Genomic DNA, 576,716 nt, shown 5'->3' with positions numbered 1-576,716 from the left:
CCATATTAGTAACTGTTATATTCATACTCTGGTTTCTCTTCAGATCGTATAAATCTTTCGCCTTTTAAATGTTTTTCTGACACACAGGGAAGGAGCTGAGGCCTCATTACTGCCAGGTGAAAATAGTATGAGCTCTTTTCTCAGCGTCTGTTGAAGGTGAGAGGGTGGCCTTGTTACTGTTGGGAAACAGTGAGACTCTTGAATCTCCAGTAGGCCTCTGACCCTGATCTTGTGAACCAGATCAGGGTGAAAGTACAGATGGCCATGTGATTTCCTATAAACTACAGGAGGGGGAATAGTTGGCCTCATTACTATCCAGTGGACAGGTAATTTCCAGCTCTCTACTTACCATTCTTTGAAACCATTATGGCTGGGGCGTTAGAATAATGTGATGGTTAGTTTTATGTGTCAACTTGACTGAGCTAAGAAATACCTAGATAGCTAGAAAAATATTATTTCTAGGTCTGTGAGAAAGTTTCTAGGAAGATTAGTACTTGAATTGGTAGATTGAGCAAAAAAGATCCATTCTTACCAATGTGGGCATCATCCATCTATTGAGGACCTGAATAGAACAAAGAGGCAGAGGGAGGGCAATTTTCTCTCTTCTTTAGCTGGGACATTTATTTTCTCCTGCCTTTGGATATCAGAGCTCCTGATTTTCATGCTTTGAGCCTTCCTGTTTCTCTGGCTTACAGTTGGTGGACTGTGGAATTTCTCAACTTCCATAATCATGTGAGCTAATTCCCATAAGAAATATCTATATATCTTTATCCTATTGGCTCTGTTTATCTGGAGAATAGTAGAGCAACCTTTTTTATACTCTGACTCAATTTTTGCTGGCATGAGTGGGACTTGGGTCAAAGAATTTGTTGGGGCTTTTATTTTTTGCATCCCTTGGCATTTTTTAGTTTGCTGGCTTCTTTAGTTGCATGTCTAGGATGGATGAGGCAAACATAAAACCCACAGAACCCATCATGATTTCCATGACTGCAGGTTTTCTACTGATCTGCCTTCTTCTCTCCATCTTTCAAACTGTCCCTTGTTTATTTTAAAATATAAGGTCAAACGTTTTTAGTTATACATAGGATGAGGACTAGGGTAAAGTACCTTTACTCCATCTTTCCAGGAGTGGAAGTTTTCCTCTCTTGGGAGAGACTTTTGGATTCAGAAGACATTGGTGGAAGGTTCCAACTCAAATGAACAGTGGTCACCTCTGCCATGAAACACTCACTGAATACTATGACAGTTGTCTTGGTACACTCTCATCACCTCATAAATCTAGTTTAGATACTGGCCCCTTCACTTGCTTTAGGGGTTGACATTATATGTACTTTTATGCAAGGAAGAAAATTTTCATCTGCAAGAGCAGAATCTTCTAATGCTCAGCTATTTTCCCTTGAGAAACCCTTCCCTAGAGGATGTGAACATCCAAGTAGAGACTGAAAGCAGGAAGGAGGAGGCACTTGAAAAATTCTGAGACCTTTCTATAGCTAGGATTGTAAAACTGAATTTACTTGCTTTTTTTTTTTTGGTAACCTCCCAGAGAACAGAGGTTAAATTTCCTTTTCTCTGGGTTAGGTCCTCATGCTGAGCTCTGCCCACAGAATGTTCAGTCTAGGTCACTAACAGTGGTGACTGAATGACTAATAAAGTTGCCTAATACTCAGATTATGCTATAGGTTTATGGAAAAGTCTTTTTTCAATGGAAAAAAAGTGAAGTATATTTTGCAATAGGAACACAGGACAATATAATGAAAAACATTAACAAAGTAGAAAAAGGGTTCAAGATTTTAAATCAAATTTCTTTTAAGTTAATATACACATATGGAAGAGTCTCGATACCAACCTCCCCCTCTCTGTATCTCACATAGTGCTTAGTCAGTGCCAGCAAAGTCAGGCCAACTGAAAACTCACAGCACAGCAAATAATCCTTAGAGAATGTGTGGGCATTTACCTTCCCCTGCCATTTCATACTTGGCTCAGGATAGTCGGTCTCTCCTGGATCTCCTTCCAGCATGAGGGTTAGATATATACCCAAGGCTCCGGTTTAAAGATTTAGAAGTCCATTAAGGAGGGAAGAAAACCAGGTGATAGAAAGAACTGGCTCAGCACTTTTCCTCTGAGCTTCATGCAGACATTGGCTAATTAAATAAACCCATTAAATAAAGAACATTGAAGAATCCTTTCAAGAGCATGCAGCTCCCCTGGAGGAAAGGAAGCTTTATGACTAGAAGAGGGAATCAGGATCTTTGGGGAAAAAATATCTTTTCAAAACACTGTATTTGAAAGAAATAGATAGCCTACTATGCTCAGGTATGTTCATATGTCATCTCAACTAAGTCTTATGACAAGTAGGTGAGTTAGTCATTGTTATCTCAGTTTTCAGGTAAGGAAACAGGCTTAGAAAGGTAAAGAAATTTCTCTGAGGATACAGATGGCATGCAGCAGAGCTATGATTTATATTTTGGTTTATCTGACTCCAAAGCTTTTGCTTTCATCATGCTACCATTCTGGCTCTGCTCGGAGAAGAGGACCAAAGGGACCACATCTTGGAGATTTACTTTTGAGGTATCAGGCTTAGGAGGATTAAAAAAAAATGACCACATATTTTTTTAGATTTGCTTACTCCTTTCTTGCCACCTTCTTTAGTCATCATTCCTTCTTGGATTTCAGACCTTCTCTTTGTGACCATTTTTTCTGGAGTAAATTGCTAGTCAGGGTCCAATGAGGAGAGGGAAACCGCACATTAATTTGAACAGGGAAAGTTTACTAGAAGTGCTAACTGCAACAAGAAACGAAGTTTTAAGAGATTGACAGATAAGCAGTAAGGAGAACATTAAAAAGTAGAGGAAAAACAGATGTAGGGAGTAGCCACCACTCCTGGGGCTGACAAAAAGCAACCACAGAAGAATTCCCCCAGCTGGGATCCAGACCTTGATGGAGCTGAGTACAGCTGTGGCTCACTGAACAGCAGAGACATTGCTGAGGTGCTATACTGGTGGAACTTATAGGAAATCTGTCCTTTTCCTTTCCAAGGAAAGCTGTTGATCAGGACATATCCTAAGGGAGTCGACCAAAGAAGCTGTTGGCTGTTAGGTGTTATTGGAGAAGCCGGGTGCTAGGAGAGGTGGGTAGAGCTTTCTGAGAGGTCAAGAAATAGAACTGGGAAGGAAAAGCCCTTTGTCCTCTATTGACAATGATACCATCTGGCAAAGAAAAAAATATTTAAAGAGCCCATCTCCACTTTAGCAGAACAGAAGAGTGAATTTGGAGAGACAAGAAATTTATAACGGGCATACCTCAAATTGAGGCCTGTCTCAATTTGAATGAAAATTTCACCCCCATTCTTGGTGGACATTTTCTGAGGATACAACTTATTTTTTTCTTAGTACATGAATGTATCAGTCCCCTGTCTTTTGGTTTTTTCCTCCCCCAGTCATTTTATAGATTCTTTGTCTTTGATGTTTTATAGATTAACCATGATAGTTCTAAGAGCAGATTTTGTTTTACTTATTCTTCTTAGAATTTGCTAACTCTGAAAATTAATGTCTTTTTATTCTTGGAAAAGTCTCAGCTATTAGTCCTTTAAATAATGCTTCCCTCCTGTATCACTCCCCTCTCCTTTTGCAAATTTGGTTAGATGTAAGTTAGAACTTCTTTCTTTAACCTCTGTGTCTTAACCTCTCTTTCACATTTATGATTTTTTCTTCTATGCTGCATTTTGGGTATTTTTCCAGATTTTTTTGGTAGAGTTGACAAAATCTCCCTTTAGGGATATCTAATAATGTTATATCCATTTATGACTTTTGATTTTAATTATTATGTTTACTGCTTGTAGGTGATGTATTTGGTCATGTTCATAGTTCTCCCTACTCTTCTTGTCAGTATCTTTTTTAATATCTAAGTAGATCTAACATATTTTATATTTTGTGTCAGATCATTCTAATATCTGAAGTCCTTATGGGTGTGACAAGGCTGGTGCCATTTCTTCTGGATTTTGCTCATGGTATTACTTCCTTGTGCGCTCTCCTCTTTGGAAAGTAACCAAAAATTCTTTGGAACGTTATAGGAATTATTGGAGTCTCGGTTGAAGATGCATTTCTCTAGAAAGAACTTCTGTTTGTTGCTAGCAGGCTTCTAGGTACACTATCAAGCAAGGACTCTTATTTTTAATATTTATTTTTTAGCTTTAGGTGGACACGATATCTTTATTTTGTTTTTATGTGGTGTTGAGAATCGAACCCAGTACCTCACGCATACTAGGCGAGCACGCTACTACTTGAGCCACATTCCCAGCCCCTGCAAGGACCTCTTTAAGCTTGTAATTTTTTTGTGTGTGTGAAAAATGCAAGGAATATCAATTTGAAATTCAAATCCCTACTATAGCCTGGGTTTGTAGTTTCAGATCTCAGAAATGTTTGCCCCTTCCCCTAGCAGCCAAGTTCTGAGGTAGCTAACTATCTTCATTGTCCCCGTACACTGCGGACACTGCCCTTTGAATTGTGAGCATGCAGGGGTGATAGTTTTCCTAGCAGCCTTGCCACTTTGGATGGACCAACGTCTTTGTCACTTGTTTTCCGTAAGTTTCTAGAACTGAAGCTCAAGGTCATTTGAGTTTGACAGTGGCCTTCAAGGGAACGTTGGTTTCAGTGTTCTCTCTCTGTTTCCACATTTACTTAGTTTTTGGCCTCTGAGACTTTTGTTTTGTTTTACTTTATTCTTAAGAATTTCTGTACTTTATTTAGCACAGTGGCAAGTTTTGTCAGGATACCTTGTCTGCTGCAAAACCAGAAGCAGTAGTTTGAACAAAATCACATAATATTCAGGGTCCAATGAGGAGAGGGAAATCACATATTAATTTGGCCAATCATAGGCCTTACAATAATCTTGGGATTATTAACTCAGTATTTCAGCCCAGGAAATGGAGGCTCAAAGAAGTTAAAGGGATAATGACTGGCAGAGCAGGAGTGGGCTTAATTTGGACTGTTTGGCTCCCCTTCATTTTCTGTTCTCTCCACAATACTACCCTAGTTCCCTGGCTTTTCTTTCTTTATTAAATTCAAATTCCAGGTATTTCAGGATCTGGGTTATTCCTAAAGCTTAGAAATGCATTGAGATTTCAAGAGGAGTCTTACTTTAATTCTCCTCTCACTTGACCAAAAGCAGTCCAGATTCTCCTGAGGGTATTCACTTTTATTAAGGTAGAAGACCCAGCTAGGACTGGCCAAATTGATAAATGCAGTATCATGGTTGCCGCCTCTGTGTCCCAGGAGATCTGTGGGGAATGAGGGAGTACAATCTCATTTTCAGGATATTTTCCTACTTTGTATGGTCATAGAATATGCTCACAATTCTAGAGTCCAACTGAAAAATCTCATGATTTGTGAAAGCAGTCCTTTGTCTGACAAGACCACTCTCTCCTTTCTCTTTGTCTTCCTTTTCTATCCCCACCCCCACCTCTTACCAACGAATTCATAATCAACTCCAGGTATTGAGTATTTGTGTCAAACAGACTTCAACATTGGAAACATCAAAAGTACACATTTTGTACTTCTCCCAGACTTGGAAAGAAATGGGGCCAATTAAAAGTGAACTTTTAAGAGAAATGAACATCTTGTATGCCAGGTTTCAGCTGAATGTCATTGCAATTGCCTAAATTATAACTATCAGAAAAAAATGCATTCTAATTATGGAAATGCCATTAGGAGGAGTTCCTTCTGCCTGGAACCAGCTTAAAAAATGACTACCACCCACCCCTTACCTCTATCGCATTTCTCAACAGCAATTCTACATTTCAAAGGGAAAAAGGGAATGCATTATGGCAAAAAGAGAATTTGTACCCCCAGTCTGGGTTTGAATCCTAACTCCATCATTTATTGGTTATGTGACCTTGGTAATAGCCATTTACCTCTCTCAGATTCTCAGTTTCTATATTTATCAAATGAGGATAATAATGCCTGCTCCATAAGGTTGTCATAAAGACTCAACAACACAAGAGGGCATATAAAAAATTATGTAGTACTTAGCATGAAACATGCTGGATTGCTGAATTGAGTGGGAATAAGAGAGGAGGAGTGGGGCTAATTATCATGACCCTGAGGAAGGAGCTGAGACCACACTCTACTCAGGTGTTACCTTCTGGTATGGATGGCACACTCCATATTGGAGAGGATGAAGACACAGACCTGCATCTTCACACAGGATCTTGGGCTTTCCCATTCTAACTCTGAGATGATTTCCATTTTTTAAAAAAGTTTTACCAGTATCTGGGTTGACCCCATAAGGGTACCAGTGTTTCTCTGCCATGGTAGAGTATTCATGCCCTAACAGTCTGGAGCAATTTTGTTTTTTCTAACAGGTGGACTTTGTACCCCGATAGTTGGGAAAAAGTGAATTTATTGCAGAGTTCTATGGACCTGTACACTCAATAAACATTGCCTATATAGTAGACAGGTGTTATCTTGAAATTACTTATTCACTTATATTTCAAATGTATACAGGTTCTCTCATGTAAAAGAAAATACTTAAAGGCAGTTGTGGATTCAGAGAAGTCTTCTGGAATTGCATTTTCTCAATCAATAAATTGTAAAAGTACAACCACTGTATATGGTTGTAGGCCTGATAATTTTTTTTCTTTTTTTGTATTTCATTTGAAAGGTTCAGCAATGCCCAGGAATCTGATAAAAAATTTACATCTTGTTGTACCTATTTACAGAGCAAGGGCCCAAGGCAGAGTCAAGGTTGCTGGGAGGTCCTCCCAATGTTCTGGTCTTCTGCTCTTCTGTTTCATTGGATATCCCAGGGAAGATTCCAGAAAATTCCACCCAGGTTTATCTCTTGACTTTTGATGGACTGCAAGATTTTCTCAGAATTTCAAGTCCCTATTGCACATGGTCTTACCCTGTTAGAGGGGAAATGTTACTACTATAGTGACATGCTAAAGATTCAAGGCAACTCTGGGTCACTTGGGCTCACACTGACTGATTCTGATTGGAGCTTGTTCTTAACATATTTTATGGTTGGGGGAATTTATCTTATCTCCCTGAGTTATGGAATCTGGTCTGTATAAGGGTCACAAAAGCCCCCGGCCCTGGTTTAAGGTAGCCCATATTGGCAGAGAGATGCATCTGCATTTGCATCTGCATTTCTCCTATAGATAACAGGTTGCTTGCTGAGGAAGGCAACATATCCTTAAGCCAGGCGGGGATGCAGGTAAATTGCTTTTTGAAAGAAAGCATGTGAGGATCAGCACAGTAGGCCCAGTTTACAGAATTATTCCCTTAACCTCACTTTCCCACCACTCACATCTTTTTTGTTATCTATCAGACTAACCTTCCTCACTTCACTCTTCCATTTTCTTAGCCCACTGGGCAGGTGTTGAGGAAGGTGAAGGACAAGTATGGTCCAGCTCTGACACCAGCTGTTCATCTCTGCACCCCTAGAAGGCTCAGCAGCTGAGTACTGGGTGCTTAGATCTGAACACCTCAGTCCTAGCTTCCTGGGTTGCCTTTGTGCTCTACTGTGCCTGGAGGCTGGTCATGGTGGAAGTGGAAGCTCAACATGGATTATGTCAGCAAGTGGGACAGAGAAAAGGAAAGAAGAGGGCTGGAGCAAAGAGAAGCCAGATAAGGAAAGTGATTGGGCAGGAGCAAAATTATAGCATAAGGGATGGTGACCAAGTGCTGTCACTTGGTAACTTCTGTGAGGAGAACTCAAAGGATTCTGGGGATGATGTGGCCTTCGTAGGATACCTGTGATGTCGTGAAATGCATCCTTGGTCTTCCTGCCTGTTTCCTGGCATACGACTCTAAAATCCTTGGAATCTTTGAAGTAATAAGAGTGTTTTTGCATGCTAATGAGTTAACAGAAAACTTCAAAGTAGCTTCAGGATGGGAACTGGTCAGGAAAAATACAGGTAGGATTAGAGGGTTGGGACTTTTAGTCCTACCCTCAACCTCCAGGAGTGGTAAAGGGCTGAAATTTAAGTTGACCACTAATGGTCAATGATTTAATCAATTGTGCCAATGTAATAAAGCCTCCAAAAAACCCCAAAGGATAGGATTTGGAGGGTTTCTGGGTAGCTGAACACATGGAGGTGCCTGGAGGGTGGTGTGCCCAGAGAGGGCATGAAAGCTTCTCATCCTCCCCTGTAACTTGTCTGCACATCTCTTCATCTGTGTCCTTTGTAATATCCTTTATAATAAGCCAGTAAATGCAAGAGTTTCCCTGAGTTCTCTGAGTCATTCAAGCAAATTAATCAAATTCAGGGTTGCGGAAACCCTGATTTATAGAGAGTCTGTCAGAAACACAGGCAAGAAAAAAAACAACGTGGGGCTTGTGACTGGCTTCGGAAGTGGGGCAGGAGCTGTCTTAGGGACTGAGCTCCCAGCCTGCAAGCACCGATGCTGTCTCTGGGTAGATAGTGTCGGGACTGAATTGAACTACAGGACCTTACGCTGGTGCCTGCTACAGAATTGGCATGTGGGGAGAATGCTCCACACGTTTGATGTCAGCAGGGATCTATGTTTTCAGAGTGTGGTGGGAGAAATGGGGTCTGAGATTTTCTTATGGAGCATCCTTTCCTCATATTTTCTTTTATTCCCCTTTCTCTTGCTCTCTGTCACTGTTGTGGAGGCATGTTCTCCAAGACCCTGTCACCTTGGCTTTGTAGGCCACCCCTTCCATTTCTACTGGAGCTGACTCACTCATTTGTCCCCCACCCCTTCCATGTTCTCACTCTGCATGGCCATTTCTCCCAAGCACAATGACCACTTAGCTTGAAGGTGTGTCTTCACCCTATCTGTCCCTTTTCCTTCACAGCCAAACATCTGAAAAAGGCTCTATTGTCTACTCATGCCCCATCCACTCATTCCCCCAGCCCCTCATTTTCGGGGTTTCGACTGTGCTTCTTGCTCTACTCAGCCTGCTCTGGGTAATGCTGCCAGCGTCCTCATCACCAGATCAAGTGCATAATTTTCATCTCTTTTCTAATTGTACCTCCCTGGAGCGTTTAACTCCATTTTCTTGGGGTCTTCTCTTCCTTTGGCCCACTGATCCTTAAATCTTGCAAGTTTTTAGGGGTCTGAGCTTTTCTTTTCTTTTCTCTTAACCCTATTTTATCCCAAGCTAGTCTGTGACTTTAACTACTATTGGTAACTACCATCTGCAGCTCTGACCTGGACCTGAACTTGAGCTTGTATGTACAATCATGACCTGGACAGCTCCTCTTGGGTGTTCCACTGACACTGTAGACTTGGGCTAAACCGAAAGTATCTAGAGATGAGGTCTCTATGAGGTAATGAAAGTTAGGTGAGGAAGGATGAGGCCCTAATCCAGCTCTTCTTATAAGAGTTGTGGCCTTGGGCTGGGGATGTGGCTCAAGCGGTAGCGCACTCGTCTGGCATGCGTGCGGCCCGGGTTCCAGCACCACATACAAACAAAGATGTTGTGTCCGCCAAATACTAAAAAAAATAAATATTAAAAATTCTCTCTCTCTCTCTCCCTCTCTCTCACTGTCTCTCACTCTCTCTTTAAAAAAAAAAAGAGTTGTGGCCTTATAAAAAGGAGAAATGTTATCTCTCTCTCTCTCTCTCTCTCTCTCTCTCTTTCTTTTCTTTGTAAGTATCCAGAGTTTAGGCATTCATCTACAAGAAAGGAAAAGGACCCTCACCATCCACTGACCCTGATGATCTTGCTCTGAGATTTCCAGCCTCCAAAACTGTAGAAGATAACATTTATGTTGTTTAAATCACCAAGTCTGTAGTATTTTGTTATGGCCATCTGAGAAGGCTAATATGTTATTATTTTTTGCCTTAGTATAAAATTCTGTCAGCTCTAGTGTTTAAATGGTACTCTTGTTTTTATTTTTTAAAAATTTTATGTGACTATGATTTTAAGAGTCAGAAAATTCTGCAAGTCCTTTACAAAAGTACTGAGTCCTACCTCAGGCCACTGCACTCCTGTCAAGGCTTTTCCCTTTTACTGGATTTTTGTTTTATTTTACATCCAGCTCTGAATTATGTGTTTATACTGCTACATATTGATAGTTCGGTTTTGGCCTTATCGGTTGTCTTTTTCAATAGTGGCTGAGAATTTAGTTCTCTCACACTCACCTCCTCAGGTTCATACATTACACACTTTCTGCAATTGGCCCTCTTCCCTTCATAGTCATATGATAATTTTGGTTTGATTAAGATTCAGCCTTTGTATGATTGTGTCAATTTTATTTGCAGCATAGTCATTACTTGACCTTTCTTGTACTTTTTGTTCTCTGTGGAATTGACAATGATCTTACATTAATTTTTCCCCATGGTTTTCTTTGCAGTCATCACTAATTCGATACCTAAACCTTTCTCCAGATTTCTGAATCTTCTTTCCACCTGTTCAAACATATAAGGTAGTTTGTCAATGTCTTCTTAAAGAAGTTACTTATGAGACTTCTGACCAATCCTGACCTCTATGCCTGCTGCAGAGACCATAATAAATCTTTCTTCACCAGCATCCTAGAAGTCCCTTTGCTTCTCACTTATATTAGATTCTCTGTTTCCTGGATCTCATATCATTTTCTTTCTTCATTGACTCCCTCATTTTGGTGCCATGTATCCTGTAGTCTCTTTCTAAGAAAGGGTTCATGGGAAGTATTTTTTAAAACTTGTGAGACTCTAAGTATTTTTATTCTATTGTCACCTTTACTTGATACTTTGAGCATTTGTGTTGAAAATTATTTTCTTTTAGAATTTTAAAGGCATTGCTCCATTTTCTAGATTTCAGAGTTGCTGTTGGAATATTGCATGGCAATAAGATTTGGATCTATTATTAATAATCGCCCCCCCCCCTCCACTAACTCTTAGAGTATTTCATTTGTCCCCAGTGTTCTGAAATTTCTTTCTATGCTGTGGAGTGAATCTATTTTTATTGATTGTGCTAGAACCCCCAAGGATCTTAAAACTACATATTTTGGTTTCAGCAAGTTTTCTTAGTTTTTCTTTAAATTTCTCTCCCCACCATTTTCTCCTTTCTGTATCTAGAATTCCCACTCCTTAACTACTGGAACTTCTCAGTTGATTCTTCAGTTTTAAAATCTCTTTCTCCATTTCCATCTTCTCATCTTCTTTCTGTACTTTCTGGGAGATCTATTCCATTTTATCCTTCAGCCTTTGCATTGAATCTTCCATTTCTGATCATGGGCTTTATTCTTTCCAACAGCTCTTCTTTTGTTGTTACCATTTGTTTGCTGAGTGCTTACTGCTGCCATCCAGTGAATTAAAAATCTTCAAATACCTCTCTATGGTTATTATCAATAGTTTTTTTGGATGTTTTATTCTCCTTGTATAGTCTCTGTTTTTCCCAAGTTGCTCTTTCCCATCTATTTCAGTTTGTGCTATGGTTTGGATGTTGAATGTCCCCCAAAGGCTCTTATGTTAAAGTTTTGATCCCGAGGGTGGCACTATTGGGAAGTGGTATAAACTTTAAGAAGAGGGGTTTAGTGGAAAGACTTTTGGTCATTGGAGTGTGTCTTTGAAAGAGATAGTGTGTCCCCAGCTCTGTTCTCTTCCTCTCTCTCTCTCTCTCTCTCTTTTTTTTTTTTTTGTGCTCCAGCCATGAACAGGTGGGCTCTACTATTGTTCTTGCTGGGATGAGCTGCCACAAACCTAGAGTAATGGGACCAATGATCCTGGACTGAAACCCCAAAAATTGTGAGTCAAAATAAACCCTTCCTCTTTATAAGTTGATTATCTCAGGTATTTGTCACCATAATGGGAAGCTGACTAATGGTCTTTAGGCTAGAGGTGTTCCTTGGTGATCCTTGTTTGTGGTTGGGACTCCACAGCTCTGGGCCCCAACATAGGCTAATTTTGCTGGACTTCTTAATTAGATCTCATGATGCCATAGGTTTGGGGATTTCTCTTATGCATTCACATTTTCTGGAGAAGAATCTTCCAGTCTCCTGTGTGGAGGGCATGAGCCTAACTTAGCAGCAGTCACTGGAGTGTAGAAGGATAACTATAGTTAACAACAGTATGTTGTGTATTTCAAAGTAAATGGAAGAGAGGACTTTGAATGCTCTCACAACAACAAAAACTGATAACTATTTGAGGTGATTTATATGCTAATCACCTTGATTTTATCAACACATAACCTATACATACATCAAAGCATCATATTGTACCCATAATTATCATGTGTCAATTTAAAAATAAAATAAAACTTAAAAATAGTTAATTTAACATATTTTTCCTTTCTTTAATGTGACTACGAGAAAATTTAAAATTGTATATGTGGCTTGGAGTACATTTCTATGGGCAGTGCTGTCCTAGAGGTAAGATATGCCACTGTGGTGAGGTGTGAGTCTCAGCTTCATAAATAGATTACACTCTTCCCTTCTGAATCGGGCCTCGGCCTAGGGGACCTTCATTGGTGCAGATTTTGTGATTCTCAGCTTTGTTCACTGTCTGTGTGAAATCCAGTTTCCTGGGGCTTGCTTGTCAATTACTAAAGGTTGTCCGCTTCCAGGGTCCTAAGATTATATTACTAGTTGCTCTTCATCTCTTTACTAAATTTTTTAACATACATTTATGTAATTTAAATGATTTACAGATTTCCAGTTGCTTTAGTGGGGTTTCAGGGAGGATCAGAGAAAAAAGTACACATATTTAAAAAAAAAAAAGAAATTTCTTAGTGGCTGCTAGAATGGTTAAAATCTAGCATATATCAATAAAATGGGGAAACAATAAGAAAAAAATGCACATATTCAATCCACCATTTTGAACTAGAAATCCTAAACATCTTTTGGTTCTCTTAATTTGTCCCTCTTTTATATTTACCCTTTCTTTTTTAAAAAATTAAATTAGATTTTTAAAATTTATATATGGCAGCAGAATGCATTATAATTCTTATTACACATATAGAGCACAGTTTTTCATATCTGGTTGTATATACAGTATATTCACACCAATTCATGTCTTCATACCTGTGCTTTGGATAATAATGGTCATCACATATATGCACCATTTCTTAAGAGGAAGATTGCATCAGCCTTCAACCAGCTGGAGCCAAGCCTACTTCCAGCTTCTCCCCATGCAAAGCTCTTCTCTAGGCTGAAAATCTGATTGTGTTACTTCTTTGTCTAAAATCCTTCAATAGCTTCCAACAGGCAAACGAAAGCACTCAAGCACCTTGGCATAACTGAGAAGATGCCCTGTGGGGTGACCTTTTGAATTTCATTATCTTATCTCCTACTCCCACTCATTACCCATCAACCCAAGGACACAAAATATGCCACTTACTATATATGTACATGTTTACAACATGCCATGTAATGTCCGCACTTTTACACAATATACAATTGAAGGTATACATGTGTGTCTAACATTCCATTTAGTATTTGTACATGTATACAGCAAGCTTTCTAATGCCTCTGCTTTGCCCATGCTATGCCCTCTTCTTTTCACCTGCCTCCCCCAACTTTGGTGGCACAATTCACCAAGCTTTCCCCAAACCTTGCCTTTGAAGAAAAGTGGGTGAGAGGATGGGGACTGGCCTGGATGTTCTTTCTGTCTTTATTAATGATAATAATGGCCAGCACATTTAGCATTTAGCAAGTATTTTTCCGGGCCTTTATACATACAGAATTCATTCTTATTCTCTTCATTTTCTGTTTGAGGAAAGACAGACACAAAGAGGTTTAGTGACTTTCCCAAGTCAACCAAAGAATTGGCAACTGAACTCTAGAGATGTCCTTGTATGTCAAAGGCTGTCTGTCCTTTTATAATGCAGTAGTTGCTGGTTTACAAGTCTGTCACCTCTGCTGAACTGGGAACTCCCTGAGGCCAGTGCCTAGGTCTTTGTTAAAATCTCTGTATCATAAATGCATAGCATAGGGTCTCAAAATATATTTGTTGAGCAGACCTGCCATCCACTAAACATCTTAGTGTGGCCCCACTCTGTCTCCCTCCTGCACATTCTAAAGTCCCTGCACAAGGATTTCTGGCCAATTCCCTTTTTATGCTAGTTCTTCAGAAAACCATGATTGTTAGTTCCTGTCGGTGTTGGAAGAGGAGGGCCCATTCTAAGACATGTGACAGCTTCCCAGGCATTTACTTAAACATGTTTGTGTGCCTTCAGAATGGTAGTTATATTATTATTCTTATTTTAAGAAATCCACTGGTTTAAATCATCACAGAGGCTTAAATGATGTGGAAAATTCTAATGATGCTCTTTTGATGAAAAAAAAATTCCCTCATACTTAGCATAATCTTCCTTTGAATTATGCCAGGAAATCTTAAAACCCAAAGCTTGCTTTCTTTCTTTTTTCCACCTCATTATAATTCTTCTCTTTTTGGATGCCATGCCTGACCCACGGGAAGGAAGGAGCTTTTTGTATGCATAATGGGTGATTCTGCAAGAGGCAGCCTGGGTGCAGAACAACCTAAGGCTTGTGGTATGGGGAACATAGGGGAGCCTGGGAGAGAGTCGACTGGCGAGGGCACAAGATAGCCTGGTAAAAAGTGGCCCTGGATCCAGAGGGTGGTCCTAGGGAGGATAAATGTTGGTACCAGTAGGCTCACTGGGTGGGCAGTTTCACCTTGGAGTGATCCCACCCAGGATAATGATGGAGGCACCATAAAACTCCAGAGTTTTCATGTTGGAGGGTGGGTGATGATTTGTCTGAAGCTGCTCTTGCATAGCAATATGTACAGAACTGAGAGGAATTTATTAGTCCACATTAAAGTAAGGGGATGCCAAAGAGTTAACCTCTGATCAGTCCATGTAAATAGCACCTTGCATTACTCCTTTCTGCTGAACTATGCATATTTCTCTTCCCAGCCTTTATGAGTAAATTAGGGAAGAAATAAAGCCTCTCCCTGCTCTCTTCCCCACTGTGGTACACTTGGCAGTGTGGCTAGCCGGGTAGTGATACTCCCGGTATGGCCAGATAGAGTAGTACCTGTGAACACCTCCCTGGAGTTAGATAGCCTAAATGCAAGGGCTGGTCCTGTCACATGTTACCTGTGTGACAATGAGGATTCTACTCTTGGATTCTTGGTTCCTCATCTATGCAATGAGGATAGCATCTACTTCATGGGTTTATTTAGAGAATTAAATGAGATTCTAATGCATGGAAAGCATTTAGCAAGGTGCCTGCTGTGTATATGCTGTGGTTATTGTTGTTTTGTTATTGCTTTCTATCAGTACTGCCATTCTCAGAGGGACCTCAGTACCAGGAGGCCATTGGGAGCCCCAGGAAGCAGACTGAGCCTTGTGGGGGAGTGGCTATAGGCACTGGGGCTCAGGGTTGGGCTCAGGCTTAGAAAGAGGCTGGGATACAAGCAGAGAAGGCAGCAGACTCTGGGGAGAAGGATAAAAGAGAAGACTAGGATTATGGATGCAGAGGTCTATGACTAGTCCTGGAGAGGTCCTCAGGGTTCATCTGTATATGCCTTCTCAAGCAAAAGAATGTACTTTTAGATTGAGGATGGTGGAACTGAAATCTGCAAGAACTCCCCTCCTGGGATGGGGTGGGAGTATGTTGCATTTTAGGCCCACCCAGCCATGCATGTAGCATTGGGATCTAGGACATACCCTTGGAGCACCACTCCCTTGCAGACTGGTTGTTGAGAGCTCTCCACCTGCTCTACCAAATGAGGGTGGCCTCCTGTGGGTATGGGGTGGGCATGCTGGGGGTGTGTGGGTTGGAGAATGATGGTGCCAGGACTCCAACCATCAGAAGGTAATGTTCTCTTAGAGTTCAGCTGTAAAGTAAGCCAGATAGGGTCAGGTGGAGCCTGGGAAAAGCCATTATACTGACATAGGCAGACGTGGTGGCAATAACCTGTGGGAGGAGGTGGGGACTATCAGGTAGGAGGGCTAGTCAGTTCTGGAGCCCCCATGAAGAAGCCACAGGGGAAAAGGTGACAGGCTTTGTGTAGGGGAGAGGAGAGGGAGGAGCGCCAGGCCTAGGTCTGGTTCTCTGGCAGGTGGAGGCATCAGGCCACTCTGATCTGAGGTGTCCAGGTCTTTCTGGTCACCCTGCACTAGCTTCATGCTCATGGAGCTTCTTTCTGACAATTTGTCTTTGCAAGAGGCTATCTCCAGGGACATAGAGCTTGGTCAGGCCCAGACACTTTGTCAATTGGAGATTTTACTGCAAATTAATATACTGACCATGGTTTTAATGTCCATTCTCTCTAAGTATGGTATGGGTCAGCCTTCCTAAGTCCTCCTCTTCTGGGGAGTGGACAGAGTCCTGAGTTTAGATCTCTAGGACTGAGGTCCAGTCTTTAGGTTGGGAAATTTGCCTTATTAGTGAAAGCTGTCCTGGTGAGGAAGAGCCAACAGCCTTGCTCCGGTGGGACTCACACTTACCCCAGGCCTTTCTGTTAAATGCCTCCCAGCATGTATGTGTATATGGCTGCATGTACACACACACATGCGTGTACCCTCAGTGGGTGTGTGCAAGTCTATATGAGATAGGAAACTGGAGTCTGTATTACTCCTCTCTCCCCAGGGAGTCACTGTGTGTGGAAAGCCACATATGAATCCTTAGCCTGAGAGTTAATAACCTGGAAATTAGGAAGACCTATAATTCCCACCTTTCTTATAACATCCTGGGAAATAGCACAGGCGATGAAATCCTATAGACCCAGTTCATAAACTGGCTGTGTTATTTACTAGCTACCTGCTCTTGGGCAAGGCTGCTAACACTCTGAGCCTCAGTGTCCAAAAGGCGTAATAATGCAGAGCTCACTCAGGTAGTGAAGGATGAAATGGGTGGGGTCTGGGTTGGGGGCTAGTACAGATTCACACCAGGTACCCAGAATGGGCAGGGAAAGAGGCAGCTTGTATTCTTCACTAAATTCTGGATAGGATTCTTTCACAGGGTATAGAAAAATCAAGTGTAGTTAGGTGCTTAGTTTAGCAGAATTCACTTTTTATTCTCCCAGCAGGAGTTCAGGTTAGTAACCATGAGAGGCTGCCTGGGGAAGGGTACAGATTAGATTCTGAGATGTTGTCATTTGTGAGGTATGCTGTGCATCTCTCTCTCTCTCTCTCTTTCTTTCTGTGAGGCAGAGAAGTAATACATTCACTGTGAACATCTGTTAATGTTCAGAAGCATTGAATGAAGAAAGTTGTGCACACTAGAATTAACTAGAATTAAGAAGATGCAATACATAACTCACAACGATTGAGCGCTTGCTACGTGCCAAGCATTGTCCTAAATCTCACTGAATCCTCACAATGTCTCGATGGGACTGGCACTGTTAGGATCCCTGATTGACTGATGAGAAAAATGAATCTCAGAAAGGTTAAGTAACTTTTCCAAGACCACATAACTAGTAAGTGCCAGAACTGAAACGTGAGCCCACTTGCCCATGTTAACATATTTACTCTTAATCCTTATGTGTTTTTGCCGATCCAGTTGAGGACGCCAAGTTCAGTGCTTAGTCTTTCATTCCAAAGCCCATTTCTTTTGTTAGGGGCACATATGATTCTGTTAGCATAGTCAATACTTTTTAATAAGTTCTCTGGTTTTAATACATTATACTTTCTGGAAAAAACTTATCAACCATTCATACTTCCTCGTGAATTTAAGTCATAGACTCATATATCTAGTTTTACTTTCCACCATATGCAGGGATCCTTGGAAAAGTGGCTCCTATATGGCCTCCCTGACGGTCCTTTAGCAGCTCCCATGGTGGGGAGCTCACCATCTACCACTCCTTGTTGTCCAGAGAGCTCTAATTGCTCAGGTTGAGCTAAAATCTGCTTTCCTGCAGCTTTCCACCAGCAGTCTTCCCTCTCCTCTCCAGAGCAATTACAAAAGAAATTGCTTCCTTTTCCCTACGATAACCTTTCAGATATGGGTGTGAGTGCATGTCCCTTCTCTTCTCCAGGTGAAATGCCTCATTTTCTTTATCTGTTCCCCATAGGGCTAGTTTTGGATTCCCTCTGTGCCCTGGCCATCTGAACATCTGCTTCAATTTAAGCCATATAGAACTGAAATATCCTACCAGGTGGGTCTGATTACCAACACATTCCTTTTCTTGGAGTCTTTGAAATTTGAGCCTGACCCCTCATGATGAGAGTAGTGGTTTGTGTTCCCTAAGAAAAATATTCCACCCATTTACAGCTGGAAGACACCTGATGATCCAGGTGCCACTTATACAAAACTACCCCAGAACTCATTTGATGTAACTTTTATCTAATGGAGACAATCTGCATGCTGCTTGGGCCTCTCCTGGTAGTCTGTAGGTTGATCCAGGTGGGGCATTGTGTATAATCATTTCTGGGTTCTTCCAAAGTGCCTGTCACATTGGTGTGCTTCCCTTCACCTGTCAATAAATGCAGTTGATTGATGGACTCACTGGGGCTTAAGAAGTCATTTTCTGCTCTGTTGCATCTCAGAATCCAGCTGTGTCCAGCTGGAGCCAGCCTTCCACTGGTCTTGCATCTTTTTTTCTGAACATGGACCCAGGCCTCATGGCTTGCTCATGCATTACAATAGGAAGAGTTTCATTTTGGAACTCTGCTCTATTCTACCCACAACGGGGAGGAAACCAGAACCCTGAGAGGAGAGTCACAACCCAATTTGCAGAGAGCCCTGGAACTCCTCTTCCAGCTTGTGTTATCTGCCAAACCTCCAGTAATGAAAATCTCCCAGGTGTAGGCCTAGTCTTGAGCTGCAATTTGTTGGGAGCAGGGCAGTGTATCAAACAGTTGTTTCCAAGTGTGTCTTTATTGAGCCTTTGGCCTCTGCTGCCTCCTTCTGGCCCCTCCCCCTTCCTCCCTCCTCCGCCCTGATGTTGCCTATAAATCAAGTGTCTTTTCTTAAAATTGTAATCACCAAAATAAGGCGGTGATTTATAAGGAATTCTGAAATAGCAAATAATCAGCCAAACACTTCAATTTAATGGCAGCAATAAGTCAAGTGCCTCCACGCTCATCTTGGGAGGAAGAAGCAGGTCGGTCTTGGTTGTTTTGAAATGACAAATGCTCTTTTGTGAGTTGTAACAAATCAATTATCCACATGTTAAAAATGGAGAAACTCCTTTTTAAAAATATACTTTTATGGTTACATTTAAAACAGAATAATGTTCCAGGGAAGGGGGGGGGGCGGTGCTAGAGCTCTATAGTTATTTTTTTTTTTTTTGGCAAAAGAAAATTGGGGGAAATAATAGCTCTGAGGAGAAAGCTGTCCAAAATGACATCAATCAGAGATGCAGGTGCCTGGTGCCCATAGAAGATGCACACAGAGTATTAGGGTCTGTTTGGATACAGCCTGGGCAGGTAGCAAGGAATCTGCTTCTACCTGTGGCTGCATTTTCCAACTGAAATAGCTGGCTCCCCAAAGAACCCTATGGGGACAGTCAATCCTCAAGCTCTCCCTGGGCACATTTGTCTGCCTCGTATTTCTCATTTCAAGAAGAATTTCTTCTTTTTCGGTTAAGAAAGAAGTCACGCCTCAGCAGCTGGCCCTGAGATTGGAACCTGTATTATCTCGTTATGTACAGCCCCATCTGTGGGGGCTGCACAGAAAGACTCCTATGCCCTTTCCCAGGTTCTATTTTCCTCTCCTCCCCCGTCACATCCATTTGTGACACAATAAAATACAAGAGCATCTGCCGTAGTAGCTGCTTCTGTCAAAGCAGGAGAGGCTCAAAGCCATTCCAGGCTTTTTCACCCAGCTGGTGGGTTTGTCAGATTCAAGGGCCTTGAGAAGGTCACGCTGTCATGATTGCAAATGTTTGGGTTGTCTCAGTGCATGGGGCTTCAGACACTTCGGGCTCTCTGGGTGCCATCATGAGCAGTACACTGCCCCGGGGAACTTGACAAACTGGAACTTATGGTGGAGGCAGGTTCTAGAGGGTGGTTGCTTTGCCAGAATGGTTCAGGACTTATTGCTTTGGGTAGAGAAGAAAAGACCTACTGTGTGTGGGCTGGTGTATGACAGATGCTGAGAGTGAGCAGCCCGTTCATTATTAAAGTGTCCAGGCAGAGGAAGATTCTGCACTGGGTGGCAGGTGACCCAAGCAGGCCCCTTGGGCTTTGCATCTCAGGCCTTGCAAGGCTCTGTCACTCTGGGGAGCAGGGAGGCCTTTGCTGACAGCAGCCTGCAATGCAGCTGTTTTTTTTTGATCTTAGCTTGTTTTCTGTCCACGCTGTCCACTGTCCTTGGGCACTTTCCCCTACCTCAGTCTTTCCACTTGTCTTCCTCAGCAGATCTCCCTTCCACCTTTTGTTCCCCTTTCTTAAGTCCATACTTCCTCAATACTTTCTTTCCTTTGTGTTCACCCCACTGCCTGCTTGGTTGGATGCTCAGTGGATGACTTCTTTGATCCACTCATGGGGTCATCGATTCAGCAATTATTCTGAGTACTTTCTGTGTGTTCGATAAGCACACATACAGTTCTATTTTGTGAAGGTAGACCAGGTGTTATCAAATACCAAGGAAGACCTCCCTCAGGTGGGTAGTCAGGGAACACGTCTTTGAAGAAGTGACAGGATTGAGCCTGAAAGACAAGGAGTCGTTTGGATGATGGCAGAGTAGGAGAGATCCAGGCAAAGGAATGGAATGTGCAGAGGGGTTGTGGGGTGTTCCAGAAACTGAAGGAAGAAATACTTAGTACTCTCTCTTTTTGGCAACAGCATGAACACCTGGGAGAACCCTTCCTACCTTGGGGCTGTTAACATTGCTGTGCCCTCTCTCTGGGAAGCTCTTGTTCAAATTCTCTCATGGCTGGCTCTTTCCTACTATTCATGTCTCTGCTTAGTTGTCACCTCCTACAAGAGGGCTTCTCTAACCACCCTGTTACACTCTACCTCGTGTGTGTATGTGTGTGTGTGTGTGTGTGTGTGTGTGTGGGTGGGTGGATGTACCTGTCACTAAAAGAAATTATTATTTATTGGATTACTTTTTCATAGATGATCTTCCCCTATGAAAATGGAAACTTCACAAATAGAAATCCTGTACTATTTGTAACAAGCCATCACATTCCCAGCACCTGGCAAACAATAGGCACTTCATAAATGTTTTGTGAATTAATGAATGATGAATAATAGGCTGGAAAAATAGAATAGTGAGGAAATGTAGCTTCATTATAATCAAGCACCCATAGGAAAAATGGTAAGAGGGAAGAGGAAGATGTGTTAGAGATCTATTCCAGAGTATTAAAAAAATGTGTAATGAGCACATTTATTATGTGAATGCAAAGGTCAGTACTTAAGCTCCTTGCTTTTAAGTAGGCTAACATTTCTTCTATTTGCATTATGAATTTGCCTAGCAGCTCCTGTCACCTTCATGATAAATAAATAGACATATTTCTGTAAAAGTTTTGATAATTAAGCTGCTGCTGAGCCCCCAGTGAGTGCAGTCACAGCAAATGCTTCAGTGAGCGACTCTAACCTGCAGATGTGGACACCCTTTCCATGACTGTGCCCTTCCAAGGGATCACATCTTGTTGTCTCATTTTGGCCAGATATGAAGGGATGTGAAGGAAGCCAACCTGCTCTAGGTTATTTGCAGTTCATTGCTGAGTCTTGAAGTAGCAATCATTCATGGATTACCTTCTGCTTTTTCTACCATGATATTCCAGTTTCTGTTTATAAAACAAACACAGTTCAATTGTCAGATTCCAAAGTAAGACAGAACAAAACACAAAGATTTAAGAACTTGAAGAAAATAACAGGTTGGGAGGTAGAAATTCTCTTTGGGTAGTTTCTTAGATGTTGGAGTGATTGAGAGAGGGGAATTGAGCTGATTCTAGATTTATGGTTTAGGTAACTGGGTAGATATTTGTGTCAGTCCTCTGAGAAGCAGAATCATTAGGTGATCAGAGGTCAATCAGAGATCCGTCCAATCAGAGAATCATTACGTGATTGATTGATTGATTATCTATCTGTGTTAGTCAGCTTTCTGTTACTATAACTAATCCCTGAGATAATCAACTTATAAAGAGAAAAGTTTTCTTGGGGCTCATGGTTTTAGAGGTTTCAGTTCAGGATCAGTTGGCCCTGTTGCTTCGGATCTGTGGTTGCACATCATGGTGGAAGTATGTGGCAGGGCAAAAGCAAAATCACCTACATCCTGGATGGAAAGCAAAAGAGAAGGGGAAGAGAGTAGGATCCTATAATCCATGACAAGCGTGTGCCTCTGATAACTTGAGACTTCTCATTAGACTCCATCTCTTAAAATCTCCACCACTTCCTAACAGCTCCAAGCCCCAGCCTTTAACACATGGGCCTCTGGGAAACACTTCAGAAGAAAATTATAGCACTATATATCATATGTTTATCTGCCTTCCTGCCTGCCTATGAATATAGATAGAATCATAGATTTATTATAGGGATTTAACCTTATGCAATGTGGGAATGCGGTCAGCAGTTTATGTACAGCTGCTGCTCCTGTGTCTGCAGGGCATGCAGTCAGCAAAGGAAGATAAACATAATGTAGGGACGTGGCAGAGAACCTGTAAGAATGAGCCAGGACCCATGGGGCCGAAGTAGAACCTGTGCTGATGTGTCACCAACTTTAGGTTTTCACTGCAGGGGATGCTGATTTCCTTCATCACAGAGTTAATGTGCACCTGGCCCTGGAGTCAGCAAATGCTGAAGGGTGAAGTCTGGCAAGAGCTGGAGAAGTTGCCCACCTGACTGTTGCCTCACATGGGAGAGACGGGCCACCCAACACATGGCAACAGCACCTGCGGCTCTGCAGCCACTTCAGAGAGTGAAACCAAAATGATCCTTGCTTCACTTTTGACCTTCCAAGTCTCTTGCAAAATGTCTCCTGTGGCTCATGCTAATCCAGAACTCTGTGGAGAAGGGAACTGTGGGGAACATAGTTCAGTTCTAGCCTCACTAGGTTGACAAAAGTGCATGCAATGTCAGTGCATGAATAAGATGCTCAGGAACTCTGTTAAGTCAGAAGAGATCGTTATTCAAAGGATGGGCAGAAGCCAGAACCTACTGTGGAGGATAGGAAGGAGAGACATCAGAGAGGTCAGGAGGACATGTGGGGATGAAGTTCTGGGTGTAAGTGTGAGAATGTGAGTCTCTAAATGGTAATGATGATGATGGGCATGATATTGAATTTAATGACTGGTGTCTATGACACTGATCAGTCAGAATGGATGCTAGCCCATGAGGAGGTTCTGGGATCCTCCAGAAGAGGCCATCATCCCACCATTGTGATGGTGATGGCAGTGGTGATGGTGGACATTGGGCAGACAGGGGCTCTATGGAACAATTATTTGCTTCCTAGTATGAGAGCTACATTGCATTTTAACAACTATGTCTGCCTTGGTGCAAAGTTGGCAGATATCAGCCCTAATAGCCAATAACTAATAGCAATTGCAGGACTATCAAGTGCCAGGTGCTCAGCTAAGCACCTGAGTCTGTATGATGGGGGTGTTGTCTCTTGGGTGCTTTGCTCTGTCCTGACTGCTTCTGGGAAGAATCAGAATCTTAGATCCTGGCAGAGCAAATTGTCAGGAACATCGTCAGCAAACATCTGCTGCTATGTCATGCGCCATGTTAGCAGGAGGATGTATTTTGGGGAGTCTTTGTAGGCCCTGCTCCATGTGGGGGAGAACATTTGAACACACAGCAGCTGTTAATGAATGCCATGCTGCTAATTAGGACAGTCTGAGAGGAGCAGCTGCCCTGCACACTGGTGGTTTGGAATGACAAAGGCAAGAATATCTATCAGTTGGAGTCCAGGGGGGCTGTCTCAGTAGGACAAATTCTGGGCTAATGGAATGCACATAGACTTGTGAAGCATTAAACGTGGAAGTTCTCAGCTCAAAAGATCTGACATAGTTGTCTCACCAGATCAAACACAATAGAAGATTCCCAACGTGCCATTTTGATTCATGGTTTAAGGATACAGCTTTGGGTACAATACTTGAATAAACTGTGTACTGAAAAGTAGCCTTGAGGTCTTTTTTGACTCCATCCTTCCAGCTGCCATGTGGGGCATATTTGTTCTCCCTTTGACATCTACCTTCTATCTTTCTATTTCTTAAAGAGAAACACTTCAAAGAAGTGACAGCTTATTATCTTAATGGTATCTGAAATGATCTGGGTATTTGTATTAACAGTATAACCAGATTGACCAAGAGACATACCCAGGATTGTCTTGTTCCCCAAATGCCTGTTGCCATTTGCTTGGCATTAGTTGAGGCTGAGGTGAACAGGCTTAATTCAAATTTTCAGTGGAAGCCAGGCAGCCACATCCTGGCCACAAAGGTGACTGAAACCTGTGCCATTGGCAGTGTATGTCTCTAATGGGGATGGAGGGTGGACAGGCAGAGCTCTGGAGGGGAGGAGGTGGATGGCTCATGAGCTCTCTCACCTCAACCACTGGGGACAGCACAGAGCACAAGCTTCATTGCAAGTGAGTGGGTGAGTGTGGCTGTGATTTACCGGGCATGCCCTTTGACTGTGGATTCTCAGTCCGCATGTTCTTTCCTTGGATGTTTCTCACATAAAGACAGAAATCAGCAAATGGTGGGAAATTGGATTTAGAGTTACACCTTTCAGGAGGTTTATTCAACACTCCAAAGACCTCAATTTGCAATAGGGATTCCTTGCCAATAAGCAGCAGTGTCTCAGTCACATGGTATGGAATACCAGGCTCTGGAGCTGGAACTAAAAAGGGAATTCTGGGAGGGACCAGGACAGCAGTGTGGGCAAGCTGGAGCTGACTAGTTTGTGGAGTAGCTGGGCCTGTCACAGGCAGGGACAGCCAGAGTGTGTGAGGCATCAGCAAAGCTTTTTTTTTTTTTTTTTTTAATTTTAACAGCTTCAAAAGAAAGACTGACAGCTATTATCTCAATGCTCCCAAATCAATCAGTGGGGTTTTATACTGATGGTTGACAATGAAGTTTAGGTAAGGAAAAGAAGACGAAAAATGTTTAATCCATGGTATGTTTAGTTATATCTGAAGTTACTAATAATTGCAAATTTCCAATGATTACAACTTTCTACACTGGTTATATTTTATGACTTCCCATGATTACCTAAAATGTGTTTTATAATTGTTGATGTTCATATACAAACATTAAAGGTCTGCATTTCAGATGGGTAAAAACAGCCCTGCCAAAACAATTTGACAGGAAGACAGTCCTTATCTCTTTCTATAGAATGGAAGCTGAGAAATTTGTCACTTAAGTGTAGGTACTCTCCTTTAGTTTTACTGAGGACTTTGTCTCAATCTGATTTGTAAGCAAATAACTACCTAGGTTGTAAATAATCTTTATCCTCCAGCTTCTTTTATGGGCCAAGACAAACAATTTACAATATAATGCCTGAGTAAACAAAAGTACTTTTCTATGCAAATGATTTTCTTCAGTTTCTCTTTACTTAAAGCTGACTCCCTTCTTAAAAGGTCATCATATCTCATCTCATATTTTTCTTTCTTGAAGAGAGGGATTACCTAATTCTGTATCTCAGAGGTTAGTATGTTTCCTTGAGATCCAAAAAGGAAATGACTTTCCATCACTTTTATCCCAAAACAGAATCCTTATTGGGCTTACAGAGCCCATTTCTGGGTCTGTCTCTTGCCACCCTTCCATTCTCATCTGTGCCTCTGTCCCTTCAGCCCTGTTGAACTTGCTGTTCTTTCAAGAGCCTTGTTCTTTCTCTCTGACAGACTTCTTTACATGCAGTGCCCTCTGCCTGGAGCATTGTGTTGTTGCCTTCTATGTGTAGCTCTCTGGCACTATAATGAAATGTCTGAGATAATTAATTCATAAAGAAAAAAGGTTTATTTTGGCTCAGAATTTGGAACGTTCCAATCTAAGACCACATTAGTTTGGGCCTGTGGTAAGGCAAGGAATCATTGTGTGAGTGCATTGTATAGCAAACCTCATGGCCAGGAAGCAAAGAGAGAAAGAGGAGGGAGCCAGGATCCCACAATTTCCTTTGAGGGCACATCCCCAGTGACCTAAGGATCTTTCACTAGACTGCACCTCTCAAAATTCTACCACCTCCCAATAGCACCACCCCTGAGAAGCAAGCCTTAATGCATGGGATTTGGGGGCCACTCAAGATTCAAATTATAGCACCTTCCATTACTAACTAACTGGTAGCCAGATGAATAGCTCCGTCCTTGGGGAGTTTTTTTCTGAACCTCCCTTCCCTGTATATGCAAGTAGCCTCTAGTGGTAGCATTTTGCTCTTTTGTAACCATCTGATTATTGACACTGATTTATTTGGCTGCTGTCTTCCCTACTATGCTGTAAGCTCTTTGGGAATGGGGGTCATATCTACTTGGTTACCTCTGTGCCCCCACAGTATTCAGAGTGTTGGGTGCACAGTGCTCAGTTAGCAGGTGCTGCTTGATTGGCAATTATATAACTCTTTATTGAAGCAGTTAAGCTCATTAAAGTGAAAAGAACCCCTCTCTGTGCACTTTTAAATAGCAGCACTGAAGAATTTTAAAATAAGACTTGATTCAACAAAGTCTAGACACATTGTAGTCCTCTTTTCATTGATCCTTATCTTTTTACTCATCAGGAGAATGTTTCTTACTGTTTAATCCTGGAGTCAGCCTATAGTCCAAAAGCATCTTTGAGACAGAATTTTCTCTATAACTTCAGCTCCCTGATTTTAAGGTAGTTGACACAAATCTGCTCCCATCTTGGAGCTGTTGGTGACATTTTTCTGCCCACTCATAAGGGGTTTACCCCTTGCTCTTGGATTTAAGTTTGACAGAGAGATGGCCTCAGTTACCTTCCTCGTCTCCTGCTTGAATACCTCTGATATGTGCCGCAGTCTGGCTGGGCACAATCAGGAGCCACTTGTCAAAAGAAACTAACTTTATTTTTAGAACCACACACGCCAAACAAAACAGCCTCTCAGGAAAAACCCTCAGAGCCCCAACTGCCACCACCGGCTTTCCACAAGCTTCTCTCTCCCACACAAGCTTCTCTCCACCTCCCACAATCCTCCTGCTCTTGAGGCCGATTGGCTGGGTCACGTGGGCGGAGCCAAAAAAGTCCCCCAATGAGCAGCTCCGTGGTCTGAAAGGGCAGGGAAACAGCCCAATGAGCATCACCGCAGAGGAGCCAATCAGCTAGATGTTGCTGGGGCCGAGGAGCCAATCAGCTAGATGTTGCTGGGGCCGCTGTGAGCCAATCATCAGCCGGCAGCTGGAAGTTTGCTGGCAGCTGGAAGTTTGCTGGGGCCCCTTCGGCTGTGGCTCTCAACAGATATGGAATGCACAGCACTGGCAAAATCGTCTTCCTTAAATCATTCGGAAGAAACCTTTTCTTGCAGCCTCACATTTTGGAGCATAGTGAAATGATTTCTCCCTTCCTTTGGGTGATCCTTGCATACAACAATGCCCCAGGAACTTGTGAATTTTATGAAGAGATATCAAGCTCCTGCCTTCAGAGTACTTGCATTTGGTTAGGTTTGAATGGCAAAAAGCAATTCAAGGTACTAGGTATTAGGGACATGTGAATTTCACAGGCAGTAAGTCCCAAGATGCAGGAGTAGGGGAGCTTTATATAGAGCTTATGTTGATTTGTGACCAAGGGCAGGACTTTGAAATTCTTCCCCCAATTTTCATATAGCTCTCAGTTCATTCATGTCTGTGATCCAAAGTCCCCTCCTGGAAAAGCTTCCTGACTGCTCTAAAACACACTTATATATTGTGCCATCTTTATCCCTTCCACCTGTTTTATTTTCTGCATTCCCCTCAGGAGAATGTGTTTCCAGAGCAGAACTTTATCCTGTTCATCAGTAGATTCTTACCACCTAGAAGAGTGCCTGGTATCCAGAAGGTACTCATTCATGTTTGCTGAGTGCATAAATGGGGAGGGGGTAGATAAATACACAGATGTAAAGAAATGGCATGAGCAAAGCAATGGGAACTGGCTGCAAGCAGCCACTGTGATAGGAGTGAACAATGGAATATCAGGGATTGGTTTAGGAGGTAGGATGGGGCTAGGTCATAGGAGGCTTTGAGCAGCAAGATGTGGAGTTGCTATAATGGAGGGAAATGGAAAGCAGGCCTTCGCTAGGACCATGGCAGGAAGAGTGAAAAGGATTAGGGAAGAGACATTAAGTCATTGGTGGGATTTGTTAAGTGAATGGATGTGGGAGAATGAGAAGATCTAAAGAGTCTAGCAGTTATTAAGTCTCCAAGAATCTTGGTGCTTCTTCCAATTTTAGGGAATTCAGAAGCTGATTTTGGATCCAGGAGAGTGGGTTCAGTTTGAGCTAGGCGAATAAGGGAACGGTGGGATTTCAGCAGAGATGACCAGCAGCCATGGGTACTGCCACATGAACCCTTCTAGGAGAGGTTAGATCCTGCTTCTAGCTAGCTGCTCTGAGAGCTGTCTCATGGAGTCAGGGTTCCCACTGTACTCTTTCAACAGTCCCCATAGTTATAGCATCTGCTGGGTCACTTGTGCCTCCCCCCTGCCCCAACTACATTTGGTTAAATGCCCATTGCTCAGTCCTTGTGAAAATTCTCTTTCCATTCTGATGAGGTTCATTTTGTGCCTAGTTGAGAGTTGATGGCCAGGTATACTAAGTCTTGACCCATTTCTTGCAATCAGTCCCAGGTATAACCTTCACCTCCCAAGTCTTTTCCACTAGACAAAGTGACATCCCTTCAGGGAAAGAGATATTTTCTCTTCTTACTTCTTTGTTGATAAAAGCCAATACTCATTTAGACTAATGGAGCTTTGTTTTGAGAACAGGATCAAAAGTACAAGTTGTCTTTGGATGTTCTTTGTCTATCCCATGACCCTCTACCTCCAGGACCATGCCCTTTCCTGGCCACCACTTTCCACCCTCTATTGGAAGCCTGCCTAGACCTGCTGTCCTCAGTAGGTTCCTCTTTCTTTTTACAATGATCTGGTAGGGGAAAGGATGGTTTTTAGAGACAGGCAGACAGACAGATGGACCTTGGATTATGTCTAGAGTCTATTATTATCAACTGAGTGACCTTGGATAATTTACTTAATCTCTTTGGATTTCACTTCTTCATCCATCAAACAGAAAATACTATCTCACAGGGCAGGAATTAACCAAGACTCATCCCATGATCCTCTGCAATATCAGACACCCATGGGAGCATTCCACAAATATTATTTTCTATTATGTGTTTCTTTTTCATGGGAAAAGATTTGGTTGATTGTGCTAATAAATAAAGAATAAATAACAGATCTAACTTTCCTTTACTCTTAAAGAGAGAGCAACTGTAGTTAAGTTGTAGGCACAACCAAGAAAGTCTCTAAAACTTCTCAGAGTGGACAGCTGAGGGGCAGTCTCTGAGGTACCCCAGATCTCACATGGTGGCATCAGCATCCTGGAGATTAAGGACATTTTTTTTATATTCTCCCTTTTTAGTCCAGGTATGAGCACATCCTCTCTTCTGGAAAAGCTATAGATGACCTGAACTAGCATGATCCTCTGTTTACCTGTGGTGCTTATTGAATCAAGCTTCATACTTAGGTATTGCACCTGGCTCTTTCTGAGGGTTGAACTTGGGAATCTGCTTTAGGAACAGTCTCCCTGATGATCCATTTGCATCCTATGACTGACAACCACTGGTTTAGAGCACTAAAGGGGATATTTTTATTGAGGTTCCAGAGCAAATAAAGCAAATTGATAAAGGAAAGTGGATAAAAATTTGGATTCAGGGTCTGGATACATCAGGATCCTGAACAGAGAAGCCTAAATATTGCACCTGAATCCACTGGTCTCCAAAGAAGCTGCCTCCTAAAGTCTACCCTCATGCATCTTTGATCTCTGCTTTATCCATATTTGCACTTACACCTCTTCTGTCTCCTCTGTTTTCCTTCTAGATGACAACAGGCTGGCATGTGACACCTACATGAACACCCTCTTACATGAAATTCAAAGCCTACATACTTCAGTGAATCAGATGCCTGACATACAGTAGGTGCCTAATACATGCCAGTTCTCTTCCCCTGGCTCAGTTCTATCTCCCACCTGCTCCTTATGAGCACAAAACTGTCCAGAAAAAATGGGAGGGGGTTAGAGTGGGTACATTATTGCTAAGTTCCCAAATCTGATCAGTGTGTGGGGCCAGCTGCTGAGTTTCCACGCTTGCATACCAATGAGGCTGCGTCTGGAGCAGAATAGTTTGTGCCCATAAACCGTGACCTTCATTATCCACGGAGGCAGGCGGCAGTGGCAGTCCCTGTAGAAATCTTTCCCATCCCAATTGGGCGGGTGGTAGAAGCAACAGGACAATGCCATTGGTCTCAGCAGTGCTAACACATACTTTCTATAGTGCTGTGCAAAGTGCACTCTTCCCCTATTCTTTCTGACTGGGATGGGCTTTTCTTTTTCAATTAAAAATTAAAAGAGCTGCTGAATTTATATTCATTTCTTGGGCTTGCAATTCACGCTCCATTTCTCCTAAGCAGCCTGCATTATCATGGAGCTCATCTACTTATATTGGCTCTTGGAAACAGCCACTTAAATATCTGCTTGGTTACAAATGGCTCCCTTATGCCAGAGAAGCAGAGATTCATGTTGATGGAGAGTGAGATCAGGCCAGGCAGCCATCTCCCCTGCGTAGGAAAGAAGGTCCCTCCATGCCACCGGTGGGTCCGCTTGCCTCCCTCTGCATGGCTTAAGGGTGGGAGCCACAGGAAAGCAGATTTTACTCAGAAAGTTCTTCAGAAGTAGCTATGACTTACACTCCTGATTGCTTTCCACTCTTGTTCTTGTCCTTAATTCTGCCCTTTGGATCACACAGATCAAATCTTTTGCAAGCAAGTTTGATGAATCTGTGAATATAATTCTGTTGCCCTCTGTTGTGAGTCGAATTGTGTCACCCACAAAGATATGTTGAGGTCCAAACTTCCAGTACCTTATAGTGTGGCTTTATGTGAAGGTAGGGTCTTTGTAGCTAAACTTAGTCAAACTGGGTTATACTGGTGTAGAGTGGGCCTTTCATCAAATATGCCTGGTACTCTTTTAAGACACAGACACACAGAAGGAAGAGCCATGTGAAGACAGAAGTGGAGATCAGCATGATGCTGCCACAAGCCAAGGAATGCTCGTGGCCACTAGAAGCAGGAGAGGGCAGGATGGGGGCTCTTTCCCTAGAGCTTTGGGAGGGAACATGCCCCTGTGAATGGCTTGGTTTTAGACTTCTGACCTCCAGAACCATGAGAGGATAAATTCTTATTGTAAGCCACCTAGTGTGTGGTACTTAGTTGTGGCTACCTGATCAGACTTAATTCATCCTCTGAGACTTCTCTTGACTGAACACCTCCTGTTCCTCCCACTGATTCTCGTATGATAGGCTCTCTCTCTATTTCCCTCCTTTGAGCATATTTCAGGTATCAGACAAATTACTTGAGAGGTGATCTAGGCAGGGATGAGGTAGAATCTAGAATTGGGAATGAGGGAAGTGGTCTCACTTTGGAACCTTGTGTTAGAACGATCACTTCCCTCCTCTCTGGATTCTATACCTCAGAACCCAGGTACTTTCTCAGCAGCCTCCTCAAACCTCAACATCCTAGAAACAGTTGGTCAGTTTAGATCTATGATTCTTTTCCAAGAGTGCTGCTGCCAAATCAGGTCTTTCAAAAGTATGATGCTCTGTTAAAATCTCTCATGATAATATTGATTGTTGCTTTGGCCTCTTCAGATATTTCGAATCTTGAGAGGATTCCCTAGTGCCTTCAAAATTCTTCTAGCTCCATTGTTATTTTATCTTTTTTCCCCCCAGAAATCTCTCTGTTTTCATTCAATTGTTAATCATGCTGGTCTGAAGACTAAGAACTTACATATCATCAGAGACTTTACTGCAGACTTGCTGAGAATTCATACATTTTTTTTCACTCCATAAATATTAGCTGAGTTCCTGTTGTATGCTAGACATTGTTCTAGGCACTGAGGAGTTGGTGATAAATAAGACAAACCTCATTCCTCACAGAGCTTAAGTTCTTTTGTCAACCTTTGGGATAAACCTGTCTGTTAGTGGAATGCACGGGTACCAGCTTCCTGCAGATCCTTCATCTGTTTTCAAGTGCTAGTGTTGAACCTTCTGAGTTAGGAACTTAGGGAAACACTAGCCCTGAATGGAGGATTGGATGTAGGATTGTTCTTTGTGGCAAGCAATAAAGTTATCCTTGTCTCACTTTCTTTATGACCAGTTAGAACTCCCTAGAGGTTTCTGTCTCAATTTGCCACTTCTCTTAACTTTTGATCTGCTGAAGGTCAGAGCAGTTTACCCCTAAAGTGGGGAGGTAGAACCAAGAATTGGGAATGAAGTAAGTGCTCTCACTTTAGAACCTGGGGCCATGAAACACGATTAAACAAGGGTTTGCTCAATGGCGAAAAGAAGTATGGGAAGAGAAGGCCAGCCATAGTCATTGAGGAGAGTTGGAGGGTGGGGATCTTTTGTTTGGAGAAGGTGGACTTGGAGGTGGCAAGACCCATGTTCAAAATAGTTATGCAGTTGAATCTCTTTCCCTAACATCTGACCAGTTACAAAGAGGGCTAACAGGTTGGTTGTAAGGAACCTAGAGGGACTGACATGAATTTATGTGTCTGATGCTGATGATTATGAAGCTTTATAGCAACCTAGCTGTAGAGAGCCTGGCTCTCTAGTGGACATCACTGTTGCCTCTGGCATTGATCTCTTTTTTCCATAGCATCTGTGCTTCTCTTTGCCTGTCATTTTCATTTCTCTTCCTGCTCATGACTGTTTGTCTTTGCATTTTCCTACTAAAATTCAGAAGGGAAAGTGTCTATCTTAGCCCTCCCTCAATCCCATTAGACAGAGCTTCTCACACTCAGCTACGTCTCTGGTCACTGTCTACCCTGTGGATGGTCTGACCTTAGCTCAGGTGCTCACCTGGTCTTTAGTTGCCAATCTTTGTTCAAGGGTCAACCTTATGGCCTCTTCTGTCAACAGGGTTCTCAGGCGTGGCAGTCTCACAAAAGAAGGCTGTGTGGGGTGGTCACCATGGTTATTGCGTAGTTTGCCAAATCTGGATGATTCTATTTCACGAATAGTTTTTCTCTCCCTCCCCTCCATTTCCAGGTTTTGGCTCTGTTCCACCATTAGTTAGACAGGACTGACAACAACTAAGGGTGACTTAAGTCCTTAGCCTTGTTTCATTTCTCATTGATCATGTCACCATGACCTTTCTAAAATGCACAGGATGACACCTCCCTATCTAAAATCTTTCAAAAGCTCTCCATGCATTTTAAAAAATGTTCATATTAGTATGTTATAGTTATATATAATAGTGGGATTCACTTTGACATATTCCTAAATGCATATAGCATAATTTGGTCCATTTCAAACCCTAGTATTTCCCCTTTCTCTCCCCTCCTCCCTCTCTCTGATCCTCTTCTTCTACTCAGTCTTCCTTCTATTTCTTGTTTTTTGAATTGGCACATTATAATTATACATAAAAATGGAATTCATTGTGAGATACTCATACATGCACGTAGCATAATTTGGTCCATATCACTCTGTAGTCCCTCCCCTTTCCCACCTTTCTTCCTCCCCACTTGGTTCCTTTCCTCTATCCTACTATTCTCCTTCTATTTTCAGGAGGTGCCCTGGCATATTTTATTCCCTTATTTCTTTTTCTCTAGTTTCCACATATGGAGGGAAAACATCCAACCCGTGGCTTTCTGAGTCTGTTTAGTTCATCAGTTTTTTGTTTTCCCCAGTCCTGGGGAGTAAACCCAGGGTTTGGCACACGCTTGGCAACTGTTCAGCCACTGAGCTACATCCCCAGCCCTATTTCATCAGTTTTTAAGGAAAAAGTCGTTTCCTTTGCTTACCAATGCCATCTCTGATTGTTGCCCATTCAAATTCATTCCCTGCCTCTCATTTGCTCTTTATATTCCATCAAGGCTTAGAATTGTTTTATTTTTTCAGTCTGTAATTTCTCTCCTTTCTTAAGTGCCACACAATCCCTTATTTATGTTCAAAACACATCGTGGGCATCGCCTTCTCTGGGAAGCCTACTTTGGCAACCACCTCTGCCTTGGCCTCAGAGCTAATCACTTTCTCCTCTCTGCGTTGTACATGATTCTATTGTTGTACTTATCATGCTGTATTAGAATTTCTTTTTAAACATTTCTTTCTCTCCTGCTAATTTGCATGCATCCTAAGAACAGGAGCTATTTGTTATGCATATTCAGATTTGCCACCAGTGCCTCAGTGTTTATTGAGTAGGCAAATGAATGAGAAAATGATCAAAAAGAAGATAAACTAACCAGTTAAGTACCAGGCACTGTGCTAAGTGCTTTACATGGATGATCTCATTTAATTCTCACAATTGAAAGATATGGAAGAGGAGAGTGTTGGAGAGGTCAAATACCTCTCCCAAGGTCAGGCAGTAGTTAGTAAGTGGTGGATTTGAGTCCAGATTTGTTTAATTCCAGAGCCCTTGCTATTTTCCTGCATTAGCAGAGGGAGGAAGCTGTATAGAGACAGAATCTAGCTAAGTAAAAGGAATATTATTTATTTATTTATTTATTTAAGGATTGGAATTATCCAAATTAGAAACAGGTTGCATTTAGAGTTTCCTTTTCAAAAAATTGTGAACAGTCAAGTTATATGAGATAACTCCCAGGAGCTGATTTAAAGTATAATTTTCAAAAGGTTAAAAAACATTGCTTTTAGACTAATATAAAATGAACATATGTCAAAGATTTTACTCATTAGTTAACAAGGGAACCAATAAGGTATCAGAATTGGCTCAAAGAGGGTTTAAGAAGCTGGGCTTTTAGAGGAAATGCTAGGAGATTTCTGGGTTAGATCCTAAATGAATTTAATGTTCAATAAGCCCATTAATATAAACTTTGGGGTTTACTGAATAGAAATTATTTGCATCTCTAGTGGATAAATGGACAAGTTATTGTTATTTTACTAACGTTGGGACTTTAAATCAATAGTAAACTGTGAGTTGCCCTGAACACAATTCCTTAGATATTCCTTGTGTGTCCTTCACCTTTCTGGGGCACTGAAGGGATGTACCACACATCATTTTGCCTTATTTCCAAGTTTTGGATAATTTTTGACAGAGCTGTACTGACCATTTCAGTGACAGCACAGGCTGCTTCAGGGCCTGGTGGGAGGGTGGGTTGTGGGGAGATCATTGGGCAAAGAGAATTCTCCTTTGTCCTTACAAGGTGGGAGTCTCCTCCCATCCTCCTGGGGAGCCAAAGGGAGGATGGGTCAGAAGGCTTCACGTGTGGTGTGTGGCAGGCAGGCTGGGTTTGGAGCACCTTGCTGGTTGGAGACTACAGCCCCATTAGCTTTTTTTTTAAAAAAAATTATTTGAACATGTCTAAACACACAATAAAACAGAGTTCGATCTTATCCTCTTCTAATCTTTTTTTGCTAATATATATTAAAGATAATCATAAACATCATGTCATCTTATCTTGAATTACTTTAGTTTTCGAGTCCCCAATAAAAAGGAAGAGGAGGGTGCTGGGAGAGACTTTTTATATAACAATGCCATTATCACACTTAACACAATTAACAGTAATTTCTTAAATTATCTAATTCATAGTTTTAAATTTCTCTGATTGTCTAAAAAAGTTGTTGTTGTTTTTTTTTTTTAAATATCCCTGATGGTAATTGTTTATTGCATACTTAATCTGGGCCAGACTTCCTGCTAGGTGCTGGGACCATGGTGGGGAATACTTTGGCCAGGATTCTCACCTTGGTGGGGATTATGTGGCTCAGAGTGATAAACTCTGACTCTTCCTACAGCCTGAGAGACAAGGCCATCTTGGAGCTGGGTCTGGCTCACTGAAGTTTGGGATTAGGGTGACTCCTATGTGGTTGAATACTCCAAAGTCCAAGATGATCAGGACTGGTTTACTCATTGTTTAGATGGGAGGGATCTGTTATAGCCTGTAGGAGGTGAAAAACCTGTTTGCATGGGGGAGAATGTGGTTGCAGGGGCCTCAGCATTCTTGAGGAAAGGGAAGGTCCTTGGTGGTGGTGGTGGGGTGTCTTGGGACAGCCTCTTATTGCTTCAAGAAGGTCAAGGGGAGGAGAAGTTTTCATCAGAAGAGAAACAACTTAAGGGCTCACAGTCTGGCACATATGACATGTAAGTCTCAACATGGGCTCGGTGACCTAGCCCATCAGTTGCTTTCCAGTGTCCACCACACCTGTGTGATAATGATGACTTCTGTGTCTTTATTCAATCCTGTAGTGAAAACGTTGAGTAAGACAGCAGAGAATGGAACTTTGTGTCACTGCCTGGAGAAATTTCTCATAATTCTGACATTATAAACTGGCATCTATGGGTGGTATCTGTTCCATGGACATGTTTTGTTGGTTGCACACAGGGTATGTTTTTAACTGCAATGTTCTTGCAACAGTTTTAAATGGCAAATCAGGATGTCCACCTTCTTTGAGGCTCTGGCTCCAAATGCCCACATCTCCTTGTGACCATAGTATATTATACTTGGGGATTGTGACTGTTTCCTCAGCTATCATACCCCTTTCTGTTTGCTAAAGTCCTCAGTTTTCTTTCACTTCTATGTAAGCATGGAGTCCCTCTCTGAAGACCTTCTTTCCCCCATTACATGATGCTTTTTGGTTATGCTTGATTGTTTTAGTCAGCTTTTTTGTTGCAGTGACTAAAAGACCCGACCAGCACAATTGTATAGGAGGGAAAGTTTATTTCAGGGTTCATGGTTTTGAGGTCTCCATCCATAGACACCAGCTCCATTCCTCAGGGCTTGAGGTGAGGCTGCACAACATGGCAGAACAGTGTGGTTGAAGGAGTCAGCTCACGTAATGATCAGAAAGCAGAGAGATTTAGTTCCACTCTCCAGATACAAAATGTATACCCCACAATCACACTCCAATGAACCATTTCCTTCAGCCACATCCCATCTGCCTCCAGCCGCCACATAGTTAATCCCATCAGAGATCAATCATCTGATTGGGCCAAGGCTATAAACCAATCATTTCTCTTCCAATCCTTGTATTGTCGCATACATAAGCTTTTGAGGGACACTTCACATCCAGATCATAACAGCTGATCTACCAGCCATGGGCCTGCCTCACTTACTCATTCATTTCACTAGCTGCTCTGCAGGGACTATGACACTCATTGTCAGGATCTTCTCATTCTCAGATAAATGCTCTCTACTTGATTTCTTGGACCTGCACATCTAATAACCCATGAAAAAGGGAAAGGAGACGAGTTGACGTGACCTGTTTTGGTAAACCTACCCTCTGTTCCTGGAAATTACTGCTTCACTTTTAAGTTTCAGGAATGGACCCTAAGCAGGCATAGAAGGTGAGCTGCATTTTTGGGCTTGGGGTTACAAGAAATTACTTCCCATGCTCACTCCCCTCTGCCAAAGAAGATCATGCTGTAGAGAAAAAGAAAAGGGATTTAGATAGGAAAATAGTAATTAACAAAATGAAACACAGTGTTTGAGTTTGGTACAAGCATTTATGAGTATGTTTGGAGAAGTTATCTGCAAGTGGGAGATGATTTATTAAATGAGGCTTCAAACTATAAAATGAAGCAAGTGCTTCTCAGCTGTAAAGGGATAAAGCTGGAGCAGGGTGGAGACCCTGGGGAGGAAACGTGACTGCTCAGAAATCTTTGACTTGGATCATCTGGTTTGCAGGCTTCCTGGGTCACCTGCATTAGATGATGACCTCTAAGCCTGTCCAGAATCTTAAAACCAGAAGTTTACTGAAAACTCATCTTTAAATATCTCCACATAAAGATGGCAAATAAAGGGGAAGTAGTTTCTTTAAGATCTTGCTGTAAACTGGTAGCAGACTGGAGATTTTAACTCAGGTTCCTGAGGTTAATTAAAGTCTATTCATGATGCCAGTTTATCCTTAGCTTTCAAACTTGTCTGACCTGGCTCTCACTTAGAAACACACTGATAACAATCACCATTTAGAACAATCTAGTTCATTTAAAAACTTAAGTTCTAGTTGCCTCCTTAATTTGTTTCCACTTTTGTCAGTGTAAGCAGGATTAGGCAAATCTTACCTGCCCACAGCTTTTGTAAATAAAGTTTTTTGTTTTTTTTGGTAGTATTGGTGGGTAACTGAGGATTGAACCCAAGAGTACTTTACCATTGAGCTACATTCTATACACAGTGATATGTTTAGACAAAAACATATTTGTAACAATATCCACAAAAATACTTATTTCTTTATGGAGATAAATTCTGTATGTCCCGTTATATTCTATCCCATCCCATCCATTCCATCCTATCCCATCCTAATCCAATCTAGTTCATTTAGAAACTAAAGTATAGCCATTGCCTCCTTAATGTGTTTCCACTTTTGTCAATGTAAAGCAGGATGGCAAAATCCTACCTGCCAACAGGTTTTGTAAATAAAGTTTTTTTTTTTTGGTGGTGGTGGTGGGTAACTGAGGATTGAACCCAAAGGTACTTTATCATTGAGCTACATTCCCAGAATTTCTTTGTTTTTTAATTTTTAAAAACTTGAGACTGGGTCTTGCTAAGTTGATGAGGGCCTTGCTAAGTTGCTGAGACTCTCTCTAACTTGTGATCCTCCTGCCTCAGCCTCCTGAGTCCCTGGGATTACAGGCATGCACCACTGTGCCCAACATAAATAGTTTTATTAGAACACAGCTATGTCATTTACCTATTGTTTAAGTTTGCTTTTTCACTATGACAGCAAAGTGATGAGTTGCAGCAGTGATAGTGTATGCAACAAAACCAAGAAATTCACCATCTAGTCATTCACAGAGTTTGCAAACTCTCATGTGGTTACCTTACATCATGCCAGGCTGAATCTTTTCATGAGTAAAATATAATGATGGGTGGAAAGGAGAGAAGGAATAGAGGGGAAAGTATCTGGGCCCTGAGTTTACAAGTGTCTTTAGAGTTTGGCCTCAGAGGAGGGGTAGAGCCTGGGTACCATCTGCTGGCTCTAGAGGCTTTGTGGGTGTTTTTGGCATCTGCTATTCCAGGCTTGGGTTTATGACATTTTGGGAATGGCCACAGAATGTGGCTTTTCCATTGAAGCTGTGGGGCAAGTGGAGGGTGGAAGAGAGGCCTGGACCTGGTTTATAAGCCCTAATCTTGCAGCAGAGGTCCACAGAGAAGTCCATTCCTGAGTCACAGATTGGCAGTCCTCATTTCAAGTTCTGCCACTATAGTTCACACTGGAAATGCTGAGGATTTCAGTTCCATTGCCATGTTTTGACAGGTGCTGGGTTGTTACCAAGTCTGTGAATAGCCACTCTCCCTGGGCTGCTGCCTTGTTAATGCATGACAAATGGGAGCTGCCATCTTGTTTGCTATTCAGAGGCCTGGAGTCCATCCTGGGCACCATGGAGACATGATGAGGCCTTTCTCCAATGAAACACGACAAGTAACACCTCAGGAACTGGGGTTTGGATTGGTTAGTCGGGAAAACCGAGACAGATTTTTTTGTTGTTAATTAGGAACAAATGTTCATATGCCCCTTGTTTCACTTGCAGACAGTGGCATGGAAACTGTTTTTTGTGAGGCGACAGTTGGTTTTGTATTTGAGGATCACATGTCACAGTGATGGAGTCACATTATGGAAATACATTCAGCTTAGCTTCTGCTTTGTACATGTTACAGAATTAGATTACAGAGTTCTATGGTGTGTATATTTAGTGTGTACATCTATGTGCATACATTTACCTATGCAAAGTGTATGTCATGGGTATAGACTGCTAATTACTACAGCAAGGAAAAACATATAGCAAATAAAAAAGTCTGCTATTTGGATGGCCACTATCAAGCCTTATTACTTGCTTATTTTTAATGATGATGGTGATAATAATAATCACAGCAAAGAATTAGTAAGTACCTGCTATGTGCTAGGCACTATATTAGGTGTTGTATGTATACTTTCTCATTTAGTCCCCCCAGTGACCCTTTTCAAGTAGATGTCTCCACCTGGGGTGTCTCAGAGAACTGAAGAGAATTGCCCAAGACCAGCATGGTTCCAGCTGGCTATTATGAATGTGGATAACTGAGTGTCTGAGGAACCTCCTCTGATCTACACTGTGAGGTTCTTCAGTGCTTTGCAAGGGCTCATTTTGGATTTGATGCTCAGGGGACACCTAAGTGAGCCCACCTCTTGTTGGCTACCAGTCATATTCCTACCCTCTGCCTCAGTTGCTTGCTGAGTTATGCAGGGCGGTGGAAAAAGCAGCACAATGGCCTTCATATGATCTACCTGGGGGCTCCTGGGACTTGCCAGGTGCTTCAAGGGCTTGCTGTGAGGATGATGGGTATCACCCAGAGTCCTCCCAGTCAGTTTCATTTAGAACTATTCTGTTATTATTTGTGTTATATGTTGAGATTCTGTAAAAGATTTTGACAGCAAACAAGTTTTTTCCCTCCTTATACTCATACCTATCTATATATATTCATATGCACACCCGAGTTTCAAAATACTACATGTAAAGTATGTCTGGCACATATTAGCGATTTTATCAGTACATTTAACTGATGATATGTTTCTATTTTATACCAAAGACTGTGTGAGCAACAGAGGACATAGCAGGAAACACACAAACATGGTCTCTGTCTTCATGGAGTTTACATTTCATTGAGAATGCCAAATTATCAAGTGTAATAAGGATTAGGAAGAAGAAATGTAAGGTTCAATCCAAGTAAATACCAGGGTGTTTTGTTCCTACCAGCACAGAAATATAATGTGAGCCAAAATGTGAGCCATGTACATCATGTAAAGTTTCTGAAATTTTGTCATGTTAGCAAAAGTAAAAAGAAAGGTGAAATTGTTTAAGACTATATTTGACCCAATAAATCTAAAATATTATCATTTAAATATATAATTGGCATTAAAATTATGAATGAGACATTCTACAGTCTTATTTTCATACCAAGTTTTCAAAAATCTGGTGTGTATTTTACACTTACAGCACATCTCAATTAAGACTTGCCACATTTCCAGTGCTAAATTGTCACATGTGACTAGTGGCTGCCACACTGGACAGCACAGCTCCAGACTGAGCGGTCAGGGGAAGTCTCTCTAAGGAAGGGAACTTTTAGCTGAGCTATGAACGATGAGCAGAAGTTGGGGACATAAAGGAGAGCTTGGGGGAGAGGGGTCCAGAGAGAGGAAATAGCCCAAGCTTAGGGGGCAGGGCACAGGGCCTGAAAGACAGAGTGTCTGGATCTTAGTGAGTTGCAGCAGAATATGCAAGTGGAGATTCATCAGTGCCTTGCAGACTAAGTTTAGGAACAGGTTTTTCTTTCATTTCTTTCTTTTTTTTTAATTTAACCTTAAGGACAACAGGAAGCCACTAGGAATTTTAGACTCAAACAAATTAACATCCAGTGCATAGGAATGAGGCTCATTCATGCTTTGGGGCCCCACAAAGATTGTCAGCTTCTTCCTCCAGGGTGCTGTGGAGGCCATGGTCTGCCTACAAGCTCTCAGCTGTCCTGACCCAGCATTTGGGGTTAGGATCAGTCTTTCTGCTCTGTTCTGTCATATCCATCAAGAGCCATAAACATGTGGCTTACACACAGCTGTGTCCTGGGTCAGATGCCCTCTAGACAAGGGATTGGTTTACTTCTGTTCTTGGAGAAGAAAGGGCACAAGAGGGGTCTTGCAACCAAGTCCCTTCTGACCCGAATGACCTCGGGAACTTCTGGATTTGGAGGCGACAGGCAGTGTACTCTATTGGAGAGGCCTATCCCATGATGTTTCTGGAAGCTTGTCAAGGCTTTCTTTTGTCACATGAGGCTCTAGGAGTCCCGCCTCCCTTGGTTCTCTGACCTCTTGCTTTCTGCCAGGGCAACTTCCTGCTCATTCAAGTCAGGCCTGGGCATTAGGAAGGCCACCCAAGGCATCCTAGCACCTACACACTTACTTTCTCTTTGGGAGGTGTATTAGTCATTGTGATGAGATACCTAAGAAAAACTACTTAAAGGAAGACAGTTTGGCTCATGGTTTCAGAGGTTCCAATCCATGTTTGGCTGGTTTCAATGCTTTGGGCCTGAGGTAAGGCTGAATATCACGGCAGAAGGGCATGGCACAGAAAAGCTGCTTGCTCCATGGCAGCTAAGAAGCAGGGGGAGAGAGGAGGAAGAAGAGGAGTTGGAGGAGAAGGAGGGGTCAGGGATGTGTTCCAGGGCACATCCCTAGTGACGTGCTTCTTTCAACTAGATCCCACCTCCTACAGTTTCTACCACCTCCCAACCTATGCCACCAGCTATGAAGCCACTAATGGGTTAATCCATGGATGAGGTCAGAGCCCTTATGATCCAATCATTTCTTAAAAGCACCACTCTGAGGACATTGAGGACCATATCTTCATGCACATGAGCCTTTGGGGGACATTTTATATCTAAACCATAATAGGGGGTCTTCCTCAGAGAGTCTTGAATCTGGGAGAGAGGTTGAGAGTACCCTAAGGACAGACTTAAGCACAGGCTTCTAATGTCCAAAGGAAGGGTCAAGGCAGAATCAGGACTGAGGTGTGGGAGTTTTAGGAGGACAGATTTGTTTTCATAAAAGAAAGTGCCACTGAATAATTAGGGCTGTTGGATGTGACTGGCTGCCAGGCAGTGAGGAGAAGTCCACTAGTGTGGGTGGCTCCAACACTTCAGGCTGTAGGTTAGGGATGACCCTTGAATATTTTCTACTGGTTCCTGGTAAATAGGGAAAGTGTGCTTATTTTCCATAAAACTCATTGTTGGAATGCTGAGATTGCTTTCCCTACCTTTTTTTTTGGTATTAAATTACAGCATCTTAAGTGAAATGAACAGATTATTGCATTTAAAAAAGTTGCCCCTGACTTGGTTGCCAACATTATAGAGTCTTCCAAAGGGTAGTTTTGAAATTGTAATGGTCCATAAAATTCAAGTGACTGGGAATGTTGATCTAATATATTGCCCATGGGAAGTGATATTCCTAGTGAATATTTCAGTGTTAGGCTCCCGGGAAGGCACAGGGAATCTGCAAACCCTGGGAAAGGGTGGCAAGAAAGAGGCAAGGTAGGGCTAGGGGTCAAGTGGGGTAGGGTTCGGGTCCAGCAGACAAATGAAGAACTGGGCAGGGAAACTGGACAAGAGAGCCCAGATACATGGACTGAGCCAGCTTGTGGCAACAGAAGGTCAGAAGCAAGAGCAGACTGCATTCAGTGGGCACCTGGATCAAGTGCTGCTTTGTTCTACATTTGACCTTCTCAAGGCTCCCTGGTTGGTGAGGTTGAGGTGACTAATGTTTTCCTGCCCTGGTCAGGCTGGATGTGGAGCTGGGCTGGGGAGAATCTTAGGGAGACGCCTCAGCAGCTGGAGTGTGGAGGAGAGAGGAAGATCGGGGCTCATGTTATAGGAAGCAGCTTCCTGTGTGTGTCCAGTATGGCACAGTGGGTGGGGAAATTTGGTCAGTTCAGCAAATGCTGTCTTCTTCTTGAGGACTCATAGCTGTGTGAATACCTTCAGGTTCCTGAGGAGCCCCTATAGGACATGGCTTGCTTTGCTTAATTGAGGTTTCTTGAGATGAGTAGAGCCTAGGACCCTGTGTTAACCCCAAACCTGTTAACCTTTGTCAACATTAGCATTTGGTAGAACATTCTGTGGGAAGGCTGCTCTGGTTGCCTTAGATTGGACCTGAAGGCTAACCAAATCCCTCATGCTTTGAGATTTGTGTGTGTGTGTGTGTGTGTGTTCCAATTAACTGTGAAAATCATATGATAACACCACCTGCTGCCTGACCAGCCATGTTAATGTGCTCTGACAGGAACACTGAGTCTTTGCTTTCCTTTGACCCCTTAATTTCAATTCTCTGTGAGGATCTGGTTGACTAACTTTGACAGTAGAAATATGAGAACTTAAACAGGATAGGTGCCCCAGGACAATGCCTTGGCTCCTCCCATTCCTGCCCGGTGTCAAGGCAGTTTTGTCACAGTTTGTTTTTATAGTATTTATGAATAGCAGGTGCTCTGTGATGTGTTTAATGCAACCAACAAACGTTCAGCCCAACTTGGCCACAGCCCTTTCTGTGTACAGAGGGTGAGATGTGCATAGGAGGCCTTAACTTGTTAGGACAAAACCCTGGAGTTGCTGGGCACAGTGGCACAATGCCTGTAATCCCAGCGATTTGGGAGGCTGAGGAAGGAGGATCTCAACTTCCAAGACAGCAAGGTGCTTAACAGCTCAATGAGGCCCTGTCTCTAAATAACAAATTAAAAGGGCTGGCAATGTAGCTCAGTGGTTAAGCAGTCCTAGGATCAAACCCTGGATTAACCCCACCTGCAACCCCCTCCTACCCCCCCCCCGCCCCCCCCCAAATACCCCAAAACCAAAAAACCCTGGAGTTGATCTTTACTCTCCAGGAAGAGTACTTAACTTATGAGGGACAGCTAACCACCCAGATGACCTAGTGGCCCAGGAGGAGGTAGCATTGCCTAGTAGTTCAGAGTCAGGTTGGAGTTTGTCTGCTGCTGAAATTTGGCTCCACCGTTTACCATCTGTTGACCTTGTACAAAGTCCTTTACCTACTCTCTGCACTAGCTCTCTAATCTTCACCAGCAGCCACCTCATAGAATTATAGTGAAGATTAGATATTAAAGCACAAATGAAGGTACAATATAAATGCTAGCTATGATGATTATTAGGGAAGGCTTTTCTTACTCTCCAGTAATGACTAACACCTTCTTTTTCAGTTTGGCATTTAGAGATGGGATGGAGAAAGCTGCTTTCCTTTTACTGTTTGGCTCACATGTGGATATAAACTCCATCTTTCCTTTCAAAGGGTGTTTGCTGAAGAAGGACAACAGTGAAATAAACACTAAGAATACAAGAAGCAAACTCAGCATCCAATCCAAAGCACACCACATGACATTTACCCCAACCCTGGTCTTGATGTGAGGATTAAACAAGATAGTGTACACACAGAACTGGTCACAGTGCATCTGCATCAGAAGGGCTCACTGAATTTTATTTTTGAATATGCTCCCAATGTCACATGTGGCGTAGAGTTGGGGGATAAAGTTACAGGTGTCACATGCATTTCCCAATTTAATTCTCCTGTAATAAAGCATTCTGATGGACAATCAGAATTGGGGCTCTGGGTATAGTCAGTATCTATTTTCTCACTGGTCTCTGTCTTCATTAATACATAAGGAGACTTTTGTTTCATAATTGAGAAAGGCAGGAGAAGTTTGGTTGTGGCTAGAGATTACAGGAGAGAATGGACCCAAGGACAACAGATGATATGTCTTTTGCCCACTGCCTGATCTTTTGCAGAGTGTCTGAGTCCCTGAAGTTAGGAAAGTGAAGGTCAGAACTGGAAAGAACTGGACAATTTGGTGAGCTGTGGGCACACATAGAACTGCTTTGGAGTCTTGGGGGAAAGGCACATACAGATTTGGAATGCTTCATTCTCCCCAAGGGCACAGAACCAGAACTGTTCAGACTCCCAGGAATACACTCCAGTGCTTTGGGAAACAACGTACTAGCCTAGAGATGGCAGCCCCACAATGCACACCTTCGGCTTGGGCATCAATAAGGCTCCGAGAGTAGCTTTCAGATTGCAGACTCAATTAGGGGAAGCAGAGCTGGAAAGGAAGATCGTGGAGGCCACTGTGGTAATGGTAAGGAATTTTTTGGGAGAGTCCACATGCATCTATTTGAGTTCTCCTACACATAATGCAGGGAACTTGGAGGACAGGATGTCTAAAAGAGGTGACAAATCTATAGCACTCTTGCAGCCACTGTTACTCCTCTGTGGGCAGACATCACTAATCTATCACTGCCCTCTCCTTGATGAGCTCAGACACAGTCTCAGCATTTGTCTCAACTTTCCGGAAGCCCCAGCCAACCAAGCACAGGTGATGGGACACATGAGAGACTACATCGTCTTTGACTTGTCACACCTAATCTGTGCTCTTGGCAGAAACTTCAAGGTGCTGCATGACCAGACTCCCACCCCATGCCCAAACCTCCTCTTCTAACCACTTATCTTCCACATACTCTATATTTTGAACATGCTTGTCCCACCTTACCCCCTGCTTCTCCTAACTCCAGTTAGAAATACTCTTTGCCATCCTTTCAGCCCATACATGTCTCCTCAGCCTTTAAGGCTCCTACTTGTGCTCTTTTCCCAGATCATCCCAACTACTTCCAACAGCTTGGAAGACCTAAGCTGTTCAGTCTCCGCTGTTGGCAGAATTTATGCCAACAGATTGAAACAGTGGAGCAGTGTGACTCATGGCTGTGCACTTAATTGTGTCCCCCCCCCCACAACTTATATGTTAAAGCCCTAAATCTATATATGTGCCAATTCTGGGGATAGGGCCTTTAAAAAGTAGATTAAGGTTAAATGAGGTCATAAATGTGGGTCCTTAAGGCAGTAGGACCAATGTCCTTTAAAAAGATGAAGAGACACCAGAGGTCACTTTCTGTTGCTCTCTTTCTCTATCTCCACTGTGTGAGGACACAGCTAAAAAGGTGGTCAATTGTGAGTTGGAAAGAGAGCCCTCACCAGAAACATAATCTAGTTGGAACCTTGATCTTGGTCTTGTCAGCTTTCAGAATTGTGAGAAAATAAATTTTGATTGTTGTCTGTGGTATTTTGTTATGGCTGCCTGAGCAGAATGAGGCACTCATTGTGCAGTTAGCATGTAGGGCCAGTGGTCTGCCCTGCGGCTGCATCAGTAAGAAAGACAGTGTTATAACTTCAAAGATCTGATTGCTTTACTAGGAGGGTGGGAGGAGAGGAATACAGGACCAGAGGCTGAGGGACTCTGGGATAATTGCTTGTCCAAAGTATGCCATGGGGCACAGCAGAATGCAGCATGGTAATAGGATGATTGGGCTTTGGGGTTACAGATCTTAGCTTGAAACCTGTGTTTTCAATATGACCTTGATCAAGTTATTAATCCTCTCTGAATCTTCCTTTTCCCATTATAAAATTGAGATAAATAATAATAATTCTTAAAAGGGGTATCAAGATTAAAGGACTTTACACAGGTAAGGTACTTAGCATGGACATATGGAAAGTACTCATAGTTATTTAAAACATTGTCAATGGCACATTGAAAGGGCATCCAAGTCATATAGGTAGGAGAACGGTCAAAACATCTTGGACATTAAAGTGGAATTGAGTTTTACAGGATGGGTAGCAGAAGAAGGGTACAAAAGATAGCCATGTAGAAGAATTGGCTATTACTGGGGACAGGAAATAGCATGCTGCATTTGAGGAACTTCCAATGGGTTTTTAGGGCTGATGATCTCTAAATGAGTGCAGAGGAGGTGGTAGGAGGGTGTAGGGAGTGGCAGGGGATGAAGGGCAAGAAATGTAGTCAGGAGCCACCAAGACAGGAGTCTTGAACTCTGAAGATTTTAGGAAAGTCATCAAAGGATGCTGAATAGTAGGGCTTGGAGACATCCTCAGATTTAGACAGGAGGGTGGCCTCCTCCATTGAGGAAGAGGGAAGAAGAAAGATATAGAGATGCAGGCACAGGTAGGTGTGAAGGGAACAAGAAAGGGATGTTGTCAGGATGGCTTGGATTTCTCTGTGGCTAATAGAGGAGAGGTCACCTGGTGAGATGAGGAGCTTGAAAAGCGGCCCAGCAATTTGGAATGGGGAGAAAGCTGCTGGGACGTGTGGAAGATTTCTCAGGGACACTGAAGCCTTAGCATCTGCAATGAGATATGCCGTGGAAGGTGATGAAGAAAGAAAGAACAATTAAAGTTCTTCCTGTCACAAAAAAAGAAAGGAGGCTACAGAGGGACAGAGAGAGGGAGAGATTCTGGCTTGGCCAATGTACTGGAGGTCTCCATCATGTGTTGAATATGAGAAGCTTGCATGTCAGAATTTGAAAATGGTCAGAAGGCAGGGCAGAATGATAAAATTTCCCAAGCGGAGAAAAGCAAGGCACAAGGTGTGTTCATAGGCATCTGTGTTGGCTAAAGTAAATGAAATGAGCAGGAGCTTTTGGATTAAGATGGACCAGGGATTTGGGAGGGTCTTGGGTGAGTCTTCTGCATCAGTGCATCCCAAATTGTTATGGGCTTATGGGGTCACAAGGGATTTGTTAAAATACCCTGGGAGTCTAGGGAGGCTTCGGGTTGTGCATTTCAGTGAGCTTCCCAGTGCTGCTCTTTCTGCTGCTCCACAGCCCACACTTGGAGGTGCAGTGTCTAAGCGCATAATGAAGGGCCCAGGGTGCACAGGCCCAGGGGACAGGAAAAAGTATTTGCCTTTGGTCTTTCCTATCAAGGTGCTTCTGATTATTGCCAAGGAGGAGAAATGGAGCCCGACAAAGGAGAGAACCCTCCCTGCTTGGCTGATCCCACTGCAACCTCCCTCAATAAGGGAGAAGGCTGCTAATTGGCCAGCAACACTCGATATTAATTAACTCAATAGAATCGGTCCCCTGAAGCCTGTTTTGCATAATTAATGAACACTCCTCTATAAGCTGCTGAAAACACTGAAGCCAAAGTGTTACAATTTTCTGATCAGCTAAGCAGAAACACTGCAATCCTTACTGTTTGTGGACATAGCGAAAAGCTTAACTCTCACTAATTAAGTGAGATTGGCTACAGAGCCCATGGCTTTGCCATATCCTAGTGGAGGGGAACAGAGCTGGACTGGGACACGTGGGCACCCCTGGCAGTCAGATAATTTGATGCCTCTTCTGCAGAATATTCTTTACATATTTGTTCAGCATTGAGTTAGAGAAGAAGCTAAGCACAGCCACAAAACTAGGAGGGGTTGCGTGGAAAGCGTGGGGTCAGGTATGGTCTCCCCACTGTTGTCTCAAGCAATTCAGCTCTGGCCCAAGCCTGCATAACATCTGCATGCAACATGATACTGCAGCTATCACCCACTCTCCTTAGAAGGCAGTTCTGCTTCCAACTCTGAAGATTACTGGAGAGCAGCTCTGGGAGATCCTGCCTTCCAACCTGTGTGTTCACTGAAGGACAGATGGCCAATAAGCACATGAAAAAAAAAAAAATCACTCAACTCACTAATCATTAGAGAAATGCAACCCAAGCCACATTTGAGATATCATTTTTTAAAATATTGTCATTGTTATGACATGTATACATCTCATAAGAGTATTATCTTAACCATTGGTTCACAAATGTCCAGGTACATTCACATGTTGTACCACCTATTTCCAGGAACTATTATCTATATGCATTAAAAACCAACTTCCCCTTCCTTGCTTCCTCAGTTCCTGGCCACCACCATTCTACTTTCTATCCTGTAAACTTGAATGCTCTAAGTACTGCATAGAAGTTGTATCATACAGTATTTGTCTTTTTGTGACTGGCTCATTTCATTGACGATAATGTCCTTAAGGCTCACCTGCATTGTGGTGTGTGTCAGAATGTTCTCCTTTTTAAGGCTGAATACTAGTCCATGTTTTTGTTTATCCATCCATCTGTGGATGGACACTTAGGTTGCTTCCACTGTTTGGTTATTGTGACTAATGAGGCTATGAACACGAGTGTGCAAATATCTCTTTGAGACCCTGATTTTAATTCTTTTGGGTATACACTCAGAAATAGACTTTTTGTATCATATGATAAATTTATTCTTGATGTTTTAAGAAATGTCCATACTGTTTTTCCTCAGGGGTTACATTGTTTTACTTTCCCACAAAAAGCTGGCAAGACTCCCAATTCCTCTACGTCCTTGCCAACACTTTCTATTTTTTTTTTTTAAATAGTAGCCATTCCAGTGGATCGAGGTGGTATCTCATTGTGTGTTTCATCTGCAGTTCTCTAGTGATTAGCAAGTTGAGCATCTTTTCATGTGCTTATTAGCCATCTGTATACCTTCTTTGGAGACACATATATAAGTCCTTTGCCCATCTTCAAGTCAGATTGTTTGATTTTCTGTTGTTGAGCTGTAGGAATTAGATATTATTATTATTTTTTTTTTAAAGAAAGAGTGAGAGAGAGAGAGAATTTTTTTAATATTTATTTTTTAGTTTTCGGCGGACACAACATCTTTGTTTGTACGTGGTGCTGAGGATTGAACCTGGGCTGCACGCATGCCAGGCGAGCGCGCTACCGCTTGAGCCACATCCCCAGCTGGGAATAAGATATTAATCCCTAATTAGATATATCATTTGCAAATATTTCCTCCCGTTCCATGAGTTGCCTTTCACTCTAGTAGATTTCCTTTGATGCAGAGAAGTTTTTAATTTTGATTTAGTCCGATTTATTTATCTTTTCTTTTGTTGCCTGTGCTTTGGGTGTCTTTTTTCTTTTCTTTTTTAAATATGGTGTAAGAGAGGGATCCAATTTCATTTTTTTTTGCATGCAGATATATAGTTTTCTCTACATCATTTGTTGAAAATAAACTCTTTTTTAACCAACAGGTTGTTTTGAATCTTGTTCTATTTCCTAGGAGTTTAGCTTGACCTTTAAATTGCCACAGACAAATGCACAGGTGGCAGTGCTTTGGCTTGGGTGTGGGGCGGGGGTTGTGTGTTGGGTCAGTTTTCTTAGCTTTCAACCAGGTGAGCTGGTTCCTCACCACCTGCTTAACTCATTGGTTAGATGGTTGAAGATCAATCAGTATCTAGAATCATGGATTCTGAGCCAAACCATCTAGATTCAAATTCTACACTACTCTGTGAATTACTGTGTAAATTCTTAGATTCAGGTTACCTGTAAAAAGGGAATAATAATAAAAATAATGACTTTTTCCAATGTTCTCATGAGGATTGAGTTAATAATGAGGAACTTAAATAGTTTCTGTCACCAAATAAACATTTAATAAGTTGAATTTTTTATGCCTCAAATTTCACATACTTACTACCTAAGATGGTTAAATTCTTAGGGAAAAATCAGGATAAATTTTATGACTTTGTATTATGTTCTAGATTCTTAGGTGTAACACTAAAAGCATAAGCAACCAAATTTTTTAAAAATGGAAAAATTGGAATGCACAATCTCTTCAATGAAATAAATCAGAAAATTTCCCAAACATGAAAAATGAATTGGAAAATCAAATACAAGAGGCTTATGGGAAACCAAATGTACAAAACTACAACAGATCCACACCAAGGCACATTATAATGAAAATGCGTAGCCTACCGATTAAAGAGAGTTGTAAAAGCTGCAAGAAAAAAATTTCAGATTATATACAGGGAAAGAGAGAGAGAGAGAGAGAGAGAGAGAGAGAGAGAGAGAGAGAGAGAGATATGCAGTGTGTAGTTTAAGCACTAGTACTGCATTTATTTGAACTTTATTACAGGGGTGTTCATCCAAGCCTTTTCCCCCACCCCCAGTCTGTGGTTTTAACTAAGAGCTGCTCCACCATTGAGCTCCATTCTTAGGCCTTATTATTTTTCATTTGGAGATAGGATCTTGCTATATTGCCGAGACTGGTCTTGAACTTGTGATTCTCCTGCTCAGCCTCCAAAGTAGCTGGGATTACAGGCATGCAACTGGCTATTACCAGCTTATAAACCACTTATTGAGAATCTAAAAACTGTCAAGCACTTTAGGAACTGAGAGTGTGATAGTGCAAGGCAAGCTAAACACTGTCCATTAATTTCCCCCATGACCCTAGACAATACTAGCCTACTTTGTTAGTATATTTTGTGGCTATGTTATACAGAATTGCTATTGTTTCCCATGTGATAGACTCTTCTATAATTACAAAATCTCTCCCTGACTCTTCTGTTTATTACTTTAGGTTCTCTTTAGGTATAGCAGTGCCAGTCTTCCTTTGATCAGTGTTTTTTTTTCTTTTTTTCCCTCATCATTTTGTTTTCACCCAGTCTGTGAACTAATGTTTAGGTGTGAGCCTTGTAAATAATGTAAGGAATTTTTTTTTTTTTTTTACACAAAATATGTCCTTCTAATGAGATTGTTCTCCATTTATAATTAGTGTAATTACTGATATATTCGGATTTAAAACTAATACCTTTGTATTGACTTCACTTAGTCTATGTCCCTCTTTCCCTTTTCTTACCTTTTTTTGGATTGATAAGTGTACGTTTTATTCTTCTTTATCTTTTCTTCTAGTCATTTGTTCATTCTTTTTGTTCTTTAAGTGGTTAGCCAGGAAATTAATTTTTTTAAAAAAGAACTTTTCTTTCTTTTTACTTCTTGTTCAACATAATATTCTGAAGTTCATCTACCCTCCACCCCCCAACCATATGTACTATTATGTAATTATATATGTCAAGCACTTTAGGGATTTTTATTATTGTTCCACTCATTCAATTTTGATTTATATATACCCACCTATTTTTGCTTTCTGCTTGCTCTTTACCTTTCCTTGTAACACTAAGCTGTAAACTGGGATCATGTTCTTAGGAATACTCCTTAGTATTTCTTTGAATGTGGGGTCTGCTAAAAGTTAATTTTCACAACTGCTATTTATATGAAAATAACTTACTCTATTTTCATTTTAGAAAGGCATTTTTCACTGAATATGGAATTGTCTGTTGCAAATTATCATTGTTTAACACTTTTAGGCTATGATTCCATCATCTTCAGATTACCATTATTCTGCTAAGAACTTAGCTTTCACAATTTTTTTAATGTTCTTTTGAATGTAATATGTCTTTTTCTATGTTTCAAAGCTTTTTTCTGCTTTTAATGGTTTTCTATGACATGTCTACAAGTTTTCTTTGTATTTATTTTGCAAGTACTTTTTGAATTTGTGTCTGTAAATCTTTACCATTTTGAAAGATTCTTAGCAATTACCTAATTACATAAATTAATATATATATTGATATATATAATATAATATATATTGATATATAATCTTTAAATTTGTTAATATAATTATTTAAAATCTTTCAGGATCTTTAAAAATATTTTTATTGTATATACTTAAAACATATATAATAAACATTATGTTTTTATCTACAAAAACATAGTAAAATGATTACTACAAGTAAGCAAGTTAATATACCCATCACCTTCCATAGCTAACTTCTTTTTGCGTGTGATTAGAGCACCTAACATCTATTGCCTTAATAAATTTTCAACATACAACACAGTGTTATTGAACATAATCTTTCTGATGTAAATAGACCTCTAGATTTATCAGTTCTACATAACCACTAGTTTTAATCCTTTCACCTATATCTCCCCATTTCCTTCTCCTCTTCTTCTCTGGTTACCATTGTTCTACTCTAGTTTCTATGTATTAAACTTCCTTTAAAAATTCCACATATAAAGAGACCATCCAAAATTGTCCTTTCTGTGTCTCGCTTATTTTACTTATCACAATATCCTCCAGGTTCATCTATGCTGACTGAAATAGCAAAATCTCCTTTTAAAAGGCTGAATAATATTCCATTGCATTTACAGACCACATTTTTTTTTAATGGACACTTAGGTTGCTTCCATATCTTGGTAATTGTGAATCATGCTGCAATGGCAGTATCCTTAGAGAATATTTCTTTTTATCTATTCCTTCAAATCATGTCTTCTTGTGTGCCTGATTATTTTTAATGCACATTAAATAGTATGTATGATTTTACTTCAAGGTATTTACTTTTGCTTCTGGACTATCACCTTAATTATCAGAGATAGCTGATTCCAACTTGAGCTTCAGACCTTGCAAGGCCTCCTCTATTTCTAGTTGATACTTTCTCCAAAGTCTTTTGGGGGTGCCAACCCAAAGCTTGTGGGGGCTTACTGGATCCTTTTCTTTTGAAAATCCATAAACTTTATTTTTGTTACTCTGGCCCTGTGATTTTTTTTTAAATTTTTTTATTTGTTTTAATTAGCTACACATGACAGTACAATGACCTTGATATTCATACATTTGAATCAGATGGGGTATACTTTCTCATTATTCTGAGTGTACAGGTTGCAGAATCACATTGGTCATGCAGTCACCTGTATACACACAGCAATAATAATGTCTATTTCCTTCTACTGCCCTTCCTTTCCCCTCTCCCCTCCCCTCCCATTACTTCTTTCTACCCATTCTAAGGTGATGCAATTCTTTTTTTTTTTCTCACATCTTCATACCTGTATTCTGTATAATGATGAGGGTCTCCTTCCATCTTCCATGCAATTCCCTTTCTCCCTTCCTTTCCCTCCCACCTCTCTTCCCTATCTAGAGGTATCTTCTTCTCATGCTCTTCCTCCCTACCCTATTTTGAGTCACCCCCGGTTATATCAGAGAAGACATTCGGCATTTGTATTTTAGGGATTGGCTGACTTCACTTAGCATAATCTGCTCTAATGCCATCCATTTCCCTGCAAATGCCATGATCTTGTTATTTTTTAGTGCTGAGTAATATTCCATTATGTATAAATGCCACATTTTTTTAATCCATTCATCCATTGAAGGGCATCTAGGTCAGCTCCATAGTCTAGCTATTGTGAATTGTGCTGCTATAAACATTGATGTGGCTGTGTCCCTGTAGTATGCTGTTTTTAGGTCCTTTGGGTATAGACTGAGAAGAGGAATATCTGGGTCAAATGGTGGTTCCATTCCCAGCTTTCCAAGGAATCTCCATACTGCTTTCCAAATTGGCTGCACCAATTTGCAGTCCTACCAGCAAAGTATGAGTGTACCTTCCACCCCCCCACCCATCCTCGCCAGCACTACTTGTTGTTTGACTTCATAATGGCTGCCATTCTTACTGGGGTGAGATGGTAACTTAGAGTAGTCTTAATTTGCATTTCTCTGACTGCTAGAGATGGTGAGCATTTTTTCGTGTATTTGTTAATTGATTCTATATCCTCTTCTGAGAAGTGTCTGTTCAGGTCCTTGGCCCATTTGTTGATTGGGTTATTTGTTTTTTTGTTGTTTAACTTTTTGAGTTCTTTGTATACCCTAGAGATTAGAGCTCTATCTGATGTGTGAGGGGTAAAAATTTGTTCCCAGGATGTAGGCTTCCTATTCACCTCACATATTATTTCTCTTGCTGAAAAAAAACTTTTTAGTTTGAATTCGTCCCATTTGTTGATTCTTGGTTTTAATTCTTGTGCTACAGGTGTCTTATTAAGGAACTTGGGGCATAACTCCACGTGATGGAAATTAGGGCCAACTTTTTCTTCTATTAGACACAGAGTCTCTGGTTTGATTCCTAGATCCTTGATCCATTTTGAGTTAACTTTTGTGCATGGTGAGAGATAGGGATTCAATTTCATTTTGTTGCATATGGATTTCCAGTTTTCCCAGCACCATTTGTTGAAGATGCTATCCTTTCTCCATTGCATGCTTTTAGCATCTTTGTCTAATATAAGGTAGTTGCAATTTTGTGGGTTGGTCTCTGTGTCCTCTATTCTGTACCATTGGTCTACCAGCCTGTTTTGGTGCCAGTATCATGCTGTTTTTGTTACTATTGCTCTGTAGTATAGTTTAAGGTCTTGTATAGTGATACTACCTGTTTCACTCTTCCTGCTTAGAATTGCTTTAGCTATTCTAGGTCTCTTATTTTTCCAGATGAATTTCATAATTGCTTTTTCTATTTCTGTGAGGAATGCCATTGGGATTTTAATCAGAGTTGCACTGAATCTGTAAAGTGCTTTTGGTAATATGGCCATTTTAATAGTATTAATTCTGCCTATCCATGAGCAAGGTATATCTTTCCATCTTCTAAGGTCTTCTTCTATTTCTCTCTTTAGGGTTCTATAGTTTTCATTGTATAGATCTTTCACCTCTTTTGTTAAGTTGATTCCCAAGTATTTTATTTTATTTTTTGAGGATATTGTGAATGTGGTAGTTTTCCTCAATTCCATTTCAGAGGATTTATCACTGATACACAGAAATACCTTTGAATTGTGGTTGTTGATTTTATATCCTGCCACTTTGCTGAATTCATTTTAGAAGTTTCTTGGTAGAACCTTTTGGGTCTTCTAGGTATAGAATCATATCATCAGCAAATAGTGCTAGTTTAAGTTCTTCTTTTCCTATAGTTATTCCTTTAATTTCTTTCATCTGTCTAATTGCTCTGGCCAGTGCTTCAAAAACTATGTTGAACAGAAGTGGTGAGAGAGGGCATCCTTGTCTTGTTCCAGATTTTAGAGGGAATGCCTCCAATTTTTCTCCATTTAGAATGATGCTGGCCTGAGGCTTAGTGCAGATAGCTTTTACAATGTTGAGGTAAATTCCTGTTATCCCTAATTTTTCTAGTGTTTTGAACATAAAGGGGTGCTGTATTTTGTTGAATGCTTTTTCTGCATCTACCGAGATGATCATATGGTTCTTATCTTTAAGTCTATTCATGTGATAAATTACATTTGGCTCTGTGATTTTTAAAAACTTTGCCCTGTTAGTTTCTCAATGACTGCTTTTGCCTTTGGAGTTGTTACTGGTCTCTAGAGAAACCTCAAAGACTAGGCTAACCTCTCTGGTTTCTCTATTTTATTCTTACCATGCCATAAACATTTTAAAATTGTAGTAACTGAACTATGCCTTCAAAGGGATTTCTGCAGTATTTGTTTATATTGTATAATTGTTTTTAGGAGGATATTTGGATTGAAACAACATAGTTTGCCATTACCAGAATTGGGACCACCACAGGGTTTTTCAAGATGGTCTTCTGGGCTTGATATAGTGTACAAAATAAGATCTTAGTCACAGAATTTAAAATAAGGCTTTTATGTTTACTTTAAAAGAAAGGAAGAAAGTGCTTACCCACCAGAAGCTTAATAACCAACACCAATTTACATGTTATATATCTCTCTGTCATAGAGAGTAAATATATGCATGTTGTATTCAACTTGTAGATTGCAAAAAATAACAGCTATACAACATTTGTTTCAGAGAGAGAGAGATGTGGATTTTATTTCTTTATCACTTTGTTCTGGTTTGTACTGTTTGGACTTGGAAGACCTACCCTAACCCATAGCAAACAATGTCCTGATTCCAAAGGAAGGAGGAAGGAGAGTCAGAAAAGAATATCTTTTCCAATATTTGGGAGAAAGAGGGCATTTTCTACTTGGTTCTAGTCTGCTAGAGAAAGAGCTTCTGGAAAATTCTCTGATTTCTGTGAACCTCCCTGTTCAAATAATTTCTTAGGCTGAAATTTATGATTTCCTTGGGGTCTGCTGTTAATTCCTTAAATTGTGTGCTAATGTAAGGAGAACTTCCAAAAGTGGCTATCATCTAGAGTGGCATGATTACAAGCTGTGTCAAACCCTTGATAAGAAAATTGGGAAGAAAAAAAAATCACAAAGATAAAAATGTACCTGAAGATAATGACAGCGGTAATGAAATGTGAAGGGCATAGGTCTGCTTTGTTTTCCAGGAGGCAGGGAGGGAAAAATTCTATTCTGGACTCAAGGATAATTCCTTGTTTTCCCTATTGCCCCAATACCCAGGAGATCAATGGTCATATGACAAGAGGCTGCATATTGAAAAAAATAATAAAAAATAAAACCCGGGGCTCTACAGATAGAAGGAGGGAAATCCAGGTTTTGGTTCCACCCTCCATCAGAGCATGACCTGAGAATATCATTCCCATCCTGGAGAGTCTTCTGTGAAATGGGGGTGATAATTCTAACTTCTTTAAGCTGTTGTGAGGATGAAACATGAAAACAACTGTGAAAGTGTAACATTCAGCACTGTCAGAAAAAAGAAGAGCTTGGTTTGGTTTGGTGTAGTAGTTAAATGTGCATTTTGAAGTCAGGCAGGCTTGGGTTTGAATCCTATTTTCTATTTCCATATATTTCAGGATTTTAAAAATGTTACAGTGTAAAGTGCTTGGCACAGCTTCTGCTATGTGGCAGATGCTCAGTTAGGGTTGTCATTTGCCCTCCTTGCTTTGGGAGCAAAAGAAGGGAAACAGAATCTGAAGCTGAGCTCAAGGGATGCTGAGAGGGAGGAAATGCTCCAGTTTAAGAAGGTTATTGAAATAGAAGCAGAGAAAAGATGACAATAGAAAACACATTGAATTTATTTTCTATTTTTTTTTTCCGTGAAATTATCTTTATTTTCCCCCCAGCTCCTTGATTTGAATGCATAAGGTATTTGAGGCAGCCTGGACACTGGAAATTGAAGAGAGGAAAGGAAATGACTTTTCCTTTAAATACTATTTTGGCTGCCCCTGATTGGTTTTAGTATATAATGTTTTAATTTTCATTACTTTCCAGATATTTTATACATCAGTTAGGGTTCTCTCTTCAACAAATCACTGTTGGATCAACTGTTTTGGGGAGTTATTATTTCTCATAACAAGAAGCTGGAGACTTTCAGGATTGGCTCATGTAGCGATTCAGTCAATGTCAAAGACTCACCTTCTCTGACAGGTTCTGTCATCACCCATGTTTAGGGCTCATTCTTAGGCTGGTTCCCCTTCAGTGTGGTAAGAGGCAGCTTTGGATGTCACATGCACATGACAATTTCCAGATACAGAAAAGAGATCTTCTTTTTAGCCTTGAAGAAAACCTTTGTCGGAGACCACTCACCTTCAAAACTCCCTCTCCAGGATGGTGTCATGTGTCCATTCCTCAGCTAAATGCTGGTGGCAGAAGTGAGAACACTACGATTTGATTTAGATGAAACACGTTTCTAAACACTGGAAGTGGGACTAGAGCACATCTCACCTGAAGCAGAGGGCTTCTGGGAAAAGAGGGAATATATGAAAATAAAATGAAACCAAGCAGAATTTAAAACAAGTAACGAAGGGAAGGAAGGGAGGAGAATCATTACTGAAAATACAGCCAGCACTAATGGCTACTTTCTGCAGTTGTGTTTTTGATTTCCTTTTAAAAGTAGGAGTTGTTTGAGGTAGTAGAGAAAGTTTTAAAATTTAAAAATTATCAGAGATTTGGGGGTTATTTCTTCTTAATTTTGAATTGTGGATATATATTAGTTTTCTGTCATTATAACAAAATATCTAAGGCAAATTAGCTTATAAAGAGAAAGGGCTTGTTTTGGCTCATGTTTGTAGAGGTTCCAGTGTAAGATGAGATGGCCCCGTAGCCATTGCATGGAGGAAATGCCTGGCGAGCAAATTTCTGTAACAAGTCAGGAAGCACAAAGAGATCAGGGTCTCACAGTCTGCTTTGGGCACAGGCCTCCAATAGTCTAAGGACCTCCCACAAGGTCTCACCTCCTAATGGTCCACAGCTCCTATCAGTTACACATGAACTTTTGGGGACCACTGCTCATATTCAAACCATAGCAGGGTGACGATATGATTTGATGTTTTTACTTTTTATAATTTTTAAAGCTTTTATTATCTTATATGGAGCAAGTTTTGCATTTCATGAAAACACTATAAAAAAAGATCACAAACACTAGGAGAAAAACACCAGAAGAAAGACTAGCTTCTGTTAATTGTTGATTGTGTCACTCAGATTTTCTATATCTTTATCTTTTATTAACTGAACATTTTCCTCAACTTTCTCTTTGGGAGTAATTTGAGGTTTACGGGAGGGACTGGCACAGGTATTAATCATACACCCTCCACCCAGCTTTTCTCATGTTAATCAATGCACTGTAGCATATTTGAAAAAAGCTAAGAAATTAACATTGGTTTAACTGTATGATCTAAATACAGACTCTTCCGATTTTGCCAGTATTCATGCTAATGTTGAACTTGATCTTTAAAGACAAAGAAAGATGTTCCACTGCTATTGGATTTTGGCCTTTGTTTTCCAGCAGTAATTTGGGTTAATATATTATAATTCTATTAATTTGCCATAAATAGCTTCAGGACAATTTTATGTTAATGTGGATTTTACCCTTCATCAGCATAGTGTGACCTTTTAATCCCATTTAGTGCTTTTCCTTTGAATTCAACATTTCCGAAGGAAGACAATCCTGATTTCTTTTTGCTTAAATTTGCCTGGTATTCTTTTCCTATTCTTTTACTTTTTTTCAGCTTTACAAGTAAATTAGTTTGGGTGTGTCTAAGTCCTGGCAGGAAACAGATGCCAAGCTTGAACGGTGTCACTTGATGAGAATTTAATATAAGGACCTTTTGCAGAGGGATGAGTGGGGCATGGAGAAACCTCTGGTGATAGTGTGGCGTCCTTGGACTCAGTCACTCTCCACAGCCTGAACAGAGAGGTTGTAGGCCAGAGATGGAGCTGTGGCCTTTGGTGGCGGGAGACAAGTCAGCTGAGTGATGCTGCCGAGGGAACTGGGGAAAATCAATGTCCCAACCTCACTTTCCTTACTCGCTCAGAGCCCAGGCAGGGGCTTCCCGTGACCATCCAGCTAGAAGTTAGAGGCAAGACGTGTGGGAATAGTTGGTATTGGTTGCCTCCTAGGTCTCCTTGGAGAATAACAGAGGGTAGATCTGGAAAGCAAATGAAGGATATCTGGTAAATGATGTGTTTGTATATGGAGTTTTTATAGCTGGATTTAGCTTTCTTAAAACAATCTGAAATTTCTTTTTTTTTTCTGCACTAGGTTAACTTTTCACATTAACATTTACTGTTGTAACAGATACATTTAATTTTATCTCTGTCATCTAATTCCTATTTTCTGCTCTTTAATTTTTTCTTAAGTTTTCTGTCATTTGCTACTATTGTTTGTTTATTCTCTTATACTTTCTGCTTTGTTAATTTGGAAACTATATAGGCTGTTAGTACTCCATAAGTCCGCATACATACTTAGCACAGTTAAATATATTTGTCTCAGATTATCAACTTCATAGATGAAGCAATATCTGTAGACAGCCCCACCTCCCATGAAAGATAAGATTATCAGTGTACCCACTTTTTCCTCATACACCTCATTTATAGGATTTTGTTGTTTTATAGTCTGAGATTTTTTGTTCTGGCTTATATTTTTTGTCTAATGTAGTTTTTATACCAAGAATAATAAATTTTACCTTCTGTTTTGTAATTATGGTAGCTTCAGTTGTTGAGAGTTAAAACCCTGTTCTGGGCCATTATGAGGATTTGGAGTTGGACTCTGCCTTGTGACTGGGCTCTTCTGCACTGAGGTGAGCTGGCCATGGTTGCATGAACTCCTAGTGGTTTCTGACTTTGGGTTTGAAATGGTCAGGTTAATTTTTTCCTGCTCAATGGGCTTCTTGCCATTAATCCCAAGGATCACCTCCTCTTGTTTCTCTCACACACAATCCTCAGGAAGTCATTTTCTCTGGGCAAAGGGAGCACATTTCCCTCTGCCTATGTTAAGTAGCAGTTCCCATTACTCCCAGTTGAGTATGGCAAGGTGAGTACTGGTAAGATTTTTAAGAATATTTTTCTTTTAGAACCCATGACTCTTTTTTGTACTTGCTCTGTCACTTTTGGAGTCAAATAATTTTTATTTCAGCTTCAGGATAACATTTCTTAAACTTTGTGATCTGTGGCAGGATCCTACAACAGTTTTAGTGTTGATGGTATATTTTCTGTTCTTTCTGTTCACTTGCATAGGCTTTAGTTAATAAAGTTTTTAAACCTGGCTATATATCGACATCATTTCATGAATACTTTCTTTTATATTTTCCCCCAGCTTTATTGAGGTATGATTGACCAATAAAAATTCTACAGTTAAGGTTTACAATGTGATGTTTTGATGTACATATACGTTGAAAAATGACGACCATGACAAAGCTCATTGACTATCATCTTTTAATATTTTATTTATTTTTTACAAACGACATTCAAATTTATATTAAGATTTAATGAACTAAATTCTTATATGTTCTTGGGTGTATTTTTGGCTTTCTATTTGGTTTCACTGATCTTATTGATTTCTATTATTGCTTTACCTCCTCCCTAGAACTCCAAACCCACTCACTGAATTTGGCATGTGACAACTTGACCTAACAACTGCTTTTGTGTACAGCGGCCCCTCTTTTTTTTTTCCTACCCCTGAAAAGCATGGGATGTACTCTCTTCCCTGTCTGATCTGTTCAGTGCCCCCTCACTCAAGATGTTTCTGAGACATCAGAGGTTCCTCATGAAGCCTTCCGACTACCTCCACCCAGCTGAGATTTCCATGGGGAGGAAAATGTCTCTGGGATCTGAGAAATCTGTTCCCATCCACAGCCCTAGACTAAGAAGATGAAAAAAAATCTTTGCAAGGTGAAGATTTGCAACCACCTCCCACACACAGGCCCATCCACTCCTTCCTCAGAGCACCAGCATGGCTGCACAGAGGCCCACACTGGATAGACTCATCACCAGCAAGGTCTGGACTAACAACCCTAAAAAGTAGGTACTGTTGAGCTCCAGGAGACTTGAGGTCCCTTTTCTAAACGACTGATTTAGAAAATAAATTGGCTTCCTCAAACCCATATGTGTATGGGACAACCCATCAAGCCTCCCAGAAGGGTATAGAGTTGCACTTTGCTAGGTTATTGTTCAGAGCTGTATGAGGACTCTGTCTTTGATCCTTTTCAACTTTTCAGGAATTCTGAATCTATTGGAGGGGAGACATTGACAGGAATATAATTTTCCCTGTTGTATTTAAAAAAGGCAATTTTAGGAAAAATTGAAATTTATGATAGAGTTACTTTTTTAGTACTCTATAAATCTGAAGCCATCTTGATAACTGCAGAACATAAAAATGTATTATGAATAACCTGGTTTGCTCATAAAATGATCATGATTGGCATATTAAATGTCAAAGTATAGTTTATAAAGATAATTATATGTTTAGTAATTGAATTGACATTCAAACATATCCCCATTTGTAACAGAAAGAACGACAACACAACAGGGTTTAAGCAACAGAGCACCGCAGAGCATGCACAAAACCACATTTCTTTCTGCTCTTATATGGATTTCATGGTCACTGTAAAGTAGAACTCAGTCAAGAGTTTCAGCTTGCAGAACTTTAGACCTTCTTTCCCTGTATGTACCTGAGAGTCAGGGCTGTGCACTGGTAAAGACCATGGATGCTTGACGTAACTGTTGAGCATGAATCCCAGCTCTGCTACTTAGGATCCAAGTGTCCTTGGTCAACCCTTTACTCTGCCTCAGTTTCCTCATCTACAACAGATGATGAGAACTTTCTTTAAAATACTGTTGTGTTAAACAAACATGTGTATAGTCTTTAGAGGAACTCTAAGCATACAATACAGATTTTATAACCATTAGCTATTGTTACTACTGTTAATTGTCAAAACTTCAAAAATAATTCTTTAGGTTCTATCCCCTACTACAAGCAAATGGATGCAACCACCTGAAAATTTATTTTTCTATACTTTGAGATCAGAGTGAAGGGCGGGGGATATATCAGTCTCTAGTGGGAGGATCATAATTTTGTGGCCTTGGGAAAACAAATTCAGTTCACAGATACATTTTGTTTAACTTGGACATATTCACAGGTTTTGAAGGAGACTGGGTGGGATATGCACGCATCAGTTAACCACAGTCTCTACTCTTCCCTGTTACATTATCCTTGGCTTAATTTATTATTTTCTACCTTTCTCCCTAGCCCTAGTAAACTTTTCATTTAAGCCTGCAAAAAAAAAAAAGGCATCTATAAGCAAAAGCAGCACAAAATCCTTTATTCTTTTTGCTTGGCAGCAGAAATGCAAGTACAGAAACAACTGATCATAGGAATAATACTATAGAAACTCCAGATACTGAAGCTATCAGAAAAATATTTAAAGTAACTCTGATTACTATGTTCAAGAAGATTACAAAAAAGGTTAGAAATGCTGGTAGATATGTGAAAACCATAAAAATAGAAAAAAAGGAATTCCAGGAATAAAAATGCAATCACTAAATTGAGTATCTGAGGGGTCATATTTAATAGCTGATTTGACCTGTCTGATGAGAGAACTAGTGAGTTGAGTATAGCTTAGAGGAAAGTATTAAGAGCAGGAGAGACTATTATATATGAGAGTGAGCAACATGGAGGCTCTGGTGAGATGTGGAAGCACATCATTACAGTCTCAGGAGGAGGGAAGAGAATAAAAGTGAAAAAGAAATAAACTTTCTTTATAATACCATTGTGTTAAATGAATACACACACAGCCTTTAGAGGAACTCTAAGCATATCATACGAATTTTATTTTATTGGGATAAAACAGAAGATCAAGAAATAAAGCCACATATATTTGGAAATCACAAATATAATGTAAGTATAAATCCTGTGGCAAATAATTTTTTAAATTAATTTATTGATTCTAAGTTGTTATACATACATGACAGCAGAATGCATTTCAATTCATCGTACATATATGGAGCACAATTTTTCATTTCTCTGGTTGTACACAAAGTAGAGTCACACCATTTGTGTCTTCAGACGTGTACCAGGGTAAGGATGTCCATCTCATTCCACCATCTTTTCTACCCCCATGCCCCCTCACTTCCCTTTCCTCCCCTTTGCCCTACCCAAAGTTCCTCCATTCCTCCCATCCTCCCCTCGACCCCCATTATGGATCAGCATCCACTTATCTGAGAAAACATTCAGCTTTTAGGACTGGCTTACGTCACTTAGCATGATAGTCTCTATTTCCATCCATTTACCTGCAAATGCCATAATTTTATTCTCTTTTAATGCTGAGTAATATTACATTGTGTATATATACCACAGTTTCTTTATCCATTCATCTATCGAAGGGCATCTAGATTGGTTCCACAATTTAGCTATTGCGAATTGTGCTGCTACAGACATGGATGTGGCTATATCCCTGTAATATACTGTTTTTAAGTCTTTTGCATATAAACCAAGAAGTAGGATAGCTGGGTCAAATGGTGGTTCCATTTCAAGTTTTCTAAGGAATCTCTGTACTGCTTTCCAGATTAGTTGCACCAATTTACAGTCCTACCAGCAATGTAAGAGTGTGCCTCCCCCTGTCCCCCACATCCTTGTGCTGTATTCTTTTTTTTTTTTAGTTTTAGGTGGACATAATATCTTTATTTTATTTTTATGTGGTGCTGAGGATCGAACTCAGTGTCTCCAGGTGAGCGTGCTACTACTTGAGGTACATCCCCAGCCCCTGTTTGGATTCTTAATAACTGTCATTCTGACTGGCACAAGTTGACATTTTAGTTTTGATTTCCATTTCTCTAATTGCTAGAGACATTGAACATTTTTTCACATATTTATTGATCGATTGTATATCATCTTCTGAGAAGTGTCCAGTTTCTTAGCCCATTTATTGATTTGGGTTTTTTTTCTTTGTGTTAAGCTTTTTGAGTTCTTTATATATCTTGGAGAATTGTGCTCTATCTGATGTGTGTGTGGTAAAAATTTGCTCCCATTCTGTAGGCTCTCATGAACATGAAGGGGTGCTGTATTTTATCGAACGTTTTTTCCTGCATTTTTCATTGATTGCTTCTTACTAAGAAGAAGCTTTTCAGTTTGAATCCATTCCATTTATTGATGCTTAATTTTATTTATTGCACTATGGGAGTTTTGTTAAGGAAATCGGAGCCTAATCCAACATGATGAAGATTTGGGTCTACTTTTTCTTCTGTTAGGCTCAGGGTCTCTGGTATAATTCCTAGGTCCTTGATTCACTTTGAGTTGAGTTTTGTGCATGTCGAGATATAGGGGCTTAATTTCATTTTGCTGCATATGGATTTCCAGTTTTCCCAGAACCATTTGTTGAAGAGGCTATCTTTTCTCCAAAATACGTTTTTGGCACCTTTGTCTAGTATGAGATAACTGTATTTATGTGGGTTTGTCTCTGTGTCCTCTATTCTGTACCATTGATCTACAAGACTATTTTGGTGCCAATATGATGCTGTTTTTGTTACTATTGTTCTGTAATATAGTTTAAGGTCTGGTATAATGATGCTACCTGCTTCACTCTTCCTGCTAAGGATTGTTTTGGTTATTCTGGGTCTCTTATTTTTCCAGATGAATTTCATGATTGCTTTTTCTATTTCCATGAGGAGTTTCATTGGTATTTTGGTTGGAATTGTATTAAATCTGTATAGCGCTTTTGGTAGTATGGTCATTTTGACAATATTAATTCTACCTATCCATCTTCTAAGGTCTCCTTTAATTTCTTTCATTAGCGTTCTGTAGTTTTCATTGTAGAGGTCTTTCACCTCTTTTGTAAAGTTGATTCCCAAGTATTTTATTTTTTTGAGGCTACTATAAATGGGGTAGTTTTCTTAGTTTCTCTTTCAGAGGATTTGTCACTGATGTAAAGAAACGCATTTGATTTATGGGTGTTGATTTTATATCCTGCTACTTTGCTGGATTTGTTTATTAGTTCTAGAAGTTTTCTGGTGGAATTTTTTAGATCCTCTAAGTATAGAATCACGTCGCCAGCAAATAGTGATAGTTTGAGTTCTTCTTTTCCTATCTATATCATTTTAATTTCTTTCATCTGTCTAATTGCTGTGGCCAGAATTTCAAGGACTATGTTGAATAAAAGTTGTTAAAGAGGGCATGCCTGTCTTGTTCCAGTTTTTAGAGGGAATGCTTTCAATTTTTCTCCATTTAGAATGATGTTGGCTTGGGGCTTAGCATAGATATTTATGATGTTGGATATGTTCTTATTATCCCTAGTTTTTCTAGTGTTTTGAACATGAAGGAGTGCTGTATTTTGTCGAATTTTTTTTTCTGCATCTATTCAGATGATCATATAATTCTTATCTCTAAGTCTATTGATATGATGATTACATTTATTGATTTTTATATTTTGAACCACCCTCGCATCCCTGTTATGAGCCCCACTTGATCATGGTGCACTATTTTTTTAAGAGGGGGGGATTTTTTAATATTTATTTTTTAGTTTTTGGTGGACACAACATCTTTATTTTATTTTTATGTGGTGCTGAGGATTGAACCCAGCGTCCGGTGCATGCCAGGCGAGCACGCTACCGCTTGAGCCACATCCCCAGCACCTGGTGCACTATTTTTTAAATATGGTTTTGTATTTGATTTGCCAGAATTTTTGCGTCTATGTTCAAACGATTATTTTTTAATAAATGGTTTGGGAAAACCAGATAACCATTTGTAAAGACATAAATTTATATCCTTCCCTTATGCCATACATAAAAAATGAATCAGATATGTAAATATACAAAATTAAACTGTATAACTACTAGAAGGAAACAGCTGGATACTTCTATAGCTTGAGTGCAGGGAAGGTTTTCACCCAGTGACACAAAATTCAGTTATAATAAAGGAAAAGACTGATAAGTTTGACTTCAGGAAACAAATTTTAAAAATCCACTTTTCAATGACAAAAGAGTGTCCTAAGTAAATCCAAGGGCAAATGGCAAATTGGAGGAAATATTTGCAACATACACCACAGATGTGTGTTGATACTCCTAGTATATAGCAATTTTTAAAATAGAGTGTGTATGTGGGCTGGGGGAGGCCAAAAATCTGATAGTAAAATGTCAGGAGACACAAACAACCAATTTATTTTAAAAAATGACCCCAAAAGTATGAAAATATCCTCACTCACAAATGACAAGAGAAATGCAAATTTTAAGTAACTTAGATATGTTTCATCCATCAGATTGGCAAAAATTTAAAAGCTTGATAATATAACTAGTAGATGATGTTCCAGAGAAAGAGGGAGTCTCATATATTGCTTATGAAAATGAAAAATGATACAATCACTATGGAGGGGAATTTGTGAATATCCAGCACAATTACACATTCACTAAGCCTTGGATTCAGCTATTCCATGTCTAAGAATCTACCCTGAGAACACACTGCCAACAAAATGCATGAGATTTTTTCATTGCCAAATTTTTGCATAAATTACAAGATATTGGAAGTCACTTAAATGCTCAAACATAGGAGGTTCTTGAACAAAGATGACATATACATACAACGGAGTGTCTTGCAGCTATGAAGGATAGAATGATGCTTATCTCTATAAACTGACTTGGAGTAAGTTCTAGGATATATCTTCATGTGACGAGAAGCATATATTGTAAAGGAGTATGTAGACAATGCTACCTTTCTTTTTTGTAAATATGCCTTTGTGCATAGTTTTGACTTTTGAAAGTATGTTAATGTTCTACATACTAAAAAAATCAATATTAAATAATCAGGAATGGGAAAACTAACTAGGGCTAAATGCAAACAGGAATAAGTGAGCTCAACTATATTACAGATTAATGACAAAACCACACTGAAGAGGGAAAAAAGGAACAAATTCAAAATAACAAGTGATCACAGCTCTGTACTATATATCCTCAATCATGGAGAATAAAAGCTTTCAACAAATTTTAAATTATTTTTCAGAAGTTTTGTTTCGGTGGTGTAAGGTAAAGTTATTTTGAAACTACTTTAAGTTCATTGAGTGAGTAAATGAATGGATATTTTGGGGAGCTACAATTCTAAATGTAGAAGAGAGGGAACTGGATATTAAACATGGGAAGGTGAGAAATAACGCTGCAGAACTGGATTGGAACTCATGATGTCATCTATATAAACATCCCCTGTCCTGCCCTGAAGGACCTGGAGGCAATGATGCTCCATCACAATGAGCATACCAGTGCCACAGTCTTGCTTTCTAAACACCATTCCTCATTAAGAGGAAACCAAGGATCTTTGGAGAAATGGCTAATTCCAAGGTAGTCTCAGAGAAGGTTCTGGAACATCTTTTTGTGCCAGAAGATTAAAAAGCTGCTTAAAACAAATAAAATGAAGAGAGCATACCAAAAAGATACAGAAACCACCTTGAAAGGCCACCCACTGGACCAAATCTGGGACAATTTGAGCATTAAAACAGTGAAGAGATTAATGGATTATAACCCATTTAATTAAATAAGAATAATGAGTTCATATGATAAGTAGATAGGTGGATAGGTAGATAGATGAGAAGAACAGACTTATTTGATATATGCTGTAAATATTCCTTATATAACTGATAAATGAGGAGACAGTAGTGAAGATGGAAAATTACCATTTTTATAACCATCAGAGCAAAGAGTGGACCAGACACAAATCATCAGCAGATGTTAACTCTAAGGGGAAAGTTTGATGAGAAGGATGTCTCAATGGTCTCAAAGTGTCTCCCCCTAGGTACAGGCAGACCAGATAGGACATTCTAGAATCTAAAGGTGCAGTGTCTGAAATTTAGATCTCAATGTATGAGTTTGACAGCAGATTAGACTCAGCAAAAGATGGGTTATAGACCACATTAAAACCTTAGCATAATGAAAAATATTAAAATACAGAAGGTTTGAAAGCAAAAGAATGGAAAAGATTTATCATCTAAATACTAATCAAAAAGCTGCTGTAGTTATATTAATATAAGACAAAGTAGACTTTAAGGCAAAAGCATGACTAGAGATAAAGAGGCACATTTCAGAATGATAAATATTTAATTCAACTGAAAGGTAACAATTTAAAAAGATTATGCACTTAAGAACATAAATTCCATTAAAGATTGATAGAGCTATGAACAGAAATAGGCAAAACCACACTTGTAGGGGTTGAGGATGTAGCTTAGTGGTAGAGCATAAGCATGCACCAGGCCCCAGGGCCACAAAAACAAATAAACAAGTGAACCAAAACCAAAACCAAATAAAAACTTGCATTAGAAGATTTTAACACATAATCTCAATATTTGACAGTTAAGAAAAGAGAGAGAGAGAGGGAGGGAGGAATTTGAACAGCATAATTAGTTAACAACCTTATAAATATCTTCATATACCCCACCTCCCACAAATTGAGACTACACATTTTTCAAGTATTCATGAAACATTTTAATTCTAATTGAACTCACACTGGGTCATAAAGCAAGTCTTAACAAATTTCAAAGAATTGAAATTATAAAGAGTATGCTTCTATTCCACAATGCACTTGTACTTGAAATTAAAGACATAATCATAGTTTTCTGTATATTTAGGAATTTAGAAATATATTTCTAAATAAATCATGTGTTTAAAAAGTCACAAAGATTAGCTATTATGAATTGAGCTGCTATGAACATTGATGTGGCTGCATTACTATAGTATGGTAATTTTAAGTCCTTTGGGTATAGATCAAGGAGTGGAATAGCTGGGTCAAATGGTGGTCCCGTTCCAAGTTTTCTAAGGAATCTCCATACTGCTTTCCAGATTGTTTGCACCAATTTGCAGTCCCTCTAGCAATGTGTGACTGTGGCTTTTCCTCCACATCCTCACCAACATTTATTGTTGTCTATATTCTTGACAGCTGCCATTCTGACTAAACTGGGGAAGCAACTTACATGTCCTTCAATGGGTGAATGGATAAAGAAACTGATATACATATATATATATATATATATATATATATATATATATATATATACACACACACACATACATACACACACACACAATGAAATATTACTCAGCACTTAAAGAGAATAAATTTATGGCATTTGCAGGTAAATGGATGGAGTTGGAGAATATTATGCTAAGTGAAGTAAGCCAATCCCCAAAAACTCAAAAAACTAAAGGCCAAATGTTCTCTATGATAAGTGGATGCTGATCCATAACGGGAAGAGGGGAGGCATGGGAAAAATGGAGGATTGATTGGGCAAAGGGGAGGGAGGGTAAAGAGGGTGGATGGGGGCAGGAAAGATAGTGGAATGAAATGAACATTATTACCCTAGGTACATGTATGACTGCACATATGGTGCGACGCTACAGCATGTACAGCCAGAGAAATGAAAAGTTGTGCTGCAATTGTGTACAATGAGTCAAAATGCATTCTACTGTCATATATACTTAATTAAAGTAAATAAATTAATAAAAAGTCACAAAGAACACTAGGTAAAATTTGAGCTGAATGATAAGAAAATCCAAGTGTGTGTGCATGTACACATGCATGTGTACGAGCAGTAAGAAAGTCAATAAATCTATTTCAAAAAGTTGGAAAACAAACAGCATATTGATAGCAAATAGAGTGGAAGCAAAGCTAATGATAAATATAAGCAGAAGTTAATGAAACAAAAATACAATGGAGAGAAGATCAAGAAAACACAAAGTTCATCCTTTGAAAAGACTAATATCCTTAATATGCCTCTACCAGGAGTGATCAAGAAGAAAACACATGCAATTTCAGGGGTTAAACAGATGATTTTACTAGAGATTTTTCTGATATTAAAATAATAAAATAATGTTAATGGCATATTATTAGTAACAGCCTGGGTTTAGATTAGATGGACAACATTTTAGAGAAATACAACTTAGGGAAGCTGAAAATCTTCATATCTTTGGGATATAAAAAGAAATCTTAAGGTTTAAAACACTAAAAACTATAAAGGCAAATTTTAATGAAGTTTACTGAAATTGAGAAACTTTCTGTTTATCAAATGACTTGGTGAATAGTCAATGAAGAACAGATTTGCTATACATATAATTGACAAACAGATTATAGGTAGAATATAAAATGAACTCTAGAAATCTATAAGGAAAAGTCAAATAGCTAAATAGAAGAATATATGCAGAAGATTTGAATAGGCACTTCACAAATGAACATATCCAAATGACCAATAAATATATGAAAGGGTGTTGAATCCTATTCCTAATCAGGGAGTGTAAATTAAAACCACGAATCACCACCACTCAGCACAATGGATAAATTTTAACAGCCTGGTAATACTAAGTAGTTCTGCGGTAGATGTGAAAGAATTGGAACTCTTCTGGTGCATTGCTTGTGAGGATATAAATCTATGGCTCTATTGCTTTGGGCCTGGGATAAAGCAGAACATTATGACAGAAAACCATGGTGGAGGAGAGATAGTAGGGAGGGCAGGGATGAGAATACCCTTCTAGGGCACACCCCCAGGGGCCTACTTCCTCTGACTAGATCCTGTCTCTCAGTTTTCAGCATTTCCGAATAATGCCATGAAATTATGAATCCATCAATGCATGCATCCACTGACGAGGCTAGTGCCCATAATCCAGTCACCTTCCTGAAGGTCCCTCCTCTGAACACTGTTGCAGTGGAGACCAAGCCTTTGACACATATGCCTTTGGGGAGCATTTCAGATCCAATCCATAACAGGTTGTAAGCTACAAGGAAATATGTGGAAGTAACTGCCACAAAAATCAGGATGACATTAACCTCATTCAAGAAAAAGCATGAAGTAGTTTCTGGGGGTTGATAATCATTTACAAGAAGTCAGCAAATTACCTATTTTTATAAGTAAAGTTTTACTGGAACAAACCAGACACATTTGTTCTCCACTGTACATAGCTGCTTTCACGATACAATGGCTGATGGTAAGATCTGAATGTTTGTGTCCCCCTCCCCATATGCTGAAACCTCATCACCAGCATGATGGTATTTGGAGGTGGGATACTAGAAAGTGATAGCACAACCCTCATAAATGAGGTTAGTGTTCTTAAAAAGGAGGTCCCAGAGAGCTCCCTTCTACCTTATGAAGACACAGCAAGAGGTCCCATTAATAAACCAGGAAATTGACCCTCACCAGGTACCAAATGTGCCAGCACCTTCATCTTGGACTTTACAGCCTCCAGAACTGTGAGAAATACATTTCTATTGTTCATAAGCCACTAAGTTTGTGGTATTTTGTTATAGCAACCCTAATGACCTAAGATAGGTGGTTGCTAAAGAAACCAAAATAGCCTAAGTGAAATATTAGCTTTGAAACAGACAAAAAAGGAAGAGAAAACTGAGCTGGATCCCCAAGCATTTTAAGGGCTTATAGCCAGTTCCTAAATTTAGCCAATGTGTTTTTTTTTTCCTCCAGAACACAGGAAAAAAAATATGTTTAACTGGATTATGTTTTTTAGTCTCCTTAGTAATTTACTTCACCCAAAAGCTTGTGGACAGAGTCTGAAGCTCTGGAAACTTCTAATTGTAGTAACTTACCTGTGATTACACAGGGGAGCAAACCTTCAAATCCAAGCTTGGTTCCAAAGCTGTGGGGACCTGCTGATGATTGATAGCTTTAATCCAAGCGCCCCTCCAAACTCTTCTGCAAGCCATTAAAATGAAATGACAGGACTGGCCCAACCACTCATTCCCTATGGGAGCTTTGTGCTGTTTTCTCTGCAAGATGCCTAGAGTCAAAAATGAAACCATCGCCTTTTCCCAGGAACAATTAAGGCCGAGGTGCCTCCTCAGGATCTGCTCTGCTTTGGCGAAGCCCTTAATGCCTGCTGCTCAACAGTTCACCAAGTGTGAATTATGGGCAGATTAACCTGCCTATTATTACGATTGTTCACTCAACTCAACACCAAGAGCCATTAGAGGGAAATTAAACCTCAGGGAAAGCTATTTATAGTCACTGGCCAAGCACCCATTGGACTGGTCTTAAATTCACTTACATGTTCCCCCCACCCCCCCATGGAAATTTTCAGTGGATTTAGATTCCTCTTGAAGGTTGTGTACTCCTACGTGACTTTAAATGGTTGGGTTCATCATAGCACCTTCCAGTGACATTTTATTTTTATACTTGAGATTTATTTATGAAGCACATAGACTCTTGCTGGCCCTCTAGATACTAGGGGAGCTGTGGGCTAATATGCTTATTTGGGCAACCCATAAACGTGTGTTCAAATTCCAGCCCTTCCTCTTGCCAAGGGCAATTTTAGACATGTTATTTAATCTCTTAAGACTTCAGCTTTTTCATATATAAAATGCACAGTTGTTAAGATTCAGTGAGATGGTACATATGAAACATGGTGTCAGACCTATGGGAAAGGACAGTAGCCATCATTATAGTTGTTTAATTCCTGGTACCCATTATCATTGTTGTTTAATGACCCTGACTTTGTTTACAGACTGGGCAGACCAGGAGGGCCCAGGAACAATGGAAAAGGGTTAGGGAGCCTGAAGGAGCCTGATGAATACAGAAGGTACCAGGATGGATAGAACATTTAATTAGTAGATAGCTTGAGGGTAGAAAATTTGCCCCTCCCACACACTCCCACCAACCACCCACATACTCTGGCCTAGGACCTCTGCTGCTCCACTTACCAGACCTCATATAGCCCTAGATCCCTGGGCTGAGTTTAGCCCCTCAATTATTCATAAACCTCTGGCTGAAGTTCTGCGCTCTTCTGGGCACTGTCTCCATAGCAGGAGAATTTTTTTTCCAAAAATGTTTTTATTTGTTTTTGGTTTTTAATTAGACTATGATAAATCACTATTTCCTTTCTACTCTAGATCTTGCACATTTCTGGAGTCGCATTGTACCCCTTCCTCCCCTAGTGGCAGGGATGGGCCTCTGTTCTGTAGTTGTACTGTTTAAACTTTTGTTTTAGTCACCCCTTTTTTTTCTGCTGTGACTAAAAGACCTGCTAAGAACAATTTTAGGGGATAAAAAGTTCTTTTCAGGGCTCACAGTTTCAGAGGTCTCAATCCATAGACAGCTGGCTCCATTCCTTAGGGCTCAAGGCAAGGCAGAACATCATGGTAGAAGAATATGGTGGAGAAGTGGCTGAAGACACCACACCAAGAAGCAGAGAGGAAGAGACTAAGTTCAGCTCACAAGATGTATACCCCAAAGCCACGCCCCCAATGACCCACCTCCTGCAGCCACACCCCACCTGCCTTCAGTTACTACTGTTAATCCATATCAGGGATTCATTCATTGATTAGGTTAAGGCTCTCATAACCCAATCATTTCACCTTCAAGCCTTCTTGCCTGTCCCACACATGAGCTTTTAGGGGACACCTCACATCCAAACCATAACATATTCAAGTCTATATAAAAATGAATCGCCTGCCATAGATGTAACTGGACTGTTCCATCATTTTCTCACTTGAACTTACAAAAATGCCTGTGGGATTTTTTGGAAGCTAGGATCACCTCCACTTCACTAGTGAGGGAACAAGGACTCTTCGGTGGAGGAGTATCTTGGGCTAGGTGATATATTTTTGGCATTGTGTGAACACACTTTGCTTCTCTAACAATAGCCATTATCTACTCCCTAGAAACTAGGCTTGTAGCAGTAGATGTGCTTTGGACTAGTGGGAATCCATTCACAGAAAATACCTGTCCCTGATTGTATATAAGGTATGCTGACACCAAATTCACATCTTCATACATGTGTTTTGTATAATGATGAGGGTCTCCTTCCACCATACATACTTTATATACAGAGTTATGAAAAATGGTGTTGTGAATGGATAATTATGATTGTAATGCATTCCACTATTGTCATGTATGTAAGAAATCAAAAAAAAAAAAAAAGAGAGAGAGAGAAAGAAAAGAACTGTTCCTGGCCTAGAGCAATGCCCCAGGCTCTGTGTACAAAGAGGGCCCTGTTGGACCTTCTGCACTTATAGACTCAGCTCCTGAACCCACATCTCACCAACTTGTACCTTCCTCTAGATCCTGATCTGTTTATATCAACCCTCACTTGTTCTCCATTTCCTCTCTGCCCTATATCTCCTTTGGCTGCATCCGTCCATTTCTTCAAGCTTCCCCTCACCTGGTGGGAGCATAGAAACTCAGGAGCCAGGGTGTACATTAGTAAATCACCCTAAGAGAGCTCTGTCTTTGCCACCCTGTCTCAATCTGCTCAAAGACTCTCCCTCTGCTTTGATGTATCAGCCTGTTTGTTTTGGACTTGCCTTTAGTTTTGGACCCTAGTTTACCTGCATTCCTGGGCTTGATGTCATCTATATATAGCTCTTTGCTTATAACAGGCCTGCTCTCTCTTTAGATATGGCATGATGGGGTTGATCTCATCTGTGATGGTTCATTTTATGTGTCACTGTGGCTGGACCAGGGTACCCAGATATTTGGTCAAACATTATTCTGGATGTTATTGTGTTTTCTTTTTTAAAATAAGATTAGCATTTAAATTGGTGGGTTCTGAGTAGAGCAGACTGCCTTCCATACTCTGTGAGGGCCTCATCCACACAGCCTTCTGTTGAAGGTTTTAACAGAACAAAGACTGACCTCAGCCAGCAGAATTCTACCAGCAGACAGCCTTTGGACTTGAACTACAACATTGGCTCTTCCCTGGGTTTCCAGCCTGCCAGCCTTCCCTGCAGATATGGCTTTGCATGCTCCATAATTATGGTGAGCCAATTCCTTTAAATAAATATCTCTTTGTGCATGCTATTGGTTCTGTTTCTCTGGAGAATACTAACAGAGTACCTAATACAGGAATCGTTAATTGAATGGCTTTCAGAGACTGGAATTTTAAAATTTTAATCATTAACTGAAAAGCTATTTTTTTGCCCTTTTATTGCGGTAAAATATACATAACACAAAATTTAACATCCTTACCATCTTAGGCATATAGTTCAGTGGCATTAAATACCTCTGCGTTGTTCTGCAATCCACCATCCATCTCCAGAACATTTAAAATCATCGCCAAGCTGAAACCTGGACCTATTGCATAATAACTCCCCATTCCCTCTCCCTTCACCCTCTAGCAGCCACCTTCTACTTTCTGTATCTATGAATTTTACTCCTCTAGGTGCCCTAAACAGGAGATCTTTGGTGATTGGCTTCTTTCCTTTTGCATGCTGTCTTCAAGGCTCACCCATGTTGTTCTAGGTGTGAGAACAGCCAGACTGTTAGTGTGGGATCCTGAACACTTTTCTTGAGGTATTTAAGGTATTTAGCATCAGCATCATGGGGTTTAGTGAATTGGCGTGTGGGAAGAAGTAATTCTCAGTAAATATGTTTTATCATTATTAGAGTCCTCTGTAATTTACTATCTATGGCTTGGAGGTCCCTTCTCAAGATTTCCTGCCTACTCAGTAGGTGTTCTCAGGGCTGTCACATTTCTGGCACCTGGCACATGATTGTCTCTTAATGGATATGAACTCATGGAACTTAGTCTCTCCCCTGCTCCCAGAATGTCAGATGACAGACAAACTCCCTACAATGTGACAGGGAGAAAAGTAGGACTCACACAGTTATGTAAACTCCAACTGTTTTCAGTATGGTATCCAAACCCCAGTGGTGGCAAATTAATTTCATGTCAGGGTGAAAAAGGAAGCAATATTAGTGTAATCTTGGAGTTGACAGGCTCAGTACACAGTTCAAGATCTCGCTTAAACCATGGGAGTACAACCTTGAACTATTAATTTGCCCTTGACAAGCCTCAGTGTCCTCATCTATCAATGGGGATCACATCCTACTACTTGGAGACTTGCAAGGGGTAGTTATGGGACTCCCTTGGTCCTTGCTGCACTTTTACAGCCTGGGAGGTTAATCCCTTCTTTAAGGCACAGCTTTTTGGGGGAGGATCTTGGCACACAATTTATAGTTTGAATTCGATTTCTTTCTGACTCTTCTTTTTGTTACAAACATAATAAAAGTGAAAGAGACAGATGGCAAGACTTGATTCACTTGTACCAAATGTTTGAATGGTGTGAATATAAAACTAGAAATGAGAGGAACAAGATGGTTGCAATAATCTGGGGAGTCGGAAGCAGGAAGCTCAGGGGGTGGTTTGGTCTCCAGGAGGAAGCAATTGCCAATGGCTTAAGTGATGCTCTCTGGCCTGCCCCTCCCCCACCCTGATTGACCTGGGGACCTGGCAGTTGGTGAGGAGAGATGAAGAGCAGATGGACTTCCTCCTTGACATAACTTCCCAAAGGGACACCAGAAGTTGGGACACTGGTCACTTACTGGCTAATAGCTTTTTTCCAGCACAGGGAGGGTGATGTTCTCCAGACCTAGCCGAGGCAGCATAGAATCTGCTTGAACCTGGGTTCTTTGGAAACCTCCCCTTAGACCTGGGTTTCCCAGTTGTGCACTATCGACATTTGGAGTTGGGTAATTTTTTGTTGTGGGCACTGTCCTCTGCATTTTTGTGTCTGGAAACATCCCTGGCTTCTATGCCCTAGATATCAGTAGCACCCTCTCTGCTCCAGTAGAAAACCCAAAATGTCTGCAGACATCAGATATTCCTGGGTAGGTGAGTGGGCAAAACTGGGTTGGGACCATCAGTTGGGCCTGTCCAGGTTTGCCCTTCTCATGGATTTGGAGAAGCCAGCATGGGATAGTCGGAGACTCATCTAGCAACCCTTGACAGGGTATCTGTTACTCTCTTTCCACCCCCTCTACCCTGAGTCAAGGAGCTTCCTTGCCCTCTGGCTTCTGATTGGCTTTGGCCAATAGGGAACACAGAGAGGAGATCTGAGGAATGGCAGAAAGTGAGGCCAAGGTATTTTTCCCCCACTTCCTCCCACAGGCTTGCAGAAGACCTCCATTGCTATCAGGTGGCCACTTCAGGTTCTGGCCCCTGCTCCTCTCTTGGCCCCATCAGGACTAGGGGTAATAACAGCTCTATTTCTTCCCACCATTATCTGCCCTAGGGTGCTGTGTGCCTTGGTCAATTCCCTAGGTTCTGCCTTTAACCTTTATAAATTCTAATGATTTTTGAATGTTGAAACTTGACCGATGCACATATAAGAAACATTTCTCAAACAAATTCTTATTTTTCTCACGTTAGTTCACTTGACCATTCATTTATTTAATACATTGTTTTTCAAGTTGCTATGATTTGGGTATGTCACCTTAAAGTTCATGTTTTGGACCCTTCATTCCTTGGTATTGGACTGAGTGGAAGGTATTTAGGGGATGGGGACAGAGCCCTAATGAATAGTTTAGTGTCTTTTATGCAGCAGTGGGTTACCTCTACTTGGGAGTTCAGCACCCATATGTGCCTACTTGCCCTTCTACATTCTGCCATGAGTTGAAACAGCACAAGAGCTTCACCAGAAGCTGAGCAGATGCGGATACCCTTCTTAGACGTCTCAAAGAGCTCTGTTCTTTATAAATTACTCAGTCTCGGGTATTTTGTTATAGCAACAGAAAAAGGGCCAAGAAACACATCTGCCTATTCTGGACCAGTTGTCATGCCAGGTACTGGGGGCACAGAAATGGACCAAATGTCATCCCTGCTCAGGAGAGTTTACTGTCTTACTGGAAAATCAGACTTGTGCTTGGTGATAGTCGTAGATATGGCACTCAAGTGCTCGAAGAGAAGTCTGAAAAAACCCCAGGGAGACCAGGGGGAGAGCATGTCCAGAGCTTTGCTTCCCAGGAAAAAAAGAGGTGCTGGATCTTTTCCAAAGATGTTGTGTCATCAGCTGGTCCTGAAGGCATCCCTTGATCACAGCAATGTACCCTAGAAAGTGGCACAAAGCCCACGGGCTTCCATCTCCAGGTCCTAGGGACTCTCCTGGGAGGAGTAGGCACTGCACCCCCAAGTCAAGGGTCCCAGAGCACACTCACCCTGAGACCCCACTCCCTCAGCTACTTGAAGTCCCTGACCAATGTCTTCAAGAAAGAGAACATTCCAGAGCAGAGAAGTCCTTCCCTGCAGCTGCTGCCAAACAGGCTTCTCACTGAAGTGCCTGCCAGCCAGCCATATTTCAAGGGTCACAATTTCCTCCCAGTGGTTTTCTGCAGAGCTAAAGTCTCCAGGACCCTGAAATAAATTAAAATATTGATTGATTCTTAATATTATCTCAAATCTCTTAAAATCTCCAGGTCTTATATAAATCAATGTGCCAGTTACAGGGACTTATTCAATAATCTGCAAAGTATCCCAGTAATTACTTTTGGGTCCACCCCATGGCAGAGGCGGGCCACCTTTCCATCATTTTTAGGACCCTGGGTATAATAACGAATAGAGGGACTCTAGTTTCTTATTTTAATTACAAAGCCTGTTCCCCACGGTGCTTTGTGCAGCAGGAGACAGTTAGAATGAGCTGTTGGGCCATCTTGGGTCAGGAACTCATGATCTCTGCCACCTCTGCTGTCTTGTTTGACTCCCTTGGCTCACCCTCTGCTTTTAGCTCCAGTGTCCTTAGCTTCCTGGCAATGACAGTTGAGACATTAATATAATAGCACCCCATTTTTCCAGATTAAAAGGAGAGCTTATCTTGTGAGAGAAAGACTATCTGAAAGCATTGTTACAGCTTAGATCTTAAATGTCCCTGCAAAGCTAATGCATTGAAGGCTTGGTCCCCAGCTGGTGGCACTATTAGAGGGTGGTGGAACCTTTAGGAGATGGGACCTATTTGGAGGATGTAGGTCATTGAAGATGTGATCTGGAAGGGTTGGGACCTCTACCCCTTCTCTCTCTCCACTCAGAGCTGCCAAGGACGGATAGCTTGGCTCCACCAGGTGCTCCCACCATGATTTCTGCCTAATCACAGTCCCAAAGCAATGGAGGCCAAGTGACTTGGACCAAAATCTTTGAAACCATCAACCAAAAATAAACCTTTCCTCTTTTAAGTTATTTGTCTCTGGAATTTTGTCACAGTGATACAAAGATGACTAATACAGGTACCTCCCATGCTGCCCAAGACAGTTGCCTGTATTTGGGGAGTGGGAGTGGGTGGGGAGGAGGAGATTAGAGATGGGTCATATGCCTTCCATTGGCTTTTATTTAAATGGCAGTAAATAAGGTGATATGAGCTCATTAGGGGCTAAGGTAGTTCTTAAAAGAGGTAGCTTGTTCCCAAGAAAACCATATCTGGGCTTTATGTGAGGTCATTTTCCATCTTACCTCAGTTACTCCTAAGCCTTGTGTTCTGTTATAGCATCCTCCACTTCCTCCTGAACACTGGGCAGATGGTTGACCCAGGATCATCCAACACATTGTGCTCTTTCAGCAATCTTTGCCTTTGAGTGTACTCTACTATCTTGGATGCTTTCCTCTTCTTTCCCCACCTGGTACACTTCTAATCATCCTTCAAAGTCTAGTTCAAATCTGAACTAGTACAGGGGGATCCATGCTTCCACTCTACTCTGTGCTTTTTTCTGTAGCTGAGGATCCAGATAAGCTTCAAAGGCATTTTCAGATACATCTTGGGTCTGGCTTCCCATCACCACAGGATACGGCTCTCATGGCAACCTAAAGGCTGGGTGTTATCTATCAGCCTTCCACTGCTGTTCCTCGTCACATCTGCGTGCTTCACTCCCTCACTCCTTGCAGGTCTCTGCTCTGTCACTTTAATCTTCTTGATTTTTCTTCCTAGCATTCAGTACCACCTGATATTATACATCTGTTTATTTGCTGTCTATGTTTCAGCCCGAATTGAAGGTTCTATGGGGACAAGGATGTTTACCCATATTTTCCACTGCTATAGCCCTGGAACCTAAACAGTGTCTGAAACATAGTAGGACTCTGTCCCACTAGGTATAATGAAATAAATGAATAAATGGACAAGGCAGCTGATTTGTGAGAGTTGCTTTGTTGTCTGGCCTATCTGCTGTCCCTGGATGCTGTCCAAGCCCCTTAGAGGGCAAGGCTGTAGGCAGAGGCTGGCTGAGGGGCTGTTCTCACAGAGAAGACACAGCAGTCACACGGTTTAGATCTCTGGGTGAGCATGCGAAGCAGTGTCAGCGAGTGGGGTCTTATGCTTGCTTCTGCCAGGCCTGGAGTGAGCTTCAGACATGGGGTAGGGGGTGCCCTGTGGAGCTGGAGCAAGATCTGCAGGCCATGAGACCCACTGGGAAAGGGGGAGCTCATCTGGAGCCCAGAGGGATGGGCTTATGTGTGAGCCCATCCTAGATATCACTTGGGAACCCCGGAAACTTTCAAAGGGTACTTTAGAGTGCGTTGCAGTCTTACGTGTGCAGAAGAAAGTAAAGAAACTGAAAAATCAGAAGTATTAGGATCACAGCAGCCCTGTTTCTACAAGCTAGAGGGGAGAGGGTTCTTGTGTTTACAGGGTTGCCTGGGGTTGCAAAAAGGTTTCACACTGACACATAACATGTACCTGTTGAAGGCGACAAAAGGCTCCAGATCAACATCATGAAAAACTCTCTCCAGCCAACGTCCTCAGAACTTCTGGGAATTAGAATTAATACTTAAGTTTGTTTTTCTTAAAAGCCTGAGCAGAGAATAAGAACTTTCATTGTGTCTTGGCACAGGTCCAAGCAGATGGGTCTACTGAATCTTTACCATAGGGTGACCTCAGATTGGTGTCATCCTCGTCTGCCCAACTGCGGGTGGTAAGTGATCTTCCTTCTTGTCCCCGACGGTGAGAAGTGAGGAAGACCCTACATGTTTTTGTATGTTTGCCCAACAGCCTTTCCTTTGCTGAACCACTCCTCCCCAACACAATGTGACCCAGTTGGAGCTCTTACTCAGTCTCTCCATCCAATATTGACATTAACACCAACACTACGATTTAAAGAACCTCCTCTCCCCATTCTGTGATCAGTCCATGGGTGAAGCTTCTGTGAGAGTCTTCACTTCCTTTTGGGTGGTGAGCTCTGAGAATAAGGTCTCAAGTTGGCCAGTGGTCATTCCCCTACACCTGGAGACTGTCAGCTCGCAGAAAGTCTTCACCTAGAAGAAAGCCAGGCTGAAGTAAAGGAGAGGCAGAGCCTCCTTGGAACCTGGTTCTGGCCAAGCCTAAGTCAATTTCATCCTGGGTTTCCTAGGTAATAGGCAATAAATTGCTTTTTGGTATGGCAAATTTGAGGTAGACTTCTGTCACTTACAACCAAAATGCCCTGACAAACACAGGCCTATTCTCCTCGGCAAATTACAGGTCTGAGAACCCAGTACAGGTACAAGTATGGGAAGAAACTGGGTGGAATGGTGGAATCCTCTCTCTCCCACCCCACTCCACTCCACCCCGTGTGTGCATGCTCTCTCTCTCTCTCTCTCACACACACACACACACACACACACACACACACCTATGTGCAATGTTAGGCAGGAACAGCAGAAGTGAGGGTGGGACTTTGCTCAATGATGATATCTTTCAAGTCTGGAATCATCTGCTCTCTCCTTTTTCCAGCTGCAGCCAACTCTACATTTATTTATTTATTTATTTATTTATTTATTTATTTATTTATTGTCTCGCAGCTCCAAATTCTCAAGAGATGGGACACGGAGAGCCATCATAATCTCATCCCTCATCCCTAGGTGGAAACTTGGCGTTCAGGACAAAATGTCTAATTTTTGGTTACTTGAGAGCCTCTGGGGTCGAGGCAGGCACAGCTAGAGCGGGGAGTTTTTCGCAGGGACAGAAGGAGTTGTTGAAACAACATGGAGCTCAGAGCCAAGCAGAGCGCCAAGGTCCAGGAAGAGGGGCTTAGGTGACTCATCTAAAAAGACTAGAAGAGATGTCAAAACTGGGCGGCAGATGCCGAAATTTTGAGAACTGGGGAGGCAAGAGCACACTTGGAGGAGTTGAGGAGGGTCCAGCACAGTCACCTGGAACTGGAGCAGTGTTCACTGCTGAATTTCATGGGACTGCAAATGTGTGATAAATGGGTAGGAAGTCTGAAGTTAAGGCCCAGGGAAGGGACAGTCAGATGGGATGGGTGACATCAATGAGAATCCACTGTGCTTCTTTCCCAGTCTTGCTTTACAGAATTGTGTTAGGACAATCTTTGTTCTTTTTGCTTGCTAGTGAGGGAAAATAAGTATTAGAGATTTTAGTTTTTGAAGAGAAGTCAGATTTGAACTTATGCATCATTATTTTTCTCTTGATTTTTTGTCCCCAGCAACCACATGCCTCTTTGAGGAGACATTCAACAGGGGTTTAAGAAAGTAGAGTCCCAGCTCCTTCCCCATCTCTTACCAGCTGTGTGACTTTAAGTGTGTCATTACCATCTCTAGGCAGTTTTGCTAAGTCATCTTTCAGCTCTGCTATTCTGAGATTCTGAAAGTCTGTTTCCTTTATTGATCAATCTCCAAACCACAAGGACCCCCATCCAGAATGTCACTCCAAATGTTCACTGGCACACAGGTGTCTGCCCACAGACCCTGCTCCCCAGATGCTACAGGCAATTTGGGAACTATATTTTTAAAATCACCACAGATGGGAAGACTAAATTGAAACGAGACATGTTTGAAAATGCTGCTTTTAGCACTTTAGCCCCATCCCTTCATCCCTGGCTGCATTCAGCTTTTCGGATGGCCGCCCCAAATAGCCCACGATCTTCCTGATGGCTTGACAAAATCTCCTGCGTTTCCAGTCATGACTGGCTCCAGGGCCCCGCCTCCCCACCACCCCACAGTTCTCATTCTGTCCATTTCAGGACTATTGAAATCCCATATGATCAATGTTATGGCCTCTTTAACAGCTCTGTTATCTGCATAAACATGGACAGACTTGCTTTCTCATTGTGCCCCAGAGGTCTGCAACAGCTTCTGTTCTCTTCCCCACCGTAGCTGCTGTATCCTTACTCCAAGTTGTTGGCTCTGTGTGTTCATTTGCATAGTCATCTTTTTATCCACCCAGCAATGCTCTTCCTGCCTCTGTATTGCTGGAGGTCATCTGTCTTCAGATGGAAGCCCCATTTTAAGGACAATTTTCTACTCTAACAACCCTGCTCCTGACTTGTCAGATGATTTGCCTTCTGTGTGCAGTGCTTGTCCTTGGAGTTGGCCTTGTGCCAGGAGCATCGAATCCATGGGCAGAGCTTTAGGGAGGCTGGTCAGAAGGCAGGCATGGGTGGGGATAGGAGGTGGTGGGGCATGTGAGGGACACAAGAGCCAGGGCAGATGAAGTCAAGGCTAGAGAAACTTGCTGGGAACTGAATGGAGAAATTTGGAGGTGAGGGTTTTGGTAGCTAGGTGGAATCCAGGAGGTGGGTGCCTGAAAATAAGACCAGCTAAGTCCAAAAGTTAATGGGGAGCCCAGGCAGTGTGGCAGCTGGGACCCTGAGAGAATTCTGGGGACTTTGCATGAAACTTCTGGATCTAGACTGTCTGCATTTAAATCATGGCTTTGCCCCTTACAGCCGAGTATCTGGAAGCAAATGATTAAACTTCTCTGTGCCTTTGCCATCTGTAAATTGGAAAACTATAATAGTACCTCCTTTGTAAGGCTGTTTAAGTGAGTTGAAACAAGTTCTTAGAAGTGGTTGTTGGCCCATAGTGGCATGAGATTCAGCAATTTTCTTTAAAAAAAAACAACCATTAGATGGCTCTATGCATGGAGGGTTCTGCCCTGAGGGCGTGTTGCAGACTCTGAGCAGCTTCTGATGCTGCTGTGGGAAGGTATCGCCCACCCAGAGAAGGTTTGGCTTTTGTTAGCATAGTAGTCTAGTCCCAGTTCTCATGAACTCCATGTTTATTGGTGGAATAATTGAATAACTCTTTTTATATGTAATTCCCAGTGGAAATGTATCAAATAAACATAGTTATTTCTGTAGTAACCAGAGTATAGGCTTCAGTATTAGTCAGTCCTGGGTTCAAATCCTCACTCTTCTATTCAATTGTCATATGACATTTACTAAGCTTTTAACCTTTCTAAGTCTTGCTTTCCTGGTCTGCACAATGGCAATGCCAAACATCTATCTCACAGAATGAATTCAAGGTTCAAGATAAAGTATATAAAATACTTGACTCACTTTTCTTTCCAAAGTGTGGGTGTTGGTCCAACTGCAGTCCCATCTGGCTGCGGCACTTGGGGAGGATCCATTACCAAGCCTGCTCTGCTGTTGGGGTTCAGTTCCTCTTGGCTGTCAGACTGAGGGCTACCAGCTGGCTATTGGCTGGAGGATACCCTCGATTCCTGGCCACCTGAGTCTCTCTAGAGGAGCTTACAACATGGTACTTGGTTCTTCAGAGTCACCAAGATAGAAGCCATAGTTATTCTGAGACCTGATACGGGAAGTGATATTTTGATACTGTTTGTGCAGGCTACACTCAAGGGGGTGTGGATTAAACAAAGTCGTGAACACCCAGAGGGAGGACCACTGGGACTGTCTTGGAGGCTGCCTATCATATTCTGAAACCTCTGTCCGCCACAGCCCCACACTTCTGTCCTCTTCAAAGGCACCATTAGCCACAACCTTCAAGTCATTTTTCACTTTATACCATCCCCAACCTCAACCAGAGCCACGCTACTGAGCCAGAGTCTTTCAGTCTTTGAGTAGCACATTTATCTCGATAGAGGTCTTTAATACATAGTAATTTATATTCTTCATCTGAAGATTTCGTGTGTCCCCTTTTGTGCCCGCTAAGGTTTTCATTTCTTTAAACAGAGTAAGGGCAAATTTTTCCTCCATTCCTAAGAAATGCTGTATCCAAATTCTGTCAAATGCTGTGACTTCCTATGGGATATTTGAACTCAACCTTGGCTTCAGAAGACTTGTGACTCAAACTCTGTTGAGGAGTCACGTCATCTGATGTGACTCAGATGGCAGGGTATATTTTCCTTTATGGGGACAGATTCACTCTGCCATTCAATCCAGAGCTGAGACTTACCTCTTTAGGGTTTGCAGATTTCTTTTGGGACTCATGTGGGAACATAGAAGTTGTCAGGTTGAAAAGGAAAGAGTGAGGAGACACTGAGATGGGAAAGCTGAGAGCAAAGTGGGGTGAGTCCTGAAGTAAAGCAAGAACTGTGGGGTGGAACCAGGTATAGAAAGCCTTTAATCAATTCAATGCGGGGCTCAGTGGGGATGCCAGAGCTAACTATTCATCATAGTCCTAAATCCAAGCTGGGGTTGGGGTTCAAGAGAGGTTAGAAGCAGCAGCAAAATCAGCAACTGGGATAATCCTGAAGGCTTAATTAAGTACTGATAGGTACTAGGATTAAGAGGTTGGCCAGGGCTCAGCAAGGTTTAGCAGTTTGCTCAAGGTCACATAGCCCTAAAGTGGCAGAGTGGACTTGACAGGTACATGGGACTTCAAACCTTTGGGTCTCTGCTCTACACCACATGGCTGCCTAGACTTTCCACCTGAGGGTTGACCTCCTCACCCCCAACTGTGATTCTAACTTCTTTCTGACCTACTGAAATGGTTCCAGGCTGGCTGATGCCTAGGATAAGTGGAGTGGCAAGGATTGATGACTGACGGAGGAAAGGCCATGGAGAAGGAGCGTCATAGACCTCAGAGGTATCCTCTTCCCCTGGCTGGTGCCTCATTCCATCTTCATAGGTGATACAAGAACCTAGAATCTTAGAAAGGTAGAGCCTAGATGATTCCAGTCAAGGCCCTAATCAGCTTCTTCCAGATTGACGGTCAAAGCCACAGATGCCCAACTTGACAGTGAAGATGACAGGCAGAACCCAGTTGGGGAGACAGCCTGTGCACTGAATTCTCACTCTGGTTTGGTCTTCCTAACTTCCTTCCTGGGAGTTGCCCAGTTTCTCCCTCTGACCAGATGGTTGACTGTAGTTTTGGCATGTGCCTGTAGAGGTCATAGTACCCCCTACCTCCAGGCACTGCCTGGAGATGAAGACCTCTTGTTCAGGGGGCAGTTCATCCAATGTCAAGTCAATGCAGGGAATAAAGTGCTGGGGTCCCTCTCCAATTCAGGACACCTCTGCAGAGTGTCCTGAATTGAAGCCTCCCAGTAGGACTACAGAGACCTTTGTTGCCTACACAACATAGTTTAACTCCTCCCTCTATCCAATCGTGCACCCCCATACAACTTCCCCCATGTGGGTCCTGAGAGCACTTCCCGGTAAACACCCTGCACACTCACTTTCATTTCAGACTTGCTCCTGGAAGAATCTGACCAGAAACAGCTTCTAAATACTGTCTTGTGCCACTGACTTGGGTTCCATCCTATAGACAAGCCTGTTTTAAGTTTTGGGTCAACTCCACTCCCTTGTATGACATTGAAATGTTGGGAGTGCCCAACTCCTTTTCCCTTCCAGGGTCCCACCTTGGTCTCGGGAATCAGATAAGTCCAACTCCTTCATTTTCTAGGCATGAAAACAGACCCTTTAAGGACTTACCCAAGGTTACAATGTAAGGTCATGGCCTCAAGGTCTCTTCTGTATCCTGTGTTATTTCTATTATGGTGCATGGCTTTTCACCCTGATAGTATTGATCCAATCCAACAACCTTACTCTGATCCAATCCACCCCTGCCCCTGTTGTTCTTATTTCCGTGTTCCCAGCCTTCCAATTACCATAGTTATCTTTTGTGTTATTTTTACTTTCCAACTTCATGCTCTGGAAAATTCTGTCTACCATTCACTCTTCACTTACAGATAATAATAAATTTATTTGCAGTTTTGTTCATCAAAACCATGTGTAACTACCAGAGTTTCTGATCCATTAGAGATAATCATAATTAGCATAAATATTGAGATGATATAAATTGAAGCTCATAGCTTTATTTAGTTTGGTGTGGGGGTTGGCTATTGTGAAAAGTACATGTAGTTTCTATGAGGAGCTTAAAATCTTTGGAAACAGCACATAGACATCTATGATTGCTCCAACTGCATTGGTACAACAGGAACCTCATCCCCCAGGCTCTAGCACAAAGTCCCTTGAACCCTTGCTAAAAGTGCCTGAAAGCAATAGTTCCTCCAATCAGGCATGGAATCCACCATACTTGGGCTCTGTGTGCCGTGAGAGCTTCAAGGGCAGAGCCACATGCCTTTTAACTTAAGAGGGAGCTGGGCAGACAGCTTTCTGTACCATGGCTCAGTTTTATAGTCCAGCTATCTGCCACTAATGCTCCATCGCTTTGAGTCTTGAAGCAAATACACTTGGGGAAGAAGCAAGAGGGTACCATTAAACTGTGATTAGCAATTTATTCTTTAGTTACCACTCAAGCCCTTTGCAGAGTTTTCTGACAACTCCTTAAAGCCAGATGATTTGGGGTCCCAGCAAAGCCTCTTAGAGGTGGCGAGCATTCCAAGGCAGATTGGGAACAGTTTGCAGTTTTCAGATTACAGGCCCTGTGTCTGTAGACATGACATGTTCAGGCCTAGGAGGTCACATGGCTGATACCACCTCTTGGCATACCATCCCCAACCTGAAAATGCTAACATCACACAGCATAGAGCCACTGTCAGCTGGAGGGTCAGGGCCTGGGTGTAGAGCTGGGAACATTGGGATTTCCCAAATGTGCCCTGACTGCAGAGCACAGTTTTAGGTCTCTCAGCATCCCAGGGGTTTATTCCCCTTGCCACCAAGAAACTGTTGGAAATAATGTGCACCAAACAAGGGATATATATATATATATATATACATACATACACACACACTCAGGCATATGCATATGTGTGTGTGTGTATGTGTGTGTGTGTGCGTGTATATATTTGTGTGTGTGTATATATATATATATATATATATATCCACATACAAAACACATATACATATATATATACGTATATGAATTTTTAAGATATATGCATTTTAGCTACTTAATATTTAGTAAAGGCATCATAAATGACAAGTATGATCCTTTCAAATAAAATGTAAATTAAAACACTCTAAGAGTTTTAATTTAGTAATAGAAACTGGGCAGTCTGAATGAAGATTCAAGTAAAGAAACTGATGAAACTGTTTCAAAGGAAAAGTTATTGGAAATACGCAAAAATGAGTAAAACAAAATCTTTGCCTTTTAACAAGAACCACAGAGAAGCACCAATTTATATCTAGAGAGTCTTGTGTGGGATGCCTAATTGTTTTTTAAAAAGAGCATATTTTAAGAGAAAAACATAAATAATCCTAACATATTGCTAGTAATAAATAAAACAAAACATGTAATCCAAACTGAATCATCAAGGAATCTTTAAAATGAGCTTATAACATACATTTTCCAGCAGTTTTAAATGAGGTCAGGCGCCTGTGAGCCAGAGTCCTGGTTCCAGGGATTTATCAACACCCATCAAATTGAAAATCCTGTGCTTTTACACCTCTGATTGGTTTCTCCCTGTCCCAAAGGCAGTGATGCCAACATCTGTTGACTTCGTAAGCCATCCTGACTTCCAGAAGCTCCAGCACTGCCTCTCTTCTCAACCCTAGACCCTAAAATTACATTTAACAGACTCTCCATTTTTTAGACTTCTGGTGAAGAGTGAGTCTGTACCCTCCTTCAGGCCCATCCACAGGAGCAAGGGAAGAACAGGACATGCTGGAGGAATGGTTGTCTTTGACCTATGAAGGATGGTCTTCAGCTGTGGTATTAGGAAGTCATGGGACCGTGCTCAGTGGATCCAAAAGGAAGGAACCCCAAGCCTTTAGCTAGAGATTCTGACATGGCAAGCTCATTACCACTGCAGCATCAAAATTGGTATGATTTAGTAAGGGTCTTTCTTCTTTTAGAACATTATGCTTGTTTCCTAAACTTCCTCACGTTAGAACCTACTGGCTGCAGGAGGCAACCTCAAGTCACTCTCACAGAGAGCCCAAGTCCATTCTTTGGTCATGACTTATGGGAATAAATTACAGTTCTGGACCTCAGAGTGCATGTAGAGTTAGGAGGGTGGCATCCGCGGTTTTAGGATGTATGCGTTTCCTACTGTTGCTATAACAAGTTTCCACAAACTGAGCAGTTTAAAACACACAAAATTATTTTCTTATAGTTCTAGAAGTCAGAAATCTAAAATCAAAGTGTTTCATGATGCTGTTTTCCCTTTGGAGGTTTCTGAGGAGAATCTTCCCTTATTGTTTAAGTCAGCTTTTGCATTGCTATCACCAAAATACCTGACAAGAACAACTTAGAGAAGGAAAAGTTTATTTTGGCTCACAGTTTCAGAGGTTCGATCCACAGTCAGCTGACTCCACATCTCTGGGCCTGAGGTGAGGTAGAACATCATGGTGGAGGAAAGCAGCTCAGGATATAATAGACAGGAAGCAGAGAGAGGGAGTCTGCTCACCAAGGACAAAATATAAACACCAAAGGCACACTCCTTACTTCCTCATTCCACACCCTACCTGCCTACCGTTACCATCCAGTTAATCCATTTCAGTGTTACACCTTTCATAACCCAATCATCTCACCTCTGAAAATTCTTGCATTGCCTCACACATGAGCTTTTGGGTGACACCTCATATTTAAGTGGTAACACCTACCTATTTCAACTTCTAGAGGTCACCTGCATTACTGAGTCTGTGACTCTTTCCTTGCATCCCAACCTCTTGCTTCCATCATCACATTCTTGTTTCTGTTGTCACATGTCACATCTGTGTCTTTGACTCTGCCTCTCTCTGTAAAGAACCTAAGATAATGTTGGGTTCATCTAGATAACACAGGATATTCTCCCCATTTAAAGATCTTTAAGCATATCTGTGAAGTCCCTTTTGCCATATAAGGTAACATGTTCATAGGTTCTGGGGAATAGGATGTGGGCATCCAAGGGAGGGCATCCTTATTGAGGCTGATCTGATGGTAATCTGTTTTTGCTTCAGTATGTGCTCTGCCCACGTTCCATGGAAGGGATAGTCCAAGTGTTGGAATAGACCTTCCTTTCTTTTTTTATTTCGGTACCAGGGATTGAATCTAGGGGTATTTAACCACTGGATTAACCATTTAGTCTCATTTTGAATGACTCATATCCCCAGCCCTTTTTTATTTTCTATTTTGAGACAGGACCTTGCTAAGTTGCTGAGGCTGGCTTTGAATTTGTGATTCTTCTGCCTTAGCCTCCAGAGCTGCTGGGATTGTAGGTGTACACCACCAAGCCAGGTGAGTAGACCCTCCTTGACAATAGTTGTGAATAGCAGATCTCATTTCTGGTTAGGGCCTATTGAGTAATGACACATTGGCTTGCTGTTTGCCGGCTAGTGACTCATTGACTTGCCAATGGTCAGTCAGGTTCTGAGAAGTCAGGTGAAATGCACACACACTGTAGCCATTGATGGTAGACTTTTTTTTTTTTTACTAGAAGTGATCTAGAGCCAGGATCGGGGCTGCCATGGGTGCCACGGACAGTACGTTTAAGCAGTGGAAGTTGGTCAAGAGAATGAGGCAGAGATAGAATTGGGGAAGCCATGTGGCCTTTGAGAGACCTAGATGCTCACATCCAGCCTTGTGGGGCCTAGCTGTGCTTCTGTTACCACTGTTTTCGGGTGATAAGTCCTTGCTTCCCCAAATGCTGAAGTGTAACACCAGAGAAGCATGCCGAGGCAGGCAAGTGTAGAGTGGAAACTGGAAGCTTTATTAAAGGATAGCAGAAAAGACTTCCTCCCGGAGGAAGAAGGAGACCCGAAAGGCAGAATCCGTGGAAGAGGGAGGTCTTCCCTTTTTTATATCTAAGGTCTTCTTTTAGTCCTCTCACATTCCTGTCCTTGTTTCCCTTTATCCTGCAGTGATAGAATGCAGGTGGGAAGGCCAAAAAGTGGGAGACCGATGGACTGGAGGAGTAATCTGGGCAGGAAGGGCCTGGGGTGGTTTGATTAGCACCTCCCTGTTTGCAGGGAGCTACTTCATTAGCAGTTCCTTAGGATGGATTCCAGGCCTTGGCGATCTTAATATTTCAATTTCCCCAGGTATTGTTCTGGTTTCCTGGACTTCATTCTCGATAATGGTCTCCAGGACAGGGGGTTGCTTGACAATTTCCCCAGAGTCAGTTAAATTCCTAAGACTTAAACTATTTCCTGTCCCTGCCCTTCCCTGTGGTCTCCGTTCATAAGTCTGGCCTTCTGCCTCAGTTTCTCTGTGCTGAACTCTGGTTCCTCACCCTCAATCTCCCTGCCCGACCCTGAGAGTAAAGCTACCTTGAGGAGCCTGCCAGGAAGTTGGCAGACGCAGGTCACATTTTTCAGGGTCTGTGGCAAGCCCAGGTATGGCTGTGGCACAGTCCATCTCCTAGGTTCTAGCACATGCCCCAGCCATATCTGGGCTTGCCATGACCCCTGAAAATTGTGACCTGTGCCTCCCAACCTCCTAGCAGGCTCCTCAAGGTTCTGCCCCATTCTGCCAGGTGGGGGCTCCTCTGCTCCCACAAGGAGGTGTGAGAATCCTCTGCCTCACTCTCTCGCCACTTCCTCCTTGCCTGAGGTAGGCTATTTCAGGAAGCATCGGAGAATCCCAGAGCTGTGGACAAATGAATCGGTTTTTGTTCAGCAGCATGCATTTTTGTGCAACAAACTATTAATGGGGTCTCTGCTGCCTCCAGTGCCTTTGCTGTCAGGGAAAAATTGAAGAAGACCCGAAACTGCTGAGGAGCCAGCTGGTGATTTAATTTTCTCTAATTTTTCTACCTCTGGGGAAATTGCCAAATTAATGAGAAGCCAGACCTCTCAACCACTCTCCACGGTGCCATGTGAGTGGCTGCCTGAGGAATGCAGCACACAGCCACTGTGTCCTCCAGCACAGGGCCACCTGGGGTCCTGAGACAGTTGTGCCCATCCCACCTGCTGCTGGGCCACAGCATCCAGGGCACATGGCAGGAAATCCAGGTTCAGCTCCTGGTGAGAGCAAGTCTGCTCACGGGTTTCCCTGCCAGAGAAGAAGGCTGCTTCTTGGCATTATTTATTTCCTTCGCACTTGTGGCTATTTCTTCTATGGATCTAGTCTTGCTTTTCTTTCATTCTTGGGGGTGCTGGCCAAGACCTGAACGTGGAGACAAGACCCTAATGCACAACGTGTCAGTTTCCTAAGCTCTGAACACCAAGAGCCCTGCAGTGGGTGCTGCAGGCCGTCAGGCCTGGGTCTCAGCTCCAGCCTGGTTGGGGAGGAGACCCAGCAAACTACTTCTCCCTGGGTCTCAGCTGTCTGCTTTCAGGCCTGTGGGCTCTCCAGTTGTATTAATCTTTATTTGATTTATTTTGCAGAGCATTGTGTAGCCTTCAGCACTAAACAGTCTTGCAACTTTTATGGATTTTGCCAACCAGACTTTTTGGTGATGAAAAGGCTTTAGAGAGCAGCCACGTCGCTTCCCTCTGTTTTGAGGGATGTTAACAAAGATTCTAAACATCACCGCAAAAATGCCTCGTCACAGTCTTCTTCATCAGGCTGCCTCCTTGGATTTGGGAAAAGCTTTAGTCTCCCTTTTTCTGTCCCCTTTGCTTCCTCGTTCGTTCATCCCCCAATATCCTCAGGAGATGAGTTCCAGGACTCCGTGGGTGTCAGTCAGCTTTTTATTGCTGTGACCAAAACACCTGGCAATAATAACTTTAGAGGAGGGAAAGTTTATTTTGGGTCACAGTTCCAGAGGTTTAGTTCATGGTTTTCATGGTTGGCTGAGTCCATTGTTCTGGGCCTGATGTGGGGCAGAATATCATGGCAGAAGGATGTGCAGAGGAACACTGCTCCATTAATAGCAGCCAGGAATGAGAGGGAGGAGGAAGGAGGAGAGACAGAGGGAGAGAAGTAGGGAATGGGGCCACAGAGAAGATGTACCCTTCCAAGGAATGCCCCCATTCACCTCTAGGTCCCATCTACCTACAGTTACTCCCCAGTTCATTCAAACTAGGATGGACTGATTAGGTTATAGCTCTCACAATCCAATTATTTCACCTCTGAACATTCCTGCATTAACACCCTGTGAGTACCAAAATACAAGAATGATCAAATGGCATAATATTTGCATATAACCTACACATATCTTCCTGTGCACTTTCTAGATTACTTATGAGACCTAATACAAGGTTAACGCTATGTAAGTAGTTATAATAATGTTATTATTTGGGGAACACTAAGAAAATAGTCTATATGTGTTCAGTATAGGTGCAATTTTTTTTTTCCTGAATATTTTCAACCCACTGTTACATAAATCTGGGGAAATGGAACCAATGGATACAGAGAGCCAACTGCATTCCTTGTGTCTCCCACCTGGAGGCAGCACCAAAAGCATCAGAGGGGTTGTTATTCCACATCAACTTGACCATGTGGACCATGAATGATATGTCAGGACATTGGATTACTCAAGACATATTCAGAAAATCTTGGACTACTACTCTGGAAGGGAGTAGGCTGTAGGCCCAGAAAGGCTGCTGACTTCAACAGTTCTACCAGGTGACTGCTTCTGATTTCCCCAAGCAAAAATCTTGTACCCAACTCATAAATATATAATGTTAGTGCTTCCCAAAGTATAGTTAAGAAGAAAACCATTCTGATTTGAGGGATGTTAATGGACCCAATACAACATAAACTTTTCTTCTACTAAAATATATTGTCTTGTTTAACCATCAATGTCAGATTCCTTTACTCTAGAACCTAAGAACCTTTAAAATATTAGCATACCCTGAGAATCTTCTGAGATGAGGCTATAATCTGCTGCATTTCCCAAGTTTATTTGGTTTTGGAACATTTTGGTTTTTGAGACCAGATTAACATCTTCCTCGAATAGTATTTGGTGGAACACATTTAGGAAAATGTTTTCTATTATAAGATTTATCACACTATATTGCAATGATTTATTCACATGTCTGCTTTCCTTACCAGGCTGTGGTTTCCTAAAGGGCAAGAGATGTATCTGAGTCACCTCTTTATCTCTAGCACCTAGCACAGAGCTTCCTGGGGCTGATTCCCTCCGTAGTGCTAGCCGAGCTTACCAACTGCCTCCAGCTTTGTTCTCATCTTAGGCAAATTCCCAGCAACGTTTTACTCAAGTTGGCTCTCCTTCGCCCTCCCAGCATTTTTTTCTTCTCTTGGCCCTTGTGACATCACATACACTCCTTTACAGTCCTCCTGTCGAATCCTTCTCCCTGGCCTCTTGTGTAAACACGGAAGTGTTGCGAGTTCTATCTTGGGACAGTTCCTAGGCCTCGAGCAGATCTGGGCATGAAGCACTTTCCTGTAAACTGACAATTATCACGTTTATGTTTCTAGACATGACTTTTCTCTTGAGCCCCAGACTCATAGCTAACTGTGAATTTGACATCTCTTCTTAGATATTCATGTTTAAGAAATCCAGAATAAAACTTTTGCTGTTATCCAGCAAACTCGATTTTCTGCTCCTTCCTATGTTAGTAACATTCACCAGCTGCTCATGTCCAAACCCTAAAACTCATCCTAATTCTTTTCCTTCCCTTTCAATCCATCAGTATATCTTAGAGTACTATGTGATCGTTTAGTCCTTAGATTATTGCTTGTTAAATACTCACTCTCCTCTTCCACCCTCTGTGGAGTTGATAGTGAACCTACTTTGGCTGCTAGGATATTAGTAGATGTGTCCAGAGCTAAAATCCTAAATGTTGGAAAAGTGTGGTTTGGCACTTGCCTCCTGTGTCGCTTATCAACATATTTCCTTTTACTTCCAAACACCCTTGGTTGCTTCCTCTATGGACATGGCTCTGAGCTCCGTGTATCTTGTTCCTTTGCAGGAGGCAGGATGTTCAGCTTTGTCAGCCTGACTTCTAGGCACTCCTGCCCACCAGCCCTGGCTCCTGCTCCCTGAGGATGCTCCTATTTGCTGATGTCTGTGGACCTCTGGCTGAGCAGTTCAGAGAGCTTCCCCATCAGCATCTTTCTCTTGCACCACTCCAATACCTCCACTCTCATTGCCCTGCAGTAAACCCCAATCCCAACTGATTGTGATGCGTCAGGCATTATCATATCTGATGTTTCAATGTCAGGTTCTGCTTCAGACCAGCGTATCTATTCTAGTGTATCAATCCATCTATTTGGTTTTGGGACCTTAATACAATATCTTAATTATGGTATCTTTATAAAATAACGTACTCTCTAGGATGGCAAGTCCTTCCACTGCTCTTTGACGCATTTTCTTTTCAGTTGTTCTTTCTTATTAACTTCTCCAGATGAATTTTATAACGATTTTTTTTTATTTCCCCCCAAACGCCAATGTTATAAATTCATTTGGGAAAAAAAATAGCATCTTTTTTTTCTGTTGAGCTTTTTCATCTGATTGACATATCTATATTTAGTTATCTCCTTTTATATCCGTAATAGAATAAATGGGATGGTATCAATCTAAAACGTTTCTTCAAAGCCAAGGAAACAGTCAAGAACATGAAGAGAGAGCCTACAGAATGGGAGAAAATCTTTGCCACCTGCACCTCAGATAGAGCATTAATCTCCACGATATATCAAGAACTAAAAAAACTTAACACCAAAACCAAAACCAAAACCAAAACAAAACAACTAAATAACCCAACCAATAAATGGACAAAGGAAATGAATAGGCACTTCACAGAAGAAGAAATACAAATGGTCAGAGATGTATAAAAAAATGTTCAAAATCTCTAGCAATTAGAGAAATTAAAGTTAAAACTATACTGAGATTTCATCTCACTCCAGTCAGAATGGTAATTATCAAGAATACAAGTAACAACAAATGGTGGCCAGGATGTAGGGAAAAGCGTAGACTCATGCATTGCTGGTAGGACTGCAAATTAGTGCAACCACTCTGGAAAGCAGTATGGAGAGTCCTCAGAAAACCTGGAATGGAACCACCATTTGACCAGGATATTCCAGTCCTCGGTATATACTCGAAGTATTTAAAATACTTTGTACTACAGTGATGCAGACACATCAGTGTTTATAGCAGCTCAATTCACAATATCTAAGCTATAGAACCAACATAAGTGCCCATCAACAGATGAATGGATAAAGAATTGTGGTATATATAAACAATGGAATATCACTCAGCCCATAAAGAAGAATGAAATTATGGCATTTGCTGGTAAATGGATGGAACTGGAGACTCTCATTCTAAATGAAATAATCCAATCTCCCAAAACCAAAGTCTGAATGTTCTCTCTGATATGTGGATGCTAACACACAATAAGAGCAGGGAGGAAAAAACAGAAGTTCATTGGATTAGACAAAGAGGAATGAAAAGAAGGGATGGTGGATGGGAATAGGAATGACAGAATGAATTGAACATAATTTTCCTACGTTCAAATATAAATATATGAGTGAAACTCCATACATGTACAACCCAAGAATGGAATCCTAATTAGAGTAAGTTATACTCCATGTATGTATAATATGTCAAAATATACTCTACTGTTATATATATCTAAAAAGAACAAATATAATATATTTTTAAATAGAAAAATAAAATGTTTTGATTTTCATTATATAAACCCTGAACTTTCTTTTAAGATTATTTATAGGCATTTTTGGCCATTTGCTGTGATGTTCATGGTATTCTTTACTATTCTATATATTCTTTAAATGATTACTGTTACTTAGAAAAGATTTGATATTTGCATATTTATTTGTAACAAATCATTTCATCAAAAATTTTTAATGCATTTTTAATGTACCTTCTTGAGTTTATTGGTTATGAAATCATACTGACTGTAAATAATGATGGTCTTTCTCCCCTTCTTAGTAAGTGCACCTCCTACTTACATTTTGGATCTCATAATGCCAACCAGAACAATGCTAAGTAATAATAGTATTCTGGAAGATTTTTATTACCCCATGCAAAAATGATCATTGACCATTTTCTCACTCTATATACAAAATTTAACTCAAAATGAATGATTAACTCAGATGTATGAATTAAAACTATAAAACTTTTAGAAGAAAGCACAAAAGAAAAAATCCTATGTCTTTGGGTTTGGCAACAATTTAACAGGACACAAAAAGCATGAACCAGAAAAACAAAAAAAAAAATGATAAAAAAGATCTTTATCAAAATAAAAACATTTGCTTTTAGAAAGACACTCAGAAGAAAATAAAGAGAGAAGTCACAGATCGGAAAGAAATATTTTCAAAACAAAAATATGACCAATAACTTATATCAAGAATATAGAATCCTTTCAACTCAATAAGATGAGCAACCAAATAAATAAATATGTGAACAAATTGGATAGATTCTTCACCAAAAAAGGATATATTGGTGGCAAACAGTCTCATGAAAAGATGCTTAACATCATCAAACCAAAATACCAGTGTACATCTACTAAGAGCTAAAATGAAAAGACTCATCATCATGGTCCTGGAGAGATGCCAAAGGATTGCAACTCCCAGACAGTGTTGGTGGGAATACAAAATAGTGTAGATTTGGTGGTGATGAACCCAGACTGATTCCATTTTAGATTGGGAGCCATTTCATCACAAAGTCATGAAAAGTTAATTTCTGTTTTATTATAAATTACTGAGATTTCTAAACTTGTCTGGAATATCTGCCCATGCCTTCAACTCACCATGTCTGATTTTCCCTGACCAGATAACAACCCTCTCTGAAATCTCAGCGGTGCCTCATAAATTCTGATGTTGGGATCTGAATTTATTCCCTACCTTGAAATGTTAAGCCATGTAGATCATTAACCTACTATCTGCCTTTGTATTATGTTTGTCAAAACCCTGTTAGCAGTAAGTTCTTAAGACACCCCCCTTTGCAACTTTTGTGCTATAAAACCTTTTTCCTGTAGAGCTAGGGTGCTGATCTCTAGCCCGGGATTTTGGGTGAGACAGTCCTGTCCAGCTCTTGAGTACACAATCCAAGCTTGCTTTAATTTGATTTAAAATTGGAGTTGGTGTTCTTTTCTTTGTGTCATTCAATAGTAGATCCTTAAAAATTGAATCATTTATTTAATGTGACTCAGCATGCCTACTGTTAGGTATTTACTCAAGAAAAATACAAATGTGATTTTATCCAAAACCCCATGTACAAATGTTTACAGCAGCTTTATTTGTAATACTAAAGAACTGAAAATAACTCAAATATCCATCAACCACTGAATGGTTACACAAATTTTGGTGCGTTTCATAGGATGGAATGCTACCCATGCAACAACATGGATGAATCTCAGAATCAGTGCACTAAGTGAAAGAAGCAGGGCAAAAAAGCCTTTTATATGATTTTACTTAAATGACAGTCTGGAGGAAGCCAAATGATAAGGACAGAAATTAGCTCAGTGAGTTTCAGGACAGGGCAGGACAGAGAGTTAAGTATAAAGGAGCTTGAAGGAACTTCTTAGGGTGATGGAAATACAGTATATATATTGAATATCATAGTACTTAAATGTCTGCGTATATTTGCCAAAACTCATCAAATTAAAGGGTTTTTAAGGGGGCAGCATTTAGTAAATACAAATTGTACCTAAATAGACCCGACAAAAACCAGGAAAAAAAATATTTTTAGCATTAGAGACAATTTGGGTTTTGCTCCTTATTTCAATGGGAATTATTACTTAAGAATTATTTTGAACACAGGTTAAAAAATAAGTCATATTCTTTGTCATGTTAAGGGGATAGACTTTGGTATCTTTAAAATTTCGTAGCTGCCTGTGGAAGATACTGACTGGCTGATTTAAGCAGAAAATAAACTTATCAATAGGATTCTAGATATCTCAGAGAATCACCAGAAAGTCAAAAACAAAGGGAGCCCGGGTGGCTCGAGCCACAGCCCAGATCATGACACTGTGAGTGAAATGGCTGCCGCCATCTTTGAATGAGAGATGCCACAGCCTGAACCACTAATGCTCCACCCCTGCCACCTGGGTGCAGCACTTGTGCTTCTATTACTGTGGCCTTGGAGACTGGAGCCACCAGGAAACAATCCTCTGCTACCTGGCTTCTTTACTCCATCATCTGAACTTGAGCCAAGTGCCTCTCTGTTGCTGCAAGGATGGGGCCAGTGCCCAGAACAGCGAGAATCTGGCATTTTCTCCTTTTTTACTGTGGAAGGTAGCACCATCTTTCCCACCAAAACTCAGGAAGTGGAGCAATTTCCCAAACACAAGGAGGACATTCAGAGGTGAAGTGCCTTATCTTTAAAAACAAAAAATAACACAAAATAAAAAACAACCCACACCTGTCTACTTGGACTATCTATTCCCAGTATTTTAGAGAATACCCCTGTAGGAATCAATGTTGAATCTTCTTAAATGATTTTCCTGCTCCTGTTGAGATAATCACATAGAGTCTCTTATTTGATCCATTGATGTGTTTCATAAACAGATTGACTAATATTAAAACAGCTTTGTGTTCTTTGGTAAGCCCAACTTGGTTGTGGTAAATTATTCTTTTAATATACTGTTGAATTCAATTTGCTGGCATTTTGTCTAGGATTTCCACATTTATATTCATGAGTGAGATTGGGTCTGGTTTTATTTTCTGCGGTCTCTTTGTCAGCATCGATGACATTCTGGGCTCTTCCTTCCAGGGATTTCATGCCCCCTGGTCAGGATTGATCCCTGAAATATTTTTCATAAACCACAGTCTTTACCACAGCCCACTGAATGTTAGGAAATTATTGGGCTAGACACAGACATGATGAAGAATTCTAAGTGCCAGAGGCATCCCTTAAATTACTCTGGGACATTTACTGAGGGCCTATCATGTGCCAGCTGCTAAATTATGTAACCTGAAGCTTAAATAAGCTTCTCCTCTGTGGGGAGAATTCAGATGAACTGTGAGAATCATCTGGAAGTGGAGAATGTGAGAGGAGACGTGAAAGGCCTCTCATCCATCTGTGTTTTATGATAGGAAAACCAAAACGCAGGAGGCAAGAAAACCCTGACAGATCATAACTAAGGTTTCCCTGACTGTCTGAGCCCACATCCACAAACAAACAAACAAACAAACACTTGTGAAAAGTTAAGATGCTTGTGAAAATCATTTTTCAGACCCTCATCAAGGGTGGAAAAGTCACAAGTATTTACACAAATTCCATTGATATGCTATAGCCATAGACCCCAGATCCCCTTTTAGACCCTTGGGCCCAGAAAATTATATAGACCCCTGCCTACCCTGCATAGGTGAGTCAGTGGAGCATGAAATCAGCTTAAAGGTGAAGTCAAGGGTCCTGGATCTAGGCTGTCTGGACTTCATACTGCTTCAGACTATCGCATATTAGCTGAGTGAACTTGGATTCCAAAGTCTCTGTTCCTCATCTGTAAAATGGGATAATAAGAGTGCTTTAAGTTAAACCAGTTTTCAGCTCAAGGCAAGTTCCTTTATCATTGATCTCTATCGGGAACTTGCTTGGATCGTGCCAGAGCTTGGTAGTGAGGTGATAGAGAGAACTGAGACCCCCCAAATGACGTATTTTATGTAGTGCAAACATCTGTTCCAAATACATGACTTTTGGCTCATAGGAATGGCATCTGTAGAATGCCCTGTTAGTTTTCTTCTGAAGCCATATTTAAGAAGATTAAAAAGTCTTTGGATAATTATTAAGGAATCGCCTTGTCATCCTCTCCAGGGCCTTCGATTTTCAGGTTGATACTTCTGATGACTTTTCACCTGGGCTGGGCTCTGTGGTGCAGCTCAGAGCCCAGGGTATCTCTGGTGGCTGGTATCCAGTGCCACAGTCCCAGGCCAGCCACCTACAGATGTCTCCCATGCATCTGAGCCCCATTTTTGCTTTGGAGAGTCATCCCCTCGGCTCTGGGTGCTCACTCAGGCCATGCTTGGGAGCTGGGCTGTACTCTCTTTTGGTTACAGGAATAGAACTGGCCTAAACCTCACTTAAGTAAAGGGATCTAGGGTATTTCCAGACACCCAAATGTAGCAATTACAACTGGGATTTGCAGAGAATGAGTTACAAAGTGACTGCTCTATCTCTATCAGGGGCCATGCACCCTGTTCCATTCTCCTGTCTATAGATGAGTGCCTTCTCCAAGGCTTGGAGCTCAACTGCCCAATCAGTCACTGTGTGGCTCTGCCTGACATCAATGCCAGCCTGGCCCCGGATTCTCCCGACACCATAGAGCTGTCTGTCTCTGTGCCTAACACCCAGCTTGAGGGGGAGTCTGTCTACCAGGTGTGTGTGTTGACAGGGACCTCATGTTTCCTAGAACTGATGTCACACAGGTAGAGGTAGCCTATTACTCAGCTTGCAGGAAATAAGTCATTTGTCTCAATGCTACAAATAAGTAAAATGAATCATGGAGTCCTAGTGAGGTGCGAGGTCACAGGAAGAATTATGGCAATCTTGGGACTTGAATTCAGTCCTCCCAACTTGTAATATGACATGTTCTCATGGCATCCCTGTGGTCCCATCTGGCTCAGTCACAGAGGAGTGTTCACAGTGGGTGGACATGTTCCATAACAAAGCTGTGGAAATCTAAGCGACAAGACACTGTAGCCAGGCCAGGTTTGCCAAGAGCAGTCTGAGTGTGGAGGGCTGCTGAAGCCAACAGGCCAGGTGGGGAAGCCCCAGATGCAGCTGTGCAGCATGGGGCAGGGGCATTCCTGGGTGTGCTAGTGCCTCTCTCAGGGCTCACAAGAACCAGCCACTAGGCGGTCTCCCCAGGACATGTCTCAGATGTCTTCTCTTGCCTCCCAATTTTTCACTGCCATATGTGGTGACAGAAAGCATGTGCCATATCCTCTACCCACACTCTCTTGACTCTGCCAGAAAGGGGAATGTTTATTTTGAGAAGCTGGGCTAGGATCTGGGGATAGGATAGTCAGCAGACAGGCAGCTTCTGCCCTTATAGGGCTGATGTCCAGAGCAGAGGGCAGGCCAATCCACACTGCAGCCTGCTGCAAAAGGCAAGTTCAGGAGGCCACGGAGCACGGAACACGTGGGAGGCACTTGCCCTGGTGGGAGAGGGGCCCCAAGGAGGAGCTGGGCTGAGACCTGAGGAAGGGTGACAGCCATAGCTGACGTTTCTGAGCACAAAGAGGGTGCCTGGTGTCAAGTGCTCTCTGTGATGGTCCCCTTTACTCCCATAGCCACGGGGACTATAATTGCCTCCATTTTCACAAGGAGCTTTTGGACATTGACTAAGACCACACAGTTTAAGAAGAAGTGCTACAGCTGAGAGTTCGTGCCTGTCAGCCTGACAAGTCTGCTCAGGGAGCCACTAAACCACACAACACCATTGCATGGGGGACAGTGGGGACAACAACTGGGGGGAGGGAGAAGGCAGTGAGAAAGGGGCAGCCTGGGGGCCTCGTCAGGGCTGGTGGACCACGTCAAACACTGGCTGTTTATTCTGAACACGATAGGTGGGAAGGCACTGAAGGAATTTAGGGACAGGAAGCACATGATCAGAATTGTATTTTTAAAAGATCCTTCTGCTTATGGGGTGGTGAACAGATTGGAAGGGGGCAGGAGTGGATGCGAGGAGACAAATATAGAGGCCACTGCAGGGGCCCTGAGGAGGAGGGATGGTAGCAGTATGGAGTGTGGGGTGGGCAGTGACGGAGGATCTCCTGGGAGGGACACTGAGAGGTAATGGGCACTGTTTGGTGATATGGGGGCTGCAGGCACGCCTTTGATGCTGGCTTATGTGACTAGATGGAGCCATTCATGGATAAAGAAATTGCTGGAAGGTCGTACTCATTTTCTGCATTTGTCTACACTTTTCTTGGTGACTCTCAAATTCAAAGGATAATTTTACTTTGAGGATGTTTTTCAAGTGTAGCTACGCGTGAGGGGGTGGCATGATGGCTCTGGGAAATGACAGAATGCCAACCACCAACTGGATTTTCTGCTACTCGCAGATCCTGCACTGTCACTAGGCAGAAGAGTCAGAGGAGGCAGCCAGAGCCCACACCCAGGAGAGCAAAGGGAATGAGGCTCTTCCGCAGCCTCTCTGGAGGGGAGGTGGCAGCCTTGGCTCTCTAAGCTCACTCTGTAGGAAATTCTTACTGCTTCTTAGGATTTCACATATCTGAACAGGTTCTCCTGAGGGAGGATGAATATGGGGCAGAGAGCAGCCACTGAGCAACAGCTCTCAAGAAAGGGGGATTATAGCTGGGAACCCCTGAAATCCCAGAGACTCAGGAGGCTGAGGCAAGAGGATTGCAAGTTTGAACCCAGCCTCAGCAACTTAGTGAGGCACTAAGCAACTTAGTGAGACTGTCTCAAAATGAAAAAAATAAAAAATAAAAAGGGCTGGGGATGTAGCTCAGTGGTTAAGCACCCCTGGGTACAATCCCCAGTACCAAAAAAAGAAACAAAGAACAGAAAATTCCCACCCCATATACCAAGTCTTGTGGTCCCACCTGCAAGTTGAGCAGCAGATGCTTTGTGGTCTCCTCACAGGTGAGGGCATGGTGTGAAGCAGTTGTTCTGGTTGCTGTGGTGCCCACCTGGATCCTTGCTTTGGGACCCAGGTGCTCATTCCTCCAGCTGCCAGGAGGGGTGGCTGGGACAGTTCCAAGCTGAATGCTCTTATGCAAACTGCCCTTTCACCCCTCTGCTTGCTCTTCCTGGAGGCAGACTCCAGACAACCCTGAAGGCTGCTCTGGCTCCAGAGCTCCATGCAGTATCAGATCCCGCGGGTCTGTCTCAGTCCGGTTTTTCCCTCTGCCCAGTTCCCTTCCTCATTCCCAAGAATACACCCGGTCAGCGTCCCCCACGCACAGCCTGCCTTCCGAGAGCCAGCTTGGCTTGTCAATGCCCCTCCCACCTGTTCCCACTTAGGGTGGCCCACAGGAAGATTCTCTTGAGACTTTAGAGATCAGATGGGAGACAGCGGCCACCTGGTAGCACTCACATGGTGTAACCTGCAGAGTCGCTCACAGATGGGCCAGGTGCGTAAGTGTGTAGCTCAGTGACAAGGGCCCTGGCCTGCCCAGGATTTCCTTCACCAGACAGAGATAAGAGGAGAGGCGAGTTTCAGGCTGTCCTATGGAGACCCAGTTTGTGGCCCTGGGGTTCCAGCCAGTTCATGATCTTCTCTTCCTGATGCTTGATGCTTGCCCTAGAGACTCCAAGCTCAGGCATCAGACACAGAGATAGCCTGAGACCTTTTAGCCAGCTCCCACAATGCATGGGCAAATCTCTCAAAATTTCTCTCTCTCTCTCTCTCTCTCTCTCTCTCTCTCTCACACACACACACACACACACACACACACACAGTACTTCTTAGTCTCAGGTTCAACACTGGCTAATTCTGACTTACCTTCCAATGAGAGGAAAGCTAAGGCTCCTACACAGACTAGGGCAGAAGCAAATTGGGGTCAGGATTAGCTAGAACAATAGAAGCTTAGCTGACAGTAGCAGCTATTTGAAAGAAATAAAAATGTAAGTAGTAAGTACGTCCACTTTGGTGACAGGATGTGGGAGACCAGGTTCTCCTTCTCAGAATGGAATGTGAAGTAGGTGGAAAGGTCCAGAGCAGTACCCACAGACAAGGTTAGAGGAGACCTCGCCCTGGCCACTCCTGGTTTGAGGCTGTACCGGTTCCTGATACGGAGGGTCTGGTGGTTAAATCCTTGCCTCTCACGTGCCACAGCCACGCTGCCCTGTTGCTGGGTGGGTACATTCGTCACACGGCATGGTTCATTTCATAGTAGCCTTACCTCTCCTCAGCCCTCCTCGCAGGGGCCATCCCGATCCTGAGTTCACAGCCCTGCTCACGGGTGCAGTCCCAGGTGAGTCCTCCTCAATGATTCCAGGGCTGACCCAGACCTCCTCAAGGGGCTGTGGCCTGGCCAGGGGCTCCTGCTCTCTAGTCACTCTCTCCTCCCTTCTTTTAAGGAGCAGGTGCTCTGTTTTCCCCCTTTGAATATGGCTAAATGTGGGTTCCCAGGTGGGACGGGATTTTCCCAGTCTGGAAGGGTAAGGGAGAAGGGAGGCACACAAAGGGGAACAGAAATGGAAAGTTTCCAACGAGGAAGAAGAATGAAAAAGGTAATAGCAGCAAAGGGACAGGGACAAGGAAGGTTCATCAGCCACTATTTGAAAACACCAGGGACCCAGAGAAGGGTTCCAGCAGCCAATGGTTTTCTTACAAGTGAGACAGCAGCTTGACTTTCGACTTTCGCTTCTGCCTTGTGTCCTTTTGCCCTGGGGGACCTCACCCAGGGATCCCTGCCTCCTTCTACCCAAACCTCCTCTTCCTTTTTCTGCCTCAGGATGATGGAGCTGGCTCTCTTGGAAGGGCTGTGGTGCTTGGGGGTTAAAGGGAAATGCTTCTGACAGGGCCAAGGAAATCTTTCTTTTCCTGCTTAAAACTCTCTACTGTTAGTGAATCTGCAGACTCTGCTAAGCTGGAAGATGCCTCCCACTCCTGAAGTAGATGCGCATCTGAGTCCCTGGAATCTGTGTTACCTTAGATCACAAAGAAAAGGGGTCTTTGCAGATGTGATTAAGTTGAAGATCCTTCTCCAGATGGGCCCTGAGCTCCATCACCTCTTTCCCTAGAAGGCAGAAGGAGGCAGAGGGGGACTTGCCACACACAGAGAAGGCAGTGGGAACAGAGCAGACTCAAAGATGCTTGGTGTTGAAGACTGGAGAGATGAGGCCACAGGCCAGGGTGTGCAGGCAGCCGTGAAAAGCTGGAAGGGGCAAGGAACAGACCTTCCCCTAGAGCTTCCAGGGGAGCGCGAGGCCCTGCCCAAACCCCAATTCAGCATGGCGATACTGACCTCAGACTTCTGCATTCCAAAATCAAGAGAAACAGGAATTTCTTTTACTTTAAGACACCAAGTCTGTGGCTTATTGAAATCTACAGTCCTTCTGTTTGCTTATGGGGTAAAATATCTCCTGTCAACACTGGGAGGGTGGGGCCTCCCAAGAAATGGCACAGGATGGAGGTCAAGGTGGGGCACAGAGCATGAGAGGTTTCCTGCAGGCGGGCTGGTAGGAGGGAATGAATTCAGACATAGAAAAGCACCATCAGGCATGACTAGGCAGTGTCAGGCTGTAAATCAAGACACACTTTCATACCCTAGTTTGGCTTTTTGTGGGGGATGTTGGGAATTTAGCTCAGGGGTGCTTTACTACTAAACCACATCCCCAGCCCTAAAATTTTGAGACAGAGTCTCACTAAGTTGCTTCAGGTTTCACTAAGTTGCTGAGACTGGCCTTGAACTTGGTGATTCTCCTGCCTTAGCCTCCTGAGCTGCTGGGATTACAGGTGGATGCCACTGTGCCTGGCCTCTGGCTTGACTTCTGATGTGTTATTAGATTTCATTAAATGTTTGAAATCTCCTTCTCTATAAAACAGGAAAAATAATAATACCTTATCAAGCTATTGGAAGAATTTAATGAGATGGGGCAAGTTAAAAATAGTACACAGCATTCTAGCACATTTAAATGCTAAGTGGGTGAAATACAGGCAGGCACGGTTCTAGCAACCCCAGCTTCCAGGTGAACAGATCCCTGTGTTCCAACTGCTTAAACGACACCAGTTTTGCCAGGGCTGCAGTTCTAGATTGTGCCTACATGTGTCAGAAATGATGCTCAGGGAACAGAAAGTGGGATCTGGCTTAAAGAAGGGAGCAGGAACCAGGTAGATTCTGGACACCAGTCACAGGGAGCCCCAAGATACCAGGCAGCAGGACTAGCTGTGTCATTTTCAGGGCTCAGTAGAAAATGAAAATGTGGGCCCCTTGTTCAAAAATTATTAAGAATTTCAAGAGGATAAGAGCAGAAAACTTAATTAAGCAGGGACTTTTTTAAGCTTGGACCCTTCTGAATGAGGGCCCTGAGAGAGCCCAGATTGCAGATCCTTGAAACCAGCCTGCCAGATTTGGGATGGTGAGGAAATGAGGATAACACCTGGCTTATTATCTGGGCCAGCCCAGGCTGCCAGGGGCAGAGTCCTGCTGAACCCTAAGATGGAGCTGTTTGACTCTGAGGTACAGGAACCCCAGGTGGCCTAGTACTAGTAGTGATGGAAGTAACAACTCCAGGGATAGCATTGCCTTCCCTCATAACTTGTATATATTGAGCACAAACCTTGTGCTAGAAACAAAGCTAAGGCCTTGTCTCTTTCCTGGTTTGCTCCTGTTGTTCTTGGCCTGGTTTGAAAAGAATTAGTAACAACACTGATAACACTTGTGCCAGGCTCTATTACCAGAGATTGTGCTATGCATTAACTCCTTTAAAAATAGAGACTATTTCCCATTAATTTTCATGCATTATCTTGCATAGTCCTTAGACCATTTCCTGTAGGAGTCTCTACTGCCCCCACCCACTCCCCATTTAAATTTTATGGTTATGGAACTAAAATGGAGAAAGGGTTTGTAACTTGCTCATATCTGTGTGTCTCCAAAGTCTGTGCTCTCGATATCTCAAGCATTGGTCCTTGTTGTGCATTTACTGGGATGGATGAGCCTAGGCTAACAGTAAACCATCCACAACATGTTTTGCACACCCCGATTCCTCACATCCACCCTGGGAAGCACCTCTGGTATGCAGTTGACGGATGCTGACATTTTGGGAAGCAGCTTATTGTCGAGATTCTTTTCCATCCGTGTGGATCAAGTATAACCTTCAAAGAGAATGACACCAATTTTCTTCCCAAGTGTGATATAATAGGAACTGTTCCCATTGGGATCAGAAGGTCTTAATTTTGGCCCCAGATTTCCCATTAGTCAGCTGTGTGATTTTGAGAATATCATCAACACTCTCCGTGGCATGTCTCCCCCATCTCAAGAAAAAGTTGGACTGAATTTAATTATTTTAAAGAGTATCTTAGCCAGGCAACATATGGGGCACTAGAGATACAAAAACAAGGAGGCCAAAAAAAGTGCTCTACTCTGGTGAAGGGGCGGATCATCCACTAGCTCTGTTTAGCTCTATTTTTCTAGAATTATCCACATTGTCCTGATACTTACCAACACTATTGTGCTGAAAATGCAGAAATTCATTGATTGTTAGTCCTTGCTCTCTCACCAGGTACCTCATTCTGTATAAGGACAAATTCCAACAGATAACTATTCAAGTTCTGAAACACTGGTTTAGTGTGACATGTGACCCAAAAAAGGTCCTCTTACTGGTCTAAATCCAGGTTTGTGGTATTGACTTCTAAAGTTCAGATTCAGTGAGATTAGACATGACCCTCAATTACTCTGGGTTGGTAAAGACAGAGACATCCTGAGGTCACCTTTGACATTCTCCCAGCTCACCTGTACCTTTTTCTAGGAGGCCTCTGGCTGATATTTCACATCAGCAGGCCTGGAGGCTTATGTCTCAGTAATTCAACAACCACAGCAGCTGGTTCTTTTCCCTGAAGATTTAATACTTGTCATTTATCTGTGTCAAAACTGCAAAGGAGCAAGTTTCCAAAGACAGATTTATTATGTGTGCTGAGTGTCTCAGGTGCAGCAGCGCATACAGATGGGCTGAATTCCATATTTTCCCTTGGCTTTTGTTCTATAAAAATAGCCACTTTTACTTTGCATTCAGACAAGTGAGAAATATACAGTCTTGAGCTGTGAGTCACCATGGGGCACTCTCAGAAAGTCACATTACTATGAGGCTGGGTCCTAGACATTGGTTTCGGGGTCCGCTGCAGGCTTGCAGTGTTGGTTTAGCCGAGGAGCAGTTGTAACTGGAGCTGTGACATAATTTGTTAGGCTCAGTGCAAAATGAAAATGTGAGGCCTCAAGGTTAAAAAGCAGGAAAAAAGTGCAGTTACAGACAAAGCTTTTTCCTCTCTTCTGTGGTCTCTTTCTCAACTTGTCACGGTGTTTTTCATTTGTTATTTAATGTCATCCTAAGAAAAATTAAGGTTTTCAATTATTACCATGGATTTTACAGTTCATTTTTATATCATGCAATGCAAATATAAATGCAAATATAAGAGCATTTGACTTGCATGTGGAATCACTGAAATTTGCCATTCATGGTTTGCAGCTTCTCTCTGGAGGTGGCTTGAGCTGTCCAGAAGAGGCAGGCCCAAGCCAGGCTAGGAAAGGGAAGAAGGAAGAAAGGATTCCCCAGAAATGGAGCTGGCTCAGGGAGGTCTCAGAGTGGAGGGACACTTGTAGGCAAGGGTGTGTCTCCTCCCTGCACCTGAAGATGCACACACTCCTCCTAACTCAGGGCTACCACATTTCTTTTCCTGACAGTCTGAAGACTGATAAGGCTGCTAAGGTTATATCAGGATATAACCCCATCATAAATTGAGGAGCACCTGTACATAAAAAGAGGATAATAAAAACAAGCTATGTTAAAGAAATGAAACTGTAATTTTTCATAGACGTCATGGTTGGGAAATCCAAAAAATTTCACAAATTTTGGTAGGCTGAAAAAAAGTGTCCCTAACCAAGCCACATAGATACTAGGTCCTAATCACTAGAACCTATGAATGTTACTTTCTTGGAAAAAGGGTCCTTGCAGTGTGATTAAGTTAGAGACCTTGTGATAGAGAGGTTGTCCATTACCTGGGGAACCCTAACTGGCATTACAATTGTCCTTGTAAGAGGGAGGCTGAGGTTGATCACACACCCACAGAAGGGGAGATAGAGGCTGAGATTGGAAATGGAGTGGTGTGGCCACCAGAGAGGCTGGCATCACCAGAACCTGGAAGGGGTGAGGGAGAGATCCCTTCTTATAGCCTCTGAAAGGAGTGTGGACCCGAGGACAACTTGCTTTTAGCCAGCAAAAATGGCCTCTAGAATTATGAGAGAATAAACTTCTGTTGTTTTAAGTCATTAAGTTTGTGGTAATTTGTTACAGCAGCTTTAGAGAATTAATAAACTATTAGAATTAATAAGTATAATTAGTAAAGTTGCCAGATACAAGGTCAATATACAAAAATCCATGGTATTTCTATCAGCCACTAACAAGTAAAAAATTAAAATAAAATATTCCAGTTATAACAGCATCAATAAACATAGAATTCCTAGGACTGAATCTAATGAAAGATATTATTGAGAGAAATTAAAGATGATTTAAACAAATGAAAGGATATATCATGTTCATGGATTGGAAATTCAATATTGCAAGGTACATTTTCTCCCCAAACCAATCTACAGACTTTGTATAATCCCAATAAAAATCCTGGCATCTTTTTTTTTTTTTTGGAAAAATTAAGCTGATTCAAAAATTAATATGTGAATTCAAAGGGTCAAGAATAGCCTAGGAAATCTTGAAGAAGAATGGACAACTTACATGACCAGATGATAAGTCCTCTTTTATATGTTTAGTAATTTAGATGGTATGAAACTGTCACAAAGATAGAAAAACTTACCAATAGTACAAAATAAATTCCAGAAATAAACTCAATAAGTACCTGATTTGCAGTTAAAGCAGTACATGGAAAAAGGATAGTTTGTTTAGTGAATGCTGATTAATCAATTGTACAGAAAATATGGTAACTTTACTCTTTCACATTGAACAAAAGATCAAATACAGATGAAAAGCAGTTGTAAGTGTAAAAGACGAACATAATAATTTTGTAGAAGAACATATAGGATAACATCTTCATAATTTTTGAGTAGGCCAAGACTTATTTAAAAGGATAAAAAAATTGCTAGTTGGAAAAAGAAACATACAATGATAAATTATATTTAAGAACTTTGTTTTTTAAAAAAACACCAGGAAGAGGATAAAAATGTAAAGCATAGAATGGGAAAAGATTTTTGATGCCTACATCCAACAAAGAACTTATGTACAGAACATACAAAGAATTCTCACAAATCAATTAGAAAAGGATAATCCCCCCTCCACCTCCCCCATGGGCAAAAGTCTTGAATAGACACCTCACAAAGAGAACATTCAAGTGACTAAATAAATAAGTAAAATAAGGCCAACCATATAAAAAGTTACTACTATCTTCACTTATCATCACAAAAATGCAAATTAAAGCTAGAGTACCACTGTGTACTCACTACAATGGCTTAAAAAAAGACATAAATTTCAAATGGAGAGAGTGAGAATGTGGAACAAAATGAATTCTCACTGCAGGCAGAAGTGCGAATCGGTACAATTGTTTTGGTAAACTGTTCATCAGTATCAAATAAAGCTCAAATGTATGCACACCTCATTGCTTGGTTATTTCATTTCTAATTGCACACACAATAGAAAGTGTTCATGCAGTCACCAAATAGTATGTACTAGAAACATCAGAGCAGAACTATTTGTAATAGTAATTTGTTTTAGAAAAAGGATATTATCCAAATATTCAAAAACAGTAAACTAAATAAATTTTGACATGTTGATACAATAAACTACTACACAGAAATGAGAATAAATCACTTACATTCATGCAATAATATGGATAAACCTCAGAAAACATAAGGCAGACCTCAAAGAATGCCTATTTATTATTCCTTATGTGTAGAGTACAGACACAGATCAAGCAAATCTATACTGTTGATACCGCCAGTTACCGGTGACGAGTTCTGCTTCGTCACATGTTGAGGTATAACATTAGAGAAGCACGCTGAGGCAAGCATATAAAGCAGGGTTTATTTAAAAAGGGGTTACAGAGACTTCTCCCAGGAGGGAGAAGGGGGCCATAGCTGGTATGCTGGTATCCCCAGGAGTGAGGCTTCTGCCTTCTTTGTATGTCCTAGGCTTCCTTTGTTCTCCTGCTCTCTTCTTCCTGCATAGGTGACTAGGCCCAGGAGATGCTCAGTGGGATGGTTAAAAGGTGAGAAGCAGATGAAAGGGGGAAGGGCCCATGGAGCAGCCAGGACACATAAATTAACAACTTTCTAACTCCCTATAGGAAGGAGCAATTCCTGGAACAGGCTCCCTTAGCAACAGGTTGGAGCAGGGGCAGATTCTTTTTTTTTTTTTAAATAAATTAATTTATTTTAATTAGGTACATATAACAGCAGAATGAGTTTTGATTCATTGTACACAATTGCAGCACAACTTTTCATTTCTCTGCTTGTACAAGATGTAGCGTTGCACCATATGTGCAGTCATACATGTACCTAGGGTAATGATGTCCATTTCACTTGATAAGGGTGGTGGAAAGGCCCTGAAGAAATTAACATTTCAATTCCTCCATTTCCTGGATCTGACTCTTGCCTATCTGCCTGTCTAATTTTGACTTCTCTGTGGGATATTAAGTTAAGATCCACCCTTGTGTAGGCAAAGTGTCTGGAAGGGACCACAAAGAGGAACCTCAGAGTGTTGTTGGGTTTTATTGTTTTTTAGTTGTGGATGGACAGAATGCCTTTATTTTATTTGTTTATTTTTATGTGGTGCTAAGGATCTAACCCAGGGCCTCACATGTGCTAGGCAATCGCTCTGCCACTGAGCTATAGTCCTAGCCCCCATTTCTTGATCTCAGTGTTGGTTGCATGAGTGTGTTTACTTTGCGAATATTCACTGAGTTTAACATTTGTACTATATGCGTTAGAAAACCATATTATGCTTCAATAAAACATTAATACAAATTTATACTCTATATTGTTATGACAGGGATTAAGGAAAGTAATCTGTTAACACAAGTCCTGGCACAATAGTCAGTATTCAAAAATCGACAGCTATTTTTATTATCACTACATAGCAACAGTTATTATTTCCTGATGATCATCTGCTACGATGAATACCACCAGCTTCATTTTGAGTTGCTCATGTGGGTCTGATAAATGAGGCCCTGTCCAATTCTGACTCTGTAGTAGTGGTGTTGAAATTTGTCAAGATCTGTGCAGCAGCATTGAGCACCATCCGATTTGTGAACTGAACCCTGGTGAACAGTCATGTCTGTTGATATGGAATTACTGCTCTCTGCTTTCAACCTCTCTCTGGAACAGTCTGGCAACTGAGTTCAAGAGCTGTGGACAGGCTATAACTAAGGTTTTTCAAGAATCATCTCTGACACGGATTCCACATACAGGTGTGCTATCAAGGTGAGGATCACAAATGGCCTCTGATGGGATTTTTGCTAGGCCAGCGAGTTTGAAGAGCATTAGAGATGCCAACATGTCCACTGTACCCTCTTCCTCAGCACAGACTATTCTATTTGCCCTCTCTTGGAGGATTCTTACTGACTCCACATTATTATCATGATCCTAAGGCCAAGTTCTCAGCATAATTCATGTTGAGCATCCCAGTCCATTTGTTTGTTTATACTCTTTATTCCAGAAAGGCTCAAAGTATCTTATGCAAGTATTGCTGTTGGAACCGTGTTTAGAGGTATGAGCCAGCCATGACCTCCCTCCTCTAACTGCCCCCTCTCAGTTCTGGTGGTGGATGTGGAACTCAGGTTTGTACTTCGTTAACCTTTTCCCAAACCCCTTGGAGATAGACCTGATGGAGCTGATGGACACTAGCTGGGCCACTTGTGATGCTTCTCCTGAGAATTTGAGATTGGCATTTGAAGACAGCAGCCAGCCACTTTCCACTGACTGGTTGAACTAAGACCATGTCAACTTACCCATTTTCATAGAGCTGGTCTACAGAGGCTGACAGGATGACATAGACACAGAGAGGAAAGCAGAAGGGGAACTTGGGGACGAGAAGGGAGAGAGATTGAAAAACTAGATGCTTTGGTTTCTGATAGTTCTGTCTTGGTTCTTGTTCCTTTCTTGGTCTAACCAAATTTTCTCCCATGTCATGAGATAACCTCATATGTTACAATGTCACATCTCATTATGTCATGTCCCCCCTTCCTGTTTAAGCTAGTTCAAACAGGTCATCCACAAACAGCCTCCATCTAAAATATAACACATCGCAACAAGATTTAAAATGTGTTGCTAAGTGGGAAATGAGACCTGAAGGTTAGTGTGGTGTCAAGAGAGACAGAAGACACCAAGGGAAGCCACAAAGTCCTGTGCATTTACTGCTTAGCATTAGCATATTTGGCTTTAAGTTTCCCAGTAGTCAATGCCAAGAGGATGACTCACCAGGTATCAATGACTGTCACCATTGACTGCATTTTAGAACACCAAGAAAAATACTCCTAGGCCCCACCCCCAGAGACCGTGATTTAATTGGTCTAAGCCAGAGTCTGTGTGTTGCAAAAGCTTCCCATCGATCCTAAAGTGGGGCTGGGCTGGACACCCTCAGAGTGACATGATCCACAATATGTAGAAATATAAATATAAATAAATAAACCAAAGAAAACACAGCTCCTCACCACAAGCACAGGCTGTTCTGAGACTGCAGAGGGGAATTCCTGCAGTGGGTTCTTATTTGCAGGACAAATGCAATACAGCCAGCAAAGTTCTCCACAGTAGCCTTATAGTAAATACTCAATTGTCCCTGAACAGGAGCTGAAGGAAAATCCCAAAGCACCTTCAGGGGAAAAATCGTTTCTCAGCATGGCCCCGCTGGCCTCAGCTTCATTAATGGGTTTGAAAGCATCAGCGGCTTCCATCTGATTATCAGTGGTGGCTCTGAATCCCCTGAAGTTCTAGAAATACTAGAAGAGAGAAAGTGCAGGGCTGACGGACGATCTTCCTGACAGTTTTCTCACCATACAGGAGTCTTGTCTCTTGGGCTGTGTCCTTTTCATCGCCTACTGCACAGTGCAGCTTGCGACCAGCCTTAGTGGTGGCCTAGGTCCCCAGGACTGCTCTTTCCATAGGAAAATTAAGGGGCCAGCAAGGACATGAGTGTGAATAGAAGTTAAAGAGGCAGATTGAGGGAGTCCTCAGTGGGCCAAGATTCTTCTTAGGAAGCATTTGGATACACCCCAGTGCACAGACAAAAGGGCAATTGAGCCCCAAATGTTCTCCATCTGAGCAAGAACAGCAATAATTTTTGCTTGGAAAAAATTTAAAGCAGGTGGACCAAATACCCATCTTGTTCATAAAACATCTCAGTAAACACCCATGGAACATTTAACCTTGAGAAATATAGTTTCCAGGTGCCCTCTCTAAGCTACATTTGTTTGCAAAATATACGACTATGTGCCTGAATTAGTTAACTGGTTCCTTAGTGTTATTGACCATAAGTTAGTTTAATTTTGGAGGCTGTCTACCAAAAATGATGACTTTGTTTTTAGAAGCATTTGGCCTGTAGTCCTTCTTCACAACATTAATCAGGCAGCAGGTAAGTTATCTAGTAAGATCAGCCTTGGCTCCTTGGTCATGACACTAACTAAGGTATCTATGCATGAGCAAATACCCTTGTTTTAGTCAGTTTTTTTTTTTTTTTCATTTCGGTGAACAAATATCCTACAAGAACAACTTAGAGGAGGAAAAGTTTATTTGGGGCTCACAGTTCCAGAGGTCTCAGTCCACAGTCAACTCTACTGCTCTGGGACAGAGGTGTGGTAGCACATGATGGGAGCAGGGCCCAGTGTGGAAAGCTCCTCCCTTCATGGAGGTCAGGAAGCAGAGAGGGGGTGGGAAAGGGCCACAGGCACCATGTACCTTTCTAGGGCACGTCTTGGCCATGTTCCACCTGCCTACAGTTACCACCCAGTCAGTCCATTCAAACTAGGATGGACAGGTTTCAGCTCTCATAATGTAATCATTTCACCTCAGAATATTCTTGCATTAATAGGAACTTTGGGGGGAACACCTTGTATCCAAACCATAATACTCCTCTTTCTTGTTTTTATAATAAGGGTGACATCCTGATTGATAGCTGAATCACCCAAAGGTAGTAGCAAGATTTGAGGTATAAATTAAAAAGAATAAATATCCATTATACCTCTTTGGAAGATGTCATCTAAATTATCCCAAAATTATTTTTACTGGGTAGCTCCTAAATCAGGGGTCAGCAAACCATAGCCATTGGTCAAATTTTGCCCAAAGCCTATTTTCATATGTCCTGAAGGCTCAGATTTTTTATTTTATTTTTTTACATTTTAACAGGTTTGAAAAAGTATAGAAAGAATGTCTTGTGACCACTGATTCAAATTTCAGTGTCATCATAACAATAAGAGAGGTAAATAGGGAACCTACATCCTGGGAACAAATTTTTACTCCTCACACTTCAGATAGAGCCCTAATATCCAGAATATACAAAGAACTCAAAAAATTAAACAATAAGATAACAAATAACCCTATCAACAAATGGGCCAAGGACCTGAACAGACACTTCTCAGAGGAGGACATACAATCAATCAACAAGTACATGAAAAAATGCTCACCATCACTAGCAGTCAGAGAAATGCAAATCAAAACCACCCTAAGATACTATCTCACTCCAGTACGATTGGCAGCCATTATGAAGTCAAACAACAACAAGTGCTGGCGAGGATGTGGGGAAAAGGGTACACTTGTACATTGCTGGTGGGACTGCAAATTGGTGTGGCCAATATGGAAAGCAGTATGGAGATTCCTGGGAAAGCTGGGAATGGAACCACCATTTGACCCAGCTATCGCCCTTCTCAGTCTATTCCCTGAGGACCTTAAAAGAGCATACTATAGGGATACTGCCACATCAATGATCATAGCAGCACAATTCACAATAGCTAGACTCTGGAATCAACCTAGATGCCCTTCAATAGATGAATGGATAAAAAAAATGTGGCATTTATACACAATGGAGTATTACGCAGCACTAAAAAATGACAAAATCATGGATTTTGCAGGGAAATGGATGGCATTAGAGCAGATTATGCTAAGTGAAGCTAGCCAATCCTTAAAAAAATGCCAAATGTCATCTTTGATATAAAGAGAGCAACTAAGAACAGAACAGGGAAGAAGAGCATGAGGAAAAGATTAACATTAAACAGAGACGAGTGGGGGGAGAGAAAGGGAGAGAGAAGGGAAACTGTATGGAAATGGAAGGAGACCCTCATTGTTACACAAAATTACATATAAGAGTTTGTGAGGGGAAAAGGAAAAAAAAACAAGGGAGAGAATTAAACAACAGCAGATGGGGTAGAGAGGGAAGATGAGAGGGAAGGGGAAGGGGGATAGTAGGGGATAGGAAAGGTAGCAGAATACAACAGTCATTAATATGGTATTATGTAAAAATGTGGATGTGTAACCGATGTGATTCTGCAACTTGTATTTGGGGCAAAAATGGGAGTTCATAACCCACTTGAATCAAATGTATGAAAGATGATATGTCTTGAGCTTTGTAATGTTTTGAACAACCAATAAAAAAAAACAGAAGTTAAACTGGGAAGCATTAAAAAACCCCACAAATTTCAGTGTCATAAATAAATTTCTACTAGAATTGAATACAACCACCTTTGTTTTTGTATTGGCTGTTGCTATTTTCACACACCATAGCAGAACTCAGTAGTTGCAACACAGACTATATGATCTGCAAAGCCAGTATTTACTATGGGCTCATTTCAAACCCCTGTTCCAGACACAGTAACACCCACCTTAAGCTCATGGAATCCCGGTTTTCAGATCAAAGGCCAAAATACTGTTTGGCATCAGCAATGATCAGGAAGGTAACTCAGTGGTAGAACACTTGCCTCACATGTGGGAGGCCTTGGGTTCAACCCCCAGTACCACAGGAAAAAAAATCATCACCAATGATCTTGTATTATTCCTAACAGATATTTAAGAAATACAATAGTCAGTAGGGGAATAACCATGCCTAAAACATACCTGCCCCCACAGAGAATCCAGGCCTGAGACACTCAGATCCCCCTTTTGATTAAAACAACAACAACAACAACAACAACAACAACAACAACAAAAACACAAAAGGACAATTGATGCACATTTAGATGAAAGGTCAAAAAAGTAACATAGAATAAAGAAAATGGTCTTAAAAATAGGAGTTACCAGTTTTTGAGTCACTGATTTAATTATTTCAACAAATACGTACTGATACATTACTCTGTGCTTAAGGACTTCATGCCCAAAGGGTTTGTTAAAGACGCAGGGCCCTGAATCAGACAGTTGAGGTCACTCTTCAATAGTTCTGACACAGGACACTGTGTTCAGGTGTTTTATTTAGCTTGGGGACTTTGTTTTAATCAACCAGTTAAAATAAGATTATTACAAGGCCCCCGTAAGAAAGTGGCCTGAGATCTACAAAGTTCCAATAATTGCCCTTGCTTTGTAAAGCTGTGACTTTCAAGTGTCCTGTACCTCCGTCACCAAACACATACCTCCTGTAATTATTTTGAGACTTCTTCCATTGGTAGTTTTTTTTTTTTTTTCTGGCATGGATTACACTTGCAGAAGCTTACAATGAGATCAGGAGATGTCAGTGAGGTTTCTCTCTTCCTTGAGGTTTTTGTTTAACCAAAAGGAGGTGACTACACACCTTACACTCTAGGATACAGCAGGGATAGTAATTATTTAAGTGATCAGCATTCTGCTTGGTAGGAAGAAAGAGGGAAAATATGTCCCTGGAGGCAATTAAACCAAAGTTTAATAGCCCCCAGGTATACACGGGTCCAGGAGCGTCTAATTGGCTTGGAGATGATGAATTTAAAAACAAGGAGTCTCTCCTACAATCTTGGAGGATATGAGATGGTAGGAAGCAATTCAATTCCCTTAGTCATGTGAGTCATCTGTACAGAAAATCAGAATTCCAGGGAGGGCTAGCCTGTGGGTCTTCTGGATTTTCAGGGGGTAGGGTAAAGTAAAGATCATTAAGTAGGAAGGGGTAGCCTCTAGAAGGAACAGAATGTAGCTTTTAGGACAAATATAAGAAAGAAAGACCCAACCTCCTCCCCTTATGGGGCCAGATGTTCTTCCACTGTCCCATCTATGGCAACACTCTGGCTGGCTGTTGTAAAAAGGAATGGAAATTTGTCATAATCTTCATAGAAGAAAGGGAGAAAATGTATGAGATCACTTCAATCTTGAAAGATAGTACAGGCAGTTAGAAGGAGATTAAAACAACAATAAAAGATCAGTGAACATTTATAAAGAATATAAATCATAATAAAGGCAAAAGGTTAGGAACAATAGCATAAAATGAATGAGACTTAAAATAAAATGTAGAAGGCTATGTACCCAGAAAATTAAAGGTTAAAAATATAAAAGTAAATGAGATGAAAGATTGAGATAAAAGGATAAAACCATAAGATAAAAAGTAAAAAAAAAGTACAAATAGATGATATTTAAGGTTTAGGAACTAAAATAAAAGTTAAAACTACAAAGGTAAAAATCTCACAAGAATAATGAGGTTAGAAAAATATCTTAAAATAATGCTTACATGTTAACAATGGGTGTGAGACAAATAATAAGGGAGGAGGAGGAGAAGGAGGAGGAGGAGGAGGAGGAAAAAGAAGAAGAAGAAGAAGAAGGCAGGAACCTAGAAGAAATTAAAAAAAAAAAAGTCTTGGGGTAGCTCCAGCTTCTCCTGGTGGGTCAGTCCCTCCAGAGTGGGAACCTTAAGGGGAAAGGTGGTGTCTTTACTTCTTAGACTCAGCATCCACCCAGAAATTAGCCCAGCAAAAAAACCATGATAGCTCTTGGCTCTCACCGGTAGTTTAAGGATGTGTAATCTACATAAACAGATCCATAGGATTGACCCAAGTTTTCTTTGGGCAATTTCCAATAAGAGCATTGAGCACTTACTGTGTTCCAGAGAATGGTCTAGATGTCTTCACATCTGAAATTTCATAGAATGTTCTTAGGAATCATTTCAAGTAGGTATCAACATCTCCATGATCAAGTAAATATAATTAATTCAAAGTAATATGAGTGCTTAGAATTAGTGAAGCTTAGAATTAAACCCACATCCTGTCTTAATTCTACAGCTTTCTTCGTCCTAAAGCCTCCAATGTCGATGGCCAGACTGGGGAATGGCCCTGGTCAGTTGGTTTTAAAAGGTAAGTGTTGACTCCTATTATTGGGGATGAAAAAACCAACTTGTTTATTTCATATCCCACCATTTTCACCTTTCTTCTCTCATTTGTACATCATCAGGTGTATAATATTTCTTTTATGACTTTTTTTTTGTTTCTAATCCTGCTTTTATTTAGGGTCACTGCTTGCTGATGGTCTTACTCCCAGGCTTCCCCCAATAACTTCTTGTTTGACTGGAACTCATTCTCTATTATTTTCCTCAAGAAGGGTTGATGAGAACAAAATTTCCAGAGTTCTTGCATATTTGCATGGTTTGTTACACAGTTTACTCTTTCTTTCTTTTTCTTTTTCTTTTTTCATTTGCTCCATTTTCTCATGCTTATCTTCTGAATCATCTGCAGTGTCTTTTCTTGTGCTTTTTCTACTATATTCTTTGTTTCTGAAAAAGAAAGTTGTCTCCTATTTCATTCCTGAATTCTTCCAGTTCTCGTTTCAGTTCTACTTGAATTTTTGAGTTCTGGTATTTTGTCTTTTTCATCGATGCATGCAGTAAATCTTAGAAGTTTATGATGGCCTATTTGATGTATGTGCAAAAAGTGTTCTTCATCTGCAGGAAAATTTTCTAGTCACTGAAAGTGTTTGGATGGATCCCGTGACTATTCAGCATTGTTGTCAATTGCCTTAGATGGAATTCTAGACCAATAATGTTCAGGAAGTTGCTTTGTGCATGTGTTAGGGAGGGCCATGAGCTGAGTCTGAGAAAGAGGACAGATCTCCGGGCTTTGCCAACTCAGTGCTCCTTCTTCTGTTACTAAAGCAGTGGGCCATTTCCTTCCAATATGGCACTCCTGGTCACCATCCCTGCTCTGTCTCTCCCATTTAACTTGGCTCAGAAGTGTTTCCAGAACCAACCTTGTTTTCTTCTATTTGTTTCTTTATTGGTCACTGCCACAATGGAAACAGCCCCTGCTTTCAAATGTGGATCTGTTTGGGCTTGCTAAGATATGCCATTCCTGGACTCTGTTGAGGACACTTTGGTCACCTTCTTAGCCTTGCTCACAGCTGCTCCCATTTAGGGTCATTACACTCTCCTGGGAATGCATTATTTTTGTTAATGACTTTTGAGATCTGCTAGCCAAACCCTTGTTCTCCACTTTTCCCCTCTCTCCTTTTAGGTTTCTCATAGGACTCTGATGGTCTTGCGTGCTATGGGGATTGCTTAAATGTAACTTGGAGATTGTGAATTTTGTGTTTCCTAGTTTCATGTAAAATGGTGCTTATATATTTTCTTTCTTTTTTTTTCATTCACTGCATTTTTCTTTATGGTTTTTAATGGAAGTTCCCCAAAGAATTAAACTAAATGGTGTTTTTTTTTTTAAATTTCCCTAGAGATTTTACAGAGAAGAGATGACTATTTTAAAGAAAACAAGAGAAGAATAAACAAAATACAGCATAGTGGTTATCTCTGGCTGCAGAAAAGTGTGGAAGGCAGGAAAATCATTTGGAGAAGGAGAGTTTTAATGGTATTGGTAACATTTTTTAAATTGGTAGTAGGTTCACAGGTATTTACATTATTATTTACCATATATAATCATGTATGATTGAAATGTTGCATAACAAAAATCAATTAAAACATTAAACATTCATGAAAATTATGTTTTAATGACTTGAGATATAATTATTGTTGATTTGACTGTGGTCAATAATATTATCATAATGGATTATATTTAAGAACAACAAAAAAGCAACCAGCCTCACTACTTCATGCAAAAACTGATGACAGGACCTTTAAGGAGTCTAGGAGGTGTGTGTGGGGGTGGGGGGGTGTATGTGTGTGTGTGTGTGTGTGTGAGAGAGAGAGAGAGAGAGAGAGAGAGAGAGAGAGAGAGCGCATGCATGCTACAGTGTCTTTAACGGCACTTTAAGGTTTCTTTTTTTAATTTTTAATTTTGATAAAAACTTACAAAGAGTTGAAAGAACAAAGAATCCCATATATACTTTGTTTAGATTACAAAAATATTAACCTTCTCCATAGGTGGATGCCATAGCCTGTCCCAAAATGCTTCATGAAGTTTCATGCTGTATTTTAAAGCAAAAGGGACTTTTGGACAACATTCTCATATTGGATTACTCTGTTTGGCTGGAACCAGGATACCTGCAGTGGAGACCAGAGATCTAGGTAATAATTACAGTGTTTTCCCCCCATACATCCTGTCTAATGAAGCCACTGGCACTCAAGGTTCCATTCTGCTTCCCCACCCTGCTCCCCAGAGGCAGATCAGAGAGCACACAACAACAAGAAAAGCACAAACACTCTGCTTTTCCATACTAGTGTGGAAAGTTATGTTGTTAAGGGGGAAAAAAACAACCACCATTTGAGCCAATATATATGGCATGTCCCATTTTTACAAATAAAGTTCAAATGTCTCTAATCCTGTAGCTATCATCTATCTGTGAAGACCTTTTGTCTGTAGGCAGAAAATACCAGGAAGGATGGACAGTGATGGTGTTTGAAGGATAGAGGGAAAGAGTTTTATTTCCTGCTTGAATAACTTAAAAATAAGTGGTGGGTTCATAAATGATTTTTATTTTATTGTTTTAAATGTTTTTCAAATAAAAGATAAAAAATAAAATGCATTTCTTCTTGTGACAGCCAGCACTCCCAGCTGAGGCCCTTGTCTTGAGATGAGCCCCTGCTCCCTCCTCTTGGGAGGCCAGACTCCCTTAGCTTTTGTGTCCTACTTTTACTGGGAATTATTATCTTAGTCCCCACCCCCATTTCTCCAGGACAGCCCTTGAAGTTCTCAGGCCAACATGAAAGTTAGCCCCCACTTCCAACCCCAGGTTTTTATTTTCTAAAGAAAAACTGACTGAGGAGATACATTAAACATAAGGAGATAAAAACAGCCTGTGAAAACACCTCTCCTTCTCCCTCTCCCTCTCCCTCTCCCTCTCCCTCTCCGGGAAGCGCTGATTTGGACGCCAAGCTGGATTTGTGACCTTGGGTCCTGCCTTGGGGTTGCAAATCCCAGGACCCCGTGGAGTTCCAGCTAGGCCAGTGTCCATGATGCCACCTGGAGAAGAGAGCTCAGGATGCTTAGCTCATGTGCCACCAGCAGGAGCCCCAGGTTATCCCAAAGCCAAGAGACTCCATTCCCCCTGGGCACTGATCATGAATCACAGGGACAGGAACTTTGAATCTGGAAGATGATGACATGTGCAGGCTCAAACTAGGAATCCAAACAGCAGGGCATGTGACTATGGCGGAGGGTTTCTTACCAATTCCTAGACATTTACCATTCTTTCAAAAAAGTTTTCCTCAAACTTGCCACTTTTTTCAGAAAAAGAAGGAATAGTTTTTTTTTTTTTTCATTTATAGCAAAACTCCAGGGACATCTTCTTGTCAGATGAGGCTCTATTGCTCCTACAAATAGAGTTCATTATTTTGTCAAAGTGAATTAAAATAGAATGTCACTTACTGAATGTCACATTTCTGGATGTGACATTGTATATAAAGGGTCCCACATTTTTATTTTTTTTAAAGAGTGAAATCTGAGAATCTTGGTTAGAAACCCACTTGAAGAAGAAGAAATATAGGCATTAAAAATCCCATTTGGGTTTCATAAAATTCCTTTCAAATGTGACAGTCTGGTAGAAATCAAGTAGCTTTCACTTCCTAAAATACAATTTTGATTAAAAATTTATAAAGCTATTTGGAGGAAAGATGCTACATAAATTGAGAATAAGTCTTATGGGTCCCTTAGAGAAAAACTGGAAGATTTCCACATCTAAGTGGTAAACAGAATTCGCTCCCTGCAAACAAATAAGCCTTTTTACTACTTGGAGTGAATCCCTTTCCTCATTCCAGTGATTTATGCCTGAGGCGGCTAAGGATGAGTGGAGACCCTTGAGGGTGACATAGTCACCAGGGCCAGACTTGGTTGGACCCAGAAGGACTGGTTGGGCCCCTGCAGGCCAAACACAAGTGTACTCCAGGGTCTCCATCTTCCTCACCTCAGATCATTTCCTGGAAGATTGAAAACCATCACCTCATCTTCTGGTGGCAGATAGAAATGGGTGAATAAATTGAAGAATATTTTGCCTTGTCTTCTGGCCCAATAAATCCTTCTCAGAGCATGGGACTCGTGTCTATAGGAGAGAAGAATGAAGAAGAAATTACGGAAACCTTGGGCTTGTTTCCACATGGTTGGACTTGGTGCCCTCCCCTGTCCTTACCCCCCAACTGCCCCTTTTGTTAAGATCTTACTCAAGTTCTTCTTCTGTCAAGATCTTGCCTCACTTCCAAACAGGGTAATCAATTCCAGACCCCAAATCCCCAAATGCATTGTATAGATCTGTACTGTGGGACCCAAAACATTGTAATAATATTATGGATCTAAATGGCTACCTAATCCACTAGACTGTGAGTTCCTTAAGAGTAGAATTTTGTCTTCTTCAATTCTACATCCTTAATACATAGTATGACATCTAGTACACAGTAGTTGTGTAGGAAACACTTGTCAAATGAATGATTAGTTAGATGAATACCTGAATGGGTAAATGGGAAAGTGAATGTATATAAATACTAGTAATTCAATGAATTCATGAAGGAAAAATAAAGATACATGAATTAATCACCAAGTATCTATCTGCTACAGATATGTATATAACAATACTTATGAAGAAGGTACACAAGAAAGGTGATTAATAAAAGCCAACTCCTTATTGGAATTGCTGCTCCGTGATGTGAGGTTCTTAGATGTACCATCCAAGACAAGATGGCAGAAGGACATTAATTCCATGGAATTTTACCAACAGCCCCATCTCTTGCGATGCTTGGATTCCTGGCCTATTTCCCAAGACGAGAGAAGCCAATGTCCCCGAATGTGGGTCTGGAGTAGACTCCAAGAAGCCTCAGGTCCAGAATCTGGGGGGATGACAATGCCCAATAAGAGTTAAGGTTATGGAACATCTGCAGCTCCCAGGGGCAGCAAGGATCTTCTCTGATGAGCAATTAAATAATCAGTGGAGAGCGTCACCTGGATTAGGATTGAAAACAAGGGCATGGGGGACATCTCAGCTTCAATGTATTTTTTGGGCAAAGTTGTTCTGCATCCTCTGAAGGTCAATAGGCTTGCTTTGGTAAGTGAGGATTTAGTGTCAATGGTGTGTCCTCAGCACCCCCTGATGACACTACTGCCCTCTACCATGTCTCTTAGAAAGTGGCAGGGGTGAGAGTGGGATGAGGTCCCAGGATTCAGTTTCTGCAGAGAGAACCCTGCCACCAAACTCATGTTGACCTGGAAAAGAAACTCAAGCCTTTGGATTCCTTTTTCAGAAGAAGATTGTCAAAGCCAAGAATGATTGCTAAGTGGCAGTTGTGTCCTAGTGTAAGAGGAACGACTCTAGAGTCTTTTCAGATCTGACCCAAGCTCAGTAAATGTGGATAGGTCACACTGGCCAGGGAGAGTGGAAGACAGTGATTGAGAGAGAGAGAGAGAGAGAGAGAGAGAGAGAGAGAGAGAGAGAGAGAGAGAGAGAGAGATGTTAAATTTTGTACCTGAGAGGTCTCACTTGCTTGACTCTAGTCCTGGTGCTGGACATAGAATCTTAGCTTCCTCTTCTAAAAAATGGGAGGATGACAATGCCCAATAAGAGTTAAGGTCATAGAACATGGTTATGTTTATGTGGCCCATATTAACTGATTTAAGGTAGGTACCGTTATGATCCCTATTTTACAAATGGCCAAGCAGAGGCACTGGCTCTTCAGTGGTGACTTGCCCATGATCTCACATCTAGTAACTGTGCCCCACACCCAGCTCATTGCCACAGTGCTGTACCAGCTACAGGGCGAGGTGGGTGGGGGAAGAACCACTCAGAGTGACATAGGTGAGAAAGCAGTGCTGAAGAGAAGGGCTCTAGCTTGGAAACTGAGGTGGTGCTCACTCACCTTCACTCACTCCTCCATGCCTCCTGGTGTACTGCTGGGATGGTCCAAGATGACTTGTACCCTGAAGGCCCTGAAGGCCCTGGCAAGGGCAGCAATGGACGAGGCACACTCTCGCTACAGCAGATTCTGGACCTGAGGCTTCTTGGAGTCCACTCCAGACCCACATTCGGGGACATTGGCTTCTCTCCCAGAGCCACCATCCCAACATGGTTAAATCCAGCTCGCGTGAAGATGTCACAGATTCATTCATATGCATATTAGATAATACGCCTAAGTGATGCCCATTAATTAAGCAGAGCAATTTGTTTATAATTAACTGGAGAAATTTATGGCTTTAGAAAACAATTATGAGAGCTGATATAAACACATTGGGTAGCAATAGCACTGCCAAGTTTAATCGCTTTCAAGAAGAATCATTGATATTAATGCCACAGCCATCTCTAGTCATGTTTGACAGCCGCTTATAAATTCTTCAGTCTGTGAGCCAACACCTTAGGCTATTTGGAGTTGGAAACTTCAGCCCTCAGAAAGTGCTTATGATACAGTGCTAAGTGAGAAAAGGCTGTCTTAAAAACTGTATCAGCTGCCTTCCCAATTTGGTGAAGAATGATTCCTTTGTAAATATATTTCCTCCCAGTGTGAGATATATATAAATATAAATATATTGAAAGAAGTATAAAAAATGAAAGAAATACATATGGAGTACATATAAAAGAAATACATAAATAAATCATAGTGGGTTTTCCCTGGGAGATGAGACTATTATTTTGATTTTTTTCATAAGACATTTTGTATTTTCCAAAGTTTTATAGAAAGAATATATTCATTTTATACCAAGAAAAATATTAAGGGTTCTTTAAAGGGTGGAAATAGAACAACAGAGGAAAAAAAGAGATTTTTTTTCCTTTTCCGAATAACTGGTTTTTGAAAAGATACACATAACCTTCTATAATCATTGCACATGCTATTTTGTTGGCATTTTAAAGAATATTTTTACTTTTATATGAGAAAATGACAAAGATAACTCACTGTTTTCACAAACATGATCCTCTTTGTTGGAATATTCCTGCCCTGTTCTACAACTGGGGAAGAAAAGCAACATTTCTCCAACTTAAAAAAAAAATAGCAGCTCATAGAAATACTGCAAGAGGCTGCTGGCAGTCTGCAGGAGCCTGCGGGTTCAAAATGAAACACACCAGCCAGTCATTCTGGACAAGGATGGATTCTCAAAGGACTCATTGAATGAACCTTTGTTGACCAGCATGTGTACTTAGAAGAGGGGTGGGAATCCATCCTTGCCAAATGATTCATCTTCCCCGAGTGTCACTGTGAAGAAAAGGGACATTTGGCTAAAAGCTGTGAGCACCTTTTCAGAAAATGTGCTCCCCGAGGGTTAGAGGTCATCTGACCCCAAATGCTTTCTCTCCAGCCAAAGAGAGGTAATGAGGCCTGTGGGGTCATTGCTAGCCAAAGACTGTGCTCATTACAAACAGATCGGCTCCCCTTTCTGCTAACATTTAATGAACACACCAACTCTGTGTCCGGCAGTGGCCTCTTTAATGCTTTCATATTTATAATTACAGCCTTTGCTTAATAAAAAATTTTAAATCCGTGGTCTGTTCCTCCCTAAAGGAAAATCATTAGCATCCTCATTTTTCTAGGTGCTCCCTGAAAAGATGACAAGATTCTCTGGTCCAGTCAGTTAGGGAAACTCAGGCTGCTCTTTTCCTTTGGAGAGTCCTCTTGGCATCAGCTTATCAAGCCTTGGGGGAGCCCCTGCCCCATGCCCCAGTGAAGACTTGCTTATCCTGGTTTTATATGGTGTTCCTCAAATTTACGTGAACACAGGAGGCTTTGGGTTTTGTGACATCTCTTCATGTCTGAGGCTAGAGTTCCTCAAAGGACTTCCTGAGAAAAGTCAAAGAACTCAGTTAGTTGAAGATGGAGAAAAGATGAGTTAGGGGAGTACCAAGGTGGGCTGAGCCACACTCACCAGGTGGCTAAGAGAATATGCCTGCAAGAAGCTACAATTTAAGTCTTAAAATAGTCTCCTCCACCACGTGCTCCTGCCATGACATAGTGTGCCATCACAGGCCCAAGCAATCATGCACTGAAACCTCTGAAACCTGGAACTCAAATAAACCTTTCCACTTTTTAAGTTTGTTGTTTCAGGGATTTTGTCACAGTGATGGAGTACTGACTAACACACTCGCTGTCAGGTGCAGGGTGGAACAAACCTTGAGCAAACATTTGTTACATGAGTTAGATCAGAGGAAACTATAACAGCCAGACCACTGAAGCGATGGGCTCAATTGCAAACTCACAATCCAGGCTGTGTTGTGTTTTTACGACACCTGCAAAGAGACATTCCAACATCAAATGAAATAAAATGCCACCTGTAAAACTTTATTCATTTAATAGTGAGTTTATTTGCTCGCTTGGATGGGAAGCATAGAATTGTGATAATCCAATCCATCCCTTCATTTTAGAGGTAACACAGGTGCCCACTTAAACCACATGATTTGTCCAAGGTCACAGATGATCAAGAAAGTCCAGGACTCAAGTCTTACAACTCTAAGCTTGGGTGCTTCTCAGATTCTGATCTCTCATCCATGTTCATTCCCCTCAAAACTGCCATTCTGAAGTGACATAACGGGGAGGGACCAGCAAGGTCTTCCAAATGAGACAGATTCTGGATGTAAACCCTGGCTCTATCAGTGAGCATCTGAGTGGCACTAGAAGTGGCCCAAACTCCTTGTGCCTCAGTTTTCCTACCTGTTAAATGAAAATCATAAACTCACCTCACAGAGCTACTGAGCAGATAGGGTGAGCTAGTGCATAAAAAATCACTGCTGCAAACTCAGTAGGTGTGGGATGTGTTCTATTCCCTTTCTTTTCCATTCCCATTTTGAAGAGCTCTTGATTACTTTTTCTCTTTGGGATGGAAATTCAAGTTTTCTCTACTCTGTAGCTATTTGTCACTCTGGAATAGTCCTTTATATCTGAGCAATGAGACTCTTTCGCTATCAGTGGAAGAAAAATGGAATCAATAGGGGAATTGCCTTTTGATGATGTTGAATTCTAAAGGTGTGAAATTGAGAAAAAAAAGAGTGTGATTTATCACACCTCAGCATCTGTCTTCCTATGGGGCTTGTAGATATGGAAACCAAGTCTCCTCAGACAGAGGGACTGTGGGCCACGTTCTCACTGCTGCGTGGTCATGGGCTCTAGCCCAGTGGGACAGCCTTGCTGAGGGGCCCTGATGCTGTCACGACAGGTCCTTGATGTAGACACTGGCACATTTCCCTACAAGAGTCATCAATTTCAGGTTGGCAGAGGCTTTGCCTTCCCTGATTGCCAGGCAGGACTTGGAGTGTTTTGTCAGCAGCTGGCCCCAAGCAGTCCTCACCCAGCTCTTTGGCTGCAGCACAAGAAGCATTTATTTATTCTGGCTCTTTTGAGACAGATGTCTTGCTTTCCACATCTAAAGAGATCTTCTCCTCTCCATCTATTCCTCTTGTTCTACCTCTCCAGACCTTTGCTCCAGGATTCATCTCTCATTTGGTCCATTCTCCCAGCCTCTTATCTCGCCCCACTTCTGTTTTCTGCAGCCAGAATTGTTTTTGCAAACTGCTGATCTACCTCTGGTGGCTTCCTGTGATTCTCAGAAAAAAAAGTTCAGAGACCTTAGTCTGACAATTGAGATCCTCCAAATTTAGCTGGTCTACCTTTATGTAACCTTCCATTATATTTCCTTAATTTGTGTCAATTATAGAGTATGTGTCTTTTTTTTTTCTTTATTTTTGGGTTTTTTGGGGGAGAGTACCGGGGATTGAACCCAGGGGCATTTGACCACTGAGCCACATCCTCAGCTCTATTTTATATTTTATTTAGAGACAGGGTCTCACTGAGTTGTTTAGTGCCTCACTTTTGTTGAGGCTGGCTTTGAACTCGAGATCCTCCTGCTTCAGCCTCACAAGCTGCTGAGATTACAAATGTGCACCACTGTGCCCAGCTGTATTGTTGGACAAGAAAATTTCAATATAGTCTTTATTTTAAAATTTATTATTATTTGAATTGATATAATAATCTCACCTATTTAGGGTACAATGTAATATTTGATGCATGTATATAATGTGTAATGATCATATTAGGGAAATCAACATATATATCAGTTCAAACATGTATCACATTTTTTTGGTGTTGAGAATTTTCAAAATACTTCTTCTAGCTATTTTGAAATATACAATAAATTGTGGTTAACTAGTCACTCTACTATGCTATAGGACACTAGAACTTTTATTTCTTTTATCTAATTATATAACCAACTTCTTTCTAAACCATATCTTCCCACCCTTCTCAGCCTCTGGTAGTCTTTATCTTACTCTCTAATTCTATAAATCTTTTTTTTCTTTTTTTTAGCTTCCACACAAGTGAGAACATGTGATATTTGTTTTTTTCTTAAACATAATTCTATTTATTTCACTTAGCATAATGTCTTCTAGTTCCATCCATGTTGTAGCAAATGAGAACATTTAATTCTTTATATAGTTGAATAATATTCCACTGTGATTCTGTATCACCTTTTCTTTATCCATTTATCCACTGATGGACATTTTAGCTGATTCCCCATCATGGTTACTGTGAACAGAGCTGAGGTTAACATGGAGATGCAGGTATCTGTTTGATATCCTGACTTCATTTCATATATATATATATATATATATATATATATATATGTATATATATATATATGTATGCATATATATATATATATGTATATATATATATATATATATATATATGAAAGATATAGATATATATCTTCTTGAGATTGCTGGGTCATACAATAGTTCTAGGTCAAGTTCTTTGAGGAACCTCCCAATTGTTCTCCATGAAGATTTTACTGATTCCCTTCTCACCAGTGATGACAGTTCCCTTATCTCTGCATCCTCCCCAGCATTTGTTGCGTTTAATATGTTGATCATAGCCATTCTAACTGGGATGGGATGTCATTCATTCTGCTTTTGATTTGCTTTTCCTGTTGAGTAGGGATGCTGAACATTTTTTCATACTTCTTGGCCATTGTGTATCTTTTGAGAAATATATTTATATAGGTTGCTTGATTTTCATTTTTTTTCTTGGCATTTTTGCTGCTGAGATTTTTTTTAGTTTCATAAATATCTGGATATTAATCTTTTGTTGGACGAATAGGTCGCAATTATTTTCTTCCATTCTGCAGGATATCTCCCCATTTTGTTGATTGTTTTCTTATTGTGTAGAAGCTTCTTAGTTGAATACAGTCATATTTGTCTGTTTTTGCTTTTGTGTCCTATGCTTTGGGGGTTTTAATTTAAAATATTTACTTGCTGCCAGGCACAGTGGTGCAAGCCTATAATCCTAGAGGCTTGGGAGGCTGAGGCAGGAGGATTATGAGTTCAGAGCCAGCCCTAGCAACTTAGCAAGGCCCTCAGAAACTCAGCGAGATCCTGTCTCAAAATAAAAAATAAAAAGGGCTGGGGATGTGGATCAGTGGTAAGCACCCCTGGGTTCAATCCCTGGTGCCAAAATAAATAAATAAATGAATAGATAGATAAATAAGTAAATAAATTCATTTTCTATGGTGATTCTTTCCATATTTCCTGATTTCTTCTGATGGTTCAGGTTTTAAATCTCGGTCTTTGATCTATTTTGAGTTGATTTGTATATATGGTGAGAGACAGGGTCTAGTTTCATTCTTCTGCATATGGATATCCAGTCTTCCCAAAGCCATTAATTGAAAAGACTATCATATGGTGATTTTTACATTTTTTCTCTGCTCATGCCCTGTTAGTTTAAGGCTGTAAGTCAGACAGTGTCCATTTCCTTTGGGTGGCATTTTATTTCTTTTCTTATTTTCAAAACTCAGCTCAAATGTCAGCCTTTTGATGCCACTTTTCCAAACTCCCTTGAACTCTGTCCTCTCCCTTGGGTTGTGTCACAATACTACCTTGATACTCTTCATAACCACTTGTAAATTTTTCCATGTCTCCCATCAGATTATGACTCATTGAATGCTGGGGCCTGAGTTCATTCACCTTAGCATCCCCAGTGCCCAGTTTGGTGTCTGGTACATGGTAATTGCTCAATAAAAGAATGGATTAATGGTTGGATGGATAGACGAGCAGGTGGATGGAAAGAAAGAGGGAAGGAAGAAAGAAAGGCAAGGAGGAGAGGGAAGAAAGTCTAGCGAGTGACTGACCATATAGATGTGGTAGGGTTAAAAGCCCAAGACCAGTTAAAGACTGCAGTTTTGCCAGAGGTGGGGAGGTTATAGTTGATTCTATGATGAAACAAAAGGAAGCTGAAATTTAAGATAATCCGTGAAAAAACTCATTTCTTCCCCTGGAGGAATTGGAGTATGGAGAAGTCATAGAAATCACAGAGGGGGAAGGCAAAGAAGTCAGGTTCTTCCCACCAAGACTCGGGATGAAAAGGAAGGAAGGAATCCAACTGGAAGAAAACAGAGAGGGTGAATATAATTCTAAAGTTTGGAGAAGGATTTTGCTACTCATCTCTGAATTGCCCAAAGTTTAACACAGGGACTGGCACACAGTAGGGGTTCAATAAGTGCTTACTGAAAGGAGTGAGGAGGCATGTGCAAGAAATTTATCGAACCCAATACAGCAGTAATCTCCCCCAAGAATGATAGCTCTCCCTCTTCAAGCACCATTAAGAGAGAATTCTGTGATTTCAACGGATGCAAGTTACACGCATGGGCTCAGATAACACTGGCTAATAATTTATTTTGTTTTAATGTCTTTCTCAAACACTGGATGTTTTCAGGTGGGGAGCTCTGGGCTGAGTAGAAGGTCTTTCCCTTCCCATGAATGGAAGCTTTGGTCAAAAGAAGCCACCTATTTCCCTGAGAGTAGGACCAGGAGAATTAGACACTGCACTGTAATGGTGTTTCCCTTCTGTACGTGGATTATTTGATACTGAAGTTCTGAGACGGAGTCCAGCCCCAAGTCTAAAAAATTAAAACAACAAAATGGAATTTGGGACAAGGAAACTTCTTTAGAAAAGGTTTCCTTGCTGCTCAGAGAGGGTCATGCTTGTGCTTGACAGATTTGGTTGCTAAAGGATTTAGTCTCGCTTTTATTCCTGGTCTATGATGAGAAAAGTTCCAACAAATATCCAATTTCCCATCCTTCATAGATGGGAGGACAGGGACTTTGAAAGATCCCTGGCCTCTTCACTGTAGGATCCATCAGGTCAACAAAACACTTATGAAGAACTTACTATTTGCCAACCTGAGTTAAACACTGGGGGCCCAGAGTTGGAAAAAAACAGAGCCCTTGCCTTCAAGGGGTCCCGTGGGGCGAAAGATATGCCAGCAGTCAGTGGTGGAGCCATACTGAAAGACACACAAAAGAAAGAGAAGGAATTTTCCAGGCAGATGGCTAGATATTGGGCAAGACCAGTAGGAGAGACAGTAGTGTGTATGAGAACCACCCAGAGGTGAGGAAGGAAGAAGATCGTGGATGGCTCATCAGGCACAGAGAGCTGCAAGTGGCTTTCCCTGGGTGTTGTTTAAAAGCCTGCAGTGGGTGAAGAGTGGCAGGAGAGAAGCCCTTCTTCCCAGGCTTTCTTTCCAGGGTTTCTCTGCAGGCCTGCTGGGAAGCAAGGGCTGGAGATTGTTTGTGAGGACCTGGGCCCACAGAGAGCTGGTGGGGGAGGGCAACACCCTGGTCATTAGCACTACATTCGCTGGCCCCACCTGTTCAAGGGTTAAGATGTTCCTTCTGGGTGCCAAAGCAAAGAGGCAGGAAGTCCCCTGAGCCTGGGCCATGGGAGTTAGCCCTCATCCTTCCTCAGGGTCACTCAGAGACGTCCACTATGGCTTAATCCTCCCCTGGTGCTGGCTTCTAGCCCCTGCCCTTCTGTGTGAGGTCACAGGCTCCTCGATGGAATTTCAGGTGTGTTCATCAGACTCTGGGGGGCCTGCTCTTCAGTGTCAGCCCACTTCTGGAAGGGATTGTTGCTGGGGAAGGAAATGCCTCCAGTCAGGAATTAGCTTCTGCAGAGATTTTAATATTTACCTCTGACCCACCACCACTGCTAATCAGAAAGATGCAGGCACCCACATATCCCAGGCACCCACATATCCCAGATGGGAGGTGATGCCCTGAACTTGACTATTGGCCTGGCCAGGAGGGAATTCTGGGGGCTGGAGAAGGTATCAGGGAAGAAAAAGGGTGGTTAAAGGCATCATTCAGCGTCCTGCTCTGACAATCACCAGCTGTGTGAACACCTTAGCTTTGGTGTCCTGACCTGTCTGGGAAATGCCAGAGGCAGGAAAGAAGTTGCTGTCCTTAGCTTTTTTTGGTATTGTGTGTATTGTTTGTTTGTTTGTTTTTAGAACAGGTACACTTAAAGAAACTGGGGTAGAGCCTTGGATTATTTTCTGTCTAGATTCTCTCTTCTCACCCTCAGTGTGCACACACGCAGGCACACTCACACAGTCAGAAGCTGCCATGATTGGGCTCCCTTAGGGAGTGGGACTTCACAGTGCAATATTGGTAGGGACAAGAAGTAGATTCATGGGCTCCCTGTGCATGGTAGGAGGGGACACTAGGCTGTGCATTTTTCTATATAACCTATTTAGCTCTCATAGAATCCCACTCAGGGCAGGGATTCAGAGAGGCTAAGCTACTTGTCCAATGTCACTTAGCTAGTAAGTGGTAGAGCCAGGACTTGAACCCTGTGAGGTCAGGCTCTCAATTCAGATTCTTTCTCACCCACCATGCTTTCTCTGACCAAGGACATCTGCAGCTGCGCATCTTGTCTGACACCCTGCAGTCTGGGCTCCAGCCAAGCTCACCCCCATCCGCTGACTTGTTTATAGCTCCCTGACACAGATTTCCAATGTCTCATCACCTCTCTTGGAGCCACTTCTTTGATTCCTGTCACCCTTAGTTTTCAACTCAGCTGGGTTTCCAGAATTTCCCCATTAGCCGAATCCCTCTCACATATCATTTCTGATTAACTGGTGACGTAGACTCTGTCTTCGACATATATTCACTTTCTACTTTCCAGCATCTAGTTCTCCCACTCAGAACAACAGTTCTCCCCATCTTCAGCCAGAGGAAGCTGGTCCTTCACACCTGGCTCTTCACCACTGGGTTAGGGCTCCTGTGTTGGGGAGTAAGGTCCCTTTGGGCTGAGCTGGCAGACATGACCAGGGACTGTCCCCTCATTCCCATCTCTGAGCTCATGGCTGTGCATTTGCTGGTTTTCCATACCTGTTTCTGTGTGTATTTTTTTTCCCCATATTTGTCTCTTACTTTTGGTGGGGAGTCATGGTGCTGGGGACTGTCTCCAGGGCCTTGTGCCTGCTAAGCATGTGCTCTACCCCTGAGCGGTATCCTCAGCCTCCTTTTCTCTGACTTTGGACCAGAGAACTTGACACTTCTCTTGGAAGTCCCTGCTACAGACTTCCTCATCCCTCAAGTGGAAGAAGCCTGAGGTGTGTTCCACATTATGAAGTGTACCCCTTGAGCAGGGGACACCCCATTCCTCTCAGTTCTTTGGGGCAACAGCCTGCTCATTCATTCACCCTGAACTAACTCTCTTCTTTCTTGGTGATACCTCCTCACTCCCCTTGAACTATTTCTGTACAAACTACTTGCACTCAAGTCCTTCTTAGCATCTGCTTCTAGGAGCAAGCAATCTAAGACATGGTCCTAAAGCTGATGTTCTCAATGGCCCTGGCTTCCAGTCCACACCTTCTTAATAGAGTCACAGTCGTCCAACTCCCACAGCGGTTTCACGACTCAGTGCCTGTGCCAAATCTCCAGCCAGTGTGGGAGTTAAAAAATATTGTTTAACACAGTCATCATTAATGGAAGCAGGTTATGGAGCTAATAATACTGATAATTTCAATGGGCCGAATTAAATTAAGCTTCCCATCTTGTATCTTAATTAAAGGGATAAAAATTGTTTCCACACTTTAATTAGCAAGTATGTCTGGAAAAGACTTAAATTAATACGAAAGTCATCACCGGAGGAGAGCAGCCTTCTGCCAAGATTCATGAGGCCAGAGAGAGCACAGAAAGAGGCATGGGGTTTCCGTCAGGAATAAGAGAGGCTAGAACATAGAAACTTTGGCTCCTAGAACTTTCTGAGCAGATGGAGGCAGTTGTGTGGTGTGGAGCTGTGAGGCACGGCTGTTTTCTTCTCTGCACGGGTCCACTTTCTATGTGTGATTCTTTTTTAAGGCATTTGAACACTGGACCTAGAAAATGTGAGAAGAATGAGGATGATGGGGACAGAGAACGTCCTGCTAACGATGGCTCTTCCTTGGCTCAGCTTCTCAGACACGAGTTTCTGGGGTTTCTGGAAGCCTTGTTGGCAGAACATGACATAGAAGGGACTCTGCTTTGGGGGATAGAGGCTGATCCACCAAATGCATCCAGTAAATGTTCTGCTTAGCTCTAAGGCAAGAGCCAGGTGTCAGGGGCTGGTTTTCCTCTATTTGGAGAGAAAATCAGTGTGGGCCATACTTGTTTCCATTCAATGTGTGAGTCTCGCTGCAGCCATGTTGGCAAACCCTTCTATTTTGTTAGTTTGACTTAAAAAAAAATTCAAATAATACCATTATCCCTTGGTATCCCTGGGAGATTACTTACAGACCCCCCTTGGATACTAAAATTCACACATGCTCAAGTCTCTTATATAAAATGTGTAGTATTTGCATATAACCTATCCACATCCTTCTGTATACTTTAAATCTTCTCTGACTTACTTACAATACCCAATGCAATGTAAATGCTATGCAAATTGTTGTTATACTGCATTTTTAGGGGGAATAATGATTAGAAAAAGAAAACTGTACATGTTCAGTACAGAGAAAATCGTTTTTTAAAAATATTTTCTTTGATAAACATTGGCTAAATCTGCAGATATGGAACTGTGGGATACTGGATGGATGGTTGTACATAAATATTTTAAAAATCAATTTGAGGGCTGGGGATGTGGCTCAAGTGGTAGCGCGCTCGCCTGGCATGCGTGCGGCCCGGGTTCGATCCTCAGCACCACATACAAACAAAGATGTTGTGTCTGCCAATAACTAACTAAATAAATAAATATTAAAAAAAAAATCAATTTGAAAACACATACATGTAAAGAAGAAAAAAATGAAACCATGTCAAAAATGTAATCCCATCACCCCAAGATAATCACTGGGAATTTTGGTGTGATTTCTTTCAGGTTTGCGTAGCCTGTCTCCCCCGGCCACCCTGCTGGCCCTGTCCTGGCTAGTGTATCCAAGGACCCCAGGCAATGAGCCTGGCATGGCAGATAGTGCTCATCTTCTCCTGCTGCTTCTGCTTCTAAACTCTCTCTCTTTTAAATTTTTTTATAGTTATACACGACAGTAGAATGCATTTTGACACGTGATACATAAATGGTATATAACTTCTCATTCTTCTCGTTGTACGTGATGTAGATTTACACAAGTCATGTAATCATTTACGCACAATTCATTCTACTATCCTTCCTACTCTCATAACCCTTCCTCTCTCTTTATTCCTCTCCGTCTATTCCAAAGTACCTCTATTCCTCCCTGGAGACCCCCCCCCATCCCTGCTTATTGTGAATTAGCATTCACATATCAGATAAAATATTTGGCCTGAGGTTCTTTGGGATTGGCTTATTTAGCTTGGCATGATATTCCCCAGTTCCATCCATTTACTGGCAAATGCCATAATTTCATTTTTCTTTATGGCTGAGTAATAGTCCATTATGTATATATACCACAATTTCTTTATCCATTCATCTGTTGAAGGGCATCTAGATTGGTTCAGCTATTATGAGTTCAGCTGCTATAAACACTGATGTGGCTGCATCACTGTAGTATGCTGATTTTAAGTCCTTTGGGTATAAACCGAGGAGTGGGATAACTGGGTCAAATGGTGATTTCACTTCAAGTTTTCTGAGGAATCTCCATACTGCTTTCCATAATGGCTGCACCAATTTGCAGTCCCACTAGTACTGTATGAATATACCTTTTTGCCCCACAGCCTTGTCAACCTTTATTGTTGCTGGCTTATTTATTTATTAAGCCAATCTTGATAATTCCCATACTGACTGGAGAGAGATGGAATCTCAGAGCAGTTTTGATTTGCATTTTCTAATTGCTAGTGGTGTTGAACACTTTTGCATGTTTGTTGATCAAATGTATTTCTTCTTTTATGAACTGTCTGCAAAGTTCCTTAGCCCATTTATTGATTAGGGTATTTTTATTTCTTTTTGGGTGTTAAGTTTTTGAATTCTTTATGTACCCTGCTATATCTGAGTTGCAGGTGGCAAAGATTTTTCTCCCATTCTGTAGACTTTCTCTTCCCATTATTGATTATCTCCTTTGCTGTGAAGATGTGCTTCTAAACTCTTGCTCTGATTTCATTGATAATCCCCTCATATTGTCTTCCCAGCCCTCCTGTTAGATTGTCCAGCTTTTTCTAGCTCACTCCCTTAACTATGAGCAAGCATCTCCTCCTCATCTCCCAGAGGATAGTTCACACATATCTATTGCAGAATGACCTGTGGGAGACCAACCCCTGAGCCTTTTAGTAACGAGAACAGAAACCCGGCAATGACCTTTTTTAGGGCCCAGTGGGATTTCGTGGAAATGAAAGCACATGGAAAAAAGCATGATTAGGCACCATTTATTTCTGCCTGCAGACTTCATACTGGCCTTCTCCGCTAGGCCCAAAGTCCTGCCACCAACTTGCATGACCTTGCTATCTCCTCCTGTCTCTTCTCTTCAAGTTGTGCCTTGTTCCCCAAAACTCCTTTCCCTTGGGCAGCCACTTCAGAGTTCCCCGTTACTTTGTTATGCTAAGTAAGTTACCCCCACTTTTTTTTTCTCAATCTCTCACATACAGAGTAGCCTAGAGTTTCCCTGTCCCAGGGATTCTTGAAATCATGTGGTCATCTACTATAGAGATGAATTTAATGTCCCTCTTGAAGGCAGAGGTTATGAAGTCTTATTTTATTTTTCTCCTCATAAAATAAAGTCTTTAGCGAATATTCTTTAGCTAAATGGGTATGCATGGGGGTCCACACAAACCCTCAGCCATGTCCTTGGATTCGGTTCTTGAAAGTGAAAGTCAGATGAGGAAACCTGAGCAGTTTCAAGGCTTTCGACTCATTCCGTCCAATTGCCATGGAGAGAGGAGGTGTCACCACAAACTCCTTCCAGCAGGACCTGTGAAGTCCATTTCCCCTCACCCTTGCTATCTTTGGATAATATAATTTAGAAGGGGAAAGAATTGGCAGTTTGATGGGTACAAGTCACATTTACATGCTGATGGAATTTCGAAAGCTGTGTCTGAGCCCTGGGTCTACAGAACCTGGGGAAGAGGAGCCCTCGTGGAAACCCCACGTGTCACCTGTCTGACATCAAGCTTTCAAGATGGAATCTTAAGTTCTCCACAGTCATTTATCAAATACTTTCTTGATGCCACTTTCCAATTTGCATCAGACCTTTTCAACATATTAATGAGATTCTGTTACTAATGTATATATTTTTGCAGCTCTCACCAATTTTGCATTTGAAACTCTAATGAGCTGGTGGGGTAAGCCAGCTCCCTGGGGAGAAAGCATTCAGTTTGCTTCTGTAGTCTGTGATGACATCCTCAGAGGGTCACGTAAAAGTCAGAATCAAGGGTGGCAGCTCCTCTCCGTCATCTGCCACTTCAGTTGCTGGATGCTGTATCCAGCCCTGTTCTTGGAGCCTATTTCCTCTTACTCTGGGCAAAGCCTCCATTTACTTGTTTTACTTGTTTTTTTTTTCCCATTCAAAGTCAAGGATCTGTGTTGGAGGGGTTTGGCTCCTTGCTTTGCTTAGAAGTTTACTCGGTGGTGGGCTCTAGGGCCCAGAACTCAGGAGTTTCTGCAGAGGTGACTTAGGCTGAGGAGGACCAGAAGGTCAAACCAAGTCTCATTTTTTGGCGGGGGAGACTTTTCTCACTCTCTAACCACCAATGTAGTCTTTAACTACCTTATTCCAGTCCTACCATAGATACCTCTAGTGCCTCTGCCCAAGGCAGGCCTCAAACTCTGAGCCCACAGCGGGTTGGCTCTACAGAAAGCTTCTGGAAGAATCACTGCTACCATTCTGTCACCTCAGTCCCTCCCCTTCCCCAGCCCAAGCTTGCAGGTGGATCTGATGCCCCATTGGACCTGAGGCCTTGTGTGGAGGTTTGGGGATGAAGGGAGCATCTTAGCCACTCTTACTGAAGAGCAGTGCAGGTGGTGTCTGCGTCTAGCTGAGTGGGGCCTCCCTGGTTGGCACTAGTGCTGTCTTGGCCTTGGAACTTTTGAATTGGCTGCTCCTCAACTCCAGTCGTATACTGTCCATCTGCCTTCCCTTGAAGGGGAGCCATAACCCCAGAATGTCAGCAGCAGAGCAGGAGCCTGAACTGAACTTTGCTGGCTCACCTCTGGCCTACCTCTCTCCAAACCCCTGTAGGAATTTTTGTCTTTACATCAGAGTTTGTTTGTTTTTTTTTTCTTTTTAAACAAATGAGGTCACATTTAAAAGTCCTTGTGATTAGGACAAGGATATGACTTTTGGGAAGTCGTATTTCAACCAACTGGATGTACATTGCTATCTAGTTTGCCTGGGAGCTGGACCTTGCCCTGCGGGCTCTGGGCCCCTTGCTGGTTCTCTGCTACAGCTTGTGAGCCTTATAACCCCATTTAATTACAAGCTTTGTTCACATTTGATCTCCCTGGCACCCCCTTCCTCCTGTCCCCACTTGTTATCCAAATTCTTCATTCCACCCAGAACATCAGAATTAATGGAGTTTATTTCTCCCCTATCAGATACAGAATAATGGATTGGGGGGCTTTGGCGAAGTCAGGACACTGGCAGTGGCTCAGGGAAATGGCATAGACTTTGGCATGGGACAAACCTTGGTTCTTGGCTTTAATACACACTTAGGGGTGCACCCAACATTTCTGATCCTCAGATTCCTAAACTGCAAGTTGGGGTTGGACTACGATGCTCTTCTCAAAGAGGGTTGTGGGAGACAGACAGGAGCCTGTGTGAGCAAGGGCCTGTGGCATGAAGGATGACATGGGGTTTTCTCACCTCTTGCTCACATTTTCCCTCTCCCTGCCCACCTTCCAGCATAAGGGTCTTTGTTAGAACAGAAAAAAAGAGGCAAAGTTTCTAAAGTGTAGTGATATTGCCATGTGACAATATGGCAGAGTTATGATTAAAAGGCAGAAAGTTCCTTCTTCCCGTCCCTCAGCTAGGAACAAGGATGGCACTGGAGGTCCAGCTGCAGGACCCTGGCGATTCAGCAGCAGAGTGAAAAGACCAAGGAGACTGCAGGAAAGAGAATAGGGAGCGAAGTGGTCGAAGTGGTGCCTCGATGCCTCTCTGAGATGTGGATTCTGCATCGAGTGTCCACTCTGTTACAGAGTTCTCATCATCGAGCACCTGCAAAAATCTTCAGAGCTGACTGGCAGAACTAAAACACTGCAGACAGGAAGTGCTCTTGTTTCTTCTTCTGGAGTCAGAGCTCTCCAGCCTAGCTTCCCTTCCTGCATCGCAAAGCACTGCTAAGTCAGAGTTATGATGAAAAGGGCCTTGAGTGCCAATCTTCAAGTCACGGTTGTAATGACTGCTGCAGGAAGGATGGCTAATGCAGTCAGATGCAGAGCCGAGCTGACAGTTGGGTGCAGGGTGAAGAACAATCAGTGCTTAATCTAAGCTGGATTCTACCTTTGATTCTGAGCACCACGCAGGGCGGACTTGCAGTCATCTCTACTCCAAAGCAAAAATCAGAACCAATGAGTCTTGCTATTTGCTGACAGTGACTATGGATTTCTGTGATGTGTGGGGTTAGTGTAAGCTAGTCACACTTGACAATGAATATGCAAATAGATGCTAATCCAGTCCTCACTCTTCTTCCTACCTCATGGTGGGTGTGAAGCCACACCTGGGAGAGTGAGTATACCCCTTTCATGAGTACCTGCTGGTTTCCTTCTCCAGTTTTCCAAGATTTCTCAGGACTAAATCAGTTAGACCTGAGACCATAGGGAGAGGGGGCTCAGCTTTTCTCCCCCAGTGAGATAGCACCCATTTGCACACACAGCCCTCTGATTAATGACTGAGTTCACTCTGGGCCTCTTTGTGGATGGTTGGAAAGAGCATGCAGCCCTAACCCTGCTTAATTAAGCGACATGATATACCATACTCCCTGGTAACTGAAAAGGCCTTGAAGTCAGCCTCTCGGCATGTTTACACATGTGTTTGGGTCTGAAATGGGATCAGTCTGTCTAGAGGACGCCTCTATGTCTGTATGTCTCATGCTAGACACACTTTTTCTTGGCACAGGCCAGTTAATGAGAGAACTTGGAGGGGAACGGCCTTCCCCAGGACTGTCCTCAGAGAAGAGCTGTGGTTCTGCTACTCAGAGGGGTTGACCAACTGCTGCCAGCCAAGGAATTCAAGAGGTACAGGCAATCCTAGTGTTAGTTGGAAGTGATATTTGAACTATTTAGCAGTGGGAATAGACAGGCTCTGACCAATCAGAACAAGCAACAGTCATAACAGATAGAACTGAATATTGGGAAAAGGGAGAGTTTACAAAAGGAGAGTTTACATTGTTTCCTCATTTGGTCATAGCCACAGCACCATGAGATGGGTTTGGGAACATTCCTAATTTTAGACACGCAGAAACTCCCAGGTCATGTCTTTCCTGAGGCTATGTGGTTAGTGGCAAGCTGGAAACCCAGATCTTCTATGTTCTTTCTACCATACCACGCTGCCTACACCTGCACAGGTGCTGTGAAGGCTCAACCAAGCCCAGGAAGATCAAGAGCAAGCTGAGGCTGGCCTGCCCACTGGGCAGCTCAGAGCAGGGTGAGAATGAGAGCTGGAGGAAGGGGTGGCAATGCTCTGGGACTTGTAGTCAAGATAGAGCTGGTGGGGGCCTTGCTGTGCCCACTGCTCACAAAACGCTATAGTCCTGTATAGCTATAGTGAATGTCCACATAGTTTTCAGGTGGTCATCTGAAAACCTGCCATCTCTGACAACCCTGAGTCCTGTAGGAGGCTCAGAGGAAGAGAGGGCTGTGCCAAGGCAGCACAGGAGGGACATTCTAGAAGGTCAAGTATTACGGTTTGGAGATGAGGTGTCCCCCCACCCCCCAAAAAGCTCATGTTCGATCATGCACTAATGTTCAGTGGTGAAATTATTAGATTATGAGAACTGCAACCTAACCCATGGAGTAGTCTATGTGATGGGTTAATAATTTGAATGGAATACTGGATGGTAACTGTAGGCAAGTGGGGCATGGCTGGAGGTCACCGGGACAGGCCTTTGAAGATTAGATTTTGTCCTTGGCTCCTCCCTTGCTCTCTGCCTCCAGCTGCTATGAGCTGAGCCACAGTCCTCCGCCATGTTCTTCCACCATGATGCTCTGCCTCATCTCAGCCCCAGAGAGATGAGAGTTGGCATGGATTGTACATCTGAAACAATAGCTCAAATAAACTCCTCCTCCTCTAAGTTGTTCTTGTCGGGTATTTTGGTCACAGTGATGAAAAGCTAACACAATAAAGACATGGGTGTTTATTTAGAAGGTGATCCCAGGAAACGGAATGTGAAAGTGAGGAAAGTTAGACATGGAAGGAGACAAACCAATGAAGTGAATATTAATGAATGACAACCCATCATGGGAAAAATGATGGTAAGCCATTAAAACCTTGTGGATGTTGCTTCAGCATTGTGCCACTGGTGGGCTGCGTGGCTGGGGCACATATTCCCTCCCTGCTATCTCCCAACCCTTGGGCTTTACCCTTCCTGACTCCTGTGTCTGCCACTCTGAGCCAGCTCCCAGGGTGCCAGCAAGGCAGAGAGATGCTGGAGGTGAGAACACAGATTTATCTTCACGGCCACAGGCAGACTCAGGTGGGCTGGGCAGGGAATGAGGCACTCAGAGCATGCTACACCTACAGATGGACACAGAGCCCAGGAGCCTGCTTCCTCTATTGTGGGATCTTTTCCTCCATGTGAGGGAGGGTGACATAGTCCATGCCCAGGACTGTGCTTGATCTTCTGGGAAACCTAAGAAATGTGTTCTTTCACGCTTCGGCTACAAAATGTCATTGTCTGGGCTTTTCTTTCCCTGTCCTCTATTTGGGAACCTCCAGAGCTTCCTCTGTGGATGGGATCTGTGCTTTGGTCCTGGTGAGAAATGTCTTCCAAAACAGGTAATCTCCCTTCTTCAAGGACCCCTCATCCTCACCAACCTGTAGCTGGACACGGGCCCCACAGGGGCCCTGCTGCCCTGCAGCGGATGTAGTGGGGACATCTGACAGACAAGAAGGTTTTAATTTTGAAAGCCACTGATCTACTGCATGTCAACAAATAGTACCTGTTGGTCTGAGCGTGGTTTGCAGCTCCTCTTGTCTGATCCGAGCACTGACTGCAGGTGTGCAGGCCCCCACCCCAAGGCAAGAGGGACTCTTCCTCTAGCTCCGGGGTGAGAAGGGCACTGCCTCTGAGGCTGCCTCAGGGCTATGGAGAGGGAAAGAGGCAAGGAATTACCTGGGAGTGGCTAAGAGAAAGTCTTTTCACCTCCATGATGGGGGTTGGTTTTCCAGCACATTTAAGTGGTGACTGGGAGAGAGACTGGACCATTGGGCGGCTTCCTTTCTGTAAGAAGTGCGGAGCCAGGAATTCATGGTGGGGTGCCTGGGGCCTGGCTCTGTCTAGATAGATGAACCTTTCTCTTCTTTCATCACACCACCTATAAAAGAAGCAGCGAGGTCTCTGCCCTGCTCCATCTCATGTGGCTGCTGACCTGAACTATGGAAGGATAGTACCGAGGAAACTGGAGGGAACAATGGGGATGCATTTTATGTTTGAATCATGTGGGTGAGGTGGTCAAGAAGCCTGGCAAGGCTGGGCAGCGATTTGCCCTCAACCCTGGGGAGACTTGGCAAAGTTGACCTGTCTGAATAAAGATAGACTGTGTCTGCCGCACGGATGGAGCTTGGTGCACAAACCAGAGAGGAGCGCTGCTGGGCTGTTCCAGGCCTTCTCTAGAGACAGGTCTTCTACTCTGGGGTGAGGACAGTCCTTGAACCTTCACGGAAATGATCCTCCCTCCCTACAATATTTGTCTTGGCTTTTTCTGACACAAAGACCAATCCTCTGAAGAAAGTTTGGCCTCCTTAATGCTACCCAGAGGTGTCCTGGTATGATGAGTGGCGGTTGGATTTGCTGCCTGGCACCTATCCTTACTTTGTGGGGCCCATGTCCAATTTCTCTCTTTCCCCCAGCTTGGCCCTCATGCTTTGGAGGCACCACCTTTTGGCTTCGTGGTGGGTGAAGCAAGTGATTTAGACCTCAGGCAGCCAGGATAGGACAGGATAGACCAGGACAGTCCTCTGCTGGCCATGGGTATTTATTTGGGAATGGTGAGATGTAATGAGGTGCTTACCAAGGCTTCCGGGAACTCTTTCACTCTTGCCAGCTGAACTTGAAGCTGAAAGGGTGGGATCCCAGAGGGCAGGAAGCCATCTTATCACCATGTGGAGCCTAAGTTGACAAGACAGAAGCCAGAAAAGGAAAAAAAATGATCCCCAATCCAGATGTACCTGAAGCCAGACTTTCTCTCTAGATCTTTGAGCTTTGAAAGTCAATAAATTCCTTTTGTTCTTAAATTATTTTGAATTAGAATTTCTGTCTCCTGCAATTGAGTCTAAACTGAAACCCTTGGACAGGAGAGCAGCATACCAATCACATTAGTTAGGTTGGCATAGTCACTCTGCCCGGATGTCTTTTTAGCTTAGATCATATGAGTTTTCCCCTAAAAGACTTTGGGGGTACACTGAAAAAGTTCACTCTGGGAGCTGTAATGGTTGAGAACTTGGCCAAAGTGTAACCCATCAGTGAAATATTCAGCCCAACTGACCATCTCTGGAACTGATTGACGTTTCTGTGGTCACTGTGAATAACCCTTTTTCCTTGTATCCTTCAGATCACTGACACATTCCAACAGAAATCGTTCCTTCATGACAAGTCTGAGCAAGATAACAGGCGCTAGCTAGGTCACATGTCATCATTCATTTCTTTATCCAGTAAGACATTTTAAAATTTATTTACCATATAAATGATCAAGAAAATGGTAGCAATAAGACTTTTAGAGTTGAATCAGATCAGCGTACTATTCAAAATATCGCATTTAACTAGCTAGTGTGGTCATACTGTAGAAGCTGCAGTTTCTGAAAGAATCTTTGTGAAGGTGTCTCTAGGGGATGTTGGCCTATGGTGAGGGTCTCAGCCTACATAGACCTGCTGAGGAACCAGTGTCAAATGCCACCAGGGACACTGTCACCCACCAGGTCTTTGACCAGGAGACACATGAGCAGAGGGGTTGACTGGTGGGTGGCTAAAAGTCTTTGGCAGAGTACAGAGTATTTCAATATTTTAACAATTGATGTATATTTATTGGTGAGTGCTGTTACAGAGGCCTAAGTGAAGACAAGGCCTTGAAGGAGTTTGCATGCTGAGTCCAGGAATTTTTATCTTCTCTTGATGGTGATGGGGAACTCACTGGGTGTATGAAGGACACTGACATGACCATTGATTTGGAAAATGTTTCTAGTGATAGTGTGGAAAACCCAGAAAGCAGTTTGGCAATAGTGGTCCAGGAAGAGATGGGAGGTCCATGTTGGAGCAGTCTTTCCCCATTAGGGGCCACTGAGCCCAGAAGCATTGAAGGATTTGGCTTTGAGATGACATTTGTGGTTTAGTTGATTTTCTTTCAAACTCAATCCTTTCTTTGCCAGTGTAGGGTAAGAACTGGATGTTTTATGCAGTTCATTTTCTATTGTATTTAGGATGTTCCTGAACACTCCCAGGACACCTGCCCTTGCAAGATATCGCCCTCCATTCCTTAACTTGGCTGCTCCACTGGGATTCTGAAAAGCTTCAATCCGTTGATATACATCAGCGGGGGCTGCTGCGCCGTTTAAGCTTTGACTATCTCTACTTGAAAGGCTTGAGATAAAGTTTTCCACTGCTGGAGAGGGGGTGCTTAAGTGGCTTAGGCTCTCGCCCATTCATACTTTGCCTGTAACCCTGAGAGAGTCCTTGAATGTTAATTTCACGACACAAAATGAGTGCATAATTAACCTGAGAGAAATGTGTCCATCAAACACGGAGTTCCTATTGTGCACCTGGCACAAAGAATGGATGACAAAAATGACCTCAGGGAGCTCCAGAAGTTTCCTCTGCTCCTCTCACACCAGCATATCAAGACACACCCAGTCCATAGATGGAGGTGATCTAATAAACACAACACAGCATTGGTCTTGCAAATTAGGCAAGGAGTGCTTGCACCTAGGCAGAGCTGGTGGCCAGGGTGACTCAGGGGCTCTGGGAAGTGCCTTCTCCCTGGGTACACTTCCTCCATTTCCCTGTGGTAATTCTTAGGGTCCTGAGAGGCCACAAGTCAAAGTCAACGAACACCAGTGCACAAAGTGAACACAGGACATTTGTTTCAGAGTGTCAGAGAATGATGCTCCCGTGAAGATTGTCTTCATGGGCCCACAAAGTCTTCTATGGAATCTGGAAGTAGTGGCTATATGAAGGCACCAATCAGCCACTCAGCCCAGACCACATTGTGGCCTTGGGGATGGTTTTGCAATTAAGTATGCAATATGGTTCTTTGCTGATAATCCCTTTGCTGCTGCGAGGCAGATTCAAAGCTGCTTCTCATCATATAAATATATATAAATTCAAAACTGGGCTCTTAAAGGAGACAACTCTTTTTGTCCTAAACAGTTAAAAATTACCTTTCTAAAGGACAGCTTTTGAACAACACTGAGACTGGGTTAGGTAGGTCATAGAGAATCTGGGGATAGTGTGTCTTAGGTGTGGATATGGAAAGGTAAACTAGTAGGGAAGAGCTGTTGCAGGTAAAGGGGAAATCGAGGGAAACCACGGGTGGCATAAGGAGAAAACAAACTCAGCAAAAATCCCATTTTTCCTGAGGGCTGGCCTTGCCATTGGGAACGGAGAAGTTGAACAACTTCTCTGAGGATGCCCAGGGTTGCTGAGAGACCTGGAATCCTGAATCAGGGTGAATGCTTGTAATAATGACCATGTAGGGTATGTTTACTGCTGTCTTTGAATGTATTTACTCATCTAATCCTCACAACAATCCCATGAGATAAGTGTTATTATTTTTATTACCATTGAGGAAATGGAGGGAGGGAGGAAGGGAGGTGGGAGGAGAGAGAGAGAGAGAGAGAGAGAGAGAGAGAGGGAGGAAGAGAGAAATTTGCCCAAATCACAGAGCTAGTGAGTAGGGTGGCTGGGATTCAAAGTCAGGGAATCAGCTTGAGTGTCTGTGCTGACAAATGGGCATTAGGCAGGGGTCCAGGAACGAGGCTTACCCTGCAGTAGCAAGATGACCAGGGGTAAGTTATTTGGGTCCTTGATTTTTTTTTTTCTTCACCTATTCACTGTGGTGGAGAAAAATGTACAGTGTGCGGGAAAAGAGCTTTGATGTCTGGAGGGCTCTGACATGTTTACTATGGTCGTTTAGTTTGCTCAAGGCGAAGGAAGGAGAGGAGGCTGAGGGCTTGGCTTTTCCTAGGAGCAGCAGCTGGTCCCTTGGAGACTATGGGATCCTAGGAGAACCACTGGCTGAGAGGAGAGGAAGGAAGCTGGAGAGAAGGACACTGGGAAGGAGATATGAGCCTGGCATCCGGCCCAGCTCAGGGGTACAGCCCCAGAGACAGAGTTACCATGCTCGCTCTGTGCAAGGCCCCTCCGTGCGGGCTCCTGGGCCTTTGCGCTCTGCTCTGGATTCCAGCACAGCAGCTCCTACTGCTGGCGGCTCTCTGGGCCTGCTCCCCGCTCCCAGAGGATTCCAGATGCTGCATCAGGGCCTGTCCTCTGTCCCTCTTCCCTTCTCCCTCAATCTTGCTCAGGTTTCATTTCCAAGGCCAGAGAAAGCTCAGTCTCCTGCACTGTGTGTTCTGCTTTCTTCCTTTGCCAGACACATCTGTGACTGTGATCATCAGTCCTCTGCCCTGAGCTCACCAGGCACAGGGACCTTGCTTACTCCCTCCAGGAGGCAGGGCGTTTCCTCAGCAGGCTACAAAAAGGTGTGTTGAGTTGAAGTGAGGAGCACCTTGGGGAGTGGGCAGAGCCTTTCTCCCAGCTCTCCTGTGACCAGCGGTAAGTCAAAAATCTCAATAGGCCACGTCCTTGCCTGATGAGAAGAGGGTTGGGCCAGCTCACTTGGAGGGTGCTACTGGGGAGGACCACTGGGCAGGTACAGGTTGGCCTGCACATCTGTGAGACTGCACACCTTCTCTGTGGGTCAGAATCCATGCTCTGGATTCTGTCCCTAATACCCATTGACTCATGGGTGCTCTGGGAAGTTGCTTAGGACACTGAGTGGGTAGAATTAAAATCAACCATTTTCATCTGGCACCAAGAATATGGTTGGCAATAAATTGCTTCTCCAATAAGTGTATAATCACTTCTCATCAGATTAGTCCTCGCCAGGAGCTGTTCTGAAATCCTTTCTGTGGTTGATCCAGCTCTGACTCCCAAAGAAAAAAATTAAAAACAAATTAGATGCAAGGAAGATGAATCTGATGAAGGGCAAAGATACCTAGAGGCTTCTCCTCCTGTAGAGAGGCTCGGGAGTGAGGAGTAGATCCTGGGCAATCCCAAGAACTGCCAAAGAAGTCTGAGGTGGTAGGAGTTAACTATTTCACTCAGTCTCATTCTTGGGTTGCTTAAAACTGAGACTCAGACCCAATTTCTCCACCCATGCCAACCACACAGACAGCCAAATGGCACCACACCTGTCCTGTGAGCTCAGGGAAGTCCTGGCTCTGTCCTTTCACTTCCAACTGCAGCTTACATGAGAGGGGCACTGGAGACAGATGAAACAAATTCCAGATGCAAGATGCGTTGCTTCTTATTAACGTCAGACCACCACAACCCTCCAGAACCAGAATCTTCTTCCCTGGATTCTTCCGTTCTATTCACACAAACATACTAATGCTTCTGAAGTGTTTTTAGTCAGTTTGCATCTCCTGGATATCTTTCATATCACCAATGCAAGCTGGCTAGGATCTGAGTATTTGTGTCCCCTCTCACCCTGCCCAATTAATGTGTTGAAATCCTAAACCTCAGGGTGAGAGTGTTAGGAGGTGAGGCCTCTGGGAGATGATGAAGTCATGGTGGCAGTGTCCTCAGGAACAGGATTGGTGCCCTTATAAGAAAGCCCCCAGAGAACTTATTTCCTCTTCTGCCATTTGAGGATAGAAAGAAGATGTTGTCTATGAACCAAGAACTATGTCCTCTCTATACATTGAATCTGCCTGGTGCTTTGATTTTGGACTTCCTAAAGAACTGTGAGAAATAAATTTCAGTTATTTGTCAGTTCCCTAGATTGTGGTATTTTGTTACAGCAGCAGCTCATTCTGAAACTGTTCACTTCTGATATCTACCTCATTGGTCAAGAGAAGCTATTATCGCCAGTAAAACCCACACCTGACATGCCGTATGCTAATTTGCAGAGCCTCAGTTATTGACTGAAATACAAACAGAAGTGCTTACATCTCTTGCTTCTCCCAAGGTTCCTCTGTAGTTCATGTTTGCTGATGACCCCTCCACTGCAGAATATGGATTAGGGCAACTGCCCCTAAAGTTGAGTTCCTCTCTCTGATGAAGTATTTGAAAGTCAGGTAGGGTCATCGTAAGAAGTCATCACAGATGGGAGGCTTTGTCCCCTGCAAAACTGTGACTTGGGAGAAAAAAGTCATTTACTAAACAGTACCTCTAAATAGGCCAGCGATTCAAGACACTTGCTGAATTCAGATCCTGGACTTACATTCTGACCCTTATCATTGGCTGACCTCTGACCTGGCCTCTGATAGAGCCACCAAATTCTCCAGGGCTTGGACCACCCAGGAGCTTAGTAGGATGGAGCATGATCATAACTATTCAGGCCTCAGGGTGAGCCTTCCAGCTAGCCTCGATTTCCCCTCATAAATTAGGTGGTTTGAATTTTATGGCAGTTGCTTCTCTGGGATAGATATGGATTTTCACCTCCTTACAATACAAACCACTGATTCAGGCCTCTGGGAGTTATTTCAGAGGGAGGGCTTTCACTTCCTATAAACATACTGCCTGGAATTTTGGCACATTTGGGGCCTCAGAGTCAGTTTAGCATTTTAAAGAAGCTAAAGAATATGTAAAGCATCCTAATAAAAATATAGTTAGAGCCCAAGCGGGAGGAATAATCATTACATTAATGCATCGGCTTGTATTCCCAGAGGCATTTTTTGCTTATGTAAAATCCTTCCCACCCTGGTTACTGGTCTTAGGAAATGGCAATGTATTTACTTTTTTTTTTCCCCCTAAGAACATTGAAATTTAAGAGACAGATCTTTGAAGTTCCACCATGTTTTTATTTATAAAGCAAGACACGATATGGACAATCCTGCATTTCATAATTCAACATGTGGAAGTCTGATCCCAGCTCTCCCAATGGCTAGTTGCTTGGCTTTGCACTCTAGATTTTATCTCCCTTGGGCCTCAGTTTCTGCATTTGCAAAACTAGGCTAATAAAACTTATTTCATTGGGCGTCATGGACTGATTAAACTGATCAGTGTTTGCAAAGTACTTGTCTCGGAGCAATGCTCATCAAGGGTAGTGACTAACAGTCCAAGGTCAACCAGACAGGAGGCCGTGCATGGAATGAGCATTAGAAAGGCTTCCATCTGGGTGCCAGTAGCAATTCTATTCTGCAGAATAATTATCGGTGAGCTTTAATAGACCTATGGCCTGACTGAGGATGGTGGTGGGTCAGCATATAGTTAACATTTATCACTTGGGCCCCCAACTCTGGACACTGCTCACACAGATTCAGAGTTGGAGACATTGAGAAGGAGCCATAAGAAGGACTAAAGTAGCTCTCTGGGTGGATCGGTTGTTGACTTTATTTCCCATGGTCCTTCCCAAACTTATACGTGCATCTGAATCACTTGAGGATCTTCTCAAGCAGACTCAGTTCCTAGGTCTGGGGTAGAGCGGAGATTTTTCTGCATTTCTAATAAACTCCCAGGTGACATCACTGTTGCTGGTCCGTGGACCATACCTTGAATAGCAAAGTTCTAGAGCACAATGTCTCAGACCAGGCTGCCCATTAGAAAAAATAAATAAATAGGCCCAAGGTTTATCTCCAATCAATTAACTATAGCCTCAGAGAGTGGGGCTGGGGTTGGGGCTGGACATCAGTCAAAACAGCTTGGGAGTCTTTCTCACTTCAGTTATTGACCAAGGGCTTGCTGATGGCCTGATTCTGCCCGTGCCTCTATGTCCAGCCAGAAGCACTTTGCTTTGGCTCTGAAATGCTGTGCCGTGGAGGGAATGGGGGAAGCAATGACTGTACATGGTAATGGTCCCTCCAGCTCCTCCTTGAAGCTGTCCCAACTCCTGCCCTTGATTGGCGGCCCCCTCCTCATGTCCTGGCACTCAGGCCACTTCACAGCCTGCAGTGATAGCCAACAAAGGAGTGGGGTTGGAGAATGATTTCACAATCCCACTGCTGTGGGGCTGCTGCTCTCAAATGGAGACTGCTTGGGCTTCCTGGCTCTGGCCACACATGGGGCTCCCCGGATAACAGAAGTCCCCCTGGGCTGTCTGTGCTTACCTCAGCTGGGACTGGCAGTAGCTCTGACTTCTGAGTCCCAGCCTAGGGCTGAGTCAGGGCAAGATGGAGCAGGTCAGCCCAAGGACAGGAAGGGTCAAACCCAGATGGATTCAGAAGCTGGCCAAATGATTCGTGATGGCTGGACAATATATAAATATGTGGGGGGAGGGGCAGGACTAAGGGTACCTGGGACAAAGTAGCAGTGTAAATCCTACATGTAAGGGACAGAAAGAAATTTTGTCAGAATCAAAATGGAGTCACTTGTGTCAACATCACCAAAGGTAAATAAAGCCAGGAGGTTGTGAAGGAAGAGTTTTTAATACATGAGTGCCTGATAATGACTATCTCAAAATGCTGCCAGAATTATAAGTTTGTCCTGAGTCAATATGAGGATGATCTAACAGACCTGCAATTGGAAAAATCCAGACTGTTAAATGCATACAGATGGCAACAGTTTTATGGACCAAGGACCACACAGAGGTATGCAGTGGTAACCCAGACAAAGAACATTAAAACCAGAAGCCGTACTCCAGCTCCTCCCAGACAGAAGGTGAAGCTTATAGCTTTGACAAGGGCCCTCCAGTTAGGTAAAGACAAGCAAATGGTCATTTTCATTGATCCCGGATACATTTCTTGATCCCATAGTAGTCCACGTGCATGGGGCCATTCGTAGGAGAGAAGAATCCCTACATAATTTATCTAATTGAAAAGCTTTTGGCTTTGACTTTCTTCTGTGTTTTTGTCTTACTGATTCTAATGGTACTTTTACTTTCAGACTTAAGTACTGGCTCCTTTTAAAGGAAATCCTTAATCTGTTTTGATTGCCTAGACAAAGTATCGAACACCTAACACATCCTGTTTTCATGTAAACCCCAATAAAATCATAAAAAAGAAAAACAGGCTCTTAAAAAAAGATGGCCTGATTCTTAAGACCAGAGTCCAGCCATCCCTGCTCAGGATGTCATAAACAAAGTTAAAAGGGTTTCGCACTTTTGGTTTCTGACTGTTTGGGCTCCATGGACCCTTCACTTTTTGGATCATACATCGTCAACTCATTTACAGGGGGAAAGATTGGAAGCTATAAAGTCACTAATGGTAGTCACTCAGGGATTTAGACAGCTAGGCCTACAAATTCAGTTTGAAGAAGTTACAGAAGATGGGCTTTCACCATCCAGTGCCCCTAAAAAAACGAGGAATAAAAATAAAGGGGAATTTATTTGACTGTATTTTCCTGCTTTATTGTCCAACTGCTAATTCTGCTTATCCCCAAGAACTGGGTTTTACAGATCAGGAGTTCCTGGGCCCAGAGCAGCTAAAACTGGTTGGGGTCTGAGATGGCCACCTGAATGACCTTTAATTGGCCCTCCAGATTCTTCAAGTTTGAGGAATGAACAAAGACAAGGGGAGGGAGGATTCTTACCAGGCAAAACCCTAAATAAACCCTCTAACTTAACTTGCTCTGAGTTGACTTAAAGGTCACTAATTCTGGAGTCCACTCAGCTGGGCAATACATCGTTTGACTCCCTCTGGCTCGGTAGACATCACCTCTGATGTGGGGATTATGACAACGGTTGCCTAGGTTACTCTTCAGGGACCTGAAGGCCACCTTAGCTGAAAACACTCACTCTTCCCTTGGGCCTTAGATGTCTGAAAGGGACAGGATGGGGTGACAAGGCTTGGCACCTCTGTCTCCAGAGTCTGTCTCCTGTTCTGCCTTAACCTTTGGGTCTGAGTCTACTCAGTTCTGTATGTGGATGTTCTGATCTTTTGAGAAATGGTTTGCCCCAGACGGTAATATAAGGTGAACTTGACCTAGACTTCCCCACTTTGAGGGTGAACCCGACTAGCAGCCGCCATGACTGGAAATACCAGACCATGAAAGGAGTGAAAAGGGGAGGCACCCGTGTTCCTGGAAGACCTCTGCCTATTCCTAGAAAGGAAAAAAAAGCTCCTTTTTTTTATTTTTTTTTACTCTTTAGCCACTGAATAAAGCCTTTCTTTCTCCCCAACACTCATCTCTCAGGCATTGATTTTTCTAAAGGACGAACTTTCGAATCTGGGTTCGATAACAGCAGGACCCCAGTCACAGGCCCTGGCACCCAGGGTATGACTCTTGGGACCTAGAAAAGGGGAGGGTGAGGGGCGGACTGCTGGACTCTAGTGTCCTCTCTGAAACAATGTCCACGGAATGAAGGCAGCAATGCCTGGGGCAGGAGTGTGTCCCTGGTCCTTCTGACCTTCTGTCACCTCCTCTTGGGATGGTGGTGAGGGCCACGTGCTGAGGCCCCCTTCTTTTCTTTTCCAGGGATCTTTGAAGGACAGTAATTTCTTATCTGGGGTCATCACAAGCCACACCCAACTTCATAGCAGGATTTCTGCAAGTGTTTAACTTCCAGAACTTGGGTGGTGGGGGAGGGGGTTACTAAGAAGGAGTGAAGAACAAAGGGCAGGAAGTTGGAAAGTATTTCAATAAGGAATGCTAAAGAATAGAGACCTAGCTGTAGGTCATATAGGTACATAGGCTATATAGGCAGCTATCAGTTAAAACAATCTATGATGTATTTCAAAATGACTAGAAAAGAACAATATTCCCAGCCCATAGAAAATGATTACTGTTTGAACAGCTGGAAGTGTTTATTTCCCTGATTTATTATGACACATCATATACCTATAACAAATCACCACAATATGTCTCACAGAAATATACAAATAATATGTTTCCATTAAAAAAAAAGAATAGGAAAAAAAAAAAAAGAATGAGCCATGACCTCTGTATGAGGAAGATTTCTACAGAGAAATGTCACCAGTGTTCTCTGGCAAACCTCAGTTTTACTCCTAAGGCCTTCAACTGCCTCGGTGAGGCCTTCCTGCATTATTGAGTGTAATCCTCTTTTTCCTGGAGGACAAATGATAGTAGATGTGAACCACATCCACAAAATTCTTTCACAGGGACACCGAATTTAGTGTTTGGTTCAATCACTGCAGGGTGCAGCCTCGCTGAGTTGACATAGAATGAATCATCACAGCCTTGATGCGTCCACTCCTGTGGTTTCAGGATGTCAAGCCTCAGAAGGGCTGTGTGTTTGCCTGGGCATCTGTACAAAGGGATGTTCCCTGGGTGGTCAGTCTCTCCCCTGAGCTGGCTCAGGCCCTCATCACCTCCTGCCTGGGTCACTGCCATGGTCTCTGCACTGTTGCTTTCCGTCTTTCCTTTCACCATGCTTGTTTTGCTCTGGTCCACTAGAGCCAGAGGGATCTTCCTAAAAGGCAAATCCTCTCAGCCCTCTCTGTCCCTGTTTAAAGTACTGTGGTGGCCTGTGTCTTAGCACAACTTATTTCTAGTTGAGTCCCTGCCTGCAGGAACTACGGACATTGCCAGAAAAATCCAAACTGTGTCATATCTCTGGACCTTTGCTCAAGCACAGAATGCCTTCTTTGCTCATTTCCTGTGTCCTGTTTGTCCTCTCTCCTTCCCTGCTGCCGGTCACCTACCGCCCACCCTACACACATCCCCACACACATTCAACACATAGGAAAGCCTGGTGTATCTAGACTCTGCCTGTGAAGTCTTTTCTTGCTCCCTTCTTTCATTTTTTTTTTTTTTTTGTTTTTTCTCATCCACTCACCCTCTTACTTATCCACTTCTGGGTCGGTACAAACTTCTGGCACAATGCCTGGTTCATGTATTGTACTTCCTGACAGTTTCCTTCTAATTCCCCACAGTCCATGTGAAACTGAGAAGTTGGGGGCCCCACTGAGGTTGCTGAGCAGCTCCCGAGTTCTCTCCATTGCTGGGCTGAGCCGGGGTGAGGGAATAAAGCCAACAGTTTGCATTTGTGGAGGGCATACTCTAGGACAAGCTTCATATGGCTTATTTCACTGAATCCTCGTAACTCCGAGAGGCAAGTATTATTGTCCCCACCTCATGGGGGGTGGGAGGGGAACTTCCAGGCACTTGGGTGCTACTTCTTTTTGGTCCCTTAATATTCTTTCCATGAGATAGAGCCTGGGCTTGACCTTGATGACAGATAGAGCCTGGGCTTGACCTTGGGCAGCCTGACTTCAAAGCCCATCCTAACCATGCTATCCTGTCTCTTGAAGACACAGTTTGGTTGAACAACTTGACAGACAGCACTTTGTTTAAATTAAACTGATTTACACTGCAATTTGATTAAAAAGGAATATTTTTACTTTTATCATTTTTAGGTAAGATTGATGCATGATGAGTTCTTTTTATCTAACTTATTTTTATCGAGGCATAATTCACATATCATAAATTCGTCTTTTTAAAATGCACAATTTTATACAGCAATCTTCAGTAAACATATTCGAGTTGTGCAATTGCCTTCAATATTTAATTCCAGAATATTTTCATCACTCTGAAAAGAAACCATGTACATATTAGCAGTTTACTCCCTTGGCGCCCCCCCCCCCTCTACTCCCTGGCAATCACCCATCCACTTTCTGCTTGTAGATTTGCTTCTTCTGGACATATCATACAACAGGTGAGGTTTTAAAATTTTTCTTCTTTCATTGAGTATTATGTTTCAAGATTCATCCAACTAGTAGCATGTATTGGTACATCACTGTTTTATGGCTGAATAATATTCCGGGGTACTATAGGCTAACTAATGCTCACCAAAGATATTCACATCTTTTTCTCTGGAATCTGGGAATGTGAGCTCATGTGGCAAAAGGGACTTTTCAGACCTGATTGAGGATCTTGAGATAGAAAGATTATCCCAGGTTATCCTGGTAGATATTAAACATACTTATAAATGTCCATATACAAAGGAGACACAGGGAGATTTAACTACAGATGAGAAGGCAGAGAGAAAGTGAGTTGTTTAAAGATAGAAGAAGGGGCCACAAGCAAGGAATTCAGGCACCACTAAAAGCTGAAAAGGCAGGGCAACAGAATGTTTCATCAGAGACTCCAGAAAAAACCGGGCTTGCAACACCTTGACTCTATACCCAGTGAAACCAGCTAAGGACTTCCAACCCCTAGAACCATAAGCAAATAAGTCCATGTTAAGTCCCTCAGCTTCTGCTAATTTACTACAGCAACAATGGGGAACTAATAATACAGGCACATGTTTTCCTTCATCAATTGATGAACACCGAGTCTACATTTTGTCTGGTATTAACAATGCTCCTATGAACATTCACACACAAGGTTTTCTGTGGATATGTTTTCATTTTCAGGTATGGAATTGCGGGATAATAGAGTGACGCTAACTTGATGAAGTTTGTTTTGTTTTGCAGACTTTCACACATCTGGAGAGGCTGACTCGGAGGGCAAGCTACAGGTTCGACAGGATGATGAGATTTCCATGCAGGAGCTCTGAGGATGGCAGGCAGCCTAAGATGCCAAAAACATTTCTAAAACTTAGGCCGCTATTTCACGCATATGCAGCACTTTCACAGCGTCAAAGGCAATGGAGCTATAATTATTTTTTGTGTGTGTGTGCATTTGTTTGAAAATAGGAGCAGGTGTGCTGTTTCTAGCAGGTAAAGCTGGTGCTGAAACAGTGTAGATATGACTAATTTGGTAAAAACAAACTGATAAGAATTTCAAAGAGCAATCATAACAGGAATAACTGAAAAAAGCAGCGTTCATTGAATAAATTCAGACAGGACTGAGTTTATATGTTCATTGAATAAATTCAGGTACCACCTCAGTAATTTATGTGGGCTGAGAGCCAGGCCACAGGAGGGACACTTTTGTATTGCTTTTGGGGAGCTTTTAGCAGTGACATGGCAATGGCAGACTGTTTACTCAAGTCACAGAGCTGCCATTTGGTAGAGTCAGAATTGAAACCAGATCTGTCTGTTTTATATTATTATTATTAATTATTTTTTTAAATTTTTTTTTATTTTATTTTTTTTATTTTTTATTGTTGGTTGTTCAAAACATTACAAATTTCTTGACATATCATATTCCACACTTTGATTCAAGTGGGTTATGAACTCCCACCTTCACCCCATACACAGATTGCAGAATCACATCAGTTACACATCCATTGATTTACATATTGCCATACTAGTGTCTGTTGTGCTCCGCTGCCTTTCCCATCCTCCACCATCCCCCCTCCCCTCCCCTCCTCTCCCCTCCCCTCCCCTCCTCTCTCTCTACCCCCTCCACTGTATAACCCTGAGGGTCTCCTTCCATTTCCATGCAATTTCCCTTCTCTCTCCCTTTCCCTCCCACCTCTCATCCCTGTTTAATGTTAATCTTCTTCTCCTGCTCTTCGTCCCTACTCTGTTCTTAGTTACTCTCCTTATATCAAAGAAGACATTTGGCATTTGTTTTTTAGGGATTGGCTAGCTTCACTTAGCATAATCTGCTCTAATGCCATCCATTTCCCTGCAAATTCTATGATTTTGTCATTTTTTAATGCAGAGTAATACTCCATTGCGTATAAATGCCACATTTTTTTTTTATCCATTCGTCTATTGAAGGGCATCTAGGTTGGTTCCACAGTCTTGCTATTGTGAATTGTGCTGCTATGAACATCGATGTAGCAGTGTCCCTGTAGCATGCTCTTTTTAGGTCTTTAGGGAATAGACCAAGAAGGGGAATAGCTGGGTCAAATGGTGGCTCCATTCCCAGCTTTCCAAGAAATCTCCATACTGCTTTCCAAATTGGCTGCACCAATTTGCAGTCCCACCAGCAATGTACAAGTGTACCCTTTTCCCCACATCCTCGCCAGCACTTGTTGTTGTTTGACTTCATAATGGCTGCCAATCTTACTGGAGTGAGATGGTATCTTAGGGTGGTTTTGATTTGCATTTCTCTGACAGCTAGAGATGGTGAGCATTTTTTCATGTACTTGTTGATTGACTGTATGTCCTCCTCTGAGAAGTGTCTGTTCAGGTCCTTGGCCCATTTGTTGATTGGGTTGTTTGTTCTCTTATTGTCTAATTTTTTGAGTTCTTTGTATACTCTGGATATTAGGGCTCTATCTGAAGTGTGAGGAGTAAAGATTTGTTCCCAGGATGTAGGCTCTCTATTTACCTCTCTATTGTTTCTTTTGCTGAGAAAAAACTTTTTAGTTTGAGTAAGTCCCATTTGTTGATTCTAGTTATTAACTTTTGTGCTATGGGTGTCCTATTAAGGAATTTGGAGCCCGACCCCACAGTATGTAGATCGTAGCCAACTTTTTCTTCTATCAGACGGCATGTCTCTGATTTGATATCAAGCTCCTTGATCCATTTTGAATTCACTTTTGTGCATGGCGAGAGAAAGGGATTCAGTTTCATTTTGTTGCATATGGATTTCCAGTTTTCCCAGCACCATTTGTTGAAGATGCTATCCTTCCTCCATTGCATGCTTTTAGCCCCTTTATCAAATGTAAGATAGTTGTAGTTTTGTGGATTGGTTTCTGTGTCCTCTATTCTGTACCATTGGTCCACCCGCCTGTTTTGGTACCAGTACCATGCTGTTTTTGTTACTATTGCTCTGTAGTATAGTTTGAAGTCTGGTATCGCTATACCGCCTGATTCACACTTCCTGCTTAGCATTGTTTTTGCTATTCTGGGTCTTTTATTTTTCCATATGAATTTCATGATTGCTTTCTCTATTTCTACAAGAAATGCCGTTGGGATTTTGATTGGCATTGCATTAAACCTATAGAGAACTTTTGGTAATATCGCCATTTTGATGATGTTAGTTCTGCCTATCCATGAACAGGGTATATTTTTCCATCTTCTAAGATCTTCTTCTATTTCTCTCTTTAGGGTTCTGTAGTTTTCATTGTATAAGTCTTCCACCTCTTTTGTTAGGTTGATTCCCAAGTATTTTATTTTTTTTGAAGATATTTTGAATGGAGTGGTTGTCCTCATTTCCATTTCAGAGGATTTGTCGCTGATATACAGGAATGCCTTTGATTTATGCGTGTTGATTTTATATCCTGCCACTTTGCCGAATTCATTTATTAGCTCTAATAGTTTCTTTGTAGAGCCTTTTGGGTCTGCTAGGTATAGAATCATGTCACCTGCAAATAGTGATAATTTAAGTTCTTCTTTTCCTATTTTTATGCCTTTAATTTCTTTTGTCTGTCTAATTGCTCTGGCCAGTGTTTCGAGAACTATGTTGAACAGAAGTGGAGAGAGAGGGCATCCCTGTCTTGTTCCAGATTTTAGAGGGAATGTCTTCAATTTTTCTCCATTCAGAGTGATGCTAGCCTGAGGCTTAGCATAGATTGCTTTTACAATATTGAGGTATGTTCCTGTTATCCCTAGTTTTTCTAGAGTTTTGAACATAAAGGGATGCTGTACTTTGTCGAATGCTTTTTCCGCATCTTTCGAGATGATCATATGGTTCTTATTTTTAAGTCTATTGATGTGGTGAATAACATTTATTGATTTCCGTATATTGAACCAGCCTTGCATCCCAGGGATGAATCCTACTTGATCATGGTGCACAATTTTTTTGATATGTTTTTGTATCCGATTCGCCAGAATTTTATTGAGGATTTTTGCATCTAGGTTCATTAGAGATATTGGTCTGTAGTTTTCTTTCTTTGAAGTGTGTTTGTCTGGTTTAGGTATCAGGGTGATGTTGGCCTCATAGAATGAATTTGGAAGTTCTCCCTCTTTTTCTATTTCCTGAAGTAGCTTGAAAAGTATTGGTATTAGTTCTTCTTTAAAGGTTTTGTAAAACTCTGCTGTATACCCATCCGGTCCTGGGCTTTTCTTAGTTGGTAGTCTTTTGATGGTTTCTTCTATTTCCTCAATTGATATTGGTCTGTTTAGGTTGTCTGTATCCTCCTGACTCAATCTGGGTAGATCATATGACTTAAGAAATTTATCTATGCCTTCACTATCTTCTAATTTATTGGAGTATAAGGATTCAAAATAGTTTTTGATTATCTTCTGTATTTCTGAAGTGTCTGTTGTGATATTGCCTTTTTCATCCCGTATGCTAGTAATTTGAGTTCTCTCTCTTCTTCTCTTCGCTAGCATCGCTAAGGGTCTGTCGATTTTGTTTATTTTTTCAAAGAACCAACTTTTAGTTTTGTCAATTTTTTCAATTGTTTCTTTTGTTTCGATTTCATTAATTTCAGCTCTGATTTTAATTATTTCTTGCCTTCTACTTCTTTTGCTGTTGTTTTGCTCTTCTTTTTCTAGGATTTTTGAGATGAAGTATGAGATCATTTATTTGTTGGTTTTTTCTTTTTTTAAGGAATGAACTCCAAGCAATGAATTTTCCTCTTAGAACTGCTTTCAATGTGTCCCATAGATTCCGATATGTTGTGTCTGTGTTTTCATTTATCTCTAAGAATTTTTTAATTTCCTCCTTGATGTCTTCTATAACCCATTGATCATTCAGTAACCTATTGTTCATTCTCCAAGTGATGTATGCTTTTTCCTTCCTTCTTTTATCGTTGATTTTCAGTTTCATTCCATTATGATCAGATAAGATGCATGGTATTATCTCTACTCCTTTATATTGTCTACGAGTTGCCCTGTGACATAATATATGATCTATTTTTGAGAAGGATCCATGTGCTGCTGAGAAAAAAGTGTAACTGCTTGATGTTGGGTGGTATATTCTATATATGTCAATTAAGTCTAGGTTATTAATTGTGTTATTGAGTTCTATAGTTTCCTTATTCAACTTTTGTTTGGAAGATCTGTCCAGTGGCGAGAGAGGTGTGTTGAAGTCTCCCATGATTATGGTATGGTGGTCTATTAGACTCTTGAACTTGAGAAGAGTTTGTTTGATGAACATAGCTGCACCATTGTTTGGGGCATATATATTTATGATTGTTATGTCTTGTTGGTGTATGGTTCCCTTAAGCAGTATGTAGTGTCCCTCTTTATCCCTTTTGATTAACTTTGCCTTGAAATCTATTTTATTTGATATGAGTATGGACACTCCTGCTTGTTTCCGAAGTCCATATGAGTGATATGATTTTTCCCAACCTTTCACCTTCAGCCTATGTATGTCTTTTCCTATCAAATGCGTCTCCTGTAGGCAGCATATTGTTGGGTCTTGTTTTGTGATCCATTCTACTAGCCTGTGTCTCTTAATTGGTGAGTTTAAGCCATTAACATTTAGGGTTATTATTGAGATATGGGTTGTTCTTCCAGCCATATTTGTTTATTTCTGTTACTAAACATTGTTTGTTTTCCTCTTTGATTGTTTCCCCCCCCTTTACTGTCCTACCTCCCACTGTTGGTTTTCATTGTTATTTTCCATTTCCTCTTCCTGTAATACTTTGGCTAGGATGTTTTGAAGAGATGGTTTTCTAGCTGCGAATTCTTTAAACTTTTGTTTATCGTGGAAGGTTTTAATTTCATTCTCCATCCTGAAGCTTAATTTCGCTGGATACACAATTCTTGGTTGGAACCCATTATCTTTCAGTGTTTGAAATATGTTATTCCAGGATCTTCTAGCTTTCAGAGTCTGTGTTGAAAGATCAGCTGTTATCCTGATTGGCTTGCCCCTAAATGTAATCTGCTTCCTTTCTCTTGTAGCTTTTAAAATTCTCTCCTTATTCTGTATGTTGGGCATCTTCATTATAATGTGTCTAGGTGTGGATCTCTTATGATTTTGCACATTCGGCGTCCTGTAGGCTTCTAGGATTTGGGATTCTGTCTCATTCTTCAAGTCTGGGAAGTTTTCTCATATTATTTCATTGAATAGACTGCTCATTCCTTTGGTTTGGAGCTCTGTACCTTCCTGTATCCCAATGACTCTTAAGTTTGGTCTCTTAATGTTATCCCATATTTCTTGGATGTTCTGCTCATGGTTTTTTAACAGTCTTGCTGAGCTGTCTATGCTCTTTTCCAGTGGAAATACTTTGTCTTCATTGTCTGATGTTCTATCTTCTAAGTGTTCTACTCTGCTGGTAGTATTCTCCATTGAGTTTTTAAGTTGGTTTATTGCTTCCTGCATTTCTAGGATTTCTGTTTGTTTGTTTTTTATAACCTCTATCTCCCTGTATATTTGATCCTTTGCTTCCTATATTTGTTTGTGTAATTCATTGTCCAAGTGATCTTTCATTGTCTGATTTTGCTGTCTAATGTCTTCCTTGATACTCCAGATCATCTGAAGCATGTATATCCTGAATTCTTTATCTGACATTCCATCTGCTGCAGCTGTTACCTCTTCTAAAGTTGCATTGACCTGCATTGCTTGTGGCCCTTTCTTTCCTTGTCTTTTCATACTGCTTGCGTTTCTTTCTTGCAGGCGTGGGCGGCGGCTCTGCTCTCTCCTTATTCCAATTGGGTGTCGTGACTACCACGCCGGCAGGTCACTGGGCCTGTTCTGGGCGCTGGCGGCAGCTCTGTTCTGCCCCTACTCCAATTGGGGTGACGAGTGTACCACGCCGGCAGGCCACTGGGCCTGATCCGCCGGTCGGTTGCAGGTTTGCCTACCCTGCAGGCGCGGGCGGTGGCTCTGCTCTGCCCCTACTCCAAATGGGGTGACGTGTCTGTCGTACCGGCAGGCCACTGGGCCTGTCCCGCTGGTCGGTTGCAGGTCTGCCCACCTTTCGGGCATGGGTGGTGGCTCTGCTCTGCCCCTACTCCAATTGGTGTGTCATGACTACCCCGCCGGCAGGCTCCTGGGCCTGATCCGCCGGTCTGTCGCAGGTCTGCCTACCTTGCAGGCGCGGGCGGCGGCTCTGCCCTGCCCCTCCTACCACGCCTGCGGACCGCTGGGCCTGATCTGCAGGTTGGTCACAGGTCTGCTCACCCTGCGGGCATGGGTGGCGGTTCCGCTCCGCCTCCACTCCAATTGGGGTCACGTGACCACCACACAGGCAGGGCCTGATCCGGCGCGGGCGAAGGATCTGCTCTGCCCCTACTCCAGTTGGGGTGACGTGTGTACCATGCTGGCAGGCCACTGGGCCTGACCTGCCAGTCTGTCACTGGTCTGCTTACCTTGCAGGCGCGGGCGGCGGCTCTGCCCTGCCCCTCCTACCATGCCCGTGTACCACTGGGTCGCGGGTCTGCCCACCTTACGGGCACGGGTGGCGGCTCCGCTCCGCCCCCTCTCCAATTGGGGTCACGCGATCACCACGCTGGCGAGCCGCTGGGCCTGCTCCGGGCGCTGGCGGCTGCCCGGCTCCTCCCCTCTGGCTCCACGACAAATCGAGAGAGACTCAGGTGTCTGTGCCTCACCCCCCCTACCAGGAGACCAACTGTTTCTGTCGCTGCTGGTATTGATGAAATTCTCTCCTCCACTGCTTTCTGATGACATCAGATCTCTGCCATGTTGGTATCCTATGCGAATGGCAGCATTTCGTTCCCCTTGCCGGGCAACCAAAGCAATGGGTGAGTCCTGACCGGCCCTCAGCAGGACCCGGACCGAGAAGCAGTTTCCGCGGGCTCCTAGCCCTGGGCCAGGGCAGTTCCGGGAGCCGGAACTCGGCCGCCCTGCGCTCGGTGCACGCTCCAATAAGAGCAGGCTCTAAGAAGCACCCAGGCACTGAGCCCGAGCAATCTGTCTGCAAGCCGCAGGCGAATTGCAGCCTGAAATTACCTGTTCTATGGCTGAATGAGCTGCGGTCAGTCGAAAACAGGGATGGTGACGTCAGCTCTCCAACATGGTGGCCGCTGGCCTCCTCTGTGGTCTGACCGGTGTGGAGAACCGAAATGGACCGCTTCCTTCCCCCGTCTCGAACCCAGAATTCAGCCCTGAGTACGGTGCTTGCACGGCTGGCAGAAACTGCAGCGCTGTATCCCTGCGGCGCTATCTCCTCGTTTCCCAGAGAGCGCGCTGCAGACTCTAGCCACGGGGCGATTTGCTGAATAAGCAGTGTTACCCTCCATGCGACAAATCTCTCGCGTTTGAGTCCCCGTAGCCGATCCTTGTGCGATGGAAATCCTTCCTCCAGGTTCCGGAGCACCCCACTATTGCTGGAAATTCCTAGCAAGATAGCCTTTAGCCGTCCTGACTTGTCATACTCCCACACAGTGACGCAGCACACGGGGGCAATGCACTCCCCTCGCCGCCATCTTCCCGATCTTCCAAAAGCCCCGAGTGCCTCCTTCGGGCCGGAATCGAACCAGCGACCTAAGGATTATTAATTATTATTATTATTATTAATTATTGAACCCAAGGGTGTTTTGCCACTGAGCTACATCCCCAGTACTTTTTAGTTTTGATTTTGAGAGAGGGCCTCACTAAGTTGCTGGGCTGACCTTGAACTTGCAATCCTCCTGCCTCAGCTTCCTGAGTTGCTGGGTTACAGGTGTGCGCCACTGTGCCTGGAAAAAATTACTTTTATTTCAGTGGGAAAGGAGAACATTTTCTTCCTGATATTTGTTTGGGTTTGTATGTACACACATCTGAGAGGTCTCCAGCAGTCACTGGAGCTACAATTTCTTAGGTCCACTTTACATTGTGAAGTCTTTTGGAGGAAAATGAAGTAGAGATGGAAGTCTTCTTTGTCCACACATAAACCGAGGAGAGTGGAGGATTAAGCCATCTCTGACAACAGGGATACATTCTGAGAAATGCATCATTAGGCAAATTTGTAGTTTGTGCAAACATCATTGAGTCTACTTACAGACTGTGTAGTGCAGGTCATTTGATTGATATGATCCTGGATGCAGTCAAAACACATGGCAAATACAAGATGTACACAAGGCTACTTACTGCCTGTGTAATATGGCATACTGTTTACAGAATGCTGTATATAAATGAGAAGTGTGTTCTAAAATAACAATAAGAAATATAGTAAAAACAAACCAGTAAAAGAGTCATTTCCTGTCATCATCAAGCATTATGTACTATTCAGAATTGTTCATGCTATACTTCTGTGTGGTTGGGATTTGTTTGTGCCACTACTGGCACACACACAGGGTTAATGTTTTGCACTATGATGTCACGATTGCGACATCACTAGGCAATGGGGATTTTTTATGCCCATTGTAATCTCATGGGCCCACTGTCATATATGCCGTTTATCATCAACTGAAACATTTTGTGGTATCCTTACCTGCACAGTGGACTGTAGTTTACTGTCCACTGTGCAGATAAGGGGAAGAATATTTGGAAATATTAAATCCCTAAAGCCACACAACTGGTCCATGTTAACACCAGGATCAGAACCTAGGCTTACTGTTTTAAAAGCTCTCGTTATTTTCACCATGCAGTCATGCCAAATTGGGAGCTGGAATCTGAGACTTGGAAAGAATTAAAATTCTTCTTTCTGAGAATCATCGTGAGTAAATCAAGAGAACAGAGAGGACCAAGCAAACTCCTCCATGACCTATGCTGCCTTTGAGTGGTGTGTGCATGGGAAGCAAGATCTAGACATTCCAGGCTCGGCTGGACCTTGGAGGCTCACGTGGCCCAGCAGGGAAGCTCAGGCCCCAAGAAGGAGCATGATCTGGGGGCCCCTATAGGACAGGAGAGCAGGGGACTGAGACCCCATCCTGTTCCACCACTTGCTACTGGGAAAACTGAAGCAAGTGGTTTCTGGGAGCTTCAGACTCCCATTTAAAATGGGGATGAGAAAGGCCCCCATGGAAACGAAAAACAAGACAGGAAGAGTGAGCCAGTGGCAGGCTGTGGCCTTCCCAGGACAGCAGCTCTAATGGGTGAAGAAGCAGAATGGCACCTCTTTGCCTGGGACCTCTTGGAGGCTGTTCTGAAGCATCTGGGACACGGGACACTCTAGCATCCTCCTTCCTAAGTCACCACTGAGGAGCTGGGTCCTCATGGGTCAGGGTCACTGACAGCAGGGTATTGGGTGGTGAATAATTTGGGCAAAGAGCTTTGCAGAGTTCAGAAATTCAACTCAGCAATTCCCCAGGCTGCGGCCTTCTGAGACCCCAGTGATGGAGATACTGCAGTCCCGCTAGTGGCTGCTTCCTTGTTGCTAAGCAACCAAATATTTGATATTAAGTTCCTGTTGATGAAGCTAATTGCAAAGGTTAATTGTCCTCTCAGATGAAAAACGCTCCAGGAATGTATTGAGAAGTTGGTCTTTGTGAACTTCTGCAAGAACATGATTTCATGAAAAAGCCTAATTTTTTTGCAACAATGATGATATCAGCACTTTATTCTTCCTGCTTTGTTCATCCCTTAGAGCAGGAGTTTTCAAACTTAGGAAAAGAAATCTTTGCAGACGAGTAGATGTGGCACCTCCATATATGAGACATCCATAATTGTCCCTCCCATTTTATAGATGGGTAAACCAAGGCACAGAGAGATCAGTTGATGTCCTAGTAAGGATGTACCTAGGATTCAAAGTAGACAGTGACCAGAGCTAGAGATCTTTGACCACTACACCCATCATACACACTCAGATTGTGTATTTGGCCCTTGTCGGGCCCGGAAAGAAAGTTGCCACTCTGCAACCTGTTCGTGTAGGTAGTGGGCTCTGGGCTTCATGGCTTACCCTCTAGCAGCAAAGCATCAGCCCAAGTGAGCTGGGTCTGGTAGGGGATGGGTGACGCCCCCACACCCCTGTTACCCTGACACCCCAAGGGTCATTCCAACCCTGCTACCTCAAGGATTCAAGAGCATGGCATGTGGTGGTGTCTTCCAATCCCATGTGCCTTGCTACAAAGGGTGGAACAAACACACAGCTGAACCAGAAGTCACTGTGCCGTAGGACTGAGTACCAGGAAAGATGCTGGGCTTTCTAAATTGTGTTTTCTCACCAACAGATGAGAATTTTTACTTTATTTTACACTTGAGGAAACAAACTTACTAATCTTTATCATCCCCAATCTCTGACTACAAATTATGCCCCCAAAACAATAAAAAAGTCTATGCAGTCTTGTAACACTGTACACCATATCCATATCCTCACTTGTTATTATTGACCCAGGTCTTTAGAGTTAAATTTTCATGCTGTGTCCACAATAGGGGCAAAAGGGCCAACCCCATTAAGAAACGAAACTGTGAGTACAGTGGGATAATGCTGCCTGAATCTGCATCTTGACTGATGGCCTCCTAGGGATAGGACGCTCTGACTTGCCATCATGCTTTTAGCTGCTAATTGCATTTCTTAACTACGTTGCTTCAGACCACGTTACACAAAGCAGGCTTCCTGGAAGTCTGACCCAGCTCGTCAGAGCAGTGGGGCAGAGAGCATCTTCTTGGAAACCTCCGTTGATTCCAGGGGGACCTCAGGACGGCAACACAACACTTACAAGTCCAGATCCCTCACTGTTCAGGGGCTTCCAAGTTGAGTCGACACTAGGTGGTGTGAGGGTCAGTCAGTTTGGGTGAGAGCTCTTCTCTGTCTCCATCCTGTATGGGTCAGAAATGTAAACCCTGCAGAGAGTGCCTGAATTTTGGCTCAGGGTCAGGTAGAAGGTGCAGACACCAGGGTAGCAAGGATTGGTGTCTTCCTGGATCATAATGATAATATTAACTATAGATAGATAGATAGATGTGTGTGTGTATACACACACACACACACTCATATATATATACACATATACATATATATATATATACAATATAAATATATATATATATATATATATTGATTGATTGTGTGTTACTGATATATAAATAGATACCATTGATTTGGTTTCTATGGGTCAAATACTTCTCCAGTACGTCATCTTTGTCCAGTATTTGTAGCTACTATTGCAACAGCCAGTTCTGTATGGGTATCTTAATCCATATTTTGCTGCTATAACAGAATACCCGAGACTGGACACTTTATAAAGAACATCCATTTTTATCTCATAGTTCTGGAGGTTCAGAAGTCCAATATCAGGTTGCTGGCACCTGGAGAGTAGACAGCTGAACCTTCCCATTTATGACAGCACCAATCCTACCTTCTTAAAGATCCCACATCTTAATATTGTTGCAATGGTAATTAAATTTCAACATGAGTCTTGGAGAGGAAAAAATATTCAAGCTACAGCAGTGGGCTCTGACCACTTTCACAAAGGCAAACTTGAGAGCTTCTTGCCTCAGAGAGCTATGTGCAGACTCCCCTCCTACCCTGGGACTTTCCTGTGGATGTCAATGTAGAACATCCCTCTGCACCCACAAGAGTGGAACACAGAAATGCAAGTTTGTATCCTAGAAAATAAAATTTTGACTAATAGAAATAAAAGCCATTGAAGCCATTCTTTCTTCTCTCTCTTCTCTGATACGTAGTTGTAAGACAGCTGTGTGACCCAAGGCCCTCAGGAATGCCAAGAGGGTTCAGCATGATGGGATTGCTCCTATTATAACCAGCTCAGGCTGGAGGATTTCTTGTGGGTGGGGCTGGTACCCAGAAAAAGGTCTCTCTAGATAAGAGGGGTCCACCCAAGTGTTGATAGCCTCAGTTTCAATAGTGGAGATGAGCTGAAGTGGGTTCAGATGGAATCAGAGAGAGATTAGACTGCTTCAATACCAACAAGGTTCTGACTTCCATTCTCTGCTTTCTGAAGATGGTGTCTATTGACTATCATCAATATCAAGTAGTTCATGACAGGACATGACCTAGGAATGCCACCTTCCTCTTCTTCAATACTTTTGCTGTTCCCAGAATTGAGCTGTCAAGGGATTTCTGGACCAACAGCTAATGGAAAATCAAGTCTGAGAGGTATTTTTTGGATAATAATCTGTCAGCATATTATAATTTGGATCTGTAATTTCCCCCTAAAATTGACCAAGCTCAGGGATTGAAGGCTTGGTCTCCAGATGGTGGCATTATTGGGAGGTGGTGGAAACTTAGAGGATGGACCTTATTGTAAGACGTGAGTCACTGGGGGCATGACTTCGAAGAGTAAATTTTGTCCCTGGATCCTTTCTTCTGCTTCCTGGCCATTATGAGGTGAGCAGTTTTGTTCTGCCCCACTCTACCCACTCTGCCATGATGCCATAAGCCCACAGTATAGGGTCAGGCAACTATGGACTGAAGCTCTAAAACCATGAGTCAAAATAAATCTTGACTCCTTCAAGTTATTTATCTCAGGTATTCTGTCACAGCAATGGAAAGCTGACTGACAAACAGTACTTGAGCCAAAACTCACATATGATCTGAGAAATACCAGGTGAGATAAAATCAGAACAGAACCTTAAGTTTGAAATGTTCATCTTCACTGTAACCCTCACCCTGTGTGGACCTTCTCACTCATGTTCAGCAGGTGCTACATGCTAACGAGTAGAGGACAGACAAGGAATGGTCTAATCTAGGTTTCTCCTGTGTGTGCTGATTGCAGGGTCTTCTGCAGATTTTAATGAGCAACAGGTCTACCTGATAGTCACAAAGGGGATGTGGTTGAGACAACACAATTTCCCTTGCAGTTAGCACGTAGTCTCCGAGTGGGTTCTAGCCAAAGGCATAAGGGCAGATGGAATGTGTGCCACTTTCAGTCCTGGCCATAAAACTCCATGCACATTGCCTACTTACTCTTCTTCTTTCTCCTCCACCACCTAGCTGCAAGCAAAGGACTTCAGTTTGGTGGAGCCCACGATGAAAGGCACTTCCTCCCTGGCACTGGGTAGAAGGAGAGGAACCAGGAGAGCACCTGACACAGGCCAGGCTGTTAAGCATGGAGGGCTGGGATTGTGTGTTACTGGAGCTTGGTCCTTTAGTACTAATGAATCAGAGGGATGATGACATCTTGGCCTTCTCATCCCACAAATGGCCACAACAGAAGCTGTTAGGTCTCCTGCCTCAGCAGTCTTTTCGCAACTGGGTTGTGAGGGCATAGGAAGGTTTCACGGAAACCCGTGTGTGTATAACTTCCCTTGAGCACTTTTCTGCCCACACAAGGGAAGGACTTAGAGTCCTTTGCCATTTGCAAAAATCCAGGCCTTTTGGTTGCATTTGGTGCTCTTTCAAATCTGTCAGGTTTTGTCCCCATCTTTGATTCTCCCACAAAAATAATGGGGGCACCACTCTTCCTTTAGGCTGTGCAAATGGGAGTGCTTTAGGTTTTCTTTAGCCTGACAGTGGTGTTGCTTCTGGTTGGCTTCAGGACCCTTCTACAGGGTACTGTGCTGAGTCCCTCACAGGCTCCTCTGAGAAGCAAGCAGCTCATCTAGGGGAACACTTTGCATTGGACACAACAGCACAAACTCAGTGGAAGAAAGGACATTTTTCTCTGTAGGAAGTTTTGACCTCATTCTTTACCTAATTGTGACCCTGTCAGTGTATGAAGCATTTGACTCTTGTCTGGGCACAGCTATCAGGGCTCCTTGATCCAAGCACAGAGCTCAGATGCTGTCTTCTCAGCCATCTTCTCAGGGATCCTTGGACTACACAATAAAATCGCTACCCCCCACACCCCAGCAACCTCTCTCTGCTTTATGTAATTTCATAGCTCTTCTAACATGAAATGTACTTATTTGTTAGTTTACTGTACGTTTCCCCTAAACAATCTGCAAGTTCCAAGAAGACAAGAGTTCTCATCTGTGTAGTTCCCTGCTCTATCCCCTGTATCTTAGGCAAAGTCTTGCACATGGCAGATGCTCTGTAGATATTATTCAATGAATTCATGATCCCCTCTTACAGATAAAGAAAGTCTCAAAGGGGGTAGTTAGATTCAGAGCTGGTGAGCGGTGAGAAGGATTTCAATCCCAGCAATTTCTGCTTCAAAGTGTTTTTATTTTCTGCTCTGACATCAGACTTCGGATGTGTGCATGGGGCCATGGGGTGGTTATATGGGATGACGTAGCCACAAGGATAATATTCGCTGTCCGACACCAGGCACAAACGAGCTGACTGTTCAGTGGCCACGCTCTGTTTGCAGAGTTGCTGTTCTACCCACGGAGGCATTTAAGTTGTCAGCAACATCTGTGGTCTTCCAAATTGCTTCACCTCTCTGTGGATCATACACCTTCAGCTTTCTGTCTGCTCAGACTGCCTTTGAGCTGTTCAAGCTGCGCTTTAGTTCCACCAGGTTCAGTGGTATTTGGGTCAGGTGCTCCATGACCCCATTGACAGTCACACACACTTCTCATGGGTCTACTTACGGAGAGCCTACCTTTCCCAAGTGGCTCCTGCCTCAGAGGAAGGGACTTGTGATTAGCTACTCACGTTTTGCTGATTAGGATTTCAGCTGCCATCTTCATTTTCATTTTGAGTCATAAAGCTTTCCACGGAAGGGATCAAGTCTGGCCTTAAACCAGTGAGGACTTTAAATAATACTCATGCCTGCAGCCCACCCCCAGAGATGCTGATTCAACTGGTCTGAACATTGTGATTTAAAAGATCTCCCCAGGTGATTCTAAATGTGTCACCAAGGTTGAGAACACTGCTTAGTTTGGCTGTAGAGCCTCTTTCTGAAACTGAAGCATTTTAGAGAAGTCAGATCTCGTTCCTGAATTCTCCTGCACTCCCTCACCTGACATTGCACTGGCTCCTGGACACCACCTCCTCCTCCTTATTGCACTGCAGATTCTGAGGTCTGTCTCATAGCTGCTTTCCTCACTGCAAATCACAGCAATTCTGGTGAGAAGGAAAATTTTCCATTAGCCATGCTTGTCTCAGTGTTCTCACCAGTAAAATGGGTATGTTAATGGCACTGACTTAGGGGCTGTTGAAACTTCATATGAAATGTTAATAGAGTGCCTGGCACATGGGCACCTATATTAGCTGCTATTTTTGCTACTAAGGCGGTGCTTATAATATGCCTTATTCAAAGTCTCTTGTGCACTGATCAGTGAGATTGGGCTCAGCCCAGATTCAGCCCTCCTCCCAAGTCTTGCAGGTGCCATAAGGGCCTTTGGCCTTGCTGTGAGCCATGGTTTGGATGTGGTTCTTCTCTGCCAAAACTAATGTTGCAATTTGGTTCCCACCATAATGGGTCGAATGGTCATTAAGCGGTGATTAGGTCAGTAAGAGGGATTAATGCTTTCCTTGGAGGCCTGGATTAGAGAAGGGCATTGTGAGGGGAAGCTGTCCTGTTTTTCCCCTTTCACATGTGCCCACTTGTTTCTCTGCCTCCTTTCAGGAGTCGAAGCAGCATGAGGCCCTCCCTGGTGGTGCTATAAACATGAGCCAAACATGAACCAAGATAAATTCCTTTCTTTAGAAATCACCAGTCTCAGATGTCTTCGTGGTAATCGAGAAGTAATGAAGACATGGACAATGTCTCCACTCTCCAAAGGCCTTGCAAATAAAGCCTCACCAGGGTGTCTTTAAATCTGAATGGATTATGGAGGCCCTTGGACCCCTGGGTGAGAACTTTTCCTGCGTGGGTGCCGGCAGCTGCACCTGCTCCTGGGTCTGGCACTGTAATGTTGTCTGCAGCCTGAGCTGCACGCTTGGGATCCCCAGGCCTGCTCTGTGGCCTGGATGTGTGTCCCTAGGAAGGACCATGGAACCTGTCTCTGGGTCCCACAAGCAGCAGTCTTTTGTCCTTATCATGAGCTCAGAAGGGCTGCTCAGCCTGTGGAGTCACCATGGAGGAGGGGAGCAGAGGACAGAGCAGAAGGGAGCCCAGCATGGGAAGTGACCATGTGCACTGAGTCCAGGGATGTGGCCCAGCAGAACCAAGCTGTCAGGTCCAGTCACACAAACAAAGATCTCCTGAAACTGGACTCAGGAAACGAGTGGTGGAAGCTCAGGGGAATGCGGGACCCTGACCACATTCCAAACAACCACATCTACCCATGGCCAAGGGTGGGTGGAACAAGCCCACCTGGGGGAGAAGTCACAGCAGAGTGAGGCAGATAGTGCAGTGGGTGTCCCAATCTGGAGAGAATGGCAGAATAATCCATATCTGTGAGCTGAGCAGACTGGATTAATCAGACACCATTCAGTCCCCTGAAACTGGAGGCCCAGTGGGGCAACCCAATATTTGACACCATGGTCATGTAGAATGGCACTTTCATTCCAGAGACATATAGGTGGCTGTGGGCACAAGTTCCAGGCAATTCAACGTCACGTGGAACTGCCAGTGGCAGCCACTTCCCTCAATTGTGGCAGAAGACTGTCACATGACAAACCTTTGTCTCATTACCCCATTCTGCCTAGGAGGGACAGGGGACACCATGCCTGTTATGTGCTGTGACTCCTGTGGCTGTCCCAGCCTGATTCCTTGAGAGCAGGAATGGCATTGTCCTGTTCACCACTGTGCCTCTGCAGCACAGGGAAGCGTGGGGCCTTATGTACTTGTTTCTTCAGTAAATGATGAGCACATGGACCCATGAATAAATCCTGGTGCAGCACAGCAGTGGGAACTGGATGGGTGGTGACAGAAGTCCACATGCAGTCAAACGACATGTTGCAGGGCACAGCGTAGCCAAATGGGGTCAGAAATTGCAACAGAAGCTTACGTCGGGGACCAAGATAGACACAGAGGCGAGGCTGAGGTGGCTCTTCAGCTGAGAAGTCGGTTGGAAGGTGCTGGGAAGCAGGGCTCTGTGCTCTGGCTGTGGTTGGGGCTCTGCATCCTGAGGGTGTCAGAGGAAGCTCCATGTGGAGTCAGACATTCAGGGCTGATTCTGACACTCCACATTCTCGTATATGCTGGAACAACCCCATCACTGTGGTTGGCCTGGGCACATATTCCTTGTGACTCATGACTCCTGAGCCACCAGGCTCCCCATTTCTGCAGGAGTTCTTCCTCATATAGCTGTCCAGGTCCCTGGGAGGTCAGCCTGGGCAGCAGAGGGCATCCCAGTGCTTCTCCCCTTTGCTGATTCATTTGAGCTGAGGTTTGGGAACATTGGAAATGGCTGTCCTACATGAGGTGTGACCCTCAAGTTCTGGACTCTGTCCCCACCAGCTGCCAAATGACACACCTTCCTTCTGCCTCCCAGTTTCTGAAACTAGATCGAGCTACTAGATTCCTGGAGAATCCTTAGCTCAATGTCATTGGGACTCATGACCTATTTTTCTGCAATAAGATATTGAATGAGACTTCATCTGTTTTCTTAGAATAGGAAATAAAGATCTAATTGACATCAATAGGTGCCATATGTCCCCAAGTTTCTGAATGGAGCCATTTGATCCGTCTCTGTAGAATATCACTCTGATGCTACCAGGCTGAAAACGAGGAGCCAAGAGGTCTTTGGGGCTGTGACTTTTCACTTTCCCTTGGGGGATAAGAGAAGGGATATTGTTTACTCTGCTCCCAGCCAAACAAATGGGACTCTAAGAAAATGGCGGAGCCCTATCGAAGGGGTGACTGCCAATTCAGCCTCTGGCCAGATCCCTACAAGGGCACTCAGGTATCGGGATTCTGCCTCCATAGGAGGATGGAGGAGCTGTGGGAGGTCAGGGGACAAAGGAGGGGCAGAAGACATTTGCCCTCCCCTACTGCTCCCCCTGGGCTCTGAGTCACTGGAAAGGGATGAGGCGGGTCGGGGAGGAATAAGAGGAGCAGAGCCCACTTCTCATTGCATCTGCCCTTGGCCAGGGTCAAGCATGGTCAGGGGAAGGGAAGGAGTTTAATTCACTATGAAGTGACATTTTAAAGCAGACTACACAGGACTGGATTAAGAACAACAACAACAAAAATAACCCAAAGTGACCTGATGGCTCTCTTTCTGCCCATGATGTCATTGACAGTCTGAAAAGGGAGAGTTAACAGGGCATGGGTGAAGGCAGCCTTTAAGAATCAAGCCATTTTACTGAATTAAGACAGTTTCCTCTATTGGTTGTGTGGGTAGAGTTCTCTGCTATGACCAGGAGTCAGAATCTAGGTGCTGGCCTCTGGTTGACCAGTTGTGCACCTGGTTCTTCCAGTCTGCTGTGGTTTCACTGAAAACAGAGCCTCACCCTGTGCTTTATGAAGGAAGGCCTGGGTCCAGGCCCTCACCTTAGAAGGAACATGGGGAAGTGGACACTGAGGTCCCTCTGGCCAGCTGTTCAGTGCAGCACCCAGGCAGGCAAGTGGGCGCCTGGGAAGATTCTATCCATACAGGGGAAGGGAGATCAGCATGGCCAGAGAGGAGGCTTGCCTAGGAGTGTTGGGGAGCCATAGGGCTTCCAGGAAGGTCCCCTCTAGGAAAATGTGTCCAGGGCTGGAAGCTGGAGCCAAGGGTGGGTGAAAACAGAGACTCTGGAGTCTTGGTCACTGTGGAGCTTCCTTCCTGTCCCTTACCTCCTGTGGACCACCTTGTGGTCAGGAACAATAACACTCTTAAAAGAGAAGGGCCTGTGGGGGAGGTAAGAAAGGAAGAGTGTGGACTGGGTCTCTGCTCCGTTCCCCTGACCTGTCTGCTCTGTCTGTGTGTGCACGTGCGTGCGTGTGTGCATGTGTGTGTGTGTGTGTGTGTGAGAAAGAGAGAGAGAGAGAGAGAGAGAGAGAGAGAGAGAGAGAATTATTTGAGCACTTCAATTTTGTAGATTAACTCAACTATCTTTCGTGTCTCTTGGTCAAGAATGATGTTGGCTGGAAGTTTTTGGTTACTAAACATTTCCATCACTGTGGTCTCATTTCTTCTTTTTCTTTCTTTAAGTCTTTAGGAGGAACATGTCCCAAATATGATGAAATGATTTTCAGCATCTATTTATATGTTCACATGTTTGTCTTTTAATATTTGTCACAGTGGATGACTTTGATAGATTTCCTTGTGTCAAACCCACCTTCCGGTCCTCAGATAATGCATTCTTAGTTACAGTGAAGTTTTTGGATACATTGGTTTCTATTCGTGAATATTTTATTGACTATTTCTGTACTGTGTTCTGTACTACATAAGATTGGACTCTAGTGCTACCTTTTTGTACTGTTTTTGCTAATTTTTAAATATTAATGTCATATAAATTTCACAAGGTGAATTGGTTATTTTCTTCACTTTTCATATGGTTTGAAATATATTTAACATAAGAAATTATCTGTTTTTCCAAAGTTAGATAGAACTCCAGGGACAAACCAGCTGGTTTTTAATGAAAGATCTTCAAAACCCTCTCAATATTTTCCCCTGGTCATTCAGGATTTTGATGTCTTCTGGGATCAATTTAGGTAATTTGTAGTTTGCTAGGAAGCCATCCGTCTTGTCTAGGTTTTCAGAAGTATTTCCTCCTAGTTGCTCTCTTACAATTCCTTTGGCTATGCTCCTGTAACCCACACTGTTATCCCTACACAACTCCAGAGCATTTAGCTGTGCTCAGAGCTGCTGAAATGTCTGAGATGTAACTGTTCAGATCCAGGATTGAAACCAGGGGTATATGGAGGGAATTAGGGGATGAATATTTGTCCCTGAATAGGGGGAGGATTGTTTAGATCAGGGCAACACAAACAAGCTTTGAAAGTCAGCAAGAGCTGAGGCCTGAGATCTCCTGCTGACAGTTCAGGACAGAACTGGGGGAAAGAAGTAAAAAGTAATGCAGGTAAGTGAGAGCTCCTGTCTGTTCCAGCTCCATTCCCCAAATTCTGGGCTGGGACCCAGAGACCAGGGAGCTAAGGCTTAAGTCCCTAGAGAGAGAAAGCTCCATGTGCCCACCTCCACCAAAGGCTTCTAGCTCTCATATCGGTATCACTATGACCTTTGTTCCCCAGCTAACTAACCTGGGAGAAAATCCCCATGAAGGCACCAGCTGAGATCTGTCCAGCTCTCTCTCAAATGGCCATCCTCAGCACGCCAGAGAGACACTGGCTACCTTCTGGGCTAACAGATGCCTGGACAGGTGAGCATGGTCATGGGTAACTGTGTATGAAGAACCACTCACATCATCAGAGGAAGCCACAGGTGCTGTTGGTATACTTTGATGAGGTAAAGACATTTTTTTAAGTGATTAACCTTTGAGGCATAATCTGTGCTTTATTCTATCATTTTCCCCCAAGGCTACTTGAATTGAATGCTTAGAAACCACATCTTTTTTTTTTTTAATTTATTTATTTATAAATGGATATAATATCTTTATTTTATTTATTTATTTTTATGCAGTGCTAAGGATCAAACCAAGAGCCTCATGCATGCAAGGCAAGCACTCTACCACTGAGCTACAACCCCAGCCCCAGAAACTATGTCTTGAAGAAACTAATTTTGCTTATTTGGGGGTATTGGCCCCTCAGAATGAAGAAGCCCTATCTGACCTTTCAGTGGGGGGTGCCTTGAGGTGTCAAGGCGCCTGGTACTCTTTTGCAAAATAAGAGAGACCATCTCTCTCTCCCTCCTGTGCTGAGCTCTCCAAAGGCAGTGGACCTAAGAAGAACCCTCCATCCCCAACGGGTGTCAGAATCTTTCAGTTACTTAACACTGTCTCTGTCCACCTCGGCCCACCCCTTCAAGAGCAGGCAGCCTGGCCTAATGAGGAGCTGATCCAGGACACCAGCTGACTGGCAAACCCAGGCTGTGCTCAGGATTGCCCCTTGTCCTGACCACTGAGATTTTCTTACTGAATCAGTTTTATGTGCCTGGATTCCTCTTCCCTTGGGGCCACTTTTCTCCCGGGAAGCTCTTCAGTGTGTCATGTAATCAGCCTTCTGTGTGGCTGTTCCCACCAGTCCAAGAGATGCAACCACAGTAGGAACAAGAGTAATAGCAGCTAGTGTTTGATGAGCACTGACTACGTTAAGGTACTGTGTTAAGCACTTTGTATCATTGAAGCATTTTATTCTCAAACCAGCGTATCATTCAAGTTCTTTTGATCGCAGATTACATAGTCTCTGACTAAAACCAGTTATGCATAGAAGGCAATTTATTGTCTTCAGTAATTGAAAAACTCTGCTGCAAGCACATGCCCAAATTAAATAAATAGTAATGTGGTTACCTCTGGGTGGATCATGGACAATTTCTCTTCTCCTCTTTATGTTCTACATTATGCATTTGTCTAGATTAGGCAGTTGCTACTTTCACAGAGAATCATTACTGGAAAAGGGACTTGTATGGTATTCACCACACTGTGCCTTGTGATGGAGCCTCTTGTTCCCTAGACTCTGATGTCCTCAAAGGCCAGGAGGAGCCCTAAGTGTCTTTGTTGTCCCTTTCTTGCTTTTCCAATTTGTGCTCAAGGACATAGGTAAAGCAGATTGATTCCCGTGGGCTTTTTGCCGTCCGGATTCTTCCAGAAGGCAATGACAATGAGAAAGTAGTTTATACTTGATCCAATGCCCGACTCCTCAGGACGAGTCACATAACCTCAAATGGATGCAATCATCCTGGTTATCATGAAGCTCCAGTGAGTTAGAGCCCCCCGTGAGCTGTAAAACTGCACACCTGGTCGGGTAATGACTTGGGTTTATAGAGCCTTCTCACTTCCAAAGTCTCTATCCAAGGTGAGTCATGTCTGTTTCTAAATGTTCTAAGAACCATCATTATCTCATGATGAAAAGAAATGGTGGAAAGGAGAGAGACGCGGGGAACATCAATCCGGGACACAATTATTAATCTCTGTATATCTTCCAGGCTCACATGGTGCTCCGGCAGGTTCTTCTGACAGCTCATCTGTAGTCTCAAAGGGCCCTCAAACTCTGTCGCTATGAGGCTGAGTTCAGGACTGTGCCTCCCCAACTGGTGCTTTTGAAGTGTTCTCCTTCCCAGCAAAGATGCCTCTTTCCATCCCTGACTCTGCTCTCTCCCTCGTGGTCTGTGTTCAAGCTGCTGCCACATCTGCCTGCTCTACCTCCTCAGGTTTCTGCAATTTAGGCTCCTCTCCACCTTCACTGCGTGATCTCATCCACATGACCAGCGTTCCCACCTCCTCCCTGATCTTCTCAACAACCCCAGTGCCTTCTGGACTTGGAATGTCCCCAAAGGCTCATGTGTTGAAGGCTCATCACAGCAAGGCTCAGAGGTGGGGATTTCAGGAAATGAATGGATCATGAGAGCTCTGATCTCATTAACAGATTAATCCACTGATGGATTAATGGTTTGATGGTATTGTTGGGAGGTGGTGGTAAGTATAGGAGGTACGATCTATTTGAAAGAAGGAGGTTACTGGAGGTGTGGGCTGGAAGGGTATATCTTGTCCCCAGCCCCTTTCTCCTGTCCTCTCTCTCTCTCTCTCTCTCTCTCTCTCTCTGCACCATGGTTGCCATGAGGTGAGCAGCTTTCCTCCTCCATACCCTCTGCCATGATGTTTCTGTCTTGGAGCCACCACTGACACTATGAACCAAAAGAAGTCTCTCTTCCTCTGAGTTGTTTTACTTGGGTATTTTGTTCCAATGACAAAAGTCTGACTAACACACCTTCCTCCAATCAACTCTACTTGGCAGCCAAATGCAACTCCATGGGAAAGTCGTACAGAACCATTTGACCTTATGTGCCTTAGTTTTCCCCACTATAAAATGGGAGAATAGTTCTAGTCATCATGCTTATGATGCAAAGATATAATATAAGATTATAATCACATTATCTGCTTGCCTGAAACTTTTCATGTGGCTTCCCTTACTCTGAGGATAAAGACCCCATCTATAACAAAGCTTATAAAGGCTCTGCATGGTGGGGTACCTCCCATCGTCGCCTTTGACCTGGCTTGCTTCCTCTTTCAGGCCCTCCCCCACACACCGGGCTTTTCTACAGCCTCTCCCCTGTCTCTGCAGAATGGGCAGCCAGACATCCCTCTGCTTTCCAGTTACTCTTTCTCAAGTGCACATCCAAAGTCATGTCCTTGGAGTCTGTCCTTCATTTCCCTGGCTAGTTCAACTGTCTTTTATTCTCTGTCAGACTTCTGAGTATGTCTCCCTCTTGGTACCCACTCCAGCTGCAATTTTTTATGACTTGTTAAACTATTTGATTGCCATTATCTTTTCCATGAGACTCTGAGCTCCACGAGGGTGGAGCCCGGGGCTCTTTTTGGTCCCTGCCGGGTACCGAGCACATGCTAGATTGGTGCACACATGTTGCATGAATGAACAGCTGATGCTTGTGTGGTGCCGGGGTGCAGGAGCAGCAGATGGAAGAACAAATCAAGTAATGTCTCCCCCCTCAAGGATCTCGGAGCCTAGGAGGAGGCATAGGACAGGGAATGAGTGACTTCAAGGGATATGTGGAGACTTTTCATAGAACTGTTTGAGGGACGTAGAATAAATACAGAAAGGAATTCAAACAGTCCCAGGCAAAAAACTAGCTCGTGTAACACAACATAACTGTACAGAAATGCATACAAACATGCCTATCCACAAACATCTCAACTCACTCCACAGCATCCCCAAACACCATTTGGGGCATAAATAACAACCTATTTATGCAGGTATGCACATATGCACAAGCAAGCCTGCTGCTGTGCACTCACGTTCTTCACGCTGGCTCACCCCCCCCACCCCAGTCCCACAAGGCTAAGCTGATATTGCTCTTCATTTATTTATAGAAAAGGTAGGAGTCCTAAGGTTTCAAGACTGCCTCAAAGTGGGAAGAGATCCCCAGGGAAGGATTATCCTATAGCCAGACCTGGTCCCAAGGGAACAGTCCCCAAAGAGAGCAGCCTGCAAGGCCAACAGGGGGTCCAGGATCAGGCCTAACAAGGCTGTATTCCCGTGGGAATGCATGATGGTTATCCAGGAGTCTATGATGGATGGCCCGCTGTATAAATGGAAGTCAGGGTCGCAGCTCAGGGTCACCCTGACACTCAGGCTGAGTCCATGATGGGTGGACTTGGTCTAAATCTTCACCCATGGGCAGCCAAGGGTGCCCATACTCCTCTGCCCCTCCTGTTTTCTCTGTGGTCCTCCTGTTCTCTTCTAGCCACTGGAGCCATCTGGCATAGCCATGAAGGGGACAAGGCCACTGCTCCAGCAGACCTTGAAGCCTGGTGGACAGACCAGCCAATGGCTGATCACTATGTATGGAGGGAGCCAAGTTTTGGCTGGATCTGATTGGGGCTGCGTGTGGGGGAGTCGTGCTGAGCAGTGCTGGTGGGGAGGGTTCCTGACAGTCAAGGTGAGGGGCGAAGCGATGCAGGGGGTGTGGGGTGGTTTTCTTGAAACCCTGGACACTCAGAGTGTCTTTCAGACAAGAGGGGAGACCCTCTCAGAGGGGCAGGTGTGAGGATCTGAGGGAGCCCTGCCCATCAGGGGTTCCCCAGGAAGGCTCAACTGTCGTGCATTTGCCTGTTTCCCCTGGGGCTGGAGGAAGTTTTATAAGTCCTGGTAAATGCAGAACATGGCCCCTCTTGCATTTTAAGTCCCCTTCTCCTTGCCCCCGGTCCCTTGCTGCCTGCCCCTAATACCAGAGAGGTCTGGCTCACCTGGCAGCCTCGGGCAGTGGACGCATGGAGAATTCGGGGAGCAGCCTGCTTCTTCCAGACAGTGATGGCAAATGGGCCAGCATCCTGGAGATCCTGGAGGAGCCAAGGGAGGACTCGGCAGATGGGAGACAGATGGCCTCAAAGCCAAGAGATCCAGGGGAAGGGCAGTGAGGATGTTCTAAATGTTGTTCTCACCTCCTTCTCCCAGGTCCCATTCAGCCATTCACCAGATCTCATAACTTCTCTCCCCTCCTCTCCTTTCCCACATCATTACTCTAGACCCACCTCTTCTCTCCAGCTGACAGGTCATTCTGTCTTCTCCAATCAGAAAACTCCTCTTCATCCATTAAGACCCAGATCATAATCACCACCTCTTCTCTGTGGCATTCCCTGACTGTCTCAGGCCAAGCTACTAAACACACACACACACACACACACACACACACACACACACACACAGTACAGCCATTCCTCAGTATCCACGGGGGATTGATTCCAGGACACCCTTGGATCCTGAACTCCAAGCCCTGATATAAAATGACATTGTTTTTGTATATAACCTATGCACCTCCTCCCATGAGCTTCATATCTCTACATTATTTATAATAAATAACATGATATCAATGCTATGTAAATGCTTGTTATACTGTATTAATTTGGAAATAATTACAAATGAAATTTGTGCATGCATATTACAGATGCGTATTTTTTTCCAAAAAATTTCAATCTGGGGGTGGTTGACCCTATGAAGGTGGGACTGGGGAATATAGAAGCTCAACTGTATATCTGTATTCTACATGAAAACAAAACAAAACAAACAAACAAAAACACTGATCTTAGAATCTGAACGCCCGGGTAGGAATCTGAACTATTTTACTTTCACTTACTGAGACCTTGGGTGAGTTATTGATTCCATCTGGACCTCTTCCTTTCTCACCTATAAAATGATGAGATGCTTAATACTTCATACTTCATATTCATCTCCTGAGCTATTGTGAGCCTCCATGGGATACATGTTGAATTGTGTAGAATATCAATGCACACCATCAACATTTGTTTTACTTCTTTTTTGTTTTATTTTGGGTAGCAGGGATTGAACTCAGAGGCATTCGACCACGGAGCCACACCCCCAGCCCTATTCTGTATTTTATTTAAAGACAGGATCTCACTGAGTTGCTTGGTGCTTCACTTTTGCTGAGGCTGACTTTGAATTTGTGATCCTCCTGCCTCAGCCTCCTGAGCTGCTGGGATTATAGGCATGAACCCAGCCTTTTTTTTTTTTTAAACTTCTGATCACTTTGTGCCCAGATGATCTCTCATCCTGTGTCCAAGCATGTGTTCCCTGTTCCTTAATCTGTGCCTGCACTTAGGGTCTACAAAAGACAGCTAGCTGGGTAAGGAGTGTGCAGTCACCAGAACTCCTTGGGAGGAGGTGGAGGTCTTTTGGACTTTGGCTCATTTGGCAGAGTTTGGGTGGACTGGTCTTGTTCAATGCTCCCAGTTTGGCCACTCTAAGTTTAAAGTTTAATCTATAGAAAGAGACATTTCTGCTTCTTGTTCCTCATGGTTCTTCTTAATCTATAAGTCACAAAGCCACGTTCTGAGTTTCTCCGATGGCGGTACTCACTGTGGGCCTGCGGGTCCCTGGCTCTTCAATGGCGTGGAGCCAGAGCCCTGGGTATCCTGCGCTCTGCGCACCCTTCCCCCAGGCCTGCCTTTCTCCTTGGCCCCGCCTCGCTGTCACCATGTTAACATCGAAGGACAAATGTGGACCCGTATTTCAAAGTCATCAGGCACATCTGATTAATTTTGGAAATGAACAACATGAAGATTCATCACAAACTTTCAGGTATGAGCAGCAATAAACAAAACCAGAGCACAGAGTGCTATTTATTTATTAAAACAGTAAATTGAAGGGAAATGGGCTATTTATTTTGCACGATGTCTTCCCCAGAAGTAATTGGCTCATTAATCACATTCTCACCGTGGTCACGTTTGGAAGGTCAGGCTTACTGGGGAATTGAAACGGGATGGTGTTTATAGCCTGACAGCACGTGGAGCCTGAGAAAGGCTGCTCCCAGAGACTCTCCCCTGTGGATTCTGTAGCAAGTGCATAGGCAGCCAGGCAGCCAGGTGGTCATATGGTGGAGTGATTAAGGCCACAGAGTGGCAGCAGGGGGCCTGAGTTCAAATCCTGACTGCTATCACCTGCTATTGGTCTGACCTCAAGCAAGCTAATCAAATTCCCATTTAGCCTGCTTCTTCATCTGTAAGAGGATACACATATAAGTTCCTACCTCATGGGCTACTAGGAGTCAGTAAAGCACTAGGGTGTTACTGGGCTGGGTTTGGTGTTTTTCTAGGTATGAATTGTAATTGCTGCTTTGGATCAGGTAGAACCTCAGGGTGGAGCTCTTTGGTATTAATTCGAGCTTAGACTCAGATTATCATGGTGTTCCCAGGGCCCTGAGGGAGGCAGAAAAGTATGGTAGATGCTAATAAGTCAGTGGTTCAAATTTCTCTGCTAGTTATGGCCTTTCTGTGTCAACTGTAAGATGAAGTTGATCACACTAGTGCTACCTACACCTGCACAGTGAGGTCCCTGGCCTGGAGGTTGCTGTCATTTGGTCTCTAGATTCACCCAGGGAGGAAGTGTGGAGGCTGCTCATTTAAAATCTCTAATGGAGCCATGGGAAATTTTAGGCAAGAAATGAATCTTCTCAGACTTGTTTCAGAGAAAGCCTTGTGACAATGGCAGTGTTGAGGACAGATATGGTAGGAGGCTGAGTCTGCATGAGTAAGAGGCTCAGGGAAGACCCTTGAGGTATTTAGGAGACCATGACATGCTGAATAACAGCAGGAGAAGGTGGATTGTGAGGAGCCTGTGGCTTAAGCTTGGATGTTGGTCACTGGGATGGGCCTATGGGGGATGGGAATGATGGATCTTTCTAGCACCTCTGATCAACATTGTCTTGGGAGTGGCTGCACACCTGCCCTGGGCTGTCAACAGCAGCAGATCAGGCCTGGAGTTTGGAGGAATGGTCTTCTGCAGATGCAGATTCGGATATCACTTGCATCTGGGTTCAGGTGGACCAAGAGAGGGCCACGGCCCAGGAGGAGTGGGCATGAGCGGCTTCTCCCGGAAGCACACCGAGAGACAAGAATCTGGGAGGTGAGACAGCAGGCACAGAGAGGGAGCTGTAAAACAAGAAAGGAAGGGGAGAAAGGTGACAGGAAATGGGGTCCAGTCCCACTGGGCCCCTTTGAGAGACTGGGTTTCAGCCCTCATATTTGTTTCTTGAAGGATGAGGGGGCTTATCCCTTTAGGGGCTGGGGTTGTTCCTGGGGTCTAAGCTCCCTGGCATTTCTGGTCCCTGGGCACAGGCTCCACCTGTGACCAGAGAAGGGCCTTGAGTAGTGATGCAGGCAGCTGAGGAGCTGCAGACATGCCATTGACATGTGATCTTTAGATCTGACCACGATATGGCCAGGCCACTGACTTTCTGCCACTGCTCTGTGTCCGCCTTCCAGTAGGGAGCAAGGCGCTGTCTTTTTCCTCATTACTCATAGCAGATGGGACCAGGCACAGGAGCTGGGCAAGGCAGGGCGCTGAGATAAGGAACTGGGCTGTGAGCTAGGGGGCTGGCGGTCCAGGAGGTCTGTTCTGAAGGGATAGGCTAAAGCAACTCTTTCCAGCAGCAGGGAAGGCAATGGAAGCAGGAAACAAAGTTGTTTAATGTGCAAAATCATTAAGAAAAATAACGATTTCACTCCAGGGTGTCGAGAAAGCCCCGGAACAGCTGCTAATTAGCTTTCTGTAGCAGCCGGCTGAGGCTGGGATGAGATGAGGCTGGACATGCTGGAGGCCTCCTCAGCCTCTTCCCTCCCTGATCTCTGTGTCCACCCACACCACCCAGCAACTCATGTGTGGGAAGTAGAGATCCTGGGATGGCCATATGTTCCCAGGTCCAGGTGGCCAGGACCCTCAAGGACTACCTCAGGGTCTCTGTTCCCTCTAGAGCATCCGGGATCAGGCAGAGGGTGGGCTCTTGTCACAGGAGCTTCTCCCCTGTCCTGTGTTAATTGTCCCCAGTTTAGCTTTGGGGGATGGGTGCTCTTCTTGGTTTGCTCCTCAGTGTGTCGGTGTTGTTGGGAGTGAGTTGGGGTTGGGGTGCATCTAAGAGGAGGGTGAGGATGTGAGGAATTTGTAGGGGGTGGGAGCAGCCAGCAGTGAGCTCGAGAGCAGGTGCCTCCACGCAGGTGGTACAGAAAGGAGTGGGTGTTAGCACACGTGGGGTGGGATGGAGTCGCTGACAGGCAGGGAGAAGCGTGGGTGTACAGAGGTGTGGATATTGGTGACAGCGACTGTGTGTCGGGATGTTAATGGATGAAATAATAATAGCTAAGACTTTCTAAGATGTATTATGTACCCATCAGAGTTCTATGCATTTTATGTAAATTTTGTCATTCAATTTTCACAACCACTCCACAAAATATGTCCTGTTAGTGTCCTTATGTTTTAAGGGGAAGGAACTGATGCACAAAGAAGGGAGGGAGCTGTCCAGGATTATCCAGCTTGTAAGGGGTGGGGCCGGGACTTGAACCCAGGCTGTCTGGCTCCAGAGCCCACACTCTTTGCAGGAAGAAGGCATGAGCATGGGTACGTGCAGGGGGCCACATGGATTGCAGGCTTGCAGCAGAGGCTGCTGTGAACCGGCATGCTGTGGAGGCTATGAATGGATGCTGTTCAAGGCGAGGCTGGGCAAGCACAGGAGGGAGGTCAGGTGTGGCCTGATCCAGGATGATGTCGGACAGTGGCTCTCCACCTTTTGCAGGGAATCCTATTCACCTGAAGGGCTTGAGCAACTCTATATCATTTCTTATTCTGGGAGTCTGGGGTGGGACTCCAGAACTGTATGCATAGCAAACTCCCTGGTGATGCTCATGCTTCTGGTTGGGGGACCAGACTGCGGGAACACTAGTGTAGGCTTAGGCATGGTGATTATGAAGAATAGGAATTGGAGGTTTAGAGGTGAAGACAGAGGTGAGTAGAGTGAGACTAGAACAGAGGATGAATTTGGAAGTAAGAAATGGGCTGCAGCAAGAAGTGAATTGGAATGAGTGTGGGAATAAGTCCAATTAAATTAATTAAGCAATTAATTTAAATAGTAGAGAAGCCAGTGTGGGGAAGAGGATAGGGGAGCCCCAGCTTCAGGTGCAAGGCATAGGCAGCACCTGTGACCCCCAGGAGCCTCTATCCTCTTGAGGGCTCTGAGTCCCCATACTAACCTCCCAGTTGGTGGCCATCAGGTGTGGCCAAGGCAGGCAGATGTCTGGGTGTTTTCTCACTGATCTGCCATGGAGCTCATGAGATTCTTTGGGGGAGTTAAACATAAGCTTCAATGGGAAGCTGTTGGGGCCCCTCCAGGTGAACCCTGTGCTGGATGGGGTTCTCGGGGCACAAAGGTGATTTCAATCCCTGGGGTCCCACAGATGCAGGATGCTTCTCTGTGCGCATCAGTTTTCAACTACAAATTACCACTTCAAAACAGGTGACAGGTGGGGCTGGAGGGTCCCTGCGAAAGAGGCCCAGGTAACGTGGGAGAGGTGAGCAGGACTGAAACCTGTCCAGAGAGGGCTTCCTCTCCTTCCTTATCTTAGAGCCTGGCATGGGTTGTTGCTCTGCTGTGTGCCACGAGGGGTTGTTCCTTGATCTAAAAGCAGGAGTCCCCACATCAAAGAAGGAACTAGAAGCTTTTGGAGTGGCCAAGTGTTGAGCAACAGGCTTCAGCAAGGACATTCTACCATTGGGTTTCCAGGCCATACCCAGTGCTGACTGAGCCATGGGTGGCATTGTGTAAATGTCCTGAACCCCCGACCCCCAGCACCCCAGAATCTGATCTTATTTGAAAATAGGGCCTCTGTAGAGGTAATCAATTGAGAACTGCTGCCCACCAAGAGAGGACCGGTGTCCTGATAAAGATGGAAAATTTGGACATGAGAGACAGATGTATACAGAAGGTGGACAATAAAAACACAGGAAGAAGATAGCCCTCTAAGGCAAGGAACGGGGAGAGAGGCATGGAAGAAGCCCTCAGGAGAAACTGACCTGTCAATGCCTTGATTTTGGACTTGTCACCTCCAAAACAGTGAAATGATAATTTTCTGTTGTTTAAGCCACTCAGCAGACACTAATACGCCATGATTTATGGAAGGGACCAAACTGGCCTTTGCAACTGGACATAGGCAAGTGTCATGACCCAAGGGCTGGGCAGTGGACAGCTTGGAGAGGTGAAGAAGGTGACTTGGTGTATTGAGAAGAGGGCAGTGTGGCCTGGGGCCCATCCAATGATGGTCCAGGAGTCATTGAGTAATGGCCACTTCTCTGGAAATGGAGAACTGAGGCTGTCTTCCAGGGAGGGCTCTGCTGTGCATGGGAGAGGCAGGAGGGACCTTCCCTCGGGACCTGAGGTCCTGGTGCCCTGCTAGTCCCCACTTACAGACTCATAAAGCAAGCTGGCAGCGTGCCCAGCAAGCGCCCACTGTTTGTAGGGGTTTAAAGTCTCCTTTTCTCAGAGACGTGAAGCAGGAAGGACAAAGAAGGATGCATCTTTGACCGAGAGAACTCTGAGATCAAAGGAGCCAGGTGTGAATCTCCACAGGGCAATGAATAACCACAAAAACCCTTTTCTTAATCAATTGTACTTTATTATCAGTTATAAATATTTTCCATTTGTCCCCTATTTACAGTTGCAAAATAGTTTATGATATTAGACCCTCACCCATCATTCAGCATCTTTCTATAAACTCCATGAAAATTGAATAGGAAGTAAAAAGCTCTTTGGGGGGGGTATCCCGCTAACCTGGTTTCCCCAGACTCCAAACAACCCCACATGGACAGCAGGCGACATTGCAGCTGGTGCTACACAGTAGCAAAGGGTGGGCCGAGGCAGCTCTGGGCAGGTCAGGATGCCAGGCTCCTCAGGACGTTGGTGATGCTCCAGTGCTGGCCCGAGCACTTCTGCAACACCAGCTGGAAGCCGAACTCCATGTCGCTGTTCTCCTGCAGCTCCAGACAGCGCTTGGACTTGCGGTTCTGGATGGGGCCTCCCTAGGAGCCAGGGTGGACAGGAGGGTCAGAGGGCATAGAGACAGCTCATAGATAGTCAGGGAGCCCAGTGGCCAGTGGGGGCCAGAGCGGTCTGTGTGGCATGGGGGCCAGCATTCCCATGAGACCTCAGGGTCCCTCGTCTCTGATGTGTTTCTCCTCCCAAAGACTGAATGCGTGCCTCAGTTTCCTCACAGTGCCCTACTTCTGAATTGTGAGGACAGAGACCTCCCTGTCCCAACTTCTGTCTACCTGCCTGGTCTGTGGCACTCTGGTTTGCTCCTATAGCTCCTACCCTGGGCCTTGGCTCTGTTTTGGAAAACCTAGTTCTTCAGGATCCCCTCACCCCCATCAGCCTGCATTTGAGCATCCCCAGAGGCCTGGGTCCTCCTGCTCCTAGGACCTCTGGGGTTATTAGTGCTGGCCTCAACCAAAATCAGGCCCTTGGACACTGTCTTTGAGACCATTAGACTTCCCAGGTTCTGGACATGCATGGTTAACCCCGTTGTTATTGGTGTTTCAGAATGTTCTGTCATCCTAGATGCTTAGGATGTCCTAAAGTCCCTAGAAGGAAGTGATGCTGTGCTCCCCAGAGTGGCCCTAGAGCAGCAAGGAGGAAATCGCCACCTTCTGTTTGTAGTGACATCCTCGAAGGGCTCGGGCCCTCTGGGGCTGCCAGCTGTGAGCCTGGTGCATCAGCCTGGACTGTCTGAGCACCTCTATTTCCACCAAAGTGTGCCCAGCTGGACTTGGCCTCCCCATTGGGTGGAATTGCTGGGCAGAGGGTGGTCCCGATGAGGGGGCACTGGAGCATATATAGCCAAGCTCACCTTCTCCCTGAAACCACCCCTGTGCATCCCATCTTGGCAATCACCGATATTTATGTGGGAAACCTGGACATGGTTTATCCATCCTCTCCTCAGCATCCAGCTAGGCACCAGTCCTACCAACTCTACCTCGCTTATATCCTGTGACTGTCCTTTACCCCTCTCCCATCATGCTTGCCTTGGTTCTGGCCACTGTCAACTCTTACCTGAATAACTCATAGCCTCCTGAGAGAGCTCCCTTCCAGCTGCCAGAGGTGGGCGGTGGTCATCTCTCTAAAGTTGCACGTGTGACCCATAGGACAGGCCCGGCTCTGCAGCTTGGCACAGAGCCCCTCCTGGTGTGGTGCTGCGTCTCTCTAGCCTCATCTCCGAACCCTCCTCTGCTCCCCCTCTCCTGCTGCATCCATTCCAAGCTCCTCGCAGTTTTCTGAACCCATGTCCACTATGCCAGGGCTCCTGGACTGTGAGCAAGCTGTGCCCAGCCTGGGGTCTGTCTCCATGCTTCCACAGCAGGCTGAGCCATGACGGTTTCAAAGCCCAGCCCCTGCTCGGTCTTCTCCAGGAAGCCTTCCCCACCTCACACCCTGCCCCCTCCTCCTCTAGTCCACCCATCATGCTTGGCACTCTTCATCATGAGCCTTCTCACTCATAGTGGGCAGTAGGAGAGGGAAATGGTAAACACTTGTGAAAGGAATTTATCCCCAGCCAGCCACAGCCATCCCCATGGCAACCTCTGACACCTCAAGAGAATACGAGAGACGCTGTCAGTATTATGTCCCCCGTGACCCAACAATTCCATGCTCAGGTTGGTATCTAATAGGTGTGTGTGCACCAAGGACACAGAGAAAAAACTCCAAGCTGGAAACAATGCAAGAGTCTATCAAGAGTAGAAGGAAGCCAGGTGAAGTGGTAATGCCTGCAATTCCAGTAACTTGGGAGACTGAGGTAGGAGGATCAAGTTTGAGGTTAGCCTCAGCAACTTAGCAAGATCTCTAGGAACTTAGATCCTGTCTAAAAAAAAAATATGAAAGGACTGGGGATGTAGGATGTAGCTAAGTGGAAAAGGGCCTCTAGGTTCAATACTCTCCACCAAAAAAAAAAAAAAGGAATAAATACCACATGGTATATTCTCATAATGGATTACTATATAGTAATGAAAACAAACTAGAGCTACACGCGGTAAGGATAACTCTCACAAATATAATGTTGAGCAAAAGAAGCCAGATAAAAAAGAATACGTGCATAATTATCCTTATGTAAACTTCCTAAAAAGCAAAATAAAACATGGTGTTAAGTCAGGATGGTGGTCCCTTTGGGGAGAAGAGAGAGGGAAGATGATTGACAGGTGACAAGCGCAGGTGCTTCTGGAGTGCTGGCAATGGGCTATTTCTTGACCTGGCTGTTGGTTACCTAGGCATTTGCTTTTAGCTGAACCTGTATTTTGCACACGTTTCTGTACGTATGAGTGTTATTCTTTGTTATTCTTCAATTAATAAAATCAAAGCAAAGACTCCAGCTCCCTCAGGAGGGGCTTTGAGAAGCAGGTGAAGGAGGCAGGTAGGGAATGAGGAGGTGGAGGCAGAGGGGTGGGGCGTGGGTGCCCGTGCTGGGGAGGGAACGTGGCATTCCCAACATCTAATGTGTGAGCGATGGCCCAGATCACAGGAACCTCTTCTGAAGCGTCCAGGTGAATAAAGACAGTCGCTCTCCCTGCACCCTGCACCTGGGGCCTCCCCTGGGAAGAACCGTGACTGACCGCCTCTATGGCAGAGAGATGGCAGAATAAAGAGAAGGCTGGACAGTGTGCTCCTCTGGGACCACAGGTGCGGGCTCTGAGAGGGCAGAAGAGGGAGCGGCCATCAAAAAGACCAGCCCCCTCTCCCATCTGCAGGCTGAATGGCGTCAATGCTCCAATCACGGGATCATTAATCTCTGCTTGGCACCTCTAGAGAGGAAGAAGGAACCCTCTGAACAAGCACCTTCCTCCCCAGGGGCTCCACCGTTGGGCCAGTCTCCTCCTGCTGGACGTCACAGGGACATCCACCAAGGGGCCACAGAGCCTCCTGAGGCCTCCACCCCAGGTCCCCTGCTCTCCCCTCCCCACCTCCCTTCAGTCTGGGCTTTCCACACGCAGCCTCCCCAGCACCTTGTGGGACAACGTGTGTAACTTTTCTGCCCCAGGGCAGCCAGGCGCCCTCTCTTGGATGAGTTCCCGTTATTGGGTGTTGCTCAGGACCGACCTCAGAATAAGGGCCACTTCCTCACTCACACCAGACAGGAAATAGGTTCCTTCAACAGGGCTAAGGGATCGGCACTTTTGGTGGCCATACCTCACCCATGAACATATCTGGGATAGCCATCGAGGGCACCTTGAGTTGTTTCCTTAGAACCCGAGGTCCCCTGAAGGTCTCCATCTGGGTCCCTCACAGGCTGGACTTCTGGAGCCAGAGGAATCCCCTGTGACACTTGCTCCAGGCAAGGTCAGCCCATTGCTCTGCCAGTCCAGTTGCCTATGGCTTCCATGTCAATCTGCTGGCCCCATAACCTGAGTGCATCTGCCGCCCACACCTGACTGGGCCAGGTCACTGCTGCTTCTTAAGTGGACCTATAGCCAGCCTCCCCGCCCCTCCAACACCTGCCATCCCTGCCGTCTGTCTCACTTGAGGAGGCTGGGAGCAGAGCTCAGGCAGGGCGCCCCAAACCAGCCCTGCACTCTAAGTCGCATGGCCTGCTGGGATTCAGGCATGAGGCAGAAAATAGGGGTGCCAGGCCAGGACACCCAAGATGTGGCGTCTCCTTGCTATCTGCTGTGTGCTCCTGACCAAGCCTCGCGGCTATCCGGTTTCACTGTCTGTGAGGCCACAGGATAATTTCTGATGAGAAGCCTGTTGATGAGCTATAAAACAGTAAAGGGACATGAGGCTGCTCACAGCACCAACGTGAAGGCTCCAGCAAAAGGGCCCACACACAGAAAGTGGGGCCGGACCAAGCACTTGGCCACTCTGCTGGAGGTTCTGGCTGCTCGGCATGTCCTCAGGGCCCAAGCCAGTCCTTGCCAACAATGAGGCTGCTTCATAGTTTCTGGACCGTAGAAGTTCGGAGAAACTTGTCCAAAACAGAGGAGGCCACAACCCCCTCCTTCCCCGCCAGTCACTCAGGCACATTCTTAGCCAATGCGCCTGCCTTCATTGGGGGCACCTTGCCAAGGCCCAGAGGAAAGGGAAAGGTTGGGGCAGAGGGCTCTGAGAAGTAAAGTGCCCTTCAGAGGCTCTGACATTTCCCAGGACCTACCCTGCCCCACCTCCCATGCACCCTAGAGGCAGAAAGCATGTGACCCCAAGGCAGAGACAGCCAGTGTGGCCTCTTAGAAGGATGTGGAAGAAAGGGATGGGGCTAAGAGCAGTGAGACTATCTGGGGCTGTCAGGGAGGGCAGCATAGGAGACCCAGGAAATCTCCCTGCCTGGAGGCAGAGAGAGGAGCACCTTCTGGAATAGGGTGAGCAGCCCTGGAGTGTCCCTTGGGACCACATCTGGGGTAGGGAGAGGGCAGCCAAGTCCCTTTTGTGCAAGAGCTGCCTTTCTCCTCGGCCCTCCATATTCTCACTGAACAAAGTCCAAGCTCTCTCCCTCTCTCTGAGCAGATCCCATTTGCCAAAATTGCAAAGAAGTCTTCTTTTCCTGCAATCAATGCCCTCCGGGCAAGATGGGCACCTTAGGAGCAGCCTGGCATTGCTACCCTCTGTACCTGTCCCAACTGGCTCTGTGTTGGAGATAAAAGTAATAATCCCAGCAGGCCATGCGACTTAGAGTGCAGGGCTGGTGCTTAGTTACTATCTGCCTAGCCCTGATCCCAGAGCTTCCTGTGCTGAGCCTCCCGCATTCCTCACAAGAACCCCGAGAGGTGGGGACAGTAAGAATCTCCGATTTACAGGACTGGAGACGGCTGCTCAGGAAGGTGGGAGACTTGCCTAGCCTACAGTGGCACAGCCAGGGTGGGAGTCCAGGGTGTCTTCCCCCTTCCCTGTTCCTCACTAGGACAAGGGACCAGCCCCACACCCCATCCTCAGCAGTCATGGGCTAGAATGAGGGAGCTGGTGGTACCCAGCCCTGGGTGGAGGAAGCTCCTAATGAGCTTCTGGGGGCTCTGGGGACTACTGGTCTGCTTCCTTTGATGGCTCTCCTTCCAGCCACCTGGAAAATATTGAATGAGTGTCTCCAATGCACCAGGCTCAGTTACAGGCTGCTGTGATGCACTGGACAGGAAAAGATCTTTGCTTTTGTGGAGGAGGCTGTCCTCCAGGAGGGAGAGCAGGTGATATATTCCACGGTGTGGTAGAAGGTAAGACTGTGCACAAGATTGCAGAGCAAGGAAGGGCATTCAGGAGTGCTGGGGAGCAGGGGCAGGCCGCCATTGCAAGAGGGGGTCAGGTGAGGGGGTCAAGCAAAGAATGTGCTGGAGAAGGGGAGGGACCCTGGGGACTTGCTGGGAGGCACGTTCCCATACCAGCAGGAGCCTGAGCATTCAGGGAGCTCTAGGTGTGCAGGAGCAGAGTGGGCACAGGTAAGGAGATGAGATCCTAGAGGTAAGTGAGGTGGGGCTGGCTGGCAGGGCCTCATGGGCCACTGAACAGACTGTGGCTTTGCATCTGAATGACAGCGCTAGCCAAAGCAGGCCTGTTAACCAGGTTACTCTGGGTGCTGTGTTGGGCTAGAGTGCTGGAGGGAGGAAGGAAGCAGGTGCACCTGTTGGCAGAGCTCCAGGCCCAGCCCACAGCCTCTGGACCAGTCCCACGGCTCTGAGCCTGGGGTTGGGGGCAGAGGCCCTCCTGCCCCTCTCTCTGGGCAGGCCTGCTGCCTGGTTTACCAGTCCATTTGTCTAAAGCATTTGTGTAATACTTACAACTACAGGATCTGGAAACACAATACTTTTAATTAAAGAATTTAAATAAGGGCAATTAAACCTGGCAGGAGAGAAACCGCTGCACACAGAGAGCTTAATTGGAATGGAAACCAAATTAAATATGGAAGTAGCAGTAAAAAAAAAAAAAGAAAAAAAAGGAAGTAGAATGTATAGAATTAAGAAGGCTAATAATAATTCCTAGACATGGATTCCCAGCCCCCAGCCTTGTTCCTCCTCCCACGGGCCTCTCTGGAGTAGTTACTGCAAAGGACCTGAATAGAAACAAAGAACACAGAATCTTTTCCTGGCCTTGGTCATGTGGCCCAGGAAGCTGCTGGGCCTCTCTGGATTTCTATCTTCTCATGTGCAGAAGGAGACAGAGCAGTCTAGGACACTCTGTGTCTCAACAAAGCACACTGACTGTGCAGATTGGGGCATGAGGAAGCCAAAGTCCATGAGCCTCTTGGGCATGGAGGAGCAGATCCCAGATTATTATGCAACCAAGCAACTCCCTGCCTCAGTTTCCCCAAGTATGTATCAGTAATGGCTATGTGTGAGCCTGTGAGCACCAAACTAGTCCTGTCCCTCATTGGATAAAAGCTGGGTAAACAGAGCCTGGCATTAGAGTCACTTGGGGGTTTGTGAAACTAGACCACTGTCCTGATTCATTTGGTCTGAGTTGAGGTCTGAAAATGTGCCTTTAAAGTTCTCAGATTCTGTTGCACTGGTGGTACTGGCCTAGGGCCACCCTTCAGGGACCACACAGGAGCCAAGATCATTTTTCAGGAAAGTCCTGAGCCCAGTGCTGTCACCTGCACCCTGAGGGAAGCTTCCAGAGCATCTGGGCTGAGCTCAGCTGGTCTCACGGGCAATCAAGGTGGTCATAAGAAGGTGGTGTGTGTCCTGACTCCTGGATTCTGCAGACTTCTCCACCTGTTTCGGAGCTCCCCCTCCACCTTCCTTGCTAATTAATTTTCCTCGGGCAAGCAGCCCTGTGGGTCTTTGGCTTTAAGCTCAATGAGCTCAGAAGTTTCCAGGTTAAGTAGTTAATGATTAGTAATCAAATACTTTAAAGCAGGGGTGGGATGTTAGGGCTAGTTAAAGAAACCCTAAGATCAAGTCTTTTTTTGTAGAGTAAAGTGGTCTTTCTGTATGATGAATATTCAACACCCAGTTTATTCGATAAGCACTCGGGTGTTTTCTTTCTTAAAGGGGACTCAGGTGAGTCCCTAAGTGAGATTCCAGATTCTGCCTTAGACTTGCAGGCTGGAGACGGGTGCAAAAGAATAGGTACAGAGTGGACATGGAGAGGGTGGGATGGCCAGGGAGAGTCTGCTGGGAGGCAGGGATCCAGCCAGATCATACACCCAGACACTAACTTGGCAGGGAGACCTCAGCCCCAAGCTCCCATTGCAGAAACCAACTGGCTTTCTAGAGGTGAGACAATGCCACCATAGTAGGACGGTCTAAAGGACAAATGCCAGAGTCAGAATTTCCAGGTCTGACTTTCGACAAACTACTTAATCTCTCTGTGCCCCAATGTCCTCATCTGTGAAGTGGGGATAGTTTTCTAAGGGTCTTATAGTACTGCCCTGGCTTTTAAGGTAATATTTACAAAATGGAGTAGTGCCTGGCACACAGTAAACACCGCATAAATATTTGATCAATAAATTTTTAAAAACCCATTCAGTTCTAGGAGCAGGGAGCTGAGCCATCGCATCTGGTCCCTTCGCTGATCCCTGATCTCGGAGGGAAGAGGAGGAGGTGGAGGGAAGTGCTGACGGCCATAAACTGAAAATAACTAAGAAAACATTCAGGGCCCACACAAAGCATTGCCAGTCCTTCAACGCTGGACAATAGCACACTTGCCCCTCCATATGACATGGAAATAAAAAGCGGTTTTATTCCAGAGCCATAATGCAATACTCCATTAGAGTCTTTTCTTTTCAGCACAAAAGGTTCTGGAAGTTGGCCTTGCTGACAGTGCTGGGGAACTGGAGCAGGAGAAAGTCAAGGACTCCTCCCGTGCGAGGGGGAGCTCTCCAGCAGGATTAGTGGTGCTCCTTGGGAATGTGTTCTGCAAATAGGTTTGTGTTTGAGTGGGTTTCTCATCTTGCATCAAATTATCAAATTAGACCCCGCAGGTCAGAGCCAGCTGTCCCTGGACAGGCTGGGACCTGGGCTCTGCTCTCTTCCAGGCCTCTCCCCACACTCCCAAACCTCTTCTTTCCTGGCATGAACAGGCCTCTCTGTTGCTGTCCTTGACTTTCCCCACTTGGAAAAATTCACATATGCTGTTCTGAGGACGAAGCCGGCACAGAACCTATGATGTGGCCAATGCCTGGGTGCCCTTGGGCTCCCAGAGAGGCCTTACTAATGCTTCCACCAAAAGCCCCAGAGTTGGGGACATCAGGAAACACATGCTGACATCATGCCAAATCCTCCTGTTTAAAAAATGTTCATATAAATTTGTACTCTATACAATATGTGTATCTCTTTAATATATAATATTTCTACCTCCTTCCCCCAAATCTGAAGTTGTAGGAAGAAGTGCACTTTAGATTTCTTTTTCTTTTGTTTGCAGTGAGCGTGCCGGCCTCTGAGAATACTCTATATAGATAGCATTGTTTGCCTTTGGACTTCCTACAAACTTAGACCTGGCACACAGGAGGCCTTATGATTTATCGAATTTTTAAAAAGGACTCCTTCACGCGATCAACAGCATGCGAGGTGCCTCCTCTGTCCCAGCTTTCTGATCAGTGGTGGAGAAAGTGTGGGGGCCCAGCTGCCCTCCAGTCTGTTGATGGAAGAGAGGGACATCAGGTGGGATAATGGGCAATTGCAGTGAAGATCTTCATACCAGGGTTCAACTCCTTCTCGAATTCATGGTCCTAAATTCAGGCTGGCCCTGTGGGATTCCTCAGGGTAGGGCGGGTACTCCTCAGGGTTTGCAGTTTAACCGAAAGAGCTTAGAATTACAGTTTCAGAGTTGGTAAGCTCTTAAAAACACCAAGTCCAACTCCATTGAGTCTTGGAGTGTTTGCTGGCTGGTTGGTGATCCCGGCCCCACCCCGAGCTGGCAAACTCATGGGGCAACTCATGAGGAGCAGCCCTGCAGAAAGCCCTTTTTTTGAACCTCTTGGGTCCTCCCTCAGATGTGCACAGGACAAGTCAGCCTGCTTGATCTTGCACAAGGCAACCCTTCACATACTTGAAGGTGGAGCTCTGAGACCCTGAGGGCTTTCTGGTCTTATATAGTCCCAATCCTTCCACTGTGTATTCACATGTGTAGGAGCAAGTTGGAGCTTAGAAGACACTGTCACAACAACATCCTTCCTAGGGAAAGAACTCCTTCAAGGATGCCTTTCAAGTGGGACTCCAACATTTGCTCAATCATTCAGTCACAGAGGGTGTCTCCTTACCACTGAGGCATAGTCCATTGCTGGGCTCTGTGGTGAACTGCCACAAAGCTCTTCTCTGTAGTAGCCTAATATCTGTTTCCTCTCTCTCCCCTCACTTGTTCAGGGGTCATTGACCAAATGCCTCTCACTAACACTGCATCCCTGCATTCCAAAAAATCCCCCCAAATTCCAGTGTGAAGGGAACTCTCAGAAGACATATACTTAATTCATATGAATTTAGAATCCTGCTGGGTGGTCAGTTTGGGGAATTCTTTAATACAGGTGGAGTTATAAGTTAGAAAAATTATGGAAGGCCACACCACCTCCTCTCACATCAATGAAGTTGCATCTGGTGCCAATATGGGAAATGTTGGCTATTTAGAGATGGATGTGTTGATTGAGGGGTCAACTGACCATCCACCAACCATTCTGCAAACCCCCAGGTGGGCCTGCAGGGGTGGTCCTGGATTAACAAACCCAGCTGCCATCCCTGAATCCATCACTATGTCCAATAGACCATTGAAATGTTTCTCACTGTGCACCTCCACTGCTGCCTGGTCCCCATCCCCATGGCAACCAAGTCCTCCCATCCTGGGGAATGATGGAATGGCCTCCTTCTCAGCTTTCTTCCCTGCCTCTAGACTCTTTCCTTCCAATCCACCCTGCATACTGCAACCAAGGGGATCTTTCAGGCCCTACCAAGGGAATGGTTTGCTATGGTTTGTATGTGGTCTGTTCACTCAAGTGTGGCAATGTTGGGTGATGGCACCTTAAGAGGTGGGGCCTAGTGGGAGGTCCTTAGGTCACTGAAGGTGTTGCTCTCTGAAGACATTGAGGTATCTACCTTGGGACCCCGAGTTAGTTTTCATAAAGGCAGATTGTTATAAAACAGAGATCCTGAGCCCTGAGCCATGCTCTGTTTTTCTGTCTTCAGATGTGGTTTCTTCCCCTTACATATGCAAGCTCTCTGTCTTTTACCATGGTGATGTCATAACTCCATGATGTCTTCACCAGTGCCTTGGAACCTCCAGAACTGTGAATTAAACAAGGCTTTTGTTCTCTATAAGTGTCTGGTCTCAGGTATTTTGTTATAATAATGAAAAACTGACCAATACAAAGATCTACCATTTAAGAACCTCCCTTAGGCCCTCCCTTGGCTTTAAGGTGAAGTTCAAACTCATTGGAGTGGATTTAACAACCTCACCATCTGTCCATCTCCCTGGCTCTTAGCTTTTCTCTCCTGCAGGACCCATCATAAACTCTAAATTCCACCCACACAAAACAGTGGATCCATAGTTCTCAAATATACTCTGGCCTTTCATGACTTTGTCAGGGGAGAGCCTCTACTGGGATGTTCTCCTCCCTTTCTATGCCTGGGAACTGTCTCTCCACCTTTCAGGATCCAGATCAAATAAGCCATGCACGTGAAGCCATCCCCTAGTTCTTCAGGCAGAGCCAGTCACCCCAGGCTCCCAGAACACCACATACCCCTCCGTTTCTGCTCTCATCAACTGGTTTTGTTGTGTGTTTACATGCCCATGAGTTCCTTGAGGGCAGAAGCCATGTCTGATTCATATCTGCATCCCTCCTGCCAAACCCCTGTGCTCAATAAATGTTTGATGAACGACTGAAGGAAAGAATGTTCATCATCAGAAAATTGCTCATCAGAGCCTTGCACATCAGCATCACCAGGAGATGCTTTCATCAAATGTGGCTTCTCAGTGTCAGTATCTAACACTGCCCTGGTTCAGCCTGAAGCACTGGAAATTTGTAAGAGCTCACAGAGGTGAGAGGAAAGGCATTTTATTTGTTAAACAGAAAATCAGGGTATGAGATAGAACTCTAAGCTATGCAAATGTCTACTTTTTTTGTAGGCGAAACTAGGAGAATCACACTAGATTATTTTGAAATTAATTCAGTCTGAATGTCTGTGGAGCTTAAATGTGGTCCTCAGGAGAGTAAATAATGCATAATGTGAAACCAGAAAGGAGATTCGAAATGTTCCCAGTAAAAGTTCCTTCCAGCCTAACTTTTGTAGTAGAACATTCTAGCTGGTAGGATCTCTATGTAACTTGCAAAGATTAAAACATGTTGCAAGAAAATTAGCCCAAGCATAAGATGAACTGTTTAAGAGGCTCCAGGCTTCCTCTGGCCTTGTCAAGAGCAAATTCTCATCAACGAGGTCTTGAGGACGGATTCCAGGTCGCTTGATAAATATTGATCATTTTGCATGAAGCAAAAGTTGCACAAAAGTTAATTATTAAATATTAAATGAGAGAAACTGCTCTGGGTTTGCAAATTAGGAATTTAAAAATATTACTTCCAAATAGTTCCCTTTGGTAGAAGGATCAAAGATGTGGTTGCCAAGGCACTCTGGGAGCTTTAATTAGACGTATGCAAAAGCAGCTGAAAACCGCCTAGGCCCCAGAGCGCCACCCACAGCAGGGCTTGCACAAAGTGTCCATTCCAGCAGGAACCTGTGGTGCTTCCTTGAAATGAGGGAAGGTGAGAGATGAATTTGGAGATGTCTTTGCCTCCAGGTTCACAGATAGGGCTTTCCTTGCTGATTCCAGAGTCTCTGGAAGAGCAAGACCTGGCAAGGGCTGAGAATGTACTTCCATCGAGAATGCTTATAGCTGGGTGACACCAAGTCCCGAGAGCCACAGGTATACTCCCAGCTGGGCTGTGGCTTGCAGGGGCTGTCTGCTCGTCTTCCTCCTCCAGTGAGCTGAAGCAGCACACCTGCCCACCACAGGCCCTCACAGCCACACCTGTCACATCGTATCCAGCCCATATCACCAATGCCTGAGCTCCTTGGGTGGGCCTCAGAGGCCACCCTGAGAATTGGCCTTGGGGGCCATAGCCTGGCCATGACAGCCTCAGGGTCATGGTGGAGAGGGAGGAGAGAATGGCTAACATTCAAACTGCATTTCGGTCTCCCTCTGCCTTCATCTGACTCTTCCCCTTTCTCAGATCTTCTCTTCAAATTCAGCTCCACAATCTCTACCAGAGGAAGCTTTTGAAATCTCAGATCTAAAGATGCTGTAGGGTTGTGCATCCTCACCTTCCACGGAACCAGCTCCCCCAGTTCCTGTGGCCTCCATGACCTGACCCCTCTGGGCTCTTCTCTGGCTGCTCCCCATACTGCCTTCTAGGACTTGGCCACACCTATCTGAGAACCCTGATGTGACCTGGTTTTGTATATGCTGTTTTCCTCCCTGGAACACCCTTCACTCCTTCCAAATGGAACAGGCTCCCACATACTCTGAGCATTCTAAGTAAAGTACTGGGTCTTCTGAGAAGCCACCAGTCTTGCCCCACCCTGTACCACCATCCACTTCCTGCACTGTGCCATTCACAGTCCCCTAGGAAGAAGTAAATGCAGACACCCAGTAGGTTTGGCTGAAGGCAAAGGCCCCATAGACCCTCATGTGACCCCCAAGGCCCTGTAGTCTCAACCGTGAAATTCATTTCACCCTGGTGAAGTCAGCACCAACTCAGCTCCTAGGGCCTGGTGTGTCCCTTTGCCTTCCTGTGGCCCCAACCTGCAGGCCTACTTTGCACCAGGCCTGAGCCAGGAAACCACACCATTCCTCACCAGTGCACATCTAGCCAGCCTCCGAACCACACGTCTCCCACCTCCCTCTGTCTCTCAAGTTGTAGGAATGAAGCAGGGAATGCAGCTCCATCCTGTTCCCTCTGGGCCAGAAACCCATAGTGGGTCAGCAACAGGCCACAGCTGGGAGCCTGAGGTTTTCGGCTTGAGAGGACGGTGGGAGAAAAGCACAGGCCAGATTTTCACACCTCAGCCTGATCCTGGCCTTCTTCCAGTGTCCTCCCATGATTAGAATTATAAAAAGGAATTTGAAATGTTCTGTGATCAATAACCAACAGCAGCATCTTGAGTATGTTATATCTTCTCTGTGCCTCAGTTTCCTCATCTAAAAATTCAGGGTAATGATACTGACCACTTACAGTGATAAGGATTAAATGAGTTATATACACCAAGAGCTAGTGCCCAGCACCCAGGAAGCACTATAGGAATGCAGCTGTTTTGGGGACAGGCCTGCAAAATTTACAATACATGGTAAAGGTTCCACAAACAAGAAAGGTACAGGGGCAGGAGTTATGAATTTCCTGGAAACTATTCTCTTTCACTGGACCCCCCCAAATTTGCAGGTCCCGCTGAGACTCACAAAGCTGTCACATGCACCCTCTATCTATCAAGGAAGTGCTTCCAGTGTGACACCCTGTGCTCCCTCTCCCCTCAGCTTGTGGGGTTGCAGAGGCCTGGCTTGGGCTCTTGCTCCTGTTCTCTAACTAGCTTCTCAATCTATGGCCTTGTTTTGAATTTGCTGCTCATTATTCTTCATCCACTTAGGATCTGACTGAGGGTCCCTAAGTCCTTTGATTTCTATACCCAGACCACAGGTCCAAGGTGCCCTGGCCCCCAGCGTATGAAGTACCTGGGGCCTCCACTGTGGGGGAGAGTAGGTGGACTCTAGGAATGGAATCAAGGTATGTCCAACTCACAAAACTCCTGCAGGGTCTGACAGCCCCTTTCTCACCTGGGAGGCTTGAGTCAGGGGCCTCTGGCACTTAGTTTCATGAGTACAGTTCCTCAGGACCCCCCGGAGGTTAGGAGAGGCAAAGGTCTCTTTAAAGCTGGACATCTGGATCCCTCGGTGTCATTTTATAATGGGGAGATGCAGTGGCCAAATGAGAGCAAGAAGTCAAGAATGGGCCCCAAACTGATGGAGGTGGAACAAAGGAATGAAATGCCTATGGTCACTGATGTGGGGACTGCTCTCATCATCTGACTCCAAGATACCACACTGCAAGGACACCTCATCTCATAGAGTGACTCCATGTGGGGAGGAAGGCAGGGAGTCACAGATCAGAGCCATGGTACTGTAGACACCTGGGACATTGGGTCTTCAGCTGTGAGAAGGCACTTGTGTATCAAACAGAAGCTTTAAGGTTACAACCCAACTCTGTCCCTTTCTGTGTATCTTTGGGCATGTGGTTCACCTCTCTGAGCTTGTGTCCTTGTATCTAAGTTAAATAAAATTAAGATAAAACAACTTCCCTCAGAGGCAATATCAAGGGTCAATGAGCTAATGTGCGTGAAACCTCTGACACATAGTAGGTGCTCAGTAAAATCCCCCAGAACTGAACTGGCCTGAAGTCACAGCCTCGGTATTGCCAAAGCACCCCTCCCCTCCTATCCTCCACACCTCCCTGGCCCCTGAGGCCACTCTCCTGGTGCATCTGCTCTGTGGGGTGGCTGAGGCTCTCTCCCTCTGGGGTTGTTACCTGAGAGAACTGCCAGTGGAGCTTCATCCTCTTGGCTTTGGCGTAACTGCACTCGATGAGCCGAGGCCGGCTGTTGACGTCCACCAGGCACCGGTTGTCGTCATCATCCACCGTGGGGCTCAGGACACCCACGTGGATCTGCTGACTGCTTGTGTAGTACACATTCTGGGGGGGGGGAGAGAGAAGGAGAAATAACGAGGTTAAATGCCCATGGCCAGAGAGATGGGAGGGTTAATGATGACTGTCCCCAGCAGCTGTCTCAGTTAGGGATGACCCTGGATTTTTTATATCCAGTGGTCTTCAAACTATTATCAATTTCAATGAACAAGATAAAAAAATCTTCTTACATTCTGATCCAGCATAGCATTTGGCCCACATATAGAACTAAAACAAAGTTTTCAACAAATAAAATTTACCCTTACTATGTAGGATACACTCTGATATTTTCTATTCTCTTCTTCCATTGAAAAATATTGACCATAACCTTTTGAATTGATTTCACCACCCACGGTTTAAAAAAAAAAAAAAAAAAAAACCTCTTGAATCCAACAGACTCACTGACTTCCGGATCAGTATCTTGTGCCAGACACTGTGCTTGGCCAACAGACACAGCCAAAAGGCCTGGGCCATGCCTTCAGGGAGCTCAGAGTCTTGTGGGATGGGAGAGAAGGAACTCAGAATTTCTATCCCTACTAAAACTATGCAGAACAGAGGTTGGCAAACTTTTTATTTTTCTTTTAAAATATTTATTTATTTATTTTTAGTTGTAGGTGGACACAATACCTTTTTTTAAATTTATTTTTATGTGGTGCCGAGGATTGAACCCAAGGCCTTGCAGGTGCTAGGCGAGTGCTTGAGCCACAACCCCAGCTCATGGCAAGCTTTCTCTTAAAGGGATAGATGGCAAACATTTCTGGCATTGAGGGTGTGCTAGGGAGTCCCCAAGACCATCCCTAGACTCAGTGATTCTCAGAGGACTCAAGACTATGGCTTGTTGTAGTGTGGGATGCAGAGCAAATCAGCAAAGAAAAAGGATCAGGGAGCAAACCCTGGGGAGCCAGGAATAGGTGTCCCAGGGCCTTCCTCCAGTGGAGTCACATGGACAGGCTCCATTTCCCAGCACTGAGTGTGACAACTGTATGAAGGGCCATCTACCAGGGAAGCCCATCAAGCCTCAGCACCCAGGTTTCTATGGGGGCTCACAGGCAAGCTCTGTCTGGGTCACACCAGTTTCTGATTTCCAGAAGGAAAGCAGGTGCCCATGATGAACCCCAGCATTTGCATAATTGGCTTAGGCACGATGATCCCTCAGTTGTGGTGGGAGCCTTCCTGAAATCCAAGCTCGCAGATGTCAGCAAAGAGCCACCCTGTGAGCAGGTCTGCTCTGTGGACAGCAGTCAGGCCTCCGTGTGGACTCTTTTCTGCACAGAAGGTCACATGGTCTCCAAGAACTCACTCTACTGTCATCCCCATAGGCAACACAGAAACAAATGGCTGTGTTCCAATTACACTTTGTTTAAAAAACAGAGGTTGTCCTCCGGCCTGCAGTGAGGCCGTGGTCTAGAGGCACGCCCCATGATGATCGATCTTCAAAATTTTCAGTAAGTTCCCACAAGCCTGAGCCCAGCAAGGGGCTCAGCAGAAGTCATGGGGTTCTCTGAGCTCTAGTCCTCAAATGACCCAAAGTTATGAACACTCCATCCCTCCCCTCCAGTGACCAGGACCCATGGACAAATACACAGCATAATTCTTTGGTCTAGGTTAGAATTCAGGATAGTCCTTCTTGTTATCATGAGCTATTAAATAATTATCATTGGCAAATATCAACTGATTGGTTTGGGTTTTTGGTGTTAAGTTTTTTGAGTTGTTTATATATCCTGGAGATTAGTGCTCTATCTGACGTGCATGTGGCAAAAACTTGTTCCTCAAATGTAGGCTCTCTTTTCACCTCACTGATTGCTTCTTTTGCTGAGAAGAAACTTCTTAGTTTGAATACATCCCGTTTATTGATTCTTGATTTTATTTCTTGTGCTTTAGGAGCCTTATTAAGGAAGTTTGGGCCTGATCTGATGTGATGAAGATTTGGGCCTACTTTTTCCTTTTTTAGGTATAGGGACTCTGATCTAATTTCTAGGTCCTTGATCCACTTTGAGTTGAGTTTTGTGCATGGTGAGTTATAGGGGTTTAGTTTCATTTTGCTGTATATGATTTCCAGTTTTCCCAGCACCATTTGTTGAAGAGGCTATCTTTTCTCCACTGTATGAAACAATCTAATCAATAAATGGGCTAAGGAGCTGAACAGACACTTCTCTGAAGAAGATATACAATCCATCAACAAATATATGGAAAAATGTTCAACATCTCCAGTAATTAGAGAGATGCAAATCAAAACTACTTTAAGATTCCATCTCATGCCAGCCAGAATGGCAATTATCAAGTATACAAACAATAAATGTTGGTGTGGATGTGGGGGGGAAGGCACACCCATACATTGCTAGTGGGACTGCAAATTGGTACAACCAATCTGGAAAGCAGTATGGAGATTCCTTAGAAAACTCTGAATGAAACCAAAATTTGACCCAGCTATCCCACTCCTTGGTATATACGAAAAGAACTTTAAAACAGCATACTACAGGGACACAGCCACTTCAATGTTTATAGCTGCACAATTCACAATAGCTAAATTGTGGAAGCAACCTAGATGCCCTTCAATAGATGAATGGATAAAGAAACTGTGGTATATATACACAATGGAATATTACTCAGCATTAAAAGAGAATAAAATTATGGCACTTGCAGGTAAATGGATGGAGTTGGAGAATATCATGCTAAGTGAAGTAAGCCAATCCCAAAAAAACCAAAGGTTGAATGTTCTCTCTGATAAGTGGATGCTGATCCATAATGGAGGTGTGTGTGTGTGTGTGTGTGGGGGAATGGAGGAACTTTGATTGGGCCAATGGGAGGGAGGGAAGGGGAGGAGGCATGGTGGAAAGAGATGGACATCATTACCCTAGGTACATGTATGACTGTACATGTGGTGTGATGCTATATTGTGTACAACCAGAGAAATTAAAATTTTTGTGCTCCATCTGTGTACAATGAATTAAAAAGCTTTCTGCTATCATGCATAACTGATTAGAACTAATAAAAAATAAGTTAAAGAAAACAACTAAGAAATATCAGCTGATTGGTTAAAATGGTAAAATGAAGTACTTCTTGCTTTAGTCAAAGAGAATGGTTGACAAGTGCTTTTTAAATATGGGTGCAGGGTGTAAAAGGGACTGAGGTAGTAAGAAAAGCTGCACAGGTGAAGAGGAAAATAAAGGCTGGTCCCTCCTGAGTGTTCTTCCAGACTCTCAAAAGCCTCTGTGGACATCAGGGAAAGGCGTGGAGGACAGGCAGGGCTGCCTCTCAGTCATAAAAAGCTCCTTAAGCCAGTATATCAGTCAAAGTCTCAAAAGGAAACAGAGGGCACATGTGAAATGGCAGATCTGAGGAGGGTGTAACACTTTCCCCAGGTGTACATAAGTGTGGGGGAACAGCACAGGGCTAGCATAGCTCCCTGGGGATAATAACATGGAGCTTGTTATCTCCGTGGGCCCAAGGCACGAGAGGAAAGAGAGTCAAGTTCAGTAGGGCTTGTGGGGAATGGGGGCTGGTGCTGAATAATAGCCAGCCTCACTGCCCCTTCCACTCTGAGCTTGGCTGGGTGAGCCTACTGGCCAAACCCAACTGCAAGCCAGAGAACAAGGAGCCCATGGAATACTCCATCAGGTCAGCCTCCAGGGTGGAAGGAAGAGTGGACAAACTGAAGACACTCCATAGAGCTAGGATCTGCTCTCTGAGGGAATCCTACAATTTTATCATGTTTGGTGAATCCGTGAATGTAGAGATCAAACTTATTAGCATGACTGATTCTTCCCATAACTGAGATGAAGGATGACAGTGATTGAGTAGAGTCCAAAGGTACAATGTCCAGCTCGATGTGGAAATGTAGCAGAACAAGAGGCATGGGAGCCTGTTCAAACCTACACTGGGTAAGAGATGGGTTTCCAATTGTCATCCTGAGACCATCCATTGTGTGGCCTGGATTTCCAGGTCACCGCCAAGGAAAGCTGGTGGCCTGCTGTGGCTTCCAGTTTATTGGAGTTGAGGAAGAATTTGACATCAAGTAGGATTCAGGAAATGAAACAGTTATGCAGTTAGTCATCACATCCATCCATTCATCCATTCATCCATCTGTCCATCCATCCATGCATCCACCCATCCTTCTAACCAATAAATAATCTCAAGTTGGGTTCTGGGGATACAGAAATGAGAAAGTCATGGTTCCTGTCCTGGAAGAGCCATTGCCAACTTGGGGAAACCAACAACACATCAGGGAACAATGATTCTAATGACATGAACCTGAGAAGTGCTCTTACTTCCTCCACTCACCTACCCCAACTCTTGCACTTTTGGAAATAGAATTGAGAACTCACCATTTCTAAAAAGCCTTCTCTGAAGGAGCAAAGGCATGGGGCCTCAGCCCGCATCCTGGGCCCAGCTCTAAAAGGTGCACACCTGCTATGTGCTTGGGTTGAAGGCACTGTACTCTCCTGAAGACGGTGTGCAGCTTTTAGTCACCTTGCATTCAAGGACCCAGACTCCCTGAGGTTTGGGAGCATGGCCAGGGACCAGGCTTCCCTTCCCTTCTTCTCCCTGTCATCAGGGTCTGGCTCTCATCTCCAGGGCAGGCCCCACAGACACAAGTGGCAGCCCAGGTAATAGCTGAAATCAGTTTTATCCATTTAGCTGCTCTGAAGTGCTTGGGGCGATGCTCTGGCAGACGTGTGTGCACTTACTATCTGGTACAGCTGTCACCAGAGCCGTTTATTGCTCCAGAGTTTGAGAAAATCATAATAGGGACAGACAGTTGTTTGTTATTTAAAAAGCAAACAACAAAGTGGCGTCTTGACTGGAGTAACCACAGAGCCGGCAGATCACAGAGAGAGTTCCACACAGAGGAACCTCTCAAGTCCTCACTTGGACATCTCAGAAGGCCTGCCAGTAGTGCATTGAGTCAATAAATGGCCTGAACACACACGAGAGGGGAAACAGATTTGTTCAAGATGCCTGCCTTTCAATGCCCGCAGGCCCAGCAAGCATAGCTGTGCTTTCTGAGCAGCAGGGGAGCCTGAAAGATTTCAGGGAGAAGCGATTTAGGCTGCGTCCTTGACGGCAGGCTATTTTGCCCACCGAAGGCTATTTGGGATGTCTAGAGACATTTGGGGTTGTCCTGACTGGGGGAGAGGGTTGTTACTGGCATGGAGTGGGTGGAGGTCAGGGATGCTGGTCAACATCATACAGTGCACAGGACAGCCCCCCACAGCAAAGAATCATCTGGCCTCAGATGTCAGTAGTCTCATTGTTAAGAATTTCTGACCTTAGACTACTAAAAAAATCAAAAATTTACCACCTCTGGTCCTCACTATGTGCCAGAGAGAAGATGATCTGCACACATTATCTCATTTAATTCTAACAATAACTCTGGGAGGCAAGTCCAGGTTGAGCATCCCATATAGGAAATGCTTGGGACCCAAAGTGTTTCAGATTTGAGATTTTTTTTTTTAATATTTACACACACATAATGTGTTATCTTGAAGCTGGGACTCAAGTTTAAATATGATATTCACGTCTGTTTCATACACACATTCTACACATAGCCTAAAGGCAATTTATACAATCTTTCTGGTGCATCTGTGTTTTGACTACAGGCTCTCATCGGAAGTCAGGTGTGGGATTTTCCACTTGTAGCATCATGTGGGTGCTCACAAATATTCAGATTTTGGAGCATTTTGGATTTTGGATTTTCCGATTAGGGACGGTCAACCTGTGTATATCTATTATCCCCTATCTTGCAGATGAAAAAACTGAGGCAGAGAAATTAAGGAATATGCGCAAAATCACACAGTTAGTGACCAGAGGCTGAGATTTAAACTGAGGCAGTTTGATTCCAGAGCCACATGAGGGACCACTCACCCCACCCATAGACCTCCCTAGATTTCCTCCAGTCTAGGCAGCTGGCGGGAGATTGGCTTCTCCATGATGTCTCTGAGCCACCATGGGGGCCTGGACTGAGAGAGGAGCAGAGGGCTGCAGGGGCCCTTTACTGAAGTCCTGTGGTAAAAGATGACACAAGTGCTGAGACAGCAGTGTCCCTCAGGTCAGGGGCTGAAATGCGCTGTGATCCTGTCTGTGGATGTTTTACAAACCTCCGGGGGCATAAAAACTACATCCCGACCTTCGGCTCCTTCTTGGCTGCAAATGATGGATTCTCATCCTTCTCCGCTCAGCACCCCTAGCTCAGCAGGGCTGCAAACCACCTCCACCATTGCATCCTGATGCTTGCTAGAGAGAGAGGAAAAATCACCTGCAACTCTAAGAACAAACACATCTGTACCTTGAATCTCACACGGGTGGGGACATTTTCCTCTCCTCCAGGGCAGAAGCAGGAGCAATGGCAGAGCTAAGCTGGAAAGCCAACCACAAAGCCCACAGCACCCCATTTGCAAACTCCTGCCCTCGAAGCCATAGAGCCAAGGCTGGGTAAGATGCCCAGGGGTGGGATGTTCCCCTTGTTTGATCCTCTCACCTCTGGACAAGAGGCTCATTCTGAAGGATGCAGACAGACACACTGCAGCGTGTCCCCGCCTGGCAGCCTATGGGTGGGCTGCCTCGCTAAGCCTGACTCATGGCTTCAGGGCCCCCTGCTCTCACATGCCTCAAACATCACCTCACTGGCAAAAACTCTGCCCCTGGGAGTAGGCTGGCCTCAGGAAAAGGAGAAGGAGAAACACCTTTTTGTATACCTATACCCTAGACCCTCTGCTGGGTACTTTTCATGCCCAGGGTCACCTTCCATTTGTGAGAATAAGAAAACTGAGGTCAAGTCTATGGAGGTGCATGGGGAAGAGAAGCTCTCTCCTCCCTGCACAGAGGGAACTTGTAGGAAGGCTGAACTGTACGCAGTTCAGTTCTGCATCTTTCCTTCTCCACAAGGCAAGAAGCCCGCACAGGGCTGCCCCAGCTTCTCCCATCCACCCCTCAGCCAGGCTGGCCCTTGATGGCCACCCTGCACTCATTCTCTTAAAGCCAACATTGGCACTGCCAGGGCCATTTCTACGAGCTGTTCACACCAGCCCAGAAGGGCTCTGAGAAAGGTCATGGTGGGTGGGGCTGGAGGGTCCTTCTTCCTACCCAACCAGGGCAGGTCTTCTTTTGGTTCTCATAGAATATTTTATTTGAACAAAAGATTTCAAAGAATTTTTTAAAAGAGATTTGACAACCACTGCTTTCAAACACCAGGCATACCTCTAGGAGGACATTAAGGCTCGGAACCTTTCTGAATTTATGCCCCGCCAACCAGAGTCTGCAGACATTGGGTGAGAAGATGTAACCTTCTGTCTCCACTCCTACCAGGCCCCAGGCCCTTGCATTCTTTGAAGAGCTCTTTCAATCATTCCATCCCTTCTTCTTTCCAGACCTTGAGACCCTCATCACACTTGGGGCTCCATGGGAGTTCTGGAACTTTCACCAAGCTGAATAGAGACTGAGCTGGAAGAACCATGGTATGCACAGCATGGGAGGAGGAGGTCTCCCAGCAAACCAGAAACACGGACCAACATGGGTTAAGTGGCTTAATAGCACAAACACCTTCAAGACACCATGGAATACCATTGTTTTCTAAACAGTGGGCACGAGGACTGGAGCAGCTGTTTTTTCCTCCATCAGGTGGTGTTTCCTTGGCAACATTGCTAGCCTGTGGAGTGGGCGCCCTTGAAATACAAGCTGTGTTACAGAAATATAGAGGCAGCCTCTCACCAGCCTTGGCCTAGGGCAGCGGTGCTGGTATTCGATTGAAACCTTTCTGGGCCTGAAGAGGGGTGAAAGAGGAGAGCTACAGTGGGCCACTCTTCACAGGAGGTTCTAGACACCAGTGGGGAAGGGACAACTGTGCTTGCCAGATCCTTGCATGGGGAAGCTGGAGTGAACCAGCATCCTTAGGGTCATTTCTTTGGACACTCAGAAGGGTCTCTCTAGGGGGGCAAGTAGAGACCAAGTAGAGGGGGAAATCTACTAGTTTAGCTGCTCCGTCTCCACTCCCCTCCTCTCTGGGGCCCCTCTTGTCTGGCCTGTAAGTAAGGATTCAGGGAAACAGCAGGCTGGGTGCCAGAAATGGCAGGGGGTGGGGAAGGAAGGAGGAAGTGAAGGCTGGCTTTATTAAATTTCAATTTACAGAGTGGTGACTGTGACATCCAGAATGTGCATTAGAAATGGGCTCTTTGTCCTCTGCACCCAAGAACGAGCCGCAGGCATCTCTGCAGACAGGGTGGGCTGATTTAAGGGTTTAGTTATTGGTCATTAACCCCTTGACACAGAGGTCCATTACTGTGCTAAGGGCCACAGTGAGCTGATGCTAAATCAGGGCTGAAGGGAGTCACTTCCCAAATAATCTTCTGTTCACCAACGACAGTGCTAGGTCCATGTGGGGAGTAGAAAGCATTTATAAGCCTTGTTTGCCATTTTTTGAAGAAGCATAAATGTGCAAGGCAAGCTCAGAGCTCCCCTGCAAGCCCATTTTCCTGGTTGAGGAGGAACAGGTGAGGCTAAGCACACAAATCCCACAGCCTGGGATTAGCCCATCAGTCAGTGGTTGATTCAGTGCAATTCAGAAAACACACTCTCAGGTACCAGGCCTGAGCTGGGCATTGGAGAAGCAGAGGGGAGCAAGATGTTTTCCTTCCTTGAGGAGCTGTCAGCCACAGCAGAAGAATGCATAGAATATTCTCATGGCCAGGCTTAGGGATGGTCAATGTGCTAAGATGCCCCAGACCTCCAGGAATAATGACCTCTGCCCAGGTTTGAGATCAGTCTGGGAGGAGGGTATTTTCCCCAGATAACTGACAAGAGCAGGGGACTCCTGGCAGAGGAAATAGGATCAACAAAGCCGCAGAGGCATAACACAGTGCTCTAAGGGTTGGGGTGCAGAGATGAGAGGGAAAAGCAGCATGAGGGCTGAGGAATTTGGACAGCACCCTGCTGGCCAGCAGAGACCTGCAGCCTCAGGCTGTGACCCTGCTTGTTAGCACATTTGAGGGCTTTTCAGAATCTTTTGAGTCAAAAATATCCAAGAGGCCTGGAAAGCAGGATTGGGCTAGAGGTGACCCAGGCAGCATCAGCAGGCTCGTCTGGAAGATTCCAAGAGCACATCTCCAGAGTGGCAGGAAAAGCAGAACTTTTGATCCAGGAGTTGTCTTTGAACTTAAGACTAAATATAAAGGGCTGAGCTGAGCCTGGCTTTTGCCTCCCAGTGTGCAGCAGCCGCACAGAGATATTGCTGGGCTCACGAAGTTTTAACTTAGATTCACGGCTGTGACTGTGTTTGAAATGTTCTCCATTCTAACCTATGAGGTTCCTCCTAACATCCCCACCATACTGCCCCACATACTTCCCCATACTTTAGATGTGGCCTCCTGCCTCGCTTTGACCAACAGAATGAGATGCGTGACATAGGTCACTCGCAGTTAGAAGCTTTAAGAGCAATCGTGTGATCCACCACCTCTCTCCACTGCTGGTTCTGCAGCATCCCTGTGGGTTGACACAGAGCTGAAGTTAACCCAAGTTGGCCATGAGGCACCAGCAAGAGATAAGCATTTCCAGTTGTAGGCCACTGAGATGTGGGGATCATCAGCCTAGAGAGATGAATGCTGGATGGGGGCGGGGTGCTGCCAAAGCCTAAAAACAGTGGGGCACTGATTCTGGAGATGGAAGGTGGGTGGTGAGGAAACCATCACTGGAGACTGCAAAGATGGTGACCTCCTCTAGGCAGCGGTGAAGCATTGGCAAATCTGCTGTCCGCAGTTATTTGGGAGACTGATAGCGTGGCAAATGAGTGTGCACTGCGACAGAAGAGCAAAACTTTGTTACTATCAGCCGCTTTTGACAAGGTGCTGCCCAAGAGAGATAAGGTCAGGAAAGAAATGGACAAATGCATGACCCAGAAATGTCTGTTACCGTAAGCCACCGGGATCCTGAGGTCCTATGCTACTGGAGCCCTGTGAAGCCGGAACTGACTGCTACCTCACCAACTCACCACACAAAAATAGAATTACAAAATGTAATGGGTGCCCTTTGGAAAAGTATAGGAACTTTGAAAAATATACGCCGAGGCAACTTGATCTGATGTCAGGAGAGGGAAGGGGGTTGATTCAAGAAAGATTGGCTCAGATTCAAACTGCCGAGGCTTGAATCCCTGCTTCCACTCTTCAGTAGCCATGTGACTACGACAATTTACTCAGCCATCATTCTCTCAGTTGACTCATCTATAAAAACAGGAACTAAAACGGGTGCTCATCTCATAAGAGTGTTGGCAGAATTCTCTATTTCTTTTCTTTTTTTCTTTTTGATACTGGTGATTGAAACCAGGGATGCTTAGCCACCGAGCCACATACCCTGCCCCTTTTTAAACTTTTTATTTAGAGATAGGGTCTCGCTAAGTTGCTTAGAGCCTGCCTTTGAACTTACAATCCTCTTGCCTGAGCCTGCCAAGTCACTGGTATTATAGGCATGCACCAACGCACCTGGCATGTTGGCAGAACTCCCTGGAATGGTTAGGTCTGAGTGTTAGCCCACAGTAATTTGACTATCATACTGTCACTCCCTGTGGGATCCCAGGTTCCCTGAGGGCAGGGACCACGCTTGTCTTGATCCCCATTGTCTTCCTATTATTTAACCCTTGGCTCGGACACATATAATCAAAAAACATATTGGTCATCTGAATTAATATATTAATAAATAATTCCAGGGATACTTATACTTTAGCTCAGAAATTCTTCCAGGCTTGCTCCCTGTTATCTGCTTCACATCCCTTACTCCAAGCTTTCTCTAAGCTTTTCTTTGCCCCATTTTGGACCAGTTTGTTGGATACCACCCTCCATATAGCCCTATGGAAAAATGACTTGAATAAAATAGAAACTCTTCCTGGGATAAGATTCTTACTACTTTTTCCAGAACATAGCCTGTGCAGGCCTAATTCTTCCCTGGTCCCCTAGAAAAGAAGGGGGCCAATCCTTTCTACCTAAGGAGGCTCAATCCTTTGCTGTTACATAACAAATATCCTGCACTACATTAAGAAGAGCTTAGAATATTCTCAGAGAGGTTTTGTGTGTGTGTGTGTGTGTGTGTGTGTGTTGACAGATATTTTAACATATGTTCAATGTGGGCTCTGGACTCTCTGACAATCTCAGCAATCAGGAAGATGTAGGAAAGAGTCTGCTAATAAAATCTGCAGGTTAAGATCCAGCAGGGATAAGTTAGCCTAGAAAAATGGAGTTTATGTGGATGAAATAATGGCACTCGATTCTAATCTGCAAATACAAATCTATTTTATCTGCTCCAACACTATCTCTATCTCCATCTTCCTCGTCCCTGGGAAAAACATAATCTGCTTTATAAACAAACAAACTCTAACTCAGGTTTTCACTGGATATTGGAGACTTCAGACACTGATGTCAGATGGATTTGCTATGGCAGACAAAGTGTTGAAAAACTAAGGCCATTTTGGGAGGAATTCCTTTTCTTGCCATAGCACACGGTAGGCACTCAATAAATATTTTTGAGTGAGTAAACAAATAATACAAACTGAACATGATAGGGCACTGTGATATGTTATAAAAAGGGCCACAGATTTTTTTGTCACCTTGCATACAAACCACTTTGCAATGTGACCCTGTACCTCTTCCTGGTCAAAAATGGAGTCTATTTCTCTTGCCCTTGAGTCTGGGCTTGGTTAGGTAGCTTTTTGATTAGTGCAATTTCCAAAGCAAATATAAAATCAGCAGAGACCTGAAAAGCACTATGTATTTGAGTCAGCCCTGTTGCTGCCCTTAGGAAACTCTACCACTGCTACCATGTGAAGCATCCTGGGCTGACCCATTGGGTGATGACACACACATCCCCCAGGGGTCCCCTCCCTCCAGCTGATGGTCAGAAATCTCCAGAAGCAAATCCACTAGCTGGTTAGCAGTTGGCCTCAGACATATGCATGAGCCTGGCTGAGCCTAAAGGAAGAAAGAGTCAACCTAGCCCAACCCAATTGTCTACCCTCAGGATCTTGAGCTAAATAAATGGTTTTGGTCTTTACCCACACAATTTGTGGTAGTGTGTCGTTAGTATGCACAGGAACCTTATTTTCACAGGAGTGTTTGTGTTTGAGGTTTTTCTCGACGCCAGGCATGATAAATACTTTCTATATATCTGTTCAGTCCTCATGTTACCCTGGGTAAATGGGATATTAGCTCCACTTTTAGATGAGAAAAAAGAACGAAACGAAGGAAAATTAAGAGACAGCGAGTGGCAGGGCGGGATCTGAGCTCAGGTCAGCTGGCTCCAAAGCTCCTCTCTCCATCGCCACTTCCCCTGCATCCTAATAAAGAAAGAAGGAAGGTTCTGGCTCTTCCCTTTGCACAGGTGGCCCCCGTCATGCTGTGTTCTTCCTGCCCTGCTTCTGCTGGTGTACGACCTACTCCCTTCCTTTCAGTCTGGGACTTCAGGAAGACGTCCTAGACCCACCTTGGCCATGACCCAGCCCTTGTTTCTCCTTAGAAGCTGGGACTTGGCCCTTCTCTGGCAGAATGGAAGCTCCCTTAAGCTCGACTGACCCAGGACAGAAGACAGTGTGAAATCCGGAAATGATGCGATGGGCATCAAGTTCAGTTGTCATGAGGAGAGACAGAGCATTTGTTCTGAACACCAAAACCGGGGACAAGTGTCTCCACCGCTGCGGCAGTAGAAGAAGTTGTGGTTCTCAGATCAGCTTCTGCCATTTCTCCTAGGAGGCCTCCTTATGGGCTTTCCTTAGCCATAGTTTCCTTTGAGGTGACCCTGAGCAAATCACCATTAGGATGCCCTGGCAGAATATCTCAGTGGTCTTTTCCTCATATATCACTCTACTCACCACACTTCCTGGCCTGTCAGGAGAAGCCTCACCATGCAAGTGATGGTGGAAACCACCTAACACAGATTTTCCAATGGATGCCAGTCTTAAATATCAAAACTTTTGTGATAAATTGTCTATTTTCATGAAGCCATGTTACTTTCAATAGAGGCAATTCACTAAGTGTGTTGCTGCATGAGATTTAATTTTGCTGTCTCTACAGGATTTTCCTCTCTTCTCCTCCCCTGTGATTTTTCTCCAGTTGATCTTCCCTCCTAAGTCTTTGTGCAAATCTTCTGAAACCCTTATCAAGCTCCCAGTATCTTTCCAGGACCATCCTTTCCAACAAAGGGACTGTTCTTTTCCCTTTGATGACTCTTCCTGGAGGATGCTGATAAGCATGTATGTTTTTGAATCTCCCGATTCTCTCCTCAGGAACACGAGATGAAAATGACCCTCTCCTTCCCAGGACCCTCCTCATCTCTCCAATACCTCAGCACCTCCATCCTGTATAAAAATATGTCCTTAAGGATCAGACATCAGTACCACCACTGTCTGCCCAGTCTGGTCTTCTGGCCCAAGTCCCTCCCAGGCAGTCATCTGCATCCATGGTCTTTGGTGAAGGGCCACAGCTTCCTCTGCACCTGCTGGGCAGGTCCTGGTCAATGACATACCTTGCGTGGTGGCCTTAATTATGGGGGTGGGGTGTGGAGCATTGTGCCCCATTTTAATCACCCACACCCAGACCCCACTCTTTAATGTCTCTGAGATCCTATTCTCCAGGCCTCTCCTTTTGCCCAATTCCCTGATCACCATCATGCTCATTCCTCTTACTCCAAAATGCCTCTCCTCAATCTGATGGAGGCCTTCAGAGTAATAACTTTTTTTTCCTCTTTCTTCCTTCCTATATGGTTATATTTTCTCCTTCCTGGTTGCTCCATGTTCCTAGAGAGGCAACATTCAAGTTCCCTCAATCACTTCCTTGCTAGCAACTTCAGGTCTTCGATTCCTTATTCTTCCTGCACCCTGTCAACCCCTCTTCTACAGCTTCGGTCTCCTTCTCCACACCTGTTCCCTGGATGCACCTCCAGGGAAAGTTCACAAATGCTGCAAGTTAGACCCACCATAAACTTGTGATCTTCAGCCCCAGCCAGGCCCCTCCACACCATCTAGCATCCCTTCTTTAGGTGCCTGCTCAGCGTCAGAGCCACTTTAGCTTAGCATGACGTCTAATCCTTCTCTATTCTTCCACATGACCAGATGTCCCCAGACTCCACTTGCAAGACCACCTGTAGTGGTCTTGTTCCTCCTGTGCTTCTCTCTGGCCTGCCCCAGAGCCTCAGCAGAAGCATTTTTTCTATAGTTTAGGTCCACCCCCCCAGCCCCTCCATGGATGGAGCCCATCCTCTCCTGTCCTCACCCAGCCCCACCCCCAGGGATAGTGCTTCATTGATTTCTCTCTCACTTACCTGCATATCTGATCTCTTTCTCTACTGATTTCTTCCCCTCAGCCCTAAAATATGTTCCCTATTACTTTCCTTAAAACAACAACAACAACAACAACAACAAAATCAGAAGGCTGGGGCTATAGCTCAGTGGCACAGTGCTTGCCTAGGATGTATGAGGCACTGGGTTCAATCCTTAGCACCATATAAAAATAAACAAATAAAGGCATGCTGTCCATCTACAACTATATATATATATATCTATATATATCTCTATCTCTATCTATCTATCTATCTATCTATCTATCTATCTATCTATCTCAATCTATCTATCTTTTCTCAATCCCACACCCCTTCTGACAGCCAGCCCCTTTCTCTCCACCCTTTCATGGCAAACCCTGAGGCAGAGGGGTCAACACTCACCAACTCCACTCCTCACTTGCTTCCTTAGACAGAGAGCCCTGCCACCAAAGAAACCCCCTGAGGGGACAAGTAGGGTAACACTGGCTCATTCCATTTTGTGATCATCATTTTGAAAGCTTCAGTTATTTTTCTCATTAATTTAGATATTTTTAAAAATTTAAGCCATATTTTTTATTTGTTCTAATTAGTCATACATGAATGCATTTTGACACATTGTACACAAATGGAGCACAACTTCTCATTCCTCTGTCTGTACACGGTAAGCTATATTTTTTAAGCACCCATAATGCTCAGGCAAATATGACCGGGTAACTTCTGAGCAGCCCCAGTGTATTCTAAGGATGCCAATGGTACTTCAGAGATGTAAATTTTTGCTATAACCCTGTTCTGTAAGAATTAAGACCAGCAAGTCTTTTTTTTTTATTCCTGTGGAAAATAAACATGCTGTGAAATTTTCCTTTTAAGCGTGTCCTTCACCCAGGCCAACCTCCACTCCCACAAGTGTTACTGCATGTAATAGTGTATTTTGAGCAAGGAGAGAAAAATAAAGCCGCTCCGGTGATTGATTTAGAGGGCCCAGCTCTGCACTAGTTCCCAGTGTATTAACACAGTGCTAACCTCAAGGACCACACTAGAGATCTACACTCCCAGGGCTAATGGGGAGCAAAGAATAGATTTCAGAGAAAGCATCTGGGACAAAGGCAATATGGTGACAATGGAGTTAGTTGGCAAAATCTAATCTAAGAATCCATTTGTGCCTGTGATATTTTCTGAATGTATCTCCTTAGGAACTTTCCTGAGACAGATTAAGCATACCCTTAAACCACCCTGATGTAAACTCCATTCAGACGTCCACACTCGATGCCGCCAGCCATTCCCAAATCCCAGAGCCTGTTACTTACACTCTTCTTTCTTGGAATCTTGACTAAGGGAACATTTGAAAATGCATGAGGGTGTTCTGGTTACATACTGACACTACAGGTGGTCAAGGCCCAGGGGTGGTAAATAGGATAGACAGACACAGTGAAGTACTGCCTCCCCCCAAATGTCAGTAACATTGACTAAAAATTAACAGCAAAGGGCTGTAACTGAGGTACCCCACTCACTGAGGGCCTCCCCTGGATGCCAGAGGCATCAGAGAACTCACATCACCTCTGGAAACCTGCCAACTTCTGGCTCTAAATGGCTGAAAGAGGAGGTGCTTTTAGATAGGCTCTGTACCTCTGCCACTCAGGAGATGGGAAGCCGGCCTCTTACACTCTGTCTCTGGTTTGCTGTTCTTATCCTGGATTTCCTGGGTGTGGTCCTGCAAGGCCATCGTGAGTGGAGGAGTGGGTCCCAGCATGCTGCAGGGGAAGCTTCCATGAACACAACCCAGCCAACAGCAGAGCCCCTGGGGTCTGAGGAGATCCTCCTTCTCTTGCTGGGGGACTGGGTAACTGGAAAGGCAGGCCAACTTCATGTGCTAGCAAGACTTGGTGGAAGTAGCAGGAGAGGCATTGACAGAATGCCAACACCAACCTGTGCCCATAGAAACTGGCCCACCATCCAAAAAGAGGAACAGGATCTGGCTTCCAGACCAGTTAGGGAGAGCACATCTCTCATGCTCATGAAAATATACCAGATCTCAAAGAAGAGGGCCAGCTTCTATTATGACTAATACTAATCAATTCTAATCCTAATAGCACTACCAAATTTGAGGGCTTACTATGCTCCAGGCAAGGAGCTAAACATCCTATGTACTTTTCCATTCAACCCTCACAAAACTCCTATGAAGCAGATCATTCCCACTTCACTTTACAGATGAAGAGTCAGGCCTCAGGTCAAGGGTAGGAAGTGCTAATGCCAGTGTGCCTGGGCAGGCCTCTTGGTCTTGCTGAGTAAGACTGTCCAGGGTTTACTCAAAAATCCAACAACTTTGTTAACAGATCCATTTATTAACCAGAGGTACACTGAGTGCTTGCTCTGTGCCGGGCAGTGTCTCAAGCACAGGGATAAAGAATTCACAGAAAACAAAAAAAGGTCTCTGTGCTCAAGGAACTTAGATCTAGTGGTGGAGAAAGTCCATTATAAAGAAACAAATAAAGATATAATTGCTCACTGGGTTGATTATTGCATTTACACGTACAATGCAAGGGTTCTGAAGGAGCCAGACAAGATTGGAAGATGTGAGAATAGCAAGTAAGGGCACCTAGAATTATACAGGTTGTCAGGGAAGACTGCCTGTAGGTGGGCTTTGGGGTGAGACCTGAGGGATGAGGAGGGGAGAAGGGAAGTGGAGGCTTTTCAATTCCTGCTTTGGCACTAGAACATGGAAACTGGATATTTCTAGTGGGGGGCGGGGGATGGCTGCCCTAATTCCTCATGGGGAAAGTGGGAAGCCCCAAAGTCAAGAGACCTGGGCAGACAGCCTTCATGAGTCAAGAGAGATCTGACTGGCCTCAGTCCTATGTCCAAGCCCAGGGAGGTTGGAGAAGGGTTGTGTGGATTGACTGGCGTGTTCACATCTCCTCCAACCCCATCTTGGAAACCTGTCGTAGTACTTTCAGGAAGAAAACTGCACGTTAGACTCAGTTTCCCTTTGGATCCTAAGAAGAGTACACCTGGTGGTTGACTAGACCAGTGAGTGACTCCCTCCCCAGCACTTTCCCTGCAGCAGGGGTACACCGCACACTTCCTGAGTGCCACCCAGCATCCCCCCACACTGTGGGGTTCCTTGTCTTGTCTCTTCCCAGAAATCTTCCTGAAGCAGAGCCACATGTTTTGTGAAAGGAGGGGACAGCCCTGAGTACAACTTCAAGCCTGGCTTTGCAGGTAGGCAACCTGGCTCCCATGCCCGCCCTGCCACTTGGCTATCTTGTGAATTGGAGCAAGTTATATAATTTGTATGAGCCCCGATTTTGTCCCCCTGTAAGAATGGGGTAATAGTAGTACCCACTTCAAGCTGTTGGGAGTATTAGCTGAGTTTAGACATGCAAGGCATTTTGAATGATAATCTAGAAACAGTAAACAATAAATGTAAGCTGTCATTATTACAGCTACCTTTAAAAATCATAAATGTTGGTTGCGAGGTGGCTCTAAACTGGACAAGAGACCAACATTACTGAGCCCAATTCTGTGTCAGACTCCATGCTAGGCACCTGCTGGATGCACCCTCATCTAACTCTCAGCACCAGTCCCAGTTTTACAGAAAGGAAGCTGAGGTGCAAAGAGACCAAGTCAGGTTCTAAATTGACCTCTTTTGTTACTGGATTCCTGACATGCACCCACAGCCAGAGCAGCCTGGAAAGCAAGGCTCTCCAAAGAGCAGTCTACAGAGGGCCAGAGAATCAGCCTCTCTGCTGAGAGCCCAGACATTGGCCACTGTGGTGCTAATGACTGCCTCTTCCCAGCCCGTGGGAGTTATTAAAGTCATGCAAAACTGGCTGTTTATGACTAATTGTGAATTTGGACATGAAGTGAAGAACATAACATGTGGAATGAATAACAAATCAAGCAGCTCCTTTTAATTTTTTTAAGCACAGGAGCCACAGGAGCAGCTCATAGAGGTTATCGCTGCAGGCACCCACATCTGTGCGCCTAACAAAGCCGTCTGCTACCTGCCACCCCCTCTTACCATGAAGGCGAGCTGATGGGTCCTGCCTGTGACTCTGCCTCTGTGTGCAATTACCCAAAGAGAAATGGAAATGAGGTACTTTCTGAAAGCAGGGTGGGAAACCTCACCCAGTGAGTGGGGACCAGTTCTAGGTGGGCTGGGAGTTGGGGAATAACCACAGAATGTCCAAGGGTTGCCTGTGATGGAGAAGGAACCCAGTGATAGTCACTCGGGCCGTGCCCACAGAGCCAGCCAGAACCTATAGGAGGCTGCACTGGTAAAGAAAACAGCACTGGTCAGCCTTCTTTGCAGCCTTGACCCTTGGACGGGTTGTTCCTGCATGTGACATAATATGCACCCCCGCCCCCCGTCCTGTACCACCACTTAGGGTACAGACTTGGGTCCATCTTTACATCTTTGAGCCTTATGGGGCAATGTGATTTTAAGCTTTAATGAATTGACACATAGAGAGTGTCTAGCAGATTCTGACATGCAGTAATTTTATGTGTGGGTGCATGGGGAGGTGCATGTGACTCTCATACACATACACCCATATAAATATATTTTTATATATGAGTAAATCAAAAATAACATAATAGCCTGTAGTGAACTAGCATTTACTATGAACTAAGCTTTGCCTTAAGTTATAGATATCTGAGTAAAGAAAAATTAATAATATTGTCCTGGGTCACAAAGCCAATAGGTGGCTGAGCTGCCCCAACAGGGGCTGGGCAAGGTGGGTTTAGGTCCTGCTGGTGGGGCATTGAGGCAGGAGTGAGGTTGCAGGCTGCAGTAATAAGACAACTCAGAGTCCACTGAGGAGTGCTCTGGGTCTCAGGCAACATGGGCACCTCGTCTCCATGGGCATCTCAAAAGGCTATAAGGATGAGGGAAGAACTCTAGCCCCAGGGGTCTGGAGGGAGAGATAATGACAGGTGTCAGCCTTACTCTCCAAGCTTTGAGTGTAGGATTGTTTTTGCTTGGAGAGGCTGCTCTGGGGGTGACATAACACCCCCACCATCATGCTTGAGGCACTGGGCAGGTATTACCATATATAGGCCATCAGAGCCTCCACGGTTATTCAGTGGCATGCACATTATGGTCCTGTGTTCCCAGATTGAACATATGTGGGAATTGGAAGCAGGAAGGCACTTGCCCCACTCAACACTCATGGTGTGGGCAGAAATGGGACTAGATCCCAGCTCTGCTTGACCCCAAGCTCTTGCTCCTTCTACACATTGGTCATTCCTTGAGTCCTCTGGAGAAAAGGCCACCCCTCAAGCAACCAACTTGCACCAAGAAAGTGGAAGAGTGGAAGTGCTGGCAGGGAGGTACTAAGGGGTGACACCCAGAGGGTATGAAGAGCAGGCTATCTGGGGCCATCCCAGAGCCACCATAGGGCCAGACTCTGTGTCATCCCCCTCCCCCCAAAGGGTTCCACTCACCAGATCCTGCCCCTGCCCTGGAAATGGTGCGAGAAACACCTCAAGGACAATAAGAAGTCCAACTAACTCTATCTGGATTAGTTCTTGAATGATGCAGACTAGAGGTGACCAGCCACAGCTTGAGGGCTGCCTGAGGCTCCCAGGAACACAACCCAGCCAGGTCCTGCACTGCCAATCGACTGGCGCCTGGGCAAGGCTACTGCAGGCTGGGGAGTCGTGGAGGGCACACACTAATGACAGGAAACAAATGCAGGGAAGATTTTCAAACTGCACAGCCTGACAGTCTATTTATTTATAGATAAAAATCACAGAGAAGTGGAGACATCTGCCAGAGGTCACAGAGAAGTGGGAAGCCATTTAAATTCTTGGCCCACCAAGTAACACTTTTGCAATTGTCTCTCAGACGTTCTGTGAAAGATCTGGGGGCATAAGCACAATCCATGAGGGGACCTTAATGTCCCTCTGTCACCAAGGTCATGGCCAAGCAGGGGAGAAGCAATGGTGTCATTATGACCCATGGGATAGCAGCTTCTAGAGGGTAGTGAGAGGTCAGCAGATTGGGAGGTCAGCAAGCATCTCTCTCCCACACTCTCTCTTTTTCTTTCTCCTTGTCTCTGTTCTAAAACCAAGTGAGAAATTTTTAAAATGAAGAAGTTCCAAAAATGCAAAAGCAAGAAAATCCACCTACCACATCATACTTTCCTGACTTAACCACGCCACCTGATTTGACATGGGATCCATCTCCATGCTAAAATAGAAATCTTCTTTCATCTCAACTCTAATCTTTATACCTTGAGTCAAAGCTTGTCCTGAAGCATAAATGTGGCAGCTGCAGTATCTCTAAAACTTTAGAAGGAATTAAAGTCCCTTTCATCTTCCTTCTTTTGCAAGCCAAGAATTTAGCTTCCCGGAGGAAAATCACTTTAATTCCCTGAGTCTTTTACAGTCTAGAAATTTTTGGCAGGATGACTGGGATAAGTGGCTGAACGCTGTCTTGTCCCCGCTCTCTGTGGGCTAATGAGAAGGCGCGTTGGGGCAGTAGGTTTCAGGGTAGCAGCTGTAATTATCTGTCCCTGCCTCCCTCTCCAGACTGGGACGCCTCTGGAGCAGGGAGTGGGGCCTTTCCCTCTCACAATTCTTGGCATCAAATAAGGCTCAAGGTATGTTTGTTGAATGAGCAAATGAATGAGTGAGTGAATGAGTGAGTGATTGAATAAAGAGTCTATGGGGCGACCCCATTATTGTGTTTTTCCCATTAAAGGAATTTTCCAGGCTGTTACACTAATTAGGGCTAATATTCTCAGTTATTTTGAGGATTGCTTCAAATCTGCTGCTAATTTAAATAAAATGGTTACATTTACTCATTAACCAATTAGCATGCTTCCCAGTAGCTTCACCTCACTAATTTGATTATTGTACCATGCTTTCTCCTGCCCAGGCCTTCTCTGGGACCTGGGAGTGTGGCAACTGTATCTAAGTAAACTTTTTAAAACAACTCTGAGGAAGAATCTCTCCAAGGGTTTAAGCACAGATGTGAAATGAATAACAAATCTTCTTTCTAACCCAAGCTATCCTTGGGCCCCACTGGGTTCCACTGTAAGGTGCTCGATAAAACCATTCCTATCACTAGAAAAAATTTATTCTCCAAGGGAAATGAACTTTCCAGAAATATGAGGAATTCACAAAGGACCAGCTATTGTATTTTTGATGAATGAATGAATAACACTCACTGGAAGAGAAACTCGAGGTCAAAATACGGCCATCTTTCTTGGTCCTGTCTTTGCAGGGTGACCTCAGGCAATTCTATTCCCATCCAAGATACCCTCACCTTAGTTTCTTAAGTGTCACAGGTAAAATTAACTTAAGAACCAAGTTCTTGTGACAGAGACAAATTCCTGGGAACTTGGAATGCCATAACTTCTTGCCCCTCTGAAGCCAGACAGGGCCATGTGACCAGGTCTGGCCAATGAAATACAAGAGGAAGTGATGGGAGGTGCTTTCCATTGGAGGGAATGAAAGATTTCCAGTCACACTTTTCCTCTTTTGGGGTGCTGTGGGTTCAAAATTCTTATGCTGAGGTCTTGATTTCCAATACTCAGATGGGGCCTTGTTTTGAAATAGGGTTCTTGCAGGGAATTAGTTAAGTTAGGATGGGGTAATACTGGAGTAGGGCAGGCCTCTAATCCAAGATGGCTAGTGTTCTTATAAAATGGGAAATTTGGGACACACACCCACAGAGGATGTCATGGGAGGAGTGGGGAAGAGCTGAAACACACCCAGGCACCATCAGAAGCAGGCAGAGAGGCCTGGAACGGATCCCAGCACCTCCTGCGGGAGCATGGCCTGTGGGCAACTTGATGTGGGACTTCCAAGCTTCCAGATATATGAGAGGATAAATTCCTGTTGCATGAACCTCTCAGCTTATTGTGCTTTGCGATGGCAGCATAGGAATGGGGAAAGGCCACAGGGATCCACAAGGGTCATGGAGTCACCTATGGCCAGAGAGTCACCAACCTTCAACAGATTTTTGTGAAAAGAGTAAGAACAATATCTAAAACCTGGAAATAAGACAAAAGAAAGGGGAGGCAACCTGTCCTTTCATACCATACTGGGGCTTTGTTTAACAGGTTCACCCAAGACATGCAATTTTCTGAGGGAATTCTATCCATGTTGGAGTTGGCTATTTACCTTTCAATCCGCACTCGGACACTCTGAAGTTATGTGCTAACTCCTAGATTTCTGCCGGGGTATAAAAGAGCACACTCCAGGCTATAATTTTATTCCCCTGTAGGATATTAAACACTTTGTACCTAATCTATCTTATTCCTTTTTTTTTTTTTTTTTGAGAAAATGCCTGAAGATGCTCACTTTCTCAAATGCAACGAGTACTTATTTAACCATTTTCCAAGGTCAGTGGGAAGACCTGGGCCAGACCACAGTCCTTCTTCTACCTTCCCCATGTTTTTGGCCATAGTTGGCTAAGAGCCAAGTCATGAAGCTCAATGGTGGCCACACAGGCAAGCTCAGGAGAGGAACAAGTTCACATCTTGGCTGTGGTGGAGATTTGAGGACTGATAAATACAGAAGGGTCTGTCTCTGGCACTAGACTGTAAACTTCATGAGGGCAGGAGTGCTTTTCTGGTTCATCACTGTCTTTCAGGGCCAAGAACAGCATGTGGCACATGGCAGAGTCTCACTGATTAAACAAGAAACACACAGAAGTAAAGGAGTCATAAAGTCATAGAGCACCAGAAGGGGAGCAGCCTCAGCTTAAACCCAAGCTTATGGGTCTGTGTGACATGGAAACCCATCCTAGGGTCTCTGGGACCCACTAACCCTGCCTTTGGAGGTCAATATCACACAAATCAATGGCTGGGGAGAATTTCCTTATTCTCAGCCAAAAGTGTGTGTCCTTATAATTTGGAGGGACCTTTCATGTCCACCTTAACTGTACTTTCCAGGCTAATCAATGCCTGTTATTTCAGCTTAAGGACACAGTCTCGAGTCTCTTTACCCAACTTGCAATAATAATGACCCACATTTAATAAGCAATGACTATGTGCCAGCCTTCATTGTCTAAATGCTTATTGTGTATTCATTTATTTAATGTTAATAACAACCCTACAAGGTAGGTGATACCACACTCTGTATTTTATAGGTAAGGAAATAGAGGCACAAGGATGCTATGACACCTACCCAATGAACCCAGTTGAGATGTGAGCCCAGGTAGTGTGGTTCTTAAACACTATGCATTGCCTTATTACTTGCATTTCAATGTTGTCAGGCTTCCTATCAAGTGTGATGCTCAGGGAAGAACAGGTGAGGTTTCCTAGCAGAGACCAGGAAGATTGTCACCTCGGTTGGTCTATATTCCCCAGATAAAAATGTGAGGCACCTCTGGAGATGCACAGTGTAACACCTGCACAATGACTTGTGGCTGGCAGTCCTATTCATGTATATGTGACCCTTCCTGGGCTGTTCTTGTCCTGTAAAAGACTGTTCTGAGAGCTTCCAGTAGGATGGAGTAACATCCTTGGAGATGCATGCCAGACATTCGATTTGGATCAAATCTGGGGGATTCAGAGGCCCCCTGGGGGCCAGAATCTATCCAGAATCTCCTGAATGTACCCTGACTTTGCCCTCAGACAGCACATCCCTGAGCACCTCTCCAGGAGCCAGTGAAGTTCGTGAGACCTGGAAGATATCTTTGGGAGACCTTCCCAGCCAGGGGCCACGACTGCTCACCCACCACTCATCCCTGATTCTGCATTCAACCTGGGTGGAAGTAGAACCCTGCCTAGGGGTACACGGCCTAACTCCAGGATTAGCTGCTCTTCTGACTCTCCCAGGTACCTGGGCAGGCCAGCCTCATCCAATTGCTGCCACAGCAAAGTCCCACACCTTCCTGCCCTGGGAAATGGTGTGACTTGAGGCTGGTCCCAAGCGTCCATGCCTTGGGCACTGACAGCTCTTCATCTCAGCATGAGCTGGTAGGAAAGGGCAACTGGGCCAGTGGTCCCTGCACAGCCTGCCTTGGGGGATGGGAAAGGGAGACCCAAGTCTTCCAGATGCTGCAGCTGCAAATCAAGAATCTGATTAACAAAGGCAGCTCCCAGGGTTCCTGGTAAGCACAGCCCAGATTCACAACTTCCCAACACAACTGAGTTTCAGAACAAAGGATTTGGAGATAAGCAGGTTGTCAGAGTTGGCAAAGCTGGGCTTAGAGGTGCCTCAATCCAGCGTCACTGTTTACACATAGGAGATCAGGCCCACATGACACCAATCAACGGTAGGTGAGATCACAAGAGTCATCAACCATTTGGTGCAGATACTGACCAAGAGGATGAATGAGGAAGCCCTGTGGGATGACAGGCTGGATCTGCCTGGTGACTGTAGAGAATACAAATGATGTAGGGCTTCATTGAGCTTTCCACTTAAGATCTGTGAACTTTAAAGTCAAATTATATCCCCACCAAAGAGTAAAACAAAATAAAGGCCCAAAGAAGATAAAGGTGACACTGCAAATGTGTGGCAAGATCAAACCTAGGACTCAGGCCTTCTGAGGTCCACTTCACTGCCCTTTCCCTGAATCCACTGCATTGTTGCTGCCATAGCAACTCAGTGATGCTCCAGTCAGTTTATGGACCAGGATATAAACTCATGGCAGACAGCAAATAATGTCAAGGAGAGTCAGTTCAGTGTAGGATGAGGGTATTTGCACTTGGCAAGAATCAGGCTTAATGAGTAGTAGTAATAGTGACACTGCGGCTATAGCAATCCTAATAGCTTGCATTTATCAAGCATTTACTATGTGCCAGGCACTATTGCAAATACTTTACATGTATTAAATCCTCACAAGAACCTTTATGATACATGTAATTTGTATTCTTCCATTTTGTTTTGCTACAGAGAAATACCTGAGTCAGGCCACTTTATAAAGAAAAAAGTGTGTAGTTTGATCATGGTTTTCGAGATCTAAGGGCCTGCATTCGTTGATGGCTTTCTTGCTGGCAGAATTCTAAGGTGGTACAGGTCATGACAGGGTAACTGACATGGAGCACATGGGTATGTCTATTCTGGTCTCACTCTCTCTTCTTATAAAGCCACCAGGATTCAATCAAAGGCTTTATCCTAATAACTTACATAATCCTCATCACCTCCCAGAGGCCCACCTCTAGAACACCATAACTGAATCAAGTTTCTACTCTCTTAATATCTTACAACGAAGACTCAGTATCAACACATGAACCCTTGTTGGACACATCCAAACCAAGCCGAAGCCACAGCATGATTTGAAACTCTATAATCTGTACATAAGGAAATGGGTCCAGATTTAGAAAACATGTTGGGATTTCACAACTAGAAAGCTTTAAAGCTAGACTGGGGCAGTCTGGTCCCAGAATCTGCTGTAACCACAGCACAACCTGTTCCATATTAGACCATCTGTAGCTGATTGAGAACTGGCAGCCTGTGCTCAGGCCAGCACCTGCCGTCTCATAGAGGGGACATCCAACACTTGTCCAGTGGTCCAGACAAGATCACGAGTATTAGAAAGTAGAGAGGGAATTTACAAAAAAACAAACTATTGTGACCTGGCCATCTTGACCCAGCCTGGGAGTATTTTGAGATTAAAAAATAGGCATTTAGCTTTGCTACTAATTAGAGAAAGGCAAGTAAAGACACAATGTGATACTACTATACACCCACCCAGGGCTACAATTAAAAATACAGATAATACCCAAAAATGAACAATTAAAAATACAGATAATACCCAAAATTGAACAATTAAAAATACAGATAATACCCAAAATTGACCAAGGATGTGGAGCAACTAGAACTCTCATAAATGGCTGGTGGGAACAAAAATTGGTTCAACTCTGGCAGCCTCTTTGGCCACACATTTGTTATTTTGGGCTACTATAACAAAGTACCATAGACTAAATAGTTTAAATAACAGAAATTCATTTCCTCACAATTCTGGAGGCTGGGAAGCTCTAGATTAAGATGCCACCAATTTGGTTACTGGCTAGGGCTCTCTTCCTAGCTTGAGAAAGCTGCTTTATTTCTGTGTCTTCCAAGTGGAAGAAAGAGAGCAAGAGAGTACCAGCAAGTGAGCCCTCTGGTGTCTATTCTAATAAGGCCACCAATCCTATTAGATCAGGGCTCCACCCTTACCATCTCACTCACCCTTAATTACTTCTTTACTCCCAATACTGCCAGGGTTAGGATTTCAACCTATGAATCTAGAAGGGATCACAGTTGTAGCATGCTGTCCCTGACCCCCCTAAATCAAGTCCTTAGGAATGCAAAATACATTCACTCCACCTCAACAGCCCCAAAGTTCTTAACCATTCCAGCCTCAACTTTGGAGTCTGAAATCCAAAGTCTTATCTAAACAGCACCTAAATCAGGTATGGGTGAGGCTGGGAGGTAAAATTCATACCAAGGCATCTGTGAGCCAATGAAACCTGACGAGTTATGTGTTTCCAAAATTCAATGGTGGGACAGGTATAGGGTAGAACTCCTTTCCGAAATCTAGAGGTTGGAATAACAGAAGGGGGAGGAGTCAGACAAGTCTAAAATCTGGCAAACGGCAAACTCCATTACCTTTTTTTTTTTTAACTTATCAATGTTCTGGGACAAAAATGGAAGAGCACTTATTACAGAACTGCTGTTTTCATGTTTAGTAATTTAAAAACTCACTGAATTTTACAAAAATTTCTTCCAACAGATTACTGAATCTATAAAACAGCAAGAATTTCACAAGAAGGACTGGACATAAACCACAAAAGCAAATTGTGGACAAGAGCTGCTCCTATTGCAGATGGTCAATAACACTGTCTTAGGTCATGAAATTAGTATCTCATGATAAATACTCTGGGTGAAGACTGCATAGTTTGGGGCCCAATTGCACATTCAGATGAAGCACTGCTGATCAGGGCTCATGGAGCTGGGAGCTGGAAGCATCCAGAGGTCCGTAAGGCTTCTCATCTTCCTCTTTTATTTTGGAAATTATTATTATTTTTTTTAGTTGTCAATGGATCTTGATTTTGCTTATTTATTTATTCTTTTTATTGATTTTTTAATATATGACAATGGAATGCATTCCAATTCATATTACACATACAGAGCACATTTTTTCATGTCTCTGGTTGTATATAAAGTATATTCGAGATTTAAGGATTTCAGTAACAAAATTCAGCGTTTCAGCTCCAGAAACCAGCTGCTTTATGGAAGTGTATGCAACTGTTCCTGACAACACAGAGATTCTGCAAGGCCTTGTCAGTGCTCTGCTTTCCCACCATCAGGCTGGCACCCTGGCCCCACCTCAGGGCTTCATTCTCGTGCTTGCAGTTGGAGACCTGTGCCTGAAGCCAGTTGATTTCCTGTCTCAGCTTCATGAGGATTTTGTGCCTTTCCAGCCCGTTTCTTCATCAGCTCAGGTTCTGCTCCACCTGCTGGATCACTGACTGCAGGTCCTGCCGGTCCCTCTCCTCCTTGATCATCTTTGCTGCTAGCTTCCGCTCAGGTGTCCTTGCCATTTCTGTTTGAGTTTCAGGGAAGCTCTGAACCTCATTCAGCTTTCTTCTTAGCTTAGCATTTTCATCTTTCAGTACTTTGTAACTTATCTGCAGCCTCCGCAGGTGTCTGTCTCCCAGAGACTCCCCATGAGTTATAAACTCTGCGCGAGGACTCCCTGCTGGAGACGCCAGAGAGATGCGTGCATCTGTGTCCCTCAGCCTCCAGGGGCACAGAGACTCAGGCCCTGCTAGCTTCAACCGGGTGGGGAAAAAGGAAAGGTACATGCCACAGGGTGACGTGTTGGCCCTGGCCCTGGAGGAATGAGCCTTCTCCACAGCAGACGACAAATAGGCCCCATTCCACCCACTGTCCTCATCTTCCTCCTCCTCTTCCAGGATGTCGCCAGTCCCTGGGGGGTATGCTATTGGTCGCATCCTCTTTCGACAGACCGAGATTCCGAGATTCTTGGTTTTCAGAAATCTTTAAAAACAACATGTGCCTTGACAGTCTTCAGTTATGTAGGGGCAACTCTTCTAAATATAGAATTGCAATTGTAGGAGTACATACACACACAATAACATGGCTTTTAAGTCATTGTTCTCTTCCAGAGTTAGGTGAACTCTGGGAATGTCATCAATTCAGAATAGGTTACCCTATGGCATTATTGAACAATGATTCTCTATTCTAATTCATTCAGTGAGCCATCTCTCTGGTCTGTGTCTTGATGTCCTCTTTGTGTATCTGAAGCATAGCCATTTAAAGGGGAATGTTTGGGGATAAGCCATTTTCCTGGTAACTACTAGGTCACAAGAGCTGGAAAGGAGTCCCACGAATGTAATTTTAGCCCCAGTTATGACCTACTCTAGGTTGGAGACTGGCACTCTGGAGAGACTCAGACACATCAGGGAGCCTGTGGAGAAGTGCCCAGGCTCCCTCCTGCTAGGGAGGGGCTTGATCGCCAAAACAAGGACTGTGATTCACCTATCACCTGTGTTTGTGTTCTCATCTCCACTCTAGAGAATCCTGGTCCCCAAGCATCCGCCCTCCCACCCTCCTTCAGGCAACACAGGTATCCTCCTATGCTCGTGAGAATACTACCTGATGGAAACCAGAAGCAGCTGGCCCAAGGGCAGCCACCACAGAATTTAGCCATTCTTCTCCACACCAGACACCCACTTTACACCCTCTGGCACAGAGCTCTCTAGAGGACTCACCTGAGGTGTCATCCCATGGCAAATGTACATGATGGGAACATTCTCTGTATCTGGCCCCTGATCAAGACACAGATCAGTCTTCAGGGAATTCTGTAGCTGCACATCAGAGGAGAGATGGCCACACCAAAGAGAAGAGAGAAAACACATGCATTAACTCAGGAGAAACAGGTGTTCCTCAGAGCCAATCTTCTTAACCAACCCAAGGTCCCATGAACACCATGGAATCAGCACATGGCAGCTTTTGCCTTGCAGAAAGGTGCGGGGGGAGACTGGCCTCCACCCAGGGAGACATAGTCACATCTCATTCAACAGCAAGCTGGCTTTGGGGAGCTGAGATCTTCTGCGTAAAGAAGAAAGACATATAGGTGTGTAAGCACACAAGATGGTGCTAGGGTCTTCACCCCCGCCACTTCATGGGGTCTTCTGGGGTCCTCAAGAGTGGTCTTTGCTCTAGAGAGTTGGGGGAAATGGGCAACATGTTAGCTGTTTGCTGGCCTCAAAGATCATCTAGGAACAGGTCTTTCTCTGCTTCCTGCAAATCCAGCAAGGATGTGGCCATGCCCCAGTGGTGGCCTAGCTTCTGAGGGCCCTCCACAGTGGGAGATTGAGAAAAGAGGGCCAGAGTTGAAGCAGGAGAAGAAAGATGTACCTATCCTCACATCCAGGGACATGGAGCCACAGTCTTGGTGATTACAGAACATGTCTGGGCAAGAGAGCCCATATTCTACTCCCTTGTGCTAAGCCCACTCACAGCTGACCAACCACCACTGCGTAGAACAGTGCTCCTCTAGCCCCAGCTTAGAATGAATAAATGATTCTGTTTCTCTCCTCCTCTCTCCTCCCCTATGTCTCTGAAATTTGGCCACTTCATCTTTCTCTTATATTGATGGAAATCTCAATGAGATCTGGAGACTGTGGTTAATGGGGGGCAGTCACTAGAATTATGGGGCTATTGAGATTAAATGTGGGGAATCTATTAGGCCATGTGCAAGCAGAGAAAGCTGGTTATGACCAAGGATGAGATAAAGCATGAGAGAGATAAAATTAGAGGCAAGAGAGCCATTCTGCCCCTGCTCTGGCTTCAGTAGGTCTCTTGCTTGTATGCCCATGACCAGCCATACTTCATTTCCTGTGCCCATAGGGAGTTTGTGGTACCTTCCTGTCACCCCAACTTGAGCTCGCCTGACTGGGTTTCTCTTAGCAACACAAAGCCTTGTTTAGAAGAGGGGGCTGGAGATCAGAGTCCAGAAAGACAGAGGAAATGAACAAGAAGCACGTCATCTTTCTGGGGAAGGCCGGGAACAGAGAGCATCTGGGCTTCTGTTGTCCTGATATATTGTGACAGGAGTGAGATGAACTCAATCAAGGGGCACAAATTTAGTCTTCTCTCCTAGCTCCACTGGTGAGGACAGCTTCATCTCACACAGCTTGGAAGTTCTGGAGAAACTGGTATGGATGTGTGTTCACTCCCTAGACAGGGGCCCCAGAGTCAGCTAGGCAGCTGTCCTTTATCATGTACCCAATCCTGGGCTTGCCTTGCATATAAACAGCATATAAACACATTTTGGACTTGTCCTGCACCCACTGAGAGGCGGGTGTCACATCTCAAGCCAAGCACTGGAATCCCTCAGCAAGACCTGCTAACTGCCATAAATAAAGACCCAGGTAGCCCTGATGTTAGGCTTGGTTTTTCCCTGGTTTCTAAAGCCACTCTCTGGGTGAGGGGCGGGTGTCTTCTGATACAGCCCTCCCTGGCTCTGTGACCTCTCTCCCCCATAAGCAGGTGGTCTGTTGAAGCAGTGTGGAGAACCAGGCTGGGATGGATTCCTGGCTCCAGCTGGGTAGTCTCTGGCAAAGCAACATAACTTCTTCCTGTTTCTTCCCTCTAAAATAGGGATAATAATAGTGCCTTCCTCATAGGGTTGTGTGAGGGTTAAGTAAGACAACATCAACAAGTGCTCAGCAATGGGGCTGGCAAACAGCAAATGTGCCGTGGCTGTTAGCTGCTATTTTACTGCCAGAACCTTCCTGAAAGCCATTCGGGGAAACTAGCTTTTATGACTGCATCTCAGTTCCACATACCGTGTGAAGTACCTTCCATGTGTATCACAGCTACTTCTCAAAATAATCCAGCCAGGTCCACAATATTATCTCTTTTTAGGATGAAGTAACCGTGGTGTAGTAGCAAGCTCCACCTCCCCTCCCTGCCTGTGATGCTTTTCCCACTGTGTGGGCATGTCTCATGTCACCCATTCTCTTCTCACTGGCATATTGCATTCTTGTTATTTCTTCATCTGCCCCTGCTCCCAATTAGTCACCAGACTGAGTCTCTGTCTTTCTCACTATATAGCACATGGACCAAGGCACAAGGCATTCACTACTCGTTCAACGAGTGTATGAAGAAAATGAACACATGAATGGCATTCTGAAATGAGTGGCATCAGAGTTGGACAAGCGGCAGAGCTGGGGGTCTGTCTGACTCCAAAGCCCAGGCTCTTTCTGACATAAAAAATAGCTTCAGTCCTGAGGCTATAAAACATGCCCCATGAAATGGGTTACTATAACCATTAAGGTTTTGCACATTGTCAAGGTTACACAGCAAGTAAGTGGCAAAGCAAACGTTCAGAAGCCAGGCATGTCTGTTTCCAGGTGCTGCTCCATCTTTGCTCTCAGCACCAGAGCTGGAATTCATCCAAAGCTACTCCATCTCCTGGACATGAATCCCAGTAATCCAGGGGAAGCCCGTTCCCACACAAGGAGGGCCACAGGTCCTTCTGCCTGCACGAGTCATAAATGAGACCTATCAGAGGATTAGTGGGCTAGAGTGTAGACTTTCACACTGACCCAACTGGGAGACCCAGAAGTTCTGACCTGCAAAATGTAGTTTGGGTAAGAGTTGACAAAGAAAAAGAAAAAAAAAAAATCTTTGCAACAGAAAGACATCTGGTCTCTCTATTGTAGAGTGAAAAAGGATAAACAGGAAGAACAATTCAGATCCAGTAAATTCTCTTGCTTTTGTGGCTGCATCTTGCTCCACCCATCTTCACCTTTTAGCCCATGTTAAGGGTTTACTATGTTCTCTGGACAAGCAAGCGTGTCTCTGCTGATGTAGGAGCCTAGATTCTGCCACTGCCATGAACGAGGTGGAGGGAGGAGAGACTGGCTGTGTTCTGCAAGGAGCCGGCAGATGAACGTGCAGGGTTCAGAGACCTCCACCAGCCCTGGGGATGGGACACAGCTCAGCCCTTTGGAACGATGAGTTGATGTGTCTCAGTATGACAGAATGAAAACAGTCCAAGCTATGGACTCAGACAGATCTAGATCATAACCCTGTATATGCCACTTACTATTTGGCCAACCAAATGTTTCTGGGTCTGGCATAAAAGGGCTACTTGGTAAACCTGCTGCATATGTATACTTACTTTACTTGTCTTACTTCAAGTCAGACACTTTTACTTGAAGGATGAGAATCCCTTTGGCCAAAATCCAGAAGTATCTTGGACTATGTGCACACACCTCCACTCTTACTGCTTCCTCTGCATCTATGGGTAAGTTTGGCTAATTCTGTTCAGTTACTGTCAATAGCCTACTGAGAACATAAGTCTGGAAGTTGACCCTGACTCAGAGGTTTGGAGCCAGCCAATGGTTTCTCTGGAGCTATGGTAGCATCACTATCCTCTCAGGACTGGGTCTAATAGTGGCCAAGGCAGTGGTGTTGCTGGTGAGGTAGAGGGGACCAATGGACACCTTGCAATACAATATGTTTCCATGGTGATGGCAGGATTTGGAGCTTCAGATAACAGTGGGCAGCAGCAGCTGAGATGTTTTCTGACCTCTGAATTCTATCAGCTTGAGAAGATTAGAGGCGAGAGGCTTCAGGCAGTTCTCTTGGAACATGCCAATCACATCTGAGGACTCTTATGGGAGGATATGTGTCCTTCCTCTAGGCTGGCCTCCCGGACAACAGAGACTCTGGGTGCACATGTTCTGAGATCCCAGCTTTGGGTACTTTAGAATCCCAGGATGTTAACATTGGGAGGACCATTGAGAACATTGAGTCTAATCCCACAGCAAGGACTCTTTCTGCTCTCAAAACAATGCTCTGTGCATTGAGTTCCCTGCTCAGGCAGGCTTTGAACTCAGTTCAGACCACAGGACATCAAAAAAGGGGCTTCAATTAGACTCAGTTTCACTGTTGATTATCATTATATACTATGGGCGGGTCACTTTTTGCCTCTCTGTTTCCCCATCTATAACATGGAGATAATATAATAACTTCACAGAATGGTCTTAGGGGCTTAAATCAACAAAAAACAGGTGAGATAGACCCAAATTGATCAGATGCTGTTTAAAATACCTTAAGAGTCGTAGGGTCTTGAGAATATTGGGAGAATGAGAGACTTTATCATGTTCAAAGTATTTTAACCTAGAAAACACATTTATATATCTCAGATTTGCTTCTATTCTATGAGGACAGTATTAATTTATTCCATTTACCAGATAAAGAAACTGAGGCCCACAGCATGAAGATAATGGATTGGGAAGAGGCTAAGATCTGAGCCAGGTCTGTCTGACTCAAGCCTTAGGTTCTGTCTCCACCCCCCAGCCTGCTGCCTCCCACTGGGGAGAACTGCTCCATCCCCATCAAGAGGTGGGGATACAACATCCCTCAAAGTACAACAAACTATTTCTCAGAATTCCTTCCAGGGGCTCTGCATGTGCATGGGAGCATTACCTTTGGTGGAAGAGTACAGGGAGGTTGGCAGGACCTCAGTCACCCCAGCTGGGAGAACAGTGGGTGTTAATTATATCACTTTAAAATATTCAGCTAGTTGGTTCTTGATATTTTAATGAGTGGACTATGCAGGTTTGGGGCCAGAGCTGAACTGCTTAGAATAATCAAGGAGAAATAAATACCTTACTCAAGGGCCTGGAGAGTTTCTGGCTGTGAAAGCAAAGGCTGTCTTGCAGGACCAGAAACCAGCACTGAGTCCCCAAGTCTACTCTGAGTCCCCATGTGGGGCTTTATTCTCTCCCTTCCCCTTCTTCCTTAAGCCTCTTTCTGGTCTTGCTCTCTGTCTGCATTTAAATGAAACCCCAAAGAGAGCGCCTCCTTACCACCCCATAGGCAATGATGTCTGAGTACATCCTCATCTCTGGGTACACGCTGACCAGGTACCACCGGAAGGTCTTGCACTGCAGCTGTTTTCTCAGAGCCTTCCTGGCGGTGATGTCCCCAATGTCGATTCCTGAGTCCTGCACAGGGAAGCAGAGGCAGAGGTACAGCCACCATCCATTGCAGCTTCTCCCTGATTTCCACCTTGGTATGACCCAGTGCCCCCAACCCAAACTCTCAGAGACTGGTGCAAGGACCACGTGGGATGTTACTTCAAGCATCCGGACACATAGCTCAACCCTCCCACCATCCCTATTTGCATTCTGAAACATGGGGACTGTCATTAAAAAGCCATTGAACATAAAGATGCTGGATCCTTAGATTATGAATTAAAAAGCTATAGACTAAGTAAAGAAATGGGAAGAATACAGTCTGAGTAGGCTTTTCTCTACTTCAAGAGAAAAGAAGAGAGATTCTGAGCTGTGGGTGAGAGGGACAAGAAGCGGAAAGGAACTGAAGATAGAAAATGTTAATTCTATTAACAGTGCTAAGAACCATCTAACAGCTAAGGTTACACGACGCTTCCAGTGTACCAGGCCCTGTTCTGTACGAGACATGCTTATGTATTTGTATTTGCTTATATTTATATAAATGTGTACTGTCCCATTTCAACCTATAAAGCAGCCCTATATATTTTTCATTTGTAGATGAGTTGAGACGGGGGTTGAGTAACCTCTGGTAATTTGCTCAAAACCCCACAGCTGAGATTTCAACCCAACCAACCTCCATCTAGAGTTTGACTTTCACCTTACCCTATGCATGTGGTAACCCTGCCTCCTAAGGCCAAGTCCTTCTAGGAGAAGCAGGCTCTCTGTAGCATGGGCCTGGTGTCTTAGGGAGGAGAGCTCCAGGCCACCAGGGTGCAGCAGCCATGGGGCAAGCAAAGGAGACATGAATGTGTCCATGAATGAGAGGGACAGAGAAGTTCCCATATTTCTTGTGGTCCCACAGCAGAGTGGGGAGCACCAAGGATTCCCAGGCCTGCACACTCATGGCTGGGTAAGGCACAGAGCTGGTTAAGCAAGAGCTGGTGCTGCAGCAGAGGACACTGGGGATCCATTAGCTGGGGATCAGATGGAGATCAGAGACATCTCAGAGGCCACCATGGAAGGTGTGGCACCAGAGACCAGATGAGGCATGAGGGGTCTCATAAGATGCCAGCTATCGTGAAAGCACAGGAAAACAGCAGGTAGAACTGTCTCCTACCCACACTGGCCACCTGCTACCTGGGTGTATGCTACAATTCAAGCACCAACTCCAGTAGCCAAGTCCCTGATATCCATCTGGACATGCTCAGAACAAGTGTTGGGAGGGGTTTGAGTAGAAGTAAAATTCAGATATAGAAAAAATATATTTAGGTTTACTCATCAGGGTTCAGACAATGTAAAGATTTGAACCTGCAGCATCCTGAAGGTCAAGATTCCAGATTTCTGAAGCCCATTTCAGCCAGGACCCATCTTCCTATTCTTAATAACTCACTGTTGATTTGTCTGTTACCCCATCTGCTCCAGCCAGAGCTTGACCATGGACTTCTCTCTGAGCCCTGTTCCGCTAGATTGTAGCCCAGTCTATCTTATTTCGGTATCCCACTCAGCTCTGTGCTTGAGATATAGCACTGAGATGAGTTTAGAAAATATTTATGAAGTAGTGATTACACCAACTGGTAATAAATGTGATCTGTCCCCATTTCCCACCCCAGGGGATCTGTTATGTATTAACCCTTCACATTTCTCTGTATTTTATCCTTTTATCACAAAGCTGTTCCCCACATGTATTTATTTCTTCTTCATGAGTGCTAAGATGGCCTTCACATGACTACAAGTCAACTCTGTATGTTGGCCATTAGCACAACCTGTCTTAGGAAGGCCTCTATGTTTTCCTAAAATTCTGGTTTCCCATGGGAAACCTTTCTTCCTGCACTCAGGAGTGGAATGAAGGCTGTCTCTGCCCTCGTGGATTAAGTAATGATGAGAGAGAGATAATCTATCATGTGCCCCCTCTGCTTAACTGCTAGGAAGCCCAAGAACCAGCCCCTTTCTTAGTTGAAATTTCTGGATATCAAGACCCCTTCCCTTTTCCAGTCTTTTGATTGCCTCTTGCTTTTCTGCTTGTCTGCACTGTGTTTACTATAAATTGCATCAAATCCTTTTTCAGAGCAAGGGGTCACAAACTGAGAAATAAGCAAACTTCAGAGAAGGCTACCTTGGTCCTTATTATTAGAAAACAATAACACAGATTCTTCTTTTGCTGACTGTTTAGTGTAGTGAGTGGAATGCTTTCTTCCTCCAAAATTTGTGTCTACTGGAATCTCTGAATGTGACTTTACAGCTCCTTTAAAGATGTAATCAGTTTGCAATATCAAGATGAAATCATCTTGGATTCAGGGTGAATCCTAAATCCAATGACTGATATCCTTACAGAAGAACAGAGAGGGAGATTCAAGTACACAGAGACACAGAAGGGATAGAACCATGTAGAGACAGAGCAGAACTCAGAGTGTTTGAGCTATACCCCAAGGAACACCAGGAGCTACCAGAAGCTGGAAGAGGCAAAGATTATCTGCCAAAGCCACTGAAGACAGCACAGCCCTGCTGAAATCTTAAATTTAGGCTTCTGACTTCCAGACTGTGGAAGAATACATTTCTGTTGTTTTAGCCACCAAGTTTATGATAATTTGTTTTGGTCGTCCTAGGAAACTAACAAAGTTAGCCACCCGCAAAATGGCTCAATATCCCTGTCACATGGTCACAAAATTTCATGTAGCCAAACCTAAAGAAGATCTATAACCTAATCACCATGGGAATATCCCTGGCACTCAGCCTGCCTGGGAGAAGCAGGGGCTGGGAGAGAGTTCCCAAACCTTGCTTAAGAAAATAATGATGCTTTGCTGCAGGTGAACTTTCTGTGTATTAACAAACAAACTGACTTTCAATTAAAGCAGCAAGGATGCAAGAGCCGGAGGCTTCTCTTATCTCTCATGAATGTGGGACTGAGTGAGGTAAGGGAGCAGGTGAGGCGGCTTAGCTCTGCTCCATGCACAGCCCAGGGGAGGGCTCAGCCTAGGAGCCAGAGACCAAGGAAAGGGTTCACCCTCATGACCAGCAGTTTAATTCATCCACGAATGAGCGTTAGCAAGGATTCACTGAGCTTTGCTATGTGTCCCACCTAGGCTAGGCACGGCGACCCATATATGGATTACACCGTGTATCCTCCATGATCCCACAGTCTATTGCAGCTCTGGACACACACTAAAATCCTCAGAAGCACTTTCCACAAAGATCCCAGGACCCCCTTCCAAACTAATTAAATTTTAATCTCTGAGGGTGGAGCACAAGTGATTTTAAAGTTTAACCACATTTGAGAAGGAGAGAGAGAGAGAGAGAGAGAGAGATTGATTTTAGATAAACAAACATTCTTTTACAATGACAGAGCCAGAGCTGGCTTCCTAGAAGGGTCACCAGAACTGAGCTTACCAGGATGGGTTATGGTAGGCATGGGAGCTGGGAAAGAAGTGGAGGGTGGGGAATTCCAAATAGAACGGAATAAACAGGCACAGAGGGAAGAAACAGTGTGTTACACACACGAGTGTGGGCAGTTGCCATAGTGCATGTAGATTATGTGGATCCCAAAACAAGGAGTGGGGAGAGTGAGGCTGGAGATACAGACAGGAGAGGGAAAGGGAAGCTCAGATGCATGTCAAACGCTGTACTGAGCCCTTGACTTTATACACAACAGGGAGCTGTTTAAAGATTTTAAGCAGGGCAATGACATGGACATTGTGGGTTTTTAAAAGATAAGATAGTTTGGAAGGGAAAAGGATTGAGCCAGGGAAGACATCTGAAGGCTGTTGCAGAGGGACAGGCAAGGCCTGAACTTAGGTGTGAGAAGAGGTGGGAATGGAAGGGAAGGCTCCGTGATTGATGGAAAGGATTGAGAAAGGAGGATAAAAGGATGATGATCAGTTTCAAGCTCATATTCCTGGGAAGACGGTGGCATCAGGAGCTGAGACAGAGGAGCAGAACTGGGGAAAGGGGATGTGCTCAGTTTGATTGCCAACAGGATCACCAGGAGGAGATGTCCAGCTGGCAGTTGGAGATGTAATTCTGAAAACAGGGTTAGAAGTATGTTGTCAACATATGGGTGGTAGGCAACTCAAGACAGATGAGATTAGCCAGAGAGCTGGTATATAGTAAGAGCAGTCGGCCACGGCTGCCTCTCCAGGAGCACTCAGGTGAGATGAGCCCCCAAGAAGAAAGGAGTAACCAGGAAGAGATGAGATTGGAGGGTGTTGAATAATGGAGCCAGGGACTTCAGAGTTTCAAGGAAAAGGTGGAATCCTGTAGCTTAAAGACTTTAAAATATCCATTAAATTAGGCAGTTAGAAAGACCTTGCTGACATTGATAAAAGTGGCTTCAATGGAATATTGGAATGTAACTTCAGAAGTGAATGGCAGGTGGAAAAGTCTTCCAGAGCCTTAAGAGGAAGAAGATGGAGTTTGGACACAGAAATTAACAGAGGAGTCGAGAGAAGTATACTGACCCCTTCCTTCTTACCTAAGGCTTTATCCTGGACATTTCCACACCTCATCTCTTTATTAACCCTACCCACTGAATTTCGTTTGAACTTCCCCCTGAGGAGTTACAGGCAGACACTGAGTGTCATCATTTCTCAGTTATTTTTACTGACGTAGTTCTCTACCATGCACTGGGTTGCTGTCCATTTCAATATCTGTCAGTTGAAACAGGGGAGATGGCTAAAAGGTCTTTAGCTTGGAGAAATGGAGAGGAGGGACCTGGGCAGTTTCCAAATGCTCTTAACATTTTTGCATCATTTTTCACAGCAGCGCTCAGCACCCTGCACAACATACTGTAATCCAATGTCCACAGATGGGTCTAGAAGGAGTGATGATTTCCCTAGAAATGCTCACTGTTGGGGTGACAACCCTGTGCTGCTTCATTAGGGTTGGCTGAGCTCTGGCTCATATTCCTTGATTCCTCATTTCCCCTCCCAACTGCTGAAATCTCACTGATTGCAGGAGGATGCAACCCAACTCAAGTCCCTGATGCCCGAGGAGGGAGACTGTCTGAAGCTCCCACTCAAGGCTCTTCCTACTTTCTCAGCAATTTAGCCAGAACAACATTGGTAGAAAGTTTAGGGTACAAGGCCTTTACACAGAAACTTCAAGCAAAGATCAATCATTTCCCTATTAGAAAGAGAGTTAAAGCTTTCTAAAGGACTCCCAAGGGATGCCACAGCCTTGGGAGGAAAGAAAGAGGTCATGCAGTCAACAGCTCTATCACACAGAATGCAACATAAGCAATGAACTCCAGGCAGACAAGCTGGTAAGCAGGTCGGAACGCTGCAGCCGACATCTGGTGGGTTTTCCTAACTCAGCATTCCAAGGTTATTTCCATGTGACACATGGCAAAACTGAACCAAACTACTAGAGAGGCATGGCTTTTTCTCTTGCGCTTCTGAAATGCAGGTAACTAGAGGTCTAGGGGGAAGTGACAGGCAATGATGAGGTTCTGTGAAGATCAGAAATGACCTAAAAAATGTCCAGAACCATTCCTTTCTCCTACTGAGGATCCGTGTGGTTGTGTATCTGTCTCCCTATTCATATGGTTCAGGAAATGCCACAGGCATATGGACATTCCTTATAGCTCTGGTCAAAGTTTAATGGAGAAGATTGAATCAAGAGTACATGCAGCTGGGAACAGTGGCACACGCCTGTAATCCCAGCAGCTCGGGAAGCTGACTCAGGAGGATAGTGAGTTCAAAGCCAGCCTCAGCAAAAGCAAGGTACTAAGCAACTCAATGAGACCCTGTCTCTAAATAAAATACAAAATAGGGTTGGGGATGGGGCTCAGTGGCTGAAAGCCCCTGAGTTCAATCCCCAGTAACCTACCCCCCCTCCCCCCCAAAAAAAACTACATGGAGATCAAGTTGCATTTTGTGAACTGTTGTCATTATCGATAATCCCAGACCATGAAACACCTCATGACAGAGAAACTGAGGGACGGGAGCAGGCAGGAAACTTGCAACCACCTGGTTCAAATTTGATTTAAAATGAGGTCACTATGGTTCAGAAAGAACAAGTGCTTCTATAATCATGCATCAATCAGGGATGGGTAGGGGCAAAAAATGGCCTCAAGACTCAGAGTCAGCCCCTTTGCCAGTATGCATTGGGGCTGACAGTCCCGTCTAGCATGACAGAATTTAGTCCCGTGTTTGTGTTTTATCCCCATCAAACCCACCAAAGCTTCCTACCTCTTGGGGTATGTTCCATGCCATGTAGACATGGCTTTTAAATTCATCCATCCAAACTTCAGCCACCCTGAGTGCGTTCCTGCGGACATGGGCAGTGAGGTCCTCTGTGTAGGGCTTGTGGGCTCGCTCAATGTGCGCGATCCGCGAGCAGGGCAGGACCTCCACACTCCCACCACACTGCCACACCTGCAGAAGACAAGGAGTCACTCATCAGTGCCCAGACTAGGCTGTGCACATCGAAACCGGGCCACGGATGACCACTCAACACGGAGCATGGGGAATCCAGTTTCATCTTGTCTCCCCTGATACTGAGAAGGAATAAGCTGTATCTGATTTCTACTCCTAAAGAAGCCTAGCTATTGAGTCATTGATTCATGGCTTGGTTATCATTGCTGTGGGTTTACTTGCAAAGAATTAATATTCCCTATCTCTCTAGCCATGCAACCTACTTGGCCAAAAAGAGACCAGATGTTTTGTAACCAAAGACCTGGCTTCTCCCTGCCTTGGGGGAGAAGTTAACAAAATCCTTGATGATGATCCTCTAAAGGGACCAAAAAGAATTCCCAACAGAGACATCCATCTTCAAATGGACCCCATGGGCCTGGCCAGGGATTAGTGGTCACAACAGAGAAAGAGCCAGTTACACTTCTCCGACCCCATTTTTCCTAGGCTTTGGAACTCAAAGGAGAGAAATCTGCAAAGAAAGGAATGATACTAAACTGTCACCAACCTTGGGGAGTCTGGATGCAATTTGATTTTGAAAGAAATAAAATGTGGCCTTGTGCTCTTGAGTGTCAATGGGTGGTATCCTGAAGTTCTCACCACTCAGATCTTTCCATGATCCTGAACATGCACACCCATTTGTGTTTCTAGGCCTTTGCCAATTCTGTTTGAAATTTTAGAATGTTCTTCCAACTCCTTCATCAGCTGAAAATGTTCACCTCTCAAGACCTTGACCATGGGGCCCCAACACTGTGGGATCTTTGCTTGGTCCTCTGGGCAGAGCCAATTGCTCCCTCCTCTGGACCTCATATCTCTGGATATCACAACTTCCTTTCTGATCAGTCAGCCTCACTCACTCTGTGTTCCTTCAAGGCAGAACTTGTACCTCATTCATGTCTCATCTCTAGCACCTCACACAGAGCCACAGAGAAATAAGTACTTATTGGATAAAGAAAGGATCGATGCTTAATTGGCCAATTGATCAATATATAAAAGGTTGATGCTTGCTGAATGGGAGCTGAATCTGAAAACCTCATCAGAGCTGATGAATGTGGCTTCTGAAGGAAAGAAATCAAGATCTTTGGTGGATAATAGTGGCCACTTGCCGAGTATTGTCAATGTGATAATTGGTGGATAATATTCACATGTATAATAGATGCCCAACCATGATGATAAGTCTGGGTCTGAGGCAGAGACAGATTGGGGTTTAGCTCAATCCCAAATGCCGAAGTCTGGCTGGACACAATTCAGGAGCCACTTGTCAAAAGAAACCGAACTTTATTTTTAGAACCACACACACCAAACAAAACAGCTCCTCAGGAAAAACCTTCAGAGCCCAACTGCCACCACCAGCTTCCCACAAGCCTCTCCACCTCCCCCACTCCTCCTGCTCTTGAGGCTGATTGGCTGGGTCGTGTGGGCGGAGCCAAAAAAGTCCCCCAATGAGCAGCTCCATAGTCTGAAAGGGCGGGGAAACAGCCCAATGACCATCACCGCAGAGGAGCCAATCAGCTAGAAGTTGCTGGGGCGCTGTGAGCCAATCATCAGCTGGCAGCTGGAAGTTTGCTGGCACCTGGAAGTTTGCTGGCAGCTGGAAGTTTGCTGGGGCCCCTTCGGCTGTGGCTCTCAACACCAAATGCGTTAGTTAGAAGGACAATGCCTTCTCTCTTGCCAATCTCTCTCACCTGGGTGATCCTGAAGGCTGTTGGAGTTGGAGAGCAATTTACTGGCTTATCAGTCACCTTGGCTTATCTTATGTTTCATATATTACTTAGACTCATTGGAAAGGAAAGGAGCGTTCCCACTGAGGGTCTTTGTGGCAGCTGCTGCCCTGTGCCCGTGGGGATGCAATGAAACCTGATGGTTGTGAACAAAGGGTTTGCAACTGGGCTGCTGGAGTCCAGCTTCTGGCTCTGCTTCACACTAGCTGTGTGGCCTTTAGGAAGTCGCTTCATCTCGTCTGTGCTTGTTTTTCTTCTTCCCAGGGATTATAATAGTACCTATCTCATAAGGTTGTTGAGAAGATTAAGGCAATTCCATACGAAGTACCCAATCCATCACAAGCACTTGGTCAGTCTCAGCTGTCATATATACAAATTATACGGCGGGCTCCTCAGAATAACCCTGCAAGGTGGTTGTCATTATCTCCAATTCCAAGTGGGAAACTCGACTAAAGAACGACCCTTTGTCCACGACCACACAGCTGGTACTGAAGACAAAAGGATCTGTTGAAGGCTCCAGGTGGTGCACCTTCCTTTCCAGGACCCATGTGCTCTGGGGATTGTACTGATTTTCAGTTCACTGCACTCTGATTTTCAATGAAAACCTCTAAATCCTGTGAATAGGTTATTGACAACACAAAGGGCCAGGGTAATTATTCTTTTTGCAAGCGGAGTGGAGGCTATTACTTGACCTGTTTCAACAACACAACACAGAACATGATTCACACCAAAGCACTTTTATTAGAAAACCTGTTTCTCAGAGTCTCACCATTCACCTGAGAGTGGGTACATCTGCCGTCACTGTGATCAGAACAGCAGCGACAGCGGCTGCATCTTTCCTTGTGCCTCTAGACACAGTAACAAAGAAGAGTAAACTCGCTGTCAATCTCTTGAATTCACTTCCCTCTCCCCATCCCTGAGGCCACCTCCCTTGTCCAGGCCATGGTCATCTCTGTACCTACTGCCAAACAAGTGATCTCTTTCCTCCTGTCTTCCTCCAAACTCCTCTACACACTGCAGCCAGAGAGATCTTCAGAGGTGTGAACTGAATCACACCTCTCCCCGAACCACGCCCCCACTAGCACCCTCTGATCTGGGCTTGGACCCCACCCCTCCCACTTTCTAGTTGTGCTCCCTGATACATTCTAGGCTACAGCCATGTTGAATTCCTTCCTCCAACACTCGGCTTTTCTCTCACTGCTAGGTCTCTGCACCTGGGATGACATACTCTACCCTGCCCTGCTTTCCCAACTCATTGTTTGGAATCAGTTCATGGTCGCCTCCCCATACTGGCTTCAACTAGGTTAGCCTGTTTTATCTGTGGTCCTCACCTCACCTTTTCCTAATCTAGCACCACAGTAGCTGCATTAGTGTTTAATTAATCATCTCCTTCCCTCTTTCAAAAGGTTCTCTTAGTTCTTTAAATTCTCCTTTGGCTGTGTGTTAAGTGATGCTCAGAACAAACCATGGATTTTCAGGAGAAGTGAGGCAGCTGGCTGGCTGGGAGAAGGGCGTCAAATTTAATAGCACAGCTTTGGAGTCCATGAGAACTGGATTCAAATTTTACCTCTGCTACTTGTCATTCTGTATCTTTGGCAGGCAACTTCCTCTCCCCAGGTTCATAGTGCAAGTGGTGTTTAATACTGTGCCAGCCTCAGTGTGGGCAGTCAAGGAATTGAAAGCAACATGTATGTAGGGACAGGACATCTCAACCAGTTCTGGGCCTGCTGGGTGCCAGCTGGGTGGTGATTTTGGGTTAATTAACCTCTGGTATAAGAAACTCTCATGATGTGGGGTACTCAAGAGGGCTGTGGCCTCAGCAAGCCCCTGTGGCAGTGCTTGGAACACAGAAGCCCTCAGTCTGTGCCTGTTATTCGTTTATAAAAGGCATTACAATTGCTGCTCTTTGGCTTCTGTACATCCATTTCTGAGGAGCAAACAGCCTGCAGAGGACAGGCTGCCTTCCCATCAGACAGGGGTGCATGGGCTCCCTTCTCAGAGGCAGGAGAGCTTGTTAACACAGAGGTCACCTCCAGTCTCCTCCCTTCTGTGAAAAGGAACTTTCTAGAAAGGGGGCAGCATTTGCCTTGGATACAGCCTTCGGGTTTTGGGTAGCATCCAGGGTTTGGAAAAGAAGATGCAGACTCAGCATATATGTCACCATTCCTTGACCCTGCCGGTGACACTGAAGTCAATTAGGAAAGGCCTGTGCTCACTGATTCCTAGATGATGAGTGGCTCTACTGACCAATAGCATGTCCCAAGAAAGAATCTCAAAAGTCTTATGCTCAGCTCATCTCAGAGATCCTGTGGGATGGTAGACAAAGGTTAGAAAAGAAAATCATTGGCATTTAGACGGAATGGAAGATGATGTCACAAAGCTTCCAATGGAGGTTTGGGAGGGGCAGAGGATGAAGAAGTGAGAGAAAGGGAGCTGGCCCTAGCATATGAAATGCCCAATTTCTAACTGACAAAAGATGGCAAGACCCAAGCCCAAGCCCAATGGAGGATAGGGACAGGAAGTCTTGTGTCAAAGAAGGAGGGCCTCGAGAAGGCTCAGCATGGAGTTCTTGGGTGGGTGGGTTGATGCCCCAAGTACAGAGGATGGGGAGGTGGACATAAAAAGAAGGATGAGAAATGAAGACCAAAAGGTCACATGGAACAGGGCAATGGAAGCAACTAATGAGTTACAGGTCCTAAGGTGAAGGCATGTAGTGAATTTGCAGTCACTGGGGACACTGTACAGCATGTCAGCCTGAGGCTGGGTCCTGTCCCTTCTGGCCAGGCACTGAGAATAGGCTTCTTGTCCACTCCGAGTCTTTCCTTTCCCTGCCTTTCTAGTTGCTAGTTCATCTTCCTGGAACAACTTCTCCTACTCAGACTTGAACCTCTTTGACCACCCTCTGAATACCTGTGGTCCCTCACCCTTTTCCTTAATAATACTTATTTATAATTCTTTCATTTATGATTCATCCTTTAAATGTCTGTTCCCTTGAACTGCCCTATAAGCTCCATGCAAGCAAGGATCATGCCTGTGAGTTTACCATTGTCCATATCGGCCTTGATTCTCAGTATACACTCGGTAACTATTATTGGAATGAGTGAATTTGAGTCCTGGGCTTTCAGACTAGAGAGACATGGTTTTAACCAGCTCAGCTGGAGGCCCTAATAAAGGCCATAAACATAAAATGTAGCCAGATTTTACGGAACACAATGACTTCCTTCAAACCCAAGCAGTTTTTCAGGGAAGATCTGACATTTAAGTGCAGACTGCTCCAACCAAAGAGAGTTACTTTGGCTGCAGAGCTTAAATTAAATGTTGTAAAACTCAGGAAGTCATCAAATGAGCATGAACAATAGCAGGCAGCTTTGTCTTGTGGAATCAGGAACTCACTGAAGAGAAAGACCCCAACCTCACAAATGCTGGGGTATCCTAGTGAGGAGCAGCTGGGTCCACCCCCCAGATGTGAACAAGAACCTAAGGCAGATGAGAAATACAAGGTACCCAGGGTGGAGACAGGTCACCCTTCTCACCAGCCCTTCCCTGAAAGCCCAAATCCAAACCTCTACCTAGACCTGCAAGGAAGCAGGTGGGCCTTTGGGGCTGCTGGAGAGGGCTTGAATCCTGGCTTTATCACATGCTAGCCTTTGACTGAGACCTGTACAAAATGCTCCTATTGGCAAAGACAGGCCTGAGGTTTTCAGGAAGTCAGGTCCATTTCCCTTCCCAAGACAGGGAACCTGTGGTGCAAGGTCGGGGTCATGTCTGTGTTTGTCATTTACATAAACAAATCTCTCCTTCCAAGTCTCAGTTTCCCAGCTGTTGAATGGGGATGCTGAGCTCAAGGATGCTTTAGATCCTTCTACCTTTCCTACAAGGTGACCCCAAGTTTTGTTGTTAGTATCTCAAATGATGCCCAGCATTTGAGACACAGTTGACAGAAAGATGCTGAAGGCAACAAGATATAGTTTGGTCATCTTTCCTGCTAAAAGACTCCTGATCACTTTAGTCTATGACAGGAGTAGCCAATGAATTGATACTCCTGTGTTAAATGCATTCACTTTAATGTCCTTCTGTGTTGAGAAGGATTCTGAGGCTCTCTCCAGGTTCAAAGGAAAAGCACGATGCAATTTACTAGTTTTATTTACCACACGTAAAGAATTGGGGCTAGTGATATCCAGCCTCATATTTCATAGCCACCTCCACGGGATAACATCCCAAATCCTTTCCAGCTTTTGTCTCCTTATGACTTTTATGAGTTCTTTGCTCTTGGTAAATGGTATCCCCTGCTCCGTTAGCCCAAAACACTTCCTTCTGACTTGATTTCCTTCCATCCAAAGCCAGCTTGGCCCAGTTCCTCCTTCAAATTCTTGGAACACATGATTTGTACCACTCACATGGTCCTGATTTCTTGGCTCATGTGGCTAATTATCTTTTTATGGGTAGTTGTCTCGCCTGGCTTGGCTGTGAAACGCTGAGACAAGAGTGGAAAGGCAGACCCGGCAGGCCAGAGGAGGAAGATGAGGCTGATGTAGCCAAGGCTAAGGCCTGGAGAGAGCTGGAAGAGGACCAGAAACTTGTTTGTGGAGTTTTTGTGGGGATGGAGATGTAGGCAAACAAAGACATGGACAGGCTGGGTAGGGCACTCACTCTTCAGGCATCCTTCAGTTTTACACCCTAGGCCCCTCCCTCACCTCACCCCACCCCTGTCCTTGCTCTGCATGGGAAAAAAGGAAAAAGAAAGAAAAGAAATAAAAAGACATCCAGTCTTGACAAGGCTAACACCAAATCCAAAGGACATCAGTAAAGCAGGGCCAAGGACATGAGGCAGAGAAGTAGCCAGAGTGGAAACACTGTAAGCATGGAGAAAACGTGGCTTAGCCCCATACTTGCAATCTTTGGTGACCAGACAAAGATCACACTCCTCAACAAGATCTGTAAGACCCCCAAGAGCAATGAATCCTATTCCCTGCAGCCTCACCTTTTACCCTGTACTATCCAGTCACGCCATCTTCTTAGTTCCCAGGGTAGACCATATTCATGGATCTCTGTCCACCCCCCGCCTCACTCTGCAACCCCTTTCCTAAAATTCCTATTTCCCCACCACAGAGACACTTACATGTCTTACTAATCCCCACCTTCCTTCCCTGGCTGTCCTAATTTTGATAAATGACTCTGCCATGCATTTCTCTATCATTTGCTATATCATTTGTATTTCCTCTTCTGCAGCAAAAATGAGTGTGTGTGTGTGTGTGTGTGTGTGTGTGTGTGTGTGAGAGAGAGAGAGAGAGAGAGAGAGAGAGAGAGAGAGAGATCTCATGTGTATGGATTAAAGACAACACAATACAAATGTTTACCTAACACTCCACTTAAGAAATAATACTTTAGCAGTGTCTTAGAAGCCTGTGTGTATTCCTTCTTCATGCCAAATATAACCTGTTATCCTGAATTTTTAAAAATAATTTCCTTGCCACAACCTACATTAAACATTGTTTAGTTTTACCTGTTTTGGAACACTATATAAATGCAACCACATGGTATGCCTTCTGCATCTTGCTTCTCGCTTTGTTTATTTCCTTCACCTTAGTGTTCCATTGTATAAATAGACGGCAATTTATTTTTGCATTCTCCTGTTGATCCACAGGCTTGTTTCCAGTATTATGAATGGGGATCCTTGGAACATTCTCATATGAGTCTCCTGGGGCCTGAAAGTGGGTATCTCTCCATGAACTTACACCACAGTAAAATTTATGGAGCATAGGTTAGACACACATTCAACTTTCCCAAGGAGAGTGAAACTTTTGCAAATCGTGTGTACAAAGTTACACTCCCACCAGCAGGAATGAGACTCTTATTCTTTCACATTCTTGTCAACATTTGACATTGTCCAATTTTGTTTTCATTTTTGCCAATCCTGTGGCATGAAATTCTCTCTTACTATAGTTTTAATTTGCAACCTCCTCTTTGCTAGTGGGAAGGCATCTTTTTCCTGTTACTGGCCTACAATACCACACTCTGGGAGAAGACCCATATCTGCCTTGTTCTTATCAAAGAATTTCCTATGGTTACACAGGACTGGTTACACATGAGAGGTACTCAAGAAATACTTATTGCATGAACAAAGGATCAAAAGTTGGGTTTTTGTTTCATGTTAGCTCCAAAGTACTTTACTTGGGGTTCCCCAGGTTCCCAAGTGTAACTATTTAGTTATTTTAAAGTGTAAGGAGACATTTTTTAAATCTGACAATGCTGACCCTTCCATCAGACTCCACAGGAAAACATCCCTGGGGATACAGTTTCCCAAGCCCTCTCGAAACGATCACATCCAAAGAGTCCTCTGGCCAGAACTGCTCCTTGGGAAACATGATGCTTTTTCTTGGAAGGTGTCCCTGAAGGGTCTGAATATTTGGGTCAGGCCCAAGAAACACTTGAAGCATTTTCCCCCTTTGAAAGGAATCCTTCATAACTATCACTAGGCAGTAGGAGGGTTCAACTGGCAGAATTCCAGGGAGAGACAAGCTGGGCTGGGATGCCTGGGAGCTTTTCATGAAGAAAACTGAACAGGCTGTCTTGCAGGAAGTTGGGGGGTGGTGGTGGAAAGAGCTGCCTACCTACAGGAAACCCAGGGGCAAGTCAGAGAAAAGCAGCAAGGCACACTCCAGGAACTAGCTCTTCACAGATAGAGGACTCTGCTTTTCCTCAGACCCCAATGCTCCGACCATAAAAATTAGGCCTTGGAAGTACAGGGAAGGAAATTCCCTGAGGATCGCTATGCCAATGTGTGGTCACTAAGATTAGAAGATATCTCAAAGGGTTCTGAGCCAGAGGAGCATATTCATGATTACCTCAAATCTCAAATCTCATATTTGAAAAAGAAGTCAGGCCCCGACACAGTAGGGTTGGGGTGGTCTCCAAGGGCATGGCAGAGGCTCCTGTTGCTCCTGAGCACATCTTGATGCTCCTCTGCACCTCCCAAACAGCTTCAATTTAGGAGGGACCTTGTGAGCAGCTCAAACCAATAAGATGAGAAGAGAAATGACCCTTGTCACTTCTTGACAAGGTGGGCAAGCATCTAGTATTGTCTTGTCTAAGTGTACTTCCATTACCCACCCCATCCACTGGATATTGAGGCCAGGGTGACCTTTAAGTTCAAAGATGATGAATACACAAAGAAATCACCTGAGTTCCTAAGTCACCACTTGGAGAAAAGATGCCCTGCAGAGTCTCCCATCTTTCAGGGGTCTGTGTTGTGAGTGAGCAATGACCTTTTGGTGGGTTTAACCTCTGAGCTTTGGGGGCTACTGTGGCAGCCTGTGATGTGTAAAGAGGCAAAGTGACCATAGAAGTTCCCTGCAGGTACCAGTGATCAGAGACTCAGTCCAGGGTGTAGAAGAAAGCTCCAGACAGAGGGAGGAAGCAGGTGTCTCAATTCCAGGGATGAGTCCTTTAGAAAAGGATCCCACTGGAGGTCGAGAACATAGTAGATCTAGTCCCAAGAGGAGAGGGAGGGAGTTGCAGGGGGCAGGCAGGATATTAGGAACCCTGCAGAATAGGCTGCTGGTAAGAATCTGGTTCAAGTTCAAAAACAGCCTACTGTCATGTATACATAACTAATTAGTACATTTACAAAAATGTATAAAGTAAAAAAAAAAAAACAAACAAAGACAAAAGCAAACAAAAAACAGAGCAGAGGGAAGAAAATCAAGGAAGAAAGAAACCAGCTGAGTTGAAAAAGAAGGTCATGGCTTGGAGTTTACATATAGCCCAGGTTCCTTGGAAAGTCACAGGCTACAGCCCTGTGGCAACTCCACTAATACCAGAGACGAGCAGCTGTTGAGTCCAGCAATGCAGTCCCATCTCCAGTCCTGGACAGGGGACACAGAATTCAATGGGGCTGATCCTCAGTTTCTCTCTGCAAGAGGCTGGGAAGGTGGACTAATCCCCGTATAGTCATGTTTACAGAACAAACCTCTATAGAAGCCACAAGTTCAGAGAAAGAAGTATTGAGTCCAAATCGAGTCCCATTGACACTTGCACTGTCTACTCTAATTGCTTCTTTGTTTTACACTAAGATCTCTAGTTTCCATTACCATCATGGGTGCTGCCAGAGAATGATGAGTTTGAATGCCACAGGCATTCGGGGACCAATTTTCTAAAATCCAAATAAAACCTTTCCCTTCCCTAATCTGAGTCATTTTCTCAGATAACTGAGAAACCATCTATTTACTCCGTGCATTCAGCGCCCTCGCTGATGGGTTCAGTCCCTCTCCATTGCTGTGAGGCTCCTTCTCCTGTGGATGTGCCTGCTTCATCCAGCTGCTATTCAAAGCAGACCCCCTGGACCATGTTTAATTTATACTTTGCTATATGAATATGAACCACTTACTCATGTAAAGTGTTTCCTTTTTTATGTCTTTAATCAGTGGCTGTTTCTTTCCTCTCTCTGAAGCTTAATCTAATCAGAAACAAATCCCACACATATGAATAGCTCATTACCATGTCCCAATCAAATTCACATTGACCATCAATGTCAGATGTCCCTCAAAAGGATGACACTGTCCCCAAAGGATTACTCTTGAGTCAGTGTCTAAAGAGCAATGCCATGTTAAGTCAGGAGGGTCCTTCCTGAAATCCAACCAGGAATTGCTGGAGGAAAGTATATACTGTGGTCCCAGCATGGTGGGGGCCATCTGATGACAGGTGACTGATGGGTCATTAAGAAGGAATAGTGGAAGTCAGTGTGGCAGACCCCAGGGGCAGATGTCAGGGAAGCTGTGAATCTGGCCCAAGCATCACACTACTCTCGGCTCCTGGGTTCACTCCAGGGCATCACGCAGATGATAAAATGAAGCTGAGATACTGAACCATGTCTCATTCAGAAATGATATTTGTTCTAAAGAGCATCCTCCTATTTGATTGAAATTCAGATTATGAAATCTGGAGTGCTGGATTTTCACTTAAAGAGATTTGCCCTTATCATGTACATCAAAACCAATTGTCAGCTTGGGCACCAGCCTGGGTGTCATCTCTGAAAGCACCGACATGGAACTTGCCTTTAAAATGCAATTCATAAAGAGATCAGTATTGCAGTAGAAGGGGACCTAATGATGATTTCCACCATTTTCCAGGTGAGCTGACGGGGGTTCGAGATCACATCGTACTTTAGAAGTAGAAAATGGATCCAAAGCCTGACTTTTGGGAGACAGAAAGTCATTGTGGTTCAGAGCACAGGCTCTGGGCCAAACAGTCTTGATGTCAAATCCTACAATTCCCATTTGCTGTATGGGTGAATTAGGGAATTTATTTCCTCTTCTATGACTTGGTTTCCATGTCTGTGAGATGGAGAAAAAAATGATAAATTCCAAAAATAGTTGTGAGAATTAAATGAGGTAACACAGGAGGTAACTCCTTGTATGAGCTTAGAGCCCAGGATGTGTTAACTATGATTATTATCACTGTAAGATTCTACTGATTATAAGAGGCATCGTTTCTAGGGAAGAGCTTTTCGGGGGAGCTTTACAGGGCAGGAGGAAACACATTCCTCTGAGCTGGGGATTTATATATCCAACTGTCTATGTGTCATCCCTACTTACTTGCAATCAGGCACTGCAAGCTTATCTTGTCCAAAACAAAGTTCTTGATTTCCTCTCCTGCCTCCTTCTCTGTCTCTTAAGCTTCCCCTCATCCACCTAATAGCTCAAGCTCAAAGCCTGTAGGTCATCTGTTTTCGCGTCCTCCTCCACACCCAATACATCCACAAATGCAGCCAGATCGACCTCGTAAGTATAGCTTGAGTTTCTCACTTCTCTCCATCTGGTCCAAGCCACCACTACCTTTATGTGGACAGCTGCATCCCGAGCCTCCTAACGTGTCTTTCGCCTTCAACTTTTGTCACCCTCCAATCCATTGACTGAAACTAAACATCACAGCATGTATTTCTGTGTCAATTCAACCCAACACTTACAACCCAACAGTTATATACTGAGCATTTGGTACATGGCAGGCACTATTACAGGATTTGAGAATGAATCTAGCATATACAATCCCTGACTTCCTGACACTTGCACAATTCTGTGTTTTCCACAACAGCACATGCTATGGGCTAAATTCTGCTCCCCCCTCCAATTCATGTGCTGAATTGCTAACTCCCCAAGATTTTGAAGATAGGGCTTTGAAGAATGTGGTTAAGGTTAAATGAGGTCATAAGAGGGAACCCTGATCTTATTAGAGGAAGAGACACCAGAGACCTCTCGCTACCAAGTACGCAAACCAGAAAGAGAGCCCTCCCCATATCCAACTATGTGGCACCCTGATCTTGGACTTCCTGTCTCTGGAATGATGAGAAAGTAAATTTCTATTGTTGAAGTCACCCAGGCTATGTTACTTTGCTATGGCAACATGAGTTGACTACCACAGGGCTTATTGTAACTTGTTAGAAACATTGTATGTTCAATGTCAGGCATGCTCCCTTGTGTGTGGTAAATACACAACAGATAATATCAGATGAATGGATTCCTTTCAATATGCATATCAACATGAAAGCAGAGTGACCACAGGCCCTGTCTTGTCTGGGACAATGATGGTATACACCTGTTGTTGCAGTGTAATTATTAGTAACTCTCCCTTTCACTCTCAAGTGTATCTGTTTTGGAGAATGTATTACTATTTATTTACCTATTATTTATTTATATACATCAAATTTAAATGAGACAGCTTAGCTTCAGAATCACTGAAATCCTAAATAAGATGTCTTGAAATCATAGTATTACTCTTCTTGTCTCTCTCCCTAGTCCACGATTTCTTCATATGGCTATATGCAAGTTATCAAGACACTCAACCTACTGATGAGCAGCATCCAAAGCAGGCATGATGAACGCAAGTTAGGGGACCTCTGTGCTCCACTGCCTGCTGGGGCAACACCATGCTAGAGGCCAGGCCCTGTCCTTTGGACTTTGTCGAGCTGGGGGGAGAGAGAGAGAGAGAGAGAGAGAGAGAGAGAGAGAGAGAGAGAGAGAGAGAGAGAGAGAGATGGGATCTACAGGATGTTTCTTTGGGTGGTTTACACCAGGAAGTAATTCTTCATTGTCAAGACTGGATGTTACACATAAGCCTTGCTTTATAGAAAAATTGACATGTAGGGATAATTTCTGGAAACCATCACTCACAAACACTGCCAAATTTTACTTACTGATAGGTATCCTGCCTCTAGCATTGGTTTACAAGGTAAAGAACATGTGTAATGAGAGGAGAGGTCTCTCGATTCCATTCCTGCAATTGCAGATTTATGAGTGTCAGGTCTTGCCAAAGAAAACCACAACAGGAGCTGCACCATGATGATGCTGAAGATGGGGAGACGGAGGAGGAGAAGTCCATGCTCGGTTTTATCAATATTCTGCTCTCAGTGGTCCCTTCCTGGAAGGGAGTAGAATTACAGTGGAATGGTGACACATACACACACACACAAAAGTACCTTCCAGAGTCTGATACGAAAAAACAGGCCAACTCAGCAAAAGAAAAGTGAAAAAGGAAATGGAGAACGAGAATGACTCTCAGGAGCTTCACCATGCACTGCTGGCTCCCAGCTTGCTTTGGTGTTTGCTCTTGCCTTTTCTCCCCAATCAGGAAATTAAACATCGATGATACTACTATTATCTAATCCACAGTCTATAATCAAATTTTGTTGATTGCACCAATAATGGCCTTTGTAGCTGCTTTCCCCTTTGGCTTCAACTTTTTATAAAGGTAAAATTTCCACCAGGTTGACTCTTAAAATCCTTTCTCAAATGTTACCTCTTCCGCACATTCCATTAATCTCACTTTTCTATGGCTCCCTCACTGAACACAATTAACAAAACCTAAGTGTGAAGACCCTTCCCGAGCACAATAGTCCATGGGCGCTCTCCTTCTGCTCCCCACCATTTCTAGCTAATTGCTTCATTATGTACTTTTTTAATTGTTTTGTTCTTTAGGGATTAATTTTGCACTTATCTTCACTAACCGTAAAAGTTTTACAACGTACTGTTAAGCTGTGTTTGTTCAGCTGTTGGTCTGTAATTGCAAAGAGTCATTCCATGGCTGGTGTGCTAGGAAATAACACACTATATGGCAAAGAAGCATCACAGTATTTTCAGATGCCTTCTTGGGTCTACTGGGCTTCATGGAATAATCGGTTCTGGGCTGCCTGCTTGGGGCACCAGGATTCCCTTGTATGTGGAGGTCATAAGAGAGAGAACACTCACAAACTCAGAGGTTTTGGTCTCATAGGAGTCAGGTTGCTCAGATCTCAGAGGCCCTAGGAATTTCAGGTGTCATGGGTCCCAGGAGGCCATAGCTAGTGGCATACATTCCAATGTCACAGAACAATCTAAAGTTGACCACTTGAAAGGAATAAAAAATATCAACCACTCTCTCAAGGTCAAGTCTGTACTTTCCCAGGGCTCTGGCACTTGGCCCCTACCTACGCAGAGGTCATGCATCTTCAAGAAACCCTTCCTGGTCAAATAAATCTCTAAAGCTCCCTGTCTCCGAATTGATTTTGTTATGGTTTGGATGTAAGGTGTCCCCCAGAAGTTCATGTGTAAGACAACACAAGACGGTTTAGAGGAAAAATGATTAGATTATAAGAACCTTAATCCACTTAGTGAATTAATCCCCTAATGGGGATTAACTGAGTGGTAACTGAAGGTAGGTAGGGTGTGGCTGAAGGAGGTGGGTCCATGAGGACATGGCTTTGGGGTATAAATTTTATATCTGGTGAGTGGAGTCTCTCTCTGCTTTCTGATCAACATATGAGCTGCTCCCCTGCCCAACCCCCACCCGTCACACCTTGAGCCCTGAAGAATGGAGTCAACTGTCTATGGACTGAGACCTCTAAAATCATAACTCCCCAAATGAACTTTTCCTTCTCTACAATTTTTCTGGTCAGATACCTAGTCACAGCAGAAAAAAAAAAAAAAAAGCTGTCTAAAATACATCTCCATTCACTCCACCTTGGCCCTTTGAAATCTGTCTTCTATCACCATCCCTCAACTCCAACTGCCCCTACCTAGGCCTGCTCATGGCCATATTCAATGCCCTCTGTCCACTGGGATTCTGATGGCACTGGGAGATGACTGAGAGGCTTTAGCATCAGAAAAACACATCATCAAATCCAGGCTCCACCAGTTTTCTCTGTTGGGCCTGGGAAAGTGAGTCCATACCTGGGAGCCTCTGTCCTCACCTGTAAAAATGAGGATAGTCAAAAATCAATAAATGGGATGGTATCAAACTAAAAAGCTTCTTCACAGCCTCTAGCACCTCAGAGAGGGCATTGATTTCCAGAGTATACAAAGAACTAAAAAAAAAAAAATTACCACCAAACCAAACCAAACAAAAAATAAATAACCCAATCAGTAAATGGGCAAAGGAACTAAAGACACACTTCTCAAAAGAAAAAATACAACTAGTCAACAATATAAAAAAAATTCAACATCTCTAGTAATAAAAGAAATGCAAATTAAAACTACACTGAGATTTCATCTCACTCCAACCAGAATGGCAATTATCAACAATACAAGCAACAACAAATGTTGGAGAGGAAGTGGGGAAAAGAGTACCCTCGTACATTTTTGGTGGGATTACAAAGTGGTGTGACCACATGGAAAGCAGTATGGAAATTCTTCAAAATACTAGGAATGGAATCACAATCTGACCCAGCTATGCCACTCCTTAGTATATATCCAAAATCAACATGCTATCATGACACAGCCATATATAGGAGCTCAATTCACAATAGCTAAGTAATGGAACCAACGTATGTGGTCTTCAGCAGGTGAATGGATAAAGAAAATGTATATATACACAATGAAATATTACTCAGCTATAAAGAAGAATGACTTTATGACATTTGCCAATAAATGGAGGGATCTAAAGACTATAGTGCTAAGTGAAATAAGACAATACCCAAACAAAAATGACTATTCTCTCTGATATGTGGATGCTAATACACAATAAGAGGTCAGGGAGGGAAGAATAGAAGTTCACTGGATTAGACAAAAGGGAATGAAGGGGAGGGTACAGGAATAGGAAAGACAGTGGAATGAATCTGACATAACTTTCCCGTGTACATATATGAATATACCACAGTGAATCTCAACATAATGTACATCCACAAGACGGGGAATCTTAATAAGATATACTCCATGTTTGTATAAATATGTCAAAATAGACCCTACTGTCATGTATAACTAAAAAGAACAAATAAAAAATATGAGGATAGTGATTCTGGCCTCTCATATTCTTGAGGGAAGTAAATGACATACAACATGAAACTCACTAGAATATCTGCTTCCTGAGGGCAATCTTAACTTATTTGGTCATCACCTAGGACTTCATAGAGTGTTTAAAATAGTAGATGTTTTAAATATTTACTAAATAAATGGACCAAGCACAAAATAGATGACAAATGGTAGCTGTTAGTTATCCTGTTGGCTTGGTTTTTGCAGTGCTGAAATGCTGCCTTCCCCTGCCACCTGTTAGTTTCCTGAATCCAGGTCCCATCTTGCCAGCTGATTCTTCTATAAAGCTGTGGGTACCACTCTTCTATCCTCTTCTCCATCTCCAATGCCCGTGCTCAATTCTTAAATCTCTTCTTCATCCAAAGTCTCATGCTCCCACGGCTCCTCCTCTTACCTTCAACAGAAGGCACCCAATCCTGTTATCATCTCCAAGTTTCTCTTTTTTTTTTTACCTTTAGTTATGCAGTTGGGGCTTCCTGTTGAAGCCAGGATCCAAGTCTTACGTTTATCTGTACAAGTGCAAGTCACAAGCAACATAATAAATGTTCATGGTAAGAATGGACAGATAAATCATGCAAGCCTCCTTGGTAATTATTATTTCTAATATAAAACTTGTCTCAATTCCCAATTTCTCAAACTTTGCTTTCTTAGCCAATGGAACCTCCAAACCTCCCATCATCTAGCATGGAAAAATCTTAATGCCATCTTTGTTGGACCCTTAAGAACTCCTTTACAGGAATCAGTAAAGGCTAGTTCTTGACCTTCAATGATCATTCAGATTTCTATTAAAATCTAAACAGCACTAAGGGAACGGGCAGAGAATACCTTAACTAAAGCTTTGGGTTCCTTAGGAAGTACAAAGCTCTGAAGATTAAAATCTGTATTTGGTATCTTCTGAAATTCTTGGCCCCAGAAGACCACTGCCGAGCACTACCCCACTATCTGTCAGCCTTCTGCAGGCGCAACCCCATCATAACAGCTGAAGGACAAAGTCAATGAGATTGCAATCCTTAACCAAATGAGGCAAAGCAGTACAGGGCTCATGTCTCCCCTGCCCTAGAGGAATGTGTTTTTTTCAAGCTTCCAGTTTATTCTACACTCCAGCTCCAGCTAGCTTGAGCCAACCATAAGATTTAGAAGCAAACAGAGTCTAAAATCCAATTTAAGGTGTTTAATTTCCTCTCTGTCTCCAGGGAAGGGAGGAAGTAAGAGAATCTGCTTGAAGCTTGCAGTTTTTCTATGCCATGTTGCACCAGGAGATCCTTTTAGCTGGGTGGAAATGCAGCTTCTCAAGTCTCTGTAACTGCGGATGAAGACAAGGTTGCTTTACCCAAACTGTTACTTCAATTGTGTTTAATTAAGTTCTTCATGGCTAGTCGAGAACAGCTGTGATGCTAACAGTGGTGCACTGAGATTGCTCAGAGCTCTGAGTCCCAGGGCTGGAGAGAGCTGCGTAGTTGTTCTAGCACATGCTTCAGTAACACACAATGGCCTGCCCACATTAACCTGCCTGGACTTCCTTCATGGGTGGTTTGAGCAAAGCCTACAGAGACATTTAAAAACCTTAGATACATTTAAATTTTTTAAAAAAATTTATTCTAATGAGTTATGCATGACAGTAGAATGTACTTTGATATCATATGGAATATAATTTCTCATTCCTCTGGTTGTACATTATGTAGAATCCCACCAGTTGTATGGTTATGTATGTGCATAGGTACTAATGTTTGAAGAAATACAATTGATCAACAAATATGTGAAAAAATGTCCAACATCTTTTAACTAGAGAAATGCGAATCAAAACTCCTCCAAGATTTCATCCTACCCCAGTCAGAATGGCAATTATCAAGAATACAAACAACAACAAATGTTGGTGAGGATGTGGGGGAAAGGTACACTCATTCATTGCTGGTGGGACTGCAAATTGGTGCAACCTTTATGGAAAGCAGTGTGTAGATCCCTCAGAAAACTTGGAATGGAATGAACATTTGACCCGGCTATCCCACTCCTCGGTTTATACCCAAAGGACTTAAAATCAGCATATTACAGTGATGCAGTCACATCAATGTTTATAGAAGCTCAACTCACAATAGCTAAGCTATGGAACCAGCCCAGGTGCCCTCCAACAGATGAATGGATAAAGAAATTGTGGTACATATACACAGTGGAATATCATTCAGCTTTAAAGAAGAAATAAATTAAGGCATTTGCCAGTGAATGGATGGAGCTGGAGAATATCATGCTAAGTGAATAAGCCAATCCTCAAAAATGAAAGGCCGAATGTTTTCTCTGATATGTGGATGCTAATTCACAATAAGTGGGGGTGATTGCTAGGGAAGAATAGAGTTACCTTAGATACATTTTGAAAGCACCTTGAATAATGGTGTGGCAGTGGCTGGGGACACTCTTTTGCTTTTGCTTTCTCCTCTTTTGTCACTGGCTCCCTGGACCCAGGTTTCAGACTTTCTATCTGTTCTAGCTCTTCCAATTTGGCAACTCCTCAATCTGTCTTCATTCTGATTCTTTGGACTCTGGCTTTTAGCTCAGCTCTTGACCCTGTGGCTGCCTCCAGTTCTGAAGTCTCCTGTGGCCTCCAATGAGATGTTGTACAGTATCTGATCCAGGCCCCAGTCCTTGAGAGAGATGTGGGCTGAATCACCAGGGGCTGAAATGGTTCTGTGGTCATTTTCCAATGCAGTGCTGGTCCAGATTTGCCCTTCCAATCAAATTTTAAGCCATTAAGGATTTTAAACCCTGAAGGTAGAGGTGGATAAGCAATGGGACACAGCGATTAAGGCACAAGTCTTCAATTTATTGAGAATGGTTTGAATTTTGAGTGATCTTGGGTAGGGGCTAGTGATTGAACCCCATTTCCTCTAGGTTCTATTTTACAAATAGGGATAACAATACGGAACTTGCAGGTCTCCTATAAAAAACCCAATGAGACAATATACACAAATTGATAGTCAAATGCCATATAATAAAGTTCCTCCTTAATCATTTTCATTTTCTTCCAAACCAGTGACCTAATAATGACTTCTGATCATCAATCCTACTACCACCACTTGTGGGGCATGGATCTGCTTTACAAAATAACAGCCCTATCTGTTGCCCAGCAGTTTATGTCATTAAGACAAACCTTAGATGTTCCGGATCTTGGCAAGACCAGGTTGGCAACCAAGGACATAAAGGAGCTCTCTCAGTTCTGGATCACCCTCTGGAAGTGCACCTTTTTTCTTTTCACTCAAGTCACTGACCAAAGTGTTGAACAATTCAGGATAAACTCAGAGACCACCCCAGGCTGCCTCTGGATTGCTGTGGATAGAACCTCCCCCCATCTGTTAGCTCTACCTTCTCGGTTTCCAACCCTGTTTATCCCATGTCCCATTACAGATCCAGATCCTTGGTTCTCAACCTTCAAGTCCAACTGCTGTCATGCTCCTTTTAAACTGTCAATCTACACACACCATCCCAACTCCTAGAAGCCCCTTCCTCTCAGCCCACCCAAAGAATGCACACTCAAACCTGGGAAGCCAGACAGATGCCATCTCCTCTGTGCAGCTCCCCCAACTCCCTCAGGGACCCTACTCCCTCCCGATACCCTGATACTGCACAGGAGATCTTTCCTCCCTGCCATCTACCCTGGGCAGATTGTGCCCTAGTTAGTATTTTGATTCAAATTATGCCCAAGGTGAAAGTATTTCCTGAAATAAATGTCAGGAAGGCAATTTAATTCTTTTGACCAATTTCCTATATAATAAAATTAAAATATTTCCTCCCATACTAATTTTCTAATTTTTATTTTACCAGCATTAATTTCATCGAGGTTAATATAATTTGCATTAATTTTACAACTAAGATAGGATCCTGCCATCAGTTTGGTTTTACCCATGTCACATTTTATAATAATGGCCACCATCACAGAGTTTTCTTTTGTGATAGTGATTTCCACCAAGTTTAGTTTGCCCAAATCACATTTTGTAGATTTAAATTACATGAATGTTCATTTCTTCAACCAATTCTTCAGCTTTAAAATTTTTAACTGTGTTTATTTTATTAGTTGCTTTACTTTGGTGTCTGTTCTACTACTCATCTATAATAACTGAGAGTTTTTAAATCTACAAGTTTTTTTTAGGAATACTCTAAACAACATGACCAGATTCTCTGAGTTACGTACTTACTGCTATTGCCAAAGTCCTTGATGCCAAAATGGAAGAAGAGGTTGAAGTGTCTGATTGACACTCATGTCATTTTCTACAATCTTCTATCAGAACAGTACTTAGAATATAGTGATGCTGCTCTCAAGGGCCTGGGGCAATTCTTGCAGGGGTGAGTTCTTCTCTTATGGGACTGGATTAGTGCCCACAGAGTGGGTTGCTATAAAATCGAGCTACCTCTTGTCTTTGCTCTTTGTCTCTCCTGCTCCTGCCTGCTTGCCCTTCCATTTTTCTGCCATGTTCTGATGCAACACAAGATCCTCACCAAAGCTGGGCAGATGCCAAGTGCTGTGCTTTTGGATTCCCAGCCTCTAGAACCATGAGCTAGAGTAAACTTCTATTCTTTATGAATCTTTATACCCATTCTCAGGCATTTTGCGATAGCAATGGAAAGTGGACTAAGACAGAAGGTGTTAGGATAACTGGATGGGTGAAGAATAAGATATTGGATCCGCCCTTCACACCATACATTAAGATCAATTTTAATGTATCAGAGATTAAAATGTAAAAAATACAATCATGCAAGTATTAGAAGAACACATAGGTGAATTTCTCTTTCACCTGGGAGTGAGATTTTCTAAGACTAAAATCTGGAAACAAGGAGGACAAAGATGGATACATTTGCTTACTTTAAAAAAAAAAACTCAGCATTTGCATTGCAAAAAAAAAAAAAAAAAAACACCAGAAGCAAAATCAAAAGACAAGTAACAAACTGGAGAAGACATTTGCAATTTATATGATAGGCAAAGTCTTACCATCCCTAATGTGTAGTGATTTCAAAAATAGAGAAAAGACCAACAACTTTATAGAAAAGTGGGCCAAAGATAGGAACAGCTCACAGAAAAAAGAAATGCAAATGGCCTTAATCGTATGAAAAGCTTTTCAACCTAGTTCTTAATAAGAGAAATGCAAATTAAAACTACTCTGAAAGCAATTTGTCATCTGTCAGATTGGAAAAAATCCAAATATTCTACAACGTATTTTGTTGGTATGGCTGGGAAGAAATTGGCACCTTCATCATTCCGGGTGGAATAAACAAATATTCGTCTGGAGTGATATTTGATGATGTCTAGCAAAATTATATATGCAGTTATTCCTGACCTCACAATTCCACTTTGGGGAATCTATTCAAAAGATAACCAGTAAAAATATTTTTAAAATGTACGATATTTAATTATAGCACTCCAGGAAAAGGAAGGAGAATATCTGATATACTATTATAAAAGGATCTTCAGAAAAATATATATGTAGATATACACACACAGCAAAAGAAGGTAGCAAAAATACATAGAATCTACCATTTATATAAAATACAGTAGATGTGACTGTGTATGTACATTTCCTAATATGTTTCCATTTGTAAAGTAAAAGAAACAAAAAATAAATGTTGATGTTAGAGTTGGTAAAAAAACAGGATGAAGAAAACGGGGGGCTTAGAAGAGATACTTTTCTGAATATGCCTTATTTTGTAAATTTGACTTTGGAAGTATGTAATTATTTGCATAATTATAAAATATTAAATATAAAAACAAAGAACAAGATGAAATGAATGAATCTGTTTATTATTTTGGTAGATATGCCATCCTTGGAAAAAAGGAGGAAAGCAAATACCATTTCCCTCAAGTGCCTCTCTCCTTTCCAAAGGACCTAACCAAGTACAGGGAACAATGAGAATGAGTCTGGCCAGAATGTCCAGAAATGTATTATCTTGAAGGACACTGACTTTCTCTCATGCATGCTGGGAATCGCAACAAGTCAGTGTTATCTGTAGAAAGCTGCTTTCTTGCATGCACATCAAGTTCCTTGGGATGCTGGTCATATGACTGAACAAAGCAAGCTAAGCTTGTGATGTCACTACTTCTGTAGCCTAACTTACAAAGCCCCTCTCCCTGTACTAACTGGGGCAGATAAGAGCACTATGGAGAGGGAAGTGTTCATCCAGCTGGTCACCGGACAAAGCATCATGGCAGATGTACCTAAGGTACCATGTGAAGCAGATGAACACCAGTCCTGTCCATTACCATGAGACTTCCTGGTGAAGCACCTGTGCAGCCCATCACCACTGGATCTTCCCCCAAAATACTTCTAAATAAACCTTATGTCCTATATCCCATCTCAAGATGTCTCCTTTTGTCCCTTGGCAACCTATCCCCTTTCCCTGGCACAACTGGGCTACAGATGGTACAGTAGGATATCTATACAGAGAGGAATAGTTCTAAGTGTCTTTGAATTACAGTAATTTGACTGTACGTCTCTGGTGTGACATAATCTAAGAATAAAAGAGAAATGCCAAGAAAATTAAAGCGTTTCTAGTTATCATATTGTTGTTGGTAGTGCTGTCACTAGAATTGTGACATTGTTGGTTGTATCTTGAGGGATAAAATAAATGCATGTCCTTAAGAACCAGAATGTTTAGCAATATGAGAAAAGAAATGAGAGCTAAAATGGATGGGGTTGAGTAAAACCTTGTATCTCTAAATTTGAACAAGCAACATCATCATGTATGTCAGAAGTGTTTTATTTCTACAGAACTAATAACAATAAATACCTAGTTTGACTTCTGTAAAGACTAGAAACATGGACCAACCCAATAGCAATGAGCAACCCCAGTGCCTAGCCTGTGTTTTTTTCAGTAAAATACCATTTCATACCAAAAGCCAATGGGGAAATGACTTGTTACTGGTGTGGACAAGAAACATGCAAGATGAACCCGGAACTACTAAGAGCCAAAGGACTCAGGAACCAATGGCACTATGTTTCCAATGGCCAACCAAGGAAAAATTGTAACTTGAGAAGAATATTAAGTATAATGAATTGAAATACATCAAGTATGTGTAAATCCATACGTTCATAATGATACTACAAAGCTTAATGGTCCCCTTTGGAAGATGGTAGAGAATCAATTCATTATTTTGAAAGATATTATACAAAAAACTATGTATCCTAGCTTTCCCAAATGAACTTTGTTGTACTTCTGGGCAACCAAAGAATGAATTATTGTAAATGTTTCTTTATGAAAGTTATCCCAGCTAATAAATGAAGAAGGAAAAATAAAATCATCGCTATTTTGGAACCCGAATGCATTATTGAATTGAGACAATAATCCTCAATGACTGCTAGCATCACAAATGAGGAAACATGTAAATATCATGTACCCTGTGATAGAAGAACACAAATACTCTCTATGAAATGCTCTTGCTAAAAAATTGAACCTAAGTCTCTTGATCTAGCTACCAATTTAGAAGAAATACATTGGACAGGAGACATGTTAAATGGCATCAGGTGAATGCAATCAGGAAAATATAGACAGTTCAAGTTGCTACAAGAAAAATAAAATTACTTTATTTAAAAGTATATTATAAGGGAAAGAGAAATGTGTGTGTGTATGTGTGTGTGTGTGTGTGAGAGAGAGAGAGAGAGAGAGAGAGAGAGGGAGAGAGAGAGAGAGAGAGAGAGAGGGAGAGAGAGAGAGAGAGAGAGAGAGAGAGAGAGAGAGAGAGAGAGAGGGAGAGAGAGGGAGGAACAGAGAAAGAGAGAAAAAGACAGGTTCCGTAGATTCACAGTGACCCAAAAGATATATTAAAAACCAAAACTGGATTCAAACACACAGAATGTAAAACAAAAAGGAACAAAGCAATTGTGAGAGAATTAGTGCAATCTGAACACTCATCAAATGCATTATGGAATTATGGAAGTCTTTCAACCGTTTTAGGATTGAAAGCTTATAAAGTTCTAATATATACTGAAGTATTGATTATTTGGTGGTATTATATGATGCCTGAGATCTGCATCAAAAAACTAGAGTTGGGGAGGCTGGTTTGGGGTAGAGGTGAAATCAAGCTGTAAGTGGACAATGCTGAAGCCAGGAGACAGAGGTGGGGAGTTTTATTACACTCTTCTCTCTTGTTTTTGTATATACTTGAAACTGTCCATAATAAAGAGGTTTTGAAAATCCCACTATGATAAAGTTTCTAGAATGTGGAACATGATACCCTACACACTATTTCATTTTAGAAGACACTTGAGCTCAGATTCTAAATCCCCTTCCTACGTGAGGTAGCCTGTCATGTGTAATACCTAGAACTAGGGAGAGGATGTCATATGTGACCTTTCCTGGTTCCCTCGAAGCTAAGGCATGTGCATATAACCTACATTCAGCTAACTGTACACTCTCGTTCAGGTTTCCAATTTTGGTGAATGTCACCAAGACCCAAGCAAGGGTGCCAGAATCTAGTGGTAGGGCCACTGGAGTAAAGTGAGTAAAACTTAGGCATCCAGACAAGGAGTTGGCAACTTGCAGATACGTCCAAGTGGCCGTCCAACAGAAAGCCCTGACTGCCAGACTCTCTTGTCTTCTCCACAGCTGGGGCAAGATGGAGCAGAAACCTCCAGCCTTTCCTTCACGACTCTCCTGTCCTGGCAGCGTGGTCAGAGACATCACCCTAAGGGAGCTGTTATTACTTGGTGGCCTTCGCTGTGGTCCCTGCTATTTAGTCTGGGTTCCTACTTGTTTTCTGAATCTGTTTCTACAAACTGCCTAATTATTTAAGAGATCCAACAGCTTTCCCATAAATTCCTTTTGTCTTTTAGTTAGCCTATGTCAGTTCTCTTTGTTTATAATATAGACTACTGAGCACTATTAGAATAAAAAGTTCAGCAGGACTAATATATAATAGTATAATATAAACAATAAACATATAAATTAATCATGATTTAAAAAATAAGCACTATAAAATGGTGGTAGTATATTTATGCAGCATACATACCTACATTTATAATAGATATGATCATATATTTTATAGAGAGCGCTTTACAGTTCATGAAGTAAACTAATTTCTTCTTGTTATCTTTATCATTAAAAATAATAGTTATGACAATGAGATAAGAAAGCCATAAGCATAAGAATGAATGAACTTTTTTTGGCCAACATAAACATTTTTAATCATTTAACAATATTAGGGTAATAAACTCTGGCCTGACTGTAGCATTTGATTGCTGGGTGCATTAAATAGGATAATTGTAGGGAAAAAATTCTGAAACATGAAAAGCATTATTATTGTTATCGATATAGAAGCACCAGAAAACCTAGTGCAGGAACTACAGGGATTTTTGATACCTGAGACCTATGCAATTTGTGAAGTCTGCTCCTATTATGTCCAGTTCCTGTGGAACTGGCATTTTCTTGGGGCATGTATAGGTACTAGGTTCTCTTCAGCTGAGAAAAAAAATGATTTAAGAGAGGGGGATGAAAAGTGTAGAGTGAGTGAGACAATAGGAAGACCTTATGGGTTTCGAGCAGTCATTGCCCAAGGTACTGGGATAGCTCAAAAGCAAATTTCTGCTTTATGTAGCTGTTAAGTAAGGCTTTCCAGAGAAGGAGGACCTTGAATCATTCCTTTATGCCCACAAGGCCCCAAAGTGGAGCCAGTCAGCTAGACTTGCTTCTGTCCTAGAAGTTACTTAGCTATGTTGGGAGAAGGTCGGAACCATCTACAGTGAGGGATTCTGCTTCAAGTCAGAACTTTTGATGAGGTTAAGAAAGAACAATTGAAGAATCAAGGCTGGCATTAGGAATAAAGAATAAAGGCAAAGCACCCATCTTAAGAGAGGTAGTAAACGTCCTTCTGGGGGATGAAGAAGCTGTTTTAAGCATCATCGCAACAGCAGGTTGTGCTCTAAAGAGGCAAATGATAATGTTCATTCTGAGACAGAGGCTCTAAGATGCCATAAGAAGCCACAAGCTAATAAAGCTTAGGCACCCAAACATGCGGACCTGCTTGGTAGGCTCTCTTCCCTGTGTACCTTCCAAACAGCTTCACCCTGCCCAAGTCATCCACAGCCAGGGCAAGATGGATGGCTGCAGCTCTGAAAAGTAGGGGTTGAGCAGTGGGGGCAGTTGACATACTCCTCCCTTCCCTTCCCACTTTTGGTGTCTCCATTACAGAAAGGTGGGAGCCCTGTTATTCATATTAAAGAGCTTAATTACAAGGAACAAGCAGCAGCCTAGGTTTCCAGATCAATTTCCACATGCCAATTCCATACAACTGATGAGTTGCCTCTCAGTATAAGAAATTTAACAAATTTTACATTTTTCAAAAAAAATATATAAACATATATATATATATACTTATTATATATATGTATATACTTATATATATATATATATATATATATATATATATATATATATATATCCTTTTGTCTTATTGCATGAGTATGCAGTATATAATATATAATTGAGAACTTCCTTTATGACCCAGAACTATTGAGATCATCAGCAGTTCAACTGTAAACCCAGGATCTGCCTGGCTCTAGAAGAAAGAGATCCAGGCTGCTATAATGTAGGTTATTTACTATCTTTTCTGTAATTTTTATGGTCAAATAACTACTACAAACCTAGAATATTTTGTTCCCTGAATGTTGGCAGTGTTTGTGGTAAACCACCTAGTCCTGATTTTTTGTGTGTGTGAGAATTTTTTAAACTATGAACTCAAGTTTTTTTAATGGTTATAGGACAATTTTGGTTTTTTATTTCTTCCTGTGTCAGTTTTCAATAAGCTATATTTTTCTACAAATTTGTTTCTTAGCATTTTCATATTTTATCTCTTTAAAATTTTGGAATAAACTTGTTCATGATATGTTCTTAATTTCTTAGGCTGACTTATATATATCAATGTCCCTTTTTCCATTACTAGTATTATTTATTTGTTTCCTCTTCCTGTCTCTTTCTTTCTCTTGCTAAAGCTCTGTCAATTTGATTACTCTTTTCAAAAAAGTATTAGCTTCATTAGCCCTATCTACTATACACATTGATAGGTATAAGTGTATTCCATTTTATAAAATTTTATTCTTATCTTTATTATTTTCCTCTACTACATTTATTCTGATATTTTTCCAACTACTTACTTTGTATACTTAATAACTGTTCTTTTTAACATAGGAATAGAATGTTATGTAAATTTTCTTAAGTGCAATTTTAGCAGTATTTCACATAATGCAATATGTGGTATATTTGTATTCACTCAGTTCAAATATTTTCTAATTTCCAGTATAATTTCCCTTTACACCAGTGAATGACTTAGAAGTGTTTCCCACTTTCCAAAAATATGGCTCTTGTCTATAAGTTTTGGTTATGGATTTCTTTTTTTAATTTTTAATTTTTATTGGTGCATTATAATATACTTAATAGTTAGATTCATTATACCATATTCTTACATGAACATAATTTGATCAGTCTCATGCCCCAGTACCTCCCCTTTTCCTTACTTCTTCCCTCCCACTGATCCCTTTGCTCTACTCTATTGATATCCTTTCTATCATTATGATTTTCAAATTAGTTCATTATAATTACTATTAAAATGAGATTTGTTCTGGTATATTCATACATCTGCATAGCATTATTTGGTCAATTTTGTACCACAGTACTCCCCAGTATGTCCCTATGCCCTCCTTCCCTCCCTCCATTTTGATCCCTCTCCTCTACTCTCTTAGTTTTCCTTCTAACTTAATTCCACTGTGATCAGAGAACACATTCCATGTGATGCTAATCTCTTGAAACTTATTGTATCTTAACTATGACCCAGTATGTGGTCAGTTTTCATATATATTAAGTTCTTAGAGAAAAAGTTGTATTTAGCAATTATTAGATGTCATGTTCTATACATGTCCTTTTGATTCAAACTACTATCTGTGCTGGTCAATCAATTGCTTGGGAAAATTTAATATAATCCTTTACTATGTTAGTGCAGCTATCAGTCTCTGTACTTCTGCCAATTTATACTTTATTCAATGAAGACTGCACAATTAGGTGCAAATAAATTCATAATTGTTCTATATTCTTGATGAATTAACCACTTTTGGATTTTAATCTTTCTGTATTATATTTCAGATATGCTTCTTATAATTAACATAGAGCTAATTAAAAATTTAAAAATCTAGTCTAAAATTATTTATATTTTATTTGAGTTCATTTGAATTTACTGATGTATTTGGATTTATGTTTTTCTCTTTATAAAATCTGTTCTATATTTTCATTTCTCTTTGCTTAGCATTTTCATATTTTATCTCTTGCAGCTACTTTAGAAGTTACATTTTCCATATCTGTTATTTTCATGGCTTCTCTTAAAGTTTAACTTGCTTATTTATCTACCAAATTTTAAAGTCAATTAGTATCCTTTCTATGCTAACAATAGGCATTTTAAAACAACATAATTTTAATTACACTCCCAGCTTTTATGCAAAACAGTAGCATATACTCATGTGTGTAGTTTGAATAACCCCACTGGGCTTTACTCTTGTGTATTTGGTATATATTTTTCTTTGGTTTCATTCATTATTCACCATTTTGTGCTAAGTATTATTCTTTTATCTCAAGATTTCCTTTTGAAATCATTTCTCTTACACCTGAAGTATTTCCTTTACAGCTCATTTGAATGAGGATCTGCCAGGGCCAACTCTCAGTTTTTGTGTATCTCAAGATGAATTTCCTTTATCTTATCTTTTAAAATATATTATTATTAGGTATACCTAATAGATTAACAATTATTTTCTCCCAGCATATTGAAGATATTACTTCATGGTTTTCTGGTTTCCATTGTTGCTGTTGAAAAGTCAGCTGTTATTCTAATTATCTTTTTATTTTTTTATTTTTTTTAAAGAGAGAGAGAGAGAGAGAGAGAGAGAGAGAGAGAGAGAGAGAGAATTTTAATTTTTTTTTTTTAATTTTCGGCGGACAACATCTTTGTTTTGTATGTGGTGCTGAGGATCGAACCCGGGCCGCACGCATGCCAGGCGAGCGTGCTACCGCTTGAGCCACATCCCCAGCCCCTAATTATCTTTTTAGATAGTCTGTAATTTTTCTCTTACCGCTATCTCTTCTCTTTGTCTCTGGTATTCTGAAGTTCCACTCTATGATGTCTATATGTGGGAACCCTCATATTCATCCTGTTTATAGGTTGATCTTCCAAATCTGAGGATTGGTATACTATTTGGAAAAATTGTAAGCTATTATTTACACTTGATCTTAGCCAAAAGGCTGAGAAGCGATAAGCTATTATTTATTAAAATATTGCTTTCATCTAATTATCTTCTTTTATCATCTCCATTTGGAATTGTAAGCTACTAACCTCTCTCCCTCAATTCTACATGTCTCTAAACACTTTTCCTCCCATGTCTTTTTATTTGTCCTCTGGGCTGATTGTGAATAATTTTTTAGATCTATATTCCAGCTTACTAGTTTTATCACTTAAATAATATTCATGTAGGTATCCTACCCATCCATTGAGCTTTTAGTTTCCATTTTTATATATTTTTTATGTTTGAAATTCTATTTTTACTTTGATATGACTTACATTTTCATGGTCTCTTATTTCTTATGTGTATTTTAAAACTCTTATTTATTTGTATGTATCATATAGCTTACTTTATGTCCTGTGTCTGATTGACACAACACTTTAGAACTTTGTAGATTAAATATGGATGTCCACTGATTTTTCAGTGTTTGCTTTTGGTACTTTCTTTTTCTCTTGTTTCTTTTGTGATATTTTTAAACTGTGAGCTCATATTCCTTGGAACTGTACTTGTGGAAAGTTTTATGGCCCAGGTTCAAAGGGTCTTTCTCCAGAGAGAATTAATACTTTATGCTAAGAAAATAGGCCTTTGGAGTCCCAGCTTTATGGGAGGTAAAGCAAGCCTAATCTGTGAAGTTCAGAAAACATAAGCTTAAATGTCACTGGGTTCTTCAACTATAGTAGGCTCATTTGCATCACTTAATTTTTGGTTTCTGAATTAGTTTCCTTGGGATGTTGTTTAAAGTACCACAAACTTGATTGAGAAAACAATAGAAATCTATTCTCTCATAATTCTAGAGATAAGAAACCTGAAACCAAGATGGTGGTGGCAGGGCCATATTTCCTCCAGAGCCTCTAAGGGAGGACCCTTCCTTGCCTCTTGTAGCTTCTGGAAGCCTTAGGCATTCCTTGGCTGATGGCATCAAAGCTCTGATCTCTGCCTCCATCTTCATACAGACATCTCACTACACCTGTCGATGTCCAATTTTCCTCTCTGTAAAAGGAAACCAGTCATTTTGGACTGGGGCCACCTTACTTCAGTGACTTTATCTTAAGATGCTCACCTCTGCAAAGGTGAGCAAAAAAAAAAATGCTCATCATTTCCAAATAAGGTCACATTCACAGGTAAAAGAGGTTAAGACTTCAACATATTTTGTAGGAGATTCAATTCAACCCATAATAGTTTTTGATAATTGCTGACTTCCTTGCCACCTCTTAAACACTTTTTTATATATTCCAGAATTTTTTTTAGTCACGAAGTAGACAATCTCTCAATCTTCTAGTCAATGTCAGCCATCAATTCCAATTCTTTCGTTGTGTCATGGCAACTTCCACTCTTTCCCTATTGCCTTGTGGACTTAGAAATCAGCAGGAAAAAGGTTTATTAGAACTGAATGCAAAATGAGAGTAAGGCTTTAAATGGAGACTCAATAGACATGATTGTGAACCACAAAGCAGAAGGAAAGTACTGTGTGGGAGGTTGCTTGAAGGACTTATCCCTACATTACTCACTGAGGTACAACTAATTGTTGAATCATAAAGATCCAGGGCTAAATCCTTCCTATCTTTTACAAATTGTATGATCTAAGAAGATTACTTTCAGTTTTCTCAAATGAAAAAAAAGGAGGTTATCATAATAACATCTATTTTGGGGACGTGATTTGTGGATTGATGACTTAATGAAGATCCCTGGTGCAAAGCAGGAATTCAGGAGTTGTGTCAACAATTCGACTTCTATATTCCAAAATAAGTAAGGACTTTGAATAAATTGCCTCCAGATAAGCAAGGTAGAATGTTGAGAGCCACAGCCCAAGGGGCCCCAGCAAACTTCCAGCTGCCAGCTGATGATTGGCTCACAGCGGCCCCAGCAAACTTCTAGCTGCCAACTGATTGGCTCCTCTGCGGTGATGCTCATTGGGCTGTTTCCCCGCCCTTTCAGACCACAGAGCTACTCATTGGGGGACTTTTTTTGGCTCCGCCCACGTGACCCAGCCAATCAGCCTCAAGAGCAGGAGGAGTGGCGGAGGTTGAGAGGCTTGTGGGAAGCTGGTGGTGGCAGTTGGGCTCTGAGGGTTTTTCCTGAGGAGGTGTTTTGTTTGGCATGTGTGTTTCTAAAAATAAAGTTCGTTTCTTTTGACAAGTGGCTCCTGAATTGTGCCCAGCCAGACTGCGGCAGTAGAAATTGAAAAGAAACATTTTTCAGTTTTATACACTATCCTGAGGGGTAATTAGGGCAAATATGCTATCTTACAGATGAACAAATTGAGGCACTAGGATGTCAGTTCATTCAGTATGAAAGAAAGAAAATACTAGTAACCACCACAATTAGGGGCATCTGTTTGGGAGATAATCAATGATTCTGTATCCCTTCTAGGGAGAAATGATATTCAAATTAACCAGACCCTCCCCTGGGTACCCAGTTCTGCAAGCTAACAGGTGATTGGACCCCTTCATTAAAAGCCACGTTTCCTTCAACTCCAATGATACCTCATGTCTATTAAGTGGGAGGGAAGAGATTGAGAGAAAAACAAAGCCAGACAACATTTTATATTGTATTTCAAACCCTGAACATGAAACCAACCAAAGATATTTTAACATGTTTTTTGAGAGCTTCACCCAAGCCTACACTCCAGAATAGCTTTATAATTTAAGGAAAGAAAAGCCAGAAATCGCCACCACTCTGTGATTGACTCACACACATGTTGGAAACAGAGTTCACAAATCTAATTCCTTTCTCCATTCCGGGACATTTTTATCCAGAGAACACAAGTGACCGGAGGCGGTGCTGCCCGCTCAGCCAATTCCTGACAGCAGCTCCCAGTGAAACATATTGTGTTTGGGGGCAAGCATTTATCCAGGAGTGGTGCTGAAATGAGATGGTGAGAACGCACACGGTGAATAAATGGCCGGTGGAGGGAGAGCTGAAGAAATGAGGGTGATTATGCAGGCGCTGTCCTCTATGAATACATTAGCTCCCTGATAAGCCCATGCATTTGACTGCCTCCAAAGCAATTTCTTGGAGTTTCAGTAAATACAGGTGTCTGGATATGTTTTCTAAGCTCAGCTTCAGCAGGCTGTTCCTGCTGCCAGTCCTCAGAACCCTAGTATTAAGTCTGGGGACATCAGGCCCCATGCAGTGCCTGTCGGTTCCTGAACAGATTGTGAGTTGTTCATTGTGGGTGCTATCGCCCCTTCAGGTTCGGGGCAAGGATTCTCAGGGCCAGTTACCTGGCCTGTGGAGGGGAGGTGGAGATGGGAGAGGTTTGAGATAAGAGGAGAGGGATCCAAGCTAGAGACCTTGGGTGGAAATTGAATATCAGGAACTGTTACAGGCAGCACTGAGGCCACAGGGGCAAAAGTAGATTTATTATTTAGAACTGGCCACACATTGGAGGAGGTTTGTGTGGAAGTACAAACAGGCTGGGCTGAAGAGGAAAATCTCAGACAAGAGCCACAAACACAGAAGGGACAAAGTCCTCTCCAGGACAAGTAGGTAGTGGCAGATGTTAAGCTGGTAAAGATCTCTAGGGGGAAGACAGTGGGGACCACCAGGGGATCATGTCACAGTTTGAATACTGGGTTTATCAGAGACACTCCCTGAACATGGACAAGATCCTTCAGTGTGTTAATTTTCACATTATAGATGAACACCAGGACAACTAATGTGTCCCTCTGAGGGAGGAGAGTGAGGCATTCTGGGTTTATCTCTTCACATGTCAAGAGGAAGGAGTCAGAAAGCCTGGGAAATGCTCCTGTAGGATGAGACACAAAATGGTGCCTCTCACAGAGTCACAACAGGAGTGGATGGTTGCAGAGCCCTGGACTTTGAGGCTGGGTGGGTGGCTACATCAGAAAAATGGCAGCACTGGGCTCATGGGCCTGGACAATACTAGGTGGGGTCAAAAACAAGCATAGAGTAAGCTTGGCTATTTTGTTGTTTATACCCTATGAGCTTATTTTCCATAGCTCTCTCTTGACAAAATCTTTGGAAAAGTTTAGGCCACCATGGAGGAGACCGAGATCATTCAGGTGAGAAATCCCAAGGGAGTGACTCTGATTGCTGTTCCTTGCCTCCCTCTTGATGCCTACTAGTCTCTTCCTTTGCTCACAACTTTGCTCACCCCAATTGTGAGCCCTCACGATTGTTTTTAACCATGAAGCTGTTCCCTTGGGTCAGGAGCTTCTCTCCCATGTCCTTACCCCCAGCCAAGCAGGTTCTGAAGTACCCTTCTTCGTGAAAATTCAAGAGGCTTCACTCTGTACCCCTTCCCAAACACACACATGGACTAGGGAGTAGAGATTCAAAACCAGCCTGTGAACCTTGACTTTAAGTCCCTTTCTCCATCCCCAGACTTATCCACCCTCATGCGAGCTGAGCTCAGCCCTCTTGGTGAGAAACCCCACTCACCCTGATCCCAAGCTCCACATTCTCGCCTCCATAGACCTCCATGCCTTCGTCCAGTAGGCCAATCTCCTGGAAATACTGCCGGTCCACAATGAAGCAGCCGATGAGGGCAGGGCTCCTGCAGGTTCGGGGAGACAACCAGCGGTGAGCAGAGGGCTGCCTCCTGGAGCCACCCAAGGAACAAGAGCTGTGGCAACTTCCTACAGGAGGATCGGTTCTTCCCCCTTCTCAGCTGCCAGAGTCAGTGTGGGCTTTGTGCTCAGAGTAGCCTCCTGGCTCTGCCCTAACCCAGCCACTCCAGGGAGGCTATTTATCAGGGCAGTGGGGTAGATAGCTCTTGTCCTGGGACCAGCTGTCATTCCCCGCTGTGCTTGCATCTGCTGGGCCAGGTGCAGCTGTATTTCTAGGTGCCTTGACTCTGATGTCTGAGCTGCACAGTCCATTTCTGCTGGGTGCCTATGCCAACTTTCCCACCTGGGGGTTCCACATGGCAACCTTGGTTCTCTTTGAAAGGTCAGCTGGGACAAGGCTACAAAGAAAATAACTTATAAATTTTATCTGTAGGTCGAGGGTGGTCCATGAAGAATTTAAAGCAAAACAGTGGTAGGAATAGATCCGTGTTTTTAAAAAGAATACTCAGGCTGCCAACTGCAGGGGACTGGGGGAATTGAGGGATCCAACTGGGAGGCTGGTTGCTGTATCCAGGTGAGAAACAATGAAGACGTGGAAGAACATGGAAAGAGGTGAACTATGAAGGGAGAGGAGAAACCCTGATGAGAGCTGGCTTGCTGGATTGGCGATAGTGGATAAGGCCCACTCATCAGTAAAGGGTATGAGAGAAACCACCTTTGGAAGGAAGAAGCATTCTTCCTTACACTATCTGTGGGACACCAGGGGTAAGTGGACAACTGACCTTACACTATCTGTGGGATACCAGGGGTAAGTGGACAGTCTGGGTGTGGACTCAGCCAGGGTCTTAGGTCAGAGCAACACTGTTGCAACTTTCCTTCTTTTGGGGGGATAGGAGCAGGGGTCACCAGCTGGTGCAGACATCCATGACTTCCCAGGAAACAGTTCACATTAGGGCAATCAGCAGGAGCACACCCGGATGCTACCCTTTGTAGCCCTTGCTGGCATTTCATCAGCCCATGGTTAGAGGATTTGGTAGAGGAGAAAAAATGAGAAATGAAGAACCGTTGGCATCGAGAAAACTGTCAGTCAATCTCATGCAAATGGACCTGTCTTAGAGACTGGAAATTCATCAAGGTGGTGAATGGCTATTTTGCAGGCTGTTTTTCTGGGGGATGCTGATTCAGGGGGAGGGTGCTCAGGAACACTGGCACCCTGGAGTCACTGTCTCTCTTCTTTCTACATCACTGGACTTCATTCTAGATGGCTCCACACTCTATAGACCACAGGTACACCAGGTGGTCAATTCAGACTCCTAACTCAGGCTGACATCCTGCTCTAGGATCCTGGACCCAGGCCTTGGAAGTGTGCATTGTGGGAATAATCTCCGTTTAGGCTGCATTCTCCAAGAGCAGTTCCCCAGTCTCTCTGAGTCTCCAAATCTATATCTATAAATAGGATTACTTATAACCTCATGTGGGACTTGAATAAGGTAAAGCTCTTGATGGTAACTGACATAACAGGCACTCAAAGGTCATTTTAAAAGATGCACTCTTGCCCTTTCTAAGCACAGCAGAGGGGGTCTCAGCCTTTTCCTCTCACCTCTGAATGTTGGACATGCCAGACCCCTCAGAAGCAGTGCCCCTAGCACATGCAGAAAGGGGCCTTCCTCTAACTGCCTGACCCAGCCAGGGAAGGAGCAGAGTCCAGAAAAGTTACCTGGATGACCAAAGGCCACTTCAGGTTGTGTATTACTTGTTAACTGGCTAGGGTAGTAAGCAGCCCTGATCAGTCTAAAAGTGTTACTGATTTATATCCTCCCTGATTCCCAAAAGGATTCAGAAATAGCTTTTGAGAAAATAGAGCATATACTGAAAAACATAAATAATGTCTAGAAATCTAAAGATGACAACAAATTGGGGGTGAGTTAGAATGCATCTGCAGACAGAGTTCTTCAATTGGCTGGGCAAATTTGGTTCTGAGTTTCCTGTTGACTAAGGTGAAAATGAATATGTGGTCTTAGAAATAAATGCACAGTTCTCATGTGAAAAATCTCAAAATGATTAATTCCTCAGGGATAGCAAGGTTTTCTCTGGCCAGCAGTTGATTTGAAAGAAATTTCTCATATCAATCTTCCTAAAAAGGTCACTTGGGGACCTAGTGAAAAACCATCTCACAAACATCCTTCTAGAATACAACAGAGAATACCACTGGACTCTTTTTTTAGCTTACACCATGTGGACAGAAACACTAAAATTTGGTTCAAAAGAAAAAGGAACTGGGATAGGCAAGATACGTTTGTACGAATCACAGTCTCTGTGAGGTTGTCTTCATATAGGAATAAAACCAGGAATAGTTTTCCCCAAATCTTCCATAAATATAATTTACTTAATTAAGTTTCTGATAAAAATTGAGTGGTGGAAAATATGAGATTGAGATATCATTCTCTGTTAAAGATCTAGAATTTAGCTTTGCTGATAAGACTAACCTGATATATTCAGAGAAGAGCAGAACAGAAACAGCTAATGTTAATATAGTTTTTTTGCAAAAATATTGATTGCATGGTGGCGTATTTAGCTGCAATATCAGCAGACTGATGATCCAACCTCGGGGTTGGAAATCAGCTACACTAGTCCTGGGCTTGATAGTGGCCAGCCAGAGCGGTGATGACTAGCCATGGAATCCAGCTGGCCTGAGTGGATCCTGGCTTCTCTGCCCAGAGCCTTTGGTAGGGTCATGATCCTTTCTCAGTTTTGTTCTCATCTTATAAAACATGGATGACACAATGAATTGTCACCAGGTTATGATAAAGATATAACAAAACCATGTGTATGAAAGACCCTGCGCACAATAATCTTCCAACAAATACTGAACAACACAAAACTGTGGCAGGTGCCTAACAGAGTAGGCAACTACTGTGGTTTCGCTATGATTTGGGTGTCTCCCAAAGGTTCATGGGCTGGAATCTTGGTCCCATGTAACAGTATTCACGGGTGGAAGGTGAGTAGGTCATGGGGCACCATATTTGGAAGGAACTAATGGAATTAAACAGAATCAGTTTAATTCTCTATACAGCAGGTTGATGTAAGGCAAAGCCACCTCACATACTTGACCCCTTTGTCACATGGCTGTTTTCCTTTTTGCTCCTGCCTTGTGGTGCCATCTGCCATGTTAGAATGAGCTCAGTAGGCCCCCATCATAGGCTGACCGACGGGGTCACCCAATCTTGGACTTTCAGCCTCCAAAAATGTGAAAATGTGAACTAAATAATCTCTCTCTCTCTCTCTCTCTCTCTCTCTAAATAAATAAATAAATAAATAAATTACCCAGCCTCAGGTAATTTTTTAAAATAGGAACACAAGACAGACTAAGGAAGTAACAGAGATAACTATAGCAAAGTTAAGCAGGGTTCTCTTCCATTCTATTTTAAATATGAAAATATTTTTTTCTTCTAGCAAGGAAAAAATGTGATCTTAGGTAATAATCACCTACTTTCAATTAAATTTTTCATAATCTTTCTCTCTCATGCAATACAAAGCAACACTGGCTTCTAATCTCCTCTTTCATTCCAAGCTGCCCCCTAGGCCACCTCCTGGTGCTGTCCGTGTGTTTAACAGGCAGGGAGCATAGGCACCCACCCTGTCATCAATGCAGATGGAAGAAAGGCTAGTGGGGACAGCTATTGCTGGATTCCTAATCTGTGAAAGCAAAGACCACAGGCAGTGTCAATGGGGTCTAGGAAAACAGCATCAAAGGCAGAAATGCAGTTTGAAGCCACTTTTGTCTGAATGCTATAGGAAAAAACTCCAACACCATTAAGATGTGCAAGTCCTGTGGCTCTGCCCTGGCCCCTCTATCCCTCCATTTTCATTGCCTGGGGTTTTCCAGCTCAAGTTCCTTCTTCCAGGCCCTTAACCTCCTCTGTGACCATGAACTTCACATGTGGGTGCCCATTTCCAACCCATCTATCTCCTACTGCAAAAATATGATTGCTGCCCTATCTGCAAAAGATTTCCCATGTCTGCTTGCCACACAGTTGGCACAGCATGACAGAATAGTTTTTTATCCCAAAGATTTTGTCTGTCTTCATTAGACTCTAGGCTTTTGGGGTTGGAACCAAATCTTAATCACTTTGAGTCCCCAGCAGAAGCACAGCAGTGGACACCCAGGAAGTGGCCCATAGAAGTGGGTTAAAATGAGTGACTTTGAGGCTGTGTGTGTATGTTTGGGTGCTATGGTGGTTCTTTCAAAAAGGATCAGCAAAGCCTGTGATCTGAGTCTGGGGATCACACTGTAACTCCTTTCTACCCTCCTCCCACCGTGGCCTCCATTCTGGGGCTGGAGTTTGCAGAGCAAGGGTTGGACTGGGGGTGTAGACCTTGCCTGGTGGCCAAGGCAGAGGGACCTGCAAGTAGGATGCTGTACCTGATGGGGGCTGTGGAGTTCTCCAGCTTCCACCAGGCCTTGGGGGGGTTTAGATAGCGGCACCACAGCTCCCAGTCAAAGCCCTGGGCGGCCAGCGGGTACTCTTCAATCTCAAAGTTGTCGTATTTGATATTATCAAAGGATGGTGAGATGATCCGCTTCCGGTTCTCCTTTATGCGGGTGAGTACAGGTTCAGCCCTGCGAGAGAGGGAGGGAGAGGGGGTGACTGCTTCCCAGGTGGCCAACAACCAGATCAGCATCTCCTGAAGGCCGTACCCTAGCAGAAGGAGGAAGGACCACTTGGCCATCTCCAGTGGAGGACACACAGCTGTGCCCAGGTTCACTTTGCCATCCCCTGAGGACTTCCAAGTGGGTGAGTGGCCTGGCCATTCCTGGATTTTGATACGGTTTCCCTGCTTTTCCTTTCTCCATACACACAACAAAAACCAAGACTTAAAAAATAAGGGGAGGAGAAAAAAAAGAGGGAACATATTTGAGGCTCCAGAGGAAGATTTCAACCTGGGCTTTGATTTCGCTAAATTCAGTGTATTCACCTGGAGGAAAAGAGCAAAGAGACCAAAAACAAAAACAAAAAAGAGCAATGGGGATGACAGGGACACATCCCCCACCTGCCCCAGGAGAGATGGGGCATCCAGGTTTCCCCAGGGAGCCAGGAGGCCCCTGTGGGCACCAGCGAGTAATGTGTTTGCCGACAGGAATGATAAGCTCCTCATTAATAATACATTTGGTGCATAATTGTTTATTCAAATCAGCTTGAAATAGTAAGTGTCCCTCTCCTAGTCTGGCCATAAATCCAGTGAAAATGCTTTTTAAATAGTCACAAATGGCAAGCAGGGCTGCAGCTACAAAAAAAAAAAAAAAAAAAAAAAACCCGCCTGCTCTGCATCCTTCCTCTGGGCCTGTCATTGCAGAAGGGAGCCCAGGTGGCGCACATACCCTGCTAGGCTTTCCTGTCCAAGTGACCTTCTCACCTAACTCCCCAGAGGCAGAGGCTAGCACCTTGGAGTCAGGGCGGGGAGCAGATGCCAAGGCCTGGTGGGTGAACAGGGTGAAACCAACTGGCCCCGGCTCTACGGTCATCCCCACACCCACCACTCCAGTGCCCAGGTTAAGCCACACAGTGGGCCCTACAAAGACATCAGCAACAGGTCCCGTTCCTGCTTGGCAGCAGACATTGAGGTTCCTGTCAGTTCTCTTGTCCCACCCACCACCTGAGCAGCCCTGGCCCGAGAGAGGAGGATTTGCTACAACTTGGTTTCGCCAGTAGAGAGAATCTGAGATGCCATGCTACCTCTGGCCTGGCACCCATGACAGTATCAAGGCACCCTCACCACCTCTGCCCACATGGTCTCTCCTGTCTGTGAGGTGGGGCCTCTGGGTCATATCTGCTCCATCTTGGCCACTCCTGGGGGCTGGAGCTGGCCCTTTGCTGGGCAGGACTCTGCTTTACCATCAGCCTAGACCCCTCCCCCTGGTCACACCTGCCAGAGGACCACACCATCCAGAGCCCCATCTGATATCACCATACTCTTCAGGTGCTGTGTGTTGACCTGTTGATCCTTGACCAACTGACCCTGCCACCCGGGTCACTCACACACCCACATCTCACTTTTCCCCAGGACTGTCTCCTTATCATCTGCACTGCAATCCCTGGCCCTCACTGGCCTCCTCCTCCTCACCAAGAGACACTCACCAGCCCACGTTGAACTCCACGTGGGCATCGAAGAGCGCCACCACAGGCGCCGTGGCTGCCCTCCAGCCGCTGACCCTGGAGCGGATGAGGCCCTCCTGCTTGCTGTGGCGCACCACTTTGATGAAGCCCGGCTTCTGGCCATTCACCTTGTCCACGTAATTGGCCAGCTTCTCCTTCAGCTCCTCTGTCAGGGAGAAAACACGTCCTTAGCAAGTGAGGAGCAGGGGCAGAGGGTGACCCAAACACCCACATTTCAGGATGAGAGGCTAGAGGGCCACCCCCTCCCTAGGTCTTCCTTGGTTCCCATGGTTACCAGCACAGCTCAGCTTTAAAGAGAAAAACGGGAGGAAACAGGATTGACTGAGTCCCCGCCACACACACAGGTCACAGGCCTCCCATACGTTGTCTATTTCACCTTCATGACAAGCCAATGGGAAAACAGGGGCTCAGAGGAGTTTACCAACTTCTCTAACGCCACGCAGCTTGTGAGTGGCAGTCTGGTTTCATGCCAGATCTCATGATGTGAACGGTCCCAGCTTCTCCTCAGTGGCCATGTGCCTGGTGCCTGCTCTGTCAGACTCCCATCTTCCCAGGTGGACAGCCAGGAGGGCTACCACACCAGCAGTTGCCATGGGCCTGGCTGAGCCCCTGTTGCTTCTGCTCCTTCCTGGGCATGTGCGCCCAGGCTCCTCAGCACCCGACGTCATGTTCATGTTTTCCACGGCAGCTCAGACGGGAGCCTGGGACACTTTGCAGTTGTTTGGGCAGAATTTAAAAGTTCATTTTGAATCACTGAGCCATCTCCGGGTCTGGGTCCCCTCTGCCTACTCTGTTGAGTGATTGTGTAGCCCACCCAGTGACAAGGATGTTGATACAATCCATTCTTTAATTGGGCCCCTCCTCCTCCTCCCCCTCTCTTCCTCTTCCTCCTCCTCTCCTCTTCCTCCTCCTTTTCTCCTCTCCTCCTCCTACTCTCCTCCTCCTCTCCTCCTCTTCCTCCTCTTCCTCCTCCCCCTCTTCTCCTCTTTCTCCTCCTCCTCTCTTCTTCTTCTTCTTCTTCTTCTTCTTCTTCTTCTTCTTCTTCTTCTTCTCTCTCTCTCTCTCTCTCTCTCTCTCTCTCTCTCTCTCTCTCTCTTTTGCCAGCCCTCTCAACCTTCACCTCCTTAGTCCACCTGAGCCTGGTTTGGTGCCACAGTCCCTCTTCCACATCACAACCTTTAGAGCTGAAGACCTTCTGTAAGTCCTTCCTGAGGACTCCTCTAGGTCAAGTATCTTCAGATACTTCTTACATTTCCTCATTTCTCATGATTTCAAATTATTTCATCAAGTTGACCTTCCCTCTAAATATGTTAGTTTTTTTCTCAAGACTTTAAAAGTTATGTACTCAGCAGCTGACTTAACAGGTCAGAAGTAAACCGTGTGATACAGAAGAGAGGCAACTAACCACCTTCCTTAATCTAGAATCCATGCTCTATTAATAGAGTCTAAGGTCGTATCAACTCTGCCTACTTTTCACTCAAATTCAGCTTGCTGAAAATATATACCTACACGTTCTTTTCACATGGTGCTACTAAATCAGGCCTTCTTCATCCCATCTCTTCATGGATACAAGTGTAGGTGGTACATGTGTGTGCACGTGCGTGTGCGAGTGTGTGTGAGTGTGCATGTACTTAAACCAAAACAGGATCTTGCATTCACTCTTATTGAAAGCCACCATTTTAAAGAATTGCACCGTTTCTCCTGATGTCAAAATGTCTTTGTCCCATGATTCTGCAGTCCAATGCCTTTGTTATCCAGCTCTTCCAGCTTCTGCAAAAGTGATGAGCATATGGCCTTCATTGTCATTCAAGTCATCCTTTAAACAATGTGACCCTTGTCCTAAGCTGCCTAGAGAAAAGTGGGCTGACTTCTGGGCTGAAGCTAAATGCTGAGTCTTGCTTTGGCCTGTATGATAATGACCTGTGACCTCTGGTGACAGCAGCTGGCTGGGAGGCCGCTGTCTCACAAGAGCATCAGCCATAGGGCTGCATAACTCTGTGCCCCATGCTCCGAGGTCTTCAAGCAGGTGGCCAGAAGGTTTCCTAAGACATCAATTGTTTCATCACTTTGAAGGTCCATCCTACCTGTTTGGAAATTTTGAGGAGAGCTCTGAAGCCTGCCATCTGGGCTTTTGATGGTGGCAGAGGAGAGGATGAGTGCCCAAAGGCTGGAGGGAGAACCCGGCTAGACCCTAGTGTCCTCATTGAGAAGCCCCAGGAGTGTGTGCCTGTCCTCTTCCTCCCTCACCCTTCAGGTGAGATCGCTGCCCTGGGGGCACCATTTCTAAGGTATTGATGGTGGATGATTGCTACCAGGAGCCCCCCAGGAATCCCACCTCCCTGAATTCATATCCCATTGTAACTACTTTGCACACTGAATATGGCTGGACCTACAACAAGGGGGTGCAGCAGGAGGGCTATAGGGTAAGCTCCAGGCCCGGGTCTTGGATGCCTGGAAACTCTGGGATTTGCTCTCTGGCTGCTCTAAGAAGGGAAGTCTGAGCCAGTCTCCTTGGGGATGAGAGGCCCAGAAGTCCCCAGTGAGGACTCAGGGGAGGAAGCACCACCTCCAATCGATCCTCCAGCCCCAGTGGAGCCTGGAGAGCCCATGGATACCATGGCGCTGTGCAGAGCTGAGATGAGCAGACAAGCTGCCCAAAGATCCCAGCCCTTATTGCAGGATCCTGCGCCAATGAATGGGTGCTGTCTCAGGCCACTGACTTGTGAGATGAGTTGTTTTGCACACAGTGCCCACTGTTCTGGGGTAGTGCTGGCACTGAAATAAGATTGATGCACAGGAAATGGAGTCAGACGCAGAAGTGCCAACTCAGAAGGACGGCAGCCAGACATGAAAGGTCTGGTTTCTTGTAAAACTGCTGCTCCTTTGTACCTCTGGCAAACTGAAATAGAGCAAGTGGCAAATCCTGGCCCCAGGCAGCTGCGTTGCTCTACTGATTAAAAGAGGGACTCTCTTAGCCCCAGCCAGCAACAGAGTGGGGGTTGGGAGAGAGAAAGAGAGGGAGAGAAGGAAGGAAAGAAAGAAGGAAGGAGTTTGACACTTCCTAGATGACGTGGGCTCAACCATGAATTAGGGTTCATGTTTTCTGTCAATCTTTGTCAACTGCAAAATAAGAAGGAAAAAAAAAAATCTCAAAAGCACTTTGGCATTTGCAGGAAAATTGTTTTCTAAGATACTTCTTTTTACATATTATATACATTCCTGATAAATACTTTATATATTTAAAATACCCCTCAGAACCAGCTCCAAAAGACAGAAGGAACTTGCTGTTTTCCTTATACCTAAACACAAGCACATAACTTGTCATTTTTATCTTTTTGCTAAGGCTGTTAGGAAGCTCAGAGACAAATATAATGACTAATCACAGAGTTGGATCAGCATTTTTCCTTCCCTACCTATGCTAAAGCATTGATTTTCAAGTTCTAATTTAAATCTAATCTGCATTGTCTTTTGCCTTTTTTCCCCCTACTTAAGGACCTTTATTTTTTTTTTAATAAGTATCTGTCAATATTGCTTAATACAATGTCATGGGAGGGTGTAGAGGAGCATAATTGTGGCAACAAGGGGGAAGCTCTGACTCTATTTTGTGCTGGGTTTCAGTCCTTGGGAACAGGCAGTGGGTGGGGGGTCTGCTATTTGTGACTTTGCCAGACTTGGAATCAATGCGGAGCTGGAGCTGTGACAGCCAGTGTTGACAGAGAAACACAATTTGCACTCTGCATGGGGCCAGTGTCCTCCTGCTTTTGTGGCTCCTCCAGCTCTCTCCTGCTGTCCCCAAATCCCTGCTCTGCTGACTTCTGAAAGACCTCTGTAAGCCAGCACGCCCAGAAGCAGGGCTGATGAGACAGCTTGCCTCTCAGGAGGGCTCAGGCCACGCTCCGCATCCACAGGTGGAGCACCCCCCAGGGCCAGCTGAAGGCCGGCTGCCAACCTGCTGTCACTTCTTCAGACTGAGAAGCCAAGGAGAACTGGGGGATTTACCAGTCTGGTCAACAGAGCCTTGCTCCCCTCCCTGGCTCTGCTCCCCTGTCTAGCAGTCAGCTGCCTGGGGCCAGCCCACAGGAAGAGAAGGCGGGCTAGCCCAGAGCGGGCTGCACCTGGGCTGTTGATCTCCTGTAAACACTTAATGGGACACTGATCTCATGGGTAAAGGAAGCTAAAGGATTAAGAAGGAGCTTTGCTTTTTTTTTTTGGAAGGTCTAGGCGCTGTGCTGAGAAAACTCCCCAGCCCTGCAGCTTCTGTCTTTATGGTGTGCTTGGTGGATAATGTCCTATGCATGCTCTAGGACTGAGAAATGTAGGAGTAAAGGGAGAGGTCACCCATTCCTTTGTTCATTCATCTGTCCAACAAATATTGAGCACTTACAATGTACCAAGTACCGATCTAACTGCTGTGGCGACCGTTGTGCACAAGGCAGTCTACAGGGGACTGAAGATTTGTGTCCCCCAACCCCACCAAATTCATGTGCTGAAATCCTAACTCCCAAGGAGACAGCTCATGAGAAGATAAACGAGTCACAAGGGTGAAGCCCTTGCCTAAGTCCATTTGGTAATGCTAAATAAAAATCAAAGACTGGGTAGCTTAGCAAGACCCTGTCACAAAATAAAATAAAGGGCTGGGGATATACTCAGTGACAGAGTACTTGCCTAGCATGCTCAAGGACCTGAGTTCAATTACCAATACCACAAAGAAACAAAAACAAAATAGATATCAAAATAAAATTAAAAGAGCTGGATAGCTCAATGGTAGAGGAGTCTGGCCCCAAGTACTGTGGGGAAAATGTTAGCAGAACCATGAGGGAGAGTCTATTCCATGCCTCTCCTCTGATGTTTGCTGCCAGGGCCTTGAACACTCTAGGAAAGTGCTCTACCCCGGAGCTATATCCCTAGGCCTTTATTTCATTTTGGGACAGAGTCTTGCTAAATGGCCTAGGTTTTGGCCTTGAACCTGAGATCCTCCTCCCTCAGACTTCTGGGTAGCTAGAATTACAGGTGGGCATCCCGGTACCCGGCTGCTGCTGACACCTTCATTATGGACTTCTAGGCTTCAGAACCATGTGACAATGTCTGTTGTTTACTACCCAGCTGATGGTACCAGTACAGCGACCATGCAAACTGAATGTGCCAGAGTGAGGACTAGCACACACGGAGGCAGGTTCTGCAAGTCTCAGGGTGTTTCCCAGGAGCACAAGCCCCCAAACCCCTACAGTCCTTTATTCATGGTTGCCCATGGTATTTGCTTCCTTCTCTTCCCGTTTAATGAGCCCAGGCCTCAGCCCTGTTCCCTGGGATCATCAGTCAGAGAAACAACCCAAATCCTGCCTCAGGATCTGCTTCTGGGAGAACCAACCTAACACAGTATGAAGCATTAGGCACTGTTCTAAGCACCTTGCAGAGTCCTCATTTAACCCTTTCTACCACCCTATGACGTAGCTACGCTGACCGTCATTCTAGTTTGAAGACAAGGAAATTTAGACACAATGTGACCCAGGTTGTAAATACAGAATTTATATCCTACTAGGCTGTCCCCAGAGCCCATTCTCTGCACTTCTCCACTTTACACTACCTCCATGAAATGAAACGTTGGCCTGCCTCCAGGGTACCATACTATGAAGAGTGGAATTCAGTAGGTCAAGGTGGGACCAGAGAATCGGAAGCTCATTTCGTACAAGATCCTCATGATATTCTGATGGGCAGGAGCCAAGCTCAGTTGTGACTATATTTTCTGTTTTAATTTTTTAAAGATAGGCTTAGTGACAGGGTGGGGGAAAGGGAGGTTTTTGTGGAATGTGTATGGTTCCAGGGCTCAAGAGGAAGACTCGGGCTTAGACTTGAAAAAGGCTCCTCACTACCTGCGTAGCTAGCTTTTCTCTTCATTCTCACAAATTCTTTGCTTCCTTGCTGCCCTCGGTTGCAGAGTCTCCACTTTCCAGCTGGTTTTCTCTGTGTGGTTGTTAGGATAGTCAGCTCTCCGTGGCTATGACAAAATAGCTGAGAAAAACAACTTGAAAGAGGGAAGGTTTATTCTGGCTCATGGTTTCAGGGATTTCAGTTCATGGTTACTTGGCTGTGTCCATGTGGGGCCTGTGGCCAGGAAGAGCATCATGGCAGGGAGTAGGGAGTGGAGGAAGCGGCTTACTTTATGGTGGTTGGAAGCAAAGAGAGAGGTCGGGGCCAGGGCCCATTATCCCCTTCAGGGGCACTACTAGTGACCTACCTTCCTTCTACTATGTCCTACTTCATAAATGTTCCACCACCTCCCAAAATACCTTGAGCTGGTGCTTTTGGATCTTAAGAGAAGATCCAAACCATACCAGTCAGCCTCGGGTCTATTCCCTGTAGAGGTCTGACCTCTGCATAGGCCACTGTTCCTTGTCCTCCCCTGGCCACCTCTCCTTGAAACCTCAATGTTGTGCTCCAAAGCCCACCTGGGTTTATAGCATTGCTCCCACCTCCCCTAGCTACCTGGGAGGGGAGTGGAAACCCCCCCCACACACACACACACACACACTCCCACCAGGAAGTGCTAATGATTGCTACTCTCTCCTGGCACTAAGTTAAAGATTTAAAAGCACAGCACATTTCTGTCTCTTCCTTTAAGAGTGAAACAGTAGCTGGCCTTCCTCTGATCAGATTTACTGGCTTTCCTCTGAAGCCATTTAGGGCCATTGAAATACAAATGCTATGTCAACACACTTTAGAAAGAGATTATTTCTAAGGAATCAGTGGTTGTCAGACCCAGCTGATCACCAGCAGCTGGGGAGCTAAAGAAGACAGAAGAAAGATGCCACCCATCCCACCCTGCTTAAAGAATCCGGAGGGGAGTCTGGGCTCAGAGGGGCCTGCCGATGGGTGACGGAGAGCCAGCAAGGGCAGCTGGGGTCCCAGGACGAGTCGGCCTGAGCCAGAGATCTGGGCAGCCTTGCTCTGTGCTTTCCTCTCTCGGTGAGATCATTCCAGACAGGCTGTCCAATCCCTGGCAGTTTACAAATGCCTTCCCCGGGTTCATTCTTCTGTCCACTACACTTAACAACTGCACTCTGCCCAGCTCCTTTAATAGCTGCACTTTTTCAAAGTCAATTGATGCTGAAAGAGATTTGGGAATGGCCTTAAATAGTTCCCCTCGTTCAGAAGGCCTGACCCGGCCATTTATGGTAAGGACCTAGGGAAGGGCTCCATCAGGGAAGTCTGGGGAGGGTTTAAAATATGGCTACCCAGGACAGGCACACAGTGTCCCAATCGTCCTGGGAAGCTGCAAGCTCTGATTAATCTTAAGGGTCCCGCCGTAGGTGTCTTGATCTACTCTGTGGTTTCACAGCGGCGAGTTAGTGACCACCAAAACCCCTAGAAATACACGCTTCAAACTCAGTGAAGTCTCCAAAGCCAAGCTCACAACACCCACTGGGATACCCTCTTATCTGCTACACAAGGGCTTGTTTTCTCCAATGGAGAAAACAAAATGGTCTAAACTGGTTTCCATTAAGACTGTGGCAGAGAATGTAAAAATGCCCTCCGACAGACAGGGGTGCATTGGGTTCTAATAGAAATTTAACTCCCTCTCTCAAATTAAAAGAAAAATAAAAAAACTAATGGCTACAAACTTGATTTCTAACATTCGTCAGAGTCTGCAGTATAAACACCCCAACCCCAGTCGCTTTCAGGCCACCAGCCTCAAGCCACTGAGTTTTGGTGATCACCAACTCCCCACTGTGAAACCACAGAGTAGATCAAGACACTTACCTCGGGACCCCTAAGATTAATCAGTGCTTGCAGTTTCCCAGGACAATTGGGAAGAGCTGTGCAGAGTTGAGAAAGGATGGGGACCATCGACCAGCTCACGATGGCCACAGTCAGCCCTGGCACTGGTTTAATGCCTGAGTTGGGAAGACTGCGGTCTGTGGACACTCCCCCATCAGCTACTGGGTATTGTGCTTAGTGCTCCACCTCAATCCATCCCATCCTTCCTCCATTCACTCATCGATGGTACATGATGAACATCTGAAGTGCCAAATGCTACTCAAGATTCTCACCCATCACCAACCAGCAAAGATATTCTCTGAGAACACTCATTGATTTAGTACAGCATGTACCAAGTACTGTTCTAACCCACTTCATGTCTATTCAATCTATCAATACTCTCAACATCTGTAATGCTACTCAAGGTAGGGCATATTGTCATCACCATTCTATAGACTATGTGATTGTGGGAGCCCAGAGAGAACACAGGATTTGCTCAGTGTCACAGAAGTAGGAGGCAGGTAGACCTGTCATGCAAACCCAGGAAATCTGGCTCCAGAGACTATTGTGATCTTCAATTGAAGACAGAGAAAAGAATCAAGCACCAGAGACTTTAAATAACATAGTCCAAGCTACCCAGAAGGTGAGGAGGAGCAAAGATGCAAAGTCAGATCTGCCTGGCCCAAAGACTGCCATTTTTCTTTCTGCCCACACAACTTTCCCAAGGAGACCCGCATCTCAGGTCTTGACCACAGCTCTTCCCCAGGGCCAGATCTCTGCGGCTCTGTAGTTGTCCACGTTAGTAATTCAGCAAATGAAAACGAGATTAATGGACTAGCAGAAACCAGTTGTCATTACTGACTCCATGACCTTGGAAGAGGGCCAGCTCCCTTGTGCACTCCCTGGGGCTGTGAGGAGGAAGTCCTCTCAAATCAAGGTGGGGCAATGGCCCAAGTGCTGTGAAATTACTTAAAGGACAGAAAGGATTCCTGCTGCTCTGGTGGTTTTCAGCAGGAACCACGGGACTTATTAAAAATGCCATGAAAGGGTGATTGATGCCAACCCTGTCCATGCAAGAGTGGACCCTGATCCAGTCCTGGCTCCTCCAGCTTAGAGCATAGAATGGGGCCTCCTGGGAGCTGCCAGGGAGGACAGGACCAAAGCTTAGAGCTTGGGGTATGCTCCCATGCAGCACCCAAGCAGGTCACTTCCAAACTCAGAGCAAGCTGTGGGTGTTCCAGAATGCGACCCGGTTCTAGGAGGCCCAGGCTCTACCACTCTATGTTCGGCACCTGGGAAGGGCCAGTTAACCTTGGCAGGTAAGCCAGAGGCCAATTTGAATTTTGGTGCTGATTTCTCTTTTTGTGTACGATAGTGTTGCCCAGCACAGAAACTTGATCCTAAAATCAATGTCTGACAGCCCAAGACTGCATGATTCCAAGTCTAAAATTTCAAGATTCTAGACTTGTCAAGTCTCTTGATTATGAGATACAGCTTCTGTAAATGCCAGAGTAATAGCTCCAAGCCCTGTACCCCTCCCCCATCTCCTATCCCCCACCACAGCTTCTGCCATTGTTGATGTCCTTCAGGATCAAAGGTCCTGGTCCTTGCTTACTCCCAGCCTCCTCTTTAAGACTCTGCTCATGTAGGCTCACACATGCCACAGTGCCTTTGTACCAAGGCTTCCTCTGCCTGGAATATTCTCACTTCAACTGACCCAGCTCAGGTTATTTATTTATTTATTTATTTTAAAAACCTTTATTATGTGTTTATTTATTAATTTATTTTTAAACATCACTAGGACTTTTTATTATAAAGTTACATAGTTACTTAAATAAACCTATAAAAACAAGTTTTAGAACATTATGTTAAACATTGTGTTATCCTGCAATTCTCTAAAATGTAGGAAAACGTTTTATGCTAAACACCTGTTTATTTACTTTTTTATGTTTTTTTAAATTTATATATGTATCGAGATGCATTACAATTCTTATTACACATATAGATCCAATTTTTCATATCTCTGGTTGTATACAAAGTATATTCACACCAATTCAAGTCTTCATGCCTGTACTTTGGATAATAATGATCATCACATTCCGCCATCATTAATAACCCCATGCCCCCTCCCTTCCCCTCCAACCCCTCTGCCCTATCTAGAGTCTATTCCTCCCATGCTCCCTCTCCCTACCCCACTATAAATAAGCCTCCTTATGTCAGAAAAAACATTCAGCATTTGTTTTTTTGGGATTGGCTAACTTCACTTAGCATTATGTCCTCCAACTCTATCCATTTACCTGTAAATGCCATGATTTTATTTTCTTTTATTGCTGAGTAATATTCCATTATGTATATATGCCACATTCATCCACTGAAGGACATCCAGGTTGGTTCCACAGTTTAGCTATCGTGAATTGTGCTGCTATAAACATTGATGTGGCTGTGACCCTGCCGTATGCTGTTTTTAAGTCTTTTGGGTATAGACCGAGGAGAGGGATAGCTGCTTTCCATATTGGCTGCACAAATTTGCAGTCCCACCAGCAATGTATGAGTGTGCCTTTTTCCCTACATCCTCGCCAACACTTATTATTGTTTGTATTCTTAATAGCTGCCATTCGAACTGGAGTAAGATGAAATCTTGGACTGCGGAAGCAAGCAGGGGTTTCCATCCTCATATCAAATAAAGTAGACTTCAAGCTAAAATTAATCAAAAAGGATAAAGAAGGACACTACATAATGCTCAAGGGAACCATACACCAATAAGACTTAACAACTATAAATATATATGTCCCAAATAATGGATCAGCTATGTTCATAAAACAAACTTTTCTCAAGTTCAAGAGTCAAATAGACCACATCACAATGATTTTGGGTGACTTTAACACACCTTTTTTACCATTGGATAGATCTTCCAAACAACAACTGAATAAAGAAACTATAGAACTCAATAATACAATCAATAACTTAGACTTAACTGACATAATAGACTATTTCATCCTTCAACAATCGAATACACTTTCTTCTCAGCAGCACATGGATCCTTCTCTAAAATAGACTGTATATTATGCCACAAAGCAAATCTTAGCAAATATACAAAAGTAGAGATACTACCCTGCATTCTATCAGATCATAATGGAATGAAATTAGAAATCAATGATAAAATAATAAATAAAAGCTATTCCACCACCTGGAGACTAAATAATATGCTACTGAACGAACAATAGGTTACAGAAGACATCAAGGAGGAGATTAAAAAATTTTTAGAGGTGAATGAGTACACAGATAAAACATAATGAAATCTCTGGGACACTATGAAAGCAATTCTAAGAGGAAAGTTCATTCCTTAAAAGAAGAAAAAGTCAACAAATAAATGACTTAACACTACACCTCAAAGCCCTAGAAAAAGAAGCACAAATCAACACCTAAAGCAGTACAAGACAGGAAATAATTAAAATCAAAACTGAAATCAGTGAAATTGAAACAAAAGAAACAATTAAAAAAATTGACAGAACAAAAAGTTGGTTTTTTTGAAAAAATAAATAAAATTGACAGACTCTTAGCCATGCTGATAAAGAGAAGAAGAGAGAAAACTCAAATCACTAACATACGTGATGAAAAAGGAAATATCACAACAGACAATACAGAAATACGGAAGATAATCAGAAATTATTTTGAAAACTTATACTCCAATAAAATAGAAAATATCAAAGTCATCGACAAATTTCTAGAGTCATATAATTTGCCCAAATTGAATCAGGATGTTACACACAATTTAAACAGATCAAGTGATGAAATAGAAGATGCCATCAGAAGTCTACCAAGAAAAGCTCAGGATCGGATGGGTACACAGCTGAGTTCTATAAGACCTTTAAAGAAGAACTAATACCAATACTCTTCAATTTATTTCAGGAAATAGAAAAAGAGGGAGCACCTCCAAACTCATTCTACGAGGCTAATATCTCCCTGATTCCAACATCAGGCAAAGATACATCAAAGAAAAAAAACTTCAGACCAATATCTCTAATGAACACAGATGCAAAAATTCTCAAAAAAATTCTGGCAAATTGAAAACATATCAAACAAAAACATATCAAAAAGATGGTGTACCAGCTCAGGTTCTTAAGGAAGCATTCCCTCACCTGCAGCTCTCCCCACTGGGAGAAAGGCAGGGAGGTGAGAGAGGACTGTTATCCCCTAGGGACAAAGACACAGGGGGTTAGAAACACATACTGCAGGCAACAAATGAGGAGCAACCTACTGCCAGAGCTCTGGCAGCTCTGTCCTCAGCATCCTGGGGGAAGAGTTAAGGCCCTGGGAAGGCTGTAAGTCTGCTCTGTAAGTCTGCAAATCACTGCTGCTCGGGTTGTGATCAGTGGCCTCAGAGCAGCTGATTCACACACAGGGGACCTGCGAGCTCCAGGCACATATTTATGCCCCAGAGTCAGCTGGGTGCCGGATGGCGAGGCAGGATGTCCTTTTGCTCAACCCACAGGACACCTTCAGCCTTCATATACACACTCAATGATAATACAAAAGAGAGGGATCCGTGCAGGGGGGGGTGACAAGGCAGAACCATGTGCTCTGCTCTTGGCCCTCCTGTTTCTATTTCTCTGTGGAAAGATATGGAGCCTGCAATAGGAGCAGGGACCCAGGGAGGGAAAGACCCCAATTTAGTTCCCAGCTCTTCCATTGCCACTCATGAGACTCTGGGCACTGACTCATCTTCCTGAGCCTCAGTTTCCTCATCTTTGAGGTGAGAATAGCAATACCTGCCTCTTTGGGGTTCCGCAGAGTCTGTGAGCGGATCCCTGGTGTGCTGAGGCCTCCCTAAGTGGAGTCTAAACTTTCTGCTCCTTCTTCCTTTTCAAAGGAAGGGTTTACGGTTTCCCCAGGGCAGCAATACTGAGAAAGACAGCCAATTGCTCTGGGACTTCCCCAAGTGCAGGATGTTACTGCTCCTCCAGGGATATCTGGTTACTCTACATTCAACCTCCAACCCCTCCCCAGTCTGACCTACATCTATGTCTTACCAGTCTCTCATAAGATGGTTTCTCTGTGTAAGGTACTCGTGAGAGCCTTATGGGCATTGTCATTTAACCCTGAAAGTAATTCTCTTAGGTACTTAGTACTACTAGCAATCCATTTTATAGATGAGAAAACTGAGGCACAGAGAGGTCAAGTAGTTAGCAAATTGTAGAGCTAATATCCTAAGTTTGGGAGTTTGGCCCCAGAGTTCATATTCTTAACACAGTTCCTACCTCTGCAACCAAGGGTAAGAAGGTGCATTTAATAACCCTCTACCCAGGCTCTGTGCTAGGATTTCAAATGTATCTTTGCTTTGCGATTTCATTCACAGCAACCCCATCAGGCAGGGACCTTTGTACCCTCTGATCCATTTTAGACGTGAGAAGATGAGCCCAGAGTCTTTAGGTACCAAGGCCCAGCGGGCTGTTGAGGGCTGCTCCAGGACTGCACTATGCCCAGCACATCTGCCTGCTCAGTGCATGCCACAGCAACCTTGCATGGCCTTAGAGAATGTCTCCAGGAAGAGAGGGCCAGATCTGGGCACCTGGGAGTCAGCTGTGCCCACCTGCATGAGGAGGCCAGGACCAGGGCCCAGCACCTCCAGCTCTGCCCTGCCTGGCATGTGGCAGGGACACTGGAGGCCTTTTTTGTGTCTTCATAAGTATGTGCTGCATGAATGACTTGATGGACAGGTCATGCCTCAGCTCAGTGCTTTTTGATGGCCAACATTTGAATCCTCCAGGAAGATGTTGGTAAGGTTTTCTTCAGCTCCCTGTGCCCACTGGCCCTGTATGCCTCACTGTGCTGATTTATTGGACATTCCACTCAACTGCAGCCTCTTGAAAAAGGGACATGGGGTCCTCTTCTCTGCATCCAGAGAGCCCGCCGGAGCCTGGCATTGATGGAAGTTTATTTGCCAGACAGATTGATGGCATATGAAACAGAAATGCTCAGGCTCAGATTTTAACAATCACTGGGAAATATCCAGAAAAATAACCAGTGGCTCTGCTGTTAAGCCTAACTACTACCTAGGAATTAAAACTTCATTCTTTATTTTCACATGTTTTCAACACTTGGGCTGATTACATTTGTTTCACATTCATGTCCCATTCAATCTGTAGGGGACCGTGCAAGTTAAACAGATTGTAGCCATTTATTTTTTATTTTTTGTACCAGGATTGAAACCAGGATGACTTAACTACTAAGCCATATCCCCAGCCTCCTTTTTTTAAAAAATTTGAGACAAGGTCTCACTGAGTTGCTTAGGGTCTTGATAAATGGCTGAGGCTGGTTTTGAACTCACAATACTCCTGCCTCAGTCTCCGAGTTGTTGGGATTATGGGCATGTCCCACCATGCCCTGCAGATGATAACATTTTAATAGAAGGAAACCGAGGCTCAGCATGCTAAGATTCTTTCCTGACATCACCCAGTTAACAAATGGCAAGACCCAGACCCAAACCCAGGGGTCATAAGGCAGACTGGAAGACAGACTTCATGTCTTCTCTTCTGGAAGTCTCTATGGATCTCTCTTAGAACCTTTGTATGCTCAGACCACTTGAAAGCCACTGAAATAACATGAGAATTGTGTCACTCTTTTCTGAGCACACTAGACTTTCTTCTAGTATTGGCTGGTGCCTCAGGACCAGCTAGAGCCAAGCAAGCCACACACGCTCAACCCGCCCTTCCCCAAGGTGTCTGGGGCACAGACCATATGCACCCAGGCATGTCAGATGCACTGTACATGCTCACCCCATGAAGTCCTCACCTGAACTCATCAGGAAGGCTCTATTAGGGTCCCCACTTGATAGAGGAGAAACCAGACTCCACTGGCCCAGTGTTGCCCTGCAAGTGGTGAGGCCTTGATCCAAACCTAACCGTCGGACCCCAAGCCCCGTGCCCGACGAGAGTCTTCTAGGATGGGGACTTTTCATGGGGTGTGGTGGCTGCGGAGTGCTCTCACATTGGCTGGGCATTCAGCAGGCATTGCCCAGCTTCCCCTCCCAGACCCTTGCAGCCCAGGGATGCCCAGCCACCTAGGGCCTGAGGCCTTTGACGTCATGAGCCCCAAATAAACTTTTCCTCCTCTGAGTTGTTCTTTTTGGTATTTTCATCACAGTGACCCCAACCTGACTAAAACCCTGATTCTCCCTGAGGTCTTTTCACCAGGCCTTCAGCATCATTGATTTTTTTCCTCTCAGACCCTCTATTTCAGGAACATACATCATTATATCCCTCTCATGAGATTTGCTTCAGAAAGCCCAAGGAATATTACTTCTTGACAGACATGCACCCAAATACTGAAAATATTGTTCCTTCTCACTTCATGTCTCCTTTGTGATCTAACTGGCAGATATTTACCAAGAGCTCCACATAGAGCAGGCCTGGGGCTACTGGGGGAGAAGTCAGAGCCCTCCTCTCCAGACACTCACGGTTCAGTGGGAAGAAATCATTAAACCAATCATTTTAGTACAATGAAATACATTCAGCAAGTGGTTGTCCCAGGAGGCTGCGAAAACAGCCCAGGCTAGGACAACCTCTGCAGAGGGCTCAGGACTGGTTTTAGAAAATGATACTTGAGTTGGTCTTGAATGGATGAACAAGGGAACTTGGCTAGTGAGACACAGGAGGCCTAGAAAACCTTCGTGGGTAGAAAAACTTAGAATGCATAAAGCGAGGGTTATGGCTGAGTGTAGGGGTACAGATTAAATGGGGGAGGTTGAGTGAGTGAGTTTGGAGAGATTACAAAAGACCTTGAAAGATGGGCAAAAGAATCACTATGAAGCCATAGGAATCCATGTGTATTCCTCCCATCTAAAGTCTCTGGATGAACTGGAATGCCAGGAGGATTTGTCATGGATTGTCAACTAAAAAATCTAGAGTAGCAGCAGAAGGAACTGCCCCATTCCAGAAACCAAGGAAATGGGTTTTTTTTTGTTTGTTTTTGTTTTTGTTTTGTTGTTGTTTTGCTTTTCTTACCCCCAAATAATGCAAAGCATGGGCTCCTCACTCAACTCCAAGCCTCTATGGGGACCACACTGCCTCTCTAACAAATGGCCTGGGGCAGTTGATGGAGACTTCCTGGGCAGGCACAGGAAGGTACAGGCTGGGTCTGGTGCCCTTCTAAAGTTCTTGAAGCCCTTCCTGACCCCACCCTGACTTGGCATGGCACTATGATGGGTTCCTCACTTCCTCGGAACACAGTGAGTTAGAGCAGCCAGGCCTGATGCTCTCACCATGGAAACAACCCATGAGTCGCCCAGGGGCAAGGCTGGACCAGCTCTGGAGCAGGGTCAGGAATGGTACCCAGAGACCTGGTTCTGAAGAGGACTTGGCCCACAGAATCAACCCTACAGTATCAACTTGCGTGGGTCACCAGCTTCAGAACCCGGGCTTCTGGCCGTCTTACCCCAATCATTCATTCTTTCACTCAGCAAGTGTGGATGGCCCAGGGCCAGGCAAGCTCCCTCAACAAGGCTCAGCCTTTGTTTTAGGGGATAAACTTCTGGGCCCTTCCTGTCAGCTGGGGCCTGTTACAGTCCCCCAGGGAGAATGATGGACCTGGCTGGGGCTCACGTCTCTAGAACTGGTTCACAGGGCTGCAAGCCCAAGACAGTGGCGGAAAACAGCCTGGTAATTCATAATGAAGTGACTGCATCTAATCAGAAGCAGAGGCAGTGACCTGAGGGGAAGCAGGAGGGGAGGAAGGAGATGAGGAACCACAGCCTGTGCAGCACAGTGGGGAGGGTCTGCACTGGGCGCTTCACCTGCATGAGCTCATTTAATCCTCACAACCATCCCATGAGATGGGGAAACGGAGCCCAGAGACCATAAGGAAGATGGGGAGGCAATGGTGGGGAGAGGGTGCCATCCTGCAGGATAGAGACAATGGCACAAGGAAAAGGGAGCAGGAAGGTCAGCAGGTGGCATGCTGATTGGAGGAAGGAACGTGACACAAAGAAGGGGAGAAGACTCTGGAACTCCAGGAAATGTGAGGGGACAGTTAGGCCTCCTGTAGACAAAGAGCAAAAGAGACGCCCAGCACCCAGAAGGAGGATGGTGATTGAAGTTACCGTGGAGGGGACACAGCCAGGTGGCAGAGGGGCCATTATCCATCCACAATCACTTCCCTCCTTGTTGATCCACACAGAGCTAAGGACTCCCTGTTCAAAGAGCAGGGAGTCTGGAAAGTGTGGGCCAGAAGCCGAGGGGCTCAGATGATGGGGTGCTTGCTACTCGCAATGCTTTCTTCCCACTGGCTTTGAAAGAACAAAGAACCGTCAGGTCTTCAGCTGGGCCTGCGGATGGTGTTCCCGGTCAGTGTTTGGCTCTCTGGATTCTGGCCTGAGAGTCACAGAAGCCAGAGCAAGGAGGGCAACATTTCAAGAGGGGAGGCAGAGGGAGTTTGCTTAGAGATTATGTGACTCCATCAACAGGGGAGAGAAGAAATGCATTCTACCACGCGGCCTGCGCAATGGTTTCATTAATGAGGTTCTAGGCAAAGTTAGTTAGAAGAGATCGAAATAAAACACACAGACTCAGTTACCTTATTTCTATTGCCAGGTCCGAGACGGCTCCCCTCTCTGGCTCCAACCTCTAACCGCCCAGCAGGGCAGCAAGGATTACTCAGGGCTAGCAGGAGAGAGAGAGAGAGAGCACGCCAGGGAGTAGCCTTTTATTGGGGAACAAGAAATTCAGGGGATAATTCCATCCAATGAAGGTTGAGGGGGGACTGCACTCCAAGGTCAGGGTCAGTGATTGGGCCCCCGGGGTCAGTGGTCAGTCACACCCCCACACGGACGGGTTCTCTCATCAGGAAAGGGCCGGGAAAATTCCGACACAGCCAGAACGCCTCAGACCCTTAACGGGAGTCGCCCAGTCACGTGTCAGGATGGCTTCCCACAATGCATGAACAGGTTACCATGGGAGCAGCAGGACGGATGGAGGAGGAATTCATGTGTGGCAGCCCCTGATGAGTCAGAGGAGCGTACCTTGGAGGCTGGAGCATAGAGTGAGTCTTCCCAGGAGCCTACATGGAACATGAGCAGCAAAGTGATATCAAAGAGAACTCAGGCTGAGCTGGGTATGGTGGCGCACACCTGTAATCCCAGCGGCTCAGGAGGCTGAGGCAGGAGGATCACGAGTTCAAAGCCAGACTCAGCAAAGATGAGGTGCTAAGCCACTCAGTGAGACCCTGTCTCTAAATAAAATACAAAATAGGGCTGGGGTGTGGCTCAGTGGTTGAGTGTCCCTGAATTCAATCCCCAGTACCAACCTCCCCCCAAAAAAGAGAATTCAGGCATAGTCAGGCATAGGCATGAGGAGGATCTCACAGTGCCACAAAGATTTGCATGCAGAGGGGATTAACTCCTGTCCAGCACCAGCCAAGCAAGAGAGGAAGTGTTTGGTGAGGTCAAAAGGGACAAAGAAGAGAGAGGCGAGCTCTGGATCTCTAGCCTGAGAAATGGAGGGGTGGGGTGGGGGTTGCTGTGCTTCTGGACCAGAGGGCAGCTTGGACAGGAGGCACATGGAGAGGGCCTTGATGGCTCAGGCACCAAAGGGAGGGCTTCCCTCCATCCAGAGCAGGGCGTTTCACAACTTGCTAAGCTAGTTTCTTCTCCCAGTGGCTGGCGGGAACAATGCCAGGGCTTTCTACTCTTGATGCATCTTGGAGATCTGTGAGTGTTTAATGAAACCATAAAAAAAAATCTCACACACACACATACGCACGCATGCATGCACACACGCATGCGCGCACACACCCTTTTACCTATTTCAAAGGTATAGAAAGTCCCCCAAAGACCATCTGTGGCTCTGCTAGGACTCTGCTGGCTCTATTTAAAACCCTTTGCTCTCCTGGGTTTGCCAGCTCCTGTCAACCATGAAGACATGAGTGGCAATGTGAAGTGTTGGATCCTCAGGGACAGACCTGTCCCCACCTTCTCATGGTGTCTATTTGAGGGAGGGGGGATGGCCAGGTGTACACAGAGCCTGGGTTTTAGTAGACCGATTTCAAAGGGTGGATGGAAAAGCTGTGATTTCATGGACTGTCGACTTTGGAAGGAGGCCCCGGGAACCCAAAATCTGCCTGTGTAACTGAAGATGACCTAAAACAGGAAGACAAGCAGGGGACCCAGGAAAATGAGAGCCTGGAGGACTCTTGAGTAGCTCCTATTCTTAAAAGGTCATATAGAGAAAATAGAAAGAAGATTTAAAATTGCCATTGATTGGGCTTTGTGAGTTAAGACGATGAGTGAGCTGGGGGCCCCTGATTAGGGACGATGGCATATTGTGTGAGATGCTGAAGGAAAGTGCAGCTCCTTGGCTTCCATTCTTCAGCCTGCCCCCGCACCTGTGAGAATAATGCTCAATCTGAAGGGAAGAGGAAGGAAATTAACATTTATTAAATAACTGCGATGTTCCCACATAAAGAGCTCCACACATTATAGGCATTATTTAATCTTCTAAACAACCCTGAGAGGAGCTCTTGATATTTGCATTTTATAGATGAGAAAGCTGTGGTGTTGAGCAACACGTCCAAGGTTGCATACTTAATAAGAGCAGAGGCTGGATTCAAACCTAGTTGTGTGTCTCCCCAAAGTGTGCTGCTTCTGCACCCACGGTCCTTGCTCTCCAAATCGTAGGAATCATGGGGAGCCTCTCACCTGGCCATGCCACCCTGTTCTGGCCATGCCTGAGCTCACTGGACAGCTGGTTGAGGTGGAGAAAAGAATAAATACTGACTGGGGGCAGAGCTAAGCATTTTTCATAAACTATTTCATTTACTCCACACCACAAGCTCACAAGGAAGATACTGATCCTCTTTTTTCTTTTTTCTTTTTTTTTTTTTTAAATGACAAAACCAAAGGACAAGGGCATCAGAGAAAGTCATCAGCCTTATAAAAAAGCAGAACCAGAATTTTAGCCCTGGGCAGTTAAGTAGTCTGCTAAAAATGAACACGAAGGGTGCTCTCCACTCTCAAGAAACTCCAGTCCCCAGGGCCAGAGGACCACAACTGGGAGCATGGAGAACCTCAGGAGATTATATCACTGAATTAGGAGGAGAAAGGACTGGAAAACCAGAGGAACACATGGGGTTTTAGCCCATCAAAGAGGAAAAGATTGTTTACACTAAGACAATGAAATTTGACATAAGCACAGGCAAGATTTCTTAAGAGGGAAAGAAAGATGTCTCTTGCACATGCATGTGCAAGCATCCTGAAAATGGCCAGAGGTGGTGCTTAGGGGAGGCTGAAGAAGACCCTGTGCCAGGGCAGAGGGCAGAGGACAAAGGGTATCAGGTGGACATGAGTGAGCTGGAGCTGGTCAGAGGCGCCAGTCCTGAAGAGAAGCCTTGCTATGGACTGAATGCTGTGTCCCCCCCAATTCAGATGTTGCCATCCATCCCCTCCATGTGATGGTGACAGAAGGGGCCACCTTTGGGAGGTGATAGGATTAGATGTCAGGAGGGTGGAGCTGTCCTGAATGGGATAAGTTCCCTCCAAGCCCTGAGAGAGCTTGCTTCCTCTTTCCAGCACAGGAGGATACACCGTGAAGCCTATAGTCTGCAACCATGAAAAAGATCCTCCCCAGATTCGGCCCGTGCTGCACCCTGACCTCAGCCTCAAGTCTTTCTTGTTTTTTTTTAAAGTTATACATGACAGTAGAAGGTATTCTGACAAATTATGCACATATAGAGTATGACTTATTCTATTTAGGATTCTACTCTAGTGATTGTACGTGATGTGGAGTTACCCTGCTCCTGTATTCAAATACAAGGCTAGGGTAACTATTAACTCTACTGTCTTTCCTATTCCCCTGCCCGCTTCCTTCCCTTCATTTCCCTTTGTCTAATCCAATGGATTTTTATTCTTCCCCTCGCCAGCCTCCCTTCTTTTGGGTTAGCATCAACAAATCAGAGAGAACATTTGGCCTTTGTTGTTTGGGGACTGGCTTACTTCTCTTGGCATGCTAGCCTCTGGTTCCATCCATTCACTGGCAGGTGCCATTACTTCAGCCTCAAGTCTTCAGAACTGTGAGCAGCAAATGCCTGCTATTTAGGCCATTGAGTCTGTGACGTTTTGTTAGAGCAGCCCAAACCATGACAGGTCCTGAGAGTCACCTGTAAGAGGCCTGTCTTTATGGAGAGATGAAGGACAGCATTGGGTTTTCAGCACCTGCATCACAAAAGGGTGGATCTGAGGGCCCTGCAAAGGTGTTACCAGGACAAGTCAATGAATACATCACTTCTGAGTGCTGCAGGCCAAGTATTGCTTAATAATACATAATAATAGTGACAAGCAATAATGATCCAGAACTTTGAGAGTCAGTATAGAGTACGATTAAATGGACAGATTTTTGGAGCTATCCAAGCAGGGTTAAATCCCATCCCCCACTTACTAGGATGTGAACTTGGGCAATTTGTTCTGCCTCATGGGTATGTGCTCTAAATTATAAAATGAGAATACTAATAGAAAGTACTTCATAGTTATTGTGTTAAAGAGTTAGTACAGTTAAAGCTTTTAGGACAGTTCCTGGCATATATTAGATACAGTGTTAACTATTATTATCATAAGTAATATTTATTGAACATTTACTATATGCTAAGTATATGGCCCTAAAGTATTTACATACTTTATTCAATTTAAAGATCATGGTTTTAAGACGGGTCCACAAAGGCGTTCATATGCTTCTCTTCAAGAACTAGAGCTTGACTCCTTTTCCCTTGAGTGGGGGCAGGGTTTGGTTGTATGCTCCCAATGAGTAGAATATGGCAAAATGGAAGTGACAGGGGAGTATTAAAAAAAATTGCAGCTTGGTTATTATCTCAGATCATTTACTCTGCAGGAAGCCAGCTACTATGGCATAAAAAAAGATCTATGCCAAACCCCAGCCCCAGTCAATGGTCCCGATGATTGGGGCTCTAACCACTATCTTTACTATAACCTCATAACCCAAAACCACCCAGCTCAGACACTCCTAGATTCCTGGAGTTCAAAAATTGTGTATTATAAGTATTTATAGTTTTAATCTGTCAAGATTGGAGTAATTTGTTACATGGCAATAGATAACTAATGCAATAATCATTAGACAAAGTTTCCCTTTCATGTTCCTTAGAAAGGTCGCCAACTCAAAATGATGCAAGTCAAGTTCTCCAGGATTGGGGAATCCATGGAGGAAGTGGCTCATTGGGTATCTTACTAAGTTTCTTTTGGCAGCTATAACAGAATGTCCCAGATTGGGTGGCTTATGGACAAGAATTCACTTCTCACAGTTATGGGTGTTGGGAAGTCTAGATCAGGGTGCTAGCAGATCTGGTATCTGCAGGGGACCCATTTCCTGGTTCGCAGATGATCATATTCTTGCTGTGTCCACACAGGACCAAGGATGAGGGAGCTCTCTGGGTTCCCCTTCATCCCCTTCTCGAGGGCTTCATGGCCACTGTTGATCACCTCCAGAAAGCCACGGCCCCTCATGCCATTACACTGGGGTAAGGTTTCAGCATATGAATATAAACATTTAGCCCATAGCAAATGACACTTACCACCAGATTCCAGCTAATTGGTACTGAGAATCTTTCAAGTGAAGCCAGAAAACCTGCGTATTTTGGTGGGAAATTTCCTTGTTGTTAATATGAATACAAATTTTTAAAAATACAGTGTAAACTAAACAGTGGCCAGAAAGCCACCATTTTCAACCATCTGGACTAGATGCCTGAAAAATTGGGGCTGGATGATTATATAATCAAATGAATGAGTCATTAACTGAAGGACGGTATCCAAAAGGATTGATCCATGGCTCCGTATCAATATTGGAGGGGTTTCTAGCATAAGGTCTGTTTTAGTCAGATATTTTGCTGCTGTCACTAAAGGACTCCACCAGAACAATTTTAGGGAAGAAAAGTTTATTTGAGGGCTCACTATTTCAGAAGTCTTAGACCACAGAAGGCCGGCTCCATTCCTCTGGGCTCGAGGTGAGGTAGAACATCATGGCGGAAGAGTATGGCAGAGGGAAGCAGCTCACATGGTGATCAGCAAGCAGAGAGAGAGGTCTCCACTTGCCAGATACAAATATATACCCCAAAGCCATGCTCCCATTGAGCCACTTCCTCCAGCCACACCCCACCTGCCTCCAGTTACCACTCAGTTAATTGTACCAGGGGATTAAGTCACTGATTGGGTAAAGATCCTCACAACCCAATCACTTCTCCTCTGAACTTTCTTGCATTATCTCACATGTGAGCTTTTGGGGGACATCACATCTAAATCCTAACAAAGCCAAAGGCTCTGTCTTTAGTTTCATCCTTGATAAGTTTTCTTAATAATGTAAAGGTAGAGAAATTGTATCAATTCATATTTATAATTGATAAGAAGGTGGGGGGCAATGGCAATAGATAACAAGAATTTTTTAATAAGAGGGAGTCACGGACCAAATCTAAGAAGACGAAATTTGACAGGCGTAAAATTGGAAGTTCTGCATCTGCGCTCCAAACTCAAGTATACAAGACAGGGAGTCAAAGCCACACTGGACATATTATTCCTGAGGCAACTCATACAGGAAGGGGCACAAGTTGAGGTGAGATATACCCATGTTGAGATATGCTCATAGGTGGTCAGGAAAGGTCCCAGAAACAGAGAATGATGAAGATGAATCAGGCTTAGGCAGCCTCAAAGAAGCCTTCCAGGAGAAGGGCTGGAAATCTTGGCCAGTGGTCAGTATCAGGGATGCACAGCAGAGGCCTGAGGTGTCCCTAGGGTAGGTATGATGTGGATACCATTCCAGGAGGTTGGTAGCTAGCAACAGGTGCACACTCAAACGGAGGACTCTCCAGCAGGAAGCCTGACCCATCTACATGGACTGTAGGTCAGGGGCTCAGCCACATGGAAAAAGGCCAGCATCTAATAAGCAAGTTGGAATCACATAACACTATCGCCTTACAACTTGCCCCAGAGTCTGCATTAAAATGCAATGAGGAACATTTTTCATATAGTTGTTGATTGGTTGTATATCCTCTTCTGAGAAGTGTCTGTTCAGGTCCTTGGCCCATTTATTGATTGGATTATTTGGGTTTTTTTGGTGTTTAGCTTTTTGAGTTCTGTATATACCCTAGAGATTAGTGCTGTATCTGATGGGAGAGGGGTTAAAATTTGCTCCCAAGATGTAGGATCTCTACTCACCTCACAGATTATTCTTTTGCTGAGAAGAAACTTTTTAATTTGATTTTAATTTGATTCCATCCCATTTATTGATTCTTGGTTTTGATTCCTATGCTATAGGAGGCTTATTAAGGAAATTGGGGCCTAATCCCACATGATGGCGATTAGGGCCTACTTTTTCTTCTGTTAGATGCAGGGTCTCTGGTTTTATTCCTAGGTCCTTGATCCATTTTGAGTTGAGTTTTGTGTATGGTTAGAGATAGGGGTTTAATTTCATTTTGTTGCAGATGGATTTCCAGTTTTCCCAGCATCATTTGTTAAATAAGCTATCTTTTCTCCAATGGATATTTTTGGTGCCTTTGTCTAATATAAGATAATTGTAATTTTGTGGGTTAGTCTCTGTGTCCTCTATTCTGTACCATTGGTCTACCAGTCTGATTTGGTGCCAATACCATGCTGTTTTTGTTACTATTGCTCTGTAGTATAGTTTAAGGTCTGGTATAGTGATGCCACCTGCTTCATTCTTCCTGCTAAGGATTGCTTTAGCTATTCTGGGTCTCTTATTTTTCCAGATGTGCCTCATCCTAAGTCTTTCTCTTCCTCCTTTCCTCATTGCATTTTTTAAAAATTTATATATGAGGGCGGAATGCATTACAATTCATATTACACACATAGAGCACAATTTTTCATACCTCTGGTTACATACAAAGTATAGTCACACCTTTATGTCTTCATACATGTACATACAGTCATACATGATTGCTTTTTCTATTTCTATGAGGAATGTCATTGGGATTTTGATCAGAATTGCATTAAATCTGTACAGTGCTTTTGGTAGTATGGTCATTTTGATAATATTAATTCTGTTTATCCAAGAGCAAGGTGGATCTTTTCATCTTCTAAGGTCTTCTTTTATTTCTTTCTTTAGGGTTCTGTAGTTTTCATTATACAGATCTTTCACCTCTTTCATTGACTCTCAACTATTTTTTTTTGAGGCTATTGTAAATGGGGTAGTTTTCCTAGTTTCCCTTCCTACGGATTTATCACTGAAATACAGAAATGCCTTTGATTTATAGGTGTTGATTTTATATTCTGCTACTTTGCTGAATTCATTTGCTAGATCTAGAAATTTGCTGCTGGAATTTTTGGGGTCTTCTAGGTATTGAATCATATCATCAGCAAATAGTGCTAATTTGAGTTCTTCTTTTCCTACGTGTATCCCTTTAATTTCTTTCGTCTGTCTAATTGCTCTGGCCAGAGTTTCAAGAACTATGTTAAATAGAAGTGGTGAAAGAGGGAGTCCCTGTCTTGTTCCAGTTTTTAGAGGGAATGCTTTTAATTTTTCTCTATTTAGAGTGATGTTGGCCTGGGGCTTAGAATAGATAGCTTTTGTGATGTTGAGATATGTTCCTGTTATCCCTAATTTTTCTAGTGTTTTGAACATGAAGGGATGTTGTATTTTGTCCAGTGCTTTTTCTGCATCTATTGAGATGATCATATGATTCTTGTCTTTAAGTCTATTGATGCGATGAATTACATTTATTGATTTTCATATGTTGAACCACTCTTGCATCCCTGGGATGAATCCCACCTGATTGTAATGCACTATCTTTTTGATATGTTTTGTATTTGATTTGCCAAATTGCTAGCAATTAGAGGAATGCAAATCAAAACTCCTCTAAGATATCATCTCACTCCAGTCAGAATGGCAGCTATTATGAATACAAACAACAATAAGTGTTGGCGAGGAGGTGGGGAAAAAGGCACACTCATACACTGCTGGTGGGACTGCAAATTAGTGCCGCCAATATGGAAAGCAGTATGGAGATTCCTTGGAAAACTGGGAATGGAACCACCAGTTGACTTAAAAGGACTTAAAAGCAGCATACTACAGGGACATAGCCACATGAATGTTTATAGCAGCCCAATTCACAATAGCTAAACTGTGGGACCAACCTGGATGTCCTTCAGTAGATGAATGGATAAAAAAATGTAGCATTTATACACAATGGAATATTACTCAGCAATAAAAAAGAATAAAATAATGACATTTGCAGGTAAATGGGTGGAGTTGGAGGAGATAATGCTAAGTGAAGTTAGCCAATCCAAAAAAATTAAATTAAATCTCCCATGATGTTGGGAGATTTAATTCACTACATTCAGTACCTGAGTAGGAGTCCTCAGTCTTAAATACACTTCTCACTTCTCTTTGGTGGTACTGCGATGATCTGTGCTGCCAACGGGCTAATTCTGGCTAGTCTCTGATCAGCCGGATGGTTATGAGCAGGTCTTGTCCTAGTTCTCACCAGTCCCTCCCTGTTGGAACCATGACTATACAAGTAACTGAGTAACTGATATAAAGAGCACTAAATTTCCCCAAACTGGGAATAGAAATTGTTCCAGTGCTAGGAGAGGGGCCAGCATCAATCATTAAGGGCTGAAGGTAGGCTAGGGCAGAAGGAGAGGCAGTACTTGGTACAAGACATAGGAGGGCAGTAGATGAGGAAAAGGCAGCGGTATAAAGATTCTTCAGAAAACATGGAATGGAACCATCATTTGACCCAGTTATCCCATTCCTCGGTTTACACCCAAAGGACTTAAAATCAGCATACTACGGTGATGCAGCCACATCGATGTTCACAGCAGTTCAACTCACAATAGCTGAACTATAGGATCAATGTTGGTGTCCTTCAACAGATGAATGGATAAAGAAAATGTGGTAGATATACACAGTGAAATATTACTCAGCCTTAAACAAGAATGAAATGATAGCATCTTCCAGTAAATGGATGGAGATGAGAATATCATGCTAAGCTAATTAAGCCAATCCCCCAAAACCAAAGCTGAATGTTTTCTCTGATATGCAGATGCTAATTCACAATAAGGGGAGGTAGTGGCTAGGGACAAATAGAGTTACTTTGAACCAGGTAGAGGGGAGTGAAGGGAGAGGAGGGGCATGGGGGTAGGAAGGAGAGTAGATGAATCTAACATTATTACCCTATGTACATATATGACCACACGATGGGTATGATCCTACATCATGTACAACTAGAAGAATGAGAAATTAAACTCCACATATGTAGGGTGGGTCAAAGTGCATTCTACTATCATAAATAACTAGAACAAATTTAAAAATTGTAAAAAAGAAAGATATGGAAATCAAAATTTCTTTTGGTCATGGAGGACACAAAGGGCTGGGCTCTCTCTGAAAGCATCTCTATCTGACCTACTCTAGGTCTCTCAACCTCCTACAGTTAGGAAAAGAGGATGCTTTGGGATCCCTTGTAAACCCAGAAGAGAATCAGAAAATCATGTTGAACCTCAGACTTTCCAGGCCTGGGAGCAGAGGACTGAAAACTTCCTTCCTTTCCTAAACGGGGAATGAACAAATAAACCCAAACTCACGACTGACCTTCTGAATGTGGCCAATCAACTCGATCCTTCCTGAGGTCTTAGGTTAATGTGCAATTTCCGCTCTGAGGAGGTGCTGCAGGGTCTAGTGCTGGGCAGTGTGACAAGGCTTCCTCCTTCCTTGTCCCCGGGCCTTAGTCCCCACTGCACAGCCTTCTGTAATTCCGGTGGAGCCCAAGGAGACCTCTCAGGGATGGATTCCCTTCGACACCCTGGGTATAGAATACATCTAGGAACAAGAGTACTGTAATCCCTCTGCTAGGGAATAGCCGCTTCTTCTGAGATTTTTATCCAATATCTCTCTTTCACATATTTAATACGATCGTTAAAGTATTATATGGTCAAAAAAGCACACTCGGCAAACTTTTATTGAGAACCTACTAGGTGTTACTATTGTGTATGTTTACATACATGGTGCACTGAAGAGACAGATGGTCTAAACACTAAAGAGTCACAGTACCTGGCCCCCAAATTTTCCAGATGAATTGGAGACAGACATGATGACAGATAAACAGGTTCCATTCCAACACAGGTGAGCAGGCACAGCTAAGGAGACTCCCAAGCACTAACTCTTATTGAGAGAGAGGGAGAGATTTACGTAAGAGCTGGCATTTCAACTGGGCTGTAGGGGGATGAAGAGAAGTTTGCCAGATGGATGAGGCAAGAACACCCTTCCAAGTAGAGGAAGAGCCTGTGCCAAAGCAAGACAGTGGGAACTGGGCTGCGTGTTGAGTGAATTCAGAGCCATCACAGATGATTGGCATGGAATTCTCCACATAGAGCTGAGAGGCTGGGAAACAAATAGAAGGCACTAGGAGAATCATGCAATCTTGGTTTATTTTTTGATCACCTTGGGAACGCTACCTTTCAGCATGTTTATAGAACATAGATTGCCTTAAACGATCCAGCCCCGTGGAATTAGATTTCCTTCCCCCTCATCTATGAAATGTAAGCAACACATCCAATATTCTCGGAAAAATATAGCTATTGTCATTGGGGGCGTAGACATGTTTTAATCCAGGATGACAGTTTGTCTCGAATCATAAACCACTCAGATCTTATTGAACCAGGCTTTGATGGTGGGTGGCTTCCTTGGATCTGCCACTGTGCTGAGCAGAACTTTGCAACGACGAAAAGCAAATTAATAAGCAAGTTTCGTCAAGGTGCCCACGGGCCTCTGCCCAATGCATGGCGTCCCCTGAGATCAAGGACAATAGCCACAGCTCTTGCAGACGTGGATTTGACATGGCATGATTTTCTGTCCACCAATCTCCTTACCTCAGGGCCTAAGTTCTCCTCTTCATGGATAGCACCAGTGACCTAAAAACTCTTTGGGGAATTATAAATCCCAGTTCTTTTCCAAACCTGAAGTGTGACATCCTAACACACATGCCTGGAAGCTACAGAGGGGAAATAAGATGTGGAAACCCAGTTGGCTTCTTGTAGGACTGCTCGTGTCTGACAAAGAGCAGCAGGTACCCCCAGGACTCTGGGGATGGTGCGGTCTTTGTTTATCTTTGGAGTTAGCACAGCTCTGGGAAGGGGGTACTTCTCTCTCCTCTGTCCCAGACATTCCCCTGAGGAGAGGGAGCCTCAGAACTGAGAAAGAAAGGTAGTCATCCCGGAAGAATCATGCTCTCCTTAAGCAGAAGGGGTGATAGTGCTCCACTGTGGTGCAGAGCAGATGGAAGGACAGGGACAGAGAGAGAATCCAGGGCCTGGACACTGTGAGAGTATGCAGAAAGCCAGGCAGTAACTGCAATCAAGCACTTGACCTTGAACTTGAGACATCCCTCTCAGAGCCTCCCACAGGAAGAGCCTGTGATAGCTTATGTAACCCTTCATCACTGAGAATCCCTCCCACCATATTTCTGATATGGGATCCATGCTTTGCTTGATTATCTCCTGACATTGGGAGCTCACTACCTCAACAAAGCATCTCATTCTCCCGTGGAATGGTTCTGTCAGAGAGAACATTCTTCCTCAAGTGAGTAGAAATCTCACTTGCAATCACTTGTTCCCCTTGATCCCAAGTTTTTGCCCTGGGGGAACCTAGCTACAAGCCATCCCTTCTCGTGTGTGATGCTGATTTGGGCATCCTAAGTCTTCCTTTCTGGAAGCTGAATACCACACAGGTCTTTGACCACCCTCAGGTGTCACACATTTTGTCTCTGAGAGGTCAGATTACATTTCCTTCCTCTGGGACTCCTCCTCCTGGAAGTCTCCACAGGGTCTTAGGACAGGCCTGTCCCCTTCCTTCCCTTGCCACGGTGGAGAGAGACTGTGGGGAGCACAGTCTGCCTAGCAGACAGTAGCCTTATTTCTCCTGAGCTGTGCCTGTGGTCATTTCTCAGTCATGCCACAAACTGACTGCTGTACCAACTCTTGCCCTGGCCATATGTGGGACAGAGTGATGGCCCATGGTCTGGAAAACACTAGATGGGACTACTCACTTGTCCTTCTGTCCAGTTGCTGTGGATGGTAGGGAAAGAGCCCAGCGCCGTTGCCTACAGCTGCACCTGCTCCTCACCTGAAGGACAGAGCCCTTCCGTCCCTGATTCCTGGATCCTGCTCCCATGGAGTGGTGTGCAGCAGGAAGAATCCAGGAAGGAAGCAACACTCACAACCCCTTCCAGGCAGCCTGGCTCTGCCAAGGAACCTGAGCTCCGAGACACAGGCAGGTGATCAGTTCAAGCCCCACCACTCAGCTGGCAGCAGGAGAATGCTCCCACTTCTCATGGGCTTCCCACAAGTGTCAAGGAGGGCCTGCATGCACAATGTGGAGGCAATGACCTCTGTTCCAGCAATGCAAATGGCACTGACCACTGAGTCCCAGGAGACCCTGCTCCAGGCAATGGGGATGGCACTGACCACAGAGTTCCCAGGGGACCTCCCCCTCAGTGCAGAGCCTCTGCTGGCACCACCCATCTGCAGAGAGGCAGGGTGAGGGGATTTAGCTGCCTCCGACTTTGGCTGCTTTTGTCTTGCACCTCCCTAAGGAGAGCAGGCACCCAAGATATTTGGGAAGGCAGGAGACACAGGAGTGGAAGCTCACCTGCTCCAAGGCTGGCATGAGCCCTGGCCCTAAAGGAACTGAGGGTCAGAGAGTGACCGGGGGAGCAGGCCAAACATTCGGTGTTGTAAGGACAGTCGTGTGGAGGGAAATGGCCTGCTCCATCTGAGCCATGCTGCCACCCAAACCCAAGCCTGGGATCCACCACCACATTCTCATTCCAGTAGAACCCTGCCTTATCTCACCGCTGATCTCAACCTAACTCTGACTTCAACCTGACTCAACCTGGATGCCCTCTTGACCCCAAACTTCCCCAGCTCCACCCGCTGGGGCCACACGCTGGCAGCTCCACTAGCTATAATTCTACCACTGCCTGGTCTCAATTAGGGTACTGCTGGCCACCCTAATCCAGCCCTCAGCAGGTGACTGCTGACTACTCCCAGTCCGCGGCAGGCCAGACCCAGTTGGGTTTCAGATGACAGAGCACGGAGGGTCCTGCTTATGGTTGGGGAACAGACTAAGCAATGGAACTGCTTTGCTGTGGACCCTCCCCATGCAAGTACAGTCGTGTGGCTGGACACCTTGCTCCTCAGAGAAATCTGAATGATTCAATTACTGGACACTTGTGCCCTGAGCACAGAAAGTGGCAGACCAAAGTCCCTGGCCATCACTCCTATTTCTACCTGCTCTGTCTGCATAACAGAGGACAACCGGTGCTGAGGGATAATCAGGGTGGAAATACGGGATTGGATCTTCTTCCTTTTCCTTCCTTTGTTTAGATTTCTAGCTATGGAGGAGACTTGTGGGGAAACCACTGTATTACTGTTTTTAAAAAAAATCACAAGTGAACACGAGATGTTCCAATTGCATTTAAATTGTTCATAAGACAAAGCCAGGGCTATGCTAATCTCCTCAGCCAAGACCACTTAAATCCATCCTTCCACAGTGATTTGAAGTGGCAGACTTTGGAAAGAACCAGGCGGACTCAAAGAGGAAAGCTGGTTTCTGTTGATGGGGGAGGGGTACTGTGCACGTGGTACCCTGGTTGGCTGTCTCCTCTTCCTGGAACCACATGTGGGCTTTGGGATTTGGAACAAAAATAACCACATAGAGGCAAAAGGGATCTTTGTTGGGGGACAAATCTTAGAGGTCTGATGAATACAGGAAAGCATGATATTTTCTCCTTAGAAAAATTGGAAGTGCTGGATGCAGACCATAAATGGGAGATTTTGGGGGCTCCTTTTATCTCATCTGCAAGCTGGAAAAATGTCTCTTCCATGCCTAGGAGGTATCAGAGGGGAGAGAGAAAGTTAACATTGCCAGAGAATGAAAAAGTCAAGATCAATCAAGTAGCAATGGATTAGAGTTCCACTGGCCAGGAAGAAACACGGATTTTACCTCTGTGGGTGTGTGTCTCTTTCATCTTGTGCCTGGATCCCTGCATCGCTGTCTTTCTGAGTGCAGGCAGCCTGACCCGTGTCCTAAGCTGACTTTAGCACCTTCAGCGTGGAGCTCAACAACCAGCAGGGCAGCAGCAGTCTAGCTAGACCAGACGCCGAGCATCTTGCCCCTGGAGATTTCACTAGAGACATTTGAAAGTCCCAATGAGACACCCGTGGATGAACATTTTCCCACCGTGTGTCTCCCTACTGTGACTTTCTTGTGAATAACTCTGTAACTTATGTTGTCACTTTAACACAATTACATCAGAGCAATGAATGGGTCATTGCCTTTTAAAAATATAGCTACTATTTACTGAGTAGCTGCTATGGGCCAGACAGAGAGGCTGCATTCTTGCAGCTGAGGCTGTTGTAGAAAAACTTTGCAGGAGGACGATCCTGATGAGGTCTGAGGCTCCTGCGAGGTACCTGTCTATCACAGTGACTGGGCTCTGCCGTTTCTTGTACTTTTCTGACTTTCCGTGTTGGTGCCTGGGGAAAGCTACCACATTACACTTAAAGGTTGAAATACTCTGTCTCCATAGGTCTAACTTTTTATACTAAATGCACTAAGAGCCAATAAATAGTAGAAAACACCAATCGTTCCAGCCCTATTTCTACCCTCAAAGTCACTTTAGGAAATGGTCCAATATCTATCTGTATGCCATTTCAGCTGTGTCGTTCCAGTTGCCACTACAGCACAATGAGGGCAAAACTGAACCCAAGAGGGCCATGGGGTTAAAATGTCACCAAAATAACATGGCCAAGCCAAGCACAGTGGCACACACCTAAAATCCCAGCAGTCCGGGAAGCTAAGGCAGGAGGATTGTGAGTTCAAGGCCAGCCTCGGCAAGAGCAAGGAACTAAGCAACTCAGTGAGACCCCTGTCCCTCAATAAAATACAAAATATGCCTGGGGATGTGGCTCAGTGGTGGAGTGCCCCTGAGTTCAGTCCCCAGCCAAAGCAACATTCTGGGATTACAATCATCAAAACAAATATGATAATCAGAATACACAGGGGATGCCTGAGATAAAATCCAGAATAAAAAGGACATGAGAGTTCTCAAAGCCAAACACAGTCTAGGGTCATCTCCTTGGCCAGTAGGTATCCTATCATTTCCCTTTTGGAAAGTCTGAGACCTTGTCCCCATAGGTGTGGGTCTTAGTACTTGACAGGAGGGTGAGTCCAGGATGAATATTGTTCATGGGCTGTTTATGCTGAGGTATGTCCTGAGTCCAGGACAGGGCACTCAGCTAGGGCAGCTGAGTGGACCAGGATGGGCACTCAGCTAGGGCAGCCTCCAATAGCACAAGAGGAAAAAGAATCTAATCAGAGTCAGGGGGGAAGCAAGTTCAGTGCCAAATTGCTGAGCCCACAAAGGTGCAAACAAGCAGATTCCCAAGCCCTTGGCCTGAAAACAAACTAGGATTCTCTACCTCTAACAGGCTGAAGCAAGGTGTTCAGGTCAAGGCTGTAACTGAGAAGACTAAGGGAGGATTGAGTGGGGCTGGCTCTAGACCCCCGGGGTGGCTTTATGGGCTGGCGTCCAGTGACAATCATGTCCCCCATCATTGTGTGGCTTGCTGACAGAACAAGCAAAGGGCTGAGGCTGAACAGCTGAAAGCATCCTCCACTCAGACTAGAAAATTATCCCTGGAGGAAACAGAAGAGGCAACTTCTGCAATGAAGAGGCAATTAGGGAGGCTACTTCCCCTGAGAGATTTGCCACTGCAGAGACAGAACCTGAGCCCCTTCAGCACACACGACTCTCCTCTGCAGAACCAGAGATAAATAGCAGAGGCCACTGGGCTTCAGCTCCATCTATTATTATTCCAAAATAGCACTGCGGAGCTTTCTCAAAGTCAGCCGCATGATGTAGCTAGCCAATGCTGCAGGATGATTTATGGGACAGGAGAGGAGATATTCCCGTGACCGCTATTATTGCAGACACAGTCGGGAAACACTGCAGGACAAGGGGAGCATGTACATTTATTTGTCCACTGAACTTAATAGACCTGAGAGCCTGATACAGTGGAAGAAGGAACATGTCCAAACAAAGGTTTTCGAGGCTAAAGGAAAGAGGAACAAGCCCCTTAGGAATATAAGCATCATTAGTGAAAAATCATAAACAAGAGAAGAGAGAAGGAGGCCAGACAATAACTTCTAATTGCCTGTTAGATGCATGGAATGGAGGCCCTGCCCACAGCCATGCACTCCTTGAGCAAGCATGTCCTGAATGCCACATGGTAAACATCTTGTCTGAGACATGGCCTTCTCCCTGAGGAGTTTACATCTAGCTGGCCAGAGAAAATAGATTTTAAAAAAAGTATACAAAGAACTATATATTAAAGTATCTGCTACAGTGAGGCCTAGAGGGATATTCCTTTCAATGAACAAATCACATTGTACCCAAGACCTACTTGGAGAAGGCTCTGGAAAGAGGTACTTCAGACAGAAGAGGCATATGTATATTGGTTTACCCTTTCCTTCTGAGAGTTACCGTCTTTTTTGGGGGGTCACCTATTGTGACTTCTACTCTCCCAGCTAAACACGGCTTGTATAAATGTAAAGAGTTCATGTCCTCATCCTCTGTAGGTGCAGGAGAAGCCCCCGTGCCCACATCCTAGGCAGGGGCAGGAGGTGTAACTGTGCCGTGTTTCACAGCATCTGATGTGCAAACAGACCCCAGTGAGACAAAATCCCCATGGCCTCTGGAGCCCTCAGCCTCTTCCCCTGACCACTAGCTCCTCGAGGTGGAGGCCTGGTGCATGGAAGCAGGGAAGTGGCAGAGCGGCAGGAGCAAGCAGCACTTCAGGAGCCCCCTGGGCTTGGTTGGTTAAAGGCTGCGTTCTTCCTCTGCTCTTCAGGCAGACACATGGAGTCAGGCAGCTTCAAAAGGGCAAAACAGCCATGGCCTACAAACACATTTGCCCCTTAGCCTCCAAGCCCACCGCACCTGACCTGCTGATGAGGCATGGAGGAGCCAGGATGCATTATTAGGAAGAAAACATCTGATTCAAACAGCCCTGGGATCCCAGGCTGCAAGTCTACCCCTGCAGGCCACAGAGCCAAAGCCGCCTCTGCTTCTTACACCATCTGGTCTGACTAACGGGCCAGGTCTGGAGAGAGTGCAGGGCACCATCTGGCTACCGTCTAGGCCTGGTCAGCTCTCTATCTCACCAACAATTATCCCCACCAAGGTCCCCAACCCCCAAAGAAAGGATCCTGGGGCAAATCCCATTCCCAGAGAATTCCCCATCCTCTCCCCATCCACACTCAGCCCCAGCTCTGGGCTCTCCCCCGTTACTCTACAGAGGCAGCTCTGCATAGGGCTCTGACCTGAGTCCTTCCTAGAGAGAGAGTGTCGCTGGGTCCTGCATACATATATGGGCAATGCTGCTGACTTCTCGCTTACTCCCTAAATCATAGTATGAGCTGCAGCCTCAGTTGGGCCTCAGTTCCTCATTTGAACGATAAAGGAGGGACTAAGTCCTGAGGCCCTAGTGTGTGAGGCTCTGGTCTGCTTTCCTTCAGGGCCTAACTTCTGATGGATGTCTGGTCTCTCTTTTTCTGTGGCCACCTCTATTCCCTTCTGCAAATGACGACGTACACTGACGAGTATACACCCAACCCTTCAACTCCATTTGAGCAGTTAGAAGTTAGAGCCCAGTGGCCTTGTCTGGCTAAGGTTATGTCCCCCAGTGCTGTGAGCTGGGGCAATCTGTGGTGGATCGGGCATTCTGTCCACTCCTTATCTTTCTTGGCCTCTACTGGGCCCCAAGAGTCTGGCCAGTGGGAAAAGCATCACAGGCTCCTTTGTCCTAGGGGAATCAGAAGGGGCGGGGCATTGATTCTCCAGTGCCTCCTGGGGTGGGGTGGGGTGTCTCCTCCACAGGGCCAGAAGGCGAGCTCCTGGCAGGGATTCCCTGTTCCCCTGGGTCCTCTGCCTCTTGAGGCCTGAGATGGGAGGGATCCCTGAAATTCCAGCACCTGGCTCTTGTCCTGTCCCTTGCAGCTTCCCTACACTTTGCTCACACCTCCGTAAATTCTCTTTATTAAACTCTGCTTGAGTTATCTAATCTGAGAGTCCCTCCCGCATCCTGCCAGGACCCTGCCATCTGATCATGCGGAAAACAGGAGGGTGGAGAAGTGAGTTCAGAAGTGAACTTGGAAACCCTTAACTCACATTTTTACACTCATGACACAAAGACAGCAAATGAAGGAAAGAGACCATCGGTGGCATTTTTTTACATATCCTAAGTGAGCAATCATGGGCACCATATAATTAATTTCCATTTACCGTCCTTTGCTTGCTGAAACTTTTTTCAAGATTTCTCACCCCTGCAGTTTTCAATGACTCACGTGTAAGTTCGTTCTGCTTTGCTGCAGATAATGTGCACTCTGAGAGGCAGCTTCCCCTGTGTCTAGAATCTCCACTAAACCATCGCTATTTGTCTAATTGCATGGATTAGAGCTGGGAGCCCTGCCTCCCGTCTTACCCCTGCTCCAGAAAGGCAACAGCACTGGATGCTTTAGGAGAACCCGGCCAGTGACCCTTATGTCATCCAGACTGTCAGCCACCACTGCGATGATATTTCTCCAGCCCTCCTCAATGAGCAGAGGGACTCAGGCAGCCCCCATCCACATCCCCAGCAGCTATCCTGGCCTGGCTCTGCAGTGCCTCTGGGGTTCCATAGCCCTCCCCGCTCCAATGAGCCTTAGTGAGGTCCAGGGCCTGAATGTTTCTTTGCCTTGGCTCTCTTTATCCCAAGTCAAGTCACCAAAACCTCTTCATCCACTCTCTTTCACCTGATCTTCCTTCCTCTACCTAATGTCCTGCTTCCTCTTTCCTGATGCCTGTCCACAGGGAGTGATATGCATATACCACAACTGAAATCACCACAATAGAGGGAAAGAATGGGGGAAGCAGCCCTTGCCTAGTTCAGTGTCATGGAAGACATGTCCCCCTGTTTCTTTTTAGACCCTACTGAATCTGGCACAGCTCTGGGCTCACACAGGAAGTTATCCCATTCCAGGGGAGACCCTGACCTGCTCTGCTGGTTTGCTCAGAACGGTACTGGTGAACTGGGATGGTGGGTCCCCTTTCTCTGGCACATCTTCTAAACTACTCGGCCTGGTACTGCTCATACATTCTGGTTTGGAACACTCAGATGGGTTCTCTCCAAGCAGAGACTGAGGTGGGATCCTTGGGTTCCTGAGGGAAGGTCCTTCAGTGACTCCTGCCAGGGAGTGAGGGAGGCAGGGAAGAGACAGAGCGAACATCTGGGCCCAACTCAGGTCCAGCCTCAGTGTGATCCCACAGGAGCTCCAGGGTGTGGAGGCACATTTCCCATCTGAGGCTATGTGTGGGCTTTCAGATGCCCCCTGCAGTCAGGCACTGGTCCACACAATTGCAGGGCAGGGAGTGAGGCAGTTCTGGAACATCAGTTTCAAGGAGACTGGTGAACTTTGAACTCTAAGCCACCCACTCCCAGCCCCTGAGGGACAGGTGGACTGACTGGTAAAGGGGATCTGGTTGGGCAGCAAGAGTGTCCTCTATGTCAAGTGGAGATCTAGCTTGGTATGTGGTGCCAAGAGAGTATCCTCCACACCTGTGCCAGCCAAGCTGCAGCTTCCTTGCCACTGCCCCAAAGTGCACCCAAACCTTGTTGTCTGGTTTACATCCTTGGAACTGGCCCGAGACCCTTCTTGGCCAGGCCCTGAACCTTACTAGAATTTGTCAGTTTTTCCCAGAGACTGAATCTTAACTCAGACCTGTCAATCTGGGATTGTGTTTCAAAGATGCTGAAACCTGTGACTTCTGATTCTTAGTCCAGCCTGAGTAAGTCTACCTCACCCAAACCACAGCTTCCCTCAGGTGCTGCGTTCCTCAGACAGACCTGCAAGGCAGAAACACAGACTAATGGAGCTGCAGGCCTGCCAACACCGCAGGCAGGAGATGCTCTCACCCTGCTCCTGTCTGACCCAGGTGACAGCCTCAGCCTGCTGCAGAGGTTCCAGCATGCCTTGCAGCTGGTCTAATTAGATTCATATAGAGTCAGTATTGCCATACTTTTAGAAAAGCAGTTTTTAAAAGCAACCAAAAGGTATGTATGCATCATGGTTCTTATAGCAGGTGCTATTGATGCCCCACCCATATCCTAGATCTCCTCCCTTCAAAGCACTCCCCACTCCTAATTGCCAGGATCTTCATCCACAGACTTTATTCAAAACCAAAAAATGTTGCTCTGCCCCGGCAGTGTGGGGCAGAAGTGCAAGAAATTGACAGCCCCTGAGAATAGCCCTCAACCAACGACTAAAGGAAGCTGATGTATAAATACCCCAATTCCCTCACCTCTTAGCAGATATAATCTGAGGCATGTGTTTCACTCCTGTTTCCCAGGATTTCCTAGGAGGATTAGGGTCCACTTGCCCCATGGTTCTTGATAGCTCTTATTTGTTGCTTCTATTCTTTGCCTTATTTTGCCACTTTGCTGGTATGTCTTGAACTTCCTAAATAAACCATCTGCAGTGGAGTCTATGTCTCAGGGTCAGCTTCTGAAGGAACAGGCTCACCAAGGCAGAGCTGGCAAAGCCAAGGCCAGCGCCACCACATGGGACTCAGACCCTCTCGGGGGTTGCTGTATGTCCTGAGCCCAGTGTGCAGGATCCCTGTGGGAAGCCCTGTCCACACTAGTCTCTCCTGCACTGATGGCCTGGAGAGGAAGCCACAGACTAGCCAAACACCCTTCTGGGGCTTCAGAGGCCCCATTAGGATTCAGAGGCACTCTCCACTTTCTCTAGAGGCCATTTGATCCTAGGAGGTGATTTTACTCAGGGATTTGATCATCTACGGATGATTTCTTGTTCACGCTCCTTCTTTTCCAGCTCCCTCAGGCCCTTTAACAATATTAGACTGCAATTCCAGGCTTATATAATTTGGTGCTTAATGCCCCTTACTGCTAGTCTAGGACAATTGAAGTAACTCATCGAGGTGTTGCAGGTCTGTAGTTGCAAACATGCTCCAGCATGAGAACAGAGTGAGACCAGGAAGAATAACTTTTCCCCAGGTCCAGCCCAGGTTCTTGGAAGCCTTGCCATTTGAAGCACCAGGTGTTCTGCTATCCTTTAAGGGGATGATTGCAGAGCTAGCTATGCAGTGAGCCGGTCTGCCAGTCCTGACCTTCTCCTCTGTTCTAGAAGCTCTGTCTATCCAAATGTCTACTTAAGTTCTCCCCTCAAAGATCTCAAGGGCAGGATGCACTCAGCACATCCAAAACTTAGCTCTTGATCTTACTCCCCATATCTATTCTACCCCCTGCTGCCCTGCCCGTCTCAGTACACAGCCCAGCCATTTCTCATGTCGCTCAAACCAGAAACCTGATCTGTGACTGCAGTGCTTTCTTTCACCCCAGCATCCAGTTCATCAGCAAGTCCAAGTAGATCTCAAGTTCATGCACTTTAGTTTGCTACAGTGCCCCAGGCCCACCACCAGCCTGCCTCGTCTGAAATGCTGTAGCAGCCTCCCAGTCTTCTCTGGGGCCCCTCTTACCCACACCCAAACCACTCACCAGAGAGCGGCCAGCGATTGTCCAAAAATGCCAATCAGATTGTCCTGCTCTCTTTTCAAAGCTCATCTGTGTGCCTGTGACACTGAGAATAATCTTCCCTAAGGTCCCTGCCTATTCCTCAGCACCATCTCAAGCCATCCTCCTGCTTCCTGACCACCCTCCGGCCACACTTACCCCTTTGTGGCTCTGGAAACATGGTACACTCCCTCCCACTCCCGGGTCTTTGCTTGTGCTGTTCCCTTTGGCTGGACCTTCTGCATGCCCTCTACATGATGTCTGTATCCTTTTATTCTTTGCAGCTCAGAGAAATCCTCTCTAGTCACCTAACCTGAAGCCTGCCTCCCCCATTTGATTTATTGCATTTACATCTATTAAAATGTTTCTCTTTACATCTTTAAGGGCATTGATCACAGTCTGTAATACTTTGACTTGCTTCTCATTTGTCTCCCACACTAGACTATGAGTGCAAATTCCCAGTGTACAGCACCATGACCCAGTACACTACTGGCAGTGCGTTAATCTTCCACAGTTACCTAACAAAATACCACAAACTTAGCAGCTTAAAAGAGCATGGATTGACTATATCACAGTTTCTGTTAGTCATAGTCCAGGTAGAGCATGGATGGATTCTCTGCAGGCATTGGCCAGCATGTGATCCTTTTCTGGGGCTCAGGGTCCTCCTCCAGGTTTACTGGCTGTTGGAGCAGATGATTTCCTTGCAGCGGGAGGATAGATGCCCCAGCTCTCCTGCCAGCTGTTGGTCAGGACTGTTCTCAGCAACTGCAGGCTGCCCTCAGCTTCCAGCCAAGTGGCCCCCAGAGCAGTTCACAGCATGGAGACCCGCTTGCTTTTAGGCCACAAGAGCACCTGTGTGACTTTCCCTTCTGTCACCAGATGAGAGAAGACCTTGCATGCAAAAGGCTCATGGCTCACCCAACGGATTGAGGAGCTTCATTATATCTGCAGATCCCTTTGCATGAAGGATTTAACCCAAATCAGTACTTGATTGAATAACTGGAAAAAACGGAGTATACACCAGAGGCCAAAACTCTTAGGGGTATTTTAGAATCCCACCTACCCAGTGATCCATAAATATTTACTAAATGAGAAAACAGGTCTCCGTTTAGCCATCTATTTACATAAGCTTTTTCCATGAACCTACACAAAGCTGTCTCTAGGTACAGGTCAGACAGTTGGGGGAAAAAAAAAGCCTAGTGGGAAGTATGAGAAGAAAAAGAGGGACATGTTAAACCTGGGGTTGGGACATGCAGGGTCAAGCCCCAGTTTTGCCACAGGCTTCAGTGAGAAACTTGGTGACTTGGCTCCTCTGACCTTTAGTTCTTTCTTCTCTGAAATGGGTAAAATCTCCATGAGGATAAATAGATAAGTAAGTAAGTAAATAAATAAATAAATAAAAGGGTAAAACTCCCCACATCATGGAACGGAGAGGTTAAACCCACATACACGGGGGCACTCACTGAAGAACCTTCCGAGCCCCTCACCCACACATCTGTGCATCCTCTGCCCACTTATCTAATAATCACAAAGCAGGAGGATGGGATGTGTTTTTCCTGCCATGTGGAATTTAAGAATTCAGCAAGCAACACCCTGCCTGCTGCCGGGCTCACATGTCATAGGAATGTGGAGCACACAGGTCCAGAGGGCAGCAGCTGGACACCCGAGACGGTGGGAAGTCACTCCAGAAAGATTAAACAACAACCTTGAGTGTTCTTTCCAGAGAAAATAAAATCACTTCAGCCAATTTCTCAGCCTCATGCCTGAGCAGCCCTGGTCAGGAACATGAGGCAAACAACTTTGTTTTCTTTGATTCTCTGCATTAGTTCTCATTTTAAAGCTAAATGATATTTGACAGCACAGACAAGCTTGCAGGCATCTCCAGTCTCAGGAAGGGACTGGTGCGTTGGCCAGAGCGTCCCTCAAAGTAGGGGGTGAGGGGCACTTTTTCCTTTCCTTGGTATCCAAGCACCTCTGGGCAAAGTGGGAAGTCAATGCTGCCAGTGGGTGGCTGGGCACGAACATCTGCCCTGCATTGGGGAACTGTCAGTCACATCAGCGCTGTCCTTGGGTGACAAGTTAATTCCTTCCCACTGTCTGGGTGGAGAACCCTCCCTCCACCTCCTGATCTCATCAGCAGGATCCTTGGATCAATTCTCCTCTGAGACCCTGGTTGGGACATTGTGCCAAGGAATGCTGAGAGCTTTGCCTTCCCCATTAACCCTGACCAGATACTCTTTTCAATTTCCATTTGGCTCAGGGCCCATGTAAATGCTGAGCCCTGATCTCATTTCTAATTCATTTCTGTCACCCATCAAATTCGCCCAGTGAGGAAGGGTTTAGAGACTTGGGTTTGTAAAGTTCCAACTCATACTTCTTCTCCCAGAGGACAGAAACGTACTTCCTGTGATTTGTTCCTGGGTGTCACTTAGCTTTGGCATGCTGTGGGTATTTACTCCCAAATGACAACCAGCCACAGTGTCACCAATATACCCCATAGCCATCATCAGGGCAGTAGCCTCAGGTGATGTGAGAAGAGACAGAGTCACAGGGCAAGGAATTAGGCAAGCCAGGGTAAGCCTGCTGAGCCATGTAACATCCAAATGGCAGCCACCCAGCTTGGGCTGGTCCATGTGTGGGCCTAAGACTTCCTCCTGTGCCCTGGCCTTTCCCAGCTCCTGCTCCTGGGAGGAGTCCTGCTGAGAAGAGCTTGTGACCCCTGCCCTTTCTGGCTCCTGTGCAGCCTGGTCATCTCTGCCAGGCTCTGGTCACTCCCTCTGATATTCCTGGCTTGGACCAGGGAATGGATGCAAGTTAACCTCCAAGGTCTCAGGATTCAGGGAGGCCCCCAAGAACAATGTTAGCTCATCACAGGGGACACAATCCACACCATAGCTGTAAGACCTGTGCTTTTCTAAAAGAGCCCAGGAGGGGCTCCCCTCTGGATGCATGAAATTTAATCATATGGCCAATGCAGTGTGATATCCTCAAATTGTATATCCAAGGAATAGAAGTTGCAAAGGAGTGGCTAATTCTGCCTGTCGAGGGTGTCTGTGTTCCATGATGTGGAAAATGAGCAACTATGAGAGGAACAGGGTGCAAGAAGAAGTTCTCACCAGGATGCCTGATATAAACTGCACTTCAAGAGAAGTTTCTGTTTTCTCAAAGTGGAAGTCAAAATGGCAGATACTAGAGACAGGCAGATCAAGGCCATGTCTGACCTGCCATGTGGCTTGCTCAGTCCACCAAACAGAAAATCCCAAACTTGAACAAATGGGCAACTCCTGCAGGAGCCAGTGCTGGCTGCTCCTCTTGGCTGAACTGGAGTGCATTCTCTTGCTCACTCAGTCACTGACACTCCTCATGGCTTGTAATGGCCTGTCTCTCCCATTCACACTATCTTCCAAGCCTTAGTAGGTGACTGGACTTAGGATTCCTGAACACAGTGCTGGGGTAAGTGTCAGGCTCTGGATCCACCTGGGGTTCAAATTCTGGTGCTGCTGTTGCCAGCCATGTCTCCTATAGTTTCTCTGAGCCTCAGTGTTCTCATCTGTCAAGTGAGCATGAAAACCATAATACTTCCCTTGCATGGTTGCTCTTAGGGTAAAACTAACATTTGAGCGATGCTTCTTAGCTAGAACAAATGATAGCTCTTAATACCCACTTAGGCCAATAATATATCCCAGTCTGGGATTTGGGATGTGCATTTTCATGGGGAGACATTTTCATTGGTGTTGACATTTGAAACTGCCCTGGGCTCAGCCATGCAGTTTTCAAAGGAGGATGCTGCCTTCCCTGTGACTTTGCAAACTCTTCTCCCCCATTTCTGTCTCTGCTTCCATCAGTCCTCAGAGTCACTCAGTAAGTCCTCACAAGGAATAAGACGTTAGGCAGGACTGCATGAAAAAAAGGGAAGGGACCAAAGAAGGCTCTGGTCCAGTTGTTTCTGAGTCTCAGTTTCCACATCTATAAGATGGGAGGAATACTGGAAAAAAATAGATCACGTGCAAAAGTGCCTAACATGATGCCTGGAACACAATGGGTGCCCAGTAATTGTCACACTGACTCCTCCCTGCAGTCTAATTGGGAAGACACAGAAACAGAGGCAGGTGCTATCTCTTCCTCCACCCTCGACTTCACATATTCATGTCCCATTCAACCCCTGAGATCCAACCCAAATGCCACCTCTTCCAGGAAGACCCCCCCCCCCACCGGGAGACTGAGACCTCACCCCTAGGCTCCCCCCAGCACACTCTCCCTTCCCTGTGGTTTGTGACACCACTTTACCTGTGTTGTGGCTATTTGTGTTTTATCATCCACTCTAGCCTGCCAGCTCCTAGGGATAGAAACTGTTTCTCATCCAGTCCTGGGTCACTGTGGTTAGCATGATGCCTGACATATGAGAACACTGGACATTTGTTGAATGAAAGAGTCAGTCCAGCTTGTAGATACTCCCCAGCTCTGCTATGAACAAGGTTTGTGACATTGGGGAATCTCAGGCTCTCTGGACCTCAGTTTTCTCTTCTGTTGACTGACAGCTTGGATTCGATTTTAGGTTTAAGTTTCCTAAGGTCCTTTAAGGGAAGCCCACACCTCCTATAAAGTTGGGGAAGGACCCACAAAGTGAACTCAATCCTAGGTCAGGTGCTCGTGAAGAACTGCCTAAGCCCAGGCAAGAGGCCCCTGGGAGTCACAGTATGGGAGCCACAATTTGGAGGGGGGGAAAGGAACCACATATTTTGGTGCATAGACTAAGCCCTGTTTGGTTGGCTAATATCAAGGCCACACTCCAGCAGCCCAGAGAAGTTAAGAGTCAACCCAATGTAGGGTTTCCAGTGGCAGCTTGCATCTGGAGGAAAGCAGAAGACATCTCCATGGTTTCCTCCTGCTTGAGAATCTTTCTCCCTAAAATCCTACCTACACTTTGAGCTCTGTAGATATGAGCTCCAGAAACCAGCTAAAAGCTGAGCAGTCCACATCTGTGCTAGATGAGGGCTGTGGAGTCTTATCTGCCTGTCGTCATCCCTGGACTAAAGCTCATCAGAGGCAGGAACCCATGTACTAGCTCACCATCGCCTCCCGCTCTCAGAGCTTGCTCCTAGCCCTCCATGCCCTAGATGCATGTGAATGAGTGTGGGCCTGAACAGAGAGGTGAGGCAGTCGCTGGAAAATGATGGAATTGGTTCCCCCATTTAGGACCATTTAGAGTAGATTGGCGCCCTAATTAAAAATTAAATTAAATTAAATTTAAAAAACCTGCCTTGCCTTGACCACTGGTGAGAACAGATTTCTGTTGAGACGCAACATAGGTGGGTCCACACCTACCAGGAGACCCTCAGTCACTGGTACCAGCTTCCCGACCTGACACTGCCTCCTGCACAACCCCCTGTCCTGTCCGTCAAACAAGAGGGCTGTTCATCATCTCTGAGCTCTGAGAGCCAATTACGCAGGACAGAAATGGGTGGCAGCTTGGATGGATGCTGACACCAACTTTTGTTCTCACGCTCCTCTTTTGGCCGAGCACACTGACCCTGGTGCTCCTGGAGGTCACCTGGGTCACTGCATGATTTGGTGCAGCTTTTCCTGAAATCAATTCCTTCAAAAGGCATTCTATACTCCAAAGATTCCATATCAATAACACTTTAGACTGTTTTCTGCTGCTCTAATAGAATACCCGAGTTAGGAACTTAAAATGAATAAGAAGTTTATTTGTCTCGGGGTTCTAGAGGCTGAGAAGTCCAAGATGGAAGAGAGCCACCTCAGGTGAGAACTTCCTTGTTGTGTCATAACATGGCAGAAGGGAGAAGGGATGGGTTGCTACTGGGAGGTAGTGGAAACTTTGAGGTGGGGCCTAGTGAGAGTTTTCTGGTTATTGGGGACATACCCCTGAAGGGCATAATGGGCCCCTCACCCCTTCTTCTTCCATAATTTTGCCTCCAAGTCATGAGGTAAACAGCTTGCTCTACCACATGCTCCTCACCATGATATGCTGCCTCACTAAAGGTCCAAAGTAAGGAGTCCGACCAACCATGGATTGGAACCCCCAAATTGTGATCCCAAATAAACCTTCCCTCTTTATATGTTTATATTCTTGGGTATTTACAGTTATCACAGTAACTGAAAACTGATTAACACCAGGTCTGAATTCATTCCTTTGCCTAGGAACCCACTCCTGCAACAATTAACCCACTCCAGGAATAATGGCATTCATTCATACATGAGGACAGAGCCCTAAGAACCTACTCATGTCTCAGAGCTGTTCCAATAGGGACTAACTTTTCAACACATGAACTTTGGGAGACACACTGGAACATGTAAGTAGGAAGTATTTGATTTGTTGATTTGGGTTTTGAGCTATTTAAGGCCCTGGCTTATGAGAGTGTACTGAATTTGGCTGTAATATTGTCAGCCAGAGTTTATCTTTTCAAGCTGCTGAGCAAGATAGGCTATGGGCCAAGAGTGGACAAGAAGTCCTTTCCTGATGGCTGCATTGCAGGCCCAGGCAGTGTCCCTGGCCTTTTCCAGGGACAGCTTGACTTCCAGATGCCAGTTACAGGGCCCCTCACCTGAGGGCAGGAGACAACTCTCCTGATCCCTTCCCACACTCCACTCCAGTTCTGGGAATTTCCCCTGCGACAGATTGTCACCCAGCTGACAGGGGAGAAAGGCCTTTTTGTATTGGATTCTTCTAGCTTTGTTTATCAAAAACTGGTCACCTTGGCTAGTCTGTAAACAAAGTGGTCCAAAATCCTCTTGCTGCGGATTATACACAAGGAATTCATGAGCCAAGAAGAAGGTAGGCTGTTGACCCTCCAGGCACTGTCTCAGAGGGGAGTTCCCATTCCCTAAGACAGTTTCCTTTATCAGGTAATGGGACACCAGAGGGAGATGAGCCACCCACATCACTGCCAGACTCTAGCAGACTCCATGGTACCACATGCTGGGACCTCAGCAGAGTGGCTGGCAAGGACAGAGCAGAGGCTGGCAACGTGGAGGACCGGAGCTAGACACACTGACCAAGCTCTGGGGCTGGTCTACAAACAGGCAATATCCCAAGGGGCCTGTGCACCAAGCATCACTGAGCATGCTCATTCTAGGGAGAGGAGCTTATCAGTGGGAAGTCCCCGTTCCCTGGATGCAGGAAGCCAGGTGGATCAGCCAATGGGAGCAGGCTGTGACTCTAGTTTAGTTATACAGGAAACAGAGTCCAGCTCCCTCAAGGAAGAGGGCTGGACAGAGCCCAATAGGCAGTCAGGGCCCCATTAGGGGATGAAGGGGGTGACTTGGTGAGACTCTGTTCCACTTTCCAGCCAGGAACTGTGGACGGATGATGAACGTAGGTAAAGGCCAAGGTCAGAAGCAACTTAGAGAAGGTTGAGGAAAGCTGGGGTTCACAGTCCAGCAGGTACAGGAAACTCATCCCAGGCTTTAGAAGCTCTGTTTCAGCCAGGCCACCCCTAGAAAGGAGAGGCTACTGCTTGTCTCAGCAGAGGGCAGTGCCAGGAGACTAAGCATTTGGCACTGTGATGTGCATTACCGAGGGCACCCTCCTGGGACACCCAGCTAGACAGTGGGCCAGGCTCATATGATGGTGCATGGTTTGGCAAGAGGAGAGTGGGGCTACATTTTACACCTTCATGTGGCCCTGGCCAGATGAGAGGTACAAAGTGCGGAGCCATATGTGACAGTCCTGAGATGTGGATTCAGAAACTGACACATTTGAGTCCAAATTCTATCCCCAGAATCACCAGCCAAAGCAGGACCCAGGCCTGGGGTTGGGGCTTGAGACAGCATGGGGAGGTGGGCATCTACTATCTGGAAAACCATGAGCTCAAAAGTCATGCTAGTTGTTAAGGAAACAGTTGGAGAGAGCACTGCTGGATGGCACCAGAGACAGGTTTGTGGTTATTCCCAAGAATAATTCTCAGGCTTGGCTATCAAAGATGTGGCAGGTAGAAACAGCCCCAGGCAGCAAGGAGCAAAGGTGAGCACACCCAGGACTCTTTCAGAATACAGTCTCGACCTCACAGTTACTGGATATCTATTGCCAGTCTTGTGGTAGGTCAGCCTGGTCACACTGGTAAAGGGCATATAGGAGGGCAGTGACATAAAGCCTCAGGCCGAGCACATCTGGCTGTGTAAATACCTTTAAGGTGCCTGAATGGAGGTTGTAATTCAATTAGTGATGTGGGATTCTTTAAGCTCCATAAAACACAATACTGTTGGACCATTCTTTTCCTCTGCTTTAAAAAAAAATGTGATGATTCCAGCTGCATGCAAAGCTGTTGGTAGTTTTACAGTCTGGAATGAGTATCTCTTGTGTAGGACAGCATCTCTGAAACATTAAACAATGATTAGGCAGGCTCTGGGCCAAGGGATGATGGGGGTTCTGCAGGGGGTGGCGGGGGACCCAGCAGCTGGTGGCAAACAATCTGGGAGCTCTGATTCTCTTTCGTCACTGCATTGTGATTTTCTTACCAACAATTAAAAATAATGATTCACAGTTGTGCAATTACTTGTCATTCATGAGGCTTTTGAAGGTGGCTCCAGGTAATGGTGGGTGGCGGAAGAGGATCAACCCACTGTTAGTGGGGGACACAGTTACACATGCTCACCACTGCATGACTGCACATGCACAGCTCCATATGCATACAAAAGCACACAGAGACAGAACATGAACATGGATACATGCATACACATACATACAAACACACATGCTCATATACACACAGTGCACAGCACAGTATGCACACAAACAGGTACATATGCACACGTACATGTGCTCACATCATACACTCATGCACACACCCACAAACATGCCAACTTCTCCCTATTTCAAAGGGAATACATCTCTCACAAGATGACTTAAAGCATGGCTACCAACTCTTTAATTACCTCTCATCCTAGGAAGGAACCTAGAAGCATCCAAGTAACACATCTCTCCCCCAGAAAAAACTCCCGTGGAGGAGAAAACCAGGCCCTTTCAAATTCCTCCTTTGTCTCCCACTTCACTCATCCTGGTGCCCAGCATCTCTCTCTCTCCAAAGGAGATGGAGGAAAAGAAAGAGGACAAAGTTCAAATAAGTGTTTTGGAATCAGAGGCCTATGATGTCCCAGAGACAGAGTGGTTAATGGTTCAAGGGTGTAGGCTATAATACCAGGTAGCTGAGTTCAACTCCCCTCTGTGTGACTTTGGACAAGTTCCTTAACTTCTCTGTCCCTGTTTTTCTTTTTTTTTTCCAATAAAAAGACATTGATTTTTACCTCTACAATAGGACATTGATTAACTCATATGAAGTACTTAAAATAGCTCTGGTACATGTGAGGGCTCAGTGAGCTGGGGGTACTTATTAAGGACTCTGTCTACCTAGGAGCACTTGAAGTTACTTTAGTCAGAGGCCCAGACCTGAGAAGTGAGGGTCGAACTCCAGCCCTGGCCATAGGCAACAGCTGGGCAGTGGTCTGGCCAGCTGCCTAGAGGCCAGCCTGGGGAACCCTTCCTGGTCAAGCCTGCCTGCTGCCCCCAGAACTGAAGTAAGTCCAAGACTTGAGCCATTACTGTACCTAAAAGAGGTGTGCAGGGGCTAACCCATTGAACTCTATGACACAGGCCTGCAATTGTAAGGTGTGTGGTCGTCATTCTGGCTCTGGTCTGCACTCCTCAAGAAGCAATGAGGCGTGCTGGCTGCCAATGGGGAACTGGAGAAGAGGGAACCTGTGTCCCCCGACCTCAAGGCTCCCAGCAGCGCAGTGAGATGAGACAGGCGTCTTGGGGCCAGCAGATCTGGATTTGCACTCCCCTATTTCCTGGCCATGTGGCCTTGGGCCCCGGCCACTTGTTTTTCAAACCTCTCTGAGATTTAGCTTCCTTACCTGTGAGCTGGAAATATTTACCACTTCTCCTTCCCTGGGGGATTGGGACCAAAATTGTCCGTAAAATGGACTGAGTGACTCCTGTGAGCTTGACACTGGAGTTCTGATATATCCAGGACTAGAAGCCTCTCTCTGTGGCTAATTGGTACTAAATTCAGGGAACCCACACCCAGTTAAACCACAGTGCAGTAAGGAGGGAGCAGGGCTTAGGGGAGGTGATTCCCTTGCCCAGACTGGAGCAGGGGAGCCATGGAAGGCTTTCTAAACCTTAGATCTTGGAGCTCAGCAAAACGACTGAAGGGCTTGGGGGATCTTTAATCTCACTGAGGGCTAATTAGGCCTCGTACCCAGAGCCACTGTAACCTACCCCAGGGCTGCCTAGCTGGGGATAACCATGCCCACATACAGTGCCAACAAGCAGAAGAGCCGGAGTCAGGACAAAGCGGAGGCTACATGAGGAGGAGGAGGAAGGCACCGTGGCTGGGCTCAGGAGACACAGGGCTCCAGCCTGGCTCTATTGCACATAGTCAGGGGACACTGGCAGATTTCTTCCTACATGTCTTCAGTTTCCCCTGACAGCCAGTGGGGATTCGATTGGCCCCCCTTGGGTTCTGCAGGCTTCTGGCCACCTGACTACCCCTGTGACACTGGGGGCATCCCCGTCTGCCTGTCTTTTGAGGCCTACCTATTTGTATGCCTTCTCCTGGCAATGCATGTGCAGGGCTTCACCCAACATGACCAGGGTGAAGACTGGATCCAACAGCAATAGGATCACGGGTCCATGGTGGGAGTTCCACCCCAGCCCTCAAGGACAGGACAGATTAAAGCCACAGTTCTGTTTGGAAGCAGCTGCAGAGGGCAGGTATGGGGCTGATTTAGGTGGGGCAAGTCACTGCCAACCAAGAACAGACACAAGCCTCCAATGAATGGGATTCTTAAAAGACTATTTGGCATTACCATTTCTTTGATGTGCTTTTAGTCAGAAAATCAGGTTAATTTTGAACTTCAAGTGTCGGGAAAGAAGGGTATATGAATTTTATGTTTGTTAAAAGAGGACATGAATTCCAAAAGGGAACAGAAACTGAGTATAACAGAGAAAATGGGGATTTTTGTTTTGTTTTGTTTGGGGGGGGTTTCTTTTTGTCAGAAGTGGGGGTGGCTGAACTGTGGGGTGGGGTATCTCTGGGACAGCTGGTGAAGAAATAAATGTAAAAGGGTCATGTTCATTAGCACCTGCTTTGTGCTAGGTACAGGGTATCTGTATAGCATGAATGAGCTTGCAAAGAGCTTAGTTGTATGCTCAACATAACTTACACACCATTGGAAAACTGTTGAGGAATGAGTGAAAAAATGGATGGAGGGCAGGTATGGGGTTGATTTATGTTGGACAAGTCACTGCCAACCAAGAACAGACACAAGCCTGGATGGATGAATGAATGAGTAAGTAACCAAATGAATGCCAAGTTTCAAAGGCAGAGATGACTCTGTCAGTTGGAAACCCTAGGGTTTCCCCCACTCTGGAAGTCTGTGGAGGTTGAATTACTCAGTCCCACTAAAGATACTGGCCCTTTGGGATGCATTAGAAAACATAGTAATTAAAAACAGGAGGCTCAGATCTCTGTTCCCACAATTTTCTTGAGATAACAAGGAGGAGGATCCAGGGGAGGAGAAACATGGCCTCAGAATTGCAGAGTAGGTCAGCACGGCAGATTGTCAGGAAAGCTTAGGGAGGCTGGGTGACAGGGCTGGGAGGCTCAGGTTGACCCTCTGACCCTGAGGTCAGGATGGGCTAATAGCAAGAGGATCTCCCCCTTCTGTTTTGCATTTCACCCACCACCCCATTCATGCCTTCTCCTTGGGAGACAGAAAGGCGTTCCCCCCACCAAGCAGTGGCTGCTATCCGAGGGGATCCCTGGGAGAGTGGGGAGGAGGCTCTCCTGGGCTCCTCTGCTGCAGCACAGATGGGAGCAACAATTAGAATAGAGATTGGCAGAAATTGTCCGCCTGTGTTGGAATGCCCTGGGAAGCTTGCTAAAATGCAGATCCCAGGCCTTGCCCCAGATCTGCAGAATAAAAACCCACCCACCCACGCTTTCACTGAGTCAAGTGTACTGAGTACCTACAGCACCAGGCACTAGTCTAGGTACTAGAGCAGAGAAGGGGGCAAATCAGATGCCCCATCTTTAGGGAACTTTTGTAGAAATAAATTAGAGAGAGCAAACAGGGAAATTCAGCCCATCAGGTGGCAGAAGGTGCTGTAGAGGGAAAGAAGCAAGAGAAGGAGCAGAGTGTCAGGGATGTGGCTGTCACTCTCATGGGGTGGTTCAGTGACAGCCCTAGTGAGAAGGTGGCAACTGAGGAAAGGCCTAAAGAGGCAAAGGGGCAGGTGGTGCAGACACAGGGGTGGGGTGGGGTGAGCCTTCCAGGTGCAGGGCACAACAGTGCCCATGTTCTGAGGCAGGGGGTTGCCTGGTATGAATCCTTGTATTTTAAACCAAGTTGAAACACTAATGTTGGAGACCACCACAGCAGAATGGCGGCACCCCACATAGAAATCAGCCCCTGCTGATTGTTGAGGATGTTGCCAAGGAGGCAGAGGACAGGGGTCAGACTCCAACACAGGCCCACTGCAGAGCTCTAACGTCTTCCTGGGAGAGAACTCAAGGCCTGGAGGCTTGGGTGAAGAAAGCTTGATTGTCAGCCCTTTCCTGGCCCAGGCTGGACAGCCCAGGCAAAGGTGCAGCAGAGGAGGATGAAGAAGAGAGAAGGCCCCGGCCCACTCAGCGGTGGCAAGGGCTAGGATGGAGGGCCCCGTGATGAGACTGTCCAACGGCTCCGACTGTTACCTCAGAATGTTAAACAGCGACATCCGTTCCATCACGTCTTATCTCGTCCAAGCTCCAAACAATCCCGGAGGTAGGGATTATACATCTCAATTTTGTAGATAAGGAGAATGGGGTTCACAGAGGTTAAGAACACACAGCTAGGAAGAAGCTAAGCCAGACGGAAAAGCTGGCCAGATGCCAGCCTCGGCGCTCTTCCCACACAGTGGCTGCGCGACGCGTCCACAGTCAGATGGTCTCATCGCTCCGCGGCCGGTGTTGTTGTTTTTATTACTGTCATTTTAACTCGCCCTTAGGGTCCCCTTAGCACCCTATGGCTTGTGCAGAACTTTTTCTCCTGTTACCGGGTAGCCTCAGCAACTCTGTCAGGCGTCTGTCCCCACATGGTACCTACAAAAACCAAAGCCCCAAGCCCACGGCCAGGAAGCGGCAGGAGTCCTGTTACGGTCCATCCCTAGTTTACACTTATGGCAGGGCCTAATCTGATCTGCCCTCCTCTTCATGCTCTAGAAATGCTTGTGGAGCTGAGCGAAGTTGGCCTGCCTTGAAGTAAGCCAGAGTCCTGCGCTGAGTGCAATCATGTCCAAGAGAAGCCACTCCCCAGTGGAGCCTGGACAGGGTACAGCACAGCCGCCCTGAGTTCAGGAATGAGCCAGTCCCAAGGCCAAAGATGGTACCCTTCCTCTGAGCACCTTTCAAAGGCCTCTTCCTCAGGCTGGTCTTAAGGAGCCCCATTACTGGTCACCTCCCTGTCCACTCCCCACAGGGGCACTCTACCAAGCCCTTCCCACAATGTTCCCCACCTTGGGCCCTGCAGCCTCCCACTTCTCCCTACTCACATGTCTCTCCCGAGTGGGAGAGAGATGGGCCCTTTCTTCCCAGAGGCAACCTGGTTTCTGTTCCCTGGATGCATCTTCTTCTCCCTCCCCAGAGGCCCTGCTCCAGACCCTAACCTCAAAGGACTCTGGTGTCCCCTTTCCAGACCCATTATAACACTCCCTGGGCCTCTAAATTTCTTGAAAGCTCTACAAACTATTCTAATATGCACTCAGGGTCTGAGAACAACCTGTCTTTAAAGAGACAGAGAGAGAGAGAGAGAGAGAATAAAACACAATAGAATTGAATAGCAAAGAATAGAACACAATGGAAAATAGCAGAGTGCTTTGCTTTTTAAGAGTGGGTATTGTTTCTTAAAAGTTCAGCTTCAATTGTGCTGTGTGTGGGTATGAGTAGGTGTGTCTCCTGGGTCAGGAAGTAAATATGTTTCTTGTACTAGATTATGATAATTTTTTTATTTTTATTTTTGGAAAACATTGCTCCCATTCCTGCATTAACTTTTGATGCTCCTCCATGATCAAAATATCTCTGCTCACTGCCTGCTCTCCGTCTCATCTGCCTCCCACAGCTCCCAGCCCCAGCCTTCCACTAACATTGCTTCTCCCTGAGGGTTCTATGACACGCAACTTCCAACCACAGGGGCTTCTTCTCAGACCCCTTCTGCCTGTCTGGGTGTGTGTGAATAGGTGGCTACCTCGTCCCTGAAATTCTCTGCATGCACGGGGCTATGGTGGCTTCCAGACCCTCCTGGCCATTCCTTCTCTGTCCCTTACTGGCTGATCTCTCCTCCTGATTCCAAGTATCTTAACCTCAGGGTTCCCTCAAGCTTCTGGTCTTTCTTTTCTCCTTTGCCACCCTCTCCACCCAGCTGGTGGTTTCAACGAGACTCCAGATCCACGTCCCCACTTTAACTTATGAGCTCCAGTTGTGCGGTTCACCAGTTGTGTGCTGGCCCTCTGAACATGGGGTGGGGACGAGGAGTGAGACATTAACTGTTCAATTCACTGTAAGACAGTTGAGGCCAGCAGGGGGATTATCACCCCCATTCACAGAGGAAGAAGCTGAGACGGAGCAGTTGAGGGACCCTTCCATGGTCTCTTATCCACCATGAAGAGGGTTCTAAATCTGTGACTTCTAACATCAGCCCAGAGTTCTTCCCTTGTCACCATGCACTGGAAACTCAACATGTACCCAAGTGACAAGGCCTCCAACCACAGGCTGTCTGTCAGAGCTGGGAATCGATAGGGAGGCTTTTTAACACAGTGATGTCCAGACTCCACCTGGACCTTAATGATATAGAATCTTCTGGAAGAGCTGTTTGTTTTAACCTTATATTTTAAAGTACTTATAGATTATGTAAATGTATGAGAAGATGACAGGCGCCCTCTACTCAGCCTCCCCAGTGGTAACATCTCACACAACTATAGCACAAACACCAGGACTGGGATACCACTCCAATCAATGCAACTTGCTCAGACCTCTCCAGTTACTCAGGTGCTTCTGTGGGTGTGTGTAGGTAGCAGGATGAGGCTTTATCAGCCACCACCACATCTGAGGTATTTAACTATACCATCACCGCAAAGCTCCCAAGAGCTTTGGTTTTGAACACTCCCAAGTAATTCATTGTCGTATATATATATGGCTCATGAGTAACGACCGTACCAGTATTCTGCTCCTTCCCCCTCGCCACCAGGGCAATGCACTATCATTCCCTAAGGCGCCCTGGTTTGGAACTCGGAGTCAGCACTGATCTGCTCTCCCTTGGTCCACCTGCCCACAGCAGGTTCAACATGATTCTTTCCTCGTGTTTCTGAGGCCTATGTCTTGCCCTTGATCCTCACATACCCACCATGACTCTAGGCCTCTTGACTTCTTGTCCCTCTTGCTACAATAACTGCTGGGAGCCATTAGCCAAGTAGGTATGACAATTTCCTTGCCAGCGTACCCCATGTTGCTGACATGTTGCAGTGACATTATATGTAGGTGACCTTGCTCAAGGACCAAGGCAGATTAGGGTGTTCCTGGTTTTAAGATAATCGTGTTTAGGGCGTTCCCAGTTTAGGTTCCAGGTTTAAGGTTTAAGATTATTCCTGCTGGGAATAGGGCGTATCCTGCTGCCTGAGTTCCCCTTGAGTTCTCACGGGATTCAGACAGTATATTTTGGGAGATAGAAGCCCAGTGGAGGTGGATTTGGGCAGAGAACGTGGATTTGGGCAGAGAACTTGGATTTCCCCAGAACGTGATTGTAGACGGCTGGTGTGAGTTCGGGAATAAAGAGTTGCTGTTTGAATCTACAAGCTGTGTGGTGGCTCGTGATTGTGTGCCCAGCCAGACTGCGGCATTTGTGCCCAGCCAGACTGTGGCATTTGGTGGCCATACGCCCTATTCCCAGCAGGAATAATCTTAAACCTTAAACCTGGAACCTAAACTGGGAACGCCCTAAACACGATTATCTTAAAACCAGGAACACCCTAATCTGCCTTGGTCCTTGAGCAAGGTCACCTACATATAATGTCACTGCAACATGTCAGCAACATGGGGTACGCTGGCAAGGAAATTGTCATACCTACTTGGCTAATGGCTCCCAGCAAATAACCTCACCCATTTCCCTTTTCCAAGATGCCCCTTATCCCAGCTAATATCATAAATAGGGCCAAATCTCTCCCTCATCCAACTCTGACCATTTTATTCTTCTGACTAAAATATTTTGATGGTTCCCAACATTACAAAATTAAAGTCTAAACTTTTCTTAAATTCAAAATATTTGACTCTATTTGACTCTCTTTCTGTATTCAAATTTCTTAAACACAGTGTCAGCTTTCCTTATTTTCCGTAAGGATTAAAGACAAATAGCATCCTTAAGGATATGATAAGCTTCTCGCCATGGGGACAAATGGACTTCTTCCTGTTAGCGCTTCATTCTGCTCTTTCTTTGGTGCAGCTGAGTGGGCCCAGGGAAACCTCTTGCTTCAGGGATGTCCTTAACCTTTTGAAGAATGGTTCTTCCATCCCTTGTATCCTTTCAATGTAAGACATAAAGGGGGAGCAGACCCAGGTGGAGCTGAGAAGGAGGATACCTACATGGTCTGGTGTTAGCCACTAGAGAATGGAGACATCCCAGGCAAGAAGATGATAGGCAGCCCAAAGGGATGGGAGCTGGAACCCTTCCTGTCTTCCTATGATAGACAATCGCCTTTAGAACTCTATTGCCTACTTGCTGACATCCTTGATGCCTTTCCCTTTCTTTAAGCCTATGGAACAATGAGAGTCAAGTGATTCATGAGCATTGCCCTTCAGAAAGCTCTAAAATTCCCTTCCCGCATTGCTCCTACACTTCTTTCTACATGATGATAAAATGAAAAAGAAAATTCGCTTATTGAGATTAAATGCATTTCAATTATCTGATATGTTTCAGCTTTAATTGATAACAAATCATAAATTGCCCATCTCATTACAGCAAATGATTCACTGGGAAATTTACTACCTGCACCAGAAAAGGCTTAAACGATAACACAAGCCCAGGGACTGTATGATCCAGTGACCCAGCAGTCTGTTTTTAAAAATCACACATTATTAGACGGGCATCCATATAAAGGTCCAATCAAGAGCACTGGTTTCTAAATTGTCTTTAATACATGATGTTTAAGTTTGGAGAATATGGGGGTGATATATGAGGGGTGGGGAATCAGAGGCCACGAAATGTGCACCAAGGGACTGAGTAGCTGGTGGTAGTTGGAGAAAGAGAAGGAGTGACGTGAAGACTTTAATAAGGCATCTTCAGGGTCCTTGCTAAGGACAGATGGGATAGGGCAAAGGAGATCCAGCAAAGAGGCACACACGTAGCAGCCCTGTTGCTCTTGTTGAATTATACAGGAAGTCCCATTGGCACCATGAGCACCATCAATAGCCCCCACCCTCATTACCACCACTGCTAAGACCACTCCAAGCAACACTGTTCCAGGCAGAGGCCAAGAAACACCACTAAATGAAATGATGCTTCATGGGCAGTAGTCACTGTGTACACAGTGGGTTGCAGGTCAGGGTTTTTTGTCTTATCCTATCACACTGGATAAAGTGTTGGATGGGAGTGGTTATCCAGTAAGGAAAAGTCTCCTCTGGGAGGCATGGCAGTGAAATTTCCAAAGCAGTGACTACCATGAATCTCTCATCTCAGAGGTGATACCCCAAGGAAGGAGCAGGGATAGAAAGCCTTGAGAAAATGAGAACCTGAACTTGAACCCTCTGCCCAGCTGTCAGTCAGGGAGCAGGGGGTGGGCAGCCCACTCACCATTACTGCTGTTGTCATCCACCAGGATGATCTCCTTGAGCAGGTGCGGGGGCGTGCGTTCCATGGCCGAGTGGATGGAGCGCAGCAGCACCGAGAGGGCCTCATTGACAAAGATGAACACGATGCTCACCTCCGGCAGGCTGTCAGGGAAGGAGAGGTTGCGGCACCTGGAAAGAAGAACGGCAAAGCTCTTGGATCCGTGGGTGACTCAGCTGGAGTTGCCCCAGGTGCGCACCACCCCATGTCTTGCTCCAGCTCTCCTGGAGGGCTTGGGAGTCCAGATTCTTTCCAGGACTTCTTCTTGGATGCACTTAAGATGAGCCCTTTCTGTCCAGCAGAAAGGTCCACAGCTACCCAGAGTTTGCCCCACAACTGTGTGTGAATTTGTCAGTGACTATTCCAGCTGAGCAGCTGTACCCGAGCACCTAGCACAGCAGATGGCACCTGCCAGGCAGTCCTTGGGTGTTTACAGCAAGGATGACTCACTTAGCATTTCTAAACCAACAGGATTGAAAATGCAACCAAAGGGAAATCTTAGTATTTCCACAATGGCAGCAGTTAGGTGAATTCGGACCTTAGGCCACCAGCCTCAGAAGGGCAGTAGGTCTTCTCTCAGAAATTCTATGGCCCCAATCTACTCTCCATTCTAGAAGGCCTCCAGCCAGCACCCCTAACCCTTCATTCATTCATTCATTCATTCATTCATTCATTCAGGGCTTTGGCCTCAGAAATGGGCTGAAGTCTGCATCAGAGTCTCAACATCAGTAAAGGATGGAAAGGACCACGTCCAGTCTCCTTCACAGATGAACACGGAGGCACAAAGAGGTTGAGGCTCCACCTACAGCTGTGTTGTGTAGCAGGGTTCCTCCATGAAGAAGAAATGGCCATGGTAGAGACTGTCCCAACCGGCCATCTCACAGGCTCTGTGAAACCTTGAAGCTATTTGGAGGAAGCCATTACCCAAAGGACTGGAGGCAAACACATAAAAGGCTGCATGTCACTCCCCATAGGAAGAGGAATGCATAACCTTGAAATCAGACCCCTGGAAAAGCCAGACAATAAGAGGTGCCAGGGTTGCCAAGGGTAATTCTTTCCCCTGAAAGCACAGCCTTTATTTGCAGAAACCCACTGGTGCCCTTCCCAGGTCGAAGTTCAATGTTGTAAAGGTCCTGAGCTCTCATCTTCAAGACAGTTGGACGAAAGAGTAGAGTAGAAATCCAGCGCTGGCCCAGACCCTGGTCTTGGAGATAAGGCTTCCACACTCAGCACCTGCCACTGATGGCTTCAGGGGTTTGGGACTGGTGACCACACTCCACTGCTCCAAAGCGGGAGGTGCAGCCAGGTTACAACACGCAATAATGAATGTAATAGCACAAGGCTTCTGCTGGTCAGTAATTAAAGTGCTGCCGGAAAGAAATGGGCCTGCTCTTCCTTAATGAGGAAGGCTGCAGGATACCAGCGCCGAGCAATTTGGAGAAGTCGCCATGGGGCCCCAGCCTGCTTAAGAGCATGAGATTAATAAACTAAAATCACTGTCTCTATGGTTACCAGAAATTTACAGAAACTTCTCCCATTCTATTTCCAGCTCTCCTTCTTTCTCACCAAGGGGAGGTGGGGGGAGGGAAAGAGTTGAACCTTTTCCCAAATTTACTTCATACCTGCATTTTTTTTTAAATAAAACCACCAAGTTAACAGATTGGTGTAGAATTCATTCTTCTGTTTAATGGAATAAATTTTTATGGAGCCTCTTCTACCGGGCAGGTACTTTGTAGGCACTGAGAGTGCAACAGAAAGTGGACAAAGTCCTTGTCCTCATGGAACTTATACTTTGACAGGAGAAAGAAACACAGAAGCAAACAAGTGATACAAGTTTATACAAGTGCTGAGATGAAAGTCACATGGAGTAAGAGAATAGTGTGATGCCTGGCAGCTGCTCTAGGGGCTGGTCAGGAAGCCCTCTCTGAAGAGGAGAGATTGGATCAGAAACTTAAATAGCACACAAAAGTGGGTCATGCAAAGGTCCCACATGGCTGAAGGACAGTGCCGTGGCTGGAGAAGAGGCTATCAGCTTATCCAACCTCAGTGAAATGACACAGGGGAGGGGGAGGGGGAGGGGGAGGGAGGAACTTCAATGAAGGAGAAAGACAGGAACCTTAAGCTCATCCTATTCTTTCCAAAATTGTTTCTTGTTATGAATAATTATTTTTAAATAGCACTTAAGAGATATGTATGTGATTGACAGTCAAAAAAATTCTGCTGGTTGATACTCTTTATGATGGGTAACCAAGCTCAGAGCTGGGCTTTCCTTAGGCATGGAAATGGAGATGAACATTAACACAAAAACTACTTGCTAATTGCATTTTAAAAGCGATGCCATACCTGGTCAAACAAATAGCCCCTGGTCATCATTCTTCTTTAATGTAAGTACAGTGGACAGCTCCCAGTGAGGTCAATATAATGGTACAAGTTCACCATCCTCCCTGCTTCCCAAGCAATGAAGCCTGCACCCTAGACCTCTGCACTTGCCCAAGGGTGTCCTGTGACTTCCCAGAGCCTCAGCTCACTATCTGCATCTCCAGGTTGTCCTCAGGTGTTTTTCAGAGACAGGGTTAACTGCCTTCCCTCAATATAACAATACAACCTCCCCCTTTCAAGGAGACCAATTTTAATTTCTCCCAGTAACATCTAAGATGATGTAAGCTGCCAGTCTCTGCAAACCCATCTCCTGACAGTCTTTCTCCAAGCAGAATTGAAATGTTGTATTTGTTTTACAAGATAAACCCTGCTGATCACTATTTTCATATGAAAGACTTCTGAACATAAGGTTTTTTTATATGAAAATTCTTTTGTACATAACAGAACACCTAATTATTGCATCATAATGTACTTGCTTATTGTCTCTCTCCCCCTATAATGAAGCTGCCTGAGAGCGACTGTGCTATCTCCCCATCTCAGATCAAGGTCTGGCACATAGTAGGTACTCAGTGAATACTTTTGGCCTGAAACAAAGCTATCAGTTTTGCTTTTATATACAGCCTGCATTTTACATGCATACCACTGACCTCAGACTATTCCTTTTTCTTGCAAAATTCCTCCCTCCGAATTAGATTCGGGTCCTCTCTCCACCAGCAAATTCTTACTCTTCTGTCCTCCCTTCCCTTGAATTTATGACCCCAATTCCTCACATTCAGTTTCTGGAAGTGCTCAGTTCCACTGTTATTAAATGATCGCTCCAGGTCCAACTCCCTGACCTCTTTAAATTCTCCCTTTCTACTCTTCTCTCCTGGGAGCTGCTCAGGCCCTCCCAGCTGCAGCCACCTGCTGACTCTCTGGAGACTCACTTGCCACTCTCTCCACATCACCTCCCATTCCCCTTCAGTTTTTTAATACCTAACTGAAAGTGGGTCTGGGCGAGTGGAGAGGCGAGGTAGATAGTTCTTAGGGAAAGAACACTGTGGGAAGGATGGAGGCACCTAGGAACTGGTTCCAGCTTTGCCCTTCCTCCCTGTGTGACCATGGACATGCCACTCCACCTCTCCCCATGTCATTGTTATAGGAAGAAATGACCATGAAAGCTGTCTTCTCTGTACAAAACTCGGGAGCACCACACTCCTGAGTGAACAGAAGAATCTCATTGCAGAAACAGTTGGTACACTTTTCCTCCCTCCCAACCAGCCTCTTTGCACACCAAATGTCACCAAAAAAAAAAAAAAAAAAATCCCTTTACCCCTGGGTTGACTAGACAGGGTGGCCAACTCATCTGGGTTTTCCAGGGATTAGTTTTAGCACTTAATGTCCCCAGCAAACCAGGCTGTTTGGCCACTCTGTGACTAGATCAAACCCTTCCTGAGGGTAGGGACCAGCCCTGCTCAGAGCTGCATGCCCACTGCCCAGTGCGGTGGCTGAAAAACAGGCATTGTTGAATAGACTCCCTCTCAAATGCCCCTCCCCTTCACATGCACACCCCACGTCCATACACAGCTATAGTTACTGTCTCCATCTCCACACTGAAGCAGAACACATTGCTAAGGAAGAAGGCAAAGAGGGAAGAAGGCATGTCAGGTGAGATGTGCACAGATTTGCTAGACACAATGCTCAATGTCATTGAAGGACACTGAATGCCAGACAGATGCTTTCAACACTACAGCTCAAGCCCTGCAGAGCTGCCATGGAAGGGGGTGTCCAGACTCAAGCCCTGTGCAACTGCTTCAGAACCCAGCTTGCTTTGTCTGTCAGTCCGGCACTAAACCATATAAGACTTTGCCTCATATACACATGGCTGAGATGCTCTCCCCAGCACTGGATCCTCCAGGACTGGGCCACCATGGACTCTGTTCCATGCTTGCCTACAGCCAGGACTCTGCCCTGGCTTTTCCAGAGTGGAGTGCATTAGTCAGATTTCCATTGCTGTAACAAATATCTGAGATAAATCAACTTAAAGGGTGGGAAGTTTTATTTTGGCTCAGGCTTCATAGATTTGCCTGTGGTCACTTGGCCCTGCTGCTTTGGGCCAGTGGTGGCATAATTACATCATGGTGGAGAAAAGCTGCTCACCTCAAGGCAACCAGGAAGCAAAGAGAGAGGTGTACCTTCAGTGACCACCTAGGGTTCCACCCACCCAGCAGTGTCACAGGTTGAGGACCAAACCCTCAACACATGAGCCTTTGGGGAACATTTCAGATTCAAAGCCACCCTACCACCTGCCCTGGATAGCTGCTCCTACTCTCCTGCTTCTCCTCTGGCTTCTGCAAAGAAAGGCCCAAGAATGTGGAATTCTGATATGTCACTGATGTAACCAGCCTTTTTACCTTTAAGCTCCTTGAGGACACCTAAGTATATAAGCCCCTACTCATTTTGTGAAGAGCCACATTCCCCTGTAAAGTTAAGCTAGGAAAGTTCCCTTTTTTACTTTTATGCTTGTTCAAAGTCAAGCTATTTTCCACTAAAGATAAACATAAGGTGTTTCTGAGAGGGGAGTAATATGGTGTCTAATAAGCTGGAATTGATGGTCATGATAAAACTCCACTGTATCGATCTCTGCACACAAAAGGAGATGTGGGGACAGGGAGTAACTCAGGGAGCTTCTCAGCAGAGTTCCTCCTAGATTGTTTTGAGTTGTTTATCAGACAAATTTATATCAAGAGCATCAGAGCCATTACCCATGAGAAGAAGGAAGCCACAGAGGGCCAAGTGAGACCAAGTCTAGCAATCTACCACCAGATGAGGCCCAGGGCAGCATCCAGGTATCATCCACTGCAGCCGGGCACCTCCACATCAGACTAGCAGATCTTTTCCTGCCTCAACCTCAGCGAATCTATAAGGTCTCAGGACATCAGAACAGATAACCCATGGAGGCTGCTGGACCTATGGGGTGAGAGGATTACACAGACCTCTTCTAGAAGGAAGATCAAAGTAGGTCATGAACTGGGGTCTGTCTGCTGGCGCACATCGACAACAGGGACCCAACTACACTGGTTCATAGACTGCAGAGGACACACCTACCTGGACAAAGCAAGAAAGAAAGTGATACTTTCCCTAGGGGCCCATCCTTTCCCTCTTTTTTTCCCAGGATTTTTCCAGAGAGGCCTTCCCCTCTCAGCTATAGTCAACACAGAGAGCTGACCTCATTGACCATCTAGAGCACGAACTCAGGGAGAGAGTCTGGCCCAGTACCAGCAATGCATTCTTAACCCTCTAGAGACACCAGTGTCCTCGTGCCAGCCACTGTCCTCCTACCTGCACCTAAAGAACTCTCCTAATCCTCCTCTGGCTTCACCTTCACCTGGGCACACTTCTAGCTTCTTCTAGGGCCTTCCAGATTAGATAGACTCCCAGGCCTCTCAGCTCTGGATATTGGACTTCATGAAACACAAATATGAGGGCAAGGTGGAGATACTGGGCATAAACCGTCAAGATTTTCCTACCCTCTAGTTAGTGCCTACATCTCTCTAACCTCTGGAGCTAAGAGTCAATATTCTGTTTTATACCTACTGCCCAGGGGCTCTATGCAAAATTAATAGTGAACATTTACATTTCCTGACTATAATAAGCCATAAACCATAAGAGATACACAGATACTTTTTAATCTTTTCAGCCCATTCCATTTCTTCCTACAATCCTATATAGTAAACATTATTGTCCCGCCTTAACAAATAAATCAAGGTGGTAAATCACTTCCCAGGGCTTAATCCTGGGTTCATCTGACTCCAAAGCTTGTTCCTAATCCCTGCTGAATGACACTCTCCACCTGCCTCTCCATGCCAACCAGAGATGCATCCAGTGAGACAGTGATGCTTTGTCACCTGCACCCCAGAGACCTGGTGTGAGGGGCAAATGAAGGAGTTACTCCATTTTGCATGAAAAATGAAGAGGAGATAGCACATCTAGCAGGATGACATGAACACATACAATAAACACTGCTGAACATCAAGAACTTAAAATTATCTCCCTGTTACACTGCTGCTTTCAAGGTAAATAATTCTGGGAACTCCTTGTTTAAAGGTTTCCAAGTCTTCTTCCTTGTAGCCTCACCATTTAGTCCATAACTCATAGGACCAGATATTGATTTCTGAACTCAAAGGAGCTATCATTGGGCCATCTGTCAGCTACTGAGGCAGCCTAGCTCCAGAGCTCTGTATAGCCAGATTTCATAGTACCAAAGAAGGACCAATAACCCTTTCAAGTCCTTTCTAATGGGGAGGATAATCCTGAGAAATCAGTAAGCAAAACTCCAAGGCAGCTGAAATGATGGGCAGGAAGCAGAACTCTGACAGCGAGTGAACTCTAGATGTGGACATGAGCTATTGTTAGAGCAGAAGTGAAAGGATGTTAGATTATCATTGTCCAGGATGTTTTGAGCCACAGTACCCATCTCCAAAGCATGGTTGTTGGCTTCTGTGTTTGTAGCTACAGGTCTGTATTGCCTGTAAAGAACCCCAAGCATCTGTGGTCACCCTTATAAGTCTGGTTCCTCACTCCCTAAATACACACCCATATCCCTGTACAGAAAAGCTTGTTTCATTTCCTGGGCTGGACTCTAACCCTCTGCTCTTCTGCTTTTCTTTCATGCCATTTGCATGTGATTGCAATGCATTTTTATATGTGATTATTGCACAAACCTCAGTATCTGCACTGGGCTATAAGTTGCATATAATATCAGGACATATCCACACAGCATATGTTCCTAGCACAATGTCCAGCCCAGAGTAGAAAGAAGAAACAGGTTGCCTGGATGAATGGACATGTGAGTGAATCTTTGAATTCATGAGCAGTAGAATGAATTCAGACTATGAGATGTCTGTGAGCTGGAACTTCACCACAGGATGGGACAGGAATGGAATCCCTGAGTTTGTACATTGACTCCCTGCCTGGCTAAGCAATAAGATGAGATCAGGCAAGAGCCAGAGGAGTGGAGGAGGGATAATGGAGGCAGGGTGGGGATACTTACCAGGACTTTAGGGACCTGGCAAGATGTTGGAAGGGATAACAGACATCTGAGAACTGGGAGTTTCAACAGTCTACAATACAACAGAAATGGGCCTGGCCTGCTCTAGAACAGAATTTGGCCCATGAATCATCAATGAGCAAACCACTGAGTACATGTGACCATCGAATTATTCAACTTCCATTCCAGAGGCAGAAATTCAACAAACAGTCTTTCCAATGACTTTACCAATTTAGAGAAAAAGATCTGCTACATAAATAAATGTAGATTGTAAGTAGGCCAATAGGGAAAATGATCATTTACAATAATTCCCAGCACAGGGAGCAGGGAGACTATTTGTTCCCCAAACATCTTAGAGATCTGAGATATATGGGATCCATGAAGTTAAATGAATAGTTGCTTAGGGAATAAAGTCAGACAACTCTGAAGAAAAAGTCATATTAGGGACTGGATGTCTCTATGTAGTGAATTTGTGGATGAGTAGTCAGCTACAGCTGAGTGTGGAGCACAGCAGAACTGTCAGGGCAGAAGAAGGCCGGGGCAGAGGAAGGTGGCATCCAAAGGGCTCAACCCCCGATGCCGGATCTCTGTGGCTGGGGAGAAATTATACTCTGGGGACTTCACCTGACCTGTCCCACAGTGCCACAGTCCCTGTGTGACCTTGATCTCTTCCATCACCAGGGCAGAGTCCTGTACCATGTGCTTTTCATCCACATAGTGGTCCTTCAGGTAGTTAAGTCATGATCTGGTCCACCTCAAGTCATCTCTTTTACAAATCAGAGGCCCAAATAATAAAAATTAAATAGCAGCTACCACATGTCAGGCAGTGTTCCACAAACTCCACAGGTTCTGCACTTCCGTTTTTGTATTGCTATCCCTAATTTGCAGATAGGAAAATGAAGGCACAGAGCAGCCAGGTAACTTGTTAGAGGTCACCTAACCTACAAACAAGAGATCCATCCTTGGAGTCCAGGCAACCAGGTTTTAACCACTACTCCACAATCTAAGAACCAGTATCATCTGTCATGTAACCCAGTTTCTCTCCTGGATTATCTTCCTCTAAATGGTCCACTTCCTCTCTCTGCCTTAAAATCCATTTCTGCAATTATGATCAGAGTAGCAAAGTAGAACAAAACAATCACCTCCTTCTTTTAAGATATTTCACTCTATTAATATAGCTTAAGCTTACTTTTCCTTCAAGAACAACATCATACTGGCCCCTAATGAGCTTAACATTAACAAGAACCAGAAATATTTTCCCAAGGTGTTTTAGCTAAAAGCATCCTTCCTCAGCCAGGTTTGTGCAGTTAGCATTTTCAATGCAACAGCAGAGTCATCACTAAAGATGTTTCTTTTACCCTTTGACTTGAGGTTGTTGCCAAAGAGGACACCAACTTTTGCATCTTCTCCAGAGACCACAGCCCAAATTAGAGAAGTTCACCTGGACCTGGGAAGGGTGGGACAAGGGGATGACGTATGACCTGGAGTGACGAGGAACACTGGATTTGCCAGGTAGCACCTGTGGGAACTTAAACAGGAATCTGAAACTTGCAAATATTGTACATTCTCTTCTATAAAATGGGAACAGTAATAACTACCTGAGAGAGTCATGAGGATAAGGTTAAATGAGCAGATGTGCAGTAAGCACGTGCACAACACACCTGGCTCATGGTAAGTGAGCAAGTGGGGGTTCTTGTGTAAATCATTATCCCATGGCAGCTGATGGTCCAGCAATCTAATTCCAAGATGATCCTAGGTGCCCCACCTGGAGCATCCACTCAAACTCCAGGACCAGTTACATAATGTGCAAAAGGAAATTGTGATTGTACCTTATGCAGATGTTATTAAGAATTTAAACAGTGACAGGAACATGAAACCAAGTGCAGAGCCCTTCCTGTCCCAGGATCCCATGCACCAGTTCACATCTGTATCAGTTTCCTAGTACTGATGGTGCTGCTATGACAAATTAGGACAAACTTGTTGGCTTAAGACAACATGAATCTATCACCTTAGAGTGCTAGAGGCCAGGAAGTCCAGCACAGGTCTCACAGGGCTAAACCCTAGGTGGTGGCAGGACTGCATTCCTTTCTGAGGGTTCCAGGGGACAATCTGTTTTTCAGGATCTAGAGACTGCCTACACTCCTTGGCTCTTGGCCCTCTGCCATGTTCCAAACCATCGGTATCTAGTCAAGTCTTCTCAAGTGGCCGTCTCTCTCTGATTCTGCCTTCCTCTTTCACCTTGAATTACCCTTTTGACTAGATTGGGCTCACCCAGTAGTCTGGTGTATATTTTTTTTATTTTAAAGTCATAGGATCAGCAAACTTACTTCCCCTTTGCCATGTAGTACAACTACAGGTTCAGGGGATTAGGATGGGGACCTCTTCCCGAGACCACGATTCTATCTACCAATGACACTAGCACTGTTGGCTCCCAAAGTTCAGAGACCTATGATGTCTACTAGAGTGTGCACTACTGAACCAGTCTTGCCTATCCAGACTCTAGGGCGCCCCAGTCCACACAGACAAACCTTGGCTGCCACCACCATCCTAGCAGGAAGTGCCCCATAGCCACCTTGGGGGGATGCCCAGGAGAGCCATGCCCTGGCTCTGGGTTATACTTTCTCATTGTTCTCATCCTGTCCCACACTTTCCACTTTGAAGTTGGTACAGGATTTCTCCAGCTCCAAACCTGGGCTCCTTTGAGAGTTTATGTGTGAATCTGTCCCAGACTCTCCTACTCAGGGCTGCAGACAATAGTCTGATCTCCTTTACCAATACCTAGTGCCCCAACCTTTCCTGTTAGCCCAAGAGCCAGTCCATCCTAACCCTTGGGAGGGAAGGACATAGACCTCAGGGGACACTGGAGAGAGAGAAAATATCATTGTTGACAAGGCTCAGGAAGCACTAAAGATCTAGTAAGAGTCAGGAAGTATTGCCTGTCTGGGACTCTGCCCAGAGTTACTTTGGAGGCAGGCCACAGAGTTGCCATGCCAATGTGGCAGCCCTGGAGTTTGAGACCTGGGCCCCTCTTCTCCTACCCACACCCACAATCCCCCAGAGGGCAGTTGCTCATCCCTTAGTCTCTCCTATGGCCCCTGTTTGGAAATAACAACTATAACTTTCAGGAAAGAATGTGATATGTGCCTGTCACAATAGCACCAGGGGCACTCCCTGGGGTAGGAAGTCCAGCTTCTCTCATTGCCCCAAGCTGGACAGCTGGCTTCAAGCCTGCATGATCCCCTTCCCCACAACTCGCATCTTCTCAGTGACCTCCCCAAAAGATGGTGCCTCCAACCTCCACTCCACCATGTACTCAAAGGACTTATCAGATGGCTTTCTCATGCTTTTATTTTTCAAAAACTTAATTTTTGATTTACATGCAGCAAAACAAATAGATCTTAAATATACAGTCCTATGAGTATTGACAAATGTTCATGCCTCTGGTCTACACCACAATCAAGGCTAGATATTTTTCCTTTTTATGTCCTTTGTGGGTTATTTTGGACCCCAAGGAGGTAGACAGTAAGAGGCAGGAGGAAGCACATAGAGAAAGGCATGGGCTATCTGGCACCTGCATCTGGTGACATAAGGACAGAGCAAAGTCCAGCCAGGTTGGGATGCTGTATTTCTTCCCTTTACCCCTGCAGCTCCATGTCATCCCACCATGGGAAGAAGCAAGGCCATCCCTGCCCAGCTCCAATGCTTCCCATGGGGTGAGGCCCATGAGGGTCACCAGAAAGGCCAGTGATGTCCTGTCATCCCCAGGTGGCTCTGGGGCCTACTCTGCTCCTGGTACATCCATGCAGGATGAGAGACATTTGGATTTCCCCAGAGGCTACAGGGAAAGGAAATTTGTCTTTTCTCTTTGTACATGAGGTTGAGAAAACGGTGTGCTTCCTGTTCCTATGTCCTTCCTTTCCCAGGGGAAGGGAGTCAACATTGAAAAGCAGAGCTATTTTGAGATGCCACCCCCCAGGTCTGCCTTCCTGCCACAGAGGCCATGGAGGGACAGGGCCTCCACGGGCCATCCATCCAGTCCAGACTCCTGCCTCACTAGAGGCTTTCAAGGTGACTCTTCCCCAAGGACACCAGGAAGTCATCAGCAAGTTTTCTTGCCCTCCCACCTGCTTCCATGTGGATGCTGACCTCAGTGAAGACTCCAGAAGCTATTTCTGTCTGATGTATTTCTGGTGTCTTTCCATTCTGGTTGAGCAGTGGACATCTTCTGGATGAATAAGTTGACAAAGCCCAGCAACCACCTGGAGGAACTCTTCCCATTCTGGTTATGCAGTGTCCTGTGGCTAAGTTACTGGGCATCTTGCCTCAGCCAGGTAACAAAGTGAGCCAGATCGCATCTGTCCCCAAACAGGAAGGAGACAAAGCCAGGGACCAGCCTGGGCAGACGGAAGGGTGGGGCAGACTCTGAATATCCACTTCCTCCTCCAGGACCCAGTGGAGCACAACATCAGGGTTAGAATTTAGAAGAGCAAAACCAAGAACACCAGGAACAACGTGAAGAACCCGAGGAACCCTCCAGGGACAGAGACCCCCAGAGCCAATAGGCAATAATGGGAAGCACAGGGGCTCAGGCAGAAGCAAGAACCCGTGGCAATGCGCTTTGGGATACTGTCATTAACCTGGGGCTCCCTCTCATCCACCTCAGTCCAATTCTATCAACAGCCATATTCAGGTAATCACTCTGAGCCTTGGTAATGGGTTTGGTGTTCACTAAAACAATTTTTCCAAAACGTAGAAGCAGACCTTCATCCATCCCAAACTGGCCAGCAAATGCTGCTATGTTAAAACAGGCCCACCACCCCCATGAGAGGGACACGGATGGACACCTCTGTTGTCAGACTGCCTGGGCTCCTCCCCAGCCCTGCCACTAGTGACTCCGGGCAAGTCATGTAATCCCCCCTGTGCCTCAGTTTCCTCTTCTGTAAAATGGAGACCCATCATAGTACCCACTTCAGAAAGTTCCTCTGAGGAGCCAAGGAGTTGATGTAAATACAGAACCTAACACTTGCCTAACAACATGGCTCCAGCTCTATAAATGTTTGAAATAGGATAAGAGTAAAGTCAGAAGAAATATTTTCCAAAATGAATTAAACAGGGTGAGCCAAGCAACGGTCTGGTCTTACTTATTATGAGACAGGAATGTTCTTGTAGAAATTGCCAGACAAAGGAAGGCATTGTCCTACCTGAGCACATACTTGTCTCAAGTGGTTCATCAACAGCCCTCCACCTTGGGTGTGTGTGTTTGGCACGTGAGCTGGGAGGCAGATGTGCCAGAAACTATGTGCAAAGAGAAACCACCCTTTACTAAAGCCACTTCTGCAGGGAGCTCAGTGAGGGGTGAGAAGGCTCAGCTCCCTGGCTTGTAGGGGAGGTGCAGTTTTTCTGCTATTCATCTCTGTGCCCAAAATGCCCAACAAGAACAACTTCGGGGAGGAAAAGTTAATTTTGGCTCAAGGTTTCAGAGGTTTCAGTCCCCGGTTGGCCAACTCCGTGGCTCCAGGCCTGAGGTGAGGTAGAACATCATGGTGGAAGGGTGTGGCGGAGGGAAGCTGCTCAGACCCTGAAAGCCCTGAAGCAGAGAGAAAGCAAGTGAGAGAAAGGGACAAAGTAGAATCCCAGGAGCACACCCCCCACTGACCTGCTCCCTCCAGCCACCTGCCTGTGGCTACCACCCAGTAATGCATTCCCATTATTAATTCATCAAATGGAGTCACCCACTGATTAGTCACAGCTCTCATAATCAGATCATTTCACCTCTGAGCACTGCTGCAGTAACACAGGAGCTTTGGTGGGGGGGACACCTCATATGCAAACCATAGCTGAAGCCAAGGAATCAAAGGAGCGAGTGTTGTGTCTGTTGGAAGACCACACCGTCACCTGGCCACCCCTCACTACAGTGTGACGGCATTCTTAACAAGCCCAGCCGTGTCAACCGTCATTGTCATAACAGGCTGCAGTAGGGAGGCCCACCCTTTCCGTGACTTCCTTATTGTTTTCCTGTGAATTATGAACAAACAGGTACTGAGCTGAGACTGTGTTTTGTGCCAGACTGTCTGCAAAGTCCCTGACTCTCTTGCTGGCCAAGCCCCTGCAAGAACTAGAAAAAGTCTAGAAAAAGGGGCCAACAGGTATGGAAACCCCTTGCCTCAGCCAGGTAACAGAGTGAGCCAGATCGCATCTTTCCCCAAACAGGAAGGAGATAAAGCTGGGGACCAGCCTGGGCAGATGGAAGGGTGGGGCAGATTCTGAATCTGCAGAGAGAAAATCCTCCAGCAGCAGAGGAGGAAACTAGAGATTTCTGCCCACCGAGGGTCCTTCGGAGTCCCCTGTCAGGCACACTGCACTGGAGGTGACAGTCTCTCAATGCAGGGTGAAGGGCCTTGAATGTCAGCTCTCAGCAGCAGCATTGTGCACAGGCAAAATCACAGCTGTGGGTCAGTGTCAGAGGCAGCTGGCATGCAGGCACCCGGGTTCAGGGCTCAGCCTGGCTTCTTATCCACTGTGGGACGTCAGACACAACACTCGCTCCTTTGATTCCTTGGCTTCAGCTATGGTTTGCATATGAGGTGTCCCCCCCACCAAAGCTCCTGTGTTACTGCAGCAGTGCTCAGAGGTGAAATGATCTGATTATGAGAGCTGTGACTAATCAGTGGGTGACTCCATTTGATGAATTAATAATGGGAATGCATTACTGGGTGGTAGCCACAGGCAGGTGGCTGGAGGGAGCAGGTCAGTGGGGGCGTGCTCCTGGGATTCTACTTTGTCCCTTTCTCTCACTCCTCTGCTTCAGGGCTTTCAGGGTCTGAGCAGCTTCCCTCCGCCACATCCTTCCACCATGATGTTCTGCCTCACCCCAGGCCTGGAGCCATGGAGTCGGCCAACTGTGGACTGAAACCTCTGAAACCTGGAGCCTAAATTACCTTTTTCCTCCCCTAAGTTGTTCTTGTCAGACATTTTGGTCACAGAGATGAATAGCAGACTAACAGAGCTTACTCTATTTGAAATGGGAAGACCACACCATCCCCTCGTCACCCCTCACTACAGTGTGAAGGGCATCTTTATCAAGCCCAGCCATGTCAACCGGTTATGGTCATAACAGGCTGCAGTAGGGAGGTCCACGCTTTCCACGGCTTCCTTCTTGTTCTCCCGTTAACTGTGGACAAACATGTACTGAGCTGGGACAGTGTTTTGTGCCAGACTGTCTGCAAAGTCCCTGGCTCTCCTGCTGGCCAAGCCCCTGCAGGAGCCAGAGGGTCCCAACTCCCCCAAGACCCTCTTCTCCAGAGCCCCTACATCAGACCTGATCCTCTCCCAGTCCCAGGCTTGGTCTCTGCAGCCCTCCCAGTGGGCTGAGAGGCATGTAACTGAAGCTTGGAAACTTCCAGAATCCAGCCCCAGCTCAGCATCTGTGCTTGGCCATCACGTCCTGAGCCCCCTGCCTCCCCACCTCCCCCTGGGCATGCAGCAGCCTCCTGACTGCTCCCCCCTGCTTCCTTCCTTCCCCCCTTCAGCCTAGTAACACAGTGACCAGTGGGGCCTTGGAAAATGACAGTCCACCAGGCCACTAACCTGCTCCAGCCTTCCCATGGATTCCCACCTCACAGAGCAAAAGCCACACCCTGGCAACAGCCTGCAAAACCCTTCTCCTGCTGCCTCAACCTGAGCCACACAGTGGAGCCACCCGGGAGCTCTCAACAACAGAGGCACCTAGCGTCACCCTGGAAACTCACTTAAATTGGTCTGGGACACGGCTCTGGGATCAGGACTGTTTTTCAAGATCCCACAGTGAGGCCAAGGTGCAGCCAAGATGGAGAACCACTGCTCTTTGGATCTGCTTCCTGTCGCCCCTCTGACCTCATCTCCAACGCTTGCCTCCTTGTTCCAGTCACACCAGCCTCCTTCCTTCCTTCCCCTCAAACACGCCCAGCATGCAAATAACTCAGGGGAGAACTTGCCAGTCCCTCTGCCGGGCACACCCCTCCCCAGGACAGGGTCTGCATGGCTGCTTTCCTCGGGTCCTCTGAATTCGGCTCCAAAGTTCCCATCTTAGACTTTTTCTGACCACCACTAAAAACCAAAATTGCAACCCAGACTCCTATCCCAGCAGGTCCCTGTCACCCTCCCCCACTTCAAATTTCTGCATAGCACTTACTGGATCATGCTAGGTATTTGACTGGTTTTGTTTACTATCTGTTCCCAACCAAGTTAAATGTAGGCTCCGTGAAGGCGGAGAGTTTTGACTATTTCATCCACTGCTCCATCCGGGGCCTACATGGGGCTGGCACAGAATAGGACTTCTTGGATAATATCTAAGTGAAGATCATGTCCTCCCTGGTCAAGGAATCACCATACTCAATTATACAGCATACAGCAGGTGCTCCCTAAGTGTTTATGGAACTGAATTAAATTCTTCTTCCTCAAAGAACACAGTCTCCCAATCCAGCAGCAAGATATTTCCCAAAAACTCCAGAGAAGAGTTTTTGCAGCTATGATTTGCAGATTGAAGAAAATTTCTTAAATAAGGAGAAAGGGGGCAAAAGAAGGTGTGGGGGAGCACACAGGAGTTAATGAGATTTTCCCAGCTCTGGTACGTGCCCACATTTTTAATAATTAGGAGTCATAAAAATTCTAACTGAACCTTAAAGGAACATCCTTGTGTAACAAAGAGAGAAGTCAAGACAGACTCTCTGTCGGGTGTAATGACTTGTTAGCCCTGGAAGATGGATGTACTTTAAAAAACTAATTTACAGGGAAAAAAAAAATTTGTTCATAAAAATGCAACTAATTGGGTTAAAATGACATATTAGCGGGAATGCCAGATGATTCTAGTGCCCTCAAGGAGTAAATTGGGTTATTAATCCTTACAATCCCTAATAGAAGGAAGCCCTCCCCCTGCCCAGCAGATGGAGAGACTGAGATTCCAAGGGGAAAAGGAGCAAAGGGACCCCCAAAGCTCTAACGCCCAGTCCTGACTCTGTCCCCAGCACTGTGAGGACCCGTCTTCCCGGGTCTGACAAGGGCCCCGTCACTGACTGTGCTCACCCACTGGGTCTGAGGTCAGGCAGGGGCCGGTCGAGGGGCAGGCGGTCACTAAGGTAGGCGTTGTAGCCGTAGTACTGGAACTGCTTCAGGGCCACGCGCCGGCCTTCGGGGCTGAGCTCCTGGCCCCAGTGTGCAAACAGAGAGGAGTCTGTGAAGGGCTCAGCCTCTGCCTCCTCAGGCTTTGCAGGAGCCTCTGGAGGAAAAGGGACAAGGAGACAGTGGTCAGAGTGTACCCCTGCATATGCCACGACAACAACTTTCCCTTCCTCACAATGGTCTTGGGTCACAACAAACTTAGCCCCTTCTTTGGTGAGTGAGGGAAGACTGAAAATTTCATGCTTCCCAATGATCCATTCATCCACGAATACATCCCTTCATACATCCAACAACCACGAGACATAGGGATGTAGAAATACATCTATCGGGGTCTGCCAGTGGGCTGGGGGATGTGAGCCTGATGCCCCATGGCTCCAGCATGGACTTCTGCTTCTCTTTCCTCAGCTTGCACACCTTCCCCTGCAACCCTTCCTATTCCAGGCCTCATGCTGAGAGCTGGCTGGTTGGGGTCTTTCCTCTGCCCTGTCTGGTCATGCTGAGAGATGGCTAGCTCCGCTGTGTGGCAATGAGCTGGCTGTGATCACTCCAACCACACTGCCTCCTGCGGCTCTGTCCACTGGGAGAGGGAATAGGACATAGGTGACAGCCAAGCCATCCTCAGCCTGCTACACTTGCAGGGCACTGCTCTCTGGACCCCTGGACGTTGTGGTGGCAGCCCCACACGGGGTCATGCCCAAGAACATGGAAGGGGGCGTCACCAGCTGGAAGAGCAGGAGCTTTGGATTTACACACTGATGGATTCAAAACCTGCTCCACCTCACGCTGGCTATGGAACCACCACAACCACTCAGCCTGCCTAAGTGGAACTCCCGTCCTGTGACACAGAGAACACATTAACCCCCTAGACCTGGGAGGGTCACATTAAAGAACATACACAAAGCACTTAGACCAGCACATGCCTTGGAAGGAGTGTACAATCCATGGTAACTAGGGTTACTATAGCAAGGGAAGGTCATTTAAACTGTTTTGTTGTTGTTGTTGTTGTTTTTAATAGGGAAGGGGACAACAGGCCTTGCCAGACATGTGGTAGACTGGGACTTGCACATTAGTTCTCCAGGACAGCGATCAGTTAAGGCCTGAAGTCAGAGAAACTCGTCAGAGATGTCCGGCCCACTTCTGTGCTATAGATATGGAGGTAAGTAAGAGATGAGCCAGAGGCCAGGAATGGGACAGAGACCCAGGAAGGCAGAAGCTGGTCAGGAACAGGAGACGCAGGTGCAGGACCCCTGTGGATGTCCATTTCCTCAGCTGTCTGTCTGGAGCGGATAAGTACATAGCATTCGTAAAAGTATGGGCTGGACACAGGCAGGGAGCTAGGGTCCCCAGGTCTTCTAGATTAGGGCACTCAGAGTTACAGGCTGCCACTACCTCTTAGGTCACTTTTCTAGGAGGGGATCTGGCAGAGAAAGAGGTCTGGGAACAAAAGAGTGAGCTTGTGGTAGCCCGGTTCCTCCCAATGTGGAATGGGTGATCCAGCAGTAGGAAGCCCTCATTGCTAGAAAGGTGGATTTGTCGTGGGGTGAAAGGTGGCTTAGAGCCATGAGCACACAGGTGCCAGAGATTTGAGAGAGAGAGATGTAAAAGCAACACATTAACAGGACTCCCAGGTGTCGGCTGAACTCACTGGATAAGGAAGCTCAAGCCCTCCTCCTCTCAGGGCCACGTCCTTCAATTTGGACACATGTGACCCCTGACGTGACCATAAAAGCCAACACACACTGAGCGCTTGCTCTTGCCATGAGCCAGCTCCTCCTCTAAGCATGCCCGCCTATAGACTCCTCTCACCCTGATCATCTCTATTTCACAAATGGAGTAAGCAAGGCCCAGAGGAGCAAGAGACTTGCTCAGGTTCATGAAGAAGGAAGTGAAGGAGCTGGGATTCAACTTTGGGCCCTGCCACTGTCCCCATGGCCTCTAACGACATCTCAGTTACCAATTTCTTCTAAAGATATAAAAAAGAAACCCAGATCCATCAAACAGAGTATGATAAATTGTAGAATAAAATGCAAACTAAGTACGCATTTCTAAGACAAAGTGAGGGACTCCAGCGTGTGGGGGGTCTGCCCACAGCTCTATCCCAGAACTGGGGTGCACCGGCTCAGTCTCCATCCCTCTGAGGCAGGCTTGATGAGAAGCACCGGCTTGCATGATCTTGAAGGTCCTTGTTATCTCTAAAAAGATGTATGACTCATTCGTTTGGAATGGGGGGTAGTAAAACTCTAAATCAGTGAACCAACTGAATCATATAATATTTAAAAGAAATGTAGTTTTATTGCTCTCAAATGCCTAAATGGATATTACCAAGTAAAATGAGATCAGTTAATGAAAAAATTATGATTCACAATTAGGCTTGGGTTGCATAATGATGTAGTACAAACATATTGAAATCCTGGCTTACAGCACCACGTGTCCCTACCTTTTGATTCAGTCTGGGTACAAATGACAGCAAACTTGAAACCAGTGGGTCCTCAAAGAGGAATTAGGGGAACTACAGTGGGAAGCAAGTATACTTTCTGCAAACTTGACACGAGTCACTAGGTGATTTCCTTATCCAGGGCTATGTTAGCCCCGTGGTCCTCACAGGCGTGGACTCCATGAGGGCAGGACCCTACCCATATGATTCTCACTCTCTTTAATTCCTAGAATACTATGTGGGTCTTACGAGGGTCTTGATACATCAATTTAAAATGAATTAGTAAGTAACCCACAGTGGTTAGTTATTAGACGCGAAGAAATCAAAGATGAAAAAGCCCAATAAATACTCTAAGGGCACCAAGCTTGTCATGGGCATCGAACAGAGGTCCAGCTTCTTCCCACCTCCACCTTCATTCCTCTGCATGAAGGATGTCACCTGTGGTCCATAGCCCACCATCTATTTTTTTTTAGTGGTTCCAGGGATTGAATTCAAGGGGCACTCACCCACTGAGCCACATCCCCAGACCTATTTTGTATTTTATTTAGAGATGGGGGGGGGTCTCACTGAGTTGCTTAGAGCCTCACTTTTACTGAGGCTGGGTTTGAACTCACAATCCTCCTGCCTCAGCCTCCCGAGCTGCTGGGATTACAGGTGTGCACCACCTTGCCCGGCACCCACCATTTTGTTGTTGTTGTTGTTGTTTTGTGTGGTGCTGGCAATTGAACCCAGGGCCTTGTGCATGCAAGGCAAGCACTGTACCAACCTAGCTGTATCCCACCATCTATTTTTTAAAGTAAAGTTCTACTAAAACCAGTCTCTTCCATTTGCACACATGTCATCTATGGCTGCTCTAGGAGATATGTGAGGAGGGCTGAGTAGGTGTCACAGACCAGGGGCCCACAAAGCGAAAAATAGGTACTGTCTGGTCCTTTGAGAAAAAGCCTGCCAGCCCTGCTCTATGCCTTCCAGTTGCCTCCCCTTAGGTAAGGAAACCTCACCCTGCTAAGTTCATTTTTTCCCCCAAGAGCTAATTAAGAACATTAGCTATGGTTTCAGAATCCTGAGGGCTATACTCCAGCTTTTTATTTACTTTTTTCAGTTCCGAGGATTGAACCCAAGGATGCTCTACCACTGAGCTACATCCCCAGCCTTTTTTATTTTTTATTTTGAGACAGGGTCTCACTAAATTGCTGGCCTGAGTCACTGAGATTAAAGTCATGTGCCACTGTGCCCAACTTTACTCCAGCTCTTTTACTGTTTTGGTCTACCTCACCCTGAGCCTCGGTCTTCTTGTCTGGACAATGGGGTTGATAATAATCTCACCTCCTTCATAGATCATTGGTGATCATTAAGTGATATGTCCATGTATGGAGCTTGGCACATGGTAAGCTCTCAAAAATGCCCACTGCTGAGAACCCGCAATGCCCACAGCCCTGGCAGGGTACTCTCTCATCAACACCACCTTAGGTCAGATGGGAAGATGCCCTGTCCTGAGGTCTTCAGCTCTGAAAGACACTGATGACCAGATGAAGGGTCTCTACATCCATAGAAAAGCAGCCTCAACCAGTCCCAGGGCCAACTCCCTTCTCCAGTAAGAAAGCAGATCCATGTGGTCATCCAGCACGGGGACACAGTGAAGATACAGGCAAAGAGACCCCAGAAAAGTGCCTGGGCTGGTGCTATGCAGGTGTCCAGGGCATCTGGACTTCTCTTGTGGTGGCCAGATCTTTGATGTCTCACCCAGAGACAAGACTGCTCCCAGGATAGACATGGGCTGGGGTCCCTGCTGGGGTTCACACCCACCTGGGCATATCTGATCAAACAACGAACAGATGGGGTAACTAGAAAGAAGCATCTCCTCAGGGATTGAGGGCTCCAAAGCAAGAGTCAAGAATCAAATATGCCATAGCAGGAAAGAGCATGCTGTGGGGCTCAGGGTCCACAGAGATGCTGGGCAGGTCTGCAACTCAGGAAACACAATCAGAGCCACCTGGGCCTCATCAGGCTTGGGACAGCCAGTGGATGGAGAAGAGAAGAACACCACAATGAAGAGGGTAAAACTGAAAGGTGTGGAATTAGCCACATCATCTGAAAATGGTTTATAAACCTCCAAACTGCATCCCCACGTCCAACATGCCAACATAGCCAAAGACACTGTCCCAAGTGGCCAAATGCATTACTTGAGGTCTGACCACAGGCTGATCTTGGGAATCTACTGCAAAACCTTTGCCCTGGGAGCTGATGCCCTGGTACAGCACACCCCAACCCACTGCATTGCCCCTGCCAGGCACTGAGGCCAGAACTCCCTGCCTCCCCCGGGATGGAGGTCTAACCATTCCCATATTGGTAAGAAGATGCTGCAGATCAAAGACATTAATGGCTTATGGTTGAGCCTATACCAGCATGACCACTGACCTACCCACATGTGATAGGCCAAGACACACTTGGGAGAGGAAAAACCCACTTGAGGAGTGAAGAAATCTCAGGTTCTGGGAAGCGCCTCAGTTGGCCTGCGCTGGTGTGTACCCGATGCTAAACTGTAGACATACCTTCAGAGCAGCCATAAACAGGGCCACCCAAGCCCTTCAGGTGCTCCCTGCTTCTCCAGCTGTGCAGGCCCTTCCTCAGAGGTTTCTTTAACCAGCCAGCAACTAAAAAGCATAGGCCATAAGCTGGGTAAATGGATGGAGCTGGAGAATATTATGCTAAGTGAAATAAGCCAATCCCAAAGAACCAAAGGTGAAATGTTTTCTCTAATATGCAGACGCTAATTCACAATAAGGGGGTGGGGAGAATAGAGGTATTTTGGACTAAACAGAGGGGAGTGAAGGGAGAGAAGGGGGTGTGGGGGTAGGAATGATAGTAGAATGAATGGGACACTATTACCCTATGTGCATATATGATTACACGATCTAGATAACTCTGCATCATGTACAACCAGATGAATGAGAAGTTATACTCCATTGATGTATGATGTGTCAAAATGCATTCTACTTTCCTGTATAACTAATTAGGACAAAATTTTTAAAAAGGGATATGCCAGACCCAACCAGAAGTACCAGACCCCTGCTCTGTGTGTTCAGCATTCGTAAAGATGGGTTAGAGCCTGCACCCTGAGGTTGCTTGTCAAATACATTTTGACTATCACTTGCTCAAGCCCTTCCTGGGCTGGCTCCTGTGAACAGAATAAGAAGTTTCTAGAGACACACTCTCTCAGCCCATCTGCTGCCCCATGGTAATGCCTCGCCCTCATTGTGCATGACCTGTTTTCCAGAAAGTTCTATCAAGGATCACATAGTGCATCGGGGAAATGCCACCATATGATCTCAGAGATCTGCCCACAGAGCCTGACACCCAGACCGATAATGAGAGCAGAACATTACAAATACATCCCGACAGGCTCCATGCTAATTCACAGAGACAGGAAAGAAGTGGGGCAGGGAAGACCCAGCAGAGCTTAATGCAACAAAAGCTGCAGCTTCCAGTCTTGTCACGGGCTAATCAGCCAGCCAAGAGGAGCACATCTGGACACCCTGCCAAGGCTCTGACAGCTCCTGAAGAAAGTAGGAAGAACACCTGCACGAGGGGCGGCTGCTTGGTGGGCAGCCCGAACAGAGGGCTGGCCCCGCCCACTAGCTTTTGCTCCAAGGTCTTGGTGGTTCTGAGATCCCAGGAGAGATGGAAAGATGGGCTCTAGAGTGAAACAGACATTGCAATCCTGCTCTGCCCTGTCCCAGCCTGCCTGCTGTCTTCCCTGGAGATCCCCATCATCTGGAGCTGAGCGTTGCCAGCTCTTGCTGTGGCTGCAGGTGGAAACTCAGAGGTGCTGGTGTCTTTGCAGGGGAGTTTCAGGAGAGTCTGCAGCCCAGACCTCTTCCTGAATAAGAACCCAGCATGCATCTCTGTTCCTTGGACTGTAGGATAAGGCAATGGGAGGAGTCCTATTGCACAGTTGCTCCTGGAAGTCAAAGTGGTTTGGGACTCCCACCTGTAGGTTGGGCAGCAGGAGCACTCAAGCCTTTCTGAGAAGGCAGACAAAGCCACACATAGGACAAAGCCCACACGACCAATGCTAGCCTACAGCCCAGGTGGAAGCAGAAGCCACATCTCTGCTTCTAGTCCCTCAATTTGGATTCCTGTCAGGATGTTTTCTCAGGAAACTGATGGAGCCTTCTTGTTTCTTACGATTTTAATTTGGTTTACCACATGACCCTCTCCCTGGCAGAGGGGACAGCTAAGAAGGCTTTGAGGGTGAGTGGGGAGGGGGCCCAGCTCCTACCCTGAAGCCAGTCCTACAGCCACTGCTATTTCTGCTCTGCCCTCAGGCGGTGCTCAGAGCCAAAGCTTTGGGTGTTTGGTGATGGGATCTGCAGCCCAGTGGATAAAGGTGGGAGAAATACACAGGCAGCCCAAGTCCCACGCAGCTACCCATGCAGGGCACTTCGGCCCTGTGTCTGAGGTTCATTCAGGTGACAGACTGATGGTTCTGATTCCTGGTCCCCTTCTCAGACTGTCCTGGGGACCCTTTTCTACTCATTCCTGCACCTGCTAGTCATTCTTTCTGGCCCCTTCAAGCCTCCATTTTTCCCCTTGTGAAATGGGAACAGACTGCCAGGGAGCTATGGGGGTGACTGTGAAGTCAGATTTAGGAAAGATGAACGTACAACATCCAATAAGGGGGTTCCAGGTGATGCTGAGTGTCCCAGCTAGAATTCTGTGTGCAGGATTTCCTTTCCTCCCTCTCCTGCTTTCAAAACAGGGTATAATTTATATACCATAATATCACCATTTTAAACATCCAATTCAACAACTTTTAGAAAACTTTGCTTCAACTCTTGAGATGCCTTGGTGCATGCTTTATTTGAGAGTTAAAAAGAAAGGGCTAATTCAATGTCCAGAAACGTACATTTTCAGCTCTCTCAGTAAACTGCCTGCTGACTTCCTGCTGCTGAGAAGTCTCCATTATTCTCACTAAAGAGCTTGATGTCTGGCTTCTCTGAAAAAGACTATGCTATTTGCAGTTCCTCTTAGCACTGCTAATGAGGGCGGGGTTCACACCACTACACAGGGAGGGGTGACACCTGGAAGAGCCAGGAAGCACCATCCAGGTGGCACCATCCAGGCCCCACCTGGGGCTTCCATCTGCCGTGCCACCTCTTTCCATGCCATGGCCAGGGACACTGTCTCCCGCCTTCATCTTCCAACGCCCAGCTTCGAGATCCAAATCCCAGCTTTGGTGACTGATCCAAGCCAAAGGGAGGGACAGAGAGTTGTGGAAAGCAGGCAGCTTGGGAGGCCAGAAGCTCAGCAGACTCTGTCCTCCAGTGCTGGGCAATTCTGCCCCAACCTCTGCTTCTGTAAAATGGGGCCTGTGTTTGAGCTTCACCTCGGGGGCATCGGGAGACTTTAGCACAATATAGTGGTACTTTTCTTATTGGGCTTCCAAGGGAAAATTCCCAGAATTCATTAAACACCCTTTGAGGTGTTCAGAGCTCTATCAAGAGTGAGCTACTGTGATAATTAGCCCTCTTCTTGGCTCTGGAGTTGCATCAGAGCAGGAACGGCAGGCCCTCTGCCAGTGGTGCCCATGATTAGGCTCTTTCTTCCTGGAGTCCTCAGAGCTGCTAAAATGAAGAAGTGGAATCACACAGGGAAGGGCTTGGAAGGAATCAGAGGGAAGGAACCCCGACAGCTCCCTCTGCACAAGGACTTTACTCTTGGTGCACAGGGATCTGGAAGAGCAGTCACCAGTTCCTGCAGAGGGCAAGAAAAGAAGATCCCTCGGGGCACCTCCTCCTAAGAAAAGACAGTGTACAGGCACGAGAGCAGCCCCCCAGTCATGCCAAGAGTGGATTTTACAAAAGGGCTCAGTCCACCAGGCAGAGGTGCTCCAGGGTCAGCTCTGCCCTGGACTGCCCATGTAACCTTCATCGAGCTCTTGAATCTCTCCAAACCTCGGCTTGCCCATCGGTTGAACAGAAAGCATAATATTCATCCCTAAGCATGTGGCAAAGGGCAAGTGTGACCACAGATGCTGTCAAAGGGCTTAGCAAGCCCTCAGTGAGTGTAGTAGTGTTTCATAGCTGCTATAACCAATGACCACCAACTCAGCAGCCTAAGAGAACACAAATGTATTATCTTACAGTTCTGGAAATAAGCAGGTGACTGGAGTCTCACTGGGCTAAAACAAAGGTGTCACAGTCTGTTTCTGGTCTTTTCCAGCTTCTAAAGGCTGCTGAGTTCTGGCTCAAGGCCCTTCCTCGTCTTCATGACTACAGTGGGTGGAGTCCCTCCCTACCACAGCATCTGACCCCCTCTACCTCCCTCTTGCCCACAGGCCCTGGCCTCTATAGTCACTGGTTAGGCTCACATGGTTAACCCGGGCCACTTCCCCAATTTTAAGGCCAGCTGATTGACAACCTTGGCTGCAGAGGCAGCCTGAATTTCCCTTTTCCATGTAAGGAAGCACATAGTTTCCAGGATGAGGCCATGCCCATCTTTGGGCAGACATTATTCTGCTGCCACAGTCAGAAATCAATCATTGCAAGTTTTCAGACTATAAAGGAGATTCTAATACTTTACCCTCGGGGTTGTAGTGAGGCAAAGTAACAATAGCTGACATTTGTTGAGTCTACCCTGTGCCAGCATAGCCGCTCTCTCAACCCCACACTCCACAGAGACCACACAGGAACATGCCCAGCACAATCAGGCAGGGCTGCTGTCCACATTCTTCAAACAGCAGGTGCAACCCCAGGCAGCAGGCAGCCAGGAGCTGTGAAGGGGCCTCACCCCCTCCACCCCTCACTGACCTTGAAGCCACCTTGGCCCTGCATCCCTGAGCACTAGTTAAGAAACAACAAAAGAGAGACTTAGACAGTGCCAGGAAAGAACTGTGGCAACCACTGTCTTGCCTCTGTTTCCTCCCCACAGCAGAAGCATTCCAGCTCCCAAGGGCTCCAGACCTGGGCTCCGCCTCCCACTGCTGCGCTCTGGCATATGGCCACCCAGGTCTAGTTTTCAAAACTCCCCACAGCTAATGTTCTGCAGCTGATGTTCTGTTTGCTGTTGCTGTTTTTGCTGCTGTTGGGGGAGGGGTGGGATGTTCCCGACCCTGAAAATCCAATGAAAACTGTGGACCACAACTGAGTAAAATGCACATTGGCAGGTGCATTCAGTACCAAGGAAGTCTTGCCAGACAGTCCAGTGTGAGGCAAGGGTTGGCACACGTTTTTCTCTCCAAGACCAGTTGTAAGTATTTAGGTTTGCAGGTCAGATGCTCTCTATCACAACTACTCAAAGCAGCCATAGATAATGTGTCCATGAATGAGTGTGGCTGTGTCCCAAGAAAGCCACAACTATAAAGCAGGCAGCAGGTCAGATTGGGCCCCGTGTACTAATCGCACAGACTCAGATTCCACCGTGTCCTTTACTAGAGGGTCGAGGCTTCAAAGCTCAGGATTTATTTCCTCACTTGTAACAACACCTACCAGGTAGAGTTAGTGAGGAATACAGGAGGGAATGTGGGTAAAGCACCCTGAACAGTGCCTGATCCATGTAGCTCCATGATATCATGAACTAGGATCTGCCTGCTAGCTGGTTGGTTGGTCTGTCTATCTATCTATCTATCTATCTATCTATATTTATTCATTTTTGGTACAGTGTCTCCCTAAGTTCCTGAAGCTGTCTTTGAACCTGTGATCCTCCTGCCTCAGCCTCCTGAGCCTCTAGGATTACAGGCATGTGCACCACCTGCCTAACTTGCCTGCTGGCTTTGATATTCATCTGCCCCATCCCAGGGAGGACACATTCCAACTCTCCTGGCATCAGCTTCATACCACACAACCTTAGTCCACCTGACTGGCCAAGAGCAGGACCTAGGTCAACCCCGATTGGGAAGGATAAAAGGCAGTCATGATAATGTAAGTCCGAGTCACTGAGAAGAGCAGCCAGGGCAGGGGTGGAATCAGGCCCTGCGCTCTTGGAAGGACCATCAAGGATTTGGGGGCGCAGCCCCAGTCAGGGTGCTAAGATTCTGGAAGAGTGGCAAGTCCTAGCAAGGAACTAGAGAACAAGTCACAGGGGGCCAGGGGCAGGGTGGCACAGGAGAAGTGTAGTCACTTGAGTCTGGACGGACATGGCAGGTGAGGAAGAGGAAGATGTCTGGCTCTTCGAGCTCACTCTGAATACTCCACAATGGCTCCTCCCAGGGACACATCCACACCGAGTCACACAGGGCTGGCACTATGGTGCCCTTCCGAGCCTGCACTGGGTGATTCTGGGCCCAGGAGTGGCCGGCTCACCACTGAGGTGGCTGGTGCAGCCAGAACTCATCGTGTACACACATCACAGAAAAATGGAAATGACTTGATTAGAAATTATGCAGAATGAAAGCTGCCATTAAAGGGTCCAAGTTTTACACTTCAAGCCAACCATATAAAGTACATGTGAAAAACTCATTTTAGGGAGTGACAAATGTACATATCTTAGGAACCAGGATTTATATGCACCATTACTTGCTACTTTAAAGCAACCCTTTAAACCTTGAATTCTGCCTAGGAGATATAATGAACTCTGAAGCACACACCACATTTCCCCTCCCCTGAGAGCTGGCAGCCTGTGGCTGAGCACCCAGACTTCTAAATACACACCTCACTGTTCGCACATAAAACACAATGTTGCCCCATGCCAATTTCCTGGAAGGAACTCTCTGTACTGACCCTGTTGATGTTCCAGTGCCTCGCTTCTCCTGTTGCAACAGCAGTGGGCCACAACGGGGAAAGAAATGTGGCCCTTGGCAGTCGGGCAGCCTGCAATCTAGACCAGTGTCAGACCCTCCAGCAGCTGTTGTTCCCTGCAAAGGTCTGCAAGGTGCCACAGGGTCCTCCTTGCTTTGAGAATCCTACAGCCTGCATTAAGCTGCAAAAATCACGTGTACCTTTCCTCTGTAATAGAACTCTGCCCTTCACTCTCCTGTCTCAGAAGCCTCTCCTGGGAAGCCTGCCTGTTTCCAGCATCTTCCTTCTGGTCTGAAAGGGCAGCAACTTGCCGTAGGGCATGGTTCCCAAGCCTTGGCAGGCATCAGATGGCTGCCCTCGTGCCTTGTTCCCTCCAGCACCCATGAGGGCTCCTATGAAGTGGCTCCTACTTGTGCTCAAAGGGTACGCCCGTATGTGCAGTACTTCTGAGGCAGCCACACTCCAGCCTGGGCCCTGGGAAAACCGACAAACTTTCTCCCTCAGAGACCCCATACCAGTCCCAGGGCCTGTGTCTATGGAAGGCTTCTGCAACCTGTGTGCCAGGCTGGTAGGGAGGCGGGTGGTGTTCTACAATGGGAGGTATTTCCTCACCCCCACAAGACCCTGGGGGCATTAACCCAGGCCCCCAGAGAACAGAGGGTCCATTCCATTCCATTCCATCCAGTTCTCACTGGCCATACACACACACACACACACACACACACATCTCACAGAAGCCTGCAGCAGCCTACAAAGACTTGTCCTGAGAACATATTCTTCAAGTCCCAGGGAGCTGCTCACTGCATGCAGCAAGATCATTAAAAATATGCCATTTCAAAGACCAGAGACGAACACTTGTAAAAACAAACTTGCAGGAAAAAATATTATGGAGCTCCACTCTGGTTAAATAAACCATATCTGAATCTTTAAGTGCAATTTACAGCAGAAAAGGACAAATATGAGTCAGGGCCTGGTAAGCCTGGGGTCTGCCAACACACCCCTGGGTCATGTGTGCCATCTTGGCTGGGGCGGTCCCCAGGCCAAGCACCATCACTCCCAGCAGCTGTCGATCACGGGGCAGCTTTTCATTACAGACTCAGTCATAAATCTCCCAGCCCCGGTGGCCATGGCTGTACTGCAGCATAGAGAAGTGGATTTGTCCTTCGAAAAAGTTAACAAACAGGCTCTCCCAACCCTAGGCCCCAGCAGGATCAGGAAAGGCTTTGAATCCACGTCAAAGAAAGCATCAAAGGAAATAGGCCATTTTCAAACAAAATTCATTTCTCGAGCATGACGGTGGAAATATTTATCACATGAAAGATGTGAGACCTTTGTGATGTCTCCGTGCTCTGTTAGGGATGCAGCGTGTGTCCAACCCAACGTGTGCAACCCCGTCATGCCTGCGATGTTTGAAAGGGGGAAAATTAGTCCTTCCCATCTGGCAGACTCTTAATTTACCAACCCGGTTGTAATCGTGTAGCATGGGCACCTGAGGCAGAGGAAAGAGGCAGGCACGGCCACTGGCAGACAAAATAAGCTAAGGTTTTGGACAAAGAAACTTTGCATGTCCAGGATGCAGTGAATAGGGCCCCATGCTTATCTATCTCTGTCAGCCATGGGCTTTGAAAAGCATCCACACTGATACCTCATGCACAAGATCAGACCAGGCTACCTCAATGGCTCTCGGGATTATCCAGCGTCTGGATTTCCGGCCATAATCATGAGTACTTGCTCTACAAATATATTTTCAAAGTGCACATAGAAAGCCTGGAAAGAAATCACAAGAGGGCAAGCCAGCCTTCAAGCGAGGCCTGAGGTCTTTCAGGCTCAACTCTGAGGATGAGGGCTCTGCTCAGAGACCCTGAAGACCAGAAGCTCTTCCTCTACATTGTGTCATGGGGTTGGTGGAGGGGAGGGCGCTCCGAAGCACAGCCTTTCACAGGCCATTAACATCTTCTCTTCAGGATGGAGACATGGACCCCAATCTCTTGCCCTTTCCCCTGAATTGGTGACTCAGATAATAACTCACTGGTGGCCCCTAACATGTGGAAGAAGACACATCGACTTGCTCTATCTTTCCTGGGTTCCCTCAGACAGGCAAAAGTTAAATTCCATGAATTTGGAATTAGAAATAAAATGAAATTCATTTATTCAACCAAGAAGCATCAAGATGCAGCTGTGCAGAGACGCATCCTGCCCTGAAAGTGAAGCGCAAGACCCCTGACCCACCCTGCCTGAGTCTAGAACTTGACTTCACCACTCCCTCACTGTGTGACCTGGCATAAGTCACTAATTTCTCTGTGCCCATTTTCTAATATGGAAACTTGGGAATAATCACAAAGACTGCTCCCTTGTGGGGTTATTGTGAGAAGTGAATAAGCCCACAATAGTGCCCTTGGTATCGTATACACACTGGTGGTTGCTACTGTTATCATTGCTGCTGGTGGAGGTCCTGTGCCGGGAGCTGGGGTAGAGTTAGGAGTGAACCTGGAAAGTCATTGGGGGTGGGGAGCAGCTCCCCACCTCCTCACCTCTCCACTGAGTCTGGCACAGAGGAACTTAGAACCCAGGGCAGCTCCTCCATCCTCCTGAAGAGGGTGGAGAGAATCCAGAGCCTGCTGCTCCCCTGGGGTGAGTCACTGAGAGACACCCAAGGAAGGTCTGCTCCCCGAGCCTCAGCCCTGTTCCCCATGAGGTTGGGGGGGGAGGTGCCTGGGCAGCCACGGGCGGGGCCCAGTGCCACAGTGTGAGGACCACTGTATCCAGTGTTGAGTGGGCAGACGGTGCCCTTCCTGCCAGGCTGGTCTGTTGCAACCTGCAGCCTGGGGTTGGCTAACAGGGAGGCCCCCTGCAGTGCTCTGGATGTCCAATGTCCCCCAAAGACCCACATGTCAAAGGCTTGGTCTTCAAGGGGGTGTTGTTGGGAAGAGCTGTGGACCTGTAAGAAGTGGGGCCTTGTGGGGTCCTGAGGTCACGGAAGTTGTGCTCTTGAAGGGGATTTGGGGACCTCTACCCCTTCCTCCTCTTCTCTTTTGCTTCCTGGCCACAGGTGAGCAGCTTTGCTCTGCCACATGCTTCCACCATGATGTAGCCCCTCACCACAGGCCCAGAGCAATGCGCCACTTGACCATGGGCTGGCACCTCCATAACTGTGAGCCTAAATAAGCATTTTCTCCTTGAAACTCAGGTATTTCGAAATATTTATTTATCTCTCCAGATGATTCTAATTTGCAAACAAGATTCAGAACCACTGGGTTGAGGGCAAGGGTTCCCAAGTCTTCCCTGCTTACTAGAGGGGCTCTAATTTAATCTGTCTACACATAGGATTTTGCATAAGAAATCCTTCCAAGAAAGGGTCTGCAGTTAAATAAAATGGCTTCAACCCCCCCCAAACTAGTGAGTCTTTCTGTCTCATTCCCTAGGAAAGAGAAGGAAGCTAAGTCATGCATCTCTCAGAAAGGTAAGAGTCTCATGCAGGTGACACAGAGGCAAAGCTGGGCAGAAGGAGGGACAGACAAAACACATGGTAAGCCCTGGGTATCCTGGGGGTCTTCAAGCTGTTTCCAAAAGGTCCAAAAGATCAACAGAAGAACTCAGTTCCTGGGCTTTGGGTGAGATTTCTAGTAGACTCAGAGTTGAAAAGCTTTTTGCCTAGTGAAGTCAGAAGCTCTGCTTAACAGCTACATGTGTCTTTGATTAATAAAAGATGGGAAATAAATTGATCATCTCTGAATATAGGCAGTGTGCTTGGAGGAGAGTGTCTTCTAGCTGGGGCGCAGGCGACTGAAAGCTCTGGATGGTCAGAAGACAGGCATCCCTGGGTGTGCCTGCTGGCCACGCACACTGTGTGTGCCCATGGCAGGGGGGATGGCTCTGCTGCTTCTCCACACTGACATGTGGAAGTCATATCAAGAGTCAGAGTTCATGGCTCTGCAGCAACCTCTACATCAGGGACCCAGGAGCAGAACTCCTTTCAAAATGGTGGGTTCTGGCTATAGCTGCTGCCTCCCCTGCCCCCCCCCCCACCAACCCCTATTCCTTTCCAGAGCCAGAGAGGAGAGGCAATGAGACCCAGGCTCTTCTCCCATCTGTCAGCAAGATCCTGTGAACACAGCAAAAGCCACCGGGCCATTGTGATGCCAGATGGACTCACAGCAAAGAGAATCACCTGGTTGGTAGGATGAGCCCAGGACCCAGTCCTAAATTCACAGGAGACACACTCACACACACACACTCCTGCACATGCAGGGCACCTACAGCACCATCCCTGAGCTACAGCTCAACCAGAGTCCCCAACACTGGCTACACATCAAAGTCAAATGGGAAACCAAACACTGATGCCCAACCCCCCCACACCCAGACCAACTGCATCAAAATCTCTGGAGGTGAGATCCAGCCTCCTTTTATCATTTATCTCCCCAGGTGATTTTAATTTGCAGATAAGATTCAGAACCACTGGGTTGAAGACAATGGCTCCCAAACCTCCATGTGTGGTGTGTGTGTGTGTGTGTGTGTGTGTGTGTGTTCAAGAATCCACCTGGCAGGTTTGTTAAAAATAGAGACCACCCAAGACTTTCCATCTCCACAGCTCTTAGAAATTAGTTCCTTTCTAATCAGTAGGACTTCGCATCCATTGGCAATACCTCAAATCTCAAAAACAAAGCAACCCTTAACATCTCATCCCCTGAACAAATACTGTAATCTCTTTATGTATCATAACTGTTATACTGGAAAAAATACTTTGCCTTCTCTCAGATGTAGTAATATGTTATCATTATCCTCTTTCCAACAGCCTTTTGGAAGTTTAATAACTTACAACTGCAAGGTCTATTTTCCTCATCTGAGCACCATCATGTTTTATCTTTCCTGCCTGCTCATCAAAGGCCCCTCTTCCCAATAGCAACTCATGGAGGGCTCTTGGCTATCTTCAGGTGCAGACCCAGAAGCCCTTGCAGGAGCTGGGATGCAGTGGTCCCCAGGCTCCAGCTTGAGCGCTCTCCTCCTTTCTGCCCGCCACGCAGTTCTTACAAACAGACAAGATTTGTTTTAATATTCAGAGTCTTTTTCACTAGACCACAAATTCTCTGGTGTTTCTGACAGGTGTTTCCCAGATCACACTTGAATAAACAGATTTTTTAAAAAAATTTCCAGCCTGGTCTGCTGTAAGGGTAGTGGGGGCTGGGACTGTAGAATGTGACTGAGGAGGGAAAGCTGGGGCAGACTGTGGGATGGAGGACCCCAGGGGCTTTCATTGAGCCCCACTTTCCTGAGTCGCCTGTAAGCAAGACTTTTTAGGCCTGATGTTTAAAGGAGGACCCCAGAAATCCTGGTGACTCCTCACAACTTCAAGAATTCCTGGCTGGGCACAGTGGCTCATGACTATAATTCCAGTGGCTCGGGGGGAGGGGGGGAGGCATGAGGATCATGAGGTCAAAGCCAGCCTCAGCAAAAATGAGGCACTAAGTAACTCAGGGAGACCCTGTCTCTAAATAAAATACAAAATAGGGCTGGGGATGTGGCTCAGTGGTTGAGTGGTCCTGAGTTCAACCCCTGGTACCAAAAAAAAAAAAAAAAAAAAAAAATCCTGGCTGAGTGGTCAGCTATTCCTGGTGGGCTGTCACAGATTCTGAAGGCGCTAGTGATGGGGAAAAGGTATAAACCCTTGAGGGAGACAGGGTTGAGTCCAACAGGCTCCCTGTCTTCGGCAACCTCACAGTGCAGTGCAAAATGAGTGGGTAGATGGGTGTATTATTACTGTGGCACCATTGCACAGACCTGGCTGGCTGGGGAGATGGATGATCAGATGGCTGCACCCAGGGCTGAATGGGAGAGTATGTTGGACACAACTGCTGCCGCTTGAGACGAGGTCAGCAGAACACAGCATCCCTCTGTAACTATGTCACTGTGAATGAGCCAACTTAGGATATTATTTTGAGGCCCTGGTAACCAAGAAAAGCCGTCTGCATTGCTCTAAACACAAAGGAGCCAGTCTGCTTTCTTGCCTTTGTGAAGGTCTCAAACAGGGCTGAACTAACGAAGGCCTCAAGCCATGGTGCCAAACTGTGCAGGGACTTCACAGAGGGAGCAGATGAAAGGCACGGGATCCACTCTGACAACCTTCCTCTCATAATAAGCTGCTCCGATTCATGGCGACCGGCAGGCTTCCCTGTATGTGTCCACAGCTCTCTCTTTCCTCAGTGGCTCAGGCTTTTCCAGAAAGGCCCTTCAGAGGCAGGGCATCAGAAAACTGGCAGCAACATGGCCAGAGACATGCATGTCTGAGTCACCAGGTTCCCCAACTCCTCAGAGCCCTTGGACACCAACCATCAACCAATCATTAGAGTCCACAAGTCCACATCGTGTGGAAGTCCAGCAAAGAAGTCCAGAGCATGGGCTGAGCATTTAACTAAACAGGGTTAAACCACAGGTTATGCCATTTGCAAGCTGCACATTCCTGAATCTGTCAGCATCTTGCTTATTTGGCCAGAGAAAGAGGATAAAAAGAACACCTACCTCCTAGGAGTTGGGGAAGTAATGGAATGCTTCGTGCAAAGGGCTTAGCAGTGCCTATTAACCCCCAGTGAATGTTAGGGAGCAGTATTAATGCCAAGATCCCTGTTCCCGTGTGGACCGGTGGCTGCACAGTACAGAGAAGGACCATGGGCTGAGCAGCCAGGTTCCCTGTACTAGCCACATGCTTGGCCACTTTTGCACACCTAACCTTTCAAAGCTGCAGTCTCTTCTTCTATGAAATGGACATAATAAGTACTCTCTGTCTTCCACAGGTGTTTTTGGCTGTGTTCATGTCAGCACATCTAGAATGTTCTCTTCCTGCCCCTTCGTTGATACAAAAGTGGCCTATCTGATTGCCCTGCAGCAGAGCCAATGTGACAGCAGTGCTGGCACAGGAAGTCCTTTCCTCAGTGGCACCTGAGGGTCCTGTTCTTCAGAGGACCAAAGGAATCACAGGTGCATGCACAGCTTGGCTGGAAATCAGCAGAGTCCAACAGCAGTGCAAGGAAGAATGGTCCCAGGGGAAGCCCACCTGCTGTCCACCTCAAATTTGTTGTCATGATGGGGACTTTCATGGGGCCCAGTACAGGTCTGAGAGCAGGATGGAGCAGAGCTCAGCTGAAGCTTCCTGTCCTCTGGAGCATGTTCCCTGGTCCTATCACCCCCGATTTGCTCCTTCTCTAAACTCTCCCCTACATTGGGCCTGACTGACCTATGGCTTGTGTTGTTGGATCCACGAGGCCCACGTTGGGGCTCTCACATAGGCTGGGAACTCTCTCAGGCAGGGATTATATTTGGCCAACTGGCTCCACCATATTGCAGAGACCAGAACTGGCTGCCTAGATGGTGCTGATCAGATCTGCAGATGCCAACTGAGATATCAACAGGGGCCATGGAACAGGGCTCAGCACACACTGTGAGAGCCCTGGCACCCTGTTGTGTTTTTGTTCTTTTTCTGTTGCTACAGCTCAACACCACAGACTGGGTAATTTACAAAGAATAGAGGCATATTTAGCTCCTAGTTCTGGAGGCCAAGAGGTTCCAGATTATGGCCCTGGCATCTGGGGTGGGCTTCCTTGCTGGTAGAGACTCTGCAGAGTCCTGAGGCAGCACAGGGCATCCTATGGCAAGGGGGCTCCTGGAAGATGGTGAAGGGGATTTTATCACAGACCCACTCTTGTGTGAACTCCCCACCTCTCTCCAGAACACACTAACCCATTAATCCACAAACAGATTACACATTCATTCGGGCAGTGCCCTTGCGACCCCGTCACTTCCCAGAGGTCCTACTTCTCAGCAATGCTTCACCGAGGACCAAGTTTCCAGCATACAAACTTCTAAAGGAAACTGAATCTTGGAGAGGCTCAAAATCTCATGTGGGGACACCCAGCTGGAAAATTAGGCAGGCAGGATCTGAGAACTCTGGAGTCCTTATATGGCAACCTCTGACCAGCAGGCCCACTGGTCCTCGGGTTCCTGTCCTGCTCTGGCTCTGACTAGATGTCTGTTTGACAAAGAAAACAGCTCTGTAGTCTGGCCCTTTTCATCAGTAGTAGAATTGCCCTGGACTACAAAGGACCTATCAAAGAGATGGCCTCAGAGTGAAGGGGACATGGTCAAGCCATTAGGAAAGCCACGGTGGCCTCAGCAGAAAGCCACTTGCAGGAAGCAATTTGTGCTTTATTTAGAGTTTGCTTACAAGATGAGTAGGTTTCTTTGGAGTGTGCAGCCAGGAAAGAATGGGTGATCTATCTCATGCTAGGAACAGCTGATAGCAACCAATTACGGCTGTAGGACAGGGCTGGGCTGTCTGGACACAGGCCACATTTCCCACTGCTCTGCACAGCCAGGCTGGGGCAAAGGGAGGGGTTTGCAGGGCCTGGTGCCAGTGACTGGCTGTTAGATACACGGCTCAGGGCTGGAAGGGCAAGAGGGGTCACATGGGGAGGGGGCACACTAGGGGCCATCTCTTCCCCACTCTCTGATGTGACGTATGAGCTGCTTTTTTCTACTCCTAGTGAAAACAAACCCAAGTCAACCCAAGATGGATATTTGCAGAGAGAGGGAGAGTGGCAGAGAATAAACTGCTAGCAGCTATTTCTGGATTATGCAATTGATGACCAAGTTTAATGCTATAAGGAGAAAACAATAACAAAAATATACTTGATGTACTGATTGGGCCCCTACTGAATACTCAGAGTGGAGCAAAGATATAGCCTCACACATTGAGTCTAGATGGGGTGACAAAACTATTGATTAAAATGTATAATTTGCTATTTTTATAAAAACATCAATTATGTACCAGACAGTGTGCTTTTTTTTCATGTTCATTATATCAATTTCATTTTCAGAATAATCCAGGGGAGCATAACTGTCCTCATTTTATATTCAAGGAAATAGAAACTCAGAGAAGTGTTTTAGAAAAGATTATACAACAAGTAGAGGCAGGAGAACCATCCATCTCCCCCAATTTACTGTATCTAGCCTGATGATCCCTTGTATCACACTCAGATTTGCTAAGCACACCTGTTCTTATCACTGTCCCTATTATGACCCACCTGATCCCAAGGAAGGCACTTTCAACTGATCTCGGGTATGCACAGGCCAAGAAAAGCCCTTGAACTGAGCAGAGCATTATTATATTGAATAAAATTAAATAGAACTCAATAGGGATACTGTCACTTATTTGACTGCCTCAGTGAAAAAATACTCTGAGGCAAGAGCTTTGGTTGAGTGAAAATGTATTTATTGAACAATCAAACGAAAGCGCTTTGGGCCCAGAGTATGCTCTGGTATATAACTCACTTTATAAATACAAACCCAGTCTTATTCAAATGTTTGAAATGAAAGATTTTTCCTTTCAATGGTGAATCTGTATTTCAACATAAAGGTGTCTGAGTTATTCACCAGAGATGCAAGATCCGATTAATACTGTATATTTAGCATTTTGAAAGTCTGAGGATCCAGCGGGCTCATTTCAGAATGAAGGCGGCCACTTGCACAGACGTGCAGGGTGCAGTATGTGAGACCTCTTTCAGCCTCCTGAGTACCCTCTTTGAAAGGGACAATGGCTGTAAGGTTTTGATTTTGCAAAACCCAAATGTGTACACAGGTGGAGGGAGAGAAAAGCAAGTTCACTGCCAAGCCAGTAAATGTGTTATACTAACTGGGCATCTATTACCTGTCAGGCACCTGGCGAGGAGCTCAGGCTGTAACAGTGGGCACAGCAGGCACACCTCTGCCTCATGGAACTTACCTTCCATTGATGGAGATAGACATTAGGTAAAGTAAGCCAAGAACCCAGGTGATTACAGACTATGACACAGTAAAGAGAGACTGACAGGAGTATTGCTTGAAACCCATGTCCGCACAGGATATGCTTAAGGGCACATTTGAGGGAGTATCTGAAAGATGAGAAGGAGCCAGTCACAGGACAAAGGAGACAGCAAAGGGGAGAATCTTGTGGTCAGAAAGAATCCAGGGCGATCAAATAACTAAAATGATACCAACATGATTGATCGAGAGTACAGTGAGGATAGGTTAGGAAGGAGGAAAGATGGAGCTAGACATTGGGAGTCTTGTTGCATGGATCTTGGACTAACAGGAGCCTAAGGGTTTCAAGCAAAGGAGCAACAGGGTCTGATTAACAAGAAAAACGTTCATTCTGGTGGATGAATGGAAGAAAGGAGGCCAGCTAGGAGATACTGAGTTAGCCCAGGAAAAAAGTGGTTTGGATGAGGCTAGGAATATTGGAGACAGAGAGAAAGAGCATTGAAGGTACATTCTGGAAGTAGAAGTACCAGACTTTAAAGTTAAGTAAAAGTGGATTAACTCATTCAACAAACATTAACATTTGAGTAATGTGACGTTCAAGGATTTATTCCTTACTCTGTCAAAAATGTTTTAGAATTGCAGAGGTTTCCAACCATGGAAGTATGGTTTGCTGGTCAGAAGAAAGGCTTTGGAGGTCCTGAATGCACCACAGTTGATATGACATCTATGTAAATGTCCCCAAATCCATACATCATATACTTCAACTTCCTGAAATGCCCTGACTTGCCTTTGCCCAGAGTTGGGGTCTTGGTGTGAAATGGACAGTTACCATCAGAAAAGGGTCCCAGTGCCTGATGATCCCTTGCACCACACTCAGGTTTCCTAAGCACACCTTTCAGAAAAGACACGGCACTCACGCCACAAACAAACAGAGGGTTGCTGAGAATCATGTAAATTTCAACGCATAGATTTCAAATTTCTCCTGTTTCTATTTTATCATAACAAAGAGAATAACCAGACAAGATCTCCTTTTTCTTTTTTCCTCGAATTCTACTTTGTCATTTCTCTCATGCTGCCTGCAAGATGCATCTTGCTACCATACGACAGACACTGAATCTTAAATAGCTGATAATTATCATATTTCTAGAGCCTGTTAACATCCACTTTCCATGATGATATCCTTCTCAATCTCCATGTGAGTCATTTATTTCATTTTTTTTATGAACATCACGGGTAGACGCTTGGTGGAAAAACAATCATTAATCTCATTAAAACAGCAGGATGAGAAGCAAAGAGCACACCTCCTGACATCCTAAGAGTTTAGAGTTGTGGCTCATGAGGCCCCACATTGAGTTGTGTTCCTTTTAGTTATAATGAATGTTAAAATACAAAAGCATACTTAAAACAAAATCTTCAAAACTTGAGCAGAGGCTGCCGGATCCTGTTGTTTATGGCACTTCACAATATTATTAGCCAATCTTGAGAGGAGCCATGATAGAACTGTGCCTGCCTAACATTTACCTGTTGATCAGGAGATGCTCAGCCTTGGGCAGGATGACATTAAAAAACTCAGGAAGTGTCAGCCCAAATCTCCCAGCCCCGACAGCCCTTCTACAAGGGGCTGCAAGTGACACAAGTCCCCAGGGGCCTTGGGATCCTTACAGTTACAGTCCACATTCACCTCCACACAGGCATCTTGACTCCATAGAATTCCACACTGTGCAGCTCCTGACTCCACTGTTTACACAGGAAGATTGTTTCAGGCACCAAATCTCAGATCAGAGTTGGGGGAGCCGAGGTTTCCATGGTCCACCATACTCTGTCAGCTCAAGACTTCCCTTTCTACCTGGCAAGATGGCTCCTGATGACCGAAATATGGACACAAAGAATGTGAAAGCGCCTGTCTCTGTTTAGTCTTCCCTTCTCGTCCCTGGGAGGCTGTGATCCCTTAATGCATTCGTTCAAGAATCATACTTTCCCTTCATATCTGCCAGCCAAGTCCATTCAATTCCGAAATCAATTCGTTCAGTCCTTAACTCAAACTAGCTGATAACTTGTGCTCAGAGCCAAGCTTCCCAAGAGCAGCCTTGGAATCAGAGGGGTGTCAGCCAAACATGAGCAACGGCACAGAGAAGTGACTCTCCACAGTCATGTGCCCCTGGGATTCCAGTCTCTTACCCCTGCAACAGCTGACTTTATTAGGGCCTGGAGCTGTGTAGGAACACACACACACACACACACACACACACAGAGAAGTAGAGTCCTGTTCTGTTTTCTCCTATAGTTATTCAGGAGTGCAATTCCTCTTGGGTGAACAGAGCTAATTGGACACATTCAGAAGGGAGTGATTTCTCCCATAGCCTATAAAATTAAAGGCAATAAATAAGCAAATAAACATGTTTCCTCTGACTCTAGAGGTGCCTCCTTTATTGGCTCATAAAGCATCTCCGGCACTCGCTCTCTCAGCTATCGACAGCTCCAGTGACAGGGCTGAGCTATCAATCCCCTAATTGGAATGTCCTTTTTTCAGGCAACACTTTTCAGAAGGGATCAAATTTCCAGGCTCAACAGTCTCTTTGCAGGAGCCATCACTCAGAGGCACTTAGGAATTCTAGATGGCTATTTCATAGCAACTTGGACATGATGAGCCTGGGTAAAGAGGGCGGCAGATGCCTAAAGATACTCAGATGACAAGAATGCTAAGCTGGGAACTTTCTTTAAGGCACCGACATGCAATGAATACCAGAGGCCCAAGTGAGTTCTAAGACAAACCAGGGCATGAAACTTCAAAACAGGTGACTGAAATTGATAAGCAATTTTCCTGGTTGAAGGGATAAAGGACTGAGTTGTTTAAGATACAGAAAAGGATCTGGGAGGGAGATTTCTGAGTTGGGATCCCTCCCATCTCCCAAGGGAAAGGGTGGATAATCTATTTACCACCCCAAGCTCAGTGGGAGAGGCTTCAATGGAATAACCTAAAGAACTAAGATGTTTTCTTGGAAGTCGGGGGACACAGGAGTCTGTGCGTGATATGTGACCAAGAAAGCCAAGTCACACCTATGCTCCCCTCCACTGGCAGGACCAAGATGACCAATCCCAGGACCTGTGGAGGGTATGTCAGCCTGCAGTGGCTGATATAGGCATCCTGATCAAAGGAGCAACCCATAGGGCAAGGGATCCCTAGATTAGCTACGGTGGAGTGGCACCACAGGGGCAGAAACTATGGGAGAGTTGGGAGTAGCCAGTTAAAGACAAGACTCTGCCTCTATCAAGGAACTGCAGCCATCAGACCCAACAGGGGGCTCCACAGAAGTCCTACAAGTATAATAAGAGTCCTCTTATATACCTGCCAGGCTCAGGGGGCACATAGCGGTTTTAGGACCAGATTAAAGGTCAAGAAAGAACCCTCCTGCCTTCACAACTTTCGGTCCTTCTCCTTCCAGAAAGTAAGAGAGGGCTGCTAGCAAACAGGGAAGAAGAGTAAGGAAAAAGAGAAGCAGAACCCTGTTCCTCTCCATGGCCTTCGGGTCCTCTGAAGAATTAATGGCAAATAAGAACTGAGGGTTGTGCTGATTATGTTGCACGAGAATCCATAATCATCGAATCGAGGCAGTGTTTTAGTTTACATCAATCCTATGAATTATCCTTCCCATAAATGAAAAAGAAAACCATAGTCCTGTCTGACTTTACCCTACTGTAGAAGAAGCCTTACTCCTATTGAGCATATTTAAAAGGACCGTGATGTCAAAAAAAAAAAAAAAGATGTTTCTGTAATGACGCCCTGGAGTCTTGTTTATTCAAAGTACCATACATTGTGAGTGAGAGCAGCGGGAGAGGCTTCATTCAATTGGCCATGCCTCATTTTGCAAGAAAGTCCTACAATTAGGAACTGATCCCTTTGGGACGTGATGATCTATCTAAGATCAAAAGCTTCCATCCCGTTGGGCCTTGATATTTTCCTGATTGTGGAGGGAATGGCTTCACTCTCTGGGCAAACCAAATTTATATTTGGCATTGTTTATCTAGATTTTCAAAGGTAGTTTAAAGATAAAAAGAAAATCCCCCAAATTTCCCAAAAAGTGCGGGTAAGGGGCATTAATAAACATAGGACAAAAAAACTGATGCTATTGGATCACAAAAGCAACATTGGGAACTAGAAGATAGTAAATCAGCAACTTTAAAACTCCAAGGAAAATCTATTTTCGATCTAGAGTTCTACAGCCAGATAACCTGTCAATCAATTGTGAATATAGAATAAAGACATATTCAGACATGCAAAGGCAAAATATTTATTTCCCATGGCCTCTTTTACTGGGAAACTACTGGAAGACATGATTATATAAAAAGAAAGCAAGCCAAGAAAGAGGAAAACATGGGATTAAAGTGGAGGAATCAGCCCAGGAGCGAGGATAAGGGACTCCCTGAGATGAAGGCATTCTAAGCCTCCATTGGCAGCACGGAGGCAGCCTGGGGCAAACAGACAGGCAGAGCAGAAGGACCAGCACTCTGGGAAACAAATTGAAGCTGATAGATGATATGATATATCCAAACATTTGGAAAGCGCTAACAAAGTTACAAAGCAGATCTGATGGAGCACATACAGAAAAATATGAACGCTAAATGCTTAACCATTTTTTTTTTTTGAGGGCAAATAGTGTCTGGAAAATAGTGTGTGTTTTCCCTCCTATCCATTCTCCACTCTCCTCTGACCTGGCTGAATCAGGGAGTGAGAGGACTCAGGGACTGATTCCTGTGGGGGTGTTATTGTCCATTGCCTGCTATTTGAATTTGGCCAGTCGGAGGACCTGGAGGGAGATGGGAGAAGCCAAGGTCCATCTCTGCCTGTGGCTCACCACCACCTGCCCATCTCCCACAGAGGCACCACCTCCTCTTGCCCTGGACTTCCCCTAGAATGGCCCATCATGGTTTCACCTTCTGCTGAATGTCCCTGATCCTGGGCTCTGGGAAAACTGCCCATGCCCTTGATTGTCCACCTTTAGGCATGGCAGTGGCTTCCTGCTGCAGATAATTTCTGGTGTCTTCAGGTTCCTCTGTTGGGCTTCAGCTCTCCCATTATCTATGGAACAAATTTCTTAAATTCATTCTTTTCATTCTAGAGTTCTACAGCCAGATAACCTGTCAATCAATTGTGAGTATAGAATAAAGACATATTCAGACATGCAAAGGCAAAATATTTATTTCCCATGGCCTTGTGAGTTCTGTTTTCCTAACTAGACACTGATCCAAATAGGAAAAACAAAAGTCGATGTCACAAAAGTCTCCTGAACGGTAAACCATATTTTCACAGTATATAATGTGAACATTTTGTATTATTTTAACATAAAGTGTGAAAGCTGAGGGAGAAGGGAGTGTAACAAGACGAAATCCTAGTTTACGACAACAGGAAACCAGTATTTAATGCCCGATATTGGCGAATCAGGAAATAGTGATAGAGGCATATTATGAGAAATACGGTGCAGATATGAGATGAAATACCAAAGAAAGAAAGAAGAATAAATGGAGCTCCTTTGGAGGTCAGGGCTAGAAAGAAGGCTGCGGTGAAGCAGAGTACTGCTTTAATTTATTATGGGTCTGATTTGAGGTTTTCAGCTGTGTAAAGGATTACTCTGATACCGTTCAGAAGTAATTTTAAAAATAGTGATTCATTCTAGCGGTTTGCTGAGTGATGACGTTAAACTCACTAACCCATCGTTTGAAAAGCTGACCATGGCCACTTGTGAAAGTCAGGACACTGATCTGTCTATGGCCTTGGGCCCAGATCCTACTTCCATCTATGCCTGAAACCTGTGGCCAGTGATTTTTATTTAACTTTTTTTTTCCTGCAAATTCACCTTCTGGAAGCCTCATCAAGTGGGACTCAGGCCAGAAATAAACCCATTTAAAATAGCTTTGTTCACATCAAGATTTCTCAGCTGAAACTGCACTGTACATAGATAAGTCATCTCAGTGCTGTGTCTCCAAGACCCAGCAAGAGTGAGCAAGAGAGAGAGGGAAAGAGAGGAGGAGGAAAGCAGAGCAAAGCCCTACTCCCAAGCCCCACCAGGAGGCTGGAGCAGAGACACAGGAGACAGAGCCAGGCGGGTCATCTTCCCTACCTACCTTGGGTTTCAGCTGCCTTTTACTCAGTGACCTCTAGTTTAAACATGGGCTCCTGGAACAAGTCAGGAGTGGTGGCCACAAAGTAAGGGAAGAGCGCTCACAACAGCTCTCTCTCTCTGTGAGCATATGCGCGTGTGCATAATGCACACTCTGCCTGTTACTTGTTCTTTCTGCCCCTCTGACCAGAACCTGGGACGCTCTTCTCTTTTCACTCTTGGTTGTCCATCTTCCACTGACCTAATGTTCCAAATTCATTCCGGATGCCAGTTTCTCTTATCTCCCATGTTGCCTTCTGAGCTGCAACTGTCTATGAAGCACATCATAATTTATTGGACACTCTGCTTCTACTCTCTAGTAGGAGGCTCTGAGCAGTCTCTGGCCACCACCTGGTCCCAGCACTGGTTTCGTGACTTGACTCTGTAATAGCATAACACCATTCCTTCAGGGCTCCCTGACAGCAGAGAGTGACACTGGGAGGCTGGCATCATCATCCCTCTGGACCCTTCCCTGACTCTCTGTGTCTCCTCATCCTTTTATTAGCACTTGCCACAGTGAGCTCTACCAGACCCTAACGCTGCGCTCAGTTATTAAGTGCTGTGAGACGGAAGTTTCTGTGGTCACATGACTCTGGGAAATACTGGCTGATCCTGGGTAAGTGAAAAGGATTGCTGACTGAGGAGTTCTCGGGGTTCTGATGTACACTGGGAGACTCCAAGAATGAAATGTAATTGTAGCACTGGGCAAACTCCTGTGACTGGGAGTCCGACTTTGCCACATCCCAGGACTAATGTTCCGTGGAACTTTCTCTGGGAAACTCTGTCATCCACGATCTTCTCCAAGATCCTCAGCAGTGAACTTCCAATCTGATGGAATTTGCTCAGAATGATTCCACAGGGATTCTCCAGAGGGGTCCTGTCAGGAGAGCTTCCATGGGTCTCCAAGGGAAGACTGTACGAAGGAGCTGGGGGAGTGAGCTTAGGACCACGAGAGCAACTGAGTCACCCTGCCAGGTGATTGCCCCCCAAGTTGCCCTGAGTGGACACAGTCTAGGCCACTTCACCCTCTATGGCATGGCATGAGCAGCTCCCCCACTGCGGTGTTTTTGCCCATGCACTGCCCCTCCCCAAAACACGGATCTCTCTTCAACAGTTTTAGTTCAGGTTCTCAGAAGCCAACTCTGGGTGAGCATTTGATGGTGAGTGGGAGATGAAGAAAACCAGGTGAAAGAGAAAAGCCAGACGAGGAAGGGAAGGCACCCATAAAGGGTGCTTTGTGCAGCCAGCAAGTAGGCAAAGGCAGAACCAGGGTGACTCAGGGTAGAGCCCCCGCCTCAGAAACGTCTTCCAGGGGAAGCAACTGGGGTATTTATACTCTCCTATCAGTCAGGGGTCAGTGAGGCTGCAGGGGCCAGGGAGGTTCATTCCCCAGAACTCTGACCTGTTCCCATGGAGGAGAGAAAGTATCCATCAAAGAAGTGTAGGTGCTGGTGATTGCAAGTTGGACCAGTAGGCACTGAAGGAGCAGGACAGGCACCAAAGCACCTGCCCAAGATGCTTGAACTCCTACCTTAGCAGGCCCTTCAGGAAGTGGCCCTGGTTTGTCCTATCTCAACTATATCCAAGTGCAGAGCTCAGTGTCGGGCCCGTCAGTATTGTTGAGCGAAGGGATCCTTCAAAGCACAGCTTAAATATATTTCTTTGAATTATGTAGCTCATTGAACAGAATTAATCACCCCACCTAGGTTGCCAGAACCCCTCTTTTCCCCTCTAGCCACACCAAATTATAGCTGTTGGTGTTCTTGCCTATTTTCACTGTTGGGTTGTAGGACTCTGAAGAAGGCACCTGCTTCCTGGGGCCCATGGTGGGTGCTCAATACTCTGTTCTTGCATGAGACTGGATGAAAATGACCCTCCACTAGGGTCTTTGATACATAAAACACAGCCATATGAAAATGAGCATTTGGCTCTAGCAGGGCTGCTGAATAGCCTACATGCAATAGAGAGTACTGGAAGACCAGGCGGGCCCCATCCATCACCCTCCCCCAGCTCTGCAGCCTCGTGTGATTGGGACACTTGTGCTGGTCACTCAGCTCTGTCCTGGGGATACGCTTTCCACACCACTCACAGGTCCAGTTACTAGAGCTCTCTGTCTGGGTTCACAGCCTCCTGGAGTCAGTGGGCAAGGGAATTAGAGGCTACAGGGCAGGAGGTGAACTTGGACTGTTGCACATAAGGAGAAATACAGAGGCTGGGAGGATGGGGACAGCATCCTAGGCTCACCATGGGTGGGGTGAGACCCAACCCTTTATGGTCACACAGACAAAAAGCAATGGGGACAGTAACACCAGGCTGAATTTCCATAGAATAGAGGGAGGTCCTTGCTCTGTTCTAGTGAGAATCCAGAAACTTGGAGTATAAGTGTTGTCAGCAGGAGGATGAATACAATCCAGTATCCCAGGAAAACTAACAAAGAGGGCCTTCACATTGACCCAACACCAGGCCTCAGCAACCTATGGAACTAGCTGAAGCCAAACTTCCATTCACAGGAGAGGCAGAATAAGGTGCTCCAAGGTCCGATGCACATCACTTGTCCTGCCTGCTACAGGTCTATCCATGCTACCCAAAGCGTGGTCCACAGGCCAGCAGCATGGGCTCCATCAGGGAACATATCAGAAATGCAGACTCTTGGACCCCGGCCCAGCCAATCCAATCCCAAACACCCAAGGTGATTTATGTGCACATTCACATCTGAAAAGCAGAGCCTTCACTCAGATTCAGTCCATTGCTCACAGTTCTCTTCTTGAACCCATAAGAAGCTTAGGAGTCCCAAACCTAGACTACCTTCCTGTGGGTGCACCCCGGCCCCCACTGTTGGGCCCGTGTGCCTCCACTCTAGCTACTCCCTTTGCCTAGACGGCCCCTTCTCCCAACTCATTCTCAGCCCCACTCCACTGTGTGCATCCTCCCACTGTAGCTCTAGGGGCCCCTCCACGAGCTCCCCCTGGCCCTCCAGGCTGTGGGAGACCCTTCTCTGGTCTCCTTGGTACACCGTCCTCTTGTCACGGCATAGTCTTCATCAGACTGCAGCTGTTTCCCCCATCACATCACACCAGGAGCTGAGTGGTCACCTCTGTATAACCAACTGCTAGCGCAGGCATAAAACATGCTGTTGAAAGAGAAAAGAATGTCCACTAGATGTTCTTCTGAGAGTAAATAGCCCATTCATTCTGGAGGAGCCAATGACTGATGGATCTGAGAACATGCTCCCACCCCAGCTCCTCCCTGCTTTTGGCCTGTTGCACAAAGGATCTGGGAGCCGAGGACTTAGGGGGCTGAGGAAAGTCAGTCCACAAGACCATTCTGAAACACACTTTTCCTGTCCTGATCCAGGTCCCTGAAAGGATCAGAGCACTAACACCAGGTCTTCGCCAGGTCTTGGTGATGCTAATGAGCTGCAGGGCAGGTGACAGGAGCTGCACCCAAGACTCCTCACTAAACAATGAGCTCAACATCCACAGGTGAGTGGTATTGGGTGAGTTGGCATTTAGGCTCCTTCTCACTTGTTATTTGGAGGGATAATTAAGTAGCTCTAAATGGAAGCCATGAACTGCACATGGGCAAAGGCAAATAGAAATGGAGGCTCTGGGCAAAGCACCATGATTGGACGGATCGGGTCCAGTGGTCCAGTGTGTAACCCCACACCTATTATGACTCCACACAGCCCACACTGAATCTTGCCAAGAGCTCAGTGAGGTGACCACTGTGATCTGCATTTACTCACAAGCAACCAGAAGCTCAGAGGAGGGGGAATAAAAATCTGTATTGTCTAAAGTCACGGGGAAGCTCTGTGTTGGAGTCAGGCTGCCCACCCGAGCCTGTCTGTCTTTAGGGTAGAGCTCTGAAAACTGCAACAGGCCTCTGCTGACCTAGAGACTCTGGCTAGATCTGATAAATTAGCTTCATTTTAAAAATAGCCAGGTGAAATGTTAAGAAAATACCCAAGGGTCTCTCTGCTGTTTTTAGATGATGGTCTAGGCTAGACAGAGTGTGCAGAAAGCAACATGGTCCCGTGACTTGGCTGAACAAGAGACGCATGGATGGAATAGAAGGGCAGGACCTAAGCTAGGCGAAGACCTCAGCAACTCTAGCAAAGGGGAGGGAGAGAAGCCAGGCCCAGGCCCAAGAGAAGGGAAGAGAAATGAAGCAGCCATGCTGGAACCCTGGGAGTGGAGAACACTAATCAGAGCACTAACTAAAGGCAGAGGCCGGATGCCTACAGCTAGAGTGGCCAAGGCTAGCCAGCTCGAATGTAACCTTCAGCCTTGGCCATGCCCAGATGAGTCCTGACTCTGAAGCCAGAGCCAGGGCTCTATCAGACTATGGGCAAGTCACTCAAGGATTCAGTTCCCCATCAGTAAATGTGACCATCATTATGGGGACCTCAGAAGATAAAAAAGGAATGATGCATTATTGAGATGCTAATGGATAACAGCAGAATTTCAACCTTCCTGGGAGAGTAGTTTTTGCAAGACCCCATGTGGTGGTGAGAGCTGAGTGGCAGGAGAGCACGCACACTGCCCCTGGGATCAGGGCACCAGCTGTGGCCCCAGCAGCAGACAAGGCAAGGAGTTGGCCTTTGCAGGCCAGGGTGAAAGACCGCACATGGGAAGAGCTTGAAAAAGAGAAGGGAGGACAGTAGGGGGTCAGGCCTGCACAATATGACCTGAGCCCCACATGAAAGATGGAGCAGTAAAATTTCACCAGGTAAAGTGGCCTGCTCAATATTTTAAGAACTTGGAGGCTTTGGGAATTGAAAGTTTGTCGCCCTACTAAATCTTCTTCAGAAGGCCTACTGTGTGCATGAATTCTCTGGACTATCGGCAAGTGAGCACATGACAGAGATGGTCCAAGGGAAGATAGGAACCCAGGTTGCAGATATAGCCTTGAGTCCTTGGGAGCAAGCAGGGATTCACAAGGAGGGCTCTGCTCTCCCAAGAGCTGGGGAATTATCTGAAATTATGCATTGACCATTGAGGGGCAGCTGACCCCCAAGACAGTGGACCACAACTGTTAGATGCCTGGGCATCACCCCGGGGCCTTTCACCTCCAGCCCTTCCTGCTTTCTTTCACACCAGCATTTACTTCCAGATGCTTCTCCATGTGTTACGAGCAAGGCCCTCTGAAGGTCAGAAATCCATTCCCCCCCCACACCCAGACACTTCCCATCACAGGGGAAAAAAAAAGGAACATTGGGGGTTTGGTTTGTTTGTTTAATATGAGATAAGGGGTGTGCAAGCTCCAGCGACCTTGGGTACCACAGGATACGGGTGCTCCCGTCAAGGAGGGACAGAGCTGAAGAGCAGATCTGAAAGTTAAATATCTCCAAATGGGTTCTCTTCATCTTCTTCTTTTTTTTTTTAAAAAAAAAAAATAATTCATAGTCCTAGACAGGTTGACAACTTATTGAAAATGGTCCCTCACCTGGAAAGTGCTTATTACTTACAGTGTACCATCTTTATTACATCGATACTGACATTTAACACTCAATAAATCTCCACTCCCTCCGCAGAGAGATGCTTGACAGCCAACAGGAATGCTGCCTTTCCTCTGCACGCTGCTGTTGGTTTGGATTTCAGGGAGCAGTACTCGGCTACCAGTCCTCAAACTCAAGGCAAATCTGACTGGGAAACACCAGTCCTGTGATGCCTTCCTTAAATCTATGGCTCCTCCCCACACCTGGCCAAGACCCCGGCTGTGCTAACAGTAGCTGGTTCTGCACCTGTGAAAAGGCACTGGTGTAAGGGCCGAGTCACTGGGGGAAGGGAGAAGTGCTCCTGCCAGGCCCCTCCACAGGACCTGGTGTGATGGCCAAGGCCTCTCCTAGTGCGGCCTCCCTGGACACCACTGTCCTCCCCCAGCAATGACTCCCAGTAAGCCCCATCTTTGGGCCTTTCCTTATGTGATACCTTGAGTGCCAGCTACTCCTCAAATCCAAGTCAAATGACTTCTACTTCAGCACACACCCCACCCAACCCCAAGAAAGGACTCACTATTTTCCATACTGTACCCCTGCTGTGTCCCATGCAGGCTCCACCAGGACCCCCAAGCCTAACTGTGTTGCTCCATGACAGTCTTCAGGGCAGGGGTTGGTCCTACCTATATTAGTAAAACCTCTTCCCAAGGGCCTGGGATCATTACCTGATGAATAAATGAGGGGAGGTGGGATGAATGAATGAGCACGTCTTTTTTCCCCTACCCTCTTCCCTTCTTCCTTCTTTCTCTTCCTCCCTTCTTCCTCTGTCTGCATTTCCTCAGGCTCTGACCTCAGGTTTGGTTAGGCCACGGAAACAGTAGATTATGGTAGTTACAGGTGGGGCTCTGAAGTCAGACAAGCCTGTCTTTATGGCTCTGCCCTGAGGCTTACAAATGATCTGCCTCCTAACCCTTTGAGCTGCTGGGAGCCATTAGCCAGTGATGCAATTTTTATTTCCTTGCCAGTGCACCCCATGTTAATTGTGGTAGTGTTGGCATATCTTTGCTGATGGTGTCACCAGTGATGCAATTTTTCCTAAGGAGCTGTCAATTGGCTTGGTGTCGTGGCATTTCTATATCCTCCTCCCTTCTGCTAGTGATGGTCTAAAATTTGGGGGCCAATGTCTATATGCTGGACCAGTAGTCAGTGACGGGTATGATCCAATTGCAGTGGTATCAACCTAAGACAGGAGGCTGACGCCTAAAGGTCAGTTTTCCGATGACGGGTAAGAACCATATGTTGAATTGGACAACCTACCAGGCACGGTCCTTAAGCCACATTGCTTGTTGTTTAATTAATCAGAAGGGGGGAGATGCTGGGAGCCATTAGCCAAGTAGGTATGACAATTTCCTTGCCAGCGTATCCCATGTTGCTTAGTGGAAGGACTCATGGAAATAGGACATTTTGCAGTGACATTGCATGTAGGTGACCTTGCTCAAGGACCAGGGCGGATCCAGGTTTAGGGCGTTCCTGGTTTAGGACAATCCAAGTTTAAGACAATCCAGGTTTAAGGTTATTCCTGCTGGGAATAGGGCGTATCCTGCTGCCTGAGTTCCCCTTGAGTTCTCACGGGATTCAGACAGTGTTTTTTGGGAGACAGAAGCCCAGTGGGGGTGGATTTGGGCATAGAACGTGGATTTCCCCAGAACGTGTTTGTAGAGTGCCGGTGTGAGTTCGGGAATAAAGAGTTGCTGTTTGAATCTACAAGCTGTGTGGTGGCTCGTGATTTTGTGCCCAGCCAGACTGCGGCATTGAGCTTCACTTCCTTTTCCATATAGTGAGGATAGTAATATGTACCCATCAGGTGGTCCTGAGGGTCAAATGACAGAGGGCACATAAAGCACCTGCCCAGATCCCACTACCCAAGAATGCAGAAACTGTTCTAAATTGTAATTCCTTGAGGACCATCGGGTCCCCCATCTGCCTGAGTAGTGGTCACAGGCAAGCCTGGTGTCCCAATGGCCCAGGGTACAGCTACACCCAGGGCAAAGCCAGCCTACATGGGCAGAAAGCCAGAGCAGCTGCCTATTGGTAGAGAATGCAGGAGCCTTGCTTCCAAGGATGGGCAGTGAGACACGTGGGGAGAGTGCAGTCTCCATTTTGTAATTAGAACATCACATCGTGCAAATGAGTTCTGCTCCACAGCCTGGAAGCATTTCTGCTCTACAGGGTTTTGAATTCCTTCTTGATGCATAAGTGAGTAGCTTATGCTGATCACTGGTTCAGTAAATGTCAAAAGCCTCTTGGGCTGTGTAGGGACATCAAATAGCCCAGTCCCCTGGGGCCCTCACTCTAGTACTTCTGCAGCATGTTGGAGGAGAAGTGTGTAGGAGCCCGCAGGTCCCCTGGGTCACAGAACAGTGGAAGGGCAGACTGCCCTGGGTGGGTGAGGGTAGGCTCTGCTGAAGGGTCTCTGAGACAGGTCATTCTGGAGTGCACAGTGATGCAGGGCTTGACCTTGGCATCAAAGGGGTCACAGAGGCCTCAGGAGCATTGAGGAGCTTTATGCTTCCTTGAACAAGTCGCACCCCCTCCAGACTTCAGAAGGAAGTCTGGGGCACTTTGCCAAGGACACGAGAAGAATCATGAAAAACACAAAATTGAAAGAAAGAATGTACGTAATGTATAAAAATCCATTTATGTTTCATAGTCCTGCAAGCATTGGAAGGACTCCTGAGGTGACCTGGCCCAGTACCTCTCCCAGGGCTGACTCTGCCCTGGGTGTAGCTATACTCTGGGTCCTTGGGACATCAGGCTTGCCTATGACCACTACCCAGCAAAGGTCCCAAGAAGAACACCTTGGCCTCTATTTCCACGTACCTCTCCCTGGAGGCAGGGAGCTCGCTACCTTTTTTATTTGGTATAATCAACAGTTGGATGATCTCCTTCCAGAGGAGCCAAACTGCCTCCCTATTTATATTAGGCCATCGGTCCCACTTCTGCTCTTTTAGATCAGCACTGTCTGCTAGAACACAAGCCACATATTCCTAGTAGCCACACTAAAAATAGTACCAAAAAAAGTGAAATTAATTCTAATATTTTCTTTAAACTAACATCTAAAATATTATCACTTTACTGTAAAGTTGCCCCTCAAGATCCACAGATGACTAGTTCTAAGACCAATCTTAAGCCACCAAAATCTACAGATACTCAAATCTCTGTATCAAACAGCACAGTGTAGTGTCTGCATATAATATGCACATCCTCCTTGCTTGTAATACCTCATATAATTGTTTAATATGAGATGAGGGGTGTGCAATGTAAATGCTGTGGATATAGTTGTTCAACTGTATTATTTAGAGAATTATAATAGAAAAAATAGTCTGTTTGTTATGGTTTGGATGTGAGGTGTCCCCCAAAAGCTCACGTGTGAGACAATGCAAAAAGGTTCAGAGGAGAAGTGATTGGGTTGTAAGAGTCTTAACCCAATCCGTGAATTGATCCCCTGATAGGGATTAACTAAGTGATAACTGAAATGGTAGAGTGTGGCTGGAGGAGGTAGAAACTGAGTGTGACTTTGGGTATATATTTGTATCTTGTGAGTGGAGAACTCTCTCTGCTTCTGATCATGATGTGAGCTGCTTCTCTCTGCCGCACTCTTCCACCATGATGTGCTGCCTCACCTTGAGCACTGGGAAATGGAGCCAGCCTTCCATGGACTAAGACCTCTGAAACCGTAACTCCAAAATAAACTCTTCCTACTCTACAGTTGTTCTGGTTGGGTCCATTTAGTCACAGCAGCAAACAAGCTGACTAAAACACTGCTTGTGTTCACTGCAGACTCGTTTTTTCTGAATATTTCTGATCTAAAGTTGGTTGAATCTAAGGATGTGGATCCCACAGATATGGGCAGCTGACTATATGAAGATAAAGTGATTACTGAGGTATTTTATGCTATTGTTTTAATTTGAATTCTTCTAGTGGGCTCTGTATCTCACACTTGGAGCACATCACAGTTTGGACTTGCCACATTTGGAGTGCTCAGCCCTGACACCCTGTGAGGGGCTCTCTTGTCCTTCGTCACCTTGTCTGCCCATGCCAGCTCACACATCGTCACTTCTCTCCATTTGTCTTCAGCCTTCTTTTCTTTTGCTTCCCTAAGCCACTCCAGGTTTTGTTTTTATTCATGGTAAATAGTGAATGCTGTGGATCTTCCCCACCTAGCCCCTTTTAAAAAACCATTTCATATTCTTACTCCTATGAAAGGTTTGCCTTCACAGAATTATTGTAAAAGTAGTTCTCTCTTACATCAATATTATTTAGCTTTAGGAAATAATAATACAAATAAATTGCATTCAATGAGTAAGGTTGGAGATCCACTGGAAATACTCATTCATCCAAATATCCTTTCAGTTGTTTTGGCTACAACTCATAATGACTTTTCCCTGCCCTCATTTGAGCCTCTGCATAGTTTTTATTCAGCATTGAGCTTCAAGGTTTCCACATACAAATTGCTAGCAAGAATAGAATCATCAATAACCCAAGCATTGCCCAGAAACCCCATCATGCCACATATGAGATAGGGCCACACAAGAGCTCCAGGTATGACCAGAGCTGACCGATCCATCCACAAGCTTGGCCTCTCTCCTCCGTTCTTTGGCATTCTGGGATCATGTCTCTGATGAAAAGAGACATCAGATTTATGAGGGAAAAGTCCACACAGAATAAAGTGCTAAAAATGGTCATGGTCTAGATGATAGCTGGAGTAGGGAATAGGAAAGTGAGGTAGTTTTTGCACAGGCTCTGTGATTGAAAGCTGGGTATGGGGCCCAGGCTCAAGTCTTATAAGCCTAACCCTGAAAAAGTTAGTTATGCTCTCAAACTTCAGGACATGATAACTATGCCAATTTTATAAGACGTATAGTTTCCTATTGCTGCTTATAACAAGTTACTACAAACAGTGATGTAAAATTTATTATCTTAGAGTTTTGGAAATTGAAAATCTGAAGTGGGTTTCACTAGGCTAAAATCAGTGTGTCAGTAGGTTTGGATTCCTCTTGCAGGCTCTAAAGAAGAATCCATTTTCTTGCCCTTTCCAGTTTCTGTAAGCTTTCTTGACTCATGGTCCTTTTCCTCAATCACCACAGTCATCGAGGATGGGTCAAGTCTTTCCCACATTGAGCCACACTGACTCTTACCCGTCTCTTTTCTCTTATGTTTACACTGGGTCCACCTGGATGATCCAGGATAATCTTCCCAACTCAAGGTCAGCTGGTTAGCAAACTTACTTCCCCCTTGCTATGTAATAAACTATATGCACAAATTCTAAAGATAAGAGTGTGGACATCTTTGTGGGGCTCATGTTTCTTCATGCCACATAGTTGTTTGGAGAATCAAGTGAGAAATACTTTGTACATTGTAAGTAATGTTAACTGCTAGAAATTTGGGTACGGGCCTCTAACTCATGTGTGAACTCCTGGCCCTGGGCAACAAAGTTTATGGTGGAGCTAACTTGGTCTCTTTATTCCAAGCTTCCTTTCTTCTGGACCTAACTGAGACCTTTCTAAAGGTGAGATGGCCAAGTTCAGTGGTGAGCTGCATCCCACATGGACCACCGCATGGGCTTTTAAAAGACCATGCTCATCAGAGAGAAGAGTAAGATTCAAAGACAGCCCCCACAAAAGACAAGAGCTTTAACCTCTTTGCTCTTCACAAGAAAAATTCCAATTCAGGCCCCAAACTCCCAAACACTTTAGTCCTTGACCACAGTGGAGCTTCTTTTGGGGGATGTAACAAAGAACAAGAAGGAAGCTTGGTTTATCCTATAAATTACGGGACAAAATTAGAATCCACTGATGCAGAGAATTATCCAGGCAAAGTGAAGTACGGCCTAAACTTGGAAAGAAGGTTACTTGGCAATGATACCTGTAGGGGTGGCTAACATTTATTGAGCATTAACTATGTGCCACGCTCTGGGATGAAAACTGGTTTATTTCATTCAGTGCCATCAATCGTATGGACTGGTGGAAGTAGACTGCTCTTAACAAAAGGAAAGGCGAGAGATTGGGATCCCTGAAGTTCCATTCTTTGAGTCAGGTGGTGTCTCAAGGATACGGTGCTGGAAGGGATATGGATATGGTTCCATTCATGTCAGTGGAACCTCACCGATATGGGCAAGAGCCTTTCATAAAGGGGAAAATATCCACTTATGTCCACACTATCCATGCCAGTCCATGTGAATATTTAATCTCCATGGCAGGTCTCTCTCTCTCAAAATGCATGATCAACTGCATTTAGTTCAGCATGGTGAAGCTTCTGGGTTAGATCTGGTTTTAACACCAGCTCTTCCATGTTAACACTGGTGACCTTGGGAAGATTTTTAGTTTCTCTGGGCTTCAGACTTCTCATTTGTAAGACAATGATGGTATTACTAATACCAAATGCTTATACAGGTATTTACTCGTAGGGTTTGAATATAAGCTGTCCTCCCCTGTATTAGGCTATGCAGGAATGTTCAGAGGTAAAATGATTAGATTACAAAAGTTGTCACCTATCCATTTGATGGATTAATATGAACTACTGGGTGGTAACTGGAGGAAGTAGGTCACTGGGAATGTGCCCTTGAGGATTATCTTGTCCCTGGCTTCTCACATGCACTTTCTCTCTGCTTCCCAAGTGCCATGAGATGAGCAGCTCTTTTCCAACACCCTTCTGCCATGATATTTTACCTCAACTCCAGCCCAGAGCAAAGGAATCAGCTGACCATGGACTGAGACCATTGGAACAGTAACCCCAAGTAAACATTTCTAAATTGTTCTTTTCAGATATTTTGGTCACAGGCATGAAAAACTGACCAACACATTTACCAAATGCCAGGCCCTATTCAGTAAGCATGATATGTGTTAACTCCTATTCCTTCTAACAACCTAATGAGGTAGATGTTGTTATTATCCCATTTCACAGATAAGAAACTGAGACATAGAAAGTTTATATCAAGCACCTGCCCAGACTCATAGAGCTGATGGTGGTCCAAGCTGTGATTTAGACACATAGAGTCTAACTCCAGCCTCAGGGGTCCTCACCAATATTATACACTGCCTCACAACCTGCCTGTCCCCCCAAAAAACTATGTGTTGGAAACTTCATTTTCAATGCAATAGTGCTGGGAGGTGAGGCCTAAATGGAGGTGCATGGGTCACGGGGGTTCTGGGGGCAGAGTCCTTGTGAATGGTTTATTACCATTATCATGAGAGTGGGTTGTCATCATAGGAGTGGGTTCCTTACAAAAGGACAAGTGTAGTTCCCTTTCTGTCTTCCCAGCTCCACCTTCTGCCATGGGATGATGCAGCAACCAGGCCTTCACCACACACTGGCCCCTAGATCTTGGACTTCCCAGCCTCCATGGGACAATACAGTTTTGTTCATTATATATCACCCAATCTCAGGTATTCTGCTATAGCAGCACAAAATTAACTGAGACGATGGTTAACCTCCTGGGACTGTTAGGAATTAAATAGGTTATCTATGTAAGTATATGTATAATGCCTCATATATAATACAAGAATGTAGTAAATAGCTGATGTAATAAAGGCAAAACACATTAATAAGTTGACAAATAGGTGGTGGCCCAGCTATAGAGCTCCCCAGCGCAGTCCAGGGATCTATAGGAATAGATACAGTTGTTTCCAAATGAACAACCGTGTGAACAGAGGTACAAGGGAATTCAAGCTCTCGGTGGGGCATCCTCTGACTTGTGTGGCAGAGACAGCCCTTCCCAGAAGGTCCATCCCAGAAGACACAGCCAAAACCTTGAGTTGTCCTTCACTTGTAGTTTCTACAAATCATGCTGTCTAGACCTGAGTCTCCTTGGGTAAACAGAGGCAACTCAACCTGGACTGTTGGAGGGCCTGTGTGGCATATCCAAGGTTGGAAAAAAGAGGTAAAAGCATTGTTACTCTGATACAGTCATGCTCACCAATCCTCAAAGTCCCATCCCAAGAAGTGGGCTCTGGCCAGTATGGGAGGCAGGAGAGGCAATGGGGAAAAGGCAGAGCGTCCACTAAGGCAGGGAAGAGCAGACACAGGTCAGCTCTTAGGTCCAGTAAGTGTCCATAAATAGATGGCCATGTTAGGTCCATCTCACTTATCTCCTTGTGGGGCCATTATCACCAGGAAGGTCAGAAGTCAGGTCAGTAATATGAGGTGGTAGCCCTCCAACACACGCCTTAGCCACACAAGGGCACCTCAGCTGTCATCCCAGGAACTCTTGGCTGCTCAGTTATGAAATATATCCTATGAATCATTTGCAAGAGCTGGGTGTCGGAAAAGACCCACTAGCATCAAAGAGCCACAAGCAATGACATTTACAGGCATGAATACCTTCCAGGCCCTCTTCCCAGGCTCAGAGCACCAATCCAGCACTGCATGCAAAACACAATTAGTCCTGCCAGATGGGGGATGTATTGAAAACCCTCTCCCAGGGTATAACCTATTACAGCCTGGGTTTTAAAAAGCTGATGGATTCACTCAAAGGAGCAAACTTCAGGCTGCAAAAGCTCTTCTGCTGAGCCATTTCTCTGTGTTTCCCAAAGCAGATCTAAAACCTCCCAATGGAGTTGGTTTTCATATGGCTGTGCACACAGTCTGCAGATAATCTCTAGGCTTCAAAGCACTTGCTGGGCACTTTCAGATGCACATTCATTTAATCATTCAGCACAACTTCACTTCACCCTTTCACCCCAGAAATCTGTGCCCTGGGAAGGTTGATAGCAAAGTTCTAGGGCAGCAGATCAGATGGAACAAGCATGTTGGCTGGCACAGGCTATGCCACAGCCACAGAAGTATGGAGGATGACCTCCGGGATTCACTCCCCTCCACCAGCAAGACAATCTCACTTGGCATCCAGAGCCATGCTGAGCCGGAGGAACAAAGCCTGCCTATTGCAGGCAATTCAGATTGACAGAACCGGTAATGAAAAACTCATCTCTCATAGAGGGAAAGAGTGCCTGTGATCCACTTAGCATTGACTCAAAATTTGATGTTTAAATTCTAAAATGAATAATGTGTGATGCTGTTTTATTGGCTCAACCAGAATTAGTGAGTAAATGAAAAAAAAAAAAAAAGAAGAAGAAGAAGAGGAAGAAATGCCTGCAGAGCAAGGGGAAAATCACTCCAAATTGTAGAGTAGTATTTAAGAGCACCGGGCATGCTGGTGTTGGGCAAGGCCCACGCACTTGATCCAACAGCTACTTGCACTTGCACCGACCTCCTGCCAGCCTAGTGTCAGGGAGTGGGTGCACAGAAATTAGTAGACACCAAGTGCTGCCTTCCAGGTCACTTTCCTGCTAGTTCAGGCTTCACACAAGGCACCGCTGGTACCCAACGCCTGCCTGTTTGGAAGCCAACTACCGTATCTGAGAAGCTAGGAATGCTGCGAGCAGGGGGAAGAAGGGGCCCAGCCAGGAGCAGAGGAAGCAAACTGCCAGGAAAGATTCTGTCCTGAGGCTCTGAGGGGCAGCCTGGTGGGGGGGGGGGGCAGCCTGGTGGTGGGGGGGGCAGCCTGACTTTCTACTCCCTGGGGTCTCCGCAGGACAATTTCCCTCCATTAGGCAGATGTTTTTATTTGGTTTTTCTTTGAAGCCTAAGGGCAGAGACCACTCAGGATACCACATCCTCGCATCCCTTGAGACTTTAAGGTTTTCCAACCTTTGAATCCTCAGTTTTCTCATCTGTTTGTCACCTTGCGGAACTGTCAGGGGAAGAAGTGCTCATGTTGGATGTTGTTAGAACAGTCTCCAGAACACAGTGGTGCTCAGCCAATGGCTGTTGGTGACGCAATGGAAATTTGGTTATCAGTAGCTCCAGATATTTTTTGGAAGAAATTCACAGGGAACAACTACCATTGGGCCTCCCAGTTGGTTACCAAAGAATAAATAAAAATTTCCTCCCTTTCATTCTCATGTCCCAGCATGTAGCAGCAGACAGAGGCCATGACATAATGGGGAGGAGCCTGGCTCAGGAACAGCACTGCCTTGGTCCAGTTCCCAGGGGCCAAGTTACTCGATTGCTTGTGCCTCTGTTTTCTCATCTATGAAATGGGATTGACAAAAGTCACTTGGAGGGCTGCTGCAAGGATTTAATGAGGGTCTGCATATAAAGAACTTGGCACCATTCCTAGAGTATTGCAAGTCTTTATAGGAAACTATTATTATTATCAGCAACATCAAGAATAAGAGGAATAGAGGAGAAATAAAATCCCAGACTAGGATCTGAACACAGAAAGATGATATTTAAGTTCCCATAAGAAAACACTACTGTGGTAAAGAGCAACATAAGAAAACCAGACACTTGAGCCTGGGCACTGGGTCCCTTCCCCAGCACCTCTAGTTCAGGATCCTATGTGACCCCAGTCTGTGTTGGCTGCCTAGGAATCATAACCCATGCCAAGGGGCCTTTCCCAGGGTTGCCACATCCAAGAGGACCAGAACTATCCTTGTGCCCTACAAAGCTCAACTCCAATTTGCCATCTGTCCGACTGCAGCAACCACTACCTAGATGTGACTCAGCCGCACAGGAAGCATCTTGAAGGGTGAACCAGATCAGACACAGAGTCATGCTTCGTAATGGCTTGCAGCTCTCCTTTTTCTCCCTGGCATCTGCCACACATGCATTTCTAAACACCCTATTTTTTTTTTTTTTTTTTTTGCTTTCAACTCTGCCAAGGACCAGGTAGATTTCATAGCAGCTCCTCTTCTGTTCTGTCAGTCCCCATGCTCCTCAGCTAGGGGTCATTATCACTGTAGCCATGTCAAACAAATGAATCAATTCCATGGCACCATTATTCAAAGCTGGTATAAGACCCATGTTCTCACTGGAAGAGAAGTATTTTAATCTTGCAACCCCAACCATGATTACCTGGGAGCATCACAAATCAGACACCAAATTCCACCAAAGGAAAATGCAATAACATGGAGTTATGAGCCAATATGCACTCTGTGGTTTGAGCATATGAATATAGAAGCCCTAACATGAATCTTTGAGAGCACCTTGGCTTTGCCCAGGGAAGGAAGAGGATGAGGAGTGTCTCAATAAAGTCTGAAATTACATCTTAAATTAAAAATTTCCATCGATCCAAGAGATGTGTATCAAAGGGTATTAGATATCAGGTTCAGCAATCTGTTAGCAATTTGAACTTCTGAGCAGAGAGTCCAGACTTGGGGGTTTCAAGCCTTAGGCTTCCAATTTTGATTCCTCAAGTCCATGCAACGAAAAAAGTTTGAAGAGCAGTCTCTTCTCAGAGGGTGGACAGGAATGTTTAGGCTAAACAAATTCAAGCATGTTTCTTTGCTGAAGTACTCCTCAGAGGCTTGACTGTGTCGATAATGAAGGTGACCAGGCTCCAACAGAGGATTCAGGAACTTCCTCAATGATTTAAATATTTGTAAGGGCATAATTAGTGGGATGAGGTCCCACAGGCTACACATCAAGAACCATCGGTCAGGGACTAAAGGAATCTGCAAAAGCAAGGTTGTAGGGCTTCCAAAGGAAACCAATGAGCTCCACTCTGAAACAGCCATATCCATTTATTCATTGGGAACAAAGAGTCATAAGTGGAAGCTAAGATGAAGCACAGTCAGGAAAGAAAGGTGCAAAAGTCTCCATCAAAGTAAACACACTTAGAAAACACCAGGGACCAAGCGCTGCAACTCAGAAGAGAGGACTAGTGCCCCAAGGCACCAAGGCAAATCTAAATAGGAAACATGAAGACCTGCCAGGACAAGCCGAAAGCCCTTGTGAATCCTGAGTTGCATAAGAGGTAGCCAAAGCTCTCAGAGGTCCCTTAGTACAAACAACTTTTGCTAGGAACATGCCAGAACAGAAAGGGTGGCACCATAAAAGGAACCTGCTCTTCCCAAAGCAGACACTTTGCAAAGTATACCACATCTATTTTTCCATTACAGCTTTGTAATCCTAAAACATATGTGCTTTCAGTATCTTTGTCTCAGAGCCAAGGCAGTTGAGGCTCAGGAAGGTCAAATAACTCACCTAAGAACACACAGCAAGGAATGAAGAGCCAGGAGCTCACGGTAAGTCTTCTTGAATGAATGAACAAATGTGGAGAATGTGTCTTTGCAAACACTTTCCCATATAATTTTAAAGGTTTGGTTTAGAATACAGCCATAAAAAATGTTATGACCTTGCTTGATTGCTAGAAAGTTGAGGTATTATTCAGACCACAAGCCCAAACGTATCCAGCGTAGCTAGCTACCCACTCCAATAATGGGGCATGCCAGAAAAATAAAATAGGAGATGGTTCTCCGGCAGGAAGGGGGTTCCTGGTGTCTTTTTGGAGAATGAGCAGCTCACTGTCTCCAATAGGGTCTGAGCAACACTGCAGAGTAGGTGGAGGGCCCTTCTAAAGGGGACGGGAGAGGGAAGGACTACAGCAGGTAGGAGGGCAGAGCCATCTGGGGAGATGCCGAGCCTCATTTCCAGGTGAGGATCCTACAAGGTCTCTGCTGTCCCCACCACTTCTAGCCTGGACATCCCAATGACTCCCCTTTAATTGGACCATTTTCATTGCTGTCCACAAGCCCCCTGCAACGCACCAACCACAGCAGACAGAGTAAACTTCAAGAAACATAAACCAGATCACATCACTTAAAACTCGAGAAGTCTCCCTGCTCATGCAGTAGAACATCCACTCACTTGCAAGGTCCACAAGGGCCTTGTTGGTCCTGCTTATTTCAACCTTCCTGTCACTCAGTTTGCACCAGTCACATGGACCTGCCTACTTCCAGGCCCATTCTCACCTCAGGACCTTAGCCCCTGCTGTTCCCTCATTGGCCAGACCCTTGTCACTCAAGTCTCAGCTCAATCATCACCTAACACAGAGAGGCCTTCTCCAACCACCCAGTATAAGCACCTCAACCCCTCCCCCCTCATCAGTCACTGTTAAAAGTTTTTGTGTTCTGTTTTCTTTATGGCCTGTATCATCACATAAATTTTTCTTGTTTTTTATTTATGTTTTACCTCCTGCCCCCAACACACACACACACACACACACACACACACACACACGAATTCAGCTCCATAAAAGCAAGGACCTGGCCTATTCTATTTACATACATCTGAAACCAGGTCAGTGTTTGCAACAAGATAACTGATGCATAAAGCTATGTTAGATGAAAAAATACCTCGAAGGGTTCTCATGTGAACGACAACAAGATCACTGTTCCTGCAAAAGTTTATGAAGGGAGTAGATCCTAAAAAGCACCTAAAATACAGTATTTCAGGTAACAAGTCTTATCTGACATGGGCAGGACCACCTCATTAGTTTATAAAAAAAAAAAAGTTGGATGAAGCAGGGGTTGCCAAAATTAAATGCATCACAATGTAAATCCCAACACTATTTCAGTTTAAAACATTCCTTGCTCATCTTTTGATGCAGGGCCAAAGACTCTATTAGAGTCGCATCTCTGGACGAAGTTCCACATCTTTTCTTTTTCCTTCTTTTTTTTAATCCTACTCTTTTTATATCATCTATGATTTTTAGATTTGATTTAAAAATAGAGAACTTAACTTAAAATGGATACTTTGCCTTAAACATGAAAAAAAAAAGAAACTTCAGCTCATCCATGAAGCCATCAGAGCCAAATCTTTCTAGGATTATGTACAAATCTATTATAATCTTCATCAGTCACCTTGCCCACACTATTTTGACATCATTATTGCGAGTGATGATTGTTTAATCAAATCATTTAATGTGGGAAGCCTGGTTTTCCCTAGGAAACAACTCTTTGTTCACCCATCTTTTACTGGGTCATTCAATAGTTAATTAAATCATGCTAGTACGATAACAAGCCCAGGCAGCCCAAGACAGGCTGGGAAACACAGCCTCTCTCTGACCATAGCAGGACTTCACCCAGGTGGCTAGGGCGGGGGGCTGCTCAAGGGAGCACTGGTGGCCCTGCCAGCTGGGAGTGTCCGTGGGTTCCACAGAAGGAGGAGAACGGAGAACACTTGTGAATCTGTAAGTTGACTGACATAGGTTAAGAGAGAATCCATTGTAGTAGAATCTGAATTATAGCTGTAGTTGAAGATTAAATAGAAATATGCCAAAATGTTTTCCCTGTACATTATTATATTCTTAACACCTCCTCTATCTTTCAAATTTTTGACATCATAAATAATAATTCACAAAAACAGAGAGTAAATTGTGCCTTTAGCTGCCATGTACAGACAGCAGCGACCCCCTCCAGGGCTCCGGCTTTGTGCCAGTAGTTTTCATGTGTACCCTCCAGTCCTCATGGTCCCCCGCTGAGCTAGTACCGTGAAAACCAGCTTTATGACACTGCCATTCTGCTTACTCTTGAGGACTAAAATTTAAGGCCAGGTGTCTGTCTCCATGCTTTTTTTTTTCCCTTCTGGCTCAAAGAGCCACCAAATGCAATTAGCATCCCTGTCCGCTGGCAGGACGTCAAGTCGATGAGCATCAGTATGGACCAGTCCTGGTCTATACTGCTGACCAGACCTGTTTTGCAAGTTAATCAGGAATAAAATCTTCACTCAAGTTCCAGCCTTGCCCATGGCCCTCTCACCCCTCACTGCAGCCTCTTACCTCCCTCCTTCCCCTGTGGGTTCAGGACACTCATCCTGGGAAAAGTGCAGTCCTAACAGTGTGGTCCCCTGGAGGGCGTGCTACATAGCTCCGTCTTGCCTCCTTCTGGTGGGCTGTCCTTCCTGATGGTGGACTTCTTGCTCGCCCCCTGCTCTCCCTGCCTTCTGCCCATCTGGGACTCTGCTCTGCTCCAGCCCTGACTCCTGAACTCCAGGCCTGTGGCTTGTCCTCCAGGAAGCACCATCCACCTTATTGACCTGGTCCTCTGCAAGGTTCCCTCAGCTCTGCTTCATCCCTGGAGAACCAAGCTCTGACTGGACCCAGAGCCCAAGATGTGATGCCAAGAAAGGCCCAAACCTCTGTTACCCCAACTTAGTACTGACATAGCCTCTGACCTGGCTGGCATTGGAGGATACACAGGAAATGAGAAATGTGTTGGGGGGAAGAGGGTCTCCAACACCAGGCACAGGCAAAATGCTGATGGCAGCTTCAGGCAGATGAAATCCTTCCAGGGATACAGCAGTTGGCTCCCAATAGTCTCTAGTCTCAGAGGACTTAATGGTTCCAATTATCAAAGACATAAGCACCTAGACCTAGGTGAGACTAAGAAAGAAAAAAAAGTTAAAAACTGTCTTGTATATTTAAATATTGTTTTAGGAGACTTATCCAATAATAGAATCTACCAAAAAAAAAATCTACAGAATAAAAAAAAAAAGCCAAAGGAGAAGCCAAGTTTGGTGGAAACTCAGCAACTTCACCTGTGTCTTCATCCCATTCACTTCTGCAGAAAGATTTCATCAGCAACTGCACAAAGGGTCTCAGAGCAACAATAAGAAGTCAAAGGTCCACAGGAGGAAAGACGCAGCCCAGCGTCCTAGGAAAGTGGAAATCTGGCTAGATGGCATCTCAACCAGGAATATGCAACAGGCTGACCTGCCGGGGAGGGACTCCCGCACCCTGGGGGACAGACTCGGGTCTCGAGTCCCAGTTTTACCAGTCCTTCCTCGGAGGCTCTGGGCACAGGCAGAACCTCCCCAAGGCTTCATTTCCTTACACGGGAAATAGCGGACAGCAGCGCTGCCCCTAGGACTAGGGATGCTTCAATGAGCTTCAGTGGCAATGTTTGGAGACCTATCACACAGCTGAGGGGTCCCGGGAAGTATGCTACAGGCATCAATGGGTAGAAGCCAGAAGCCAAGGATGCTGATAAATGCAGGCGATTATCGCATAACACACAGGACAGTGCCCACAGCAAGGAGGGAGCCAGTCTGAAGTGGCAACAGTGACCAGGACAGGACCCTCTTCTAACACTCAGCAGAGTCAGGCTCAGCCAGCTTCAGCTTCCCGCCCACCTTCTCCCCACCCCCTTTTGGACAGTGCATTTCAGCAGGTAAGGAGCAGGGGTCTCCTTCTCTTAACTTTTTCCGTACAAATGGAGAAGGCACAATGCCAAGCCCAGCACCAGGCTCTCCCCTCTTCCCTCAGAACTGTGCCTGGCTGGCAGCCAGACATACCGCAGGGATGCAGCTTGGACAGCCTCTGGCCCGACAGAGGCCCCAGTGCAACACCTTTCTCAGCCTGGATGCCAGCAGAAGAACAGCTCCAAGGAGACTGGCTTCCAAAGGCGGCTGGGCCTGAATGGTGCCTTAGCGGCTCTCTCTCCCATTTCCACTCAGAGATAAACAAATGGCCATTCCATGGGGCCCTAAGTGCGCCATTTCTCCCAGACCTGACAACAATCTCGTGTTCAGAGGATAGAAGTCAGAATTCATTACTGCGCTCAATTATTCAACAAACATCAGTCTCATACTCTGGTGTGCACAGGGCTCTAACAGTCTATGTTAGAAAAAATTCAGTGTTATTACTTTTCAAGCCCTGTAACTATTTAACCAAGACATCAATGGGAATGAATAAGTAACAGAGGGAAGGAAATATTTAAATCTCACAGAACCTCGGATCTGACCAGCTTCATTTTAAATGGTGAAAATACCCACTTGATGAAGTGGTAAAAGTTAATATCATTCTATTATTCAGTCACTCTTTATTAAAGCCTCAGAAGTGATTCACTGAGTTTCTGAAACACAGTATTTTCTAAAATGTGACTCTTTCATGAGCACACTATTCCAAGACACAATCTACATAGATTATACAATAATGCATCTTCCCCAGCACAGGCCCAAGTGAAGCCACTTATTTCTCACTCCTAAATTCAACAAGGGCTGTTTGCACAGTGCCTAAGCATGTGAGAAAACCCAGGGAAAAGGGCATAAGAACCCAAAGACCCCGTTACGGTTTAGATATAAAGTGTCCCCCAGAAGCTCATGTGTGAGACAAGGCAAGAATGTTCAGAGGTGCAATGGTGACATTTTGAGAGTTGTAACCTAATCAATGGATTAATTCACTTATGTGGATCATTTAACTGGGTGGTAACTCTAGGGTGGGTAGGATGTGGCTAGAGGAAGTAGATCACTAGAAGGTGCCTTTGGGGTTTATATTTTGTCCTGGGTGAGTGGAGCTCTCTTGCTACTTTCTGGTTGCCATGTCCTTCCTGAGTGACTTCCCTCTGCCACATCCTTCTGCCATGATGTTCTGCCTCATCTCGGGCCCAGAACCACTGGAGTTGGCCAACTGTGACTAAACCTCTGAAACTGTGAGCCAAATACACTTTTTCCTCCTCTAAGTTGTTCTTTTCAGGTCTTTTGGTCACAGCGATGATAGAGCTGACACGGGCCCAGAACCAACGTCAGCCTTCGGCATCACCAACAGCCTTTTTCCAGTTGCTAGGGGCAGAGCCTGTGAGGCTTGGCTTTGTGTTTCCAGCTGCTGGACGCCAAGGACCATGATGCCTGTTTTCTTTTCCACTTGTCTCTGCTTCCTGTAGCACATGCAGCTTCAGTAAGGCCTAAGGCCTCCCGTCTTGCTTGCTCCTTGCCTGCTGCCTCATAGAATGACCTGAGGGGTCATGAAGGAGGAGACCGTCGGTGGAAGGAGTCAGGAGTAAGGCTTAGATGTTACCAAAGCAGAAAGTCTGCAAGAACACACCCATGGCGCTGAGTGCAGAGCCTGGCTGAGGACAAAGTGCCATCCCTGAGGTCAGCTCAGCACCACATAAAGTGAGGCTCAGGCTGCATAAATAAGGCATATCTCTAAGGTGAGATGAGGCTTGCGGGATTTATGTGCTTCTGGGGCCTTGCAAACAAGCTTAAACCAACACCCTCTGCCTCCTTTCCTTTCTGCATATTCTCTGACTTGGTTCCAAAGGCAGGGGAAAGATCTCCGGTGTCTGTCTGGGGCACTCCTGGGCCAAGCAGGCCGGCAGCGGCATGCCTGACCTTTGAGAGGCCTTGGTCCCTGAGTCTCTCTGAGGAAGGACTGCTTAGGAACACAAACAGGAGGCTCTTGCCACACTGCTGGCTTCTGTATAAAGGAAAACAGGTAGAGAGAGCCAGGAAGGGAATAGAGAAGGGAAGTCATTTACAGGAACAGCCAGAGCAGAGAAACCAGATGTGGGCTGATGTCCACAGCAGGGGCGGCCTTCTGCAGAATCCATCCACTGTGGTTCTGTTTATGTGTCTGTTTTTAAGGTTAATCATTTGTTTGCTTGATGGAGGCCTCCTCCCCTGATGGCTTCTGTTAACACATGAACAGGATGCCGGGTACGAAATGCAAACATCCTCATTTGGCAGACGCAGAGTTTGCTAAATTATCCTTCCAGCTGCAGATAAGTTGTGACATTTGTAATAAGTTGCCAGTCATGAGAGGCACAGTGCATCCTCAGAGAAATTCACGGTGGAATTTCTCACCGGCTTTGGTCCTTCACTCTCTCTGAAGGAAGGGTATTTTCCAGTCTAAGGCATGAAACAGTTGAGAAGGCCACTCACTGTCTTGAGAGGTAGGTCTACTCCATTCAGGTCCATGGGCTTAGACTCCAGTTCCCACCCAAATGTTGCAATATGTATGCCAGGAAGCTCCTCATGGAAGAAGAGGGCCGCGTGCCCAGCTCACACACACACACACACACACACACACACACTGAAAGCCACACCTGTGTCCCTAGGGCAGAAGAAAGCAGGACACTCTGTGGATTATGAGAAAACTTCTCTCCTTCTATGGTGGCTCCAACTTTATTTTTCACACATCATATTTTTCCCACTTTTTGTTGATGGAACATGTGCATACGGAAAAGGTCACCCAGCACAAGCGTCTCGCTGAGCACACCCATGCAACCACCACCCACATCAAGGTCATTGCCAGCACTCTGGAAACTCCTTGTCTTCCCTCCCACCGTTGCTTAACCCAGGAAAACTGCAAAACTGAATTCTAACAGCTCAGATTCATTTAGCCTGTTTTACTATTTCAATATTATCTTTTAAAAAAATTATCTGTACTGGGTTCTTTTCTCTCCTCACCTGGCAGATAAACAAGGGGAGGGTTTTCATTTATATCATTCAATTCTGCCTCTACACAACTTTCTTTTCCAATGAGTCCCGGAGGGCTGGGGTGAGGATCCCCAGAACCTGCACATGGTAGGTTCTCAGTGAGTATGTGCTGTGTAGATGAATGATAAATCAGATCCTTCAGCACAGCTGAGAAAAAGAGGGTCAGAGCCAACAGGTGCAGAGCAGGGAGCATGTGCTTCAAGCCTGGAAGGCACTCTAGAACACAGTCCAGACCATCTGTCTGCTTTACTCCTTGGGAGCTTCTGGGATAGAAGGCTCTGCTGAGCAACAGTCTATTCTTCTGGACTGGGCAACCCTGAGCCCAATCCTGATGCATTTCAATTCGATTGAGGACCAGGTATTTTTATTCTGCCTTCAAACATATTCATATTTGTTCTTATTAGAAAGTAAAAAAAAAAAACAACACTGATCACAGATAAATTAGGTCATCAAACATTTAATGAAAGACTACACTACACCAGGCAAAAGCAGTAATTTGCTGAGCACCTATTATGCGCCAGGCAGAAGAAAGCTTGTGTTTGATGACTCAGAGATGAATCAGGTACCCGTCTTTCCACAAATAGCTTCCAAGCTAAAGGAAGAAATAGGCACATAAACAAACAATTGCAATACTAAAAGGCTACAAAGGCTATAGCCCAGATATGCAAAAAGCACTGTAGGAATACAAGGGAATAAAAAGAGCAAAGTTTATAGGAAATGCCACATGAGGAGATGACATTTGAAGTGGGGCTTGAAGGATGAGGTTCACTAAATTAACACAAGGAAAGGACACTCCAGGCTGAGTAAACAACACAAGAAACAGGAGGGCTGATATTTAGTCGTACACATCAGAATATGCAAGCCAGTATATTGTTTGTAGCCAGGGTCTCCTGTCATGAGTCACAGACTGGTTGCAAGATAACGTGAATGTCAATATCTGAATAAAGACAGGAAAGGATAGACCACATGTTGGGAATGGTGGTGAGTCACCAGATTCTTGAACATATAATCTCCACTAAGGATAGCACTAGATATCGTTCAGGCAAATGCTGGCCACTCCTGTGACCACTACAGACATGAGTAATCAACCACAGAACTCTTTCTAGATTCACCCAGAAGCAACCTGCCCAACAAAGATCTCTAGTAATCACCACAGAGTAACCAGGGTTGGCAACATCCTGGGTTCTGCATTATAGCTTCTATTGCTTCACAAACGTCATTTCACCTGACTTCAGTCCTCAACACTGTGAAATTATTCTCTCCAAAATTCCCATCATCTTCCTCCTCACCAGATTCAAAAGTCCCCATCCTCCTCCTCCATGAACACGTGCTCTGTCTCCTTCATCAGAATCTCTTCAATCTGTCTACATTTCCTCCTCACTGTCTTAGATCATGCCCTCTTCACGATAAATCCCATGGGCTCCAACCTGAGTTAATCTCAGAGTCAGAGAAGTCAACCATCCATCCTCACTCCCTGAAAAGGAGTTCTCCTCCCTCCCGTGGCCTTTCTTATCAGTGCAGGTTGACAAGCGTTTAAAACACAACTCGGCTTTCAGGGACAAAATTATGGATTACAGAGGCCTCCTCCAGTCACCCTGCAGAAACTTGTAATGTCCAGAACCATCTGTCTGCTTTACTACTTGGGAGCTTCTGGGATAGAAGGCTCTGCTGAGCAAGAGGGTGGGAGCCACCAGCTGAAATACAATTGAGGGTTTATCTAATGATTTCTAACTATCTCTGTTCTCAGAGCTCCAGCACATAGCTCTTCTAGCAAATAGATATAAACAGTGGACAAACAATACACACACACACACACACACACCCATAAACAGATTGGTTAGAACCCCTGAACCTAAGCCATCCATGCATTCTGCAAAAGAGAAGCCACCACAAGATATTTCATTTGGGCCAATTACACACGCGGCTTTTTTCCGTCTAGTGGAATGACTTCAGACCAAGGATGGTCAGGCATGGATGTCACACCTTCTGTCTAAACCCTATCCAGATGGCTATTTCCCTGAATAACTACAAGGAGACCTAAGAAGAGCAGTGACAGCTCCGTTGAGGACTGTGGTTCAGGTGTTTGAAGTAGGAGAGAACTTTCCATAGTGCTTACTCTGAAGGCAGTGCTTGCCCGGGGCTGCCTGGAGAAGGGTTAGCCATGCCTCGACCAGCACTATCGATTCCTGTCATTGCTATTTTCTGGTAGAAAGTGGGCATTCGTCTTAGATCATTAAAAATGGACTAGGAAAAAGAACTGGGTTATTGGAAAAAGGAAGGCATGTGGGGAATAGCTCAAGACCATGCTACTTCAGGGGATAAAACTTCCAGTGAACAGGCAGGATAGGACTCAGGATACCCAAGGAAGGCCAGGCTGGTCCACTGGCAGGGACAGGTCTGATGTCCTGGGTGATATCCAGCCACAGAGGAAGGTGGAGTGGTGGCCACAGGAAAGTGCCAGCTGGTCCTCTCTCGGATGATGCTGTGTCCCTTCCAAGCCACATGTGCTTCTACATCTTCCTCGCAGGGTGCTCCTGACAAGGACTCATGCAGGACAAAATCTTTTGGGGACACTCCTAATGGGCAGAGCACCTATAAGAAGCCTCTCCCAGCACAAGCTGCTCCTCACACGCTGAGATCCCAAACAGGTGGCAAACAGACAGAGGTTAAGTGATCCAAGACTCAGGCCGGCTGCCTAGGCTGTGCTGTCCAGGACCACAGGGCAGACACCAGGGTCAGTGAACAAGGAATGAATTAATGCATGATTTTTTCCATTGTTGAGAATGTCTCCTTTTACAGTCTCCTGCTCATTCAAAACAAAAGGGGAAATCACCGAAATAAATTCTGTTTAAAGACTTACTTGATACCACAAGCTCTTAGTTCTCATAAAACTATCCAAAAAGACACCATTTTCCCCATCTTAGAAATGAATAAGTCGAATCTGAAAAATCCAGGACTGAGTTAGTCCCCCACTGCCTGCCCAACACCCTCTCCTTTCTATTTTGCCCTCCACTTTCTCTTCCTCCTCCTTCTTTTCCGCCTACTCTTCCTTTGCCTTTTTCTGTTCCCCTTTTTCTTCTTCTCCTCCACCCCAAATTTTAGTTTTTATTTTCATCCAAACTTTATATGCACAAGCTTATAGAGTCAAGGACTACTACAAACCTTATTTTGAAATATCCTTTCCTAGGAATACCCTGCCCCATCCTGACTCCTTACTCCCAACCATTCCCCTCTCCTGGAACCACAGCTCTCAACCCTTCTGGGTTCTCTCTTGGTATTCACTGCCATCTCTCTACATAACTCTCTTGCATTACTTCTTCCTAACTTTTCTTCTGTTTTTAGCATGCTGTTGGTTTTCCCTAACACGTATTCTGCCTCCCCCTCCCACCATCTCTACCTGTGTATTTTGGAAAATGTAGGAGACTTGCCAACCATGAACTTCGCTGTGGAATAATCTGGCTGAACCATTTAGAAAAAAACACCTTAATAACAATATCTTCAGGTTGATTGATTCTTATCTACTGATCAGGGTGTAGAGATCCATCTATCCCCGTTCCTGGGCCAAGTGGAGGATCATGGCTGGCAAGGTCTCCACATTCAATGTTAAAACAGATTTTCACTTAATCCCTCTGTTCCCAATATAATATCCCACTCTGTGCTAAATGCCTCTCAGCCCCAAATCCCTGTTTCACTCTCCTGGAAGAGTAAACTTGCAGTCTTCTGTCAAATTTGATTCTGCAAGGTAAAAGGGAGGACCAGGGGGATCCACTACTTCTTAAATGGATTTTTAACCAAACCTCCAGCTCCCAGCCCTGCTCATACCCACACTTCAGCCCTAGATGCTAGGAATGGCAGTGGAAGGGAGTTACAAGGATACCACCTCAAGATGGTGACCTCTTCCTACAGACTATTTCTGCTCTCTTCAGTGGGAGAAAATGCCCTTCTTCCCATGTCAGATATAGAGAGTATAAATGCCCACTCCCCTGAGAGGGTGGAAACACTGGGGTCCACAAAGTTTGAAAAGAGCACAGATGCTAGAGCCAGACTGGCTGTTTAAATCCTGGTTCTACAGTGGCCTCTGTGTGACTATGGTAGGTTCCTTAGCCTTGCTGAGTCTCAAAATGTGAAGAATAGGAGTGTTTGAGAATTGCATAAAAAAACTATAAAGTACTTCATAGAATGTCTGGCATGCCACAGATAATCACACAAAGAACTTCCCAATTCTACTAGTTTCTTTACATGTTGAACCTTGAATCTCTATCTGTCCCAAAACACTGTGGACAGAGGAACTGTGTGTCCTACACAGCAACCACATTCACACCCCACTGCTAACTCTAGCTGCAATGTTAATTAAAGATCCAGAATTGCAATTTATTTAAAGGTATCCTTTGATTTTAAACAAGTGCTTTAATTGATTATCAGTTCACAGCATTGATAAGAAATCACTGATACATTCCCAAGATCTTGAAACCTTGAACCCTCAAGAAAATTTCAAAGTTGTTAATCAGTGACACTGTTAAGGTTTGCATAGGAGGTATTTCCCAGAAAGTTCATGTTTTAGGGAACCCAGGAATGTTCAGAGGTGGGATGATTAGATTATAAGAGCTGTAACCTCATCTGTGGATTAATCTATTGGATTAATTAATAATTCGAATGGAGGAACAGGTTGGTAACTGTAGGCAGGTGGGGCTTAGTTGGAGGAAATAGGTCACTTGGAGGCATACCATTTGAGACGATGTCTTGTCTCTGGTTTCCCTCTCTGCTTTCTGACTGCCCTGAGCTGAGCTCTTCCACCATGATATTCTGCCTAATTTGGGGCCCAAAGCAATGGATTCAGCCAAGCAAGGACTCTACAACCATGAGCTCCAAATAAAATTTCCCCCCTCTAAGTTGTTCTAGTGTGTGTGTGTGTGTGTGTGTGCACGCACACACACACACGCACACACCAGGGATTTAACTCAGGGACACTCAACCACTGAGCCACATCCCCAGCCCAATTTGTTTATGTGTGTGTGTGTGTGTATTTTATTTAGAGACAGGGTTTCATGAATTGCTTAGTGCCTCACCATTGCTAAGCTTGGCTTTGAGCTTGCAACCCTCCTGTGTCAGCCTCCTGAGCCACTGGGATTACAGGCTTGTACCACCGCATCAGGCTCTAAATTGTTCTTGTCAGGTATTTCAGTCACAGCAGCGAAGAGCCGACTAGCACAGGCATCTATTGACAATGCATGAAATTAGCAGCCTAGCTCTCCTAGACATTATGAGAGGAAAGAACTCTTAGGAACACTGTCCCAAAGGTTGTATGTAGGCAGAGGTAGGAAAATAGAGACCTCCATGCACAGCAGAACCCATTATCTTATCAAGAGAAAAACAAAGAAAACATTAAGGGAAGCAAGGAAATTTCTAAAGAGCCCTGAAACTCTTGCACAACCCCACCCCAGGGATGTCACAGAATGGTAGTTCCTAGGAAACCCTTCTATTAGCAAACATGTTCACCTCAATCTATTGCATATTATTCTCCATTTTTGCAAGGGAAATCAATGATTAAAAAAGGATCTACTAACAAAATTCACTTTGCAGCCAATATATAGCATATGTCTATGTTATTAAGCAAGGATGTGTACATTTGGTCCAGGGTGGCTTAACAACATGTGAAGTTAACTTCATGCCAATTTGAGATCATAGTTCTGAGCACATGGATTGTACTATATTTCTCTATGAGAAGTTGCGGCTGCTTTGTTGCAAAAGTACCATAATGAACATCTGTATATTTTCTTCTAGATTAATGAATTGTTAATAATTTAAGTTTTCCTCCCCTCCCCAATTCTAAATACATGATCAGGTGTTATGGTTTAGATGTGGTGTCTCCCAAAAGCTCATGTGTGAGACAATGCAAAAAGGTTTGGAGGAGAAATGATTGGGTTTTAGTCTTAACCTAATCAGTGAATTAATCCCTGATGGGATTAGCTGAGTGGTTAACTGGAGGCAGGTGAGGTGTGGCTGGAGGAAGTGGTTCATTGGGCAGTAGTTATGGGGTATATATTTTGACTCTGAAGAATGGAGTCTCTCTCTCTCTCTCTCTCTCTCTCTCTCTCTCTCTCTCTCTCTCTCTTTCCCATCATCATGTAAGCTGCTTTCCTCTCCCACACTCTTCCTCCATGATGTCCTGCCTCACCTTGAGCCCCAAGGAATGTAGTTCGCTGACTGTAGATTGAGACCTTTGAAACCGTGAGCCCCCAAATAAACTTTTCCTCCTCTATGATCACTCTGGTCAGATCTTTTAGTCACAGTGGCAAAATAGCTGACTAAAACATCAGATATCATGGTATTCTTGTCTATTGCTTTAACACTATTATTATGCACAAGAAAATTTAGTATTGATAAAACTTTGATATAATAAGTATTCCATATTCAAATTTTCCTAACTATTCCATCAATGTCCTTTATAGCTCCTTATTCACTTTCCAGTTTTCAATCCAATCTGAGATCAAACACTGCAGTTGTTTGTCATATTTCTTTGTTCTCCTTTGTTCTAGAACATTCCCTCTGTGTGTGTGTGCATGCATACACACACACACACACACACACTTATTTTTGTCTTTCAAAACACTGGCATTTCTATAGTTTATGCTAGCAGATGTAGGATATCCTGCCATGTGAATGCATTTGATTAATTTCTCTTTATTACCTTCAGGCCAGAGATTTTTGGCATGAATGTCACGTAAGTGATACTGTGTCCTTCCCACTGCACTCCAGCAAAAGCTGCATAATGTCAGTTTGTCCCATTGTTGGTATCACTAAGAGGGATCACTTGATTAAGGTGGTGTCTGTCACATTTCCCCATTGCAAAGTTACTTTGTTCCTCTGTAATTAATAAGTAATGTGTGGGGTGTTACTTTGAGGCTGTGTGAGTATCTGCTTCCCCAAACTGTTGTTTTTTAATCACCGCAGTGGCTGTGCTCCCTCCCTGACAGAGCAGAGCAGTGATGTTAGGACAGAGGCCTGGTCTTCATTCACTTCACTATCTCTGTAAATCCCATTTGGCACTGGTTAATGATAATGAAGCCTCTGGCACTTTTTTCCTATAGATGCACTTGTAGGATAGAACTCCATTTTAAAAATGCATTACACCAAAGCACAGAGAAAGCAATTACCAATACTCAATTACTCTGGCATTACTTCATCACTGTAGATATTCTTAAATGCAATGCAAGGGTGGTTTTGAATGTCCTGAAGGTGAAAATTGGTCGGCAACAACAAAGAGAGGCTCAGAAGCCTTCACTGGTTCTCACAACCCACCCAATAAACTCCAAACTCCTTATCCTGGCACTTGGGCCAACAGGCTCTGGCCTCACCCCTCCTCCCGTCCCCATGACTTCCTTGTGCACCTACCTCTTGGACCAAACTGAGCTTCTCCCATGTTATTCCCTGACTCTTTCTGATCCCTTGATCTTGAATGTTCTGATTCCCATCTTGGAATTACAAACCTTACTTACCTTGGAAGACTAAGGACAGATGTTTTTGCTCTTCCCCAAGAATTTGTTGAAAAAGCAAACCCCCTCCCCTTGTCTGAACTCTCTCCCTCTGTGACAACTAGGGCACTTGGCACATGTGGTTCTGCGTATGTCCGTCTCCCCATACAGCTGAGTTCAAGGCTGGATGCTGGATGACACATGGCACATGTGTGCAGCACACCAATGAGATTCAACCACCAACATAGGTTTAAAAGAAGCTGATGTCATTTTAAATATTTCAGTAGTTAGCATAAGAAAAATTAGAACTTCTGGCATTCCTTATAAATATTTACAATTTTGTATATTTTTATTTTGAATTACATATGGAAGAGCGCAGAGAGGGGGCACTATAATTCTTAGGACCCCATATATCTTAATCTAGCCTGAGCTGAAAACGACCAGAACAGAATCCATGCTATTTCTGCCCTAGCCCCAGGCCCAGCACAATGTGCTGTGCATGGTAACTGCTCAGTAAGTAGTTAATGAATGACTGAGAGAACACTTGGAATCGCACCAATTTCTTTTGTTCCTTTGGAGAAAGAATGAAATTTCCCCTTTCCATTACCTCCCACCGTCCAACCCCAGCACATCTTGGAAACAAGAAGCCCAGACCCTCTGTGCCTGGCCACCATCAAAGAGAGAAAGGACTGACCACAGATGCCTGGTCACATGCTTCCATATTCGAAACCTGCCCTTGGATCCACACATGGGCTGCTGCATGCTCTACCAAAAAAAAAAAAAAAAAAAAAAAGGAGCCTCCTGTTGATGGTGACACTGGAGGGCAATCTCACTTCTTTAGCCATCCCTGGGGCCACTCCCAGCACCACTCAGAAAGTATGTTCAGATAAGACCCAGCACATCCTCTAGGAAGCCTCCTGAGGCCAGGGCCTACCATCCCTCTGGTCATTGGTTACAGCATCTGAACTCTCCAGAGCCTCACTATGGCACAGTGGGTACTAACCAAGGGCAGAGGCCAGCCACAAAGACACACTCGGCTCCTGTCCCCAGAGGGCATGACAGCCAAGGCATAGAGACAATACTGATGTAAAGGAGCCACCCAAGAACGAGGCAATGTGAGATGAAGGGCTTTGGAAATTCTCACAATAAAAGACTCTTCTTTAATGGCAGCTGGTCTTTTGCCTGGCACTGACGTGCACAAAGCATTTTAACATCTATTGTCTTAGCACACTCCCAGAGGCCCTCTGAGATGGGCAGGTAGAAGGCATTAAATATGAAACAGGGTAATAAAAGCTCCTTACCCTGGGTCTCCTCTTTGATAAAGTCTCTCCATGTTCCAATTTCTATTCAGGTCACTGCTGCAAACCTTTCATTAGTACAACTAATCGCCAGGCTCTGTACCAAGCACTCGGGATGCAGAAGGTCTCTTCAAGCACTAACAATGTGCAAGGCTTTTCTCTCTTAGTGCTACTTCCTGGATCTGACCGCGGGCTCAGTGAAAGAAACAGAGATGGAAGCTCCTGCCTAGGAGGATATGAGGAGTAGTTTTAGGGCTGTCAAGCCACTTTTACACCATCTTGTGTGCCCTGTTGGCCCATCTGTCTCATCTTCTAGGCTGTGATCTTTTTCAGAAAAGGCGCATCTCTGTGGCTTCAGGGTCAATGTCAGGGCTGGGCACACTGCAACATCATTGCACAGACAGGCCACTGTGACAGTGGACATCCTGCACAAGTACCAGCTGAGCCCTGCCCTCAAGGTGAAGACTGCACCCTTCAGGCTTCAGGTCTTCCTGCCCCTGGTGGCTGTCCACAGCCTCCACTCAGCTCTCAGAACTCTGCCAGGAGGAAGTGCCCAGGCAGCCATAGCCAACACCCTTTCCTTACAGACTGTGCAGTTGGTACCTCCTTCCACTTGAACCTGGACAAGGACATGGGTCTACCAGCTGATGCAAGGGAGGGCCAGACTAGAACTGGAGCTCCCCTGGGAGTTCTAAAAACAAGCTGTCCATCCTCTTGTGCTGAATGAGGTTTTCCCTGGGAATCAACACTCCGAAATGTCCACGAGTAGCATTCAAGGGCGGAATTCCAGAATCCCAGCCAATGCACTCTGTTGAGAGCCACAGCCGAAGGGGCCCCAGCAAACTTCCAGCTGCCAGCAAACTTCCAGCTGCCGGCTGATGATTGGCTCACAGCGGCCCCAGCAACATCTAGCTGATTGGCTCCTCTGCGGTGATGCTCATTGGGCTGTTTCCCTGCCCTTTCAGACCACGGAGCTGCTCATTGGGGGACTTTTTTGGCTCCGCCCACATGACCCAGCCAATCGGCCTCAAGAGCAGGAGGTGTGGGAGGTGGAGAGAAGCTTGGGGGAGAGAGAGAGGCTTGTGGAAAGCCGGTGGTGGCAGTTGAGGCTCTGAGGGTTTTTCCTGAGAGGCTGTTTTGTTTGGCGTGTGTGGTTCTAAAAATAAAGTTAGTTTCTTTTGACAAGTGGCTCCTGATTGTGCCCAGCCAGACTGCGGCATTTGGTGGCCCGTATGGGGAGCGACTGAGGGTAAGTGAAACTGCTCGCCCCTGAGGGCAGGGCGAGAGGATGGGTAGCCATTTTAAGATTCCTCTTTTATTTTGCTTCACTTTTGTTTTAAGTTGCCTGTCCCTGGAGATGAGTGAGACGGAAGAAAAACCGCTCACATCTGAGGAAAAACTATTTACGTCTGAGGAACAGATAGGGAGAAAGGACGGATGCACATGTCAGGAGGATAGAAAGGCTATAATGACTTTTTGTTGTTCCCTTTTTATTTCATTCTGTCTCGGTTTTGTTTGGCGTCATCTTGTTGGGTTGTATTATAGTAGAAATACGGGATCAGAAATTAGTAAAAAACAAACTGAAAGAGTGTTAAGTAAATTGTTAGAGGAAGGAGGCATCTCAGTAAAATCAAGAACAATCAGGGCATACATTGATACAATACAAAAATGTAGCCCATGGCTTTTTAAGGAGGAGTTGTTAAATATATCACAATGGAACCATCATGGTGAAGATTTAAAAAGAATAGAAAAGAAAAGCCCAGGCTCAAGAGCAGGAGGTGTGGGAGGTGGAGAGAAGCTTGGGGGAGAGAGAGAGGCTTGTGGAAAGCCGGTGGTGGCAGTTGAGGCTCTGAGGGTTTTTCCTGAGAGGCTGTTTTGTTTGGCGTGTGTGGTTCTAAAAATAAAGTTAGTTTCTTTTGACAAGTGGCTCCTGATTGTGCCCAGCCAGACTGCGGCAGCACTCGCTAAAAACTGGAGGGACAGATCTCAGCTTCACACCGGGTGGGATCACTGAAGCTAACCACTCTGGCCACCATGCCCAGGTCTCAAACCTGACAGTCTGGTCTGCACAGAGCTACGGCCCATGGTTGCTGTGCCCCTGCAAAACTGAAGCACACTGAGCCAGTCCCCACAGAGCAGCCCTCACACTTGTGATCCCCAGAGCAGACCCTGCCAGTCCCAAGGAGGCTTCACTAATACAGTGGTCCTTTACTTTTTCCAGGTCACACACCCCTGAGAAACTCTGAGAAATGGGTCGTACTATCTCCCCAGAAAATGCAGATACACGTACACAGGCACACTGTGCTGGGGACTGAATGTTTGTGTCCCCTTGCTAAAGCAAGTGTTGAAATCTAATCCCAGTGTGATGGCATGGGGAGGGGTGGGCCTTCGGGGGGAAATTAGGTCATGAGGTGGAACTTTCATGAATTGAATGAGTGTCCTTCTAGGAAGAGGCCAGAAAGCTTTCTTGCTCTTTTCCTGCCACAGAAGATACAGTTAGAAACAGCAGCCTGTAACCCACAAGGGGGACCTCAACACACCCTGACCATACTGGTACCCACATCTCAAATTCCCAGCCTCCAAAACTATAAGAAATAAATTCCTTTTGTTTATAAGTCACCCAGTCTATGATATTCTGTTAAGCAGCCAGAACTGAAACACATACATATTGATCTACAAATATACATACATAGACATATGTCTACTTTTATACATAGACAGAATTATTTGCATAATATTTAAAGCCCACTCAGAGGTCCAGGTTAAGAATCCTATTTTTGAAATCTCCCCAGGAACCCAGCAACTCGGAGTTCTCAGAAACTGTCCTCATAAAATCACCAAAGGAAAAAAAAAAAAAACACCAATATTTTCCACTTGGAACCTCCACCGTGATGGGTTTAGGGCTGAGCCCCATTCCCTGGGCAGGAGTCAAGGGTTAATCCAGCCCTAGGTCCAAATGGCATGTGACCTGTCCCACAGTGTGGAAAGCAGTCTCTCTGGTGGCTGGGCACTCTTGACCCTGTCTCACAGCTATCAGACAGCCTGACCCAGATCTGCCAGGAGGACAGACTGTTTTTCTTTGGAGGAGTATTTCATGGTCTTTGTCATTCACAGACGTTCCCTCTGGATTGCAGGCAGAGATAGAGTGAAGTGTCCCAGTGAGTGGAAATGCCTCATTCTGAGGGAGACAAGGAATCGGGCAGGAGATATAGAGTAGGGGTCTGATGTTTATTGTCATATATGTAGGGACACACACATGTGCACACAGAGGCAGGCACACAGCTTCTTCCTGAGCCCAGTGCAGGATAGCTCAGCCCAGTTCACACCTTACCCAACCTAATTTAAGTGACAGATTTATAGCTAGTACAGAACTGTGGGTCTAGAAGGTGCTATGGAGGCTTTGGCAGCACTCAACAGCTGGGCTTATTATTATATGCCTTAATCCAGAGGTATTGTCCATGTTCTGGCCGCATGATGGACCCCAGGACACACGATGCCTCTCAACAGAGTCCCACAATGATGCCAAGTCCTTTTGTCACTCAAGTGTCCCATGCTTGTGTGTGTGCATGTGAATGTAGTGTATCACTGCATGAGCATGTGTGCATTTATATGCCTTAGATATGGAAAGAGAAAAGGCAAATTAGATATCAGTGTAAATGAGACTCCATGTAAATTTCCCAATAGCTAGAGCCTAGAACAATAGGTGTCCTTCCTTTCAGGCCCTAGAAATACATTTGGAGAAGAAAAGGGTTGTCTGATGGAGCGCATGGTCTTGCAGTATGGAGTCACAGACATAGCCTGCGTTCAAGTCCAGACTCTACTATTTACTTGCTGTATGGCTTTAGGGAAAGCATTGAATGTCTCTGATACCTAGTTTTCTCTTATGTAACACAGGAATTATAAACTTCTCTCACAGGACTGGATTCAAAGAAAACGTGAGATTGGAAGAAAAGAAACTTGTTCCATGCTTGGCACACTGCAGAGGGTTAATACACATCTGTTCATTTTCTGTTCTTTGTTCCATTCTGAGCAATTCCAGACAGAACCATCTGAGTGAGAATCTAGCTTTTTCCGCCCTCCATTGGCCACAGAGTCTGCCTCTTTCCTGCTGCAAATCACCCACCCAGATCCTAGGAGAGGCCGTGACTGGTGCATCTCAGGGGACTTGGATGATGAAACCCTGAGCACAGAGCTGACCACAGCATGAAGCCTGGCCCGTGCCTCTGCCTCAGAGTGAACTTGGTCTTCTCTGCCAAGCTTCAAGCTCTGGCTTTTCAAATAATTCAATCTGCTCTGCTCAAGACAAGGGACAGGAGATTTTACGGAATGGGAAGTCAGTTCATTTCCCGGGACGTTTACATAGGTCATAGTAAAACAGTTTTACGTCTCCAATGACATTTCTTCTGGGACTGCTCACAGGGAATGTAGTTTATGTTTCGTAAAGCTTTAAAGGTTGTTGTTCTTTGGTGGTAAGTAGGACTGAAATGTGTTTCCAGGCAGTTTACAGGATCCTGTTTGATGAATTTTGATGGGACTTAAAAGGCACCAGGTTTGAATGGTTCACAGATGGACTTTGGAGGGAAGGGCCCGTGAAGCTCAGACCCTGAGCAAGGGACCCACCATGGGCTCACATTCCTCTTTGCAGAAATCTTCCTGAAATTGTCACCCAGGAAGCAGCTCCCAGAGCTCTGCTTTGGGGCAATGCATGGCTGACTTGCCTTGTGGCCAAGGGTCACCAGTCCTGGCATTTCTGAGTGTGGATAAAAACAACATTCACCCGGAAGAGTTCATTTCCTGAAGTGAAACCCCACATTTCCCACTGCTTGTCACTATTCTGCTTGTGGCCCAAAAACACTGGTCCTATGTGTCCTTTCCCTATAGATGGCAAACTCAAAGAAGCCATCTGTAATTCAACAGACTTTCTCCCAAATCCCCTGCTCTTTCCAGAGGCCTCCTTTTTGGGTTCAAGCTCTGACCTGTGCTTCCAGGGGCTCTAATCTGGCTATGGGGAGGGACTGGAGGACATAGATGGTCAAAAACCCCAGCAGGACAGCTAAGATTGAGGAGCAGCAAACCATGACAGACTAGAGCCCCAGAGCCCCAAAGACCAGAAGGATGGGAGCTGGGTCTGAACCAGGAGGCAAAGGAGGATTGGCTGCTCCTGGAAAGAGAAAGAACCAAGAATTCAAAAGGAAAGCTGAACCAGAAGATAATTCAGCCATGGAAAAAATAAATCAATGGTAGAATGAGACAGACATTATTACCCTATATTCATGTATGATTACACTGCTGGTGTGACTCAGCACCATGTACAGCCAGAGAAATGAGAAGTTGTGCACCATTTTGTACAATGTGTCAAAATGCAAAATGCATTCTACTGTCATGTATGACTAATCAGAACAAATTTTTTTTAAAACTGTAAAAATAATAAATCATACTAAGAATGGTTGTCATTTACTGAGCACCTACTAAATACCAGGTATGTATTGTCCAAATAAGAGACATTATAGAGCCTGGATCCAGATCCTGTGTTCAAGTGATGACTCTGCTACCTTTTAGCTATGGGGCTTTGAGCCAATCACATTATCTTTCTCAGCATCCATCTGTAAACTATAAATAGCACTAGCGCCCCTGCTGAACATCCTGAGGGGGATATGAGGCTGTCTTTGCAAAGCCCTTGGCATGGGTACGGCCCAGGATCCACACTGGGTCAACATTACCTACTACTAAGAATCTCTAAGTTCATACTATGAATCAGCTCAAAAGGTAGGATTTGATATTCCTGTTTCATGGGCAGATCAATGGAATTCAGAGATGCGGCAATACAGCCTGAGGTCACACACTTGTTATACCTGTAAGCAGCAGATACAGGTTCAGAACCTCAGCCTCAGCTGCCAAATCCCCTGCTCTTTCCAGAGGCCTCCTCCAATTAGACTCAGCAAATAAAACCAACAGAGCCTCCTCACCCAGGGCCCACTTCCCACTGGGAAGCAAGAGATAATAGAAATGGATGAGGTGGTCAGAGTGATGAGGAGAAAAATGAATCAGGGTGAAGGAGACAGAAAGGGCCACAGGCTGATTGATAAAGTTAGGCGAGGAAGACTTATCTGACTAGCTGACACCTGAGCAAAGACCAGAAGGAAGAAAGGGAGGGAGGGAGGGAGGAAGGCAGGAAGGAGGATGGAAGTTATGAGTCTCCCGAGAACGGAGAACATTGCAGGCTCCAGAAACAGCAGGCACAGAGACCTTGAGGGAGCAGAGTGCTCAGTGGGAAGAATAGTGATAGGCCCCGTGGCAGGGGCACCAGGAGGGGAAGGGCAGGAGAGCCATCCACAGTGGGGGAACAGCACCACTCACAGGCCCTGGACACAGCCAGATTGCACGGGTTCCCCTCCGGCCACAGTGGCCTGCAGGATAAGGGAAGGGCGAGGTCTGGAGAGTCTGTGACCAGCAGCCAGGGAGCAGTTTAGGCATGTAAGGATGGGTCCCAAGTCTGCCAGGGACAGGAAGTGGACCCTCACCACAGCCTCCCAAGTGCCAGAGATGCTAAGAAGACCCAGCTAGAAAGGAAGGTGGCACAGAGATGGGGAGCCAGGTCACCCTACATAATGTATAAAACTGAAAATAAAAATGCTGTAGACACCTGAAAAGTCCAAGGAATTTCACCAAGTTAGCCTCATCGCTGGAATGTTGGAGGAAAGGAGGCCTGGACTTAAGCCTTGGTTCTGTACTAAGTGGCCTTAGGAAAGAAACCTGACCCTCCTGCATCTCCTCCTTATAAGTAGTAAACCTCATCCTTCAGAGGTGCTGTGGGGCTCAATATGATTGAGCACACAGCATGTGCTGGCACAGGGTAGGACCTCCACAATGGAAGCTGACCCTGCTGCCATTACAGCATATAGATGCACCAAAGCACAAAGACAATCCAAGGCCATGGCTGATGTCACCTAACTGAGCTGCAGCATGCCCAGCTCAGTGGACTGAATGCCCATGTCCCCTCAAATCCATGTGCTGAAATCCTAACCCCAATGGAATAGTATTATGAGGTGGGAGAGATGATAAGTCATGAGGACAGAGCACTCACAAATGGGATAGAGCTCTTACATGAGGACCCAGAGACTTCCCTCACCATTTCTGCATATGAAGTCAGGTGAGAAGCCTGTGTCCATGAGTCAAGAAGTGGACCCTCACCACACTTTGAATCTGCTGGTACTTTCTTCTAGGACTTCATAGTCTCCAGATGGTGAAAAATAAATGCCTGATGTTCATAAGCCACCCAGTCTCTAATGTCTTGTTATAGCAGCCTGAGCAAACTATGACATCCAGACAAGGTCAGTGCTGTAGAATAGGCCACGTGGAAGTCACTCATCCCAAGGCAATTATCCCAAGTGAGATCTGAAACTTGGCCTCCACCCAGGTTGAGATCCCAAACTCTGTTAAGATTGAAATATTTTTTTCATTGCTATACGTACAATGTGTTTTCCTACCTACGAAGAAGCAAAGAGGTGATAAAGAAAGTATATAGGAATATATGTGCCAATATCTGCACACTTATGAACTTATTTTGATCAATTAAAATGAAGAGTCAGGGTTTTCAGTTAACTAAAGTCCAAGAGGTCCCTCACATAAAGCATTGGTGCCCCAGGTCTGGAGCTACATGGTTCTTGCACGTCACAGACAGTATTTAAAAATAGGCAGCCTCTCCCTTCTCAGTCCCCTGCGAGAGACCAGTTGCCTGGATAAGGCCACAGCAGCAGAATACTGCCTCCCATAGTCCCCATGGCTTGCCACACAAGGCCCTCGCTTCCTGGCAGATGTGGTCCATGGCCAGCTTCTGAGCTTCAGAACTTCCTCAGGAGGAGGAGTCTTGATGGACCATTCCAACAGAGGTGATACCGCTGATAACCCTTCCAAATGACCCTCCTAAGAAAATATCTGTCCTTTCCCATCATCACCTGCTTCAGCTAAAGGAATGCAGCAGCAATAACTGTGGAAGAATGGAAGGCATCCTGGGAGAAGCAGGCTCTCTATGCCCAGTGCTAACTCTGGCTTGATTAAATAGTTCTGCTCCATGGGAAGGGCAGTGGTCTCTGAGGTGGCACAGCCCCAAAGACACCAGAAGAAGGGTGTCCTCCCTAGATTAAAAAAAAAAAAAAAACAGGTTACAAAGAATTCAAGACACCAGGCTGGCTTTGCGGTGGTTCAAGACGTGCTGATCTCCTAGCTGAGACCCCCCTCACCAACCAGCTAAAAGCCTTTCTTTGCTGTTAGTTCAACACGCCACCAACTGCATTTCATGGTTGAAAAAGCCAGCGACGGGATAAGTAGTGTTTGTTATCTAACTAAATTGTAGAGGAAATGATGTGTGAATGAGAAAATTCTAACACAACCGTGGATCACTTCTGACAACTTCGATTATGGTTTTGTTTAGTTAAGCACTTGTGCATTTTAATGAACTGTCTTATGGAATTATTAATTGAATCTGGGATTTCCAGGGCTTTTCCGCTGCTCTGAATCCCTCCCGGTAGAGCCGATATGTCTCCGGGTGCCTTGCTTACCAGAGTTGGTTTTCCACTCCAAACTCCTAGAGCTAAAGCCCAAGGCAAACCAGACCCAGCACCTAAACTGAAAGAGAGTAGTTCCTGGTCTCCCCACAAAGTTGAAGACACAGAGAAGCAACTTCTAGAAAACTCAGGGACATAGAAGACAAACAGCTATTTCAGTCTATGGCTTATCATCATTAAACGATTCTAGTTAAGAGACTAGCAGAACCAGGAGATCAGCTGTTGAAGAGTGATCATCTGGAGCAGGAGGGCATCCTGGGCCCACTGGCTTCTCTAAACACAGACCCAGAAAAACAGGAAGAGGCCCCAGACCCATCCCCACAAGAACATCCCCAAGCCTGCTCCCCAGACTTTGGCTGGACTGGCACTGCCAGGCAGCTTCTGGACTCTCCGTGCTGTAAGGACAGCACTGCAGAAGCTGAAAGATCCTGCCAGCTTTCACAGTGAGACCAACCCAGACCTGCTTCTGGCAACAGAGGGGGGAACAAAGGGAATAAAGAGGCAGCCGATCCCATCCGCCATGACTGCATGCAACTGTACAGACTGCACCCTGCACCCAGGCCCATGAGACGGTGAGAGGATGCAGTTCAGCCCATGTCCTGCTCACCAAGCTGTGGGCTCATGGACTGCATCAGCCCAGAGAGTTGTGGACCAGTCCTCAGGGGCCCAGGGGAAAATTAGCCAAGAGGCTGTTTTGAAGGGGGAAGGGTTTTGGGGATTGAACTCAGGAGCACTTGACCACTGAGCCACATCCCCAGCCCTATTTTGTATTTTATTTAGAGACAGAGTCTCACTGAGTTGCTTAATGCCTTGCTTTTGCTGAGGTTAGCTTTGAACTTATGATCCTCCTGCCTCAGCCTCTCAAGCAGCTGGGATGACAGATGTGAAACACTGCACCCAGCCTAGCCAAGAGCTTTTAATGAAAGAGCTATTCAGAAAGGTGGGCAAAGCTAAGGGAAATCCACAGGGGATCGAGGCACCCTGGGCTGGCAGAAGGGGGGCAGCTCTTACCACATCAGACCCAAAGGGGCCAGGGAGGGAGTCCTCACAGGAACCCAGCAGGAGCTGCGGCTGTGGGCATCGTTGTGGAAGAACATAGCTGCTGCCAAATGCTACCCACCAGCGGCTCCCACCTGGCAGCAGGGGCTGCATGTCTGACTGATACAGCCCACAGAGGTCAGCCTCATGGACCAAAGCAGGGGCAGGAGAGGTGCAGAGTGGATGTGGAGGGCAGGGAACTTGCCGGGCCAGGAACCCACTCTGATTCTCACCAAGGGCCCAGCTGGGCCAGCAGGGGCCAAGCCTGACTGCATCTGCACTTGCTTCCCATCCAGTGCTTCATCTTCTGGTTGGCAATCTTTCCTGTCACCCATGCTGCCACCATGCTCCATGCACTTTCCCGTCTGTCTCGCCACATCCCTCCCTGTCTGTGGAGGACACCAGGGGAAGCAGGGGAGCAGCAGTTCACCAGATGGCAATCAGTCTGGAGGTCAGTGCTGTGAGGCCTGCTCCCTCTGCTCACCCTCCCAACAGGCGTATAGGCTGTGGTTTAGGATGGACCTTTCCCAGGATGCGTGCAGCCAGAGACTGTTCCCCCTGCCAGCCAGGGGTGGGCTGTCATACACGAAAAGGAAACATGGGGCAAATCTGCCAGTGAGGTACAATGACAGGAGCCACCAAAGGAGAGTTCTGAGAGCAAGGACTTCAAGAAGTAGTGGCCCCTGGGGGCCTGAGTCTGAGGCAGGAGGACTGCAAGTTTCAAGCCAGCCTGAGCAACTTTGTGAGAATCTTATCTTTTGACCCTTTTTTAAAAACTGGAAAGTGGGCATGCATTCGACCTCACACCTGCAGCCCCATCCTGACATGGCCCACATCTCCTTCAAGGAAAACATGTTGGAACACTTTTCAGAGAGGGAATGAAAGAAAGGGTTGATTATTCTGCAAGGGCTGGACCACATGAAGTCAACTACTACAAGATTATCTCCTGCAGCCTCCAAGCCTTCCCCAAAAGCTTCTTTGCTATGGATCTGTTTCACCATTTTGGCTGTTGGGGGTGGGATGAGAGCTGGCTGGAACCTATGGAAGTGGATTCAAGATGCTGGACAGAGCTGGGCCACCCTCCCTTACTTTAAACACAAGGCCCACCTCCTGGCTCTACTTTGTGCCCTCTAATGGGTCCTGCCCAGGCTGATACCCACAGGCTGAGACTTTCTCCAAGAGAAAGCTGCAAGTTCTCTAAGGGCCTTTAAAGTACAATTACTGGACACTAAAAGAGATCAAAACTAGCAAACATTAAGAAACTAGAAGACATGTGGAAACTTGGATAGGAAGTCTCCTGGTCTCTGGTGACGTAGCATCAGCACTGCTTGCTGGGATTCTCAGCCCACTCTCTGGCCACCATCCTGACTCATCCCTCAACCCCTCCAGGTTTGCACTTGGCTCTCACAATCCTACAACCCTGCCTGCCCTCCAGTCAGCTCCTGGGGCCTCTGTGGACCACAGCGGGTGCTCTAAGAGGACAGAGGAGTTCTGATGGCATCTCAGAAGAAAGACCTCAGCCCTGTTTGTGAGCTTCTGCTTCATCCTGATCTATCCATGACTCTTATTCACAATCAGAAAATGCCAGAGAAGATTCCAGGGGAGGAAATCCAAAGAATTATTTAAAGCCAGTTTCTTCCTAAACTTAATTTACACTATGATAGTATTTCACCAGGGTTGGTATGACAGTGGCTTCCAATGGCAGCTTATATGAAAGAAACTGCAGTGGTTCAGCCAAGCCCAAGCAGAGGACTCCCCAGCACTCCCTCAGTTGGAGAGGCCAGGACACTTTTCCTTGGAGCTCCAGGCAGCCAGAGCCAACCTGGCAGCCATAACTGCTTCTCCAGTAATGGTGTCTGTCCAGGATTTCTTCACCATATGCATGGGGAGGCGCAGGTGCCTACTGGCCCAGAGTCCACCATCAAAGATTCTTGAGGCCCAAGGAAAGGCAAAACCAAAGAGCAGGAATACCCAGAGACTCACAAATGGGGAAGACCCTAGCTATGCCAGACAACGGTCACCTTTGGAGAGAGGTGGCTGCTACCTCCCTGATGTGAAAAGGGAGGCCCAAGTCCCCTTCTTCCCCACAAGTCCTCTCTGCTCTGCAGGCTCTACATACACTAGCTCATCTCACACAACTTTCAGTAGGCTGACGGCTAAGGACAGAGATGGCGGCAGACCTAAGGATCTTCCATCAGAGGGGAGTAGGGGATGAGTCTCCCCTGATTTTATTTAGTTGTCTTTTCTGTAGTTTCAAAAATTTAAAAAGGACAGCAGAATGCATTACAATTCTTATTACATATAGAGAGCACAATTTTTCGTATCTCAAGGTCCTGTTCATAGCACAGATGAGAAGCCATGTCCACAGACACCTGCTGGCCTGCCTCGGCCATCCCTCCCTTCAAAAGAGCAGGTAGAAGACCTCCCAACTGGTTCAGGCCACAGGCCGAGCATCTCTGGACCACTGCAGAAATGCTCAGAGCTTGCTAGAATCCTGGCAAAAGCCACTGTGACTGCATGCTTTTCTGAATGTTGTAAAATAAGCACACAGTGCAGTGTATCCAAGGGACCCAGGGTCTAGAGCAGTATCGGGGTGACAGCTCACCCTCTACTGACAAGGACACCTGGCCACTTTGTTGGCAGCTGTGCCCAATCCGCACCACTTGTTCCAGAGTCCCAGAGCACACATTCGCCACACAGCTCGGATTAGACTACTCAGAGCCGGGTTTCATGACCCTCACGCTCACTCTGGAACCTCAGCTTTAGCTTCTTTCCTTGTCCTCAAGATTAGGCAGACGAGAGGAAAATTAAAAAAAAAAAAAGATGGGGCTCAGCAGCACAATCCACCACCCACCTGATACCAGGCGGAGGACCCCCTTTGTAAACTGCTTGCCAAGACAGTGGCAATTTATATGTTCTTTCCTATCACAGACCCCTTCTTTATGTCCACACGATAAATTCCATCTGAGTGAAGGTCCACAAGAACTATCTGTGAACCAGCAGGCCTGCCTTCTGGACTCATTTCTGTCACCCGCACACATTATGCACTTGAGAAAGTCATTTAGCCTTCTTACCATGTCTTGACCACCCCCCCCCCATGAATATTATCTCTTTTGATACAACCACATGAAGCAACTGGGGACACTGTGGATTACAGAAGTAAAGCAACTTACTCCAAATATGGAAGTAGCAGGGAGCTGGAGGTCTTTATACCCAAGAATTCTGATTTCAAATCTAACACTCAGAAAGACATTATGCCCTGTGTCCCTGGGAAAGAAGACATACACCCTGGGATGCATGTCTCCAAGCCACAGCAACAGCACTGGCTGCCATAGGTAGAAGGAAATGACAAAAGGACACTGGGCGGCTCAGGAAGGTAGAGAACCAGGCTCTCAGTAAGGTCATCGCGTCCATCACCCCGAGTCTTACCTCAGTAGAGGACCACTTCTGAGCATGGCCAACACTCACACACTGGGTGCTGCCACTACACTGAAGCCACCAGGGGTCCAGAACACAAAGTTCCTGGCACCTTAGCCTGTGCTAGATGCCTCCTCTTGATTCAAAGCCTCAGAGGTCCATCTGATGGGTAGAGCCCAAGTCCTAGACCTGGCCTAGGTCCAAGTGCAACTAAAAATCCTGCTCTAGTAGGAATCCGTGCTAGTTGACCTCAGCTCCCACCAAGACCCAAAAAGTAGGGAATTCCCACATATAAGGAGTTGGCTCAGATGCTGGGTGATCCAAAATGACAGATGCCCGACAAAAGAGGAAACAGGGCCAGGAGTTCTCTAGGGTCTTTTTCATTAGGATGAGTCTAATTAACTTATCAAACATGTTACGTTGCAGTACATTATAATCCCCATTTATCTGTACCCCCTTTCTCCATAAAAAACATTCTACATGGCTATTCCTCATGGTTTCCCTCCATCCTCTGGGAGAAAACGTCAAAATTGACACACCACGTGACTGTGCCCTAACTGAGGCTTTAGGAGGCACTGCTCGGGGGACTCTCTTCCAGGAAAATGGCACATCCCAAATAGGGGTTGGTCTGTTAGCCTGTGCCACAGAACAAGGATCTATGGAGCAGAGCCTCCCAGAGTTATAGGAACCACAACTGGCTTACCCAATCTCCAATGTTCATATGAGCTAAGAATAAGTGTTTCTGATGCTAAGTCACTGATTTGGGGTGGAACTGCTTGTTACAACAAAATGGATTAATACACGTTATGGAGAGCTGCTCCACACCATTGCCTTCTGAGCAAAGGGAAGACTTACATAAGGAAGACACCGTCTCTGCTTTCATGACATTTATCTGCGACAATCTCCAGTCGTAGCTGGCACAGAGCTTGGAAATGCTTTAAGGGAGACATAAACAAGCCCTGGGGAGCACCAGGAGAGGAGACAGAAATTCTGCCTAGGGGATCCAGGAGATTTCCCAGAGGATACGAAACTTGAACCAGATCATAAAGGTTAAAGCCAGTGCCATCAGAGAAGGCTGCAGAGAAAACAATGTACAAAGCCAGAGAGGGGCAAGGAGGTACACACACTCACACACACACACACACACACACACACATACACACTCATATATACCGGTTATGGTTTAGATGTGGTGTCTCCCCAAAACTCACATGGGAGGCAATGCAAGAAGGTTTGGAGGAGAAATTATTGGGTTTTAGCCTTAACCTAATCAGTGAATTGATCCCTGATGGGATTAACTGGGGGTGGCTAGAGGTGGGTGGGGTGTGGCTGGAGGAAGTGGCTCTTGGGGACCTGGTTATGGGGTATATATTTTGCATCTGGAGAGTGGAATATCTCTCTCTCTCTCTCCTCTCTCTTCCTATCTCTCTCCTCTGCTCTCTGATCATCATGTGAGCTGCTTCCCTCTGCCACACTCTTTCTCCATGATGTTGTGCCTCATTTTGAGCCCCGAGGAATGGGAGCCTACCTTCTATGGACTAAGATCTCTGAAACTGTGAGCCCTCAAGTAAACTTTTCCTTTTCTGTGTTGTTCTGGTTGGGACTTTAAGTCACAACAGGGAAAAATCTAACTAAATGAATGCATATGAATATGTTCATATATATATATATATATATATATATATATATATATATATATATATATATATGGGGGGTGGTGTGTGTGTGTGTGTGTGTGTGAGATATATGAATGTGTCCATGTGTATTCCTATGTGTGTGTGTGAGTCTGTCCTGGTGCTGCTCAAGTATAAGCAAGTGGGGGTGGGGAGGACCTCAATGGAGGAGATTCCAAAGGCCCACAACACCACACCAACAGGTTTCAGCCTGCTTTTCAAGACAATGGAATTGAATTTAAGTTTCTAGCAGGTCTTTCCCTTAGAATTACCACACTCTAAGTGGTAGGAAGGAGATGCAGAGAGCACAATGACTAAGAAGACTGTGAGATAAAACCAGTGTTGGACAACACCTCTAGCAATTAGAGCAATCCAAATTAAAACTACCCTGAGATTTAATCTTATTTCAGTCAGAATGGCAATTATTAAGAATACAAGTAATAATAAATATGGAGGATGTGGGGAAAAGGTTCACTCATACATTGCTGATGGGACTGCAAACTGGCGCAACCACTATGGAAAGCAGTATGGAGACTCCTCAGAAAACTTGGAATGAAACCATGATTTGACCCACTTCTCCCATTCCTCAATATATACCCAAAGGATTTAAAATCAGCATACTACAGTGACACAGCCACATCAATGTTTATAGCAGCTAAATTCACAATAACTAAGTTATGGAACCAACCTAGGTGCCCTTCAACAGATGAATAGATAAATAAAATGTGGTACATATACACAATAGAATATTACTCAGCAATAAAGAAGAATGAAATTATGGCATTTGCTGGTAAGTGGATGGAACTGGAGACTACCATGCTAAGTGAAATAAGCCAATTGCAAAAAACCAAAGGCCAAATGTTCTCTCTGACATATGGATGCTACCACACTATAGTGGGGAGAAAGAAGTTCATTGGAGTAGACAAAGGGAAACAAAGAGAAGGGAATGAGGATGGGAATAGGAAAGACAGTAGAATGAATCAGACATAACTTTCCTATGTTCTCATATGAATACACGACCAATGAAACTCCACATCATGTACAACCACAAGAATGGGAAGTTATATTCCACGTACATATAATAAGTCAAAACACACTCTACTGTGATGTACATCTAAAAAGAACAACAACAACAAAAATTTTTTTAAAGAAACACGGCCGGATAATTAGGTCCTGAACAGAAACAGTAATAACAAGAGTAAAAATATCTTTTTTTTTTTTTTTTAGTGGTAAGATCAGCAAGGTGTGGTTGGACAAGAAATGAGGCAGGAAGGAATGAGAGGTGGAACAGGAGTTTATGCTATAGAGTTGGTCACTAAGTGGGTGGTGGTCAGATCTGGGGAAGGAGAGAAGGGAAGAAGCTTGGGGAAAGCTGATGATTTGGTGTGGAACATTTCCCTTTTGAGATGACCCTGGAACATCCTGACGGAGGTTTCAAACTGGCAAATGGAAGATGTGGGAGAAATTCCCATCTGCCCGGAGTGGGAGAAGGTATGGGAAAGGCTCCAGAGACAGTGTTGACAAATGCACTAAATCTGCTAAGTACTCACCAAAGGGACACGATGCTGGGAGAGAGGAGAACAACGGCCTTCTAGGCAGGGGATGGCCATGCACAAAGCCATAAAGAGCAGATGTGATCAGAGAAGGGCAAGCAACTGGGTCTGACTGAAGGGAGGGAAGGCAATACATGGCTTCTCTGCATGAAATTTCTCACAATCCATGGGACTGGTCTTGGTCGGTCATTTCTGTGGGTGAGGGAGTGTCCGTGTGACAGTGCTGTCATACAGCTTTATGCATAAATTTGAAGACTTACAAATGCACTCATGGGGTCTTTAGTGTCCTTTATAAACTCAGCTATTGGTCCATTTGTAGCATTTATGGGAATTTCCCTCATTGTCCTTCTGCCATAGAACTCAGGATGAATCTAGTTATTCTTGGAAGTAATAAATGCCTACCTCATAACATGCAGTATATTTTTAGGAGACACTGTACTGTAGTCATAAAATCACCCAAAATATCAGTGGCTTGCACAACTCAGGCTTACTGCTCACTCCTTCTATATCCAAGAAGCATCAACCTGGGACCCTGCTCCTGCCATCATTACCATCACCACAGTGGGAAGCAGGATGCGAGAACACCATTGCCCTTTGAGTACACTGGCTCTTAAAGCTTCCACTGGGAGGTGACATCTATCATGGCTCCTCATGTCTCCTTGGCCAAAGGAAGTCACATGGTCAAACCTGAAATCCAGGGTCAGTGGGGAAATACAGCCCACCCACAGGAACACAACAGATCCAGCAAACTGCAATGTGGCTTATCACATTCTGCACATGGAGATGGCTAAGTCCTCCAATGTGTGCGACAACGTTTCACCTAGAGTACAGGCATGCTCATTTGATGCAGACACCTCCTCCAGGATGGAATTCAATGCAGGAATTATATTTCCCTTTTATTAATGTACTTCTTCAGGCCAAGTTGCCAATGACCTTGGTATTCTCAGCCAAGAACACTTTGCCTCTGGCCCTATACTCACTACATTGGTGATCCTTCCAAAAGCCTTAATTATCTTGGGCCCCCCACTCCCATCCTGCCCCAGCTCTGGAAGAAGCATGGAGCCAAGGGGTATCTGCTTTCACTATAGTTTTTCTCTGCATAAAGAGAAAGAAAATATGGCACAGAGCCTGAATTTCTCAACCTTAGACATGGAAATTCCTATCACCTATTGGTCTGCTGCTGGGTTCAGGGACTTCTTTTTTCCCCTGTAGACACTTATTTGCCTTTCTGAGTCTCTTATCTGATGCAGCCAACTCATTCCAATACCAAAAGAGGAGCAATAATTATTTCTCTGTGGCTCTGCAATTGACAGATTTCTCCTAAGTAAAAGTCCGTGTTTCATTCAACAGAACCGTATGCAGATGAAGCAAAGCTGAGCCCTTGCCTTCAAGTTTTGCCAAGGAGAGGTGCCAGGCTGTAAGCAATGGCCCATGCAATATTTAAATATTTCATGATTATGTATGTGTGTGTGTATATATATATACACACACACATATATATATATAATATGTATAATATGTAGTGCATATATACATATATAAGTATACACATATGCATAAGTGTATATATATAAAAGTATATATTTACAAGTATATACATAAGTATGCATATATATACTTTTTAAAAAATAAGTCTAAATGTATTTATAAAGTCAGATTTCATTTCATTTTCTGTGTTTTGCTTTGTTAAGTAGAACTCTTTATGCCTAACAACTTCTCCCTGTCAATCCAAGCGTCAATGAGCTGCTTTCTATTTACAACTCAATGTACACCAATTATCCTCTATTTTCTTTAACTGAGAATAGTATGAGCCTGTCAAATCCAGGCATCCCGGCTGAAGACAGACAGCAGAGCCCCTGCTACCACTGCCCAAACCCCCAACATCTCTGGATGCTAGACGGACAGGCAAGTGGCTGGGTATTTGCAGGGCACTTCTGATATGATGGACACTGCTAAGCTCTTTGCATGGGCTTGGTCTCATCTAATCCTCACCCAATCCCATCCAGTAGGGACCCTGATTCTATTCATTTTACAGAGTAAAACACTGAGTCTTAGAGAATGTGATGGATAGACTACAGGGAGTAGTTAGTTGGCATGTGAATAGAGTCCTAGAGGATACTTAGGAATTATCCAGAGGCTCAAAGGAGGAGGCTCCAAGTTTACACATGCAAACTGAACAGCATGGATCCAGAATGGACATGCCAAGGACACTGCATGTTTGGGAAATGGTAAGGACTGGGAAGGTTAGTGTACAGGGTCCTTTGGTTGAATGGACTAAAAATAAATCCAGGAAGTTCCACCAGGGCCACATTATGAAGGGATTTGTATAATATGCTAAAGTCTTGGACCTCTGATATCAGAGACAAATAAGTAATGAAGGAAGGAAGTGGGCAGGTGTAAGACAAGGTGGAGAAGTGTGGACTGTGGCAAATCAAAAGGCACACAGCCTTTGGTTAAAAGGCATTGGATTATTTTAAGCATGAGCTGAATTGGCCCCTTAGGACATCATGTTATAAACTCTGCTGGGTAGACGGGGGGAATTAGTTGGGAATGACATGGTCAGGTCTCCTTCTGTAGAGAGCTCCCTCTGTTGAGAGGGACTACAGGGTAGGCAGGCAAGATTGAGAACAAGGAGCCCAGTGAGGAGGACACAGGAAAGCAGCAGGAGATGATGGTAGCTGAGACCTACCTGAGGGCAGTAGATGTAGAGAGAAATGATAGCTATGAGAAGGAAGCATTTAGCAAGAAGAAATTGACAGGACCTGGATGCAAAAGAGATGTGGGGAGGAATGTATGGGGGTTCAAAGATAATGCCCAGGTTGCTGCTACAAACCACAAGAAAAAATCATTGATAAGTCCATAGGGTTGGGAAGCAGAAGTAGTGTCACTTCAGGCCAACGGATGGGCAAAGCTTTGATGTTTCTGGTACCAAGAGGGGTCTGATGGACTGATGCAGGTCTTGGTCAAGACATGTATTTGAAGAGTGACCAAAAAATGCAAGAGGTACTAAGACTGGTGCCTGTCCCTGTGCTGCATCAAGACACCTAATGACACAGTCACCAGATACCAAGCAGGGTAATAAATTTACATCAACTTGTCTGAGCTATGAGGTGCCCAGATATTTGGTCAAATGTTATTCTGGATGTGTTTTTGGATGAGATCAACATGTGACCCAGTAGACCAAGTACAGCTTAGTGTCTTCCTAATGTGGATGATCTTCATCTAATCAGTTGAAGGTCTGAATAGAACAAGAAGTCTGACCGTATTGTGATAAGAGGGAACTCCTCCAGCCTGACTCTTGGAGCTGGGACATCAGTCCTTGGTTCTTCTGGGTCTCCAACCTGCCAGCTGTTGTACTGAAATTCACAACATCAGCTCTCCTGGTTCCCAAACCTTCAGACTTAGACTAGAACTACACTATAAGTTCCTCCGGGTCTCCAGCTTGCCAGCTGTAGATCCCAGACTCCTTAGCTTCCATACTGGGTAGCCAAGTCCTTATCATAACTCTTTACACACACACACGCACACACACACACACACACGGTGTTGCTTCTGTCTTTTTGGACAGTGGAGGGACATTCACCATAGGGGAGTCGGAGGCCTAGACCTTGTCACTCCACCATGCCTTTTCTTGGTCTTTCCCACTCAGAGCGTAACCATGGCCACATAAAAGGTGCTTGATCAACGCACGTGAAACAGAAATGAAGCTGAGATGGAAATCCGAATAGCAGACTCCAATCCAAAGAGAATGCTTAGAAATCATGAAGAAGGCCCAGCTGGTCAATGCCTGAGCCAGATCATCTTGAAGAACATTTTGGAATGTGTGTATGACTGCGGTCGTACAGAAGGCACAGGAGGCTTCTGAGCCACTCAAAGGCTGGACTTCAGTCAAAGCCAAGGGCATCATTACATTCCAGGATAAGGATCTGATGCATGATGAGAATTGAACATCAGGAAGACTGAGTTGCTCCCACATCCCTCAGCCTCCCCTCTCAGCAAGGCCAAGGCAAGAACCCAACAGGAGATCATTTGCAGACAGGCTACATTGCTGATGGAAACCAAAATGCCAAGTAATTAACTGGACAGCCATGAGGGCATTAAATAATCACAACAGTAATAATAACTAGACTTAAACTTCAGAAAATCAGATGGCTCAAAATTTGAGGCCTGTTGAGAGGACAAAGCTGGGTTTGGGCACACTCCCTCCTTCATAGTGACCTGTACATCGCCTGGTCCTCTGTCAGCCCATTACTCTCCAGCCCTTAGGTTATCTCCAGATTCCTGCAAAGATTGCAGCTGTCTGGCCTCAGAAATATCTGCCTGTCTTGCCAAAGTTGGCTGTGAACTCCTGTTGATCTGCACAGGAGTGAGGCAAGTGCTGTAACTGCTTCATCCTGAAGGCAGCTCTATTACTGATGCATCATTCCTGCAGGCTACACAGGAAAACGGGAGCCCAGCCAACCTGCCTACAGTCACACAGTCAGTGAGGGATGAAGTCAGGACCCAACCCAGTCTGCCCTACTACAGATCCCGCCATCTTTGTCATACGTAATGTTGCCAATGGCCTCCAAGCCTGTTCAAAGGCCACAGTGCTCTTTGTCCAACTCAGGCAGGTCTCCCTGAGATGTCACCCAGAGCGAGGCAGGGTTCCCACAGGGACAGATGCATGGAACACCTCCAGATGCATATGGGCCAGGTTCCGTAGTACTGAGTCAGGCTCATGGTGGGCACCCCACTCTCTACCCTGCCTCCTATGTTACTGCTCTCCACAACAGCTATTTATAAACCTCATTTGTGCACAACAACAGTGTATTCTGGCTTTTTTCCTGCACTTTAAATAACTAAGTTATGGATGAAGGAAACAAAATGGAAATGTTATCCAATCGCAGGCTCGCCCTGGCGCACATCTGTGGATCCCATATTCCTCCGGGTGCCATTTCTAACAGACTCCTCTCCGCTCTGCCTCATTATCTCCTGCTCTCCTTTGTGCTCCTAAACAAAAGCAACGTGGGCACGCAGCCACGGCTTGCTTATGCCTGCCTGGCAGATGGAGCAGGGAGGGACCAGGCCCTCCCAGGCCCCTTGGGGAGTGTCAACAGAGAGACCTAACATGGACTGAGCCCTTACTAGGTGCCAGTTCTGTGCAGCATCTCATCCAGTCCACATTTCTCTCCACCCCCAGGCTTTTGCCCTCAGTTAAGGAAACTGAGGCTTGAAGAAGTCAAGCATTTTGCCCAAGATCACATACATAGAAAGCATGAAGCCAAGACTTGAACTGGGCAACCTGACTAGCGTCCAGGCCCTTGGCCATTTGGCCCCCATGGGAAGCTCATATTCAAAGAGACAGATAATGACCATGGTATCTCCCAGGGCCCTCTAAAGCAGGGAGTTTGACCATGGTAGGTGTACTAGGAAAGGAGAAAAGAACTACCCAACAGCCATTTGCTCTCATCCTTACCATGAGTACTGGTTTTCAATCTTTCAGTCAGCCAGCCAATCAACAAACAGTTGCTGAATACCTGCTCCATGCCAGGCCCTGTGCTGGGAGCTGCTGCTGCAACCATAGATGTGACACTCTTGCTCTCAAAATGCATCGGGGCGGTGTCCAAAGCCACAGATATGTCCCCCAAGGCCCAGGTCTGTCCTCACAAGAGACATGGGACCGCCACCCCTATGGCCATTCTGTGTGACCTGGAGACATCACTTCCTTCCCTGTCCCTTTCCTGTCACTGGCATTCCCTCATCCTAATTATCAGACAACCTGCACAGTCTTTCCTGGCTTCTTGACGTGTTCTCCATGCTGTGTTTACAAATGCAGCTGCAGACACAAATTACTCTTGCCACCTGTCCTGCCAGATATACTGGTGGCCTTTAAACATTTGATTCTGTTGATGTTCCTTATGCAGCAGTGGCACGTAGCCTTCTAAGCATGGGAAGAAAACAGTTCAATGCTGTGGGGACAAGTGGCAGGAGCCAGCAGGCCTGGTTCAGGCCCTGACTCCACCACTCTCTTGCTGAGTGATGCCAGGCAAAGCTGTCGACCTCTCTGAACCTCCATTTCCTTACGTTTAAAGTGAGGAGACTGAACAAGGAGCTCCAATCGCTTTGAAATTGGATCCCTTCCAAAGTCCCACAGAGTGTCTTTGTGGCTTTTAGTCTACAGTGCAGTGCTTTTAGTATAATACCAAAGAAGGAGCAAAAAAAGCTGTTGGTGAGCACCTCTTATCACCAGTTAGCCAGAAACCAGGGCCCTCTGGTGCCACGGGTCAGAGCACAAGATTCTGAGCAGCTGTTTTTGCCACTGAGAGGTCTGGGCAAGTCAGCTAGTGTAGATGAGCCTCAGTTTACTCATCAGTTCCATGTGATGGCAAATCTTTTTCACTAGGTAGTATAAAGATTATTAGAAGCAATGTTATTTGGTGCAGGGGTAAAGCAAGAGATGCACCCTCTTACAATTTTTGTTTTTCCCTATGCTGCCTTTCTGGTCCACGGGGACCAATTTCCACCCTCCTAGGGCTGATTTCCGTTCTCACAGGCTCCTCCCCAAGCTTGGCCTCCCAAGCTTATGCCAGCTCCTGCCCTGGGAGCAGAGTCCTGTCCTGTTAACTGGTCCCAGGTTCCAGGACCAGGCCTTCTGAAGATGGCCCCTCGCTGAGCTGAGCGCCCACAGCTGCCCACCAGTTTTGCCCGCCTGCCTGACGTCTGTGACTTCCTCCGGGAAATGCTGGTGCTGCCAGCTAGCAGACGCGCCCAGACCTTCTCACCATCATGGTGACCTAGACCCGCCTTCTGACTCTGCCCTGGAGTGCATTTCCTGCTGGGCCCACCTGTTCCCTCTGCGTGTACCCTGGGGGCCGCTGCACACCCAGCCCCGTGCTGCTCCCTGGGACCTGGCAACAGCCTGCGACTCAGACCTGCTCCCCTGCCTGTTCCCTCACTTCCTGCAGCTGCCTGTGGAGCCCTCAGAGGATGAGTGGGAAAGCAGAAGAAAGGCCTTTACCCTGTGGAGGGAGGTCCCTGTCCCCCACCTGCTTCCTGTCCAGACACACACAGTCAGTCATGGGTTACGCTATGCAAGATGACCTTTTGATTTCTGTCCTCTCTCCATTTATTCCTGACTCTACTTTTAAGAAGTCCACACAGGGAAAGACCCAAATTGTCAAGAACCTTAGGCTGACTCGGACGTGTGGAAAAGACCACTCCGCATTCCTACTAACAAGAGCTCCCAGTTTCTGAGTTCCAGGCACGTTAGGTGCCTTGCTCTGCTGAACTCAATCCAATACTCAGATACTATGATTATCTGTATTTTACAGAGGAGGAGTGGGCTGATTCACAAAGTCCCCAAGATCACACAGCTAATGGGTGCTGGGCGAGGCTGTCAGCCAGGTCTGTCTGCCCCAAGGCCAAGTGCTAAGCCACGTTGCTGTCCTGCCTCTCCAGGGCAGTGGGGTGGGCTCTGGCCTGGCAGAGGAAGGAGAGCAGGGGAGAGAGCAGGGCCTCCCATCCCTCATCTTTTGTCATTACTGAGGATCTGATCAGACACTGCTGCCTGACCTCGGAGTCTTCGTCCCTTTGGGACAGCAGGTTCTTCCTCTGTAGCTCTTTAGTAGAAGAAGAAACCAGCCAAGACCTTCAGCAAGTCTCTATCTTGCAAATGAAAACTGAAACAAAGGAAAAAGTCCCCTGGTGCCCGCATGCCACTTAGATCACAGCTAGAGTGATGTTCCAAAGAGAAGGCCTTGAAGAGCAAGCTGATGTGACATTCAGCTTCACATGTGGCCGTCACAGATCAGGCTTCTTCCTTTGTTATTCTGCTTGTTTGTTCCTGCTTTGAAAAAACAACAATTACTGGACTGTCCCAAAGCTATGCTTCAAGGCAGAATCTTAAGGCAGGAAAGGATGGGGCTTGGCTGAAGCCGGTCCGTACCATCACCAACGCTTCTTATTTAATTAGGTTCTTCAAATGTGTGGCTATGACAGGGCTCCTTGGGTTTGCTCAGACATCAATGCAGCCAGTTTACTCTCTAAAATGAGGAGAATCTGCTTTATGTTTTAAATAAAACTCAAACATACTGCTTACTATGGGATAGGCATTATTGTGAGTGCCTTACCAATATGTACTGCACTAATCCACATGAAAACTCTAGGGCACAGGGATGGATGTTAGTCTGAACCCAAAAATGAGGAAACTGAGGCACAAAGAGGTTACATAACTTGTCCAAGAACACACTGGTAGTAAGGGGCAGAGCTATGACTCATAGTCTACATCTTAACCACTATACTACCCTCCCCTGTGTTTGCTAGGGGTCCTTTCAATATATAAATAAAGGCAAATACACTGTGCCTTTGTAAGATTTTTAAGATGAAATCACAGGTCAGAAAAAAATTCTTTATTTCACCCTGTTTCTTAGAATTAGGAAATGTGGTCACCAGGAGACAGGCGATTGCATTTTATAAAAAGAAAAAAGGTTTCAGATCTGCCTGGTGTCTAGACAGGGAGCTGAATAGAAAAGATTTGTCCGCGTGTCTCCAGGGCTGCCCAGGGGAAAGGAGCCTGACTCAAGACACCAGCTCCCGGTGATTAGACAGAAATAGCCCAGCCCGGGAGGAGAGCCATCACCCAAGCCCGCCAGGGCTGGAGGAAATGGCATATAAAACAGCGCTCCTGAAACCTCTAGAATTCCTATAACAGAACCACCTCAGGATTTTATTTAAAATGCTGGTTCAAGACCTCTCCCCAAACCCAGGAGTCAGTATTGCCCGGGAGGGAATAGAAGGCAACATAATCCCCAAACCTAGATTGGTAGCAAGCTCTGCAGGTGTTCTGAGGACCATGAAATTCGGAATTCTCTGCCATAAAAATTTGACAGGTCAATTTGCTATAAGAATCTGTGCACCTTGCACATTGGGAAATACGACTCAGCCACCAGAACAAAGCATGAGGTAGAGCCCAGCCCAGCTCCAAGGCTGAGTTTCATCTGATACTAATGTAATAACAACAGCAAGGAGAATTCCGATTATTGAGCATTTACCACGTGTCACCAATTTTATTGATCTTCATCTTCACCCATCTACTGCGTGGAATTATTGTTCACCTTGTTTTGTGAAATTCAGGGTCGAGGAGTGTCTTTGACCAGTCAAGGCTACACAGAAAGCAAGCAGCAGAAGTAGAACTCAGACCCCATCTGACACCCCAACCACTGGGTCTCTGAGCCCAGGGTCAGCTCTGCAAGGGGTCACAGCTGGGGCTGGGAAAGCCACCGGGTAAGGGAGGTGTCCTTCCCAGCCTTCACATGGCAGGCAAAAAGCAGGACTGCTCTTTGTGCTGTATGTTCATTGCTGCCCAAGGGGCTCTACCCTCTCTGCCCGCACCAGCCAACCTGCTCGGCGGACACGGGCTCTGCCAGGTGTGTGTGTGGTGGGGTGCAGGGTGGGAGAGGCCAGCCTGTCCCAAGCACCTCCCACTCACAGCAACTCAAATAAATATTTTATTGCTGGAGACAACACCCCCACAGTCCTGGCGCCTGCAATGGTCCTCCTGGGGCCCTGGTCAGCAGCTCCGCCCTACAGATGGAGGAGTGTCAGGCATATCAGAGGGGATCCTGCTTCCAGGATGTGTGCCTGGAGCACCTGCTCTCCATCTGGAGCTCTAGTGGGGAATAATGAGGGCTCCCTGGGTCATGGGTGGGGGGATCAAAGAGGCACCGCACAGCAGGCACCTGGCCCAGGGCAGGCACCTTCAGGGCAGGCACTCATTCAATGACTGAATGAATGTATTCAGTTATTCAACCACAGGAACTGTGCGCCTGCTGTGGCCCAGGTCAGTGCTGAGGAAAAATCCACCGGAGCCTGTGGTCTTTCCTCCTATGTGATGTCTAAGGCTCCCTCCTCACCCAGCCCTGCACCTCTGCTGCTCCACAATGTGGCTCAGTCAAGGATGGGGCCACTCCCTCCTCCTGCCTACACCTCTGTCCTTCAGCCAAGCCTCCAAGACATATATGCTTAGGCTCTCTCCTCCTTCTGGAACTTTTTAGGTGAGCCTAGAGCTGAAGACCAACCCAGCTGCCTGTCCTGGGGAGTGGGCAGGTAGCCGGCAGGTAGCCATGTCTCAGCCTGGCCACACCTGCAGAGAGCCCACCTGACACAGCCTCGCTGCTCACAACCTCCCACAGGAAAACCAGAGCCAAGAATGAACCCAGAAGCCTCACGTCCAGCCTCAGAGAGCCCTCAAGGGCTCACCTCCAGTCATGAAAGAGCCAACCTGCCATGATGTTGGATTGCTGGCAACACTGAGGGAAGCCACCCCCAGAGGACGGAGAGAGGTTCCAGGCTCCCCTGGTTCCCCATGAACTAATGAATCCAGCTCAGCTGCTTAGGTTTATTTACTGCTCATTGAAGACACTGCCCCAAAGGCTGGAAGGAAAGCTGTGGCTGGTCACAGGAAGTAAAACAAACCAAACCTCGGTCCCAACCTGTGGGAAGATGCTGCCAAAAGATCAATCTGAAAGGAAGAACGAGGAGTCTCCTGGAGTCGACGGACATCCGTGGCAAACTGGAAATTGCACACACAGGTGATATGTGGCCTGGAGGAATGGCTCCTGTGCTCCCAGTGCCAACCACGGAAGGGAAGGAGAGGAGGACAGAGAGCCCACTCAGGGGAGCAGGGTGCCCCTCTGGCACTTGCAGCCCAGTCCCTGGCCCTCTGGGCCACCTTGGATAAGGGGCTTAACCTCTCTGACTCCCAGTTTTCTTCTCTGAAAACAGAAGGAGTTTTGTTGGACTCCATTATTCTAATACTATTTTGTGGTTCTAAAAATTCTCACCTCCGTGTCAATATTTTCAAGACAGAGACAGTCAGTTCTGTCTCCTTAGCAAGTCATCTTCTCAAGGGCTTAGACTATATTCTTGTAACCTTGGTGAAGGGCTCCAGAAGGTGTGGGATAATTGTTTCGCCTCCTTGTTGCTATGGAAACTTGTGACTCCTACATCCCCCGGTGCTAGGACAATAGCGTGCCCCCGGTGGCTTGGTGTCTTTTGTCCACACCTGTGCTGTGAGAGTTCTGAAGCACCCGCAGAGCTGAAGGTGAGGGCTTGGTGAATCAGTCACTGCTGTTTCCCTTTAATTACCAAGTTTGGTCATAAACTTGAGAATCGCGCAATCAGATTAGCGGTCTGAGATGGCACTGAAGGGCTGCCGTGATTAGAGCACCCTGTGGCCTAAAAACGGACGCCTGTTCTCACCTTCGTGGACTTCCTTTGGCCTGCTCTGCAATTTCAGCGTGGTGTTCTGTGACTTTCCTGCCACCTCTAGTGCCCCATGTGCACTTCACAAAGGTGCCCTCCACAAGCGCTGAATGAGACACTGTCATCTCTATGTGACTCCCTCTGATCATGGCAACACATCAGACTCAAGGGAAATGAGTGTCAGCAAGCAGGTCTTGCAGGGCCCAGACAGAAACGTGTCACTGGCGGAGAGGCTGCTGGCTGCCGTGCAGTCTGCTCAGACACTGAGCTGTTAGACACAGAAAATGGGAGAGAAAGTCCTCCCAGCCCATAAAATGCACCCGATTTGCAAAGAGATCTACACAATGTGACTCTGGAAAACAGAAACAGGATCATTTAATGAGATGCACCCTTTCTCCTGGTAAAACGGCAAACAACGTGCTTCCTGCTCAACCTAAAACCGCAGCATCCCCCAACCAGCGGAGATTAATGGGGACGCCACGGTGACTTACCGATGTTTCCCACCATTATGCTCTGTACCTACAAGATCGTTCAACCTCCCCCACCCAACAGGGAAGCCTTCCACTGTCCAAATAATTGCCTTTATTTCTACATATGCTTTGGACCCAGAATCCCCTGCAATTCCTCCTCCTCTCATCCTCACATGCTTAATTGGCCACCAAGACCTGTTAGACCCCACCACTGTTGAGCCAGTTCTACCTGCAGCACGTCTCACCTGCCCTCTTCCAGGGTCTCCCTGTCTGCAAGCCTCCCCTCCTCCCATATATCCTCCACCTATACCACAAACCTTAGAACCTTCCCCTTGGCCTCTCCCCATACAAACAGAGCAAGCCATGGGCCTCCTCTGCGCTACCATAGCAACCCGGGCCTCCTCTCCAGAGCTCTCCTACTTCCATGATGTCTGCATGTTTCTTTACGTATCCGTCTTCCCCTGAGTCTGTGAGCTTTGTGTGGGCAGGGACTGCATCCTAGTCAATGCAGCAAAGGGCGAACCATGCTGGCCCACACATTTCTTTGATGAATTGGAATGAATAAAGAAACAGCCACATGCTTCTTGATTTCCACATGCCAAAGAATAATTCCTACCACAATCTCGTTCCAGAAAACAACCAAGCCACACTAAAAAAAAAAAAAAAAAAAAAAAAGCCTGGGTTTTGAGACAAGAATGCAGAGTGGAGGTTAAGAGGACAGCCTCTGGGGTGAAGTGGCTTGGGTTAAACCCTACCTTCACTACTATCTAGTCTTGTGACCTTGACCAAGCTCTTTGCAGCTCTGAGCCCACATTCTCCCACCAACAGGAAGGTGGGTGGACGCACCCCTCCTCACAAGGCTGCCAGAGCACCATGTGCATCAGAGTCGGGAACGTAGTTAGGCAGGTCTAGTGCTTGGTCAATATTAGTGACCTATATTAAGGAGGAGCTGGTTTGCTGGTCATCCTGCAGAGGCCAGTATAGTGAGTTCTGTCCACTATGCTCTGGGTTTTTCTAGAACCTCTGTCTCAGGAAGTTTTTCAGTCTTACCAGGCTGGTCTCCAATGACTGCAGGTTGTTGGGTGCAGACCCTTCTGAAGGGATCCTTGAGGGCAGGTGGGATTGGCAGCATAGCTCTTCATCTTTGCCTCATCAGCACCTGGAATCTTCTAATCAGTCACCTCAGTCCCCAGCCCTGTGCCAGCCTCCCTGACCTGCTGAAGTGACAGGGCTGTGGTAAGGATAACAGGTTCTCAGGGGGACTCTGGGTTTCTCTGCACTGGGGATCTGGGCCTGCCCTTAGTTTCAGGTCAGAGCTGTTCCTCTCTGACACCCTGTTCCTGTTGTCCTTGCCACCCACAGGGAGCCTGGCCTCTGCTCGGGGCATCACTCACCAAGTGCTGCCAAAACCTTCCCACTCTGGGAAAATAGGCTGGAGCCCAACGGGCCAGGGGCAGGGCCGCGGGGCAGGCGACAGAGCATGGAACAATGGGTGGGACCTGGCTTCAGCATCAAGCACACCAGAGTTTCTGCTCCTTCCCCAAGCCACCAGATGTCCTGGCACACATCCCATCCATTCCTAGGTCCAAGCTTTTTCATCTGCAAAATGAGGAGCCAGATGAGATCAATGACTCCTGCACCCTGTGGCTTGGTGACATAACTTGGCCGAACTCGTGGCATCAGGTGGGGAAGTCAGCATTGTTCCATTTCCTCCTCTGGTGCTCTGGGCTCTCATGGCTCTTGGTAGTACCTGTTCTTCCTCAGACAGGAAAGGCCCTTCCTAAATGCCTCTTCCTCTTGCCAAGCCCAAGCCAGGAAGTCTAGAACCATAAAAAGCCAGCCCAGTCCTCTGTCATGACAGACTGTAAACTTAACACAGACTGATCCTCATCAGCTCTAAGGACTCTGGCTTTGGCACTCCTCCAAAGGCAGGAAGCAGATGGCAGATAGGACCCAAGACAGTGGGACCCATGGATAGGAGGCCAGGTCCCCTCTGACCAGGAGGGTCTGATTTCACCAGTCTCCTTGCAATGGAAACTGAGGAGCCCCCACCTGCAGCTCTGTGAGTCACATGTGCTGGTCCTGCTGCCTTATATTCAAGAGATGCAGTTTCTCTGTACTAATAATGAACACTATGATGTCTATAAAGGGCTCGTTCCATATCAGGCCCTGTGCTAAGTGCTTTGGAAGCATAAAATCATATAAGCATTTGTCTTCTTCACCAAAAACTCAGCACCCAGCCTGTGCCAGCAGCTTGGTTTGGAGGTATGGTGTGAGGCCACATGGACATGGCTCCTTCCCTCGGGGAAGCAGCAATCCAGTGTCATGGCTCTCTAGCAGGTGTGCATCCAAGAGAATCATCTGGCAGGTGAATTCTGAGCCATACCCCCAAACAGGAAGTTTCATTGTCCTCAAGCACCCATCTCTGCCTCAGTCAGACACACTGGTTTGCAGCAATAGAAGTCAGTTACTATGCTTACATTACAGATGAGGAAACTGAGGTTCAGAAAGGCTAAGTAACTCACACTCTATCACACAGCTTATAAAGGGCAAAACTGGTTTAAAATCCCTGTTATGACTGATTCTGGAGAATCTCAATTACTATGCCATCCTGCTTTTCCAAACCTTACCCAAATGATTATAAGGATACTTACAGAGTACAAATCACACCATTGTTGTGCTATCTTTACTACTTTTTACCTACGTGATGTGGAAAGTATTACTGTCATCCTGTTTTACACATGATAAAAATGGGCCTTGGAAAGTTAGAGCGACTTGCTCAAGTTCGCACAAACGGCAGGCCCTGGAGCCAAGAGTCAAAGTCAGGTTTATCCCACTGCAAGGCTTATGCTTTTTCCAATACCCCATAATGTTTCTTCTGAAACTTTAAAGGGTAAAGAACAAACAGATGGAAAAGCAATAACTGAAGCCAACCTTGGCCTAAAGGGAAGGACAAAATGCAAACATTCTGTTAGCATGTCAGGACTTGGGGAAGAAGGGCTCCTTCCCACATGTCTCTGGGGATGCTGACAGGGAGCCCAACTCCCTGATGGAAATTCCAGCCCACATGTATATGTGCAGCCATGTGAATATATGCTGGTCACCATACATGTGGCATGTGCACAGGCCACAAAGAGACATGCATGTGCACCCAGTGTACCCATGCCACACTCTAAATCTCAGCTCATCAGGGACAACCTCTTCAGAAGAAGTCACCTTGTTGGCGGTGGTCCTCCACCGATCTAACTCATAGTCCCCCTAGGATTAAACAACCTCTGTCTGCTAAGAAGCATTTTCCAACCCAAAGAGCTTTTAGCAGCTAGAGTGCATGTATAAAGGTCAGTCCCTCCTTCAACGGACAGTCAAGCCAGGGAGGGGCTGTCTGGGGGGTGGCATTTGAAATTATGCATTGCCTGAGCTGCCTGCAGAGATGCAGTGCCCAAGGGAGAGTTTGGATCTCAGAAGGGATGTGGTCATTTCATGTGCATCAAAATGACAAGCACTTCTATGCAGAGTATCACCTGGACTGCAAGGGAAAGGGGGAGACAGCACATCGTGGCAACCAGGAAAGCACAGTGCTAACTTCTCTGGTAGCCAGGACACCCAAGAAGCCCCCAGCCACAGAACATTGACAAACAAGCAGAACTGAGTCCCCTTTCCCCAAGCTCTTCAGCTAAACTGCCAGTATAGCTGGCTTCCTGTGTATCTGGCCCACACCCCTGAGAAGGCTTAAAAGACAAAGCAAGCCAATTTCTTGACCTACCCTTGAACCATTCAATATTTGGAAGATGAGGTGCACAGGGAGGTGGCCGGCCACACTCATCTGCTTTGGCAAACACCAGCTTCACCTCCAGCCGCTGGGACCCAGCCAGGACCTGAGAGACTCCGTCTCTCACTCCTGCAGGTGTCGGGTCCCAGTGCTTCTGGCTCTTCATTTTCCTGAATCTGCCTTCCCCTTTCTGTCCCAACCATCCCCCACCCAGCTCCTAGGCCCTGTGGAAGCACCCCTTGCCTGCACTCTCAGTGAGGCTTACCCCTGCCCTCAACACCCATCATCTCAGAACCTACAACCCTCTCTGTAGTCGGCCAGCGCAAGTCAAAATCTGCCACTGTGATGATTTAGAAGGCATGATGGCCCCCCGCCACCACTGAATGAATAAACCCCATATCTTGACTTGGTCTTCAAGGATTTTTACAATCTAGCACCAGCAATCCTGCCTGGCATTATCTACTGCCTCCTCCCCCATACTCTGACCTCTAGCCACACAAACACACCACCTGTTCCCCAACAGAGATGGTATCTGCTACAACAGAAACCCTGAATGTTAATGATTTCTTTTGGGGTCCCTAGCTTTCTAACTGATAAGTTCCTGGGAAGGCCTAGCACAGAGCAGGCATACAGAAAGTCTAGGTCCGATGAACAGATAGTGGATGGATGGATGGATGGATGGATGGATGGATGGACGGACGGACAGGTAGGTGGATAAGTGAACAGGAAGTCTTTATTTTCTCTCTCATCATTTTCATCTGATGCCTCCCTGGGAGACAGACCACCTGACTAGACATTTTCAAACCCAAAGACACCCTGGCCTCCACTTTTAAACTGATTAGTATGAAAATGAGAATAATAATATCTATAATGAAGAGCTGTTATGAGGATTCAAGGAGAAATGTACAGGAAATACACAGTCCTATGCCTCCACAGAGTAGATGACACTATATGTCACTGTTACCGGAACAAGGTCCTAATGTATAAGTGCCTTTGCCTTCTGATGGGCAGGCCCAGACCCTTTTACCCTCCTGGTTCTGGTAAGCCGTCTTTCCTGCAGCTGCATTTGGGGTGCTGGGGGACAGAGGATCTCCTGGCCTACTTTGTGCACCTTAGGCCAGGCAAGGCCCCTGGACAGTGAGCAATGCAAAGCATATTCCAAGTTGGTTGCAAATAATGAGGCCCAGGGGATAGGGCACTCAGAGTGGCTCTTCTCAGCGGGGATTACTCAGTCTGAAGGCCCAGGGCTCTTTTGCAGCCTCGGGCAGTGCCCAGGGCTCAGGACCTGAAGTTGCCAGGCGTGCCTTCCTCTCCACAAATGAAGGCAGGCACCTCTGTCATCCCCAGCTGCAGGAAAGTCCCTCTTCAATACCCATTTGGAAAGCACGAGAATTAAGACACACCTGCTCTACACAATACAAGAACTGACCTGTCCAAGCAAACCCCGGTCAGAGCCCCTGTGACCTTGATTCTTAGGTTCCTGACAGGCCTCCCTGAATACAAACATCCCCCTTCTAGCCCATCCTCCACTCTGCCACCAGAGCATGAACACAGTTCTGACCCTGTCCCTTCGTATGCTAAAGCCCAGTCTCATTAGGGATGTGCCCTTTATGGGGTTTGTGAGACCCCACCTGTTTCTCTCTCTAGCTCTCTCTCTCTCTCTCTCTCTCTCTCTCTCTCTCTCTCTCTCTCTGTTTCTGGCTTAAAATGTGACTGCTCACTCTGCCACATGCTCCTACCATGGCCATAACCCACCCTCAAAAGACCGAAAGCAGTGGGGATGCCTGGTCTTGGACCTGAATCTGCGAAACTGTGAGCCAAAACGAACCTTTCTTTACTCCATGTCAGGTATTTCATTATAGTGACAGAAAACTGATTAACACACCTTCCAGCCTAAAATCTGTTCAACAGAAGCTTGCTTTGCCCTCCTGAGAAGTCTGGTCTCCTTAGCATGGTATTCAAGGCCCCACCATGGCCCTCGCAGCCTCCCATGCAGGTTTGTTCACATGCTTCTCCCTCTCCTTGGGCAAGAGTCTCACTGAGAAGACCAAGGTGGGGCTCCAGGTCTGGCTTCTGACTCTGAGTTCCACATGCCTTCATTGGGAAGGGCTTGGGGTTTCCAGGACAGCCCTGCCTAGGGGGCTGGGGCTGAGGTGCCAGGACAGACCTTTTCCATTTCTCACTTCCCAGATCCTCGAAAAGTACCCTCATTTCTAATCCCTGTGTCACTGTGAGCAGCCAGTGGTTACACAAATAAAGCACTGGCTACAATCTGTAGCTCCAAAGATCTGAACAGCCCAGCTGCCCTAGAGAGCACAGATTGCCATTTCCATCCAGCCTTGTTGTTAGCTCTATGCATCGCAATGCACATCCTAGGGAGACTGCGGAGGCAGGAGTCTGAGGTGGGAATGGTCACTATCATCCCAGGCCACAAGGAAGGACTTCTCCCACTCATTTGAGAAGGCACCCCAAACAAACTACTCCATTCAACATGGGTCCCTGATTGTCTCAGCTAACCCTCTGGTCCCTACCCTCTGCTCCCTCTGACATCAGCACCTTCTGGGGCCCCTGTGTCAAAGCCTCCCCCTTACCAAGGGGAAACCCCTAGAGGTTCTCCTACCATGGGCCTCAACCTTCACTCACCTTCATCAATAATGACTTTGCACATCCAAACAAGTCCTGAATTGCAATAAGCCTCTGGCATACAAGAGGAAACGTGGCCAATTTATCACTTTTCCCCACTTGACCAACTCCACTTTTGTATGCTAAAAGTCTCCTATCCAAGGCAGGGCCTGTAAAGTCAATGAACAAATCACTATGCTAACTGCAGATTCAACACCAGTACAGATCTTCTCTGACGATCATGTCAGGTGTTTCCCTGATGGACAGTGGATGCTTCATCTACACTCTCATTTGTATCAATGGGCAGATGGTCCCCAGCTTACGATGGTTTGACAGGATTGTTTAACTTTACAATGGTGCAAAATTGATATGCATTCAGTAGAAACTCTTCTCTGAATTTTGAGTTTTGATTTTTTTTTTCAGGTTAGTGATACAGAATAACTATTCTTATTTTCAACTTCAATACAATATTCAATAAATTACAAGAGATATTCAACATTTTATTATAGAAGTGCTAGATGATTATACCCAACTAATGTTAAGCTAATGTTAAGTTTTCTAAGCACATTTAAAGTAGACTAGGCTAAGCTATGATCTTTGATAAGCTAGGTGTATTAAATGAATTTTTGACTTATGGTATATCAACTTATGATGGGCTTATGGGGACATGGTTCCATCCTAAGTGGAGGAACATTTATACTTTATATTTGATGTCTTGGCAGAGATAGCTCTTTAGAATACCCAAATTAGCACATGGCCTACAGGGTGGGGGTGGGGGGGGCTACCATTCCCAGCCTTCCTTAAAGCTAGGTGTGGCCCTGTGATTATATGCTTAACAATAGGATATAAGAGGATATAATTAATTTCCTGGAATTGCCCATAAAGAGGAGAGATGTGTCCTCCTCCTTTTTCTTTTCAGTTGGCTGGAATGCTCACATAATGGCTGGAATGGAAGCAGCCATTTTGGACCACAATGTGGAAGGCTTATGTTCATGATGATGTCAATAAACTAAAAAGAGCCCAGGCCCTGAATACTGGAATAGGAAGACCCCCTGCAGAGAGTTTAACTCTAGACTTCTTAAAGTCTGAGAGAGAAACACACTCCGTCTTGCTAAAGCTATTATTATACCAGGTTTTCTGTCACTTGCTGTAAGCCTAATACTAATTGATAAAAATAGGAAGATAGGTCAGCAGATGACCTAAAAAGGCTCTATCCACATTCTAGGCATCTTCTTCTGCATCAGTGCCAAACACTCGATGTGGAGCCATTCTGTCCCTCAGGCTCAAGCCTCCTTAAGGAGCTATTTCCATCTAAATGGAATGTTTGGTCCAGTCCATAGCCAGACTGACACTGGCACAGGCTACGTTATCCCTTGCATACTTCTCCACGCCCCAGTCTGGTGGCCACAGGCTGGCTTTTCTGGCCTTCAACTCTCTCCCATTGTCTCCTGTGCCTGTTCCATGATGTGCATGGTACAGGTGGTATGTACGTCAGGTGGTGGTTTCCAGGCAACACCTTCTTTGAACAGTTCTAGCAAGTCTAGTGGCCAGTTTGAACCCAAGCATTTCCTCCCCTCCTGCTCCCTCTGGAGAAGACCTGGCCCCCACAAACATCCGTGTAAGCACTTCCCTTGTCAGCCTGCCCTGAAGCAGAATGGGCAGGGGAGGATGGAGTGCTGGGGAAACAAAGTCAAGGGCCTCTCCTGGTTGATCTGACTTCACAAAAAGTCCAGCTTCCTGCCATCCTGATGGAACCTTCTCGAAAAGGAGAAGACTCCATTACACAGTGGCAGATGCCACAGAAAGGTCAGGCTTTGTTCCTTTAAGTTAAAGGCAAGATTCTGGTGGCAGGCCCAGGAAGTACGGAATTGACCAGTACTTTACAGGGCATCACAAACCAAGGTACCCTACAGGCAAGACCAGGGGTGGGCACTGCTCAGCTGTGAGCCCCCAGGGGAGCAGGGGATCTGCACTGTCTCAGTTGGTAGCCACAAACCACCTGTGGCTACAGAACACTTGACATGTAGCTCATGCCACAGAGGAGCTGAGTTTTTTATTTCATTTAATCTTACTTAATTTAAATAACCACATGGGGCCAGTGGCTACCATCTTGAATCCCATAGGTCTAGTGAGGTCAGACACATAAGCAAATAGTTGTCCTAATAGAGATTTAATTGTTATCCCAATAAGCACCATGGAGAGTAAGAACTCCAGAAGTGAGGGTATAGAAGGGAGGACTCTAACCTTTCCTGGGGAAAAGGAACATTTCTCTGAAACAGTCACATTTCAATGGATAATTCAAATACAGACATAAAAACAACTCTGTATCATACCCCCAACCTCCCCCCCCGCAACAAATTAACAAAAATCTGAAAAGAAATACACCAAAAATACATCCCAAATTTTTTACAATGAGCTCATTTTATTTATATAAAGAAGAACAAACTTTTTCTTAAGTGGGTCAGCTCAATACTCTATTTCTCTCTGAGGAAAAGTAAACTAAATAAAGCTGCTATTTCGACATGGTCCAAACCTGACAAACTGTGCTCCACCCCATCCTGAAAAAAAAAATGTACAAGTGGAACTCAAGACCACCCTCTTCAAACCCCACACCTTTCCTTTCACCACCAGGACTTCGAAGGCCTGAGGTCCTCTGTGAAGTCATGGAGATCCCCAGAGCCTGGAAATCTCCAAGAACTCTGGCCTCGCTCAGCTTCCTCAGAATTAAAGGTGCCGGGGCCTCCACCAGGTGAACATCACTGCTTACTCCCCTAGTGGGAACAAAGCAGGCTGAAGATTTTGGAAAAGCTGGTGAGGGCCAACTCTGAGAGCCACCAGGCGATTGCTCATCTCCTAGGTGTGAATCTCACAAAAGGAAAATTACAAAATTTACAAGTGTATTCACTGAAAAGAAGGCAAAGGAGCAAGTAGCCCCAGAGCCTCCTGTCTTCTCCAGGAACTAGAGTTTCTGGGCAGTGATCTGTGTCATGTGAGAGCTGTCGTCACTCACCCCCTCACTTGCCAGGCCCAGACAGTGGAAAAGAAGCCCAGGACCCTGAGAAAGTTAACAATCCCCCCAGCCCTCATATGCATTTGGGCACTCACAACTGCACCCTCGCATGTTAAAGTTGATGTTTCCATCTTCTCAGTAAGAACAGCAACTCTGTGAAAGCTGGCCCTGGTTTGCTCCATCCAGCATCCTCAGTGCCCAGCAGAGTTTGGTAGGGAGCAGGTGTGACCAATGGCAGTTCAGTGAATGCAAACAGCATGTTGGGGCAGCATGGTGCTCAGACCCCACCCAGCCTCCTCATGACCATGAGACCTTGGGCAGGTTACTTAGCCTCAGTGAGCCTCGTAGTTAGGGTTGAATATAGGAAAGCATCTTACACCCAGCCTGCAGCCTGGCTCTATGTAGGGATTCAACAGGCAGGTCGACACGCTGGAAGGATGTGCCACCACTGAGGCAGAGCAATTCTCAGAGACCCCTCACTCGGCCTCACTTGTCTCTGGCTAGAGGCTGGCTTCAGTGTTCTAGCTTCTGGGCAACTCTGTTGGCCTTTCTCGGGGAAGACAGGGGCCTCCTTAATACACACCAGGTCCAGCCCCCCTTTGTTCCAAGCCTCTGTCCACTGCCAGTCCTGACGCCTCATGTTCCTGAGCCACGCCAGGCAGGTCATCCATTGGCAGAAGCTACAGCTTCCCGTGCGGGGCCTGCAGACAGCTGCAGGGTATCTGAGCTCCAAACCCTGGCAGAGCTCTGTGCTTTGCTTACTGGGTTTATGTACTTGAGTTTAGTCTTGAACACAAGTTCTCAAGCTATTGACCCAGAACCAACAGAATTAGAGTCTCCTGGGGACCTGTGAGATATGCAAATTCTGGGCCCCATCATCCACCTTCTGAACCCGGAGTGCTGGGGTGTGAGGCCCAGCCATCTACATTTCAGAGCACCTCCTAGCGATTCTGATATACTCTCAAAGCAGAGAGCCATCCTGAAGAAAAGCCTAGTTCCCCTTTCTGAATCACAACTCTCTCCTCCCCAAACTACAGGGGTCTTCTCGTACCCCAGGGCTGGGCACCCGTGTCCTGGTCATACTTTCCAGCCTGCTCCAGGATTTCAGGCCAGCCCCATCCATTATGCTTTGCCTTCTTGATTGAGAACCAATCAAGTTCTGCCATCCAGGAGGGCTGTGCTTCCCAGTCCCCTCCACAGCCCCTGCCTTGTCAACAGGAGGAAATGGGGTCAGGGCCTGCAGTTTTTCCTTCTGCGGGCCCCTCCCAGAATCCCACAAGCCAGAGGGAATCCAAGATTGAGATCCTGTCCCCATGGACATGATAGGAGAAACAGCTTAAGGATGGAAGATGCCCTTGTCACTCACTGAAAGGAGAAATGAGAGAGACCCATGGGCAAGCCCATAGCAGAAAGAGAAATGGGGAGAGGACTGCGGAACACCAAGCTCCCCAGCACCCTGGGGCTCCCTCACCTTAGCAGACATTGCTGACCAGCTAGTTGTCCCTGCTGCATCCTAGGCAGGCTTTAAGTTTCACTTTCTGCTAAGCTCCAGTCACTCGTTGCTGGTTGCTAAGGCCACCTGCATGTCCCTGATTGCAAGTCCGCAAATGTGGCCCAGAAATCCATTTAACTCCTAGAAAATGCATGGGCACAGCCCTCGGGGAGCACTGGAGAATTTGCCGCAGAAGACCGAGCTGCTCCCCAGCTCTGCCTGCCTGATGCTGTCGTAATTATACATTGATTACCGCTCTCCCTCTGCACCGCTGGCCCCGCACAGCACTTCGTAACTACAAAAGGATTTGCCGGTTACAGGCCAGTGGAATCAATCTTCTGATGAGCAGCGTGGGCTCCCGGGCAGCGACACCCTCTGCTAACACCCAGGCTTCTTCCCACCTCTGCTCAGGTTCATCTCTCTGTACGGCTGATACCCAGCACCCACGCACCTGCTGTGAAAGTAACGCCTCCAGGTGTGGCCTCCCCGCAGCTCCCGCTGCTGCCCACACCCTCCTTAGACATCTCCCCAGCCAACTTGCTCCCCGTCACCCCAGCTCAGCCTCTGCTGGAGGAAGAGCTGCTGTAAGGAGCACAGTCAGTGTGTGGAGAGGGGCTGCGGAGAAAAATGGGGGTCACAGTGAGTGGGGACAGACGTTGCTTCAAGATGCCCATTCTCTGTGTCTCCGAGTGTTTCCAACATGGTGTCTGTGACAGACATAATGTGGGGCTGTTAACAGGGGTTAAGTGGGGGAAATGATGGGGAGGGGTTGGAAGAGAAGTGTCTGTGGTTGCATTGATTTAGGACAGTCATCCTGGAAATCAACCAGGATTTCTTACTATCCAGAGTCTTTGAGTCTGTAGTGTAGTTAATGAATGTTGTCTCTCCATGTCCAAGGCTTCCCATCCCTGTCTGCAACCAACCATGGACTGAAAATATTTTAAAAAAGTACATCTTCATTGAATATGTTCACACTTTTTCTTGTCGCTATTCCCTAAATAACACAGTAGAATAACTATTTACATAGCATTTACATTGTATTAAGTATTATAAGTAACGTAGAAATGATTTAAAGTACATGGGAGGATACACGTGGGTTACATCCAAATACTATGACATTTTATATAAGGGACTTGAGCATCCTTGGACTTTGGTATCCTTGCTGAGTAGAGTAAAGTCCTTGGAACCATTACCCACAAATAGTTAGAAATTCCCCCCAAAAGGGGAAGATGCTCACATGTATTTGTCCACAGCACTCTATTCTGTGGAGCCTGGCAGGGAACCAGTGTTCCAGGGAACACGCCTTGGGAACTGGCACTGTCTCTGCTGTGTGGGGGGAAGTGGGGCTGATTCCCTCACATGGCTTATCCACATCCATCTCTCCATAGACATCTCATGGAAAGGCAATGAACAGCCAGACTTGAGGCCTGCAGTGTCCAAACCCGTGGCCCCCAGCAAGGGCATGAGGACCCTAAAAGGAGTAGGTATAAAAGGGTGAAGGGCAGCAGAGGCTGGTGCTGAGCATCATGCTGGTCAGAAAACAATTCTTGGACCTACCCTTGTAGACACCTTCCAACACATTTTGGAATAATGGTCTCATTGAATCCTATCAACAATATTCAACCAAATGTCTGCATCATTATTACCATTCTACAAATGTGGAGGCAGACTCCAAGAAGCTAAGAAACTTGGAGCTATCAGGATTTGCAAAAGGGGTTCAAGATGATCAATCCTACTAAGGACCCCAGATGGAAGTCTTGGCTGGCCACAGTAGGGCAGAGGGAGACTCTGCCCACTACTACCATTCATGCCAATCAAGCTGTCAAGAACCCAGGCACTTCTGCAGGGGTTCTATTTTCAGGAATCCTACCTCAAGAATATTCCTCTGACTTGGTGTAACATTTGCAGGAGTCGGTGTCTTCTCTTCCCCAAACCCTGATGAATCCACCTAATGCATTTTTAAAGAAAAACTATCCATCAGTGAATTCTGTGATCTATCACATAAGCAAATGGTACATGTACTTCACATGTGTAGCACCCATTCCCTGTACAAAATATGTAGCAGTCATTCACTGGCCAGCACATACAGTAAAGGGCACTACTACAATATTTTCACTTTAGTGAAATGACCTTGAGGTCACCAAATGTGCTGATGTAACACAGTGGTGTGTGGTTCTGAGATAGAGTCTGTTAATTGTTAAGCAAATTCATTTTAGCACTGCGTTGCCTTAGATGGAAGTGGCCTGGGCTACAATGTCATCTAGAAATATTCAGTGACAAGGACTGCATTGCTCAAGGTTTAATAATTTTTCCAACAGGTATTCGATGGCATTCGGAGTAACACACCCCAGCTAGAGAAACCAGCAGTGCTACTGGGAAGTTCAAAATAAGCTGCCATTCACTACTCTTGCCCCATCCATCCACAAAAATTTATTGAGCACCTGCTGTTTGCCCAGACAGGTTTCCGAAGCTTCCCTGGTCCACAAAGTGTGATTGTCTTATGGAGGGGTCTTTACAAGTGAACAATGAGCTAATCTTTGTGAGCGAGAGCTACATGACAGGTTTGCTTCACCAAATCTTCACTACAGAGCTCTGACGCGAGCAGTATTATCTCCGATGTTCTAGAGGGGAGACTGAAGTCAGGGAAGTCAAATTACCGGCAAAAGTTCACACAGCCATGGTGATCTGTCACCGGGAGTCAATCTCCTTCCTCCTTACTGTGTTTCCTCCTTACTGTGCTTCTCTTCTGGACTTCAGAAGGCTTAACAATATCATCTTCACTGTCAGAATCATGTTCAGAATAGATCCTGCCTTGGCACCAGCTAAGGATGATGGGATCTGGGACAGAGTGGCAATCCTAGCCATCTGTCAGAGGCACAGGGCTCCCCACAGCACAGGTAAGGTCTGGTTGTCTCACGTCTGGGTCGGGAGCTGGGAGCTAAATTGTGAAACCTTTGGTCCAGACTCTAACCTGCTGCCAAGAGTTGAACGATCATGGTCAAGGTGAGGAGCTCCCTCCCTTCCCTAAATAAAGCAGGAGCTTCCCTACCTCCCATGGCTTTTTCTCACTGGCTGATGCTTCATTACACATCTATATGTCTGCTGCTTCAGAGTCTGTGACAGCCACTGAAACAAAAGTTTCATCACCCCCATTCACACAGCATTCCTGGTGTAGCACATACCCAGCACAGAGAAGGTTTAAAACTATTTGTCAGATGAATAAATGAACAGAAGTCCAATGTGGTCAAAGAAGATGCAAAAGGGCACATGGCACACCTCTTGCTCTGGAGGAATTCAGGGCACTGCAAGAACTTGCTAATGAATAACCAGACCCATTTCAATAGCTCCAGTATCTAAAGGGAGTAAAGAAGTAGATTCCAGATTACAGACCTTTAGTGACACCCATGAGAGGTTGTAAGAGACTTACACTAGTGGTGGTCTGTGCACTAAGAGCCCATGTGGCCCATTGCACTGAGTTGCATAATGCTGCCCCCCCCCATCAAAAAAAAAAAAGTCATGTCCACCCAGAACTTCAGAATGTGACTTTATTTGAAAATAGGGTCTCAGCACATGTGATTAGTTAAGATGAGGTCATGGCAGATTAGAATGGGCGCTATTCCAATGACTACTTATAAGATGAGAAAACAGAGATGCAAAGACACATAAAGAAAGACATCTAAAGACAGAGGCAGCAATTGGAGTGATCTATCTATCAGCCAAGGAACTCCACGGATTGCCAGTAACCACCCGAAGCTCAGAAGAGGCAAGGAAGAATTCTTCTCTAGAGTCTTCAGAGGGAGGATACCCTGCAGACACCTTGATTCCAAGCTCTAAACTCCAGAACTCTGAAAGAATAAATTCCTGTTTTAAGTCACCCACTCTGCAGTACTTTATTACGGCAGCCCTAGGAAATGAACACACCCACCAAGTACACATCCTGCCAGACTTACCTCATTTCCTTAATGGAATTACCAGAACATTAAAGTAATGGGCAAGTCTTCCTGCAAGGATACACCTCCCTCAGCCAGAGGCTTATCAGATCACGAGCATCCTCAGACACGCTCCATGGTCAGATGGAACAGCCTGGCTGGACCAAGGGCTCTTGTCTCAAAGAGATGGACTCTTCTCCAAAGATTTTCAGCATATTATGGGAAAGAGGCTGAGGTCTGTGAGAATGTGATGCAGGACTATCTGGACATAAATCTGGTTTGCAACCCCTGTCTTTTCAACATCCCTATAGCCTAGATCAGACACAGGTCAACACCAGAAATGAACAGAGTACTAAGTCCATGGATAAAGCAAAATCATCAGGTAGAATTGGTGGGATCTAAGAAGGCTCCGTGGACAAAACTTGAGGTTCAAAGGAGGAAATGTGGGCAGAGAAGGGAGTGGTATTAGTTGTTCAAGTAAGCACAGTGAGATGGGGACCAAAATAATCCCAGTGTTCTCACAACTGTGCAGTAGAGAAGGTCAAACTCCTATGCTCAATTAGGGAGTCAGCCATCAGGGCTGTGCAGGTTATAAAATTATAGGGGATTCCACTCACACAAAGTTTACCCCTAGAATTCTTAGCACACACCCTGCATCCCAGTCATGGGTAGGCTGTATGACAACCACCATGTCTGCCTGGAGCGTCATCTACGGAGGTTGCAAAAGTGTCTGTGTAGTAAGTTCCCAACATGGCACCAGTTAACTGAGGCTTCCATTCATGGGTAATTATGAAATACACATAACTCGTGAAAAATAATTCAATCTCACTTCTGTGCAAGATGGCGGCCTTGAGTAAAGTAAATACAAATGTGAAATTTCTAGCTGGCTCCAACTTACCACCTCTGTTGAGTATCTTCTCGGTTTGCATGTGGAGGCTGCACCAGGCAACTGCCAACCACCTCACCAACCCTACTGCCAGCTGCCAGCACCTTGAAGTTGGCAGCATCAGCTGAAATTCTGGGGTCAAGCAGAACACAGTACTATGTGCACACAGCAAATACTTCTGAGGTATCAGTGTCAGCCACCATTTTCTTTAGTTCATGAGTGGCTAATGCCATCCAGTTACGAATGACAGAAAAAGATGCAGCAAAACTACAATCCCAAGTAATTTCAGATGCTATGTTCAGTGCATTTTATAGTCTAAAGAACAGAAAGAAAAAGGTGTACAGATTCTATTACCAGAAAATGTTTCTCCCTATTCCCAACAAATTAAATGTTGGACAGATACTTCAAGGATATTAGATAGAAGAGGTGCATGTCATCAGTCTGCACAGGAGGACCATGGGACTCAATGAGACTCTGATGCAAGCTGTGTGATTTTCCCACATAGTCCCAGGACACTAGCACTGGATGGCCCTTGGAGATGGTCCAGTCCAGCTGTTTTCAGGCTCTTGCAAGAAACTTTAGGATGCCACAGATGTACCTCCAGGCTCCTTCACACAGGAGAACCTCACCCTTCCCTAACCAGAAAGACCCCCATTTTAAAATCTGTTTAATTTTTGGAGCTCTGTGTTAGATTTCATTTTTCATGTTAGTTGTTTTGTTTTGATTTCCTTTTTTGTGTATGCATGTGTGGTGCTGGGGATTGAACCCAGGGCCTCATGCATGCTGGGCAAGTGCTCTACCACTCACCACACCCCCAGGCCTTTGTTAGAATTTTTGTTGTTTTTTTTTTTTAAGTGCAGCAATTACTGCTGTTAACCCAGTACCCTTATTGTGAAAAGAACAGGCCCTATAACTAGGGAGATTGGTTTCATCCCTTATCTCTGCCACCTACTCGCTATGTCTTTAGGAAAAAGTCCAGTCCCTCTCTTTGCTCATCTGAAAAATTGAGATAACAATATCTACCTCCTAGGATTACACCAGTCATTTGTAAGAAACAGGACAATATGTGGCATATGCTAAGCACACAGGAACTGTTAATTTCTAATTTTGCTATTTTACATCTACGCTCTACAGAAGGGGAATCTTAGACTCAGAGAGACAAAGCAATTGTGTCCAAGGTTGGTGTCATTTGGACCCAGAACCCTTGGCTCTGAATGTAAGGTACTTTTATGCCACTTGACTGGCTCTCATGACCACCAACCATCAAGAAGACGTGCCCACATTCCTGGTGACCGCAGCCAGCACTTGTCTATCTACTGAGTCAAACAGTTCGCCAGCTTCAAATGGAAGCTGATTAGTTGTCCAACTTGATTGAAGAAGAATTCAGCTATGAGTGTTCTTGAGCTGCTTGAACTGTCCCCAAAGTGGGCCCGAATGATTGAAATGGAAGTCAGCTGGCGGCAGGGTGGGTGGACATGGACCTCAACCACTCTGCCCTCTCCAGGTCTGCCAGTGCCACCAAGCTCCCCATACGGTGCCCTGTCTCTACCATGATTTTTAGAAAACACCGTATCCCCTGGATTCCAAGATGCTCATTTCTTTTTCACACTGCAATGTTTCTGAGATGAATCCTACTATTGATATAATACTTCCATCGCGGTAGTTTTCTCCTCTGAAAAAGTATTATTAAATCGATGTTGAGTAGTAGAATTGGTGGCATATTAAAATAGAGAAAAAGCAGTCCTGATGTAATAGGACACTCCATTTCTCTAGAAAAAGATAAGAGAGAAAAATGTCTCAAGTCACACTACTGGATGCCTGCATGTACCCCAGCTTGTGTGTCTCACATACATTCAAGGTGTCAAACAGGGTGCAGCGGGGCTCTCCTCGTAGGTAGAGGCTGGCTTCGCCCCAAGCCTGGGGCAAGTGGCAGCAGGAATGGCTCTGCCTCACACTTGGAATCATGGGTGTTCACTACCCATCTCCACAGACATGGGGATGGGAAGTCCAGCCTGGGCTCAGAGTTTCCTGGCTGCTGCCCCAGCAGCCTGAGGACTGGGTGAGGCTCTCAGTTGACAGCTTCCCTAGCCAGGAAAGCACCCTGGAGATACACCGTTCCTGCCTCTCCATGGTATCATGGCTGAGAGCTAGGGTTCCGAGAGGTAACTCAGGGGAAAACTAACATCTGCACTCAAGGAGGAAGTTGCTGCAGCCCCCACACCCTGCCCCATGGCCAGGGCAGCACCGTTCTCACCTCCAAATCTGGAATGTCTTCCTGGCAAGGCCACAGGGCCTGGGTATGGGAGCCTCAGCCTGCCCAGGCTTGCACCTCGGCCCCAGCACCTCCTCGCTGCATCACTTGAGCTTCTGCTTCCAGAGTTGGAAAACAGAGGTGCAGAGGCGCGCCAGGTCAGAGCACCTCCCACACAGGCCGCCAGGAGGGGAGCAAAGGCTTGAGGGGTATGGAATGCCAGGAATGTGACCCTGCACCCAGCAAGTCCTCCTTAAGTGTCGGTCTAGAGATTTAATGTTTGCCTAGCAAATGGCTATCCAGCCTTTGGAAATTCAGCCCAATAATCACATCCGGGCTGCCTTTCCCTTCCCCTCGATTTTTGCTATTTTCCATCTAATTTTGCTATTTTACATCTACACTCTACAGAATCTCGGACCCAGAGAGACAAAGAAATTGTGTCCAAGGTTGATGTTATTTGGACCCAGAACCCTTGGCTCTGAAGGTGTTTTTATACGCAGTGTAGGGGTCATCTCACTGTCCATTGCTGGCCTCACACTAGAACTGTCTGCTCATTTCCTATCTTACAGGGGAGCTTGGGGACAGCAGGGACTGAGATGTGATCATCTCTGTGCCCTCGGTCCTTAGAACAGGACCTAGCACCAAGGACACTCTCATGAGTGTTCAACATATGAAGTGGAACAGGCCAAGACAGGGTGCAATGTACACAATGGTTATGACAGATCTTTCCAAAGCATAAAAGAGACATTTGCTCGAGGAAGATTCAGGGAGGGAAAAAATAACCTTAATATGAGAAGCAATTCACCAGGTGGTACCCAGTGTCTTTAAGGCCCAGGACCTGCAAACATCAGATCAAGGGAAGCTCTCGGGGTCCTGCTCATGGGAGAAGCCTCCTTCAGAGCCAACAGGAAGCCTGTGAAAAGCTCTGCCCAACACAGCTCTGACCAGTCCCCTCTGGCTGCAGGCCCAAGGCAGTGGCACAGGACACAGAGGCAGCTCCCCACACCAGAGGCCAAGCCAGCCAGGGAGTGGGTGGCTCATGTGCCTGCTCATCTTAACAGTGCTGCAGGGACCACTCTCTTAGGTCCTCAGGCCCCATCAGGCCTCCAGGGAGCAGGATACTGAGATTCCTGCCAGCCTTTCTCAGGGAGCCACTCTTCTTGCTGGGAGAAAATTGTTGTTGGCACAACAGAACACAATTCTGCCACCCCAGAGTCGGCAAAGCTTATAGGGCCGCTGTCCCAGAGTTTCACCCTGCAGAGGCCCCTTGGTTGACGCTTCTGCCATGGAAAACTCATTTTGTTTAACCTTTCCTTCTGTGATGGCATTTTAACGAAAAAGTCACTTAAGACCTGCAGTGAAAAATACATTTTACTAGAATAATGTATGACCCAAATACCATTTGCCTTTTCTTATCAATGCTTCATTCATTTATCATCTTTATTAAAAATCCATGAAGAAACAGCAGCCTCCGTAACTGCTGGGCACCTTTTTCATGGAGGTGAGAAGGGAGGGGAAGAAGGGGAGGTGACAGAGGACTCTCTGAACAGCAGCCCTGCATAGGCCCTTTCTGTACCTCTGCCCACAGCCACATGCAGAAAACTCCATGTTTGGAAGCTGAAAACCAACCTTTCTTCTCCAAATGCAGCACCAAGTTGTAGGGAAGAACTAACATTCCTGCATCACCACTGCTAAGCCAGGAGACCTGGGGCAAGTTCCTTGTGCCTTCCAATGCTCAGTTTCGCAGTTTGCACAATGGGCATAATAACACCAACTTCACAGTACTGTGGTAAGGATTAAATGAGAAGGCAAAAATCAGATGTCTGGTAAAGATCAGTTCCTTCATTAACTCATCCCAAAGCACAGGCCAGAGGGAAGCTTTCCTAGAACAGCTTTATCATAGAACCATACCCAAAGATCTGCCCCAAAGCCTTCCCGGGGTTGTGGGTGTGCTGCTACTGCCAGAGACTCTCAGCATCAAGAGAGTAGGCAGCTGAGGGGCAGAACCCACCAGCTGGGAGCTAAGAACAGGACAAGAGAATGGATAGCAGCAGTTGCCACCCACCTTCCCGTGTCACCTCATCACTAATGAACAGGAGGGCAGGCATCAGTGTACCTGTGTGTCCCCAGGAGAAAGTGGTGGCTTTCAGGGATGAAGGGACCTGCCCTTGACCACATAGGAAATAAGGGCAGGGCAGGGCTGTGGCCAGGGAATCTGAGTGCCCCCAGGGCCACCCTCTTCACTTTTCTCTTATTAAAGGTGTGGGACCATTATCCATGTTCATTTGCCACAGATGGAGTGCCTGAAATGACAGGAATGCATTTGCTCACGGTTCTAGAGGACAATAAGTCCAAAATCATTGTGCTGGCAGCAGCGGTTCCCCTGGAGGCTGGGAGGGCAGGATCTGCTCAGGGTCTCCCTCTAGGCTTATACATGGTGTCTTCTCACTGTGTCTGGTCTCCTCGTCTTCCCTCTATGTATGACCTTGTGTCCCAATTTCTCCCTCCCATATGGAGACTGGTCCTGCTAAATAAGGACCCACTCTAGTGACTCATTTTAACCTGATTAGTTTTAGAAAGTCTCTATCCCTAAGTAAAGTCACCTTCTGAGGTACCATAAGTTTTTCTGAGGACACAGTTCAACCTATACCCTAACTCTAGATACTGGGCCTTCAGTACACAGGATCGAGGGCTTCACATGTTGTCCCAGAAATACCACCACTGTCACCACCACCAAACCAGCCTCCACCCCCACCAACCCAGCACAGCACCGTCCCAAAACTCTGCGATGGCTCCATAAAGCCTTCTGCAAATAGCAAAGCAAGTCATCACAGGAACACACAATGTGTCCTTTATTAAAAATGCCACAGGGAAAAAGGTTCGCATATATTTCTCCCAATATTAAATGCCTCACCTTTAATCCCCATTTTAATAATGGGCAACTCAAGGGTATAAGAGGACATTTATCCTGGGTCACATGCTGGAAAGTGACAAAACTAAATTTGGGCCTGTCTCTTGCAGGCCCAGGCTTTCCCTTCACATCACTTGCCTGGGACTTCACGCAGTATCCCACACTGTCCTCGTGTTCAGAGATGGAGGGACTCTCTATGTGTCTCCTGCAATTTGCTAACTCTTCCCTGCTTTCTCCTTCCCTGAAAGAAATATTCTCCCAGCCCAGGAGTTGGCCCCCACCTTACTCTACCCAGAGCCCTCGGGGAGTCAGACAGCCACAGGCAGGGGACCTGCCCCACTAACCATCGAGGTCAAGCTATTCTTCTCAAGTCAGTGCTTCACCTAGCACCCCCCTGCCTCTGGGGAACAATTCTCCTGGTGTGATGCCCACAGGGCAAACTTAAGCTCAGCTTGCAGTCAGTTCTTTTCCTAAGCTTTGCTCCAGTAGTCTAACCCTTGGCAGCAGAACATCAGAGAGCTGGGAAGACAGGGTCTGCTGCCTTAACTGCAGAGCTCTGAGACTGCTTCCAGACAGCTGCCAGCCTCGAATCCAACCAGGAAGGGCCCCAAGTAGCTTTCAACTTGTGAGTTTGAACATCGAAAAGTTGGAGAAAGATTTAAATGCTCAGCTGTAACTGGTATTTCTGTCTTCTCTGTGCAGAGGGGTCACTGCATCATGTCATCTGACGATGTTCCATCCCCACACACACATGAGGAAACTGAGGCACAGGGGTTTCCCTGGCATGGGCCTGGGGCTGGAGGTCACAATGCTGGCAAGCAGGATTCACACCCAGGCCTTCCAATGCCAACTCTAACACTCTTTCCACCCGGCCCTGCCCGCCCAACACCACACTTTTGTGGAAACTATTCTGAGAAATCAAAGCAGCTCTTTTCAATCCAGAACTATAAATATCCAGAGAGAGGGAGATGAGAAGAGAAAACAGACATCCTTTCCCAGGATTTGGGAGCAAATTTTTGCAAAGCTCCCAAAAGTATTTTGAGTTCTGAAAGGCAGAAACTGATGGTAAAGGGAAAAAGAAGAAGAGGAAAAAGAAAAAGAGAAAGAAAAGAAAGAAAAAAAGCCAAGAGCAGAAGCTTAAGGGCTGTGCTGATCAGACACTGTGACATCACAGTCTTGTACCAGCGCCCTAAAACCACAAGGATCATTGGCTGCTCAGTGCTAGTGAGGCACACACTTAATATGTGTTCGCTTGTTTAACTCCCTCGAGAACCTAATGAGGATGTGGGTTTCTGAAGTTAACCCCATGTTATGGTTGGAGAAACTTGAACACAGAGAGGTGAAGAAACATGCCCAAGGCCACTGAGCTCGTAAGCTTTAACACCAGCATGTGCAGTCTCAAATCCCTGGTTTGTAACCATTTTGCCTATTGCCTCTAGCAGAACAGCCCACACCACATCCCAGGAGAGCAGGCATTTTCCTGGGAGCCTACGCTCCAGCGGCAACTCTAGCTGAGAAGCCAAGTTCAGCCCTGCAATCCCACATCCCCAAAAGGATCACAGGCAGGCGCCCAGAGAAGTGTAACTAGAGTAAATATCTAGTAGCTCCGCCCTCAGAGGTCCCTTGGGTCTTCCCTTCCACATCTCCTTTCCTCTCCAAGGCCTTCCAGAGTCCCTCTGCCTTGTTGGGAGTCTGGAAGAGCCAGTCGCCTCAAATGCAAGCCTGAAAGCTGTCAGCAATGCTCATCACAGTGATGCAATACAGTCCCCGATTCCAGGACAAATTGGTTGCTAATCAGGTTTCTTGGAATTTGATGCCAATTCTTCTGTGAAAACTGTGCTAACCCAACCCACACTGCACATTTACCCAGGATGAACTTGGCCAACACTGACTCTAGTCTGCACTGACGTGGGCACTAACCACATGTGGCTATTTGGATTAAATATGTCAATTAAAATTAAATAAGTCACAATAGCCACATTTTATGGGTTCATAAGTGGCATGTGCTCTGAGTACGTACTGAAACAGAACAAGTCCAGGACATTCAACTTGTCACAGAATGCTCCCTCTATTAGACAGTCCTGAACCAGATCCTAACCCCTTCTCCAGCAATGCATGAGACAAAAAGTTCCTTCAGAGGTTAAATTGAGGTGCCAGGGACACATCAGCCCTTTTAAGGGAAAGGTACACTGCAGGGGACAGGGTCAAGTCTGTACACCAGCCCTGACACTTCCTAACCACGAAACCTATTTCCCTGAACCTCAGTTTCCTGGTCTGGAGCAAAGAGGGTGGTGACCTCTTTTCAGGTGTCTATGAGGATGAAGTTGAGATGATGCTCAGCACACTCAACGTTCACTACTACCTGCCACACAGTTGTGGCCAAAGTACCCAACTCTAAGCTACTGCCAATGACTACCGTAGTCAGGAATGAAGCGGTGGAAGGTTGAAATGGGACTCCTGCTGGGGAGGCCAGGTGGGGAGGAAGGACACTGCAGTCCCATTGTCCTTCTTGCTCTCCTTCCTTACTGGTTAATTTGGTCCCTACATTAGATGGATCCAAGGCCACATGCAAGTTGTCAACCGTGAGACTAAGTATGTCAATTTTAGAGACAGGAGGAAGAAAAGCTGGAGATCCCTAAGGTGGGCCTGGAATAGGAGAAAAGCTCTTGAGCCATTGAGGAATCCATCCATTCATCCAATAAATGATTACTGAGCACTTCAGAACCTAATGTTAGATATAAGGTAGATGAATGAGATCTGGTCTCTGCCCTCCAAGCCCCCACAAAACAGTAGTGAGACTGACAGAAGATAAATCAATACATTAGTGTATGAGTTCAACATCAGAAAATCCAGTGGGTTTTAGAAGCCTGGACAACCAGATGGTAGGTAAAAGAGACTTGGGAATGGCTGGTTACAAAAGTTCAGAGATTTCCTGGAGGTGATACTTGCATTGAATGTCAAGACAGGGCAAAGAGGTGTTTCAGGCAAAGGAAATCACAGGAATAAAGACATGGGGTATGCACATTCCATGTCACTACATCAAACAGCTCCACAGAGGAGGGATTTATAGGAACTGATGGGAGATGCAGAGGAAGTGAGTACAGCAAAAATTCTTAGGAGCAAAAGACTAGGGAGACCACTGTCATTTGTGTATAAATGACATAAGTCATTTGTGTATAAATGTTCATAAGTTAGGAATCATGTATTATTCATATTTAAAAATTGGAAACCTAGGCAAAAATATGACTTTTGTTTGGCTCCAGGATGACACAATGGTAATAGACAAGTTACCAAAGTTGTTCTTAAAAGGGCAGGTGACAAAACATTGGAGACCTCACAAGACATTTTTCCTTCCCAACCACTCATATCTGCAGCTGTAATGCAAAAGCAGCCCCAGACAATGTATAAATGAATGAGTGTGGCTGTGTTCCAATAAAACTTTATTCATGAGAACAGGCAGTGAGCAGGATTTGGCCCTGCTACAAGAACATCCTTGGGACCAGCAGGCAAATATGAATAAGGATTGTAGATAAAAGTATTATATTGACTTAATTTTCCCCAGTGCTAGAAGGATATTGTGGTTCCACAGGAGAATGTCTAAAGAGAGACATGCTGATGTATTTAGAGAGCATAATGTCTGTGTTTCTCAAATGGTTCAGGGAGATAAGAAGTTTCCGTAGAGAGAAAGACAAGATAAATGTGACAAAATGCTAGCAATGGTGAGGTCTGGCCAAAGGACATCAGCTGTTCCTGGTACTACTCTTAGACCTTCTTTGTAAGTTTAATATCTTCCGAAATAAAAAGCCTAGAGAAAAAAATGGAAATTTGAACAACTTCTGAGGAGCAAAAGGTCCACAAGAGCTCATTCCATGCTCTACCCCCTCTCACCTGTCCTGGCACCTGCTTGTCTTTTTCAGACCAGAAGGAGGGACACTTCTAATCAAGTCTCTTGACTCTCTTCATTAGTTTTGCAATACTAAAGAAGCCTGTTCGAATGCAAAAAAAAAAAAAAAAAAAAAAAAAAAAAAAAAACGGGTGCAGATTCTTGGCTCCTTTTGAAGTTCCTTTATATCAGAATGCCTGTTTCCACCCACAGACTAGTTTCTTTCTGAAGTGTGTCGAAGAGCAAGCAGCCATCAGAGCCATTAGCACTCCCCAGCGAGGAATTCCTGCTTCTCTTTAGCAAATGTGTCTGCTCAAAGGCCACCTGGAAGCCCACGGGTGATTTGTGTGAAGCTTTTCTGCTGAGCCAGGAGCCAATGACACTGTTAAAAAGGTTGGCAGAATCACTTCTCCAAGTTACCCAGATCAAGATCTCCAATGATCCCACTGCGGAACGATTTCCTGATTCTTGACTTACTAGTAATCAATACCATGAAAAATACTAACACCTCCATTAAAGTGGACATCCATTGATTTCTATTGGGAAGGTGGAGTTGTCTGGAAGCCCAGTATCTGAAAGAGCTTCTGTTTTGATTTTTCATCTGTCAAAGCAGTACCGTAAAATACAAAACATGCAATTCCTGGAAAGGGTGATGGAAGAGACGTGAGGGCAATGACCACTTAGACCCCCACCCTCCCATTTTCCCTGCAAAGCATGGCCTAAGCTCAGCACCAGTCAGTGATGCTCCTTGGGCCTCTCTGGGCACCAAACCCAGCCAGCCCTGTGAGGAATGCCCATTGCTACCTCTGCAAGCCAACTCAGGCCCATATCCTCTTATAGGAAAGAGAAAGAAAAACAGAAATCTCCCATGAGGGTTATATGACATTGGCAGCCAGGCCTCTGAAAGACTTGGCATAGACTTTCTTAAGGTCTTCAAGAGTTAGGGCCCATAGATCTTTAAAGGTCATTCTATCTCCAAAAACTATGTCCTATGAAAGTAAGCATCCTGTATAACTTCCCCCAGTCTCCCCAAAACACCTTCTATTGTGGACTGCATTCACTGCAGTTACTCACCATGCTCTCCCTTGTTTTTAAGAGTATTGTACAACCTCCTTCCCTTTGCCATGTATTGCAGTTTGAATGTACCCCACAGGCCTATGGTCCTCAGACCATTAGAGGTGTTGGAACCTTTAAGAGATAAGGTCTAGTGGAAGGAAGCCAGGTAATTGGAGACATACCCTTAAAGAGGATATCAAACCCCAGACCCTTCCTTCCTCTCTTTTTTTTTGCTTCCCAGCTTCTCAGGAAGTGAACAGACTCCTTCACCACAAGCTCCCACCTAGAGATACTGTACTGCCACAGAACAACAGAGCTAAGCAATCATGAGCTGAAACCTCTGAAAACATAATCCAAAACATGTCTTTTCTCTTTATGAGTTGGTATCTTGGGTAAAGCTAACTAACACATTATGTGACTTACGAAGATCCCACCCCCAATGTCAGGCTCTGCCATGTGACTTATTCTGGCCAATGGAATGCAAGCAGACATGAAGTTTGCTAAGTCTGAACCCAAGTTTTAAATGTGACTGTGTAATCTGGCTCAGCCTCTTGCTCTTCTCAGCTACAATAAAACATCAGGGAATGAGAAAACATATGAAGCAAAATCACAGCCAACACACAGCCCAGGCACAACATGAGGAAGAAAGAAACTTTTGCTTCATAAGTCACTGAGAGTTGGGGGTTGTTTGTTATACAGCCAAACTTGGAGACAGCAGACTGATCAATCACCCTCCAACATAGGAGGGGAAGGTAGCTATGGGGAGGGCGTCCACCAGCTCTTTGCACCCATACCCTACAGCTCCTATCCCCCACTTCTCAAAGTCTAGACCTCATTTCTCCCTCTACATGGCTTGCTTTCCATTCATATATACCTGAGGATCCTTAAGGACAAAGTTTTCCCAGAAGCACCCTTAGTTTATGACTCATTCCTGCCAGTGACTATAGCCAGAGGAAGGAAAAAGTGGGGTTAATGTACCAGGGATCTCAGGGAAAATCCAGAGTCCTGGATTCTGACTTAGGCTAAGTCTCAGGACCACGGGGCTCCCTTAAAGCATGAGTCTCTATGGATCTGAGTGACCTTGAGCAAGTCACTCTTCCTGTCTGAACTCATTAGTGATTTTTCAAGCCCAGCTGAGTTCCTAAGAGAAGGCTTACTCAGCAGACAGCTGAGGGGAGAAGAAGCCACTGCCACGCATCCTCAGCCCGGCTTCAGCCAGATCAGTCTGTTTGGGTCTCTTTGAGCACACTAGGTTTCCAGGTAAGATTCTGCTTGTCCAAACATTCTATATGATGAAACACAATTCAAAACCACTGACCAAGGGGTCTCTGAGGGCCTTTCCACACTGGGAACCAGGATGCCTGACTTCTTGTCTGTTCTGTGGCTGATGCTTTGCACCCTCATCAAGAACTTACCCAGAGGGCAGCCGGTGAGAACACCTGTCAAGCCGGAATGCAACAAGGTAGCTTCACAACAGCTCAACAGAGAGTTAAAAAACAGCTGTCTCTAGTTCTCCATGGTGTCAGGCTGAAGGGAGCGGTGGGGAGGGAAGGAAGGAGAGAGGGAGGGAGAGAGAAAGAAAGGGCAAGTTCAGGAAGGCCACTACGGAAGGGAGCTCAAGGTTTTAGCTTTCACTCAAGTTCTATCTTCTGCTTAAAGTGTCTGGGTCACACCCTGCTTTGTCCCCACCCCCAACATCCCAATCTGGAAAAGTGTTCTTTGGAATAAGAGTCACACTCTTAGATCACTTCACATAGCCAAGATGCCTTAGAAACTATCTCAGGGTGTGGAACATCGGTAGCCTCTTTGTCGGTCAAATTTCTCTCATTCTTCTTCTCTCTTTCTCACTCTCTCTGTGAACTCCTTTAAGAAGCTTTCATCCCAGAGAGTATGCAGGCCATAAGTCCTCTACCCGGGGGACTGAGAGCTTTTGGTTTCCTAAAACCACTTGCGGGGGACCCACATTCTAAGCACAGAAGAAAGAGACAGATCTTCACACTCAGGACTGCACTGGATTGGGGGCCACTTCCCATCTGCCCAGGCAAACTGTCCTTCCCGAAATGACTGAACAATCCCCAGTGTGATGAAAACCCGTTCTTCCACCCAGCATTGACCTTGAACTCCAGGGCAGAACCAGCACAACTGTGACCCACATTTAGTGGCTGATAAGTAGGCAAGCAGGGCAGAGATGAGGAGCGGGGATCGGAAAACAGGCCACAAGGCTGCTGGAGCAGCCAGAGAAGAAGATAAATTGAAACAGACAGAAGCTGGTCCCTGGAGACGGGAAATGCTCAGGAAAGAGAGGAACTCTGGTTCAGGGAGATTGACACAAGAGGGACAGAAGTGGAGCAGGGCACTCAGGAAGCAAGGGGCTGCTTGATGGGAAATGCAGCTAGGACTCTTCCCGGCCGGGAAAGCAGACACACAGGTCGTTTCTTCTGTGAGCAGAGATATGAGCTCACTCAGCCAGGCTGGGGTCCCAGACTGCAACCAGAAGAGACAACCCCCTTCCGTGGATCATGTTTGCTCCAAAGAGCATCAGCCTGGGCTGAACATGTGACATGTCATTCAATGTGTCGAACTGAATCTACCATGGGCCACCCCAACGTCCTCCTCATCTGTCACTCTGCTTCCTTTCATATCCCCACTCCCTCTATCTACCACATCATGACCAGAACAGCCTTTTAACTCTGCAGGTCTATCTGTCCCCTGCCATCTTAGCCTTGCTGACTGGCCTTGCACAGCCCAATCTGCTTCATCTCATTCCAGTGCAGCCCAGAGAGCCTTGCAGATCTCATACCTTCCCATGCCTCCAACCTCACCTGGCCCCCTGCCCCTTTTTTTCAGGGTTTCTTGAGCTCATCAAGCTCTTCCTTCCCTTGGGGATTCCACCCTCTGCCTAGGAAGGTTTTTTAACCCTGGATTCACCTAACCAGATCCTTCTTTGATTTCAGATCTTGGCTTACCAGTCTCAGCGCTTCCCTGACCACCCAGCTCAAGAAGGCTCTCCCTGCTGACTTCTGTTCCCCTCACCATGCTCCACTTTTCACCTTGACTGTACTTCCTGTGATGTGTGTTAACCTGATTCACTATCAGGCCCCAGCCTGAGCCAAGTGTCCTGAGAAAGCTATCAATCCAGCACAATTCCTGGGGCCCTCAGGGCTCAATGCACTGTTGCCACCTGGTTAAATGAATGAGTAATTCATCTGCCTCCAAGGGCTCACTCTCCAAACCTCCCCCAGGTCTTCCCTCTTACCAGTTATACCACACTCTACTGGAGACACTAGTGGCAGGGACAGTTAACACTTGTTCAGTGCTTTCCGTGGCTCTCAACTTTCCCCGGATCATCTCGTTCAACCCTCACAGCAACCGAATGGAGTAAAAATTTGTTATTTCCATTTTGCAGCCAAAAGAATTAAAGCATAAAACTAAGTTAGTAGCTTGTGCAAGAGCTCACAGTTAGCAAGTGTCAAAGTCAGGATTCCATTCCAGGAAGACTGACCCTTGTTCCCAGTGCTTAGCCACCCCAATATGACAACTGCCAGGGAGAGTCTCAAGATGTGTCTTTGCAGAATCAACTCCTGATTCCGTGTGGAGGAAGCAGGATGCCAATGAGTCTGCAGTGTGTTTTCTCAGCATGTGGAAATAGGTTATTGGGTGATAAATCTAATGCTTCAAAAAAATCACTGCTGCCCTGAGTCTGGGCCCTGTGTTTCCAGAAGCCCCCAAGGTCTCTGTCCTGTAAACAACTAGGTCAAATCAAAGTGAAAGAAGCATCCAGTGAGTTCTGGGTTCTTCTGGTGAGAGGAGCTTCTCCCTGGCCACTAAGACACACCCTGTGGGGGCAGCTCTTGTAAAGGGAAAAGTTGGCTTTGGCAACCTCTTGTCAATTAGCCATGTCCAGGCCAAACATAATATCTTGACAAAGAACGATTCAATCCTGTTTAAATAGGCTTTCTCCACTGAGCCCATAATACGTAATGAGGTTATTTAATCCAGAAAGAAATCCAATGACCTGGAAAAAAGATTGGTGTGCATTAAAGTGACCATTTTTTTTCACTTGCATTTCCACAAGTTCCTATTTAACCTACCGATGACAGTATCTGCTTGGCTTCAGACTGTGAGAGTATTTGTTCAAATTCCAGAGTCCTGACCCTATCCCTCTGCCCTGGAATAGACACAAGAGCTGTGTGCCCAGCAATGCAGACCAAGGACTCCAACACTAACTGGGCATCAGAATCCCCTGGGAAGCACTTTAGAAACAAAGATTTCCAGGCTCCACCCTGGAGATTCTGATTCAGTATATCTGTGGCAGGGCCCAGGAATCTATTTCCTCAGCTCCCCTGGTCTCCCCTGGCAGCAGGGCAGGCTTTTGCACACCACCCACCTCGTGGGCATTGTCATCATGCAGGGTCTTGCAGGGATCCAGGCCCAGCCACTACTCAGAGGGATCCCTGACTGGGTAACAGCTGAAGCTTAGTTCCCTTCTCTAGAAAAGGGGTACACACGTATGTGGCCTGCTTGCCCCTTGAGAGATTTCCAGGCACCAAGGGAAGTAATGAGAAAAAAGAATGAAAATAACTAACAGTTATTGACTATCAGCCATGTGCTGGACGCCAGATCAAGTACTGTACCTGCATAAGTCTTCATAAGAACCATATGAGGGAGTTACTGTCATCTCTGTTTTCAGATGAGCAAATACAGGTACAGAGAGGGTTGTTTCCTGTCCAAAGTTGCCCAGCTTGGAATATAAACTCAGCAATGTGAACTTAGCACCTGCCACGGCTGTGCACAGGTGAGATGCTGCTGGATTCAGCTTCTTGCACCATCCCTCACTGACAGCATCACCAGTTTCTGCCCAGAGGAAACAAGGAAAACATCAGTAAAGCTTATACTGGGAGCATCATTTGCCATTCTAACAGCTATGGCTAGAAGGTAAAGATTTTTAGAGGTCTTAAAGTAACATCCTTTGCAAGTGCACATTTACCAGAGGGTGCTACCATTTAGTGAGCACATACTCTTTGCAAAACCCTTTCAAGATGTTTTCTCTTACAACCCTCACGGTAGCCCCATGGAGCAGGGCATTTTAGCCCATTTTCCAAGTAAGAAGGCCAGGTCTCAGAGAGACTGGGGATGGTACCCAACAAGCAAAGGACACTACATCGGAATTCACATTGGCCTAGCCCCAAAGCCCTGACCTTCCTGAGCCACAGCACCCTCCACAGAGCATGACAGGCAGTTTGGGCAAGACTGATGTCCTGAGACAGAGGCTCACATTTGACATGCACATCCGGAGACTTCCAACACAAGGCCTTCTATACAGCAGAAGAAGTGCACTGTCCCATGCTGGGGCCACAGAATCCCCACCACTGATTACATGACAAGGTCCACCAGTATGTGAGTGACAGAGAGGTCACCTTCCTCAGTGGCTGTCTGTGACATCAACTAGAAAAGAGCCTCCCCAAGGAAAATTGACAGATGGGTCAGACCAAAAAACTGGGCTTCCATTTTTCAAATGAAAACACAGAAGGCAAATGACTTCTGACAGCTGAAAACGAAGCCCTGGCCCAGCTTGGACCAGAGAGCTGGTCAGATCTGCTCCCTCAAACAGGAAGATAGAGTGAGTGCTACAAACAATGGGTGAGCCATCCCTTTGGCCCCGACTTAAAAATTTAATTGGGATAGATAGCTTGGAACTTCTGTTTAATTATGCATTGTCTTAAAATTATCAAAACATAAGATCCTCCCTCAATTCCTAACCACATCCAAATTCCAATAAAGCCACATGATCTCATATCTTCCAGGAGGAGGCCCCTGACCCAGATTCTAGCTTGATCTTTCAGGAATCCACATCATGTGGCCACCGTGGATTCACATGAGGTTTCTTTAGATCCAGGGGTTGCCTTGTGTCATGAAAGTCCACCCATCAGCACCTGCCACTTTCCAAGATAGCCAAAAGGAAACCGAAGCTCTCTGGGCACATGCAGGGGCTGATGTCAAAAGGGAACCCCTGCCGCAGGACAACCAGGAGAGCCACACAACACAGATGGAGCTAATTTAATATTTCTGCCAGCAAAGGAGTCATGTTAGGAGAGCAAGGACAGAGCAGAGGCATTAGTATAAATTACCCTGCGTGCTCATAAAGGCTTGCTGCTCAACACTCCCAGGAGACTAAAGAATTGTTTGCTCCAGCCTGGCAGCCCCAAATAATGCAAATTAACAGCCATGATTTATCATGAGGTGTTCTTCACTGGCATTCTTGGCCCAGGTTTCTTTAAGTATTTGGGTTCATCTATCTCGCATGTGCCTGGTGGAATTACTGCTACTATTATGCAAACTGCATCATAAATCCAACATTTAAGAGAGGTTTATTTAAGTCTGTTTGGCATCCAGGGTCCAAGCTCATTACTATGAATACAATTAATTCCTGGCAGGGTATCGGACAATCCAGAGCATTCATGAACCATCCATGGTCACGGTTTCTGGAGGGACCTGTGAGGCACCTTCTCTCCACCCAGACCCACTTGCCATCCCAGGCTGCCATACCTCTGCCTAAGCTGTTCCTTTCTCCTGGAAAGCCCTTCCTACCCCACATATTTGTCTTCCAAAATCCTAAAGGACCTTCAGGTCCATCTCGAGGCTCACTCTACTGGAGCTCTTTGTGATCATCCAAGGAAAGACCCCCCTCTTGCCCCTCTAACCTATGAAGGTGAGGAGGCTACATGTGAGCTGCAAGACCCTGAGCCCAATCCCTCCTTCTTCTGGAGCCTCAGTTTCCTCATCTGGAGAATGAGGAAAGTTCCTCAAAGTTCCTTTCAGATAGTAATTGGATTTAGTTCTCCTGCCTATCTCACTCTTTTTGGTGGAGGCATACCACTAGTGCCACAGGGGGGGAAAAAAGGGTGAGGGGCTGGCTGAGAACAGACCTTCTTCCCTCCTCCAAAGAATGTCTGTCGGGAGTGGGCTTTGTGTGGACAGAGGCCAAAACTCAGACTCTAGCAGCTGTCAAGCTATTTTTCTGCCATCAGACCATCAGACCATCATCTTGATGTCAGATCCCACAGCTGCTGTGTGCTATGAGCTCAGTTTCCTTATCTGCAAAAGGGGTGATGGTTCTTACCTGGGGTCTGAGGCAGGGATTACATGAAGTCATGTACGAGCTATGCTCAGCAAGTGCCCGGCCCAAAGCAAGGGCCCAGTCACATTAGCCCTGATTCTGATCATCTTTCATTTGACACCTCCTGACCCTCGGAAACTCAGCAGACAAGCTAGAGAAGACCAATGTAGGAGCTACTGAAACACACATTGGCCGGGGAAGATGCCTCTCAATCTTCTCTGCCAACTCTGTGAAGACTGCCTGCCACAGCAGGAGTTGAAGGCCACTGGATGCCAGAAAAGGAGCCATTCACACCGCAAACCCGCAAAGTCCCTGCCCCTCCCAGGTTCTGTTTCCTACAGATAGTGTTAATGGTGAGGGGCCTGTGCCTACCTGTCCCCTCCAAACCAGGAGACCTAAATGAAGCCACAAAAGCCAGGACTGGTGCTATTGAAGAGGCACAGCAGAGCTAGAGGGTGCAGGGACATGACCTGGAGAGATGGAAGCCTTTATCTTAATGCCAAGGGGAGGCAGACAGTCCTAATCTTCTTCAGGAAGATCCTCGGTTTGGGAAGTGATTACACAGAAGATGACAGCCTGGGTGACGCTGGCATGACCATGGCTTCCAAGAAGAGGAAAACGACCCTACATAATGAGAAAAAAGAACACAGATCCTCAGAGACATTTGGAAGGAAGAGGGCAACAGATAACTTGACAGGAGAAGAAGCAAGCCTCACCCTCAAGATGTGATCATTGTCTGACACTTTGAGTCATCCCTAAAGTGAAGGTGTTTCAAATGCTTTCTATGGGACTGCCCAAGGGAAATGGTTTTCCTTCCTGCCAGCATTGACCTGGAGTAAAACAGTGACCACGGATGCACAGACCATGACCAGACAGGAGATTCTGCAATGTGCCCAGAATGTGCCAAATTGCTACCGAGACTGATGATGTCCTAGGCTATGGGACAAGGGATGGAGAGGGTGGGCCAAGAGCCTGATGGGCAGCCATTGGGTTGGTACAAAGATCCAGAGAAGACTCTCCTGCAGGTCACAGGCTGGGAAGAGACAGGGACACATGTGGAGGAATGGAAAAGAATAACAAGGAGGGAAAAAATCAAACTCAATAAGCCAAATGATAAGCCAAGCTTTCTCCTTCTAACTGCTCCCCCTCACACCCTTTTCAAGTGCCAGAAAGCTAGCCCAACGTTCAGCTTTCCTGTAGGTAGAAAGGACTTTAATTAAAAAGTAAATTGCAGCTTGAGTGCACCTGGTAATGTGTGCAATGGCCTTGAGCCAATTAAGAAGAGGTTTCCCTTTTATCCTTTCCTTCACCAGCATGGATTTATTGCTTGGCTTTTAAAGAAAGAAGAAAGGGAAGACGCAAAAAGCTTCAAGGCTTGTCATAAGAGACCCCTCCTCCTGGAGTCGGCAGGTGAGGGGATGTCAGGGCTGGGTGTCGCAGGCAGGCCTGGGCCTCCTGCATGCGGGACAAATGGGCCAGCTGCTGCCTTTCCTGCAGGACTCCTGCTGCCTCAGCAAGGGCCATGGTGGGGAGAAAAAAGGGAAACACAATCCCAATCAACCTTTCCTTAGCAACTGTTCCCGAAAACCTGCCTTCTGATGCTTTGTCTTCTCAGAATTAAAAGGGCTATATCGGAAGCAAAGAACTTGAACAACTGGCTCCCTGGAGATCCAAAAGGGATGGGATGGCCTCTCTTGGCCCCCAGCCTCAGGAAGGAAGGAAGGGCAGTGCTGCTGGACAGTTAGCACAGGAACAAGGCCACTTCCAGAGATGTACCCAGCCAGGAGGGAAGCTTGAGTTTCCTGGCTAGCAGCAACCCAGCAGACATGCCAGGCTGCCTGGGAACTGGCCATGGGCACGTACCACTCCAGTGGGGGGAAATGTGAGTCTGGGCATTTGTTTGGCCAAGTGGTGCTGATGGCAGAGGAAGCATCCTTTCCTGATGCCATGGCATGAAGCCCATTCTCGGGAATCTGCTTTGGCCACCCTGGTCTTCTCGCAGCTGGCTCAAATGAGTGCTGAGTGAAGGCCCAGCTGTCACCATCTGTATCAGTCTATTTTTCATTACTATAATGAAATACCTGAGGCTGAGTATCTATACATAAAATAGTCTTATTTAGTTCACAATTTTGGAAGCTGAAAGTACAAACAGCATAGCGCCAGCTCTGGTTGAAAGCCCTCTTGGCTACTGCACCTCATGGTGGATGGCATGATGGTGGTTGTGTGTGCAAGAGGGAGAAATCACATGGCCAAACAGGAAGCCAGAGAGCAACCTGGGAGGGGCCAGAAAAGACCATCAATAGGCCCTACTCCTTAAAGGTCCCACCACCACAACATCACAACACTGAGGACCAAACCTTCAACATGAACCCTCAAGGGACACACTCAAACCACATCCAAACCACAGTACTATCACTCTAATTTTGAGCATGGCTTAGAAGTAACAGGCTACTTGTCTGGGCTATCTGGCTGGCTCACTTTAAATAGCAATCGCTAAGTTTGCTATGTAATATGTATTCAAATAAACTATGTGGACTGCATGATACAATACAGACAGAGCAGAGCTACCTTGATTGAAGTGGGGCTGAGTGTGAGTCTATCTGTACCCTGACTCATCAGGACCCCAGCTCTGAAACACTGCCAAGGTGGTGCTGGCAGGCATGAAGATCAGACCAAGGCTTCGGAACTGACATCAGGGACTCCATGTGAGGAGGGGCAGCAAGAAAGCAGGTATGATTAAGATCAATTGATAATCTGTCCCTTTCTAAATCAACCATTAAGCCATTCCTATGTGCTCAGAATCTATGCCAATAAGTGATTTTATAAATCAATGCATGATCCCCGGAACGCACCAGAGCTAATGTTCACATTTCAACCCTGATTCGGTGAAGAGGGCACGCTGGGAGCACTGGGGGAGCAGGGTGCAGAACACGGCTTCAGTGCCCTGGGTCTGCGCCACTCTCCAGCTGGGCTTTGGCTCAGTGACCTCACCTGAAAAATGGTTTCACAGGACCCGAGAACTCGACAAAGATGCTCTCCAAACCCTCAGAGTGGTGGGTTTCCTAAGGCAGTGAAAGCAGTCAAGGCCAGATGGAGGGCGTTTAATGATGGAAAATTCTGGATCACTCAACTTCAGCCAAAAAGGGAAAGCAAGAGGGAGACTGAAGACAGAGAAAGATAAAGAGATGGATTTCTCCACGAAACAGAGGCTGCCACTGAACAATGAAATTCACCCTTGCCTGTTGCCAACCAACTATGAGACCTTCAGCACATCACACTCTATGTTCAGGTCCAGATTTTCCACTCTGTCCCCAAGACAAGACCTCTCTGTGAAAGGACGGGCAGGTAACACTGCTCTTGATCCCCAGGGCTAAGGAAGGTGCCAACCCACTCCTTCCTCTTCTCCACCCTCAGGCCTAGTCCTGGGTCCTCCTCACCAAAGGCTCTCATGCAACTCTCTTCCCAAGATAAAACCTCAGAATGTTCCAGACTTTCTGGTATGTATGAGCCTCTGCCCACCTGTTCCCTCCACTTGGAATCCCTCCCTTTCTGCTATTGAACTCTGACTCATTTTTTAAGTTCAACTGCCTCCAGTTCTATAGCCAAGTAGTTCAGCCAGTAGGGCTACAGATTAATGAGGCCTCCACACAGGAGTAAGATTCAAAATATTTCATAACTGGAATAGATGGGCACTGCCCAAGCAGAACACCCAGCCAATCTGAACAGATGCTGGCCAAGACGGCCCATATGGCCATACTAGCAGGTTCCATGACCCTCAGCCCTGCCTCCACACAGCATTTTCGGATAGCAGGGCTTTCTTGCTCTCTCCTGGTCTCAGCAGGGGTCTGGGTGAACCATTCTTTACCTGCCAGTAAGCATCTCCCAGGACAGCTCTATACCCACAGGAGCAGGGCTATGTCCCCCTACCCTGGACTGGGCAACCACATTGTGACTTCTGTGACCTCTATCTTCCTCCAGCACAAGGGCACCATGGTAAAAGGACATGGAGGATTATGTTATCTCCCCAGTGCCACCCAGAAGCCTGCTTGCAGCTTCCTACAGCCTCAGAGAGGGAGACTGTGCTACATGTGTTTTGTTTGTTTGTGGTGTCCCAAGAGACACCGACTTGCTGAGCCCCAGCTGTGGCAGCTGGAGAGACCTCATCTTTCTAAGTTGATCAAAGACAGGACAGAAGCGTGGGGGAGTGGGGGTGGGGAGTGCAGGGCTGGGGTGGGGCTGGTGTTGGTGAGGATAAACTCAACACAGAGGGGGAACCCAGGGCAAGGCACGGGTCTCAGAAACGCCAAGTCTCACTGACTGTGACCAAAGTGACAGATCCATTTTCATATGGGTTACAAATAGACCCCAAAACCCGCCAGTTGCTGGGTGCGTGTAATTCTTCCCTTCCGGGGCTGCCGGCCAGGATTTTCTGTTTTCCTCACCCACCTGTAATAACTGCTGACCTTCCTGCTATTTTGGAGCTGGACACTGATCCGAGCAGGGACAAGGGCAGCAAAACCCCAGCTGACCTCCCCACCCACCTGTCTACCCTCTCACCACACAGACACTGACCCTCTGCAGGCCTTGGCCACATGCTAAGTCACAGCAAGGCTGAGAAAACGTGCAGCTTGATACTGACTTAACAGGGGCTACTGTTGGGGTGTTTGGTCCCACCTGGCTGGGCTTACAGATGAAGCTGAAAGTCTCTCCATCCAGGGCCCTACAGAAGAGGGCATGTGGCTGTTTCCTGTTTAATGGGACAGAAGCATCCAAGCTGGCACAGAGCCAGTGCTCATTCTCAAAGAGGCTTCAACCCCCTACCACCACCCGCTAACCCCAGACTGCAAGTGTCCCTCATTTGGACTATCATTATTGTCCCACCTTCATTCAGTGCATATTTGTTGGAAGCCTGGCAAATGTCAGGCATCCAGGTAGATGAGCTACTGAGATGAATAGAACAAGGTCCCTATCCCCATGACATTTAAAGCCTACTGGAGGGGAAAGACAGCAAGAAAATAGACAGAAGGAGTTGTCTCAGTGGTTATATGTCTACAAAAAAAAAAAAAAAACGAGCAGAGGCCTAGGAAGCAGTGCAGGGGGCAGAGAAAGCCTCTCTGGGGAGGTGCTCTCGCAGCCCAGGGCTGAATGAGGTTTGAAGGAGCTGCGCAAGGCACTGGGCATTCTGGCAGAGGAAGCAGTGGGGCAAAGGTCCCGAGGCGGGAACAAAGCTGATGTTTGAGGGACAGCACAAGGCCCATGCAGCAGAGCAGGAGGAGAGGCTGAGGAGAAAGGCAGAGAGAGGGGGTCAGGCAGACTGGCAGGGCCAGAAAGCAAAGGGCCTTTGTAGGGCTGTGTGATTGGTCCCCATTGTCACTGCCCTTCCTGTAAGAGGGTTACATTTCCCTCCATTTGCTTGTTGTTCCGAGCTATGGAGTGGGGAATTCCATGCCCCACCCCACAGAGAGTGGCCACCCCACTGTTTGGACCAGCTGAACCTGAGCAGAAGTGAAGCGTGCGATTCTGAGGCTAGGCTTTAAGAGCCATTGTGAGGATCAGCCATTGTTCTCCTTCCTTCTAATACAGGCATAAACAAGAGTTGTTCCCTCACCGGATCCTGCACTAAGTCACATGAAGAGGGCTGACATTCTGTGTGCGCTAGAAACACGGTCTCGGGGGTTGCTATGGTTTGTATCTAGAGTGTCCCGGAAAGGCCATGTGTCAAAGCCTTGATCACTAGCTGGTGGCACTACTGGGAGGTGGTGGAACCCTTAGGAGGTGGGACCTAGTAGAAGAAATTGGAGGCCACTGGAGTTGTGCCCTTGCAGGGAACATAGGGCCCCTGGCCCCTTCCTCTCTGTGTTTCCCAGTGACCATAAGATAAGAAGTTCTGTTCCACTCCACATTCCCCACCATGATGTTCTGCTTCACTACAGGCCCAAAATCAACCATGGACTAAAACCACCAAACTATGAGCCAAAATAAATGATTCTTCCTTATAAGTTGATTATCTCAGGTATTTTTTTCACGGTGACCAAAAGCTAACACAGGGTCAAAAGCCTTTGAGAGGTCATTACAGTCCAACCCAGCAGAAACTAATACAGCCTTGCAGGCCTTGGAAAAGGCAATAACTTATCCTTCTTATGATGAATCACCATCACAGGGCTTTGAGAAGAGTGCCCTGATCGGATGGCAGTTTTAAAGACTATTCTCGTGCTGAATGGAGAATGGAGTCCCATCAGCCACACTCACCATCTCCCACTCTCCCTCAGACACACAGCACATCTCTGAGGGTGTGTCCACCATGGGTCTACAGAGAGGATGGTCTAAGCACCCCCGAGCCATCTTAATATCCCCCACCTTATTTCACATCCCAGACCAAGAGGCACTGTCCTCCCCTGAGGTCCTGCCCACACACACACAGGAAGGATGCCCATGTTTTTCTGAGGGAGCTGCAAGAGTTAGCAAAAAATCTGGTGCTTTCCTGCTCTGTTATGAGAAGCAGCTCTCAATTTGTCACCATAAGCAGGAAGTTTTTTCAGAGCAGTACAGAAGTGGTCTCCCCATTAAGTTGCTGATTAAAAAACCAATTCTACCTTATTCCCCCATTTCTCCCAGGACCATCTCTCAGTTTCTCTCTCATGGTCCTTTTGGTCATTCTAGATGCGAATTCATCATATGCACATCTCATATCTATTCTAGATGGTGACTACTTGATATATTCGTGCCCTCCAGAGTGCCTTACACAGTGTTTGATACATAGTTGGTGCTCAATTAGCATATTTTGGATGAATGGACAAAAGCCTACCATGGGAATCCATAAGTGAAAATAAAATCCACAAGTAAAAATAAGCTCTGTTTCTGGCTTAAAAGTACACAAAAGCTGTGTTAAATCAATAAATGAAAAAAGGTTGTAGCCACTACATTCCTCTCCACCTGGAATCAGCAAAGGACACATTTACATCTCATTCCCCAAAGACAGAACATCAAAAGACCTGAGGTTCCAGAATATGTCATGTATTCCAATGCAGACCTTCAGAAGAAAGCTCACCAAGATACTTCTCAAAGCCCCAACCACATGAGTGACCAGGGGAAAATGCCAAAGGCTCCTTTTTTAAAAAAAAGCAAAAACCAAACTGAAGATTTATAGCATGATCAACCAGCAGAGGTTGAATTCATAAAAATGTGCCAGGCATTCTCTGGGCTGGGAAGGAGAGACGAAAGTTGTCAAAAGCACAGCCCCATCTGCAAGAAGCATATGATCCCAAACCCAATGTGGGACCCCCATGAATGAACCGTGGTCTTGGGCAAATCTGCAGCTCCCCCAAGGTGACAGCACAAGGTCACACTTGACAAAATAGAGTTGAGACAAATTCTCATGAGGGCATCAGAATTCAGCATGGAGTGGCATCCTGAGCTGGGCCAGCTAGAGACCGTTCTAGGCATTGAAGACAAAAGAGGACACGCAGAGGGAAGCAAAAAATGGGAAGTAGGAGAAGTGGCCCCCTGGGGCGACAGGGGACTTGTTTCCAAATGACAGGACAAGTGGGCCAGAGGCAATAACAGTGAAGCAAATTGTCCTGCCAGCAGTTGGGGACAGGAAGCTCAAGGATCAACATTGATCTATGCCAGGAAAGGCTTGCAAGTCATGTCCAGGAAGGAGAGGGGGTCACAAACAAGATGACAGCTTGTATTTTAGAGTCTTAGCAAAGAAAATCCAGGAGCCCTGGAGCCTTCGAGTTTCCAGTAGATGGAAAGCTCATGGGAAGTGACACAGAAGGCACGGGGTCCTGTTCCCTAGTGCTTTTTACTGGCCACATTTTCACCAGCAATGATGTGGGCTGAGCTCAGAGGAGCATGTCTGAACATGTGGGGAAAGAAAGGAAAGCCTTCTGTAGAGCCCTCTTGGAGAGCAGTTTGCTGCTTGAGATTCCTAGGCAGTGTGGAATGTAAATAACCAGAGCCAATGGGCCACGGTGTCATTAGTCAGCACCGCCTGCACACGAGCACATATGCACGGGACGCGCCTCTGCAGCCTCAAGCACGACAGGTGTCTCAAAAAATAAATAAATAAAAGTGTTTGCGTTTCAACCCCAAGTAGCCACTTTTCATAGAACACGATTGTCACTTGACAGGACAACTGGCAGATCAAAATTATTCAGAGCTGGAAATTTGGCAGGCTCTTCTCAAAGGCTTGTCACTTCAAGGAAAAGAACTGATAGCATTATTCTCTAAGACAAAATTCAAGGTCTTCAAGCAAAAATTAGAATTTTGGAAAACTTACATCCACCACCAGGAGACTGGCAGCTTCCCAATACTTAGAGACTGCTGATGATATCAGTGGTAACATTAATAAAAGTGATTATTGATAACCCATGATAAAATGTGTCCACACTTAGAAGATCTGCATTACTCTGTGCACCTACCTTTTTCAAATGAACACTGCAATCGTGTTTCAAAATCACGCTTGGGTAAAAGACACAAGCATCAAAGTGTAAGACACTTTGGATTTTAAGATAAAATTTATTGGTAAGTCTTCAGAGTCTATATTGAAACGAGGCTTTAAAAACACATCATTTGTCCAGTTGAGGCATAGTATCAAAGAATAGTATTCAAAATTATCTGAAAATGCTATTTAAATACTTCTTTTTCCATTTACCTATGTATGTGAAGAAGAATGTGATTCACATACTTTAATATGTAGCATGATATTCTACATATCAAGACAAATGGAATGCAGAATCAAGTACAGCACTAGAACTTTCTTCTGTCAAGCCAGGCAGTGGAGATTTGTGAAGTTTTATGTAATATAGTGCCATTCTTCTCAATAAAATATTTCTGTGTTTTGAAAACTGCTATAGATTGAATGTTCATGCTCCCTGCCCCCCACCTTAGAATCCATATTTTGAAATCCTAATGCCAACAGTGATGCTGTTGGGGTGCAGGGCCTTCAGCAGGTGGTTAGGTCATGAGGGTGGAGCCCTCATGAATGAGATTAGTGCCTTTGTAGAAGCCGCCCGGAAAAGCTCCACGCAAAGACACAGTAGGAAGACACCTGTCTATGAACCAGGAACCAGGCCTTCAACACACACCAAAGCTGCCACTACCTTGGTCTTGGACTTCCCAGACTCAGAATTGTGTAAAGTAAATTTCTGTTGTTTATAAACCACCCCATGGATGATGTTTCCTTATAGTAGCCCAAACAAACTAAAACTGGTACTACAGGAGTCTGTAGTTCTTCATAAAAAAAAAAAAAATGTCACTTGTGTTGATTTATGTAATTGGGTTTATTATTGCCATTGTTAAATAAAATAAGAAATAGTTATTTGGACATTTTCTCAGTATAAACTTCTATTATGGTAAATACTGATAGATGCAAGTTACATCAACAAAAACTCTCTGGGGTCTTCAAATATTTCTTAGAGTATAAGGAGTCCTAAGACCAAAACATTTGAGAATGTCTAGTTTAAACTACTGTGGGAACCTAGGCAATTCCATCTGTTCAAGAGCCAACATCCATTTGACTTCCTTCAAGTCCCAGTGATGAGATCTTCCCTGTTAATAAGGAGAAGCTACCAGGAATATTTTTGGTTGAGCCATAAATAGTCAGAGCAAGGTTGATTAAATAATTTTTTTCAGGTTTGTTATTTAGCTGGTATGTGCTGTTTCAGTGATACTATTTATTAATAATACTAAAATAATGTCTTCCATTTGGTAAGAATTTGGTCTCTCAAATCACATGAGATATGCACCCCCACTATCATGGTCCCTCCTGCAGCAACCCAGCCTCCCCCAAAAGCCAGCAACTAAACAGTTCATGGCTGACACAGCAGGGGCTACCCAGCACCCTGCTCTGGCACTAGATGGCCTGTTCTGATTGGCTACTTCCAAACACCAGCAGTTGTTCATCTTTTTAATTATCAATCTTCGGTTGGCTCACTCTATCAAGGATGAGAAAACCTGGAGGCAATTTGAGACAGAAGGGGCTCCAGAGGGACAAACATTGGCCAGAAACACCATGTCTTAGTCTATTTTCTGTTGCTAATAACACAATAGGGCAGACCAGTCACATTTTAAAGAAAAGAGGTTTATTTAGCACACAACTTGCAAGCTAAAACTGCAAGATCAGGGGACCCTATTTTTTTGAGTCTCTGCTAACAGAATCCCAAGGCAGGGCAGGGTATCACATGGTGAGAGACAGGGAGCACATTTGCATGAGGGTGTGTGTGAGGAGGTGTCCTCTGGTCTCCCCCTCTTCTTATAAAGAGTACATGCCCCCAGTATTCACTCACGGGACTCCACGCTGATGACCTTATCTAATCCTAATCACTTCTTGAAGCTCCATCCCTAAACCCTTCAGTCCAACTGTTTCCACATTCTTAGTAGCTGACAATGAGATTCCACTCCAGCATGAGGTTTGAAGGAGACAAGCCATATTCAAATATAGCACACCATGATGCCAAGTACCTATGCCAGGTAATCCAGTCCCATCAGCAAAGCAGCCTTCTTCGGAGCAATGAGTCACATGTCAAATGAAAGCTGCAAGAGATGGCTATGGGACCCTGGCTTCTTCATGAGATGGTAAGGAGCAGATGGAGTAGGGACACCCTCGAGCTTAGCACAGCCTTCCAACAGGAGCTCCACTGTTAGTTTTGCAAGACCACCCACAGCCAGGCAAGGAAGATCCCTCAAAATGGGAGAAACCGAGGTTGATGTTTTAACATCGAATGCCCTTACTAGTGCTGATTCAGAAGTTATATTCCACTGGACCAAGCATGAACCTTAAAGTCAACCTATTGAAAGGAAAATCAATGGGCAATGTGTGTTTTCCTTCACTTTCTCTACTAGGTGCTCACAGGAAAAGAGGAGGGAAAGTCCCCACCACCACCTGACCCTACACTCCCATTTCATGGTCCTCTATTGTGATCTCAAGGAATAATATGAATCCACCACACAACAACCTGGAGGAAAAAGAAGGAAAGAGGGAGAAAGCCCTTCTACCAATTGACTAAGAGTGGCATGCACTCATCAAATAATTACAGTGAAGGCATTTTGTAAAATGACATGAGGTTTTCCAATTTCAACACCTTTATGCATGCAGGTCCTTCTGCTAGAGGTTCCTAAGCCTTTCCTCAACATTTCTCAGTTGAAATCCAAATCGTCTTTCAGTTCAAATATTTCTTTCTCCATGAAAATGTCTCCAAACTTGCACATACATCTGCTCAGCTACAAGTAAGTCACCCGTTGTCCACCTCCCGTGACACGTTCCTGTCCTTTTCTCAGAGCATTTGTCACATTTCACTTTGATGACAGCTGTCCATATCTTCACCCTATGCTGGACTGCAGGTGAGGACTACATCTTTCCCTTAACATCACTCTTGTCACTTAGCATAGAATCCCCCATGAGTGAACACCTTTCAAATGTCTGTTCACTAAACCAATGGGAGTATGGAAGAGAAGGGAAGGAAAGGGAGGGAGGGAGGAAAGAAAAAAGGAAGTAAGGCCTTGATTCCTGAGTTGATTCACTTGTTGCTATGAATCATCTCCCTGGACCAGATCCATGCTGGACTCTGCAATATCCTTTCTTCCTCATCATTCAGCATCCTGATCACCATCCCTGCTTCTCCCAAATCTGGTGGATTAAAACTCAGAGATGCCATAAGCAAGAAGAACTGACTTGGTTCTTAGAAATAATGAGGTGCCGCAAGAAAGCAAACATGTGTGAAAAAGTGGGTGGGAAAGACATCTACATCTGACAAAGGAGCATGCTGCCAGAACTGGCTAGCAAGTGCACACTGGGCAGGCAGTCTGCCTATTTACATACCTAAGGCAGCGCTGCCCTTCTTGATTGGAGGACTCAGGTGTACAGTCTACATGATTGACCAATTTTAAAATTGGGGTGGGCAAAAGGCAAGGGCTACAATTGGATCCAATTAAGGCTTAATATTATTCTGAAAATGGACCACCAGACTTTCTATTTTTTACACGGGTCAGCTCAGGGCAAGAGGAAATGTTTTGCTTTGTTTTCTCTATTCATAGAGGAATATTGCAAACACCCTATGCACACAGGTAAGCAGGCTCCACTCTGGATCTCAAGTGCCAGCTCTAGGATTTATTGAGAATGACTTGTGATTTGTACTTTGCCACTCTACCTTTGATGAGAACAGATGTCTTTTGCTTCTAATTCCCAGACATGTGCACATGGCATAATTCCCAATGCCCACTTAATCACCATCAAACAAGCAGTACCCATTAGAACTCTACTTACAAGGCCTCTCTCTGCCCAGGCCTGAGGAAGCAGGATCAGTTACACCACTCAGCATGGTGCCGTCAAAACTGGCACAGCACAACAAGGCTTTAACTTGGAAAGAACTGCGCTCATGGAATCCCCATGCTTTTGAATCTCTCTCCCAAGTGATAGAAGAAAATGACCTGACTCTGGAATCCTAAATAAAGAGTAATCTGTTTGGACCTTGCTGTTGAGATATCTGCCCTCTTCCTGAGAACATCCAAAGGAATGGAAAGAGAAGCTTGGAAGGAAAGTACAGTTGAAGTCACTCTGCAATTTGAGTCTTGTGCCATGGATCAGTGAAGAAGTGGGGGAAGAAATTATTAAATCCAGCATTTTTCAAGAAGCACATTCATGAAACCAGTGGATTCTTCTTGTTCTTCTAAATAAACAGAGTTCTGCAGCTCTAAAAATAAGGACGGAAGGAAGGAAGGAAGGAAGGAAGGAAGGAAGGAAGGCACAAATAGTGCCCTTTACCAAATGTGGAGTGTGTCCACACTTCTGAAAGCATCTTCCCATTTAGCTGCACAGCTAAAAATGACTTCCAAATATGCCCCCCCAAAGAAAACACTATAGTACGGTTCCCCTTTTTGCTGTTCAACAAGCTTGGGAAACTGTTAGATCCACACTTATAGGAGCTTCAACTAAGAGAGGCATTCAGCAGTTTTTGTGGGTGTTTTTTTTAAGCCTTTAAACAGCTGATTTGTCCAACAAGACTCACAGCCTTGCTGAATGCTAATATCAGCCCAGCCCGCCTGGGGAGAGTGACACGGTTTGTCAATCGTCCATCACTCCCAGCAGAGCCATTGAGCACCACATAAGCCTGGAGCTTCAAAGGCCTGACCCTGGGTCAGCTGCTCTCAAACCCACAGCTCAAACAGTGCATGGTAGGTGCAGGCAGAGCTGCACACAGAAGACAGGTCCATAAAACTTTTGTGAGCAGGAATGCAAAGTCCACATCAGTGCAAGGAGTATCCACCATGTCCAGAAGCACAGAACTGGATCCAACCCAGTGTAAGAGGCAGTGCAGAGAACTCAGATCTGGAGTTACACAGACCTGGGTCTACTTCCATCTCTGCCACTCCCTGGCTTTGTGACTTCACCTAGGCATGATATTCAAACACAGTCACATATCACTAAATGACAGAGATAATTTCCAAAGTGCAGGGTTGAGAGATTTCATCATTGTGCTACCGTCACAGTATGTGCCTACACAAACTAATGACGTCACTTGGCAATGTAATCTTATAGGACTAAGATGCAGCTCATCATTGACCAAAACTTCATCATTCATCACATATATAACAACCAGGACCACGTAGTCACGTAAGAGACTGTTATATGGTCACTGAAACCCCTTACTTTTCCTCCAGGCAACCATCCATACTATACTTCCCAACTCCCTTGCAATCAGGTGGAACCAAATGACTGAGTTTCTGTCAATAAAATATGGCAGAAATTATGTGCTATCCTTCTAGGCCTGGCCCATGGAAACCTCCCATGACATCCTCCGTGTTCTCTCTTCCCACATTTGCCAATTGCCTGCAGAAGGTCTAGCAGAAGGCTCCAGCACAATGTGTCCTTGGATGGAAGGAAGACTTTCAGCTCGCCAAGAACTTCAACGTTGTTCACTGGGTAAGTGAGGAATACAGTGCTATTGGTTAAAGCCATCGAGGTTTGGACACTGGTACTGCAATTAACTTTCCTTACTCTAGCTAAAATGGGCACCAGCCAATGAGAAGGAAATTGGCTGTTATATGCTAATGGGATATTCCTCTCAGACTTGCTTCTGAATCTGTTTTCTTTTCAGTGAAATGAGCATGCTACTGACCTCTCAACAAGGCTGTTGTGAGATGGACTGGGATTGTGGATATAAAGCATCTAGCAAAGTACTCTGCCCACTTCAGTTGACTGACTTGGATGAACCTCACTGAGTTCCTTCTCTTCCTTGTTTTCTCAGGTTGTTCATTTATATAATGAAAATGATTCCAAACACTCTCTTCCAGGAGAATAGTGGAGAAGCCCATGACAGGCTGAATCTCTCTCCTTCCCTTACGTCTTCAACCATGGTCATTCTGCCCACGAGGAAAGCTGCCCGCCAGTGAGTACTACTGTTATTTTAAAACTACTTTATATGGAAATGCTTCCTTCTGGGTGAATGTGGGTGGTCAAAGGAGGCTAAGATAGTAATGGAAATGCACTCTTTTTAATGTTGGATAGAAATACAATGAATACAGTCACACAGATGGACCTCCATATTCTTTCAAGGGACCAAAATACACATCACCAGATTTGAGACTCTGAGAATGCATCAATATATATATATATATATATATATATATAATCCTGGAAGCCAATACCTAGCTGTGATTGCATGCTGCAAGGATCTAAGTGTTCTGGGTTTGATGTAACCTAGGAGTTCAGGTCAGATGAGATGAAATCAAAGCCTTTCCCACCATGCGCTATGTGACCCTGATTATGTTATTTAATAACATAATTAATTTGTGTGCTTCAATTTTTTCAATTTTTCAGAAAAGGAGGATTATTATAGTGCCTACGTCAGATTTACTGTGAAGACAAAGTGAGATATTTTGTGTATAGCATTTAGCTTGGTACCTGGCATATAGTAAATACTCAATAAACATTAGCTATTAATGTCTATTCAGCCCAGACCAGAACAAACTTTTCAGCAAGTTAAGGAGATTCCTATTTCTCCGAGTCCCTAGAAACACCGTCAATCTGTTTCCAACACTTTTCTATTTAATGACTCAAAGGAGACAGAAAAGCTTTAATCAATGCCCGGAAGTGAAATACTAAGAAATTATATGCACAGTTACAAAAAAAATCAAAGATGTTTCCCACACATTGTTGAGTAGACAAAAACATATTGACAGGCTGTTCCTGCAAGGAAATGGACTGAGTTTTCTAGATAATGCCTGAGCCATTCATCCTTCCTGCTACAGTCCTCCATTTTCCAAGACCAAACATTACTTCTAGCCAAAGGGGGGCTGTACTCCCTCGAGCCCTGCCATGGCTCCCTGGAGGATCTCACCCTCACCTGTGTGCATGCAACACACACTCTGAGTCCAGCACGAGCCCAGAACAACTTTAGGTTCAGAATAAAAGGTTAAGACCACAATTCCTTCTTAGAAAACCAGAGACCATGAGAAATAGTGGGAAGGAACATGCTTCATGTTAAAAAAAAAAAAAAAAAAAAATCTGCTCTCCAGAGCACATTTGGGAGTCCCAAGTCTTTCAAATACCAAAGACAGATCAGAGGCTGATTTACTAGCATTCTGGGGCCCATCCTGGAAATCTTCTGATGCAGCTCCCAAGTGTTAAGAGAAGGCAAGGTATTCTGTGAACTCATGCAAATCACTTTCTTCTTAAGGCCACTTGTTACCTTCTTAAAGATAAAAAACAGAGAACCAGGCTAGAACAGGAGACAGCTAAGCTTCACTTTAAATCTTTCCACTGCAGCTAGCTTTAGTCAACATACACAGTCTCCACTTCTCTAACTGTTCTCCTTTACATTAAAACAAACTCCATACCACCCATTTAAGTTACCGGCCTGGCATTTTGAGTTTGCAGCCCCTGGGTGAGAGGGTTTTCAAGGAGTCCTTTCTCCTTTGTTAGTTCATGAGACTAAAAACTCTATGACATGGAAAGTCCATCCCAAATCCCTTTCTCAGTTTTCTGAATTTCAGAAAGGCCCTAAGAAGCTAGACCTTCCCTCTCATTGGTTAACTGCCAACGGGCTTATAAGATGTGCATGGTCTTTTGTTCCTCTGTGTTCAAAAGCAGCATCTCAAAATATAGGTAGGACATTTACATAGTCAGAAATGTTTTCCTCTACAATTTCCAGAGGCTCCTATAAGTGAAATGACCATCTGAAACTGCTTTCTTAATTGCACTAAAGTTCCATGGGTAAGATTTCTAAGACGAGCCCTCTGCTGAGGAAGACATCATTCCTTATCCTGCTTTTGGCTTTTCAAAGAACTGGTCTCTCTGTTTGTACTTTGGGGAGTGGTAGAGATTTTAGTGAAGGATGCATTTCTCTTGCTTCCCAGCTCCTCTCTGATTTGCCAGGAGTCAAACCTAGTAAATAATCCTTTGGGGATTTGACAGTAGTTTTCACTGTGCCAGACCCTGCATGTGCCAGGGAGCATCTGTATAGGAGACAGAGGAGAACACATGACTTTTAAAAGGAACGTCAGGTCCAAGGGGCTACTCTTCCTACCCAGATGGACCTCACCCCAGAATACATCTGAAACACAGACTGGCTCTCCTCCATCCACCAAAGCTGCAAAACCACTAGCCTTTGTTAGTTCTTTACATCATAACCTAGATCATTTTGTTAACAACATTATTGATGTATAATGCCATATCATATCAGTAACCCATTTAATGACACAATTCAGTGGTTTTAGTATATTGGCAGAGTTATGTATCCTTCACTTCAATCTAATTGTAGAACATTTTCATCCTCTCCCAAGAAAATCTGTATCCAATAGTAACCACTCACTATTCCCTATCCCACCCCCAGACCCAGCCCTGGGCAGCCACTAATCAACCTGCTCTCTGTCTTTACAGATTTGCCTCTTCAGATAAATTGATGGTATGACATGTGGTCTTTTGTGTCTGGTTTCTTTCATTAGTATATTTTCAAGGTTCATCCATGTTGTATCATGTGTTAGTATCTCGTTCCTTTTTTACAGCTAAATAAATACATCATTGTACAGATATACCATATTCTGTTTATACTTTTATCAGGTGATGGACACCTGGATTGTTTCCAGTTTGGGCCTATTATGAATAACACTGCTATAAATTTTTGTGCACAAATCTTTGTGTCGATATGCGTTTTTAATTATCTTGGGCATATATCTAAAAGTGAATTAATGTATCATATAGTAACTGTACAGAATTTTGAGAAATATCCGAATAGTTTTCCAAGGTGATTGTACCATTTTACTTTCTGTTTGTATATTTGTTTTCCCTCAAAATGTATATGTCAAAATTTGATCATAAAGGTGGTGGTTTTAGAAGATGGAGCCTTAGGAAGGTAAATAGGTCATGAGGGTCCTACTTTATGAATGGATTAGTGCCTTTTAATAAAAGAGACCCCAGAGAGCTAGCTAGCCCATTCCTCAATGTGAGGACACACAAAGAAGCCAGAAGCCTGCAACCCAGAATCCCACCAAGCAGGCACTCTGACCTTGGATATCGAGGGGGCCTCTGTCAACTAACTACAGTTTGATTATTGGCTTGAGATCTTTCTCCTTTTTAATATAGGCTTTGGTAGTTATTTATTTCCCTCTAAGCACTACTTTGGCTGCATATATTGTTTATATATTTTGTTTTCATTTTCGTTCGCCTCAAATCATTTGCAATCTCCCTTTTGGTTTTTTTCTTTGACCCATTAGTTATTAGAAATGTGTTGTCTAATTTCCATGTATTTTTTTAATGCCCCAGATTCCCTTCCATTATAGATTCTCATTTCATTCCACATGATCAGAGAATGTACTCTGTATGAATTAAATCCTTTGAAATTTATTGAGGTTTTTTTTAATGGTTTAGCACGTGGACTATTCTAGAGAATGTTCCTTGTGTGCTTGAGAAAAATGTGATTTCTATTGCTATTAAACACAGTGAATTATAGATGTCAGTAAGGTCTAGCTGGTTTATAGTGTTGTTGTTGTTTTAAGTCTCTCTATACTTGTTGTATATCTGCCTGATTGTTCCATTCATTAGAATTGTTCCATTTTGTTTGTTTTGGGTACTAGGGATTGTACCCTGGCTGCTTAACCACTGAGCCACCTCTCCAGCCCTTTTTTTATATTTTATTCAGAGACAGGGTCTCAATAAGTTGCTTCGGGTCTCACTAAGTTGCTGAGGCTGGCTTTGAGCTCACAATCCAACTGCCTCAGCCTCCTCAGAATTACAGGTGTGTACCACCATGCTCAGCACCATTCATTAGTTTTAAAAATACCGAAATTTTCCACTATTCCTGTTTAATAGTCCATTTATCCCTCCAGTTCTTTAAGTGTTTGTTCCATGTATTTGGGGGCTATGCAATTAGTTGCATGTGTGTTTATAACTGCAATATACTCATGATTGATGGAAACTTTTATCATTATAAAATGTCCTTTATCTCTAGCAACTTTTCTGGGTTTTGTTGGTTTAAATAGGCTGATATTAACATGGCAACTCCAGCTTTCTTACAGTTTCTCTCTGCATGATGCATTTTTCCAATCCTTTCCCTTCCAAACTCTTTGCATCTTTGAATCAAAAGTATGCCTCCTGTAAACAGTAAACAGTACATAGTTGCATCCTGTGTCTTATGTCCAATCTGACAATCTCTACATTTTGATTGGATAGTTTAACCCATTCCCATTTAATGTGATTATTGATATAGAGATGCAACTTTAAACAAGTGATATTACTTTATATTTTCTATATGTCTTATGTATTTTTTGTTCCTTTTCCCCCTGCTTTAGTGATTTCCTATGTACTAAGTGAATATCATCTTGTACATTTTCATTTCTTTAGTGGTTTTAACTATATTTCTTTTTCCATAGTTTTATGAAGGTATGATTGGCAAATAAAAATACATATATTATGGTGTTCAACATGTGTTGATATACGTAACCATTGTGAAGGGATTAAGTCAGGCCAAGTACCATATCCTCCATTACCGTACTTACCTCTTTTGTGCATGGTAACTCCGAACATACATTTAACTGCATTTCTTGACAGTGGTCGGTGTCAGTGGTTGGTCTGTAGGTTACAATATACATCTGAACTCATCCAAGTCCATTAATTTACAGTAAAGCACCGAAACTTGACTCCCATATAGCACTACTCCTTCTCCTCCCCATTTTTGTTCCTCCTTTGTCTATTATTATATATGATTACATTTCTGTCTTAGTCTGAAACTACAATGATTTGCCTATAGTTTTATGCAATACCTTCTTAAATCAGTGAAGAAAAAAAAGGAGGAAATACGATTACATCACCTCTTTTAATGGCCTATCTGATTACCTCCGGTGATACTCTGCTTTTCTATGAATTCAAATGGCTGTCCTGTGTCGCTCACATTCAACCTGAAGAACACTGCATAATGTTTCGTACAATGCAGGTGGCACAAATTCTCAGTTTTGCTTATCCGGTGATGTCTTCATTTTGCCTTTGTTGTTGAAGGATGGTTCTGATATCCATAAGATTCTTGGTTAGCAGGTTGGGTTTTTTATTATAGGTTTGGGATATGTTATCCCACTACCTTCTGGCCTCGTTGTTTCAGATGAGAAGTCAGATGTGAATTTTACTGGTATTCTCCTGTAGGTGATGAGTGGTTTCTCTGCTACCACTTTTAAGATTTTCTCTGTTTTTATCTTTCAGTGTTTTAACTATGATGTATCCAGATGTGGATCTCCTTTGTGCTTATTTTACATAGAGTTTGTTGAGCTTCCTGGGTGTGAAGGTTACTTCTTTCATCAAATTTGGGAAGTTTACAGCTATTATTTCCTCTGATTTTTTTTAATGCATCTTTCTCCTCTCCTTCCCCTACTGTCATTAAACATGACATTGGTGAAGTTAATGATGCCCCCCCCCATTTCTCTAAGGCTCGGCTCATTTTTCTTACTTTTTCTCTTTTCTTCAGATTTTGAAATCTCTATTGATCCATTTTCAGGGTTGCTGCTCCTTTCTTCTGCCAACTCAAATATATTTTAAGTGCCTCCAGTGGGGTTTTCATTCCTTTTTTTATACTTTTCAAGTCCCAAATTTTCACTTTTTTATTTTGTAACACAATATTACCTATTGATATGACATTGTCATGATACCTTCCTTTAATTATTTCAACATAGTTTCCTTTAGTTCTTTGAACAAACTTATAATAGCTACTTTGATGTCTTTTTCTGATGAGTCCAGCATCCCAGTTCCTCAAAGACAATTTTTATTATCTGCTTTTTTCCTGGGTATGGGTCATATTTTGCTATTTTTAACAACTCTTAGATTTTTGCAGGAAAAAAATACCTTTTTTTTTTTTGGTATTCTATATTTTAGCCATTCTGGATACCTGTCACTCCCCCACCTCACTCAATTGCCACCAAAGACTTGTTTGCTCCAGCAACTGTTTAGTGACTTGGATAAACTATGTCAGTGATGCTCTTTCCCCTACAGTATGCAGTCTCTGATGTCACTCCTTGGAGTTTGATACCTTGGGCATTCGCACAGTGCTCCTGATCCTCCTATCCAGATGACGGTGATGCTACCAGAGCTGTTTGTCTCTTGCTTATCTCCCTGCTGGGCTTCTGGCTGGACTGCCCCATTGGTATCATCCTTAGCTGTTAGCCTCCACTAATTTCTACCTGATTGATCTACTGTCTTCAACAATGCCTTTAGGCATAATGTGCTCCACAGTCTGAATCAATTAATAGTGGACCTTTTTGTAAGAGGATACCTTTGAGTCCAGTCTTTGAGGCTTGCTTTGACCCTAGGAAAAACCAATCTCTCTCTCTCTCTCTCTCTCTCTCTCTCTCTCTCTCTCTCTCTCTCTCTCCCTCCCTCCCTCCCTCCCTCCCTCCCTCCCTCCCTTCTAGCTGGTCCAGCTGGCTGCTGTCTCTCTTGTTGCTGTCATGGGGCTACCAGCCTTCTCTCCCATGCTCACCAATTGCTTTGAGGCTTGAACTTACTCATGCTCCATTTCTGATGAAGGCAGTCCCTTTGGAGGCAGCTACAGCATTCTGTGTTCTTACAGCTTGCCTCTAACCCTGGCCAGAATCTCTGCACCACAGCCATGGAGCTGGAACTGGGAAGAGCAGTCTGCATCTCTCAGAGTGATTGTTCTGCTCCACAAATAGGGTGCTGGATGGGGACAGTAGTCTCTGGTCTTCTCAGATTGTTCTTCTGGCATGAAACTGCCATCTGTGTATGGGCTGGGGTCAGGGAGAACAAGGGCCCAGTATTCTTGACCTGGGGTAGAACTTCCATCATGTAAGTAGGGATGGGTAGCAGAAGGCAGCGGGTATGGACCTCTCAGTCATGCTTTTATGGAGTGGAGCTTCTGACACATGGAGAAATGACAAATGCAGGTGGCCTGCCCCTCCTGGGGAGAAAATGTAGCCCTAGAGAATAATTTTGGGCAAAAGGAACCCCATCTTCTTGCCCTACCTTCCCAGAATAGAGCTCTGCCTCAATGAGCTGCAGTTGGTGGCAGGGGGTAGGTCATGGCTCAAATGCCACAGAGTCTCTCGGTTCTTACAAAAATGTAGATTTTCTTGAATAAGTATTTCTATATTTGATGTATACCCTTAGAAAAACTTCCAAGGACTTCAAATTTTAAAAAAATAATTTTCACTAGTTACGCTGTTTCACAGGGGAGAGGATACACCAAGTTCCTCAGGCTGCCATTCTGAAGAACTCCTCCTAACCCCAGGTGATTTGCACTGCGGAAAAAAGGAATCATTTACAGAAGAGCTGGCTCTCTTTACCAGCACTCTGTTTACCTGACTGTGGCTATATTTTCTAAATTAAAAGTAAGGGGCATTGGGTCTGGCGAGAGCTTTGTGCTGCTTCCAGGTACAAGAGTCAATATGGGAGGTAACCTTAAGAAATACTAGCATTTAGGACTCAATTTAGATGGTTTCTGAGAATAGCACATCAGAATATTTGAAACTGGATTGTTCCACATAACCTGAGCATATAAACCAGAGTTGCAAAAACTCTTGTTCTCCTGAAAAGTTAGAAGGGACTCCAGGCTAATACAGAGTTTCTTCTGAAGGGGACAGTTCTAAGCTGTGTCCTCCCACCCCACACTCTGCGTTTGTGTTTGGTGCTCTTCCAAGGACAATCAGTTCATTCTAATAAGAGATCAACATGGACAGAGCCTTAGGCTCCAAAAAAGAGTACCCACCATCCAAGATGGTCTCACCATGTACGGAACGCTCATCCTCCAAGGTTGAAAACAGGTGCTCTGCTTCAAGCTAAACCCTTTCCACTCAGAATCCAAGGAGTTTTCTCTCTCTGGAGACCTGGGAAATTGGCAGGTAAAGCCTAGGTGCATGGATGTTGCCAAGAGGAATATGATCCAACAAAGGTGGGAGATAAAAAGAGGACTGTCTCTGAGGCTTCATTCCCAAATGTTCCTAAAATCAAACTTTCAAGTCTCTAGAGAAATCTAGTTCTGAAATGATAGATAGTCCCCATGTCCCCAGCGAGCAGGGTGACACACCCTCCCTGAAAATATGCATCTGATTGCTTAAGATTACATACAAACTGAATATTCATGATCTTCATGTTGTCACAAAGACTATATTTTTTTAAATGTTTCCACCCAACATTTAAAATTGTTTTATCTGTCCTTAAAAAGATCCATTGATTTTATTGGATCACTGTTATTTGAGATGTCTGGGTCGCCAGAGACTGCATGGACCCTGGGCTATAGATCTCCAGAGGGAGACAAAGAGAAAGCATTTGAGTCCAAGTTACCATGAAGCACAGCAAATTCATTATCTGTAGATTGAATAAATTGTCTTATTTCATACATATGTAACCATTTGCTATGATCTTAATATCTGTGTCCCCCCGAATCCAAATGCTGAAATCCTAACTTGCAAGGTGATGGTAACAGGAGGCAGGGCCTTTGCGAGGGGATCAGGTCATGAGGGTGGAGCTCTCCTGAATGGGATTAGTGCCCTTATAAAAGAGAGCTGCTTTGTTCTTTCCACTGCAGCAAAAAGAACCCATCTTTGAATAAGAAAGTGAGCCCTTTACCAAACACTGAATCTGCCTTCATTTCTTTACAGCCTTCAAAAGAGTGAAAAATAAATTTCTATTGATTATAAGCCACTCAGTTAATGGTATTTTGTTAAAGAAACCTGAATGAACTAAGATATCATTTTTCAAGAATTGTACTGGTTTAATGAAAAAGTTAAAAATCCATTTAGAAGCCAGACTGGATGTCTGATTATCCTTCGCCATGTGTGGTCTCCCTTGGTGATACTGTTCTGACCATGTCATGCACCCGGGTGGGTCTCAATGTCAGGATCACAAGTGAGACAGGCTTACTCTTCAGGTGACTTATTCTGGATCCCACACCATTAGGAGTGGGGAGGGACAGCCTGGACCTGCAATCTGCTTCCAGTCCTAAATACACGGGGCAGCCTCTGACAACATCACACTGGCAAGTGGCAGCACCAGGGTTTGAGCCAAGTCTAAGTGGCTCCAAAACCCTGCTCACCTCCACTATAGCAAGGAGGCTGAGCTGGAGGGGGGACATCTGCTGGGCATGGGAATGCCATGTTGGCAACCAGAACCCAGAGTGCCATTTCAGAGCTGTGCAAAGCTTCCTGGTTTTTTGTTTTTTTTTTTAAACTGTTTTCTCAAACTGGAAAAACCCAAAAGGCCTCAGCTCCCAAGGCAAAGTACAAAAGATAAAGAATTTGGGAAGCTTTTCTGCCCCAGGGAGGACTCAGCCCCAATGACAGTTTGGTATTAACTAGCGCAGCCATGCAGGGAGGCGTAATTAGTTTCCCAGCCCCTAGCTTCATTCCACTGGTCCCCCTCACGCCAAGGGCTATGCAATCTGTTTGAAATGAAAAGGAAAATAAAATCACCGCTCTCCTCGGCTGACCCACCAGCTACCGCTCCTGACCGTAGGCAAAAGGTGAGACAGCCATCTGTCTGCTGAGGTAAGGAAGAATGGAATAGTCATTTTTAAATGACATTTTCAATTTTCCCCCCATGTCTACTATGCCCTCTTCCACCCCGGTGCTTAAATGACTCTTTTCAAATTGGAAATATCAGAGAATAATAGGAAATGAAAAAAATCAAAATCTAGCAGGCTGTTCTATCCTGACAGGTGGGGTCTGAGGAAGCCCCTTCCCAAGCACAGGACAGCAGAGAGCAGGGAAAATGTTCCAGGCCAAGTTCATTCTCAGATCCACGGCCACAGGTGGGCGATGCCCCAGCTGACCAGCAGACCCAGGAGGCCCAGGTTGCCTGACTGCCGGCTCAGCTCCCCACAGAATCCGTCTCCTACAGGAACTCCCCCCAGCACGCAGGAAAGGAAACCCCCTCTCCTGACCCTATAATAGAGGCCCCCTCGTTCCTTCTTCCTCACAGCTGCTGGCTCTGCCACCTCTCTCCCAAGTGTACAAGAGTGAGACCTAACTTGTCACCACCACCCAGGAGACACCTGGAGATGGTGGAATCTGAGATTTCCACAGACCCCAGTGTGGACAATGAGTGTCTGTCACTTCAGAAAGACAAAGGTCAATTTCCCCTTAGCCCTGGAGCCCGAGGAATTCTTTCTTTCTTGGAAATTAATCTACACTTCTTTCTTTCTATGGACTCCAGACATCAGTCGAAATGACCTTGACCCTGTCCCTCCTCTGGAAAGAGTGCCCTGTCCAGCTGCGTCTTCTCTGGCTTTACTCTGCTTTTGGTGCGGCTTTCTTTTTCCCCATTTGTGCCCACAAGATTGCTTCCGTCTGAAATGACCACAAGTGACAGCTTTATTAAAATGAAGGCATAAAGGGTCCCCCAAAAGGCGTCAGGCTTTTCTCACCAGTGGATTCGTGGGGGATGTCAGTGTAGGAAGGCATATTCTGCAACCATTCACCCGCACACCAGCGCTGCGCTCCAACCCCCTTTTGATTAAACCTTAACACAGCAGTAGAAGTTACAGGGTGCTGTGAGAAAGCACCCGGGAGCATGTGTTTTTCCTATCCCTGACCCAGAAGTCAGACACAGCACGAGAAGAGAAGCCACCCCCGGCCTGGCAGGACAAGAGGCAGCTTTTCAGTCTCTTGGCTTCCCTTACAAAGGGCTTTGGAGCCCAAGACCTGGGTACAAATCCTGATGCCACTTCTTTCTAAGAGGTTTTAAGCAGGCTTGTTTACTTATTCATTTATTCACTCAACAAACACCTCCTCAGCCCCTATTATGTACCTGACCCTGTGTGAATCACTGGAAAATGGAAAAATTAGGGCTCGATCTCCATTTTCAAGGAAATAGTCTAATGGAAAACCAGAATAATAGTTACACTCTAATTTTCTCATTGAAAAATGGGCTAATGATCTCACAGGCTTATTTTAAGGATTAAATAATAGGAAGTACATCACATAGTGCCAAACATATAAGATGTGCCTGGTTCCTATAGTTTGGATCATGAACATCCCCAAAGAACCATGTACAAAAGGCTTGGTCCCCAGCCTGTGGTACTATAACAAGGTGATGGGACCTTTAAGGGGTGGAGCCTAGTGAGAGGAAGTTAGGTCATTGACAGTGTGCCCTTGAAGGAAATATTGGGACTCCAGCTCCTTTCTCTCTCTCTTCCCCTTTCTCCCTCCCTCTCCTTCCCCCTCCCGCCTTCCAAGTGACCATGAGGTGAGCACCTTTGCTCTATCACACACTCCCCACCATGATGTTCTGCCGCACTACAAGCCCAAACCAAAAGACCAACTACTGGATTGAAACCTCCAAAACTGTGAGCCTAAAGAAACCTTTCCTGCTTTTAAGTTGATCATTCAGTTATTTTGTCACAGTGACAGAAAGATGACCAACATACTGGTAGTTGTCAGCTTACTTTCTTCTTTTATTTATTTATTTTTGTTTTGTTTTGTCTTGTCTTGTTTTTTGGTTGTAAATGGACACAATATCTTTATTTTATTTATTTATTTATTTATTTATTTATTTTTATTTGGTGCTGAGGACCACAGGGCCTCCCACGTAATAGGCGAGCGCTCTACTGCTGAGCCACAATCCCAGCCCCAGCTTACTTTCTGTTTCTCTCTTTGGTCCAAAATCTCTCTGCCTCATCCATCTGCATCACTACTTGCTTCAAAAGGCTGGGAATAACCTCTGTTCCCAGACATGGAGGCTGCACCACCAGAAGCCATCACACACTGCTTGGACCCACAGTCAGGTTCTCATCAACAGTGCTAAGTCCCAGTGCCTGAAGATGATCCCAGGTGGGTGGGGTTTAGGGACAGGCCAGGGAGAAAAGACACCACTTAAGGGAGACTCTGAAAAATATGTCCTCCCCCTTACCACCAAGGAGGCCTGGCTTCAGCTGAGAACATACAACCAGGGATCAACCTCTCCACAGCAGATGTTTCCCCCGAGGTTGAGGAACATGACTGGGTGTACAGACAGACTGTCTGGGCTTGAATTTGGGACCACTAGATCCTCACCCCAGAGTCTCCAGAATACTGCAGAGGCTCCTGGGGTAGCCAACAAGTTGTGTTGTGTCCCCCACCCTTCAGTAAACAGTCTGAGCCTGAGGACACTGCTGTTTCTTCTGAGAACATTCTGATTCTAACTAAAGGTCCTTCAGCCTACAGCTGTCACATTGGAGATGTGACTTGGAAACTGCCAACAGAGGAAGGCTCGCCCTTCCTTGCTAATAATATATGAGGAAAGAAGGAATGACTACACCACGCTGCACAACCCTGCGAGTTTCCCATATTGACCGGGGCGCAATAAGACATTTAATTGTTGACTTAAAAAAATCAATGCACATTTTCTGTATTCCTAAAGTAATTATAAACTCAAAAATACTTATGGCTATTTTGCTAAAAACAATTGGCTCTTGTTAAAAAAACATTCAAAGTCCACAATTGTTCAGTTTGGGGTAAATAAAATAATTGCTTTGATTGTTCTGTGAAGGTAACTCTTTTCTTTTTAACAAGTGACCAAAATAATCCTGACAATCAATAAAAAAAAATTAAAAACAGGTTTTTTTTTCAAATGGGAAGTTTCATGATTTACCATGATTCTCTCTTGTAAAACAGCAAACCACCCTTTTATTTTTTGCTGCTACAAAGGATTCTCTGTAGCAGAACTTTAAGTATTTAAAAAAAAATGCAGTGCATCTTCTTGATATAAAACTACACCTACCTCTGAACTGTAAAGAATGCATAGTAAAATTATATCACACAACAACATGCACATTTTGTAGAGGAGGAAGAAAGAAAAGATTAAATTGAATCTTCCTGACAATCATCTTAAATCACACCTGCCTGTCTGCTATTGAAATTATAAGTCACACTGCTTTGAGTTAAATCAAATCCACCCTGGCAGGAAGATGGGCTGATGTGGCTGCAATTCAGAGTAGAGGTCGAGATGCAAGAAGACAAGTTTCTCCTAAGAAGACTCTCCCTCCACCATGGAGGCGGGAAGGAGCCTTCCAGCCAGAATTTCAACCAGCACAGCACATTCTGGACATCACCTGCAGCCTGCAGCAACACTAAGTGGGTTTTACAAAACAAAAACATTCTCCACTAACAAAGGCTGGTCCCTGGGGCTTCTGCATTGGGACCCCAGAGTAGCAGCAGGTCATGCTGAGATACCCTGGGCTATCTTCCTACTCAGCTCAGCTGAGGCTTCATGAGCTTTAGTTGGGGCTGCCTCAAATCTAACTTAGGGCCAGCTCAGGCTTGATTGAACCAGGGAAGTTCTAGCTAACTGCACTAAAATGGAGCTCAAATCTGATATTTTAGGTGTTGCAAGAAAGTATATTCCTGACTATTTTCTATGGAGGATTTAGGAAGAAGAGTGTGTGGAAACAAAGGAAAGGGATTTGATTAGTGCATACAATGGCTAAGGGGTGGCTGTCCTATTTCTGTAGTTAGAGACTTGCCCAAGGTCACCGGCCCTGTCAAGGCAGCACTGATTCTCATCACCGCCTGCGTGCTCTTTACCTGCGCTAGAGAAGGCTCAGGTTTTCTTCTTCAAGGTAACTGTTGGTTTTGTTTAATAACTGAGATAGCCCTCTCCAAATCTCTCCCGCTCCACTCCTCTAAATCCTCCTCATTCTTCAGAGATGCGTCATAAGTTCCAATTCTTCCATGAAGTCTGCTCTGACAACTTTCTCTTCCAGAATTCCATTTTAACTCTCATTAGTTAGCTGCAAAAGATCCTTAAGCAATTCTTGTTTTGTCCTCTCAGCCCAATTACGTGCACTTGAAAGGAAAGGATCATGTCACTTATATCCTGTACAGTGCCAAGCCCACCAGAGGTGGGCTCACAATCAGGAAGCAGCCTCAGGTCAGCCTGGATTAACACCTTTAAAACTGCCTCTCCTGGGGCTGGGACTGGAGCTTAGTGTAGAGCACTTGCTTAGCAAGTGGGAGGCACTGGGTTCAATCCTCAGCACATAAATAAAAGGTACCTCTCTGTTGAGCCCCTCCAGTGGCTCCCCAATCTTTCCAGAGCATTCCTTCTATAAAGGCCCTTGAGGCTGCACAACCCGCTCCCAGCAGCCCCTCTCTGGCCTCAACTCCACCCCCTTCTCCCATCATCACTCTGGCCACCCCACTGCTGCCCATTCATATCAGGCTCATCCCTGCTCCAGGGTCTTTGCATCGACTGTTCTCTTCCCCCACCTGGTACTTGTCCCCCAGACATGTTCTTGGGTCACACCTCACTTTCCTTAAGTGTTTGCCTATGGGACAGCTCCTGGCCACCTTAAAACCCCTTCCTATTTATGCCTTTGTTCCACTGAAATATCCTGACCACTTGCTAGGTGCTCAATAAATGCTTGTCGAATGAAGGGAGGGGAAAACCCTCTCATGTGACTCAAAGAAGGCAGGGGTTCCAGCCAAAGCAGAGGAGAACAGGAATTGTGGGTGCATCTGCATTCTCCCCACCACCCACGGGCATTCATTTCCTCCCATTCCCAAACCCCAGTAGACAACACCAGCCTTGAGGTGGATCTCCTGTGTTAGCTTCAAATATTCTATTCCCTGGATTAAATGGGAAGTTCCTACAGGCCTGGACCTGTCTCCTGTTTCCTCTGGGTACCTCTCATGGTTCCTGCATGACCACATGACCTGAGCATAGAGAACCCCCCAAAATGAAGCTGTGGTCTGATTGAGTGGGAGACCCTCTTGTTCACAATAAATCCTCACCTGGCAAAGCAGTCCTGCTGGCTGCAAACAACCACACCTGGAGTCTCCTTCAGACCCTAGGGGGCTGGGTCCAGGTGGGCTTCTGGCAAGGCAACCCCTGCCTCCCCAGGGAAGGAGCCTGCCACAACCATCACTTGGTAACCCAGCTCAGGGCCTCGCTGCTCTCAAGAGTCCCCCTCCCATTCTCACCTGCAACTTTCCTGCTTAGAGAAAGAATGAGCCTGTATTATCTTTATGACTATCACTGGGGCAGAAATAAGAGCGCCTAGTTAGCCTCTTGCTAAGGGACTGAATAGAAGTAACGAGGTCTTGTCTCTTACTAGGTGCTTAATCTTGGACAAGTTAATTACAATCCCTGAGCCCTGAATTCCACATCTGTAAAATGGGACAATGAAACCATTCCACAGTTGGCTTCCGAGATTCCAATGTAAAGCACTGAAGGCATTTCCATGGGCACTTGTAAAACAGCACACCATAGATGCCCCCACAGATACCAATCCCCCTCCTCTTCCCATCTCTTCTCCAGATGAGTTCAGACCTATTTCTGCAGCCCTTCCCCACTGGTTCCTTTTTCCAACAGACCCTGATAAAAGTCTCTCCTATCCGTTTTTCATTGGATTCCCCTACGAATATAAATCCCCAGGTTCTATTGAATTAGAAAAGAAAAGGGGAGAATGGGGGGAGGGAAGATGGCGGCGAGGGGAGTGCATTACCCCCGTGTGCTGCTTCACTGTGTGGGAGTATGACAAGTCAGGACGGCTAAAGGATATCTTGTTAGGTATTTCCAGCAATAGTGGGGTGCGCCGGAACCTGGAGGAAGGATTTCCATCGCATGAGGATCGGCTACGGGGACTCAAACGCGAGAGGTTTGTCGCACGGAGGGTAACACTGCTTATTCAGCAAATCGCCCCGCGGCTAGAGTCTGCAAGGCGCGCTGGGATAGAGACGCAGGGTTACAGCGCTGCAGTTTCTGCCAGACGCGCAAGCACCGCACTCAGGGCTGAATTCTGGGTTCGAGACGGGGAAGGAAGCGGTCCATCTCGGTTCTCCACACCGGTCAGACCACAGAGGAGGCCAGCAGCCACCATGTTGGTAAACTGACGTCACCACACCTGTTTTTGACTGACCGCAGCTCATTCAGCCATAGAACAGGTAATTTCAGGCTGCAATTCGCCTGCGGCTTGCAGACAGATTGCTAGGGTTCAGCGCCTGGGGGCTTCTTAAAATCTGATCTTATCGGAGTGAACACGGAGCGCGGGGCGGCCGAGTCCCCGCTCCCGGAACCGTCCCGGAACCGCCCTGGCTCCGGGCTGCGGAGCCTGCGGAGGCTGCTTCTTGGACCCTGCTAATATCAGAGCAAACACGAAACACCAAGAAGCCGAATTCCAGCTCCCGGAACTGAGCCCGCGGGGACTGCTTCTTGGAGCTTACACTTATAGGAGCTTACACCGAGCACAGAGCGGCCGAGTTCCGGCTCCCGGAACCGTCCCGGAACCGCCCTGGCTCAGGGCTGCGGAGCCCGCGGAGGCTGCTTCTTGGACCCTGCTACTATCAGAGCATACACCAAACACTAAGCGGCCGAATTCCGGCTCCCGGAACTGAGCCCGCGGGGGCTGCTTCTTGGAGCCTACACTTATAGGAGCTTACACCGAGCACGGAGCGGCCGAGTTCCGGCTCCCGGAACTTCCCTGGACCGGGGCTAGGAGCCCGCGGAAACTGTGTCTCGGTCCGGGTCCTGCTGAGGGCAGGTCAGGACTCACCCATTGCTTGGGTTGCCTGGCAAGGGGAACGAAATGCTGCCATTCGCATAGGATACCAACATGGCAGAGATCTGATGTCAGCAGAAAGCGGTGGAGGAGAGATCTTCATCAATACCAGCGGTGACATAAGCAGTTGGTCTCCTGGTAAGGGGGGTGAGGCTCAGTCACCCGAGTCTCCTCAATTTGTCCTCGAGCCAGAGGGAAGGAGCCGGGCCGCCGCCAGCCCCCGGAGCAGGCCCAGCGGCTCGCCAGCGTGGTGACCGCGTGACCCCAATTGGAGAGGGGGCGGAGCGGAGCCGCCACCCACACCCGCCAGGTGGGCAGACCCACGACCGAGTAGTACATGGGCGTGGTAGGAGGGGCAGGGCAGAGCCGCCCTTCGCGCTTGCAAGGTAAACAGACCTGTGACAGCCTGGCGGGTCAGGCCCAGTGGCCTGCCAGTGTGGTACACACGTCACCTCAACTCGAGTAGGGGCAGAGCAGATCCTTATCCCACGCCCGGATCAGGCCCTGCCGGTGTGGTGGTCACGTGACCCCAATTGGAGTGGGGGTGGAGCGGAACCGCCACCCATGCCCGCAGGGTGAGCAGACCAGTGATCAACCTGCAGATCAGGCCCAGGGGTCCGCAGGCGTGGTAGGAGGGGCAGGGCAGATCCGCCGCCCGCGCCTTCAAGGTAGGCAGACCTACAACAGACCGGCGGATCAGGCCCAGGAGCCTGCCGGCGGGGTACAAACACCACCCTAATTGGAGTAGTGACAGAGCAGAGTCGCCTCCCTTGCCAGGAACAGACCCAGCATCCTGCAGGCGGGGTAGTCACGACACCCCAATTGGAGTAGGGGCAAAGCAGAGCCTCCACTCGTGCCCGAAAGGTGGGCAGATCTGCGACCGACCAGCAGGACAGGCCCAGTGGCCTGCTGGTACGACAGACACGTCACCCCAATTGGAGTAGGGGCAGAACAGAGCCGCCACCAGCTCCCAGAACAGGCCCAGTGACCTGCCGGCGTGGTAGCCACCACACCCCAATTGGAATAAGGAGAGAGCAGAGCCGCCGCCCGCACCTGCAGGAAAGATACGCAAGCAGTATGAAAAGACAAGGAAAGAAAGGACCACAAGCAATGCAGGTCAACGCAACTTTAGAAGAGGTAACAGCTGCAGCAGATGGAATGTCAGATAAAGAATTCAGGATATACATGCTTCAGATGATCTGGAGTATCAAGGAAGACATTAAACAGCAAAATCAGACAATGAAAGATCACTTCGACAACGAATTACGCAAACAAATCCAGGAAGCAAAGGATCAACTATACAGGGAGATAGAGGTTATAAAAAACAAGCAATCAGAAATCCTAGAAATGCAGGAAGCAATAAACCAACTTAAAAACTCAATGGAGAATACTACCAACAGAGTAGAACACTTAGAAGATAGAACATCAGACAATGAAGACAAAGTATTTCAACTGGAAAAGAACATAGACAGCTCAGCAAGACTGTTAAGAAACCATGAGCAGAACATCCAAGAAATATGGGATAACATTAAGAGACCAAACTTAAGAGTCATTGGGATACAGGAAGGTACAGAGCTCCAAACCAAAGGAATGAGCAGTCTATTCAATGAAATAATACAAGAAAACTTCCCAGACTTGAAGAATGAGACAGAATCCCAAATCCTAGAAGCCTACAGGACGCCGAATGTGCAAAATCATAAGAGATCCACACCTAGACACATTATAATGAAGATGCCCAACATACAGAATAAGGAGAGAATTTTAAAAGCTACAAGAGAAAGGAAGCAGATTACATTTAGGGGCAAGCCAATCAGGATAACAGCTGATCTTTCAACACAGACTCTGAAAGCTAGAAGATCCTGGAATAACATATTTCAAACACTGAAAGATAATGGGTTCCAACCAAGAATTGTGTATCCAGCGAAATTAAGCTTCAGGATGGAGAATGAAATTAAAACCTTCCACGATAAACAAAAGTTAAAAGAATTCGCAGCTAGAAAACCATCTCTTCAAAACATCCTAGCCAAAGTATTACAGGAAGAGGAAATGGAAAATAACAATGAAAACCAACAGTGGGAGGTAGGACAGTAAAGGGGGGGGGGAAACAATCAAAGAGGAAAACAAACAATGTTTAGTAACAGAAATAAACAAATATGGCTGGAAGAACAACCCATATCTCAATAATAACCCTAAATGTTAATGGCTTAAACTCACCAATTAAGAGACACAGGCTAGTAGAATGGATCACAAAACAAGACCCAACAATATGCTGCCTACAGGAGACGCATTTGATAGGAAAAGACATACATAGGCTGAAGGTGAAAGGTTGGGAAAAATCATATCACTCATATGGACTTCGGAAACAAGCAGGCGTGTCCATACTCATATCAAATAAAATAGATTTCAAGCCAAAGTTAATCAAAAGAGATAAAGAGGGACACTACATACTGCTTAAGGGAACCATACACCAACAAGACATAACAATCATAAATATTTATGCCCCAAACAATGGTGCAGCTATGTTCGTCAAACAAACTCTTCTCAAGTTCAAGAGTCTAATAGACCACCACACCATAATCATGGGAGACTTCAACACACCTCTCTCGCCACTGGACAGATCTTCCAAACAAAAGTTGAATAAGGAAACTATAGAACTCAATAACACTATTAATAACCTAGACCTAATTGACATATATAGAGTATACCACCCAACATCAAGCAGTTACACTTTTTTCTCAGCAGCACATGGATCCTTCTCAAAAATAGATCATATATTATGTCACAGGGCAACTCTTAGACAATATAAAGGAGTAGAGATATTACCATGCATCTTATCTGATCATAATGGAATGAAACTGAAAATCAACGATAAAAGAAGGAAGGAAAAAGCATACATCAATTGGAGAATGAACAATAGGTTACTGAATGATCAATGGGTTATAGAAGACATCAAGGAGGAAATTAAAAAATTCTTAGAGATAAATGAAAACACAGACACAACATATCGGAATCTATGGGACACATTGAAAGCAGTTCTAAGAGGAAAATTCATTGCTTGGAGTTCATTCCTTAAAAAAAGAAAAAACCAACAAATAAATGATCTCATACTTCATCTCAAAATCCTTGAAAAAGAAGAGCAAAACAACAGCAAAAGAAGTAGAAGGCAAGAAATAATTAAAATCAGAGCTGAAATTAATGAAATCGAAACAAAAGAAACAATTGAAAAAATTGACAAAACTAAAAGTTGGTTCTTTGAAAAAATAAACAAAATCGACAGACCCTTAGCGATGCTAGTGAAGAGAAGAAGAGAGAGAACTCAAATTACTAGCATACGGGATGAAAAAGGCAATATCACAACAGACACTTCAGAAATACAGAAGATAATCAAAAACTATTTTGAATCCTTATACTCCAATAAATTAGAAGATAGTGAAGGCATAGATAAATTTCTTAAGTCATATGATCTGCCCAGATTGAGTCAGGAGGATATAGAAAACCTAAACAGACCAATATCAATTGAGGAGATAGAAGAAACCATCAAAAGACTACCAACTAAGAAAAGCCCAGGTCCCGATGGGTATACAGCAGAATTTTACAAAACCTTTAAAGAAGAACTAATACCAATACTTTTCAAGCTACTTCAGGAAATAGAAAAGGAGGGAGAACTTCCAAATTCATTCTATGAGGCCAACATCACCCTGATACCTAAACCAGACAAAGACACTTCAAAGAAAGAAAACTACAGACCAATATCTCTAATGAACCTAGATGCAAAAATCCTCAATAAAATTCTGGCGAATCGGATACAAAAACATATAAAAAAAATTGTACACCATGATCAAGTAGGATTCATCCCTGGGATGCAAGGCTGGTTCAATATACGGAAATCAATAAATGTTATTCACCACATCAATAGACTTAAAAATAAGAACCATATGATCATCTCGATAGATGCCGAAAAAGCATTTGACAAAGTACAGCATCCCTTTATGTTCAAAACTCTAGAAAAACTAGGGATAACAGGAACATACCTCAATATTGTAAAAGCAATCTATGCTAAGCCTCAGGCTAGCATTATTCTGAACGGAGAAAAACTGAAGGCATTCCCTCTAAAATCTGGAACAAGACAGGGATGCCCTCTCTCTCCACTTCTCTTCAACATAGTTCTCGAAACACTGGCCAGAGCAATTAGACAGACGAAAGAAATTAAAGGCATAAAAATAGGAAAAGAAGAAATTAAATTATCATCATTTGCAGATGATATGATTCTATATCTAGCAGACCCAAAAGGCTCTACAAAGAAACTATTAGAGCTAATAAATGAATTCAGCAAAGTAGCAGGATTTAAAATCAACACGCATAAATCAAAGGCATTCCTGTATATCAGCGACAAATCCTCTGAAATGGAAATGAGGACAACCACTCCATTCAAAATATCTTCAAAAAAAATAAAATACTTGGGAATCAACCTAACAAAAGAGGTGAAAGACTTATACAATGAAAACTACAGAACCCTAAAGAGAGAAATAGAAGAAGATCTTAGAAGATGGAAAAATATACCCTGTTCATGGATAGGCAGAACTAACATCATCAAAATGGCGATATTACCAAAAGTTCTCTATAGGTTTAATGCAATGCCAATCAAAATCCCAATGGCATTTCTTGTAGAAATAGAGAAAGCAATCATGAAATTCATATGGAAAAATAAAAGACCCAGAATAGCAAAAACAATGCTAAGCAAGAAGTGTGAATCAGGCGGTATAGCGATACCAGACTTCAAACTATACTACAGAGCAATAGTAACAAAAACAGCATGGTACTGGTACCAAAACAGGCGTGTGGACCAATGGTACAGAATAGAGGACACAGAAACCAATCCACAAAACTACAACTATCTTATATTTGATAAAGGGGCTAAAAGCATGCAATGGAGGAAGGATAGCATCTTCAACAAATGGTGCTGGGAAAACTGGAAATCCATATGCAACAAAATGAAACTGAATCCCTTTCTCTCGCCATGCACAAAAGTGAATTCAAAATGGATCAAGGAACTTGATATCAAATCAGAGACGCGCCGTCTGATAGAAGAAAAAGTTGGCTACGATCTACAGTCGGTGGGGTCGGGCTCCAAATTCCTCAATAGGACACCCATAGCACAAAAGTTAATAACTAGAATCAACAAATGGGACTTACTCAAACTAAGAAGTTTTTTCTCAGCAAAAGAAACAATAAGAGAGGTAAATAGGGAGCCTACATCCTGGGAACAAATCTTTACTCCTCACACTTCAGATAGAGCCCTAATATCCAGAGTATACAAAGAACTCAAAAAATTAGACAATAAGAGAACAAACAACCCAATCAACAAATGGGCCAAGGACCTGAACAGACACTTCACAGAGGAGGACATACAGTCAATCAACAAGTACATGAAAAAATGCTCAACATCTCTAGCTGTCAGAGAAATGCAAATCAAAACCACCCTAAGATACCATCTCACTCCAGTAAGATTGGCAGCCATTAGGAAGTCAAACAACAACAAGTGCTGGCGAGGATGTGGGGAAAAGGGTACACTTGTACATTGCTGGTGGGACTGCAGATTGGTGCAGCCAATTTGGAAAGCAGTATGGAGATTTCTTGGAAAGCTGGGAATGGAGCCACCATTTGACCCAGCTATTCCCCTTCTTGGTCTATTCCCTAAAGACCTAAAAAGAGCATGCTACAGGGACACTGCTACATCGATGTTCATAGCAGCACAGTTCACAATAGCAAGACTGTGGAACCAACCTAGATGCCCTTCAATAGACGAATGGATAAAAAAAATGTGGCATTTATACACAATGGAGTATTACTCTGCATTAAAAAATGACAAAATCATAGAATTTACAGGGAAATGGATGGCATTAGAGCAGATTATGCTAAGTGAAGCTAGCCAATCCCTAAAAAACAAATGCCAAATGTCTTCTTTGATATAAGGAAAGTAACTAAGAACAGAGTAGGGACGAAGAACAGGAGAAGAAGATTAACATTTAACAGGGATGAGAGGTGGGAGGGAAAGGGAGAGAGAAGGTAAATTGCACGGTAATGGAAGGAGACCCTCAGGGTTATACAGTGGAGGGGGTAGAGAGAGAGGAGGGGAGGGGAGGGGAGAGGTGGGGAGGGGGGAGGGTGGATAATGGGAAAGGCAGCTGAGCACAACAGACACTAGTATGGCAATTTGTAAATCAATGGATGTGTAACTGATGTGATTCTGCAATCTGTGTATGGGGTGAAGGTGGGAGTTCATAACCCACTAGAATCAAAGTGTGGAATATGATATGTCAAGAAATTTGTAATGTTTTGAACAACCCACAATAAAAAATTAAAAAAAAAAAAAAAAAAAAGAAAAGGGGAAAAAAAACAAGCCTGGCCCCATTATAGAGTTGGGGGATCTATTTTATAATTCCGGCAGGTTCTACTTTCCTTCATGCACTCTTCTAGAAACTAAAGCAAATCAGAGGATCAGTTTATTATTAAAACGAGATTTGGAAGTGCAAGACACTAGACTGTCAAGACAACTCCTCCAAACCCCTGAACCGACAGGCAGGCCCCAGCCTCCGCGGCCCCCTCCCCTTCCTCCGTGGCTCCTTCGCTCCCGTCAGGGAAATGTGATGATTAATTAGACAAAGGCTGTCCCACTTGTTGAAATCCTTTGAGGCAGGAACCACATAAACACCAAGCATTATAACTGCAATGAAAGGAAACCAGAAAACTCCTCTGCCTTGGGACACTCACCAAGGCACGGCTAAGGCACGGCTAACTAAATCTGCAAGGAAGATCAAAGCGGATCTTCCACACAGATAATAGAAAATGTCACCAGCATAAACAGGAAGAGAGATTAGCTCAATAAAGGAATAAAGTCCCATTTGCGAGTCACCAGTAAGATTTTTGCTTACTTTTAACTTCCCAGCATATAACTCAAAAGGTTATTAATACGGACTCCTACTGTTTGGGGCAAATAAACAGCTGCTGAGGTTTTGTGCCCAAACCACTTTATTAGTGCTTTCCTTTACAGCAATTGTTTCTTCCCTTCCAAATCCTGAGAGGCCCAGACAGCTAAAAACAGAGTGTGCCAAGGCAGAAGGAATAACAAAGGAGAGAGGAGTCAGCCATTGTGGGCAGGGAGAAGGGGGCAGGGGCTGCTGGGACCCTCACATCTTCTCACACCTCTTCTGCAAGGTCAGCAGTCAAGGGTGGTGAGAGAAGACACTGGTGTGGTCCAAGGACTATTTCTACCCTGGGGCTCACTGTGAGGACATGAGGGTGCCCACCATCCAGGTCTGCCCAGGGCTGAGGGCCTTCCTTGGTCTCAGAACTTTCCGTTTGATAACAGGGGAAATCTGGGGCAAACCAGGACAACCTGGTCACTGCAGAAGACACAAGACTGCCTGGGCACAGGAAAGCACTCAGCACCAGGCCAGGTACACCACAGGTGCGAGAAAGTCACAAGTGGAACTTGAATGAGCTCTGGCTGCCGCTGAAACTCTCTGCTTTCCCTACAGGGACAAATTCCCAGGGGCCCATGGTGATCCACAGTGATCAAAGAGAAAGGCTGTCTGTGACCTCTATGGTGGCACCTCACTCATCCCTTCAGAGAAAGCCCTTGCCCTCTGCCTACCCTAACCTCAGGATTCCTTGCAGACTCAAAGACAAATGAGGCTCCCTGCCTGGCTCCTTCTCTCAGCAGTCTCCCGCTTGACCAGAGGCCTCCAAGCTTACACTCAAACAAAATCTTCAATAAAATGACCTCCAAATCCTCTCCATTTAAACTGTTTGTCTTCTTTTCTACTCTGTAGAGAACATAGATTTTGTAGACAGCTTCCTGGCTCCATCAACCATCAGCCCTGTAACCTTGGACAAATTCTCTATATCAGTTTGTTCTGTTGCTATCACAAAACACCTGAGGCTAGATAAAGTATAAAGAAAAAAAGCCTTATTTAGCTCATAGTTTTGGAGGCTGAAAGTCCAAGACCAGCCAGCCCCCAAGTTCAGCCTATAGTTAAATGGTGAGGACCTTCTGGCTACATCACAACATGGTGGGAAGCATCACAATGGGAGAATGTGTAAGGCAGAAAAAGCAGTCATGTGACAAGACAGGAAGCAAGAGAGATTCAGGAGCCAAGTTTGCTCTTTTTATAACAATTGCTTTCTCAGGAACTAACTGGGGTCCTAAGAGAACTACATTAATCCCCTCCAAGGGCATTGCTCTCAATAACATGATCACCTCCCACTAGGCACCACCTATTAAAAATGCCACCACCTCAAGCCCACCACACTGGGGACCAAGCTTCCAGCAAATGAAGCTTTGGGAGAGGCCACATCCAAACCACATGGTCTAAGTCTTAATTTTCTCACCTCCAAAAACAGACCTGTCAGGTTGTAAAGATGAAAAGCAATCCATTGGTGTCCATTAAAATCAACAATGTAATAAAGCAATGATGCTGGACAGCCCTGGCCCAGGCTCTGACACAGGAGGGTTTGCTTCCTCCCTTCCCCATACAGTCAACCTGCAACCACTTACATGCCTATTACTCATTAAATGAATCAAAGATTGATCTAGAATCCTCCTTTGTCACTGTAACCCTCTCTTAGCTTTCCTGCTCTCACATTCATTGGCCTAAACAATTTTTCTCCTATTTTCCTGCATCCCCAGATGCCATCAGCACAACACTTAGGAATGCAAGCTTCAAATCCTGTCTTGTGAGGGTCCCTGAATTACCTTCCGGCTCCTGTTGGATCTCAAGGGCCTTTCACTCTGAATTCCCAGAGGATAGAGATGCCTGGACAGGTCAGAAGCTGGTGAGTCCAGTGCACCTCCCGAGATGGCTAAGATACAGCACCTGAGAATCTTAAATCAGGGTGCCCCACCCTGACACAGAAACTCAGGACACTGGTAGAATGAACGCACTTGTGCCCAAGAGTGGGCCCCCTGCCTCCTGTCCAGGCATTGCTTTTCACTGTTCTCACCTGTCCCAAGGTGAAGGGTGCACATGGCACTTCTCTGGATCTTCCAAAGCCCTATGCTTTTGTAAGCTCTTAAAGGACAGTAGAACGCAGCCCAGTTAATTACGCCCATCATCTCCGATAGCATCCTAGCAGTGGCTTCATACAAGAATCTCCCAATATCTCCATGGAACTGAATACCTAGGTGTTTCAACTAACATCATTAGGGCAGCTTCTTCTTCTGAAATTGAATGTCAGGAGGTGAAAGAGAACTACATCTCAGAACTGCATACCCCCCTGCAATGATCTGTCTAGAAATACATTTTAATCCCTAATTTCATAGCCAAAAAAAAATAGAATAAAACCTGCCAAAACATTAGCATTCATATAACCAGGAATCCCTCTGCTTATAGTTTCAGTTGACTACACTCAGCAGAGTTGTGGGACATAGACAGACCCACAGAGAAGATTCCGGAACAGCAGTTGTTCCCAATTACTGCCACAACACACCATGCTTTGGAACAGTTATGAGGTAATTTGTTATTAACAATAATTTAAGTACCAACGCTTATGAATGATTAACTTTAACTTTATAAATTAAAGAGATTTCAAGGTTGTCACATTGCCTTGCATACTAATCTGCTTTCCTGGGTGAGAAAGACAGGGACACAGTGACAATGGATACAACATGTGGGGTGCGTTCATCCTGGTCCTGCCCTGGGGTGCACAGCCTGCATGAGAAGCCATGTGTGGGAGGAAGGGGAAACACTGAGGATTCCTACGCACAGTCAAACATTGCCTTGCACAATGGAGCTGACTCCACCCCAAAGGCAAAGTGGGATTTGATAAGGTAACCACTGTAGAAGCCATTGAAAAACCATATCCCTGCCAAACTCAAGTCAGAACCCCCCCACCCACCCACCCTTCCAAAGGCATTGGAGGGTAGCATGCAAAGCACAGCCCACCATTCACTGGGTTTGGATTAGACCTTGGATTAGACCTCAGCCACTTCACCTCTTACTCCCCACTTCAGCATCCATCCAACACTGAGGGCTTCTAGGTTCATGCATAAGCCTCTCTCCCCCAGAGCGCACTGTGCTCCCTTTGCATTACATTCATCATCATACTCAATCGGCTGTTTCCCCAAAGAACCTTCTGTGCAGCATCACTCCGGTTGGATGGCCCTCCAGCATGCTTCTACATGGGACAGAGGGTTCGTCTCTGGCTCCTGGATGGAAATCAAGCAATGAAAAGGGACAACGAGCCTAAAGAGACTCTCAATCCCCACAGCAAAGCCATAGGCCATTCAGCTTCCTGAGTTAAGCGAGGTCACAAATCCTACAGGATGGCAATGAAGACGCTCCTGTAACCTTGTATGTGGCTCTGAATCCCTAAACATCTTCAGAAAAATCAGACCCACCTGACCCAAGTGGCTGAAGTTGACCTTCAAGGCCAGCCCAGAAAACCAGACTGTGGCTTTCCAACATTTTTCATTCTGAATTCTCCTTGAGATTCTACACCAACCTACTTATCAAGGGCAAATAACAATTTATGTCAAGTGAGTGGGAAAGAATGTGGAATTCATTTATTTTACAGCCTACACATTTCTGGCTAAAAATGAAAATTCTTTGGCCATGGGGAAAAGTGTATTCTTTGGCAAGGTTTTTCTGTCCTGTGAAGATGTGGTCCCGGGATAATAGCAAAGGTCATTAGGCTCAACCCTAAACTCCACTATTGAACTCTTTCAAAATGCTGATCACTGTTACTAATATAATCTTGTGTGCAATAGTTCATGTCAGCGGACAAACAGATTTACTCTTGAAATGATGCCCTTTCCTTCAATCAACTCCAAGCACTCAGAAAACGTTATATTTCCTTTTTCCAAAAGCTGCCACATCAAGGAGCAGATGAGGACACCAGCCAATTGTAGGCAACTTCCGAAAGCTACAGGGGGCAGAAGAGCAACCATGCCTAGGACATTTTCTGATTCTGGGAACCATATATAGCTTGTAATCGTGGTGAACAACCTGCTGTTATGGACCTGATGTACATTAATATGCCTAATAAACTTTCAGGAAACAAAGTGCAGTTAATAACCCATTTCTCCCATTGTTGGGATGATCTTGACTCAGTGAAGTGAGATAATGGATTTAGAAATTAGTCATATAATGTAATACATTATTAATCACGGTATTCAAAAGGGTAAATAGACATTATAAGAACACCACCCAGGAATTCAATTTCCTTTCAGATTTGTTTACTCTCCTTAATTCTTTATGCTACCAACGTCTTTCACAAAAATGTAAAAGTCTGGTCTCTTCTCCCCAAACAGTGATTCTCAACCTTTTTAAAAGAAGAAGAAGAAGAAGGAGGAGGAGGAGGAGGAGGAGGAGGAGGAGAAGCTGATCCTTTTGAAAAAAGGAAATATTTTACAGAATATCAAATATAAAACTGATGAAAGAGAAAGTGTATTGGTTGGAGGGGAGGAAAGCAGACCATGAGGGGTCTAGGAGACTCCTCTTGCCCTCTTGCTTTCCAAACCCAGATCAAATCTTCTAGAAATTTGGAGCTCCTGAGGACACAGTGTGAAAACCACTGACCTAAGTCATCTATTTAAAACAAGACTTATGTATATAATATATAATACAGGTATCATGTATATTTTCATTAATTAATTTATTTAAGAAATCTACAAATTAAACACACATGTAAAATACACAAACCACAAACACAGATAATCCAAGAGAAAATGGTTCCCATAAAATGAAAACAAACATCAGGATGTGGAGTAAAATCAAGTTCTATAGTGATCAAAGGAGTACAAGTCAAAGGGCCAGAGCATTTGACAGTGATTCCATTTGCCCAGAAAAACGCTGAATGATAACACCCAGTGCTGGCCAGACTCCATGACACTGGTACAACGGTACATTGTTGGTGGCTGTGTAAAAAGGTTTTCCTTTTGAAAAGCAACCTTTCATAAAAATGTTTATTTTGTCAGCAACAATCCCACTTCTGGAAATGCATTCTTAAAAAAAAAATTAAAAAGGAAGTGAAGGTATTCATTTTTGTTTTAACTATAATAGCAAAACAAATATCCCATGATAGAAGAAGTCATTGAATAAATAATAGCATGTCAATGATGGAATACTCTGTAATTATTAAAAATAAAGCATAAGGCCTGGTGTTGGGGTACATACCTATAATCCCAGAGACTCAGGAGGCTGAGACAGGAGGATCACTGAAGCCAGCCTCAGCTTAGCAAGATGCCAGCTCAAAATTAAAATATATATATATATATATATATATATATTTTATAGGTTCTCTTGAAAGACCCTCTACTCAACCCTACAAATGAAACATGCTTTCCACTTCCTCTGTAAAATAAACTCCAGAATGCCTTTGCCTTTGTCCATGCACATGGGCTTTCCTCTAGCATCCCTGCTCACATCTCCTCCTGTCAAGCTGTATGCTTTCCAGCTGTCCAGCGGGATTGTTCCCAAGTGTGTTTATACTATTTGCACTTGTTGCCGAAACTGCATGATTGACTTACATATTATGTAAACCAATGAAATATGACCGCTAAAAAGACAGGAGTGGTTGTTTCTAAGAAAAATGTAATGCTTTAGAAAGACTTTATACAAGATAGTCACTTAAACATAGCAGACAAATTACATATCAGCAAAATCATTGCAGAAGATCAGACAAAAGTTATAAAAATTTGAGACTACAAAACAGACGGAGATGGCTTCCTAAGTACCTTTCAGTTCCCAGTGAAATTTAAAACAGAATAGAAATGAGTTTCTGTAAACAGACACCAAAGGAGTGGTTTGTGCAATGAAGGGGAGAGGAGCATATTGTCAGACTCACCCCAAAGACAAAACTTTGGCCTGACATGAGAAGACTGGCCAATGGATGCACATTTTGAATAACATTAGAAGCAGTTACTCCATATTTGTAATATTTTGTTTGATTTCGCTCTTGGACCCAATATTTCAATTAATGGATTAACTTAAACTCCAAACAGGATGAATAAGAACAATTCTTTCTATTATCTTTAGGGAAAAAGTCCACCATGACACAGATAAGAGACATCTAGACATTATTATCCCCAATCATTCCCCCTGCACAATGCCTGGCACACATTAGACCCCCAAGAGAGATACTGAACCAATAAACTATGTAGCAAATATAGAAAAATGCTTCTACCAAATGTGAAGTGAAAAAAAAAGAATATAAAATGACGTTTAAATCATGATTTCATCTTCATTTTAAAATAGGAAAGCAAATAGACAAAGCTAGAAGAAAAACTCAAAATTTGCAAAATAATTATTAAACTAGAGTGAATCATGGACAATTATATACATTTTTAAATATTTTCTTAAATATTGATACATTCTTTTACAGATTCAGAAAGGTACTAACCAAGAAAAGGAGAAAGCCATTTTTGTTTCTCCTGGACTTCCAAAATAAGAAGCAAATCAACACTTCATTTCCCTAAGTTCTACAACACTAAGTCTTCCTTTAGCAAAATCTCTCCTTCATCTACCTCACTATCTCAAGGTCCCAAGATTTAACCTGTTCTAATACTTATTTTGTGTTTCCAAACTCTCAGAATCATTGTTTTAAAATCTGAAGTTACTCACTAGCTCAATTAACATTTACTTTGTTAAAAAAAAAACTCAAAAATATAATTTGCATTCCCGAGAGATTCCCAAACACCGTCTAATTAAATCATTCAATCAGAAAACAAATTAAAATGAAATATCACTGCAATCCCCAAGAGGAAAATAAACTTTTCAGTCATGACTAGAACAGATCTCTAGGGTGACGCTCCAAAGCCTCTTCTAATTGCAAGTTCTATCGAACATCCTGCAGAATGTTCTGTGACATTTGCAGCTTCCAGGACAACTTTCCTTCCAAAGAGGAGAGGAGCCTGAGCAAGACTCCAAAGCAAAATATATCCTTTGGAGAATGGCACCACTTTTATTAATGACTAATTGGTGCACTGGCCATCAACACTGGGTACCAATTTCATTTATCCACTCAGCCATCCAGCACCTGCTCTCTGTAGAATTTCCAGGACTGCTCTGGGTGGTCAACAAGCATTAGTTAAGTGCATGTAACCTCTGCCCCTCATCAGGAAATAAAACACAGCCCACAGTTTCCTGAGCTTATCTAAGGTAAGCATCTCCACCCAGAAAAACTACTGACTCCAGTTGTCCCTCTATTACCCTTGAGGTTCCTTACTCTGACATCCACTTCCGCCATTGTCACTGATTCCTGGAGAGTGCGGTTTCCCTGTGATGCTATGGTCCATGTAGGGGACAGTATAGTGTATGGTTTACATACTCAGAATACAGACTCAGAAAAACAGAGCAGCAGATGCTGGCATTTTCCCAGTCTCCAGAACCCAGAGTCAAAATAAATGTATTTTCTTTATATATTAAAAAAAGAAAAAGAAAAAAAAAGAACAAAGACCCTGTTTTACTCAGCTTTTTTGCTGTTGTAACTAAAAGATCTGACCAGAATAATTTTAGGAGGAAAAGTTTATTTGGGTTAGAGGCTCACGGTTTCACAGGTCTCAGTACATAAGTAGCTAGCTCCATTCCTCAGGACTCAAGGTGAGGCAGGACATCATGGAGGAAGAGTGTGGCAGAGGGAAGCAGCTCACATAATTAGAAAGCAGAAAGAATCCACTTCCAAGATACAACATATATACCTCATAGCCAAACCAGAATGAATCACTTCCTCCAGCATCACCCCACTTGTCTCCAGTTACCACTCAGTTAATACCATCAGGGACTAATTCACTGATTAGGTTAAGGATATGCCCCAATCATTTCTCCTCCAAACCTTCTTGCATTGTCTCACACGTGAGCCTTTGGGGGACACCACATCTAAATTGAAATGGCCTGTCCTTGGACCAAATAACCTCTTCATGCCTTGGTTTCCATGTCTGTAAAGTAGAGTTAATATTATCTACCTGATTAGAAGTGAGGAGTCAATAGGTCAACACAGGCAAAGTTCTTAGAACAGTAAGTGCTGTCTAGCTCCTCTCAGTTCCATGATGTCAAGTGGATTGTTCAAACTGCTTTACAGATGGGAGGGAACTTGACAGTGGATACACAGGCATGGCCCATTACCAAGCACAGGGGTCTGATCTCATTGTCCTTTACCTCCCTCTGCATGTGACCAGTCCCCCTTTCTGGGCCTCTTACCTGTGTTCCCTAATCCCAAACTTAGGGATAGCTCTGGCACCATGGAGGGAGCCATAGTCATTGACACATTGAACTCCACTGCCTCATGTCTAGTCTTTACCAAGTCACTGTCCTGCCCCACCCCACTATAAGTTGTGGCCTTGGCCTTTCTTTCTTAAGATTTACAGACATTTAGGAGTGTTCAGAGGAGAAATCGCACATATAAGAGAACTGGACCCATGTTCCAAGGATCCTGGTCTCTTTTTTACCCATCTCCCCAGTTTTTTTTTTTTTTTTCAGGAATAAATTTGAAAGTTCTAAACAATATGCAGCTACAAGGTTTCCTGGAAAAAAATCACGAAGGTGCCTCTCACCTTCAACATTTCATGCATTTTCCCATGAAGCCTTATAAATCATGCCACCTGGTCCACCATCAACATGATGGGCCCTTTGTGCTGAGCTCACAGGCTCCTAACTTACCTTCCATGTTTCCCAAGTGGTACCTTGCTCACCTACTCCCTGACCAGACAGAATGACACAAGAAGATAATTTTGAGCACACATACACACTCACAGTATATGTGAATGAAAATTTCTTGAAATCTATAGGCAAAACTGGAAGTGTCAAAGCAAGATACGGCCTTATGTCTCCCACAGAACATTATGAAAAGCCCTGTGGCGAACACTGTATTTCTTTTGCTGATTGTCAAGCCAAACCCAAAGGATGAAGATGACAAGTAAGAAATAGCAACAGGCAGACATCAGAGAGACAATTTTGTCTGCCAAACTCAATGCCAGGTTGAGAGGCAGAGGCAGGACTGAAGAAGAATTTGTCAAGGATCCCTCTTCTGGGAAACTGTCAAAGCCACCAGCTTGTTTTTAAGATTAGTCAAGAAGCACAATAGATATGGACAGCTCTCCAGACTCACCTGAACCTGGCTGAGCCTTCCCTGGAAAGGAACAAACCCTTCTGGCCACTTGCAGAGGTGCACACACCAGATTCAGAGAGAACAGTTCCCTACCCTGCGGGCAAGGGCAGCAGGTGCAAGGATTGGAACCCAGACACCCAGGTGTAAACAAGAGAGCTCCTGGGGCAGACAGCCTTCAATTCCACCCAATATTGTCAAGGTCCTCCAGTGCTGGCCCCAGTGGTTGGTGGGCTTGCCAGGTTCACAGGTGAACTAGGCTTGGCCCTGCCCTTAAGAAGCTCACTCTCCTAATAGAAAGCAGGAGATGCCAAAAAGTGACAAAAAGCAAGTGTGAGCATGAGGAACCTGTGTGTGTGAGTGTGTGTGTGTGTGTGTGTGTGTGTGTGTGTATGAGGCTCCAGTGCCCAGAACTCCATCCCTTCCTTCTGACAGCTTATCCTATGGGGTTACCTCAGGAGAATGCCCCGCATCCCACCCTCCTTTGAGACTCCGAGCGACAGCCTGGAGTGCACCGGTCCAGAGCAGTCTTGGACTCCTGGCCCACCCAGTATAGGTCTGTCCGGAGTCCTACCCCGCATAGGTCTGTCCGCTCCACCCCAGCCGCTCCCTGGGCCTGGAAGTGCAGCTACTGAGGGATCCGCCTGTGCCTGGTGCCTGGAAGGCTCAGCCCAGGGCGGGTTCTATCTGTCCTGGGCGGAGGCACCACCGCAGTGAACAGAGCTCAGGCTCCAGCGCTTCTTCCCGGGTTTGACACCTGCTCCTAGGGAGGGTCCTAGACCAGCGGGCCATAGTGGAGGTGAGAATCACTATTGGTTTAATTAGCCACCCAGTCACAGATGCATCCCTGTATTCCCAGTCGCTGAGGGACCGAGCATAGGGAGGCTGGCGTTGAGGCTGGGGCTGGGGGTATGCAATCTTCCTAGCCTGGGCTTGTCCTAAATGCCAATAGCTAGAGTCAAGCGGTATCTCCTTGTTAGTCCCTTATAGTAACCAAATGAGCTCTTTTGCACTACTACTCTCTTGTATACACACACACACACACACACACGTCCACACGCACACAATTTCAAGCTGGACTTGTGTGCGATCCCGAAAGCCGGTGAGCAACCAGCCTGGTGTCACACGCACATTTCGACACGTGCGCAGCGGGCCCCCATATCGACTGTGAGCTGCCCACACCCGCTTGTGCAGCCCCGCGCACACACACATGTGCCCTGGGAAAGCGCGCAGGGTCTCAGATACTGAGGGTCCTGCACGCGGGTAAAAGCTAACAGGAACCCGATCCCCAGCCCACAAGCGTCTGCGGCCCCAAAGCCCGGCACTCGCGGGATTGATGCGCACTAACCCCAAACACCCAGCGCGGTATGGGCACTCCCGGGTCTCGTGGGCGGCCCAAGTTTCCTGCGGCGCCAGTACCTTGGATGTGCTGCTTGATGACATTCTCCAGGTGGTCCAGCCGCTCAATAATCTTCAGAGTATCCCCTTTGTCTTCCTCCAGCTTCTTGTCAGGCGCCGGCTCCTGCCCCCGCACATACACGCTGGCGATGTAGTTGGTGACCCAGCCCACGTACAGCAGGCATATGATGTTGGTCATGCCGCTCAGGATCACGCAAGTGGACACCAAAGTTTTGGTCTTCCTGGTGCACACCATTCTGGACTCCCACCTCCATATAGAGCTCCCGGGGGCCCCTCCTTGATGCGCGCCCGGGACTGCCCAGCGATCACACCCCCTAGCACGCTTGGGGCTGCACTTGAGTCGCGAGGTTCTCCAAAACCGGGTCCGATGGCTGTGGAGCCGCGGTGCCCAAGTTTGCAGCTCGCGCCGCTGGCTACCAGGAGAGAGCTGACAAAGGAAATGAGACAGAATTTTTTCCAAATTAAAAATCCCTGAGCCTTTCTAGAACGGTCACGGGTGGCCGGCAGCCGCGCGACCCGATGCACACGTCTGGGAAACTTTGCCACTGCCTGGGTACGCGGCCGCGCCGCTTCCCATCGCCAAGCTCCGGCTGCCTTGGCGGTCCGACCGGCCCGCGCAGCTAGCAGGACGGCGGCGGCGGCAGCGGCGGCAGGGAAAGCGGCAGAGCAGACCGGCCCGGCCCCCTCCGAGCGACAAGCGCCACCACCAATCGCGCTCCGGCTCGGTAGAGGGGCCGGGGCTGGGCGGCTGCGGACCAACGAGGAAGGCGCGGGGGGGCGGAGTTCGCCCCGGGCCCCACCTGCTGGCCTCCCTAGCTCCCGCCCCCAGGGACGCGCCTGAGCCTCCACCCGTGCCCGCGCAGGCTGCCCCTACCCAAGCTTCCGAAGATGGCTCGCCTCCAGCCCCAGCCCAGGTCGGCAGATTCTGCTGGTAGGGGAATTCCAGCTCTTGCCCTTGCTCTGGTTTTTGCGCAGGAATCCCTGGCTTCCGGGGATCTCGAGGTTCAGTTCCCCTTATCTGCCCTGACTGTGGGGCTTCTGGAGCAGGTCCCACCAGAAAACTGACTCCGCTATCCTTTTGCGGTTGCCAGGACCCCAAGAGACCACTTAAGCGGTCAGGCCCTGTGGTCATCCACTCCTTCCTTGGCCTCACTTCGGCCTCCACCCTGACCTTTATTTCCTGGCCCCCTGGGGTGTCACCAGACTTGGCAGTTGTCAAAGGGGTCAAGATTCCCCCTGAATCTTCTGGAAGCAGAATCGATGACCTATTAGATGTCTCTGAACAACCTATTTCTGCTCCCAAGTGTTTTTTTGCTACCTAGATTTTTCTTTAAGTCAATGCCTAAAGACCATGTCCTGAAACCCCAGTTTTCATTCATTTGGGACCAGGCTCATCCGGTGAATAGAGAAACCCTGCACAGAAATGCCCGGAGGAAAGTAAGTGGGAGGAGACACAAAGTGGAAGGACAACATGTACAGTCCCTATACATATTGATTGTCCCTGCTTTTGGCAACAGAACTGTGCTCATGTTGCCCTCTCTTACTGAACACCCACTTTTCAATACCTGAGCAGAATTTCTTTAAACTGGGGCTTTTTAAAACACAGATTTCCCTACTCTAAGTTGCATTCTTCTGGCCTGGAAGTCAGAGCTGCAGCTCCTGCATGCACACCCTGAGTGGCGTCACTCTAACCTGACTTGTTAGGGCTCAGAGTGGCTCTCTCAAGGGAATTTTTCAGAATTCAAAAAACTGGCCCTACAAAAGGAGGGCACAAAACCAAAGTAGAGGCACTTTATGGCCCGACCAGCCAAAGGCCCTTCATCCAGTGCTTTGCTGACAAAAGATACTGTGAAAAGAAGCACCAACTAGGGATCTGGGAAGATTTCTCTTCACCTCCAGTTGAAGGAGAGAACAATGGGTATGGCAGAGGAGAGAGAGGAGAATAGAGTGCATGAATGGGACACGTTCATGACAGGAGAAAATGTGCACAGTTTCTGGGGAAAAATAAAAATCAAGATAGGTCAGTCTGCTGCCTGCCTCCACAAAGAAGAAGTCCTGGGTCTTCTCCTCTTCTGCAAGCATAATTCAGCTCACAAAGGGAGGACTTGGGTTTTCTTCAGGCTGGATGGACTTAGTGGCAGTGGCTTTGGGCACAGCTGACGGCAAAGGTATCATCCTGGCTTCCACTCTGCACTCTCTCCCAAAGGGAGCCCTAGAAATTCAGCTCTTACCAGGACCTTCCTAATGTACCACAAGTTAGACTGAGAAGAGACCATAGTTGTTTTTCACATTGGGGGGTGCAGGGGGATTTCAAATTAAAAGTTTCAAGAAAAAACAAAGTAGAATGTATGACTATAAATTTTGTATCAGCTGATGCTCTAAGATAATGTGTGACCACAGAGGGCATTAATATACCAAGAACACAGATAAGAGCACAGAATAGGCTCTCTTCTCTAAAAGGTCACAGGGTTGAGTTCACCAATTCAATGAATATTCCCTGGAGGGACAGTCAGACTCTGGAGTTCTAACCTCTGGACCATCACCTGTTAGTTATGTGAGTTTGGACAAGTTTCAAAACAACGGTGAGCTCAAATTCCCCCAAGTATCAGATAAAAACAACACTCCACTGAAGGACTGGTTTTGAAGATTAAATGATAGGATATTCCAGAAAGGTACACACTGTGGCTGCTCAGGCTCATGTGAATCTCCTTCCAGGATATGGTCCCTCCTTTCCTGAGGCCAGAGCACAGTCACATAAGCTTCATCCTTCTATTTGGCAGTACTTGGTTTTTCTACCAAGCAATATCACTTCTGTCTCCTCTAATGCAAGCTAACAGGAATTAAAACTATAGCGGCAAGGGGCTCATCTCTTCTTAGCTAGCTGGGCTCCAGTTCGTTGGCTTTCTATTTATAATGTCTGTCTTTATCATCAGTAGTGCAGTGGTCCGCACAGGTTGATAGGCTATTCAAAATGGAAGACTGGTTGCTCCCAGGACCCTAACTTTCTACTCAAGACCGCCTTGAGTAAAAAGGAACACAAAGATTTTAGCCACAATGATTTTGCAGAGTCACAGGTTAGAAGTGAAACACACGCAAGCTCTCTTATGAACAGTTCCTGGAATTCATGTCTTTGATCCTCAATTCAATTGCATTCAATCCAACAAGTAATTACTGAGCCTCTGAGGTTTTGTCTGAATGACAAGTTGACCTGGACACACCTAGTTTATTCCAGACGTGGATATAATCTGAGCTTCATAGTCTTAATATGGGCCTCTTTTCTGAACCTGGAAAGCTGCTATCACTCATCCTACACTGTGAAGATATTTCTGATTTTCAAGTTAGGTCATTTATCTAACCTATGAATGTCACCTCCCCTTTTCTTTAAATAAATTCTGCTTTATGGAGTCATTATCAGATGCCTGGATAGTTCATCAGGACTGAAGAGGTAATCAGATAATGAATGTGAGCAGAAACTCTAAAAGTCTTTCTTTAAACTTCTGAGGATGTAAATCTGGTGTCTCCTCCCACTCCTTCCACAAGAGGAAGTGAGAATGTGCTAAAGAAGCAGAGATCCTTGGTAGGGTCTGCCCAGCACAGCCTTTGGACTTCACCCATTTTTTACACTGGAGAAGCTGCTATCCTCCTGATGGGATTTAAGAGTGAGCTAGTAGGACTTTCCTACTCACATGCATAGCCTGAGTGTAAGCTTTCATTCAAAATATCTTTGACACTAAAATTGGGAAAATCCAATCATTAATGGAGTGCAGCCACCAATCCATTATATTCTCAGAGGTTCCCCTGAACTGAGTTAAAGAGGAACAGTGAACCAATCTTGGGCAATGGCAGGTGTCCACTCCTCAGGGAGGAGTGTCAGTGGCCATCTATCCCACCAGATGGCAGCACCATGCAAAGCCTTGGGACTGGAGGTGCCAATTAGGATGCTGGGGCTAAAGGGGGGGAAAAAAAAAAAAAAAACAGATCCTGATAGTGAAAAGCCCCAATCTGTATGCAGGCTAGATGGGGAGAGGGGTTGCCAGGTTCCTAAGAGAACCTGGGATCATGGGGCTTCCAGCAAGGATAGATACAGGTTCAGAGACAAAGGCTATGGAGATCTAAGATTGGATTCTGCCAAGCTATAAACAGGGTGTCAGTGACTGAAAAAGGCATCCTTCTTGGAGAGAGATGGCAATGAGACTAGTATTTTTTGGTACCTATTAGGTGTCAGGCCTACTGTTTTCATATGTTGTCTTTGGAACACAGAGTAGAGTGCCAATTGGCTGGGTTCATATCCACTTCTGCCATTTACTAGCTGTATGATCCTGGGTAGATTATTAAATGCTCCAGGCTTCAGTTTCTTCATCTGCAAAATGGGGATAATAGTAATAACACCTACCCCATATGAATGTCATGAAAATCAGATGGATGAATTATATAAAGCATACTAAAGGTACTATGTCAGTATTAGCTATAGCTATTATTACTTTCTCTGAGCACCAAAATATCTAAAAGATAAATGAGAGAAGACAGGACTTCCAGAAGGTGATTTCCTCTAACTGGGAGCAAAGGTTTTTATTGATCCTCTTCTTTCACCTATTCAAGGACCCAAAGCACCCCTAGCTGAACTTCAGAGCAGATCCTGAAAGGAATCCTGTAACTACACACATCTAACCAACTCTGCCCACTGAATTATCCACTAAATATTTTCTGAGAGTCCAGTCTGTACTAGACTCATTGCTGGGCACTGGTGGTCCAGAGGTGACTCACACCTGCATCCTGGCCCTGCACCCCTTTCATGAAGGAATCCCACAAACAATTTGACATGTATCATAAGCTCTTACTTGACATATGAATATGGGAAAGAAAGGTGCAAACAGTTGGTGGGGGCACCAAATTCCTTCCCAAGAAGCGACTGTGCACCTGCTAAGCACCTTCACTGCCATTTAGTCCCTGGATATCTCTACTGCACTGAACTTTCTTCCCTGGAGAAAAATATTTGCAATGTATTTAACAGACCAGGGACTGATATCTAGAACATATAAAGAATTCACATAAACCAATAAAATAGAAGGGCAAAACTATTCAAATGGAAAATTGGGCCAAGAATATAAGCAGACAGTTAAGACAAAATGCAAATTGCCAATAAACATATAAAAAGATGCTATAAATTAGTTAAAAATTAAAAGCATGTTTTTAAAAAACATAGATGCCCTGATTTACCTATCAGATTGACAAAAACGCATTATGATAGTTTTCAAGCATTAGAGAGAACATGTGGGAAATAAGTACTCCCATATTCTTCTGGTGGGAGTATAATTGGTACAATCACTTTGGAATATAACTTGGCAGTAATGATGAAATTAAGAATTCACATTACCCTATGACCTGGTATTCAAAGTACGGTCCATGGACCAGTTACATCAGCATCACCTGAGTGCTTCATAGAAGTACAGAACATTGGGCCCATCCCACATCTACTGAATCAAGTCTGTTTCAACACAATCTCCAGATGATTCATATACACATTAAAATCTGAGAACCAATACATAGGAAACTGTGAGCCATGGGCTTTGTATTGGAAAAGAACCAGGACTAGCAGAAGTGGCCAACTTCTGAACTGAAGTTCTCTCCAATGTCCGATTTCTGAGAATGAATAGTTCTTAATATAATACTTTCAAAATTAGAATTATTCTTTAATTTCAAAAATGATGCCTCTGGTTATGCTGGGTTCTGCTTCACGTTTTGTGACCTGAGCTAGCCATTTAACTATTGTAAGCCCACATCCTCATCTGTAGGACAGCAGTAATTATACCAAGTAACTAAAAGTTCAGCCTCACACACCAGGGGCTTCAAACACATCACACCAAGTACAACTCAAGCCTTGATGTTCGTATGATTCTGATGGTCAGGAAAATGGCCAACCTTTATGGTTTAAGGCCACAGAGAAGAGAGCAATACTGTGGGAGCAAGACTTTCACCAAATGAAACAAATGCACATACACACATGTTCACACATACCGACAAGAGGCTTGACTTACTTGTGCTACCCATAAGGGTGTTTTCTATAGAAAAATAAAAAGAACCATCGAGGTGCACAATCCCTTTCACCACATAGTGAGAGCAAGGATGTTATCAACTACCACATTTGCTCCCTTCGAGTCATTTCTTAGTTCAGGGTATTTTACATGACAATTTTATAGAGCTGCCTGCTTTCACACATGCAGTGAGAGATTTATGAAAGTTTTGGCTTCCTGTTATTTAAAAAGGACGCTCAGTAGGAGATAAGATACGTTGACAAGGAAAGCATTCGAGCATCCTGGTAACACACATGGAACCCAATGAACCTGGGTTGGAAATGGCATCTGCCATTTATTTACCAGTTCTATGAATCTGAGCAAGTTACTCACAATACTGTATCTCCATTTCCTCATCTGTAAAATGTAATGACCACCTCATGGAGTTGTCACATAGATTAAATAAAATAGTATTTGGAAAGCTTGGCACACAGGTGTGGTAAATATTCAATAAATATTAGATTTGCTAGTACTTCACATTTTTATTTAAATATTAAATCATCATGTTTCATTCCCAGCCCACAATATACATATTCTATAGCATATATATGCAGCCTAGGGACTACATACATATTTTAAATGTGCTTTTGTTGTTGTTGCTGTTGTTGTTGTTATTTAAAAGGATGAGTACTGGGTTTATGTGCAACTTCTATAAGTAGAAACAAATAGAGCTACCCAAAGTAGCTCTATTTGTAGCTCACTTCACTACCCAAAGTGAAGTGATTGGTTGGACCACCTGGCCCTCTAGGGCAGGTTGTATTACCAGTACTGTTCCACAACAGCTCCACAGGCAAGCTATTCTCACATCCACTCTATAGGTGAGAAAACTATCAAATGTCAAACACTAAAGGGTGAAAGTGGTGAAGGGCTCTAACTCTAAGCCTAGCACTCTCCCATATACCTCCTCCCTCCTGAGGAGCAGCCAAGGGACCCTTCCTTATCCTCAAAGAAGGAACTGCTGGCTGATCAAGACTAGAAAGTGAGAGACCCCATTTGCATCTGTCTAGGTATATGTTGGAATGAGAAGAGCTTTCAACCCCTAACTGGATGTTGTCCCCTGAATAGGGAAAAGCTCTATTAAACCCAGCATTTCAAAAGTGAGGATCTAGTGGAGCCAAGCTAGGGGACTTCCCATGTCTGGAGCCCCTACTAATAGGGCACAGGGAGTGTGTCAATCAGATTTTTCGTTCCTGTGATCAAAAGACCAGACAATAACAAGGAAAAGTTTATTTTGGGGTTATGGTTTTAGAGGTTCAGTCCCTGGTGGGCCGACTCTGGGTTCAAATGAGGCAGCACGTCATGGTTGGAAGGGTGTGATGGAAAGCAGCTCAGGACACGATAGCTAGGAAGCAGAGTTCCACTCTCCAGAGGCAAAACATAAACCCCAAAGGTACAGCCCCAATGACCTATCTTCTCCAGCCACACCCCACCTGCCTTTAGTTACCACCCAGTTACTGCATATCAGTGGATTAACCCACTGGTTAGGTTAAAGTTCCATAATCAAATTATTTCACCTCTAAACATTCTTGCATTGTCCCATGTACGAGCTTTTGGGGGATACCTCATATCAAAGCAGAGCAGAGAGTCATAGATAACCTCAGACTCAGGGAAGGTGCTTCCCTGAAAATCCTTGTGCAGGCTCCAGTAAGGCAGAGAGAAGAGGAGCTGGGTGGTGAAATGACTTTTCCTGGGAAATGCCTGGTGGCCACCTTCATGTCTGAACAAAAACATCAGAGAGCTGTTTCAGCAGCCACCCGGACCCTCACTCTCAGACTCACAGAAATAGCAAAGGCCCTCTGTAAGGGATCACTGGTGCCTGCGAGGCACGAGGGGAAGCAATGACCTTTTCAGGATTGGTATATGATGGTCTGGGGCATTACTGGCCCATAAGCATGTTCTGGGCTTTGCTGCCAGACAGATGGTAAATAAAATATTCAGCAGACACACCAACTTCTCACAACAGTGAGGTTACTGGCTGGTTCAGAACAGAGTGATTTCTGTAGAAAGCACAAATTACAAGTGGCAAGAAGCAGCTGGGAGGTAGTCAGCAATCTGCTTCCTCTGACAGAGCCAGAGACCAAAAGCTGGGGACAGCCTGCATTTGCAGCAGGCCCCGAGCCCCTACTCAGAGAGCTGTGGAATTTATCATCAAAAGACTTATATAAACTTGGTTCCAAGACAAATGACAGATACAAAAAAAAAAAAAAAAAGTCCAAAGTACTCAAATGAATGATTCTGGATAAAATAGCCTCAGCAGGTGCCAATGGATAGGTGGATGTGGCAGGATATACTTACAGATACCAACATAATCACTTTTCTGACAGAACTCAAACCCAGAATGTCTGGGTATTTGCTAATAATTGTCCACTGTATACAAGCTGCCTTATCCAGGCATCCACAAACATGACGAGGGAGCTGACAGACTCCAGAATGAAGTCTTAAGACCCCATATCCCCAAGTAGTGTGACAGACACAGCAAATTCCTTGCCATCCATCATAACTTTATTGCAGGAGCTTCAGCAACTATAGAAAAGGGTAGGTATAGAGTGCTAAGTTTGTGCTTCTTAATAAAGCTTACTTCTGTGAGCCTAAGCATTTTAATTTATGATACTGTATTCTAAAACCAAAACAACAATACAGATTCATTTTCCAATAAATTATCAGAAAAAAGCATTCTCACTTTTCACTCACTCTCCAAGCATGATAATCATCTCCAAAATAACCCTCAATGTAGTTGCCAATTATCTCAAAGTAGTAAATCCAATGACATTTCTCAGTCCACCCGATTCAACCTTTCAACAACTTTGAACATGGTTCGATTTCTCTTCTTTCCTAAAACTTTCCATTCTTTTAGTTTTTAAGATAGTATGCTCAACCAGATTTCCTCTTGCCTCTCCCCACTACCAACCTATCTTCATCTACTGGCTATTAAATGTCACAGCTCAGCAAGATTCCATCCAAGTCTCTCTCCTCTTCTTACTCTGCTCTCTACGGACCCTCCCTTTTCATCTACACTCTAACCATCAACTCTCTAGAGAGACAGATGATTCAAGCCAGGTCTCCCTGCCAACTTCCAGACTAGTGAACCCAATTGCCTGCTAACTTCCCTCCTTATGTGATTCATAAGCATCTCAAAATCAAACTGGCAAAATAAAACTCCTGAGATTCCCCTCCTACCTCCTTTCCCAAATCTAGTCCTTTTGTGGTGTCCCATCTTAGTGAATGAAAGAAGCCTCCATTCAGTTGTGTGAACCAGAAGCCCAGAAGTGATCTTTTGTTCTTCATGTCCATCATAACCAAGCTGTATTGACTCTAACGACTAGTTACATATGCCACAAAATCAACCTAAATTTCTCCATGTCATCTCTCCCTTCATCTTTCACCTAGACTACTAACTAGTTAACAACTGTAGTCTATTGACTCCTGGAGGGCAGAGATGAATCTCTGAGTTTTATTCCCACTAATATCATTGGAGCTTATCATGGTACTAAATAAATATTAATATATTAATGAATACGATTTTTACTTAAATTATATATTATCCAGTAGTGTCAGAGAACAATAAATCCGACATGTAAAAATCTCTAGAAAACTGAAACTAGATTTTTTATTTTTTTTACTTCAATCATCTTCATAATAATCTTCCTAAAATATACTATAACCCTCCTAAAATATACTATATGATATATGAAATCAAGTATATATATATATATATATATATATATATATATATATATATATGGGGGGGTACCTGGAATTGAACTCAGGGTGCTTAACCACTGTGCCTTTTTTGTTTTTTATTTAGAGACAGGGGGTTTCATTGAGTTGCTTAGGGCCTTGCTAAGTTGCTCAGACTGGCTTTGAACTTGCGATCCTCCTGATAGTACCAATTTATTTTAGTTAAAAAGATAGTTTAACAAGTTCCTGGATATATGATCAATAAACCAAAAAATCATTTGCATTTCTTATACTCCAGAAAACAATGAAAAAGTTCTATTTATTTTAGCAACAAAAAATACATTTAAAACTCAAGCTAGCAAAAGTTGTGTGGGAGACATTGTGGGCTTCAGAAATTCAATTTCCAGCGGTCACCATTCCCAACTGGAATGTCATAACTGTGTTAAAAACTGAGGACCAGGGCTGCCCTGTAAGATTCGACACCCATCTTCTAGTGAAGATTCTTTTCCTAATTGGCCTCCCAGATAGAATCTGAAGGTTTGGGGTTTAATCAAAGGAAGCATATAACCCAAGAGAGTTGGAAGAAGAAGTAAGTGACCTAAATCCTTATAGAATCAAGCTCCAGTGGTCTCCCCACTCCTCAAAACAGTATTTTTTTTCTATCTCAGCCTTCCAATTCCTAAAAGTGAAAGAAAACTTTTCTAGTTTACAGGAAAATAATAGTTGGGAAATCCTTCTAGATACTAAAGTCTATTTATCGTACTAGCAACAACAATAACAATAAAATAAGGCACCTGAAATAGAAGTTCTACAGGTGTCTTCCACTGACCCAGTCCCCTGTATACTTCTAACCACCAAAGTGAGATAACTGAGGTAAATAAATATGGCCTGGGGCTGGTGTCCTGTGCCACCAACTGGGAAAGGTCCAGCTTCTTGGCTCAGGGATGAAGGATCATGCTGGCATGTCTGGGTACTGAGGGCATCAGTCCAAGACATGGAGGAGGGCTAACCTACATCCTTAGACGAGAGGGAATCTCCCACACTTGCCAGCCACGGCCATGTCCACGATGGCAGAGTGCAGAGGCCTGTGCCATACCCACGCTGGTCAAATCTGAGAATCCAGGCAACATGGGATTATTTACACCTGTGCTTCTTGAGGATGCTGTGGAATTTATCCCTAGCGTTCTTTCTAAGTCCCTAAAAGGCCACAGTGGACTAGAAAATGTTCTGGCCCTGCTTCTGAAGGAGGCCCATAGCCACCATGTCACTGTGGTCTTCTTACCTTAGCTCCCATTCCACCATGGCTCATGATGACAGGCTAAAGGCTTTGACAGGCTCCAGCCCCTTTGCTTCGACAACTCTGGTATGGCCTCACACAGGGGGAGATGGTTGTGCTTGGAGACTGGAAGGGGAACGCTGGGCTCCAGGTTTTGAGACCATCTTGGAATGTGCCCACAACTACTTGTGCTGCTGGGAAGGTGCCCTCATTCTTTTTTCTTTCCCGGTTTTTAAACCTGAGTTATTGAACACGCACTATGTTGTTGTTGACTCAAATAACCACTAGAGAGATCAGATACGAGCATGACATGGGAAGGGGCTATTGGAACAGGGTCATTTGCCTTTCCGTCAACCAGTCCCATTGCTGTGATCAGCAGAAGTTTGTTTGTTCAAACATTTTAAACAGTTTTTTTTTAATCTTTCTTTACAATCGAGCTGTCACTTTTCAGAATTGCCAGTGTTTCTTCCCTCTTGAATACCCACTGCACTCTCAAATTCGTTCCAAAATTGTTACTCCCAACCTGCCATAAATTGGGAAAACAAATAGCTGAATTATTAGAGTTGGATGTAAATGAGGGGGAAAAGGACTTTGATCAAGGGGCTGAGGGACACTCCTGTGAATAAAGTGTTCAAGGATGTGACATATTTATTGGTTCACTTATTTTCTGCCTCTCAACACCCTCATGCTCCAGCAGCTTGCACTCCTGATCCTACCAATCAGTTCCCCACAAAGCAGCCAGAGTGATCTTTTAAAAATGCAAAGTTGACTTTGGTACACACCACACACACACACACACACACACACACACCCTACACCATCCTTCCCTGCTTAGACCCCTTCAGTAGCTTCTCATCACCCGCAGAATAAAGTGTAGCTTCCTTGACAGGCCTCCAAAGTCTATCAGATGTGGCCTCTCGGACCCTCCTCTCTCCCGTTTCCAGGCCCAAATACGTGGAACATGACTGTCACCCCAGCTCATTAAGTTTCAACTTAACTCCTTCTCCTAGAAAACCTCCTTGGCCTGCTGAACAAAGCCATGGGTGGAACACTGGTCCCCAGTCCTAAATACTTTTTCATCCAAACATGTAGCCCTAAATCACTCTGGCAGGCTAGCATGATAAGAGTCCTAGCTCTACCATTTACTAGCTCGGTTGTGTTGAACAAATAACCTAACTTCTCTAAGTCTCAGCATCTTTAACTGTAAAATGGAAATAGTTGTTTCACCTACTTCTTAACAACATGGCAAAGACTGAGATGGTGCACGTAGAGCACTTAGTTCATCAAATGTGATAACCATTCGTTGATGGTCTGTCTCCCTTATCAGAATGTAAGCCCCATGAGGCCAGGGACCATGCCTGCCTGGTGCTCAGGAATTGCAGGGAGTCTGGAACGTTGCTCCTTAAGTACATGCTGAATCTTTGCTGGATGAATAAATATATGAATGAATGAATGAATGAATGAATGAATGCCAACTTCCTGTCAAAGAATCTGCAGGGCTCCCATTGTACACGTCAACGGAAGTCCATTTTTGTGTGTGTGTTCTTTAATCTGCGGCTCCCACCAGCTTCTCTCCTGCTACACCTTAATGGCTCATCTGATGAAATTCTCTTCTCCTCCTCCTCTCCCTTAATCAAATGCTTGCCAGGCCTGTTGCCCTCCTCCAGGTCAGCCTGCTGGTCAGGTTTTCTTGAGTGTCACTCATTTTGTTCTCCATTCCCCACCCCAATCCCCCACTCCTCCCTGGCCTCTTCTCTCCTCCAGCTAGGATGCAGAGGCCTTGCAGGCCAGCTCTGGGCTTCTCCTTTTGTGCTCCATCCCCACCCCCACACCTGGTCAGCTCACCCTCCACCAGGGTCTTTCAATCCTCTGCTCCTTCCAACCTGTCATTCCTTTTGATAATGTTCTCTCAAAAAATTACATCCTTGCAGTGTTTACCTCCGAGGTCTCAGGTTTCACCACGCCTCACTTAAGGTATTGACTTTCCAATTCACAATAAATTATTCAGCAGTTCATTTTCAGCCAAACTCTTCTTTCTTCAGGGCCTGCTCTCCTCAGCCACCATCTCGGCAGCCTTAAAGTCTAATGACGTATTTACAATTCATGCTCTGCCAGACATTAAAGCAACACGTGTTGAGCTAGCTCCGGGATGATGGAGCAGAGCGCTGCTTAGAAGGCGTAGCAGAGGGACAGGCCCAAGGGTGCCACTCTGTCTTTTATAGAGAGCAAAGATCTGTATCTCCACTGCAAAGGATCCAGGTGCAGACGGTGGCAGAAGGGATGCGGCTCAAAGGCAGGGTCCGGGCTGGAACTTTCCTAGCACTCCCTGAAGAGCTGCCCAACAGCTGATGTGCACAGTGGCTCTTGTTCCAGGCACATGAAGGCAGGGTGAGCAGCAGGAGGATTTCAGCCTCAGTGGCACTGGGTTGAATGTTGAAGGAAAAGAAAGGAAAAAAGAAACCAGATATCCTCCATGGTCGGGGGCATCCACAGAAGTGAGCTCAGCACTGAATCTTCACCGTAGCATTGTGGGGTTTATTTGGTAGGGGGCTAGCAGGGATTGAACTCAGGGGCACTTGGCCACTGAGCCATATCCCAGCCCTATTTTGTATTTTATTTAGAGACAGGCTCTCACTGGGTTTCTTAGGCCTTGCCGTTGCTGAGGCTGGCTTTGAACACATGATCCTCCTGTCTCAGCCCCCTGAGCCACTGGGATAGCATTGTGTTTTTAAAGTGTTGTCTTCTCTGCACAGAGGACTGCTTCTAGCCCTGTCCTAGCCCTTCTTGGCAAATGACCCTGCAGGCCAGCTCCTTCCTAAGGTTTTTGCTCCCGGCACTCCGTCTCCCCTCCTCCTCCACATTAACCCTGGGAACATCCTAGGCTCCCATTGGGAGATTCAAGACCCACCACAGCCTCCAAACCTGCTCCTGTCAGGTCTCAGTCCCTCTGATTATGACTGTAAACATGGGGCCATCAGACACTGTAACATGGTCAAGAATGGAGGAAAGGGAGTCAGGGGACTCCACCATTGAGCATCACAGGAAGGCAAGGAGAGTCCCCCCGCCCCAATTATCCTAGATTTTGCTGGCATTCAAAACTTTTTTTCCTCAAGTCTTTGACCAATTAATGCCCAGATTGAAGGTTTATTCTTATAACTGCCTTCAAGGGATTGAGTCAGAGGAGACCAGAGTTGAGAGATTTTGAGTGATGGAAAAAGTGACAGGCTCCCTTAGACCCCATCAAAACTGAAACAGTATTTCTGGCGGCCACAAAAAAAAGGATTTAAAAAGGGCTGGGATTGTGGCTGAGTAGTGAAGCACTTGCCTAGCAGGTGTGAGGCCCTGGGTTCGATCCTCAGCACCACATAAAAATAAATAAATAAAATAAAGGTATTGTGTCCACTTACCACTAAAAATATTTTTAGGAGGGTAAAAAACAAAACAACAAACAAAAAATAAAGAAGGAAGACAGCATTGCAACAGCTAGAGAAAAAATATTAAAGTTAATCCGCATCATGGCTACTTTTGCTTTGTCACCAAATCTCATTTTTCTGTCCTTGTTCCTTTCTCTCTTCACTGAACACTGAATGGATGCAAAGCTCAAGGGGACAGGACACTGTACCAGAGACATCTGCTATTTCCTTCCTGCCCACACCCTCTTCTGAGAGATCCTCAGCCCTGGCAGGGAAGCCCTGGGCATTCTACCGCCTGCTTCCCCACCACCCTGAGCCTCACTGCTGGCAAAGCTGATGGACAAGGGATGGGCACCTCTTGGCCAAAGTCCCATTCTCTCTCCTGGGAACTTGTGATTGAGGCACAATGTTGAGAGCCACAGCCAAAGGGGCCCCAGCAAACTTCCAGCTGCCAGCAAACTTCCAGCTGCCGGCTGATGATTGGCTCACAGCGGCCCGAGCAACATCTAGCTGATTGGCTCCTCTGCGGTGATGCTCATTGGGCTGTTTCCCTGCCCTTTCAGACCACGGAGCTGCTCATTGGGGGACTTTTTTGGCTCTGCCCACGTGACCCAGCCAATCGGCCTCAAGAGCAGGAGGATTGTGGGAGGTGGAGAGAAGCTTGTGTGGGAGAGAGAGGCTTGTGGAAAGCCGGTGGTGGCAGTTGAGGCTCTGAGGGTTTTTCCTGAGAGGCTATTTAGTTTGGCGTGTGTGGTTCTAAAAATAAAGTTAGTTTCTTTTGACAAGTGGCTCCTGATTGTGCCCAGCCAGACTGCGGCAGCACAAAAGACGGAATCAGTTAGCAACGGAGAATAAGGAACACAGGGGCGCAGAGTGGGAAGGCATGACTCCCTTTTTCTGGCAGCCATGACGGAGAAGCTGGTTGAATAGGGAAGAATGATGGAGAAATGCTGAAAGAAAGCAGTAATAGAAAGTCATTGAGAGAGAGAGAGAGAGAGAGAATCTACTACATTTACATTTCATGAGATTCCCCTGATGCTAGCTGAACTTCAGTGAATGGGTGTCTCAACTAAGACCTTGAACCCTCATCTCCAAGTCACTCACAGGCATACTAAAGAATAACACAAGGTAAAATAACCAAAAGCTAATGAGCCACTAGTAAGAGCCAGAACTCTGGATCAGAATGCACAGCTCTAACCCAAACAATCAATGAGACTGGTAGGTGCGCTAAGAAAACTGAGGCTCATGAAGTTTAGGTAACCGGCACAAAGTCTTGTAATGAAAAGGGAGCGGAGCCAGGATGGGGACCCAGCAGAGCTGAGCTACAACGCCACATTCCCTCAGTCTCCACCTGCTCTTTAGGGTTGGATATGCATGGTTACCTGCTCTGGCACCATCAAGAAATGCTAAGCAAGTTCGTACTAGTGAATTTTCCGAGTAAGTGAAACACATGAAGACTTAAGCTCCTTAAAACACGTCAGCTGCAACCCCCAAACACAGGTGAAATTTCCATGCCTACTTATGATGATCGCTCAGTGAACACGATTTTATGCTTTACTAGCTGGCTTACTCACTCCAAAACAAATGCCTAGCACTGTGCTAAGCACTTAAGAATAAAAAGTCACACAAAACAAAGCATTTGTAGTTCACAGTATGGCAGGGGAAATACATACACATACATGAGTATGTGTACTTATGTTACATATTTTATATTCATATCATAGTAGCCAACCCTGTAATTAGATAATAATTTGCATGTATTTTGTGTCCTCAGAATAAATCTATGCAGGAGATATTATCATCATTATTATTATTATAATACTCATTTTACAGAAAAGGAAACTGAGATTCAGAGAGTTGAAGTGATTTGCAGTTACTAAATATTGAATAGGGCACGTTTATATGATCTATTGAAAAGCTGAGCGATTGACACAATATGTGATTTCCTCCAAGTTAACAAACACAAGAAGTATGATCAAAGTAAAATAGATTTGGGTACAGGCCACTGTAGCAGCCCAAAGGAAGAGTGGTCAGGTGAATGGACGCAGGACTTCACCTGGTGGGGAGGGGCACAGTTTAGAGGGTAGCATATGCAAAAGTCCAGAGCTGAGAAATTGCCTTAGCCATCAAGGGAACTGCAAATTGTTTCATGTACTTGAAGCATGAATGTGTAGATGATATGGGAGAATGAAGGACAAGGTAGAAGGTGAAGGGGTCTCAGTAAAAGATGGCCAACTTCATAGTTCTCGGGAAGAGAAATGAAGGTAGAAATGCAGAAAGGGCCCAGATTTGGGGAAATCTTATACTAAACCTTACTTTCTCAGAGGAAATTTGGAGGCAATGAAGGAGTCAGATGGAAGGAGAATAGGATCTTATTAGTGTTTTTAGAGAGAGGGTGATAATCAGGCCATAGTGTGGAGGCTGAGAGTGAAGAGTCAGCAATTCTCAAAAAGGGTGGTGGAGGGTGGAAGTGGGAATTGTCCCTCTGGAGACATATGGAGCTGGTGTGTGCAAGTGTGTTCATTTAGAGAACAGGCATTCACAACAAGTGACCAAGAACGCAGCCCAAGTGCAAAAATATTACATATCCTGCTATGTATGGGACTACCTTACCCAAGGAATTGTGTACCTTCAAAATGCACATTGAGAAACTCTAGAAATGAAACTCTAGAAAGGAGCCATTCTAGATACTCCTTTCTTCCATCATTACCCATCCCCTCATGATCAAAAAAAAAAAAAAAAGTATGTTAATAGTCACCAAGTCCTGTGGTTATGGCTTCCCCTCTGGCCCTAGTTCAAGTCTCACCATTTCTTTTCACTGTGTGCTGTTTGTCTTTGGACTCCTGACACCTAACACTGTGCTTGGGACCCAGTGGGTGATTGTTGTTGCTTGTTACACACAATGAAAGTGCTTCATCCTGTGGGATAAATGCTCTCTGTACAATGGCCTTGACTTGAGTGGAACCAGTTGGTGCCCTCCCCACTGCTGACCTTGACTTGAGCATTTCTCTAGGTCTCAGCCAAGTTGGTGATTTCTGTTTGGCCTCCACACCACATTAGGAACACCACGTTTCATCATCAGCGGCTGTTCTCTGCAAAAACTCTTTATATTGCCCAGCATCCCCTGGGTAATCAGAGCAAATATAATGTCTTTACTGCATCTATTTGTCACTTGGAATGCATGGTAAGTCTTCACGGAAAATTTCCTCAAGTTCATATTTCCTTTCAGAATGCGTCTGCTCTTTATCTATATTTAACTCTTGAATCACCATATTCTCTCTTCACAGCCCCCATCCCCTGCCTCTCTCGCCACATTCTGAGATAAAATGGTAAGAGCTAGGCCTGAGAGCCAAGAGAGTTCCATTCTGATCTATGTTTGATATTCTTTCACCTTGAGTGAGCAATTTGACCTCAGTTTCCTCATTTATACAACAAAGGAACTGATTCAACAGTATTCAAACTAGTGCTCATGGACTTTAGGAGTTCTTTTGAGATACCTAGGAATGACATTGGGAATAATCTCTTTGTGGTTGGGTAGGGCCATGTGGAAACATATCCTGGATAGAAGTACTGTGTGTCTCTTGTAAACCGGAGCATTTGATTGTCAGTGCAGTAGTCTTCAGAGTTGCATCTTCTCTTCTGCCATGGTAACCAACACAGTTAAAGATGGCGGCTGTTCCATCAGCTTGGGTTCTGAAGTGAGAAACCTTAGAGCTGAACCCAAATCCATTCATAATATGAACAAGAAGTCTTTGTGGTTATATTAGCTGATAAAATTTTGGGGTTGTTTGTTACTGTACTTAATGTAACCTATCTTGACTAAAACATTCTCTCTCTCTCTCTCTATCTCTCTCTCTCCCCTACACACACACACACACATACACATACACACACACACACACACACACACACACACACACACTAGAGCAACTTATTTACCTATTTTACAATTAGACTTCCACATAAGATTTTATTTGACAAAAGGGTCCAAAGACTAAAAATAAATCTTTGAAAACTACTCTTCTATATGTTTTCAGAGGTTGCTCCCAGTCAGAAATTTATTTTTCTATATAGATTCTTCTAACATCCCAGCTGTTTTAGTCAGTTTTGTTTTTGTTTGTCTCTGTGATGACAAGAACAATTTTAGAGAAGGACAAGTTTATTTGGTGCTTAGTTTCAGGGGTCTCAGTCAATAGCCAACTCCATAGTTCTGGGGCCAAGCTGAGGAAGAACACCAAGTCAGAAGGGCTTGGAGGAGGAAGGCAGCTCAGGACATGGCCACAGGAAGCACAGAAAGACCTCTGCTCATCAGGTACAAAGTACACACCCCAAAGGCATGTCCACAGTAACATACCTCCTCCAGCCACACCCTGCCTGCCTGGTTACCATCCGGTTAATTCATTCAAGTGGATTAATGCACTGGTTACGTTAAGCCTCCCAAACCAGATCATTTCATCTCTAAATCTTCTTGCAGTGTGTCACATATGAGCAAAAGGACACCTCATGTCTAAACCATCACATCAGCTATCTTCCCTATTGTCTTTACATATTTGACTGTACCTCATCTCCACAAGCTTCTCTTAATTTTTTTAAAATATATTTTTTTAGTTGTTGATTTTATTTATTTGTATGTGGTGCTGAGAATCAAACCTAGTGCCTCATGCACGCTAGGCAAGCGCACTACCACTGAGCCACAACCCCAGCTCCAGCTTCTCTTAATTTGCTTGGTACCTCCAACAGAGATTTACTGTCACATTAAATTTTATGTCAGCTTTGGATATCAAAATAGTGACCCACTTTTGCTTTACTACTTTCTTTCACTTATCACAGCCATCAGAACAGACTCACCTGTCAGTGTTGATAGTACCACTCTGATGAGGTGAGACTCGTTGCAAGCCGTCCTCACACTTTGTACCTCTAAGATACAAATCAAAATATGTTTCTGCACTTTAGAGTTGGAACTAGTTCAAGTGTGTTAGTCAGCTGGTTTCCCCTACCGTACTTAATTAGAGTTCTGTGCAAGAAAGTTTTCTCAATAAACTTACTTAAAAAATTTCTAACTTTAAAAAATAGCAGATACAGGACTGGGGATGTGGCTCAAGCCGTACTGCGCTCACCTGGCATGCGCGGGGTGCTGGATTTGATCCTCAGCACCACATAAAAATAAAATAAAGATGTTGTGTCCACCGAAAACTTAAAAAATATATATTTAAAAATTCTCTCTCTCTCTCTCTCTCTCTCTCTCTCAAAAAAAAAATAGCAGATAACATGTGAGGTCAATGTTTTATTGATAGGCTGGTAACTTTTGAAATCTCCCTTTTTTCAAGGGCCACATAGCCTGGAAGTTCCCTTGACTGGTATGGATGGCTTAAATGAGATTCCAACTAGAACCTGGGACATGGATGAAGTCAGTAGCTAGGGCTGGGGCTGGGGCTCAGTGGTTAAGTGCTAGCCTATCATGTGCGAGGCCCTGGGTTCCATCTTCAGCACCACATAAAACAAATAAATAAAATAAAGGTATTGTGTTCAACAACAACTAAAAAATAAATATTAAAAACATTTGTTATACCTAATAATCAATCTAATAACTTCTCCCTAAAAATCTCATTCAGCTAATCATAGATGATGGGCTGGGATCTATTTTTTTAATAAGTTCACTCTGAAGCAGATGGTCACAGAATCACAAATTGAAAAATGTTGAACTTGATTTTGAAGCTGTTTTTAACCTTAGGAATCTACAAATAATTTCAAATTCCAGACTATGCAAGAGATTTAAAACATTCAGCCAAAAGTTCCTTGTGAAAAGCCCTTTTCATTCCTAAATATTCTTCATTGGGGGTTGAATCGAGGCATGGGAGTGAAGAGCTGATTTCACTGGGTCAAAAAGGGCTCTATAGGACACTAGGGGTGGATCCAGGAAGCCAAGTCAGAGCCTAGAGCCAGTGAGACACCAGGCAGGGAGAACCAAAGTGGGTTCATCCAAAGCAGGTGCTGAAAGTCAAGAATAAGGACAGGGAAATGAGGAGGTAGATACACATTTTTGTAGAGACAAAAAATGTCGTGAGAACAAAGAAGGACTGCAGAAGTGGCAGGTGCAGGCAGTCAGCTGTGGAGAGAGCAGAATGAGTCCTGGAGATAGACACAGTGGCTTGCATGTGAGGAAACTAAGGCAAGTCAGATAGAGGGTCTCATCCCTGAAGTAAGGATAAGGAGTTTCTGGGGCCTAAATACACTGAAAATTGGTTAAGCTTTAGCCTACAGTGATCAAGAGTGAGAAGAGTCAGAGGATGAGCATAACCCATCAGTTGGGGAGGACAAATTGCTGAACCAAATAAATCTGATCGTTAAGTTAAAGAGTTGACTCAATGGGGCTAGAAACAGACGACAAGGTTAAAAATTGGAGGAGCTAGTAGTAACCAGAATGCAGATAATTTCAAATTCCAGACTATGCAAGAGATTCAAAACCTCCAGCCAAAAGAGAAAAGTAAAACACCAGACTATGTGTGAAGGGTCTCTCACTCTTCGGCTCCATGTAGTGGCAGGGGGTTGGCCCGATTTAAAGACAAGTAAGGCAGGCAGTGACCTGTCCTCACTGGATCACAGAGAGGACAGGGCCCTTGCACTCAAGTCCTCCTTTCTCAGCCAGAACTCAGCTGAGGCCTATTCATCCTACTTGGCAGTGAATTGGAGCTGAGACATCAGCTGCCAAACAGGCCCGAGGAATTAGGGTAGGGTAATTGGGATGACTTGGCCTACTGGATTTACTAGGCTCATGTTTGGCAACCAAACAGAGCTTAAGAAGGAGACAAGACATGTTGTGAGAACAAAGAAGGACTGCACTGTCTCCTTCCTCATCTTCTCCCTCCCACCATTACACAATGCCTTTGCTGAAACCATGTGCAGTGGCCCATTCGTTCCACCGGGGCTGTGTTAATTGTTTCTCATCACAAATTTGGGCACATCCTTTCCCAATTAGAAATTCTTTGCGCTCAAGGAGAAAATAATTTAGGGCTCATTACGGTTTTGTTTTTGAATCAGTTGATGGGATGTGGTAGATAATGGAGGGAGAAGGCAGATCTGGGCTGGAAGTCTGGAAAATTGATTCTAGTCCCAGTTCAGACGTTGTCAGTTCAGCCATGTGATCTCAGGCCAACTGCTTCAGCTCTAAAGGCTTTTTGTTTTCTTGTTTACTAAAGGAGGTTATTGAACTTGATGCTTTCTAAATGTCCGTCCAACTCAGACATTCTCTGACGGGTACGATTGGAGAAGCCTGGACTGCACTCCCTTCCCGTCTAGCAAGAAGGCTCTGGAATGGAATGGGCTCGCTGGGCACAAATAAGCATTGAATTGTTGGACAGGTGGATGGAAGGACCAAGGAGTGAGTGACATCCAATGACTCACATTTGGGGGCATCTCCAATGAAAAGGTTGCCAAACCAAGGTGAAAAAGAGACCCCAAACAGGTGAAATGGGAAGCTAGACATACAAATGGTACCTATAGATCCACTTTTGACCTCCATAAGCAGGAGCTCTGACACCGAGTCCCTAGAATCATAAATACAGATATTCAGAACTCAAATTCCCCCCAAGAAGCACTGTCATGTCAAATCAACCCAATCGACAGGTGAGGAAACCAGGAGTAAAAACGATTTGCCGAAGGTCCCAAAGATAGCTAGTCACAGAGAGTTAGAAGCCAGCCCTTCTGCTTCTCTTCTTGAGCTTTTTCCCTCTGTGATGTCCTGCATCCCATTTCCCGAGAGAGGCTAAAAATGGAGCTGACACTTTAGGCAAGGGCCCAGAGCTAATAGCACAATATGACTTGAATGGCAGTCTAATACTGGAGCAAAAGACTTCCTAAGAGATTTCAAAAGAAGTCCTCAACCCCTTACCGCAAGCTGTGCTCCAGGACACCCTTCCCGGGCCCCAGCCCAGTGAAACTGAAAAGGGGCATGGAGAAATGGGCCCTGGACATGCATATGCCATACGAGAAGATGATCAAGAGCAAAGACAGTGCTAATTTTTAGGGGTTTTCTGGGAATGATTCCAAAGAGAGTTTGGTTTATCATGAACAGTCATAAACTGTGGCAAAAGTTAGATCCTCTTTCTAACTTCAGAACAGTGGGGGGGGGGGCCTCACCATCAGGCCAGTGGCTTTGCTAACCAAGCTTCTCATGAGGCATTCATCTGTGCATCAGTTTTCACTTCTGAGAAACAGAGAAAGACAAAGCAAACAAGGCTCATGGATAACCAAGGACCAGATTCATCCATTCAAAATGCCATCTGCATCAGGTCATGCCTGCTTAGGAAGCCTTTGTGTTTCCCTATAGCAATGTTCGTTCTTCCCCCTGAAACTTTGCTTATTCCATTTCTTTGCCCAGTAAGAAGAGCTCTGGAGTATGCAACCCCACATGAGCACTTTCCTCCCTGCTCTCTGCATTTACAGTCTCTAATTGGGCACCAAGTGTATGATGCCTTGAATTATAATGTTACTGTATGTCAAGTAGGCAGAAGGATGGGTCCCCAAAGACATCTAGAATCTAATCTCCAGAACCACTGACTGCATTACATTACATGGCCAGGGAGAATTGCAGTTGCAGATGGGATTAAGGTTGCTAATCAGCTGTCCTTAAGATAAGTAGATTATCCCTAGTTATCCTAGTTAGGCCAATGTAATTAGAAGGGTCTTTGATGAATCAGAGAGAGGCAGAAGAGCCAAAACTAATGATATGGCATCTTGGTAGTCAGCTACTGCTGGGTTTGATGCTGGATGAGGCCACAAGCCAAGGAAAGCAGATGGCCTTTAGAAGTTAAGAAAGGAAATAGATTCTTCTCTAGAGTCCCCAGAAGGCACACAGCTCTGCCAACGTCTTGCTTTTAGCCCAATGAGACTCACTTCAAATTTCTGACTTCCAGAATGCTAAGATAATAAATTTGAGTGTTGTAAGCCACTGCCATTGTGGTAACATGTACTCGCTGCCTGTTACACCCCACTCTTCCATGCCAAACTGTTGGATATCATGGAATTTAGTCAACATTTTTCTTCTAATTACCCAATAGGACTGAACATGAAATAAACAATCAATTTTTATTTTTTAAGCAAATGAATGCACTAGTTAAAGTAAAAATGATTTGAAAATTAATCAAGCAAAATCAATCATTTGGTAGTAGACCCCAAATTATTAAAAAATATTCTTGATAATAGACTCAGGTATCAGGGTGTCTTAGTCCACTAATGCTGCTATAACAAAATACCATAACTGGATGTGGTGGCACATGCCTATAATCCCAGCAGTTGGGGAGGCTGAGGCAAGAGGATCACAAGTTCAAAGCTAGTCTCAGCAATTTAGCAAGGCCCTAAGCAACTTAGCAAGTCTCTGTCTCAAAATTTAAAAAATAAAATAAAAATGGACTGAGGATGTGGCTCAGTGGTTAAGTTCTCCTGGGTTCAATCCCTGCTAGCAAAAAAAAAAATTACAATTCTGGAGGCTGGGAAGTCCAAGATCAAGGTGCTGACATGGGTGTGTAGAGAGAACTACTCTCTGTTTCCCAAGTGGCCCCTACTCCTGTGACTTCACAGGGCAGAAGGAAGAAAGCAAGAGAGCCAAGCACTGTGTGGAGCCTCTTTTATGAAGGTCTTACTGGTGGTCACTAAGGCTTTGTCCTCATGACTTAATCACCCCCTGAAGGCCCCACCTCCTAATATTATCACACTGGCAATTAAATTTCAACATGTGAAATTTGGAGGGGAAATACACATTCAGACCATAGCTCTGGGTATAATAAGATATAATCATATGTGGATGATTTCCAAGTCTTACATTTTGTTATTGTTTTTCTAAGGTCATAGGATATATTGGCAATAACTTTGGATTTGAGGTCAACCTGGGACACAGTCTTGCTCTTGACACATATTGTCTGTGTAACATTAGACAAGCCATGTAACCCGTGAGAGAAAGATGCTACTCATTTCCTGACAGCCTCCCACAATTGTGTGAGGATGAAAAAGACAATGCACAGGAAATGGCTGTGAAAAATCACAAAATGCTGTGCAAATGAGAGGAGCCATCATCATCATTTGCCATCCTCCTCTTCGGACTAATTTTTGGGTAAAAAGCCTTTCTTAGTGCGTCTTCTGTGCTTACATTGTTATGTGAGGCTATGTGGAGAAAATACAAGAAATTAAAATTTTGCCTTATGCATTGCAGCATTTTTTACAATAGCCAAGTGCTGAGAGCCATAGCCAAGTAGGAATGACGCATGGCATTTTTGCCAGAAGTAGTGGTTGGGAGGTGACGCCAGTGAGTTCTCGCAGAGTTCTAGTTGAGTTCCAGTTGAGCTCTCGCGGGGATTCCCAGAGAGTTCCCATTGTTTGGGGATGTGCCGGAGGAGGGATACTTCTGGCTGCTGGTTCCTGGACGAGCCGAGTGGCATTCGGGGAGAATTCCCCGGGAGCTGTGTGGAGTGTGCTGGTGGAGTTCAGAAATAAAGTTTGTTCCTGCTTCAGTGGCTCTGATTTGTGCCCAGCCAGACTCCGGCAGCCAAGATATGGAGTTAATCTAAGTGTCCATTAATGGATGAATGGATAAAGAAATCATAATATGGAAAAGAAAAGAAATTGTAGTATGTGTATAAGAATACTATTCAGCCTTTAAAAAGGAGGCAATTCTGTCATTTGTGATGACATGGTTGAAACTGGAAGCCATTATGTTAAGTGAATCAACCCAGACACAGAAAGACAAATACTGCCTGTTCTCACTCAAGTGTGGGATACAAAATAATCAAACTTATAGAAGCAGAGTATAGTACTGGTTATCAGAGGCTGACAGATGAGGGAAATGAAGAGATGTTGGTCAAAGGATGCAAAGTTTCAGTTCAGCAGAAGGAATAAATTGATAAGGATTTCAGGTGATGAATAAGATAAACAGTTTGATTAAATCATTCTACATTGTGTGTGTCTCATAACATTACTTTGTACCTATAAATATATATATATAATTGTATATATTTTTTAAATATTGAAGAAACATGTTCAAGAAGAATATTACTGTTTGGTTTTTTTGTTTTGTTTTGTTTTTGAAAAATGTATAGGTAAGCTCATCTGGGATTTTTTTCCCCCAAAATGGAGCTTGTGAATACAAATATATTCTTTCTTGAAAAATTAGAGAAACAGTTCCTAACTGGTGTGGGTTACTGGAGGGATCGAGAAGCAGAGAGGCAGATTCAGAGGTGGCGGACGAGGAGAATGAGTAAAGGTGAGGGTGAAGGGGACCAGGGGAGAGGAAGGACTTACCAGAGGAAATGGGAATTTTCTGCAAAACTCATGGAGGACCAAGGTAAAGTGAATCTATTCCCAGGGCAGCCCCAGGTGGCCCCAGGCACGAGAGGAGAGGTGCTGCAGAGGCTGGGCAGGGAGCCTCCCGTGACCCACAACCTTCAGGGCATTGAAGCCCAGAGCCCAGGGTTAACCAACCAAAGAGAGACCTTGGCTTTGGGGGAAGCCCTATTCAGGAGGCCTTTTAGTTCCCAGTCCCAGGGCTACTCCAGAGCACTCCCTGATGCGAAACACTTCCTTATTCTCCAGCTCTCCCACAGTGGGCTGGGACAGGAGAGGCCTTGAGCACACCCAGTCACAGTTCCTGAAAGATCCCAGCCCTCAGGGCTAATGCCTTGGGCATCTCAGTAGAAATTTCATTTCTTGGAGAGTGAAGTCTCTACGCCACCAGGAGGGCCTGCCTCAGGCAGAGAACTGAGGCTGGAGCAGCTACTCTTCCACTCCTTACAGCTGAAAGATAAATGCTCTAAACTGCCACTCCCTTAGGGTAGAAAATGTTCATTCTATAAATGAACTCATTAAAAAAAAAAAAAGATGAAAACACATGACATAAAGCTTTTCATCTCCCTTCCCATTAGCCTCAAATTCTCTCTACAGATCTCATCTTTAAAAATGTGGGATAAAGTCCTCCTCTATCTACTGAAATCTTATTCCTTATTTGGGCTTTTGATCCTACCCTAATCCATAAATGCAAAAGGAGAAAAAAAAATGCTGGAAGCTAAAAAAGTGTTCATTATAATAATATCAATAAAATTATACAATGTCGAATTGTGGTTAAAGATGTCAGTTTTCTAGCATGTATTCATGTATTTAATTCCTTCTCACTTTGTTATCCTCCAAATATGAAAGAAAAATAATTTTTAAAACAGAGAGGAAGAGAATGGAAAGGGGTCGTCAGCAGATGAAAGATTTCAACAAACTTTTAGAAGACTGAAAATTGTGGGAGGAATGATTACTGGTTGAGCAGCATGACACGAAAAAGAAACAACTTTCTCCATAAAATCCTGCAAAGGCTTTGGAGAAGTCAGAACATCAGGAAATCATTAATATAAAGATATCTAAAGGGCTGGGGATGTGGCTCAAGCGGTAGCGGGCTCGCCTGGCATGTGCTCGGTGCTGGGTCCGATCCTCAGCACCACATACAAATAAAGATGTCGTGTCCGCCGAAAACTAACAAATAAATATTAAAATTCTCTCTCTCTCTCTCTCTCTCTCTCTCTCTCTCTCTCAAAAAAAAAAAAATCTAAAAACCCCCAAATGTTTGGAAATTAACAATGTTTATTAATATTCCATATGAAAAAGAAGAAATGTAAAATATTGGAAAATATTTGGGGCTAAATATAAACAAAAATATAAAATATTAAAATTCCTAGGATTTATGTAAAGCAGTGCTTATAGGAAAATTTATAGCAAAATTAAAAATTATGTTAGAAAAGAAGGGGGCTAGCGATGTAGCTCAGTGATATGCACTTGTCTAGCATGTGCCAGGCCCTGGGTTCCATCCCTAGTACCATCAAGTCGATGTCATCAGTAGGGCACATCTCAGTGAATGATCTATTCCAGAATTCCTTTGGTGACTTTCCAGTGAGAGCCTAATGGAAGAGTCCTCTGTGGACAGCTTTCACCAATGCCCCCAGGCCCATTTTCCAGCAAACTCCACTGATGAGGCACCTAGTGACCCACAGCTATACCCTCTCCAATGCGATCTGGATCCCAGCTCTGATGTGGAACGTGGGTCTTACTTGTGTTCTCTATCTTAGTTTTAGGAGTAATAGCTGTTTTCCATATTCCTAATGGTCTTGTATTCATTTGTGTTCTCTTTCTAATTAGTCAATTCCCATTAAATATTTTTTAATCTTTTGTTAATACATTTTTATATTAATATTTACTTATTCAAATTGTGCTGGGAGCCATTAGCCAAGTAGGTATGACAATTTCCTTGCCAGCGTACCCCATGTTGCTGACATGTTGCAGTGACACTGAATGTAAGTGACCTTGCTCAAGGACCAAGGCAGATTAGGGTGTTCCCGGTTTTAAGATAATCGTGTTTAGGGCGTTCCCGGTTTAGGTTCCAGGTTTAAGGTTTAAGATTATTCCTGCTGGGAATAGGGCGTATCCTGCTGCCTGAGTTCCCCTTGAGTTCTCACGGGATTTAGACAGTATATTTTGGAGATAGAAGCCCAGTGGAGGTGGATTTGGGCAGAGAATGTGAATTTGGGAGAGAACGTGGATTTGGGCAGAGAACGTGGATTTCCCCAGAACGTGATTGTAGACGGCTGGTGTGAGTTCGGGAATAAAGAGTTGCTGTTTGAATCTACAAGCTGTGTGGTGGCTCGTGATTGTGTGCCCAGCCAGACTGTGGCATTTGGCGGCTCGTACGGGGAACTTCTGAATCTTAGAGGTAAGTGAAATTTCTCACCCTTGAGGAAGAGAGAAAGAATGGGTGAACATTTCAAAAAACAATGTGTTATTGTTTTGATTTATTTTGATTTTATTTCAAGTTGCCTGTTCCTAGAACTTTCTCAGGCAAACTGGGGAAAATGGTTGACTCAAGGTTTGAAGTTGTTCACCTCCGAGCAAGAGAAATTGTTAGAGGAAGGAGGCACCCCAGTGAGACCAAGAACAATTAGGGCATATGTTGATACAATACAAAAATGTAGCCCATGGCCTTTTAAAGACAAATTATTAAGTATATCAATGGGACCATCATGGTATCCTGTAGAAGAATTTTTCCTCAACAAGAAAGAGATGGCTAGTTCTGTTTACTACATTTGTCTAATATCTTGGTTTTTACAGACATCTGATTAATTTACAAAGCTAAAGTGTTAAAATATCAACCACTAAATATGAAATCAAGTACTCTTTACTTATTAAGTTCCATAAGGTAATATATTTAAACATTATGTGTGTTTTCATAAATTGGTAAATGGAAAAATGTTTAATATTGCTTTGTGTCTGTGTCTTTGCTAAAACAAGGTTACTAAGTGTTAAGATTCTATCATGTGTAATTTATATACAAAGAGAAAAATTTTCAGTTGGGTTTCAATTATAGTATTATAGTATCATAAAAACATGAAAGTCTTTCATCTTATTAAAATGGAGTAATTTTCTAAATCAGAATTTTTATAAGAGTTGTTTCAGAATGTAAATTTATAAAAAGGGTTAACAGTTAAAAAAGATATAAAAAGATTCAAGATGTGGGAATATATTTTAATATGGAAGGTTAAAAGAAAAAGAAATGTTTCTAGATAAGATAATCTCTGTGTGGTAAAGTAAAAAGTTGTAAAATGCCATTTAAAAAAGATTTTGAGGAAACTAGACTTACTTTAAAAGCTTGAGAAAGGAAGAAAGAAGAAAAAGATATTTGTACATGGCAGATTGAGACAAAGCTTCTCAATGGAGTTAAAAAAAAAAAGCCTTTGGTTGAAGGGCAGCCATGTAAACTAACATTAAAGTGATTTAAACAGAATCTAAGCCTCGTTTAAAAGAGTGAAGTTGTAGGTGGTGAAAAAGTACATTTAAAAGTACAGTATAGATGATAATTAAAAGGCTTTAAAAGGTTAAATTGAAGGTGGTCGAGATACCTTCATGGCGGAAAAAAGATTGCTTTATTGCATCATTCGAAGCCTAATTAATCTTAAAGGCATTACTTAAAAAAAATGGGAAGATAATAGGATAAAAGATATTTAGATAAAGAAGATTAAAAATTTGAAGTGAAAAACTTTAAAGACAGAAGTATAGAAAGTTAAAAAGAAAAAAGATAAACAAGATGTAGAAAGATAAAAAAAAATGTAGAAAGACAAGAATTTTAAACCCACAAAATAGGAAACAAGAAAACTAGGAGAGAAAATAAGCAACTAAGGGTAAATATAAAAACCTTAAAAAAAAATTAGAAGATAGAAATAAGAAAATGGTTGAAAATGTCAAGTAAGGTATTACACAGATAGAAAATGCAAAAAGCTAAGACAACTATTAGATACAGACATATACTTATTAAAGCAAAAAGAGGGAATTGGAAGGGGGTATATATCCCCCAAAGATAAACTTAAAATAACGCTTTTTACTCTAAACTTTTTAAATTTGGATTCATCAGGACTTAGTGCTGCGGAAAGGCATATGTATCCAAAAAATGTACATAAGCCTAAAGTACTTTGGAAAGATATTCTAACAGGACAATGGAAAGGTCCTAACCCAGTGATTGTCTGGAGTCGGGGGTCTGTTTGTGTTTTTCCACAAGGAGAACAGCAGCCCATTTGGATTCCAGAGAGATTAACTAAAACAGTTTCTACAGATCGAAAAGAAGATGATTTGACTCAAATCCATAACAGCTGATATCCAGAACTCCAGCTTGGCCATTCTTACATCTGCGACAGTGATTAACTAGTGATGCAATTTTTATTTCCTTGCCAGCACACCCCATGTTAATTGTGGTAGTGCTGACATATCTTTGCTGATGGTGTCACCAGTGATGCAATTTTTCCCAAGGAGCCGTCAATTGGCTTGGTGTCGTGGCATTTCTGTATCCTCCTCCCTTCTACTAGTGATGGTCTAAAATTTGGGGGCCAATGGCTTATGCTGGACCGGTAGTCAGTGACGGGTATGATCCAATTGCAGTGGTATCAACCTAAGACAGGAGGCTGACGCCTAAAGGTCAGTTTTCCGATGACGGGTAAGAACCATATGTTGAATTGGACAACCTACCAGGCACGGTCCTTAAGCCACATTGCTTGTTGTTTAATTAATCAGAAGGGGGGAGATGCTGGGAGCCATTAGCCAAGTAGGTATGACAATTTCCTTGCCAGCGTACCCCATGTTGCTGACATGTTGCAGTGACATTGAATGTAAGTGACCTTGCTCAAGGACCAAGGCAGATTAGGGTGTTCCCGGTTTTAAGATAATCGTGTTTAGGGCGTTCCCGGTTTAGGTTCCAGGTTTAAGGTTTAAGATTATTCCTGCTGGGAATAGGGCGTATCCTGCTGCCTGAGTTCCCCTTGAGTTCTCACGGGATTTAGACAGTATATTTTGGAGATAGAAGCCCAGTGGAGGTGGATTTGGGCAGAGAATGTGGATTTGGGAGAGAACGAGGATTTGGGCAGAGAACGTGGATTTCCCCAGAACGTGATTGTAGACGGCTGGTGTGAGTTCGGGAATAAAGAGTTGCTGTTTGAATCTACAAGCTGTGTGGTGGCTCGTGATTGTGTGCCCAGCCAGACTGCGGCATTTGTGCCCAGCCAGACTGCGGCAAAATTGGTGTGTGATTTCTGGGTCCTGATTGGACCCTGGCTGATACAGTTATGATGATATAGTTTTTTAATATATTGTTGGATTGTTTTGTTAATATTCTAATAAGAATTGTTGGCATCTAGGTTAATAAGGATTATTAGTCTGTAGTTTGATTTTTTAAAAAACTTCTTTTTGGACTTAATATCAGGGAAATGTTCACCTTATAGAATGCCAGAGAAATTGCTGGGCACCAATAGCTTCTGTTGCAGATTCCATGTTGGAAGAATCAAGAGTGGAAGTAGCTTCCTTGTCCAGGAACTAAGTTCAGAATAAACTGTACACACTCAGCAGCTGAGCACTGGAGCTGCTGCTGAAAAATATGTGCACTGTCAACACTGAGCACAGAAATAGGAACTTGGCCAGGAAGATGCTCCAGAACTGGAAAGAGAAAACCCTTTCTCCTTCAGGGTACCTCTAGTGTCTTCTGCTTATAGGAGTAGGGTGCATTCAGAGCTAAATTATAACTGGCACAATGATCAGTGGGTTTTATTGCAGAACTGCAATATTGGATGAATATTTGGAAATAAATGATATGAATCACCAGGCTAAAAAGAAAAAATTATCATGTGGCTAGGTTCAGGTGAGGCTTCTGACAAAATGTAAAATGCTATACTTTAAAACAAACAAACAAAAAATCTCAGCAAACTAGAAATTTTTCTCAACTCAATGAAGGACATCTACAAAAGCCTACAGAGAATGTCATACTAAACAAATGAAAGACAAAATGCTTTACCTCTAAAACCGAGGAAAGGTAAATACATCATCTTCCATGTCTATTCAACAAGGTTTTGGATTTCCTATCCAGTGCAATATGACAAGAAAAATAAGTAAAAGGCCTCCAGATTGCAAAAGAAGAAATATTCACAGGTGACATGCCTAAGTATGTAGAAAAATCCTGAGAAACTGCTTTCAAAAATTGTTGGAACTAATAAGTGGGTTTAGTAACTTTGCAGGATACAAAATCAATATAAAAATAAGTCACATGTCTCTGTAATACCAAGAAATACCTGAACTGAAAATTTTAAATCAATACCATTTATAAAGTATCCATAAATATGAAATCATAGGCATGAGCATAACAAACCAAGTGCAGGATGTGTATAGAGTTACTATTAAAACACTGATGAACAAATATTCCTTAAACAAATGAAATATATTATACTCGTGCATCAAAACACCTAATATTATTAAGATGAAAGTTCTCCCCCGATTAACTTTCATACTCATTGCCATTCCAACTAAAATGCTAGTAGAAATTGTTTGTTTTTAGAAATTCACAGTCTGATTGTAAAGTTTTTGTGGAAATTGTGAAGGACCTAAGATAGCCAAAATAATTTCAGAAAGAATAAAGTTAGAGAACATATACTACCTTATTTTAAGTCTTTTTTTTTTGAGAGAGAAGACACTATATTTTATTTGTGTTTTGCACTGTGCTGAATTCTTATTTAATACTAAATGACAAACACTGAATTGAACAATGAATGTGGAATTTTCTTTTTTTTTCTTACATAGAGCAAATAAGACATTGTTATTGTCACAAGGATCAATAGGAACAGAATATCAAGTTCATAAATGAGTTCAAAAATATATAGCTGTTTTAGTCTGCTTTTTTCCCACCGTGACCCAAAGACATGACAAGAACAATTTTAGAGTTGGAAAAGTTTACTTGGCATCACATTTCCAGAGGTCTCAGTCTCTATATGGCCAACTCCATTGCTCTGGGCCTGAGATAAAGCAGAACATCATGACATAAAGAGTATGGTGGAGGAAACCAGCTCAGGACATGACAAGCAAGAAGCAGAGAGAGAGGTGCTACTTACCAGGAACAAAATATAAAGCCCAAAGGCACACCCAGAGACCTACCTCCTTCAGCCACACCCTACCTGCCTACAATTACAACCCAGTTAACACATATCAGTTGGTTGATCCACTGATTAGGTTGCACCTGTCATGATATAATCATTTCATCTCTGAGAAGTCTTGCATTGTCTCACACATGAGCTTTTGGGGGACACCTCACATCTAAACCATAACAAACCAATTGATTTTTGACAAAGGTTTCATATAATTCTACAGTAAAAGGATAGTCCTTACAACAAAGGATGCTGAAACAATTGGACTTCCATAAACAAGGAGGAAAAAAATTAACCACTACTTCACATCATATACGAAGGTGGCATAGACATAAATGTAAGAACTACATCACAAAACATCTAGAAACAAAAACAGAAAAAAAATCTTGGTGACTCAGGATTAGGCAAATATTTCTTATTTCATATAAGAAAACATGCTCCTTAAAAGAAAAGTTTGCTAAATTGTATTGTTTTTTCAAAATTGCAAGTGTTTGTTCTTCAAAAGACTATTCTGCATATTGATTATGAGAGTACATACACAAACCTACACATGTAATAAAATTACAAATATTTCACACACACACACATACACACAAGTGCATTTGAAACTGATGAAATCTGAATAAAGTGTATGTATTGTGCTAATGTCCATTTTATGACCTTGATACTGTACTATAGTTACACAAGATGTTAAGAAAACTAGGTAAAGAATTCATAGGATCTCACTGGGGTTTTTGTTTGCTTTGTTTTTGGTGATTTGCTTTTTTTGTTTTTTCTTTTTTATTTATTTTTGCTACTTCAGGTGAATCTGTAACTATTCTAAAATGAAAAATTAAAAATCCAAAAACATTGGTAAGAAAATAAAATGGAAGGCCACAAACTGTGAGCAAACATTCAAAAAGTCATATATTAAATAAAAAAGCATATATTCATAACAGGTAAAGATTTCTTACAACCAAATGAAACCATAAATATACCTAATATTTAATACAAATACATGTTTATACAGACACACTTCACAAATAACACACATAAAGGCACATGAACAGATGCTTTACCTTATTAATCCTTAAGGAAATACAAATTAAAACCACAGTGAAAAACTGCTTCATTTCTCCACCCCACCCTACACTTACCAAGGGTTGGTGAGGATATGAAGCAATTGGAACTGCTACGCATTGCTGATAGGAATGTCACATCCAATTTGAAAAGCAGATTAGCAATTCTGATACAGTTAGACATGCACTTATCATACAACCCTGAATTTCACTTAGTGATGGTTGATTCTATGTGCCAACTTGTCTGGGCCATGGTATCCAGATACTTGGTCAAATGTTATTCCAGATATGTCTGTAGGGTGTTTCTGGATAATATATACATTCAAATTGACTTTAAGTAAGAGTGTCCTCCATAATGTGAGCCTGAATAGAACAAAAGATTAACCCTCCCCAAGAAAAAGGGAATTCTGAAACAAATCATCTGTAACATCAGTCTTTCCTGATTGTATAGCAGACTGCTCTTGAATAAGCACTGCAGCTCTGTCCTGAATCTCTCTAGCCTGCCAGCCTCCCCCATCAGATTCTGGACTTGCCTGGCCTCCATAATTATGTGAGCCAATTCTTTAAAATAAGTCTCTTTCCATATATATACATATCCTAGTGGTTCTATTTCTCTGGAGAAGTCCTATTAATATATACTCTAGTTATTTTTCCATGAAAAATAAAAAAATATGTCTGCAAAAAGACGTGTACTCAAATGTCCAAATGGAAAAAAAAAAATCCACATGTTCATGACACATGTTCATCAATTGGATGAAATGGATTCTTAAGATTTTTACATAACTGAATAATTAATACACATAACAAGGATGAATCTTAACACACTGAATAAAAAAACAGACCCTCAAGTTACATAAACCACTACATAATTTCATTCACATGAGAAACTAGAAAACTCAAAACTACAATAACAGAAGCAGATCAGAGTTGTCAGAGGTAATTTATGGGAATTGTACCTAAAATTGGGTAATTTTTATTGCATGTAAATTATATCCAAATAAAGCTGATTTTAAATTTTTTAAATATCCCACTTTGACAGCTTCAGGAACAAAATAAAGTTACATTACTTTTATTATATGAGTTAAACTACTTTGGAAAGCAGCTTCCAATCATAGCAGGAAAATTCATTCCTATCTGGAGATTCTCCTTCTCAAGTAATTTCTAGAAATTCAAGAAATATTTGCAAGGCAGGCCCACGAATTCTGTTGCTTACTTGCTGCCATCTATCTTGAGATGAGATAATCAGCTGCAAAACCTGAAACTCCTATGACTAATGTCCTCTCCTTCTTGCTGTGCCACCACCAGAGCATGCCATCATTGCCTTCACACAGCACCACTACAACATTGCAAACAACTTGGAAAATCCAGTCAGAAAACAGTGCTCACATTCCCATGGATGTCTCTTCTTGAGGTACCTCAGACCCCAAATAACCCAGCAGTCAGGAGCAGGCCTCCAGAAAACCAAGGGAAAGCTTGCAATATTTTCTCAGGGTATAGGGCTGCCTGTTCCAGGGCCATCATCTGCACAGAATGAAACTTGGTTCCCTAGTGTTACAGTATCTGTTTACCAGATTTGAGGTATTATTGTTTCATCTTTTGCACACAACCATTTTGTTCATGCTGTGTGCCTGGTATCAGGAAATTAGGGTCCAAAGGGACTAGGGGACCTGGTAGAAAACTCTCCAAAGTAAGTTTTTCCTTTTGATTCTTCTCTCTGAGAGCAGTAAACATGGAAGAAGCCCCTCCCTATCCCAATCTCAGGATCCACTTTAATTCCTGTCCCAGAATTAATCATTTCCCCCAAAAGAATGACTTTTCCTTTAGACAAAATATTACTTTATAACTGAAAAGTTGGGAAAATCTTAATGTCCACCAACACATGATTTTACTGCATCCTCCAAAAATCATAAGAGGCATTAACATTAGTATGATAAAGTTTATGAAACCCATGAACAATGTGGGGAAATGTTTATCACATGTTGTAACCAAGTTTGTAAGCAACGATTATGGACCTGGGGGGAAAAAACCCTAAAAGGAACTACAACAAGGAGCTAACTGTTTTATTAGGATGGTATTCTTCGCACCCACCCTCTGCTTTCTATTATTTCTGCAGGGCTCTGCTTTTCTTTATAATTAGTCATATAAACAATAACCTTTTTGCATTAGTTTGGGCTCATTGGCTGCAAGTAACAGAAACTTTATTCAAACAAGCATTGATTCACAGTTGAGAAATCCAGGCCCAAGTAAATGTAAGTGCAGGACCAGTGCTGTTGTCCTTTCTCTGTCCCATGGGTTTGCTTCTACTTTCTTATTGGCCTCTTTCTTACAGACTGAAGAGATTTTTCCTTCAGGCACTGGAGACAATGGACACAAGGGAGTCTGGTTTATTCTGTTATGATAGCTCTCAATCCCAGTTCATAGAAAGAACTTTTCATTAACAAGAAGCTTATATTAAAACTGAGAGAAAAATATGTTCGGCCCAATTGCTCATCTCTGATCTAATCATGACCTTGGTGGGTAGAAGAAACCAGCCTGTCTGGTCAGGGGAACATGGTGCCATGATGAATATGCCAGGTGTGGTGAGCACCAGAGGTCAAATGTAAAACACAAAAGGATATGTTTGCCTGGCAAAGCAATAGATGCACACTCCACCAGTTCTACTAACTTATCAAGCTTCCATCCCATCTCTCCCCATCTCCAAACATCTCCAAACATGGATGCAATAGAGCTGTCTCTGCTTCAACATTGATCATGCATCTTCTTCAATTTATTGTAACTATATGTTGAAAAAGACATGTTCCTAAGCCTGGCCCACCACCTACAACTGCATATACATACCCTCATCTCTCTAATCCCCAGCCCCAAAATGTGCACACACAGAGCGAGGGCTGAACAGAACTAGTGATGACCACCTGATCCCAAAGAAGCCAGTATGTTTGCTGGTTAGAAATCTGACTTCTGGTGACCTTGCACCAAGAAATGAACAGATTCTATCTTGAGACTTTGATATAAAATACAAGATTGCTGACAGCTGGTGGTGAGAACGTCCCATAAGTTGAAAGTAATAGCAGCTGTTTTCAAGTTGATGAGTAAAGGGAGGAAGCTGTTTTGCAGAGGAAGAAAAATGGAACTGACAATAAGTAGGGAGGAAAGAAGAGCTGGTGGCCCAAGAGAGGAAGACAGAGGTCTAGACAGCTGCTTCTGTCCAGCTCATCTCCCCTGATGCTCAGCTGCACTGATTTCATGTCCTTAGACTCTGTGAAATCTCTGTATCCTTGCAATAAACATGCTTCTTTACTTTAGTAATTTTGAATGAGTTTTGCTTTCTCACAACCAAAGGAGCCATGACTTAAACAATTTCATGCAAAAAAAAATTTTTTTTTGATGCTAGGATTGAACCCATGGCCTTGTGCATGTGAGGCAAGCACTCTACCAACTGAGCTATATCCCCAGCCCTCATGCAACTTTTTAATTTTTTGCAACACTGCACGGAAACTTGTTTAAGGGTAACCAATGTGTCTTAATTCATCTGTATGATCCAGTTCATAGTATGATAGGATTATACAAAGTTGATAAGGTAAATAAGGAAATAACTAGATTATTGATATTCTACCATTAGCAGAATAGTGAACAAATTATTTTGTCTGCCCTACATCAACTCCTTTATGAAATGGATTTTTCCTCTACCTTCTATGGCTCTGGCAGGATTAAGAATCCCAGGCTCACTCCCAACCCACTGAAGTAGAGATCTGACCCACAGTAGGTCAACCAGATTCTCCCATGTAGCATTTTTAAATCTAAGCCGTTGGGTGGGAGCTCCCTAAAGGGAGGTTGATGAGTTTCTGCAGCCAGAGCTCCTCTGGTCCTGGTCTTTCAGGAGCTGACTTCCAGTTTATTTTCAATCCTAGGCCTATTCGACATTCTTCTAATACCTTTCTTTTCTAGTCAGAGTCAATTTCTGTTGTTTTCCACCTAAGAATCCTTTCTGGTATAACTTGGTTCCCAGGGACGAGAGTTTCTCCCCTACCCATCAAGAACAACAGGAAGAAATCCCTTCCTTGGAGTGTGCAGCAGCACATTATTTTTAAAACAAATAAATCATGCCTTCATCGATCAGTCACCCCACTCCTGATCCAACATTTTAATCTGCCTTTTATGCAAGAGGCATTATTTGTTCAGCTTGTTTATATTCAGCCTCATCCTTACCTTCTTAGGCTGTCTCAGAGAGAAAGTCACAAACAGGAATCTTTCAAGGAGTTGTATATATTTGGGCACACAGGCAACAGAGGCTAACTTCACTAAGCCAAGTTAACACTTTTCCTACAGCAATATATAAAACAGACTTCACTCCTCTGGGTATGAAGAGTCTGTTTTCAATCCGACAAGGCAGCTCCCAGGCTTGGGCCTGGTGTCCCAGTTTCCGACAATAGGCCCATTCTGGCCCTTTGGATCGGCATCCTTCCTCTTAGAGAAGCCATGCTTAGGGTGTTGGTCTTAATTCTCCTAAGACCTTGGATTCCAAGACAGTTTGTCTCCTCTAAATGCTCTGAGTCATTATTCTATTTTACTGAAGTACTTGGAATGAGAGCTTTTGGGAAATGTTCTGTATAATTATATAAATGAATAAGCACATTCATTTGAACTGTTTTCAGATTTCCTAGAATAAAATCTTATGTTCCTTCTTTGGTGCTAATTTCTCCAAGTGGGTAACAGCATAGGGGGATATCCTTGCCCAATCCAATGGTATTTACAAGGCAATCTAAAGCCCCATCAATAGATACTCCTTTTGCAAATAGTTGCTGAGCACCTTCTCAATGTCAGGCATTGTGCTGAGAGCTGGGTATATATAAGTGAAGAAATCAAAAACAGCCCTCCCTGCATAGAACACACAATCTAGCGGAGAAGGGAGAGAAACATAAGTAAAACTAAAAGATAATCATCAATTAGTGATTAGTGATTAAAGAAGTGAACAGGAACAGTGATAGATAATAACAAGAGGGAACCTTCTTAAATAAGAGGTGGCAGCTTCATGCAGCTCTCTGAGGAATGAGGTGGAACAGCCCAGATGAGGCCCAGAAGTGGGAAAGAGCTTTATGTGTTTGAAGAACTAAGTACAGCAGCTGAATAGAGGAGAAATGGTGGAAAAGGAAGAGCGTTTGAGACATGAAAGGAGTCTGAATTTCATGTTAAATATAATGAAAATAGTCACTTTGGGGAAATGCTAGACACTCTCTTCAAAAAATTAAATATAAAATTTACCATACAGTCCAGCAATTCGACTAGTAAGCCTACTAACTTAAAAACAGAATAAATAAAAACATGTTTACATAAAAACTTGTACATGGATACTCATAGCGACTTTACTCATCATTGCCCAAGACTGGGAAAAAAAATCTAATTTTCTATCAAAAAGAACCTGGTTAAATAAATTGTGGCATGCCCATCTAATGGATATTGCCAGGCAAGTGAAAAAGGACAAACTACTGACACCTGTAAGTAGTAACTGGACACCTGTAAGTTCTGGAGAAGTAATAGGGAAAGAGACTTCATTTGAGAATTCTGAAACTAATCAATGGTGGAAAGCATGAAACAAATAAATAAAAAACTATTTTGAGACATTAAACTATAAAGGGATGCAGAGAAATGTGCAGTAATTGGAAAGATATAAGGGAATGGAGGACTTTTAGGGATAAAGGAGAGAATAACCCTTGAGAAAAGGAATGGATCATAGTTTAGGAGGAAAAGGAGGTAAGCAGAAGAGTAAAACCGTGAGAAGGTGAGAGAGGCCAGGATCCAGAGGCCACAGAGGATACATCCCGAGGAGCAGCTGACCTGGGTGGGAATAGGATATTTGGTCCTTTATACCAAGAGTACAGAGGGGGAAGACACAGATGGATGCAGCCGTAGGTGAGGGGAGTTCACGTTGAATGGTTCTAACTTTTCAATTAAATACAGTTGACGCAGGATAATTAGATCATCTTGAAGGGTGCAGGAATGGAATCAGGGATTTTAGAAGAGAGGCAAAGATATGAAGTATCCTGAGAGACATAAAAGCAAGTTTATTGAACCTGGGCAGTGGATTGAGACTGAATTTAAAAATGACTGTGCAGTTTTCTCCAACAATAAACAGTTGCTCAGATTCATGCAGGTGGATGGTTAGGACATCCAGGCTTGGAGTTTTGCCAAGTGAGTCTGATGGAGGTAGAGATACACACAAGGACTTAGCAAGTGATGAAAACTATGAACCATATAATGGATGCTCAACAGAAGAAACACGTTAAGGTCAGGTCTTATCTTAATTTTTGGTGTCTCTATATGCTTGCCTTCCCTACCATCCTCCACAATCATCTCCCACATTTGAACTAATCCACGTGTCTATCAATTCTGATAAGAAGCTAGAGGAGAGATTTAACCAGCTCTCAGCTCAGCTTCTTTGATTCCTCTGACTTCCAGATGCAGATTCAGCACACACATACTGAATGCCTCTGTGCCCGCCACTGCGCTCAGATCAAGTCCCCATTTGGTGTCCTGGTTCAAAGAACCAGTGTATCATCACTTACAGCTCTTTCCCAAACCCATGCTCCAATAAAATGAAGCTCCTCAGACCAATGATTAGAGTTCTTCTGCCTATCCCCAACTGTCTCATGTTAATCCTTTCCATCACAACTGCCAACCCCCAACTATCTCTGCCTCTCATAGTCCCAGACCTCTCTGAGGGAGAAGATATTGTAACATCAGTAGTCAAAGCCCAATAAATGCACCACCTTTTTACTAATGGACTTGCCCAGTTTTTGAGAGTGATGTTTTGTTTCTCATCTGACCATTGTGCCCTTAGGTAAGGATCTAGTGGGAAGAAGAGTGTTTTAGTTTGTTTTCCGTTGCTATGACAGAATATCCAAGATTTATAAACAATGGAAGTTTATTTAGCTTGTGGTCTGAAGACTGGGAAGTCCAAGAGCATGACGTTGGAATCTGCTTGGCATTTGGTAGCACAGGCCTTCATTCAGCACCGTAACAGGACAGGAAGGTATCATATAGTGAAACAGAAAAAACTTGCTAGAGTGAGCTTGCTTTTGTAACAGAGCTTGTGCCACAATAATCCATTAATCCATTCAGGAGGTCTCTGCCATCATGTCCCATCACCTGTCAAAGTTTCCACCTCTCTCCACTACTGTGTTGGGGACCAATTCATGAGCTTTGGGGGAAACATTCAAATCATAGGGAAGACCAGAATCCAGGCATTGTAGTATCTCTGGCTATAATTTCATCACAATAGAATCTAAAACCCATTTTTTTTCCTAAACCAGCCAACAACATACCAAGATTCCTGATTAATGCATCCTAAATTCTCCATTAATTGATCCTATCCACTTAATAAAATCTCCAAACTTTCATTTTGACATCCACTACATTACTGCTACAGACCAAACAATGTGTCCCTCAAAAAGATGTTGAAGGGGCTGGGATTGTGGCTCAGTGGCAGAACACCTGCCTGGTACATATGGGGCACTGGGATTAATCCTCAGCACGATAGATAGATAGATAGATAGATAGATAGATAGATAGATAGATAGATAGATATAACACAGAGATTGTGTGTCCATTTACAACTAAAAAAAAAGGTATTAAGTCCTAACCTCCAGTATCTTAAAATGTGACCCTAATGGGACACAGACTCATTGCAGGCATAATTACTTATGCCAAGGTCATACTGGTATAGGATGGGTCTTTAATCCAATATGACTGGTGCCCTTCTTTAGAAGAAAAGCAGAAGAGACATAGAGATGTAGACACAAGAAAAGCCTGACATGTGAAAATAGTAAAAGTCACGTCTACCACTGCAAGCCAGGGTGCACCAAGGATTGCTAAGGAACCACCAGAAGCTATAAGAGGCAAGAATGAATGACCTCCTACAGGTTTCAGAAGGAGCATGGCCCTGTCAACACCTTAATTTTGAACTCCTGGCCTCCAGAACTGTGAGGCAATAAATTTCTGTTAAGTCACCCAATTTGCAGTACTTTGTTATGGCAGCCCCAGGACACTAATTCAACTACTGCCATTACCATGGTCCCCTATGACAGTTTTTTTATTTTTTTTTTCTTCCAGACTGAAGCTTCCCTTATCCACAGACACAGAGTCTACTCTTTGAGTTCCTGCTCTTTTTCTGCTGGGTGGGCTTCATTCCAACTTCTGAGTCTCCATCACCCTCCCCGCTAAGTTGGGCAGCCAAATATGAATTTGCTTTGATTCTTCAGAGGGTCAGGACATCCCCAATTGTGCTTTAGGAAAGCACAGTTTGACATGTGTATGTCAAAACTACTGTATACCCAGCAATCCCACTTCTGGGTATATAGCCAAAGGAAATGAAATCAGCTTATCAAAGACATACCTGCCCGCTCATGTTTACTGCAGTACTGTAGCCAAGATATGGAACCAACCAAGGTGCCTTTATGGTTTGTATACGAGTTGTCCCCCAAAAGCTCCAGTGTTTGACATGGTAGCCATGGCAATTATCCAGGAGAGGAAACACTAAGTGCTCACCCCTCTTTTTTTAGTGCCAGAAAGAATTCTGAAAGGGACCAGGAAGGTCTCCCACTGGACCTTATGCACAGTGACCCAAAGAAGCTGGGGGTCCCTGTGTGCTTTGGTGTTTCCATGTAGTTGATGATGGACACAGAATAAGGAACAGGGGGGTCAGACAATAGCATGAGGAACAGTGAGAGTTACGACATAGGATGGAGTTGAAAAGAATGGGCTGCAATGTCCAAAGTGCTTATGGAGTTTAAATATGTCCCACATTGGCACATGAGATGGAAAAGGAAATGCAGGGATCCCTCTCTCATTCAATATGTGCAATGAAAGGAGCCAGAATAGAGCAGGCATCTCTGCAGGGTTGTACCACGGTTCTAGAGATCAGTCTGCTGAGTCAAGCAGTGCTGGAATAAAAATGATTCAGGGGCTAACCTCTGAGGAAGGGGGCTGCAAGGGACAGATGGGGGTTAAGAGCCCAGCCAAGTGGCCTGGAATTTGGGAAAAGTCCCTCATCTGAAAGTATATGATAGAAAACAGTGAGCCATCACAGGATGTGGATGGAGCAAGAAGCAGAAAGTTTGGGAGAGTCTTGGATTCTGCTTGGGCTCAACAAATCCTGGGTCTGGTTCATTCAACAAATATTTATTGAACCTTTAGTGTGTTGAAGTCCAATTCATGCTAGGAATACAAAGGCAAACACAATACCGATTCTTCCCTAGAGGTTCCTGGTCTAGCAAGGAAAAAATACCCATAAGCAAATAATTGCAATACAGTGTGGTAAACTGAGATGTGAACAAAGAGCTATAGGCGTGTGGGGTGGGAAGACACAACTCTGCCTGGGGATTCGGGGGCAAAATATATATTGCATTAGTTTTAAGGTGGCCTAGATAAATAATAAGAGGAAAAGTAGAATTTTATTACAACCTCATATTCCATGTCCTCAACCTCATAATCCAGACTTTTCTTTTATTGCTGTTTCTTATCCTCTGAATTACAACTTAAAGTTAGAATAATCATGTATTGGAATGATTTGCCACTGCATCATGAAAACATGAATGCTTCAACCAAATTCAGTGAATTTCCAGATTTAAAACCCTTACAACCTTCAGAAGTTTGAAAGTCTTGGACCCATGGAGTTAGAAGACAGGTCTGTGACTGGTGACCAGATGAAACCGGAGATTGTCCAAAGTAGCTAACAGAGCACTTAATGAACCCTCTTCTACCTTTCATTACAATACTAGGAAACAGAACAAAGTGGCAAAAACTATAGCAGACATTTTCCCACTTTGCCTGCCTGCTCTGTTCTCTCCACTCCCAGTCTTTTGTTTTGACCTCTACTAATTGGGCAGTGCCTGTGGTCCCACCCTCGGCTAAAGTTGATTGGTTCACTGATGAACACCTAACCCAAATAGACCAATGTGTTTCTTCCTTTCTCAGACTTTAAAGAAACCCTCATACATTATTAGTGGCAATATAGATTAATATAGTCACTATGGAGAAGAGTGGGGAGGTTCCTCAAAAAAACTAAAAGTAAAACTACTGTATGACCCAGCAATCCCACTTCTGGGTATAGAGCCAAAAGAAATGAAATCAGCTTATCAAAGACATACCTGCTTGCTCATGTTTATTGCAGTACTGTAGTCAAGATATGGAACCAACCAAGGTGCCTGTTATGGTTTGGATACGAGGTGCCCCCACTTCTGCCATGGTGTTCTGCCTCACTTGGGCCCAAAGCAATGGAGTCATCTGGCCAGAGACAACCTCTGAAACTGTGAGCCAAAATAAACCTCTCCTCTTCTAAGTTGTTCCCTTCAGGTATTTTTATGACAGTGATGAAAAGCTGACTAACACAGTGCCTATCAATAAATAAATGGACAAAGAAAATACAATATATATACACACAATAGAATGTTATTTCATTATTTTTTAAAAAGAAAAAAAATCCTGTCATTTGTGGCAAAATGTATGGGACTGGAGGACATTGTGTTGAGAGAAATAGGGTAAACACAGAAAAATAAATACTACATTTTTTTATGCTTATGTGGCTGCTAAAAAGTTAATCTCAAAGAAGAGATTAGAGTAGTACAGTACTACAGGCTAGGAAAGGTAGTGGGCAGAGGGAGAGGCATAAAGGATGGTCAGATCACAGGTACCAAATGTAGACAGGAAGAATAAGTTCTAGCACTCTGCAGCACTGTAGGGTGATGATGGATATTTTTTATATATTTTTATATATGTTGTGAAGGACTGGAAGAGAGAAGTTTGAAGGGTCCAAATGCAAAGAAATGACAAATGCTTTACTGAACTGAAAACGCTAATTATCCTGATTTGATCTTTACTCATTGTATCCATATATGAATTATCATACTGTACCCATAAATGCATACAAGTATTGCGTGACCATTTAAAAAATTTAAATCAATAAAAAGTCTCCAGATTTAACATTGGAACCCGGGAACTTGGCTTCTGTTGATCATTTGAACTGGGAAGCTACATAAAAAGGGGACTGAGGCCACCCTATTTGTGTCATGTTTAAGCGGAACAAACAAGGCCAAGCTTAAAACCCAGGAGAATGGAAAAAAATCCACTGAGGAAAGGAGAGAGGAGAGTTCAGGAAAAGAAAAGGGAGTGGAGGGGACTGTCTTTGGGGCTGACAATTTTCACCTCTTGGCTAGGTTGTAATAAAGTGTTCATCTGAATGTCTTAATCCTTCTCCTCCTGAGTTACTGTTCATCTGGATCTGATCCTAAGAAGCTTTCTTGTTTAGATGTGTAAGGCAGGTCGTCCTAGCCATGGAGAAGACCCAGTGGAACCCTTTATTTAAGTAATTGAAGCTCTGATGGGAACATGGCAGTTGAAGAGGGTTCCATACATCACAGAGCCGAGGTTTGAGGAAAGTGCAACCTGAGATCCTTACACCACAGAAAGCAGAGCTATTGCCGCTTAGCCTATAAGTTGGGGGGCTTTGGAACCTTTGTTGACTGGGCCACCCAGGGTTAAGTTTCCCTACGTTGTGGAAGAGACTGGTGACATGGCAAATTTTCTGTGGAGCCTTTTCATTGGGCAGTGGGCTCATCATTTCTTGAATTGTGGTGTGGCTGGAACAAGATGAAGCCCCAGCTCCTGCTGGATCAGGGTCCTCACCACAGCCACCCAGCTTCAGACTGTAATGGCCAGTACCCTCCTACCAGCCTGCACCACACGGGGCTCACGATGGACCTCAAGTTAAAAGGACACACTGTACATATTAAGAGAAAGGTGTATGTGGCCTTGAGAGGATTGAACTGGATTTCTGATCTTCCTACTGCTACCATACAGGGGCTTGAATGATCACTCAAAGCATGTCAGTTACCTCCTACAGTATCAATCAGAGCACTCTGGTTTCCTAGGCATAAAGAAATTTCGGGGGGGAGGGGGGCGGGTGGCTGGGGTTGTGGCTCAGTGGTAAAGCGCTTGCCTAGCATGTGTGAGGCACTGGATTTGATTCTCAGCACCACATATAAATAAATAAAGGTCCATTAACAACTAATAAAATATGAAAGAAAGGAAGAAAGAAAGGAAGAAAGAAAGAAAGAAAGAAAGAAAGAAAGAAAGAAAGAAAGAAATTTCAGAGGGCCTAGCTTTATTTCCCACCCTAGGACTTTCCAAAACACTCATATCCTAATTACTTCTGCTTTTTTCCTTAAATTAACGTGTATGGGTTTCTGTCACTTAGAACTAAATAATCCAGGGTAAAACAGAGACTAAAGTTAAAAGAAGACCATTGCCAGAATCAGGGTAAAAATCTCCCTAATTTACAAAGCTCATTCAAGAAGGAATCATTTAGCATGTTCTTTGTTAGACTGAAATCTGTAGTTAATGACTGAATACGTCTGCCCTTGGAATCCAAGACAGAGGACAGGGTCGAGGGTGGGGAGTAAAAAGCTTTGTATCCACCTCCTACCATCTTCCTTTGTGTGGGGATGAGAGCACCCACCAAAAACAAGAGAGCTGGCACCACTGGTGTTCAATATTTATTTCCTAAGACAGCCAAGTTCATGATGATTTATTTCCTTCCTTCTCCTCCCCAGACCTATGTCCTAAAAATGTTCAGAAACAAAATGCAAGAATGCGATAACGTTGAGAGCCATGGTTGCTTCATCCAGAACACTGTGAGAAGCAGGTCAGCAGACCCCTAGAAGAAGACCAGGTTGTTGAAGCTTAGGCATTTGCTTGACCTACATGCATGTGCACATGTACACACACACACACACACACACACACACACACATACACACGACTCTGGCTCATGAGTAGACAGAGAACAGGGGCCCCAGAACCAGAGACCCTTCTTTTGCCCCCAAACTGGGAACCCGATGCCGGAGTAAAGGCCACATACTCAGATCATGCAAGAGGCTAAGATCTACGGAGGGAGATGCCCCGACCCTAAAGGGATCAGAGCAGTCTGTTAGCAACCCCAAAGAAAATCTAGCTTTAACTTCCTCTCAAAAATGAACACGAAACCAAAAAATCCAATAGGAAGCACAATGAAGAAAAAACAAAATTCTGTCTTTGAAAAATTATTTACCACAAGAGACAGAATAAATTTTTAGAAACCTGCTTGATGTTTGAATACCATGAAAGATATTGGTCTCTGTAAGATAGACAAAAAAGAATCACAAATAGAGACCCCAGCTGACTTAAAATTCGGAATACAAAGGAAACTGGATGAAATTTTAAATGCTATAATGAAATAAAAGTAAAGTAGCAAAAGATTTTTAAATCTCCCTAAATGGCAATGATTAGCAGCACTGAGCCCCCCCCACAACCCCCAATCTAATCTGTGATATAGAGGACAAATTTTGGGAAATCTCCAAGATTAGAAATGAAAGGAAAATGCAGAGGGGATGATGAGAGAGAAGGTGATACCATGGAAACAGAGATTGAACAACATCAAATCACAAAATAGTTGGTACCCAGTACAAGAAGCACTTCCTGATCCAGCACCTATAGGACTAATACAAAGCATGAGACCACTCTTAGGCAAGACAGGCCGTCCCCTTAAAGAA

General features: G+C 44.8%; 1 protein-coding gene, 1 long non-coding RNA gene and 1 pseudogene across 2 annotated transcripts; all 3 read right to left on the bottom strand.

Annotated features, from left to right (window-relative positions):
* Positions 1-189,946: 189,946 nt before the first annotated feature.
* Positions 189,947-529,822, bottom strand: Galnt18 (polypeptide N-acetylgalactosaminyltransferase 18). Its single transcript, XM_046438133.2, has 11 exons — positions 529,174-529,822; positions 359,326-359,518; positions 342,822-342,988; positions 285,557-285,740; positions 283,843-284,040; positions 279,292-279,406; positions 245,380-245,565; positions 239,051-239,188; positions 233,933-234,028; positions 204,813-204,977; positions 189,947-190,371 (listed from the first exon to the last, which is right to left on the bottom strand). The coding sequence occupies exons 1-11, from the start codon at positions 529,406-529,408 to the stop codon at positions 190,225-190,227; spliced, it is 1,824 nt and encodes a 607-aa protein (XP_046294089.1). The 5' UTR covers positions 529,409-529,822; the 3' UTR covers positions 189,947-190,224.
* LOC131423933 (endosome-associated-trafficking regulator 1-like) lies at positions 226,254-233,908 on the bottom strand (annotated as a pseudogene).
* LOC124088486 (uncharacterized) lies at positions 462,184-472,649 on the bottom strand. Its single transcript, XR_009226113.1, has 2 exons — positions 465,722-472,649; positions 462,184-465,236 (listed from the first exon to the last, which is right to left on the bottom strand). It is a non-coding gene; the product is annotated as an uncharacterized LOC124088486 (long non-coding RNA).
* Positions 529,823-576,716: the final 46,894 nt, after the last annotated feature.

This window comes from Marmota monax, unplaced genomic scaffold (assembly GCF_021218885.2).
Source record: "Marmota monax isolate L192 unplaced genomic scaffold, Marmota_monax_Labrador192_F-V1.1 WCK01_AAM20220418_F8-fsc00061, whole genome shotgun sequence".
NCBI classification, from domain to species: Eukaryota; Metazoa; Chordata; class Mammalia; order Rodentia; family Sciuridae; genus Marmota; species Marmota monax.
This window is presented reverse-complemented; position numbering and strand designations above follow the sequence as displayed.

What these genes read in the sequence shown, in the direction of transcription:
- Galnt18 (XM_046438133.2), bottom strand. Translation starts at nt 529,408, where the DNA reads ATGGTGTGCACCAGGAAGACCAAAACTTTGGTGTCCACTTGCGTGATC. An exon ending in CATGGAACATACCCCAAGAG is followed by an intron (nt 239,189 to 245,379) that starts GTAGGAAGCTTT and finishes TTCCCTGTGCAG; the next exon opens with GACTCAGGAATCGACATTGG. An exon ending in ACATCATTGCCTATGGGGTG is followed by an intron (nt 234,029 to 239,050) that starts GTAAGGAGGCGC and finishes TCTGATGTGCAG; the next exon opens with CTACAGAATTCCCTGAAGAC.